Source organism: Paroedura picta, chromosome 6 (genome assembly GCF_049243985.1).
Source record: "Paroedura picta isolate Pp20150507F chromosome 6, Ppicta_v3.0, whole genome shotgun sequence".
NCBI lineage: Eukaryota > Metazoa > Chordata > Lepidosauria > Squamata > Gekkonidae > Paroedura > Paroedura picta.
This window is the reverse complement of record NC_135374.1, coordinates 24,267,031-24,843,746: the sequence shown is the minus strand read 5'-3', so window position 1 is coordinate 24,843,746 and position 576,716 is coordinate 24,267,031. Positions and strand designations below refer to the sequence as shown.

General features: G+C 43.8%; 4 protein-coding genes and 1 long non-coding RNA gene across 11 annotated transcripts; 2 read left to right on the top strand and 3 right to left on the bottom strand.

Moving 5' to 3' along the window:
• Positions 1-56,722: 56,722 nt before the first annotated feature.
• On the bottom strand, positions 56,723-69,466 carry LOC143839588 (uncharacterized). Its single transcript, XR_013231771.1, has 3 exons — positions 69,366-69,466; positions 62,722-62,951; positions 56,723-56,940 (listed from the first exon to the last, which is right to left on the bottom strand). It is a non-coding gene; the product is annotated as an uncharacterized LOC143839588 (long non-coding RNA).
• Positions 69,467-99,120: 29,654 nt separating this feature from the next.
• LOC143840563 (uncharacterized) lies at positions 99,121-113,694 on the bottom strand. The gene is made up of 2 exons (XM_077344174.1): positions 113,200-113,694; positions 99,121-99,263 (listed from the first exon to the last, which is right to left on the bottom strand). Exons 1-2 carry the CDS (start codon positions 113,692-113,694, stop codon positions 99,186-99,188), a joined length of 573 nt encoding a protein of 190 aa, XP_077200289.1. The 3' UTR covers positions 99,121-99,185.
• On the top strand, positions 113,221-157,484 carry UBL3 (ubiquitin like 3). The gene is made up of 5 exons (XM_077341805.1): positions 113,221-114,407; positions 145,450-145,558; positions 151,807-151,893; positions 154,773-154,850; positions 155,791-157,484. The coding sequence occupies exons 1-5, from the start codon at positions 114,381-114,383 to the stop codon at positions 155,841-155,843; spliced, it is 354 nt and encodes a 117-aa protein (XP_077197920.1). The 5' UTR covers positions 113,221-114,380; the 3' UTR covers positions 155,844-157,484.
• Positions 157,485-192,502: 35,018 nt separating this feature from the next.
• SLC7A1 (solute carrier family 7 member 1) lies at positions 192,503-252,959 on the top strand. Of its 4 annotated transcripts, none has more exons than XM_077341802.1 (14): positions 192,503-192,848; positions 195,466-195,620; positions 213,224-213,607; positions 220,139-220,297; positions 222,475-222,649; positions 229,316-229,437; positions 231,446-231,668; positions 233,739-233,878; positions 235,905-236,007; positions 238,012-238,223; positions 239,461-239,627; positions 241,935-242,043; positions 243,288-246,791; positions 246,903-252,959. In XM_077341802.1, the coding sequence occupies exons 3-13, from the start codon at positions 213,238-213,240 to the stop codon at positions 243,395-243,397; spliced, it is 1,890 nt and encodes a 629-aa protein (XP_077197917.1). In that variant the 5' UTR covers positions 192,503-192,848; positions 195,466-195,620; positions 213,224-213,237; the 3' UTR covers positions 243,398-246,791; positions 246,903-252,959. The 4 variants fall into 4 exon arrangements, with proteins under 4 accessions (XP_077197917.1, XP_077197916.1, XP_077197918.1 ...); XM_077341803.1 differs by lacking the exon at positions 192,503-192,848 and adding an exon at positions 193,665-193,906; XM_077341801.1 differs by lacking the exon at positions 195,466-195,620 and having other exon boundaries at positions 192,504-192,848.
• A 976-nt stretch (positions 252,960-253,935) lies between these two features.
• MTUS2 (microtubule associated scaffold protein 2) lies at positions 253,936-554,957 on the bottom strand. 4 transcript variants are annotated; one of them, XM_077341792.1, is made up of 16 exons: positions 554,821-554,957; positions 457,572-457,787; positions 454,078-456,601; positions 445,634-445,874; positions 433,580-433,786; positions 343,262-343,423; positions 331,904-332,005; positions 322,059-322,270; positions 287,236-287,302; positions 274,744-274,958; positions 272,058-272,163; positions 266,949-267,022; positions 264,537-264,635; positions 262,812-262,931; positions 261,635-261,732; positions 253,936-259,456 (listed from the first exon to the last, which is right to left on the bottom strand). In XM_077341792.1, the coding sequence occupies exons 3-16, from the start codon at positions 456,331-456,333 to the stop codon at positions 259,240-259,242; spliced, it is 4,176 nt and encodes a 1,391-aa protein (XP_077197907.1). In that variant the 5' UTR covers positions 456,334-456,601; positions 457,572-457,787; positions 554,821-554,957; the 3' UTR covers positions 253,936-259,239. The 4 variants fall into 4 exon arrangements, with proteins under 4 accessions (XP_077197907.1, XP_077197908.1, XP_077197909.1 ...); XM_077341793.1 differs by lacking the exon at positions 554,821-554,957 and adding an exon at positions 544,146-544,252; XM_077341794.1 differs by lacking the exon at positions 457,572-457,787 and having other exon boundaries at positions 554,821-554,948.
• Between the last annotated feature and the right edge of the window lie 21,759 nt (positions 554,958-576,716).

Below are 576,716 nucleotides of genomic sequence, written 5' to 3'. Positions count from 1 at the left end.
GTAAAGGTTCAGCTGTCTGCTTTCCCTGAAATAACTTGTTGCTGCCTCATGGCTCCAATGGTGTAACAAGGAAGTCTGTCCCTGATTGGCTGGGCGCCAGTTCAAAGAATTAGTTCCTGGTTGCACGATTTATTATTTTTTTAACTTCTCGCAGCAGAGATTTGCCTCATTCTGTGAGAGATTGCTGCTGTCTTGTCTCTGCTCATCTCGGCTCCCCCACCTGACTGCAGATTCAGTCCCTGCGAGGTAGGAGAGGCTGAGAGATCAAGGAGGCAATTATCTTAATTCTGGGTCCTCATCTCTGCTCATCTCACCCCCCCCTCGCATGCAGCCTTGTGCAGATGGGTTTTTGTTTCAAGTTGGGGGGGGGCACAAAGACAGGTTCAAATTGATCTGAATTCAGCAGGATCGAAAGCAGGAAAAAAAAAACCTCAGTTCAGATTCAGCCCTGATTAGACCAGCGGGTGGGGCAGTTCACAAAGTACAGTGTCCACATGTTACCACATGTGGACATTCAACAGATTTGTTTTGAGAAGGCCCTGCTGGGAGCATTATTCCCAGGCGTGAATGGGCCCAGTTTGGATTTGGACCACAGTGTTCAGAGAGAACCTTTAGCTTCTCGCCCATGCCATTTTCCCAACTTGCAACAGCTTCAGGAAGTCACTAGTCGATTGTTGGGAAAATCTACATGTATCAATGTCTATACCTATAAGCATTGACAATGAAGGAATTGGCAACTCCCCAAAGCTGTTTTAGATTGGGATCGCAGTGTGTGGAGGGAGCTATAAGCCCCCTCCCTAAGTGGTGTGGTCCTGGCCCAAACTGCCCCCATGCATGCACAAAAATTAAAGTCCCAGTATGAAATGCTGTGTGTACTTCTAATCTGAAATCCTCATGGTGGCCACATCTCCACCAGGCAGACTTAATGCGTGGACTGTTTCCCCCCCCCGATGTGCATATTATGTTTACAGCCCTGTCTCAGTCCAGTCTTACGTTAACATGAAGGCTTTTGAACCTAACACTTATGTTAATCTCCACTTAACACCTAGGAAAAATATCTTTGAGGGTGGGACAGGAAGTGAGTACTGCAGCAAAGAGAGGCATCTCTTCTGAGATGGGCCTGAGGTTTATGAGATCAATAACGTGGCAGAGTGAGTACCTGCTTCCAGTCCTTGAATCTGCCTCGTTGATAGCTGTGATGACATTATACATTTTAGTAAACAGTCAATTAAGCGAGAAAATTATACACTTCGTAATTATACTTCATGTTCCAGTAAGAAGGCATCTTTGCACACTAACAATTTACTCGTAATGGTGATAGCATACAAAGGAGGTTGGAATACGTAGTTTTGTTCTGGAGAAGAAATCGGCAGCAGAGTTCCTCCAACTGTGTCCAAATGAGCTTCCCCAGCAAAGCAAACCAATCCTGGGTTTCTAGTTCTAAACATGGGTGGGAATTGTCTCATGCTTCTGTGCCTCTTCTTCATATCTATTCCTCTCTGCACCAAACAAGCACCTCCTTTAAAATTTAATAACGTTGAAAGCCCCCTACGTAGGTATCCTTTTTCTTTTTTCCTTTTTTTTTGCTTTAGGGAGCCGTTAGACAGAATGAGCCAGCAGTTCTGTAGCATATGCAGCTGTCTGCAATGCTGGAGATTCAGTAAAGCACAGCGTAGGAAGGGTTTCGCCGCAAAGCCAAGGAACAGATCCGATGAAGGGCTCATTGCAGATATTCCCTTTTGCCGCCTCTGTTTAATTTTGCGTTTTTGGCAGCTCCACTGGAAGCTCGATATTAGCTCTCTGCCTCTATGCATTATTGGCTACCGAGGGTCTACCGTTTACGAAAGGAAGGAGCTGTGATTTATTTTAGATTAGCTTTGGAGAGGGGATGGGAAAGAGAGAGGCCAACTCTCGTGGTTATCGCTCATAAATTTATAAATAGCCCTTCCTGCTGCTACAAAGCGGCTCGGAGAAGCCAGCAAAGAATAGCTGGGTTTCCTGTATAATCCTCAGCCTGATGACAGCCGGGCAGTGAGGTTTCAGCTCCTACTGGCTCACTGCTGCATGCCTGGGCTATTGGCACCATGTTGTCAACGACATACCAACCCAGGGGGACTGTCATTAGTCACCCTGCACAGAGTTGGCAAAGAGATTTATGCACTCCTTTAGAAACTGTTCTGTCTGCACAATGGACGGAGTGACAAGCAGTTAAGGAAGCCCGAAGCCACACATGGGGCCAGTCAGGGCTGAAATAAAGTGACTGAAAGGCAGGGGAACAGCTGAATGCCTGGAAAGGCTGGGCCAGGAGCAGGATCTCTTTCAACACCCTATCATTTGGTGGGTTTCAAAGCTGTCCTGAAACGTGGGAGTTTCTCTTAGGCTTGGTTTACAACACACACACGCTGGCGAAGACCAAGAAATGGCCCCTGTGTTTTCCTAACGATCCTGTAGATATAAATGTGTACTTCTGCCTATGGGTTTTTCACAGGTCACTGAATTTCTTTAGAGATCTCTGCCTTTTAACTAGGATTGAAAATTGTGTTGCCACTGTATTCACAATATTTAAATATTTAATTCAAAAAATCCTGAACTCTACCATAAGGCTCAAGGCCCTCATAGCAGCAAAAAGTGAAAAAGATTAAAGACCAGCTTTTGAAAACAATTGTTGTTGTTGTTGTCAGCCATTCAGTAGTGTCTGACTCTTGGTGATCCCATGGCACAGCTGTCGTCACGATCCCTGAACCCAGATCCCGGATCACCTCCCTCAGCTGTGCAATGTTCTGGCCGGTGTCTACCCAGATCATGTCCAACCACTGCACCTTCTGTCGGCCTGGTTTCCTTTTTCCACTGACCATTCCTTGCATAATTGCTTTTTCCACTGAGCTGGAGAATGATATGGCCAAAGTAAGTGAGATGTAGTTTCATGATTTTGCCTACCTGTGATAGATCAGACATTATGCACTGTAGAATTTCCTTGTTTGTGACTTTTGCTGTCCATGAAACCCATGGAAGCCTTCTCCAACACCAGAGTTCAAAGAGAAAACAATCCATGTATATAAAACTGGCAATCAAAAACGACACCTAGATAAAAGCAAAATTAGATCAGATCATACTTTGCCGACATTAGATTCCAGGTTTAGATCCTTGTGTCTCTACTTAGATATCTGCAAATAGGCTGGGAAAGGCCTCTGCCTATTGAATAACGACGGACAGTAAGAATATCCTATTCATCCCCTTAAACCCCACCTTTCTCCCCAATGGGGACCCAGCGCTACCCAGGTTAGTTTCCCCTTCCTCTATTTTATCCTTACAACAGCCCTGTGAGGTATGCTAGGCTGAGGGTATGTTATTGGCCCAAGGTAACCCATCAAGATTTTGTGTGCAGAGTGGGGATTTGAACCTGGCTTTCCAAGATCCTAGGCTAACTAGAAATAGGCACAAACTGGAGAAATGCAGTTTGGTGTTTGTGGTGTGTCATGTTCGAGAACCATGAACCATCAAACATTTAGGTACCAAACAAACTGGTTCAGTTCCTCAGTTCCTGATGCAGTAGAATAGCCCTCTGGCATGCTACAATCACCAAACCTGCAGTGGATCTTCAGCCAACATTCATCTACCAGTACTTCAAGTTTGGTGGGGAGTGAATTTACAGCCTCACCCCAAGAAGATGCCCCCAGAAAAGTGCTTTCTGGGGAAATGCCAGTCGTAGGTTCAGGAGTGTATAGAATGGACCCTGTGCAAGTTAGAAACATCAAACTCGCTGGGAGTCATCCCCTGATGCTCATCTATTTGCCCTTCAAATTATGAGCAGATTAGGTTTAGGGGATCCAAGTTATGGCCCACCAAAGAAAATGGCCCTAGGAAAATGCTTTTTGGGGAAAGGTGAGGCACAGATTCAAAAGTGTATAGAATGGAATCTCTTGCAAGCTGCACATGTAAAACATACAGGGAACCTCACCCTACTACCCACTGGCCTACAATCTCTCCAAATTGGATGCAGATTACATTTCTGTGGTCCCACTTACAGACCCCTCCTCCTCGAGGGAGAAGGATTGGCCATTTACCACAGTCATCTTGCTGATGAGTCGAGTGATTACTTCTGAGGCCCTCTATGTAGCCCTCCTGGATTGCACTGTCAGCATCCCTGGGGGAATGACCTCTTTGATAGTCTTGATGTCCCACCCATGGCACCCCAAGTGCAGGGAAGTTTTCTTGGAGGGTGCTGAGAAAGCAGGCCTCAACCACTGGTGTCCGGGCAATGCTAACAACTCTGTTGCCTCTGTGTAGAGCCCCAGAATCGGATTGGGAGAAGGAGGTTCCAGGCCCCTGATGATTCCCTGCTAGGGCCAAGATCTGGAGGGATGGCAGGATAGATTTGGTGTCAAGTGCTGGGTGCCTGGGGTATGCAGGGGATGGAGAACTTCTTCCCCAATAGCAAGCAACCTTTGCACCTACTTTCACCCTCATGGCACACAGGTGTTCACAGGAAGGGTGTCCTCAGCTAAGATACCTAGTAGCTAAACCCCATGGCTTGGCATGAGCAGAGAGACAGGGCAGCTAAAAGCCTTGAGATTACCAAACACAAATCCCTACAGGGAATAGGTTCTGCAACGCGTCGAGGCTGCTGCTGCCAGTGGGAGAAGGCGGCAGCCCCCCCCCCAGGGCGGCTCGTCCCTGGGCCTTCTCCCGCCGGCAGCAGCAGCCTCACCGCGTCAGCTTCGCGGCTCCTGATTGGGCCCTGCGAGTTTTTATCCCAGACAGGGCCCGCCCTAACTCCTCCCCAACAGCCCTTACTCTTTTATTTATTCTGCTCCGCAGGAGTGGTTTAAGATGATGATGATGATGATGATGATGATGATGATTATAAGATTAGATTTATTGTCTGCCACTCCCAGCAAGCCAGCCCATGGCGGGTTACAAACAGTCCCCATACATAAAATCCCTATTTTAAAAACCCACTAAAACACATAAAAATACAGCATTGCATGGCGTTAAATAAAACCCATTCCATACTGGTACATCTGCCCAAAGGGATCATGCAACAACTGGCCACCATTAAAGCAGTTCCAAAAATGGTGGCAGATCTTCCTTAGTGGGGGCATCAATCTACCCCGTGTCCCATGTCCTGGCATCAGCCATAGACCAAGCGGAAGAGCTCCGTCTTACAGGCCCTCTGGAATGCTGAAATCTCCTGCAGATTTGTGAGTTGTGAACAAAGGCACCCAGTAGCTAACCCCCATTGCTCAGTGTGAGCAGAGAGTCCTGAGTCTAACACCCAAACCCCAACATGGGAGAGCTGTTCATAATCATCAGGAGGGTTCTTAGCTATGGCACTCAGTAGCTAAACTCCTCTGCTTGGTGTGAGAGATGGTATAGCTTTGAGCTGTGAGTCCATCTAACACCTAAACCTCAGTAGGTGAAAGGTGTAATACATGAAAGTGCTCTCCTTTTAACAAGTTTCCTGTTTCTCTGTCTAGTTGCCAACACCCAACAAAGAAGAGGGTGCTGAACTAAACTAAGGGTGTATATATAGCATTTTTATTCCCTACAGCAGAATGGGAACTCTGTTATTGGTAGCCAGCAGTTCCTATTAAGCTTTGGAGGGCCCATATTGACATTTCCAAGGCTGCAGAATTCTACCCCGTATTGTGTTGAAGAGTTGTAAACAATGAATTGAATCGAGACAGTCTGTCTGGAAATGTATCCATTCACCAAAAGCTTTAAAGTTTATAGAAAGTTCATGCTGGTTGACCTGCTACAAACTTCACTTAGTGAGCTATGAACTGCCAAAGTTCATCACAAACTTTAGTTCATGAACCTGTCCGTGCCCATCTCTAATTCTAAGCATTATACTACACTGGCTGTTAACAGCACACTGGCTCTCAATAGAGTCCAGGTTAATGGTTTGATTCAATAGAAAGCAGACTGATGTGGCCAAGACTTCTTTGGCCGGTACTTCAACCATTTTCAGCCTCTGGTTTACTGTACAAGCCTTTAATTAAATGTTGGGTTGAAATTCACAGGAAATGGATGGTGCCATTTCAATGGCTCTCTTGACCATCTGGGTTTTACTGGCAAATAATCGAGATTGTTGGCACTTGTTTGTATTTTGTAGTGAAAATATTTCCTATGCTAGATGGTTCTTTTTAAAGTTTTATTTTAAAAACACATATATTCAAGGGGAGTATATTTTACCTAAAATCAACCATTGCATTATATAGTCATCCATGAATATCTCAAGTAAATCATGTATACACAATGCAAGATTTCCTCTCTTGCATTCTCATCTGGTTTTATCCTCTTTCAGTACAACCTAAAAGGACATCAGCTTTCAATAAATCTTTCTTAGGCAGATAAATCCTTCTTGGGATGCTACGGAATCTCTGTTTAAAGCTTTCTTGTGCTCTAAAAATCATGTAAAAATGTAATCTTATAGAAAAAGTTACATTTTGCTTCTCTTTTTTTGGTTACTTGCATCCCCCTGTAAGATTACATCCAATTCAACTGATGTGAACTTTTAAAAAAGCCCATAAACCACTGGTGAAAGAGTGAGTATAACCATCTCAAATGAAGTAGTACATCTTGCAGGTCAAATGAAATGTTCTTTCTGGCAAAGAAAGATATATATATATCTCCTCCAAATGCATATTATAAACAAAAGTACTCATCATTTTACAGGACAATCAACCACTGATGCAAACCTCTTAATTTCAAATACAAATATCAGAATGTTTAAAAAGCCTGTTTACAGTTTGCTCAAGCAGATATTTATTTTATCCCCTCAGTAGGCTTTGCTAATGGAGTGGGATTTTTTTCCATGTGTGTTCTGACTCATCCTGCTTTGGAGATCTTGCACAGGCACTTTTCCTATGGCTTCAGTTGCCAGCCCTTCTATATGTTATGGGACATTCTCATTTTAAGATCCCAAGTCTTGTACTGAGAGTTCTACGAGGGTAAGGTGATAACGCTATACAAAATGCATGGTTCTTATTTCTGTGCCTTAAAACAGAGGTAGTCAACCTGTGGTCCTCCAGATGTTCATGGACTACAATTCCCATGAGCCCCTGTCAGCAAATGCTGGCAGGGGCTCATGGGAATTGTAGTCCATGAACATCTGGAGGACCACAGGTTGACTACCCCTGCCTTAAAACAAGGACCTGATTTGTTCCAAGCTGTGACATAGTGGATAAAGGCAGAAAAGAACCAGGGGTTGTGGCTCAATAGCAGAGTAACTGCTTGTCATGCAGAAGGTCCAAGTTCAATCCTCATCATCTCCAGTTAAAAAAAAATCGGTGGCATGAAAGACCTGTACCGGAGACCCTGAAGGTCTGGTAGCTGGATTAGGTTATATATTCTCAACAGACCAATGAGCTGATTCTTAGGCAACTTCATGTATTCACATGATCTGCACTGTAAAACCCTAGCAAGAGAAAGGCTTTAGGGAATGAATGAAGAAATGGCCAGTATGATGGATGCCATGTTCCAGGTGGGAACTGATTATGTCAATGATCAGTTCCCAAGGAGAAAATGGATGCTTTGGAGCAGAGGTAGTCAAACTGCGGCCGTCCAGATGTCAATGGAATACAATTCCCATGAGCCCCTGCCAGCATTCACTGGCAGGAGCTCATGGGAATTTTAGTTCATGGACATCTGGAGGGCTGCAGTTTGACTACCCCTGCTTTGCAGGGTGGATTCTATACCATTATACTCTGTGGAGGTCTCTGTCCTCCCCAGGCTCCGTCCTCAAATATCCAGGAGTTTCCCAAACTGAATCTGGCAGCCCCATTCCCCCATCCCTCACTGGTGGCTAGGGGTGGGTGGGGGGACCTGATGGCAACCCTAGGTAGACCTGGAAGGCTGCCTGACATCTCTAGTAAGAAAGCCAGATGTGAATTTCTCTACCATCTGTTCGCTTGCTCCTAAACCTTTTTATTTTGAATAAAACTATATTTCAAAACACACCACCATCTAATTATTTCAGTTAAATGTCTTTCTTATTTAATTGAAGCTACAAATTGAGACATAACAATTTTCTTCTTCCTGCAGTGGCCGTAAGCAAACGTTTATCGGTGGAGTTCAATTGCAAACATCTCTCTTATCTGATGGCATTAGAAACAAAAGCCTTGCTGGGTGCCCAGCAGCTGCAGGAATAGCTGGAGCTTTCATTAGTGCAGTATAGTGTGTGTGTGTGTGTGTGTGTGTGTGTGTGTGTGTGTGTCCATCCCGCTTTATGGCTGTAGCAATCTATAGATGGATTCTGGCAGATAGGCAGTGGATAGTTTTGGTTGCCAGAACAGCAAGCATTAAGTAACATTTATAAAGAAAATGTGAAACTGATCTTGAATCAGATTCATGACACATTTTCAAGTATTGCTCAGGCTACGATCTTAAGAATATTCAAGTGGAAGCAGGTGCTATTGAGGTTAGAAAGCATACTTGCAAGGAAGTGTCCTTAGGTTCAGTTTTCCTTGAAAGTAGCATAGTGGTGCAGACGATGTTGCCGATTCGTTTGTTTTCCAAAGGTCTCCCACCACTACTCTGGCAATGGGAGCTGGCACCGGCTTGGCTGCCCCAAGTGGTATAACCCCATACCAAGTAAAAATGGAATGTAGATTAGAAAGGACAGAGAGAGAGAGCAATAGCTGCCATGACTTTCCATCCCTGGGAACTCAGCATGGGATGATTAAGCACAGAAGAATGAAGGGATCCCGTCTCCAAAATATTCCAAGAACATGAATGGGATTAATGTAGGGTTGCCAACCTATCCCACCACCGTGTGGGTCGATGAATACGCCGTTTGGCTCTGTGACGCTGTGAAACCGAATGGGCCCATACACATGGGTCCAGCCCAGCATGGCACCTGCGTTAAGAAAGGGAATGCTGAAATATCATGCTGAAATATTAGCATTCCCTTAATGAGGAGCATTGGAGGCCCTAACGTGGGCCAGGGCTGGGATGGGGCCAGGCTGAGGGCGATATTGTGAGGTGATAGGAACCTGCGGAAAATTGTAAAACCGTTCTCATCATGAGTTCAATAAGCTGGAGTTGCTTAGGAAGGACTATATTTTATGTGTGTGGGGAATGCGTACCATCGTGCCAGCTGTGTGGGTTTGTTGCCTTGATCCAGGGTCTGTCTCAAATAGATGAACTAGGGACTTGTTAAGGATGTTGTTTATCCTGGCTATACCCCCTTAACTCAACTGCAGGACAACAATTCAGTGTTTGAAAACTACAGTTCATTAATAGCTCTTTCCACTTTCCTGTTAAATAGAATTTTAATTTTTTTTTTTTTACTGGGTCTTGACATCTCAGACTTCGCTGCACAGCTAAAATGCATTCCTTTGCAAAGGGAATTAAATGGAAGGGGAGAGGGGGCTGATCAGGACCCTCCTGAAGTTCAGAAAATCCCCTCAAATCAGTGGGTGGCAGAAAGTACCAGACCTAATCCAATGGTAAACTGAGGCAGTCAGAAAAGAGGAATGAGAAAGGAGGGGAATATTTTTCAGTTGAATGAAGAAGAGTTGGTTTTTATACCTTGCTTTTCACTGTCTAAAGGAGTCTCAAAGCAGCTTACAGTCACCTTCCCTTCCTCTCCACACACCAGACACCCTGTGAGGTAGATATGGCAGAGAGAGCTCTGACAGAACTGGTCAGTCAGAACAGCATTATCTGGAATGTAGTGAGCCCATGGTCACCGAGCTGGCTTCATGTTGAGGAGCTGGGAATAAAAACTGGATTAGAAGCTGCTGCTGTTAACCACTACACCACATTTGGTTTCATTTAACCAGTTTCCATGTCAATAAACCACTAGAAGTCAGGTTTCTAGCAACATGGCAGCTTTCTCTAGTAGCCTTCTATAAGCTACAGCTGGGTGGTTAAGCAAATTCCCTTCACAGAGTAAGGCAAGCATCTTTCACATGTTTGAGGAGCTGTGGAAACTGACCCCAACGTGGTTCCAAATGATCTCCCTGGTTCCAATCCCAAATATAGGTAAGTTTAACCTGAAGTTTTTACAACAGTTTTTTCTTCTATGCAGCAGGGACTATGCTATGCAGCTTCTGGAATTGTTTTACTTCCTATTGTTAGTAGGATGGATTCAGCCGCTTCCCTTCTCAGTGCTGCCCTGTTTTATCCAAAGACTACAGGGTATAGGAGACAAGTCCGGCTAGAGGCAAGCAACATAATTCCCCTCCCCTTCACACGTTGGGCATTTATTAATATAAGCCATTCTAAATTGCTGGGTGGTGGACAAAATCTGAAAATAAAGATGTCCTGCCAGCAGGCTTACTGAATGATTGAAATGATCCGACGCAGTATGGCATTCAGCCTGCAGACCAATTGGTTTTTAAGACCATTGAAAGGAGTACGTCATCATCACCCATGCTATGCTGTCAATCCCTAAATGCAATCAGAGAGCCAGCAATGCTTTAGTGGTTAAAGTATTGGACCAAGATCCAGGAAACCCTGGTACAGATCCCCACTCTGGTGTGGAAGCTTGCTGAGGGAACTTGGTTCAGCCACACAAACTCAGCCTAACAACCTCCTATAAACCAAAAAGAGGAGAACAGTGGAAGCAGCTCTGGATCATCATCAGAGTGAAAGATGGGATATAAATAAATAAATACATTTGGTGATTCAAGACCTGCAAAACTTTTCAGGCCAAAGTCCATAGCAGAATGAGTGTGCACACCATAGTTCTATCAACCTTCATCAAATGTATTGTTTGCCTCTAGCCACAGAAGTTTCACGTCCCAAAAACACTGAAGGTAGACTTAGTCAGAGGACTTGTAATTAGTCTGTTACTTTCAGAAGACGCAGGGACTCTGTATGTAGGAATCAGGCTTTATCAACCAGGGTTTCATGAAAACCTGGAGTTTCTTGATGGTCTCCTGAATGGGTGGGAGCTTATTAATTTTTATAGATGTTTTTAAAATTGTTAAATGTTGATCGGATGATATGGCCATATAGGGTCATGTTGACCTGCCCCAAAATGGCCAGTGATGGGTCTGGAGGGGGTGGGGAGGGGAAGGGCCCGAGGTGGGCATATTCACAGCTCATGTTTGCCAACCATACTCTGCCCAACCATATCACTTCTGGGGTTTCTTCAAGCCTGAAGAATGTTTCAGGGGTTTCTCAATGGTAAAAAAATTGAGAAAGTTTCCATAGATGCTTGAGTCTCTGTAAGGATGAAACCAGGCTGAAGCGTGGGAGATGAGGGTGTTTTTGGTTTTGTTGTTATTGAAAATGAGCTACATCCAACAGTCTGCATTCCTTCACATCTTGAGTGACATGAACACACACAACCCTGCTAATTGGCTGGCTGCTGGCAATGCTGTGGTAACAGCAGGACTGCAAGAATGATTGCAATAATGAATTCAATCACACTAGACTTTTATTTGAAAAAGAAGATGCATATGAGGCATGAGAAGTGACAGGCATTAAAGGATCCCTAAAGCTGGTGACAAATACATTCACAAGTCTTTACCAGAAATAAACTTTAAACGAACTGGGAGGTTAACCAGAATGTTCCAAGGCTAAATTATGGCAGGTCCCTGACCCTAAGCAAGCAGGCCTGGCCTCAACCTGGGCCAGGGCTTTCTCGGTCCTGGTCCCAACCTGGTGGAATGAGTTCCCGGAAGAGCTGAGGACCCTGACGGAGCTGTCTGAATTCCGCAGGGCCTGTAAAATGGAGCTCTTCCGCCAGATCTCTGGTTGAGGCCGGGGTCAGGAAGAACTGGGGCCCCTCCTCCGGACAACGTTTAACATCATGCAAATCCACCCTGCGGTGCTGGCTAAGGATGAGGAATTGGAGGGGGGGTAATTGAGGGATTATGCCACCTTCTTGCTTCTGTTTTTAAGGGGAGTGTTGATGGGTTTAATGGGGGGGGGGGTTATCTGTTTTTAATGTAACCCAGCATGAGTCTACAGAAAGTGGCAGGATAGAAATTCAAATAATAAACAAACAAACAAATTGCCTGCTGATAATTGGTGCACAATAATTCCATCTACTCCACCCATTCTGTTTTGCTTTTCAGAAAGATATTTCTTTTAAAATGTTTGCTATTCTGCATGGGTCCACAATATTTTTTTTTACAGATGTCAAACCCTTGACTTGGATTTTTAAATGCTTAATCTCATAGTGATTGGCAGATGAATTTTTACTCTTGTCCCAGGCAATGATGTGAAGGCACATTGCTGAGGCTAAGTAGGTTTGAGTCTGGTCAGTGCCTCAATAGGAGATCTCCTGGGAATCCTGTCTGTGTCACCCGCATTCCCTGATGGGGGGCAGGTTGGATATAAATGAAATAAAACCCCACAGGCATGTAAATGCACACAGGCTCAAAATGTCATGCCACTTCATTCTTTTCATCCACTTCTCCCACCTGCCAGGTATTGCTTGTGAATGTATGTTTTAGCTTTCTCAGTGCAATTAAAAACAGAGGGTGTTTCTGCACAAGGACCAATGTTGCCAATTGGTCCCACAAAGCGGAAACGCTATTTTTAAAAGTGCAATCCCGGCGTTACGCAAACCTGCTTTTTTAGTGGAATCCAGTAGCATTTCATTCGTTTCGCACAGGTTTCCGGTCTCGCAAAAATCGCTAGACAGGAAGCGATTTTTTCTGTGCTTTGTCCCGCCCCTGGCCGTCAATCAAATGAACAGCCAATGGGTGGTTGTTATCATGCTCCGGGAAAGCCCCTTTCCCTTTAAAAAAAGTAAAAAAAAAACACACACACACATTGCAACGAGTATGCGTTAATTCGTTGCAAAGGAGAGGCCCATCTAGCTGGCAGCTGGCATATGAGCTGGCAATCCATCGTTACCACGCTCCCCCAAGTGAAAAGAAAAATCCCCCCTCCCTGCACAGGCGAGATTTTCACCCGAAAATAAAGGGAACTTGCAAATGGTGCTGTGTTGGGCTTGGGGACTTAGGGGAGCTTTAAAGCACTTCTGTGGAGGGACTGCAGCTGGAGAAGCCTCGCTGGGTGAATGAAGGCTCGCCGGTTCATTGCTTTCTGCTCGCTCCGAGAAAAAAGAAATGGCGATCGCTTTGTCGGAAGTTCGGAGGAGAGAGCCAGGGGGAGGGACTTTGTTGGAACCGCAACAATGGGAATGCTAGTGTTGCAGATTGTTTGCAAGAGTGTAGCGCTTTTCAGAGGGTGAATCCACTTTCCCCGATTTCCCTTTAAGCGCTACAACGAATCGCTTTTTGCAGGACTGTTTCAGGAGTGTGGCAGATTGTGTGCGGAACTGCAAATTTACAATTTGCAAGCCTTCTGCTACATTAAACTTGTGCGGAAAGGCCCAGAGTTGCACCATTCTAAATCCACTGAAGTCCATGGAAGAAAGATATAATTCTTTTTGGGATTATATTATAAACATGCTGTTACACTTTAAAGGTTTTTTTGGTTATTGTTTTGTTTTAGTTTACAAACATTCCAGTTTGGGTCAGCCGCAAATAAATCCAATGTGAAGATAGTAGAGAATATATGAATTTATTTATTAATTTATAATCTGCCTTTCTTGTTGAGTCTCAAGGTAGATTCCTGGGTTCAATTTCTGGAAGGCAGAAATAAACCAAAACAGGGGTGTCCAAGTCAAGAAATTGGATAGCATTCCTACTTAAGACATCATGTAGTTAGCCTGACAGTTTGTGTGTCAGTGAAGCGCCATCAAATTACAGCCAATTTAGGGTGATCCCTTGAGGTTTTCAAGGCAAGAGCTGTCCAGAGGTGGTTTGCTATCATATTTTCAGCTAAGGTTGGGAGCAGAAAGCAATATGAAAGCACTAGCCCTCAGCTTCCTCCTACCCAGACAAAAGGGAGAGGGAAAGCAAATGGGGAATAGGGCTGCCAACTCCAGGTTGGGAAATTACTAGAGACTGGAGGGTGGAGTTTGGGGATGGGTAGGAGTTCAGCAGAGATGCGATGCCATAGGGTAAGGTGACCAGATTTTAACATTGGTAAAGTGGGACACCATTGACCGGGGGAGTTCTTGATTAAAAATTTAGCCTATATGGAGCAACAAAAAGTTTCATAGAATGGATAGAATGCAAAAATAGTTTTGTAATATATGTTTTTTAATTTCAATGTAAGTACAATTTGCCAGGTACCCCCAGATGTCCCTCCAAAAGTGGGACAATCTGGTCACCTTACCATAGGGTCCCCCTCCAAACCAATCATTTTCTCTAGGGGAACTGATCTCTGTAGTCTGGAGATGAGTTGCAATTCTGGGTGATCTCCAGGTCCCACCTAGGGGAGCATGAATTGTGGATGGAGAGCACCTATCTAAGATTGCACCAGTTCCACCCCATATATATACTTTAAAATGCAATGAGACTGCCTACACACAGGACTGTGGCCCTCAAGCCTATGTTCTCCAAGCCTTTTCTCACTGCAAGAAGGAGAAGGAGGAGGAGGAGAAGAAGAGTTGGTTCTTATATACCACTTTTCTCTACCAGAAGGATTCTCAAAGTGGCTTACAAATGCCTTCCCTTTTCTCTCCCTGCAACAGATACCTACCTGAGAGAGGTAGACTACAGAGATCAGTTTGCCTGGAGAAAATGGCTTCTCTAGAGGTTGGACTCTTTGGCATTATACCCCACTAAGGTCTCTCCCCTCCCCAGACTCCACCTCCAAATCTCCCAGAATTTCCCAGTCTGGAAATCCTAACTATCCACCCTGTCAAGACCCCAAGGTCTTCTTCCATATGTAAACTTAGGATCCCCCCCGCTTTACACTTCCTTATACTGAAACTCACCACTTGTTACCTACTCACCCGTTTTGGAGTGCTCCTCTGTTTTGGTTTTCACTGGTCTGAATAATGTAGTGTCATCAGAGGCAAATCTAATAATTTCCCTGCTCATCCCCAGATCTCGGTGATCTGTGAACAAGTTAAATAGCACTAGTCCCTGGGGAGCCCCACCACCCACTTCCTTCCATTGTGAGAACTACCTGTTTACTCCCAAACTGTGCTTCCTGTTGTTTGACTAATATGTAGCTGGATCCAGTATGGAAACATGGGTGGACAGGGATGGCATAAATAGGGGAAAATTCTTCTTGGTGCCCTTGCCATGCTCTGCTTTGGTGGTGTTGGAGAGTGTAGACCTTCAATTAGTCCTCAAGAAATAGTTTCTGTTTTCCCCATGGGGAAGAAGGAGGCTTACTTAAGTCTTATTCTTGGTGCTTGGCTCACTCCTACCTACCAGGGCTCAGAGGATACTGCATGATGTCAGAAGCAGGTTGGAAGTCAGAGGGTTTTAAAAGGAGAGGTCCATTCATGGCTGCTAGTCATGGTGACAAAAGGGAATCTCCATATACAGAAGCAGCAAGCCTTTGAATACAAGTGGTAGGAGGTAGCATCAGGGTAGCATCACCTTGGCCTCTACACGCTGTTTGTTTGGCTTTCTAGGACAACAGTTGGCTGCTGTGTGAAAGATTGTGGTGAAGTAGATGGACCACTGATCTGATCCCACAGGCTCTTACAGAATCATTTGCAGATTATAAAAGTCTGGAGAGCACAATCTATATCTAGATTTCTGAATATGGACAGAATAGACTGGCCTTTTATCTCTTTTGGGGAAAGTTGTGTTTATGTGCAACATAGCAAAATAGCTTGGAGTGCCATTTCAGATTTCATTAGAGGTGGGCCAAGAGATGTCACTAGAGAAGTAAACAAGACCTGACAAGGGACAATTACAATCTTTTTGACATAATGTTTGGTCAAGTTGCAGAAAAGCAGAATATTTTAAGAATGTGTTTTGTACTCAGTTTATACACATTGATGTCTTTTTTGAAGCATGCTTACTTGGTAGGTAGACTGAGTTCATTGTTTATAGCAACAGGTCGCGAAAGTAGCCTGGTTGGCATATATTCACCTGCGCCAAGCACAGCTACTAGTGCCCTACCTGTCTCCAGAACACTTGGCCATTGTGATCCATGCAACGGTCACTTCCAGGTTAGACTACTGTAACTCATTCTATGTGGGCCTGCCCTTGTCTCTGCTCCGGAAAATGCATTTGGTGCAGAATGCGGCTATGCGGGTCTTCACTAAGTCATCTTGGAGGGCCCATGTCCAGCCACTACTACTGAGACAACTACATTGGCTGCCAATTTGTTTCCAGATCAGGTTCAAGGCATTGGTTTTGACCTTTAAGGCTATACATTACTCGGGCCCTACCTCCTTGTGCTTGCCACTTTATGGCCCCCACAGGGCACTTTGCTCTTCGGGTATGAATTTGCTGTCAGTCCCGGGGTCCTGGGAGGCACGCCTGGCCTCAACTAGGGCCAGGCTTTTTCACTCCTGGCCCCTTCCTGGTGGAATGAGCTCACAGATGAGCTGTGGGCCCTGATGGAGCTCTCAAAGTTCCACAGGGCCTGCAAAATGGAGCTCTTCCACCAGGCGTTTGGTTGAGGCCCCGGGGTATATGATCAGGTCACCTCCCTCCCCTTGTGCCTGGATCTGGTATTAGACCAGGCTTGGATGAAGGACATCTAGCCCCTATCCTTTTTCCATCTGTGGTGCTACTACCCTTACTGATGCCTGGGAAGAATTAGGTGTTACTACCACCATCTTGATTGTTTGATTGTTTAATTGTTATTGTTAAATGCTAATTGAATTGTTATTTTAACTGCTGTTATAGAGAAGAAGAAGAAGAAGAAGAAGAGTTGGTTCTTATATGCCGCTTTTCCCTACCCGAAGGAGGCTCAAAGCGGCTTACAGTCGCCTTCCCATTCCTCCCCCCACAACAGACACCCTGTGGGGTGGGTGAGGCTGAGAGAGCACTGATATCACTGCCCGGTCAGAACAGTTTTATCAGTGCCGTGGCGAGCCCAAGGTCACCCAGCTGGTTGCATGTGGGGGAGCGCAGAATCGAACCTGGCATGCCAGATTACAAGTCCGCACTCCTAACCACTACACCACTACACCAAACTAGAGGTTTTGTAAGGGTCTGATTTTATGGGGATTTTATTGTATATTAGGAATGTTGAGATATTTGGACATTTTATGGGATGTTTTTATATGATGTGAACCTCCGTGAGCCAGCTTGCTGGGAGTGGCGGTATATAAATGTAATAAACAAACGAACGAACAAATAATAAACTCAGTGAGTAACTAATGAACTATTCAGATAGAAGAAGAAGAAGAGTTGGTTCTTATATGCCGCTTTTCCCTACCCGAAGGAGGCTCAAAGCTGCTTACAGTCGCCTTCCCATTCCTCTCCCCACAACAGACACCCTGTGGGGTAGGTGAGGCTGAGAGAGCCCTGATATCACTGCTCGGTCAGAACAGCTTTATCAGTGCCGTGGCGAGCCCAAGGTCACCCAGCTGGTTGCATGTGGGAGAGCGCAGAATCGAACCTGGCATGCCAGATTAGAAGTCTGCACTCCTAACCACTACACCAAACCGGCTCTCTGATACTCATCAGGAATTGTCACATACGCTGAAACTTTTCTTCCACAAAGACACTGTTCAATAGATTCTTTTCAAGGAAGTTTGATATCAAAATCTGCAACAGTAAATTTAGTATAGTGGTTAAGAGTAGTGTCCTTTAATCTGGAGAACTGAGTTTGATTCCCCCTTTCTCCTCCACATGCAACCAGCTGAGTGACTTTGGTCCAGTCACAGTTCTCTCAAAGCTCTCTCAGCCTCACCTCCCTCACAGGGTGTCTGTTGTGGGGAGAAGAAGGGTAGGCAGTTATAAGCTGCTTTGAGACTCCTTTTCTTTGAGACAGCTATTCTTCAAGAGGGTAAATTTATTTTAAATGCCCTTTGGATGTCTATATGATAGCCATCCTGCTGACTTAGGAACAAATTTTCAGGAAGTATTTGAATAGCCTGGGGAAATGAAGTGGTTGGCCAGGATCATCTAGATAAGATAATCTGATACAATTGCCTGCACTATTGCTATAGGATCATTTATGCAATTTTGCATGCTCTTGCTGCTCAGTCTTTTATTTTCCTGGCTTTCACCTGACTTACCCAGGTTCATTGGCTCCTTATGGTCTTTCACTGAACCCAGTTATCTTAGCTATCACTTCATCCCTCGTTACAGGGTGTTTGCATTTGTGGCTAGCCTGACTCTCTGCACGAGACACCAATAAAGGTTCAGCAGGAAACGATTTATGCCCCGTGCCAATTAGATGGTGCTCTTCCTGTTGGAATTAATAACCTTAGTTTTCAGATGCATACGTAATGAGAAAACAAACCACTTCACTGCTGCTCAGTTGCTACGGACAACTGTACTAAGCCGTGTGCCAAGAATTAGGGAGCAGCATCTAGCATCACTAAGGTATAAAAAAGAACCAGCTGTACTAAAGCTACACCAGGGATGCTTAAAAGACTCTTGTGATTCAAAAGCAGGCGAACAATAACATCCTGCTAGGCTGGAGAGCATGTTGAAAGAGAAGGCAGTGGAGTGTTCTTTAACTCCAAAAGACAAGGCTGGGTTTTATTGAAGCCTGTTTGGTTTAGGTTTCTTATGTCATGGCCCTCAATAATAAATCTCAGAGTCTGTGAAGGATACATGTACGTTTCCCCAGTCGAGTAAATAGTCACCTCCGAGGCTGGTTTCAGGTCAGGAAAATGGCGCAGGGGAAAAGCTGAAACCCTGCTCCCATTGACCGTTTACGCGCTGGGAACTTCACTGCCCCAGCTCCCATGCAGGAGCACAAATCGGGGGCGGATGAGACACAGGCCAAATGCTCCCCCGGGTAGGTGCAGGAAGATGTGGCCATGACTAAAGCTCCAGCTTGCAGCCCGGCATGAAACCTCCAGTGCATAAATGGTCATTGAGCTGTAGTTCTGATCTGAACCAGGGCTCTGTACAACTGGAATTATGTTGGGAATCTGGTAGAAGCTGAAGGAATGGGGATCCGACTTAGTAATCAACCTAGGGCTGCCAACTCTGGCTTGAGAAATTCCTGGAGATTTGAGGGCAGCATTTGGAGAGGAGAGAGAACTCAGCAGGGATATGATGCTATAAAGCCCACCCTTCAGGACTGCTATTTCCTCTCTGAGAACTGATCTCTTCAGTCTGGAGGTCAGATGAAATTTCTGGAAAACTCCTGATCCCACCTGGAGGTTGGCAACCCTAAATCAACCTGTAACTATGGAATGAAGCCACCATCTACAGAGACAGCAAAGCTCTGAACAAATGCCAGGAGTCAACATTAAGGGAAGACTTTAATCCCCATTGCCTCCAGGGCAATTGGAATGTATGAAAAAGTATGCTGAGCTGGCCTGATCCAGCAGGGTCTTCTTATGTTCTTATTGTGGGTGAACATAGCCCATTCTTCTTTTTGTGCCAATGGAATGCCAAAGTGTTGTAAGTATGGAGTGTGGAGGTATTTGGATTGGCCAGGTGAAGTATAACTACTAGAAGCTTGATCGTCTATCTGTTTTGGTCAGCTCTGTATCCCAGCATCAGCTCATACCTGCAGGGACTTTGGACTGGATGTACATGTCCAGGTAGTTGGGTGGAGCCAACCAGCCTCCAAGAAGCCCTCTTCCAGCCTAAGAAATCTTCCTCCAATGGAAGAGCCACTTCAATTGAATGAAGTCTCCTTTTAGGTTGTAAGAAAGTTTGATGTTTTGCTCAGAGGAGTTGTGGGATAAGGGTAGTCTCCACCAAAATATATACTCCAAATGCTCTCCCAAATCATAGAATCATAGAATCATAAAATCATAGAGTTGGAAGGGGCCATACAGGCCATCTAGTCCAACCCCCTGCTCAACGCAGGATTAGCCCTAAGCATCCTAAAGCATCCAAGAAAAGTGTGTATCCAACCTTTGCTTGAAGACTGCCAGTGAGGGGGAGCTCACCACCTCCTTAGGCAGCCTATTCCACTGCTGAACTACTCTGACTGTGAAAAACCTTTTCCTGATATCTAGCCTATATCGTTGTACTTGAAGTTTAAACCCATTACTGCGTGTCCTCTCCTCTGCAGCCAACAGAAACAGCATCCTGCCCTCCTCCAAGTGACAACCTTTCAAATACTTAAAGAGGGCTATCATGTCCCCTTTCAACCTCCTTTTCTCCAGGCTGAACATTCCCAAGTCCCTCAACCTATCTTCATAGGGCTTGGTCCCTTGGCCCCAGATCATCCTCGTCGTCAATGGAAACTTACTCCTCACAGGGAAGAGTAGTGCATAAACGATCTGGCAATCTATTAAGCCATCTGTTTTATTTATTTATTTTTGTACTTTTATACTGCACATCACTGAAGACTTAGAGCAGCTCACACAATTTAAAACACAATGCAATCATTATGTACATAAATAAATCTAAAATTCAAAATGCGTCCTTATCGATTTAAAACACAGGTTGTTTTGCCTGCTAGTTCTAAATGTTGGCTACCCAAGGAAGGAAAAAATAATTTCACAAGATCAGAGGACTTCTCCTTGACCCCCTGGGGTCAAATGTACATCAGAAGCTGTTGACTTGTTTGTTTCTTTATGCTATGGTAATTCTGCACACACCCTAAATAGAGAAATGTGCCAAGGAAAAGAAGGTGTTATACATTAATTTTGCTGGCTGGGAGGTTATGTGAGGTCAACATAATACCTTCTAAAGAGATTAATCTAAACTTTGAAATTCTAAGTTTATGAAGATGATCTCATTGGGAAGGAGCATAAACTGACTCCTCTTCCAAAACTGGTATCTGGGAAAGTGAAATGTATAATTGTCTTGTTTATCAGATACATGCATGAATCATGCAAGTAAAAACACTTTGTTTTTCATATAAATATGACAAGTTGCTTGTTTTTGGTTTATTTTTTTTAACACTTTTATGGGAGTACTGAACTTCAAAACAGAATATTAGCCTGGGTTGCATTTTTATATAGAAATTATATCTTGCAGGTGTTGTTAATGGGAGACCCAGTGTTTTGATGAAATATATCCTAAGCTAGCTAGCAAGGCCTATATTGTTTGTGATACTCCAAATCAAATGCAAACTGCCAACCATGCATTAGTGTCTGCCAGTATCTTGATAAACCACTGAATCGTAGAATCATAGAGTTGGAAGAGACCTTCAGGGTCATCTGGTCCAACCCTCTGTACAATGCAGGAACTCACAACTACCTGCTCGCGCATGGTGACCCCACTGCTGGGACTGCAAATAACAGGGCGTGTATGTTAACATTTTTGGCAAGCACCAATATGTATTTGCATTAGGCTCAGTAGTTCAAAGGTTAGGCAGATCTGATAAAATATCACATGAGCACCTCTGTATTTGGCACAATGTCAGTATCTTTCAGTATAACAATCAAAGGTTGACCCTTAAAACAACATACGCCTTTAAGGGGAAGAGAATAGGAAAAAAGATAGAAAGCACAGAAAATTAACTGCTTCATCATATCCCAAGGATGGCCAAACTGTGGCTCTCCAGAAGTCCACGGACTACAATTACCATGATCCCCTGCCAACATATCCCTCCTCCCACATAATTAAGACTGCCAGGGCTTCTGTTTCTCTACCAATTATGTGTCAGAGTTAGATTAGAATGCTATACTTTCCCCTGTCACTGAATCTTTAGGTCAGAAAATTTGATCTCCCGATTCCTGAACCCCATCCTCATCTCAATCCTCCTTAAAATGATATTTGCATGAGTGAAAAAGATAATGCCAGCAGCAGCCCTTAATTACCCTTTTGTCAAAATCAAACAGTTGGTTCTCGGCTCACCAGGGCAAAGTGTGAGAAGCCCTTCTGAGTGCTGAAATCTCTTTAATAAACAGATGGCTCAAGACTTTTTCCTTACACGGGAGGTTGCCAATGAGCTTGTTGCCATCTGGACTCTGTAACAACCCATAACCCTACTTGTGTGCACAAAATAGCTACCGACAATGCATTTGCATTCAACTCCCTGGGCGGATTATAGTTCCACAAATCTAAGAGAATCCCCTGTTGTGTCAGGGCTGACGTAAAATAGCGTTTGCTCTGCTAATTAATCCTCTCATCGTTCCTGCAGAGTGTCTCCTTGATGGCCCAAGGGGGCACTTGCAGTCTCAGATTTCCGTTGTCTTTTCTGCCAAGGATATTTCCTGGAAGACGGATGCAAAATACACAATGCTCACATGGGCACAAAATCTTTTGCTCGCTGCTATCTGGGTTTGTGTGAAACCAAGTGGTATTTAGCTTCAATCTGGGTGTTCATGGATAGAGAAGTCCCCTACTGAATATGATACCTTATATTATAAAATTATGCACAGGGTGGAGAGAATTTATGAAGAGAACTTTTTCTTCCTCTCCCAAAATACTGGAGCCCAAGGGTATCCAATGAAGCTGGTGTGTTGTAGATTCAGGATAGATAAAAGGAAATACTTCTTTACACCGAGAGTGATTAAAATGTGAAAGTTGCTGCCACAGGATCTAGTGATGGCCACAGGCATAGACATCTTTAAAAGAGGGGATCTTGAAGGGGATCTGATAACCATCTTCAAGTATTTAAAAGGGTGCCATATGGAGGATGGAGCAGAATTGTTCTCTCTTGCCCCAGGGGGGCAGACCAGAACGAATGGGATGAAATTAATTCAAAAGAAATTCCATCTAAACATCCAGAAGAAGTTCCTGACAGAGCGGTTTCTCAGTGGAACAGGCTTCCTTGGGAGGTGGTGGGTTCTCCATCTTTGGAAATTTTTAAACAGAGGCTAGATAGTTATCTGACGGAGAGGCTGATTCTGTGAAGGCAAAAGGGTGGCAGGTTAGAGTGGATGATAGGGATGTGAGTGTCCTGCATAGTGCAGGGATTGGACTAGATGACCCAGGAGGTACCTTCCCACTCTATGATTCTAGGGGTTGGACAGATTCATGGAGGATAGGGCTACTAGAAAGGTAAAGTTAAAGGTATCCCCTGTGCAAGCACTGAGTCATGTCTGACGCTTGGGGTGACGCCCTCTAGCGTTTTCATGGCAGACTCAATACGGGGTGGTTTGCCAGTGCCTTCCCCAGTCATTACCATTTACCCCCCAGCAAGCTGGGTACTCATTTTACCGACCTCGGAAGGATGGAAGGCTGAGTCAACCTTGAGCCGGCTGCTGGGATTGAACTCCCAGCTTCATGGGCAGACAGCTTCAGACTGCATTTCTGCTGCCTTACCACTCTGCACCACAAGAGGCTCATAGGGCTAACAGCCATGGTTATTAAAAGGAATCTCCCCATTCAGAGGCAGTAAACCTCTGAACCGAGTGCCAGCAGGCAACTTCAGGGGAAGGCCTTAGCTGGCCACTGTGTAAGATAGGATGTTGGATGGTCTACTGATCTGATCCAGCAGGGCTCTTCTTATGTTATTATCTTTTTAAAAAATATAGCATTATTCAAGGGTTACATCCCTTGGCCATTTGGTATTTGTCAAGGCACAAAAGAAGTCCCAGGGGTCATCTGCCCTAGATGATGTCTGAGAGATGCATTTGCTGGTTTTATAAACATGTTGCTTTCGGGATGTTTGATTAATATAGCAGGCTTTTCCTGGTCCCAGAAGCATGCTACAGAGTGCAGTAAATAAATCTCCCAAGAAGTAGAACCTTCAGGCTTATCTAGTCCAACTCACTGTGCAGAATGCAGGAAATTGACAACTAACTGCCCAGCACAGTGACTGCAATTCCATGCCCAGATGATGTCCCCCCACCCCCCCAACAAGAATCCCTTGTCAATCTGGCCTGGAAGAAATTCACTTTCTGATCCCAAAGTGACAATTGGCTTTTCCCTGGGCATGCGAGAAAGGGCCACAAGAGCCAAACACTGACACGATCCTTTCTGCCCACCATTTATTCAAGTAGATCAAGTTCACATTCATGTTTCAGTTGAAAGAAGTACTTTCCCCAAGACAAATGGGCCCCCAATGTCAAAGCAAGCTGATTTGCTCACTTCAGTGGTTGCATTCAATTATTTCACTCATGGAAAATGTTGCTGGGAGAAAAGCAGTGAATACTACTGTAAGACAAAGACAAAAATCTTTGTGGTTCATCTAGCCCAGCATAAGAGTAAGAGATTAACAGTGATTAGATGGTCATACTGGGAGTACATATAGTCACACCCCCACTCAGCCATGAATGAAGCCAGTTGCTATCACCTAACCTAACCTTCCCTGTAGGGTTGTTATGAGAGTAAGTTGGAGGAGGAAAGGACCAAGTATACTTCATTGTGTTTCTCGAAGGAAAAGTTGAATAAAAACATTTAATAATACACAAATCCATATCTACAGTCTTGAATCCTCTTGAGTAGGTTGCCAGCTAAGAGTTGTTTGGTTTCTTTTATACTGTGTGTGCTATCATGTTGAACACATAATATTTGATTATGTTAAAACCATCTAGCACACTAGAAAGGTCATCAATAGCTTTTAAGAAGAAGAGTTGGTTCTTATATGTTGCTTTTCCCTACCCGAAGGAGGCTCAAAGCGTCTTACAGTCGCCTTCCCATTCCTCTCCCCAGAACAGACACCCTGTAGGGTGGGTGAGGCTGAGAGAGTGCTGATATCACTGCTCAGTCAGAACAGTTTTATCAGTGCCGTGGCGAGCCCAAGGTCACCCAGCTGGTTGCATGTGGGGAAGTGCAGAATCGAACCTGGCATGCCAGATTAGAAGTCTGCACTCCTAACCACTACGCCAGACTGGCTCTTAAAGTAAATAATATGGCAAGGGATCCCAAGTTCAAACCCTGTCTCTGTAATTTTTCCAAATTTTACTTCATTCTCACTTTAGTCCACATGGCAGAAGTTTGGAAGGTATTTTGCATGATTTCTCTACCTCACTGCAGCTTTTCCACCCGCCAAGTTGTATTTGGTCCAGAATATCCCCTGACCTCTTGCTTTTCAGCAAGAATGAAATTAGTGCTTCAGTATTTTTTATATTATTTTGTGGAAGAGTTTTTCTTCTACTGCATTATCTGGTAGTGTTGGTTTTATTGTGTGTTTCTGAGTCTGTCGTAAAATGCTTCAAGAAGTGATAGCTGTTGCCAGGTTTCTGTATGTTAAAGAATTTCTTCTCTTCCTTACTCTGGGAGAGCTAGGGCAGAACTAGATGGGACAAAACGCTGGGCTGCCAGTGAAAATGGCTAGTTTCTCAGGCTCTTCTTTGAAACAGATGACATCATATCATGCTGGGTGTTTGGCCAACTCTGCCTCAACCGCTGCCACACAAGAGGTGTGTGTGGAGTTTAGGAAAGGCTACGGTGTACATGTTTCCATTACTGCATGGTACAGGGAAGGATGGCAGAAGCTGACACATGGTCGCCGTGTTTGGTGCCATTTTCTCTATCATCTCTAGTTTTCTAATTTTGTATTAAGAGGACTTGGGGCTTCAATAGTAGCTCTTTCATCTATGCCTACAAAGTGCAAGTCCCAGGCTCATTAGCTACAAGAGATGTTATCTGCCCTATTCTTTAAGCCAAATCTATAGATGAGGATGGAAGAGCAGGACTTTGGCAGAAAAGGAGTGACACATCCCTGCATTCCTGATACCACAGCTTAACTGTTCAGTGGCCTGCCTGGGCTTGCTGTGGTGTCTCTTTTTCTCAACCGTGCAGGCACACAAAGGGTAGGGGTGTTTCTGGGATGCTCCTCATCGTGAAAGATGAACAAGACCTATTTCTTGTCACCATAATTAAAACTAGATGGAATTTGTGATATGGTATTTCAGAAAGATCTTTGGAAAGCATAGTATCTGCCGTAGATGGTGTGTCTGAGCATCGTACAAGGAGTACTTCCCTGCATGGTTGGTTTAACGGCTTATTTATATGACAGCATGTTATAAATCAATGCTCTGTAATCATACCAAGCAATGTGAACACCACTTTTTTCATGTTTTGGGGTCTGGATCTGATAATTTCCCTTAGCCTTCATGCCCATCCAGCTTCCCTTTATCTATCTATCTATCTATCTATCTATCTATCTATCTATCTATCTATCTATCTGTCTGTCTGTCTGTCTGTCTGTCTGTCTGTCTGTCTGTCTGTCTGTCTGTCTGTCTGTCAGTCATATGGCATCTGTAGGGCAGCCAGAAGATCGGACAATTATCTGACAGCCAGGCAAGGGATGTTCAGAGGTTGTTTGCCATTTCATTATTGTCTAAACATTGCAGACAGGTAGTGTGCATGCAGTGATTGGTGGGGAAAAATACGCCGAGGCTTTCCCTGATTGTATATCAGTCTTGAACAGGAGCCTCTTGGGTGATACAGATTTGACTGTTCCAACTTGCTTGTGTGCTTGGAGGAATATGTAATGGTGCAGCTATCATTCTGCGTATTCTTTTCCAAGGAAGGCAATTTCCTACAAACTAGCTTCCAATTGGTATAAAATACAGACAGACAGCATAGTTTGCTTTCTCCTTGGCCCTGGTTGATACCTTGCCTTATAATATTCTGGATCTCATGTTTGCATCTAGTCTATCACTCTTCCTGGTCCTGCTCAAGTCCTAATTCTTCCCTATTGTCATCTCTGGACTTTTGACTATTTTCCCAATGTGTCATATCATATGGATTCCTTGGTTGCTGGCTTTGGCTCATTCTTGACTTGCTTTTAGGCTAGGATCTGTGGCTACTGACTCTTCTTGATCATCCTTCAATGTATTATATTTCCTGTCCTCGGATATAGTCCTTTATCCTAAACTTTGCCGTATGATGCAGTCTGCCCATACTGTAACAACAGAATTTCAAGCTAAATCTTGAACAAAATTTGAGTCAAATGGCACCTTTAAGACAAACAACATTTCATCCAAGATGTAGGCTTTTGTTTGAATAAAACTTTGTTGGTCTTAAAGCTACCATTGGACTCAAATTTTGTCCTACTACTTCGGACCAACATGGCTACCTAGCTGAATCGAACTAAATCTTTGTTTACCGTGTGTGGACAGGCAGTGGTAGTCCAGTCCCCAGACTTCCAACAGCAACCTCATTCCAAGGCTGTTTCTTGCCAGGCAGTTCTAAAAGATTGTTTTTATCTAGGTAAACTGCAAGCTGTATATCATCATCCTTGAATCTGAAAGGTAGGAGTGTCTTCTGAAACATGACACATATTTTTATTAGTTTGATCTGCTGGCCCGTTACAGGCTGTTAGTCATCAACTTTCCAGCCATACAAGAATTTAGATGATGGTTTTCTTTCCTGGACAAAACAAAGGATCATGGCTTATTACCATAAGCTACTTACAAACTAGGATCACATCTTTTGCATGTAAGCACCATCAAATGGAGAACCAGCTTGGTGTAGTAATTAGGAGCATGGATTTCTAAGCTGGGAAGCTGGGTTTGATTCTCTGCTCTATCTTCACATGCAGCCAGCTGGGTGACCTTGGGCTCGCCACAGTGCTGATAAAGCTGTTCTGACTGAGCATTACTATCAGGGATCTCTCAGCTTCACCTACCACACAAGGTGTCTGTTGTGGGAAGAGGAAAGGGAATGTGATTGTAAGCCATTTTGAGACCCCTTCTGGTAGAGAAAAGTGGCATATAAGAATCAACTCTTCTTCTTCAAATTGCAAGTGACTCATGATGACCCTAGCAAGGATCCTTCAAAGCAAGTGAGAAGCAGAAGAGGTTTTCCATTGCCTGTCTTTCTTGTTAGTCCCCATCCAAGTACCCAACCTGCTTAGCTTCTGAGATTGGACAGTTAGGAAATACAATGCCATCTCCTTCTCTCGATTGTATCTTAGATAGCTTTAAAAGAGGATTATATATCTATATGGAGGATAAGCCTATAAATGTTGATTAGCCACATTCAATATACCTTTCCACACTCCATTGATTGGGGTGAGGTTGTATCTGTATTCCTGCTTCTGGACTTCAAGGGTATTTGGTTGGTCTCTGGGGAAGGGAGTGCTGAACTAGTTGGGCCACTGGTCTGATCCAGCAAAGCTTTTCTCATGTTTTCTAATAATCTGAAAAAAAGAATAAATTCCAAAGATGAGCAGCTTTTACTTCTGGGTGTATAAAGTTGCATAAAACAAAGCAAGAATATCCTTTGTTATCTTTCAGAGGCAAATGTTTGTGGCATCTTAAAGACTCTTGATATAGATCTATAGAATTCCCATCTAGTTAAATTTATCTGAATAGCATGAATGGCCTAACCAGGATAGCCCAATCTTGTCAGATCTTGAATGTTAAGCTGGGTTGCCCCAGGTTAGTTTTTGGATGAGAGAGCATTAAGGAATACCAGATCTTCTACTCAGAGGAAGACAATGGCAAACCATCTCTGAATATCTCTTGCCTTGAAAACACAGGATTACTATAAGTCATTACGACTTGACAGGGGAGGAAAAGCATGCATGGGGGAGCACCAGTTTATATTGGGGGAAAGAATGTGGTGTAGGGAGGTAAGTCCCTGCCCAAGCAAATTCCACAGTCACAATCCAAATCATTTCCCTCTGACATTTTCTCCACAAATGCTGTTTAGAGACTTTCAGGAGGGAGGTGATCCAATCACAGTCTGGCTCGTCTTTAACAGATTTGTTGTGGAATTTGTTGGAAGTATGGATGTTTAGCACCCATAGTTATCACATAAACATAGTGTTGTGAAGGCTTCAAGGAATTATGTAGTCCAGCCTGCTTCCACAAAAGGTTATCTTGTTTCTCCCTAAAGAAAGCCTATAGGTGGCAGATATAACCTTTTGGAAAACCTCCAGGATATATTTGGAAGTTCACTAGTAATCACAAATAATTCCCATGACATAATTGTCAGACAACCTCACATCCAGCTCTACTCATAAATCAGACACAAGTATGCCTCCAAGCCAACCTCTTGAGTGTCTGCATGTCTAGTGGGTGATTCATGAGTAGATGTGGGCATGAATTCTTCTATGTGGGAATGATGAAGTCTCAACAACACTGGAAATGCACTGCAGCAAGTAAACCATGTCTGGCTCTAATGGAGCTTGTTAGTCTTTAATTTCCAGAGTTTGAAGGATGGCTTTCTCCAGGAGCAATGTACATACAGTGGAGGCTGTTTATTTCTGCTTGATAAACCTGTCACATTTTTATATGGCTTTGCTAGTGACTGTGTTATACACCCTCACAGGGACAAAGCATGCATATAGTTTTAGATGGATCTGCTTGAGCATGGTCATTCTGAAAGAAGAAGTCACGGGATTTTACAGATTTGATAGTAAAGTGGCTGCAAGTTGTATGGGTTTTATATACATTTAATGATTGCCCTCAATGTCTGTCTTCTGTGTGAGAGTGGTGACTTACTGGCTTTCTTGGGTGTTCCTTCTTCTTCTTTTTTATGTGTTTCAATTACTGTTTTTTATAAGATGCATTTAAAAGATTGTTTTAATGTTTTTGAATTTTCATTGCCTTGGGGACTCTAAGCTGGATGGAAAGGTGACATAAAAAGAAATTATAACAAGTATTTACAGGTTTCCTATTGCGTGTTTGCAAGCAGGAGGCGGTACACATTTTACGCCTCCGTGCGGAAATGGTCCAAGTAAAGGTCCAAGTATTGGAAATACTTGGATTAGAGTGTTGGATAGGTTTGGATCTCCACATGGGTTGTGGAAGGCTGCCTGCCACACATCCTCAGCCTTACCTACCTCACAGGATTGTTATGAGGATAAAATGGATGGGAGGTCAATGATGTTAGCTGCCTTGGGTCCCCGTTTGAAAGAAAGGTCATGTATACACAAAGATAAATAAATAATGAACATTATGGGGGAACCAACCAATGAACAAGTGATAATGATAATGATAATGCACTTTTCTCAAATCTCATTTGCTGCAGCGCTTCATCTCCTTTGGTCCTTCTTAGAGGTGGTGAGGGCCCCACTGCGGTCAGCAGAAACATTTGTGTTCATTAGTGGGCTTGTAAAGATTGTAGAGGCCTTTAGAGAGCGTGAAACATTTCAGCTCTTTTTTGGATACCCATAAATTCTAATCGTATGCTAAAATGTAATTTAAAAAGTGTGATTCTGTAGAAATTGACCCTGAACAGCTGCCCTGGAATTCTTTTTCTTAGAAACAATATTCACTGGTACCGGAAAAACAGATACTTTCTGATAGTTACTGACATTGTCCCAGAGGTGTTCACCCTCAGGAGTGGAACAGGAAAGAGGTCTGCTCTCTGAAGCACACTGCAAACTTGCCATAGGTCTGTGTTCTCTGACGAGCTGTAATCCTGCCCATTAGGACATCTTCTTGGCCCCATCATTTGACAGAAAGGCCATTCTTTTTGGTTGTTTGACAGCTCTACTGAACATGATTTTTTAATTGGCCCTTCAGAGGATATAAATGCCAGGCAAGGCATTTTCTTCTGTAGTGGAAAGAGGGGCATTCCACTCAGTTGCTCATAGAAAGGTTCAGACACCTCTTTGCCACTTCTCCTCACAGCCCTCTGTGTTGCCCTCAGGAGATTTTTTTTAATCTTCTTACAAGCACTGTGCTAACAGGATTCTGTCACTCGGTCTACGACAATAGCGGTGCACCGACAGTAGCTTTTTAGAAACTTGAAGGAAATATGGTATGCACATTCCTTTTATTCCCATACCAAGGCAATGCTTCAAACATCTTCAAAACCTGCTCAACCAAAGGCTAGAGTAGAACAGAAAAAAATAATGTATACTGGGGACAATAGTCTTTCTTATATTGTTCCAAGACTTTTTTAAAGAGTTGGGCAATCTAAATGTCCTCATTCCCCCTGCCTTTTCAGTCATGAAACTAACCAACATTACACATTTCTGTTGTCTGTATTCTTAAAAAAAAAATTTTTTTTGATACAGCTGAGTCTGTTTTATCAACTTGCACCATCCATATGACTGACATATTTATTTCTAAACTAGCTTCAAAGCCTGTTCCTAAGAACAGACCTTGAAAGGGTCCCTTCCCCTGGACCCCGGCCAGGCAGCTTAAGGTGGCTTTGGGCTGCAGCTCACAGCCAGATCAAGTGGGGCAGGCGGGGACTGGCCAGCTTATTAGGCCAAGAGGCCCTCATTAGCAGGCCCTGCACCATAACCCTCTCCCCATACCTGCTGCTGGCTCCAGGTTCTGAAGTGCATCTGAGAGCAAAGAGGCTAGAGTGTAGGGACAGAGAGCGGGAAGCTGGCTGCACACTGATTGGCTCTATACCAACTTGGACAGCTGGACACATTCCACCCCCCAGGCTGTTTCACAAATATATAGAGGAACCATGGATAAGGATAAAGAGAGCCCAGCAAAATACCATGAAGTTTCTGAACTCTTTTCACACAAGGAAACTGACCATAAAAATTCATTGGAAATGCATTGGGGAGTGGGAAGCCACAAAACACAGTGATATAAGGTTACCAACATGCAGGTGGGAGATGGAGTTCTGGAATTATATCTTATCTCCAGATTAGAGATCAGTTCACCTGGAGGAAATGATGGTTTCGGAGAGTAGACTGTATGGCATCATATCACTGCTGATCTTTCTCCCATCCCCATCTTACACTGACACTGATCCCAAATCATTAGGAATTTTCAGAGCCAGATTTGGCAACCCTGAGGTGTGATCCCAAGCATTCATTTGCAGTGGTCAAGCCAGGAGGGCAGCTCTTGCTAGGTTCCTAATACTGCAGCTCTTATGCTGGTGATGAACCCTAAGCTCAGCCCACGAACCCCACAGAGACAACTAGGAAATGGAGCTGTGTTATATATCTGCCTAGCGATGCCAACCTCCAGGTAGGACTTGGGGATCCCCCAGGATTACAGCTCATCTCCCCTGGATAAATTGGAACTTTGAGGGGTGGACTGTATGGTGGACTGTCCATGTGGACTGTCCATGTCCTCTGCATCTCCAGGAGTTTCCCAGCCTGAATCTGAAACCCCCCCTGACTGGGGGTCGGGGGGGGGGAAAACCTGTTAACCCTATCGCTACTCCCAAAATAAAATAAACAAATAATTATTGCAAAAATCTCAGCCCAAAGCAATTTGCTCTGGATCAGTCTTTGTTGTTCTCATTTTCATTTTGAAATTTTATCTGTGCTGAAATTTTACTGACTGATGTGATATATATATATATATATATATATATATATATATATATATATATATATATATATATATATATATATATATACTAGAAAGAAAGCCCATAAATCAAATGGGCGCTAGAGAAGGAAGTCTGGGTGGGAAGGCCTCGGAAGCCGAAGGCCTCCGGTGGGCGCATAGCGGGGTCTTCTGCCCCCCCCCACCGGCGATTGTATTGGGATCAGGCAGAAGGCGGAGGGCGGTGAGTGCAGGAGAGAAGGCCGGCAGGGCGTTGTGGGTCTGTGGAGGCGCAGGGCTTTGTTAGTGTGGGGAGACGCGGGTGCATGTCGGACCGTTGGCGGGGCGGCGATGGCATCTCGGGTCGCGGCATACCTATTGTACCATGGCGGCAGCCCCGACGGCAGCAGTCCCGCATCGGCTGAGGGCGGTCGCAGCTCCGGGCGGGCATGGCAGCTGGTGGCGACGGTCTTGCGGGCGGCGGGAGTGAGTGGCGTGGCCTTAGCGGTGGCAGCGGAGGCCATGGAGATGGGGGGAAGCGGCTTGGCAAGCAGGCGGAGTGGCTGTCGTCCGTGGAGGCAGCAGGGGACAGGGGCATGTGTGCTCGAGGCGATGGTTTGTCGGCGGGAAAGGGGCAGGGCAGCCGCGTCAAAGACGCGGCCGCCCTGCTCTTTTGCCGGCAGTGAACCATATGGGGACGGAGCGTGGGCAGAGAGTCTGGGGCGGGCCAAGTGGCTAATAGGGAGGCGCGCTATGCGCGCCTCCCAATTGGCCACTTGGCCCCCGAGTGGCACTCGGACAGGGCCATTCAGGAGCCGCTTCGCGGCTCCTGATTGGCCCTCTCCGAGTTTTTATCCCAGACGGGTCCCGCCCTAACTCCTCCCCACAAGCCCTTACTGTTTTATTTAGGCCGCGGCACCCTGCATCTCCAATACAGACTTTTCAGGGGTCAAAAGTAGCCCCTTCTCCTGTTATTTATGTATGTATACTCCATGCCTCCTTTAGTATTGACCCAGAGATGTGTACTTAATCATTTTCCTGCATTTTCTCCTCATAACAACCCTGTGTGGTGGGTTACACTCTGTGAGCTTCCATGGCAGAGCTGGGATTGGAACCTGTGACTTCCAGATCCTAGTCTGACAATCTAACCACTTTATCATACTGAATCCAGTCAGTGGACTGAGGAATACCCTGATATTCACTATCCTAAGGAGTCTCAAGGTGGCTTACAATCACCTTCCCTTCCTCTCCCCACAACAGACGTCCTATGAGGTAAGCGAGGCTAACTCTGAGAGAACTGCTCTGTGAGAACAGCTCTGACAGGACTGTGACTAACTCAATGTCACCCAGCTGACTGCATGTGGAGGAGCAGAGAATCAAACCGGTTCTCCAGATTAGAAGCCACTGTTCTTAATTACTATACCAGGCTGGCTCTCAGGGTCATAAAGAGTTGATACACAGTTCTACAAATTATATCCATACACTTAATATTGAACAAAAGGATTAAAATTGCCAAGTAGTTAAAACCTAAAGAAGGAACAACTGCCTTCTATCTCTTTGAAGCCATCCTCGTTTTAATGCATTTGATACAGGAAAATCTTCGTGCCTGATGGGGAGCCTGTAATGATGATTACAGGTAAATCATGCATGCCAAAGTAAGGAGCGAAAAAGCTGTTGAGGAATATAAGTATAATTATAGCACTCATGCTTTATTAACGTGAACTGGGGCTTCTTGCAGGCACGTGGTTTAAGAGGCATAGAATCTGTCCCTGTGTAAATGGAAGGCCATTTTGTGAGAAGGAGCATCGCTGACTCCTGGATTTTTCCACTTTCCCTACTGCAGGTTGACTGCCAAAGTCCTATAATAAGCACGATAAGTCATTATAATTCCCAGACATTGATGTGTGGCTGTTACCTGCAGGTAGCTTCAAGCCCAGGAACTTGTCAGACCAGTCCTAAGAGGTTTCCCAAATCGATCCTTGAGTAATAATAAGCCAGTCAACAGGAAACACAGAAGCTGATTAAAAAATTATGACTCTAGTCAAGAGGATATGAAACAAGACCTGAAATATGAAGAGTATGATCACAGGGAAGGTGAGATCCATCAAATACTTTGTGGTTGAATTGCTGTTGCATCACTGAATGTCTTCAATTATTATTCCACAGATAGTTTGAAGGCACTTAAAAAAAAACTCATACAGGAAACCTCACAGTGGGATTGTCTTTGTGTTAGTGTGGAAGCATTTCGTCCCTGCAAAAATGTCATGTGCAGATTTTGCCCAAATGCACTTAGCATTTAGGGTTGTCACCTCCAGGTAGGGCGTGGCGATCTCCTGTGATGAGAACTGAGATCCGTTCCCCTGAAGAAAAAGGCTGCTTTGGAGTATGAACTAAAAATGTACCCTACTGAGACCACTCCCTTCCCCAAACTCTGCCCTTCCCAGGCCAAATTCCCAAATCTTCAGATATCCCCCAACTCAGGGTTGGCAACTCCATCTCACTACACTTTTGGGGTTCCAATAAAACTTTCCAAAAACCACTCCAAGGCTTTTGCAGGTATGGCTTGAGACTGTCCAACACAGAACTATAATGTCATGAATTGAGGAGGGTTAATTTTTAGCATTCCTCACAATGAAATTAGCACTTCACATGGTGAGATTCAGCTGATTCCAATACATAATGTGAATTTCATTGTAAATGAGACAAAAGCTTGCAAAAATGTCCCATTCTTTATTAATTTTATTATATTTAGCACAGTTTTATCCTCCCTTATCTCCAAGGAGCTCAGGGTGTTATACTCTCCTATGCTTTATCCTGTGAGCAAGGTCAAGCTGAGAGTGTGTTACTGGCTCAAGGTCACCCAATGAGCTTCCATGTCAGGGTGGAGATCTGAACCTGGCTCTCCCACATCCTGGTCCAACATTCCAACTCCTGCTAACCCTTTGCTCTCCTTGCATCCCCATTACTGACCTTTCCATGTCCTTTGCTTCTGCCCACTTTTTTTGCCCCTCAACTGTCAAAGCTGCTATTGCCTCAGCGTGGAGAGACAGGCAGGGCTAGACCTACTTTTGTGAGCTGTTCCTGATCGACTGACTGCAGCTTGCTCTGAATGCTGGGCTGAAACACTTTGCCTCTAGAAATCTATTCTAGATATGGGTAGAGAAAAGTTGGTACCTTAGTGTGGGTATCTGTGCAAAATGTTGGGGATGCATTATGCTTAGTCCCAGAGGTTCTGAGAATATCATTTTGAAATCATTTGCAGTTGGAGGGAAATTCATTCATTCACAGAAAATGTCCAGAAGATCAAAGTCACTGTCTCTCTGGTTTGCTATTCTGAGAAGAAATAACAAGGGAGAAGCAAAATCTACTAAGTTCAGTTGGGCTTAGTCACCTGCCCTGAGCCTAGCAGGGAAGGGGAGGGGGGCTATAAGAATAAACTAATAATATTACATTATTATTATTTTCTCAGTATCCTCACACATTCCCTACATTTCCTTCCTCTCTTTGTGCTTCTTAATCTTGTGTTTTTAAAGAGTGCTCTTCAATTGTCTGGACGGGGAGCCTGGGGGTTGTCTGCTGGTCTTCTTGCCTTCTTATGATGTGATTGTTGGTGTAGATAGCTGAGGAAGCCATGAGCCCAGTTTGCTACACTCCAGAGATATACTTGTAAACATCATAGTCCACATAGGAGTAGCCCTGTTGATCTCAGTTGATGGCCTAGGTAGGTTTATAGCACTCAAAAATGTTTGTCTTGTGTTTAAGTGGGCTGCTTCATTCTACGGGCAGGAGAAGAGTTGCCAAATAATTTAGGGAAGTGATACTGACACTGAACATTCCGTTGTTTTCTCTTTTCCATTTGCCTGAGATGTTTTTTTTTAACAGACATCATTATTCATACAATGGGACTTGAAATGTGTTTATTGCCATTTCTGCTGGAAGGCACAAAAGCAGCCAGGCACATGAGGGATGTAGACTCCTAGTTTTGCCAACATTTCAAATCCTTGGAGAGTTTCAAGCAATTCTTGCCAAAACCTCAAATTTAATATATTTCATTTGTCTTTAATTTCCATAATACTCTAGAGAAAGGCTTCATCAAGCCTTTTAAGCAGTAGTCAACAAGTTGGTAAAAGCTAGTCGGGTAATCTTTGTTCCTTTGTTCCTTTGTTCCTTTGTTCCTTTGTTTGTTTGTTTGTTTGTTTGTTTGTTTGTTTGTTCGTTCGTTCGTTCCTTCCTTCCTTCCTTCCTTCCTTCCTTCCTTCCTTCCTTCCTTCCTTCCTTCCTTCCTTCCTTCCTTCCTTCCTTCCTTCTCCTGCATTTTTCTTCTGAAAGGTCCCTGTAACAGTTTCAAGGACCTCCCTCTTCTAATTCTGAGCTTGCCCCTCTTCATTGCTCTTTTAATTTATATTGTGGGTTGAGCCTTTTAATATCTCATTTCCCTGTTTCAAAAAATACAACTGAAATAGACAAAGGTGTCTTTATGACATTTCTGTATCTTGTCCCAGATGTTCTAGAACTGCATGACTGAAACATTGGTCCTGATTAGAATAAGAGAAAAGGTAGCATTCACATTTTTTCTTGTTAAGTGCTGTTGGCATCCTGGATAGTATATGCTACAGAACTATGTAAAACCTTTACTGCTAAGGTGTGCTAGCTTAGTTTACATACCCTTGCCATATAATTTCAGTCAAGCACATGAAACTGCCTTACATTGAATCGGAACAATGGCCCATCAAGGTCAGTTTTGTCTGTCTTTGCTCACAGTGTCTGATCTGAAAGAGATCTTTCATAGAATCATAGAGTTGGAAGGTACCTCCAGGGTTATCTAGTCCAACCCACTGCGGATTGCAGGAAATTCACAACTCCCTGCCCACCACAGTGACCCCGATTCCATGCCCAGATTTTCCCCTACCTAAAAAAACCCCCAGAATCCCTGGCCAGCCTGGCCTGGAGGAAATGCTCCTTCTGATCCCGAAGTGTCGATTAGCATTAACCTGGCCATACAAGAAAGGGCCACAAGAGCCAAGCACTGACACAATCCCTTCTGCCCATCCATTTACAATCTGCCTAAATTCGCAGAATCAGCATTTCTGTCAAATGGCTATACAGCTTCAGCTTAACGTCTCCTACTACCTGATTGTTTTTACTGGAGGTGCGAGGCGGCCGATTAGCTTGCGGCCGATTAGCTTGAGGCTCGGCAAGCTTCTCTTCCCTCCCCCGCCCGAAACAAGAAGCTTGCCGGGCCGCAAGCTAATCGGCCGCTTCAACGGCCGATTTGCTCGCGGCCTGGCGAGCTTCTCGCTTCGGGCGGGGGAGGGAAGAAGCCGTGGCCCGGCGCCAAGGCCTTCGCGGTCCGGCACCGGGCCGCGGACCGCAGGTTGGGGACCACTGTTCCAACCCCTCAACTAGAACTGTGTTCTGGAACATGTCCCTCCAAGACTTCTCCATGTGCGTTCCCCTGCATATCTCATTGGGTTCAATATCCAAACTACTGCAAAAATGTCTCTGCTTGGCTTTCTCACCCAGTGGTGTTCCCAGAATTCTAAACTTCAGGATTTAGGTGTAGGACAGGTAAATGTGAGTTTAATACTTTGAACTCCATAAGGATGGAATTAGACATCATGCTGTCATGGCTTGCCACTGAAAATCCCAAACCTGTTCCAAGGTCTCTCCTCTTTTCCTATTATATTTATGCAGACTTACCCACATTGCTCTCTTGCCCCCACCAGTGATATCAAACTAGAGGCGAGAAAAATATATGATGACATCATCACACAGGTAAGTTTTCTTAAATGTTATAGGGTTGGGGGAGAACACAGATGTAGCCCTGTGTCAAGCATTGCATAGTTCTGTTTTAAGGTCCCCAAAACCTGTTCCTAAACCCAGCGGCATAAGAAAACTGAGAGAAGTGTTAGGAAATGGGTATATTTTTCCTCAGGGCTGCTTGCTAATCACTTCTAACTCCTCTTGACACACTGTGTTCATTTGCTTAATTGGGGGCTGTGACTCTGTGGACCCTGGTGTGGTATGCATTACACAATGACTCACATTTGCCCGGCCTGCAATAATATAACATAATGCCCATGTGTATTTATGGCTTAACAGCATGATGTTGCCAGAAGAAGAGAGAACTTTAGATGATTTGTTCCTTATGTTCTGGAATATGGATTCATTCCCCCTCCTTCATCTGCAGAGCCATGGGTGTAATAGGAGCATTACTGTTATTCTGTTAGTTTTAACTTGGTGCTGATGAAAAGGCTGATGAGAATGTATATTTGCAAATGTCCCGCTTTAACTGGGAAGAGTTGTCCATGCAGATCTGGTTCCTGTCAGTCTTTTAATGCATGCACCGAGACAGAGATGGCTGTGCTCAAGCTGCTTTTATTGCCTCGAAATAGAGTCTGAAACACTGTCAGTCACACAGATTAGTAATTTAGAGCCTTGTCCCTTGTTATGGAAGATGGAACTAGAGTAAATGTGGCAGCAGCCCTAGGAATTATTTCCAACTCTAGCTAACTATAAACAGGAAAAAAAATTGTCAGGCCCGAGTGCCATATTTTCATCTGTGGAAAAAAACACACGTTATATACAGAACATCATTGGAACAACTTTGTAAGGCAAAAGGGGGAAAAAAGAAAGAAAAGAAAGAATTTTTGACACATTTTGAGATTAGAGGGCTTTGTGTACTTATCTGACAGTCCTGACCTGGGTGGTCCAGGCTAGCCTAGGCTGATTCTGCACTTACTTTGTTTTTTCCTGTTGTCGATCCTGTGGAATTCAGATCGATTGGAACTGGGTCTTCCTCCCCTCCCCCCAAATTGAAACAGAATGTTCTGCACTTGATTGGGGAGGCTCAACGTGGCAAGGGGAGCCAAGCGCAGCAGGAGGTTCTTTCTTTTCCTGAATGGGGTTGGGGGGGGGAGGATTGGAGAGAGCAGCCTCACAGAGGAGGAGAGGGAAATAAATCCAAGAGGCAAAACTCTGCTGAGAGAAGCGTGGGCTTCTTGAGCGCAGTCCCTTTAAAACAGGGCAAAAATAAGTCTTGGGAGGGAAGCAACTGGGAACCAGGAAGTCTTTGAACTGATGCCCTGGCTAATCAGGGAAGACAGCATTGCAGCCACGGGCAGCAAGTTAGTCCCCAAAACATCTACACTCAAACTGGGGGCTTTAAAAGCCAGGTCTTCAAATATAGTGACTTATACCTGCTCCTGGATATTGCGGGGGAAAGGTAGGGTCACTGCCGATCAATCATGCATGTCGCAGAGGGAAAATTCAAAGTGCCCAAAATCAAAATGGAAATGAATAAGTGCAGATGGGTGGGGTTTATTCGGGCTGGGAGAGAATAAAAAGCAAAGTGCAGACTCAACCCTGGTCTCATCAGATCTCTGATGAATTTGTCATCAGTGGGTTTGTCATCAGTGGTACTTGGATGGGAGACTACGAAGTAAGTCCAGAGTTGGGATGCAGAGGTAGGGAATGGAGAGCCATCTTTGCTGGTCTGTTGCCTTGAACACCATACAGCAGGGATTCCCAGCAAGGGAGAGCTCCAGAGGCCTTTCCCCTCCTGCTTCATTGGGCTTGGCCCCAAGCTAGGGAACTGGCCACCTCTGCCTGGAGGGCTCAGTGGGTAGACCATGGGTGTAAAAATCAAAGGGGCAGGAGTTGGTCATGGCATGGAATGGGGAGTCTGGGCAGTCTTCTCGGCTCCTACCCTTCTTTCCAGGCTACATGAGGCAGAGCCACCATAGTAATAGTAAAGGTGGGGGTGGAAGTGAAAGGAAGGCAAAGGGTCGTCATGTCACTTTTGGGGGCATGGCAGAGAGGCGTGGCCAGCTGACATCACATCTGCTTTGGGGGGAGGGCATAGTTCCAGTCGAAAGAGGCAGTTGTGCAACCCCACCAGAAGAAGGTATCCCTGGAACCCAGTGACAAAAACAACTGACCAACATTCCAATTTAGGGAAAGGTGTTTGAAGAGGTGGTGTCCATACAGCTTCAGGCAGTTCTTCTGGGTGGATTATCTAGACTCCTCACAATTGGAATTCAGGACTGGGTTTGGGATAGAAATGGCCACTGATCGTGGTATCTTTCTGGCATGAACCCGGCTGAGATGGAAGTGGGGATTGCCATCCTTCTGCTCTTACTTGACTGGCCAGTGGTGTACAAGGTGGCTTCTGTGAATGGAATGGTTTATAGAAATTACTTATGTTGCTCTGTAAAGCACAGCAATTCTAAACCCAAGCTGGACTTAGTAGCGTGAGGCTTCTACTCCAGAGTTACTAGCAGAAAACCAGTTAAACTCTACTGTTTGGAGGGACATGGGGGAAGGGAAGGTGAGTCTGACTGCTTCACGTCAGGCCAAAAGGGCCCTGGCTACTAGTTGTACATCTCCTATGAATTATCTCTCAATGAAAGAAGCATTTGTTCTCTTCAGCAACCACCCTTCTCAGCCTGCAGAGCTTTCCCATATGTTGGCCTGGTTCCTTGAAGTACAACCTTTGAACTGTTCTGCTTATGTGTTGTTGCTCACTATGATTTCATCACAAAGTATATAAACTTTGTTCATCCTCCAGATTCCAGGACAGGGGAACACAGGGCCTCATTCACAACCTGACTTTGCTAATAAAATCAAATTTACTAGTAAGATACGGCTGGGTTCCCTTTGCACCTCCACTCCATCAGCATCAGCCTGTTTTTTTTTAAACAATAGTTAATTATGAAACACCCTTCCCCCTGGCCTAGTGCCAAACTGTTTGAGACACAAAAAACTATAATATTTAGAGGGGAAACAAACTTACAGAGAGATCCTGTGATAAGAGTCAGGAATATTCCAGTTTGAGTTATAGAGATGACTTATATTGCTCTACGAAGTACTGTCCAGATATTATCTCCATATGTATTTGGAAGCCTAAGAACTGTGAATATTGGGAACATACACTAATATCAGGGAGCCCAGGAACTGTGTATATCAAGAACAGGTGCTAACATCAGTCCTCCCACTAGGTGCAGTTGCCATGTTGTCTGAACATGGGGTTGCCAGGTCCTTCCTGGCAAGTGACAGGGAATGGGAGGGGGCTTACCAGAAGCAGCAGGGAGGCAAATCCAATGCACAGCAACATGTCCACATCATTACCCGTGCAACCCAGATATGACACCAGCCCAGCCAGGACATCGGGGTAACGCTCTGGTATTTGGACAAAATCTCTATGGTAAATTTGGCTTCTACTATAGAATTCTACTATAGAATACTATAGAGCCTCTTGTGGCACAGAGTGGTAAGGCAGCAGACATGCAGTCTGAAAGCTCTGCCCATGAGGCTGGGAGTTCAGCTCAAGGTTGACTCAGCCTTCCATCCTTCCGAGGTCGGTAAAATGAGTACCCAGCTTGCTGGGGGGTAAACGGTAATGACTGGGGAAGGCACTGGCAAACCACCCCGTATTGAGTCTGCCATGAAAACGCTAGAGGGCGTCACCCCAAGGGTGAGACATGACTCGGTGCTTGCACAGGGGATACCTTTACCTTTATAGAATTTTTGCCCAAATAGCAGAGCATTGCCTCAGTGTCCTAGATGGCATGACATCACTTCAGGTCACATTGGCAGTGACATAGACACTACACATCAGATGGGTTAAGCTTCCTCTGCTGGCTAGCTGATTGGTGGTGGGGAGGTGGGCCTGGCAGTAGGATACACCCACCTCCACCAGACGCTCCGGCGGCCCTATGTGAACAGGGGTGATCAGCTTTGAGTACAGTTTTGATAAATATTTATACAGTTTTGGTAAATGTGTGTACAGCTGTGGTAAATGTGGTCCAGAACCCTGAAAAACCAAGGGCTTGGGTGGCATGCACTGAAGCTGAAAATATTTGTATTGCCCTTATCCTTTAGCATGGTAACTATACATATTGGGAGGATGTATACATGGTTGCTAGACTCCCAAGTATGTGTAGATATAACATGAGAAAAGGTATTTGTATTCACTATATTTGTATTCACCTGTATTTGTATTCACTATATGCACTAAGGTTGCATCCAGACATCATAGTAAGCTGTGGTTTACAAACCATGGTTGGATCAAACTCCAGTTAATTATGAAGTTTGTATGCTGATGGTCCAGCTAACCATGTTCGTTCTTTTTTGGTACCAAATTTGGATTTTAAAGTAGGGTTTGTAGCTTGAATGTGAACCACAGTTTGTATTAATTATGGGTGAAAGAGACATCTGAATTCCACAATATGGAGAGCAGTGCTATTTGTTGTGACTGTGAAGATGGCAATGTAGGCAAGATGTCTTTCCTGAATAAAAGAGAGGAGACAAGCGGTGAACAAACTGTGGTTTATGCCTATGCTACCCTTATTACTGTCAAAAGAGTTTCTTACACAAACCATTGTTTATGCTGTTGTCTGAATAGATACGGGATAAGACAGGCCCAGACTTGCCTTGCTCACTTTCCTGAAAATGTTCCTAAAGTAGGTTTATCTTTGTGTCATGGTCTGTTTATCAGGGCTGAACTAGATAATACAGCCTCCTCTGTGAAGCTCCAGGGATCCCATGCCATTTTGAAGCAGTGAGTTCCTACCAGGACCTGATTCTGGTTGGGATCAAATTGGTATAGTGGTAGGAAGTGCTCCTGCTTCCCCCTCCATCTCTGTGTGGTGTACAGGTTAAGAATGGCGGCTTCTGATTTGGGGAGCTGGGTTTGATTCCCCACTCCTTCTCCACATGCAGCCAGCTGGGTGACCTTGGGCTCGCCACAGCACTGATAAAGCTGTTTGAATGAGCAGTAATATCTGGGCCCTCACCGCCCCACTACCTCACAGGGTGTCTCTTGTGGGGAGAGGAAGGGAAGGCAATTGTAAACCGCTTTGAGACTCCTTTGAGCAGAAAAGTGGGATATAAAACACAACTCTTCTTCTTCAACTCAAACCTGGCTTGGTGCTGAATGGGGACACAGGATTCTTATCTTACCACAGATGGACAGTCTCGGAGTGGCTCACATCAATTTAAGGATTAAAAACCCTTACAATAGAAATGTCAAAGCATAAAATTTAGCAATCTAAAAACAAAATTAAGCTAAACAATTAGATGCTCTGTACAGTCCCCTCTATCACGCCTGGAGCCTAAGCTTCATTTTCATAATTTTTGTTTCCATACTAATCAGGCACCAAAACGTCATACAGTTTAGAATCCCTGTGTGGGAGGGGAAGGACAGGGGACAAGTTCTAGTTAATCTTAATGCTCCCCATTCGGATACCCTGGCCAGATGTCAGGAGGGGAGGAGGAGAAAGTGCAAAGAAGAGATGAGCCCAGCAACAGGTTTCATCCACGTGCATCGTAGACAAACCTCTGCTTGTTATGTCTCCATACCACCATTTGGATGTATTTTGATCCAGGTTTGTGGTGTTGCGGAAGGAATAAGTTGCTTCAGTTTTTCCTAACCACTCCACACCTCCGTTCCTGTGTTGTGTGCTCTTTCTTCAGCACTCTCTGTTGGAGGCTGCCGGGAATCTCATCCAAGGTCTGCCGTCTTGTCATAGCAGTTTAGCAGGTTTGTTTAGGATGGCACGGCAAGTTTCCTTTTAAAAATCAAATATAGGAATGTAATTTTTTTCCCCTGAACCAACTACCTGCTATAGATCTCTGGGTTTGTGAGATCACAAATCTGCGTTGGATATGCAGGAAAAGAATCATGTACAAACATTATTGGAAGGGATCTTTACTTCAACAGTTTTTTACAGCAAGTTACTGTGTTAATGATTGAACATAATATCCAGAGTACTGTGCCCATGACATGGGGGGACCAGGCAGTCTTGTTCCCCCTACCCCTTGCCTTTTCAAGTGCTCTCACAGCCATTGTGTGTGTGTGTGTGTGTGTGTGTGGAGTGCTGTTCAGGCTCTTGAAAAGGTGTGCAGGGGGGGTAACAATCATCTGGCTCCACTGCACCACAGGCCCAATCGGGCCTGGCATTTTGAAATGGCCAACTGCTTCTCCAAAATGGCCTCGGAACCCAAGGGTTGCCAACCTCCAGGTAGCCAGGATGGATATACATTAAAGTTCATAGCACAGATCATAATCAAGTGGTAAAAATAAAACACAGTCTGGGTAAAACAAACCAACCTGGTGCCAATCTGTTTGTCTTGTTTTTCTTTACCTGGATGAATATCCCTTACCTGGATTATTTTAGATTCAAGTGGGTAGCCCTGTTGGTCTGAAGCAGCACAACAAAACAAAATCAGAGCCCAGTGGCACCTTTAAGACCAACAAAGGTTTATTCAAGGCGTGAGCTTTCGAGTGCAAGCACTCTTCCTCAGACAATGAACTGACCATTGTGACAGTGGGAAACACTTTTGCTTATATATTCCCACTGAGTCCCATGATGGTCAGTTCTTAGTTTGAGGAAGAGTGATTGCACTCAAAAACGCACACCTTGAATAAATCTTGGTTGGTCTTAAAGGTGCCACTGCGCTCTGATTTTGTTTTGTTGTGCTGTATTATCTTGTTTTACCAGGACTAGGTTGCGTTTTTTGGTTTTTGTTTGTTTTTGACTACTTGATTATCATCTGTGATATAAACCAGTGGTCCCCAACCTTTCTGAGGCTGGGGACCGGCAGGGCATCGGGCCGCGCCCGCGGGCCACACCCGCGCATCGGGCTGCACATGCGCTATACGCGGCCCGGCCCTGATTCCCTCTCCCCGCCCTCCCGCAGTAAGAAGCTTCCCGGGCCGCAAGCTTGTGGCCTGGGAAGTTTTTTACTACTGGGGGGGGCGGGGAGAGGGAGCCGCGGCCCGGCGCCATGGCCTTGGTGGCCCGGTACCGGACCGCAGCCCGCAGGTTGGGGACCACTGATATAAACTATAATGGTGACCGGAGATCTCAGATTACAACTGATCTCATGGTGACACAGATTGTTTCCCTCCCTGAGGCACCACACTCAGAATATCACCTTGAAGCTTGCAACCCCTGCCAGGCTCATGGAAACCATAACATCTAATTTGGCCCTTAGTTAAGGTGCCCAGGCATCCCGATTCTGGTGGGGCCATCCCGATAATTAATGATTAGTCCCGGGTCCCGTGAAGTTTTCAGAAAGTCCCGCTTTTAAAAAAGAAATCCTGCTGCTGGCTCGCCAGCAGCCCAGCTTGCTCTTGGCCAGTTGCTTTGATTGTGTGGGAGCGGGTGCCCCTGGGGGTGGCGTGGGGTTGCGACAGCCTCTGAGGCCCGGCCTAGCGAGGGGGGCTGGCAGCTGCCTCTTGGTTCCTTCTCTCCCTGCCGGGTGTCGGCATGCTCTTCTTTGTGTTCTTTCCTTTCTCTGTCGTCGCTAGCCATCCGAAGGCTCTAGGATCCTCTCCCAATGCTTGCACCTCCCCCTCCTCGCACACAGTTTCTTCTCCCCCCCCCCGGAGAGGCCAAAGGTGGGTCGGGAGCCTCTGGTGGAACTGTCAGCCTGTCTCTTCTGAGCTTTCTGTGCAGAGAGACAGAGGAGATATTACCCAAATGCCTGGTGTCCCTTGCAATGGGAGCCACTTGAGGGCTGACCTGGAACAGGTTTTGTGTTCCTTACTGCAAGACTTCATAACAGAGTTTCCCGCTGGTCTTTAATAACATTAATTCTAACTGAACAAAGTTTGAGTCCAGTGGCACCATTAAGACCAACAAAGTTTTATTCGTGTGCAAGCACTTCAAGTACAGTGAAATGGTCACTGTGTTTATTAGTAGTCATAGCAAAACCAGTCAGGAAAACACCTGATCTTACAGCTGCAGATTGAGGTGAGCTGTCTATAATGTGCTATTTGAAGGTATGAGACACACCCCAACCCCTCTGGATTACTTCGATCCTAACATTTCAACTCAGCATTACATTCAGGGATTATACTAACTCCATATTTGTTAGTCCATGCCACCTCTTAATGAATAGCCTGTTAACCAAAACCTGCTGCTGCTACAAAAAAATAGCATCATTACAGAATGAACTTGCCTGCATCTCAAAAACCCTTATATAATTACAAGGGCTACCTCTGAGATTTCAAACTCACATTACAGTCAGTTGACATCATCTAGTATCCAGAGAAGGGCTAACTTTACGGCACTTTTAAAGCCCTCAGTACTAAATGAATATTTATTTCTTTGACAGAATTTTTCCACAGCGACTTTCTCCTAATTTGCCAGGTTGGGTTTCCAATTCCTACTTTGGCTGTCTTGTATTTGGCAGCCACTTTGCAAGAGGTTGTCCACCAAGTACTGATTTTCCTGCCACTACAGAATATTAAGGGAGACGTTGTGCCTTCCAAACTTCTTGCAAGGCCGTGTCCCTTTGATAGTGGAATGTGTAGAGAGAGGAAGCTACAGCATCTTCTAACATGGAGTTAAAGGACGTCACCTCATAACTGCAGCACATCAAATGGATATTAAAGGGACAGCTAGAGGGACTGGTTTAAATGCTGACAACCTTCAAATTACAGGACCTTTGCCAGAGTTGGTGACAATGAAAAGTTTTTTAAAAAATGCTACCATATACTAACAGTGCTGCCCCTTTGCAACTTCTGGCTGTGCAGGAGCTGGGTGGAGCTAAAAGGAAAAGGAAACCATAGGCTAATGAAGGCAATTATCCTGTTGGGAGGTTGCTTTAAAACAAGGTGCTCAGACCCCTTGTTTATGATTGGGAGAAAGTAGCCCGATCATCTGTCCCCTCCTTCCCAACTCATTTCCCACCTCCAGAAAACAACAAAGGGGTTGTGCTTTGCCTGCCTGATCCCAAAAAGAACGTGGAAGATTTTATTTTACCTTTGACAATGTGGGGTTGCTGTCGCACTGCAATATAGACTGCACCTTTACTTCAATAAGGACTGCACCGTTACAAAAATGGAAAAGGAGAAGGGAGGTCGGGTACGAGGGCAGGACAAAACTGCCGAGACTATCACATGTTTCCCCCTCCATACAGTCTTACCTTTGGTTGCTCACTGGTTGCTCACCGATGGGATATGAAATTTAGGTGGTAAATCTAGTTTGGGTGATTCCTGAAATTGCAAGTTAAAAACGGCCAAATTGTGACTTGGCTACTGGACAGCCTCGGGATGCAAGCGACATCATGTTGAGAGGGCTGTAAAAGCCTCCAATATTCGAAGCCTGTCCAGGAACATTTCCTCATGCAGAAATGGTCCATGAATACAGCACAATTAGGCAGCTGACCTGTGTGTCTGAATATTGTTCCTCAAGTCCCCCCTCTTGGCAGTTCTGATTGAGCTCTATCATGCTGTCTTCCCTCCTTGTGTTTCATTAGCTGCTAAGAAAACTCAGATCCTCATGCTAGCTGGCCATTCTCTATGATCTGAGCTTCCTTTTGACTATACCCACAACAGTAACTTTAGATTTCAAAAATAAAGGGTTTTTTGCTAGGATGCATTTGTCTGGATGTAACATAGAAGAAGAGGAGGAAGAGTTAGTTCTTATATGCTACTTTTCTCAAAGGGGCTTAAAATCACCTTCCCTTTCCCCTCCCCACAACAGTCACCCTGTGAGGTAGGTGAGGCTGAGAAAGCCCTGATATCACTGCTTGGTTAAAAGGTAAAGGTAAAGGTATCCCCTGTGCAAGCACCGAGTCATGTCTGACCCTTGGGGTGACGCCCTCTAGCATTTTCATGGCAGACTCAATACGGGGTGGTTTGCCACTGCCTTCCCCAGTCATGACCGTTTACCCCCCAGCAGCAAGCTGGGTACTCATTTTACCGACCTCGGAAGGATGGAAGGCTGAGTCAACCTTGAGCCGGCTGCTGGGATTGAACTCCCAACCTCATGGGCAAAGCTTTCAGGCGGCTGCCTTACCACTCTGCGCCACAAGAGGCTCTTTACTGCTTGGTTAGAACAGCTTTATCAGTGCTGTGGCAAGCCCAAGGTCACCCAACTGGCTGCATGTGGGGGAGGAGCTGGGAATCAAATCCAGCTCACCAGATTAGCAGTCAGCTCTCCTAACCACTACATCAAGCTAGTGTTCAATCTGTGATATATGCAAACCAGCAGGTGTCAAAAGAACAAAAACATATGAGCTACTGCAATAATCACTCATAAGCTAATTATGTTATGAAAATTCCCTCTGTAAAACAGTTGGATTGCAATTAAGTGCTACCGGTTTGTCAGGTGTTAGTTATCCATGGACTTCCTGTCTCACGTGATATCAGAAGCACCCTTGACATACGTGGCCTTATGATTCCACACCCTGGCGTATCAAAACATGGAAGGCAAAGAACAGCTGAGCTGACTACTAAGTCATGCAAATGTTACTCACATGTTTATCCCATCTTTCTTCTAAAGACAGCAAAACAGTCTACATGATGTGTCCTCTGATGTGACCCCCCCCCCCAAGAGATGCCAGAGACACTCGCCACACCATCTCCAACATCACCACAAGACGAGGCGGTCCCGATACATTCCCCCAGAACTGAGGCGCTCCACCAGGCAACGTACTGCACCCAAATAACTTGGGGACTTTGTAACTTGGTGTGTGCCCATCTTAGGCAGGAGGGATGTTAGGTCTGTGGGCATTTGGCCGCTGATGCAAATGAGGGCTTCTGCCAGCCAAGGAACTAACCAATCAAAGGAACCTGTTAAGGTCCAACCAACCAGATTGCTCTGCTTAGAGCCAATCATAATGCTCTGCTTAGAGCCAATTGGATTGCTCTGCTTAGGGCCAATTGGATTGCTCTGCTTAGGGCCAATCAGAGGCAGCAGCAGGCTGCCTGAAAGGTATAAAAGTGCATGAGTTTGCCTGATTTTCTCTATTCGGTATCTGGAGTTTGTTGCTGGAGTTGCTAAATAAAAAGAGTTGTTCTGAAGAATTGAAGTCTGTGTTCACTGAACCCGCAGACTTAATATCCTCCATTCCATTTTATTCTCACAACCATGTGAATGCATGGGGCTGAAAAAGAGCGGCGCAAAGATTCACGCAATCCGCACCCCCAAGCAGGGATTTGAACCTATATCTTCAAAGTCCTTGTCTAACAGTCCTCTACACTGAGCAATCCTGTGCAGATTTACTCTTGTCTAAACCCATTTAGCAGTCTGTTAGCTTGCCCAGTCTCATCAAGCAAAGTGGGAATGGCCATGGTTAGTACTTGGATAGGAGACCAACAAGGAAGATTGGGGCTGCTGTGCAGAGGGAGGCAATGGCAACCCATTGAAATGCCCAATGGAAATGGGATTGTGATTTGACAGCATGTAATCCTAATTATTGTATGTAACCCATTTAAAAGAGCCACTTGTGGCGCAGAGTGGTAAGGCAGCGACATGCTGTCCGAAAGCTCTGTCCATGAGGTTGGGAGTTCGATCCCAGCAGCCGGCTCAAGGTTGACTCAGCCTTCCATCCTTCCGAGGTCGGTAAAATGAGTACCCAGCTTGCTGGGGGGTAAACGGTAACGACTGGGGAAGGCACTGGCAAACCACCCTGTATTGAGACTGCCATGAAAACGCTAGAGGGCGTCACCCCAGGGGTCAGACATGACCCAGTGCTTGCACAGGGGATACCTTTACCTTTACCTTTAACCCATTTAAATCAACGCACTTAGGCTGGAATAAGCCTGTGCTGGGTAGATTGTTTATTTGAATGACCTAAAGAACAAAGATAACTTTTCTGATACTGAGTTTTAAGCTAATTTAATTTTCAGAGAAATGTAGACATTATGCAGACTGAAATAAAGACTTGGGTTTTGAATCTCTTTTTTTTTTTTTGAGTCACTTGCTTTTTTGTGAGTTCTTAAGGTAATCCTGTTGGCTGTTAAGATGGGTGTTACCAGGGATATATTGAAACAGATTTTCCTCGTTGCTAGTCAGATCTAAATATATAAATATCAAAAATATAAATATCAAACCCCCTCTGTGGTTCCGCCTGCTTCCCTCCATGCCCTAAAGCAGAAGCTTATTTTGTTTATGGTCAATCCAGGGCTGCTCCAGTTTTGCAATATAAAAAGCTTTGCAATACAAAAGCTTTCTGCTTATTCAGGTAAAGGTGCTATGTAGAAATCGATCTTGTTCTAAGTGTTTGATCTCAGGTTTACAAGTCACAGAATGTTTACAACGCTTGCGTCAGAAGAATACAGCACGGCTGTAAAGCTGAAGATGGGGAGATAAATCTGAAAGACTGCAGAATTCCAGGGAGGCCAGATGGTGTGAGGAAGGAGATCAGAACGTGCGATGGGATCTGAACACCAAACCTCCAAAAATTTGAATACACACATTCACAGGCCTAATATGGGATGGTCTGATTATCTCTATCCTTATTTACTAAGATCTGCCATGTTTGTCTGAAGTATCTTAAGACATCCTGCCCCTCTTCTCTATTTTGTCCTCACAACAACAGCTCTGGGACAGGCCTAAGGTCACCCAGTGAGCTTCCATGGCAGGCAGGGGATTTGAGCCAAAGTCTCCTGGCCCCAGACCCAACATTGTTACGTAGACACCAAACTGGTTCAAATCCCCTCTCTGCTTCAAGAAATGCACGCTTCTAAATTTGACCAAGGAAACTGATGTTTTGGACGGGAGGCCATGGTATTATTTCCAGCTTCAACCATAGGCTTGATAGAAATGCTCTGTTTTGCAGGCCCTGCTAAACTGTCCCAGGTTCCACATGACCCTGATCTCACCAGGTAGGGCATTTCCACCAAACTGGGGTTGGGGCTGAAAAGACTCTGGTTTGGTTGAGGCTAATATAACCTCTTTGGGGCCAGGAATCTTGAGCAAATGTTGCTTGCTAGATCTTATTCTGCTTTGGAGGACATTGTGCAGAAGGCGGTCCTGCAGAAACAAAGGTCCCAGACAGTTTAGGGCTTTGAACAGGAGAACCAGAACCAGAACACAGATCTGGAGCCTGTGCAAATGTGAGGGCAAAGATCCAATATATGCTTTCCACTGTGTCCTTGTAAGGACATGAGCAGCCACATTCTGGACCAGATGAAGCTTCTGAAGCAGCTTCTATGGCAGCCCTGCATAGAGCAAGTTGTAGTAGTCTAGTCTGGAGGTTACTGTTGTGTGGATCACAGTGGCAGGTTGGATACAGACAGGTAACATGCTAGTTGTTGCACCTGGTGAAGATTGTAAAGTGCCTGATGGGCAACATTTCTGACCTGGGCCTCCATGGACTTCAGCATCACACCTAAGCTCCATAGTAGCCCGAGTTGTTAATTGGACTCCAACAAGAGCCAGAAGTTTCAGTGGTTCACCTGGGGCAACTGACCCAGCCAAAGGACCTTCATCTTAGCTGAATTCTACTTCAGTTGACTTTGCTTGAGCCGGTCCAACATGGCTTCTGTCCATTCATTATTTTTGGTCTGCTACAATCTTTTGTTCATCCAATGATACTGGGAACAAGAAACAGCTTGAACCATTTTTACCTCCTTAGGTACTCTTACATTATTTAGGTAACAAGTTTCCCCTCTTTCCCCCCAATAGGAATCCAAAGAGGCTTACAAAATATCATTAAAATCAAAAACAGTAAATTAAGCAATATGACACCCAAAACAACAGGAACAAAGTCAAATCTTGGACAGGTTCTCAACACAATGACAAGCTCCGTCAGTGGCCAGAGGTTACAGGCTCAAAGACAAGGGTCAAGAGCCTTTGGGCTTTTGACAAAATAGAGTTACCAGGTCCTCTCTGGTCACTAGTGGGAGATACGAGTTAAAGTTGCCAGCTTAGATTGGGAGATAAATCTGGAGATTGGGAGATAAGTCTGGAGAAGACAGGGACCTCAGGTGAGTACAATACCATAGATTCCACCCTCCTAACCATCCATTTTCTCCAGGGGAACTGATTTCTGAAGTCTGGAGATGTGCTGTAATTCCGGGGGATCCCCAAGTCCCACCTGGAAGGTAGCATTCCCTTGCCAATACAGGGTTTCACCTCCGGCCACACCTACAAACAAGGAGACAAAAACACCGCTGATGTGTGCTGTGACTTGTGAGGTGTTCCCTGAAGAATTTCCCTCCCTGAGCTCTGAGCAGTCAGTCCAGAGCCTGAAAAGCCCCACCACCCCCACTAAAATCCAGTGACCATACCAAAATGTTTTAGAATGTAACCTGAATTTTAACCCTGTATTAATAATGCCCCCCATTTGTCTACATTTCATCTTATCTGACCACTTGTCTGATCATGCAGATAAATGAAATGGCAGGGTAATGTGTTTTAGCTGAAATATTACCCTGGAAAAGACATTTTCCTATTTCCAGTCCTAATGATCAGCATAGTGACATTTCTGTGCTTGTGACATTTAAAAGCAGCGACGTTTTTATCCGTGTATCTGTTGACCCTATCTTTGTAATTTTCTAGCTTTTATTGTACTTCCTTGTATGTTTTTATCTGGCAGCTCTATCAGAGCTGTTCACCTGAGGGCTCGCAGACCATGTGAAATTCAAGCTTAGCTTTCATTAGCTCTTCACGTGGATTCTGGCAATTCAGATTCAGAACATTGGTCTGCTCAGGCAGAGCTACTGCTTGCATTCTGTGAGCCAGTAGGCAGTAATAGATGGAACCTTGTGCTCAGATTCACTGGTCTGCATGGGCTCTTTGCCTTGGCTCTTCAACTGTAAATTTATTCATGGCCATTGGAGCTAGGAATAGTGGTGTCCCTCCTCTTCAACCAAGTCAAAGTAGGCAGGGGGTGTGATTGGCTGAGTGGAGTTAATTGATCAGCCTATGCAGCTAGGAAAAGAGGCTCCTGGCTTTGCCCACGTTTGCTTCCTGTCCTTGGAGCCAAGGTGGAGTTGCCCAAATAATGGTAGCCATGGGCTGCTTACTGCACCCAGTCCTTACATATGCTAATAGTTCGTGATTCAGATCAGCCAGTTATCCAGTTAAACCCAAGTTTGGTTTTTCTGTATTTCTATTTGTAGACAAGTGTTGGGGGACAAAATAGGAATAGTAATGACAAGAGTTCTCTTAATTTTTGTATTAGATTGGAAACTCTGAGGCATGGCTTTATGTGTTTTTTTTAAAAAATACTGTTACACGTTACTGCCCAGTATTTTATTTATTTTATTCACTTAACTTATAGATTGCCTTTCACACTGAGATGGATTGCAAAATAATAATAATAATAATAATAATAATAATAATAATAATAATAATAATAATAATGCATCAGGCACCAAGGAAAACCTGGAAGTGGCATCATGCCTCTCTAGGAATAATTGGAGTGATGCCAGTCTGTTCAAGGAATTGCCAAAATCTCTATGGCTTTACCGTAAAAGGAAAAAGTATGAAAGGAGATATAAACCAAGGGCCGCCAGGTCTTCTGCTTTGGCAGGGGACTTTCCACATACCCCTGTGGCTCCTTCCATTGCTGCCAATGCCACTATGTCACTTCCAGAAATGACTGTATTGTGCCAGGCGATGTGCTAATATCAGCTGAAACCTTTAACCACAGAGTTCTGGATGAATGCTAGAGTGTTGCTTCAGCATGGTGATGTCACTTCTGTGTTGCACCAAAAGTCATGTCTCTGCACCATTGGTGACATCAGGAGTTGTCAGCAGCCCAACCCCCCAAGGGAGTCTCTCACCTGTACTAAAACCGCTTTCTCCCAGCATCATGTTCCTTATCCAATTTGTAATCCCACACTCCTGTTTTAAAAAATAAACTAACTTCCAACACCACCCCCGGAATAGTATCTGACTTGTTCTGAGATTTGATTGAATACTGGGGGTGGGAGAAACTCTCCATGTATGCATAACAGGAGCCTCTGCTGGAACAGAAGGCCTGGATCCTTGCTCAAGTACTTAAATCTTTAGCCATAAATAACACCATCCCTTGGCAACTTCTCGGGTGAGTCATTTCCTCCTCCTGTTGTTCTTGTCTCTAATGAAGCCAGTTCAGTGATCTGCAATGTACTCCTATTTACTTTTCGCTCTTGACCTCTAATTTCCACTTGCTGCTGGTTGGTGATCACCGTGTGTGCCACAGGAATGGTTGGCTAATCCCAGGACCTTCCTGCCTTTTGGCGAGAACAGCACGGTCTGGTTTGTTCTCAGGAGGGCTTTCCAGGTGTTCTTCTTCAAGCCACTGCAAGCTCATTCACTAGGCATTAGAGGAAGTGATTCACCCTTGCCTTGTGTGTATGTGTGTGTGTGTTTACTGAATGGGCAGGAATGCGTACGCACCTGGGGATCCATCATGCAGTAAATATAAACATAATTGCACGCATGCAGTTTTCTAGCAGTAATATCTGTAGAGAAGAATTATTATATGTAAAGCACAATGCAGCAGTCTCTGCTGCTACGCTATTGCACAAACAGCGCATCCTAAGTGCTGATGTTGCTATGTTCAGTCTCCTCTCTTTCTGTAATGGGCAGAAAGCTGCATGACTGGCAATGCCATTTGAAGCTGAGTAACTTTGGATTGCACACTACTGCTGTGTATGTACATGGACTAGAGTTGCTCCTTCTTGCTCCCCAAGAAAAGCCTGAGGGCCGTTCCGCATTCGTCCAAAATAGCACAATGGTTACTAATTGAAATCGCTACAGTTTTGCCGTTATGCAGAACGTCGTTGACAATCTGCAACACTCCTGAAACCGATCCGCAAAAAGCGCTTCGTTGTAGCGCTTTCAGGGAAATCCCAAAAAGTGGATTCACCCTCCGGAAAGCGCTACACTCCTGCAACCAATCTGCAACACTAGCGGGAAAGTTCTGTGCATTACCATTGTTGCGGTTTCTGCAAAGTCCCTCCCCCTGGCTCTCTCCTCTGATCTTCTGGCGAAGCGATCGCCATTTTTTTTTCTCCGAGCGAGCGGAGATCAACGCACCGGCAAGCCTTAGTTTACCCAGTGAGGCTTCCCCGGCTGTAGTCCCTCTGTTTAAAGTCACCAAGCACAAGCATCACAGAGGCCCGTTTGCTGGTTTATTTTCACTTTATTTTTCACACTGTTTTCGGCCGAAAATCGCGCCCGTGAGGGGGGGGATTTTTTTTTCACTCGGGGGGAGCCTGGCAACGATGAAACGGCAGCTCAAACATCACCTGCTTGCTGGATGGGTCTTTCCATTGCAACGAATCAACGCATATTCGTTGCAACTGGTGTTTTTTTTTTTTAAACCTTCCTTAAAGGGAAAGGGGCTGTTTGGGAGCATGATAACGGCCGCCCATTGGCTGCTTGACGGCCAGGGGCGGGACACAGCTCAGCCATAGCGCTTCCTTTCTAGTGATTTTTGCCGAGACTGGAACCCTGTGGGAAACAATAGAAACGCAACTGGATTCCACCACAAAGGCAGGTATGCGTTACGCCGAATTCCACTATTTAAAATGGCGATTTTTCATTCAGCAAACAATTTGCTACATGGATCCTGGTGCGGAATGGCCCTGAGGCTTGAAAAGCTTCCTGACCAATCCTGACATGTCCAAGGGCTGTGGCTCAGGGGCAGAATATCTGCTTGGCCTACAGAAGGTCCCAAGCTCAATTCCCAGCATCTCCTGTGAAAAGGACCGCTCCACAGGTGATGTGAAAGATCTCCACCTAAGACCTTGGGATGCTGCTGTCAGTCCTGACCTTGGTCGACTGCAGGTCTGATTCGGTATAAGGCAGCTTTATGTGTTCATGTTTCTCTCCCCTGATGTTTTAAATTGGAATGCTGTTGCCTTTAATTTTAGACGGAGAGATGGTTATGGGCGGTTTGTTATCTCTCTGCCTGACAGGTATGCTGAGAGGATAAACGAGTTCAGAATTATAAAGCGCCGTGACCATTTAGAAGCGCCCTCATAAAAAAAAACTAAAGCTAATAAAGAGATAGTTCTTTCAGATTCTGGGCCCTTCTAATGTCAGCCAGCCAGCCAGTTTTAAATCAAGTTGATTGATGATATTTTTCAGCGACACAGAAATTGTGAGCAACACTTTCAAAGCAATGCAGTAGAAAATGGGAATATATATATATATATACACACACGTTTATGATTCAGCACTCACACAAATATATGTTTTATCTGACTTCTAAAAGTTCTCAGATAAAGGCTTTGCACTCTGACAGCTTGTCCACACATTTCTGTGTCTAATCTTCCACATTGTTTGAGAAAGGGGTGTAGTCTTTACCAAAGCCTCTAATCTATCCATACTTATTTAGTGCCTACAATGCAGGGCTGTTGTGAGGACAAAATGGAGCAAGGAGCCATGCCTACCACCCTGATGTGCCTCACACTGAAAAGGGGTACAATCTAATCAGAGGAATGCTGCACTGGAAAGTGCATAATTTCTTACAGGGGTACAATCTTGCCTTCAAGAGAGCCAGTTTGGTGTAGTGGTTAGGAGCCAGTTTGGTGTAGTGGTTAGGAGTGCAGACTTCTAATCTGGCATGCCAGGTTCGATTCTGCACTCCCCCACATGCAACCAGCTGGGTGACCTTGGGCTCGCCACGGCACTGATAAAACTGTTCTGACCGAGTAGTAATATCAGGGCTCTCTCAGCCTCATCCACCTCACAGGGTGTCTGTTGTGGGGAGAGGAATGGGAAGGCGACTGTAAGCCGCTTTGAGCCTCCTTCGGGTAGGGGAAAGCGGCATATAAGAACCAACTCTTCTTCTTCTTCACAAGTCACTTAATTTGCAGCACTGTACATCAACAGCTGTGTGTAATGGAACCTTGCCATGTTACTCTGCACATTAAAAAAACAAGACTAACTAATTGAAACACATATTTCACGGCTACGAAACTTCCATTTGTTTTGTCTCTACCCCTTTTCCGACACCATTTTTGTATACTGTGTTAAATTCATTAGCATGTATATTGGTGCAATGATGCAAGTTATGCACTTATGCAAATTCAGCTTTATTCCAGCGACAAATAAATACATGAGACATTAAGCCCAAGCATTCATTCTAAGGCCCGGGACAATGAAGGGCACCATGGAAGAAAATTTTGGTGACTAGTTTTTGCAGCACTTCACAACATGGTTAATTAGACCAAGGAAGCCAAATACTTTTTGACCAACTTCTTTCCAGTTCTGACCTTTGTTCCACAGCCCGTGTATGATCTGTCCGGTCATCTGGTTCCATTTTAGATTACTCTGAAAAACAAAATGAAAATAGGCATTGAGCAATCTGGCATTCTGCGCATCTTCTGTTTAAAAATTAGTCTGGTTTCTTTTTTCTTATGCTATTGCCAGTGAGAATGTTGTTTCAATTAGCCAAGATAGGAATAATGCTCTGTCTCTTTACAAATCTGGAAACTGCTGCTTTATTGGCATTGGGAGAGCCACTTTGATAAATAACTTTTTCCTCTTTTTTATTTTACCCATTTTGATGGAAAAGGAAGCTGAAGAAGCCAGTTCATAATTCTGCAGTTTATCATGCAGTGATTTTCAGAATGCATTTGCAATCTTTCTTGTCACATATTCTGTTGTGGAATTCATAAATATGGGAAAGGTGATGCACAAGAGATCAAATGGACATTTAAAAAACAAATGATAATTCCTAGATAACTTCTGGGAAATGGGGCATTTACTCTGTGTGAACAGGCTAACATTCATTTTCCAGTTCCTGAAGAAATGAGTACCTAGTTCCTGATGACGGTGAGCATCCAGACTTTTAGGAAGTCATCTCAATCCATCAAGGAAGATCCACATACTCAACTGAGGTGGAGGGTAATCCATCTATTCATGATGAATACGACAGATGTACCTGATCAGGATGTGGGTGCACAATGCAATCCTAAGGATAGCCATAGTCCTCTAAACCCAATGGATTTAGACAGATGTAATTATGTCCTGTTTAGGGGTATGCAAAAAAAAATCAACAATGGTATTTTCAGGTTTGGGTATACTGAACCCTCCAAAATAGTTCAATACTCGCAGATCCCAAATCCTGATTTTTTTAAGGGTCTGTTATATGCTGTGGGGACCATTATAATCAATGGTCCTCGCATAGGATATAATAGAGAATCAATCCAGAGGTATCTGAAGTTTCTGAAATTTGCAGCATAGTTGTTGATGCCTCTCCTCCCCCAAGTTTCAAAATGATTGAATCAGAAGATTCAATTCTATGGTCCCCCAGAGAAGGTACTCCCATTCTCTATTGCTGTCGATGAAAGGGAGGGAAAGACAATTAAAGAGAAAACAGTCCCTTTAATGTCTTCTGCAAGTGGCATGTTCACTCCACAGTCATTTCAAGGGCTTTATCAGGAAGGTGTTTAAAGAGACTTCCTATTGGTTTTCAGTAACTGCAAGCTTAGTAAAACTCAGTGAGAAAGGTGGACTATAAATAAAAAGATAGAACTAAGGGTGTGCATTTAGTATATCCAAGCTGTAAAAACAGCCAAAAAATGCCTTATCAGTATTTTCCAGATATTATTTCAGCCGGAGATAAATTGGAGTATTTATTCAGCTATCCAAAATAGCCAAGACCAAAAAATCCCCCAAATAATTGGCCTTTTTCAAGGCTGCTGGATAGCTAAAGGTAAAAGGTCTTTAGGTCACTTCTTGTGGAAATGTATTCAAAGGTGAATGCTTTATCCTCCATATAGATTGATGTGAATCTGATAAGGAAATCAAAACAAGGTGCTTTAAGTGGACATCATCATAGCCTGAAGTACAGACACTGACAACATAAAGTGAGCCATTTCCAGGAAGCATGTTGCCTGTTTTCATCCAGTAAAATCTATCAACCCACTGATGGATTATCTGAATCAACAAAATTTGCTTAAGAAGGAAGTAAAAGCCCTTTCAGCTCTTTCACTTCATAAAAAAAATCACTTTCTTCAGGTACTATTAAGCTGCATGGGCGCATATACAGTTTTCAAGATATACAATTCAGTCATCCCCAAGTCAATTTTGGCTGGCTTGCTGCAACAATTTCACATCGCTGCTCCTATAGGGTTTAACTCGACGTTACTTTTTCAACAAGACGTTATGTATTCTAATAGCTCTCATTACCCTTAGTCAGACAGCAACAGCTGGGCCTGATTCAGATTGGAACTACCGCATGGGAGGAAAGGAAGCTTTCAATCCCAAACTGTTTTCCTGACCCTACATGGCTCCAGGATTTGGTTCTTGAGGACAAAGTCAGATGTTAAATGGGGAATTTTTAATGGTTAATATATTGTATTTGTATTAAAATATTGTGAACCGCCGCGAGCCGGTTTCCGAGAGCGGCGGTCATACAAATCAAATAAATAATAATAATAATAATAATAATAATAAAGTTGTATCACTAGAGCATTGAAACAACATGGGGGTGTCAGTCTCAGGTTCACAATGGAAGTCACGTTGCAGCAATAGCACAAAGTCAATTTCCTGCCAACATCTCCCTGCTGTTCCACTGAGCAGCAATGGGAGCAATGGGGCCTGGGATAGGAGGTCTTCCACTACAACAGGAGACTTGACCAGTTCACCCCAGAGGGACATTATGTGCTGTGTTGCAGGGCTCCTCCTTTCTTGACCACTGCTGGCTTCTGTTCTTCAGCCACAGCCAGCAGCCCCTGCTGTCCCGAACTCCACGCCAAGCCACCCAACTGGATGACTCCCAGCTGGCACTCACCCAAGCTCCTCCCCTTTGTTACCATAGCAACATCGCCATTTGCCATAGCTTAGAATCACAAATTAGCTGCTGAACAAACCAGCCAGCTTCCTCCTTGCTTCTGCCAGCTCATCTCAGGGATCCAGGCACAGAACAGGGTGAAGACAGATGTTACATGCACATAGGGTGGTCATCTTCCAGGTGGAGCCTGAAGATCGCTCAAGGTTACAACTGACCTCCAGGTAGCAGAGATCTCTGGAGAAAAATGGCTGCTCTGGAGGGTGGACTCTATGGCTTTATATCTCACTGAAATCCCTACTCTCTTCAATGCTCTGCTGGAGTGAGCAACTCAGCATTCCTGGACTTGGGGGGTGGGGCTACATCATTCAGAGTGTGTATAGATATTATCTCCTTGAATGGGATGCCCCTTTGTCTTGATCTGGGAGCTGTCCTCTGAACCTCTCCTCTCTGTCTTCTCTCTTCATGTGGCCTTCCTTGAAGACATGTCCCTGCAGCTCTCTCTTAAAGAAACAATGCCCTCATACTTTCACACACATGACGCTGGACAAGCTGTCTGTTATGTTTCTGCATTCAGTAGTCGCAATCCAACATTTCTTTGGTAATTCAGCTCTTTATTAACACCAACACCAACCAAATATGGAACAATAAAACACACAAACCCAATATACACTTTAGCCTTCCCATCAAACTACCTGATTGGCTCTTAATTGAGCCTTGCGATTGGCCTGTAAATGATACATTTCAATGGCCACAACAGACAAGTAGTTGTTGATTGGTTACATTGCAATCCCTGTATTAGAATGACTGCAAGCATTGTCCAATGTCCACATACTGCATCTACTTGAATAAATGTAAGTTCACCTCTTTTGCAAAATACTTCTTGGGAGATTTATTCCTTGCATTCAGTATCACACTTCTATATGACAAGTAAACTGCTATGTTAACCAAATGTTCCAATACTCTCACTTTCCCATGATTATCTTCAAAATATCCAGGAATTCGCCAATCCCAAATTGGCAACCTTACACACACACACCATTGCATTACCTACCCCACTTCCACACCCCCAGACCTTCTGATTCAGGATGCAGCTGTGTTCATGCTAAGGTTGCCAATTCTAGGTTCATTGGGGGTGGAGCCTGGGAGAGTTGGCCTTAGGGGGGGGAGGGACTTGGGTAGGGTGTGCCATCATGCAGAACACCTTCCAAAGCAGCTATTTTGTCCAGAAGTGGAATAAATGTTTTAAATGAGTAAGTGATTGATATAGTATGGAAATCCACTGTAATTCTGGGAAATCTCCTGCCTTTACATGAAGGTTGGCAACCCTAACATATGCTCTGTCTGGTGATTGTAAGGATGAGGCTAGACAGGCCTCGAGCATAGCTAGTTTATTCTCTCAAACACAGCTAAAAACACAAAATACAAACTTCACCCACTTCAGCCACACCCCCAAAACTACCATGGCTGAAGAGGACCAAAGAAGAAAGGGAAGGAGATTGTAAGCCGCTTTGAGCCTCCTTCGGGTAGAGAAAAGCGGCATATAAGAACCAACTCTTCTTCTTCTTCAAACAACCTCAGTTGAAAGGTACAATACTCTCCTGACCTACATATGGTAACAGTGAGTTACACACTAATGTGAATTTCTTTTTTAAAGAAAAATTATATGTATTTTAAGACCATACATGTGGAAAACTAGCAGCATTGAGTTGCTAAATGCAAAAAAGGCAACTGGTCTTTTTAATATTCCTGCTCTTCTCAGTTATGCATGAAAAGTCCAGGCTGTTTAAGTAGCAGCAGCAGAAACCCATTTGGTTTAAAGCAGCTGCCAATTGAAGCCGCAATGCAACTGCTATGTAATTACAGGGGTGTCATGGACTCAGTCACCACCACATCACAGATTATGTGGCGCTGCTCTTGAGGTCATGCTTTGCTTATCAATGATCCCTTTGAGTGGCATTCGTAATGCAAGTCTTAGCCAGCACTTGTCCCCCAGGAAATTTTTCATCAACGATAACAAACTAGGGTATTTTCATTCAAGGTGCTAAACTCTCGAGCGAAACTGTCTGGCACCGGAACGGAATTCACGTGGAACACCAAACTACGGCATATAAATGAGCCTTTGACTTCTGTACTCTTCCGTCTTTGTCCTGCCCGGCAGGCTCTGGTTTCTTCTTTTGAAGTGTGCCATTACTAACTACTGGCAAACTATGGTTTGAGCTTGCCCTCTAAACCACGGCTGGGAATTATAGCAAGTCGCGGTTTACAGTTCTGGTTTGGAGGGGAAAGGCAAACCATGGTTTTCTGTTACAGTTCTGGATCAGCGTTTTATTCAGGCACTGGCAAAAGAGATCTCCAGTTTTACAGATGCCCAGACTACAGATTTCAGTCCTATGGCAAAATTGGCTGGTTTGGAAAGTAGACTCTATGACATTATATCCATCTAGGGTCCTCCTTCCTCAGAGTCCATCCCCAAATCTCCATGAATTTCCCAACCCAGAGTTGCTGACCCTAATCTTCTGCCAGTGGTTGAAGACTCCCCACAGCTGCTGACTCCCGCTCCCCCTCCTCCTCCTGGCTTGTGCTTTAATTACTGTCATTGTTGCCTTGGTAGCCCCGGCAGGAAGGCCGGCTATAAATTTGGTAAATAAACAAATACCAAGGGAGGGGGGAATGTCTGAGCCCATTACCTAAGCTGATGCAGTATAAAGAGAGATGGTAAGAGCTGCACTTTGAAATGATTAATTAAATTAGCCAACAAAAAGCCCCTTTGCTGTTGCCAGGGACCGGAACGACAGCAAACCTGTAATATATGCAGAGTGGATTTTCACCTTTGAATGTGCATCTTTAGGTAAGTTTGATGCTGTTTCTGGACACTGTTAATGCGGAATGTACACGACAATCAGTTTTGTGTTACATTTGGATGTTAGCCAAAGCCAGTTTCAGTTTCAGCTCTGCGTGTCCTCACCATGGTCCAGATCCCGAATGGACATTGCAGAAGGGATGGGGCAGCTGCTGTTCTGGGTTTCTTCTTTCTCTCTTCCTACTAGCATCATTTTCCTGCCTGCTGCAGCCACTGCTGTGAGGCAGAATGCTGCTCCAGTGGTGCATGGAAACGATAACAGTGGTTTCACAAAAAGGGTTTATTTATCGAAGTAGTTTCACCTTGGGGTTTTTTTTTTTTTTGTATTAATCACCCCACATTCTGGTGAGTTTCATGGAAGAAATATTTGGGCCAACCCTGGAGCTGTGTCAGCGCTTTCTCTGTCTCTGTCTGTCTGACATGGCTAGAAGTACAAAGAATACCTGTGAGTTACCTTGCAATAAGAAAAGGAAGCTGGTGAGTCAGTGTGTTGCAGCCAAGCAGACCCCGGAGATCACCTGGGGCTTGAAGAATGGATTTTCTGCTTCAAAACTGCAACCTCCTGTGTCTCGCTTGGAGCCGATGCACAGTCGCCGTGGGCAAAGCAGCTCTCCAGACATTGTATAAAGCACTGGGGATCCATTCGGTACAATTCTCCCAACAATAGGTCAATAGTGCCCGTCCCTGAGAACACAATAAATACAATCGAGGCAGGAAGCAGGGAAACGTTTATGAATGTAAGAACAGAGTCTTAGTTTGATCTAACAACAAGGGTCAACTTTATTTATTTTATTCAGTATTCTAATCCACCCTTCCATAACAGAAGTGGCAGTCCTATAGAAACAGGGGCCTCAGACCATTTAGGACTTTCAAAAGCCTATAATCTTGTTTTTTTCTAAGGTCTTTTGGGGCTCCAGTCTAGCCCTTCTGCTGCACTAAGTGACGCTCTAGGAATTTGCTCAATCTCTATAATAAAGACCATAGTGATTGGGAGGTTTCTTAGGGAGTTGCTTTGTGCAGTTATGTCATTTCCCCCCATTTTTCTCCACTGTTCCTTTGAGTACTGACAACTGATGGGGAGTGCTGTGGGGTGTCTGCTTATAGTGGGGAATTGGCCACTCTACTGGTCCTAGTCCAGAATCAATATACCATGTCAAAAGAACCCTGTGTGGAGGCTCTCAGAGAGCTAAGATGAATGAAAAGCAAAAGGGAAAAGGAGATTTTGTTCTGATTGTCACTGTTTCTACTGGACTGTCAGATTCAGATTCCTTTGCAATTTATTCTGAGCCTCCTAAGCTATCCTGTGTGCATTTGGTATACCTGGCCTTGGCAGTATTGCAGATCATAAAAACTAGACAAGAGATGCAAGTCTTGGCTTAGGATCTGTATTTCCATACTTGGGAGCAAGGAGAAATTTGCCTCTGATGTTTTAGAAGTGGAGAATCAAATGTAATTGTTTGCCTGTCCTTTAAAGATAGCCTTCAAAGCACAGTATACTCACATGACAGCTCATCTGCAGAATCCCAGCTGTAATAAAAGCTTTCACCCATCAAATGTATTGAAGGAAGACACAAGAGGGTAGTGCTTAGAGATATCTGACAGTATGAAGCACGGGGATGGGAATAAGATGACATTTTCGTTATGCTATTCACTACTGCACCAAGATTTCTTTTCCAGTATTCATGATTCCATATCTCAACAGTCTATATTAGAAGTTGGTCATAACGTATATCATCTTTATGTACCTACTGTTGTGTCCTCTGTCTGGAAGGCCAATTTTTTCAACAACCCAATTAAAATTGTCGTAATTGTGGTACACTGATAAAGGATCATTTTTAGACAGACTGGAGTCACTATACTGGAACTTGGGCTTCGGGAGAAGATTTGATCCCTGGAAAGAATCAGGTTCAAATTCCCAGTTACCAGGAGAAGGTCACCCAGTGATCTTGAGTCAATTGTTTTCACTCAATCTAATTGATTTCATTGAGTTGTTGTGTGGATAAAATGGGGCAATGGAAATTCATACCTTGAGTTGCCTGGAAGAAAGGCACAACAAAATTGAAACAGGTTGATCTAATCTACAGTGTGCTAGCTGGGTGAAGTCAGTGCATGGCTTTAGGTTCCGTTTTGGCTTGCAAATAGCATTGCCAAGCTACAGGCGGTGGATGGAGATCTTCCATTATTACAACTAAAGGTAACAGAGATCAGTTCAACTGGAGAAAATGGCTACTTTAGAAGGTGAACTTTATGGCCAGTGAAGTCCCTCCCCTCTCCTCCCCAAACCCTGCCCTTCTCCCTCAGGCTCTACCCCATAAATCTCCAGCTATTCCCAACTGAGTCCTGGCAATCCTACTGGTGAAGTCTAATTTCTGGTCCCATATTACTTCATGGTCACCTGGGGATAATACCACTCAGTGACACCCCAAATATTAAGGGCCATTCCACAGCAGGATCTATGTGGCAAATTGGTTGCGGGACAAAAAAACGCCATTTTAAATTGTGTAATTCGTCGTTATGCATACCTGGCTTTGTAGTGGAATCCAGTTGCGTTTCTATCGTTTCCCACAGGTTTCCGGTCTCGGCAAAAATTGCTAGCCAGGAAGCGATATTGCCGAGCTCGTCCCGCCCCTGGCCGTCAAGCAGCCGATGGGCAGCCGTTATCGTGATCCTAAAAAGCCCCTTTCCCTTTAGGGAAACACACACACGTTGCAACGAATCTGCGTTGATTCGTTCAATGGAGAGACCCATCTAGCTAGCAGGTGGTGTTTGAGCTGCCGTTTAATCATTGCCACGCTCCCCCCCGAGAGAACCCCCCCCCGCACGGGCATGATTTTCGGCCGAAAATACAGTGAAACATAAAGGGAAAATAAACCAGCAAACGGGGCTGTGTGTTGTTTCATGCTTGGTGACTTAAAACAGCTCTGCAGCCAGGGAAGCCTCGCTGGGTAAACGAAGGCTCACCGGTGCATTGATCTCCGCTCGCTCGGAGAAAAAAAAAATGGCGATTGCTTCGCCGGAAGATCAGAGGAGAGAGCTAGGGGGAGGGACTTTGCAGAAACCGCAACAATGGTAACGCACAGAACTTTCTCGCTAGTGTTGCAGATTGGTTGCAGGAGTGTAGCACTTTCTGGAGGGTGAATCCACTTTTTGGGATTTCCCTGAAAGCGCTACAATGAAGCGCTTTTGGTGGATCGGTTTCAGGAGTGTTGCAGATTGTCAACGACATTGTGCATAACAGCAAAACAGTAGCGATTTCAATTTGTAACCATTGTGCTATTTTGGACGAGTGCAGAATGGCCCTAACAGTTTCTCTCTGAAGTCATTTAAATCCTATTGATTTTATTGGCATAATGTTCAACACTTTCTTAATTATTAAAAATAATTTAAACTTGCGTTTGTTCGTTCATTCATAAATTTAAAGAAATTTTAATGTTGCCATTCCAGAGGTTGGCTTGAGGTGGCTTGCAAAGAAGAACCGTACTATAAAACCAACAATATTATCAACACTGAAAAATAAACCAGTAAAAACCAAGCTAGGACCTAAACTCAACATGAAACAACCACTGGAACAACCTAAATATACTCCACTCCCATAAAATAGTACTTAAATGAGAAGTAGATTACAAAACAACAATGTGCAAACCCTTAGAGAGCCAGTTTGGTGTAATGGTTAGGAGTGCAGACTTCTAATCTGGCATGCTGGGTTCGATTCTGTGCTCCCCCACATGCAGCCAACTGGATGACCCTGGGGTCATCACGACCGTGATAAAGCCATCCTGACCGAGCAGTAATATCAGGGCTCTCTCAGCCTCACCTCCCTCACAGGGTGTCTGTTGTGGAGAGAGGAAAGGGAAGGCGAATGTAAGCTGCTTTGAGCCTCCTTCGGGTAGAGAAAAGCGGCATATAAGAACCAACTCTGGATTATGTCCTGAAATGACTTGCAGCCCGATCCTTTGAATATTTACTCAGAAGTAAGCCCCATAGAATTTGAGATCACTGTTATGCTATAAGAAAGTATAGGATTGAACCTTTATTGCCTGATATGTACATCTCAATTCTGCAAAAGCTTTTGTTGTTGTTAGGTGCGAAGTCGTGTCTGACCCATCGCGACCCCATGGACAATGATCCTCCGGGCCTTCCTGTCCTTTACCATTCCCAGGAGTCCATTTAAGTTTGCACCTACTGTTTCAGTGACTCCATCCAGCCACCTCATTCTCTGTCGTCCCCTTATTCTTTTGCCCTCGATCGCTCCCAGCATTAGGCTCTTCTCCAGGGAGTCCTTCCTTCTCATGAGGTGGCCAAAGTATTTGAGTTTCATCTTCAGGATCTGGCCTTCTAAGGAGCAGTCAGGGCTGATCTCCTCTAGGACTGACCGGTTTGTTCGCCTTGCAGTCCAAGGGACTCGCAAGAGTCTTCTCCATCACCGGAGTTCAAAAGCCTCAATTCTTTGACGCTCGGCCTTCCTTATGTTCCAACTTTCGCAGCCATACATTGCAACTGGGAATACCACAGCCTTGACTAAACACACTTTTGTTGGCAGGGTGATGTCTCTGCTTTTTAGGATGCTGTCTAGATTTGCCATAGCTTTCCTCCCCAGGAGCAAGCGTCTTTTAATTTCTTTGCTGCAGTCCCCATCCTGCAAAAGCTTACTTGGAATTAAATTCTGCTAAATTTAATTGAGTCTAGTCTGGGGTCAGTGTACAGAAGATCACAGCTGAATGGCCTGCTTTTCTCCAGAAGACGCTCCATTGACTGCACTAGGAATTATTGCTGAGTAAACAGACATGGGCTTGGGTTCTCAAGCAAAATTCTAGGGCAGGGGTAGTCAAACTGCGACCCTCCAGATGTCCATGGACCACAATTCCCAGGAGCCCCTGCCAGCGAATGCTGGCAGGGGGCTCCTGGAAATTGTAGTCCATGGACATCTGGAGGGCCGCAGTTTGACTACCCCTGTTCTAGAGAATACTTAACGAGAAGTAATTCCAATAGGAAAAAAAACAACAGCAGCAGCAGCAGCAGATCTTCCTTGTAAACAAGTTTGGTTTACACCACAAATCATCCTTGTCAGGAAAGATGAACAGCCAGTAGCATACAATTAGCAAATCATTACTTAGGTTATCCAGCAACATAGTCATAAAAGGAAAGAAATTATAATGCTGAAATGGCTGCTGATTCCTGTTGTGCTTGGTAAGACTTGGCATAGAAGAGAATTGAGAATGAGAATTTTGTTCGCATCATGCAGGGATGGTTTATGACATTACTGAGCTAAACCAATCCAGCAGTATTAACTTCTAGATATCTGAATTTACTTTTATGGCTGATCTGATAGAAGAAAGCCTATGTTAATTTGGGGGTGTGTGAAAAAAATATGCATAAACAGATAGCACTGCATAATTAAAAACATTCCATTGTAGGAAAATAACTGAAGGCTCCCAGCTCCCAGAATTGTAATAACGTTGCAGTTAAAACCAGCAACATGAACATGAACTTCTATGGCTCCCACTTGCTTTTGTTCTTGCCAGCAGGTGGCATCAGCACAGCCTCCTCTTGTCGGGGAAAGCCTCCAGGCCTTTGGAAGCGGAGGAAAGACAGCACGCTTGCAGGGGAAAGCCTTTATCACTCTCAAGAAGGTAAATTCTGTGGCTTGGGACCTGCTCATCACATGGATTTTTGATTCTAAACTGCTTCCTTCTTAAAGTTACCTTGAATTGGAAGGTAAATGGAAAAAATATGTTATAAATTACAATCTCTCTCTTTCTCTCTCATTCTCTCTGGGTGCAGTGGTCCCCAAGCCTTTTGATCACCAGGGACTGGTCAATGCTTGACAATTTTACTGAGGCCCGGGTGGGGGCAGTCTTTTGCCGAGGGACGTCGCCACCGCCACCTGAGCCCCTGCTTCCCTAGCTTTTCCACCGATGCCCCTGACTTCCCGCCGCCCGCTGGAGCCGCTGCCAGCAGCAGCTGAGCAGTGCCACGCCAAGGGGGAGCCCCAGCCTTGGCGGCCATCGGAGAGCACCAAAGGTGAGCCGGCGGCAGAGTGGCAGGGCAGCTCCCGAGGCAGCAGTAGGGGAGGAGGATGAGGAGAAGCCACGGCCCCGTACCGACTGATCCACGGACTGGTACCAGTCCCCAGACCGGGGGTTGGGGACAGCTCATTTCCACTATAACCCAATGGCATGTACAACTCCACCAGTATATCCTCATAACAGACTTATGAAATAGGCCATATGGAGCAGATGTGACTGGCCCAAGGTCAGCTAGCATGCTTCCAGGGCAGAATGGGGATTCAAATCCAGATCCTAGGTCAGGACTCTAAGCCAAATATGAACTCTGCTGGACCTACCACATCAATGTCGACATTAATCCCCCAAAAGGGACATTACATTTTAGCTTCAAAATTAGTCCTTTCTGTTACAATTGTGTGAAAACATCATTTGATAATCATTTTTTGGGATATATTGACATTTTTCCTGTGTTAGAAGTAAAAGAAAATGAATGGCTAGCCAAGCTGATTTTAATCCTTCGTTGTCTGAATAGGATTCAGACTGCCTTTCTATAAACTTGGAGCAGTTTTTCCCCAGCCTCACAGCCATATTGCATCACAAAGGGAGACTGTGACTCAGCAACAAAACACAAGCCGTGGCTGATATATTATCAATTAGTCTCAAGACTAAAGGAGATCATGAGCATTGAAGGCGGAGTTCTAAAAGATGTGACTGAATTTGAGCAGCTGATTATAAAACAAAAAAAAGATCATATAATACAAGATATATAATATTTTACTCCAGCTACAAACAGAAGATGAACAAGTGAAAAAGTGTATGATTAAGAGGATGCAAAACAAAGAACTGATATCTATGCAAAAATCAAAACAACTACAGGGAAAAGATATAATTAGACTCTAAGAGAAAATTGGTATAAAATTCCAAAAGAAAGCAAGTAAAAACAACAAAAAAGCAGGCAATGTCAAGACATAGATGGAAACATCTTAAATATGTGGTGGACTTGTTATAAAAGAGGAAATAAATACACTGAAAGATGCAGAATATATTAAAATTTAAATTCCAAATTGGAGCCAGGGGGCTATTATGCACTTACCAATTTTCACCAAAGTCAGTTCTCTGACCCTGTTAAATCACCCCCTTTTAAAATGTTTCTCCTTATGCCTGTGTACTGATACTGCATTTCCCCCCTTTCTACTGTAGTAGACAAAAGTCAACAATTATGCATTTGTGAGAGTTATTTTCAAATGGGAGGGGAACTTCCTCTGCTGTACTGGGAGTTCATTGGTAGGTTATGGTCAGCAACAATGTCACCTGACTGACACATGCTGCTGGCAGAGCCTCCTAAGAATTGTAGTCTGTGGGCTTTCCATTCAGCCATTGGTGTAAGACAGCACAGGGGAGGAGACAAAAGACAGGGTCACATTTCTGCATGTTAAAAAAGGTCATTGGAACTGCCTTAAAGGAAAAGTCATAGCAAAGCAAGGAAATGACATGGAAAAGTTGCTATGAGGAGTGAGTAAGATGAAGAATTAAAAATACAACAGTGGGGCTTGTGTTGGGAAAACGGTTCCTCGTGCAGAAACCAGAAAAATAACATGTTTTTTGCAGAGTATTTGCAAGGTTTCTCTAGTGCATAATACACCCAGGTGTTCTGCCTAACATAGTGACAGCAAAATGGAAGCTAGATGTCTGTCCACATGGGGGAACAAACTGGCTGAATATGCAGTAATAGCAAAATTAACAGCCTATTTTAGAAACAAGTCTATTATGAAAGTTGAGGAAAGATGGAGTGTGTATTATGTGTATTATGCTAGCAGGAGGCAAAGTAAGAAATTATCATGAAGAAATGTCTGGTGATGAAAACAGAAGTAGAATTAAAATCTGTTCCAAATGTAATATCCTGAATATAAATGGGTTCTCTATGTAAAATATATAATAGTCTATTACATTGTGATTAGTATCTATTAAAGATTCTAATGAATATGTAGAAGTGGTGAAAATCATGTTATGTTGAATATGCAGTAATAATGTAACTAGTGTAGTCAAAACGGATTCGTTATGAAGTTTGAAACTTAAAACTTAAATGATGAATACAATTGCATCCCATCAGAAATATGAATTATTGTTTTTTATGGATTATGGACAACCCTTTAAATATTTTGGGGATAAAAGGGAAATGAAGGGGATGAAAGGGAAATTATTCTCTGTGCTATACATAATGTATGACAAGATTTTTGTTGTTGTTAGTTGTGAAGTCGTGTCTGACCCATCGCGACCCCATGGACAATGATCCTCGAGGCCTTCCTGTCCTCTACCATTCCCCGGAGTCCATTTAAGCTCGCACCAACTGCTTTAGTGACTCCATCCAGCCACCTCATTCTCTGTTGTCCCCTTCTTCTTTTGCCCTCAATTGCTCCCAGCATTAGGCTTTTCTCCAGGGAGTCCTTCCTTCTCATGAAGTGGCCAAAATATCTGAGTTTCATCTTCAAGATCTGGCCTTCTAAAGAGCAGTCAGGGCTGATCTCCTGTAGGACTGACCAGTTTGTTTGCCTTGCAGTCCAAGGGACTCGCAAGAGTCTTCTCCAGCACCAGAGTTCAAAAGCCTCAATTCTTTGACGCTCGGCCTTCCTTATGGTCCAACTTTCACAGCCATACATTGCAACTGGGAAGACCATAGTCTTCAACAAAGGTATGCTATATAAGCCGCCTATTCCTTTTGTTTTTCTGTATCCTCACTGTTTTTCTAAAATAAATAAAGATATATTGAACAGTGGTTTATATTCAGCTTCCGGGACAGATGCTTTCTATCACATTTGGTGCAACATGCAATCCTAAGAATGTTTTCCTGGGAGTAACCTGTACCGAATAGACCTGAGTAGATCTGCATAGGGTAGCTGTCTAAACGGACTTGTATTTTTACAAACCACCATGTACAGATCTTGTAAGCATTGGCTACTCGGATTCCAATGTTTTTTCTCAAGAAACAAAAACAATGATGTGTTAAGATTCTGACGTGAATGACCCAGGATAGCCCAATCTCCTCAGAGTTTGGAAGCTAAATAGCATTGGCCCTATTTGGAAGGGAGACCACTGAGGATTACCAGGGCTGTGGCATGGAGGCAGGCAGTGCAAACCACCTCTGAACATCTCTTGCCTTAAGGGTTTGGCTGTCACTGGATGGGACTTTCCGCCCACCGCCATATATTTGAGAGCCAGCTCAGTTTGTTTTTGAAAATCCTGTTAATGATTGACAGGGGTCTGGTAGAGAAACAGGTTTTGCTCTTCCTTTGGGAAAAAAAAAAGTATAAACATTCTTAAAAGGAATGAGAAGAGCTGCTTTGGATTGGTAGTTACAAATATTTCCTACTTGAGCCAGGGAGCCCAACCCAGTACACTAGAGAAAAGGGGAATGGGGGGAGGGGAACTCCTGTTCTTTTATTTCCAAGAGAGAAAAGTTACAGTCAACACATGTTAAGCCTATGGGTAGTGCAGGGCTGATTTTTCTCAATGCGTGCATTGAGTAATTCTCCGGTTACAGGCAACACATATGACTGAACCCCACATTTATCTAGCTAGTGATCCCTGGTTTCATTTGTAAAGTAGATGCTTGTAGGCTCTTTCTTACAAATGGATATGTTAATGTACAGGTAGGAAGTATGCCAGAGAACTGCCAACATCCAGCTGGTAGCTGGGGATCTCCTGGGGTTACAACTGACCTCCAGAGTACTGCGAACCCTACGTATGCACATTTACTGTAGCGTGAATAGGGTTCATGACTGAACTGTACTCCAAAATTAAAATGGGTTGAATCCAGCAATTTTTCTCAGACTTGCCCGGTTATTCTCCCCGCTACAGCCTCCACCCTCAGTACGGGAGGGAATTCAGTGGGGCTTAGAGTCTAACTTCCAAAGTGGCCATTTTCTCCTGGTAAACTGATCTCAGTACTCTGTCCTTTGGGCTTGGTGGGTGGTAAGTTGTGTGGGTGGTAAGTTGTGGCTAAGGGCCTCAGGCCTTTTTTAGTTCCTTCTGGTTTTGTGGCTTCACAGTTTGTTACTTGCCTGGTGGTTGTGTGTGTATGTGAGGGGGTGAGTCCAAAGGCCTCAGGATCAGGCCTTTTCTTCCGTTCCTTGGTTTGATTCTTAGGGCAGAGAAGCTCCTTTTGGTTTTGTGGCTTTGTTTTTGTGGAGTATTTTTGTTGTTTGAGCTGCGGTTCTTGACTTCGTTTCTTTGAACTTGCTTTATGACATGGCTCACATTCGTTTTCAGTTCAGTTTTTGGGTTTGTGTATGTGTGTGAGGGGGCGGGGTTTGCTTGATTTTGTTTTTCTTGAAGTCTCTCTTTCTCCTTCACTATCCTTTACTGTTTTCTGTTTCCCCTTTTTTTTGGGGGGGGGGAAAGTTGGGGAGGGGGAGGCTTTGTTGTTTGTTTCTTCTGGTTCCTCTCTTTTTATTTATTTATTTGGTCTGATGTGTTTGTGTGTTTGGAGGGGCTTTTGGTTTAGGTTCTCCTTGTTTTCTTTTCTATCTTAAGTCCTTTTCCTTACTGTTGGGCACTATTGCACTTGTTCTGCTGTCCTTGCAAACCCCCCTCCCCCAGCTTGGATTATGATTCTGTGCTGGTCAGCAGCCCTGTTGCTCTGGCATTTGCTGCAATGGCATTTGGTTTGGCTGCTGGGCACTAGTAGGTTGGCACTAGGTTCTGCTGCTGGGCAGTAGTACGTTGCACTGGTCCAGCTATCCTTGCAGAAATGACCCCCCAACCTGTTTCTATTTCAAAGATTCTAAGGTGTGCACTTAGCCCCGTTGGGTTTAGGCACTGTCACAGTGGCTTTGGTTCTGCTTCTGGCCTTGAAAAAATGCCCTCCCCAACACACACACATCACTTTGTACTGCAGAAATTCTCTGGAAGATTCTGCTGGGTTTGTATTGCCTTGCTATTTTCTCCCATTGGAAACAATGGGGAATAGGGGCACCTTTTTTGGGTGACCATAGAATTGGGACACCTAGTCCAATCTTTTTGAATCTTGGGGGTTATTTTGAGAAGAGGCTCCAGTAACTGTGCTGCATATTTGGTGCCTCTACCTCAACTCCAGACATGAATAGAGTTGCCATTGACGTTAATGGTCCCATTGGGCATAATGGATCTGAAAATATTCAGTATTACCGAATATTACCAAATCTGAGTACCATACTGGAATTAGGATTTGGAAATCTTGGTTAATACCAATATGTTCCTGGTCTAATAATCCAAATCTGAAAAAAAACACAAATTTTAAAAATCCTTGCACACCCTTAGTGGGGTCCTTGCCTTTGCTTTCCATCAGCAAAAACAGACCAAAACACCCTGGTTGGATCCAGCTGCAAAAGCACCCTGGAAGTGCATTATCCAACGAGTATGGAATGGGTCCTAGTGTATTGCAGCAGATGATTCACCTGACTTGATTTAGAAATAGTCTTCAGGAATACTTTAAAAATAGCATAAGAAAGGCCATTAAATAAATGTTGTAGAAAGTGTCATCAAATCATAGCTCACTCGTGGTAACTCTGTAGAGTTTCGAATGGTAGTCTGCCATTGCCTGCTTCTGCGTAGAAATACTGGGCTTCCTTGGTGGCCAACCTTATCTTCCAGGAGCTGATAAGATGGGGTTAGCCTATCCAAATCCTAAAATTATTTCATGCATACAAACATAATGAGTGTGAGTTTCCTGGGGCTCCCTTCCAACTCTATGATTCTATGAACAGCAAAAGAAAGCCGCTTATGACAAATGAAATGTGAACTATATCAGTCTATTTTAACCTCCACGTTTTCCAGGCACATAGGAAAAATGACAAGAAAACTACTTCTTTTTGAAAGTATATTTTATTCATACCTATATCTACCAGTATCCAACCTTTTGTGACGAAATGTGACGTGAAAACCCTTTATTGTTGTTGTTAGGTGCGAAGTTGTTTCCGACCCCTTGCGACCCCATGGAGAATGATCCTCCAGGCCTTCCTGTCCTCTACCATTCCCCGAAGTCCATTTAAGTTTGCACCGACTGCTTCAGTGACTCCATCCAGCCACCTCATTCTCTGTCGTCCCCTTCTTCTTTTGCCCTCAGTCGCTCCCAGCATTAGGCTCTTCTCCAGGGAGTCCTTCCTTCTCATGAGGTGGCCAAAGTATTTGAGTTTCATCTTCAGGATCTGGCCTTCTAAAGAGCAGTCAGGGCTCTTACAGCCATACATTGCAACTGGGACACAGCAGCCAGACAGAGGATAGAGAGGCCCCCAACAGTGGAAAGGAGTGTCACTCCAAGTGTCCTTAAACAGGAAGAAAAAAAGGGGGGGAGAGGCTACATCCCTGATCCATGGGGGGAGGCACCTTACGGGGCCCCTGGAAGCTCGGGGCCCTTGGCACATCCTAGGTGTGCTACATGGATAAACCGCCCCTGCTTGTTCCCTTTGGCATATGCAGTATGGAAAATTACTATGAAGCTTTAAAAGAAGTTTACAAAAAGATGCTCTCTTGGGGATACAAGGCTTTGCAGGTGCTCTGCCCTGTTGAATACGACGGTATCCCACCTTTCTGCTGTGAGTCCTCAGCCTGGGACACAGAAGCCTTCTTTCTCCTTCTCCTCCGTGTGGGATTAGGCTAAGAGAGGGGGGCTGGCTTGAGGTCACCAAACCAGTTTACAGCAATGCAGGAGATTTGAACCCAAGTCTCACAGATCCTAGTCTGATGCTTTAACCACTACACCGCTCTGGTGCCCAGGGCCTGGCCGACTCAGTGAAAGGAGTACACTATTGCTGAAACAGCCTGATGCTATTATAAGCAAAGTATGAGAGATTATTAAAAAAAAACATTTCTGAATCAAAATAGAACAAAGCAGCCTCTCTTTAGCCGAGTGGTCAAGGGTCAGCTAAAACAGGCGGATAATTTAAAAACTCTGGATCACCACGAGTGATACTTACACATGCAAAAAAATCCCTCACAAAGCCCCCTGAAGTGTGCTAGATAAGCAGGCCAGAGAATAAGACCAGGGAACATGGAGGACGTTGCTATATTTAATTTATTTCTGCATTTAGAGAAACACTGCCAGGCAGTGAATCAAACAATGTCTAGTGTTCATTAATCAGGACCCCTTTTGTCTATTTAAGAGGCTTACACAGAGGAGCTATATATGTGATTCCCCGAAACGCAAGCCGCATGCATTATAGCCGTGGAAAGCTTTATTTTCTCCCCAGAACAGCTGAAAAGCCCTGCAGCAGGACGTTGGCTCAGAACGCTTCTCCATTAATTCCTCGGGGGGCGGGGGGGGGGAGGGATGATGATGCCACTCACATCTTGGCTGCATTGATCAGGCATTCGGAAGAAAACTGCCTTGGAGGCTGAAGCCAGGTGTGCGGCTGGAAGTCTCCCGGCTGCTTGCCAGCGCCCGCAGAAGCAATCGCTCCTTTCAAATCTCACAGCCGCCCTAATCCTGGCTGCAGACAGGCATATTGCATAAGACGATGCTGGCGGTTAATATCCCGTCACGTAGGAGGCTAAGTAGGCAGGGGGAGGCAAGCTATGCCACTCATTCTGCCCCCCCCCTTAACATTTGGGTGCCCAGTCCTCAAAACGATGGACTTCTTTGTCATGGCTGGTTGCACGGTTGGTAGCTCGATACATACTATTTATGTATTACGCCTAAGGCTGCCGTCATATGCACACATACCAGGGAGGAAAACCCGGTTAGTCCTAATGCACAGGGTTTGGGCTTCAGCCCCATGTACTCACCCCAGGAGAAAATCTGAATGAACGTGCTGGGATTTGCTTCTGGGCAGGACTGGCCTTTTCACTGAGCGGCCCTGGGGGATTGCCTTGGGAATCAGAGGGGCACAAGCCAGTCCTCCACAGATAGCAGTGGTGTATAGGGTTGTCTGCTCTGGGTTGGGAAATATCTGGAGACATTGGGGGTGGAGGCGGGAATGGGCAGGGAGGGACCTCAGTGGAGTATAATGCCATGGAGTCCACTCTTCAAAGCAGCCACCTTCTCTAGGGGAACTGTTCTCTTTGGTCTGGAGATGTACTATAAGTCCAGGGGATCCCCACCTGAGGACGGGCATTCCTAGTGGTGGAGACCACTGCTCTCCTCTTTGGTTGGGGCAATGGGGGCAGGCTTGGCCCAGGCCCTTTTCTTCTTTCTCTTCATCCCTGGGAGCAAAGAGGATGGGCAGCTGCACCAGGTGTTGCGGCTAGGCAAGAAGGGTTGGGCTTTGGCAACTGGGGTCTGGAGCACAGGAGCTGGAGAAGGGATACCAGGCTTCTGTCACTTCCTGGTTTGGGTGTGTCATGTGTCACTGGATGTCACTTGCAGCCTGGGCCTCCATCAGAATGCTCCCGGGGATGCCTGCCTCTTCCCCCAAGATTTCCTGGTTCCTTCTCTGAGTGTGACTGACTGGGTGTCATGACAGTTTCCTTAGTGTGTGGATGGAGGAGGGGGAGGAGAGTGGGCAGTAGCTTCCCTGCAGTGTTCTTCGTTACTAGGGGGGACCTGGAGGGGTCGGCAGTTTCTCTCTGAGCCTCGGTATATGTGTGGAGTGACTGGTCACTTTGCTGAGGCATGGTAGAACAGCAACATTTTATTCATCACCTAAGCCAGGCACCAAAAATCCTTGGGCTGGTTGTGTTTTTGAGTAAAGGCACCAAGGATCAGGCTGTGAGAATTGATTTGATAAAATCTAAATAGCAAAATAACAAATGAAATCCTCTACAGAGTGTTAGACACACACCAGCCAGATAAAAATTTACATTGACATTCATCTACTTATTTTATTTTAAGCTGTGACCTAGCCAATCCCTTGGGTTTTGGAATGAGTCATACCAGTTTTAAAACATGGCACAGCAAAAACTAAAAGAGGAGGAAAATCACCCTGTTTCTGCTGCAATCCTGCTATCAAACCTGGCTACTTGCAAACAGTTGCAAATATGACTCTCTCTTCTTTGTTTCCTGCACAACCAAGAATCCTAGCACCACTATGGGGCAACTCTCTGGTTTATCAAAATATGGAAGAACATAGCAGAAGCCCAAATGTAGAGCTAGTGTACATTTCAGACCCTCCAGGTCATAAACCTGCTGTTGGTTTATTCAAAATATTTTAAGCTGTCTCTTCAGAATCCTGCTCGAGGCAGCTTAGAATTAAAAACTGTATTACCCTCCCCATGTTACCATTAAAAAAAAAACACCATTGGATATAAGCATTATAAAACTATCCGTAGAACAGAAGCTGGCTGTTTAAAAAGAGCAGGGGATAAAACCCTTAATTAAAAGCCTGGATAATAATAAAGACATGTTATAAAAGCAAGTCAAGTAGGCACCAGGTGAGGACATTCTAAGAGGGAGGGCATTCCAAAGGTAAGGTGTGACCATAGAGGGACCATAGAGGGATTTGCACTCTGCAGATACCAACTTGTTGGTCATTCCCAGCCCCTGGTGGAATGAGCTCCCGGGAGAGCTGCGGGCCCTGCAGGAGCTGTTGGCATTTTGCAGGGCCTGTAAAACGGAGCTCTTCCACAAGGCCTATGGTTGAGGTTGGTGTAGGTCAGCCCCCCCTTCAGGAAGGTATGGTACCCATTAGAACATCTTTGGTGATGATTGCTTGACATAGCTGCCTGCCGCCTGGTGGCAGGAGTACCATTATGGGGAACGATTGTTTTTACTGCCATGTTGGTTTTTGTACTGTTCTATATTGTTTTAGCCTCTTGTGGCGCAGAGTGGTAAGGCAGCCGTCTGAAAGCTTTGCCCATGAGGCTGGGAGTTCGATCCCAGCAGCCGGCTCAAGGTTGACTCAGCCTTCCATCCTTCCGAGGGGGGGGGGGTTAATGAGGTTTTATTGTTGTGGGGGTTTTATGTTGTAACCCACCACGAGCCGGTGTGCCGAGAGTGGTGGGTAAGAAATATGATAAATAATAATAGAGAATGATCTTTTTCTCACTTCACCCCCAAAAACAGTGGGACAGAGAGCAGAGCTTGGGAGGATGGGTAGTATGGGTGGAGGTGATCCTTCAGGTACTCTGGCCCCAAGCCTTAAAGGTATGAACCAGCACTTTGAAATGTTCATGTAAACACAGCACAAGAGTGATACATTTCTTGTAAGCAGCCTTCAAACTGATTCAAAGGCAGCACCGGGATATACTCAGATCATGGATCACTGTGGCCAGACTATGCTTTCTGAAGAATAGCCACAGCTGGTGAATCAACCAGAGCTGATAAAAGGTGCCACAGAAGAGACCCAAACCACTAGCAGGCCAGGATCGGGAGCACCCTCAAGGTACAAACCTGCTTCTTCAGGGCAAGTGCAACTTCCCCTCCAGGAAAGTCTGCTTCTCAGTTGATCAACAGTGTTGAGATCCAGTTTATTGGACCTCATTAATTTCTCCAGGCACCTGTTCAGGGTTTCTGTAGACCCTCATGGCTTAGTTGTTAAGGAGAAACAGACACGGGTGTCATCCGCATATTGAAGGCACCACACTATATTCCCAGATAATGTCTCCCGGAAGTTTCATGGAGATGTTAAATAACATGGGGAATAAGAGGTAACCCTGTGGGACACCGTAGCATAATGTCTCATGGCTGAACAGCAGTCCCCCAGCATCACCCTCTGGAATCAGTCAGTCAGGTAACAGCAGAACTACTAAACTCCCCTCCACTCCTTGGCCAGCCAGCCTCTCCAGAAAGATACCATGGCTGATAGGGCAACGGAGGAAAATCAACAGGGATACGCTCCTTCTGGCACTCTCTCGATGAAGGTAGTCAGTCAGGGTTGTCAAGTCCATTTCCCTCTCAAAGCTAGGCCTTGGATTCCGATTAGAACAGGTTTACTTAATTCATCTCCTGAATCTACCAGAAGCTGTGTAGTCACCACCTGTTCAAGCGTCTTGCCCAAGAGTGTTAGCCATTGAGTAGTTTAGGTCATTGGAGTCCAGGGATGCCTTCTGAGGGGTCTCACAGCCTCCTATTTAAAAGTAATTGAAAGTACACTCCCCTGCAGGTAGAGAGGGGTCCACTATCTTGGACCCAGTCAAGCAACCCAGCCGGGCATGACACTATTAGCCACAAGGGACAAGGGCGGAAGACTTGATAGGAAGCCCTCTGTTTACTTCCTCAGGCCTCAGCAACTGAAAGTCATCCATAGAGCTAAGACCACACTGCCTTCCAATAACATCCTGTGACTGAACTAGTCCAACTGTAGTGTCTAAATTGTGGCAGATGTAAACAATTTTATCTGCAAAATAAACTGCAAAAGAGCCACAACAGCATATTTTCTGGGCCAACATCCTCTAGGTCCTGAGGTAAAAGACCTTCACAACCCAGAAAAGACATCAGAAAACCCTCTGGATCCTTCAACCTCCTGGGGCAACCATTCTAATTATCTCCTTCCTGTGGAGGTTCTGAATGTTCGGGAGATTAAATCTCACCAGATAATGGTTGGGCCAGAACAAGGTAAGGATGGAAAATTTCCCATTACCAACCCATGCACTGTATCTCCCAGGCAGAATAAATCAAGGATATGACCTGCTGTATGCATAGGTTCCAGAATGTTCTGGATCTGCCCCACGGTTGTCATGGCAGCTGTAAAGTACTGAGTTGCCCCCTTTAGGGACTGAAGTCTCTAATGGCAACAAACCATGGGATCCTCAAAGCTAAATCCGACATTACTCTGTCAGCTCAGGCAGGGAGTCTGTTGGCCAGCAGGGTGGGCAGTACACCAACAAAATCCCTAGGCCCCAGAACTAGGAACATATGCTCAGAACTGGGGGCTAACAAAGCATCTGGTGAGTCTTACAGAAGCCCGATAGACAAAGGCCACCCCTCCTCCCCTCACACTAAGCCTAAGCTAATGCTTCACAAGGAAGCCAGGGAAGCAAAGAGAGCCAACTCTCTTTCTTAATTAACACAGTCCCATCTTTGGACAGTAAGTTGCTTGACATAGGGGCATAGAGAGCCATGATCACTGAAATAGCTCTCTACCATCTTCCACTGCAGAGTTATAATGGTGAATGTACTGCTTTACCTGAAGTGGGATAGGCTAGAGATGGGGTGGCTAAATTGTTGCTCTCCAGATGTCCATGGATTACAATTGCTGGCAGGGGTTCATGGTTTTCATGGACATCTGGAGAGCTGCAGTTTGGCCACCCCTGAGCTAGAGATTTACTTTTAATAAAATAAAGTCTGAGACTTTAGTCATTGTGCCACTACATTGTTAGGATGTCAGTTCACTATTGCAATGGTCAATTAAAAAAAAAAGGCTTTTGATAGCATGACTTCTGATTGGCATGGCATGGAAAAGGTTGGCCATGGCTACACCAAAAAACAGCTGTACTGCACCTATGACACTGTTAGCAAGGAATTCAGAAGCAGCCTGTCAAATAGCCATGAAAAGGTTGGCCGTCTAACAACCTACCATTGAAAAATCATTTCATCTGAGACTTGTGAACAAGATGTAAGCTTGACTAGTGGGTGTTTAGATATCCCAATGGATGGTGGTGGTGCCTTTTAGCCTGTTGTGAAAACTAACAAGTGGGTTGTGAAATGGTGCAGGGATGACAGCTGAAGCTTCCCCACATTGGATGCACCGTGTGGACTCCATATCTAGATCTTTTTCCCTCGGGTCTTTGAACACCAAAATGTCTTCCCCAGATTTTGAGGCACTGCAGTTGCAAAAGCACATTGAAAGTGTATCATCCAACGTGTGCAGAATAAGTACCACATCTACAAAAGGCAGGTGAAAGTTTATTGGAAATGTGGTGGCAATCTCCCTAATTAATCTTGGAAATGACAGAGTCAGCTGGAAGTAACCAGGCTCGACAGTTCAATGGCTAATTAATTTAATCACTCATCTCTTGTGCAGCTTTTCCTTCGACTGTCTCTTTTTCTTCTCCATTGCTGCATGGTAGTTTCACAATATGTTGGTGAAATTCCTGTTGGTGTGGAGCGAATAATACTGAACTCTGTTTATGGAAAGCATTGTCAGGCTGAGTCACCGTGTATTGCTGGTGGCAATCAGAACTCCCTTGGTGGCTCCTGACTTGAAAGAACAACAAAACATACTGTAAACTCAGAGTTAGGCTCGAGGGAGTAGCTCTGTGTGGAAGGCTGTTTGTTGTAGTTATCAACATGAAGAAAGGTGAAGGGCAGCTCCACTGATTCTGAACAAAGGATGTGCACGGACATTTTCCTGTTTGGCTTCTTCTGTTTTTGAAATTTTCATTCTGATACATTGATTTCATGATGTCACATCTTGGTGGACACCAATCAATTTGGTAGCTATTTCCATTCGTTTAATAGGAAGACACATTCTTGCTTCTAACTAGGGTTGTTAGGCCTCTCGGAGCTGCCAGTGGAAGGCTAGAATTTAACATGACATGCCTACGTGACCCGGAAGTGACGTGGGCACAGGGAAACAGTGGGGAAAGGTGATACTTCGACTTTTGGGCAAAAAACTCTATGGTAGAATGCAATTCTAAACATAGAGTTTTGCCCCCCAAACTAGAGTGTCATCCCCCAAAGTCCCCAATGTGCCTATGACACTTCCAGATCATGTGGCACATTGTGTTAATTTCTGACATTCTTTCCTTTTGAGGATTAATTGGGGGAGGAGGAGAGGAGCTGCCTGGGAACCCTACCCCAACTGGGAGGGGTGTCTGGCAACCCTACTTCTAACTCTGGCTGAGCCATGGTTCAATGGCAGAGTATCTGCTTTGTATGCACAAGTCCTAGGCATAAACACCAGCATCTCCAGTTTGGCAGTAGGCGATCTTCCTGAAACCCTGGAGAGCTGCTAGCAGTCTGAGTAAATACTGATTCTGATGGAACACAGGCCTGATTCATCATAAGGCAGCTTCATGTGTTCATGTGTAGTTCTACGACTTTTGTACTCACTCTCCTCCTAACTCTCATGGATGTCTCAGGAATGACGCTGCTCACTCAGTTCTGGAGACATGATGCATTTCTGGCTGTAACTCCTCCACCATCTAATAGGAGTTAGATTCTTAATGGTTGTAACCTTTGCCCCAGGATGTTTTTCTGCCCAAGTGCACACAGAAGGGAGAAAGTGCAGCCTTTCCCTCCACACTGCTGATTTTTGCTAGACCTCTCTCTCTCTCTCTCTCTCCCATTTGTTTGTTTGTTTGATTGATTTATATCCCGCTGCTCATGACCCAGTTGGCTCACGACAGCTCTGCTTTCTGCTTGTCCCCGAGACACCTGGGCTTTCTCAATGACATCCGTTCATGAAACCTTTTGTCAGCCACATTTGGGGAAGTAGAATAGAGATTCCATTTCTACCAAAAAATTGTCCATTTGGCTGATCCCAAAAGGATATCTTACCGATTGTCATGTTATTTGTAGTAAATGCCAATGAATATTAAGATTCTTTATTTTGCTAAAAGTGGAAAAGTTGTCCTTTTTGCCTACTCTATATACTATGAAAAAGAGCCTCTTGTGGCGCAGAGTGGTAAGGCAGCGATATGCTGTCTGAAGCTGTCTGCCCATGAGGTTGGGAGTTCAATCCCAGCAGCCGGCTCAAGGTTGACTCAGCCTTCCATCCTTCCGGGGTTGGTAAAATGAGTACCCAGTTTACTGGGGGGTAAACGGTAATGACTGGGGAAGGTACTGGCAAACCACCCCGTACTGAGTCTGCCATGAAAACGCTGGAGGGCGTCACCCCAAGGGTCAGACATGACTCGGTGCTTGCACAGGGGATACCTTTACCTTTACCTTTATATACTATGAAAGTTGGTTAATTGAGTAAGGTCTCCTCTCATCTTTTCATATTCAAGTACACTTGTTTGTACATAGACGCAAAGATTCCATACACATGAGTGCACAATGCACATACATTCTATAGCTCATGTTAACAATGGAGGAATTGAAGGAATCCCAAAGGACAGAGACATTCTTCATATATTGATCATGAGGAAAAGGTATTCTCTTGTTCCCTGATTCAAGTGAAACACCTAAGGCAAAATGATACTTCACCCAGTTTGGGAGAACCATGCTAATGCTAACTTCCTCCATATGATGGACAAAGGTTGTAGAACAAGTTTATCTAGGAAGTCTCCCTCTTGAGAGAAAGAGCTGTTTGGAAAAATTAACATTAATATACAAAAAGGACTTTCTGGGTCTATGCAGTGATTAATGTCTTCAATATAGGTACACCAAGTATACTTCCTGTATCTAGAATTTCCTACGGGGTGAATGAGTGGAGTCTGAACTGTCTTGTACACTAAGAAGAAGAAACAGTTATTTTAGTTAAGGGAATTATAGGAGAAGGTGCTGAGAGATTTGAGGTATGGAGAAGGCAGTTGGTTTCTGGCTCTTTATTGAGCTAGGGAAGAAAGATGTCCAACTTCAAGAACATCACTGGATCAAAACCAACACAACCTCCCACCCCCCATGGGAGGCTTAAATATATTCTGCCTATCTCTAAACATCATGTAGAAGACTGAGTTTAATATGAACCTTAAATATATTATCATAATAATCTTTATTATCACAGTCAAAGATCAGCTTAATATAATAAAGTAAAGTAAGCTTTATCATTCAAGACTACTGATCAGTTAAAATTGGACTAAAATATTGTCGATACGACAACGTGTAGCATCTGAAAAAATCATGTCAGGTTGGGCAAGCAATGACACAGAATCTTGCTACTTTCCTGCCTTCCCCTTCCACTAACAACTGCCTTTAGCCTACAAAAGGGATGGAGACTAGGGTTGTGCAATTCGGCCCTCCAAGTGGCCGTTCTTGCCTATAGCAGCCAGCGCTGTGCCTGGCTGCTACAGGTGGGAATGGCCGCTTCCGGGGCTGAATCGCACAACCCTAGGAGACAGACAAAAAGCCAGGCAGAATGGGGGGTGGAAATTGCCATGAGGAGAGGACTCAGAAGAGATATTTGCTTCTGCATCTTGCACCAGAGGAAAACTGAAAGGCTATAATCTAATGAGTAGACGTGTTGATCTGAAGTAGCACAATAAAATCAGAGTCCGGTAGCACCTTTAAGACCAACAAATATTTATTCAGGGCATGAGCATTTGAGTGCAAGCACTCTTCGTCAGACTAAGAACTTATTCCTACTGTTATGATGGTCAGTTCTTAAAGGTGCTACTGGACTCTGATTTTATTAGGCTATAATCTTGTATGTTTTCCTAATCTGTATCCCATTTTGTAACCAAGGGACTCAATTACAAGTCCATTTGGGGGGGGGGGCAATAGTGGTTTGGTTTCCATGAAATTGGTGACTCCGACTGAACATCGCACCCCGTGCAATAAGCTAAAGTGGCACGGCCATGACCCAGGTGTAAAGAGAATGCGGAGAAACTCTTGCTTGGCTTTTCAAGTGCGTAATTGCTAAGACTTGCCCCTATGCTCAGGGTACATTGGAGCAGATGACCTGTGATCATTAAGTGATTTAATGTAGTTGGAAGGACCTGGAAGAAGAACTAGAAAAAATGGCTCTCTGTTTCGGGCTGTTGCCGGTAGCTGTTAAAAGATCCTATTTCTGATTGGAGGAGTAGAATGATACTCATTAGGAGGTAGTAAATTTGGCCCTGGACCAGCTAAGTAAATTCTATGCCCTGTGGTAGACATGCCTATGGGGCCCATTCTGTCACATCATCTACAGGAAATTGCTCTTCTACTTTCCTACCAAGCTGCAAGAAAACAGGAAGTGCTGCACGAAAAAAGTGGACGATTCCAAAATTGTAACAAAGGAGAGGCAGAATCTATCCAGTGGCTTAATTAAGTATAAGAAGTTAAAAAGTCTCTTATGTCATTTATTTAGACTTTGACTCTTTGACTCTGGCAGAGATAAATAAATGACATAAGAGATTTTTAACTTCTTATGCAAGAAAACAGGAGGCATCCTGCTAGACTACATACTTCCACAACTGAGATGGCCCTTTGAACTCCAGAATTTCCTTCAAGGGATCATGTAGCACTTGAGACACATGTGCCATGGAAGACTACTTAAACCCTCATTCAAGGTTAGGCTTCTCCTGGTGCAACACTGAATTTTTGGTGTGCTTAAGGGTCTGTATCCAGTCTCTTTGGCTCTGATTATCTGCAGATTAGCTTAGCCTGGAAACCAGACACTGCTTAACTACCCACACAAGCTGTTGAGGAGGTAGAGGGCTTGCTTGAAGAAGGCATAAGGTGTTGCAGCAGGATACAGCATGAGAAGGCACAAAGGGCCTCCCTTTGCTCACCTGTACAGTTTATGAAAAGTTAAAATACACCCATTAGCACTCCTACTTTACACTTGCTGGTGAATTTGTGCATAATCGGTTCCCCTCTGGAATTCTTTTAGACAAAGAGAAATACGTGCTTCTTCTCGTCTTTTATAGGTGACCACGTTTTCTTCTGTTTATCTGCAAGATGTTGGAAGTCCAATAGCTTTGCTCTGCAAAGCTTTGGCCTATTTACTTGAAGATCCCAGGCATTCTTCAGGCTGCCAAGGGGAAAGCCATGAGTAAACCCCCAGAAAAGGAAATGAAATAAAGGCCAAAAAAAAATAAAAATCTTTCCTCCCCATCTTCTGCAATGTTGCTGCTGCCTGCCAGGAAGATATTTGCCTGCAGCTGCCACTCAGTAGCTAGAAAGGGTTCAGCAAAGTGCATGTGTAGCTACAGAGCATGAGGATTTCCCAGATCAGCAGTGATTGCTATTTCCATGCACAGCATTGCCCATGATGCTATCTGGCACAAACATAAGACTTCTAGTGCAATCCTAAACAGAATGATTGTATTCTGAGTCTAAAGAGGTCAATGAGCTTAGAAGAGGATTGTACTTTATGCATTGCTTGCACTCAAGGACAACTTGCTAAATTCATTTGGTTTGGTTCTACCAGTTTTTCTATTGTCACAAAGCCAAGGAGGGGGCCAGTTTGACCCCCCCAAAAGGCTGTGGTGGAGATCATGGGACCCATGTGGACAAAAAGGGCCAGAGGCACTGGGTTGGGAAATACCAGGAGATTTTTAGGGTAGATCCAGAGGATGGCGGAGTTTGAGAGGGGAGGGAATTCTGTAGGGTACAATGCCACAGAGTCCACCTTTCCAAAGTGGCCATTTCCCCCAGGTGAACTGATCTTTGTCACCTGGAGATCAGTTGTAATCCCAGGAGATCTCCAGTCACCTCCTGTGGGTTGAGGACAGAAAACAGGATCAACTATGTGGCTGTACAAAAAAGTCTTTTTTATTCAAAAGTTAGTTTGCCTTTTCATCTATGTTGAAACAAAAATGGAGTCTGCCAGAACGAGGTCATGAATCTTACTCTTGTTTTCATAGGTAAGCACTTTCATCAGTGGCTAACTCCTTAAACAATATGTAGCACTACATTCATGAAATTTCACCATTTGCAGAAAATTCTCAAAAGTATCAATTTGGCCAACAGCTCCAAAGTAATCTATCATAGGCCTATTATGCACGGAGTGGAAGGTCCGCATTCGGGGTGGAATGGCAGCGGCTAAAATCACCAGTTATGCATGCTGCAGGCGGCAACCAGGCGCAGAGTCAACGTATGCCGCCGAAAAAGCCACGTTAGCAAGATGTGGAAGAAAGTGGAGCTTCCCGGGACCAGGGCGCAGCCAGAAGCGGCTCCGGAGTAGCCGTGTGCATAATCAGATACTCTGGATTTTCCGCCGTTGCGTTTCATCCCGTGTGTAAGCGGTTTGCTTCGCTTCTTCCTCCTCCGCGTTCTCCATGCCGCCATTTCAGCATAATAGGCCATAGAGAATCCCGTGCGTGAATGTTACCATTAAACAGGATAGCCACTGATGAAAATGATTACCTATGAAAATGAGCGTTTTTGTTTCAACATAAATGAAAAGGCAAACTAACTTTTGAACAAAAAATACTTTATTGTACAGCCACAATTTGTGGACTCGACAAGTTACCTCCTGTAAGTTGGCAATCCTGGTAAGGACTGCAGGGTGGAAGAGAACTGGGCAGGATGTCTCCTCCTCTTTCTTATCCTGGAAGAAAAACTGGTGGGATCCAAGCCATTAAAAAAAACACAACATGTTTTTAATTTTTTTTTTTTAATCCAGCACTATCAGCACATCCAGAGCCTCTTGTGGCACAGAGTGGTAAGGCAGCCGTCTGAAAGCTCTGTCCATGAGGCTGGGAGTTCAATCCCAGCAGCCGGCTCAAGGTTGACTCAGCCTTCCATCCTTCCGAGGTCGGTAAAATGAGTACCCAGCTTGCTGGGGGGTAAACGGTAATGACTGGGGAAGGCACTGGCAAACCACCCCGTATTGAGTCTGCCATGAAAACGCTAGAGGGCGTCACCCCAAGGGTCAGACATGACTTGGTGCTTGCACAGGGGATACCTTTACCTTTATCAGTACATCTAAATGTTGGAAATAAAGAAGAAGAAGAAGAAGAAGAAGAAGAAGAGTTGGTTCTTATATGCCGCTTTTCCCTACCCGAAGGAGGCTCAAAGCGGCTTACAGTCACCTTCCCATTCCTCTCCCCACAACAGACACCCTGTGGGGTAGGTGAGGCTGAGAGAGCCCTGATATCACTGCCCGGTCAGAACAGTTTTATCAGTGCCGTGGTGAGCCCAAGGTCACCCAGCTGGCTGCATGTGGGGGAGTGCAGAATCGAACCTGGCATGCCAGATTAGAAGTCTGCACTCCTAACCACTACACCAAACTGGCTCTCTACACCAAACTGGCTCTCTAAGAATATGAATGTGATGTTTTAAATAAAAAATATACATTTAAGCCAGTTTGGTGTAGTGGTTAGAAGTGCAGACTTCTAATCTGGCATGCCAGGTTCGATTCTGCACTCCCCATGCAGCCAGCTGGGTGACCTTGGGCTCACCATGGCACTGATAAAACTGTTCTGACCGAGCAGTGATATCAGGGCTCTCTCAGCCTCACCTACCTCACAGGGTGTCTGTTGTGGGGAGAGGAAAGGGAAGGCGACTGTAAGCCGCTTTGAGCCTTTTTCGGGTTGAGAAAAGCGGCATATAAGAACCAACTCTTTCTTTTTTTCTTTCTAGAAACATCACACACACATACAAGTGATCATTACAGCTCTAATTTAGAGGGGACAGCTAAAATATCATAGTAGCCTTTTAAGTAAGCACAAGTGCTGTTTAATCAAGGTTACATTGACCTAAAGCCACATAAATCTGGACCCGGATAGTCTGAGTAACTGGTAGTTTTGGATAATGTGAGATTCACCGCACAGGAATAGAGTTTGTGTGTGCTAGACAAAACCCTAGGGTGAGGTTCACTGAATGATGTCACCCGTTTCCTTGGAGAGCTTTTGTATTTTCCATTTCTTTTCACCTGCTCCTTTCCTTGACCCAACAATTCGCACTTGGCTAATGAACATGACTTATTTTACACACTTCCCTTAGCTAGGTGCAATTTACAAAGCTAAGATCTATTACAGGAGCATCATTAATAATGTCTTACAGTTTTGATTTGAACAGAGAACTATCATGAATGGAATGGCAGTGTTTAATTAACACAATTGAACTGATGTTGTAATCTCAAAAAGAAGCTCTGCTGTGGACTCTAATAGCCCTATGCAGTGGTGTCACAATGGGTGCTCAAAAGGACGGATGGACATTTAGAAACACGCTTGATCATTTCCCTATTTCTGCTGTTAACCAGACACTAAGACCCCCATGTTAGCTCTGGTTCATCCAGGAACCAGAGCATGTTTTTAAATCCCCTACAGAAAAAAACAAAGTCATCCTCATGACTGTGTGGCAGCTTTGTGCCAACCAGCCAGCACGGGGGTAAGGGGCTTGGTCCAGGACCACAGAGGCCAAGTAGGGAGGCAGGGCTTCCTTGCCAGCAGAAGAGCGTGAAACGGTTCTAGCAGAGAGAAGGGTCATGATGGCAGGCACTCACACACCTGGGGGACAGGTTGGCACAGGCCAGTCATTGAGTGGAACTAGGTGGGGGCTTGGAGTTCTCTTAGAATTATACCTGGTCTCCAGAAAGAGAGATCAGTTCCTGTGGAGAAAAAGGCAGCTTTGGAGGACAGAGGTGATATACCACAGAGTCTAGGAGGTGCAGCCCCCATAGCTGCAGGAATTTTCTAAGCCATAGGTGACAACACTAGTGTGGCACTATCCTGGAAGGGAGCAAGCCAAGCAGGTGGGGCAGTTTCAGAGTCACAGGTGGCCCAGCCCAGGAATATAGCCACTAGTTCCTGAGCCCTAGAAAGTGTTGGGTGGGACTGGGCTTAGGCTTGCTGTATCTGGGCTGGGACGCTTTTGGTGATTATATGAGTGGAGCCTGGGGAGGGTGAGGTTTGGGTGGGAAGGGACCTCAGCAGGGCTCGCCAATCTGTGGCTCTCTAGCAGGGACTCATGGGAATTGCAGTCCATAGACATCTGGGGAGTCACAGTTTGGTCACCCCTGCCATAGAGTCTATCCTCCAACGCAGCCATTTTCTGCAGAGGAAATGATCTCTGTAGGTTAAAGATCAGTTGTAATTCCAGGAGAGCTCCAGGCTACACCTGGAGGTTGGCAAGAGTAGACCAGGATCACTGAACTGTGGCCTGTTGGCCTTAGGCAGCCTTGAGTTTAATATGGCTATGGGGAAGTGGACATGGCAAAGAACAGAAAAAGTAGGGGTGGGGCCTTTGAGGAAGCAGAGGGAGAAGCTACATTAGAACTAAAGGGGAGTGGAAGAGCTCAGGAGGAGGAGGACAAGGAACTTTGTCTGCAGACCTGGGAAGAAAGTAAGATTGGGAAGAAGGTTACCCCCCTTCTGAGCTATGGTGGGTGATGTTAACCATAGACCCACTGACATACCCAGACCCACTGACATACCCTGAGAGTGGAAATAAAGGAGTCTGAGGTGTATTTAAAGGTCCAGTGCCTCTTCTTGTAGGCTGCCTCCCTCCTTGGATGTTCTTCTAACACCAGAAGGTGTCACAGCTTGTCTACTTCAGTTCATTTCTATCCTTTAATAGCTATTGATGTAATTATGTGTTTTTCACCTCTGGTATTTGCAAGATACATAGCAGGAAATTGGTGCAATTCTCAGTGGCAATGCTGGAAGCTTTTCTGAATTGAGCAGAAAATATTGTGTCATCCCTAGCATGAGCAAAATGTTTCAGTACTGACCTTTTCTTGACTGCCTGTCTTTTGTAAAATCTTGTTCATCTTCCAAATAGCTAAAATTGGGGAACATAGTTCTCTCCACTCCTATTTTATCCTCACACAACAACACACACCGAGAAAGCTAGGTTTGGATGAAAGAGTCAAATGCCTATGGACTTCATGGCTTGGTTGAGATTCGAATGCAGGTCTCCCAAGTCTTAGGTCTTCATAAATTTAGTAAATATACTGAGTGTAGCATTCCAAGCATTGTATTGGTAAATGATGGGAGATTGGGGGGGGGGGTATGTGAGGATAGTGGAGTTTGGGTTACCAGTACAAGCACAGCAATTGACAGGAGACTCATTAGGAGAACCTTGACAGCAATGTAATGGTGTCATCAGTGACATTCTAACATTCAGCCAAGATTTTATGGTTATGCTACAAGTAATTTCAGTGTGATGGGATGCTGATGATCATCCCTCCCATTCCCCCCGCCCCCATTTTTCCTCCACTGCTCAGCTGAGTGTCAGTAGGAAGGGTCCACTGAGGGACCCTAGGGGGAATTTGGAAGTCTATGTAATGTCACTTCTGGGTGACTCTAGGCTGCCTTCCCCAGTCTCTCTTGTCTTTATCTAGGGCATCATTAGGTGGCGACCATAACCCCCGCCCCTTCATTCCTGAATTCCTTAGAGGTGAGAAATTATGTATAAGTTTTAATTCTGTATTGTTTTTAAATCTGTTGTGAGCTGCTGCAAGCTGGCTGGGCCAAGAGCTGCAGCATATTAATTAATGGATTGATTGATTAAATTAATAAATAATTTGAGCAGGAAGTGAGTAATTCCCTGCAATGGGCAGATAAATAGAAGGCCTAACTGGATGTCAGCATAAGACAACGTGATGGAGCTTAAATGGAAGATGTGGAAGAACCTGAACAAAAAACAGACACAGCCCAACACATTTTCAGGGTCCTTATAGCATCTTCCACCATGATAAAAGTATGGCTATTGGCAATTTTCTGCTTTTTAAGAGAACCCTCAAATCTACTACCTGAGGGATGTCAGTCACAAAAACATTGGGGGAATAAAACTGTTAACATTAGTGATTAATGTCTGATACTTTCCCAGTTGTGAAAAGAAGTATTTAAAAGAGACTTGTTGCTAGCGCCATCCATCCTCACCCAAGAATGGAGGCATCCCCACAAGTGACAAGCTGTGCTGAATTTGTTATCCTGTCCTGAGACCAGAAATTTAGATTATAAATTATATTACATACTTATTTACATCATATTATGGTCTCATTGTCCCAAATAAAATAAAAAGAGGGGACTGTAAGGAAAGTGGATATAAGAGTTGAATTAGCATACATAGTGAGATAAGAAACCAATATCCTTGTTGAGTCCTGGATATTTTCCGCCAGCCACACAATGACTTTCACCCCACTATCAACCTGACAATGAACCAATCTATGCAAAAAATACATTTTCAGAATAATACTGTAAAAATAAACAATGGATGCCTAAAGACCACCAAAAGCTTACTAACCGACAAACATACCTGCATGCCTCTAGCTACCATCCTAAACATACCAAATGATCCATTGTATACAGCCAGGCTCTACATTACATCTGCATCAGCTCCAATCCCACAAATACAGATTTAGGATGTTGTGATGCAATTTACTAATTTGGTACTAATTTACTTTCTCATATCTGTACTCTTATGATCCTTCATGCCTTTAATAAATCTTTGTTGGTCTAAAAAGGTGCCATTGGACTCAAATTTTGTTGTGCTCCTGGAGGAGGCATTTCTGATCAAGGATCGTTCACAGAGAAGAAGAAGAAGAAGAGTTGGTTCTTATATGCCACTTTTCTCTACCCGAAGGAGGCTCAAAGCGGCTTACAGTCACCTTCCCCTTCCTCTCCCCACAACAAACACCCTGTGAGGTGGGTGAGATTGAGAGAGCCCTGATATTACTGCTCAGTCAGAACAGCTTTATCAGTGCTGTGGCGAGCCCAGGGTCACCCAGCTGATTGCATGTGGGGGAGCGGGGAATCAAACCCAGCTCGCCAGATTAAAAGTCCACACTCTTAACCACTACACCAAGCTGGCATAGTAAGAGTTAAGCCCTTCCCAAGTTCATAGTAGCTCTCACAACTCAATCCCCGCCAGTTATTTTCTGAAGCAAAATTACACTTCTGGGGGATCAGAGACCTGCCATATATGGATTGGCCCTTAGCCCTTCTTGTATTCATGACTTTAAAGACCCTGAATCATTTTGGAGATGTAAGGCCTCCAGAATACACCAACCTAAAGTGAAGCTAATTGGTCAGCAAGATGAAAAATTGAAGTGTAATTGAAAAGGTAGGAGGGGGAAGAATGGTTCTTGAACTCCAGTGGCTACATTATAACCTGCAGACTTCCTATGGCTGGGTCTTTCCTTGTCACTTCTCTTTCCTATGCCCTCAAGCTAACCAATTTTTCTGTGCAATAAAATCAGAGTCCAGTAGCACCTTTAAGACCAACAAAGATTTATTCAAGGTGTGAGCTTTCGAGTGCAAGCACCCTTCGTCACCCGTCAGACGAAGGGTGCTTGCACTTGAAAGCTCACGCCTTGAATAAATCTTTGTTGGTCTTAAAGGTGCTACTGGACTCTGATTTTATTGTGCTACTTCAGACCAACACGGCTACTCATTTGAATCAATTTTTCTGTGGAAGCCCAACTGCTTGTAGCATATATTAAGATTCTGGTTCATTCAGACTGTATGTGTCAGGAGACCTATGAGATAGAAGTGGTTTTGGATCCCTTGGTAGCTTCCTCTCCAATCATGATTTCCTCATTCTTACCATTCTGGGAAGCCTATTTTAATACATCGTTAGTTTGCTTTGTTCCTGGAAAATTGTACGTTTTGCACATGCTGTGTGAAATGAGGTAGTGAAACCACACCACACAATTAATTGGAAATCAGGCCCACCTCAGGTGGTAGATTTCAAAGTTGTTTGTGGTGGAAGGGCGGCGGGGGGGGGGGTGTTCTGGCAAAGCACCAAATTGTCTTGGGTTTGTGTTAACCATCTATTCCACATAATATATTTCTCGTAAGGCCTTGGAAGAGGAGCATGTCTCATGGCTTAAGTGCCATTCTGCGCTTAACACCCACTCAGGGTGACTCTCCCACTCCTGAGTGCCTCCTCCTTCAACCCGCTTGCCTGTCTGTCCAGCAGCCAGCCAATTGCCTTCCACCCCCCACCCCTGACCACCCCCTCCTCCTTCCGCTTTCTTCTGAGGCTCGGAGGCTGCAGATCCCTGCTGCGTGAGAGCTGCCCCTGCCGATGAGTTCCCTAACAGCTGCCTGCAGCCTTTCCAAGTCCTGCGGGGAGGGTCATCCACAGAGTTCTCTCCCCCCCCCCCAATCTAGCACCCATTGTATTCCTGAATGCAACGGGCTTGGCCCCTAGTCATTATATATTTTCCATGGCCATAATCTCATTTACTTAAACATTGTGAATGCCAAGTCATGTTTGTAAACATTTCAATCCCTATGATAAAATTTGTCTCAGCCCCTGAAATTCAGTGAATAAACACATGAGACGTGAGACATCTGGGCTTCTTATTGGCTACTTTGACACTTGTTGAGCAAAGATCAGTAAAATAAGCACTGTCCAGTGGGCGCTCATCGGTCTTTCTTCTTAAACTAAGCTGAATTTTTGTCAGGCTGCTATGTAGGTCTGTTTAATACAGTGGCCATCTCCAGCTTAGGATATTTCTGATGATTTTAGGGTAGTGTATAGAGGGGGGAGGACTCCATGGGGGTATGATTCCTCAGAGCCCATCCTTCAAAGTTTTCATTTCCTCTAGGAGGAGTCTAGGGAACAGATACCTGTCATCTAGAGATCAGTTGCAATTACAGGAAAACTCCTACCTCATCTTGTGTTTTTGTAATGCTTCTCTTACAAGGAGTGATATGTGTGCCCATTTTCTAAAACAGGCTTAGGCAGAGGGCTGGAGTGGTTACCATTTGAAGGGGATAACCCTTCAAGTCCAGTAAATGAATGGATTTTGAAGGACAGCTCTTCATCATTAATAAATATTTGTTGTTTGTTAGGTGTGAAGTCGTGTCCGACCCCATCACGACCCCATGGACAATGATCCTCCAGGCCTTCCTGTCCTCTACCATTCCCCAGAGTCCATTTAAGCTCACACCGGCTGCTTCAGTGACTCCATCCAGCCACCTCATTCTCTGTCGTCCCCTGAAAACTCTATGGACAGTTAATAAATATAAATTTATTATATTTATAGGCTGCTTTTTTGATTTGAAGTGGATTAGGCAGTGTAGGTAAGATATCAATAAGTTATTCACCAAGACTAGAATTAAAGAAAATGGTATAAATATAGCTTATTAGACATGACACAGTATGCATATGGAATGCAGGAAAATGGTATTACATTGGAAGAAAACAGTGCAGGGACCACAGGGTAAGATGTGCTGGGTTACGCTCAATACAAAGTGATATACTGCCCTTCCTTTTATAAAGCACCTTCCTGAACCATTCTGTTTTAGTATAGCTTTATTACTCTACTACAAAAAAGGGGTGGTCTACAAATCAAAGAAAGAAAATAAAAGGTCCACATGAATAACTCAATTTCACATAGATTCAAATGGGTAGCTGTGTTGGTCTGAAGTAGCACAATAAAATCAGACTCCAGTAGCACCTTTAAGACCAACAAAGATTTATTTAAGGCATAAGCTTCCGAGTGCAAGTCTGAGGAAGAGTGCTTGCACTCGAAAGCTCACACCTTGAATAAATCTTTGTTGGTCTTAATGGTGCTACTGGACTCTGATTCAATTTCACATAGTTTGCAGGATGACCAAAGCACTGGGAACCTTCCTGATCTCCTCTGCAGGCCTCTGAGAGTCCTATATCTCTCTTTTGATAGGCCAAGGGATGAGGGGGAACCTGGCTATCCTAGAAACTCCCAGGGATACAACAGGAGGGAAAGGCAAAAGACCATCTCCACATGAACAGTGGTTCCAATCCACATTGAGCCCTCAGACATCTAAAAATTGAATGTTGAGAATGAAAGTCCCAGATCTCAGAGATTGAGGGATTAATCCAGGAAAAATGTACTGTGTCGATAGGCCCTTATAGTAACAGAAAGCAAGTTATAGCAGAGCAATATGATAGGTCAATATGATTTTTTTCTGATTTTATTTGGAAAATGTGGGAGCAAAATTTCAAAAGGAATAAAGGTGGAAACATCATATTATAATCTGTGGGGCAAAAGAAAGAGAACAGAAAAGACACTGGCAATTAGAAAACTAAAAACAAGATGTTTATTTTTATTTATTTCTTATATTTATATACTGCCCTCCCCTTGCAGCTTTTGGAAGTTTACAGAGAATATGAACAGGTACAATATAAATTCAATAATAGCCAAATGCTTGGCAAAAGAGGGTTTCAATTATTAACTGATAATATATTGTGGGAACTTAACAAGAAATAAAATATATGAATCTGAAGGTTTAAATAGAAATCTTATGAGGGGAAAAATATCCCGTTGACTGCAGCCTGTTTTAGCAAATTCTGCTGGAAAATGAATAGACTAAACTCAGTGAAATCTGTATTTTTAAAAGCATAAAAGTCTGTTCATATTACCCCTGAAGGTAAGAACTTAAAATGCAAGGACAGAGTGACATAAAAGTATGTGAAAAAAGAAATATGAGGGGGAATTTATGCGTATTTTAAAAATACATTAAAGAAAGCTTTCAAACTAGGTTTTTTAACAAATACTGACCATTGTTGAGTGATATTTATCCAAACCAGTCTTCACCCCCAAGGCAAACTGATCTTCAAAGAAATTTTGAAGAGTGTCCATAAAACAAGTCCAGATGGTAATATCTGCTACTAGCATCATACCAACAAAACATGAATATTATAACGATTAACTAATAAAACAAAAATATGGTAGATTACTAGTGAAAATCAATTTAAAAATATGCAGTTGGGTCCCATGCATCCTTTTCCATTCTACTGGCACTAGCATTTTCCTCTGGTGGAAGAGCTCTTATGGCAACCAAACAGCCTGTTCTTTTGGCCTTATATTCCATTGGTGGTATATACTATGGCAACATATAACTGTTATTGCAGTGGACTGATAGAATCCAGACCTTGAGAGGTTGGGCCTCACTTGGAGTATTGCGTTCAGTTTTGGGCACCCCAAGTTGAAGAGGGATGTAGACAAACGATCATGTCCAGAGCAGGGCAACAAAGATGGTGAGGGGTTTGGAGACCAAGACGTATAAAGAAAGGTTGGGGGAGCTTGGTCTGTTTAGCCTGGAAAGGAGACAACTGAGAGGGGATTTGATAACCATCTTCAAGTATTTAAAAGGGTGCCATATGGAGGATGGAGCACAATTGTTCTCTCCTGCCATGGAGGGATGGACCATAACCAATGGGATGAAATTAATTCAAAAGAAATTCTGTCTCAACATCTGGAAGAAGTTCCTGAAAGTTAGAGCGGTTTCTCAGTGGAACAGGATTCCTTGGGAGGTGGTAGGTTCGCCATCTTTGGAAATTTTTTAACAGAGACTGGATGGCCATCTGACAGAGAGGCTGATTCTGTGAAGGCTTAAGGGGGTGGCAGGTTACAGTGGATGAGCAATAAGGTTGTGAGTGTCCTGCATAGTGCAGGGGTTGGAGTAGATGACCCATGAGGTCCCTTCCAACTCTATGATTCTAGGTTCTTCCTTCCTTATTCATGTCCACTGAAGTCCATTGACTCTGCTTGAGACAGCACTAAACATCTCCTTGCTTCCTTCCTTATGTATGTCCATTTAAGTCTTAAAATTATAAGGAAGAACAGTAACAGAAGCAATTGGATTTGCAGTGTTACCCTAAGCGGAGCATATAAAGAACTAATCTGATTCATCGTGCTATCTCAAGTAGATCCCATTGACTTCCATGGACATCTATAAGGAAGCGGAGGAAGGAATGTGATTTACATTGCAGAATAGGGTCTACTGACTTCAATAGAAGTATGTTAATTCTGCAATTTCTGCAGTGTCTGTTTTGTATTTTCCACCGTCATTGACAGCGCCATTCGAAGCAGAGTTACACCCTTCTAAGCTCATTGACTTCAACAGACATGTGTAACTCTGCTTAGGAGGGCACTGTTAAAGACAGTGGGATGTGTAAAAGGAAGATGGCAAAGGAATCAATAAACAGTGCTTTGGAACACTGCATCAAGCACATTATTTTGGTTTCTTGCTTGAGGAGAACAAGGTTTTTGCAAGGGCAGAGGAAGCGGGACACTGACAATGAAGAAGAGATGACTCACAGATGAGGAACAGGAAGAATATATATTGCGTTTTTAAAATAAATAGTCAACAAGGATGAGAGAGGGCCTGGGGAAAGACATGAAGGTGAAAAAGAATTTGCAGACATGATGGAGAGGTGGCATAAATGCAAAGATGTTGTGACCAAACACAAATGAAGCACAACATTAAACTACAATCAGCGTCCCTTTCAGCTATTTCCACGTCCTGCTGAAGCAACAGAAGCAATGACCCTAATGTGAAAATAGAAGAAGAGGAAGAGTTGGTTTTTATACCCCGCTTTTCAGTGCCCAAAGGAGTTTACAATCGATTTCCCTTGCTCTCACCCTGTGAAGTAGGTCAGGCTGAAAGAGCTCTGAGGGGACTGCTCGGTCTGAGCAGCACTCTCAGGGCTGTGACAAACCCAAGGTCACCCAGCTGGCTGCACTTGGAGGAGCAGGGAATCAAACCCAGCTTCCCAGATTAGAAGCTGCTGCTCTTAACCACTCCGTGCTGGCTAACTTAAAAGAAGTTGTTGCTAATTTAAAAGAAGGAGGGGGGATTAAAGGAGAATTCCAGTAGATATTCACAAATGTTTTAAAAGATTTACCTTGAAGCTTGAATGAAATATGAACAGCAACACTTTAGTGAAATAACAATAATGTTGCTCTGTGTGTACTTCTCAAAGTTCTCACGTCATTTTTAAAAATGTATGTACTTAATTTATACCCCGCCCTACCTTTCTCCCCAGTGGAGGCCCCAGAAGGCTTCTATCCTCCCCCTCTCCTCCATTCTTTTCTCACAAAGACCCTGTGAGGTAAATGAGGTGGAGAGACAAAATGACTGGCCCAAGGTCACCAAGGAAGTTTCCATGGCAGAACTAGAAGTGAAATCTGGGTCTCCCTGATGGTGTTGATCTAACCTCTACAGTGGCTATTGGCTAATATGGCAGTTACTGCCAGAGTTCTTTATAACATTGGTCTTAAACTGATTAAAGAGTTCAACAGATGCTGCTTATAGGAGTTAAGTTTTCTTGTGTATGGACTCTTTTTGGAAAGCTCTCTTTGACTGATTCTGCACGGTGGTGGCTGCACTGGGCCACTAGCTGTTCCTTGCGGCAGGGCAGCATGTCCCACCGTTTCCCAAATGCACGCAGGGGCTGAACTCTCCTGGTGCACATGGACTATCCCTGACTTTTTTGTGAGAAAGGTCCACCGCGCCTCATGGCGGTTACAGGGGGGGTGGGGGCCATGGGGATGCCACCGCAGGATGGTGGGATAACAGCATGCCACTATCTCACCATCGTGGGGGTGTAGATGTGCCCCGTTCGGCTCCACAGCACCACAGAGCCGAACAAGGCATTTCATGCCCTGCATTCAATCCCAGCTTCTCCTGTTAAAGGGAACAGGTGGTAGGTGGTGTGAAAGATCTCCCACCCAGACTCTGGAGAGCAGCTGACAGTCAGAGTAGACAATACTTTACAGGACAATGTTCTGATCAGTTTATATACTCAAGTTGATGTATCTCTTCTGACAGGAAGCTGGAAACTCATGTTATATGGGAGAGCAGTCCTCAAAGAGATCAGCATCTAAAAGTAAAGCAAACAGAAAAGTCTAAAGGTTTAACAGTAATGTACTGTAACATAACTGCCCAAAGAATTAACAACAAGCCATTAAGTGTGTAAGTAATTAGCTCTTGAAAAAATGCCCCCAACGCAAATAAAACAAAACAAATGGGATTCTACTTACCCTCAATTTGCCTGTAATAGAATAGTTGACTGTCAAATACCTTATTAGCCTACTAACATAGACCAATGCAGGAAATACTAAGATGCTATCGGGTGCCAAAAACTTGATTGCTGGGATTTCTAAAACTGGAAAAGCAGTTTAAAAAAATAAATGGCATGCATTATGAAGCTAGCTGGAGTTCAGCTGCTTAATATGAACCGTGAGACCATTAATCTTCTTGAGAGAAGAAGGAAGTTCAAGCTAGAATGGCAAGTCTTGTTCAGATGGCCCCCTAAAACCCCAGATGAAGATGTAAACATCGGCTAATGGGTTTTTAAGAGAAAGGTAAGAGTCATTAATAACACTTGAAGACTGCCACCAATAAAATCGGAGCAGACTGAAAAAGGCCTAGAGTAGACCAATAAATTGTTGTTGCTGTTGTTATCGCCACTCATTAAGGATGATGTTGTCAAAAGGAAGGCGGGTTTACAGAAAAGAGCATAGATAATAGAGAGCTCAAAATCAAGCGCTATTATGAGGTTGTCAGAAATGCAGGGGTGGTTCTAGTTGAGTCAACAAGTCTCTCACGCTAAGACAAAATTGTAGGTGATTTATAACAGTACACTTAATGGATATTAAGCTCACAGTCCTATAGCCAGCTGGTAAACTGCTTACCATAGCAACTAGGTTTCACATTTGGAGGTACGTTGGGGGAGCAACCTACTAACACCACACAAGGGTAAACCGTTTGTTGGTGCAGTACTGCTGGCATCGAAGCCTGAAATGAGGAATGCCAGGGGAAAAACAGTGCTTTATTGGTATATTAAGTGCCCTGGGTCCACGATCTATTGGCAAAAACACCAACATCAGTATACAGTTGGCCAACACGGCTACCCACTTGAATATATTTCCCTGAGCTTTTTTGAGCTTCACAACCAGAAAGATTTTTTTTTTAAAGGAAACCTGGGGATTTGAAAGAACAAGCATATTGTGGAAATAAACGGATATAATGTTATTGCAGCAGAGTGCAATTGCAGTTACCAAATTAAAACAGAAATCCCTGAAAAGCCCTCTGGTGGTATAGAAGGGGGGAAATGCAGAGACTATGGCTGGCTGATGGAGGAAAATGCACACCATACTCCTGTGTTGATCCTCTGTTACAACTTGCCAGTGCCAAGGAGCCAAGGTTGATTCCTTGCTCCTCTACATGCAGTCACCTGGGTGACCTTGGGCCAGTCACAGTTGTGTTAGAGCTGTTCTCACACAGTAGTAATGTCAGAGCTCTCTCAGCCCAGACTGTTTCTGCACTGGAGGCTTTGCACTCGGCTGCAGGCTGGAGTTTGAGCTGGGGCAGGTTGCCCTGTTTTTTCTTGCCCCCGCAAGGGGAGCATTTGACCCAGTGTACCTCATCCATCCCAGATTTGTACTCCCACCCGAGAGGTGGGGCAGCGATGTTCCCAGTGCAGAAAAAGGCTTGTGTGTGGTGGGGAGAGGAGGGGAAGGTGATTGTAAGCTGCTTTGAGACTCCTTCTGGTAGTGAAAATTTGGGTATAAAGAACAATTCTTCTTCTAACAATTCTTCTAATTCTTCTAACCCAATACATTAATGGCAGGTTAGCAGAGAATCTTTGCGATCTGGATGCAGCTTAGGTTTTTTTTTAAAGAAAGTTTTGCATGCCCAATTTTGTCAGTTTAAGCTTGCTCAGGAACACTACAATCCCTTGGAGGGTGGGGGCGGGGGGGGGAGTATTGCATTACCTTTTGAGAAATATTTCATTTCTGTCCACAGTACATGACATTGTTGCACAGCTAGCACAGAACGGTTAGCAATACGTTGTTAAACAATGCAGCAATGCGAATACTGCAACCTGGAAAACACAGGGTTTGCATTATCATTTCTGAAAACATGTGCAGCTAATAAAAAAGAATTCAACCCAGGCCTTTAATGCAGAGAAATATTTATGGCAGTGTTTCATATTAAATGGCTTTGTGAGGGAGTACCCTCTGTGACTTTCAGATATACTACCAGTGACAAAAGAATGTAGAGATAGCCGATGTGTGTGTAGAATTAATCTTTTGCTTAATTTGGTTTCCATGCAGCTTATAATTAAACTCTAAATTGCAGAGGTGGGCTGCTGATATTAAGAGGTATTCGAAATCCTAGCCAGCTGTAATATTGCTCTTAAAAATAGGCAAGGGGATATTTCAGAGATCACCTGTGACCTTTACAGCAATCAAATTATGTCTGTCCTGAGCGACTTCAGGGAACATACAACTACAGTATATGTCAACATTGTCGGAATGAGCAACTCAGCATGCCTGGACATTGGGGGGGAGGCACTGCATAACTCTAAGTTGGGATGTATTATATTTCATTGAATACGCTGCCTCTCTGTCTTCATCTGGGAGCTGCCCCGACTTCTTTTCTTTCTATGGCAGCCTTTCTCAACTTTTTTACCATGTTTACCTGAAACATTCTCAAGACTTCAAGAAACCCCAGAAGTGGCACGATTGTGCAGAATATGGTTGGGAAACATAGCTGTGGACATGTCCACCCAGGGTCCCTCCACTCCCCACCCCCTCAAGTCCCATAATTGGCCATTGGGGGGGGGCTGGTCAACATGATCATATATGGTCATATCACTCGATAAATTATAAATATATTTAAAAAATAATTAACTTCCAGTGCACCCTTCCAGTGCTATCAAGAAACCCCAGGCTTTCACGAAACCCTGGTTGAGAAAGGCTGCTCAGAAGGAGAATTGTCCTGTAGAGCAGGGGTAGTCAACCTATGGTCCTCCAGATGTCCATGGACTACAATTCCCATGAGCCCCTGCCAGCATTTGGGAATTGTAGTCCATGGACATCTGGAGGACCACAGGTTGACAACCCCTGCTGTAGAGACAATGCCCTCATACTCCCACAAGCATGATGCCAGATCAGCTGGCCACTTGTGATATGGAAAGTACTCCATAGATAAGGGTCCTCTCTGTCCTTTCTACTGCAACTTGAATGTGAACTGAATCTACATGAAGAAGTGTAAATGCTGCTTTTGTTGCAATATACTTCTCGGGAAGTTTAGTTGCTGCACTCACTATCATGCATCTATGACTAGGCAAACACTGCTATATTAATCAGATGTTCAAATAAGGGCCAAATGAAGAAATGAAAGCTGATTGAGGAATGTTGCATCACTACTGAGGCCTTAAAGAGAAAGCAGCTAGAAAAATTAGGTAAAGGTAAAGGTAAAGGTATCCCCTGTGCAAGCACCGAGTCATGTCTGACCCTTGGGGTGACACCCTCTAGTGTTTTCTTGGCAGACTCAATACGGGGTGGTTTGCCAGTGCCTTCCCCAGTCATTACCGTTTACCCCCCAGCAAGCTGGGTACTCATTTTACCGACCTCGGAAGGATGGAAGGCTGAGTCAACCTTGAGCCGGCTGCTGGGATTGAACTCCCAGCCTCATGGGCAAAGCTGTCAGACGGCTGCCTTACCACTCTGCGCCACAAGAGGCTCTTAGAAAAATTACAACATGGTAATAAAAACTGTCATAGTAACTCGAATCCAACTTTGCATGTTATGCATTTGTATTTCATGCATTTGTATTTCATTTCATGCATTTGTATTTGCATTTGTATTTTCCCTTTCTGGATTTTTCTTCTCTTTGGGGAAAAAAAATCTAAAAGAAAGGAGAGTATTCAGTAAAATAAAAAGGGGTTATTCATCTTTGGGAAGTCTTTGTTGATTGTCCTTGGTATCTATAGTAATAATGTAAAGGAATGAAAATGGTGGTGTTCCCATATCCAAGAGAACACTAAACTATTGTCTTATTACACACAGGTCATGGTCTAATGGTTTCAAAGAGTTTTCTGAACAAGAGAAAATGGTATCTGTGTGTCACATGACCTCTTCAGTCAATTATATAGCAAAATGTATAAATGCTTTTCATCCAGTCAGGGGTACCAGAAGACTGTGAAGAACTGCGGCAGAAATAGCTCCAGTTCCAATATAACATGAGTGGTTTTATACATAGTGTCCAGCGATATTTGTATTCAAATGTGTATCAGAGACAACTGATTGATGGAAAAGAAAGCAGAGGTCCCCTTTGTGTCTGTATAAAATACTGCCAAGTCACTTCCAATCTGTGATGACCCTATGAATTAACGTTAGCAGCCATTCTCAGGACTTGCAAACTGAATACTGTCGCTTCCTTGATTGAGTATATCTGTCTCATGTTGAGTGAGTCTTCGCCTTTTCCTGCTGCCTTCCACTTTTCCTAGCATTTTTGTCTTTTCCAGTGACTCTTCTCTTCTCATTATGTGACCAACGTACAATACCCTCAGTTTGGCCATTTTAGCTTCTAGGGAGAGCTCAGGCTTGATTTGGTCTATAACTCATTTACTTTTCTTTTGGGTGATCTGCAGTATCTGTAAAACTCTCTTCCAACACTACATTTCAAAGGACTCTGCTTTCTTCCTGTGAGCTTTCTTAATTGTCCCCATTTGACCACCCCGTACCCTTGCTATGCTGGTGATCATGGGGCTTGCATGGACTAAAGCCATACTGGATACAGGCTGTAATAAGAAGGGCAATTATACAGCAAGACTCAATTAAATAGATGGTTGGATCCGAACCACCCCCCAACCTGGGCTGCCTTCGTCCGACAGCCGCCATTACTCGGCTGTCCGCCGACAAGGCAGGTAGGCAGCTGCCCAGCCTAACCTGCCATGCAGCCTTGGGGGAGAGGGTTCGAGGCGCCCAGCAGACCCTTTGCCTCCCCCCCACCTTCCTTCCCCCGTGCCCTTTATGTTTGCTGTATTTTTTATACAGCGGGCTTAATTTCTAGTAAATAAAAGAACAGTGAACAATGAAGATAAAAATAATGTTAGGAGTGTAAACTCCAGTAATTAAGCATGTTTACAAGCATTGGTTCAAAATCCAGATGTCATCCATAGGAACAAGTCCACTAGGATTCTAAGTCCAGTGTTCAAGACAAGGTTTCTGGTCAGTATGACCCACCCAAAGCAAGAAGTGTTCTTGAGGCAAAGTTCTGTCACTGTAGATGAAGGAAATTATGAAAATTCTTCCACTCTCCACCTACTTACAGTGATTTCCCAGGCCTTGATGAGATCCCAAATGGCTGGTAATGCTGTGTATTACGTCATCATACTATACTCAGTCCTTGAGGACAGGTAATTACAAAGACACCTGCAAGTCTCCAGTGTGGTCTCCTCCAAATGGAAACTTATCAAAGCAGAACTAAAGCTGTTCTGAACTTTCCCTTACAGAGGAAAACTGGACCCACAGAAAGTTCATTGAAACCTAAAGTCATGGCATCAATGGACTCTACTGTCCATTTCTGTTCTGTGTACTAGTAAAATGACTGGCAGCTTGATCCCATATAGAGCAGTTCAAAACAGAAACCCAGTAGCACAATAAAGACTGGGAGTAATTACTCTAGTCTGAGCTTTCATGAGTCAGAGCTCACCTCTTCAGATACAATGGGCAGAAAGGGAAAAAAATTACCTCATTTTTAAAGAGAAAATTACACAAGGACAGAGGGAAAGAGACAGAAGTTGAGAAAAGATAAAGCCTAGCATAATAAATCAGGAGAGGTACTCTATTTGGGCACATATAGTGTAGTCATTCTTTTAAAGTCCATGCATTTTTAGGGGATTTTTTAATGCCTGAAAATATATATTTTTAAGATGCCTAGAATAAAATTTATCTTATGGGGCCAGTTCGCTAATCTCATGTCGTTATCCCAGTAATGATGTGGCCAAGGAGAAAAGGGAGATAAGATTGAACAAGAGGAGATTAAGCAGGATGGAGGGCTATAACCAGAATGGAGGGCTATTTCTCGTTGGTCACCCACTTGATATGTTTTCAATGCAAACTAACAGCAATGCCATAATCTTTTAAACAAATGTTAAATGATAGGTGCACCGTAGAAGGTCACTGACCTGAAGAAACTGTCAGTGATTAAGATGCCTCCAGATGACTCTTCAAGAAATTGACAGCTTAATAGTTAGCACACTTCCCTACAAAATGTGATCATAATGGATACACCTACTCAACTGATTTCTGGGAATTGATATGTTTGCTTTTTGGAAGTGCTCATTTGAGAATGAGATATGGCCAAGTATTTTCTCTTTTAAAACACTGATGTTGAATTGCTTTTTTTAACATTACCATTGGCTGAGGAGTAGAGCATATTTTGAAGAGTAACTATTGACTTGCTATAGAATGCTTAAACTAATAGTAGCTTGTGGAAATATCATCTAAGATGTTTGTTCTTGCATTGCTTGACAAATGACAATATTGAAGGAAGAAGAAAAGGTGACTATGTTTTCATTTTTGTGTACTGGAGTTACCAGCTAATTCCCTCTGACTGGGTTATTGAAATGATCATCAATTAAAAATTCAAGAATGCAAGGGGATGAGTGGGTAGATTTACCATAGTTATAAGCTATGAGCTTATGGTGCAATTCTATACAGATTTATATACTTCTAAATCCACTAAAGTCAATGGATGCAGAAAGGCATAAGTTTGCTTCACTGCAGTGTCAGAACAAATAGTCCTGGTGGCTCATTTCAACAACTTTGGGAATGCCAAATAGAGCAAGATATATAAAAAATGGAGATGGATGGAAAGACTGTTGGCAGAATGAGGATAGCTCTGAAGTACACTAACTCACCAACCCTTTTGCTCTGGAGAGCCTACAACAGAACATGTAAGAAAGAATCTTACATGTCAGGGTAGAGTGAGAGTACAGGGGGAAAAAACTAGAGACTTCCTTCTAGAAATCTAGAGACTTCCTTCTAGAACACACATGATACACAACACTATATTCACAAGGAAAACTATCTCTGCAGCAAGATGACTGCAAGAGCAAGCAAAAATGATAGGAATATGGCTGGCCATCCTGGAAAATGTGTCGTTGACCCTCTAATCCAGGGGTAGTCAACCTGTGGTCCTCCAGATGACCATGGACTACAATTCCCATGAGCCCCTGCCAGTGTTTGCTGGCAGGGGCTCATGGGAATTGTAGTCCATGAACTTCGGGAGGACCACAGGTTGACTTACCCCTACACAGGATTCCCAACCAGAGGTCTGCTGGAGCTCCAAATGGGGTCCCCAGCCTTTCTTTTCCTACCTTAATGCACTTGACCACATGCTAAGGAACTAGCTGCCACTGCCCAGAGGGCTGTAGCTGTAAAAATCAGGGGAGGGGGAGTTGGTTTTGGCGCAGTGTGGGGGGATCCAGGGGATCTTAGCACCTGCCCTTCTTGCCAACTAACAGGAGATGGAACTGCCAGTAAAGGCAGAACATAGGGTGAAGGGTACAGGTGGAAATATCACTTCTGGTGGCAAGCCACTTCCAGGGGGCATGGCAGGGAGGTGTGGCCAGGTGACATCACATCTGGGGGTCCTTGAAGCCTGAAAATTTACTTCAAGGGCTCCTCCACAGTCAAAAGGTTGAAAAACACTGCTCTAATCTATAGATTATCATGACTTTAGAAGAAATCACACCCTGCTGAATTACCACTGCAAGCCCACCATTCCTAACAGCACACTGGGCATTCCACAAACCTGTCAGATCAAAGGTGCCATGTGCCACTCTCAATACCATCACATTATACTGCATTAACATATGATGGAATAAAATGTACAGCAAGTCCCACCAAGAAAGGATTTCCCCACTCTCTCTTCAAAGTATTGGGGATACTGTGAAATAGTGGCTAGAATGGGAGACAGCTGGATTCAAATGGCCACTCAGCTATGGAGCTCATTGGCTGACCTTGGTCCATCCAGTCTCTCAACCTGACAGTTCACGAATGATGTTGACGACAGAGAATGTTTGAAGAAGAATACAAAAAACCATGAATAGTAGCATCACCAGAGTTGTTTGGATTTGTTCTTAAGGTCTGTTCTGTTTTTGACAAACAAATGCCTACTGGAACATCAGTCCTTCCACCCCTTCAGGCATTCTAGCCAAAGGAGACTGCAATGTTTCCTCTCAAATGGCATTCCTGCTTCTACTACATTGACCTGTACTTCACAATGAATCACATCTGCTATGATTTAAAATCTGGCAAACATAATACATGCTTTGTATTGAAATCTCCTAGCAACACAAGGGCGTACTTTCAGGCAGTTCAAGTGGATCATTCTTGCACTTAAAAAAAAAAACGATTATTTAGAAAATATTTATTTTATTTATTGACAAAATTTGTGTGCGACTCTTCTGCCCCAATGAGGGCCGCCAATGTATCTAATGGTTAAAACAAAGCACTGTAAAAACAAATCATAAAAACAATTAAAACCCAAACCAAAGTATACATGTAACAGGCACACATAAAAACAGTGATTCAAACATAGGGAAGGACAGAAGGGTTATTGAGGGAATACTGGAGGGAGGGGGGCGGGGGAGGGCCCTTCTGGTCAGTAGGCCATTGTTTTCTACATCAGTCACATTTGATCAAGGTATGTGCATGTGCAAGAGCAAATCGGGAGTGGCTGCATCATATTAAAACTGATGCTTGTTGATAACAGGATGTGTCAAACCGAGGCCCTCCAGATGTCCATGGACTACAATTCCCATGAGCCCCTACCAGCAAATGCTGGCAGGGGCTCATGGGAATTGTAGTCCATGGACATCTGGAGGGCCGCAGTTTGACTTGACTACCCCTGTGTTACAATATTTGGTGTTATTGAAGTTTACTGGTTCATTTGACACAATGGGAAATATCCCCAGCTGGCTAAGTGATAGCAATAAAGGAAATCTTACAGTCAAAACATCTGGTGTACATGAAGACAATGCAATAACTTGAGAAAAATAACGGCTCACTAAAGACCAGGGTTTGGGGAGGAGAGGAGCCTCAGCAAGGTACAATGCCAGAGTCCATCCACAAAAGCTGCCCGTTTCTCCAGGTGCACTGATCTTCATCATCCGGAACTCAATTGTGATAGCGGAAGTTTTCCAGGTACCACCTGGAAGTTTTCAGCCATATACATTACACTGTGATTTTACTTCCTACCCCTACTGCCTCATGACTCCTTTAAGCAATGCTGCCTCCAAGCTCAGTTGCAAGTCTGCCTGTACAGGGTATGATGTAAGGTAAGTTTTACCTGATGAAACCTCTATAAAATGAAAATGGATATTCAAATGAGCCTATTAAAACTATTGCTCTGGAGTTATCTGAAGAAAATAGTGATACAGAAGGGAAATTCCTAGATGCAGAATATCCATATTGTAACCTTGACTAGTAACCTCAGTTTGAGTTGAAACAGTTTATCTGAAGTATGTTCTGTAAACATTTGTTATTTTGTTTCTAATTCTATTAAAGGTGGTGTAATAGAATAGAGCAAAAAAAACTTTCCGCTTTAAACAAATAACTTATTGAGTTGGCAAAAAAAATGGCCAATTATTGTTTTTGTATTTAAAGGCCTAGAGCTGCCAAACAATTGGCTATTACTCATCTAAAGACAAAGGAGCTTATTGCAGAACCTCTTTAGTCACTGGAGGAAAAAAAATCCAAAGCAGCTTTCTATGTACTGAGATATCAACATTTATCTTGTTTCTCATGGTGACCATTTTTAAAGATGGAAGACAAATGCTTAGATTAGAAATGTGATCTGAGCTAAAGCTCACACACACACACAAATGGTAATTTTGTCTCTTTAAGCAGGAGGCCCTTGCTACTACAGGTTAAGTAGAGCCTGGAGAGGGTGGGGTTTGAAGAGGGGAAGAAGGATGGTATAATGCCATAGGGGCCATCCTCCAAAGCAGGGGTAGTCAATCTGTGGTCCTCCAGATGTCCATGGACTACAATTCCCAAGAGCCCCTGCCAGCAAATGCTCATGGGAATTGTAGTCCATGGACATCTGGAGGACCACAGGTTGACTACCCCTGCTCCAAAGCAGTCATTTTCTTCAAGGGAGACCAATTACAATTAATCTGGAGGTTCACTGCAAGAGCAGGAAATCTCCTGGTAGCCTAATGCATGTGTGACTGTGCACATGTGCAGAATTTGACAGAATTCCACGTAAAAGACACATAGTCAGCATTTTTGCAATAGAGTAGTGCCATAGAATATTGGATCCATGATGTACAATGTATATATATGAGCTGTAATTCTGTGGTAGATTTATCTCACCTTTCTCCCCAATAAGGAGGGGGCAAATGGCTCATGTCATTCTCCTCTCCTCCATGTTATCCTCACAACAGGAGTGTAGTAGGTTAAACTAGGGTTGTCAGGCTCCAGATGGTAGCTGGAGAGCTCCTTGGATTACAGTTCATCTCCAAGCAATAGAGATCATTTCACCAGGAGAAAATGGCCACATTGGAAGGTAGACGCTATGGCATTATTGTGCATTTAAGTCCCTCCTCTCTCCAAACATTGTCCTCCTCAGGCTCCATGCCCAAAATCTTTAGGTTTTTCCCAACTCAGAATTGGCAACCGCAGTTTAAGTTGAGATTCAATGACTGGACAAGGTCACTCAGCAAGCTTCCACCACTGAACTGAGATTCCAGTTTGGGTCTCCCAGATTCTGGATCCAACCACTAAAGGTAAAGGTAAAGGTATCCCCTGTGCAAGCACCGAGTCATGTCTGACCCTTGGGGTGACGCCCTCTAGCGTTTTCATGGCAGACTCAATACGGGGTGGTTTGCCAGTGCCTTCCCCAGTCATTACCGTTTACCCCCCAGCAAGCTGGGTACTCATTTTACCGACCTCGGAAGGATGGAAGGCTGAGTCGACCTTGAGCCGGCTGCTGGGATCGAACTCCCAACCTCATGGGCAAAGCTTTCAGGCGGCTGCCTTATCACTCTGCGCCACAAGAGGCTCTTTTGGATCCAACCACTACACCTGAAGAAATGCCTTTTTGCTTGAAATGTTCCTGTTTCCTGAAAGGGAAAGGGGAAAGGGGGAAAGTCCAATTGCTCATCTTCATTTGAATACTAATTAAACTGGCTAAGAGACAATGAATGGTCAAGCACTCTCCTCTTCTTCCTAACAGGTATCAGAAATTTGGAGGTTTGAAATACCGAGTCCCCCAGGAAGTAGATTCCTATGGACCCTTGAGGAAGTGTTTCTTAGACAACTGACACTTTTATGTGGGATCATCAGAGCAGGCAGCCCTCTTAAGTAAAAGGCAGGCAGCCATTAGCCATGAGCTATACCCTAGAACAGTGGTCTCCAACCTTTTTATCATTGGGGACCGGTCCACGCTTGACAATTTTACTGAGGCCCGGGAGGGGTAGTCTTTTGCCGAGGGATGCCGCCGCCACCTGAGCTCCTGCTTTCCCGCCGGCCGCTGGGGGGTGCTGCCAGCAGCAGCTGCGCAGTGCCACGCCGAGGGGGAGCCCCATGGCGGCCGCTGGAGAGCACCAAAAGTGAGCCGGCGGCAGAGTGGCAGGGCAGCTCCTGAGGCAGCAGCTGGGGAGGAGGACGAGGAGGAGCCGCAGCCCAGTATCCATGGACTGGTAACGGTCCTCAGACCGGGGGTTGGGGACCACTGCCCTAGACAGCATCCTAAAAAGCAGAGACATCACCCTGCCAACAAAAGTGTGTCTAGTCAAGGCTACAGTCTTCCCAGTGCAATGTATGGCTGTGAAAGTCAGACCATAAGGAAGGCCGAGCATCAAAGAATTGAGGCTTTTGAACTCTGGTGCTGGAGAAGACTCTTGCGAGTCCCTTGGACTGCAAGGCAAACAAACTGGTCAGTCCTAGAGGAGATCAGCCCTGACTGCTCTTTAGAAGGCCAGATCCTGAAGATGAAACTCAAATACTATGGCTACCTCATGAGAAGGAAGGACTCACTGGAGAAGAGCGTAATGCTGGGAGCGATTGAGGGCAAAAGAAGAAGGGGACGACAGAGAATGAAGTGGTCGAATAGAGTCACTGAAGCAGTCGGTACAAGCATTAAACCAATTTATTTTGAAGCTCTTGCTCAATCTGTGTTGTGCTAGAACTATAGTAAGCATTTTTAAAATAAATATTTTGTAACTTTGGATGCTGGTAGTGGTTCTCTGTATCCCATTTCAGACATGATATAGCAAAGGGAAGCTCCAGAAAAGGGAGGGAGGCTGGAAAGTGGTTGTACCCTGCAAGAAACTGGGCCTGTTGTGACCAGGCAGGAGGCACAGAGGCAAGGGATCAGGATTGTAAAGAGAAGCTGGGAGTCCTAACCCTGGAGAGCCAGCTTGGTGTAGTGGTTAGGAGTGCAGACTTCTAATCTGGCGAGCCGGGTTGTATTTTGCACTCCCCCACATGCAGCCAGCTGGGTGACCTTGGGCTCACCATAGCACTGATAAAGCTGTTCTGACCGAGCAGAAATATCAGAGCTCTCTCAGCTTGACCTCCCTCACAGGGTGTCTGTTGTGGAGAGAGGAAAGGGAAGGTGAATGTACACCACTTTGAGACTCCTTTGGGTAGAGAAAAATGGCATATAAGATCCAATTCTTCTTCTTCTCTCAGCAGGTACTTCATTACATTGGTCAGGTCATTGCAATGGCTACCCTAGAAAGAGAAAAGTGACAAGCCACTCTAGGAGTTGGGAACCCACTGGAGTGAGCAAGAGTAGGGCTTACAGGACTGAAGCACAGCCTGTTCTGCCTCCCTGGTAATTGTGATTCACAAATAAAAACCGAGTAGCACATTATTTACATGACAAAGAACAGCAGTGGCTTTAGTCAAAAACAAGGCCTGGGGGCAGAACCAGTTTGTCCAAGGCTCTTACCTGGCCTGTGAACAACTGGTACAATAGAAGGAATAGGAGGCTACTGGGGGGTGGGGGGGGGGGGAGTGGTCACAGCCATTGCAATTGTCGCTTCAGCACTGCAGAATAACCTTTGCTTCAAGGGCCACCTCAGGGGTAAATTGGGAACTGCCTTAGTTGTATTCATGCTGGCTCAGAGTACTAAGGCAAAGTTGCATTTCTTTCCACTTGGCCTGCAACTCTAGGGTGCTGTCTCAGATGGCAACAAGGATCAGGAGCCACCCTTAGTACTGCAGACCTTATCAGTAAAAGCAAGGCATCAACAGATAAGCACCTCTAGAAGTTTAATACACCCAGTGAGTTGCTTAAATACACAAAGATAAATGATCTACTTCCATGACTCTTATTTATTCTCTCTCTCCCTATATATATATATCGTATATATATATATATATACGAGGCTCCTGTCGTTCACGCACATTGGCCCCTTCTTTCTGCACTTCTTCGGCGACAGTGATCTCGCCGTGTCTTGGACTGCAAAGGTGATGCAGTTTTATTTACAGCTGTATCTGACTTAAACGGACACATCCTGACTTTGGCAGCCACCGCTTGCATAAATGGGGTCTTGCCCAGCCATTAAAATTCCACGGTCTTTCCAACTGGAAAAAGCCCCAGGCTGCTAGCAGACGGGGCGTGAAGTTGTAAAAGAAAAGGCCTGCCCTGTGTTATGTAAGCCAGCAATTCCCTTATCTCTTTGTCCCGGACTACAATTGCCTTTCTTGCTGCAGCAGCAACAGCAGCAGGGAGTTCCCCAGCCTTAGCAACCCCGACAGAAAGCGGTGCCATAACAACCGTCGCTGCAAGCCCGAGGCCGCGTCGCCCTCCCGCGAGGCCCGCCGGCTAAGAACTACAACCCCCGTGATGCCGCGCGGCGACGCGTGGGCGGGGGCCGTTCTTGACGCGTCGTCGCGCAAAAAAAAAAAAAGAAGGGGAAAAAAAAAGGAGCGAGCTGGGGAGGAGGAGCTAAAAGGAGGAGGGGGGGGGCAGGGGTGTTGGGTCCGTCTTTCCCGTACCGTGTCCCCTTTTCTCAGCTCGGCGCGGACGCCATGTTGGTTTGAAGGGAAGATGACAAGAGGCGGCTGCAGTGGGGGCCGCGGCGGTGGCGGGCGAGGGGTCCCCGTGAGCAGCCGGCGCTGAGCACCGGGCTCTGGTCTCCCCGTTGCCTGCCGGGCTGAGCGCGACGGCGAGCGGCTGGGTCGTGTCCGTTGCGGCGCGGGGGGGCTCGGCCAACCGTCTGCCGAGGGAGCCCCTGGAAGAGGCGGGGGAGGGAGAGGCGGAGCGGCGGCGGCGGCGGCGGCGATGAGAGCCGAGAGCTGAGGCGAGGAAGCGGCGGGCGCTGCTGCTGCTGCTGCTGCTGCTGCCCCGAGAGGCGACTGCGGTTCAAGTCCCCCCTTGAGCTGCTGCTGCTGCAGTTTGAGGGGGGAGGGTGCTCCGTCTTTTGTGCCTCCCCCCTTTGCTTTCTTTCTTTCTTTCTTTCCCTCTCTCCCCCGCCCCCCCACCCCGGTCATTTTTAATTTTCCTGTCCTTTGGGGCGCTTGGGGGCTCAGTGTGGCCAAGGCTCCAGGAAGGGCCCGAAAGAGGAAGAGAAGCAGCGCCCTGCCTGCCTCCGCCGGCCTCTCCTCTCACTTTTACTTGGGGAGGATTGTGAAGGGGGGCAGGGAACAGCCCGGCAACTTCGGGTCCGGATCCGGAGGAGGAAGGAGGTCGCTTCGCTTCGTCTGCCGGAGTGCCCGTCGCACGTCCTGATGAGGTGACTCGGACGCAGGACTATCCTCTGAATCATCCCCGCCATTCATTATTGGTCTAAGCTGGAGAGGAAGAGCGGCAGAGTGGCGGTGGGGGGAAAGCCTCCACACAATTCATGTCCTTGTGTACTTCTGCCTGGTCTACCTGGCACTGCTGCTTGGTGGTGTTGCTGCTGACAGGGATCTGCTGCCATCTCTGGTCTCCCGAGTGCTTCTTTGCTGATCGAGCCATTTAACACCGGTTCCTCCTGGATTTTTCCTCCCCGGTCCAACAGTTTCCTTGCTGTGGGTCAGCTACTTTTATTGTGGAGGAGAAAAAAAAAAGGAAACTCAGAACTTAACAGACGCCAAAGATTGGCTGGCTGGAAGATCTCTTTGCTGTAAGCTCTTGGCTGACTTGTAAGAATTTCTGGTTTTCTGTTATTTGAGACCATCAGGGTAATTTCAAGATGTCCAGCAGTGTCCCATCTGATATGGTAAGTCCATAATTGGCCTTATTTTCAGGAGTACCATGAGGGACAACCGTATGAGCATGGAAGATCGGTTAAGAGAACATTATGTTGGAATTAATTTCTCCTGTCACCGTCATGTTACTGTTTAACATTATAAAATATCGGGGAAATCTATTATTTTGATTGAAATTAGTACTCTTTTTAAAATGTGTGGGTACTTATCTAAAAGTCTTACCACTTTCCTCCTTTTTCCATTCCTCCTTTTTAACTTCTTGGTTCTAATGAAAAAAAATTAATGTCATTGGACAGTTTCATCAGGCTAATCAATTTATGCAATATAAAAAGCTTTGAGCAACTGTGGTTCTTATCACTTCTTTTCAAGGGCAACCAAATTCCCTATAGTGGGCTGTTCTTAAACCAATATTGGATATCTTAGATTAGGAAAAACCAGCAGTGGTCTGTCTAGATAGGTTTTGAAATTTGAGCAAAAAAGAGTTGAAAGCTTAGTTTTAGGATACCACCTACAGGTATACTTAAGAACAAACCAGCCTGTGTCTGTCAGATCAAGAGCTTTCGTTCTGTGTATTAAAGACAAATACCTTTTGAGTTTTTCACATTCAAACATAAACTTGGTGTTAAGTTGTTACTACTGTGCCATGCCACTTAAGGATAATTGTTTATGGTTTCTGAGTACTGTTGTGCCAGTCATGCTTTGTATATGTAGCTAATTAGGCTTTTCAGGCCATAGCTCATGCTTGGCATTAAGATGTTTTTCCTTTGGCACTGCACAACAGGAAAAGTGTAATTTGTGACAAAGGCAGTAGTACAATAGCTTAAACACTGTATAAAGCTTTTTGCTTAAAGTGACTTTGACAAGAATTTTGGAAAACAATTACTTAAAATAATAGAAAACATACTCATGATTTTAAGTTCAAATTCTTTTATTTGTCATATTTTTTCACAGGAGTTGGGGCAAATTGTCAGTCCGGTTAATATTTCCACATTTTCCTTGTAACCTTACGAGATAACAAAAATCAGTTTGCTTTTTAAAGTAGCTTACCATATGAAGACTATGTGTGTGATCTAGACAAAGAGTTCTTTTACATCCCAGGGAATTTCAGTTTTAATTATTTAAAAAATGTTTAAATGGAATTTCAAAATACTTACTTTGACCAAATCCTACCCTATCACCTCTAGGAAAATCTAGATGAAGCCTAATGGGAGTTTTTTTCCGCATTGTGATGACATTTTTGGGATGGGTAGGTGAAACACATTAGGCTACCTTCATTTGTCACTTGAAAATATGTTCATCACTTCATCATATTATTGAAACGTGGGTTATCATTTTTAAAAAATTAATAGTGAGTGTTATCTCTATTTTCTCAAGGGAAACTTAACTAGCACCAGAAACAATAGATTATTAAGGCTACTTTGAGTTCTTATGAAATCTATTACTTTTGTCATTTGGAAATATCTTTGCAATGCAATAACTAAAATATCTTACAGATATTCAGACCTGTGTAAGAGTTCAGGTCCATAAAGGTAAAACAGGTCAATCCATATCCACCTCTTCTTAATAGATGATCCATAAAATGTGAGGAAAGCAAGCTACAGTCATTCAGATTATATCTCAATCATGTGCAGGAACAGGCCCAGTGTAACATGATGCCAGAGGTGTTTGTAGGACATATAGTGTTAGACACTATCCATTCATTTATTATGAAATATATTTATTATATGAAATATATTGGTGTTTGGCGACTCATACTTCATTTAAAATATAAAAACAGAATACAACTTCAGTGCGCTGTATCTTTTATTTCAACCATATTTGGTATCATCTTTCAACTTCTGTCATTTACTCACTAAATATTTCAAAACATTAGTCCTAAAGTGATTAACATAATAATCCTATGTCATTTGCATGCCAGTAATCTAAGATAACTAGAAACAAATTCCAGACATACCAAGCATGTAAAGTACTGTTGATGTGGCAATGGATGTTGCACAGGATTAGGGTCTAAGAAACCTTTGAGAATTTTATCTTTCCTAAGAACTTCAGTATAGTTTCCCCACATACAAATGGATAGATGCATATCACGTAAATGTGGGAAATGTATATCAGATGGAGAGAAACCCATTGTATTTTAGGAAAATCTGGAGGGTACTCAAAGTGTGAGCTGGAATTTCAACATTATAGGAAGCAGATTTTATGGGTTGATTGAAGTGGATCTACTCAGAATCCTTCTCTGTGGGGCTTACTCCTTGGAAAGTATTAGGATTTTCCTGCCAATTACTTTTTAATTGCAGTAACCAATATTGACATTAAAAAAACTAGACAAGTGACCTTAAACTGTTGATCAGGAGCTCATAGGCTGTATTTTCCTTGTTTGCTATATCCTTTAAATCCACATTAGTGCACATAGCCGCTTTCTTTTCTGTGATTCCAACTGCTTTATAATCCTATACAATAGTTTAGGGTTTTGTGATGTGCCACTATTACATTCTACAGCTGAACTAGCTACAGTCAGCCGCTGAGCTGGTGCTATTTCCCCAGTTACCAGTGTTGTGACCGGAAGAACAAAGAGTCCTCTGGGAACAGCCAGGTTAGCTTCTTGGGAGTGCTATTTGACATAGTAGACATCTTAAGAAACCAGGTGGCTGCTGTGGCTAGGAGTGTGTTTGCCCAGCTCTGGCTGGAGGGACAACTGTGTGTGTTCCTGGGTCAGAGAGATCTAGCCACAGTGATTCACGAATTAGTTCCATCTTGATTGGACTGTTGCAATACACTCTACTTGGGGCTACCCTTGAAGAGGGCTTGGAAGCTACTGCTAGACTGGTCAAAACTACCTATTGCAAGCATATATTACAACAATTACACTGGTTATCAGTCTGCTCCCAAACCCAATTCAATGTGTTTTTGTCCTTTTGTCTCCATGGCTTAGAACTAGATATCTGAAGGACTATCTACTCCCATATGTTCCTGCATGGGAATTAAGATCACAGGGAAATGCCTTCTTGACTTTCCCACCAATGAAAGATGCTTCTTTGGTCAGTAAATGAGAGAGGGCCTTTTCTGTGGCAGCCCAACAATTATGGAACAACCTTCCCAAGTAGAACTGGGTTTGATCCCCCACTCCTCCACATGCAGCCAGCTGGGTGACCCTGAGCTAGTCTTGGAGCTCTCAGCCCCCCTACCTCACAGAGTTATGTTGTTGGGAGAGGAAGGAAAGACAATTGTAAGCTGCTTTGAGACTATGTAGGTTAGTGAAAAGAAGGGTATAAAAACTCTTCTTCATGACAAGAAAATCCTCTTCCAGAAAAATATTGTGGATGATATATATGTGATTCTTTGATAAGGGCTAATCTCTTTCTGTCTATGGGGATTTTTCCAAGGTATTGCTTCATGAGTGCTACAGGCATGAAATTCTTTTGTTTGAAGCAACAGGATTATGAAAATGCAGACCAAAGTTGTATTTCATATATATGTGGGTTTTGGGTTAGCAGCCCTTCCCCTCCCAGTGTATTTCATAGACACCTTTTAAATTCCCAAATTCATGAATGGTGAAGAGCTTTCAATGGACTTTCATGTTAGTAATTTTTAGTTGCTGTGATAGCTGTGGAGGAATTGGAAAATGACTTTATCTAATGTTACTGTTTCTCTTCCTCAAGAGGCCTGAGTGTAACTTAAAGAGATGAAAATGTCTTTGATACGGCTTGAAAAAAAACACTGATGTCAGATTGCCAGTGGTGCCTAGTAATTTCATATCTCACAGTGTGTTATGTTGCATGACATGATACTTGTGCATGACTTTCTTGTAATTACTTCTTCCTAAATTAACTTTATACCCACTGGTGGTACATTAATTCATTAAGTAATTGGCAAAACAGCCTGTTGCAATTTACAATACAATGGGCACTAGCCTTCTCTCTCCCCCACTCCCTGAGCAGGCCTGCTGGGTGCTGGAGAGGCCGCGGGGGCCTTCTCAGTATGTGTGTACTCCCCTCTTCCCACAACTCTTGCTCTAGGCAGGCACCCTGAGGCCTGGAGAGGACATGGAGAGTCTTACTCCTAGAAAAAGAAATTTGTGAAGGCCTGCCGTAGACCATTGATTTTTATGGTGGTTGAGTCTACTTAGTGTAGTGGTTAATAATGGTGGCTTCTAACCCGGAGAACTGTGTTTAATTCCCCACTTCCACATGCAGCAAACTGGGTAACCTTGGGCCAGTCACAGTGCTTTTGACGCTCTCTCAGGGTAGAGGAAGAGTAGACTATTGTAAGCTGCGTTGAGACTTTTTTGACTTGTACAGAGTACAAAACTCCCCAGCTCATCTTCTAGTTCAAGGCTTGTTGTATGAGGTTAATTTTTTCAAGTATTCTGACAAAAACTGAAAGTGTAATGTTGCCATGGGTTTTTAACTTTAGCCAGATACTAATATTCAGGTGGATCCCATTAAGACTTAGTGTCATCACGGGAATATGTTTTAATTTGTCCTAGACATATGTATAATTATATAGTTAAATGACTGTGCAACAAAGATATTAGGATTTAGTTGGCCTGGAAGGTGCAATGACAATGCTTTTTGTTATGTTCCACCTCTAAGTCATAAGTTTTGTTATGTTCCACCTCCAAGTCATTCATTTTTCTCTAATTTGACAGTGTTGGGCTTGTTAATTTCCTGTTTTCAAGGAGCATAAGTTAAGCATCTCTGCAGATGTGTGCATGTTATTCTTTTAAAAACTCTGCATATTTAAGAAGAGTTGGTTTTTATCTGCTGCTTTTCTCTACCCAAAGGAGTCTCAAAGCGGCTTACATTCGCCTTCCCTTTCCTCTCCCCACAACAGACACCCTGTGAGGTGGGTGAGGCTGAGAGAGCCCTGATATCACTGTCTGGTCAGAACAGCTTTATCAGTGCTATGGCGAGCCCAAGGTCACCCAGCTGGTTGCATGTGGAGGAACGCAGAATCAAACCCGGCTCGCCAGATTAGAAGTCCGCTAACCACTACACCAAGCTGGTTTGATTAAGATCAAACTGTGGCCGAAATGCCTTAATCATATTTATTTGACATCAAAGAGGTTAAACAGTTGGGCCACGTAGAATTAAACTTTATGTGAGAAAAGAATGCTGAAGGCATGTAAAGATTAACAGTGACCTGGTAATCAGGTAAACTACATGACATCCCATTAATAGGATGAAAAATTATTTTAAATATAGTGCTGCATCTTCAGTATATGTTCCCTGAGGCTGAACAGTTTAAGACTTCTTGCCATATAGAATCACAATTAAAAATGATTATTTACATATCGGTTGCCACCTTCCCATTTTGTGTAGTTTGAGTGTTGTGGTGGTGTGGTCTGGCAGGGTTCCATGCCACTCAACCACTTATGAATTCTGCTTAACTCCTGATACAAATGATACTTCTGAAAGCCATCTTGCTATTCTTGACATATTTCAGTGTAAAACACCCATCTTTTGCAGAGTAATATGTTATATAGATTTAATGAGTAGTCTTGAATTTTTTAACAATGGAACTTACCTCCCCAAGAATTCTGATATGAAGAAATATTATTTCAAAAGTTAACATAATCAACTGTGAAGTTGTCGTCTACTAGGACTGGAGCTCTTCACAAGTACACTTGTGTTATGGGACTCTTCTCAAAGAACTCTGTCAGTTCTAAAGTAGAATTTTTTGGCATTTATTTATATTCATTTATACTCCTGTTTTGTCCCACCATGGGTAGCCAGAGTGGGTTGTTCTCCACTCCATTATTCTCACAAGAACCCTGTGAAGTAAGTAGCCTGAGAATGTCTGACTGGTCCGTAGTCACCATAATACGCATTTGAACCTGCATCTTCCAGATTGTGGTCTGACATTCTAAACTTCTATATAATTTAATTTCCCGAGGTTTGCAATTTTTAGTGTATTGGTTCCCTTTTAATGTGATAGGGTTTTAAATAGTATATTGTGCTGCTTTTCTTTTGCTTGTAGGCTAGAAAACAAGGTAGAAGTTGTAACTATAGCCGAAGTTAAGGCTATAGGACCTCTTCAGGCATTTTACTCCCTACTTGCCTTCCATATATATGCTCCAGTGGTTATGGCTACTATTTTTTTCTGTTTAAATAGTCTGCAAGCTCTGCTCACTTTTTTGTGACTCGTGCCATCACAGTGTTGAATATAGAGCCAGAACATCAAATTTTCAAGGACATTGAAGTGTGATTCTGCAGTCTATAGAATACTGCTTGTCATTCTTTTGGTCTCTGTTCAAGACCTTTGTCAGACTGATTTGTGCTTTCCCCCAAGACTAGCTCATCTGACTGTCCACACCATCAATATTACATTATTTTGTAGACTGATACTGCTTCATCTTTCCTGGCCTCATTCTTGCCATATTGTCTGTCTTCACTCAATTCAGAATGCCTGCTCTAATTCTGCCTCTCTTAATTGTGGTTGTCACTCCTTTCCTTAAGGCTCCATAATGGCTTTCTGTCATCATGTCATTTCCAGCTTGAGTCCCATGAACTGTGATTACAGCAGTGTTAAAAAGAGGAACTTTGTTGCTTCCTTTCCATTGGAGCTCCCTGTACATCTCTGCTCCATCCTGAAGAGCTCTGAGGAATGGGTTAGGCTCTGGTCCTAGAGGAATGGGTTAGGCTCTGGTCCCTTGTGTGTGCTCTTGCTCTGTAGAAGAATTCCCACAAACATGGATGATTTCTGCCAACTGCAGCCACTGGATCATTCTCAGAGGTCCTCCTGATTCTTGAAAGCAGTTGGGGGCAGCTCAAGGGGCTATGTGGAAAGGCAAAGGCTAGAATCTCCCTCTTATGACCTCTGCTCTATTCATGGTTCATAAGATCCAAGATTATGTTTAGAATCATCATGCAATACGGGTGCCCCTCCTCCGTTAAGTCCTGACCAAAATAGCCATTGCAGTAACAAACCTCACCATTAACAGAGAACTCAACACATCCTGACTGCCAGGTTGTAGTAGCAACCACAAGCTGTCTGCTGGCAGTTTTACAACGTTATCATGATGGATGATGATGATTTGAGAAAGCCCAACGTAGGCAGTGGAGCACTGCAAAGCTCTCAACTTTCCCTGATGGGGTTTGCCTTGAAAGTGCCAAAGGCCAGTTTGCTCAACACCAAACTGGAGAGCTTGGCCAGTCGGATGATACAAATATTTACTCAGGTGTCCTACTTCTTCTGAGCGCTTGCTCCAATAGAACTATATAGGATTGCAGCCCTGAACATATCTTACTCTCCAGCTACCTCAAGGATGACTTGTGAAAGCTCATGATGGAATAAATGTTGGCAGTCATTAAAGATGCTACTACTACCAGCCTTACAACAAATTCATTTGTGGCATCACAGCATCCCCTCTTTGTCGTTTTTTAGAATCACAGTGACAAGTGTTTCTCCTCTTTTAACTAAGTTTTAGCTGTTCCTCTAAGATCTGCTATCAGGATGCTCTGTGGCAGTAGACTAGGTAGCTGGTCTTTAAAAACAGACTTAAATCTGAGTTGCTTCTGGTTTTTGCTAAAACAATCCCCCCCCCCCCAAAAAAAAATCCAGTTGCCTGAAAACCTCAGTATGATCATACCACATTTACTCAGAACTAGGTCATAATGGGGTTTAATGGCACTCCTATAACTCTGTAGGATTGCTACTAAGATTGTAGAATGAGCTTTTGTGAGACAGTTCAGCTTATTGTCTTGTATTCAGCATGGGAAAAGGTGACTGAGGTGGGCTTTGGTGTGAGATAAAGTATTCTTTGGCAGGCATCTCTCTGAAGCTGAGGTTTTTGCAGTTTCTGGCAGCCTTCATATTTTTCGGAAAATTGGTCAGTTTCTTTATTTTTAGTTTTAATGTCAAAAGGCAAGTTTCATCGCATGCATTTGGGCAAAAGGCTATACCACTGTAGGATTAATTGGGAAGGGGTGTGGGGAGGGAAATCCAGCCAGCTGCTTTCCTCTAAATGAGAACATAACTTCTTCAGTTACTATTCTCTGCTGTGATGGATCATTTTGGATTTGGATCTTTTGGATTTTCTTTGGACAAAGTAGAGCTGACTGGAACGTCTGTTTCCTATCCCTTATATCTCAGCTAATATTTGCTCAATGCTGCTTTGCTGGGAATTATAATTTCCTTCCAGTTAGTGGGTTAGGGGGACAGAGTGTTTTGTTGTTTGGTTAAACTAGGATTGGCCAGTGGGTAATCTTGAAAATTATGGTGTTGCTGCAATAACACTGGCTCAGCATTTCCAAAAATCAACTTTTACCACCAAACATGTATAATGAACAACTTCTTAATGAGTGGTATGAATTCAAAGGGAAAGAAACCTGCAGAATTTATTAAGCTGGCACTGGCTAATGCTTCAGGTCTCGTTAGAAGCTGTAGTTCACTTACATGACAATGAAATAATTTTGTTTGTTACAAATAAGTTTGACTCCTGCATTTTTGGCCAGACTCCTTGCTCCAAGGAAAATTTTCTAACTTTTGCTTAGTTGCTCTTCTGTTCTTTTGTCCTTTAACTCCTTCTTGCCGGCTTTTTACTTGGACCCGACAGTCACTTTTTCTGAGGTAGTTGTTGGTATTTGGGCCTGTTTGTATGATATATGATATGGTCACTGGCCCTCAGTAAGTGTTAAATCATAGTTTCCCTCTTTTTCCACCTTGGTATTTGGTCACTCATGTAGTACAAAAGGCGATCACACACACACCTCAAATGAAATAGGTTTTAATTCAGTCCTCTCTATATTTAATATAGGGGGAACTTTTCAAACGATACCCAGCATTCTAAAGAAATGATGTCCATTTACATCATTCTGTCTCATACAGCATGTTACTGGTAGGTTTCTCTGGAATCATAAATGATTAATGTTTTTCAGTACAATACATATACTGTGTATATTCACATTCTAAATGAAACCTGGGACTGGTTCCATCATAACAGCAAATTATGCTTTGCACTGAGTGGGAAGCTAGAATGTCCCAGTCTGTTTACAGGTGACTTCTGTTAATACAAACTGAACGTTGGCCTGACATTTTGTGTTTGTCCACTAAACGACAACTGTGTGGTTTGACTATAACTGCAAGCAAGAGCCCCTTCAGTCTTTCTCATTGACAGACAAAGCCAAAGTTCATCTATATTGGAGATCAAGTGACAAAGAACAGACTTTCATGAAATACCTGCATTTGATCATTTACTGCATCTGTTACTAAACTAGAAGAAAACTTGCTGTGGTAGGCCCTGCTTCCCTAACTTCTATGCTAGAAAGACTGACACACCTGCATCATCATTCTTTAGCAATTATTCCTAATCATATTTTTTTTGGGGGGGATTGCTAACTACATTCACAACAAACCCAATAGCTAAGCAGAAAATGAGCTTGGCTGGTTATGTGTTAATTTGCAGGGATCTTTGATATGGTAGAAGACCGAAACAAGCAAATACCATCTAGTCTACCACCACAATTGTTCTGTCACCTTATTCTGCTGCACATATTGACCAGGAATGTGATAACTAGAACTCTCACTTCAAGCTGCCACTTGTGCAGCTTGGCTTGATCTGTGCTCAAATAGTGGCCTGGTTCATGTTACTGATTTCTGACCATTAGCTTAAAAATGACCACACTTTTAACAGGTCTTCAGCTATGTCTGTACCTCAAAGTTAAGCATAGATAACCTTTAGGACCTGGTTTGCCAGGGAGCGCATAAATCTAATATTTGTGGTAGTTTCCTCTTGTCTTCCTTTCAGATTGCTCTAGTATAATCTGTTGGCAGAGCTTAGATATGTAAAGAGGATCTGAGCACCAGCTGCTTAAAGAATAGTTTTATGGGGAAGAAAAACAACTTTATACAGAAAGAGAGGAGAGAAATACCTAACTAACTGTCCTTAACTGTTATGCATTCATTCATCTTTTCATTCTGGAGACAAGCAGGGAGGAAGTTTTCAACAGCCAATCAGGATGCTGAAGGCGATTATTTGAGAACTATCAGGAAGTTCCTATTCTGACTATGCTAAATACGCATCTCCTCTGAAGCACCTGTAGGGTATTCTTCATATGTTTTTGAATAATGTATACTAGAGATTAAGGTTGGGTACTTTGGCGGCCGTTTGTGCCCAAAGCTGCCAGCGCTGCGGTGCGGGGGGGGGTAGGTGTGTGTGCATCAACCGGCACGCCAAAGCCTGCACCTCCCCTCCCCCCCACACTGTGGCGCAGGCTGCTTTGGGCAGTCGTAACTTGTATCCCTGCCAGGACAGGTAAGTGCGCTTCCTATCCTGCCCTCCTATTCCTCAGCCACACGACCTCCATTCAATTTCAGGACGGGTAAGTGTGTTTCCTATCCTGCCCTCCTATTCCTCAGCCACATGACCTCCATTCAATTTAATGCTTTTTGTATTATTATTAAAAGAGAAGGTGGAGCACATTTTCATTTACCTGTGGCTATATTGGGTGTCTGCAGCTAGAATGGTAAGTGGAAATCGGTAAAGGAAGGCAGATAACTGGATGGGGAAAGGCAAGCTAGAATTACAACTAGGCAACAATGCTTGTTTTACTTAAAATAAATCTGATATGGCAGGACATGGCAAAACAAGATGAAAATATTCCTAGAACTGGCAAAATATAGGAATGTTTAAAAAGTATGACTTTTCTTGATTGTGTATTTAAAATATATTGCCACTCATCATATGAGGATGTTTACAGTATACAATCAAAATACAGTAAATTTTAAATTCATTTATCTATATTATTAGGAAATAATACAGTAAAATAACAGAACAGTAATAAAACTAGCCACACAACAGCCAATTTAAGATAGAGTTGGAAGGGGCCATACGGGCCATCTAGTCAAACCCCCTGCTCAACGCAGGATCAGCCCTAAGCATCCTAAAGCATCCAAGAAAAGTGTGTATCCAACCTTTGCTTGAAGACTGCCAGTGAGGGGGAGCTCACCACCTCCTTAGGCAGCCTATTCCACTGCTGAATTTTTAAATTTTTTCCTGATATCTAGCATGTATCGTTGTACTTGTAGTTTAAACCCATTACTGCGTGTCCTTTCCTCTGCAGCAAATGGGAACAGCATCCTGCCCGCCTCCAAATGACAACCTTTCAAATACTTAAAGAGGGCTATCATGTCCCCTCTCAACCTCCTTTTCTCCAGGCTGAACATTCCCAAGTCCCTCAACCTATCTTCATAGGGCTTGGTCCCTTGGCCCCAGATCATCCTTGTCGCTCTCCTCTGTACCCTTTCAATTTTATCTATGTCCTTCTTGAAGTGAGGCCTCCAGAACTGCACACAGTACTCCAGGTGTGGTCTGATCAGTGCCGTATACAATGGGACTATGACATCTTGTGATTTGGATGTGATGCCCCTGTTGATACAGCCCAAAATGGCATTCGCCTTTTTTACCGCTGCATCACACTGACTGCTCATGTTTAGTTTACAATCCACAAGTACCCCAAGGTCTCGTTCACACACAGTGTTACCTAGAAGTGTATCCCCCATCCAGTAGGCATGCTTTTCATTTTTCTCACCCAGATGCAGAACTTTACACTTATCTTTATTAAATTGCATCTTGTTCTCATGTGCCCATTTTTCCATTGTGTTCAGATCTCATTGAACTCTGTCTCTATCTTCTGGAGTATTTTCCAGTCCTCCCAATTTGGCGTCGTCTGCAAACTTGATGAGTAGTCCTTCCACCTCCTCATCTAGATCCTTAATAAATAGGTTAAAAAGTACCGGACTGAGCCCCGAGCCCTGAGTTACCCTGCTACTCACCTCCCTTCAGTCTGATGAAACACCATTGACAACAACTCTTTGAGTGCGGCTCTCTAACCAATTTCCTATCCACCTAACTATCTGAAAATCCTTCAATTTATCCATCAGAACATCATGGGGAACCATATCAAAAGTTTTACTAAAATCCAATTAAACGACATCAACCGAATTTCCACGATCCAGCAAACCTGTCACTTGGTCAAAAAAGGAAACCAGGTTGGTCTGACAGGACCTGTTGGAGACAAATCCATGCTGACTTCCTTGGATCACCAAATTGTCCTCCAGATGTTTGCAGATCGCGCCCTTTAATATCTGCTCCATTATCTTCCCCACAACAGAGGTCAGACTCACTGGTCTATAGTTTCCCGGGTCATCCTCCCTTTTTTGAAGTTCGGAATAACGTTTGGTCTCTTCCAGTCCTCTGGAACATCTCCAGTCCTTAAAGCGGTCCCAAAGATGATGGACAACTTAAAGAGGATGGACAACTTTAAAGAGGTCCCGAAGATGATGGACAAATCATCAGATACCAATCAGTGGAATAAATATCACCATTAATTGTGGCAGATGGTTAAATGATATGCATTTTTAATGCTTTTTATTAAATAAAAACATAACATAGTAGCATGTTAAGGAAGGAAGATGACCCCCACAAAAACATAGCGCAATTTCTACCATGATAAAACTGGAAAAGTAGATAATCACAGAAAAACATACTAAAATGAACTAAAGTTTTAGGCAAATAAAGCATTGCTGTCCAGAACTGTATAGGCACCTAGTGAATTTCTGTAGGAAGAATATTCCATAGTCCGGTGCCTGCACAAAGAAGGCAGTATCTTTGGTCATAGGGTCTTTAGTTGTTTCCCACCTAAATTCAGAAGATGGAGACATGCAGAACAGGGCTTGAGATATATATTTTTACTGTTAAACAGTAGACCTTTTCATTCCTTGGTCCTAAATTGTTCAGGGAATTAAATGTAGATATTGAACCTGGAAACAAATTAGCAGATAAGGTAATTCTTTGGCAATATGACCAGAATTATGATATGTGGGTCCCACCCTACACAGAAACTGCTGGTGAACATGGATGTTTAGAACCCTCACATTACATCATTTGGAGCCACATCATCGGCCTGGCTGGAACAGCGGAGTTGGGCCTTTGAACCTGTTAGGATTATATCGCCATTTTGAGATTATTGATTGGTATTTTACTGTACTGGTTTTAATGTTTTAAGAGGAGTTTAATGGGCACTTTGTATTCCGTTTTAAATCTTAAGCTGCCACGAGATGACATTGTTGAGAGTGGCGGGGTATAAATCAAAGCATGCATGCATGCATGCACGCATAAATAAATTAATTAAAATTCTGTCTTTAATTTACATCAACCAACCATCCAGATGCTGCATTTTGTACCACCTAAAGTTTCTGGAACAGCAATTTCATGTAAAGTGTTCCAGGCAAATGCCTTTTTATACTTCTTGGCAAAGATTAAATAGTAGGCTCGGTCCCCAAAACTTGCACGGCTTCAAAAGATCATTGTGTGCAAGCTATTCAGAGGTTCTCAAATTGAAACCAACCATATGTAACCTAGGTGCTAGCAACTCCAGACAGTTGTGCTTCTAGGCATTAATCCAAAATCCAAGAGTGATAATAAAACTTCACCATGGAAGTTCTGCTTTTTAAATAGTCACCACTGGCAAAAAGTGTCCTCTTCTCTGATGATAGGTCCAATGAATAGTGCTCCAATGAACAGTGCTCAAAAAAGTTGTAAAAGGAAGGGTTTATGAAAAGGCAACCTGGAAAAGGTAAGGCATGAATGTGGCCATCTCTATACTAAGTCAAAATTTAACTTTCAACTTCAATAAGTGAACAAAATAGTTTGCAGTTAATGGGATGATTTGACTGGAGTTTTGATTTTTTTGTTTACTGATCTGTCTTGGTAGGAAAGCCTGATATTGTAGCATCATGTCATATCATGACTGCTTTATCATTGTAACTGGATTTTTTGCTAACAAGAATTAATGCTTGGCCTGGGATCTCTTTCTCCAGTTGCCACAGGATGGATTAGGAACGTCTTATACTTGTCAGACTTCTTCCTTTCATGGGGGGTGGGGGGGCAGTGAACAATCAAGAGGAAGATTCAGAGGTTATTTTGTATATAAGACTTCCCCTGGCCCTCAGAGACTAAGCCTTCCATTTGCTTGGCTTGTTTCCCTGAGATTTGGGGGGGCGGGGGGACACCAGACCATAAGCCTGTTCCCAATATCTCTGGGGACATTCTTGGCAGAAAATTTAATCTGAACAGGGCCAGGGTCATATTTATCCAGCCTTTCTTTTTTCCTCCTCTTAGAATTATGAGGTAATATGAATAGCGTCAGTGTATTGCCAGTTTAAGGGGAGGTTTCTGAAGTTTTGGCAGGCTTCTTTTTTTAAAGCATAATGAATAAAAATCTCTTAGAACTCACAATTCCAGACTGTAGATGGCTCTCAAAATAAAATAAAAAAGAACAGATACTGCATTTCTTACTTGATTAGTATAAAAGTGCAATATGAGTACATTAAATAACCATAGGTTCATGAAATGCTCCGCTTCTCTAATAGCCATCATACTGTTTTACATTTTAATCTTTTTGCAAATTTGTATAGAATCTTCGTCTGTATTGTCATTTTTGCTGATTAGCCTATAATTAAGTGTGCCTAAATTAAGGCTCATTATTACAATAAGTCAACCATGTTTTTTTCACAGGGACTTCATACTGGAAACTTCACTGGCACAAAAGCTAACAGTGTAGTTTGATTGTAACCAATCAACAAGGTATCTTTTTTGCAGAAATACACTGACATTAAGGAGCCATCAGTATTTAACTGCAAGATAAGGTTGAGGCAGGATATGGGGCACAAAATATCTAGCCAGTGACTTCTCGATCATCTTGTGATACACAGTTGCACAAATAAGCTGATGAATTTTAATTGCTAGCATTGCAATCTTGACTACATCTTCTTGAAAGTAAGTCCTGATAGTGGGGGGTAGTTAATAATGAGTAAGTATGCTAAGAAACATGATCCCAGCCTCTGAAATTTGATAGATGACGGTAGTTTTTATGGCAAACTAATAAAAAGAGTATATAAATATACTACTCTATTTGAAAGGTTTCTGAAGAATGTTGTTGGTAGAACCACTTTCCTATAGACTGCTTGACTCAAAGTGAAAAATAGTATACTTCTTGGGCTCTGTACTTCCCTCATACTATATAGAAGCAATATTTCTTTTTCCATGTACAGTTTCCCCTCTGTACTTCTACGTCATAAAATAGCAAATGACTATCTGAGAGTCATGAGAACCCTGATTTCATGAAAATGATAAGGCCACATTAGGACATGGACAAACACTCCCCCCCCCCCCCATGATGTGCTTGTCTGATTTGTTTTTGTGTTCCCTTCCCTCTTCTCACTTGTGGAGCGGAGGTTGAACACTTTATTGGTTTGGGAAGTTTTTGATGTAATCTCACTTGGTTGTGATGTCAGTGAGAGCAATAAATTGGACCTTGCCCATAAACATAATTGGGATTTTAAAGTTTGTGGCCCAGAAGCATGCACCAATTTGTTGTAGTATTCTCATTTGAGTCTCTAAATCTGGAAATTTCAGTCTTCACTCCACAAGCCACAGGGAGAGTGTGTATGTTGTGTCTATAGACCTACCAAGCAGGATCATAATTATTTTAATAATAATTTTAAATTTTAATTGTTTAATTGTTAAATTGTAAGGTATGTTATTGTATTCTTATTATATCTAATGTTTCCCACTCTGAGTCAACCAGAGAAGGATGGGCTATAAAAATAAATGTATTATTTTATTTGACTGGTTCTTATGTTCCAGTTGCTGTTGACAGGGATAATTAAAGACTGAATCAGGGGAAAATGTGTTTAGAAAATACCTTGAACATAGCTTCAGTAACCTAAATGTTTTTTATTTAATGCCAGTGTTTTGTTTTCCTTGAGAGACCACTTTGGTTTTGCTGAGGAAGCAAAATAAGCTTTTCTAGGATCATGAGCTAGTAAAGATTTTCATTAGCTGTTATAAAAAATCTCAATTGCTAGTAGAGTAAAACCTTTTCCAATGTAGAAGTTGATAATTACCACTTACAGCAATTGTCAGTTATCAATACTGTGGCTGTTTCAGCCTTTTACTTTCTATGGGACCAGTCAGCAGTAAACAGTGCTGTAAAAATAATCTGATTGCGATAGAGGTTGATATTTGCTGTGTAGTCAAACATGCCCCACTCTCCATTGATTCTTTAGAATCTCACAGTTCGAAGAACAAACATGAAATTGGAATCTTGGTGTTGTCAAAGCCAGACTGGAAAAACGTCCCAAAGGAATATTTGACTGCTCATATCATGAGAGCAATATGAAAACCACAGTCTCTGAAATGACCTACTATGAAGTGTTTGTTTTATGCTGGTTGAGAAAGATTGAAATAGAGAGTTTCAGTGAGAAGCATTTATTAAGCTTTCTAGTGACGATTATGTAGAAATTAATACTTACTCTGCTTGATTCAGAAGAATAAATATGCAGGGAAGTATCTGATGCAATTTTTGTACTTTGTAACAATTTGTTTATTGAAAAAATCTACCTCAAATAATAGATATATTATAACTGGAAAATTTCTAGGCACATAGATATGTAAATGTGCTTGATGCTTGCAATCAGGAAACCATTCCAGTGGTATAGCTGTTTTAAGTCTGTTGCAACAATAAGAAACATGAGTTGTGACACCTTAAAGTAGGAATTCCCAACCAGGGGTCTGTAGGCCCTTGGGGATCTGCAGGAGCTCTGAAGTGGTGTGGTATGAGGGGGTCCGGGCTGTCTTCTCAGCTCCTGTTCTTTCAGGGCCTACATGAGATAGAGCCACCTTGGTAGTAGTAAAGGTGCGGGGAAGAGAACAAAAGGAGGGCTAAGGCTATGGGTAGTGATGTCACTTCCGGGAATGTGTCAGGGGTGTGCAGCCATCTGACATCATTTCCATGGCTCTTCTGAAAAATTATTTTAGAGTCTCCTCCACAGTCAAAAGGTTGAAAAAGGCTGCCTTAAAGACTAACAGAATTTCAGTGTAAGTTTTCATGGACCAGAGCCCACTTTTTAGATGTGAATTCTCACTGTGCATTCAGTTACTCATGCCACTTAGACTCCTTTTCTTTTTTACTGAGGAAGCAAAATTTCATATACCCTGCAGTAACCCTGTTTCTAACACTGGAAAATTTATTTTCTCCAACATTCGTTTATTTTCCTTGTTTCTTATTTCAACCAAAATGCTTTTTTGTACTGTATATATACCTCAAATCAATCCTTGGAGAAAGCTATACAGCATACCCAAGTGTTTTTTGTTTTGCAGGGGGGTGGATTGGTACACAGAAGGTAAACACAATTGCAATACTTTCAACTCAGAAATTTAATATGAATAGTTCATAGTGTCTTTTTCTTCTAAAACTTTCTGGAGAAAACTTAGAAACAGCTGTTGGAAAATTATTTCAATATTATATCCTGTTTTTCTGGTTGCCTCAGGGCAACTTCCCAGATTGCAGTTTAAAATATCACATTGTAAAATATAAAAATATATAAAACATTCAGATGACATCCCCCCAGCCTCTTTAAAAACTGGCAAATAAGATGTTCTTTATCTCCTGAAAAATTCTCAAAATGATGCTTCCCCTTACCACTTTGGAGAACTTGTTTCCAGTGGGAGCCGGAGTAGAGAAAGCATAGTTGATGTCAAGTGGAAGAACAACTGGTTGGTGGCAGCTTGGTGCATGGACATATGTGGTCCTTGAAAAAGGTGGGGCCAAGGCATGAAAGGCATCCGGTATAAAACTTGAGGGCGGTATATAAATCAAATAAATAAATAAACATTATTGTGCCAGACATTGAAATGGCAGTCTCCAGAATCATGCACTACATCTTCATAAATGCAGCCTAAAGTGGGACCACTGGCATATTCTTTTTGAAGAGTATAGAATATGTGGTGGATGACTCTGTTCCTTCCCTGCCCCCTCATACTACACAACTGTGGTATCTGCTGTCCGTGGATGTCAAGCAAGGTGGTGGGAAGTCCAGCCCAGTTTGTAGTTCTTACTGTAATGTCTCTTCCCCATATTCACAGTTGCTGTAACTTCCTTTGGTAAACAGAGAACAGAATTACCCTCTGACCTTTAAATAGAGTAATGTTTTGCTTCTGGCACATGTTATATGATGCAGCACGCACACATGCCTTTCCTAACACAATGGTCACCTGCAGTTTTAGTTGGTCATACTCTGTTGATAAATAAATAGTGAAAATGCTCTAGATAATTCTGTTTTAAGATTAAGTCTGAGTTTGTGCTGGCTTTCTCATCACTATCTGCTTCTGATAACCTTGAACTTCTCCAGGGATAGTGGATTGTCTGATCCAACTTTCATACTAGTAAGATGCAAAATTAGTTTACTAGTTGTAATGACATTCTATCCCAAGAGTATTTTAATTGCGTCTCTAAGCACTGGAAATATACAGACGTTATAGCTTTGTCCAGTGTCCTACACTAGTTCAATCTCTTGACCTGTGAATAATAGTTTGTTTAGAAATAAATTACCATATTATGTGATCCATGAATTGAGAAATGAGTAGGCGTGGTCTGGGATTTGCCTCCAGTTGCAGTGCATTTTTTTATGTCTCTTACATTGCTTAAAGCTGCTGTGGTCTGAAAGGAATTGCAGTAGATAGTCTTAATAAGTCTCTTCCTCTGCAATGTAAATAGCCCCTGAGTGATTTTACTGACGCATTTAGGGAGGAAGGTGAAGACATTTGGCTGATTCAATATATGCATCAAGAACTAATTACATTCTAAATGTTACTTCTGAGGCAGATATTAGACATATTGGTAGATTGCGATAAGGAAGAAACTGTATTGTTAATATTTTGAGTCTTCGTTGTTATCAAACTTTTTAAAATATGAAGTTAAATTTTGTGGAGGGGGTCTGTTCATATTCTGGCAGTATGTGAAATCTACAGTTTGCAGAAGATTAATGGAATCGCACTCTCTGAGACCATCTTGATCTTGGAGTAGGCTCATGTACCTGTTATTTTTTTTAAAGAACTTGTTCATGATAGCAGGAACATTTTCCTCCTTGTAATGCCTATTATCTGGAAAAGCTGTTCTAGATAGAAAGCTACTAAATATTGGACTTGTTTGGATTGTAACGTGGTACAACCAGGGAGCTGTCATCTTAACTTCAGATAGGTATACATATACTCCATCTAGGGCTGAATCGTTGGGGTCTTTGGGGAAGGCACTGGCAAACCACCCCGTATTGAGTCTGCCATGAAAACGCTGGAGGGCGTCACCCCAAGGGTCAGACATGACCCGGTGCTTGCACAAGGGATACCTTTACCTTTACCTTGATGTTAGAGTTTTACACATGTATCCTAAGTGAATGTCATGTAAATATTTTAATGCCAACTTTAAAAGCATACTTTACAATGTTTTACTTCACTACTAATAAAACCAATTTGGTGAAATGCATGAATTTATGAAGTGTGAATATGAAACTCCAGAGGCAGACCTGACATTTGCTCCCTCTGGGCTGCTGATTATCAGTTGAGATCCATCCTTTCTTTGGCCCCTGTATAAAGAATGATTGTAGTGTCTCTGTAGCATCGAGGCATTCATAATGAAAACCACAGCTCATGGGCGTATCACATGCTTCGTTTCCTGGATCTCCAAGAATACGGCTGCATGTAAAACATTCATTGTGATGTATTTGCAGTCTTGATGCAGTCATTTCAATTTTATTGTTGTCAAAGAAGATTGTGGTATTATGGGCCCTTAAACCCCTTAACCCACCTGAATTTCAAATAGGAAGAAGTATTTTAATTTAAAATGCTGAGCAATGTTCTGGGTTATCCAGAATTGAAATTGAGTCTTTCCAGAACACCTGGCACTTTCAATATACTAGTGCAAATTTAATCATGTATTCAACTGTAGTTCCTTTGCCCTCCAAGTAATTGTTATGATTATTCTTTTTGAGTCACTGATACTGCATGATGTTACTTTAATTCATCTACTGTTCAGTTGACTTGTTACAATGACATTTTGTTAACTCCTAGGCTGTTTCTGGGCACTGATTTAGCCATTATGGGTGGAGCCCATTTTGTTGAGGCCCCTTCCTCCTCTTTGCTCCCTCCCCCTCTGCCAGTTACAACATAAGTTCATAATGCAAGCATGAAGTTTAACCAGGGTTAGTTTCCTCTCCCATATACCACAGTATTCCCTGTTACTAGATACAGGTATGGACAATGAAGAAAGCTGGTAGGAAGAAAGTAGATTAATTTTAAATGTGCTGTTGGAGTTTTATGAATATCATGGAGTTTTGTGGATAAAATGGGCTGTTCAGAGGACAAGTAAGTGGACTGTAGATCAAGTCAAGCACACACTCTCCTTAGAAGTTAAAATGACTAACCTGAAACTATCATACTTTGGCCACATTATGAAAAGGCAAAACCTATTGGAAAAGGCAGTAATATGAGAAAAAGAGGAAGGCCAAACAAAAGGTGGATGGACTCAATCAAGGAAGTCAGAGCCTTCAGTTTGCAAGACCTGAGCAAGGCTGTTAATGGGAGGATATTTTGAAGGTCACTAATGTATAGGATAGCCATAAATTGGAAATAGGATTGTCAGATTCTGCCTGACTAATGGAAGGGGACCGGGTGGGGAGTTAGGAATGCCAGGTTCTGGTTGGGAAATACATAGATTTTGCTGGAGCCTGGGAATGACAAGGACCTCAGTGCCATAAATTCCATCTTCCAAGGAACCTGTTTTCTCCATGACTAATCTCTGTAGACTGGAGATGAGCTATAATTTCAGGGGATCCCCAAACTGCAACTGGAGACCAGCATCAGTTGAAAGCAACCTAATGGCAACACATACAGTGTCCTTGCCTCAAGTTGGATTTCTAAACCAGGGTTTGATTCCCAGGGTTTGAGGGAAGAGGGGGTAGCTTGCTCAACATACAAGACTTCATTTGTATATCATTAGTAAATGCAGTTACTGTTTAACTAGTGTTCTTTGTGAAGAATGGAGGATTGATGAATAAGGCACGAGTGCAAATGAGTCCAGGAGCAATCTGGATTCATGCAGATGTTGCCTTTGTGGTGTCTGGATCTAACCTTGCTCTTAGAATTGCTGGTTGCTTACATAGAGTTGAACGGTTTGTATGCAGTTCTATTTGCATGAAAACCACTTGTCATTAGTGTTGCAGACTTGCATGTTGACAAAGTGTTAAGTGGAGATTTCTTAGCTTTTTGTGGCACCACTAAGTGACAGCATCTCTTGTCACAGGTTGATGCAAATTGACCATGTTCAAATGAATAGCTGCTATAAGCCTTGGGGTGGGGGTAGGGGTCAAGACAATAGGCTCCTTGATAGCTACTTTGTTTAACAAATGCACTCTTCTTCTTTAAAAAAAAAAGCCCCAGGTCTTCTTTATATCTTTGTGCAATATTTGACAGACTCACAATTTTGGAAAGAATGGCCTCCTTTCCGCTGTGTCCCTCCATTTATAGCTGCTACTATGCATACCTCATGACTATTGTTGACTGATCTTTGTGAAGGATAGCTGTAAATTTGTATATTTCTCTGTGGTGAGAGATTTTTTTTCCATTGGAAAAAGAAGTTTATTTGCAGTTTTGTTGAATTTTGTATGTCTCAGATTTGGGTTTTCTAAGTTTTACAGTGTTCTGTTTTATGTAGACTGCTGTTGGCTGAATTGTTTGGGAGTAATATGTTATTGCAAAAGACTAAATATTTGCCAGAATATTTGCTATTGGTATTTGCAATGAGAATCTGAAGGGGAGGAAGTGTTCATATTACCAAATCTCTCCTCCCCCTCCACAAATGTTATGGAGATGCTGAAAAGTAATTTCAGGTGAAGCCGTTTATATAAAACTTTAACCAGCAGGATTTTATTTTGAAGTTTTTAAATATTTGTTTGATTCTGGAATATGCAGGGTTCTGCATATTCTACTTGTGCCAAATTTGAATGTGTACTCTTTATTAATTTCCCCCAAATAAAATTATAAAGTGAAGTACACCTATTCAGACGGCTTGCAGCCGTCTGAAAGCTTTGCCCATAAGGCTGGGAGTTCAATCCCAGCAGCCGGCTCAAGGTTGACTCAGCCTTCCATCCTCCCGAGGTCGGTAAAATGAGTACCCAGCTTGCTGGGGGGTAAACGGTCATGACTGGGGAAGGCACTGGCAAACCACCCCGTATTGAGTCTGCCATGAAAACGCTAGAGGGCGTCACCCCAAGGGTCAGACATGACTCGGTGCTTGCACAGGGGATACCTTTACCTTTACCTTTTTACACCTATTAGGATGGTGATATAACCTATTTGTGTAATTCCTTATAGCAGGATTTTTCAAAGCAGTATTCTAAGTAGGACCAATTTTACTTTCTGTGTCCTGAAGACATGATAGCTGCTCAGCCACCACAAAGTGGTCAGTGCCAATGGTGGGCGCCTCAGGTTTAGATCCCTATTTTACTGTGAAGATTTTGTTTTTCTACCCTGCTTTTCACTATCTGAAGGAGTCTCAAAGCAGCTTCCAATTGTCTTTTCCTCCTCTCACCAAAACAGATACTCTGTGAGCTAGATGTGGCTGAGAACTCTGTGAGAGAACTGTGACTAGCCCAAGGTCACCCAGCTGGCTGCATTTGGAGGAGTGAAGACTCAGACCCGTTCTCCAGATTAGATGCGGACATTCTTAACCTCTACACCATGTTAGCTCATTGGGTGATTAAATTGTAGCCCTTTTAAAGATGAAATTTTATGTTTCATTAAAATGTTACTAGTAAAATATTTAATAACTAGTGACAAAGCCCTTTTGTAAGAACAGGCTTTGAAAGGGTCACAGGGCGCCAGTGAGGCCTTTGCAGGCCTTTGGGAAACACTCCCTCTCCCCCCCACCCCCCTTAGCCGGATGGCTTCCCAGAGGCCTTGAAAGCACACCCAGGGACTGTGCGAGGCCTTTGCAGGCCTTGGGAAGCGCTCCCCCCCCCCCGGCCAGGCCTCTTACCTGGGGCCCTCCAAATGTAGTGGAGGAATCACCGACTGGCTGGCTGTAGCAGCCAGGCATGTCTGTGAGGCAGGGGGTGAAGGCTTGGTGAGGGAGAGTGGGAGCTGTAGGGGCAGGGCCAATCAGGGTGCAGCTGGCTGCACCCTGATCGGCCCTCAACAGGCCGGACAGTCCGTCCCCCAAGGCTGTTTCACAATTATTAAGAGGCACCAAATAGAAAAGATGATGATGATGATGATGATGATGATGATGGTAATAATAATAATAATAATAATAATAATAATAATAATAATAATAATAATTTGTATTTATATCCTATCCTTGCACATCTCTCAGGGCAGGTAACAATATTGATTTAAAAACATACAAGGTTAAAACTGAAAAACTTTTACAATTTCAGTTGTGCTTGTATATGGCAAAAAGAAATAACCAAGTACATCATCTTTGTACTTATAGGTTGTTGGTTCTGCTTTGTGGTGTTTTGTGCACCATTCATTGAGACCAGGTTGAAGGTAGTGCTTCATATACAACTGTACAAAAAACAGTTTCAGTATTTGTTAATGTGGAATTCTGCTCCAGGGAAATGGGCAGCATCCTTCCCCTTGATCTTCTCTGCTTCATGTGACTAAATGTTTACTAAGAGCTATATTTAACTAAAACTAAAGAGAAAACATATAGCTTCATTCATGTTTGATCAACTCAGCAGTCTTTAAACAGATGATTAAGTTGAGCATGAAAGCTATAAGAGATGTAAAATATATTTTTAATCTTAGGTATTACTTCTTGCCCCTAGTAATTTCTATTTGTTTACTTGTGTTTGAAATTTTGGCCTCTTGCCACAGTGTACTTAATGACTGTTTAAACAAATTTTTACTCCACTAAGCTGGAATATGATGTGCTTGGACTTCCTTATGTGTATGTACATTTATATTCATTAATTCTGCCTCTCTTCTCATTTACTTTCAGTCCCTAACCCATGTTGCATAGGTAGCTCCCTTGTTCAAGAAGCCACTGAGACTCTAGATCAGGCTTTCTCAACCAGGGTTTCATGAAACCCAGGGGTTTCTTGACAGCCCCAGAAGGGTTTCCCACATTTTTGGGGGGGGGGGTTATTAATCATAATATCAATCATCACAATTAAACATAGTGGCTCTTCTGTATAATTGAGAAGAGCCACTATGGGTGGAGCAGTGTCCAGGCCCTGTCCAGACACCACTTCCGCTCCACGGGCCAATCTGGGTGCATGTTGCCTCATAGCCACACACTCCTCAACAGCTGCCGAGCCCAGACTGGCCCGCTACTCCCGAGGCAACAATGGAGGCTGCAAGGCGGTGGCGCTGGAGCCTCTGAGGTGGCGGCTGAGGCTACGAGGCAGCAGCAGTGGTGAGGCAGGGCTGCCAGAGGCTGCAAGGCTGCAGCGGAGGCTGCAAGGTGGCGTGGGCTACCAGCTGGTGGCAGAGATGGTGAGGCGCTGCCGGAGCCTTTAGTGGCATGGGAGGCAGTGACGGCTGCAACACCAAGGAGTGCCAACCCTAAGGCCGCCACATGCTTGCCCCGTAGCCTTGGCTGCGGAAGGTGAGAGAGGGCCAGGGAGGCTGCTCTGCGCCTTGCCAGAGCTGCCTCTTCCCACACCTGCTGCCTCCCCCCCACACACCCACTGCCCCATTAAGTGCCCACTGCATTTAAGGCTGTAGCGGACTTTCTTGCTAGTTTTTAAATATATTTACAATTTGTTGAACATTTCGCGGGTATTATTACCGTATGTAGTCATATCAAGCCACCAACTCTTCCCAGAATGGCCAGTGATGAGCCTGGAGGGGGTGGGAAGGGAAGGGGCCCTGGATGGGCATGTATACAGCTCAGAGAATCCCTCAGAGAAACAGGGTGGAGTTGCTAATAATACACATAATTCCCAGAAATTTAAATAAGGACTGTTATACTGCCATGTATAACTTCTCTAATGGGGGGGGGGGTCCATTCTTTCCTCCAACAACAGCATCATGGGAGAAGAGAGGCAAAGCTCCTGTCTCAGCAAATCTTAAGTGGAACTCAACTTCTACATTTCTAGTTCTTTCAGTTAGTTAAAGGTAGTAAGCAGCCTTAATTTATTTCCCAGAAATAATTGTCATTTTTGCTACAGATTTAGAAAACAGATTGAGAAGCAGTTTCCAACCTATAAAAGTAATTATCAGAAAACTCTTTCCATTATTGTAAGGGTCCCCACAATAATTTTGACTGTGGCGACTTCTATAATTTTGAGACCAAGATGTGGACACTACTATGTAAGGACTGGCCTGAGGGACTGGAACCATTCAAAGCATTAGGATAGGCTTTCTCAACTAGGGTTTCATGACAGCCCTGGAAGGTTTTCCTGAATGTTTGGGAGTTAATTTTTATGTATTTTAAAAAAATCATTAAACATTTGTTGGGTGATATGACCATGTTGACCCCCCCCTCCAAATGTCCAATGATGGGCCTGGAGGGGGGCGGGAAAGATGAGGGGCTCTGGGTAGGCATGTACACAGCTATGCTTCCCAGCCATATTCTGCATGACGAAACTTGAACAATTCCACAGGGCCTGCAGAAGGGAGCTCCTCCACCAGGCATTTGGTTGAGGTCAACCTGAACCACCACTTCCCAAGGGCCCTCCTATGGCACCCACCATAATTCTGCCCAACCCACTGGGCTATCAGTATGAGTTAATGTTTTCCATATTTTTGTACTGTTCCATGTTGCTTGTTATTACCACTTCATTATTGTTAACTTAAATTATCTGTTTCTGTTTTACGTGAACCACCCTGAGCCTTTGGGGAGGGCAGTATATAAAATAAATAAATGAATGAATGACCGCACCACTTCTGGGGTTTCTAGAAGCCTGATGAAACTTTTAGGGGTTTCTCAACAGTAAAAAAGTTGAGAAAGGGTGCATTAGGAGGTAGTGTGCCAAGGTCCCTTCTCTGATATAAAAAACTATTTCAGAATGGACACGCTGCAGGTACAAGGGAGATGAGTCCTAGGTTCTTAAGAAGCACCTTGAGCTCTAATGAAACAAAGAAAGCCAGAACTTTGGGGTTTCTTTGTGGAAGAACCAATTGGACAGCATAAAAACCACTGGCTGTCCCCATGGTCCCCATGGGTATTACATTACCACAGTATGCATACTTCAAAACTATGCTACTTACTAATATTAAATTTGCAGTTCTAGTTTTACAAGCAGATGCTGCTGTTGGAAATAAGAATGACCTTCACAAATCTCTTTGCAGTATCCCAAACCAAAGAGGATATTACTATAGAAAGCGACTTACAGAACAAATCAGGCTACATGAGTTAGTGGGAGTTGAGTGTCAGAAAACCAGGGTCTTTTATGTACTTTACTTAGAGAAACTAATTTATAGTTCTAAACATATCAGTCATCTAACATATATGGAGACTGTATTGTTGATAGATTCCAGAGAAGTCTGTCAGTATAAATACATGCAACATGATGTACCTGTGTCTTATTTATGCAGCTGATCTCTTTGGAAGAGTGAGTATTATCTGGAATGTGACTGAGGTATCAGGAAGGTATGTCATGGTTATAGTATGAGGACTGTTTCCGCACAAGGAATGTGCATGAGTGGATTTGCCAGAGAGCAACCAGAGGCAAGCCCATATGGAGGGGAAAGGCATGATCCTGTCCTCACACCTGCCCTCCCCTCTCCATTTCCTGCTCCAAGTCATTTTTTTATAAATAGTGCAGTTCACATTGCAACACAACTGTAAAGCTACATTGTCAAAGGTAAAATAAAATCTTCTTGAAAGTGTCCATGGTCTTTTTGGGATCAGGCAGGCAAAACACAACCCCATTTCTGTTTTCTGGAGGTGGGGAATGAGCTGGGAAAGAGTGATCAAGAAGTTTCTCCCGATCATACACGGGTCTGAGTGCTTTGATTTTAAGCCAAACATTTACAAAACAATTTATTTTGGGGCTTCAGTTACTACGTCCAGCCTTCTCACAACTCAGATAGGCAAAACCAGTCCTGTTTGTGTTTTCTGGAGGTGGGAAATGAGCTGGGAAAGGAGGTGGGGGTGGGTAATCAAACATCCTTCTCCCGATCATACAGGGGTCTGAGCGCTTTGTTTTTAAGCCAGTCATTTATCAAAAATGGGCTCCAGTTACCATGTTCAGCATCTCAGAAATCCACCTAGACATAAATTCCCAAAGAACACAAAGTAACCAGTAATGAACAACCTGATGAGCACCTCATTAACTGTGGTTAATTTGAACAGACTCTTGAGGTTGCCCTAATGCTTTTGAGTCTCATATGCCCACTCAGGTTGCAAAATGTAAACCAGTGGAGTTCTTATTTTGGTTCCAAAATATGTCCAGAACCATGACACAACATTCTTAACATGTTTAAGTAGATGTTTTTCAATGCAGAGAAACAGCTGCTTGTCATAGAGTTAAATAATTTATTTATATCCTATTATGTTGGAGATATTTATTATATAACTAAAAATAAAATAAAGGGACTTTAAAATGAGATTTGTTCACTACCATATGTATCCATCTCAAAGTTTATTTTTTTTAATCTTTGCAGCTTGTGAGGGTTTCTAATGGCATGCTGTGCTTGTGTTGATTGCAAAAGTATTCACAACTGTATTTTATTCAACATGCTGCTGCAAATCTCAAGATGCGGGAGAATGCAAATAACAGTGCTAATGTCATCTTAACTATTGGCTCAAAATATGTAGTTTCCTCTGCATTGTAGTTAATAATATGTTTAGGTGACAAGATCTATATGTTTTTTGGGGGGAAATAACTTGTGAGATTTGCCTGGCTTTTTCCACCTGCCTGGTGGAATGAGCTCCCAGGAGAGCTGAGGACCCTGACGGAACTTTTACAGTTCTGCAGAGCCTGCAAATGGAGCTCTTCCAGCAAGTATTTCATTGAGGTAGGGTATGGAAAAACAGCCCCCTCCTCCAGCCTTATAGATCTGGCCTCAACCCAACTCCTGGTGGAAGAGCTCCGTCTTGCAGGTCCTGTGGAACTGTGGTAGCTCAGGCAAGGCCTTCAGCTCTTCTGGGAACTCATTCTACCAGGTAAGGACTAGGACCAAAAAGGCCCTGGTCCTGGTTGAAGCTAGGCATATCTCACATGTGCCAGGGATCACCAGCCTGTTAGAATCTGCGTATCAAAGAGCTCTGAAAGGGGCATAGGGAGTTAAATGGTCCCTCAGAAACGCTGGACCCAGATCGTGAATGACCTTAAAGGTCAGATTTTTATACAGATCTATAAAATCTCCATCCCCCCACACCAATGTCATATTACCAAGAAAGGCTCCCTTAATCAGTTCATTATCAGAGAAACTCAAATGTAAAACAGATCTAGTTAGGGAAAACTGTATTTAATGCTTATGTCTGTTAACTGCAATCGTATATATTTTATGTGCACATCTCCACCCATATTCATGCCCAGAAAATATGTGCATAGTGCTGGATTTGGAGAACCTTTGGGTAATGTGTGGTTACTTTATAACTTGTCTGTAGAATATCCTTCATTGCAGGATGGTAATAAGTGTCTTAACCCATCTGTGCAATAATATCAGCATAAGGTAAAGGTATCCCCTGTGCAAGCACCAAGTCATGTCTGACCCTTGGGGTGACGCCCTCTAGCGTTTTCATGGCAGACTCAATACGGGGTGGTTTGCCAGTGCCTTCCCCAGTCGTTACCGTTTACCCCCCAGCAAGCTGGGTACTCATTTTACCGACCTCGGAAGGATGGAAGGCTGAGTCAACCTTGAGCCGGCTGCTGGGATTGAACTCCCAGCCTTATGAGCAAAGCTTTCAGATGGCTGCCTTACCACTCTGCGCCACAAGAGGCTCTTAATATCAGCATATATTAAATAAATATGTCGGTTTCCAACTGTGCTGCTTTATTATGCAATATCAACACTTTTGTATTGCTCTTGAAAGATGTTTTGAGTCAGAAGTATGAGAGCAAGATGATAACTTGAGGATAATAGTGCCTACTGGTGTCCTGGCAGTTTGGGGAAAATGAGAAAGATTGCCCATCTAGTCCTCCTGCTGCTATCTGCAGCAATTGGTCAATGAGAAGAGGCTGAGTTAACAGCCAGCTCCTTCTGGCTCAGTTGGTGGTGCCCTCAAGCAGTACTAGAGGGTATGAGGAGGGTACCTTTGACTTGTCTCTCCAACAGAGGCTCTTGGAGCTGGCATAATCCTATGTGGCATCTATTGCAAGTGGTGGTTGTGCAGGACTGAGTAGGGAACTTGGACTTGGCTGGCTTCCAACATATGTTTTGTTTCATCTTCTATTGAAATGGTGTAAGTGGTAGAAAGATATGGCAGTGGGAGAGAACATTTATGCCAGAAAACATGCAGGAAGGCATAATGGTGCTTGCTGCATGTCTAATCTCCATCATATCCTGTACTATGTAAGTGCAGAAGCTCTCTTATGTGGCTGTATTTGGATGCGGTATTGTATAATGTGAAGACTGTAAAAAATAATATCTCTACAATATTTGACATCTTGGGTGAATAATAGGTTGACCTGATAGCATGGCTCTGATATGGTCATTCTGAAAAGGCTCAAACCAGCTAGATATACAGCCCTTCACCAACATGAATGGGAGGATTGGTCAGTGGAGTAGCATTTCTCCATCATTAGGTACCCGGTGCAAACACAGTCCAGCTTTGATTGTGTGTACCTTATGCTGGGTGCCAGGGACATATTAGGGAACTTGGTCGTGTGTTGTCTGTTTACGAGTAGGATCTCTGGCTGAGCAATGGATTTGGTGCTGAGAAGGAAGATTGTCCTTAGATATTTCAGCATACATGCTGAGGCAGCCTAGTTGGGTCAGGGTCAGGATTCCATGGTCATCAAGACAACCGTGGATCAGTTTCAGATTGTAATGTCCAATACATGTCCAATACATGAAAAAAGACATACTGGGTATCTTCTTTTCTGCACCAAGCACTTTGCACTTGTTGTATCAGGTGATTATATTCTGAAGGCACAGTTGAACTTGCTGACTCTTCCCTGCAAGATTTGGATGGTCTGCCCTTGGAGGTTAATGGACCTTGCTGGATTTCCAGGTGGCTCTGTGGGTTTTTGAGAGACTCCCCAGTGACTCTGTGGAGGCCCTTGTAGGAACATGGACGGGAACCATAAGCAGTTGCTCTTTAGTATTCTCTTTCACACTCTGAGGCCTTCAGCCCCTTTTTAAAATAGGGAGCTGAGCAATACGAAGCAAGCTGGAAAACAACTAGGGCAACATTAGTGGAAGACTTGGAATGAACGGACAGAGCAAAGTTCATTTGCAGGCCTATGAGGTGGCAATGATGCCAGTGCAGAAGACTACTTTCTTCTCTGCCATCATTATATCAGCAAAATCTCATCCAGCTTAACAGTTCAAAATGATTTGTGATGTGAGAATGCTAAGTCCGACCCTTCAGGCAATGACAATCTAGCCCCCAGCTATGATTTTTTTCAAGACTCTTTGCTGACAAAATCACTCTAATCTTTTTTGACTTGGAGGACAAGCTGATGGCAGATCTAGTACCTTAGGTGTCAGAAGTGCCTTTGGATAGTTTCAGATTGCTCTGCCTTATGGATGCTGACAGAGTCCTTGGAAATGTGAGGGTCACCACTTAAGAACATAAAAGAAAGCATGCTGGATCAGAGCAATGGCCCATATAATCCAATATTCAGTGTTATATAGTGGCCAAAATGCAGGTGTCATCAAGAGGACCACCAGTGGGACCAGAACTCCAGACACCCTCCCAACTGCCCCCCCCAAGCACTAAGAATACAGAGTATTGCTGCCTCAGACATAGTTCCATCTATACTTTGTGGCTAATAACCATTGATAGGCCTCTGTACAATATGTATATCCAATTCTCTCACAGGGATTCTGCTAACTCACCCATGCCACTGAATGAGATTGCCACCAACATTGTTAGCTGTTGTCTGTTGTTGAGAATTCTTTTATCTTCATGTCTTGAGAGAGTTATTTTGACTTACTTTATTTATTGTTTATACAACTACCAACCAAGACACCTATTTTTAAATGCAGTTGCCTCATTGTTCCAGTGTTGTAAAATAATGCACATTTTAGACATAATTGTCAGTATACATTTCTGCAATTTTGACACATTCCTTATCTATTTACTTTTACAGATAAATTTGCGCCTCATCTTGGTAAGTGGGAAAACAAAAGAATTTTTATTCTCACCAAATGATTCGGCAGCAGACATCGCAAAACATGTATATGATAACTGGCCAATGGGTAAGTAATATGTTTTAAAATTTATTTTAAATGTTCAGTTAGTACTTTCAAACTATCAGTGGGAGGGTAGAGAAGAGAGAGTATTTCCCAAGGCAGAAAGTTAGAAATGGTAAATATGAAGGGTAGTGTGTTGCTCTTCTGGGTGGTTTGCCTCATATTTTCTGTATTCTACCAGTTTTTCTAGTAACAAATATCATTGGCCTGCTAATGTAGGCCGAATTGGGGTTGGAGGGAAGTATGGGAAAGTTCTAGAGTAAATGTTGGAGCTTATTGTGGAAGTATGTGTTTAGTGACCAACTAATGTTTGCACAAATGAGCTGCGTGAAAAATGAATGCGAGGCAGTTCGAAGGGATAGAGGGAGTTGGAAAAACCACATAATGCTTTCTCCCTGGAAGTAGCACTGCTTTGTGACAACTGGGACTTTCCAACTCAATTTGGCTGCCAGAGAGTGGTGAAAGTGCACATATGCCTCAAAACAGAATCTGAACATAAATCTGGCATTGTTGCACAGGTTGACATCCATAGGCTGTTATACAGTTACACATGCTTTTGTCTAGTCATGGCAAAGGTTTGCTTCCCCTACTTCCTTTTGTGCAATCCCTGTGTTTTTTAAAAAGTGTCAAGTATAAGAAGACTCTTATCTCAGCAGTGGGAACTGCCTCTTCAGTGCCTGAAGGTAAACACACATGGAGCAAAGGTACAGACAGAATTCAAGCCTTTGCCTGTAATGTGTATGCCTAAATCCCTGACATCATTGGGAGATTGCACAGAGTAATGATTTCTTTTGAAAACCCTGTTGTTGCTGTTTCTACTGATGTAGCACAACCTCCAGATCTTTAAGTTAAAAGTAACATTCAAATTGAATTCTATCACCATAAGAAATAGGGTGGTTAAAACCCCTCTCTGTGCTACGTGGCAACCACTAGCCAATCACAACCCCCGCCAGGCCATAGCCGTACCCACTTTTCTGAAACTGGTGCCCTGTTGGGTAATGGTGCTTGGAAGAACCATAGGTGGCGCGTCTACAAACCACATGTGTGGCTCCCAAGCCACTGAGTATCACGGTTCTACTACAATTTGACAGTGAAACCTGGATTAATGATAATTTAACAGCTGTGCCACTTTAACCAATAACTGTAATTCAGGTCAGTAGGGAAAATTCACATTCAAGGAAGGGATGCTTTAATGAGATAGCACAACCCAAGTTACATCCTGCTCTGGTCTGCATTATAGCTCTAGATTACAGAAAATTGGAATACAAGAATGTAATCTTCTGTGTCTTGCATGGACACTTTCCCATCCCATTAGAATGCTGATTCTGCTCCTTGTACCATCTTCTGCATTTGTACGCTGTGACATGTAAAGTCCTCAGTGGCTGTAATTAAAAGGCTTGCCTTCTATGCTTTCTCTACTTACATGCATGCACATGGCTTGTAGTGCTGTTCAGAAATGGATTTCCAGCAAGCTCAAGACTGTATAAATGCTTTACAGTGTGAAATTTTGCTGGTTTTGTTCTCTATCCCCCCCTGCCCTTATTGCCATGTATGAACGTTTCAGTTTATACTTGTTCCGATGTAGTTGGAAGTCATGGTTGATTTATTTTAACAGAAGGGCGATGAGCTAATGCTTTCATACTGTACAGCATCAGAACATAGTTCACTTAGGTAGCAGGTTGTATTTCTGCAGAACTGCAATAAGCATGACCTCCTTGTAGGTCATAAGAAAAATTGCTGTTTATTGCAACATATAAATTCCCATTGACTCCCAAGCTAATATATTTCACTGAGATAGTATTTCCCTGCCATTATTTGTCCTTTCTTTGAAGAGGCATTCTGGTATATTTGTTAGTGTGTCAGCCAAGAATTTGGATTCCCCCACGTTGTCCTAAAAGCTTGCTGGGTGACCTTAAGCTAGCTAGTCTCTCAAACCTGCCTCACAGAATTGTTGTGAGGATAGAATGGAGTAGATGAGAAATGATGTAAACTGCTTTGGCTCCCCACTGGAGAGAAATATCTAAATAAAATTTCTTTCAGCACCCGATTATGATGAATCCACTCCTCAGTTCCCTTGCATGCATAATATCAGTTCAACTTAAGGGATCCGAGGCCCTTACACCTCAAGATAGCCAGATTAGCATTAGCAAAACTCATTTTGGGGGGAGGGGGGAGTCTAAGCAGAGAGCAATGATTAGGCAGGATTTTGCAGCAACACTGAGGACCAAATGAAACATTGCAATTCGGTATATGGGATGGAACCCCAAATAAATTCCTTGGCTAAACATATTAGAAATATATTTAAAAAATGATTTGTACTGAATATAGTCTAAAACTACATTAGTATATAGTCATGATGCAGAAGAATTTTTTTTTCACTGAGGGAGGATGAACCAGCTATTTTTGCTTGACTTCAGGATACTCCTTATCACAACCTTTGTTTTATATACAGTGCTTCCCCCAAATTCTGGTAACTGGGCCCAAGGCTCAAAACAGGTCCCCCCCCCTGGGAGATTGGATGCTCTCAGAACCCCCCTGTTTCTGCCTTGATTAATGTAGATGTTTGTAGTTTGGTGCCTGTCCTTGTAGCAATCAAAATAGCCTGCCTTTGAAGTTTGGTTTATTGCTGTAGCTCCTTTATTTTTAAATTTATATATCCCCCCACTCTCTAGTGGCAGTTTACAAAGACAATAAAAACACAATACCCCCCCCCCTAAAATACTACTGAACACAGTAATTAGCTGGCGATCAATAAAGATTCTAGTCTCCGCCCCCTCCTCAATTCAGCGGCTGGGTCAAAGAAGTTCTTCCAGTGGGAGCAAGGGTTCTGATCTAGCACATATCAAGGAATCCTCCAATGGTAACTCCAAGACCCTGCCCTGGCCCCAACCATACGCCTGGTGGAAGAGCTATGTCTTGCAGGCCCTGTGGAAAGCTGACAATTCTGGCATGGCCCTTAGCTCTTCTAGGAGCTCATTCCACCAGGTTGGGGCCAGGACTGAAAAGGCCGTGGCCCTGGTCGAGGCCAGGAAGATATCCCAGGGGCCCGGATTACCAGTAGATTCATACCCACAGAGCGAAGAGCCCTGCAGGGAGCATAAACAGATAAGCGGTCCTGCAGATAAGTAGGACCCAGGCTGCATATGGCCTTAAAGGTTAGAACCAATACCTTGAACTTGATCCGGAAACAGACTGATAATCTGTGCAGATGTTGCAGCACCGGCTGAATGTGGGCCCTCCAGGATGTTCTAGTAAGGACCCTTGTAGCCGCATTTTGTACCGACTGTAATTTCCGGATCAAAGCCAAGGGAGGGCCCACATAGAGCAAGTTACAGACGTCTAACCTGGAAGTGACTGTTATATGGTGTGGCTTCATTTGCAATACCACGTTCTGGTCACTATACCTCAAAAAGTACATTGCAGAGCTGGGAAAAGTATATAGGAGGGGCAACAACGAAGATGAAAGGGTTTGAGTACCTTTCCAATGAAGAGATGCCGAAGTAACTAAGGAGAGGATATGGTTTATAAAATTATGAATGGGGTAGAGAGTGTTGGCAAAGAGAACTTTTTTGCTTTCTCCCAAAATACTAGAACTCAAGGGCATCCAATGAAGCTGACAAGTACCGTAGTAGGTTAAAGTTGGACAAAAGGGAATACTACTTCATACAGAAAGTGATTAAAATGTAGAATTTTTCTGCCAGAGGATGTAGTGATGGCCACAGGAATAAACAGCTTTAAAAGGGGATTAGACTCGTGTAAAGGGGGATTAGATTCATGGAAAATGTCTACTACTAGCTAAGGTGACCGAGGGGAACCTGCACATTCAGAGGTGCTAAACCTCCAAAACTCAGAGCCAGAAGGTAATATCAGGGGAAGGCTTTGGCCTCTATGCCCTGTTTTTAGCCCTCCAGAGGAACTGTTTGGCCACCATGTAAGATAGGATGCTGGACTAGATGGACCATTAGTCTGATCCGGCAGGGCTCTTATGTTCTTATGTCCTTTGCAATGCTTAACCTGCTAAACAGCATGGATTTTTCTTCAGGTTCTTTAAAAATATGAGCAGAGCGAAGGTCCGAGTAGTCTTCCAATCAAGGCACTAAGACTTTAAATAAAAAGTGCAAGAGTTTAGTAGCATGAATTATGGTACAAAAATGGCTACTGAGTCCCTTGCTCAGTCAGGTTGCCTAGCGAATGTGTTAGTTGCAATTTAATGATGACTTTGGGGTCATCCCTGTAAGGTATGTATTCTGAAGCTCTTTTTGTAGCTATGGCTCAATTGCAGCCCTTCTCACTCATCCTGAAGATTGGGCATAACAAGCATAAAGATAAAACAAATCTGAATTATTACTGCTCTTCATCTATATAAAGGTGTAGTTTGGACCCAACCTCAGATTTTGGGATACTTTTTTTCTAAGGGAAGGGAGAGGGGGAGCAGAACCTAAGAATGTATTCAGCATTTCAAAATTTTTCTTTTAGGATTGTTAGAATTCAATAAGGATAGTCGTTTCCATATTATGTTTTTACAGTTTTTGACATATTTGTCTAGTTTTCTAAATGTTGACACTGAGTAGATTGTGAATATTGTGCATTTCTGCGTAGGTTCATTTCTGTTTTCTGATTAGACTCTTGAATATTCAAGCTGTTCATTGTTTAATAAAAACATAATGATATTAATGAGCTCAGTGCTACATTATCACATGTAATTGTGACATCAAAGAGAATTATATGGATTAAAAAATGGGTACAGGATTGCAATCCTTAGTATGCATTTGGGACTATAATGTTCCCCCTACCCCCAAAAAAGGGTATCCCACTGCTACAAAAAAATGTCACATTTTCTGCAGTATAGAATTAAGTGACCTTTTGCACGTCTATGATTCTATGTCTACTCAGAAGTCCTATTTTACTTAGTATGCCTTATTCTCAGAAATATGTTCTTGGGATTGCACCCTTTCTGTTTTAAGTCCTCCCTAACATTTTTAAAGAAGTGAAATATTGCTTACCCAGGGTACTAGAGGGTCTCTATGATCCCCAGCAAAGTGAAAAATCACATTGTATCTATGGTAATTGGTTTATGTTGATCCATCACTTAAGATAAGTATTCAGTATTGGTCTGTATTCAGTATTTGTTCTCATCTCTGAGATGTTTTGACGAAGGACTGAACCATGCAAAAGGTATTTGACCATGTTTATGGATTAAAAATTTCCCCCAAGTTGGAAAGATTGAAGTACAAACTTTTGAAATATTTTTCCTGCTTCTGTTTACCATTAACTAAGATTTTAAATTATTATATTTATTACAATGAATAGCATTAATTCTGTGACAAGTTAATTTGGCATCTAGTTAAATATGTAGTACTAATCTTTTTTAAGAGCTGGCAATCAGAGATTGCATGGGGGTGGGGGGGGCTTACTAGACCCCTGCCATAATAAGAGGTGATTCGGTTTTGTAGATTTTAGCCACTGGAATACATTGTGAGTTTCTTGACTTAAATGGAAACCAGAGATGGCACCTGTGAGTTGAATCCAAAGGAATCTTGCTGCTTCTGTTCATGCAGTGGAGGGTACTTTTCTAGAATGCCTCCAAGCCTCAGGCCTGACTTTTCCATTGGGATAGGCAGAGCAGAGGGAAAGTGATAGGACAATGGAGCCCTGTAACCGGGACTCAGTTTTCTCTTGTGAAGGCCTCATGCAGAGGTGTTAATTTTCATAATACACTATATGCTTTCTGTTAGTAGATGCAGCTAGATAAAGGTAAAGGTATCCCCTGTGCAAGAACCAAGTCATGTCTGACCCTTGGGGTGACGTCCTCCAGCGTTTTAATGGCAGACTCAATACAGGGTGGTTTGCCATTCCCTTCCCCAGTCATTACCATTTACTGGGTACTCATTTTACCGACCTTGGAAGGATGGAAGGCTGAGTCAACCTTGAGCCGGCTGCTGGGATCGAACTCCCAGCCTCATGGGCAGAGCTTCAGACAGCATTTCTGCTGCTTACCACTCTGCGCCACAAGAGGCTCCTGTTTGCAGCTAGATATCAGTTGAAATTCTTCTGTTATCCCAGCTATTCTCACCACTCTTTTATGGCTAAAAGGGCTTCTTTGCCCTCCCTATTGGACAGAAGCTTAGCCAGCATTTGTGTAATAGATGTTCTATGTATGCAGTCATTTATATTGTGTGAGCTACCATGTGGGCATAATGAGGGAAAAAATTAAGAATGTTAATACTCTTGACACTCTTCTTGTGTTTTTTCAGACTGGGAAGAAGAGCAGGTGAGCAGTCCAAATATTCTACGGCTTATTTATCAAGGACGGTTTCTTCATGGCAACGTAACATTAGGAGGTACGGAGAGCTGAGTACTGTGGGTAATCTTGGACTGGACTTTAAGATGGAATAATGCTTTCAGAAGCATTGTGTAATGTTTATGAATGCATTGGACAGCATCTAGACAGAGCATCAGTTTAATGGCTTCTTGTTGAAATTAGTGAATCTTAAAAGTGCAGTACAGTGTTTTTAATCAAATCTGTTGTAATGTGGCCCCTTGTGTATGCTTCTAACTGAGCCTTAGTCTGCAGCCGGTATTAGTAAATGAATATTAACATCCAAATTAATAGAATATTCACATGGATTGTTTTGCTGTAGGTGACACATACTTTTTCTTCAGCTATTGTAAAACAGAAAGTATACTCTTGTAAACTGAACTGCTTTCCATGATTCGAAATTAATTGCAGCAATATTTTGGATTTGGATTTTTGTATGTCACAGTTACATTAAAAACAATTTTAAAAATCTTCCTTTATTATCAATGTTCAAAATAGAGGCTACGAGGATTGCTTAACAGCAGCCAAAATCTCAGCACTGTTATTGTGGTGAGATACTGAGAATTTGAATGATGGCAAAATTTCTTGAATATACCAACAGTAAATGGCCTCCCTTCAAATACAAAAGCAGTTCAATTGTGCCCCCTTGTGGCATATCTTCCTCAGTGTGCTTTGAATATCCAAAGATATGGTGATGCTGATTTTTTGCCACTTCATGCTGGGGTTTTTTGTTTGTTTGTTTGTTTCTTTTTTAATCACTACAGTGTGCATTACATTGACATCAATTTGTTGTGTGAAATGTTAAGTTTTCTATTCATTCTTTACACATCATGCATCATTTTAGAAACCTCAATCGTTTTGCCTCCCCCCCCCAACTACTTAGGCGCAAATCCCTGAGGCTTTTTGTAGAACCATTACTCCAGTCCCACAGATCCCTTGCAGTTTTTTCTGCATCTATGACGCAGCAATCAGAACCACACATAGTATTAATACTATTAGTCTCTATAAGAGCATTATGATACTGGCTGTTTTATTTTCACTCGCTTTCCTAAAAACCCCTAGCACAGAAATTTTGTTCTCCCTGCTGCATTTTTGTTACCTATCCTCCATTACCTCTTTTTCTGGTCAGCCACTGTCAGTTCAAGCCCTGTCAATTTATATGTCAGTTGTGCATTATGTTACACTGGAACATCATTGTACATTTAACTGCATGTGCCATGTTGTTGGCTACTCACCCAGTTTGAAGACAATTTCATGAAGCTCCCAACTATCTGCATAGTTTATACAACTTTAGATGTTTTTTTCCTCATTCTCACTTCCAGGTCAAATTAAAAGCATCGGTCGTGGGTGACTTTCCTCTGTTGCCACTTATTCCCGCTCTCTGTTTGTTTATAATGTTTGCCAGCTCATTCTTATCCACATTAATATACCAAAAGAACTCAGAAGCCATTCTGATTCTTCCTCAGTATTGCATGTTCCTGTGTGCATGTAATAATTCTATCTTAAATAGTTTCCCAGGATAGATGATAAATTAGTTTGTCTAAAATATCATGGAACCATCTGATTCCTTTTTAACAATCTAACTTGTGCTTGCAGCTTTCCGGTCCTTGGGTAGGGAGCCTGATTTTAGTCAAACATTTTGTATTACCATAGGAGATTCACAATTGAGCTCCTTTATAACCCTTGGGTATGTGCCATCTGTTAGTCTTTAATGTGCCATTTAGTCCTAGAGTAAGGTGACCAGATTTTAACATTGGTAAAGCGGGACACCATTGACCGGGGGGGGGGGGGGTCTTGATTAAAAATTTGGTCTATATGGAGCAACAAAAAGTTTCATAGAACACATAGAACGCAAAAATAGTATTGTAATATATATTTTTAAATTTCAACATAAGTATAATAAGGTGCCCCCAGATGTCCCTCCAAAAGTGGGACAATCTGGTCACCTTATCTTAGAGATTCATCTTCTTACTTCTGTTTGGCTCTATTCCGCAGACATTTATAGATAGTTACAGCGTGAACAATCCCCCATGTCTTACGCAGCAAAAACAGATCAAGTTTATTCAGTCTCCCTGATCATCCTTTAGCGACTTTTTCACTCTTTTGCATCCAGCATCCCAACTACCTCTTGGGCTGGCTTCCTGATTCTGAAATATGTAAAGAAACTTATTGATTGCAAAAACAAAACAAAACAAAAAAACCAACCCTGCAATGTGGTTGTCTATCCTTGTTTGGCTTGCCTTAACCTCAACATTTGTTCTGCCAGACCCTGTGCTGCAGCTTGTTCTCCTCATCTGGACACATTTTCCAGTTCTTCTTTCCAGCTTTTTATTTCTTTAGTGGCTTCCTTGATTTTGTTTAACCATGCTGGCGTCTTGATATTTTTATGTAACGTTTCCTCACCTGTGGTATACATTCTATCCTGAGCGTCAGTTATGGATTTTATGAACTTCCAAGAATCCCGAGTACAGTTAACTCTTTACTCTCTTCCTTTTGACTGCTCCCTTCACATTTTAAATCTTCTTAAGTCAAATGTGGCCATGTTGAGTGTTTTGGGACAGCTTTCTGTTCACACAAATGCTGAATATAGTACCAGTCTGTATTGACACATTCCCCTCTGGTATCCCCATACCTATGTGAGCCTGTGGCCAGTATTATACTATTAACATATAAGGACTTGTCACTGATGAAAGAACTGAAAATGGAGATTACCTGGATTCCGTTTTGACAGAAGTCCTAAAGAATAAAGAAACAAGGAAAACCACAAAAATAGGACATTTTTCTTTATCATATTGCCAGGGGATAGGTCTGTTTCTCTCTGTTTGCTTTAATTATTAGACCGTCCTTGTTATATTCTTGTATGAAGAGGAATATTTAACCATCCTCCTCCTTTTCACACAGCATTAAAACTTCCATTTGGCAAGACAACGGTAATGCATTTGGTGGCAAGAGAGACATTGCCAGAACCAAATTCTCAAGGTAAGCTTTGGCTTTTAAAGAGATTTGTTTATATCCAACCTATCTATTTAGTGTTGCCTAAAAGAAATATAATTGTGGAATATATGCATTTAAGCAGTGCCTCAAAATAATAATGGTTGAAAACAAAACATACGTTACATCAGGCAGCTGCAGAAAAAAGTGCAAGAAAACAAAAGCTCATCCTAGTCCCAAGGAAATAGACATATATTCTCTAGAAGACAGGAAGGATCACTGTTCAGGAGGTAAAGGATTTCATAGCCACAGGGCAGCAATCAAGGAGGCTTTGTCACTCCTAACCTCCTTCCTGAATATGGCTTATGAAGCTGGAAGCTGATCTCATGCCTTGAATGGGGTTCACATTTAAAAACATCACTTTGAATGGGACCTGGAAATAAAACAGGAAGTCCTGGAGTTGACAGAATATCAATCTTGTATATTGATCATGACCAGTTCCAATTAAGACCCTAGCTATTGTGTTTCAGCCTTTCTAGGCTGTCTGACACTAAGCGCATGTCACCCAGGCCTGTTTAACTGCAATGAGGTCAACTTACTGCATTTGGTGAACCAGTGAAAGCACTCCTTGCTTCTTCTGCTATCTACTTTTGCAGCACCAGTGACTTGGACTCAAAAGGCACATAATTCACAGTCTCTGTATATTTGCTGCATTGTTAGAACAAGATAACTCCTTCAAGGTTTATAAACAGTTCTTTATTTATGAGGAGAAACCTAGCGAATAGTTTAAAAACAATAGTTTTAAAAAATCAATAGCTTAAAAAAACAAAAATAAAAAAACCTTGGTACTATAAATGCCCTCTTAACAACCCAAGTATCATGTCCATTACCCCAAATCTCTAATGTGATTCAGAAGTAATCCAAACCTTTATATCACACACTCATGTCAAGCAATAGCCTTAAACCTGTCCTCTTCATTGTCCTGCAGGTCAGAGGAATCGTGAAAAAACTGGAGAGAGCAATTGCTGTGTGATCCTGTAAAGCTCTACTGTATCTGCTACTTGTGATGTAAAATAGTTTTTGTTTTTCATGCTGCTGGACTAGAGGAGACCAACATCGCTTCAGACACCATTAGGAATCTGTGAATCCATTTGAACTGAAATATTACATGAACACTGTTGCATATGTTTCTTTTCTAGAGCAATGAACACTTGCGCCCCCTACTTTTTGGTTGTTGAGCAAACATCTTAATGCATCACTTCTCCAATGTATGCTGTCTCCAGGCAAAGGTTAACTATTCTCTTCAACAGGAATCATTTTGCTGCCATAAAAATCATCCTTAACCTAAACTTTAACCAATCAACATTTCTAGATGCAATTTGCACTAAAAAAAAGTTGACAATATATAGACCTCATCAACAAAAAGTTCTAAGTATTTCAAGAAGATAGAAATGATTCAGCACTGGTAAACACTATTGGCAGTCTTTTAAAATATATTATTCAGTAATGGCCAATTAAAGGAGGAAAGAAATAACTACTTAAATTTTACCTTAAGTCAACCTTAGTGGCCAAACTGGCACAAAATACTAACTAAAATTAAGTCTGACTTTAGACATATATTTTCACTGCAACAAACTATGTGCCTGTAATTTTTAAGCACTCTATAGAGGGCTGTTCAAACTGAATTTTTTTTTCATTAACATGCACTCTTCTCTCGTACATTAGTTGAGTGCTTGTTCAGACAGCACAAATAAGTGCAGAGAGTGCATTTCCTAGCCTTAATATGGGAGGGGTAATTTCCTGTAGTTCATAGGCTTTTATTAATGTGCATAAATATTAGAAGACCTCATTTACTAATCAATTTTATGTCTTTGAATATCAACAATTGATGTTTTTCAGTCATTCTTTCTCATCAGTACCTTAGTGTCCAGTGTCATGCTTACTCATTAGTGACTTCAAAGGAATAACTAAAAGGAAAAAAAAAGGACAAAAAAAATCCTCTGCCATATGATGAAATTTTGTTTATGTAATCTGCATTTGGTATTAGTGCTTGCAATTGTACTGGAAATCAGAAGCTGGTTTTTAAAAGCATATGTAGTTAGTTACAAAGGATGCCATTCTTTTACTTCATACAAATAATTTAAAAATTGATATGCTAAAACAATTTTTTGCACAGCACTAAAGCATGAGTTAGTTTCATCTAAACCTGTAAAAAAATTATAAAAGATTTTATATTTTTCCACTGGGAAGAAATTCTTCCTAGTTGAAATTACAAATATGTAGAATATATTTAATAAAGATCTTATAAAACATAACTATAGAACTGAAATATAGATTGGCGTGTAGAGTAATACATTAATAATCCATATAAATAGCTCTAGGCTTAAAAAAAATTGCAGGTTGACATTGTGTTCTGTACTTGAGTCCATGGCCCTTACAAATGTTCTGTGTTTTCTGAATGATCAACTTCATTTAAACTTAATGGGTTATTTTATTCTATGTTATTGCTTTGACAAAATGCTTTATATGCAGTAGGCCTACAAAGATATTGTTCATAATGATCAAAATTAAATTTGTATAGAGCAGAGTTTTAAAACAAATTGTAAATAGCACTAAACATTTTCTTTCTGCAACCTGTACTGATAGATTCTTCTGTAAACTAAATAAAAGAAGAATATTGTAGTGCACTTTGTTGTGATTTGAGGGCTGTGACCTGGCCCATTTTCTACCTTCAATTTATTTTTAAGGTAAAGGTAAAGGTATCCCCTGTGCAAGCACTGGGTTATGTCTGACCCGTGGGGTGACACCCTCTAGTGTTTTCATGCCAGACTCAATACGGGGTGGTTTGCCAGTGCCTTCCCCAGTCATTACCGTTTACCCCCCAGCAAGCTGGGTACTCATTTTACCGACCTCGGAAGGATGGAAGGCTGGGTCAACCTTGAGCCGGCTGCTGGGATTGAACTCCCAACCTCATGGGCAGACAGCTTCAGACAGCATGTCGCTGCCTTACCACTCTGCGCCACAAGAGGCTCAATTTATTTTTAGTTGTCTTCAAAAAGAACTGGATCTATTTAACACTAGAGGAGAATATTGTTTAGAGTTAGGGCCTGGATGAGCAACTGAAGGCCTATGGCAGCCATGTACGTTTCTTATTGGCAATTCAGCAGTGTGAATTCTTTGGGACTCTAAAAGAAATTTCTAGAGGGCCCTCTCCGTGTATCTCAGGAATTATTTCCTAAAAACAAATTAACATAATTTCCCCACATCCTAGGGAGATACAGTTTAGAGTTTAAAAGAGAATTTCGCCTGTTTATAGAAAATTAGTAGTCTTGACTATGTGAGAAATATTCTGAATGAGACCTACAGAGGAGATTATTGGAACAAATTTAGAGTTCGGTGGCGACACTAAGACCAACAATTTTTTATTCAAGGTATACACTTTCGTGCGCACACACACACTTCCCCAGATACAACATCAGTTATTGTTTGCTTGCCCAACCTGTCTGAGGATTTAAGACTGGATTAATGATTGTGTTAATTACAAAAGTCATGCACACCCTTAGCTCCTGTTGCCCCTTCCCCCAGTCAGTTCCTTTCATCCCCAAAACCTATTTCCAACAAAAAGAGCTGGTGAACATTCTAGAAGACATCTCTTTTTAATCTATCTTCCAGATAAAGGAATTCCAGGACTCCTCAAAGAATGCTTCCTATGAGCCCTGACTTGGAATGGTGGCAAGAGTATTCCTGATTGGAATTAAATTTTGGAATAGAGCACAGGACTGAATACAGATAATCTGGGCTAGAAGTTTAGTGCTTTGTGGGTCTACTGCCTTCAGTTAAGCCTAGAAAGCAATCAGTAATGGCACAATGATTTGAATAGTTATCCCACTGGAACTCTACTTGTGATGTTATCTGAGCATAGTTTAATTGTTCCACTGCTAAATTTAGTACACACCAAAAGTCAGACTTTAGTAGCCCATATCATTCAGATTTGCTTGGCGCTATTTAAGTTTTGTTAGGAACAATGCCAGATTGCTCTTTTATAGCTATTTCTAGGAATCTGATGACAATGCATACTTCTGAAGTCTTTTTGCAGCTTTGATCACAGTCAGGGTGTGTCTGTACTTGTTCTCAGTCACACAAAATGCATCCGAAAACTGTAGGAGAATCTGATGTTATCTGTCATACTTCTTATTCAAGCAGTCAACAAAAAGCAGAGAAACCTTGAACCAAAGGGGAGAGAATATGCCTCCTCCCCCATATCTAATTGTGTATTTTCAATGAAATCTATAGTGGCTAGTGTAAAAATTGTGTAAACAATCAGGGGATCCTCCATGACGACCAGCCATGCAGCTGAAGGCATTTCCCTAAAAACTATATGAATTCATTCTCAGTTACAGAAAGGCTCAGTCACAAAGCAAACAGTTGACAACCCAGTACTATATATAGGCATAGAAGCAGATTCAGCCTCTGCACAACTGCTTGTGCCTGTTTCTAGCTTCTGGCAACAGTCTTAAAGCAGAACTTCCCCTCGGCCACAGTTGCATAATTCCAGAGAAGTAGGGTTTAGCTGGGGGTCCCCATCACAGTGCCCGTGGGCACCTGTTGATACCTTCTCAGGTATCCACCAAGTGTTTTTGGAAAGTGTGTGGGCCAAGTGAGCCTTTTGTACTACAAGAAATTAGGTTGGCTGTGCAGATTTTTAAAAAAATATTGCTTTGACAGCAGCTACCGGCATAGCACAAGAATCTGCACTATGTTACTGAAGTTAAGTTGTGACAATCATTTCCTGTCTGGCTTTACCCCCTGTGGCAGCTATTTTGTGGTTGTGCCTGCCCTGCCTTATCAAAATTCCAAATGTGCCTGCAGGGTTAAAAGGTAGAGTACTTCTGGGCCATGACGAAGCTTCCTCAGCTCCAAGCTTACATCTGTCTCTGTATACCACCTAGTAGCATCTTGACTCAGTATGGATTCAGCATAATGGCAGCCCTGTAGTCTCAATTTTTATGAGGCAAGAGGGCCTGTTCCACCCATGCAGGCTTTAGATCTTAACCGAGCACATGTCAGTAATCTCAGGCACCAACCCCAGTCGTCTGAAAAGCATGATACCCTACTAGTTGCCATGATTGCTGGAAACAGAAATCCCCTGAATGTCTGGCCTGTCCTCCATCTCAGTAGTGTGATAGGCATCCCTTTCTAATGGGCCATAGCTCCTTTCATTGCTGTCTGCTGTCCCATTTGGGATGTGATGAGCACATGAGCTAGCTTCAGCTGCACAATCACAGCTGTTTCTCCAAGATGGTGGGTATGCAAGGGAAGCTCATATCCCAAACAACTTTCTTCAGATGTAAGAGCTGTGTTGACATGTAATATATGCTGGGAGGGGAGGAGACTCAAAGTGCTGATAGCTTGTGTCCAAAACCTTTAGTCTAATACTGTGTTCCCAGACAAACTGGAACCAAGGGGAGGAATATTCACTCATTCCCTTTCCAAGATGGACCATCAGCAACTCCTCTTGGATAGGGTGAAGTGCAAATGAGGGGCAACTGTGTCTCCATTTGTAGTACTTGGCTGACTGGGGGCAGATAAGATTCAGGCAAAGCAGAGGGGAAGCCAACATAAAGCAATAAAAGACAAGCATGAATATTGTGCTTGCTTATTTTTCTGAAGCAGCGGTATTGCTAATGCTATCCAGTACCATTAGCTGACTGAATGAAGGAGGTTGAATCAATCAAGCGCTTCATACAAATAATTTCTGCAACAAAGTTTGTCCGGGATTGCCAAGACAGCTCCATTTGGTCAGAACACAGAAGTTAAGCAGGGACAGCCCTGGCCTGTCTTTTTTTTTTTTTTTTTTTTGGGGGGGGGGGGAGACCAAAACGCAGTACTGGTATTACCACACAGAGGTAGGCAATGTCAAGTAACTTGTGAATGTCTCTTCTCTTAAACTCCGTTGGGTCATCATAAATTGGCTGCAACTTGGTGGCAAAGAAGTTACTTTTTAAGAAAAATAATCATTTTATAGCTTTTCAAAAATAGTACCAACCTGGGTGGCTAGGCTAGGCCAGTCTCACCAGATCTTAGAAGCTAAGCTGCATTAGCACTTGGACGGAAGGCCAAGGAAGTCCAGGATTGCTATGCAGAGATGGGTAAAGGCCAAAATTATCTCTGTTTGTCTCTTGCCTTGAAAACCATAAGCAGTTGCAATAAGTTGCCTAAGGAGGTGGTGAGCTCCCCCTCACTGGCAGTCTTCAAGCAAAAGTTGGATACACACTTTTCTTGGATGCTTTAGGATGCTTAGGGCTGATCCTGCGTTGAGCAGGGGGTTGGACTAGATGGCCTGTATGGCCCCTTCCAACTCTATGATTCTATGATTCTAAGTCAGCTGGGATCTGATGGCGTGTTCTACCACCAGATTTTTGTACACCAATGTTTAAATGACCAGTGAATATCTATATGGTGTATTGACTCAAGCTATGGATCAGGAGGTCCTTGGTTTAAATTCTGAACTCATGAAGCTGTGTTATACTGTGCATCTCGAAACTTCATTTGCCACCATCTCTGCAACATTATGGATAGTAATACTGACTTGCCTTTCAGAGATGTAACCTTTACAGGGCAAGTAATGGGAAATGCTTTGGAAAACTCAAATATGGTTATGCTTTCCTTACCTGGACAACTAGGTTATCTTCCAGACATGACATCAAGAATATTTATGTTTTTATAGAACATTGTAAAATACCTTACGTTCAGGGTCATCGGCCTTTTGGGTAAATATGGTAGTGAAAGTGTCAAGACGGTATAACGGATCTGTGCTGAACCTGCAAACCCCTCTTTTTGTATTATGATATGTTTTAAAATTAGATCACTGTGAAATCTGGTTATGCCTCCCATTGGAAGCTTGCTATTTTTACAACTCTAGTATCAATGTTGAGTGTAATCAGGTTCTGCAATTCTTGCCTTAGTAGAGAATCATTCTGTTGTGTCAACTAGAAAAAGGTGGTGAAGGGACCATCCAGCACAAAACACAACATATGTATCATGAGAGCAAATCCTGTTGTATTATCCTCAGAACACCCTGAACTTTCAAAGTATTTTGAAAGAGAGATTAAAACTCTGGAACCTGAAGGTCTTTGCAGTCTTCTCTTGTTTGAACCTGGTGTTCAAAATACAAATCCATTTTGAATCTTGAGGTTCAAAATGCAAATCCAGCTCAAGGATGAGCCCGAATCAGTGTGACTTGCTTCTTTACTGACTAAAGTAAGTGAAATTCCATTTTGTCAAGCCAGTTTTCTTATAGAGGAACATTTCTGTTGCGTAGGAAATGGAATACCTGCAGTGCTGACCTAGCCATCACAAAAAACTTCTCTTCTTTACTGCAAGGATTGACCCTTATCATGGGACCTACTTGAAGCCAGGCCTTGAAGACATGCTGCAGAATGCTGCTGGCTACCTGGGATTGAAAGGCTTGATTCTATCCATCCTACTTGGGGGCACCTGAGCATCCCAGGCCCAGTTTGAGGTGCTGATTTACCGCAGTTTACCACAGTCTAGGTTTAACATATGTTCTGTGAAGAATGTGAAGGTATCCAAATAGGGATCTTATAAAGGTAAAGGTAAAGGTATCCCCTGTGCAAGCACCGAGTCATGTCTGACCCTTGGGGTGACGCCCTCTAGCGTTTTCATGGCAGACTCAATACAGGGTGGTTTGCCAGTGCCTTCCCCAGTCATTACCGTTTACCCCCCAGCAAGCTGGGTACTCATTTTACCGACCTCGGAAGGATGGAAGGCTGAGTCAACTTTGAGCCGGCTGCTGGGATTGAACTCCACACCTCATGGGCAAAGCTTTCAGATGGCTGCCTTACCACTCTGCGCCACAAGAGACTCTTATAGGGTATAGGGATCTTATACTATTGACCATTTCCTGTCAAGAGATCCCCTTCTTGGAATTTCTATTCAGCCATGCATTTCAAAATGGCAGCCAGGCACCGCTTCATCTTTATGGATCCAACTCCAGTGAATAGCCCTTATGTTTTGCTTCTATTCTACATGAAAGATGTGTGATCCAAAGATCTCTGACCTTAAGTGCAAAGGGAGATAACTTGTCATCAGAATAGATGAAGCAGCTGGGAAAGTAGCATGGTGTATAGGGCTGCCAACAATTTGGAAGGGGGAACCCCACCCTTTTAACAGAGGCTTCAAGGACTGGGGGCATATCTCTATGTCACCAAAAAAGAGGTTACCCCATCCTCTTAAGGGTGCCTAAATCCCACCTCCTGTGCCATGGCCATATGGGAGGAAATTACTCGAAATCATCTGACCCCCCAAGAGTTCTCTAGAGTGGCATGTTACCCGTCTGTGAACTTATTCCATTGACTCTGGAAAGGATTTTGAGTTTGTGGGATGTATAGGAGGAAAATTATTGGGCAGCCCCCCTCCCAAGAAACCCAAAAAGATGGCATGTGTTTCCTCTATGAACTTGTTTCAATATTCTGGGCCAATAGGAAAGGGTTTTGAGTTTGTGTAATGCATGGGTGGAAAGTTGAGGGCCAGTAATGCAGCCCCACTCCTGAAAAACCAAAAAGGAATGCTTGTGTATACGAGATAATTTAGTTGTATGCAGCTGACTCTAGTACACCTTCCCTGTGGAAGTGTTTTCCTGGCCTCTTCCATTAGTCCAATGCTGCAAGTCTCACAGGAGGGGAGCAAGAAGATGCAAAGTTCATGAACTCATGTGCTTGCTACAGTTGAAGGTAAATGCAGAGAGCATGCAGGAGTGTGGGGAGAGGCATGATATGCAGCCTGCCTGGCTTGCATGTGGAGGAGAGCATCATTTTTAACTGCTCACAATCTGCTAGTCTGTCTCTGTGACTAGCATGATACAGAGATGGGAGCTACCTGCCATCCTAAGACACCACACCCTAGAAAGGGAAGCTAATAGCACTTGGTGGTATGTGTGTGTGTTTACATTAACAACAGGGAGGTAATTACTCACATGGTACACTACTGTTATCTCTTGCGTAATTTTTTTTTGCCATGGGTAACGAACAGCAAATATGATGTTTAATTGTCTGTATGTTGCCTAAAGCATTTCCTTTCTTTCATCTTACAAACGGAAGCTTTGGAACTCCCACACCTCAGCCACAAAACATTTCCTCCCATACCAGTAATGAAATGGAAACATGGATGTATGGGTGAAAAGGGGATCCAGGATCTTCTAACTCTGTCCTTGTTCTAGCACCTTGGATGCAGCCCCTGTGCTGACCCACAAAGCTGCTTGCAGTGCTGAGAGGTAGCAAATGCATTGGGAAGAGTATTTTCTCCAACCTAAGCAATAAGCTTCTTGATTCCTGTAATGGCCAAACATCCCCGGTGCCGCTTGTTTAAGAATAGCAGCCTGTAACTATGTGCAAAGAAACATGCATGCAGAAGAACCATCTGATCATATTAAAACCAAGTCCTTCGTTTGCTTCCCTTTTGTTCAGTTGCAGTTGCTAGGTAATTTCTGGCATGCCAGTTATGATCTTTGAAGCTCTGTGAGAATTATCTACTGACGCACAGCCCGAAATTGAACTAATCAACATTTCAGCCAAACTACCCCCCATTCAGAAATACCGGGAAAGTTCCTGATGGTCAACAGTCATTGCTAATGTGAAGGAGCCACTGGAAACTTTCCAATATGCTGCATATTCTGACACCTTGTTTGATTTCTGTTTCCGGGGCAGATGCTCCTGAGCAACCCACAAGCAGAGCATGAAGGCTGCCTCCAACCAGTGCGCCCAGGACTCAGTGGCATAATGTCTCTAAACCTGGAAATCCTGTTTAGCTATGATAGCTAATAGATGTGGAGTTCACCAATTATGTGAACCAGTTTGGTGTGGTGGTTAGGAGTGTGGACTTCTAATCTGGCGAGCTAGGTTTGATTCTGCACTCCCCCACATAAAGCCAGTTGGGTGACCTTGGGCTCGCCAGGACACTGATAAAGTTGTTCTGACCAAGCTATGATATCAGGGCTCTCTCAGCCTCACCCACCTCACAGGGTGTCTGTTGTGGGGAGAGGAAAGGGAGGGTGACTGTAAGCCGCTTTGAGACTCCTTCAGGGAGAGAAAAGCAGCATATAAGAACCAAGTCTTCTGCTTCTTCTTCTATGTTCTTTTATTGAACCACTTGAACTCAACATTGAACTATGTGAATGTTAAGGTAAAAAGAAAAGGAAAAGCAGACAGTGCAGTCGGGAGATGGATTTTTTGAGAGAAATATCTACGGCTGCCAACTTTGGGTTGGTAAATATCTGGGAATTTGGGGATGGAGCCAGGAGAGGGCAGGATTGGGGGATGGGAGAAACCTCAGTTGAGTATAATGCCATAGAATCCACCCACCGAAGCAGACCTGTCCTCTGTAGTTTGGAGATCAGTCGTAATTCTGGGAAGGCTCTAGACCAGGATTAGTCAACCTGTGGTCCTCCAGATGTCCATGGACTACAATTCCCATGAGCCCCTGCCAGCGTTTGCTGGCAGGGGCTCATGGGAATTGTAGTCCATGGACATCTGGAGGACCACAGGTTGACTACCCCTGCTCTAGAACACCCTGCCTAGCAAATCAGATTGGGGGTGAAGTTCTTAATGTAAGAATAGGTTTCCTGTTGTTGGATGATTTCTCTGTAAAAAGAAGGATGTTCAGGACTGTGCCTTAAGTAACACTATACTAACAAACAGACTCAGATGACTGTTTATTTGCCATCATATTTTCTTGTAGCCAGTTTGGTGTAGTGGTTAGGAGTGTGGACTTCTAATCTGGCAAGCCAGGTTCAATTCTGCTCTCCCTGACATGCAGCCAGCTGGGTGACCTTGGGCTCGCCACGGCACTGATAAAGCTGTTCTGACCGAGGCAGTAGTATCAGGGCTCCCTCAGCCTCACCCACCTCACAGGGTGTCTGTTGTGGGGAGAGGAAAGAGAAGGCGAATATAAGCCGCTTTGAGCCTCCTTCGGGTAGAGAAAAGCGGCATATAAGAATCGACTCTTCTTCTTCTAGAAATAGTTGAAACTGTCTAACCCCATATGTATTCCACTGCAAAGTTATTCAGTACGCTGCCTGAAATAGCATTCGCAGCCAGGCTGGTCCTTCCTTACATCACCGCAGGTTAGCAACAGCGATGGCTTTCCAGCATTCTTCATTGTTAGGTCCTCTTTTTGAAAAAAAAAAATCCATTTTTCTTTTTCTGGTATGAGCTGTTATGGGGGAAAGCCTGCTTTATCAGATGCTGGTTGGTATCGACACACGTTTTTACAGCCCTTGAATGAAACCAGTGGTGCATTTCTCCCCCTGATTTTTGTAATTTTTTAAAAGATGATTTCCCACCTACATGTCATGCCTATAAATTGCTCTGCTTGTTAGAGGATTGTTTTTTGCTTAACTGAGCCAGGTGCTCTGAGCAGCCCCCCAGGAGAGCTGCAGGAAAAGGACAGCGGCTGTCAAGGGGAACCGGAGGAGGAAATGGCACGGTGGGTTTGAAACTCACTGACTTGACATTCAAATGATGCCTAACAACCCCCCAGAACAGACAGTCACTGCGTAGAAAGGCAGAGCCCACCCATCTTACAGCTGACACCTCCTCCCTATTAAACAACACAGATCCTGTCGACTAGCACAGTGGCATGTGTGGTGACTCCTGAGAGACTGACAATTAAAATCGATCAAACTGGTTGGACGTGAAGAACGGTTGTGGAAAGTTCTAGAATCTGAGGGAACGGACTCTTCCTTCATGGGTCCCCCCTCCCTCCAGTTGTAATGCAAATACGAAATGTTCTCATGTCTGGTGTTCTAGTCTTTCTCTCACACAAACTCTCTCAGGCACGTACACACAAACACACACACACACACACGCTTTGTCACATTTTAAAAATTCCACTTAAATGATCCTCATTAACCTTCAATTCAGCAGCCGCTCCTTTGTTTTTAACCAGTCAGAGTCCTCAAACACAGTGAGGACTCAACAGGAAAATAATAAAGGGGAAAATAAAAAAGGCAAGCTTTCCCCTGAGCCCTTGCAAGGGCAGGTGGAAGAGCCCTCTGAGCATACCTCCAGGAGAAGCTATCAATCCCGGCCAATCATGAGAGAGGTTTCCACACCTGCTGGGGCCTGCTGCTGCTTTCCCATGGCAGGAGGTGGAAGCTGGAAGCCAGAAATGTCTCTGCTGCTGACTGGAAAGCAATTGCAGGGGTGGCTTAGCACAGCCAAGAAACCCTGACACTGTTCTGCCCCCACAGGCAGATGGCGGCCCTGTGACGCAGACAGGGACCATGTGGGATTCAACACAGGATCCATGCCACAGAGATGGGGGCTCAACCGGGATGTGTGCAAGGATCTGACGAAGGCCAATGCTCTATGGACGCAGCTTTCAGACAGGGCAGAAAAAGGCCTTTTTAACACCTCCACCATCTTTAATTCAAATGCAATGCCTAGAATCAGCACCTTGTTTAGAATAGCTGTCTACTACTTTCGCCCCCCGCCCTGTGCCCATCACCAGCAGTTGCTTAGGCCAACTAGCATCAAGAGAGTTGAGTATCTACTGTGCAAATGCACTCGTGTTTTTATTTATAAGTCATGCTACTGGACTGGTGCGAGGAATTCCTGGGGGCTCAGGGTTAGAGCCTGAGGAGGGTGGTTTTGAGGGAGGGGAAGGACCTCAGTGGGGTATAATGCCATACAGTCTACCTTCCAAAGCAGTTGTTTTCTTCAGAGGAACGGATATCTGGAGACTTAGAGATTAGGCTGATACTGTGAAGGCTCAAGGGGGTGGCAGGTTACAGTAGATGAGCAATAGGGGTGTGAATGTCCTGCATAGAGCCAGTTTGGTGTAGTGGTTAGGAGTGCGGACTTCTAATTTGGCATGCTGGGTTCGATTCTGTACTCCCCCACATGCAACCAGCTGGGTGACTTTGGGATCACCACGGCACTGATAAAGCAATTCTGACTGAGCAGTGATATCAGGGCTCTCTCAGCCTCACCCACCTCACAGGGTGTCTGTTGTGGGGAGAGGAAAGGGGAGGCGACTGTAAGCCCCTTTGAGACTCCTTCGGGTAGAGAAAAGTGGCGTATAAGAACCAACTCTTCTTCTTCTTCTTCTTCTTCTTTTTCTTCTTCTTCATCATAGTGTAGGGGATTGGACTAGATGACCCATGAGGTCCCTTCCAACTCTATGATTCTATGATTCTAGTGGCAATGCCAGGAGCTCTGCATACCCCACCAGGAGGTTGGCAACCTTATAACAGGTCATATCCTTGATTTGGTCTTCTCTACTGATGCTGCAGCAATGCATTCATGTTAAAACTCTGTGGTTTTACCAGAGAGTTTTTGTAAATGCTAGAACCTCCACTAGAAGTGACATCAGTGCCCCAGCATGCCACTGACATGCTCTCTATGCTCCCTCTTCCAGAGATGTCAGGGAGTCTACTATAGTGGCAACTGGTTGGACACTGTGTGAAGAAGGATAATTTGTGAAGCACTGGCCCAATCCACCAAGACTTTTATGAGCCAGTTTGGTGTAGTGTTTAGGAGTGCGGACTTCTAATCTGGCATGCCAGGTTCAATTCTGCGCTCCCCCACATGCAGCCAGCTGGGTGACCTTGGGCTCGTCATGGCGCTGATAAAACTGTTCTGACCGAGCAGTGAAATCAGGGCTCTCTCAGCCTCACCCACCCCACAGGGTGTCTGTTGTGGGGAGAGGAATGGGAAGGCGACTGTATATAAGAACCATATAAGCATATAAGAACCAACTGAAAAGCAGCATATAAGAACCAACTCTTCTTCTTCTTCTATGTTCCCATGTTCTTACACAGGAACTGAGAGAATGATATCCGGCTACTGGAAAAGAAGCAGAGGTTGAGAGATTATCTCCAGCCTTTCTCTGAACTTCAGAAAAGATGTTGTGCCACATGGGAAGAGACTACATGTTTCTGATCCTGTCTCAACCAGCTGATATGGCCCTCAATAACAATATATTGTCATTGTACTTGGTGATGTTTTTTAAAAATAGTATTGAGATTCCTTTCTTTCTGCCTTCGTTTCTGATCTTTGCCATGGTTTAAGCAGAAGTGTTCTCCTTCCTCCTCACTGTGGTTTCCCACATTCCCGTTCTTGGTCCACCAATCAGACGGAGGGGGCATTATTGTTTTGTACACTATAAATTGACATTCTGTTCCGGCCTATGTCAACGTACTTTCACTCCATTTATGAATCAGGACATCCCTGTGTATGAATCTCCACGTGAAGGGCTTCACACATTTTCTTTGTTGCTTTATAAGGCAGAATGTGTCAAAGGTCCTCCAGCTCACCAGAAGATTCTCCAGATGGGATAGACTCCTACTTAGTGTCTGTAAGAAATCTAGAAATAATTATGATGCTGGTGGTTTGGAAGCCTACAGCAGTGAGGTGGGAGTTACAACTGCGGAAGAACCGGGTGACATTTTGGAACATTGCATAAATAACACTTTTTTGAACACAATGTTTAAAAACTGGACCCAAATAATAAAAATGTGTTTTCCCATTCCAAGGATTCTAGCTTTCTCTTACCTCAGCCAGCTGGTATGACCTTCAACGGCAATATATATTGTCATTGTACTTAGTAGTGATTTTTTATAGTATGGAGACTGCTCACTTTCTGTCGTCAGTACGTGATTTGTAATGTCAACATATATTAATACATTACCAAAACTATATTCAAACATGGAACTTTATGCTCCTCAGCTCAGTAAAAAAACAGGCTGTTAAAATAATTGAATAGTAGCATAAAATCACCTGATGGGTGTGGGGGTAGGGGAGTCAGTATTGTTGAAGCATGGGAGATAATATGGGCTGTCTTCTAGTTTTATCCCCCATGATTCACAGACTGACTCAGTGAAGAACACTGCCAAGTTACATAACTGATATATTTTGGAAAATGCAGTGTTCTTGAAGGATCGCAATGAATAAAGCACATATTGAGGGACTATTATTATACCACTGATTCTCATCAGAAACGGCACATTCTGGAACAAAAGAAGTACTGGGAGGGCTGTAAGAGAAAGTGGAGTCAGGTGGGATTCACACGAGTCCCACCAGCTAGCAGTTGGAGACTCTAAAAATGATACTGGATTATCGCATGATGAAAATCAGAGCTACCGTTTGTCAATGCTCCCCTTTTATAGACTTAACTGATATGGCCATGCTAATAATCCATACTTTGGTAACCTTGTGGTTGGACCACCATAGCATGCTCTGTTGTGGGCTTCCCTGGAAGACAACCCAGAAGTGACAGGTGGTCCAAAAGATGGTAACTCAACTATTATCAGGAGCTAAGCATCTTGCCTATTATAAAACACAGCTTGGCCTGTTTAGCCTGGAGAGGAGAGGACTGAGAGGGGATCTGATAACCATCTTCAAGTATTTAAAAGGCAGCCATATAGAGGATGGGGCAGAGTTGTTCTCTCTTGCCCCGGAGGGATGGACCAGAAGCAATGGGATGAAATTAATTCAAAATAAATTCTGGAAGACGTTCCTGACATTTAGAGTGGTTTCTCAGTGGAACAGGCTTCCTCAGGAGGTGGTGGAAATTTTGGAAATTTTTAAACAGAGGCTGGATAGCCATCTGATGGAGAGGCTGATTCTGTGAAGGTTCAAGGGAGTGGCAGATTACAGTGCATGAGCGAGAGGGTTGTGAGTGTCCTGCATTGTGTGGGGGGATGGACTGGATGGCCCAGGAGGTCCCTTCCAACTCTGTTATTCTATGATTCCAAAACAACAGCTATGTTGCCTGCCAGTTTGTTTCCAGACTCAGTTCAAGGGCTTGCGTAAGCCCTTTAAAGCCCCTCATGCAAGAATCTGCATATTCTGAGTGCCTCTTCCCATATTTCCCTACATACCACTTATGCTCCTTTATGTTCCCCCCTTAAGACTGCCCACTTAGCTTCTTTCCAGAGCCCAGTCCTTCCCCTTTTTTATTTTCCCACTTTGTGGACCAGGTTCCCTGAGGAGGGTGCTGTGCACACAAGTTTTTAGAAGTTGCTGTAACACTGTTTGGATGCATAATGGGGTTTGAGCTGTAGGTATTATCTCAGGAGGGATTAACGGTGTTGTATTTATTATGTATGGCTTAATTGAAAGCCTCCATGAACCATAAGAAAAAGGCAGACTAGGAATATTTTATTTTTATTTTTAATAATTAATAAATAAAATGTGGCAAAAGTCCTTGCCACCGTTCTCTAGTAGACAACTACTGTATGTTTAGAGACAAGAATCTAGACTTCAAAATCCAGAAAGGTTTATATGGACCTCCATGGTATTTGACACAGACTGCAGAAGAAGGACATGTGTGCATATATGTGTGTGAGGTGGGGGTGGGGTAGAGAGAGGCCACTTCACCCTTTCTCCTCTGGTTGTTTTCAGCTAGGAGTTTGTTTTTTTCAGCTAGAAAGTTTGCTGCTGGCTGACAGTGATCTCAGCTCTCTCCTGTTGCGGGTGGAAAAAGCATTTTATGTAGCAAATCTTTCCCTGTTGCTGACATCATACTGCAGCACTTCCATTGTACCCTTATCAGACAGCAGGCCTGAATTAGTGGTGGGATGCCATGAACTGCATGCCTGGAGGGCAACAAAGTAAGATGTGAAGTATCAGTTTTGTGCCATCCTGTGAGGTATGCCTGGTGTGAATATCTTCAGCTCTTGACAATATGCAAATTCCCAGTCAAGACTTACGACTAACAGTATTATATGTAGCAACAACGGGAGATTTCTGATGTTCCTTCTTTAGCACCATTCTTGGATGTGGCCATTTGCTCTTCAGGTAGAGCTGCTAGGTGCCCCCGACCACCAGCAGGGCTTGGGGGGTAGGGTGGCCAGATCTAGATTGGGAACCTCCTGGAGATGTGGGGGATGGCTCTTGGGGAGCACAGGGACCTCTATGGGCTATAATGCCACACAGTCCACCATCCAGAACATCCAGGAGAATTGATCTCTGTAGTATAATTTGTTTGTGTGTGTGTCTCCAGGCCAATCACATATTTTCAACCCAACCTACTTCAAAACCAGTTCTCCAGATTAGAGGCTGCTACAGGGGTGGCCAAACTGTGGCTCTCCAGATGCCCATGGACTACAATTCCCATAATGCGCTCATGGGAGCATGTGCTGGCAGGGGCTCATGGGAATTGTAGTCCATGGACATCTGGAGAACCACAGTTTGGCTGCCCCTGCTACCATGTTGGCAGGAGAATCAGTTCCAATTCCGTTTCTAACCTATTACTTTGTGATATATAAGCTGCTAATTCTCACTTCCAGCTGCTCATCTTTGAAACAATCACATGAGAATATGATGAAAAAGTAGGAGAAAAATTGAGACTTTGCATATCAAAACACTGCCTGCATAAGAATACAGTCTGCTGGAGTTAACAGAGACTAGACTATGTCATTGGGAAATGGTTGCATTCTATTCCTTCTCCTGCTGTCTTGATTCCCCCCACTCTCATATCCCGTCTTGATTTTTAAAATCTTGACATGGTTCCAGCACTTGAATGGCCAACAAGGACAGTCAAAGCATTTTTGAGAGTGATTTCAATTGGTTTAGAAGGACTTGGTGCGGGCGAGAATTGCTCTGTGAAGTTCCTCCTCAAGGCGACTGTTCCTTTCTATTTTCCTTCTTCATGTCTCCTTCCAGGGTAACTATTTCCTGTTGCCTTGTGGCTGACCATGGCATTCCGCAATCAACTGCTCATTAACCATTGCAGTTTGGGTTGCAAGAGGGCGTGAAGAACTGCTTTTAGTTCTGAGCTCAAACCATTGTTGATTTTTTTAAAAAAATTATCACCATCATAATGCTGGGCTTTTAAGGGGTTTATAAATGTTTAACTCTTTTTAGGGGTATGGGCTGTTTTAATTTTTCTTGTGTTTTAAATGTGTAAACGGCCTCAAGCAGCTTTTCAGGAGAAGAGGCATAGACAATTTCTAAACAAGTAAATAAACTGAAAAGCTCCAATAGCGAAAAGAAATAACACAAATATTGGGCAAAGGTTTTGGCGGCAAAGGGAGAACATGCTTTACATTGCCATCCTAAGGAGTAATACACCTATCTAAGTGGTCAATAGCTAATTGTTTTCAAATGTCTCCAGACTCCTGTGTTCTGTAACTGTAACCCCACCCCACCCCACCCCCCAAAAAAAGAAGAAAAGAATTGATGATGGTGTGATTCTGAATGCAGTGGTTGTGGGAGAACTAAAAGTAATAAATTAGGTTGTGGAACAAAAGAACAAAAGGAAAAGTACAAAGAGAAAGTGAAACTATTCTGAAAGGACTTACTTCTGAATAAATATATTTTACTATGCAGATCTTTATGGGGAATATGGAGCCAGCTTGGCATAGTGGTTAAGAGTGGCAACCTCTAATCTGGAGCACTGGGTTTCATTCCCTGCTCCTCCACTTGCAGCCAATTGGGTGACCTTGGGCCAGTCACAGTTCTCTCAGAGCTCTCTCAGCCTCACTTACTTCACACAGTGTGTCTGTTGTGCGAAGAGGAGGGGAAGACGATTATAAGCCGCATTGAGACTCTTTCGGGTAGCGAAAAGCAGAGTACAATAAACCACCTCTTCTCATTATCACAAAAAGTGCTAGTTTATATTGCACTTATTTTATTATTCAACTTATAGACCGCCACTCTCGGCCCAGCCATCTTGTGGAGGTTTACAAAATGTAAAATATAACCCCCACCCCCTTTACAGCATGATCAATAAGAACATACAAGAACCAACTCTTCTTCTTCTTCTTCTAACTCCCTTGCAGACCCACAACTCTGATGCTCACAGTTGTTCTCTACTGGATGATCCTAGGCGATGTTAGCCTGGGGTGGGGGGCAGATTATAAAGGGCAAAGAGGGACCCACAGATCTAGTAACTCTGGTCTTTGTCCTGGCCTCAACCTGGCAGAAGAGCTCTATCCTGCAGGCCCAGTGGAACGCAAAGAGCTCCATCAGGGTCCTCAGCTCTTCTGGGAGCTCATTCCACCAGGTTGGGGCCAGGGCCAAAAAGGTCAAGGCCAGGCAAACCTCCTGGGGAACCCGGTCAACCAGCAAATTTATACCCCTGTGGGGGGCACAAGGAGATAAGCGGTCCCTCGGATAGGCAGAGGTGCAGAAAGAGAATAACTAACCATGAGCAGTGCAAAAAGTCTCTTCCTGTAGAAACTGCTGGAATCATTATAAAACCCTCCCTCTCTTTCTACCTCCATCTCTGATTAAATGGATATGCTGAAGCTCTAGCATTTGGATAGCTAAAGATGTAAACAGTAAAATATATAAGCCCACCCCAATCTACTTTCACTGTCAGCAAATAAATCGAAATTATTTGTATCAGCATAGAATTGTAGAGGGAAGAGAACAATTAAGGAAGGAGAACACAAAGGACAAAAGCACAGTATGTACAAGGGATGCAAGGGTATGAATAATAACCAGTATTGTATTTATTAACCTAGGAGAGGAAGGATTCCAGATCCAGCCTAATTGTTCTTTGTCTCTTTGCGGTGCATGGTATTTATTATTGCCTTCCACCAAGCTGTTTCTGTTAGCTGTGGGATCCATTCTCTTGTACAAGGTGCTTGATCTGATTTCCACAGGCTCCTAATTGCCTACCAGCTGAGCCAAGATACTGGAATGTTTCTGTTGGAAATGTCGGCTTTATGTAGAATTTATTGTTTTGCTGTGGTTTCCAGTTACTGCAGGATCTCTAGCTGCTTTGGGCATGAAAGAGAGGTCTGATAATGGAACAGTTCTTCAGTGCATGTACTGCTTGCTCCCCAGGAGCAAACTTGTGACTGTCATTGTATGTATCTGTGGCAAGGAGGCATAACCAGTCCTTGATCATTGGCACATGTACCTGTCCAACACGTGTGGCTGAAAACACATTGTCTGCATGACAATTTTAGGAGGGGAGATAAAGTGACTACACCCATTTAAAATATCTTGTGCAAGACAACACCGAGTATTTAGGATATGTCTCTGGGCCAATTTAGATAGTTTGAAATTCAATAGAAACAAAGGATGTACGGATTTTAAATTCAGAAGTTAGTGTCTGTTTCCTCTCCTTCATGGCATCTTAGTTCCTCTGCTACTAGGCTGAGACTGCAATCCTAAAAACACTTTTCTGGTGGTGAGCCCCACTGAACTTCCCTCTGAATACACGTGCATTGTTCCCCTGCAGACAGCCCCTTAAGGGAACACTTGGGATCAATTACCTGGTGAAACTTTGACAGTGAACTCCTGTGGTTATTCTTATAAGAAGAAGAAGAGTTGGTTCTTATATGCCGCTTTTCTCCACCTGAAGGAGTCTCAAAGCGGCTTACATTCACCTTCCCTTTCCTCTCCCCACAACAGACACCCTGTGAAGTAGGTGAGGCTTAGAGAGCCCTGATATTACTGCTCGGTCAGAACAGCTTTATCAGTGCGGTGGAGAGCCCAAGGTCACCTAGCCAGCTGCATGTGGAGGAGGAGTCCACACTCCTAAACACTACACCAACCTGGCTTTCCACTGGGTTCAATGGGCGTAGACCAGAGTAGTTCTGTGTAGGATTACATTATGAGTCAGCCAACCTCAGGGCCCAAACCAGACTCCAAGTTTAACCTTCAGAGTCAAGTAATTTGTCTAGCTGTGAGAGACTTTGCCAGCCTAAATTGCCCCATCCTTTCCCTCACACTGTTGCTAACAAACTTGCACTCCTGCCTTGAATTACGCAACCTGCTTCTGCACTCTCTGGATGCTGATTATGAAACCTCCTGCTTGTGCGGATTTGGGGGCACAATCTTAGATTGCCTTGGACTGCACCGTTTGCTTCTGGCTCCATTGCTGGCACCCTGAGCCTGTTTATTACTTATGGATACCTCACTTTTCTCCCTGATAAGGTCAGGACCAAAAGTGGCCTACAATATAATAAAAAGAAAGAAAAAGATCTTTCTGCTTCTTCCCCAAAATCTTGAAGTCTGATCACTTGGAAGCTGACCTTATCTAACCTACCTACAGGAAGTGGCTTTATGCCAGTGTTCTAGAGCTAGGGCATCTGCTACCCTGTACATGAAATAAGGTATTTACAATTTGTGATAGGTGTGTCCATTCCTGATTAGAGATGGGCATGAACCAGCTCATGAACTAAAGTTCATCATGAGTTTTGGGTGGTTTATGGTTTGCAAACTATGTTTGTGAGCTGAAGTGCCATCACAAACTTTCAACAAACAAATGTTGATGCAGTTTCTGCTGGTTCATGTAAAGCAGAAAGCATTTAAACTCCTTTTTGCTCCCTGCTGCTCAGCTGTTTGCCATTGCTTTCTGCTTCCCATTGCTCAGCTGTCTAGTTTAAACGGATTGGAGCCATTTAAACCCCTGCTTTCTGCTCCCCATGAAAGGTAGAAAATTGCAGACAGAAGGTTCTGTCTGCGAACTGGCATATTGGTTCATGATTTGGTTTGTGGTTTAGCCATGAATCAAACTGCATAAATGTGGTTTGTTATCATCTCTGTTTCTGATGGCTAACCTACTGTACCACTGGAGCATCTAATACTGCTAGATCATCACATTTTACTGCTGATGTCACTGATGAAGTAAACTACTTCAAAGAACAGTAGTTTATTACATCAGTAACTTCACAGGGGACCAGACCAAGACAAATCCTGGGAGATGAAGTAAACTGCAATTCTGCATAGAACAATGCTGTTCAGGATTTTCTCCTGATCATCATACATCTGCACTGACGATTTACTACTTGTTTACCATTGCACTGAGAAGTGCTGCAGATTTGAACCATTGTCTCCTCTAAGATGGAATTCATTGTAAAAATTTGAAGGGATGACTCATTCCTTGCATTCCTATTTTCTGTATTAACTTGTCTGGAATATTTACCACCCTGGAATGTGTGGACTAGTTTGCAGCGTATGAACTCTACAGTCTTCTAATTTTTTAATGATGCTGATTTACAGTTGTCAGCTTCCAGGTAAGGCCTGAAGATCTGCTATGTCAACTAATCCACAGAGATCAGCCCACCTAGAGGAAATGGCTGCTTTGGAGGGTGGAGTCTTTGTCCACCCTCCCCAGGCTCCACCCCCAAATCTCCAGGAATTTACCAACCCAGAGTTGCAACCCCATGCTGGTTGAGAGTACCACCAAATTGTTAAAGATATCTGGGACAATTAATCTACTCATTACCTGTCAGTGAGAAGTATCCACAAGGGACAGAGGAAGGGAGGCAATGAATTAACAAGTCTCAAGTGACGACAACAGACATATAATTGAGTTCTCAGTGACATTTGTTCATATTATCTGGAGAAAAATTTCCCTACTTTCCTTCATGGTTCCCCCCGCCATCATTCATACATGGATCCTACAGACAACTGGTAAAGAAATAGTGGGTAAATAGTGTCTGTATAATGAGCAAGCTGCTAGTTCACAAGTCTTTCTCTCCGATGCGGTTGCCAGCTTCATATTGGGAAATTCCAGGAGATCTGAGAGTGGAGCTTGGGGAGGGCAGGCCTTAGGAAGGGGAGGGGCTTCCAATTTTAATAACATAGAGTTCTAGAACTGATCTCTGTCACCTGGAGTTCAGTTGTAAACCAATGCTGGCAACCCTATTCATTCTGGGAGTCTCAGGCTAAAACTGTAGTTTGATTCTGAACAAGGACTTAATCTGTGAGATGATACTATGAATGACTCATCTGCATACAAACGTCTGAGCCCCTCCACCCCTTACACACATAAAGTACTTGCTGGCTGGGGCGGTTCAACCAGCTCTTCCACCTGGGCTGCACCAGCAAATTGCTTCTGGGCCACCTCCACTTCTGCCAGTCTACAGGTCCCTTTCTGGGTCCCCCACCCCAGCCCATCCACCCATCTCTGCTGGGCTCTGCTTCACAAAGTACAGAGCACAGGAGGAGGTGGGAAGACTCCCTCCCCCCCCCCACTTGTTGCTAAGAAGTGGCAGAGAAGGAGGGAGGCTAGGGTGACGAAGCAGGAGATTTCACCCAGTTCTTCTCATCTGAATGCAGTGTTTACTCTGTGAATCCACAGAAAAACATTGAAGGAAACTTTTTCTGTGCAGAGTACATGCACAGCAATTGGATTAAGCCATGCCACCTGGAGTACTGTACAAACGAAGAGTAAGCTACGAATGCAGAAAGAGCCCTCATTTGCACAAGAGTGTCAGTGTAGTGTACTGGACAGAGCATTTAGTGATGGAGCATTTATTCTAGGAGATGGGGTCTGAATCACCACTCTGTCAAGGAACCTCACTGGGTGACCTTGGGCTACTCAGTTACTTTCAGCATAACTCATCTCACAAAGGTAGTTGTTGTGAGGAATGGGAAGAGAAAGGAATGGCTGTAAACCAATTTGGGTCCTCACTGGGGAGAGAAGAGGTATAATTCAGTAAAAAAGAATTGCTTCTCCATTTTTCTCCTTTTAAAGTACTCAGAGCATGGAACCACCTAATTGCCCCTTCCCTTCTGCAGTTTTCAGTTTTCAGCTTCCAAAACCCCTTGTATCCCATTGGACAAATATTTTCTACGCAAGCTGCATGCTCATGGTTGTCATAGGGTAGGGTCAGGGTCACTACTGACGCATGGAAAAGGAAAACACATCAAATGCTGCGTTAGAACCTGGCATTGCGTACCACAGATAAAGAGACTCTATAGGAGGAACAAATGATTGCAGAAATAAAGAGATCTCCTCATTAAATTTAATGCAGGGCAGTTATAGAGAATTGTAAAAGCCTCAGAAGAGGCCTGACCACCTATTAGCTCAACCGAAAAGTAGAGGATCCCTAATGGTCTTTGCTGGAAGACCTCCAGTGAGGGAGAGCCTCCCCTCAGGCCAGGGCTTCCAAAGCTGAGTTGTGACTTTAGTACTGTGATCATAAGACTCCTGAGCCAGGCGCTGGGCCCATGTGCAGGCAGCAAGCAGAAAAGGAGATGAGAGAATGTCAGAATGCTGCTGGATCAGACCATCTAGTCCAGCAACCTGCTTCACACAGTGGAAAATAATTATCCCAGAGGGTCAACAAACAAGGCGTTCATCCACCCTTGCAGGAACCTTTCAGCCGTAGAATAACCCACTTTTAAGGGCATCCAGGCTCATGGCTATTCCCTACATCCACTGGGTGGAGGCTGGAACTCCTTCTCCCTTTCTCAGTGCTCATTCAAAGGGTCTTGGCTTGTTTCTGGCCACCAGTAGTTTGTGAGGCAGTGGGCCCAGGTGAAGGGTGTCCGTTCCTGGACCCTCACCACGTGCGGAACAGTCTACGATGGTGCCACTCCAAACTAAAACATCCACAAGTGGACCATAGATTGTCCTGATTGGTTAGGAGACCCTTTCCAGGCAGGAAGTTGAACTGCTCTTTGGAAAGGAAGGAAAATGAAAGCACAGCGGAAGTGAAAAGAACATCTGTAGAGATTCAACAACCAGGCCCTCCTCTTCTTCCTCAGCATTATGATGTTTGTTCAACAGGGGCAGGAACCACCACCAATAGCTCTTCAGGGCAGCTGACAAGGCCCTGGGCATCTAGCAGGCTCCACTGCTGCCGGTTGACTGCCCGGGCACCTGCTTAGCTACCCATGTTCCCTCTAATCCAGGGGTAGTCAACCTGTGGTCCTCCAGATGTTCATGCACTACAATCCCCATGAGCCCCTGCCAGCAAATGCTGGCAGGGGCTCATGGGAATTGTAGTCCATGAACATCTGGAGGACCACAGGTTGACTACTCTGCTTGCTACCTGTCAGTACACCTTTCTAATTAGGTCCTCTGGCACCTGTGATCCTGGATGCATACAGAAGGAGAAGAGCTGGGGGAGGGGGCGTTTACCCCGCTTTTCACTACCCAAAGGAGTTCCAGCATGGCTTATAAACACCCTTCCTTTCCTCTGCCCGCAACAGACATCCTGTGAGGTAGGTGGGGCTCAGGGAGCTCTAAGAGAACTGCTGTGTGAGAACAGCTCTAAGAGAACCGTGACTAGCCCAAGATCACCCAGCTGGCTGCCTGCGGAGGCATCGGAAACTGAACCCAGTTCTGCAAATTAGAGTCTAGCACTCTTAACCATTACACCACGCTGACACTGCTTGCTGCTGGGGAAGGTTGTTCACGTGATATGTCAGGGGGGCTGCTTTTTGCAGTCACAGCAGCAGAGCAGCACTCTTTATTGCACCTGCTCCACAGGGGAAAGGGACCGTGAGCAGTTGTGAGCGTGCACAGTGGGAGGGTGCTCACAGTGAGTTAGCAGAGGAAGGATGCATAGGCAGGTGTGGGGCACGCAGGTGGCAAGAGTGCTGTGAATTGGTGACTGTGGGGGACAGAGGAGGGAAGGGGGGCCCAAAGTGCGCAAGGCCCCCCAGTCCTGGGACAGGCCCTGATCAAGAGAATAATCTGTTGCCCTCTGGCAGCTCCTCGGGTATCTGTCTACCTCCATCTCCCCACTCAGTCTTCTCCGGAAATAATAACAGGAGGAGGTATTGACATAACAACTATAGCCGCCAGCCGAGGCTTACAGTGGTCTCATAATGAAACACATGGTCACATAAGCATGTTGCACAGATTTCGTGCTCCCTGAGAAAAGAAACAAGATTAGAGTATGAAATCCACAGCTGACAGCTCTGCATCTCTTACCTTATTTTAATGCTTCACTTCTAAAAGGTAATGACTATAACGTAGGGCTGATTCTATTTTTGTGAAGTTTTTCTTCTTTTGATGTGGCAGTGTAGGTGTGTTCCCCCCCTCCCAATCCTTCCTGCATATAAATTTGCTGCATACCTGAAAAATTTCCACTAGTCCCTGAGAAACAACAGAAAAGGATATATTTTTCAGTTCCTCGAGTTTTGCTCTACTACTTCAGACCACATGGCTACCCTCTGATTGTCCACATTAACAACTGGAGTGGAGGGAGACAGACTTCATTGGTCTTCGTAACATATAACCTCTGTAACTATATAACCAAGCATCAAAGAATTGAAGCTTTTGAACTCTGGTGCTGGAGAAGACTCTTGTGAGTCCCTTGGACTGCAAGGCGAACAAACCGGTCAGTCCTAGAAGAGATCAGCCCTGACTGCTCTTTAGAAGGCCAGATCCTGAAGAGGAAGAAAGCATTGCCAGCAATTGCTTCAGCTGGCTTTGTAATCAAGGCTGGGTCTGTGAGGACCTCCAGATCCTACATCTAAATGATTGACACCAGCCAAACTCTGTCAAGTCAACCCCATGCAGACAATCTTTCCCAACCAATTTCACTTCTGTCTTTTCTGGGTTCTGGGTTCCATTTCTGCTTGTTCACCATCCCTCATTCAGAAAACTGGATCAAATCTGAGGCAGCTTCCATCATTAATGGAAGGCTGAGTATCCCCGGTATATTGATGACACCCAGCCCTGAAGCAGCAGATGATCTCATACACTGGTTTAACACCAATGTTAAAGAGCCATGATGAGCAACCGAATTTCAGAGGTCCTCCTCAGCCTTCCCCCCCCCCCAAGCCTTCTGTCACCTTTAGCATTCTGCCAAGAGTGGTGAGTGTAACCATAAGATGGCCGCTGTGGAAGGCAAAGCCAGCCACAAAAATGTCTGAGAGTGAGGTTATGCATAATTCTAATAGTAACTCTTTGACAGTTCAGGCAGAAGGTCCATTTAACAGGATGCTTTTAAAAAATGAACACACTGTTTTAAAAATATTTTCTTGCATACACACAGCTTGCTTTCAGTCACACAGAGAAATATCTTGTGTTTGGTGGCAGCTGCTGGCGAAGCAAGATTAAAAAAAAAGAAATCTGTACAGCCTATCAGATCTCCAGTGGACAATTAGATGAGCTACCAGGAAGAAGTCACAGCCTCTTCCTAAAAGCACTCAGTGGGGTGCCAGGAAAGGTGTCCGCAGGTACAATGTGACGGACCTATGCTGTATTTCAAGGCTCACAATGTGACAAAGCTTCTCCAGTTGTACGTATGTGCTCTGCTAAAGACCAAAGCAAAAATGGTCAATTTCTCCATTGCAAGATACGCCAATATTTCTTGACGGTCTACAAAATCAAACATAGCCGATAGACTCAAAAGCATTTCCAAAGAAGCAGCTGTAATCAGATAAATTGTCCAGGTGCACCTGAAGATTCTCTGTTTTGCACTTGCTCAAGCACGGAATGTCTGAGCAAGGCTAAAAGATCTTCTTTTGCCAAAGATAGTTGTTTATCTTACAACACCTTCCTTCAGAAGCTCCAGGACATTTCCTTCAACAAGAAAATAGATATAAAGTATTAATTCTGCAAAACGGCACTGTTAATCTGAAAACAACATCAACCCTAACTTGATAACATGTTTCCATACTCATTAGTTTCCGGCCTTTTTGAGCCTCTGGGGGTCACCTGGAATGGATCTCACAAGGGGAATTATGGGGAATTTGAATATATAGCTAGAGGCTGGGTAATTGCAAGATCTTTCTACCAGTGCTTATGAGAGGTCCTTTTCCCAGGGATAAATCCTTTTAAATAACAATGACAAAATAACTTGCACTCAAGGATATATTTTGGGGGAAAGATTGGGGTACGTTCAAAACTCACACCCAAGCAAAAACATACATGTTGCTAAGAAATGAAAGGAGGAATATGGGGGCGTTTGAGGTATACATATTTACCTGGCTAGAAGAGGAGGGGAAGGAGACCGGCAGCATGACAGTGGAGGGTGGCATCTGAAGCCAGTAGGGAGCCCAGGTGGACTGATTGCTGAGCACACAAATATGGCAAAAAGTTGGCTTTCTATGGATAAAATGTAACCTCCAGCCATTTGCTATTGCTTGAAGCCTCAAACAATAAACTGATAAGCTGCTTCCTGAGAACTGGACTTTCCCCAAGAGGAGACAATATCTGTTAACTATTGACAAATAGTTCTGAAATGGAGTGGTAAAATATGTGCATATGCTAATAGGCCCCGGGTATTTTGGAAAAAGGGGTGAAAAATTATTAGCAGGAAGTGTATGTCCAGCAAGGGATAATTTAAACCAGGGGTAGTCAAACTGCGGCCCTCCAGATGTCCATGGACTACAATTCCCAGGAGCCCTTGCCAGCATATGGAGCCCTTGCCAGCATCTGGAGGGCCGCAGTTTGACTACCCCTGATTTAAACAATACACTGGGAAAGAGGAGTGAGACAGAATAAAATTAACACTATAGTGACAGCTATCACTAAAGTAATGTCATTTTAATCTACACAGCCAATCAGAAGCCATTCTGGGCAAACGTCCCATCTGGTCCCACCCACTTCTGAGAAACACTTTGGAGGTCCTGTAATCTGTTGGCTGAACCCATGGGACCCTTGCCTTAGGCAGAAATAGACAATCCCCAACGAAAAGCTGTGTTGATATTTGGTGCATGGAAGCACAATTTCCCTCCCAAAGCAGACCCAAATGTCTCCTAAAATGCTATTAAGGTGGAGGGACGAACGACCCTCCCCCACTTAGAGAAGAGGCATGAGGCAAGGGTTGAAGATCTGCAACAGGATGGTGAGATTGCTCCCTCTCATGCACACGTGGACTTTTTTTGACAGAACGCAACAACATACATAGAACAAATATCTCTTTAATAGAGAGAAATTAAAAAAAAAACAAAAAACCCCAAGGCCACCGGCAGATGGCAGATGGGGGAAGAACTACTTAATTAATAATAATCTCATAGGGGCCTAATGACATCAGACTGTTCTTTTTGTTACTCTGAGCTATTTTCATTAAGGTTTATAGATTAAGGAAATGTTGCTTTTACTGTGCGGGGTATTCAAAACAAATTAAAGTTTTAAATGAGTACAAAGGAGACCTATCATGCTGCCACCCTGGTCTTGCCTAGAGCACTTAAAAAACAGATTAACCTTTCCATTGACATCGGTATATAAATACAGCAAGTACGGAGGCGAAAAGGCAGAAAGTGCATTGACAGTGCTGGAAACAGAAGCAAAATGGGCAGGCTACATACCCTCTTGTGCATGAAGACGCAGTGAACCTTAACAGTTCCACAGGGCCTGCAAAAGGGAGCTCCTCCGCCAGGCATTTGGTTGAGGTTGACCCAGGCCACCACTTCCAATTGGCCTCCAAGCCCACCTCCTCCTCCTACGACTGCTACGAATCTGCCTAACCCACTGAGGCAGAGTTGAGCTGAGGCTCTTTTATACTTCCACCATCATTCTCTAATATTATTGTCGTTAACATGTTAAGGTTATTGTTGTTATAATGTTATTGCTGTTATCACATGTTGTTACCATATGTTATCTGTATCTTTCTCCTGTTTCCTGTAAACCACCCTGAGCCTTCAGGGAGGGTGGTATATAAGAATGAATGAATGAATGAATGAATGAATGAATGAATGAATGAATGAATGAATGAATGAATGAATGATTGAATGACGGGTGGTCCTGATGGGCCTCTGTGCAGTGAGTGGCCCTTCGTTCTCGTGCACAGTGTCTCACGGCACAGCAAAGAAAAGCCGTAAGTACTAATATGCAGAAGTAATTTCCTTCGTTCTTGCAAACCTGAATGACAAGTGGCTGTACTTTCCATCGTACAAAACATAACAATAATAAAAAGAAATGAGATAAGCTAGACAGGATGTAACATGGAACTGCTGATGTGGCCTGAGGAGGAATACAGTGTAATCCTTGCGGAGTCAGACAAGGACTGTCGAAAGCGGAGTTCAATCACCATTCAGCTGAAAAGGCTGAGCTCAACGTACCTCATAGACCACTGCAATTATAGCGAAGAAGAAAGAAGAGCCCTGAATTTCACCTTAGCCCGTGACAGAAGTAAAATCACTGGAACGTTGATCAGGGGAACTGAAGAAAATGGACTTAAAGGATGTAATTCTGTTAAGGATCGCTTTGCTGGTCAGTTTGATTAATGGATTAATAGTACAGAATCTGCTTTGCGCATGCAGCGTCCCAGGTTCAATCCCTGGCAGGCAATAGGTGATGTAGAAACCTCTGCCTGAGACCCTGGAGAGTTGCTGTCAGCCTGTGCAGGTGATGCTGTACTTGATGGACTAACCCTCTGACTTAATATAAGGCAATGATGTATTTTCATGCCTGGCTGAAAGTAAAGCAGATGGTGTTCAGTGCAGTTCCCTCTTACTCGGGGGACTAGAGTCACTTCTATGCCCAGGGTTTTGAAGAAGCAAAATGTAAACAGTATATTTTTTAGCATTTTCCCAGAATCATGTGTATATACTAAGGATCTACTTCATTCATCAGACGGCGGGTTTTAGTCCATGCCCTGATAAGCATCTTCACTAGCCATTAGGCACCCAATATAATACCAGTGCAATCCTGAGAAGAATACAGCAAGATCCCAAGTAGACTTGTTTAGGATTGCATTGTAACACAATTCTCTCTCTGGAACTAGGCTGTGAACCAGTATGATGCGGTAGTTAGCCTGTCAAATTAGGAGTCGGAAGACATGGATTTATTTATTAACTAAAATATTTATATCCTCTTTTTTCAGTGCTTGACAATAATTGTACTATTTTAGCTGCCATTCATGGAGGATCATTGTCCATGGGTCGGACACGACTTCGCACATAACAACAACAAAAGCTGCCATTCGGCCATGAAACTTGCTGAGTGATGCTTGGCCATTCATTCTCTCTCAGTCCAGCTCCCTACACAGGGCTGTTATAAGGGTGGAAAGAGGAGGGGAGACCAATGTACACCACACCCTGAATTCCATCAAGCAAGGGTGAGAAAGATATGCTAGATAAAGAGTAGTTGGGAAACACTACAGAAAAAAGCACACTATTCTCGCTTTTGAGGCAGATGAAGACGAAAGATAAATAGTTGGGGCTTGTTCGGTGTAACGCTGAAATAGTAAGCATGGTGTAAAACCTTAGCCTGCATTACAACTAGAAGCCGAGTTCTCTAAGTGTGGCAAAAGACCACCTTGGTTCCTTTTGACTTTTCATCATTTAGGGTTGACTTGACAGCTCTGTCTAGGGAGAAGGATGTTACTAAGTCTATTTATTTAGGTTATTTATCACAAAGTGGCTTTGTTTAATACATGCCTGATATTTGCTGTGAGGGAATTTACTCCTCTGTGTAAAAAAGTATGAGAATGAAACATAGGAGCAAGGCACGCAGCCTTTGATCTAAATACCACTAAACACTCATTATTGTGGAGTAAGGATTGCCTAATAAAAGAAGCCTTGCTGCTTAATTAAACAATCTGCCATTGAATCAATTTCTGCTGAAACTTGCTCTTGATTGAACCACGGCAGTTTTTATTTGACTGAGCAATGCCTTGGGATAAATAACTGAGAGCCAGCTTGGTGTAGCGGTTAGGAGTGTGGACTTCTAATCTGGTGAGCCGGTGATTCCCTGCTCCTCCACATGCAGCCAGCTGGGTGAACTTGGGCTCCCCACAGCACTGATAAAGCTGTTCTGACCGAGCAGTCATATCAGGACTCTCTCAGCCTCACCCACCTCACAGAGTGTCTGTTGTGGGGAGAGGAAAGGGAAGGCAACTGTAAGCCGCTTTGAGATTCCTTCGGGTAGAGGGAATTCCATTCGGCATATAAGAACCAACTCCTTCTTCTTCAACTGTGGACTACTGTCTCAAGCCATCTACAATCAATATGACGTAGCCTTTCTTTCTTTGGAAGTCTACTGATGGTACTATCTACTGACGGTATGAAAAAACATCACATGTAGATATTAGCAACCCAAGCAAAAACTTCCACGTAAGCTGTTTTCAAATCAGGCCATGAGAAGCACAAGAACTGTGTAAACATATACAAGCCACCCTTTTTGTATAAAATTCTTTTAAGAAATAGACTATGAGGAACATATATTCAAAGTCATGGAAGTCCTCTTTCACAAGATATTAATTGTCCTGCATGGTGTTTTATGAATACTCAGGCTCTTTCTCCTTTGCTACCCTTTGAAATATTTCTTGGCCAGGCTCAGGCTGGTTTTAAGTCTCATGAAAGTGGACGTGGTCCTGTTGGGTGTGAATGCCAGAGGGGGTCGGGTTCCCATCCCAGTCCAGCCAGGTTGGCTGTGAATACAGCCCAGTGGCAACCATGTTTCCTCATTGGGCTGCATAGTGGATGTGGGGTGTGGCTTACCCAGGGAGCCTCCCATTTGTGTTTTCCTGCCTTGTGGTGCAGCTTTGTGGTAGGTCTTCCCCTGGGAGTTTGCAGTAGTTTATCCAGCCTTGAGCAGAGCCTGCAGTGCTACCTGGGAGCCTCCAGTGCTCAAGGTAAATCAAGAGATAGGGCTTCTACCCCTCTTCTTTATAAATAACCACAAGAAGTACATGGCCCATTAACAGTTCTTCTAGCAGGATAGCCTTTTAGTGCCGAGTTCCAGGAATGGGGGCTCCTAACATTTTGGAACCACACTGTTGGGTATTGTTAGGCCAACAGAAATAACAAGGACAACAGTTAGTCACACTGATCCCTGCTGTTGTGATTTTGAGATTAAATTGTGGAAGTGTGCTCCAGGAGGGGCTGCCCTTGAAGATGAATTGGAAACCACGGTTGGTTTGGTATATGTCAGCAGGTTTATTGATGAGGGTCAGTTGAAGAAGTCCCGTGACAATCACTGGGTCAACTGTACAGAATAATTTGTATCTGGGTTTAATTAAAAGCACACTTTTTAATCGTGTAGAGCTTTTTATGGACTGGGACTGATTTTCTTGAGGTGGGTTCTGTAGGGTTCTGTAGTGGTCTCACTGGGGCACAGGTTTCTCTAAGAGTGAATACGGCTTCAGCCCGGGAAAGAATGTTTTCTGTGTCAGCTCTGTCTTTTTGGAAAAGGGGCTGAGGACTGTGCTTTTCCTTCTGCAGTTTAGGCAGAAGAGTAGCACATGGCTTTTCAGAAGAGCATTTGGCTAAACACTGGCTTTATATGGGTTCATCTGGTATAAAGGGGCGCTTTAATTATTGGAAACTGGAAATGACTTTGAGGTTTTATGAAAACACACACACACACACACACACACATATATGTCTATACCACTTTTCATAAAACCTCAAAGTCATTTATATATATATATATATATATATATATATATATATATATATATATATATATATATATATATATATATATATATATATATATATATATATATATATAATAAACAAATCCATGTCAGAAGCTAGCTCTTTGCACTCGTTAGTGTTTCTACTTTGGGGTTTACCCTGCCCTGTTTGCTAGTGGTGTTGATGTTGCATTGTCTGGATAGAGCCTGTTTATGCTTCATGTGTGGTTCTTGTACTAGCACCCTACTGGCCCTTGTGCAGAGAACAAACAGTACGACTGCTCTGTTGTACAGATAACTGGATTTCCTGCCATGATTCCCATTTGTCATCACATGATGCACATTTCTGGTGGAAACAACAGATTCAACACACAGCTCTCCAGAAGAACGCACCTGTGTAGAGGTATTGGGGCATTTTTGAAATGGCTTAACAATCATTCCTTCTGCCCACAGGGCTTCAGAAGTTTTAGTTCTTTGTAAAAGTATTTCAAAGCCTTGTCCTAAGCAAAGTTAAACCATTCTAAGTCCACCGAAATCCAATGGCAGAAGAACTATGGTTGCAGTTCTCAACCTTCCTAATGCCGTGACCCTTTAATACAGTTCCTCATGTTGTGGTGACCCCCAACCACAAAATTATGCACACGTTCTTTCACAGAAATTAAACCAAAACTGACCAATGCATGGAGATCCATTGTTCATGATTGTATATAAATTGGGTTTTTTTCTGGGGTTCCCAGTTCAGTTCTGCCTCTTGTCCCGCCATTCCGATCTCACTCTTTTCCTCTGCTCCAGACAGATGAACGCTCTGTCTCAATCTACCCCAGCCAAGCTGCTCGCTCTGCCGTGACTCCTGTGAAAGGGTCATTTGACCCCCAAAGAGCCTTTCGACCTCCACGTTGAGAACCACTGGCTTAGGGACTATATCACAAGGATTTCAACTATTTTCAGCACCTCATTAACCTACAGTGAGGTGGGTGGGTTGGTTGCCACCGATTGTTGGTAGTTTATTCTAATTGCTGGTTTTAAGGGAAAATACGGGTTTTAGGGATTGTATTGTTTTATCTTGTAACCCGCCACAAACTGGCTTTACCGAGAGTGGCGGGTAATAAATGTAATAATAATAATAATAATAATAATAATAATAATAATAATAATAATACAATTCTGATAGTTCTATAGGGAAAACTACTATAGTACATATAAATTGTATGTTTTAAAACCTTAGTAGCAGTGATAGTACCCATGAGCTGGTTTAAAGTTGACAGCAACCTTATTAAAATGCAATGCCCCCTTCCAAAACAGCACATTTAATTTTCTTTTTCTTAAATCATCCAAAATACATTTAACATATTGTGCCCCTGAGCACAAACATCTTGTCCCTCTTTCCTCCCCTTCAAGAGGTTTTGGTGTCACTTATATAGCACTCTAGAGCTATGGAAGAATGGTAAGCTAACCATTAGGTAAAGCATGGAAGTGCTTGGGTGTTTTGCTTTTTGGCTTCTTCAGTGTTAGACTGACAAGGTCTGAACATGCCTTTACAATGATCAGGCTCAGACCTGGCAAACTTCACAAAGAAATGTGTTCTCAAGCTAACAACTCTTGGACTGAGAAATCAGTTCTCCCTAGGAACTGCAAAGGTTTAATTGTGGCTTACAGAGCCCAGATAGCAATGTGAGGTGATGCATTGGGTGATGATTCAGGCCAGATTGCTCAGTATGAACACGTTTTGACATTTTTCACAAGTGATGTTAAGAGCATGATTTTAATTTGTGCCTGCCAGGCAATGCAAGAGCCCCAACTGAACAGCACACATATGCCACTTAAGACTGGCTTTCTTTTACTTTTTAACTTGCATTAGAACATTCAGAAGTGGCGATTAAGGCTAGACTCTTGTGCACACCTACTGGGGAATAAGGTCATTGAACTCAAAGGGACTTACTTCTGAGTAAAAATCAATTGGATCCAGCTGCACAACAATGCACTCAATAGGAAGGAAGGGTGGGACTTGCTTTGAAGCATATCTGTTTAGGACTGGGCTCTAAAACCCATTCTTAGAGTCACTTGTGAAGATTAGTTTCATTTTAAGAATCTATTAAACCCCCCTTCTTCCTTGGGTTATCTGTTAAATGTTAAGAACCTACGTACAATTTCCCTTTGAGTCTCGCTCCAGCAGGTGGTTTAATCTTAAGGCAATACAGAATGGTAAAATCCAGCCAACAACAACAACTACAAACATTTACCCTTGAAGGCCAAAGTTATTTTAAACAGTACAGCTTGCAGTAACATAGTGGGAAAAAAACCAATGACAATTTTCATGCTTTAAAGACTAGCAGATTTACTGTGCCATATCCTTTTGTGGGACGTAAGTCAGATGCATGAGGTTGTTGTTCTAAATTGGCAGCTAGGGGGAAATATCTAAAAATAGAAAGCTCAAAGGCTCTAAAACACATTATATCCTATGACATTTCTATGCAAAATCCAAATGTAGGATAAATGCAATAATTCAGAGTCACTGTAATAGGCATAAGCACAGTTTTCTTAGCCTTGCCAAGCTAATTCCACATCTGTGTTGGAAGACAACTTTTACATTATCTTTTGGTTTCTATCAGTTGTACAACACTGGAAAAGACCTGATACGCCGTGGGTTGTATTGTATTCAAACCCAGGAGAAAATTAAGGGATGCACAAGGCCACACAGGTAGCATGTCATTTCCCCTTATGCCCCCTCCCCACTGTTTCTTCTTTCCTTGCCCTGGCAGTCCACATGGCTTCTCTCTTTTTTACTCTTTCCAAACAAGCATATGATACTGACCCCCCTCCTGTTCATTCAGTTTTCCCTGTTCCTCTGATTTCACCTTTTTCTGTAGCCCTGGGACTTTCTTCAGGCTTGTAGAGGAATACCCCAACCCTCTATCCCTAGCTCTATGTTGCAGCTCTGTCAACCATACCATCTAAGCTGCTGTTCAAATATATATTGAATTCATTTGTATCGTACCCTTCTCCCCAGTGGGGACTCAAAGCAGTTTATATTGCTCTCCGCTCATTCTCTGTACTCACAACCCTGTAAGGCAGTGGTGGGCAACTGTGGCCCTCCAGATGTCCATGGACTTCCCATGAGCCCCTGCCAACATTTGCTGTCAGGAGCTCATGGGAATTGTAGTCCATGGACATCTGGAGGGCCACAGTTCGCCCAACCCTGCTGTAAGGTATGGGAGGAGGGTTGCCTAGGGAGGGGTCTACTCATCATGTAGAACAGTAGTCCCCAACCCCCGGTCCAGGGACCGGGATTGGACCGTGAATCAGTCGGTACCGGGCCGCGGCTCCTTCTTGTCCTCCTCCCCGGCTGCTGTCTCAGGGGCTGCCCTGCCACTGGCTCACATTTGGTGCTCTCCAGCGGCTGCCATGGCTGGGGCTCCCCCTCGGCGTGGCACTGCACAGTTGCAGCTGGCAGCACCCCCCAGCAGGCGGTGGGAAGTCAGGGGCGTCGGTGGGAAAGCACAAGGAGCAGGGACTCAGTCAGCGGCAACGTCCCTCGGCAAGATACTACCCCCCCCCCCGGGCCTCAGTAAAATTGTCAAGTGTTGACCGGTCCCCGGTGATAAAAAGGTTGGGGACCACTGATGTAGAATGTCCTAGGTTCAATCCCCGGCATCTTCAGATGGAAGGACTGGGTAGGTGATGTGAAAGGCCTAAGATGTTACAGTTCCCATCAGCATGAATAGACAGTGCTGAATTTGATGGACTAAGGGTGTGATTCAGGACAAAGGAACGTTGTGGTTTTTGTGTGTGTGTGCGCACGCGTGTACATGTGTTAGGCTGAGACAATGACTGGCCCAAGCTTTTACATCGCATCATGTAAGACGTAGATCACATCTTAGATGACAACTGTCGATGTTTTGAGCCTGGGGAAAATAGAAATTATCATCTTTCAACAAGTGCAAGATTAAAATAGCATTTGTTCGATAAAACCAATTCTTCCGCATTGCAACCATTAAAAAGACATCGTTCTATAGATACTTTAAGGATGCGTTCATTGATCCTCCCAGTTCCTTGAAAGACATTTTAAAAAATAATCCGGGCACTGCTCCAGCCGGAATTACTTTAAAACCCCATTAAACAGAGTTGTGAAGGTAAGTACACGCCGATTTTATTTTATTAAGCTCACTATTTGCAACTTGAGAGCTTTCAAAAGTTTGCCTAGTTTGGGGGTCATTGTTCTCTCTCTGGAACGCTTTATACAATTTGAAAACTATTCGTACGAGTGGGGTAGGCACGACTGTCCCGAAAGGCGTAACAGAAACTAAAAATAAAAATTAGAGGGTCGAACGGAGTTAAAAAAAAAAAAATCAAGATAAAACACCCGAAAGGTAACTCGCGCGTCAGCGAAGGTGACCCGTTTCGCAAGCAACAAAGTCACGCCCGCCCTGATGCCCCGGTGGGACCTTTTTCTCTTCCTCGGCCGGCCCAAGAGAGGAGCCGGGGAAGCAGCCTCGGCGGCCACGCGCTGAATCCCCGGGCGGCGCCTTCCTCGCCCCACGACGGCGCGCTCAGACACGCCTCCGGCCGCCCCGCAGCTGGCCCTCGACCCGCCGGGCCCCCGCCTGCCCCCCCTTCTGCCGGCGGCAGGGACGCCGGGCTCTTCGCATGCTGCTGGGTGGAGGCGGAGGAGGCGGAGGAGGAGGCGGGCCGGCCCCGCCCCGCCCGCCGCGCTCTGGCCTCCGCCCTCCTCGCCCGGGGTTTCCCCCCACCCTTCATTCACGAACGAGAGGCGGAGCCAGGCTACTCCAAGAGCCCCGGGGAGCGGTTGTAAGACGCGGGCGCCGGCGAGGGAGGCACTCCCGCCACTTCCAGCAGCAGCAGCAGCAACTGCAGCCGCGACTCCCGGGCTTCCTTCTCCTCTGCCGCCGCCACCTCAGCAGCAGCCGCCGGCGACTCCGCTGGCCCCCGCGCCGCCCAAATCTCTTTCCTCCCTGCCGGCTGCGGCCATCAGTTCAGCGGGCACCGCCAAGGTGAGCGAGCGAGCGGGCGGGTGGCTGTGTGGACGGACGCGCCCCCGCGGGCACGGCTCGCCTCCTCTGCCCTCTCCTTCTCCTGCCAGCCGCGAGAAAGTTGGCGGGGAATCGCCTTGCAGGCATGGCCCGAGCGGGAGAGCCTGATGCCTTCCACGGCGGCCCGACCTCCCTCCCCCTCCCGCCGGCCCGCTGGCCCTCGGAGCCGTGTGCCTGGGTCCGGCTTGGCCCGGCTGCCCCGCGTGAAGAACGGCGCCGGTCGACATGTGCTCCGCCGCTCAGCCACATGCCAGGCGCTTGGGAGTCCATCTTGCTCAGCGTGGTGCATGATGCAATATTTATAGTCGTGCGCGGGAGAGGAGGAAGAGGGGGAAACGCGCGCCCTGCCGCGGTGGGTTGAAGCGGCCGCCCCGCCGGCGGGCTTGGGGGTCGCGGCTCCGCTGCTCCCTCACCTTCCCCCCCGCTTCCCCCTTCCCCCGTGCAGGGCTCCGGCGCCGATCTCACTCCGCCTGGCCTTCCACGGTGCTGGGCTGAGCTCCCCCGGGCAGGGCAGATGGTGCTTTGTACGCCGTGAGTCATCCCGCGCGCCCTTCGCCTCCGGCCGCCCCTCGCTCCCCGCGCCCTTTCCGCCTCTGGCCCCGGGCGGGCTGGCTGGCGCGGCCTGATGCAATGACCGGAGGGGTTGAATGAGCCCAGCTATTTATGGGCAGGCAACACACGCGGCGCTGCCCTCGCTCGCCTTCCGCCAGGCCGAAGAGGCGAGGCGGGGGGAGAGGAGGGGTCTCTCTCCGGCACGAGAGGGGGGACGGATGGGCGGGCGGCGGCCGCTGAGGCGCACGTGCTGAAGTTTCTCTTTTGAAGCGTCGCCTTTTTTGAGATCCCTCGCGCTTGGGAGCCGACACGCGTTTGGCCCTCTTCTGAATCTGTGCAAGAAACGGGAGCCAGAATTCAGAATGGGCATCCCAAGCTTGCTTCCGGTTGGAGTACGAGACGCCTGTAGTAATAGCGACCTGATTGTGTTTGCCGGCCCATTGTTCCAGTAGCGGCGGCGGCAGCAGGTAAACTAGTTTTGTTGACTTTTGGCACCTGCTGCCTACCAGCGTCATGGAAATACGGTTACGGCTTTTTTTGCTTATATATTTGAATGGGAAACTATTCCGATTTGGATTGACGAGTCACCTTGGGGATGATGTTCTGTAGGAGATTTAGTAAGATTTGTTTATTTTTCGGTCACTAGTGATCTTCGTCAGTTGCCATAATGCAAAAATGCATTGCAGCTGATCATTGTTGGGAAGCATAAGTAAATGTTATTTGTTGGTCTATAGCAAATTCCTACAAAACCTTCAGCAAGGGGGCATGATTGGTCTTACTGAGCCCACCTAGTAATGTCCTTGTCTCTTTCCTTAATCCTGAATTTAAGGGGAGAAAAAGTCAGGCAGTAAAGCCATGTGATGAATATGTGAATGAAGGGGACCAAGAGGGTATTATTCCTGTTCATTACTTGTGGGTGGAACAGAAACGAGAACAACTTTGTTTATATTTTGTCGGCTGGACACTTCCATGGGCCTGATTTACATGACATTCTGTCAATCGCAAGAAAAAATGAATCCCCTCGGCATTGCACCATTATTTAAAGGTAGACTATAAATAATGTCAAGAAAGGTGATAACGTCCACAATTGCCAGTATCCATTTCTTTTATTTGGCTTTATAGCCCCCCCCCCCCCCCGTTTTCACTGAGAGTCAAAAGTGGCTTACACTGTGTAAATCCATGCAGTCAACAGAATGAGACATCTGTCATGTAATCGGACTACAGAAATGAAATGAAGCAAAAAAATATTAGACACAATGTGTTAGGAAGAAGATAATGCATACAGCAAACAGGGAATGTCTGCTAAATATTGTGGGAGTCCACCGTTTCAGTCTTCCAGAAAAGTCCCTTACTGAACTGTTCTGTTGTAACATAGCCCTATACATTCATAGCCCTATACATTCATTCTTCCCCAGCAAGAATTCTGTTTAAAGACAGAAGCAGGAGCCTTTCTGACCACCTCAGACAGGCCTTTCCACAAGATGGTGACCATATCAGAAGGGACTTTTATAGGGTGGTGCGCCCTTGTTTTTGCCAGTAGACTGCTCTCTTCCCTATCTATCTGTGCATTTACTCACACAATGCAAGGAAATGACTGAACTTCCAGGTGGTCTGTTCATATGATATTGGTAGGGGTCTTCTGAAGCACCTGCCAAGGAGAAGGAAGACAAAACAAAAAAAAGAATGTAGGATGGCCAATTCATATGTTTGCAATGACTCACATTTCTTTTTTCCGCCTAGGAGAGCAAGCCCAAATAGCCACTTTATCCAGTCAATCCCAAGCAAGTGTTTTTTTAGGATTGTGCTGTACCTCTCCCAACATTGCTGCTCAAGTCACCTGTGTGAAATTATCCAGGACTCAGTGGATTGTGACTGTACACTTTTCAGCCTTTCTTGCTGACTTTTCTGCCTTTCTACATCTTATTTGCTATTCTAGCTGTATCAGCAGAGCCTTGCAGAGCTTATTCTTTGCTGTGATATCCTATTTGGTCTCTGTTTTATTTCCTTCTTATATGTTTGTTTACAGTTTTCCTTCTGCAGTAGTATTTCATCAGATGGCAGTTGTTCTGGACCAGTAACCTCCTTGGAAATTATGCCAAGTGGCAGACAAAGCATTGAAGAAGATAGGTTATTTGCAGCAATCTCGTGTCCTCCATTTTATCCTCACAACAACTTGGTGAGGTAGGTTAATCTGATAGGCTCAAGGTCACCCTGCGAGCTTCCGTGGCAGAGAAGGGATTTGAACCCAGGTCTTCCAGTTCCTAGTCTGATATTAAGCTCTCTACTTCACTGGCCTTCTCATTGCTATTTGTTGTGATGACAGTATGTTTGAAGAGTATATTTGTTTGTTGCTGTACTTTACCTCTGTTGCTGTGTGTTAGTTCATTCATATAGAGCAGTACATAGTGGTTAATTGTGCTGATATCTATAATTTAACTGCCTTGTGAATGGCTTTAGTGCTGGCGTATTGTATGCCAAAAAACTTCATTTGGAGTGACTTAATCAAGTTCAAGATGATGGCTGCTATATGTAAACCAGCCTTAAGTATTTGAATGTTACTCAGAGAGTGATGGAGACATAATACATAGCCCTTCCCACTTGCCCCCTGCCAGGCATATTTGAAACCTATAAATATTCCTGAAAGTCATGTGCTGTTTTATTTACTCCAATTTTCATTGAAAGCAGAAAGAAACTGAATCAAGTGTAGCTATTCCGTATTTCCAGATTCTGTAAAAGAGGATGTAAGCAAACTTCATGTCTCCCAAAATTTGATCAAAGCACACTCTTTGCATAAGTCATAACATATATCCTTTGTAATTTCAAAGAAATAGGTATAACTTCTCGGAAAGGTTTGGGTTTTTGGATACCAGGGTGATAATGTGCAGCAGTTTATACATAGGGGTCCAGTCTGGACGTTGTCTAAATATGGTTTGTCTCTGGAAACCTGACTGGAGGGTTATGTTTCCCTATTCCTCTAGTGCGTGCCAATTACCTTCTCCCGTTTCCTACTTTTTGGTAGTCATTGTTTGAAATGAGAGCTGAATCAGGCGCCCTCTGATTACCGCTAACGTCTGTTTGCCCTGAAGCCACATTGCGATCTGCAGCAAACTTGAGTTAGCCATAAGCATGGTTTTCACAGTTTGGGTGCCATGACAAACTGCGGTCACTGGAAACCAAAGTGGGAGGGGAGAAGCTGTTGGAGCCCTAAGGGAATATTCCTGACATCTGAAGTAGGTCACTGTGCTTTCTTGGATCAAAGTATGTTGGAGTTGTAGCTAATCCTATTTAGCTAAGCAGCTGAAAGGTATGACTCAGTCAGAGACCGGTTCTTAACATCAACATAATTGTATTATTGCCCAACCTGTTCCTAGTGTTCATGCATTCAGTGTTTAGAATTATGCTATGCATTGTGCTAGTAGTTGCCAGGTTGTGTATCTTGAAAGAAATCTATTTGATTCGATTGGGCTGCATAAGGCAAGCGTGTTTGTATTTGCAGTGTGCTTTCCACACTGACAAAAACTACTTATTTTCTGTATGTTGTTGGGTTTGATTATGTGACTGCACATCACATTAAATGCATATGTATCATTTGTGTGGCCTAATGGGTTGAGTGTCATGCTGTTGGAGAGATCACTCTGTTGAGCTTATTGAGTGACCTTGGGTCAGTCTTGTTCAGTTGTTACGACTTTGGCAATCCAGTCATGAGTAAAAGGTATTTCACATTTTCCAGCTTCAGTATGTAAGATTGGAAGCCAGATGGTTTGAGGGTTTGCATGTGTCAGAGCTGGAAAATGGAAGTGTTGCCCTGTTCATACAAAATGGCAACCATGTGTGTCGGGAGGATCATGGATAGTGCTCTCTTCCTTGGACATAGGGTTGTGTATGTGTTAAGTACCATCAAGTCACTTTCAACTTATGATGACCCAATGAATTAATGTCTTCCAAAACATCCTTGCTCAGGTTTGGCAAACTGAAGTCTGTCCATGTCATGCTGGGTTTTCTTCTTTCTTGCTGCCTTCCACTTTTCCTAGCGTTATTGTATTGACTTCTTGTGATGTGACCAAAGCACAGTAGCCTCAGTTTGGTCATTTTCGCTTCTAGGAAGATTTCGAGCTTGTGATGTAGAACAGGGATAAAGGTAAAGGTATCCCTTGTGCAAGCACCGAGTCATATCTGACCCTTGGGGTGATGCCCTCTAGCATTTTCTTGGCAGACTCAATACAGGGTGGTTTGCCAGTGCCTTCCCCAGTCATTACCGTTTTACCCCCCAGCAAGCTGGGTACTCATTTTACCAACTTCGGAAGGATGGAAGGCTGAGTCAACCTTGAGCCGGCTGCTGGAATCGAACTCCCAGCCTCATAGCCAGAGCTTCAGACAGCATATCAGCTGCCTTACCACCCTGCTCCACAAGAGGCTGTAGAACACAGATGTGTAGGGAGGGAAACTTTACTGCACACCGGGCAATTAATACAGAGAAAGAACTAGCCACAGCCCTCCGTAATCATGACTGCTACTTCTCTAGCTGATGCAATCAACGAAATCATGTTCTATGTTTATTTATTACATTTGTATCCCATCCTTCCCCCAAGGAACACATGGTTACTTCCCTGCCCTTTTTAACCCTCACAACACCCCTCCATTTGAGAGGGAAGCCCTGTCATTATAATTTTTTGCATCCTATCCTTGTTCTGAAAGAGGTACATTCCAGTGTTTTGCGTGTGTACAAACAGACTCCCTTTGTAATGTATAATGTGGTTACTTTAGTTTGTGTGCTACTTTTAAAAAAGCTTTTCACCTTGAATTTAGCATTGCTCATACCTGCGTGCTTTGTGTGTCTATACTAGGTGCAGATTTCAATGCCTATGCAAAATGGTAGATAGCTTTAAGTGAAGCCCCTGGGAGGGACTAAAAGAAAGTGTTTAACTGGACTATTTATTTATTTTCATTTATACCATGCTTTTCTCCCGCATGAGGAACCAAAGCGGCTTACCTTGTTGGTTTACTTATTTTTGAGATTCTAACCCACCCCTTTCCAAAATTGGTCCCCTCACCTCTGTTGTCTCCTCACAACCACACTGGGAGATAGACTGAGTGTGCAACTGGATTGGGATCACCCAGCAAGCTTCTATGGAAGAGTGGAGATTCTAACCTTGTGTATGTAATATAGTAACCGCTACACCACACTGGCTTTTTCTCTTAGTTAGGTAAGACTTGAGCAGTGGTCCCATAATAAAAATCCATTCCCTTAATTATAGCAGATTGAAAAGGGTTGAGTATGTATAAGGCTCGAAATACATTGGAACACAACAATTTCTTTTAAGAAGTATGTTGGAGTCTTCCCCCTTAGTTTGTTTATTTACACCATGTATAGCCCTCTTGTGGCGCCTCTTGTGGCGCAGAGTGGTAAGGCAGCCGCCTGAAAGCTTTGCTCATGAGGTTGGGAGTTCGATCCCAGCAGCCGGCTCAAGGTTGACTCAGCCTTCCATCCTTCCGAGGTCGGTAAAATGAGCACCCAGCTTGCTGCTGGGGGGTAAACGGTCATGACTGGGGAAGGCACTGGCAAACCACCCCGTATTGAGTCTGCCATGAAAACGCTAGAGGGCGTCACCCCAAGGGTCAGACATGACTCGGTGCTTGCACAGGGGATACCTTTACCTTTACCTTTATAGCCCTCACAAAGGCTACCAAGGTAGCTAGCAATTTAAAACATCAATGATAACATCACCTAGTTGGGTATTGCCAGATATTAGCAGTGGTTTCTGTATATTGCACAGCTTCCATTTGCCAGTGGATATGTCTGCTATTTGATATATTATGTTGTGGATACAGTTTGTGTCCCCCTGATACAGTTTGTGTATCAGGGGTTCCCATAGAGTAGGGATAGTCAAACTGCTACCCTTCACATGTCCATGGATTACAGTTTGCTGGCAGTGGCTCATGGGAATTGTAGTCCATGGACATCTGGAGGGCCACAGTTTGACTACCCCTGCCATAGAGTGTCCATGGGTGTCCTAGCACCTGACAAATGTTTTTAGGAGGTGGTTGAGCAGGGTGGTTCTTCTGCCCAGCTGGACCTCTGATTGGAGACCTGATAGGCAGGGTTTTAAAATGTAGCTTTGGCAGCTATCACCACAGCAAAAGGATCTTCACTGCATAACGGGAGGGATATGCCACAAAATATCTTTCAACAAATATTTAAAATGTGAACAGCAAGAAGAAGTGTTTATATATTTGGGGTTGGTATATACTTGTTGCTTGAAATAAGCTACACATTTATTGGCATCTTTTGAACTATCTGACTGAATCCTTCATTTTCCAGAAAAGTCTGTGTAGCACAGAGTTTCAGGCAATAATAAGTAAAAATGCAACCCCCCCCGCCTCAGAATATTATCTGACTCAATCATATGTGTTTCCTCTCAGTGTCTGTGTTTTTAATGTTAGAGATTTTAATCTGTTTCAACTGAAACACAAAGTTTCTGGGGCTCATAAAATCTAGTTCTGGTGAATCTCATGATTTTTATCTCTAGGAATAAATTTTTGGCATACTCTGTTATGATTAACATGATAATCATGAGAAATGTGCTAAGTACTTACCCAAAATGCATATTTTCACTTCACTGGTTTCTGTGTAGTGGGACCTGATTCTTATTTTCTGCAGTGTTACACTGCAACATTTCATTGGGTTAATTCTAATGAAATACTTGAGTAGCCAGTCCTGGCAGGTTCTTCACTAGGTTAATTCCTGTGAAATAATTGTTCCATTTAGCCAGTTTATTTCATGCTGATGATAGTGGGGGGGAAGGAAGTTACAGGGTTGTGGTAATCTGATGTAATTATTAGGAGAAGGAATACATTGTTTAAAAAATAGAGAGAGATTGCCCAATACTAAAAGTTCAGGTAAGGAGTTTTTGGCTCAGCATGCATCTTTATATGCATAGATATCAGTTCTCTATTTTAAAGTGCACAGTGTAGACATTAGCATGTTGAACTAGGATCTGGAAAACCTGGCTTAGAATCCCTGTTCTCCTATAAAGCCCACGGGATGACCTTAGACCAGCCATCTCACCAACCTCGCAGAAGTTTTGTGAAAACAAAACTGAAGACAAGTGAATGAAGTGTGTTGTACTGAGCTGTTCATATCCCTATTCATGAGATGTGAGTACTTAGAACCCATGAGATTTGAGAGGGGAAGAAGATAGAAATTCTCTTGAGAAGATCACAGGATCTAGGATGATTGCTGAATCGCCATGGGTTTGCAACTCTTATTTTTGCAAGGTGCCCTTACTCCACATTGCTGTTAAACACTATGACAGTGGAGTAGAAGGGAGGGCTGACATTTGTTTGCCTGGTCAGTCAGTCGGGGTACCACCACCGTATGAACTTGGGGAAGGGATGGAGCACATGAACCTGAATATGGTGGAGGAGCATGTGGGCATGAAGATACTCCCAAAGTTTTAGTTAACCTCGTTCACATAGGGTTGCCAGGTCTGGGTTGGGAATTAACTGGAGATTTTTGGGGTTGAGCTTGGGGAGGGGAGTAATGTCACTAGGATAAAATACCATACAGTTCACCCTTCAAATACAGCCATTTTCTCCAGAGGAACTGATCTCTATTGATCAATTGTAATAATGGAAGATCTCAAGGTCCTATCTGGAGAATGGCAAATTAAGGTTTACGGTAATCACAAAACAATACAGAACAGTTGCCATCAATGTTCACTGTGTTCTTTGTAGGAAGAAATTTGTAAATGTGCACAGAGGACTTGACTATAAACATGGTTTCCTCTGTGCAGCAGGCTGGGTAGCAACCGATTCATTGAATGACATGTTTTCAGAGCAAACACAAAACAAACTACCTTACAAGAGAAAGGTTGACTGTGTTGAGAAGTAGTAGGCATAATAGCTGTGCCTATGACCTGTCAATATATATCTTTGCAGGGACATGTCAATATATATCTTTGCAGGGACAGAATGACTGTGCTTTTTAGATCCAAAAGCAGTCTGGTAGGACTGAACGAGGAATAACAGAACATGTGAGCAGTGTTTTCCGTGTTGTGTGGCTTAAATTGGAAGATGCATCGAACTGAAACATGACTAATGACTAAACATCAGATGACAGATAAAATGTAACTTGAGTTCTGGTATCGAGGCGTAGTATTGATCCTGGCATCAATTATATTTTGTGTGTGTGTGTGTTTGGAAATTACATCTTCTAAAGATCTGCTGCTTAATAACATTTTGCCCCATGATGAATTAGTAACAAGAGTTGGAGAAAAACAACCAATCTTTTAAATATTTACAAATGTTGGCGCTTCTTAAAGAAACAGAAAAGGAGAGGGCAATTTTATATGATTTGATTACATATGAGAATGTGTTGGATGATAAAAAGCATCGTTTCAGTAGTATAGAATATCCTACAATGTAGAAGGTGTGGCAGTGGAGGGGAGAAGCCTCATGCATGAAAGGGGAGATAAACTATCAGATACTACAAGAGTTATGCCCCTTTTTATTCAAGAAGAGGTTGCTGTTTTTACTCAGTCATTGCATTAGAGGAAGTTCCTTGAAAATAGCCACACACATATGATGTTTAGTATCTGTGCTGAAGCTGTCACTGAAGCAGTCGGTGCAAACTTAAATGGACTTCGAGGAATGGTAGAGGACAGGAAGGCCTGGAGGATCATTGTCCATGGGGTCACAATGGGTCGGACACGACTTCGCACCTAACAACAACAACATCTGTGCTACAGGAAGTAGAATATGTTGGCATTGATTCCACAGGCAAATTTCTTCCATAAGTGGTAATATGGTATAGGTCTGTCTCCTTTGGGCATCTGTTCAGCTACATGAGTCAAGAAATATTGAATATTCAGTTATGCTTCAATCCTTGTTGTCTTATTTTTATTAAGGGCATGGCTCCAGAAGTTTGCAGGATTTTGTTATATTTTATTGGGTAGTGAGACTGGCAAAAATAAAGCATTGTGGGTGTAAAGAAGTAAGAATGGTTTGAGAAAATGAATTATTTGTTGCAAGGTTGATGGTTTTAAGCATTAATAGGAAATAAACAATTGGTTGAAGCCAGGTTTCCATTATTATGGAATATGGTTCTAGTGCTCATATGAATGTACACTGCTTATTTATGCCTTCCACATGACCTGTCTAGGATCTCAGGTAGCAAACTTCTACATCAAATACTACTTGATCCTTTTATGTGAAGATGTCAGAGATCAAAGATGGGATTTTCTGCAGGTAGAATAGATTCTGTGTCACTAAGATGCAGTTCCTCCTAAAAGGAGCTGTGCTGGTACATATTGAACTTTAAATTAATTGTCTTACATATCACTAGAATTAGGCATAAGGAATGTTGGTTCAATTGTACTATTTAAAATATTTTTTTTCATGTTCCTTATGGTACATATTTAATCTGTAGTAAAATATATTGAAAATACTTTTATCTTGTGGATTCATAGCTTCTAAATTTGACCCTTTTATTCGAACCTCTTAATAACCTTTTGACACTTTTTAATGTTCCCCCAGTAACTTCGAGTTCTCTTTTGTCTGCTGTTTTTAATAAAATGGAGTCTGCCAACAGGAGTGCATCTCTTATGCATCTCTGCGCATGTGCAGCATACTTTATGCATTCCTACAAATAATCAGTGGTTATGATGGATGGACACACTACCTCTACGTTTACTATTTGAGATCTTTTAACATCTTGAAGAAAATAAAATTTGTACAACATCTCTCTTTCAACTCTCCCCTCCCTGCATTCGTGCCAAGGTATTCTCCTTCCAAATCATTCTCTCATTGGCTCTCCAAGGTAAATCTGAAACTGGGAGTTCTGCGTAACTTGAGTTACTGATCCGTTGATTGGTATGTATGAGGGTACCAGCAGCAGAATGAAAGGCATGTGATTTGTTCCACGTTTCCCCCCTAGAAACACTTTAATTCTGTTTTGGAATTTCCTTTAAATATCCATAGTTATAGGGGCTTTACACAAGGTATAAAGCTATTTGTGTCAGGATCTGTCTCCAGCCACCTATTACACTGGATGACAGTCTGCAGAAGAAAGAAAGCACTCATTAGATCTTTAAGCTTATTAAGAGAGGTCCCCCCCCCTTGGTTTCATAGCCATTTTCTAGTATAAAGTCTGTAAAGCTGTAAGCTAGATCTTGTTAAATCATATTAAGCCACAATGCAGAAATAGATGCTCATCTGTTTACTTGGCATCCTCAGTGCTTGTACAGTTGGGGAAAACACAAAGCACAAGTGCCCCTTCTTGAGGGTTTGTACCAGCCGTTGGTTCTGCTGAGTGACTTCCCTGATTTCTGTCTTTATGTCTGTGCCAGACTGTGTGTGCATGTAAATGAGAGCAAGTGTCCAGTTAGAGCAAGGAAAGCAGAGGAAGAAAATATTATGGAGCAAACTCCAGCACTTTGATGCATGCTGTGTTGAGCCAGGAAGGATGTGGATGATCAGAGACTGTGCCTGATGCTTTCTAGTTGTCGAAAGACGCTTCATAAATCCCCCCCTCCCATGCCTGGTATAGGCAGAATAAAGTGGATTTAGTATTTGTTAACTTGGTAGGTCACGAGTTTTGCATACTTGGCATACGTGCACCATTGAGAACATTACTATTTGAAGCAGCACTCAACAATGTGAATTTGATATAGTTCCCAAACAGTGTTGGCACCGTACAAATACTTTTTTTATTCCTGGCTAGCCACAGATCATGGATGCTTCGCAGGCTAGGTGAATATGTGAGGCTGGATTATGTTGCTCGTGTCTAGTAAATTTTCACTGTAGTGCAGCATATATGAATAGAGTTTGGCTAAGAAATGGACCAAAAGATTGAAGTAGAAAATATGAAAGCATCCCTATGTATGTTTTGCCCTGTAAAGCAGTGGTCCGCAACCTTTTTAAGGCTGCGGACTGGTGGTGGTGGGAAGGCGATCCGGCACCCGCGCATGCGTGTTTGCACCATGCGCGGCTGCAAATGCGCATGTGCGGCACTTCTCTGCATGCACGAAACTGCCACACGTGCGCGTTTGTGGCTGCGCATGGCGCAAGCACGCATGCGCGGTGCTCCCACGCATGTGCACATGCACTGGCGCCCGCTCTTCCCTCTCCTCCCACAAAAAGAAGCTTGCCGGGCCACAAGCTAATTGACTGCTTTGGCGGCCGCTTTGCTTGTGGCCTGGGAAGTTTCTGACTGCAGGGGGGGGGGGGTGGAGAGAGGGAGCCGCGGCCCGGTGGTTGGGGACCACTGCTGTAAGGGAATAAATGCCTTCTTTTTGGGTTTTGGTAGGTATGTTTGTATGATTAGTGTAATTACACCATTTAACTAAAGAGAAAGTTGAAAACTATTGAAATGCTCTTTTTGCCATGTAACCTTTTCTTCGAAGATTATTAGCCTGACTAAATTCGGCCAAGAAAAAGTCCATTCCCTCCTTTTAACTGTAACATGCTTCTTCTCTTTGTAATCTTATTGTCCAGCAAAGCTCTGCCAATTGCGTCAGCTTGTAAGAGATACTTGTGGAACTGGAATTATTGGTTTCCATGGGGATTTTACTACATGACCTGTTATTTCATCCTGCCTGTACTTTCTTAAAATTCTAACTTGGGCCTAGCTCTACTGAAGTGGTAAACTGGACTGTGCCACTTTATACAGAAGGTATGAATTGTGTGCTTGAAGTTGCCTCTGTTTAAAAATAGTTTTCTCATGTTGGGTAAGGATTCTAGCCTGATCTTATTCCTGGCGTTTTTGTGTGTGCAGGACTATTCACTCATTTTCTTTTTTGGGGGGGGACAGGGGAGGATTTGACACCATCGACTACCACAATGAAACCTGGGACTCAGCTGCTTCACCTCTTTGCATAGTACATGTCGATTTGTAGAGCTTCCCATATATTTAGTAACTAGTAATAAAGCCCACTGTATGACGAATACGGCGAGCGCTTACAACTTACAGTTTGGCGTGTCCCCCGGTGGCGGCTCTCTGGGGCGGCGGCCTGACGCTGTGAGAGGCAGGCTGCCAGGGGCTCCCATGCTGCGCGCGGCTCGCAGTTGCTGGGGCTGGGAATCAGAGGGACCAATTGGCAGGCGCTTTGCGCCTTCCGATTGGTCCCTCCGATTGTCTGTCCAGAGGAAGGGTCCAATCCGGACCCTTCCTCATCACAGACACATCCCGCACCAGAACCCCTTAGCGTTTTATTTAGTCCGCGGTGCTGTGGGCGGTGTTTAGATGGCCTTTAACCAATAAGGTTGAATTGTGAACCTTGAATAAAGCAGATCATTCTCCCCTCTCTCCCCCCGTTTTACAAAACTTATTTACAACACTGGCTCTTGCCTAGGAGAAAGGCTTCTTTCTTGCTTCCTCCTCAGTATATGTCTTGAAATTTGGGTTGCCATCCTCCAGATGGCACCTGGAGATCTCCTATTACAGTTGGATCTCCAGAGAGGTCAGCATCAGTTCTCTTGGGAAAATGGCCGCTTTGGAGGTGGACTGTATAGCAGTGGTAGTCAACCTGTGGTCCTCCAGATGTCCACGGACTACAATTCCCATGAGTCCCTGCCAGCATTTGCTGGCAGGGGCTCATGGGAATTGTAGTCCATGGACATCTGGAGGACCACAGGTTGACTACCACTGCTGTATAGCATAATACCCTTCCGGTGTCCCTCCTCTTCCCATACCTCACTCTTCCCCAGGCTGTACTCCTGCATTTATCACCTTCCCAACATCTTATCTGTATTGTAAATTCCATAGGGCAGGCAACACGGCTATGTTTTGTGTTTGACAAACTGCTGTGTAATTTAACAGTGTTGTACTAATGCTATTCTTGGTAACTTGCATCTAAGAAGTGTGAAAGGAGAATATGCAAACCGGTAGAGTTTGGGAGATGTGTTTTGAAGTTCCTTATTCACATCAATACAGTCAACTATAGGAGAGCCTTGTTGCTAGAATTTCTGAATGTTCTTTTTTTGAGTCAAAGTGCCTTTGACTCCTACTGAGCCTTTGAATCAGCCGCCTCCCAGGTTGGGTCTCTTTTTAAATGGCAATCCAAAGGGAAAATGAAAGTACCTTCTTTGCTTTATAGACAACAGTCTTATTCAGCTGCATGATTTGGGCTAATTTAGCCAAGCATAGCCTGGTCTTTATTCTGGATGTGGCAGGGGCCCTGTTGAATGTACGGTTTGTTATAATGGTGTATTTTAAAGATCTCGGTCCATAAAAGGATATCATTGGAGTTACAGTCACTTTTAGCCATGGCTTCTTGCTTAGGTTTCCCATCTTAATGTTGTTCCTTCTAGCATTTCTGTAGGTTATAAAATGAGCAACCTCAAATCATATACTTAAATGCTCTAATTTGAAGTAGTCACTCACTGTATGTTGAAATTCATGCCAACTGCAGAATTAACTGGGTGAAGGAGATAGTCTGATGAGTGTGTCACACAGCAATTCTGCATTGCTTTTCTTTTTTCCACACTATAGATTTACATCTTGAATGGGCATTTGAATGGACATTTTAAAGGAGTCGTCTAAAATTAGAGGCCTAGGATTAGTTGTCTATTTGAACTGAATGACGTATGAGGGGTTGTTGCTCTGGAACATAAAGAATGGTTCAGAGGTTTATTTCATTTATACCACATCCTTCCACTTGATGAGATATAAACCAATGGCATGGGATGATTTATGGAAGATTTCAGATTTTTGTTTGGTTTTGTTACTACCATCCTCCTTGTGACTGTCCCCTGATACCCAGTGGGAAGGGAAGGAGCTCTGCTCAGCAAACCACTCACAATTTGCAATTTTTAAACTATTGCATGTAGAGACTGATTCTCTGCATTGAGAACCATTTTATTTGATACAGAATTTTAATTTTATGTCATTGTTTCATGACGGTAGAAAAAACTTTACACTTACTGGCTGTGGGCAGTTTTTGCCAGATAAACCATGCTTTCCTTCCTGCTGTTTCAATATGTTCCTTGTCCTTCAGAAGGTGACCGAGGAAGTGGTTTAGGGCTGTAATGGGGGGAGGCAGTTTCAGGTCATGGGCCTGAGATATTTTTGTTAGTATCCAAGCAATATGATGCCTCTGATACCTTTCCTGCTGCCCACCAGGAAGAAGGCGGGTTTTAGAAGGCGGGTGGGGCCAGATAGGCCTTTTCCCAGCAGGGTTACTGATTAACTGTGTGGTTTGGGTTTTTTTAAGTTGATTTGGCAGTAGCTGCCATCACAGGATCTTCACTGTGGCCCATTATGCACGGCCGCCGAAACGGCGATTTCGGGTCACATGGAAAACGCGGAGGGGGAAGACGCGACGCATACCGGTTATGTACGGGGCGGGGCGCGACGGCGGCAAAACCCAGAGTAACCGATTATGTACGCGGCGATCCGGCCGCCGCTTCTGGTTGCGCCCCGGTCACCCGGAAGCTGCGCTTTCTTCTGCGTTTCACTGACGCGACTTTTTCGGCGGCATGCACCGAAGCTGCGGCCGGTTGCAGCTGGCTCCGTGCGTTATCAGTGATTTTAGTCGCCGCCATTCCACCCCAAATGTGCGCTAAAACCCCCGTGCATAATGGGTCTGAGTGGCTAAGCTGTGTACATGCAACCCTCCTAAAAATAGACATTAAAAGTTATATTCTTTTTAAAAAGGTCCCTTTAAATAAAGGTTCTCCCTGCAATGATGATGTCGTAAAGGTAAAGGCATCCCCTATGCAAGCACTGAGTCACGTCTGACCCTTGGGGTGACACCTTCTAGTGTTTTCTTGGCAGACTCAATACAGGGTGGTTTGCCATTCCCTTCCCCAGTCATTACTGTTTACCCCCCAGCAAGCTGGGTACTCATTTTACCGACCTTGGAAGGATGGAAGGCTGAGTCAACCTTGAGCCAGCTGCTGGGATCAAACTCCCAGCCTCATGGTCAGAGCTTCAGACTGCATGTCTGCTGTCTTACCACTCTGCGCCACAAGAGGCTCTTTGAAGATGTCATACATAACATAACATATTCCCTGATATTTTGTGGTTGCCTTCCGCCTCTTGGGTCAGCCACTGTGCACTAGTGCCCAACACCCTGTGTTAGAATTTCAAAGGTCCCCACAGGGGCAAAATGGTTGGGGACTCCTGACCTATAATGTTCTTTGAAATGAGGCTGCTCAGGCACAGGATATTTATTTTATATGTTTATCAATGGTTATGGATGTAGCTGTTCATTTGTGGCGATTGTGGTCCTTTGTAAAACTACAGTGGTGAGTGTGAAAGTACAATACATTTTTACGAGTATTACCTTTGATTACACAATCATTGGAGGGCTTCTTCTCTCCCTCCGCCATTTAATGGAAAGATAGCTAGTTGTTCAGCAGGTATAGAAGGGCCATTAGTTTTTCAGTGGCAGGTACGTTGCCAGAGTACTTAAAATGAGCTGCATTTTAAGGAACCCAACAGCCATTCTGAAACCTGAAAGAAAGCTAGCAAAGTTTATTAAAGACTAGAGAGTAGGTGCATGAGTGGGTGATGTTGTCATGGAAATGCTTTTTAGCTACAAAATGTTGACTCCTGATCGTCTTGCTTGCTGATATACTGCAAGGAGGTACCTTTAATAACACACACACACACACACACACACACACACACACACGTACGTCTGCCAGCACAGCAGGAAAAGGGCTTTCTGTTCCAAGTGCTGATGCAATGTGGACAGTTTGTTACAAGCCCTGCAAAGGTAGGAGGCATGTGAACAGAAGAGTTGGAAATTGTCGGCTGAATAAGAGAAGATGAACAAAAATCGTGCTAGGCCTGATTGGAGTGAAGCAGAACCATAATACCTGGAGAGGCTAGGAATGAAATAGTGGAACTTATTTTCCATTTTCTATATTGTGCAAATGTTTTAGGAAACCGGTAGGAAATGTTGAAATATAGAGCTGTTTGGTTTATAGAGGGGGGATGGCATGAATATGCATTTAAGCAAGCAAAGTGCACAGGTCTTTATGTTTTTGAGTTGCTTTTCAAGCCGCTATTTGGAATGCCCCGAAGCAGCATATAGGAGTTAAGCTATAAGTGAAAACAGCCATTTTAAGGACAGAAAATGGAATTCAAAGAGGAATGCCACTTATGTCCGCTGACACAAAATTAAAAGCAAAAGTCAGCTATGGCCAGTCACAGTTTTAATGAATGTCTGAAGCGGCCAATATGATCTATACAGGGAAGAGACCTTGTTACGTAATTCCAAGGGGAAGATGTCACTATTCCAAAAGCTCTAATTTGCTCTGGCAGGTTTAAGCACTTTAAACAGTGGGCCAGTTGCAAGGTAGATGAGCAGAATTTCATCTATGGTTTTATGTGAATTTTCCATCTTCTGTGCTCTCTCTCCATTCCTTGTCTCTCTCCTTTATCCTATTCTTTATCCAGGAGACTGAAAGTTCTTTTGGGGGGGGGGGCAGAAAGAAAGGGGGGGTTCCATAAACTTTTTTTTTTGCAGAGGCCTTTTCAGTTTTTCAGCAAAACCCTGGAAATTCTGGGACATACTGGAGGGAAAAACTCCTGAGAAATATTTTGTCCTTTGGCATGAACAAAGTACTTTTTAAGGTTTTACCCAAAATGTGCTGTTTAAAGAATTTTATGTAAGATAGTCTACATAATTCCTGCGATTCTGTAAATATATACATGAATCTCCATACAGTATATTTCCAAGGATGCATTCTTATTTTTCTTACATTTCAGATGGAAAAAGCTAAGCTACTTCCTCCATGGTATAGCTGTGCAGTATTTTGCAGCTTTCTCTCTAGTATTGGGTGTCTTTGCTAGTTTGCTTGTAGAAAACTAAAGCTTATTTATACTAGTCAGATAATACTGTGTCATATGGTAAGTTATAAATGATGCATTTTATGTTGCTCACACAGTTAAATATATTCTGGATTGATGATCTGAAAGAAAACACTGCATATATTTCAAACATTCCCCAAATGTCCATTTTTTTCTGGGGGAGAAACAAGAAAAAAAATCAACTTTGTTTCTATAGCTTCAAAATTTCTGGAAATTTTATATCTTTATCGATGTCAAGGGCATTTTTCCTAGAAACACAACAGTGAAATGGGATATCTAAAGGCACTGTTGTTTCTGCAAGTGTCAGGTTTTAAACTGATCCCTCCAGCTGTGCCTTTAATTTCAATCTGGTCTGCAGCAGTTACCCACCCTAATAACACTATTTTGGGAGGCCAGAATAGATACAAGCCCTACAATTGCTATAGAGCAGGGGTAGTCAACCCGTGGTCCTCCAGTTGTCCATGGACTACAATTCCCATGAGCCCCTGCCAGCTAACACTGGCAGGGGCTCATGGGAATTGTAGTCCACGAACATCTGGAGGACCACAGGTTGACTACCCCTGCTATAGAGTATCAGTCAGCCATTTCTTACTGCTACTATGTTCTCTTATTGAGATTACAACATGCTGTGTTGGAGAAAGGGGGTGTGCAACTGGTGGCTTGTGACTCAGTCTGGTCCGTGGGGCTTCCCAGGTGACCCTCTGCAAAGCCTCCAATCCCAGGGACCCAGTGCCTGTGTGTTGAAGACAGGCAAGACTCCTTACAATAAATCTGTGCTGTAGGTGTGGCTGACAAATGAATTGCCAAAGCCAACGTGCTGATCTTCACATTGTGTTCATTGGGATCTGGATTTAATAAGATAAAACTGATTGTATTCTTTTCTACATTGAAGTAATTGAATTTTAATCTTGTAGAACTTGGTGTTTTTAATTTAGACCGGCATAACATAAGGTCTGTAGGCTGATGGTGGCCCCATGTGGTTATTTGTAGGCTCCTGGGAAATTGCAAATACTTGTTGCTTTTCAAAGATTTTATGGAAGGTTAATGAGTTAAGGTTTGTTTTTCAGAAACCATGCTGGTTCTTCAGATTGTTCTTCTGTATGCTTCATGGTAATCATTAAAAATGTTTTGTGTCAGTTTGCATGGGCAGATTGAGAGCAATCTTGGTCTAGTGGTTAAGATTGGTGGCTTCTAATCTGGTGAGCCAGGTTTGATTCCCTGCTCTTGCACATGCAGCCAGCTGCGTGACCTTGGGCTCATCACAGCCCTGATAGACCTGGTAGGTGTGCTTCACCTACCTTGCAGTGTGTCTGTTGTGGGGAGAGGACATTGAAGGCGATTGTAAACCTCCTTTAGACTTCAGATAGAGAAAAACAAGAGCCTCTTGTGGCGCAGGGTGGTAAGGCAGCCGACATGCGGTCTGAAAGCTCTGCCCATGAGGCTGGGATTTCGATCCCAGCAGCCGGCTCAAGGTTGACTCAGCCTTCCATCCTTCCGAGGTCGGTAAAATGAGTACCCAGATTGCTGGGGGGTAAATGGTAATGACTGGGGAAGGCACTGGCAAACCACCCAATGGTCAGACATGACCCGGTGGTTGCACAGGGGATAGCTTTACCTTTAGAGAAAAACAGCATATAAAAACCAATTCTTCTGCTTCTTCAGTTTCACCTAATAATAATAGAGAGGTGGTTTGTCCTTGTCTCCCTTGGTGGTCTCCATCCACCTGCTGGCAACACCTACCTTCCAAACTCTGATGAGCTCAGGCTAATCTGAGCTACCCATCGCCACCTACTGCCTCCTTTTAATTGAGAACTTACAGCAGGGGTAGTCAAACTGCGGCCCTCCAGATGTCCATGGACTACAATTCCCAGGAGCCCCCTGCCAGCATTCGCTGGCAGGGGGCTCCTGGGAATTGTAGTCCATGGACATCTGGAGGGCCACAGTTTGACTACCCCTGACTTACAGGAAAGTTAGTGCCATCTTTTTTCACATCCTTGGCTGAAGATTCTACATCAAACAAAAGGTTTTATCTCTGAAGGTCCCATTTACTTCTCATTTAGTGTTGCTGGAAGCTGAAAGGTGGGGTTTTGTGCTCATGGTCACACATGTCAAAAGCATCTTGTTTTGAGAAATTTGGCAATTGAAAGGGAATGCCCTAATTTGGTAAGAAACTTGGGATGCTTGTCTGTGTATGTATGAAATTTTACAGAAGCCTTTAAGGACTAATTAATGACATGTTGTTCCTCCCCGCCAGTAAATGTATAAATGGCAGGGGCTCCGTAGTCATCTTGAGGCTAATGTTTTGCATCGAACAAAGTGGATTCTGACTAGAAGAAGAAGAGTTGGTTTTTATACCCCGCTTTTCACTATCAGTCTCAAAAATGGCTTCCAATTCCTTTTCCTTCCTCTCCCCACAACAGACACCCTGTGAGGTAGGTGGGACTAAGGGAGCTCTGACAGGACTGCTCGGTGAGAACAAGACTAGCAGGGCTCTGTGACGAGCCCAAGGTCACCTAGCTGGCTGCCTGTGGAGGAGCAGGGAATCAAACCAGCTCCCCCAGATTAGAAGCTGCTGCCTGCCGCTCTTAACAGCTGCACCAAGCTAACCATTAATGTGTTAGTCTTTCAGTTACTGCAAGATTTCCTTTTGGTTGCATCTGTCCAACATGAATATGCCTTGGATTCCATTAACTTTTGAATGCGCTAAGTAGTCTCTGCTGTGAAGTGGAGATATTTATAGTTTTTGTAGTAAATGTTTAATAACTTTTCGGAACTGCCCAATCTAATGGTAACATATCTATTTGTGATGTCACTAATTTGTTTTATGCAACAGTGTTTTTTTTGGGGGGGGGATGGAAAACTTTCTGCAAAAATTTTTTTTCTGCATAAAGGTATAATAAACGTGGAGGAATTTGCTAATAGTAGTTCAAACTGCAATTGATTCACTTCTGCATTTCCTTTCTAGGTCCCTATAAGGACATGGGTTGCAAAGGTCTCATTGGCGTCGGACAGCAGTTGTTCCGTCGGAAGGTCGTGGACTGCACGAGAGAAGACAGCCGTCTGTCGCGATGCCTCAACACGTTTGACCTGGTCGCCCTTGGTGTGGGCAGCACGCTTGGGGCAGGAGTTTATGTGCTCGCCGGGGCAGTGGCCCGAGAAAATGCAGGACCTGCCATTGTGATCTCATTCCTGATTGCTGCTCTGGCTTCTGTGCTGGCTGGACTTTGCTATGGTGAATTTGGCGCGCGAGTCCCAAAGACTGGATCGGCTTATCTGTACAGCTACGTCACTGTGGGCGAGTTGTGGGCATTCATCACCGGATGGAATCTCATTCTTTCCTATGTCATTGGTGGGTATTGGAGGTCACCACTCCACTTAATCCAGACAGGGCACCTGCATTTGTAGGACGCTTGTATAATACTCTGTTCTTAATAGTAGCTTCCTTTTTTTTTGAGAGAGAGAGAAAGCCCATTGTAAAAGTTATGTTGACATAGGAAACAGAATATATTTGGATAAGGAGGGGCTATTGAGCATGGATAGACCGATAATGCTAGCTTTGTTCTAGATCAAGCTGTTACTAAAAAGAAGAGACTGCATTCCTGTGTAAAACTGAACATGTGGAATGTTGATAGTTTAAATATGCAAAGTAACGCAGCACTGGGATGCTTAAATAATAAAGTTGTTTTATTTAGAAAAACAACTTAGTATAGAAAGAGAGAGAGAGTCTCTTTCTATAGACTAGAGGGAGATTATTTGCAAAACATCAGGAAGTTCTTAATTCCATGTAATTACCCCCATGACATTCTATTAAACCGCCCAGAGCCGTATGGAAGGCAGTATAAAAATCTAAATGAATAAGCTATGCTAAATGTACAGCCGTACTAGTGCCCCTCTATATACTTCTGAATCATGCACACTATAGATCTTGCATGTTCCAGCACGTAGACCAGGGATTTCCAAATGGGTCTGTGGCCATTCTCCTACCTTAACAAAACGGGCCATTTCCATTGCTCAACACCCCCCCCCCCCAATGAGTGAGTTTTCTTGCGTTTTCTGCATCTGGGAGGGGGCAGAGCCGCCTGCACACCTACTCCTACCTTAAACCACCACCTGTCTCTTCCCCCCAGTCCTCCTCAAGCCTGCCTGTTAACGCAGGTGGTTATGGCACTTCTGGTGATATAGCACTTCCTTAGGGTGTGGCAGGGAAGTGTGGTCAGCTGACATCACTTCCTGGGCTCCTTGAAGCCTGAAAAGTTATTTCAGGGACTCCGCCATGGTCACAAGGTGGAGAAAGGCTGATATGGACCCATGGAATCCGTAGAATTAATGGTACCAGACTATGCTAGATGGTGGTCTGAATCTCTCACTCTCATGCTTGTGGAGAAAAATCTTTAGAGAAGTAAAGGTGGCTGCCCCAGGCTTTTTATTGGATCCTAAGGATCTGTTCCTCTAATGGTGGCATTTTTCTGTGACACAAGGAGCCTTACTGTGATTCAAGACTCTCCTACTTCTTGCACTGGAGCATGGTGCAGCCTTTAAGGGAAATAGCACCACATAATTACTTTGAATGTGTAGTTTGAGTCTAATGTGGCTTGGTTGATTTTATTTGACCAAATAATTGCACAGCTCATGTAATTTACTGAATTCTGTTGAATGTCAGAAATGGGCTTTTCCTTGCAGTAAATTAGTGTCCCTATGGGGGACTGGGCTTTTCCTTGCAGTAAATTAGTGTCCCTATGGGGGACTGTGTTTAAATTTGGATCATATTGAAATAGATTTTTGTTTTGTTCCCTACATAGCAAGCCTAATTTAGCACGTTGAGCTTAATATTGCATCACCTGCAGTTAACAGCATTAGGGAATTCTGTATCATTATAGCAACTGTGTCTAAAGTGTGCTTGAAGCAGGGTCCCTCCCCCCCCCCTGCAGTGACTGGAACGCAGCTAAACAATGTCCAACTTTGTCTGTGTTGGTATCCAAACTACGTTCAGTGCAGACTTGCAGTGGGCAGTTTTTATTGTGCAAGCATTTGGAGCATGTGAAAAAAAGGAAAAGGGCATTGCAAGGCGGGGGTCAGGGAGGAAGAGAGAAATAAAGTTAATTGTTGTTAGTTTATTTTTGTAATACTTGGTAAAGCACAACATGGGTATATTTAAGGAGGGAATTTGTTCACGAAAAGAAGTGTTGCTGTTGGCAGGGTGTGGAGGGATGTATGTGAAACATCAAAAGCTCACTATTTATTTACATCCCCTTGGTGTTCATACACATCGTTTTAGGAATTTCCTTGCTTTGTAGGCTTTTATACATGTTACAAAATGCAGCTCTTGCTGATCACTGGACTCCCTACAAGCAGTGAAATCCCCCCCCGGTCAGTTTCTCATAGGATGGGGCCAGTTAGAAGCTGAATTTGGAATGCTCAAAGATAGTTTACCTGTGCTGAGGTATGCATGAAGATAATTCAGAAAGTGATTTAGGAAACTGAGCTATAGATTAAACAACTTTGCCCATTGTATTCTGATGTATTTACGTATTCTGGGTTATAGAAGAAGCTGGTGGCTTGGTTGCTGCAGTTACATGACCCAAAATTCTCATTTCAAAACTTAGGGCAACAACTTCTGTGTCCCCCTTTTCTTGTGAGGCCAACTGGGCCAATGAGAAAAGGCTTGTATGGCGAAGCCAGTTCACTGTTTTTGCTGCAGTTCTGTGAATTCATAGGAATGACTGCCGGGCATGTGGTTGAACCATCTCTTGAAGTCAGAAAACCGAAAAGCACCCAGGATGAGGTAGAGCAAATCAAAGATGCAAAAAAGTGGGCCTGCTTTTCTGGCTCATCTTCTTTCCAGTGCTAAACAGCTGTTTCCTGGAATCCTGAGCTTGTTTTACTAGCAGGAAACAAATGCAAAACTATCCCCTTACTGTAGTACTACTAAGAATTGAGTGATCCAGCCACCAGAAGATTTTTCACTAGCCTAGAGAAAGCTAGGGGTGGCTCCTCCAATCAGCGTCCAGTAGCTGTTTCCTACCCAGCGGTCACGTGACCACAGAGGTGCCAGCCCCTAATCCCCTCAGATTTCTCCTTGCCCACCAAAATGAGCAAAAAAGAAGTAACTTGGTTTGTGTATTATATCCCACTAGCTACTGCCAAAGAACTTGGGTCTCACCATAATAGAAACCAAACGTCCCCTTTTCCCAAGGAGAACATTTATGTTTACAGGCATTTAAAGATATTTAAATCAAAGTAGTGACACCCAGTCTCTCAGAGGTATGTGTTCTGGAGGTCTTTAATCCATCACCCCTCCTTCCCACATGCAGACTCCTTCCCTCCCGACTTCCCCCTCCCTTCTCTCTCCTTCCTTCTTCCTTCCACAACCTACTTCCATGTCCCTTCCCCCCAGATGCACGCACGCACACACACGCGCACACACACACACACACACACACAAACATGCACACAGAGTCCTCTCCCCTCCCTCCTTACCTCTTAAGAGGTCTCTGGCCTGGAGGGCCTGCACTGGTGTGGTGGCCTGTGCCCTGGCCACCAGGAACTGTGTAGCCTTCACCTAGCCCACAGAGGCCTCCAGTTCGGTGTCTTGACCTTCGCCAGCTGTGCGACCTATGCCCCAACCCCCAAAGGCCTCTGGGCACTGTGTAGGCCTCTGTGAGCCATGTGGCCTTTGCCCCAGCCCCCAGAGGCCTCCCTACCACCCAGACTTCCTGCTCCCTCCCCCCACTCAGACTCCCAACTCCCCCCTCCACTCTCCTCACCTTCACAGCAGCGCTGGCCTGCCCGGCCTCCATGCCACCTTTCTATGTGTCCAGGCATAAGGTGGCACTGGCCTGGCTGGCTGGCACACTGCCCCACAACTGCCCAGGCTTCCTTGGGCAGTTCAACAGTGGCCCAGCCTCCTCCTGCAATGGCCCACACTGCCCCGGCCTCTTCTGGCGCACTCCCTGTTGTGGGGCTGCAGACGTCCCATTCATACCCATTTCCGTCCCAAGGGCCGTGCCAGAAGATGTGTTCCACATCAAATATTGCAGAAGCACAATGGGATAGTCTGTGGCAGAAATGGTCTGCGGGAATTGGGAATTAAGAGAAACACCAAATGGCCAAGTTTATTAATAGCATGCCAGAATGTTACTATGGGTAATTCATGGGTCTACAGGAGAAGACACATCAGAATGCAAGGTGGACATGGGGAAAGCAAATTCTTAGAACACTTTGCATTTTTCCTAGAGTGCTTCTGCGTTCCACTGGTATGTACGTAACCACTGGTAGAACCACTGATCTAGATATTTGAACAAGAAAGGAAATGTTATTGATTAAAAGATAAGGTCTCAAAGAATAAGGCAATGGGTAGGAAAATTGAACCACAGTATGATAAAAGCTACAATTGTATGCATAGAATTGTGTGGATGTTAGTGGCAAGCTAGATGTACACACAAACTATTTACTCAAATGGAAGTCTAGTTCTTTTCCACCCGTCAAAAGAGGGAGATGTCTTACATTTGCTTGCCATTTTTACAAGCTGTGTATAACTTTTGTAGGGGTGGTTATTTACATTCAGGATCATTTTCTCAAGCAAATAAAGTAATTATTAAATAGATAATACTAAATATCATCTGATGATAAGTGGGCAGTGATTCCTTCAATGAGAGAGGTTTAGCTAAGGAGAAGAATTTTGCTTTTTCAAAAGGGATTACAGGGAATTAGCTTTTTGGGCCGTGGTCAGAAAACTGCCAGAAGTTCTAAGCTAATATAAGAGCCAAATTTAGGATCAGCTAGTGATTAGGTTGTCATCAAGCGTGTATTCTCTGCTAGAGTGCACTTAATATGTCAATAGTAGATACAAAGGATTCTACAGTTGAAGTTCTTGGTGAGATCAAAAAGTCTAGTTGATAGGGTTTAACACTTCAAAGGGCTATTAAACCAAGTGCAGGGCAAATGATTGGCAAGTCTGGTTCATTTATGTTGGATGAACACATCAAAAAGACAAGGACAGGCAAGGGTGATTGGTCATAACTTCCTTGGATGATGGGTTTTTACACAACAGAGAAGTCTGTTACCCTGCTATTATGGTGACCAGGGAGTTGGATTTATAGATGGCAGAGTAACCAACCTATTTTAGTGGGTTTAGATCAGAGTAATCATGGATATGATTAGATGATTCATTATTCAACAAAAGGCTTCTTTGTCCTAAGTGGCTGCCCTCATATCTTTCTGGGGGTATGAGGGCAACAAGAATATGGGGTATGAGGGCAACTATTTCTGCTGTGTCCCATGTTGCTTCTATTTTCACCTTTGTGGTCTGGGACCCCAAAATGCTAACTTCTCAATCTGTTGCTGAAATTCCAGTTATTAATATTTTTGAGATGTCAAGGAAATAGGGGTGACAAGTGTTCACACTTTCATGTGAAGGCTGTGGGGTATTGTTATAAAGTGCTCAAACTCATTAACATAGTGGGAGGTTTTCTTCTGGCCCGCTTGAAGTGCTGGGCTGTGAGAGCCAGTTTGGTGTAGTGGTTAGGAGTGTGGACTTCTAATCTGGCGAGTCAGGTTTGATTCCCTGTTCCCCCACATGCAGCCAGCTGGGTGGCCTTGGGCTCGCCACAGCACTGATAAAGCTGTTCTGACTGAGCAGTAATATCAGGGCTCTCTCAGCCTCACCTCCCTCACAGGGTGTCTGTTGTGGGGAGAGGAAAGGGAATGCAAATGTAAGCCGCTTTGAGTCTCCTTCGGGTAGAGAAAAGTGGCATATAAGAACCAACTATTCTTCTTCTTTGATGATCTCAGCTGGCTTAGATTGGATTAATTCTGCATATGAGGGCAGTGTGCACGAGTAGGAAGAAAATGCAGCTGCTTACTTCAGTCCTGTGTTGTGAATTTGGTGTATTGATGGAGGATATTTATTTAAAAATGGGAGTCAGGGAGTAGTGTTAAATTTTGATTCTGATTCTAGATGGATGATTGAAGGGGTGGTAGGATAAAAATGCAATCTATATCATTTCTTCTAGAAGAGTCTATAATAGGATATATTTTATTTGTATTCTGCTCTTCCAAATGCCCAGGGTGGGTAACAGCATTAAAGCATGTACAAAGATTAAAAATTTAAAACATTTCCAGCTTTTTGTAACTCATATCCTCGACTAAAGTCCTGAATGGGGGAGGTTTGGCAGGAGCTGATTTTCCACATCCACAGAGGAATGGGAAGGCGACTGTAAGCCGCTTTGAGCCTCCTTCGGGTAGGGAAAAGCAGCATATAAGAACCAACTCTTCTTCTTTCTCCCCATTCTCCTAGTGGGCCCAACCTTCCATGGTGGATGTTATTTTTGGCCTCAACCGTAAGTCCAGTGGAATAATTCCATTTGAAGACCCCAAGGAACTTACTTAGTTCCTGCAGGGCCATGATCTTTTGGTCCTGACTTTGGCCAACTCTAACTTTGCCTCTGTTGGCCTCGGGACCCTAAGCAGATGTTGTTCTAAGGATCTCAGAGCTCCTGGGGCATTAAAGGGGGAAAGTCTAATGGAAACTGTTGCCATGCCTGATAATTACAAAATACATTTGGCTAACAGGTTCTCAATTTGCATGCTTCCATTGGCACTAGTCAGGGTACTTTGGGACAACTTCCCCAAAGTGTGTGTGTGTATAATTCGGCTTGGACTTGGAAGCACAAAAAGCCACACCTATTTTTTTTTAAACAAAGCTACACAAATAAGGTGTGTATGTGTAGGACAGAGTAGGAGGGATTGGCAGCAATCCTCGTATTGATGGCCATTCACCCCAGTCGGCCATTTGGATGTACAATCATGCGTTGGGGGCATCCAGATTCGGTTCACCCAAAGATTGTCCTCACCTCGGTCGTTTTCTGTTGTTTTCTGACAGGTACATCAAGTGTGGCGAGAGCATGGAGTGCTACATTTGATGAACTTATAGGCAAACATCTCGAGACCTTCTTTCATAAGCACATGTCCATGAATGCTCCTGGAGTGCTGGCAAAATATCCGGACATCTTTTCTGTTTTCATTATCTTAATCTTAACAGGTAAGAAAGGGAAGACCTAATTTTTGAAGTTGCTCTGGGTAATAATTCTTTGTTCTCCTGGAATCCTCTTTGCTTTTGCGGGAAAAGGGAACACCCTCATTTATTTTAGCTTTGTTTTTAAAGCTTTGCTTGCTGTTGGTGTCAGGTTGGCCTGTTGGACAACTGCAGAGTTAGGGCTGCTGTGGCAACCTCCTGTTTATAATAGGTTTGGTAAGAATTGTGTCCTAGGTGCTGAAGGGAAAATGAGGAAGGATCTGCAGTAGTGGAGTATGGCCCCCAACCTTTTTATCACCGGGGACCACTCAACGCTTGACAATTTTATTGAGGCCCGCTGGGGGGGGGGTAGTTTACTCCTCTGCTCTCAACCACTGCCCTAACGCTCTCTGACTCTGGTCGCTATGGTAATGTTTAAACATCCCTTCAGCTGTCTGCAATCAAGTGAGCACTCCTAAGCACTGGGACTCCGGGGGGGGGGGGGGAGCAGGGAAGCCAAGGTGGCGCTTCTGCTCAGGCAGCTGGGGTAGCTGGGGCGGGGGAGGGAGGCACAGCTGTTGGCATGCCAGTGAGCGCAGGCGCGGAGCTCTGAGCCTGCACATGTGCGCCTGCCCGGGGCGGGGAGGAGGCATCCTTTGCGGCCCACCTCCAATTAGTCGACGGACCACATGTGGTCCGCGGTCCACAGGTTGGGGATCGCTAGCGTATACCATCCATGGAATGTGCAGTTGTTAGGGAGCTGGAATCTGAAAAGCCATGGACATTGCAAAAGAACTTGGGTTTGTAACGCTCACCTTCATAAGCTGCCAGTTCATATAATGGCCCAGCCAGGAGGTTGTGGGGAAAGAAGAAGACTGAATTGCAATGGCCCTGTTGGATGACGGTTTATTTTAGAAGAGTCAAAACATTAAAATATTTATGTACGAGTGCAGAATTCTCAAACAAAACAAAAAATCCCTCCAGTCCCTTAGCTGCATGTAATTTATGCTGGAACGAAAGCCAGCAGTGTGTTTACTTGAAACCAAATGCCATTTTTATAAAAATGCAAGATCTCTGCAGACTCTCCCAGTCAGTGTTTTTTGGCATTTGTTGAACTGGTCTTGTGAATGGTCTGCAGATTAGTCAGAATTGCAGCTCTGCCATATACAATCTATTTTTCTGCAGGTTTTCCAAGGTATACAGACCATAGAGGTGTGATCTTTAGGTGTGGACTTGGGGGCTGTTTTTCCCCACCCTGAATAGGCAGTTCCTCATTCTACATCAGTAATCACTTCTGCAAATGCCCATATTTTAGGTCTGCCAAGCTCATCAGTAGGGAGCTGAAATGGCTGAGAATGCCTACTGCACAAATGAATTGTTGCCTGAATACTTTATCATTGCAACCCATAGCAAGTCTGAGACATCTGAAACGTATAAACATATGAAACAGCCTTATACTGAGTCAGACTACTGGCGTTAGAATCATAAAATCATAGAGTTGGAAGGGACCTCCAGGGTCATCTAGTCCAACCCCCTGCACAATGTATTGTCTCCTCTGAGCGGCATCAACTTTCCAGGATTTCAGGGGAAGTTTTTCATGTCAGCCTACTGGAGATGTGAGGGATTGAACCTGAGACCCTCTGCATGCTGAGCAGATGCTCTTCCACTAAGCCAGGCTTTCTCGATAGTCTTGGAAGGGTTTTCCAGAGGTGGGAGTTAATTATTAATATTTTAAAAATGTGTTAAAACATTTATTGGCAGATATGACCATATATGGTCATGTTGACCTGCCCCGCCTTCCAAGGTGGCCAATGATGGACCTGTAGGGGGGTGGGAAGGGGAGGGGCCCTGGGCAAGCATGTACACAGCTATGCTTCCTATCCATATTCTGTATGATCGTGCCATATTCTGTATGATCGTTTCTCGAAGCCTGAAGCCTGTTTCAGGGGTATCTCAATGGTAAAAAGTTGAGAAAAGTTGCACTAAGCTATGATTGAACTATTACTATGACTAAGCTATTACTTAACTGGGCGTGTTGGTAACTTGATTTGGTAGCCAAATTAAACAAACCAAAAAAAAGATTAGCAGCACAGTGAGTTGAACAGATGAAGGAGTCAATGCGCCCCTTTTGCAGAAATAAAATATGTTGTATTTCATTTGTTGATGGAGCACAAAATGTGTAATTATCCATTCAATTTTTCTAGGACTTCTAACTTTCGGAGTGAAGGAATCCGCAATGGTTAACAAAGTGTTCACTTGCATCAACGTTCTAGTCTTGGGCTTCGTGATGGTGTCGGGGTTTGTTAAGGGATCTATAAAAAACTGGCAACTCCCAGGTGACACTGTGAATAACGCAACAAACACCTCAGAGGCCTACAAGTATGTGCCAGCTTTTATTTTCCCCCTTTTATATGTTGTGGGTTTGTTTGTGTGTTGATGCCTGCTTATGTAAGTTTCATCTCAGGAATTCTTTCTATCTTGGCACCACTTGGTAAAATGAGACTAGAGGTGTAGTTCATGAGGCGCCCCTCGCAGTGTGAGCACCTGGCCCCCTGCTGTGCGTGTGCAGAGGCCTGATTTAGGTACCGACAGGTCTGCATAGGAGGGGAAGTCGATGCCCCAGTTGTTATGACAAGGCCATCTTTGAAACCTCCACTCCACTGGCAAGTGGGAAACTATACACACAACACACACTATGCCTCCATTTTTGATAGTAATCTTTGTAGAAACCAATACAACATAATATTGATAAAGGTTGTTGTGTTGTTATGTGCGAAGTCGTGTCCGACCCATCGCGACCCCATGGACAATGATCCTCCAGGTCTTCCTGTCCTCTACCATTCCCCGAAGTCCATTTAAGTTTGCACCTACTGCTTCAATGACTCCATCCAGCCACCTCATTCTCTGTCGTCCCCTTCTTCTTTTGCCCTCGATCGCTCCCAGCATTAGGCTCTTCTCCAGGGAGTCCTTCCTTCTCATGAGGTGGCCAAAGTATTTGAGTTTCATCTTCAGGATCTGGCCTTCTAAAGAGCAGTCAGGGTTGATCTCCTCTAGGACTGACCGGTTTGTTCGCCTTGCAGTCCAAGGGACTCGCAAGAGTCTTCTCCAGCACCAGAGTTCAAAAGCCTCAATTCTTTGACGCTCGGCCTTCCTTATGGTCCAACTTTCGCAGCCATACATTGCAACTGGGAAGACCATAGCCTTGACTAAACGCACTTTTGTTGGCAGGGTGATGTCTCTGCTTTTTAGGATGCTGCCTAGATTTGCCATAGCTTTCCTCCCCAGGAGCAAGCGTCTTTTAATTTCTTTGCTGCAGTCCCCATCTGCAGTGATCTTGGAGCCCAGGAAAATAAAATCTGTCACTACCTCCATTTCTTCCCCATCTATTTGCCAGGAATTGAGAGGGCCGGATGCCATGATCTTTGTTTTCTTGATGTTGAGTTTTAAGCCAACTTTTGCACTCTCCTCTTTCACCCGCATCAACAGGCTCTTTAGTTCCTCTTCACTTTCTGCCATTAGAGTGGTATCATCTGCATATCTGAGGTTGTTGATATTTCTCCCTGCAATCTTGATCCCAATTTGTGACTCCTCTAATCCCGCATTTCTCATGATGTGCTCTGCATACAAGTTAAATAGGCAAGGTGACAGTATACAGCCTTGCCGAACTCCTTTCTCAATTTTGAACCAGTCAGTGATTCCATGTTCAGTTCTCACTGTTGCTTCTTGACCTGCATATACATTTCTCAAGAGACAAATAAGATGCTCTGGTATTCCCATCTCTTTAAGAACTTGCCACAATTTGTTGTGCTCCACACAATCAAAAGCTTTAGCATAGTCAATGAAGCAGAAGTAGACATTCTTCTGGTACTCCCTAGCTTTCTCCATGATCCAGCGTATGTTGGCAATTTGATCTCTAGTTCCTCTGCCTCTTCGAAATCCTGCCTGTACTTCTGGAAGTTCTCGGTCCACATATTGCTGGAGCCTAGCTTGTAGGATTTTGAGCATAACTTTGCTAGCATGAGAAATTAGTGCAATGGTGCGGTAGTTTGAACATTCTTTGGCATTGCCCTTCTTTGGGATTGGAATGTAAACTGACCTTTTCCAATCCTGTGGCCATTGTTGAGTATTCCAAATTTGCTGGCATATTGAGTGTAGCACTTTTACTGCATCGTCCTTTAAGATTTTGAATAGTTCAACTGGAATGCTGTCACCACCAGTAGCTTTATTGTTGCTCAGACTTCCTAAGGCCCATTTGACTTCACATTCCAGGATGTCTGGCTCCAGGTCAGTAACTACCCCACTGTGGTCTTCAGGGATGTTAAGCTCGCTCTTGTATAGTTGTTCTGTATAATTTTGCCACCTTTGTTTAATCTCTTCTGCTTCTGTGAGGTCCCTACCATTTTGGTCCCTTATCATACCCAACTTTGCATGAAACGTTCTCTTCATATCTCCAATTTTCTTGAAAAGATCTCTGGTCCTCCCCATTCTATTGTTTTCTTCTATTTGTTTGCACTGTTCATTTAAGAAGGCATTCTTATCTCTTCTAGCTTTTCTCTGGAATTCTGCATTCAATTGGGTGTATCTTTCTCTTTCTCCCTTGCCTTTCACTTCCCTTCTCTCCTTAGCTATTTGTAAAGTTTCCTCAGACAGCCATTTTGATTTCTTGCATTTCTTTTTCTTTGGGATGGTTTTAGTTGCTACCTCTTGTACAATGTTGCGAACCTCCGTCCATAGTTCTTCAGGCACTCTGTCTATCAGATCTAATTCCTTAAATCTATTTGTCACCTCTACTGTGTATTCGTCGGGGATATGATTTAGTTCATACCTGAGTGGCCTAGTGCTTTTCCCTACTTTCTTCAATTTAAGCCTAAATTTTGCAACAAGAAGCTCATGATCTGAACCACAATCAGCTCCTGGTCTTGTTTTTATTGACTGTATAGAACTTTTCCATCTTTGGCTGCAGAGCACATAGTCAATCTGATTTCTGTGTTGACCGTCTGGTGATGTCCATGTGTAGAGTCGTCTCTTGGGTTGTTGGAAAAGAGTGTTTGCTATGACCATTGTATTCTCTTGACAAAATTCTACCAGCCTGTGCCCTGCTTCATTTTGTACTCCAAGGCCAAACTTGCCTGTTATCCCGGTTATCTTTTGACTTCCTACTTTAGCATTCCAATCCCCCATGATGATAAGCACATCATTTTTTGGCGTTGCTTCTAGAAGGTGTTGTAGGGCTTCATAGAACTGATCAACTTCATCCTCTTCAGCAGCAGTGGTTGGGGCATAGACCTGGATCACTGTGATGTTGAATGGTTTGCCTTGGATTCGAACTGAGATCATTCTGTCATTTTGGGGATTGTATCCCAAGACTGCTTTTCCTACTCTCTTATTGATTATGAAGGCTACTCCATTTCTTCTGCGAGATTCTTGTCCACAGTAGTATACCTGATGGTCATCTGAATTAAATTCACCCATTCCTGTCCATTTTAGTTCACTGATTCCTAAAATGTCGATGTTCAGTCTTGTCATTTCTTGCTTGACCACGTCCAGCTTGCCTTGATTCATGGATCTGACGTTCCAGGTTCCTATGGAATAAAAATCTTTACAGCATCGGACTGTCTTTTCGCCACCAGTTACTTCCACAGCTGAGCGTCCTTTCGGCTTTGGCCCAGTCGCTTCATTCATTCTGGCGCTACTCGTACTAGCCGTCTGCTCATCCCCAGTAGCATATTGGACACCTTCCGACCTGAGGGGCTCATCTTCCGGCGTCATATCGTTATGCCTATTGGAACTGTCCATAGAGTTTTCATGGCAAAGATACTGGAGTGGTTTGCCATTTCCTTCTCCAGTGGATCACCTTTTGTCAGAGCTCTCAGCTATGACCTGTCCGTCTTGGGTGACCCTGCACGGTATAGCTCATAGCTTCACTGAACTACGCAAGCCCCCTTGCCACAACAAGGCAGCGATCCTTGAAGGGGGTTGATAAAGGTAGAACATATGTATATTGTCAGCAGGCTGGGAATCGGCTGGGCCAATGGTCTGTCCGGAGGAAGGGGCCAATCAGGCCCCTTCCACATCACAGCCCTCCCCCCAAGGGCTTAACGAATTATTTAGTCCGCGGCGCCGCGGGCGTGTTAAGGATATATATATCAATATATATCAATAGATCAATATATTATTAGATCAATATATATATATATATATATATAATTTTATTATTTTTATATACAAAAGGTTTGCATGAAGATATATCTTCCTTTGTTTAACATTACAGTATCACTGATGAAGTAGTACGACACAAGACTGTACCTAGAAACTCGTTTGTCTATCCATTTTAATTCTAGCTGGAGCTCAGCTGTATGCTGCTAAAGAGACTGTGTGCTTTGCCCATGAGTGTGGCCCACAACCTATAGGCATCCTTCAGAGCCTGTTACGTCATATACAGTTAAAATCAAATAAGACATGGTGGCTCAGATTCTATACCTTTGCTTGTTTCCAGGTGCTGCTGAGGCAGGCCTCAGCTACAGAGCTCAATTGGATTGCGCTGGGCAATTCCCCTTAGGCAACACCACTTACACAATTCCAGTGTGCTGCTTTTAGTTGTTGCTTTATTTGGAATGAGCTCAGAGTTCCTCAGAATGAGAGGAATCAAGTTTAGCTGCTGAGAAATGGTCTTTGCAGTACTCGGAGAGAAGCCTTCCTAGAGGAGAGGTACAGGATCCCAGCCGTTGAATCTAAGTTGCCGGAGGGGATATTTACTCTGGATTTTATGCACAGCCTGGAGGTTCCATGAACAGCAGACAGATGACAACATAATATGAGATCAGACTTTGTCAGAACTGGCTAGCACCATTTCCTGCTTGCATTGAGGAAGGCTTTATACCAACAGGGTGGAAAAATCTTCAAGATTTTGTTGCTAAATGTGCCCCGCATTTCCCGTCACAGAAAGAATCCTCTTACCTCCTCCTAAACCACACTCTGAGCGGGATTTTCACAGTCCTGCTAGGTAATACAGAGGGCCCTTTGTCTCTGTCCTGGCTCAGGCCACTGGCTACTGCATTACTTTTCCAAGGGCTCGATTTCTCTGGAATTTGACTGCCAAGAGCTGGCCCTTGAGCTCAGAGGGGTGGATGCACCTCCTCCCTTTGTTGGTCTCTCCTTTTCTTGACCCACTAACCCTTCTTATCCAGGTTTAACCAGAAAGGTTTCACTTGCTTTTAGTGAATAGCGGTGGTAGCAGCTAAGAGATGCCTTGCAAGTTCATTCTGGGGTGTACAGTAGGCTCCCTCCAAGTTCATTTATTGGAAGAGCACAGCCCAACCCTGAATAAAGGGCTTCCTGGATTGGATGCTGGATTTGTGCCTCTCGGTTGCTGTTGAGGCCATTTAACATGTCTATGATGCTTGAAGGAAACTGCTTTTTGAACAAAACAAGCAGACAAAAAAAAAGGCCGGAATGTAAAGCTTTTTCAAAGGAGTGCGCAGATAATGTTCCAGTGCATGTGTCTACTGAGTGATGGAGTATTCCCAAGTGCATATTGTTCAAATGGAACAAGCTGGGGGTTGGTTTATATCTAAGCACATGGAAGCTACCTGCAATTCCTCGCTGTGAAGCTTATTTTGGGGGACATGGGGGCAGTTAGTGTAATTTTTGGGTGCAATACTGCAGCAGCATCAGTTGTAGTTGGGACATTAGACTAGGACTTGGGATACGTATTTTTATATTCCTGCTTGGAGGGTAACTGCATTCACTGCATCTCTCTCCCAGTTAGGGTGACAGACAGGGTGACACCTCTAGGAGCACTAGCTTGGTGAAGTGGTTAAGAGCAATGGCCTCTAATCTGGAGAACCAGGTTTGATTCCCCATCCTCCACATGCAGCCAGCTGGGTGACCTTGGGCTAGCCACAATTTCTCTCAAAGCTCTCTCAACCTCACCTACCTCACATGGGGGAAGAAGGGAAGGCGATTGTATGCCGTTGGATAGTTAAAAACAGGGTATGAAACAGCTTCTCTTTTCCAGGTTGCTGTGATGATAAAAGGAAAGCGAGTGGAACTCTTACTGAGTTACCCCAAGAAGAGTTATGCCTGTTTAAGCCTTTTGACTTCAGAGGTCTTGGCTTAGCCGGTTGTAACTCTGTTTAGGATTGCATTGTTCATTTGGGCTGAACTGCTGGAGGGGCAAGCAGCTGTCAGAAGCTTTCTTTATGGTTTACAAAGTTATGCAAGATTTAATAACGAAAGATCAAAAGGGCTTTAAAGCCCCCTTTTGAATGTCCAGTCCGTTCCTGAATAAATCTGACAGTTTTGGAGATACTTTGACAAAAATTCAAGCATGGTAAGCCCTGTTTGATCTGTGCCTACTCAAAAATAATTCCCACAGATCCAATGGGATTTCCTATGCATTGAGAGTATTAAAAGCCTTAATTTGATGGGCTTTGGCAATGTTTTCAAATCAGCATCCCCCTTTGTGTAGCCCCATGCCTCTGAGCAGATCTGAACCACAAACTTTAAAACTATTTTATGTCTCCACACCTGAGGAGACTGTGGGAACTTGGTTATTTAAAAGGTATAGACCCACATTTTCCCCCCAGCTACCTGGGACCTAGTTAGATCAATAAATCACTACCAGGTAACTTTACAGCTGTAATTTGGACTGGAGACTATGGATCTCTAACAGGGTATAATAACAGAGCAGTGGGGTAGCCTTTTGATTCTTTTTGCAGCAAAGCCAAAAACAAATCTTGTGGCTCAGGTAAAGGAGTTTTCGGCAAAACATTTATGTGCTTTGCCAAGCTTCAGTTCCCAGGATTTGTTGAAGGAAGTTTGTTGTGCTTTAACAGTAGAAGACTGTATCCTTAATGCTAGACTGTCTCGTATACTAGAGGGAAAGTGAAAAAATCACAACATCATAAGGAAAAGGGCAGCTTGAGAAAGAGCACAGAGTAGGTCTTTCCTCTGTGAAATGTACATCTTCTTTCAGGGATATCCTTTGAATCTGTGATGTCTTGCTAACGGAATCCCCTCCGGTCTCTTCTTTGGTGTTTTCAGCATCACCAAGGAAATCCCACACGGTGCGGGTGGATTCATGCCGTATGGTTTCTCCGGAGTACTGTCGGGGGCAGCTACCTGCTTTTATGCATTTGTAGGATTTGACTGCATTGCCACCACAGGTAAGGCCACAGTGTTCACAGTTCATCGACCCCCTGTCTATGTGTGGGTTTATTCAGACGTTGCTGTTCACGATAGCATAAAACCATGAGAATGGAGAATGGGAAGTAAAATAGAATTCTAAGCCCGTTAGCCTTGTGGAAGGGGATGCTTGTAAATAGCCAGTAGTGCTGCAGGCGAATATCATAGTAGAATCATAGAGTTGGTAGGGACCTCATGGGTCATCTAGTCCAACCCCCCGCACTATCACTCATCCACTGTAAACTGCCACCCCCTTGAGCCTTCATAGAATCAGCCTATCTGTCAGATGGCTATCTAGCCTTTGTTTAAAAATTTCCAAAGATGGAGAACCCACCACCTCCTGAGGAAGCCTGCTCCACTGAGAAACCGCTCTAACTGTCAGGAACTTCTTCCGGGTGTTTAGATGGAATTTATTTTGAATTAATTTCATCCCATTGGTTCTGGTCTGTCCATCTAGGGCAAGAGAGAACAATTCTGCTCCATCCTCCATATGGCACCCTTTTAAAAACTTGAAGATGGTTATCAGATCCCCTCTCAGTCGTCTCCTCTCTAGGCTAAACAGACTAAGCTCCCCCAACCTTTCCTCATACGTCTTGGTCTCCAAGTAGTCGTAGCCAGAATTGTTGACTGGAAATAATAACTAAGCAGAATCACATAATAAACATTGGTTACTGGTGATAACTTGTTTAAATGCTTCCGCTTTGCTGGATAGAGGAATCTCTGCTAAATAAAGGCTGTTTGTTGTAATTTGACCTATTAGTGACAGGCTGGGTGGAACTCTTTCCCTGTCACCAGCTGAAAGAACGTACCACTGAAGGTGCCTGATACTTAACCAGTCCATAGCTCTAGCATAGGCTGTTGTGTGGATGGTGCCCCCCCCTTCCGATCAAGCTGCTTGCCTTGTCATGAACCCTGTGAAAAGGTCGTTTGACCCCCAGGTTGAGAACCACTGCTCTAGATGTTCTAGTTCAGAGGTAGTCAACCTGTGGTCCGCCAGATGTCCATGGACTACAATTCCCATGAGCCCCTGCCAGCATTCACTGGCAGGAGCTCATGGGAATTGTAGTCCATGAACATCTGGAGGACCACAGGTTGACTACCCTTGTTCTAGTTGATTAAACATATTAGGAAATCAAAGCTTGAAAACGAATTGTTGTCTATTCTGACATAAAGGCTTCCAAGTCCATCTGCAGGGCATTTCCTTTGAAACACTTTGCTTTAATGGCTGTAGTCTCTGTACAGAATTATGAGGGTTACAGTTTCCAGCTTTTTAACATAACTTCTAGCTGTTGTCATTAATATACTCTAAAGGGAAGAAATGCGAATTACTTAGAAATGGAGACAAGTTGAAGAGAGTCAAATTCCAGTATGCCAAATCATGTAACTTGTTTGAACGCTGGTTTGCTTGAATCAAGCTGTTTCACATTTAGAGTAACGATCTGGAATTTCATAGTTATTAACAACGTAAGTTTGTGCCATTGGCTATGGCAATTACCTATACATTATTAATTCTTCGTGTGGAAAGTAATCATGTTTATGTGGCTTTTCTTGAAGAGCATGTCATCCCTCCACTGTGTCGTTGATGCTAAAGAATCTTAATTTTGTTTAGCAGGAATGCGTACACCATCCCATGTGGAGCTCATCCCATTTCCAAGGTTAATGTTGCAAAAATAACAATTTTGCTTTCCGTTCCAAATCTTAATAGAGTCACAAAAAAGAGTGAAGGGATGAGAAAAATCTTGCATAAATGCAAACGGATTCAGTGAAATACTAAAAACTTGAAAGAGGGAATTTACCTTTTGGCCAATTCAAAGCGCTTTGTCAATCAGCTTCAACACAATGGCAAACTTTGATGTTATGGGGCAAGTCGGATTAAGCTTTTCCCCCTGGCATCACTGGCTGGTATATTGCTACTTTCCCTGCCAAGCAGAGAACTGACTTAAACTTCTTTTGCAATAACCATTTCTGTGTTGATGGATTTTTTTGCAGGAGAGGAAGTCAAAAACCCCCAGAAAGCAATTCCAATTGGAATTGTGGCCTCGCTTCTGATTTGCTTTGTTGCGTACTTCGGCGTGTCAGCTGCTCTCACCCTCATGATGCCTTACTACCTGCTAGATACAAACAGCCCTTTGCCTAATGCATTTAAGTATGTGAAATGGGAAGGTGCAAACTATGCAGTGGCTGTTGGCTCACTCTGCGCTCTTTCTACCAGGTGAGTGCTGGTTCTTCCTTGGACTTCAGCAACAAAGGTGTTAACAATCCTGCACTAAACCAGAAGGCCAAGGGTGCTCTGTGAATTATGCTTCATGACTTCTGTGCCTTAAGCAGGTTTTCTGACTTGGATTCCACCTAATATTTCCCGAAATGAAGAATTTTTGTTTGTAGAAATGGAATTTCCCTGCCTCTTCTCTGCCTGTAGCCCAAATGAAGACGAGGAAGAGTTGGTTCTTATATGCCATTTTTCTCTACCTGAAGGAGTCTCAAAGTGGCTTACAATTGCCTTCCCTTTCCTCCCCTTCCCACAACAAGACACCCTGTGAGGAAGGTGGGGCTGAGAGAGCCCTGATTTTACTGCTTATCAGAACAGCTTTATCAGTGCTGTGGTGAGCCCAAGGTCACCTGGCTGGCTGCATGTGGGGGAACGGGGAATCAAACCTGGCTCCCCCCAGATTAGAAGTCCACACTCCTAACCACTACACCCAGCTGGCTCTTGGTGTCCTGCTCTTCAGAATGCTGCTGCCTGTCAAGCAGGTTGGGAGGTGGGATGAAGAATCCCCCCTTCTTCTTCAAACATCCGCTGGCTTTTTAAAGATGATGAACAACCCATTGGATTTAAGCTGTTGGTAGGGGGAGCTTCAGAAACAAGTGGGCAGGAAAGGATACCATGTTGTCCATCTCCTACCACCCAAGATCTTTGTTTTTGATCCCAACTAAATTGCATTACACTGTTAAAGGGTCTTCTCCCCCTCAGTTTAAAAAATGGTTTGAAAGATATTGGCAAAGATAACTTCCTTAACAATTGTCTCAGTTACAAAAAATGCACCCTCGGCAACAACTCAAAATAAGTTTATGGGGAGTTGGAATGATAGGTAGGAACCATTGACACAGTGCTGCCTATTACTCACCCTTAAGAGACCATTTAAACTGCTGCCCTGTGCAGATGGCTCAAAAAGGTATAATTCTACTTAAGTAGGCTGTGTAGGGCAGGGGTAGTCAACCTGTGGTCCTCCAGATGTCCATGGACTACAATTCCCATAAGCTCCTGCCAGCAAATGCTGCCAGGGGCTCATGAGAATTGTAGTCCATGGATCATCTGGAGGACGACAGGTTGACTACCGCTGCTGTAGGATATTGGATGTAGCTGCCTAAAGATACGTCTCAGGCCTTTCAAAACATGCCGTTGGCCAAAGTGATAACTCAGTGAGGAAAGGACATAGTAAATGGCATGAAAAGCACACTCCTTTCCAGCATCTTCAGGTGCAGGATTTTTAGGAGCCAGAATCACTTTCTGCTCAGAAAGGTCATGTCCAAAACTATCCCCAGAATTACAATACGCATGTATTCTTGGTTAATTTGTAGCATTATGGCTCAGCTTGATCTTAATGTGATGTCTGGTGCTGTCTTGCTTTTTATTTTATAATTTCTGGACATTTAAACATCCGCTACCTAGAGTTCAATTTCAGGTAGAAAAACAGGAGCTTAAAATGTTGATGTAAGTTTCTTAATGCTGCATTGGGAAATAACTGGAGATTTCGGGAGTGGAGCCTGAGGAGAGGATGTGATTTGGGGAGGGACTCTAGTGGAGTATACAGAAGACTTCTTTTCTAGGTGAACTGATCACCTGGAAAACAGTTATAATCCCAGGAGATCTCCATGCACCGCTTGAGGGTTGGCATCCCTCATTAGAATGTTGCAAAACTGGCTTGAGAATTAGTTTGAAATGAATTGCTTGTGCTTTAGCACTGTTTTGGATTGGTCTGTAAGACTCTTGAGTGCAGGCCATTTGAATGCTGGGAATTCCAGTTTTTAGTGAGAGAGAGAGGAAAGGAATGTTTTCTAAATCTCACTTCTAGAAGATACCAAAAGCTTCCATTCTTACCTTTCTCTTCCTCACCCTGGCTTTAGATTTCCATAAAGCAAATTATTTTCATTCTGCAAAGAATGTACGTTCCTCCAGGCAGAGATGAAGATCATTTTCCTGGAATGTTTCTATGCTGCATTTGCCGACGATGGGTATGTGAGAAATGTATTAACAATAGCTTCTGTCTTTGTCTCTTGCCAGCCTGCTTGGGTCCATGTTTCCAATGCCTCGAGTGATTTACGCCATGGCAGAAGACGGGCTCCTGTTCAGGTGTTTGGCTCGTGTCAGTGAAAGGACGAAAACGCCAATGATTGCTACGATAATATCAGGAGCCGTGGCAGGTGAGACCAGATCCACACTTCAGGCAACACAAATTAATATTCGACTTCTGTTTTAACCGCAGCCAGCTCACAGTAAGCCATTTCTGCCATATGATTTCAGCCGCCCAACTGATCAAGTTCAGATAGAACTTTTTGATGACCATTGTTTTTCGTGCATGTGTAGAATAAGAGAAGCCACTGTAAGAGCTTTCAAGTTCTGTAGAACCTTTCACCAGGTTGGTTGCTAAAAAAAATAAAAAGAGAGAAAACAGTTATGTAACACTCTGTATTTCTGCAGTTAAATTCTAGCATGCAAGGGAAGGTACATGGACTGGTCTTGTGACCCTTGCCTGTATGAATCAGGGCTTAGAATGATTGTTGCCAAAGGGACCCAGCAACATTCTTTGCATAACAAGGGCTTTAGAAAGGAATAATTCAGACACCCCAGAGGCATTTGTGCTGCTTTTTACCATTGTGTGTAACTGCCCATTATTTTCTAATTAGTCAAAACACAGTCTGCTCCAGGTATTGTCTTGGGTGCTGGTTCAGGTGGTCTGTATGATTTTTCTAACACTTTTGGATGATTACCTGAACTGAACCTGTTAAGAACTTAGAATTTAAGAGGTCTTTGAACATAATGTCAGAAGCATATTATGGAATGGCTTTGTGTCTTGTAGAATGTAGCAACATAGAAACTCTGCAACTATTTTTAAGCAGCTTTTGTGATTGTTAAAGAACACATGTATAGTGTCTGCCAAGGTGCAGAAACCAGATTGTGCTAGGGAGATAAGTCTTCCTAGCAGCCACATTAAATGTATATGTTCTGCAGCATTTTGCTTTTCTCCTGGCTTTTCACTGCCCGTTGTTTCCTTCTCTTGTCACACAAATGACCACCGAGTCCATTCATCTTCACTACCTCAGTTTTCTCCAGAAATTTCACTTCTTCAGGCAAGAAAAGTACCAAAAAGTGTTGCATGTAGGATTACTTGCACTTTCTAGACCACGAGGTTCTTCTTCATGTAGTTCCTTTGTTCAATTTTTAAAAGGTCATCAATAGAAGAAGAATTGGTTCTTATATGCTGCGTTTCTTTACCAGAAGGAGCCTCAAAGTGGCTTACAATCTCCCTCCCTTCCCTCTTCCCCCAACAGACACCCTGTGAGGTGGGTGAGGCTGAGAGAGCCCTGATATCATAGCTTGGTCAGAACAGCTTTATCAGTGCTGTGGCGAGCCCAAGGTCACCCAGCTGGCTGCATGTGGGGGAGTGCAGAATCGAACCCGGCTCACCAGATTAGAAGTCTGTACTCCTAACCACTGCACCAAGCTGGCTCTGTAATAGTGGATATTACTGCAGGAAAACCCCAGAAGAGAAACTCTGGCCAGTTTCTCCTGTGTGTACATGTTCTCCTCTCCCTCCCACCATTTACTCATGTTCTTTGAGGTTGATCTGAAGGGAGGTGTCCATAAGGATTGAGTTGCCACAGTTATGCTAATTTGTATATGAGATTATGATAATAACATAATAATAATATTTTTATAGCCCACCCTTTCCAGTTGGCTCAGGGTGGGTAACCACAGGCACATACAAGCAGTAAAGTTACATTAATAACAGTTGATAGCAATCGAGATTCCAATTTGAATTATTAATTAAATTATATTAAATCGATTAATTTATTAGACCACCTCCTTTAGGGTAAACTTCATTCCTGTTGGATGGTTAGTTTGAAGATGGTGCATTGTTGGTTTTTTGGGGGGAGGGAGGTTGAAAGGGGGGGCAGTGTTGTCTTGGGGTTAATTTCCTGGCCTCAACCATTGGCCTGGTAGAACAGCCCTGTCTTGCAGGCCTTCCAGAACTCCTGAAGGTCCTGTTGAAGGTCCTGATCTCATCAGGGAGAGCGTTCCGCCAGGTTGGGGCCAGGACGGAAAAAGCCCTGGCGCTGGTTGAAGCCAGTCTTATTTCTTTTGGGTTGGGGCTCCTGAGCAAGTGTTGGTCGCTGGAAATGAAAATACCCTATTTATTTATTGTTTTCTTTCTGCCTCTCCCTCCAGCTGTTATGGCCTTCCTTTTTGACCTGAAGGACCTTGTAGATCTCATGTCCATTGGGACACTCCTGGCTTACTCCTTGGTGGCTGCCTGCGTGTTGGTACTAAGGTATGGAGCAACCTCTGTGCCTAGCAGCACAGAGAAAAGACTTTGAATATATCAAAGGGGTGCCAGAATAATAAGTATGCAAAAGGCAGGGCAACCAAAGATTTTTATGGAACTAAAAGTCATCTTAGGGCTTCTGAGAGGGGCTTTAAAGAAAGGGAAGTGATAGATGTGAGCAGTTGCTGGCAAACCAGGTGTGAACCAATGCACCTGTGTGTGTGTGTTGATGTCTTAATGAACCAAAACAATTGCTCAGAGTGCTCCTGGGTATATTTATTCTTAGTAATGTCCTCAGTGTTTGGGCTCAAATATTTTACGGATTATGAACCAACATGTCAATTACCAGTAGTGTAAAGCTGAATAGTTTCAGGAATAGGATTGAGCTGTCTGATACTGGCTCTTTGCTCATCTCTTGATTTTGGCTTAGTTTGATTCTCCATAGAAGGTTGTCAGTCTGGAGTTGTAGCCTCTTTTACAGTGAATGCAAAGAATGGCCTATGCTAGTCCGATCTCGGAAGCTAAGCAGGGTCAGCCCTGGTTAGTATTTGGGTGGGAGACCACCACGGAAGTTGAGGGTCGTGACACAGAGGCAGGGAGTCTTTGAAAATCCTAAATTGGCTGTGATTTGATGGCGGCTTCCCCCACGAAAGGGTGGGCCTGTTCTGTGCTGCAAAAGAGGTACTGAAGAATTCATTTTAAATTCATTGCTTTGAGCTCAGAAGGAGCTGTACACAACCACTAAAGGCAGATCAAGACCTTTGTGAACTCTTATCCTGAGAATGCACCTGTTTCAGGTGCCTCACGGCCTGGATGTCAGAGGTCCCTTCTGCTTTTATGCTCACTCTGTTTTGGGTGCAGAAAGCTTGCAGCTTGCTTGCACCTAGGTTCCTGTGCCATTTGTTGGATAACTCCTTCGGCGTAATAGCTGCCTGGACAAACTCCTTTATCTTTATTTGCCTTGGCAAGCTGCTTTGCATAACATCTGCTTGTGACAACTCTTAATCACAAGGCCATGTAGCCTCTTCCCCCAAGCCTCCTCCCCTTTAAGGGTCTCGTGGGTGAATTTGAAAAGTTAGTGTGATTACAGATTTGACACTATATGGAACAGGCCCTTGCATTGTGCATAGGGACTAAAATGGGACTGGAAAATGGACCATATCAGGTGTAGAGAACTCACTTTTAGAACCAAGATTAAGGCCTTCTTGAATCTTTGAGGTTTATCTTAATAAGGATGGTCTGAGATTCCCGGTTTCACCTATTGGTTTTGTGCTTCTGTCCCTTGGATATCCTCAGAATGTCTTTGTAACCACCTAGTATCTATATAGAAAGGATATAAATATTGTAAATAAATATGAGAGTAAAGAGAAGAGCAGGTTTAATATATCTAACGAGGGGGCAGGAAAGTGAAATGGTGTTGATAGAGTAAAGGTGAACAAAGGTTATCCTAACATGAGCTTCCATGACTCAAACCTCACTTTGTTAGATGCGTGTGATAAAGAAAACCTTCTCATGGAGATCTTTCTTAGTACTTGATTGTAGAACATGGATTAGTTTAGAGTTGTGGGTGGTAGCTGAAAGCATGCCATTATGTCTTGCTGCTTGGTTTTCATATAAGATTATCCTTATGTACCTGCTGCACAGATTCACCGTGATATCTAATAACTGCAGCTCTGAGCATTGCTGTGGATAACCCAAAATATTTAATTTCCGGTGTGTAGCCGTACTGGTCAGAAGCAGAGGAACAAAAAGCTCCGGCAGCACCTCCAAGACCAACTGTTTTTTTCAAGGTATATACTTTCGTGTGCATTGACAAAAGTGCGCATGCGCACGAAAGCTTATACCTTGAATAAAACTTCGTTGGTCTTAAAGGTGTAGCTGGACTCAAACTTTCTTTAGGAACTCATCCATGATATGATAACCAGATAGAGGAAAACAGAAGCAAAAACTAGGCCATCTTCCTTGTTGTTACAGGTGATGCGGTGTCTGACTTGGTTTTCTTCCTCTTAGGTACCAACCTGAGCAGCCCAACTTGGCATACCAGATGGCCAGCACCACGGATGAGGCAGACAACAACGAGTCTGTGAGCACCAGTGAATCTCAGACAGGGTTTCTACCCGAGGAAGAAGAGAAGTGCTCCCTAAAAGCTGTCCTCTTCCCTCAAAACTCTGATCCGTCCAAACTCTCTGGGTTTATAGTAAATGTCTCCTCCTGTATCATAGGTAAGAGAGGGGTTGTGCCTATTGATTCAGGGCTGATGGAGGCAGTGGGGCTGTGACAGTGTTGTGTCAATAAGGGGGTTTGATGTGCTTTGACCCCAGCCCAGTGGGGAAAGGTAGATGGATTAAGTGGAACTGATAGACATTGGTCTAGGAAGATCGATATTGTCCACTCTGATGAGCAGCAGTGTGCCAGGGTCCCAAGCAGAGCCCTTTTGCATCATCTGCCACCTGATCCTTTGAACTGGAAATGCTACCTGGGACCTTTTGCATGCAAGACAGACACACGACCTTTTCGGTCCAAGAGCCTTTTTGGTCCTGGCCCTCACCTGGTGGAATGAGCTCCTGGAAGAAATGAACTGTGAAAGTTCCGACAGGGCCTGCAAGAAGGAGCTCTTCCACCAGGTCTTTAGGTGAGGCCAGGGTTTAAGATCAACTGGGCTTCTCCGTGGGATCCGGTCCCCATATTAACATCTGGGCACCCGGGGGGAGGAAGAGAGCTTCCACCATTCTTGTTGTCTGTTTGGGGTTATTAAGGGGTTTTTATGGTTTTATTGTAAGCCGCTGTGAGTTCTTGAGAGGTGGCGGGGTCAAAATCTAATAATAAACAAATGGCCACTGAGACGTAGCCTCACCTGCTGTTATCTTGGGGCCAGTTAGTAATGGTTGGTGTACCGCCAGCGCAGTTTCCAAGTGAGGACCAGGTAATAATGGAAGAAACACAGAGAGAGAACTGGATGATAGTTATAGTGTTTTGAGGTTCTCCCCCCCCAATCTAAGTGCTTCCTGTACCCAGTATATATATCCATTTGTGATAAGGTTCTGCAGCTGCCGTTATAAAGTCTGTCATAATTCTTAGTTCAATATCTTGATGGATATTTGTAACATCTGCCTTAAAATAGCTTCTCTGCAGCTGGACCTTGTTCTAGCATGGAGATCAAACAATGCTCATGATTAAAATATAAATGCTTGCTTGCTGCACATTTGCCTCTTTTATGCAAGCTGGTGAAGGCACCAGGATACTAAGAATCCTAACAAAGAAGGGCCAGCAATTGATGAGTTTTCTTCTGTTAACTGTCAAGAAAGCATCTGTTTGCCTTAAGCAGTGCTGTGATGGAGCATAGGAAGCTGTGGAATGCTTCAGCCTGCACCTGTGTGGGCAGCTGCTCCTGGTGGTTTCAGGATTTCCCCTCCCTTCCACTGTTTTAGAATAACAAGCGTTTGTGTATCTTGTTCTCAGGTTTCCTTATCATCACCTTCTGCAGCTTGACTGTCCTTGGCAAAGAGGCCCTGATGAAGGGGACCACGTGGACCATCAGCCTGCTTGTTATAGATTTCGTCCTTTGCTTGGTTGTCACTGTGGTTATTTGGAGGCAACCTGAGAGCAAAACCAAGCTGTCTTTCAAGGTAAGCAGCCTGCAAGAAGTGAGAGGTGGAAAGCAACCCCAGGGTCCCTTGGCTTCTCACATTCAGGGAGAGATTAATGTGAGGCTGCTTTTGCTAGACACAGAGCAAACTTTCCCACGCAGATTGGCTTGAACGCACCTCAGATTTGGCCTTAAACACTTCTGGTGCTCCTTTTCCTGTATGCCTGTCTTAGTAGAGATCAGGCTGAGAGCAGGCTGAATGCCTTCCTTTTCACTGAACGGCAAAAAATCCATACCACATATGAGGGGGCTTTAATTTAGTAGTTAAAAGTTCTTTGCATTAAAATAAAGCAAGCCCTGAGCCAGAAACAGCAATTTATTGGGTTGAATCCAGGTGAAATTGGCAATTTCCACTGATTTCTCTCTTTCCTGCTGCAGACTTCCCTTTGTTTCATTCCGTGGTGTTTCATGCCCCCTCTTTTTGGAGATCAGTGGGCTACGGTGGGAGAGAACAGTTCCATTTTGCCATTAGGGAACATGGGATGAGAGAGAAGTTCCCATGCAGCTTCCTGGAAGCTAGCTGGGTATCCTGAGGTTTTCCTTCAGGATCGTGAGTGAAGGGAGAGTGAAACTCAACATGACTTTCAGGTCTGCAATTCTGGGCTGTTTGCTGTGCTAATGATGATCAGGGAAAGAACTGATGTAGCCCAGGTTCTGTATTCTCACTTGGACCGTGTCCCTTTAAAAGGGGCTTGTGGTGGTCATCAGTGTGGCAGACCAGGGGTCAGAACTCAGGGTAGGAAGCTAACCAAAGAATCCTCATCTTTGCTAGCTTGACATGTTTAGAAGCCTCCAAGAGAAGATTTTGACTAGGGATGTACACACACACAAAATCATACTGCTTTGGATTTTGCCAAATCAGAACAGCACAAATACCCCTTCACATTTTTGGGTTTGGCCAAATCCACAGAGTTTTGGTGATTTTTTGTGTATATGTTTTCCTCTCTTTCCCAGGCAGTAGGGAGTGTCTCTGCTGCCTGAGAAGGCAGTGTCTACCAAACTGCTGATAATTATAGGTGGGCCACTCTCTTTAAAGCTGGGGAGGGATTTAAAGGGAGTGGGTAGGGCGCCTATCATTATCAGCTGTTCGGTTCTCTACTCTCACTTTAAAAGCTTGCCCCACCTTTGCAGGCTGTTTTGCTTGCAAAACTGGGATGAGCATTTAAAGGGAGCAGCTGGAATGCCAAACAGCTGATAATGACAGGTGTCTGCTTGCTCCCTCTAAATCCTTTTCCAGGGGAGCAAGCGGGTCCTGTTATTATCAGCTGTTTGGCACGCTCTTCTCCCCCCCCCCCCCACCTTCTCAGGCACATTAAGGCATGGGTAGTCAACCTGTGGTCCTCCAGATGTTCATGGATTACAATTCCCATGAGTTTGCTGGCGGGCTCATGGGAATTGTAGTCCATGGACATCTGGAGAACCACAGGTTGACTACCCCTGCACTAAGGAATAGGAGTTTTGACTCATCCCTAATTTGGACCTCAAAACAGGAATGCTGCTTAAAAAAAGCAGCAGGCTTTTAGTTGATTTAAGTCTCACTTGGATCCTTTCGTATTTCTGCTTCTTAATTAGTTTGTTTATTTGTGATCTTTGTGGAATGTTTAGATAAATCATTGATAAAATTAATGAGCTGACATGCTGAATTTGCTGTATGTCTTAACGAGGAAACTGATGACCAAATATAGCCACAGTAAGACAGATGTTTCCTATTGATTTGACAGGATCACATCCCAGGGGAAATTCTTGACCTGGGTGGCTTTTCACTTCCTGAGAGTGGTTTCCATGTTGAGTTTGAAACTGCAGTTAGATAGAGGTAAACATGTAATTTCCTCAGTTCCCTTCCATTGAAGTAGAAGAAGAGTTGGTTCTTATATGCCGCTTTTCTCTACCCGAAGGAGGCTCAAAGCGGCTTACAGTCGCCTTCCCATTCCTCTCCCCACAACAGACACCCTGTGGGGTGGGTGAGGCTGAGAGAGCCCTGATATCACTGCTCGGTCAGAACAGTTTTATCAGTGCCGTGGGGAGCCCAAGGTCACCCAGCTGGCTGCATGTGGAGGAGTGCAAAATCGAACCCGGCATGCCAGATTAGAAGTCCGCACTTCTAACCACTCCACCAAACTGGCTTGATCAGGTGATGTGAGAAATTTACTTTAATAGCAGGTGATCTGCAATCAAGCTATCCCTTGATTTGTTTGTGTGACCTTATGAGCAGATGGCTGTGTGAACTGCTCCATACCTCCCTCTAGACGTGACCTAGAAGTACAGCTGAGTTTGTTTTGTGTTCCAGGTCCCCTTTCTGCCGGTCCTTCCAATCCTGAGCATCTTTGTGAATATTTATCTCATGATGCAGCTGGACATTGGCACTTGGATACGGTTTGCTATCTGGATGTCATTAGGTGAGTTCAATAGTGGGTGTTCGATTGTCTCTTCTAAATATGAGCAGGGCACCCACAGGGACTTGGGGGGAGGGCTTCCCATTTCTCCTTCCCCGCTATTTCCTCTTTCTCTACCTTTTTTCCCTCTAAGCTGGGTCTCCTCTAATGCCTCAGCCCATGCTGTAAATTAGTTTGCACAGTCATGTGAGGAAAGAACCCATGGTCAGTTTTAAGTAGGCATAGTGCATAGTTTCAGAACAACGTTCTATATGACCAGGGTCAGAGCTCCTCTTATTTATTGTGCCCTGAAATATGACAGGGATACATCACCGCATAATAACTTCTCCAAATGAACCATTCAAATAAGATTGCCGCTTATTTCCTGAATCTTGTAAGTAGGTCAAAAGCTTACGAATTTTACAGCCTGGCATTGTGGTTGGGAGCGCCAACTTCTCATCTGGTGAGCTGGGTTTGATTCCCCATTCCTCCACATGAAGCCAGCTGGGTGACCTTGGTCCCATCACAGCCCTGATAAAGCTGTTCTGACTGAGCAGTAATATCCCTCAGCCTTACCCCCACCCCACAGGGTGTCTGTTGTGGGGAGAGGAAAGGGAAGGCTATTGTAAGCCGCTTTGAGAAAAGCAGCATATGAGAACCAGCTCTTCTTCTTCCTCTTCTTCAGTAATGTTCTTTTACACTTCGGCCTCAAGCTTTCACAAGTTAAAATCTAGGTTAAGATTTGCGGCAAGACATTTCCATAAGTAAAGGAAGGATATGTTGGTTATACTGGCAGTGAGAATGAACCAACTGCTTTAATTATTAGGTCAATGGTACTGACTTGGCAACCTGAGATATGGCTCTCCACAAGCTACCATCAACTAAATGAGCCACTTGTATGCTTTGTGCATCACCTTACCAAACAAATACATACAGTGATATAAGATAATGAAATATGTAACTGCAAAGTCTTTAATTGCCATTGTACTGCCCTCCAGCAGGGGATGTTTCAAAGTGGGACCCACTTGCCATCCACAAACCCCACCAGCCACCCACAAACCCCACCAGCCATTGGCCTTGCCCCTTTTCCTAAAACATTTGGTGGGTGCCACATGGAGGTAAAGGTGCCCAGAAGAGCCACAGGTAGCTCCTGAGCCACTGAAGAAGCATCGCTGTTTTAGTTGTAGAGTATTCTTGAGGTAATAGGTACAGCCTGCATGCTGTCAGAGGCATCCCGGCCCCCTCTAATGCTCTGTTCTTTCCCTCAGGTTTTGTTATTTATTTTGGCTATGGCGTGTGGCACAGCGTGGAGGCCTCGTACTCCGCACCGACGGATGCAGAAAGAAGTACAGACAACAACACGGACACATGCAAATGATGTTACATGAAAACAGACACTGAGCATTATCGATGGCAGGCAGGGGATACCTTTCTCTCTCGGACCCTGAAGTATTCTATTCTGTGGAACATCAGGGGGGCCTCCGTGTCCCACCAATGCCTCCTGCAGCTAGTTTTTACCTTGGTGATGCAGCTATAAGGGATCACAAGGAAAAATCCAAACTTCTGGCATCCTCCCAAGCAGCACTGTGGCCCAGCGTTGGCAGCTTTCCTTCGTCCCTTCTTTTGCTCTCCCCTGTCCTCTTTCGGTTTTAGCTCTATGGCAAGACGACTTCTCCTCTGTGTGCCAGTTCGCTTCCAACGCTGCTGTGAGACCAAGCCTTCGAATTAACACTTCAGGGTACTGTATTTGGATTTAAATGGAGCAGACTCTGCACAATCTGCAAAGATGCACAAGTTGGACCACCACAAGCGAAGGGGGCCATGACAAAGACATAAATACTAACCTCCTGCCTGGTATGAAAGTACGCCTAGGTTTGATCTGGTTGAGACAAACCCTGGGTGGTGTTATTTAATCCCTGTACTTGACTTTTTTGTGTGTGCAGGTAGTCATTCCTGTGCTTTGGAATCCAGTGTGGCATCCATCTTAGGGGTAGTTGCTTGCAGGCCGAATTCTTGTCCTTGTGATCCAAGCAGTTGCCCGGCGAACAGCAGAGCCAGCTGCTGGTGAGAAAAGCTTCTAGCTTATGATATAATGCTGTGTAGAATATGTGGTTCCTTGTTCATCTCCTCCCTGTCAATTGCTTGATTCTGCAAAATTCAGGCGTATCTTTGTATGACAGCCATGGGGTGGGGTAAAACACTGGCCTGTAGTAAATGCTTCCCAGTTCTTGTGTCACTGCCCCATAGCCCTGTGAATTAGGCCACCCACGCTGAGAAAAAAAGACTCCTCAGTCACCCCGTGAGTTCATAGTTGAGCTAGGATTTGAACCTGGTTTCTGCCACGTGCCGTTCCCAAGACGGTCAAATGGAGTCATCTATTTGCATAATTAATTTAAATTTTTTGGGAGGGGTTGTGCTGAACATGGCCTTTTCTGGCAGGAAATAGATGCCAGCCTCCCATCAAGAAAATTTAAGACACGCGCATGGTTATGTAAGCAGAAATATTGTGCCTACTGACCCCCCCGCCCTGAAATTGTGGGGCAGACATTAACAGCAAAGAGAGGACAGCTAGACAGCTGGCCAGCTGCTGTTCTGTTCAGATTGTCAGTGAAATGGTATTCTCTTTTAGTAAAGTTCTTTTGTCAGGGTAGCTTGAGAGTCCATCTCAGTTGTGCAGGATTTTGTGCCCTTTGCAAACTCATTCTACTGGATCATACATGTACTTGAATAGGTGTCCTCAGAGGCAGCAGAAACCATCTGTTAGCCTTGGGGAGAGGACGGGAGAAGGGGATCGTAGAACTTTGGTAAATGTATCTATGCACAGCCAGAGGGTTGCCTCTTTGTAAAAATGTGGATTTCCAAAGGAAAAGAAATTCAAATGCGTAAATCTCTTCATCTAGATGGTGTCTGTATATGGGTGTTCTCTTGTCTTGTTTCCTTAGAGACCCTGAGATTTATTTTTTTGTTTTGTATTTATGTTTAGCTGCTTTATATATTATAGGAGGCATATTGTTTGGAAAATAGCAGCACTTAGAAAAAAGGGAAATCTAGTTTTGGAGAAAGGGGTTTATTTCTTCCTGTGTTTGAAGAAGTTCAGAGGAAACTTTTCCTTGTGGCATCCAAAGTCTCTCGATTGTTCTTTCATTAGGCACTTTAAAGGCTAAATTAACAGACCTTTCTCTTCCTGGCAGCAATTTTGCTATAGCTTGTAAATCAGGGCAGTATGAGAATGGTCTATTAAGCACAGAGAAGAACTGAATGATCAGGAAAGCAAAGTTTGAACCATACTTGGCTGTTCAGTAGGGGAACATGGGGGACAAATAAAGGTCCATAGGTAGGCCAAGTGTGAATAAGGGCTGGGTTGTGGCTTGAAGCACTTTGGATTTTATTTATAGATAAAAAATGGATTCTTCCCTACGTTGCCTTATGGAACATTTTTATACTGCACTCCATTTCAGAGCTTTCATCTAGTCAGATCAGGGTGAATACATCTGTTTCACAGAGTGAGCCAGACAACATGTGATGTAGATCAGGGATAGTCAACCTGTGGTCCTCCAGATGTTCATGGACTACAATTCCCATGAGCCCCTGCCAGCGTTTGCTAGCAGGGGCTCATGGCAGGGGCTCATGGGAATTGTAGTCAATGAACATCTGGAGGACCACAGGTTGACTACCCCTGATGTAGATGATCCAATAACAGGTCCCCAGAAGTGCAGCTTAACCTCAAAACCTAAATTGTTAGGGCACCAGTGCAGATTAAGTTTTCAAAATGGGGCAAACTATTTGAACACCTGCCAGCTTGGTGTAGTGGTAAAGAGTGGCAGCCTTTAATCTGGAGAGCCAAGTTTGACTTCCCTTTCCTCCACATGCAGCCACCTGAGTGATCTTGGGCTAGTCACAGTTCTGTTAGAGCTGTTCTGACCAAGCTGTAATATCAGGGCTCTCTCAGCCTCACCCTCCCTCACAGGGTGTCTGTTATGGGAAGAGGAAAGGAAGGTGATTGTAAGCCACTCGGAGACTCCTTTGGGTAGGGGGAAAATGGGGTATAAAAACCAGCTCTTCTTCACCCTTTTCAGTTTCCCCAATCAAAACTGCCCCTCTTCCTTCCAGGCTGAAATGGGCGGGAGGGACAAATACCAGTATTGAGTCTACAATTCCCTCCCCCCCACTATGTCTAAAAGCAGCCCTGGATGGGGGCAGTTTGGATTGGGGAAGCACCACAGTCCTAGCACCACAATTCTGACCAGTATCTTCTACACAATTCTGACCAGTATCTTCTACTCTAGCCTCTGCCCATTGCTGCTGTTTGAGGCTGAATTATGCCCCAGGAGGATCCACTTGTGGGTCCCCAGTATCACATTGAGGCTACAAATTGAGATGACGTCAGTGCCCAAACTGTCCCAGGCAATTGGGCCGTCCTTGCTCTGAGCATTGTTTTCATGCCTAACAAAATTCCCATTCACTAACCACTTCTGCGCAGAATTTGGAAGAATTTCACATCCCCCATAGAATCAGACCTGGTTATGCCCTCCAGTTGGAGCTCCTGTCTTAGTTTGGAAAGCTGGGCCTTCAAAGCCAGTAGCAATTTCCCTCTTGCTGAGTCATGCACTTTCAGGGCACTTTGCAACTGAACTTTACTTTGTGAAAAGGCAAAATCTGCTTGCAAATAAAGTCCATTGACAGTCGATGGAAAGTGCATTATTTGGTGTGTGTTTGAAGGTTCTAGTTACCGCCTGTCAAGGCCTACAGGTTCAGCTTATGTTGTAAAGCAGGTGGTAGTCAAACTGCGGCCCTCCAGATGTCCATGGACTACAATTCCCAGGAGCCCCCTGCCAGCGAATGCTCCTGGGAATTGTAGTCCATGGACATCTGGAGGGCCGCAGTTTGACTACCCCTGTTGTAAAGCATCTTCTAAGGATGAAATTGGCATCACATTAATGGAAAAAAACCCAAACCAAACAACTCCATTTGTTATAGGTGTGAAGGGTAGTAACAAAAGTTTAAATGAGGATTAACCACTGTACCACCTTGGTGTTGTGGTTTAGAGCAGTGGCAAGCCAGGTTTGATTCCCCACTCCTCCCCCACATGCAGCCAGCTGGGTGATTTTGGGCTTGCCACAGCACTGATAAAGCTGCTCTGGCCGAGCAGTCCCATCAGTCCCTCTTCCTTACAGGTTGTCTGTTGTGAGGAGAGGAAGGGAAGGTGATTGTAAGCCTCTTTGAGACTCCTGGCAGAGAAAAGTGGCATACAAAACCAAAGTCTTCTTCTAACAATGTCATTCATTCAGTACCTTTCCCAAGGTGTTACATGTAGTTGCCAAACGTAACCTTTCTTTACCTGTAGAACTGGACCTTTCCCTGTTTGGTCTGAAATGAGTCTGAGAGGATAGGTGAAGGGGAAAGTTCTTGCAACTCCTCCATTCTTGCGAATTTTTAGAAGTTAATTTTTCATGACGTAGGGTCCTTGTTACTGTGCTGATATTGCTAGAATAATGTGACACATTAGAACTGCTTATATATTTATTTTTCCAACTGGGTGCGGGGGGGAATAGAATGGATATACAAATGAATAGAGAATGGTGTAAATAGGCACATTTATATTCACTGAGAGCTTGGGCTTTCTGTTGAAAAGTTAGATGCACACGTTCCTTTATGGGAACAAATTCACATTTAGGTGAAGCAGGGCTCTCAGAAGGCCTTTCCACAGCAGAAACTGTATCGATGACCAAACCAAGTTTTCTAGGATTGTGGCATTTTCAACTTTGTTTTGAATTTGCTTCTGTCTCAGGACAGGGCTAGGGCTTGCGAGGAAACCATGCTAAAGTCAGGCCCACCTGCACTGCACCAACACAGAGTCCGTCATATCTACAGGTGGCCCTCAGAACAAAGTTCACACCTTCTGGGAATGGCCACCAGGAAGGACAACTTCACCCAGTCCTGTTAATGGGCCTTCTCACGTGCCCACAGGTAGCTGCTGCATCTCTGCAGGGATTGCAACGCCTGTGTGCTGTGGTTATGTGGACTATTGTGTATGGCAATCCCTTGTGTTGGTGGAATACCGGGAGTAGGGTACAGACTGCATCCCTTGGTCTTCAGGGAAGTCCTGAACCACTGTGCAGTCTACCCTGTGATGGATTTACTTCTTTTTACTGCTGAAGCCTGAACATAAGAACATTCAAAGCTTGTGTGTTTTTGGCACGAAACTGACTGATGCTGCTGTAAGTTTGCTATTCTTTATTACAATGTGTGTGTTTTTGTAAATATCCTGATAACTATTATTATCTATTATTATTATTATCATCATGTTTTTAATAAGAATATGTTTTTTTGTATAGCTGCTGGGGCATTTTACTGTATACAAAGCCAAATTCTAAGGCAGGGGTAGTCAAACTGCAGCCCTCCAGATGTCCATGGACTACAATTCCCATGAGCCCCTGCCAGCATTCGCTGGCAGGGGCTCATGGGAATTGTAGTCCATGGACATCTAGAGGGCCGCAGTTTGACTCCCCCTGTTCTAAGGTATTGCCTTTCCTGTGACACTTCCCCCTTTCCCCCGGCACAAGAGGGTTCTTTAAAATAGGCTGCTGAAATCTGTAGAAGCCAAAATCCTCTTCAGGAACCATCTCCTTTTTGCTCCTCCCCTCCCCTGCTTGAGAAAACAGTATGAAAGTTGTGTATTTTGTGTGTCTGCATTCATGCAGACCACAATTGAATCAGGACTATATTCATAACATGCAGTTGGATTCCAGGCATGCTTACTTGGGAGTAATCCAGTGGATCTCATTGCTGCTTGCTTATTCCCAAGTGAATCTGCATTGGGCTTGAAGCGCTAGGTTGCCCTGACCCCACAGGAGTTCAGTTGTAGGCGAAATGATTAGTTGAAGAGTCCTGTTGGCTTTTGCATTGGGAGTCCCTGCTCAGAGATAGACCTTTTGTGTGGTGATTTCTCATAGTGGGCAGATTTCCTCGAAAAGCCGGCTTGTGTTGAATGGGCCCACATGATGAGCAGGGACAAGGAGCAATAAAGATTACGTGAAAAGTGTGCAGGGCCAGCCCACCCTGTGTCTGTCGTACGTAAACCTGACAGCTGGACAGAATTCTTAGCTTTGTGGGCAGGAAATAAGTAGGTAGGTAAGATTTTTTCCCCCCATTTTCCATTTGTGGCGGCTTTGTGCTGTCTGTTCTTGGAGACGAATGCTTCTTTGGACAATTGATTGTACAGCCTCTGTTCTGAATGAGTTCTGCATACGCTGAAATGAGTCTGCATTATGCAGGATCAGCGCTTGGTGAATTGGGCCCAGCTTCTGTACTGGGGTATGGAGCTAGTCATCATCAGAGGCAATAATTGCATGATAGTGGTTGAAGCTTACAGATATTAAAATGTCCAAAAATTCCATAAACATAGAGGGGGGTGGGGGAAGTCTTAGCAATGAGTGCCAACATGCCCTTGAATCCAGAGATGGTTGTGTGCAACAGTGTGTTTTATGCTGCAAGTAACGCATGTGGTGATAACCTCGGGATGCATTGAAGTCCGCTTGCAGCCTTAGCTGCCCGGAAGCAGAGATGGAAGAACATCATCCAGTTAGCTTTGTCGGGGATCACAGCAGCTCTCTTGCATGCAGACATACACCCAACTAGGATCCAACCCAAAAGATCTGGACTTCAAAGTTTCCTTGTTGTTACCAAATGCTATTCCACCTCTTATATCAAAAGCTTTATTTTTCTCCATGTAAAGGTGGATAACCTTTCAGAACCATTGGTTCACTGCAAGTAAGCTTACAGAGAAAGTTCATTTCAACTTCACATCCACTTTCTTTTAGCCAAATGGGTATTTACTGCTAAGGGCTAGAGGAGGCAAAAGAAAAGAAAAAGCATCTGCATTAAAGGACTTGTGTTTGCTGCTTTGCCCCAGGGCCGTTGTTGTGGCCGATATGGGCTTGGAAGCCAAAGCTTACAAGAGGGTGCTTTAAAATGTGCAATAGGTTTTTTTTTTTGGGGGGGGGGAGGGGAAAGTTTTATAATTGACTCTTCAAGGAGCAGAAAAGAGAATCCAGAAACAACTTAAAGCCATTGCATTGATTCGTGCTAATTTTATTAAGGAGTAGATTCCGTTTTGTCTTTGCTGTAGCTCATGGGATGTGTTACTGTTCTGGGCCCTCAAGTAGAGCGGATGTATCATGCAAGCTTCTCTTTAAACGTGTGTGACAATGTGATTGCGTTCAACTTGGGCTATCACACTCTGCATTTGTGCCTACCATCATGATGAGAGGAACTGTATTTTTCCTTCTCCCTTTCCTTCTCCTTGACAATTGTCTCATCAGTGCTACCACCAATCTTATTACAAGGCTGTGGGCACCCAGCCCTGGCTGATGCGACCACTAAGCACTGCTACCATGTGCAAGTACTGGGTTCCTCATGCAGAGAAGCTTCTTCGATACTTGTCTCGACAGGAGCATTTGCGTGTTTTACAGCACACAACTCCCAAACCATTAACTGTTGATCGTGTTTGCTCAGTTCCCCATACAACTTTATGATTTTACTCTATAGACTTGACAGGGTAGTTGAAGAAAATATTTCCTGTTATGGCTGAATCAAGAATTCCTGAATTAGTGCTATGGGCCTTACCTAAGACTCCAAAGGCCAGTTGTCAGGGTGTTTATCATTTGTTGTCAACAGTGGGAGGATGGGATTCATAGATCTATGGGCTTGGCTGCTGTAGACCAAAATGTGAATGCTGGAATGTGTTCCCAAGGGAATCTGATCTATTGTTGTTTATTTCTCACGGTAATTAAAGCAATGAACTAGCAGGATTTTGCAGTGCATTACTAAGCAGATTTTTAAGTTCATTGGTGTCTATAGACTTGGAAAGGATCTAGCTCTGCCTAGGATTGCACCGTTAGTTGCCCAACCAGCAGATGATCCATCAGTTACATATGTTTTCCCACTGCCGAATACTCAGTATTGGTGCCTTTTGAGATGTCAGTGGATATGTGAGAACTTAGAACATAATTTACATGGTTCCTTACTGTTACATGGAAACCCCACTGCTAATGTTATCCCCCTCCATTCCTTATAGCTCTTAACTCGAAAGACGTCAGCTGAAATTGACTCCTAGCTGATTGATCAGTTTGGGTGGAGGCAGGCTGTGGCTAACCACCTCTGGAATAGGGTTGGGTGTTTTGGCGGCCGAAGCACCCAACCGTTGGACGTCTGTTGCCTTGAAAACACTACAGAGTCTCGCTGTAAGTCAGCTGTGACTTGATGGCCCATTCCACCACCAGTTAGAATGAAACTGTGTGGGCGAGCATCAGACAAGAATGGCTTTTCCTTTTATTAGGCGCTTAATGTCTGTGAACCATTTATGTTCAGTTGGACAAACCAGGAATAGTTGAGGTCTGAAATCTGGCAGCCAAATCTTCCTTGTTGGCATTTTACATACCTACAGTTCTTGGTACAACACTAGATTGCATCGGTGTGGCAGCCACTGTTAGCCCCTTGTATTTATTTGGGAATACATCAGGTCTGATGATTGTGCCTCATCTGGTATAGGCACATAGCCTTGTCTTCCCACAAACGGGAAAAAGAAATCTACAGCCTATTCCACTTGTAGAAGGGGCTGAACGCCTTCTTCTGTAACATCTCCTGCACACAGTGACACACACGATCCTGTGCAACAGTCTCCTCCCTCTCCCGTGTTATACCTTGGGGAGCTATTCTTCAAATGAAGGAGGTGCTTGGTTCATTGCCTGAAATCCCGGAACGGGTTGGCCACGACCTTGCAGAAACGCAAGTGTGGATACAATAAGTCTGTTTTAGTGCAGGAGTGCAAGAGGCTACTGCTGTCTTTTCCTGGTGTTTCTGCTTGTGCAAAGATCTCTAGCCCAAGCAGAAATGTTGTGCCAGATCTAACCCATCGTATTGGCAGCTTAACGTAAGCATCTTAAAAGAGTTTGCAGGCAGGGGGTTGTCAGATGCCACACATGTACACCAAGTTATAGGCACTTTTGTATGCTCATTTGTGGAATGTTGTCCTTGGGTCCCAAAGTAATAGGAGTGTTAACTTCTTACAAAAATCCCAGCATGCCTTTTCTCAGGTTTCTGGCTCTTGGTATGAGTCCCGAGAAGCATGTCTATGCCAAGACGGCTAAACAAACTCCGAGACAGCAGAGGATCTTCTAACCTAAATAACATACAACAAGCAAGCATGCCTGGTTTCCAGATGTGGGGAGTGCTGTAATACAGGGGTAGTCAACCTGTGGTCCTCCAGATGTTCATGGACTGCAATTCCCATGAGCCCCTGCCAGCGTTTGCTGGCAGGGGCTCATGGGAATTGTAGTCCATGGACATCTGGAGGACCACAGGTTGACTACCCCTGCTGTATTACATGTGTACCTGTGGGTGCAAGATGAACTGTGGGTATTTACAGTGTGCCTTTCAATGTCCATCTGGTCTCAGGAGCACAAAAAGTGGATGGTGGTGCCATTTTGTTTTGTACACTAGGAGTTCATTGGGCTATGTGGGTTTCCTTCAGGAACACATCACTTATGAAACAAGAAGCCATGACAGAATCTGTGCATATTTTTATTGAGTAAAATGTATATAATTTTTTGTTGGCTGTTCTATTTTTCTAATGATTTCCTTAAGAGTTTTCTTACCGTTGTGATAGAATTATTCAGCTCCCAGTGATGACTTGGCAAATCCTGTTGCTATTTAGTTTCTCTCCCATTTCAGTGGAGGATTGTTTTGTTAGGTTTTTGACCCCTTTCCCTATATTTGATATATCTTGTTTTTGAATGTTAAAACTTATACCTGGAAGCCAGTGATGCTGTAAATATGTCGCCCTCTCAGTGTGGTTTTTGACTTTGGAAATAAAACTTATTAATATGTGATACATCTGTAAAAATGCCTCCATGGGATCTAAATAAATTATGTCAGTTTCAGTCTGGGGTGTGTCTATTTATTTATTAACTCCCCCCCCCCCATTTCCCGCCACTTCTGAGACCGGCTTATGGTGGGTTACAGATGTCCAATAAAAAACCCAATAAAACAGACAACAAAATCACAATAAAAACAGAACGAAATGGCAGTAATACTTCCAAACTCCCCATCCCTACCTCTGGAAGGATGGGAAAAGGGGTCAAGATGACACAGACTACCTGTTGCTTCTTGTTTCCTACTGTCCAACAAGGAGAAATCCTACTAGAGGCTGTGGGGAAAGAGTTCGACATGCGCCCACCTTTTAAAGGGTTCATCCATATTTATGGTCATTTCTAGGGTCTTCCTGACATAGTGGGGAATAGGTCTTGATGTGTGCTACATCTAAAAGGAAGGTTTCATCATGTGAATAGGAAAAAGTAAAAATTTATTCCATGCAATAAAATGTCAAAACTGGGTATTGGGGAGAACTTGCTGGTTGGAACTAGAAAAAAGGTTTCAAACAGCTTGTGGTCCTTTTGAGTCATGCTTACAAATTAGCTTTTACTGATGAGGGACAAGGGATTACAAAGAAAGGCGAACTGGTAGAATGGTTGCAGAGGTATTCTTAAAATGCAAGTAAGCTGTATTATTTTTAGTATGGAAAACATACACATCGGGCCAGGAAGAGCTATTACTTGTGCAAAAAATTTTTTAATGGGAATTGAGGAGACAAAGGTAGGTGCAATTCTGCAATCCAACTGAGAAGCCCAATTAGATGCAATTGTGCCACGAGGAGTAGCTTGTTGGTACGATTGCAGTCTATTCCATGTGTACACTGAACCACTGGGACTGTTACCTTCAATGGTAGAGAGATGCCAGCCAAAATTTGTGACGTTTAAGTGAGCATGTTCAAGGTGGCCCTTCACTTTCATTACTGATCCGCTTAATTAATATCCTGCCCAAATCCGAACATATGAAGAAACACAAACACCACAAAACTAATGTTGGAACAAGTATTTATTAGAATGAATATCTTACACACGCCTGTACACTGTAAAGGAATTATTACAAACTTTTCCCCTTTAATTCAAAGCCACCTAAGAAGTCAGACCACAAACTCCTACTTGCATGGGGGAGGGGGGAACCAAACCAAAAATCGTTACATAAGCATCCATGTGTCCATGGGACACAAATGCAATCAGTGCAGAGACGTTAAAATACCTGATTTGAGTTCTTCATTGTTAGGCCAAAAGTAAGCTTTCCTATTCAGTTCCTGCTGATTCATTGATGAGAAATGTGGTTGGTGCAACAATCTCTTAGAATAGCACGGAGTACCTAGCAGAAGGGAATGCGATTCTCTTGCTGGGCTTACCCTTGCCTTGTCTTTTCATAAGAGCTTTTGTAGGGCCTTTGAGTTTCCTAAGGCAGCAGCAGAGCCCTACTCATGGGTTTCCCGGGAAGACACTCGCTGGATGAGAGGAATTTGAGAACTGGGGAGGCCAACACCTTGGGCATGGCCTTTGATGCAGTGCACAGGGGAAGCACCATCTCCAAATGACTTCTGCCATGATCCTCTCCTGGTGTGTGCCCTCCCGCAGCCTACTCCCCAAAAGCAAGATGCAGGGCTTAGGGTGAGACATGGACGCATGGGGAGACAGGTGAGTGCGACATGGACCTGCCTGCATTTACACCTAACTATCCCTTGCTTGTGTCTCTTCAAGGATTTCCCTAGATTGGAAACTCTTGGATAGAGAGTGAAACGGTGCATTTTTTTATTTGGAGCACCACACTTTCCCAGAGAGTTCCGAGGCTGCTTGGAAGCATCTGTCTTCTGCCTGACGCTCTTGGAATGCCAAGCAGTATGGGGTAGCAAATGCAAAGTGCTTGCTTATCGTAATGGAGGGCAGCTTTGAATAGGCCCCAAAAGGCCCTATCTGCGATAGGAATCCTTGCTTCCCTACCCTGCTATGGCTGAGATGCATGTGCTCTGCATGCAACTGGAACCTCACGCTGTTCGCTGTGGGTAAGATGTGGCAGTTCCTCCTATTCACAGCAGAGTGGAGGTGCCAGAAGAGGAAGTGGAAATTGCTTTGGCATCTTCTTGTAACATGAACCACTTCCAGATGCTGTCTGTTGCATGCGCTTATGCAGCGATGGAAAAAAGCAAAAGGGTGGCCTAAAAGAAAGCTGTATATATGTTGTTCTGTGGAGCGGTGCCCTGTAATGGACTTACATGGGCACTGGTTCAGAATCTTGTTACAAACCTCGCCTTGCAAATGCAAAGTTACTGCTGCTCATGGGAGTGTAGCAGTGGTTCCTTGAGCCCTCCTCGAAGAGGTTTCTTTATATCCTGCTTTTCACTGCCCAAAGCAGTTTCAAAGTGGTTTATAATCTCCTTCCCTTTCTTCTCCCCACAACAGACACCCTGTGAGGGAGGTGGGGCTGAGAGAGCCCTGATACTACTGCTCTGTCAGAGCAGTACTATCAGGGCTGTGACTAGATCAAGGTCGCCCAGCTGGCTGCATGTGGGGGAGCGGGGAATCAAGCCCGGCTTGACAGGTTAGAAGCTGCCACTCTTAGTCACTAACACCCTTTCTGCTTCTGAGCAGAGGCGGCATAACAGCAGATCTCACATGACTGGTAACATGTTTATAATAGGAATTCTGCCCGACACATGAAGGAATATCTTTGTTTTTAAAACCATTATTAAACCAAAGTGCTCCTGTCCGTTACATCAGTGATCCACAAGAAGTCTTTGAGCACTCCATACATACTTCAGCCTGTTTTTCCTATTGTTTGAATGACTACATTATATAGCATCCTTCTGAAGGAGGTTTTCAACAGGGAAGCACTAAAGTTCATCTGCTTGATTTCCTTATTGCAATCCAACAAAAAGTTGAAGGGGAAGAGGCCTAGGAGTGGGGGCATCTGGCTGATTATAAGCACATGTCAAGAGTTGCTTGGTCAACACAAAAGAGAGCTTTAGTAAGCAAGAAATAAAAGGGTACACATTTGGACTTGACCCTCTCACCCTGCCTCACTTTCCACCTTCTTGCTTTTGCAGTTCTTGGTTCGCTGTGCCCTTGCATTGTGTTTCGTGTCTATAGCAGAGTTGGTCAGATCAGCTGGAAGCCAGAGTGCAACTTGAAGTGCACCCTATGCACCCCCTCAACTTGACCAGCTGATCACCACAGCAGAAACCAATCTTAAAAGCCAAAGAGGGTTTGCTTTGGGGCTACCCTTGGGGCATGCCAATCTACTTGCACTGTTCTTTGCCAAGCAGAGTCATGCTCAGCGTTAAAGTTGTGAGTTATGCACAGGCTCCTGCAACCGCAATTTCCGTCATTCATGACCTGCAGTTTCAGAGTGGCCAGCTTCCACAGAACTCTGTTCCAAACAATAAAATGGCACAGGAAAGTGGCCCAATGTCCCCAAAGTGAAAACAGAGAAGATGTAACTTTGCCAAGCGATTGATTGCTTCTCATCTCTATTATTTATATTGCAAAGTTTAGAAATGAAACAAACCCAGGCCAGGCTGCAAAATTGCTGAAAAAGGCCAAGAACATTGACATAACATGACTTTTCCCTCTGGTGTTGGACCTTGAGACGTAGGACTTGGTTGCTTTACATTTTCAAGCCAGCTGAAAGATCATATGTGATCTGGAACAGTCTTAGGAAGCTAGAAGTCCACTTCCTACTCAGGAAGCAGTGTTGTATGAACAGTAGTACATCAGTGGAGAGGGGCATCGTTATGTCTGACCCTAGCAGAAAAGGACTGAGAGCTGCTAGAGAGTTGGTGGGCCACTCCCTGCCACCAGAAGCTGGCGTTCCATCTCTGGAAGCACTTGCTGCATATGGAGGCGGAGAAGTGAACGGAGCAGGAAAGAAACATAAATGGGGGCCATGATGGGCAACAGAACTTGCCTGGGAGTGCGGTCTGGGTACATTGCTTATAATGTAAACAAAACAAATGTAGCAACAGCTTGGTAAGGTCTCTCCTGTGAATGGACAGTGCAGGAGGCGAATGAAACAACGAAAGAGGTCCCATGGACCATCAGTGCCTTTTGTACAAAACGTGCAGTATGCAGAGGTGGCTAAAACGGGCCCTGGAGGCAATCGACACAACTACCCTACTTTTTGCTTGTACTTGCTCAATAGGCAAAAATCTAGTGCTGTCGCTTGTATTAGCTGTCGACATGGCACAAGCTAATCTAAAAAAGAAAAACTGTTGTGCTCGGTATCCGTTTCATGCAAGGCAGCTACAAAAATAAACCTCTCTAAAAAAAGAAAACCGAACCTTATTTTTTACATCATGGAACTGGGCCATGGCTCTATGGCAACGGAAGGATGCTGATCACCCCTTGAACTGCAGTGTGGCCATTGGGGCCGGCGTCACGCACAGTCTCCGAGAAGGAAACACCAAGCAGGCGTGCTCAGCTGGGCCGCAGAGGCGGAGTTTCCGCCAGTGTCAGTCGAAGCCGCTCCTCTCAGCGTGCGTTTTTGGCACTTCGAACTGGATTCCAAAAGTAGGCGTGTAAGCCTGTGTGCTATGCGAAACGTTGAGTCCTGGCGATCCAGCTGCGACTCAAAACATCACATAGATAGCTATAAAAACATTTTTTTGTTGTTGTCGTTTTGGCTCAGAGGATTCATGCTCTACTAGCACCCAACACTATGTTCAACTCATTCACGGTCTAAGTCTAACAAATCCGACATAAATGCTGGCACCCGCCTTCTATCACATCAAGGACAATGAGGGGTATTTCTTAGCTGGGGTCTCATCGTCCAGCTCCTATTTAAGAACCTTCTCGAGGTCTAATGCTAAATCAATCACTATGCTACTCTCTGGGGAGCCATTGTTCCAGCAGCCTGAAAGTTCTATGTGGTGTCGGGTTGCTGTGTCATCTTTTCACTAGATAGAAGTGCAGCGGCAGCTGTGAAACTGCCTTTTGCTTTCCAAGAAGAGACTGAATGTATAAAAGAGTGATCCCCCCCCCCCAAAAAAAGTATGGTGAAGGCGTTAAAGCCCCAGGATCCTTTACAAGGTGAATGATGCAGTCCAGCAGACCACATGGGTGTCACATTCCTCCCACCCCCCCAAGCAACGCTACAAGGGATTGGCCTCATTGGTGGCCCTAACAGTATCGCTTCCCCAGGTGAGCACCTGGGTGACTGGGATAATTAGGCGGATACTACAGGTAAGGATGAGCCACTCAATGAAAGAATCATGCTTTGATCCATGGGAGGAGAGCAAACGGAGCTGTAGGACACCCAGCATTTCCATATGGAAGTGAACTGAGCATGCTTACAAAACCAAGCTCTTTCGGCTTATGTGCCGTGGTCACAGGAGAAAGGAAAAGTTTCAGTGCGTGGGGTGATTTTATATATTTTTACAATGATTTTGTACATCTATTGCCTTGTTCTCTCCTTAGAAAGTTTAAAAACAGCCACCATTAGGCTAGTAAGTGTAGTCGTTTTGAGAAATGAAACACAGGTCTGGGTAAAAACCTCAAGACTGCTCAACTCTTCTGTACCTACAACCGTTCTAATCCAAACCTGGGGGATGAGTAACCATGGCAATGCTTAGAAAAGTGGTGGTTTCTGAAGGCAAGAGCGATTTCGGGGTTTCAACGTCGCTGGTGTTTTGCTTTAGAAAAAGTACCACTTGGTGGCCATTTTGAAGGTGCTTCTACTTCTGGGTAACTCTTCTAATTTGGATAGAAATATTCCTGGGAAGCTTTGACCAAAAATGCATTTTCATTTCATTTCGGTATAAGTCTTAGGCACGAGTTAGAAAAATTGCTGATGGTCATGAAAATAGATCAGCGCTTTTGTAGAATCCATTCATATATAAAAAAATGCAATTCAGAACAGTCTCAACGGCACGTCCAGAAGTGTGTATGAGTGCGTCCCGTGTGTTTCAAGTTCCACGCATGGAGGCAAGTACCATCCTGGGTACACACGCAAACACAGCTGTTCAAAACTTGCGCTTGCAATTGACCTGAAATATGGCAGCAAAAAGTTCATTCGGTCTGAGTGATAAGTAGTAAGGGACCTTTTCCTTGCATTTGACTCTAACCCTGCAGGGACACCCATACATCAGCCTCCCCCAGATATGCTTCCGGTGCCAGAACCACAAGAGTCCACTGCCTAGAACTATACAGCTGACGGCTAGAGAGCATGCTGGCACAACAGACCCCAGAGATCTACTTAGAACTACAATGACTACATCCTTGGATGAGAACATTCAGTAGACCGGGATATTGTCAGGGACAAGTCGTCTTGAAGAGCTGCATAAGCCTGTCATCTCAGCACTGTGCTGACTTTTGCAGGGGTGGGCGGTCCAGACGAAGAGCGATAAATCCGGGTGGGGGATGTAGGAGACAGTTTCACGGGGCTCTGGGGTTCTGTCGTCTGCAGCTTCCACATCAGCTCTTCGTTTGTTCTGCTGAGCCTCTTTTTTTCCTCTGTTTCTTTTTCGACGTATTCTTGGAGATTGGCATTTTCTTCGGATAACTGTCTGCAAAAGGGAAACAAGGCAGTGTCAATTCTAAGCCCTTCTTGAGTCTCCGTTCCAAGGACCATCTTTCTGACAGCCCAGCCATGTCCTCCCTTGGTCTCACCGCACAAGAAACATTTCCGTTCTGCCATGCATTTGGGATTTAGTCAGATGTGTATCTTTTACCCTTTCTGGATTCTCTGTTGGCTAGCCTGATCTCTGAAAGGAAGCAGGGTTGGTCCTGCTTAGCAGTTTGATTGGACACCACCACTAAAGTCCAGAGTCACTATATGGAGGCAGGCACTGGCAAGCCACTTCTGTTCATTTCTCACTTGGACAACCCTGTGGTGCCCCATAAACCAGCTGCGACTTGACAGCACTTTCTACCACCTCTGCCGTAGATTTTATGTATTATGTTTTAAAGAAGAAGACCTGGTTTCTTGTGCCCCGCTTTTTACTACCTAAAGGAGTCTCAAGGCGGCTTACAATCACCTTCCCTTCCACTTCCTGCAAAAGACACCCTGTGAGGTAGGTGAGGCTAAGAGCTCAGAGAACTGTGACTGGCCCAAGGTCACCCAGCTGCCTGTGACTGGCCCAAGTTCACCCAGTTCTCCAGATTGGAGAGCGCTGCTCTTAACCGTGACACCAAGCTGGCTCACAAGAAATATACATTTATTGACATATATTTATTCCATGATAATTGTCCCAGGTAACGTTAGTCTGTACCCCGCTTTTTACTACCCAAAGGAGTCTCAAAGCATCTTGCAACTGTCTCCCCCTCCTCTTGTGGTGAGGGTAAAATGGAGGAGAAGTGGAGGATGTAAGCTGCTTTTGATCCCCCATGGGAAGAAAGGTGGGGTATGACTGCCACGGAATAAGGACATTTCTCCCTCCCACCTCAAACACAACATTTTTTCAAGGGATCCCCTGTGTGCATTCAGCTGCCTGTGGTTGACTAATCATGTGTAGAGAAGGCCGTGGATGCCTGCATGACCCAACAGAAGCTTTAACATGTTAGGCCTGAAAGGCCAAGACCATTCTTCCCACGAGAAGGAGATCTATGAGCTCAAACTCAGTTTTATCCTACAGAAGGGCCATGTCGGATGATGCCCCGTGTTTTCGGAAGGTGGACAAAGAACCCCTGCTCTGCGGAGACAACAATCAATCAAACTGCACCATGGCCACACAGCCTGGAAAACCACAACCACCAATAATCAGTTTGCTGGAAGATGAGAACTGGGGCTGAATAATTCCAAGACGAATTCCCACGGGAGCTGTGTCATTGCTGGCCCACACGGCTATAATGCTACCACCTTCTCAAAGAAAATTTGCTGAGGCAAACAGAAACAATAAAGTCGTCTTCCAATTGTTACTTTGCTATGCTCCGGCATACGGAGTCAGGATGTTGGGTCTTGTCGTGTCATCTGATGCTGATGCCAGCAGACAAAATGCTCATATTACAGTGGCAATAGCTGTTAGGCAAGGAAAAGAACAAGACAGAGAGAACTGCCCAGATATTGGAGAGAAGCCAGCGTTTGAGTCAAGGAAGAGAAGGGGAAAATGATGGTGCAACGGGGGGAGGGGGAGCCAAGCTCAGCAAATAGCAGGAGGTCTTTAAAAATAAACAGAGTTGCCAGCTCTGTTTGGGGAAAGTCCTGGAGACTTGGGGGCCAAAGTCTAGGGAAGGCAGGGTTTGGGGACAGGAAGGACTTCAGCAGGGTATAATGCCATCATGTCCACTTTCTCAGCATGTTCAGATCAGCTCTTTTCTTCTGGGGTGTTTGCTACTCCTCTCAGTTTGGTGGCAATTTGCAAAAAGGAGCTGGACAGATACTTATCATGGATGCTTTAGGCTGATCCTGAATTGAGCAGGGCCCCTTCCTATTCTATGATTCTATGATAAATACAGGCAAACAATGGCCACCTCATGAATTTATAGCAGATTTCAAAGTTCAGAGTATAGTCTCTCAGCTGCTCCACCATCAAGCTCACCAGGTGAGTTAGAGCCACTGTCCCTATGCCTCACCTACCCCACAGCACTGCTGAGAGGAACAGATGAGAAGAGGGCTTACCCTGGACTCCTTGGAGGAAGGACTCAGCGTCCATTACATCCCTACAATTCCATGCAAAAGGAGCTGAATTATAAGTAGCCTTCTAGATTTACACCGTTAAAGCTCAGGAGAAAAGACTCAAACAGACCTTGTCACCACAGAGTTCTGATCGATCCTAACACTCAGATCCTCGTTCTGCTGTTGAAGCACCTGGATTTTCTCTTCCAGTATTAAGTTTTTTTCAGCCTGCAGGAAGAAAAGTCTGGTTACCCCTAGGTCGAGTCTGCACGGGTCCCAGTTCGAATGAATCCCTCCCGTCTACACTGAATTCAATTTCCATTTTTATTTTGGGCACTTTAAATTTTCCCTCTGCATGATTGATCCACAGATTCGGTGCCATCACAACCTATGGCACCATTAAAGTAAATGGGAAGTTTCCCCTTTCTTTCTGTTCTGTGGTCTGACGGGTGGAGGTTTGAGGTAGAAGCACCAAACATGCAGCATAGCTGCAGGAGCCTCTCCTGAAAAGCACCCACAGGCTTCAAAATGATTGGATCAGGGGAGCCAACTCTACAGGTACCCAAAGAGGGTGCCCCCATCCAACATCCATTGTTTCTAGTGGAGAGAGAACAAGATTCTCTGTTCTCATATCACCATTGGGAATAATGGCGTTTGTAAGGAAGCACCCTCTTTGGGTGCCTTTTTGAAACTTGAGGGTACTTTTGAGGAGGGGCTCCTGCAGCTATGCTATAAATGTGGGGCTTCTGTCTCAAGCCCCCTCCTGCAGACCACAGAATAGATAGAAAAGGAAAATGTTGGTCTCTTTAAACCGCCTGATCTCTGTGTGGCTGAATTACTTCCAAATCATCGCTCAGTGATTTGGCCAAGGCTGATTCAGGCAGTTTAACTTAAGGGGAAGTGAGATTCAGACCTGATTTGTCCAAAAGGTGTCCGAATCAACATTGATTTAAGTACATTTTGGACTCCATGAAACGAATCACACATGGAATAGAAGAATTGGGTTTTATACCTTGCTTTTCACTGCCCCAAGGAGTCTCAAGGCCTTCCCTTCCTCTCCCCACAACAGACACCCTGTGAAGTAGATGGGCTGAGTGACCTCTGACAGGACTGGTCTATGAGAGCAGCACTATTAGGACTGTGACTAGCCCAAGGTCACTCAGCTGGCTGCATGCGGTGGGGGTATCAAACCCAGATCACCAGATTAGAAGCTGCCACTCTAAACCGTCACATCCCGCTGGCTATTCACCACTTTCTTACCTATCTTTCCTATTTTTTCTAAACAAGCAAAACCTCTGAGAACTCACCAGCTTTTCTAGCTCCATGATTCTCTTTTCCTGTTGATGGATGAGCTGATTCTTCATCTCGAGAACCTGTCTGAGGCTGTTCATGTCTTCCTCTAAGTGCTGATATGGCGCAAGGGCAACCTGAGGGTGAAAAACAGCCATGAGACAAAGGACAAAGGCTAGTCCATGAGGGCTCTTTCTGCTGGTGAAGAGGAGGGGCCTATTGTTTGGGGCTTCAAGCAAACAGGACATGGCTAGAGGCTACATTTTAGATATTAACCCCCCCCCCAGCTTTCAGCCCTAGTTTTGTGTTCAGTAACTAGCCCAGCTGAACTGCTTACTAGCTTCAGATGCCTCTCCCCCCCCCCCCCCCCCGCTCTCATGCCTCCGATCTCCCTCCAACCCTCAACTTTTCTGGACCGGTAAAGGTACTCTGAACTCCTTCATCTTCCTCCCTTGCATTACTTAGGAACTTGTAATGTTTTGCTTGTGCCTGTGTTTTAAAAGCACCCCAATATTTCCCCCAAATAAATCTCCTCGAGTGTAAATTAAAGTGTCACCTTTGTTTAAAAAGATTTCTCCCTGGGAAAAGGACCCTGTAAGCACTGTTAAAAAGATCCTGCAGTTACCCAGCCTCTTGTTAAAATATTCGAATTCCCCATCATTCCCCTTGAGGGAGCCATTTTGTGTAACAAGAGGAGGGGCCCTGATCTGGGTAGCCCCAGCCTAGTCTGGCCAATGGCAAACCACCTCTCAACGTCCCCTGCCTTGAAAGCCCTACAGCCAGCTGTGGCAAAAATAAAGACATAAATAGAGGAAAGGGGTATTAAAAAAATTATCCACCCTGGGCGCTAGATAGGCTAGGCACCCTATTGCTGCTGAACACCATCTTGCCCAGGTGTCCTTGCCCTGGCCTCTCAAGGCTCGTTCTGCCCAATGATGCTTCTGCAGAAGGGAAGGTGGAGCTGGACAAAGCGAGGAGGTGGAATCAGCAACCCTAGTTCGGTCATCTACACTCCCCCTGGAATCCAGCCCATTTGTTTACACAACAGACAATTGTTCTGGAGTTAAATATTTGTGACTATCTGCATTTGACAGGATCGGCAAGCGCAAGATTGGGGCGACATGGTTCTGCACGAAATAGTTCTGAATCGGTTTCAAACGGAGTCCAAGTAGCTGAATGGAACCATTTTTTTTTTAAATGGCTGCTTGAACTGGAGAGTTAGGAGATACTGAACCTGAACTGGAAGTGAACCCAAGTTTTTAATAGTTGGACTCTTGGATAACAATGATACCACATGTGAGAAAATTACGGCAAAGGAACGAAAGTTAAACATTAAATGGACAACAATGGGAAGGGTAACCTGTGAGTGAGTCTCATTTCAAGCACTATGTGAACCAGTATTTCCCTCTGGCTACAGCTGAAGCTTTACCCGGTTTATTCTGGGTCATGCAGGTGATTATAATGGTGCTACTTCAAATCATGGAGGTTACTTACATTCATTATTACTATGAAGTGACAGACAACCCTCCCCCCCTTGTGTTTTAAGAAATTATTTCCATGACATGACAAGGGAGTGTCTCAAATATCTTCAGTTGGATATTTTAATGTGGTATTTTAAATTATGTGTCCAATATTTACTTTTTCATAAAGTGCTGAATGTTCTTTCTCTAATATATTTCAATTACATTTATATAATTTCGTCTATGTAGACTTCCTCGAATAACTGAATCTGAATGAATTACCTCTAGTTGTTCTTCAGTGTTTTCCTTGAGTGCCTCTTCAAACCGTTTTGCCTTGTCCTTTAGAGTCTGGCTCTGAAAGGTTAGGGTATCTACCTGGTCCTGTAATCACAAAGCAGGCCTGAGATCTACTCATGTAAGGCAAGGTGAATAACTTTAGGCAACATTAGAGAGAGAGGGGGGGGAGAGAGAGGGAGAGCCTTCAAAGGTAAATGAATCAGTCATGGCTTGTCCATTGCAAGAAGGAGTCTGATATCCTTGTTTTTATATGCTCCCTCCCACTGACCTCTTGCATATCTCAGATACTGAACATTTCCTGGTTCCCATTACAGGTCATCAGAGCTTTCACACCTGCTGAATAATGCTTCAAATCCACTTTTGATTCACTTTGCAACTTGATTTTAGTGTGCAAAACAGCAAAATCCATGTGCAAACCAACACTAAAGCGCAATGAAAGTGGATTGAAAGTGTATTCTTCAGTGTGTGGGAAGCACAATCCCGGCTTGTAGATAATAAAACAGCCCTCACACAGGTTGGTTTTAAATCCTTCGATATCACAGCAAACTGTAGCTTCACAGGAACCCAGAAATATCTGAGTCATGCATGATCCCGAGAATATTGTTGTAACTAAAAGCCCAGATTTGTCCCGAGTGCAGCTGGAGAAAGTCATTTTAAACCTTGTTGAATCAACAGAGCCCCGTCTTCATTCCTTTATTTAATTTCTATCCAGCTCTTCTTCCACAGAGCTCAAGGCTGTGACGGCATCCAGGCCAAACCAAGCACACACTTGCTTGTCTTCACCAAGCTTGCTCTGCCATGGACCTTCAAGCAAAGTGATGAGGGCCCATGAGGTCAGAGAGCCATTTTTGTTCTGTTTAAGAGTGTGCCAGTGAGTATGGCAGGGGCATGATTTTTCATGGTGCATGCATGTATTTGTTCTAAACTTTTATTGACTCCAACAGTTTTTCAAGTTTCTGAAGCAGCTTAAACGCCTATAAAATTGGCTCGCCCAAGGAAAAGGTAGCAGAAAAGGCAATGATGCTTCTATCATGATACTTAAAACCTTTTGAGAAAAACAAGTGATGGTTCATCTGCTGCCAGCAATTTCAACAGTGTTCACAGGCAACTAATTTTGAATTTCTGGGCTCCACAGGAGACGGTATAGCAGGCTGCCATTTACATGGGACGGCTACTCTGGCTTCTCTCTCTCTCTCTCTTTCTTTCTTTGTTTATCTACTGGGGAATTTATATTCTGGGAGATAATGGTTGAGACCACAGGGCATTTCCGCACATTAGTAAAAATAGCTCTACACCATCTGAATGGCGTAGCGCTAAATATTATTGGGCTTCCCAGCCACTCCTCACCTTTTTGCTGTCTCGCCTTTGTCTGCTGCCCTTCCATGCGTCCCACCCTCCACAATTGCTGCTGGAAATGGTGGAAGAGAGCAATGCACCTTATACATGTTGCACTTCCGCCTGTCAATCAATTCCGGCAACCAACCCCCTTCCTTCCTTGACTAAAATGGGAATTTTGGCTTTCCCACCTTTTCTGGGGCCTGGGTTGGTGGTGGTGTTGAGGCACAGCCTCCTCCATGACTTCCCTCCAAATTTCAGAATTATTAGTCCAAGGGATCCACATCTAGGGGTTCCCAAAGAGGGTGCCCCCACCCCTCCATTATATCCTATGGGATGGGCTCTCCATGGGATATAATGGAAGGATGGGGGCACCCTCTTCAGGAGTACCTAGAAGTGGACCCCTTGGCCCAATCATTTTGAAATCTGGAGGGGATTCAGGGAAGAGCCTCCTGGAGCTACCCTGAATGTTTGGAGACTGTAACTTAACCCTCCCCCAGGCCCCAGGAAAGGTAGAAAAGCTGAAATTCCCATTATAGCCAGTGGCCACATTGACTTTAATGGGTGCCGAAGCCAAAAAGGCCAGATCGGGCCCTTAGTGCCCAATAAACCTACTTATTTAAAAGCTGCTGAAGACAGGCCTATGGAAGCACATAATGAGCTGGAGCCCAGTGTTACTTTCAAGGTGAACACGTTTTTATTCCAACACCAGCCCCCTTCTTCCGCTGCGGCTGGTGGACCCTTGCTAGGTGGTCATTTAAGGCAGAGCAGAACAGAAGCAAACAAGCCGCTCGGCGGGCGAGTGAGCGAGTGACATGTGTGACACATAGTGCCAGCCAGCCAGCCAGCCAGCCAGCCAGCCAGCCAGCCAGCCAGCCAGCCAGCCAGCAGGCATGCAGGAAACCCAGGTGAAGGTTGCTCCTCTTGGAAGTCGCAGGCAGGAGCCAAACTGCACTTTTGCTCTTGAACTGGCTGGAAGGATTCCGTTTCTCCTGAGGAACTTTTCAGTGATCAGCTCCTTGTGACAAATGATGAGGTTTTATAAGGAATGGAAGTCCTAACCTGGAGGGACAGGCGTAGCTTCTCAAAATTTTCTTCTAGTTCTCTCTTTTCCGTTTCATGGGATGATTTCAGTTCTGGGGGGAGGGAGAGGGGAAAATGCACAAAATGCTGCTTTGAGTAATGTTTTGAAACTGGGCACCTGATGTACGCATCACCCACAACCCCCAGGGTTCATCCCCTCACAACACAGTTCAATATTTTGCTCACACATGCCAGGAATCTAATAATATCTCAGCCAGCATGCCACTCCAATGTGCTTGGCTTCGCTAAGAAACAGGTGGCAGCATAGTGGAGGAGAGTCAGGTGGGAGCACAAACCCACCTGTGGGTCCCCCTAGCCCTTTCTAGCCTTGCTGCAAGCCTCTAGCCCCTGTGCCTCCTGGCCCATGCCACATATCTAGCTATGATGCCCTATACCTGCTTAACCGTCTAGTATCCACAAAGGCTTAGCAATCCCTTCTATCCCAACATAGTTGACTTCGACAACACTAGAAGCATTTCACTCTATAATTTCATCTGGATGAAGCCATGCATCCTCACAGTGCAAAGCAGGGTACGATGAAAAAGAATGTCTTTGCTTTTAGCCTCCCAGAAATGGAGTGAGTAAAAGAACAAGCCAGTTTCACAAGTCTTCCTCAGCTCGTCCATCAGTCACATGTGACCACACAACTTTAAATGAACGCACAGTCTCCTAGACAAGAAAAAAGGGAGCGGAGGAAGAGCCCCACTGCATGCCATGGGGCTGAATGCCTTGGCCATACGAGATGAGCTGGAGCATGAAGGGATGCGTTCTGTGGCCGCAGCGGCAGCAGACAGGTGGCCAAGCGGCCTCAACCAGGGGGCCCTCCAAAGCCCTGCCTTAAAGACTCTGCTGTGGACGAGAGGCTCTGGAGAGGGGAGGGGAGTGAGGCAGCTGTTCAACCTGCCCCTCCCTCTGTCGAAGTCCCAAATTCAGCAGCAGGCTTGAACCACAAGGGGAACAGCGATGCTCCCCAGCAACACAAGCCACCCTCCAGCGCTGCCACTCTCCAAGGATGCCAGCTCCTCTTTCATCGCCTTTGGCAGACCTTTTATGTCCTGCCAGCCCCATGGCATTATCCAGCCACCCAGAGCATTACTCCATTATCCAGCCACCCAGAGCATTACATCCAAGCGCACAGGAGCATCTCCAGCGCCTGCCTCTGCCATGGGCAAACCCAGCATGCTTTTTGGAGTGTCTGTTCCTGACCTTGACCGTTGCCTTCCCCCCACCCACGCCCCACTTCCACCCAGACGGCAGCATACGGCAGCACTCGCAGGCAGGGAGCCCAGGGAATGTGTGTGCGCCTCGGCTTCACCTCTTATTTAATCCTCTCTCTGCTGCCGAGGGAGGGAGGCGAGCGAGGAGCTGCGCACATTTGGGTCAGTGGGTTAGCAGGCTCCAGCTAATCCGACTTGGAGGGCCTCCCCTGCACCCAGCCTTCAGCCTTTTGCAAGCACTGTGCCCCTAACGCAGGGGTCGTCAACCTGTGGTCCTCCAGATGTTAGAATCATAGAATCATAGAATCATAGAGTTGGAAGGGGCCATACAGGCCATCTAGTCCAACCCCCTGCTCAATGCAGGATTAGCCCAAAGCATCCTAAAGCATCCAAGAAAAGTGTGTATCCAGCCTTTGCTTGAAGACTTCCAGTGAGGGGGAGCTCATGTTCATGGACTACAATTCCCAGGAGCCCCTGCCAGCAAACACTGGCAGGGGCTCATGGGAATTGTAGTCCATGGCCATCTGGAGGACCACAGGTTGACGACCCCTGCCCTAATGTAAGCATCGAGCTTTTCTCTCTCACCCGGGCTGCTGTGCACAGTGTGCCTGGCCCGGCTAGTCACTCCGTTCACACGCTGGCATGTGGACACGGTTGGTGAGCTGGCCGGCAGCTTTCCACAAGTGCCGGAAAGTGGGATGCCACTCTGCGTGGGGAGGTGGGGCCAAAGAGATTCTGCCACTCATGACCAGCCAGCCATCTTTCCAGCAGCCCAGGTGGCACAGGAAGGGGCCCAACATGCTCTGGCCAGAAGAGGAGGAGGAGGAGGAGGAGGCAGCAGTGGTGGGCACAGCATCCTGGTTTTGTGCCTCAGCCAAGGACAGCAGGCAGGCCACAAGGGGGCTGATTGTGCAGAGCTTGGGACTAAACCAGCCCTCCTCATCCCTTGTGGTTGCCAACTCTGGGGCAGACGATCACTGGAGATCTGGGGGATGTCTCGGGGAGGGTCCCCATTTGGGGAAGGGAGCATACCCAGCAGGGAGTATAGTACCCTAATATAAGCCCTTCTGGTTCACATTCAGACTGGTTCCCCCCAGTTGCTTGTGGGCTGGATAAGAGCCCAAACAGGCTGGTTCTGGCCCTTGGGCCGTACGTTGGACATGTCTGCTGTACAGGAATGCTAAATATTTTAAGCAATCGCTTGCATGTGATCTGAACCAAGAACCCACATGCTAAAGTTCTCCTTTGTATCCTTGAGTTTTAGCATAGCAGACAGTCATCCAGCCATTAATGGCCAAAGGCCAGACTAACATTCTGCAGATTAGGCACAAAGTCCTAAATAGCTCAATGTTTTTTGTGTCTATTAAGGTTACATATGAGCTTAAGGATTTAAATCCTCAGATAAATAGGACAAACTTTTCTTTCTCATAAACAGACAGGGGGAAACAAAACGATTGACTATTTTGAATTTGCTTTATGAGAAATATCAAATAATATTCCCTTCCTGCCACCCAAACAACCACAAAATGAATATTCGATTACTTGGGCAGAAGCGGCCAAGTCAGCAAGAAATAAAATCATGGGGGAGGTCACTGGTCTTCCATGGTTTTTATCAGAGGCATGAAGTTTCACCTGACCCTGAAGTGATTGGTGGTCTAATAACCTGCAAAGTTATTAACCAGAATGATGTTAAAATTTAATGGCTCAACTAACAGCCGCAAACGATAGCTCTGTAAATAGACTGGCTGAACAACCATTGCAATACCATGTCAAGCCACAAGAGGGAGATCTAGACCTGCTTAGAATATTGGCAGTGCCCTATCATAAACAGAATTACTTACTTCTAAATGTACTTAAGATTCCATAGTCAAACTGTAGCCCTCCAGATGTCCATGGACTACAATTCCCATGACCCCTGCCAGCAAATGTTGGCAGGGGGCTCATGGGAATTGTAGTCCATGGACATCTGGAGGGCCACAGTTTGACTACCCCTGCTCTAGTCAAAGCTCATGGTCTGTAAACAGAGCCGGATTTTCATCCCCTAAGTATTCACATGTATGGAAGTGATGCAGACTGGGGGTGCCACTGGTGGGACCCCCTTTTGGAAAGGAGTGGCAGGTAGGAAGAACGGAGGGCAGAGTTCGACTGCGTGTCGAGCGGATAATTCTGCACATCATTTGTTACCTTTAACATAAACTCCGTCTAATGACGGCTTCATCACCAGGGATCTCAACAGACGTTTAATCAATAGCAATTGATTTTCTCATGCCCATAAGGGAAGCCGAGATGCCTGTTTCTATGGAATGTGAGGGCGACTTCAAATGTGATTTCCTACCTGGAGAATAAAAATTACATTTGCACAACCTTTTCTGCATTACTGCACCTTCTGCTACAGCTGGGGCTACCAGCTCTGGGTTGGGGAAAAGCTGGAGACTTTGGGGCTGGAGTTGGGGGGGGGGACACCTCAGCAGAAAATGATGCCACTGAGACCATCTACGAAAGCAGCCATTTCCTCCCGGGGAACTGATCTGGTTCATCTGGAGATCCACTGAAACTGCAGGAGATATCTAAGGGCTACTTGGAGGGTGTCAGCCCTACATACAGCCTAATCCTCCCCTGTTTGTTTCCCAGGGATCTTTTGTCAGCCCTGCCCTCCCTCTTTATTCAGACAGTCATTCTCCAGCGGAGAAGTTCCCTATTGCCTATGGAGAGTCAGGTTGCAATGGACCACGAAGGCGCCACAGGACCTTTGATGGCTCAAGCTGCTTGCTGTGGGTGGTGCCACCACTCAGAGGGCATGCACACACTTCGCAGAAAGTCTCCAGTTTAACCAGAGAAACTGGAGCATGTCTAGAGGAGGGCAACAAAGATGGCGAAGGGTTTGGGGACCAAGTCGTATGGGGGAAGGTGGAGGGAGCTTGGTCTGTTTAGCCTGGAAAGGAGACGACTGAGAGGGGAATCTGATGACCATCTTCAAATATACGCATAGGGCTGTCCTATGGAAGATGGACCAGAGTTGTTTTCTCTTGCCTCAGAGGGTCGGACCAGAACCAATGGGATTAAGTTAATTCAAAAGAATCTTCAACTAAACATCCGGAAGAAGTTCCCGACAGAGTCAGTTAGACTGGAACAAGCTTCCTTGGGAGCTGGTGGGTTCTCCTTCTTTGGAAGTTTTAAAGCAGAGGCTGGATAGTCATCTGACAGAAATGCTGGTTTTATGAATTTAGGCAGATTGTGAGTGGATGGGCAGGAAGGGATGTGCCAGTGGTTGCCTCTTGTGGTTCCTTCCTTGCCTACCCAGGAAATTGCTGCTGTGGGCTGGATTCTGGAGCTTTTTGGTGGAGGGATCACTTGGATATGAAATTGGGGTCACTGTGGGTGGGCAGGTAGTTGTGAGTTCCTGCATTATGCAGGGGGTTGGAATAGATGACCATGGAGGTCCCTTCCAATGCTATGATTCTACGACCCCTGCTGCCTCTCTTGACAAGGACCTCAGGCAACATGACTGATAAAAGACCTGCCAAAAACCTGGGAGAGCCACCATTCGTCAGGGCAGCTGAGCCAGACAGACCCGTGATCGGAAGCAATGCAAACCTGTTCCACGTTGGTCACATGCCTAGCCTCTCACCAATGGTGGTCATGGAAAGCGCATTCAAGTCACAACAGACTCAGGGTGGCCCCATAGAGCTTTCAAGGCCAGAGGCCCTCAGAGGAGATTGCCACTGCTGGCTCCTCATCATGACCCTGGAATTCCTCGGAAGTCAGCCCTGCTTAGCTTCTGAGCTCTGACGAGATCACTGCTTCTGTTTCCATGATGCCACTTATCTCCCAAGCCAGGACAACGCAGGCTTTGAGAGGCGGCAGAATTTACCTTGAACACGGCTCTCGTACTCATCCTGAAGGCCCGCAACAGCAACCATGTGGTGGTTCTCCATCTCTAACACGGCAGCTTCTTGAGTGGCTGTGATGTCTTCCACCTGTTCAAACAACAAAGCCGGAGCTGTTATGGGAGATAAAAGGCTGTGCCCAGTTCACAGAGCTCTCCTTGCCACGAGAAGACCTATAACCCTCCCTGTCTTGGCCTCTTCAGTCCACTTCTGAAGCGGGTGGGTCTAGGTTGGCCAGACACTCCCTTCTACCCTCCTTCTTAATATCAGTACAAGAAAGACATCTGGAGAATCCTTTTGTTTGCATGACTTAAATCACTTGGGAAAGCCAGCTCAAGATCAGGGGCTTTCCGATTTATTTGTTGACTTTCTTTATCGCTCACATTCTCACAGAGACTCAGTGCAGGTTACAGAATGTGAGTCGGAGCCATCAGACCTTGTGAGATAATGAGCCGCGCCATGGGTCTAGGATTACAGAGCTGGGAAACAACACAAACAACAGATTTTCTAAGGCAAACTATACTATAAACAAAGAACGGGGAATTACAATGCTGTGAAAACAAAATGATACCTCGAATACAAGCCCTCAAATCTATGCCATTATAAAGGGGAGGGGGCTTCTTTGGTGCCATTTTCCTAGGTCCCCATGTGAGCTTGGTCTGCCTCTCGTACTTGGAGAAGTTAGCTCTGGTTTTTTTTTTTTTTGTGTGTGTGTGTAGGTCAAGTGCCAACACACAGCCACTGAGCTGATTGGGACTGGACAAGTGGCGAGATGGCCCAGGGTACAGCAAACAGTCCCATCATTTGCCTTCCTTCTGCCTCCAGAGAGGAGCCAGGAACGTGAGTGAACCAAAAGTCACCTGTTACCTTGAAAGCCTATGGGAGATGCTAGCTGCCTAGACCAGCATGTCCAAGTAGGTGACTGTATAAAACCAAGAGCCCTGCAAAGGCTCAGACCGGAGTCTAATGGGCCATTGCCAGAACTCTTTAAGAAACCAGGAGTGACCTGGGAAATTATGCAGGTTCAGACAGGATGCAGACTAATCATTTGCCTGCTGAAGTGAGCACGTGTGGGCACTGTTTCAACAATGGTTGATCTGAGATCTTAATTGTAACAATAGGATACGAATTGTGGATTGGATGCCATGACTTCCTCCTCATGAAGGAATCCCCCCCGTTTAAAGAAGACTTAATGGAAGGGAGCCGTTAGATCTAATCTGGCAGGAAAAAAACATAAGAAAATCATTGGGCACAACCCTGTATTGATTTTTAATTTTCAAAATATATTTTAAAATATTTTATCTGTACTATAAAATATTGGTATCCCGCAGGTGGCAGGTGTTTACAAGAGCTTCCTCTCAAAAGAGGAGATTTTCATGAAGCCTGAGGGCCAATCTTGGCAATATGTTTTGCCACCCCCCCCCCCCCGACAAATAATGCTCCTGGAACATTTTGGGTCCTCCCCCCCCTGCACAAAGGCCCAAATCCAGATTGGGCCCAGCACATTTGAGAACTTCCTTCCCAGTGGTTGCCATCTGACTGTGAGAAGATCAGAATTGGGCCCAAGGGAATCCAGCACCTGACTCATGACAAAATATACAATGGATAAGTAACCAGGCCCAAACCTGAACTCAGAGACCAAGCTGGGAACAGGAAGTCTTTCACAGTGGCCATTTGGAATATTTCAGCTTCTCCTTGAACAGGTATCTTCCTCTGAAGTAAGTCTTGTGGCCATGTTTAGATTTAATCTTAGCAATGCAGTAATCAATCAGGGAGCTAATTTGAGGGTGGGCAAAGAATCACAGCTGGGCCTTCTGGCTGAGTCACATATTGGCTTTCATGCTTTCAGCTTAGTTGTTTAATTAAAAATTCTCTGCCCTGTCAAATTTAAGTTGTCGTCAACATAATAGGAGCAAAATATGATAAAAATTATTTTCAGATGAGATGAAGCAGATTCGTGGTGGAGTCACCATATGACTTCTCCATTGCTGATTCCATACTAGAAATTAGCAGTGTCAAGGGGCTTTTGCTGTGCCGTGTCCCTTTCTCTCCTCTTCAACCCAGGACAGGACCTCATTGCATTGTATGTTGTTGCTTTGCCCTTGCTGGGTGTCGTTAGTCATCAGCAGTGATAGCAGGGAAACCTCCTACATGGTTAATTAGCTAATTGACTAAGGCATTCACGCCCCACCTTTCCCTGTGACTCAAGGTCGCTCACAATAATAGTTAAAAACATTGAGCTAAAACCAAAAATGAAATAGCAAACCCCTTGAAACATGCCTGCAGTTCAAATTCTACCCCCCCTCAAAGTTCTGCCAAACAAGCAGGGCTTGCAGTGCCCCTGAAGATCTCCAAGTAGGGGGGTCCCTTCACCTCTTCTGGGAGACCAATACAGAGACCAAGAGTCATGATGGAAAAGGCCTGGGGTCTGGGCCATGCCAGATGGGCCACTTGGTCCTTCAAATGCATAGCCCCAAGGTCATGAAGGTCACAATCAGCACCTTGAATTGAAGACAGAAGCAGACAGACAGCTAAAGTAGCTGCTTCAAAATAGGCCGCATCTGTTCCTAGCAGCTAGCCCTGGGCAATAGTCAAGCTGCCTCATTCTGGACCCGTTGGGAGTATCTAGCATCCCGAGGAGTACCGAACATTGACTGACCCTCGACTGACCTGCTCTTGGTGTTGAGTCTTGAGCCTGACAATCTGTATCCGGTGTTCCTCTTGCAGACGCTCTATTTCGGCGCTGTACTGTAGCTGCAGCCGCTCTTCCAGTACTTGGAGCTCTTCACGCTGCTGCCAGCCGAGTTTCTTTAGCTCACCCTCAAACCTCCTTTCCAGGTCCTCCTTCTCTTTTTGTAATTTCTCGTATTTCGCTGCACTGAGGGCTGTGGAGAGAAGAACCACCGCATTCAGGCTTCAAGAAGACCAGGCCTGAACCTTTCAAGTTCACCATTCGAGCTATAACAAGAGTAGGCCTGAACCTTTTCAGATCCACCAAGTAGAATATGGCTCATCAGCTGCGTATGGTGGCCTGCTAGGATCTCACTACTTCTCTTCGATTTATAGCCTGCCTGACAAGGTGAACACAGAGGTGTTTTTAAAGTACTGAGCCAGTTGCAACACATGGCTGGTAGATCTGCATTTGGGTTAGTGGGTCAAAACATAGTCAGGCCTGAACTGGAGGAAATGATTCCATATGCCGTCACGGAACAGCTGTTCTCAAATATTCCAAAGGCAGCAGGGATTCAATGATGCCCCTTGGCTAGTGGGCTGGCTTTAGGAAGGAATCTGAGATGTCCTTTGCTAGTCCTCCTCTAATGCCAGGTTGGAGCCCCACGTTGGAGTATGCAATGTCTGGTGTACAAAGTTAAGAGGAAGAAGAAGACCCTGAAGGGTGCAGCAAGAAGACGGTTAGATAAGTCAGAGAGTTTAGGACCTTTCTATCTTTTAAGTGCGCCTTTTGTCTGACTCTAGACCAGGGGTAGTCAAACTGCGGCCCTCCAGATGTCTGTGGACTACAATTCCCAGGAGCCCCTGCCAGCATTTGCTGGCGGGGGCTTCTGGGAATTGTAGTCCATGGACATCTGGAGGGTCGCAGTTTGACTACCCCTGCTCTAGACTGATACTCTAAGGGTAATTTCCTATTTCTTCACGGAAGCTTCTCTCTCACTCTCTCCTTGAGCTATAGCATGTAGGCAGCACCTATCTCTCCTCTGCTCTGTCAGAAATGTCCTTCCATAAATAAACTTTTTCCTCCTTTAACCTAAAGATAGCGTGTGCATATCAATGACTTACTCGCTCTGCTAACACCCGAATCCCAAGACCGTCACACACAGTTGCAAGGCTGTGTGAGAAGAGGAAGAGATGGCTGCTGCTAACTTGGAAGGCTCAGGCACTGACTATTTTGTGCTGGAAAAGTCTCTGTGTGTGTCTCTCTCTCAGCTTAGGCATTTGGAGGCAAATAACCAAAGCAAAAAATGACAAAGAATCATGAACTGAAAAGCATTAGAAGCAAGAACACTGGCATGTATCCAACCATGTATTTCTGGAGACTTCAGAAGAGGCAATTTCCTCCCAAATTGGCTTTCCTACTGCAGACTCTCCATTTTGTCTCTGAGGATGCCCCTGGGGGACCACTGACTTAAAAAAAATCTGGAGGGGGAGGGAGGAGTGCCCATGGTTCCTCTAGGATTGACAGCTATCTAGAGATTGAATTATCCATTAATCAGTCTGCCAGGAATATCACCAGCCCCGTTGGAAGTTTTTTTCTGCTCAGGTACCTGTTGAATACCCCAGTCTGATAGATCAGGGTAACATCTTTTGATTCCATACCATGTTCTATTAGATTGCATCCCTGAGCCAAGAAAAATCACGAATGTTCTGCGTTAACCCTGTCAAGAATCATGGCAAGACTGTGCCTTAAGCCAGGGGTAGTCAAACTGCGGCCCTCCAGCATTCACTGGCAGGGGGCTCCTGGGAATTGTAGTCCATGGACATCTGGAGGGCTGCAGTTTGACTACCCCTGCCTTAAGCACCCACAACTCCATTCCTGATCTAATTCTGGTGCCATCCATTAACCAACTATTTTTAAGATTATAAATGGGTGGCAACCTTTTACTTTCTATGACTGACCATGTTGACTTCTGCTAGGATGGGCTGATTTAGAAATGGGACAAAATCAGGAGGTCCACTGTTTTTGCAGACTCGGTTGTCCCAAACCCAGAACCGGCAGGTATCAGATACTATTTCCACTGGTGTATAGGGGATGAAGCTGGTAAAAGCCCAGTGGAAATTAGATCTTCCTACTGAGAAAAAAAACCCTGACCCCTCAGGCTGAGAATGATTAGAGCCAACAGGAAATTTAAAGTTAGGGAAAATATGGCTGAGAGGAAACACATGCCTTGCAGTTGTATTAGGAATGTTCCCTCATGACCCTGTATAGGAAGGTGAAGGGAAAGCAATATCTGACATATCAGATAGTGGACAGAGTCCTTCACTGAACCACTATGAGAACTAGAGTGGAGAATTACCATAGACCCAGGGACAGAGGAAGGACAAATCTGACACTGAATGAAATGAAAATTCAGCATCCCAAGTAGGGATGTCACAGTGTGGAATAGGATACAGACGGACACCTATCTCTCTTTGAGTGTTCCTGAGAGGCTGGAAAATCCCACAGTTGTCCCAAGGCTCCACTTGGCCATGCCACTCCTTGGAGGGAAGTAGCTAAAACCAATTTGGGGGTAGCCATATAAACCATCAAAAAGTATCATCCACTGGAGCAATCTGCACATCTAGCACTCTACAATTCTGTTTACATTTAGAAGCTTAGCTTAGGTATTGTGTCTCTCACTTCTCAAGCAGCTGTCAGCAACACCAAAGTTGCCCACCCCATAGCTTGAAACAGTCCATGCGGACAACTGAGAAAGCTATTTGAAGGATTGGACAGAACAACCAAGGGATTATATGGGAGACAGTATCTTTCAGATCACCTAGTGAAAAAATAGTGGAGGCTTCCCCTACTCCTTTGCATTTCCCCCTAACAATCCCGTGAATGTTTCAGAAGCCAGTGTATTGATTCCTGGGGGACAGCAGATACATATCTGACAGCTGATGACTCACCAAACTCCATACTAACTAAACTTCCATGCTTCTTTTGGTGGTTAGCATCAATCCACAGGCTCAGGTTAGATCTGACAACAGCTGCCTCTTTTTCTGTGCCCATCCTGTCCCCCTTTAAAATGACAGTGACACCACTTTTTTCCTGCCATTGCTTTTTATTTCTAAAAGGCTACCAAGCACATTTCGAAAACACGCTCAGATGGCCCTGAGGGAATGTGAGCATCAGTCCCCTGCCTCTCTGTGGGAGCAGCATGGGCCATGCAATGAACACGATCATGTTCTCAGAAGGAGGAGTTACATCCAAGGGGAGTTTCTTTGGGGAGGACAGTTTCTACAATCATGATGCCCTGAGAGCCCTGGAACCTGCCACAGGATAAGACATCATCAAATAAACCACTGCACTTTTCAGGAAGCAAAACTTCCAGGATATACAGGAACCCTTCAAATTCACCAGTTTTACAAAAAAAGATCTTAACACATGAAGACTGCGAAAATCACAGCAGAGTGGGGAAGGGGGAGGTGTTGGCATCGATCTTTAACAACAGATTCAGATACCCGGGAAGGTCATCTTTGAGCAAGTTGCACGAATAAATAATGCAATAAAACATTCCATCACCATCCAAATGATGCAAAAAATGTTTGGGCCCGAGAAGTACAAACGCTAACTGTTAGAGCTTCCCCTTTTTGAAAATTTCACAATCCTCAACGGTTCTGTGCTTTGATGCTGGGAAGGGAAGATAACCTTGCAAAACCATAGATCAGGGGTAGTCAAACTGCGGCCCTCCAGATGTCCATGGACTACAATTCCCAGGAGCCCCTGCCAGCAAATGCTGGCAGGGGCTCCTGGGAATTGTAGTCCATGGACATCTGGAGGGCCGCAGTTTGACTACCCCTGCCATAGATCCACTGCAAATCATGACTCTTCAAGGAGAACACAATGTGTTCCTGTTGGTTCCCCCCCCCCCTCAATTCCCTTTTCTTTGTGGGTTTTGATACAGAGCACACGTGTCCATCTGACATTCCATGTTGGCGTCCATTCTGCTATGAAACTGCTGGGATAAAATCAAAATGGGCTCATTTGCAGACCTGGGGATTCATTATAAATTAAAACCACTCAAGCTTTAAATTGATACCACAATGAAACCTGCCTTTTATCAGTCTCTTTAATGAGACTGGCGCAGGATGCAATAATGTGGAACGAAAGTACCAAAGCCCATGAAGCACAGTCGCTCCAATGTGGCACTGCGGTCAGAATGCAGTTTTCTAAATCTGTGCAATGACACATACACATAAACAGTGAATGTACAAATTAAGTGCGATTTGGATCTCAGTTTCTTGTAATAGTCATTTCGGTGCCCAACCATTAATTGATGGGCAACCGCTGAACTGATTGATGGATTCTGGCTAGCAAGCAAACTTCTGGACTACAAACAATCACTCAACAGAGTACAGGGCAGAGTCTGCACATATAGGATAATGCATTTCAAGGTGCTTTGGCAGCTGGATTTTCCTATGCGGAACAGGAAAATCTACTTCTAAAGTGCATTGAAAGTGCATTATGTATTGTGTGCAGACTCTACCCAGGACTGACGACTGAGAGGGGATCTGATAATCATCTTCAAGTATTTAAAAGGGTGCCATATGGAGGATGGAGCAGAGTTGTTCTCTCTTGCCTCAGAGGGACAGACCAGAATGAATGGGATGAAATTAATTCAAAAGAAATTCCGTCTAAACATCTGGAAGAAGTTCCTGACAGAGCAGTTTCTCAGTGGAACAGGCTTCCTTGGGAGGTGGTGGGTTCTCCATCTTTGGAAATTTTTAAACAGAGGCTAGATAGCCATCTGACATAGTGGCTGATTCTGTGAAAGCTTAAGGGGATGGCAGGTTACAATGGATGAGCGATAGGGATGTGAGTGTCCTGCATAGTGCAGGGGGTTGGACTAGATGACCCAGGAGATCCCTTCCAACTCTATTATTCTATGATTGTAGGAGAATTGTACAAAAAAAAAAAAGATTTTCGCACAATGCTTTCCATGCTGGCAGGTGCAGAACCTACATAGATTCCTTCTGATGAGCAGGCAACTTTCTACTATGGAAGCTACTGGTGTCTTACCTAATTCTAGAAGACCTGGTTATAGTGATTCAAGCAATAGCCACTTCCAGGCTGGATTACTGTAACTTATTCTATGCAGGGCTGCCCCTGGCCCTGCTCCAGAAATTACAACTGGTACAGAATGCAGCTGCCAGGTCCTTACGAGGTCGAAGACCCCCATGGAAGGCTCATATTTGATCTGCCCTCCAACAGCTGCACTGGTTGCCAGTGGAGTTTTGGATCAGGTTTAAGGGACTGGTTTTGACATTTAAGGCTCTTTTGTATCTGAGGGGCTTCCTCTCCTAATATGTCCTCCGGAGAACATCACGCTCAGCAAATACCAACTTGATGGTGGTCCCTGATCCCTAAGGTGTCTGCCTGACCTCAACCACAGCCTTGGCCTTTGGGCTTTGGTCTGGTGGAATGAGCTGCCAGCTGAAATACAGACTCTGATGGAACTGTCAGGGCATGTAAAATACTGCTCTTCCACCAGGCCTATGGTTGGGGCCACGGTGGCCTAAATACTAAGTAGGCCTCCCCATTCTCATCTCCTTGTTCCCCTACTTTTTATGGAGGCATACATTGGTGGGCAGGAGTGGTGCTGCTGGTGGGATCTGTATTGGATTGTATTATGCTTTTAATGTTGGCACTGGATTTTTTTAATATTATGATGTTTTATTGCTTATTATCTAAACCAGGGGTAGTCAATCTGTGGTCCTCCAGATGTTCATGGACTACAATTCCATGGCAGGGGCTCATGGGAATTGTAGTCCATGGACATCTGTAGAGTCACAGTTTGTCCACCCTGCCCTATACCTGCCACCTTCCCCCTCCAGTTCTATATAATGAAAAAGCACGCCAACCACCAGTATAGCAGTAAACCTTTTACATTCTAGCTACCCGCTACCTGCAAAGGCCAGCTGGTTCCAACGCAACGCCACTCAAGAGCTTAATGAAGCTATGAAAATTAAAATCTCAGGTTCTACCTTGGAGAAGAAGCAGCAGCCCAGGCCTCCTGAAGTGCATATAAACATTTCAACAGCGAGAGGAAACTCCACCTGTGACTCACACAGCACTCAGGGTACAAAAACACAATCAACATCCTATCAACATGGTGGGCCGAGATTTTCCTTTTATTCCCATCGGATGTCTCACTTCTGGCTTACAGGCCAAGGGTGACTTTAATATGAAACAACATTTCCTGGACTGACAGGCTCCCCCAGGCACTTTCCATCACTATGTTCTCCTACCATTTCCCTCTTTGCGTGACCTGTATATGGAGGCCACTCAGAATGTTTTTCTGCTTAAAACAAGGAGAAAAAGAGAAATGTCACCAGTGGAACGCTGCTTCTGTCCCTCTCGGATTGTATTGGTGCAAAGATCAAGCACTGCTGACCTGGGCACTACTCTGTTTGAGGCCTCCATCCTCCAGAGGTGCTTCAGACTGGATGGTGACACCAGACCCTGGGTTGAAGGGAAGCTTTAGGTTTAACTCTCTCTTTTGTGTGCCTTTCTTTTTTCTTTTTCTTTTTGCAGTCTCGTGTGTTTGCAATGGAATAATGTTGCTGAATATTGAGATATCAAAGTGAAATTGGGTACGAGTGTTCAGTATTATACAATCATGAAACCCTGATTGAGTAACCCTGCTGTATAGACACTCCTGTTCTGTCCAGCCAGGCAGCTTTTAGCTAGAGTGCTGGGAAACAGGAACTATTTTCCCCTGTCGCTTTAAGAGATAGGATACTGGGAATTGTAGTAAGCTAGCTCTTTCCTGTGTTTCCCCAAAAGTGATTTGGAGATAAGCCCAAATTCCTGGCTAACACCCAAGGCGAAAAACACCCCTTCCCTTTTCTTTCTAAACTCCTTTGTTAGTCTTCAGCCATCCACAGCAGATGGACACCTCAATCTTTTTCACCAATCCAAACTTGCAAAAATCCACTTTCCTTTAGAACAGTGGTCCCCAACCTGCGGTCTGCTGCCCGGTGCTGGGCTGCGAAGGCCAGGGCGCTGGGCCGCGGTTCCCTCTCCCCGCCCCCCCGCTGTAAAAAACTTCCCAGGCTGCAAGCTTGCGGCCCGGGAAGCTTCTTACTGCGGGAGGGGGGGAGAGGGAATCAGGGCCGCGCCGTGCATCACGCATGTGTGGCCCGCGTACATGCGGCACTTTCGGGCATGTGCGCATGTGCGAAAGTGCCGCACATGCGCGATTTCAGCCATGCAGCGCGCATGTGTGCATGAGCGGCCCAGCCATGCACGCACACTGCGTGGGCGTGGCCATCGCCCTGCCGGTCCCCAGCCGAAAAAAGGTTGGGGACCAATGCTTTAGAAGACCTCAACCAACAAGTGAGTCTGCTGGTATGAGATGCCTAATAAATGTGATCTAAATATGAGTTTGGCTTGCATTAAACACTCTCTGCTGGCAGCTTTCCAGCCACTTGAGCTGTGGGACAGAATAACTCCAGTTTTTTAAGATCAGTTACTAAAGCATGGTTCAGGTCACTGTTACAGGCATGCCCACACTGGCATTCACCAAAAGAATCTTTTTGATGCCCCTCTCCATGTATTTTGGAATGCCCTTCTTTGGGACACTCATGTACCATCTGCTTTGCTTTTGTTCATAAACAGTGAAAGATTTTCCCTCTCCAACAGGCTATGTTTATTGTGTTCTTAATTGCTCGTTAACCAGTTTTGATTCTTTAACAGAAACGTGAGAAAAAATGTTGCAGCGAAATAAATAAGCATGTTCTGTACTGAGCCCCAGATCAATGCTTATTTCTCTCCCCCTCCAATTACAAAGAGGATTTGCAAGGATGTAAAGCACACAATACTCTATCTCCTCTTTGAGAAATGCAAGCACAACTCACCACACCACAAAAGAAGAACTTGAGAGGTGATGCAAAGCAGGTTGTGTGGCTCCCTGACCTGGGCCGAATCTGCACAGACCTTTTAATCCAATCCCAGGTCGATTCAATCCCTGGCGTCTACACTGAATGCCATTTCAAATTTGTTTTTGGGAGATTTAAATTTTTCATCTGCAACAAGCATGATTGATCTGCAGTGACCCTACCTTTCCCTCACAATATCCTGGAGTGGGTATAACCCTCGATATTTGAAAAATCGGCATGAGTAAGCGTGTAGCTGTCTGCTTCCCCCCAAATAACTTGCTGCCAATTCTCCAGTGCTGTAGAAAATCCTTGATTGGCCAAGGCGTCAGTTCCTGGTTCCCACGTTGAAAGGCTTCCCTTAAAGGGGAAGCCCTAACTTCTCCCAGCAGAAGCTCCAGAAGCCCTAACTTCTCTCAGCAGAGATTTCCCTCTTGGATTTATTCCCTCTCCTCTGCTGTCTCCAATCCCCTCTACCCCTTCAAGAAAAGAAAGAAACTCCTGCTGCGCTTGGCTCCCCCCTTTCTGAACTTCCCTATTCATGTGCAGAACACTTTTCTGTTTCAATGAGGGGGGGGGGGATAGAGAAACACCCCAGTTCAAATCTATCTGAATTCAGTAGGAATTCCACAATGGACTAAACAAAGTAAGTGCAGAATCAGCCCTGGTGTTAAGGACCAGACAGGCTTGCTATATATATATGCAAATCTAGTTGCTCATCAAGTCCTTAGGCCAAAGAACAACAGACCTACCTGATCATGCTGGACCTTAAAGCAGCATCTGAGTCAACTGAATATCAGCTGTTGCTTCAGTGGGTGAGAGTGGGATTGTCATGCATACACATACCCCATTAATTAGACGGGAATCTCATGGCAGCACCCATCTTGCATACAGGCATACGGCTTCCATTCTTTTCATTGGGACTTGTGCACGAGACATTCCCAGTGGGTTGGCCCCTTCTATGAATAATCCATAAGGCTGCAACACAGACTGGGTAAGCCCCACTGGGGGGAGGATTTTCTTTACTTTAATTGACACTTACGGCAATAATGATCTGCTGTCTATGGGAAGATTAACTCATATAATTGAAGAGGCAGAAATAAAGCAGGCACAAATGTACCAGAAGTGCCTGCACAATTCGACAATCGGATTAGTCTGACAATCCACAGTGGCACCACTAGAAGGAATTTCAAAAAAAGGAAAAGGCAGAGGAAGCTCTGAGACAGCAGGCTCTGCCTCACAAGCACATAGTTATGGAAATATTGCAACCTCCCCCCCCAAAAAAAACCCACATTGTAAGGAATACCTAGAGAATCTTGTGGCATATAATTGTACGGCAGCAGACATGCAGTCTGAAAGCTCTGCCCATGAGGCTGGGAGTTCAATCCCAGCAGCTGGCTCATGGTTGACTCAGCCTTCCATCCTTCCCAGGTCGGTAGAAGAAGAAGAAGAAGAGTTGGTTCTTATATGCCGCTTCTCCCTACCCGAAGGAGGCTCAAAGCAGCTTACAGTCGCCTTCCCATTCCTCTCCCCACAACAGACACCCTGTGGGGTAGGTGAGGCTGAGAGAGCCCTGATATCACTGCTTGGTCAGAACAGTTTTATCAGTGCCGTGGCGAGCCCAAGGTCACCCAGCTGGTTGCATGTGGGGGAGTGCAGAATCGAACCTGGCATGCCAGATTAGAATTCCGCACTCCTAACCACTACACCAAACTGGCTCTCAAACTGGTAAAATGAGTACCCAACTTGCTGGGGGGTAAACAGTAATGACTGGGGAAGGCACTGGCAAACCCACCCCGTATTGAGTCTGGCATGAAAATGCTGGAGGGTGTCACCCCAAGGGTCAGACATGACTCCGTGCTTGCACAGGGGATACCTTTACCTTTACCTTAAGGAATACCTAATATCCCCCTCCATGGTCAGTAAGGGTTCATAAGTAGAAACTCCTTTCTTACAAAACAGAAGGAGTAACACCTGTGGGCTTCTAGCCATGTCTTATCTGTGTGCTAGGTCAGCTCTATCCTGAAGAGAAGGGAGGAACTGGTCTCAGGTGGGCGATTTTCATATTAGCAGAAATCTTGAATGCTAATTAAAGGGACATCCTGATTGGGCGTAGCTGTGGGGTGATGGGGGGCCCTGTGGCTTTGGGAAGTCCTAATGCAATGGGTCCCGTGACTACTTTATCATTTGTATCTTGGCCTATCAGGATGCCGGAAGGATGAATGTGTGGAGATGGTAATTAAGGCACAGTATTTTGGCCACGTCTCAGGATTACCCTTGCCAGGCTAAAGAGAAAAGCTTTAAAGTATTAGTCTTTAGAACTTTGTTATTTGCACACCTGTATCCTCATTGAATTTTGATGTTTTTAGTTAGTTTCAATAAATAATAAATGTCACTTGTAATTTTGTACTGTGCTGGGTGTGTTGTACAACCGCTCGTTACCCAGGAGACAGGCCTCAGAGAGGTGTGTCTGTATAAATTTTCGCAGTTCTCACGCCTGGGGTTCTGGATTGAGAGATCTCCCTGTGGGACTGTACTTACATCCTTTGTTTGCTCATCCAACAGCTGCCACTTCAGTTGTGGTCAGGTCCCATTACCATCAATGATACTCTTGGGGGGGGGGGCAAATAGACCTGGCCATTTGGAGAGGCAGTTGCTGCATCTGAAAATCCAATTGCATACTTTACACTGTTGTGTGCAGCGGCATCCAAATCGACTGTTCCAGGCCGATGCAGCCAGCGCTGCACCATGGGGGGGGGGGAGGGGAGGCGCGGGCACCGGGGTGTAACTCACGGCACACATGCAGGGGCAGAGTTCCTGCTTTACAGGCATAAAAGGCATACTTTAGAACAAAAAGAAAACTCCCTGGACCAGCATTTGAACCTGGAGCTCTGTGGCTCATTCCATTTCTACTCATTCCTTCATTAAAAATATTTATTGGCAGTCTCACCATTAAAAAAGTCCCAAGGCAGTGCATCCCTTTAAAAGCTAGCTATCCAAAGCTAACATGTAAAATGATATAAGCAATGATAAAAACATATTTGAGTGGTGAGCTGGATTTGATTCTGCACTCCCCCACATGCAGCCAGCTGGATGACTTTGGGCTCGCCACAGCACTGATAAAGCTGTTCTGACCGGGCAGTGATATCTGGGCTCTCTCAGCCTCACCCACCTCACAGGGTGTCGGTTGTGGGGAGACGAAAGGGAAGGTGAATGTATGCCGCTTTGTGACTCCTTCGGTAGAGAAAAGCAGCATATAAGAACCAACTCTTCTTCTTCAGTAATATCAGGGCTCTCTCAGCCTCACCTACCTCACAGGGTGTCTGTTGTGGGGAGAGGAAAGGGAAGGCAATTGTAAGCCACTTTTGAGACTCCTTCGGGTAGAGAAAAGCATCAATTCTTCTCCTTCTTCTTCTAAATGGGCCAGCTTTTAAAGCTTTATTAATTTTAATGATCTTCAATGATATAAATTTTCGGAACATAAACAGCAAGACAAATAATTTAAAATTTATTCAATTAGTTAATTTGCTTCATTATATCCTACCATTCTCCAAGCAGATTTTTAAAAGCAGCATTAAAACAAGAAAAAACAACCTGGAGAACACAAAGGGTATAAGATTATAAAGAACACGTCCATTGCCCAATAGCCTGGGCAAATAAAAATAAAACTGTTTGCACTTGGCATCTACACTGGGACTGAAGAGTGTACACTGATGGAAAAGAATACTGATACTGTGATCTATTACATGTGTCCATCACTTGGGACTTTCAGATGCTTCACATACAATTCAGTCATGCTCAAGATTCATGTGTGTAAAGCAACAAAGGGCCTAACTCCTGTCTCTGCTAATTACTCTGCATTCTCTCAGCCACTTTCTCTTTTTTTCTTTTTGCAGGTCTCCAGAGCTGTCTTCCCACAAAAGCCTTTACAAACATATTGGCCCCTTGACCTGTCTGTTCTTCTCACCCAACCACTTCCTTCCGTCCCTCCTATCTGTGCCCTTCTCTGCAGCATACTCTCCTCTGGTCACCCTTATCTAAAAACCTCCTTTGTAGCCTGATTTTGAAGAGGGATTTAAGATTCGTAGAGCCTAAGGGTCAATTTATACCACCATACACTGAAAGGAGGAATTAGATGGAAGAACAGGTAGCTTGACTGAAAACAAATTAGAATTTCCCATGGAGTCACGTCTGCAAATAATCACATATGTGAATATCATGTCTGATCAATCTTATGGCCTGAGTTCCATAGTCAGCCTTTGTGACAGGTACAGATGCTATCTGCAAGGAGACAATATAGATTTACCTGTTACCATCTGTGAATAGTAAAGATAATGCATAATTACCTCTAGTCTGTCTGGTCGTCAACCTGTCTAATAACAACAAAGAGGCAAAATTATCGTTCCCGGTGAGGCCATAAAAATCTGTCATGGTGCTTAAGATGATGCCTTGTTAGATTTATGCAGATTGTATCTCACCACAGTAGAAGAAATAACCTTTTCAAGAAAGATCTGCAAGTGGGAAAGGACATTTAAAAAACCCCACTTCTTATTTAGGACCCCCACTTACCAACTTCATCTTTGATATTTGCAAGTTCAGCCGAGAGCTCCTTTTCTTTCACTAGGGCATTTTCACTCTGTTAAGACAAAGAACACATGCAGTGGCTTGGTTTATCCCAGCTAAGAACTTGCACGCGCTTATTTGCTAAACCTGATTAGGTAAATTCTTTAGTTCTATTTCCTTTTTGGTCACTAACACACAGTTGTAATTTAATGTTAAATATGATACCCACCAGGTTACTGGTTGGAAAAGGCTGCATTCTTCATAAGTATAGCAAATGATATAGTCTGGAATTCAGAGAATTTGGGGGAAAGGAATGATCATTATATGGTAAGGACCTTGTATGCCACACCAGAGAAAGGGAGGGATGGAAATGTAGGGAGGGATGGAGAAAGGGAGGGATGGAGAGCCAGTTTGGTGTAGTGGTTAGGAGTGCGGACTTCTAATCTGGCATGCCTGGTTCGATTCTGCGCTCCCCCACATGCAACCAGCTGGGTGACCTTGGGCTCGCCACGGCGCTGATAAAACTGTTCTGACCGGGCAGTGATATCAGGGCTCTCTCAGCCTCACCCACCCCACAGGGTGTCTGTTGAGGGGAGAGGAAAGGGAAGGTGACTGTAAGCCTCTTTGAGCCTCCTTCGGGCAGGGAAAAGCGGCATATAAGAACCAACTCTTCTTCTTCTTCTTCTTCTAATGAAAACTTAAGTACACCCACCATATGAGAAGTAAATGAAATGCCCAGCAACTGTTCACACACTCCACACTTTAGCATGGAGAAATTCCCATCTTGCCATGTCCTACCTCTGAAGATGCCAGCCATAGTTGATGGCAAAACGTCAGGGACTAAAACTACAAGACCACAGTCACGTATCTTGGAAAACCCACAGCCACCACCTATTAGGGCTGTGTATGGCGGGGTCTGAATTGGCCGTTCCACGCCGACTTGGCCGCCGTCGCACACAACCCTACCTCCGATATTCTTTCTATTTATTTGATGATTCTCTTGAGTGCTAAATATTTTATTGCACCCTACCATGTGTAGGTGCTTAAGAATAATGAATATGACAGTAGTCCCAATAAAATAGACACAAATAATATATTATAAATATTATTACATTGACATGATATGGTGTAATGGTTAGTGTGTCTGACTAAAAGAAGGGAGACTTGTGTACAAATCCTTGTTTAATATTGAGCCAACTTGGACCAGTAATGACCTCTCAAGTGAACCTATACATCACAGGCTAAGTGGGAAGGGGAAGAAATGGAAGAAAACCGTGCACGTATGCCACATGTAAATGTACTCTTATAATTTGACTGTAAGTATGAACTGATTACTTCCATTCCATGACATGGTATCTGAGGAAATGTGCATGCACACGAAAGCCCAGACCTTGAATAAAACTTTGTTGGTCTTAAAGGTGCCCCTGGACTCTGACTTTGTTCTGCTGCTTCAGGCCAACACAGCTACCCACTTGGATCTCTCCTCTGAGGAAAATTCAGACACAAATGTCATAACTGGTGATATATAGATTATGGCTGCAGTCTAGGATGGTCAACCCCCAAGTGGAGTCTGGAGATCTCCCAGAATAACAACTAATCGCAGGGGTAGTCAAACTGCGGCCCTCCAGATGTCCATGGACTACAATTCCCAGAAGCCCCTGCCAGCGAAAGCTGGCAGGGTCTTCTGGGAATTGTAGTCCATGGACATCTGGAGGGCCGCAGTTTGACTGCCCCAGTATAGAGATCAATATCTCTGGAGAAAATGGCTGCTTTGGAGTCTGGACTCTATGGTGTTACGCCCTGTTGAGGTCCCTCCCCTCCCTGCTGAAGTCCCCCTCCAGGATGTACTCTAAAATTTCCAGGAATTTCTCAACCTTGCAGTTTGCAACTTTCCTGCAATCTCAAGAACATTTACTAAGAAGTAAATCCTATTGGCCTCAAAAATATTTAATGCTTAGAACTGCCTGTGTTTAGGACTGCATGTTATGTTTCCCACAGCTGTTTTGAAGTGCTGCTACCAATGTCGAAAAGCTCCATTGTGAAAACTTGATGTCCTGGGATAACTCTGCATATCACTATGGAATACTTCAGACAGCCAACCTGCTAATATTATTCCGGGGCCTAGAAACTGGAGGGTGCCACAAATGAAATGGATGAAGAATTCTATGTAAATGTGAAGTAGGGAGAATGAATAAAGCGATCCACTCCATTCTCACCTTGAAGTCATTTACAGAGAAACAACAGATTTAAAAATGTCACCGTTTAATATTTTGTATGTTGATAACAACAATCTGTAATGATTTTTTTTAACTGATTGAAAAACATTCTCCTCAGCCTCTCTTCCATCCACCCAAGGGCTCCTGATATTTAGAAGACTATCTGAAAGAGGGAATCAAGATTCTTGTAAGCATTAGTATGCATAATATCAACATGGGAACTTCAATCCCCCGGATTTATGGTGCCATTTTATTAGTCCCTATGAGGTAAAATAATGAGAGCGTTTCTTGCCATCTTTCACAGCAGAGAACTTCAAATGATTGGACAACATAAAACATATTTATCCTGAGACATCCTTGTTAGAACATGAAGATTTTTATTGAGAGGTATTTCACAAGAGATGTATGAATCATCAGAAGACGATGAAGGAAAGCCCACCTGAGAGTGATTTAATATAATAGATGCCAGAAGCAACAGCAAGAAAGATCACAATGCTGCTTCCTTATTGCACTACTATTCTTCCTCTTGCAAAGAATAAGACAAAGAAACATTTCACGCTAGGAAGGGTCACACTGATTAGAAAAATGAAATCAGGAAGCTATCAATATATCTCCTGGACAGGAAAGCAACCATGTCTTTTCAAGAATGAAAACGACAAAAGCTCAAAGTGAGGTTTAGAGGAACCTTTGGAAAATGAAGTGTCATGTCCCAACCATGACAGGAATTCCACATTCATTTGTTCAATCATGGAATGAAGCTGGATATGTAACACATTGCGATGCTGCCTGGGAGAGAACCCTGGCTGGGGACTGCATCCTGCATCTATTAGCTAGAAGAGTAGTCGTAAAACGTCTACCTCAATTTCAATGAGATGGACTGAATGGCAAAGATCTTAAGAGGAAAATAACGAAACAAAGCAAAGAAGCACAGGCCATCAGAGAGATTTATCAGTTTGGAAGTGGAAAATGACATCAAGTCACAGCCAATTTATAGAGATTTCAAGGCTAGAAATAAACAGATGTGGTTTGCCATGGCCTGCCCCTGTATATGGCCCCTCTCCCAGACTTCCTTGGTGGTCTTCCATCCAAGAACTAACCTGATCTGAGGAGATGAAGCTAGCCCAGGCTATCCAGGTCAAGGCATTTATCAGTTTACCACACAAAAATGGCATTTAGGCCATTAATAAATACCTAGTCTATAAAACTAAATTTAAATTGCCATGTTCTCCTTTTGGGAGCCTGTTTACCACTCGCAAACAATACGTGTGGCTGGTTTAAACATAGATACTGTATTCCACGCTACAAAGGGTTATAAGAGCAACTTCACTTAGATACCCTCTCTGAACACACACAATATATTTCTGAGCTTATGCATGCATAGAACAGATCTTTTAGTGTATCTGTGCAGCCATAATTTGCATACCCTCGGGAAAATGTTTTTCGCACTGCACATGGCCTTCCATTAATGCATTAATAATGGTGAATACCATGCCTTAACACAGCCTTTCTCAACGTTTTTACCATTGGGAAAATCCTGAAACATTTTTCAGGCTTCGAGAAACCTGAGAAGTGGCACAATAAGTCGGGAAGCATAGCTGTGGACACGCCCACCCAGGGCCCTTCCCACCCCTCCAGGCCCATCATTGGCCATGGGTGGGCAGGTTGACATGACCTTATATGGTCATATCACCCAACAAATGTTTAACAAATTTTAAAAAATGAAAAATTAATTAACTCTCATCTATTCAGGAAATCCTTCCAGGGCTGTCAAGAAACTCCAAGGTTTCATGAAACTTTGGCTGAGAAAGCCTGCTTTAAGAAGTTCATTCTATCCTTATAAATGTGATGCAATGGATAGATCTGAGAAAGCTCCGAGGAAAAGTTGTTTGTCAATGAAGTCCCTTAGGTAGCATGAGGCTTGCATGCCTCATGCAGGCTTCAGATCTCAGAAGTTAAGCAGGGTCAGCCCTGGTCCGTATTAAGATAGGAGACCACCACAGAAATTCAGGGTTGCTATGCAGAGGAAGGCAATGATAATGATAAACCACATCTCTTGCCTTGAAAACCCCACGGGGGTCCCTATACGTTGGTTGTGACTTGACAAAACGAAAGAACAAAAGAAAGAACGAAAGAACGAAAGAAAGAAAGAGCAAGCCTAGGCTTTGTGGGTCAGTGGCCTTGCTCGCAGAAGATTCAGGCCCCAGCATCCCCTGTTAAAAAGGCCAGGTGATATGAAAGACCTCTGCTTGACAACCTGGATAATTGCTGCCAGGCAGAGGAGAAAACATTGAGATAGACAGACTCTGTTTCTGACTCAGAATAAGGAAGCTGTGTGTGTTCATCTATATGTACCAAGAAATAAGTCCAGTAAAAAAAAATCAGGGCTTACTTCCAAGAATAGTGTTTGAGCCATAAAAAATGAATACAATCCTCTGTCAACCTTTAAATATCTGTTCATTTTTCTATTTGTACAGTTTGCTAGTTTAATCGCTGCATTTCTATTCACACATATCTTTATTCTTTTCCTTAACGTAGCATTAAACTGCTATAGTTAGACATTATCAAGACAAGGAGAGGAAAAATATTTAATTAAAACATGCAAACTGATGGCAGAATTAAGTACAAAATGTGGAAATTGGTTCTCTCACATCCTCCTTAAACTGGTAGCACCCATTTTGGATGGACCAAAATTCACAAAGATGTACCTGTCTACACAAAGTGATAAATAATAAGAACATCCACTCAGTACATCTTAGCAGAAATAGGCCAGGTTATCTCAGTTCAGCTTTGCAGATCACATGATCCAATGCTTATTTATCTGAAACTGCTGATATCCAGTGATATTATGCTGTCAGCAACACTGCTTGACAGAGTCAAAGAACAATGGCTTGAGTCATATTCTTATAGGTCAGTGTGTGCCATAAAGTCTGGTTTCTAAATCCCTGTGGCTGTGAATTAAAACACTTTCTAATTTTAAGATGATGATCCCCACAAACACACACTTTTTACTTTCCTTGAATCTTGGGTTAAAACCTTGAGTACCGTATATACTCGCATATGAGCCAACCTGCATATAAGCCAAGGGACCTAATTTTACCATAAAATCTGGGCAAACTTATTGACGAGCATATAAGCTGAGGGTGGGAAAAGCTCCATCATCACAGGATCTCCCATCCAGCATTGCCATTCCTTTTGCCGTTGAAAGCAAAAGGCAAAAAAGTTCAGAGTCCCTCAATCAAACCGTTGATGTCCTACAAGGTGCCTGAGCAAGCTCAGCTTGCAGTTCACATTTGCAAAAGGCAATATGATTGGCTGGATGGAGCAGGCTTTTATTTCAATTACTGTATATATCAGCGTATAAGCCGAGGAGGGCTTTTTCAGTGTGAAAAAGGTGCTGAGAAACTAGGCTTATACACGAGTATATAGGGTACATAATCCAAGCACAATACAGAAATTATAAACAGGCCTTTATTTAGGGTTCAATATTTACTTTATACACCTCATTCATGACCACAACTCCTAAAATCCCTACAACGGGAAGTGCTATGGAAATGTGGATTGTTATTCTATTTATTTATTTATTTATTTATTTATTTATTTATTTATTTATTTATTTGACTTATAGCCCACCGCTCCCACAAGGCTCGTGACAGGTTACAATGATAAAACCCCCATAAAAACCTCCTAATACAATAAAATCTCCTAAAAAGTCCAACCCAACCTAACCCAACCAATCCAAACCAAGTGGCGGCGGCATAATACCACAAAGCTCATAACCCAAGGGAAGGAGTAAAGAATCACCGCGAGCATAACCCGGGGGGGGGGGGGTCCGATCTACTATGAAGGCACCGGCCTCAACCATAAGCCTGGTAGAAGAGCTCCATTTTGCAGGCCCCGAGGAAAGCTGATAAATCCCGCAGGGCCCGCAGCTCTTCCGGGAGCTCATTCCACCAGGTGGGGGCCAGGGCCAAAAAGACCCTGGCCCTGGTCGAAGCCAGACACGCCTCCCGGGGGCCAGGAACAATTAACAAATTTGCACCCTCAGAGCGCAAGGCTCTGTGGGGTGCATAGGGCGCGAGACAGTCCCTCAAATATGTGGGTCCCAGACAGCAGAGGGCGTTAAAGGTTAAAATCAAAACCTTGAATCTAATTCGGCCAGCAATCGGAAACTAATGCAACTGCCTCAGCACAGGTTGGATATGGGTCCTCCAAGACCCATATTCTCATTAGTATTGAGATGTATTAGTTCACCCTCATGGGATAGCAGTAGGTAGGGCTGCCAGGCATGGTCTGACAACTAATGGGAGACTGGGGGAGGGCGGGATGTGGGGGGCTGCTGGTGGTGATGGCGTGATATCTCTTCTGGGAAAACATGGAAGTGGCTTCACACTTCAGGGATTTCTCTGAAAGAGATGTCATACCAAGTGGTGTCATTTCTCTCTAGGTCTCATTGGAAGCCATAATTTCACCTTAGAGCTTCTGGTGATTCACCAAGAAGTGTGACATCACCCTAGTTTTTTCCTGAAGTAATCCTACACTGTCAGCACAATGGCCGACTATATGTTTCCCCCTTCCAAGTGCCAGTGGCAAATGGGAGTTGGAGCATGGAATCTTCCAGCCTCACAGGGAGACTGAAAACCCGGGCAGTAGGCTTGTATGTGAGCTTGTGTCTAGGGTTGCCAACTCTGAACTGGGAAATTCCTGGAGGAGCACTGTGGGGCTGCTTTTTTCTCTGTGCTCTTCTTAACATCCACATCTGCCCAAACTCTTTTATGTTCATAACTACTCAAGATGTAATAGGCCTCTTCTCCACTGCCTCTAGTCATGTTGTAATGTGGAGACACACAAATGAATTCTCAAAACTGCTTCACCATCTGATTACTGAGTTTATTTCTTCCAACAAAGCAATGGTTGCCCATAGTTAACATTTGAAATATCCTTCACTGAAATATTTATGCCATGGATGTTTTGTTTTCCAATAATATATATGGCTTTTTGACAGAGCTGCTGATTAATAGGATCAGATGTCTGACCTTGGTCTCTTTCTTTGAAATACTGGATAGGTATGGTGTCAGCTAATCTTCTTATCAACCTCAGGATCCCTTGGGGGGGAAAGCAGATTTGCAAATTCCTGACAAGTTCCATTACCTTGCAACCACGGATTGCCAGTGACTATGAAGCCAGGTAAACGTTACACTAATAAGAAATGAAACAGCCCTCCGTCGGTAGCCTGTTGACAAATTTCTGCCTCATTAAACATAACTGGGAATTTGAATTTAAGTCAACTGACACTGAAAATGTATTTCCTCTAATCTAGAATGGATGCAAATTGGGCTCATGTTGAGGCTGTTAAACAAACAAACAAAAGATAGCTTCACCCCACACTGTCCTGGCCACCAGTTTCAGGCCTCATCTTAAGCCTTGGGGCTCTTGGTGTCCTGCCCGCAAAATTGAGGCAGCTGCTGACTAGTGAAGGGATTTTCTCAGTAGGGGCACCTTGCCTGTGGCTTACCACCATGTACTAAAGTTGGCTTTCTCAGCCAGAGTTTTGGGAAACCGTGGGGTGTCTTGACAGCCCTGGAAGGGTTTCCTGAATGGGTGGGAGTTAATTCTTTTTTAAAATATAGTTTTAAAAACTGTTAAACATTTATTGGGTGATATGACCATATATGGTCATGTTGACCTTCCCTGCCCTTCCAAAATGGCCAATGATGGCGCTGGAGAGGGTGGGAAAGGGAGGGGTGCGTGTACACCCATGCTTCACAACCAAATTCTGCACCATCGCACCACTTCTGGGGGTTCTTGAAATCTAAATAATGTTTCAGGGGGCTCTCAACAGTAAAAAAGTTGAGAAAGGCTTCACTCAAGTTTGCCTCCAGTACTGATTTTTAAGCACCAGGCCAAAACATGCCTGCTCATTCAGTCTTTTCTCACTGGCAGTCTTCAAGCAGTGGCTGGACAGACACTCACCATGGATGCTTTAGGCTGAGCCTGCACTGAGCAGGGGGTTGGACTAGATGGCCTGCATGGCCCCTTCCAACTCTATGAGTTCCATCTCCATTCCCATTCCTCTCCCTGTTTGTTTTTATGTCTGCTTTTATGCTTCTCTGATACTACTTGTAATGTTTTTAAAATACTAATGATGAGTTTTACTACAGATGCTTTAGCTTACTGATTTTTCTCCTTGTTACATTTCTGATTTAAAATGTATTATTTGTTCTATTATTTTATGCTGTTAGCTACTTCAAGAAGAATCTGGAGAGGTGCAGGATACAATTATTTTTAAATGAATAAATGTTGTTGTGAGTGTCCACAACTCCAAAAATCACATGACTGTGGTCAAATGCCCCAGGCCACTTAAGAATTCTTTCTAACTCTTTAAGTTTTAGTGCTGGCCAGCAGGTATCCAGCAATTTCTGCTCAATCTGTACAATAATTAGCCTAATCAAAATCAATAAGCATGGACACAGAAAAGCAGAAGGCAGAAAGGCATGTGCAAAAAAAAAAGAATTGTACCTTTCAGATTCAGTAGAAAACAATTTGGCCAAATCCAAAACATGCGAGTACCCCTTCACCTTTTTGAACTTGGCCAGATGAGTTTGGCCAAATATGAAAAGCTTCAGGGCTTCATCTGATTGGCCAGCATACCAATCAGCTGTTGATGACAGGTGCCTTACCCATTCTAGTTAAGTGCCTGCCCAATCAGGAAGGCATTTAAATAGGGTGAGGGGGCACCTGTTGTCATCAGCCAATGGGCGTGCTGGTAACTCCTGTGGCCAACAAGTCCATTAGCTGTTTATTACTGGTGCCCTGCCCACTCTAGTTAAATGCCTGCCCAGTTGGCAACAGCTGATTAGTGCATACTCCCCCTCTTCCCATTCTCAGGCACTGCCTAAAAAAGCATGCATGGGGGAGAGGAATGCATTAGGATGGCCAAAACCATGGCCAAATTATGGCTGAATCAGACAATCTGAATTCAAGGAATGGGTGGTTTGGCTTGGATGAATCAACATTGATTTGGGTACTTTTTGGCTTATCCGAGCCGAACCACCCATGCTGTAGTTATTGTAGCAGCCTGAATAGCCCAGAACACCCTGAGCTTGTCAGAACATGGAAGCTGAAGAGGGCTGGCCATGGTGGACCACCAAGGATCTCCAGGGTCACTAGAAAGAGGAGGGCAATGGCAAACAACCTCTTCTCATCTCCTTCCTTGAAAATCCCTTAATCAGTCACCGTAAGTCTGTTATGATTTAAAGGCACTTGATTATTATTATAGTTGCTCCAGATTAATTGTATGTGTTGTACCCAATTGGTCAGCATATGAGTACACATGAAACTGCCTTATAGTGGTCTGTCTACTTGTTATATATTTTGATCTCCAGGGTCTCTGGAAGGTGTTGTCCACCTCACCTGCTTCCTTATCCTTTAGATCGGGGTAGTCAAACTGCGGCCCTCCAGATGTCCATGGACTACAATTCCCATGAGCCCCTACCGGCAAACGCTGGCAGGGGCTCATGGGAATTGTAGTCCATGGACATCTGGAGGGCCGCAGTTTGACTATCCCTGGTCCAGCGATTGAACCTTGGAACTTCTGCATGTATTAAAAGGCAGGCCCTCCTGCATTAGTTTAGTACCGTGGGGGGAAAACCCTGTTATTTCCTGTAGGACTTAGAGTTACAGTATTGTATGAGTGGTCCATTATAGTAATGGAAAACTTGCTGTGAGATAAGAAGGGAGAAATTTATGAATCTGCCCAAAGGCAGTGCTGCCTAATGCTAAAATACAGCACAGCCATGGTCAATGGTAACAGTGATGTACTTAAATGGCTTTTTAAAAGAGCGAGAACGTATATACGAGAGAGATTCATTCCTGGCTACCAGCCATAAACATTAAATGGACTCTTTAACTGCAGAGGCAGCATTTTGATTGACAGCTGCCAGGGACAAACAGCTTGTTTTCTTTGCCTACGATCTGCCCGCAGCATCTGCTCGGCCACTATTCAGAAAAGAACACTGGAAGTTGTTTGCTGGGTCAGGCCAATTCCACATCGGAAACATGGCTGACCTTCTTTGGGATCTTGCTAAAGGTGAGTTCAGACCCCCCCCCCCCAAAAAGGAAAAGTATGCAGTAACTCCCTAAATGTCTCTCAACGGTGTCATAATTGCAGGAAGACTCAGTGGCCTTCATTCAGGCCTCTGGTCACTTGAACTCACCCAGAATTATTTTAAAGGATAACGTATATGGAATAGGCCTATTTTTTTCCAGTGCTGAATTCTCCGTGTTCATTATTATTATAAATCCCACCAGCACTTTACAGTGCTAGCTGGGGTTATTGGTCATCTTAATTCCATACGTAGAAGCACAGAGCTGAAAGGTACTCCCAAGGGCAATCTTGCAAGAAATTCACAGCTACCCGACTCACTCTTGCAGTGACCCCTGATCTGTGCCCAGAGGAAGCTGGAAAACCTCCAGGATCCCTGGGCCAATGTAGCCTGGATAAAAATTCTTTCCTGATCCCGAAGTGGTTCCCTATGGTGCTTACTAGGCATACTGCAGAAGATGAGGTTGGACTCCCAGGGAATCCAAAGCTGAACCAAGGCCTCCTTGGAGTCCATGTAACATTCTGTGTTTCAGATTCAGTATCACTTTCAGCCCCTCTTCCCTGGAAAATATCAAATCAGTCTGGGCTGTGGAAAGGGTGCTTAGTCATTGCTGCTCTGTATTACCAAATGCCTCCAGGGCAAGGGTTTAGCATACCAGTGGAAGGCATAAACCTTCTTAATTTCCTTTCTTCTATAAATATTTCATTTGGTTCCTCTAGAAGGCAATAGCCAACTTTTATTGCAGCCGAGATTCCAAATGATCTGCCACCTGCCTTTCTCATAAAATATCTTAACCCCCCCCCCCCAACAACACTGCTTCAGTAGAGAGCGAGCACCCTTCGTCCCCTCTTGGTTCTCTTTCAATTAAAGTTTCAAAGCACCAGGATTCTCCTGAGAGGCGGCAGTTTGATGGGTTCTATTTTAATCCATACATTTTCCTTAACTTGGATAGCAAAACACCTCAAGCTATAGCTGGTCCTGTTATTAGATAAACAATTCAGTAGATTATCATGATTGTTCAAGCCCCTTAAAAAATCCACTGCATGCTTCTGCCAAGGCATTTTCTAATAAAGCAAATGGAAATCTGGGGCACATTTTTTCTGCTTGGTCCCATGGAAGGGCTCAAAATTCTCTAAGATCTGGAGGGAAAGAAGTACAAAGTAGCAGTGCAATCCTAAACAGAGTTACACCTTTCTAAGCCCAGTGGCTTTGTAAGGATGCAACTATTTTGAGGTTTGCACTGTGGGCATTATAAATAATATCTAATCCTCCTTCCATATGTGACCTGTATCGTTCTTGTTTCATGCAAACTGCCCTGAGCCTTCAGGGAGGGCAGTATATAAACACAACAATAAAATAAATAAATAAATAATCCAGCTACCTGTAGCTACTGTTAGAATCTCTGCACTGATATTTAGGACACATTTAAATCCAGCATGTATAGATCCAACCCCCTGGCTCAGACAAAGCATGTAGCTCCATAGCCTTTGTGAAAACTGGAATTATATAGTAAGCAGAAAAGGATAACAAAAAGACAAAAAATGGGGGGGGGGGACACAATTAGTGAAGGCAGATTTTTCTCTGGCCAGCATAAGAAGCGAAGTTTAGACTTGCATGCAAGAATCACCTTAAAGTATTACACCCTTAAATCTGTATTCCACAGGTTATACATTAAAAGAATACAAAAAGAAAACCAGATCTAGTCTCTTTCCAACATGATGCTACTGCTTTCCCCAAAACATAACTGACTACATTTTGGACTGCAGGGTGAAATGATGTAAGGTACTGCAGTGTTAGGGGAATCTTGATGCTTTTCATTTGGTACCGGCAAATGAAAAGTCAGCATACCGTAAGGAAGATGAACATCACACACACATATACACATACAGAGAGAAATGCACTCTGCAATGCCCCCCCTCCCAGCCAAATGCCACTTGCAATGCAATATTACCTACATCAAGGGGTCAGAGATAACTGGCTAACTGCCAGTTCTTGGAATTGAAAAGAGAAAAACAAAAAATAAGGAGACAAAGTACCGTCTTGTCCAGGCAGTAATAAAGCTTGCAGCAGCCGTGGCCCATCCTGGTAGGCTTGCTGAAAAAACAACCAGCTTCATTCAGAATGCCCAAGTGTTTAATTCCTAAACAGCAAGAAGGCACTCTCACCGCCCCCCCCCCACCCCTTAAAGGAAGAGGTGAGCTGCTGAAAACTGCCACAACTTGTGGTCTGTAAGGGTTCCCCCTCCAACTACCTGGCTTCCTTCCCCCCTCCTCTTATTAACTTCAGGAATGCAGGAAGAGAAAGAGGAGGTGGAGCAAGCAGAGAATAGCACATCGAAATCCTGCCAGAGAAAAGGGAGAGAGGGAGGGACATTTTGCCACCGGACGCCTCCTCCTCCTCCTCTGAGCCAGGCAGATCGATAGAGAGAAGCCAGGGGAATATTCGATCGGTTTTGCAGCTCTCTGAGGGTGGCTGGAGAATGCTCCTCCCTGTACAAAACCGGCAAGGCTCTGCTCTGCCCATCTCAGCTCTCTCCCGCATCCTCCTCCAAGTCACTGTAGTCATTGCCTGTCCTAGTGGCAGAATGTGGCAGGCAATGAGACGGGATGGATGCAGCACGAAACCAGGATATAAAGCTCAGTAGCAGAGAGACATCATAGAATCATAGAATTGGAAGGGACCTCCGTGGTCATCTAGTCCAATTTTCCTGCAGAATGCAGGAAATTCCCAACTACCTGCCCACCCATAGTGACCCCAATTCCATGCCCAGATGTTGCCCCCCAAAGCCAGAATCCCTTGCCAGTTTGGGCTGACCCACAGTAGGCTAACCTGGCCAGGCAAGCCCAATCCCATCAGATCTTGGAAGCTAAGCAGGGTTGGTTCTAGCTAGCCAACCTCCAAGGAATACCAGGACTGTGATGCAGGGCAGGCTATGGCAAACCCTCTGAAGATCTCTTGTCTGGCTGCCATACAATTGTAGGATCTCCTGCCTATGTTTCACACAGGCCATATGATAGATAAATAAATTGCAGTAGAATATATATGCCAGGGATAGAAGATGTCACTGCTCAGTGGGAGCAGAGATGCTCTGCATTCAGAAGAGCCCAGATTTCATTTCTCAGCATCACTATCAGGTTGCTGGGCTGGGAAAGTCCGGAGACCTTCAATCAGAGGAGGCAGCAGAATTGAGCTAGAGCAACCAACTGTATGACTCAGTAGAGGAAATTAGTTTGCAAATTTGCTGGCTTGATGCCACAGACTGAACTCAGGCTTCAATGAAGCTGCACACTGTTGCGGTGAGGAAAAAACACCAAACCAATGTTCTCTCCAGAGCCCACAGAAAGGACAAGAAGGGCCACAGCTCTGATATATGAACTTGGGTATGTGTGGGCATGCCACGGAAATCTGTGGAGTCTCAAGGTGACATGAGGGAGAGGCAGACCCCAGGTTAGCAGCTGGGACTGGTATGTGAGAGAAAGAAAAGATCAAAAATTGTTCTTATGGATACAGTGAAAAGGAGTCAGAGGGGTTTGGAGACGAAGTCGTATGAGGAAAGGTTGGCTTGGTCTGTTTAGCCTGGAGAGAAGATGACTAAAAGGTGAGATGATGACCATCTTCAAATACTTGAAGGGCTGTCATAGAGAAGATGGAGAAGAGTTGTTTTCTGTTGCCCCAGAGAGTCGGACCAGAACCAATGGTTGCAATAATTTTTGGCCCACATCTGGAAGAAGTTCCTGACAAAGTGGTTCCTCAGTGGAAGAGGCTTCCTCGGGAGGTGGTGATTTTTCCTTCTTTGGAACTTTTTAAACAGAGGCTAGATAGTCATCTGCCAGGAATGCTGATTTTATGAACATAGGCAGATTGTGAGTGTATGGGCAGGAAGGGATGTGTCAGTGTTTGTCTCTTGAGGCCCTTCCTTGTATACCCAGGGAATTGCTGATCACCAATGTGGGATTGTAGGTGAATTTCCTCCAGACCAGGCTGCATTATGGAGATTTTGGGTGTGTGTGTGTGTGGGGAATCACTTGAGCATGAAATTGGGGTAGGTAGTTGTGAATTCCTGCATTGTGCAGGGAGTTGGACTAGATGACCCTGGAGATCCCTTCCAACATTTTGATTCTATAATTCTATGAAAAGGAATTAGTGTATCCCATCAATCACTTGGCTGCTAGGACATCCCAGGCCCTTTTAATATATGGTCATCAGCCCTGGGAGCCTGAATAGCTCTGAGTAGTCCAATCTCATCAAAGCTTGGAAGCTAAGAAGGGCCTGCTCTAGTTAGTATTTGGAAGGGAGACCGCCAAGTAAGTCCACGGTGGCTATGCAGAGTCATACAGTGGCAAGCTATCTTGACTTATCCCTTGCCTTGAAAACGACGTGGTCCTGGGGCCACTATGAGCCACAAGCATTTTCAGCCTTTCCCGGATCCATGATTATGTGACCTGATATATGTTTAACAAATAAAAAAAAATTAGCTCCCCACCCATTTGGAAAACCCTTCCAGGGCCATCAAGAAACCCCGGGGTTTCACATAACCCTGGTCGAGAAAGCCTGACCTACATACTAGCAGCAGGGCCAGGAGCAGCCAGAAACAAGAGCTCCCAACCTGGCCAGTGTGGCTCCTGAGTTTTGTGACTCACTGGCCACAGTGCTCAATGCTTCAAAGGATGCCGTGCCTGCCCAGTTCCATCAGCACCAGAAGGGGAAAGGGCTGGCAACAGGTCTTGTGGGAACTGAGCAAGCTTTCTAGTACAAGGTTTGCCTTTTTATGGAAGGCTCCCTCCCTAGCTGACAGGAAGGGCTGCAGCAGGAGGCCTCTCACTTTCTCCCACAAAAGGAAACACTCTCTGCCACTTGAGAGTTTCAGCTAATTAGGAATTTTAAAAAGAAACAATTAACGGTCAGCATGCTTTGATTTTATGCTTATGTTAAAGAATGAGTCCGTGACACTTATGACCAAGCTGTGGAACCCAGTAGCGTTACAGCAGTCCTAAAGCTGAGATTTTAAGAGGCTGGCTTTAAGGCAACACTGCAATGAAAATGATCAGCACTGCAATTGAACTGCCTAATTTCCCCACAAAATCCTTTGTAATTTTTATACGCATGCTCATTTCCCCTCCCACTTCTCTTTAACATAACTTCATTAATATATTTTAATTTAAAATATTAAAAAAAAACTGTTTATCAGTATAAAAGTTAATTGCAAATGTCTTGTTGTAACCCACCCTGAGCCAACCGGAAAAGGTGGGCTATAAAAATAAAGTTGCTATTATGATTATCTCTTATCAGTCATTAGATGGCAAGATTTGATTTGGCTTGTTGTGCAAACTCTTAAGTTGTTTATCAACTAATTTATTCTATTTAGCTGTAATTTCTTTTCTCTCTCTCTCTCTCTCTCTCTTTTGCAACTGATTCATTGCATTCCCATAAAGATACTTCTTGCCATAGTGTTCTCCATTACTATGTGTGTATAAAAGCTGGGCAATAAAGAAAGCTGACAGCAAGGAATTGTTGACCCCTTTGACCAGGAGAGCTTTCTGGTTACTTTGGGTTCCAGAAATGTGTGTTGTTAATCACACATAGATACAGATTGCTTGAACACAGAATTATATGCACAGTGGGAGGACTTGCCTGCCATAAACATTCCCAGTTGGCCGCCTCACATGCACATGGGACAGTGTGGGAAGTGCTTCTCTGTGATACAGTTCCACTGGTCTGTAAATTGTACGTGAATTTTGCTTCTTTCCCATATGGTTCACATCTTGGTGTGGGAAGAACACGTGTCTTTGCCTCCTCCCACATCACCTGGAGGTTCCCACATCAACACAGCAGTACAGGAAAGACATCCCTCACAAAGCTAAAGTAACTTCCAATGCAGCCCCTGTATTTCTGCAGGGAAAACCAAGCAAACACCAAACAAGCTTGAGTCTATGATCTATGAATGCAACAGTGTCCTTCCCCTTTCTACTGGAAACCCCCAAGCCCCCCCTTGGCCAAGCTGACCCCAAGTGCTGGAGGAAGCACTGGGGATGGAATGAGGTTCTGCTTATGGACTACTGTGGACAGAGGAAATGCTTCCCCTACCCTTGTACAAGCTCTTGCTCCATTTGTTCAGGAGCTTGTGCAAGACTGAGAGCTGTAATATCAACTGAGTCTTTCTTGCAGCTCCCCATGCTACTCCCAAAGATCTCTTGATTCTCAAGAGTTGTGTTTCTATAAGGCAGGGGTAGTCAACCTGTGGTCCTCCAGCAAACGCTGGCAGGGGCTCATGGGAATTATAGTCCATGGACATCTGGAGGACCACAGGTTGACTATCCCTGCTATAAGGAGTGGGGAATTTCAGGGATTTCAGTAAGAAGGAGAAGGAAGCAAAGACCTCTTCTTTGAATGTTGCTCTACTCATAGAATCCGAACCTGACACCCAGTATGAGCCAAAATGTACCAGCGCACAAAGGTTAATCACTGCATTTGCTTTATGTTTCTGGGAATGGGTGACACCAGCTTCTACTGTAATGCTCTGAAGGTATCAGGAATTTAATACATGGTTTCTATTCTATGACTTTTCTCCACTTTTACCTCCACACCTGACTATATTAAAACAAATCTGGTTAAAAGATAATTCTGATTATATAAGCAAGTTAATTCACCATTACAAGAAGCTAAAGGTCATAGCAGATGATACTAAAATGGCCATTTCCTAAGCTTCACAATATGGTTTCAGATTCTAATTTAGAAGAAGAAAAGATTTATGATAACAGCTAAGGCCATGCTGAAACAAATAACACAGCAATGGATTATTAAAACAATATGATTCAGTTTGACCATTTGGATTTCAGGAAATGGAAAACCAGTGAGTGACCAGAGACTTAACAAAAGCACCCTCACATTCTCAGGGTTGTTCTCCTGATATTTTGGATATTATCTCCAGCGTATGCAAGATGATATCATCAAGCTGAAGGGAGTGGGTAGACCAGTTTTTGGTTTAGTTTTAAAGCATGAATTTCAGGAATTTAGAGAGGGGCAGGCCAAGAGTAGGGTGTGGTTGCATGTAGCTGGAAGTTAGCTAAAACTGGAGCACACACCATTGCAACAATGGATTTCTATGTAACTGATGGAAGATGAGCAGTTTTCAGGCATCTGCGTGCTTCCAGTAAACTCTGCCTCTGTATTTGAAAATGAAACATAATTATAATTAAAACACCTGTAGTTTTTCACCTGAAAGCAAGGGAAGCCTTCAGTGCTGCCCCATTCTTTTGGGAAGTGAATAGTACATAACAGTAATTTTTGTGTGACATTTCAGCTGTGATCTTATGCACAGTTACTTGAGAGTAAGCCTCATTGAATTCCATGGGCCTTACTTGCAAATAAGTATAGAGGATATCTGTTGTTGTCAGGAGGACAGTTTTGCCAGCCAGTTCCCTTTGATTAATTGTACTTTCATATGAGAAGAAAGGGCTTGTAATTGGATTTTTTTTTTCGTATTCTTTTTATTACAATATAATCAATTCCATTTTTATGTCACTGGCCTGTCAGTAAGTGGAATAAAAGAGCATTACAGACCACTGTGTTGTTGTTAGTTTGTTTTTCTGCACTTTGCATAGGAGAAACAGGATTTCTCAGACAAGGTCTTCAAGCTTCTTGGTCATACCATGCATGGCATGCTACATACTGTAATGAACTGACGCTAGCACACACAGCCGCTCTGAACTCTTTCCTTGCCCTCGTCCATTACTCAAGTCCCCCAGGGAAGTTCTGACATGCCATTCCACCGACGTGCACAACGTAGATGTCATTTTGTTGAAATTAACAGTCTAAAGAAATGGCATCTTTCTCGCGCCGCAAATGTGAAATTTCTAGTACCCAGTAAAAGTAATTTCTAAAGGTCAATGATAATATTGCTGGGTGAGTTATAAACATCTTAAGCCCTTCAGCAACCATATCCGCGTTGATGCCTCTAAGCGAAAGAGACGCCCTGGAGATCTCACTAATCGAATGGGATTAGGACTGAACCCACAGAGAGCTACAGACACTTTTCACAAGTGATGATCGGAACAACTTCTAGCTTCTGATGTAACCTTTAAAAATTGTGGCTATTGCTTACATGGCATGCAGTACAAGGAACGGCCCTTTTCAATCCCAGGGACCATCTGTACACCGCCCGTGGCGCCGCGGGCGCCACGGACTAAATAAAACAGTAAGGGGTTCTGGGGCGGGATGTGTCCGGGATGAGGAAGGGTCCGGATTGGACCCTTCCTCATGACAGACAACCGGAGGGACCAAACAGCAGGCGCGAAGCGCCTGCCGATTGGTCCCTCCGATTCCCAGCCCCAGCAACTGCGAGCCGCGCTCAGCGTGGCTCGCAGTTGCTCCCGGCCTGACGTGGTGAGAGGCGCGAAGCGTCTCTCACCGCGTCAGGCCGGCCCCAAGGAAGCCCCCGCCGCAAACACAACACAAGACTCCAGCCGCCGAGAAGCTGCAGAAAAAAAAAAAACACCCCCGGAGGAGCCTTTCGCCGCTAGCGCGACGAGAGGCAGCAGAAAAAAAAACCCCTGTAGGAGCTCCAAGCCGCCGCGCCGACGAGAGGCAGCAGAAAAAAAAACCCCTGTAGGAGCTCCAAGCCGCCGCGCCGACGAGAGGCAGCAGAAAAAAAAAACACACCCCCGGAGGAGCCTTTCGCCGCTAGCGCGACGAGAGGCAGCAGAAAAAAAAACCCCTGTAGGAGCTCCAAGCCGCCGCGCCGACGAGAGCTAGCAGAAAAAAAAAACCCTGCAGGAGCCTTTCACAGCTCCAAGCAGCAGAAAAAAAACCCCGGAAGGAGCCTTTCACAGCTCCAAGCAGCAGAAAAAAAAACCCTGTAGGAGCCTTTCGCAGATCCAAGCAGCAGAAAACAAAACCCTGAAGGAGCCTTTCCCAGCTCCAAGCAGCAGGAAAAAAAACCCCTGTAGGAGCTCCAAGCCGGCACGCCCACGAGAGCTAGCAGAAAAAAAAAACCCTGCAGGAGCCTTTCACAGATCCAAGCAGCAGAACAAAAAACCCTGTAGGAGCCTTTCGCAGATCCAAGCAGCAGAAAACAAAACCCTGAAGGAGCCTTTCCCAGCTCCAAGCAGCAGCTCCCTGTAGGAGCTCCAAGCCGGCACGCCCACGAGAGCTAGCAGAAAAAAAAAACCCTGCAGGAGCCTTTCACAGATCCAAGCAGCAGAAAAAAAAAACCCTGTAGGAGCCTTTCGCAGATCCAAGCAGCAGAAAACAAAACCCTGAAGGAGCCTTTCCCAGCTCCAAGCAGCAGGAAAAAAACCCCTGTAGGAGCTCCAAGCCGGCACGCCCACGAGAGCTAGCAGAAAAAAAAAACCCTGCAGGAGCCTTTCACAGATCCAAGCAGCAGAAAAAAAACCCCGGAAGGAGCCTTTCGCAGATCCAAGCAGCAGAAAACAAAACCCTGTAGGAGCCTTTCCCAGCTCCAAGCAGCAGGAAACAAAAAAACCCTGTCGGAGCCTTTCACAGCCCCACGCAGCAGAAAAAAAAACACCTCCTGGTGTCCCCTGGGTCCTAGCGCCCATTGCATTCCTGGTTGCAATGGGCTTTCTTGCTAGTTTCTAATAAAGCGGCTGCATCGGTAACGTTTAAGATGGACATAGTGACATGGTTCAGATGTCAACATAAAACATGATTTCAATGTCATGCTTTAACCAAACTATGGTTTGCTTCTACATCTGAACCATCCAGCCACGTTGTTTAGAGTTACAATTTAATCATCAAAACACAGATTGAGTTTTTACCTTGTCCTTGGGGAAGGCACTCCAGCTAGAAAGAGCAAAAAAAATGAAACCACAGTGGCAGCTTTCACTGGGTCTTGCTCCCATTTCAGTTTGTCTGCCATTCCTATTTCCACTTTAAAGTTAATGATAATGACCATCTGGACATCTGGTCAGTGGTCACAGAGAGTGGTTAAAATCTGGAATTCAGTGCCAGAGGATGTAGTGATGGCCACAGGAATAAACAGCTTTAAAATGGGATTAGATTCATGGAGGAGATGTCTATTAATAGCTACTAGCCATGGTGACTCAGGGGAACCTCCACATTCAGAGGCACTAAGACGTTGAATCTCTGAGCCACGAGGAAACATCGGGGGAAAGTCTCAGCCTCTATGGCCTGTTGTTGGCCCTCTAGGAGAACTGGTGGGCCACTGTGTGAGACAGGACGCTGGCCTAGGTGGACCACTGGTCTGATCCAGCAGGGCTCTTCTTAGGTTCTTATGTCCACTGCAGAATGCATAATTAATCTATTTTGTTAAAAAAAGGCACTTACAAAGAACATATGAAGCTGTCATACATTGGGTCAAACTACTGATCTACCAAGTTCGGTGCTGCTTACTCTAAAAAAAATGGATCTCCAGGACAGAGAACAGTCTTTACCAATACTGATTACAGTACCTGAAATGCTTCGACTGGAGATACTGAGATTGAACTGGGGCATTTGGCAAGCATGGCCTCTTCCCCAGTATTCTTATTTTATGTGATGACATGGGAAGACACTGGTTACATGCAAGGGTAAGGGGCAAGGCTGACACTTTGGAGTAACAGCCTTGGATTGTGGTGGGAGGTAGGAGAGGAACACAAGCTCAAATATGGACAAGCCATAATTTGCTGTTGCATCTGAACCATGATTCACAATCACATGCTTATCTTTGACAAGTATTGCATTTGCATAGCGTGACTTCCAAGTCACACGTGAAGTTTTCCCTTCATGCAAAGTGCATGCATTTATTTTGCTAGGTGAACAATAATTACTTAATTAAATACCAGAATGGAAACTCGGTCTTCCCTTTGAACAAACATTCTGCAAATGACCCACTGGTGATTTTCGCATGCTGCCATATAGATATAAGGCCCCAACTAACCGGAACTGTGGGCCACCAACTCCATCTTTATGGCTTTTTAAAATAAAGTTAATTTTGCACAATGACTTGAAATCTGGCTCTTAGCAATTAAAACTGAAGCTGCATCACATGGCCAAGACTAATGAGGCCATTGGCAACCAAGACGGGAACCTAGCTGCAGAATTATACTAATACGCTGAGGAGAAACTACATCTAGAAAACTTTATCTTCCATGACTCTGGAAAAGCACCATTCAGTCGTCCAGATGACAAAAATGTCTCGCCTACTGTAAAAGGCATTTGTAAAAACACCATTCGGAAAGTGTCACCTAGTCATATATTGCACTTGACCCCAATTTTCTTTCCAATAACAGTGGTATCGTCTGTGACACCATCTGGAGGAAGGCGAAACATATTAAATTATAAACTTGGCTACATTTCATGCAGGATGATCATACGCACTATGGTTCACTGGGAAAAAACACACATGGCAGAAGCTTCCACAAATCCTTGTAGAATGAGTTCCTGGCCATTAATTAATCCTCACCCTTTGAAAATACTGTAACCTAATAATGATATGTCACTAAGAATGGAACAAAAGAGAAAGGAGAAGCAGAAAAGATCAGGAAAATGAATGGCAGTACCTATTGAGCCTCTTCTCTGCAACAATTCTCTTGCTTCGGTTAGCAGACAGAAAGCTGAATTTGGGCTAAAGATAGCAACTCAGAATCCTAATATGCAGTAACGCTAACTACCAGTTCCACTGGAACAAGCCAGAAAGGAGGAGAAAGGGCACCAGTTCAAGAAGTAACGGAGGGAAACCCTAAAGAAGCATAGAGATAATCAATTCTATGTACTATTTTTTAAAGTGATATTGGGTTAGAATAAAATATCACAGAAGGGAATCTTGCTCCCCCTCTTTTCTACTAGTCTCTGTGAGACACCCAGAAACAACATTGGGCAGAATGTAGGGAAATCTCATCAAATTTCAAAAGATAAGCTGGGCTGTTCTGGTTAGGACTTGGATGGGAGACCACCATGGAAGTCTAGGGTTGATCGGCAATGACAAACCACCTCTGAATGCTTCCTGCCCTAAACCATATGGAGTCGCCATACATTACAGCTCATCCCCAGACTACAGAAATCAATTCCCCTGGAGAAAATGGATGCTTTGGAAGGTGGATTCTGTCGTCGTGTACCCACTGAAATCCCTGTCTTTCCCAGGCTCTGTCCCAACTCTCCAAAAGTTTCCCAAACTGGATCTGGCAGCTCTATCCCCGATCCCCTGCCCATGGTCAGAGAGATCTGGCAACCCTAGGTAAATCAATGGACTGGCGACCCTAGAACTCCATCAATAGATAACAATTGTGTATGGACTTATTTTTAGATATTTGGAAACAGTTTACAGAAACGTATATGTAGATCTACCACCGCAGTTGTTATATTTTTGTCCCTATGTATTACCCCTTCCCAACTTTTACACTTTATTTAGCTTCCCCCTCCTTTTTTCTTTTTTTTTTTTGGGGGGGAGAGAATTTTTTTAAGTTTCATTTGATAGAGGAGAAAGGAGGCTGGAGAAGTGAAAACTCAGCACAAGAAGTTATACCAATCACCCCCCCGCCCCCCGTTTAAAGCCAGTTTGTCACACATCTGAATGTAGTCCATGGATTCAACCGAACCAAGGCCCATACTGCACATTTTGGATGACTCACTTTCAATATGTTTTTGCAGCTCAATTTTCCTGTGCAAAACAGGAAAATCTGCTTCTAAAGTGCACTGAAAGTGCATTATCCAGCATGTCCAGAATATGCACAATACTTCTTGTGCTTCTGAATTCCATAAGTGATTTTTACAAAACAGTACTGACTTTTTGTTAGTCCTGAACCTATGGCCAACCAGTTTCATTCAGGATCTGGCAGTATGGAGAAGACCTTTCTGCTCTCCACCGAACACATGTGTTAATGGGAAAAGATATTTGTAAGAATTTGTAACAATACCTAAAGTTTATTTCCCCAGTCCCTAGGTAGAGTCAGGAACGGGGAGGGGGGACTTTAGAGAGGTATGCTTTGTGTGACAACTTTGGGGAAAATCCTTTTTTGCTTTGCCTGCACACTTGTACACTTGTACGCCTATTTGTTGCTCCAGGCAGTTCACTTTAAAAAAATCCCATCCTTGGGAGAACGGAGAGGGAGGTGGGTGTGAGGGCAGAACATTGGAGGCGGAGGTATCACTTCTTAGCTTCCATTTCAATCCCAGATTCAATCCCTAGGATCTCTAGTTGAAAGGATCAGTTTGTAGGTGATATGAAAGACCTCTTCCTGTGACCTTGGGGAGCTGCTGCCCAACTCAGTAGACAGTGGACCAAAGGTCTTATTCAGTATAAGGCAGTTTCACAAGTCTATGTGATATGCCTTTCCCCTTAGATCTCTGCAATGGGCATACAGACTTATTTTAAAAGTCAAGATTTCAGAGTATGTGGTACCCCTAACCACGTATCAACAAAATGTTATTCAACTGCAAATTTAAAAACAAAAAAGGTCCCCCTATTAAATCTGCGCATTCAGTATGGCACAGACCAACAGCTTTACTGGAACCAGAAATACTGAGCAACAGCCTCAACTGGGGGAACTTATTTCATGACTCCCACCAAGATGCACAATTGGTCCTTAACGGAGGCCTGTGACTAGTCCTTAAGTCCGTTCACTGATTGGCTGAAGACTGAGAGCTGCTGAATCCTTAACAAGGGCTTTGGATCTCAGTCTCTGCTTCCAAGCTCCCAGTCTCCAAATGTCCACAAACCCAACACACATGCCCCAATTGTAGGGAGGAGGATAGGAGAGACACAGGGACACTGGCAGGGAAAATGGCTGATGTGTGGATGGAAAAATCCAAATCCCACCCACATGGCAGCTATCCAGGATTTGCTGCGATCTTTCCCCTAACTTTGCAGAAAGCAATTTTGGGACTGGCCAGAGAAAAGCTGGAGAAATGCACAAACACAATATAATGCTGTGGGGAAGTAGGAAAAAGTCGTGCTTCTCAAGAGCATTGAACCCAGGGCAGATAATCTTTGTGGAAATGGCCTAGGTCTCAAGCAGAGAGTTTACCCATTTCTGCTGCCAGGTACTGGACCTGGGCTATTCTGGATGCAAAGCATGTGTTCTGCCATGCCCCCTCCTGCTCAAAAACCACTCCCTCTACACTGCTCCATCAGCAGGCAATCTATTTGCAGGCTAAACACATCAGACTAACTGCTTCGTCATGCTTAACAGGACCAGATCTATAACACCCGGCTATAATCAAATTGCTAAGTAGGAAGCCTCCTATTCCCATCTCCCCATAATTAAATTAAACATGCTAATGTTATTTCAGTGGAATAAACTGCAATGGGAAATAGGACGGTTAAGTAATGACATTTCAAATAATTCCAAATTGGCCTTATCAGCAACAAAAGAAACGTAATCAAAGCAACTGTGTGCATACAGCCTACTGTTTTCTGCAGACTGTGCCTCTTAGTTGAAGATCGGCCAGGAATTCCCTGTACTTTGGGAGTCCCAAGGTGGTTTTTCTTGTTGTTGTTGCTGTTGCTTGTCTTAATTTATTGGAGTGCAAGTCAATGGTATGAGCCAATTATGAGAGAAGGAGCAGCCCAATTTTTCACTGGGGAAATGCCCCCTAGTGTCATTATAGCCATTTTTTAAGCAACTGCGGAAATTTCTCCTGAGTCAGTAAGAATCTTTACATTATTAACTCTGTTGGGCTTTGGTTCAAGAGGCAATCAATTGGGGGGGGGATGAACACCATCCATCCTTTCTTGTATGAGTAGAGTTGAACGTGAGCAAATAGGCCTATCATTTCATAGCATCAAAGAGCCGGAAGGGGCCATACAGGGCATCCCTTCCAACCCCCTGCTCAGTGCAGGATCAGCCTAGAGCATCCAGATAAGTATCTGTCCAGCTGCTGCTTAAAGACCACCAGTGAGGGGGAGCTCCCCACCTCCTTTGGCAGCCTATTCCATTTAGGGTGTTTCTGTTATTCATAACAACCTCAAAGCTTTTTAAACATCCATGTGATTTGACAATGGGAGTTGAAATCATTTCAAATTGGGTCAGACCAGTATGATTGCTGGCTTGGAAGCAGAAAGGTGTTTATTATGACCACTTGAGAACAATTAAGACTCTGCTGCCATCTGTATTGTAACAAGGTTTCCTCCCCTGTGAATGGCATCATTAGATTTTCATTCTTCATCCTGCATCTATAGCAACCTTTCTCAACTTTTTTATTGTTGAAACATTCCTAAGGGTTCGAGAAGCCCCAGAAGTGGCACAATTGTGCAGAATATGGTTGAGAAGCAAAGCTGTGGACACGGCCAACTGGGGCCCCTCCCCTCCCCACTCCAAACTGAGAGCCAGTTTGGTGTAGTGGTTAGGAGTGTGGACTTTGGGAAACCATTTCAGGACTGTCAAGAAACCCCAGGATTTCACGAAGCCCTAGTTGAGAAAGCCTGATCTATAGACAGATGATAACTAACATGATTTCAACATACCCTCACCTTCATTTTAATAATTTTGCTTTACATGCACAGAGAACCTTTTTTAAAAAAAGAATGCAGAAGCTAACAAAACAGGTAAAGCCACCCCTGCAATCTGAAGTGGCACCATCCAGGAATTGCTTCACCACATGCTGGTTCCGTACCTATTGAATCATAGAACCATAGAGTTGCAAGGGGCCATACAGGCCATCTAGTCCAACCCCCTGCTCAATGCAGGATCAGCCCTAAGCATCCAAGAAAAGTGTGTATCTAACTTATGCATCACTTCAGACTGTGGGCTAATAGTTGCCAAGAGGCTTTGCCATGTGATGCCCTGAGAATGCAGCTTTCCCAAAGGCTGCTATTTATGAGTCACAATGGGAATTCAAGAGGACAATAGCAGGAAAATGAGAGCCAATTAATCAAGACTGAATGCTTAGCTGATTTGGGTTACAGTCCTGAAGGGAGAGATGGAGAACATCTTGTTATTTATGGGTTTAGAAAAAAAGAATCTAGGAAACCCGCACATATGTTTTGCTAATTATTTACCATGGAAGAACTATCTTTCATGCTATTATTATTTATAAGGTAGAGAAAGAAAAAATGCTTAGTACCAAGGAAGGGCAGATGAGATGATTATGGGACCAATCCTTAACAGGCCAACCCGGAAGTATGACCCATGTCACTCAAGGGGGCTCCCTGAGGGGAATATGGTCCTTGGGATTGCAACCTTGGTACGATGAGCATCAAACATACATTTCATACTCTTCAGTGGCCAATTTGCAACATATCTAATGGCTAAATAGCAGAGCCTAATCCTCTGCCATGAGCCTGGGGAAGAGTCAATATATTAATTGCTCCGTGAGAACCACGTTTGTGTGTGTGTCCCTCTCGTCTGCCTAATGGGACAGGCAAGCAGTTTCCAAGGCTGGCAGGCAGAAAAAGGTTTCAGTGTAATCAGTGCTAATTAAAGGCCAATTAAAGGCCAATTCCTCAGCCTGGAATTCACCACCAGGTGTTCAGAAGTGGCGGAAAGAGAAGCTGCAACATAGGACGAATGTGACTTTGGCCGAACTGCCTTGTTTTCATCTCTGACCTGTTTTTTGGGTCAGCACTTGCAGAAGATTTCAGCCTCTGACTGTTCCTGAGCCCTGGAGTTCACCAAGCCCGGCTCTATGATTTCTGTGTTTCCTTGAACACAAGCCACGTCATGTCACTAGTTTAATGCCAGCTGCACCAGAAGCAACAACTATTTGTGGGGAGGGAGGCCTCTGGTGCACAGGCCAAAGCTGTGATTGCCAGCTTTTGTAAACAAAAGGCAGGGTCGTGGCTCAGTGATAGAACATCTGCTCAGCACGTGGGAGGTCACTGGTTCAATCTCCGACATCTCCAAAAGATCAGGAAGTCGGTGATGTGAACAATCTCTACCTGAGACCACAGAGAGTCACTGCAGTTATTTTACTGCAGGAATTCTCTTGCTTTAAAAAAGGCCTGATTCTGCTCAGGACCATGGCATGGGGTGAGGGGGAGGGAGGGGCTTCTGTCTCCCATTGCCCCATTTTTACAAACTGGGTTGTCCCTAGGATGCCATATCATTTAGTTGTGCTCTCAGAATAAGGCCATCTCACGTGTCCGTTTGTCATCTACTTCCTGATCATTAGTGGATGCTTGTAAGTCCAGCTGAGTTAAGCAGTTCCCCAACCCGTCACATGAATAAAATTGGGTCCTCATAATGCTGTGCTTTTCATTTCTTAATTGAAAGATGTCTGGTGCTTTAATTGATTATTTCTATTTATTTATTTTGGGGAAGGCACTGGCAAACCACCCCGTATTGAGTCTGCCATGAAAACGCTGGAGGGCATCACCCCAAGGGTCAGACATAACTTGGTGCTTGCACAGGGGATACCTTTACCTTTACCTATTTATTTATTTAATTGCATTTACAGACTGCCCCTATTGAGCCTGTCAGGGAGGTTTACAGAATCAATATAAATCCAATTAAAACCAACTATTCATTGTTAGTAATACACTAAACTAGTGGATCTCAACCTTCCTAATGATGCCATCTTTTAATACAGTTCCTCATGTTATGGTGACCCCCGGGCTGGATTTACACAAAAAGAGGCCCTAGGCTGTTCCACTTATGTGGCCCTTTCACCTCCCATTTTTAAGTTTGTAAATTACATGAGAGATAATAAAATACATCATTACTGTGATATATATCAATATGTTAAATGAAACATGCTGTGATTGGTACTAACCTTTATAAAAATGTGGAATATAGGCCCCTCTTGATCTTGAGGCCCTAGGCTGAAGCCTAGTTAGCCTATAGGAAAATCCGGCTCTTGCACAAAATTGTGCAAGTGTTCTTTCACAGAAATTAAACTGAAACTGACCAATGGCGTGAAGATCCATTGTTCATGACTGTATATATATATTATTTTTTTTTGGGGGGGGGTTCTCAGTTTAGCTGTGCCTCTTGTCCCACCATGCCAATCTTGCTGTTTTCTGCTGCTCCAGACAGACGAACAAATGCTTTATCTCAATCCACCCCACAAGGCTGTTGTGTGGATGGCACCCCCCCCCCCGGCCAAGCTGCTTGCCCTGCCACGACCGCTGTGGATGGGTCATCCGACCCCCAAAGGGGTCCCGACCCCCAGGTTGAGAACCACTGCACTAAACCATATGCCTGATCTCAATGGCTGGTTGGTGGACAGTCCAGTCGGTGGACAAAGGCTTGAGTGTTTAGTTTTCCTTCTCGCTTAAAGGAAAGTGAGAGAGAGCAGAGAGCAGAGAGTCGGCAGGGTAGGCCTGTCAATGTTCAGTTTACAAGGCTGTCTGATCTGGCCTCAGCCATAAGCCTGCTGGATGAGCTTCATCTTACAGTCCCCAAGGAACTGTACCAGTTCTGTTAGGGCCCTGATATCTTCTGGAAACTCATTCCACAGGCAGGGGCCAAGGCGGAGGCCTGTCGGACTTCTTTCGGGCCAGGGACTACCAGTCAGTTCACCTGCACAGAGTGAAGTGCTCTCCAGGGGACATATTCAGACAGGGTGTGCCTAAGATTTGCCAGGCCCAGACGGTGTATGGCCAGACTGCAGATATTTCCACTCATTTTCATCATCTGCCTAAATGTATGCCAACTGGAGCAGAGGGTGGCCTTATCTGCACCTGTGCCTGAAGAATAAGGAAGCAGTGATAAATAGGAGCCTGAAGTAACAGAGGCATCTCTTTCTCAATGAATAAGGCCTGGACTAGAGGACACTTTGAAATTGTGTCCACCACTGGAACTTGCAGCTGCATGTTTTCCACGGGGACTGAAGCCCAACATGCCCCTGGGGCCTGATTAGGATAAAAAATGTGGCAATAGAGAACCCTCTCCCTATGGGATAGTTTTCCAAGCCAAAGAGGGTGGTATTTGCAGTACTGGGGGGCAGGGGGCGGGGATGTATGTACATGGAATACTAATGGGGCGGATAAAATCCCTGATTCGAATCAGGCCCTTGTGGGGCGTTGTGACTGAGTTCCAATGGAAAACATACAGGCTGTAAGTCCTTGTGGCAACATACACGTAATGTAGGGACATGTGCATAACCTCTTCTTTTTTGGGGGGAGGGGATAGACCACTCTAGCTTGTCTGTTAATAGAAGACAACTTCTAGATGCAGTTGGCTCCCTTTGCATTGAAAACCTGACTGAAATATGAGATTTTTTTGCATTCTCATTGTACTCACTGGTAAATTCCTGTATCTTTGTAGGGTTTTTCCTGTTATGCATGTATTTTGCTCCCTCTAGTGTTTAATTCAATACCACACAAATTTATTTCCAGCATATCTCCCTGCAGATTTAAACTGCAGGTTTTTATGCTGGACATAAATCGGAGTGACATCTAAACAGCCACTAGAGGGAGCAAAATACATGCATAACAGGAAGAACCCTACAAAGATACAGGAATTTACCAGGAAGAAACGGGAACTTATCAGCAAGTAAAATGAGAATGCAGGAAAGTCATATATTATGACTTTATGTATCAATTTGGATTCCAAAGCAGAAAATAGCAACACTAAATCAGGAGTATCCTTAATGTTATGGGGGACATCAAAAATCTAGTGAAAGCCAATCTTTGTATGAAAATGATTACCATTTCAGATGATTCTCACAAATGTCCACAAACAGCTAAATGCAAAATTAACAGTGATGCGATACCATTCATTAGGGTCAACCAAACAAACATTAAAAAGATGTGCAGGTTTTCAAGTTCTTCCTGAGTACTCAGGAACTTTTTTCAAGTTTTGGCAGAACTTTAGCTTGCACTTTTTTGCTTGGTTTTAACAATAAAGCATTACACACACCCCATTTTTATTTTGGACCAATGAAGCTATCAGCAACCTCTGTAAATAAGTGCTTTCCCCTTGTAAGTTTTATTATAGCATATGTACAGGCTCAGAGCCAGTTTGGTGTAGTGGTTAGGAGCGCAGACTTCTAATCTAGTGAGCCGTGTTTGATTCCTCGCTCCTCCACATGCAGCCAGCTGGGTGACCTTGGGCTCCCCATGGCACCGATAAAACTGTGCTGACTGAGCAGTGATATCAGGGCTCTCTCAGCCGCACCTCCCACACAGGGTGTCTCTTTCGGGGAGAGGAAAGGTAGGCGAATGTAAGCCACTTTGAGACTCCTTTGGGTAGAGAAAAGTAGCATATAAGAACCAACTCTTCTTCTTCAAAGTCCCAGAGGTCTGAGGAAACAACACCTCAAATAAATACTGTCAGATACAAATAAGTAGCTAACAAAAGCAGCTGCTAAGTAGTTGTGAGTTCCTGTATTGTGCAGGGGATTAGACTAGATGACACTGGAGGTCTCTTCCATGATTCCATGGATGCTTGGGCAGCTACAAAAATAAGGAAGAACTGGACCAATCCTACATATTAACTGGTGATTTATATTGGATCCTTATAGTATTTTATATACCTTTGTCCTATTCATGTCAGTTTTATCTATTTTATAACTGACTGACTTAATCTGTACTTTTACATATGTTTATATATTTTTAATTGGCTGGTCTCTGACCGTAAATGAAGCTAAGTGATCCCCTTTTGTTTAGTCATACAACAGTGACTGCAAGTTAAGGAACAATCTCAGAATAAAGTGAAGCCCGGAATTATATTGGACTTGAATGTGGTTTGATCAGAGATGGCAGTGAAATCCTGCATGGTGTAAAAGCATTCAGTATATTAAAAATGCAATAATATAAAAAATTAAACTAAAACTCCAGTGGATCTCTTACTTTTAATTCTGATATGAAATACAGCCTTGTGAACCTTAAAGGCTTCATTTCTTTTTCATTACAACAGATTGACGAGGAACTTCTACGGTGTCTGCTTAAAACTGAAGCAGGAACAAGTGTTCTTTGATTATGTCGGATGTTACCTTCCCCAGTAGATGTCACTGTTGCTACTTCTAACACAGAGACTGCAGCAGTCAGTTTCAATTTGTTGCTTGAAATTGGGACACTGGAATTTCATAATTGGTTATCAGACTAATCTATCTCCCCCTGGTTGGCAGCAAAGGATATTACACATCAGGCAACTTGTGAATACATGAAAATGGATGCTTGTTAGCCTCTGCAGACATTCACACTGTCACAAGTGGGCTTCCCATTTGGCAATTTCAGCACCGAGGACAGCACACAAGCAGTATCTGACAAGCTTCCTATTCCGGGCCAGCTACAAGTCGATAACTAACCAACTAAGCTGCTTGGAAAGGAACTCCATCAACTAATCAAGGTTAGAGTTTGACCCTTCCTTAATGAGTATACTTAATAATAACTTTTGTTGTCGTTGTTAGGTGAGAAGTCGTGTCCGACCCATCACGACCCCATGGACAATGATCCTCCAGGCCTCCCTGTCCTCTACCATTCCCCAGAGTCCATTTAGGTTTGCACCTACTGCTTCAGTGACTCCATCCAGCCACCTCATTCTCTGTTGTCCCCTTCTTCTTTTGCCCTTGATTGCTCCCAACATTAGGCTCTTCTCCAGGGAGTCCTTCCTTCTCATGAGGTGGCCAAAGTATTTGAGTTTCATCTTCAGGATCTGGCCTTCTAAAGAGCAGTCAGGGCTGATCTCCTCTGTCAACTCCCCGGAGCATCTAGCCACTGTGATCCATGAAATGGTCACTTCCAGACTAGACTTCTGTAACTTGCTCTATACAGGCCTTCCCCTGTCCTTGACCTGGAAACTACAGTTGGTACAATAAGCGGCTGCTAAGGTCCACATGAGATCATCTTGGAGGGCCCATATTCAGCCTGTGCTGAGGAAGCTGCATTGGTTGCCAATTCTGTACCGGATCAGGTTTAAGGTTTTGGTACTTATCTTCTAGGCCATCCGTGGCTTGGGCCCTGCATACCTGAGGGACTGCTTGTCTCCTTATGCCCATCTCAGGACATTGAATCTGCTGGTGGTTCCTGGCCCCCGGGAAGCACACCTGGCCCCAACCCAGTAGAATGAGTTCCTGGAAGAGCTGAGGGCCCTGAAAGATCTTTCACAGTTCCACAGGCATTCAAGATGGCGCTTTTCTGCCAGGTATTTGGTTGAGACTGGGCTAGGGAAGATCTGGATCCCTCCTCTAGAGGCCCTGGATACCCATCTGTCTAGGCAGGTGGCCTCTCTCAAGGCCGGTGGGCAGTGGGTACTGGGTCTGAATTGGTGGGCTGGGAGGGAATGGATGGAATTATGTTGCTGACAGTGTACATTGTTTTATTCTGTTTTATGGGTTTTATTATAAACCGTCTCAAGCCAGCATGTCCAGGAGTGGTGGTTAATAAATCTAAACAACAACAACAACAACAGTTTGTAAGTGACAGAAACACAGTTTTCATTTCCATTCTCTTTGAGATAAAAGTAAAGCTCCCTCTTGCATCATTTATTTGGCCAGCTGGAAATCCGAAAACATAAGGAGAAGAGCTGTTTTTTTTTAATACCCCTATTTTCACTGCCTGAAGGAATCCCAAAGTGGCTTACAAACATCTACTTACAGCACAATCCTTTTGTGGAATTGCTACAATCTAAACACATTTTGTTTCAATTGGGTTAGATTGAAGGAGTTTTGCCCAGGATTACAGTGTTAGTGTTTGAACCCCATTTCGTTTTGCAGCCATTTACAATGTTCCCCCCTCCCTAAAATATTCAGAATATTGTCTATACAGGATTATCATGGCTATAGGTCATATCTCCTTTGTGCAATGGTATTTTTATGGAGCATTTATTTACAAAACTGAACGGCCTCTCTTCTAAGACATGAATGTAGGAAGCCGACTTGTAGGAGTACAATCAATAATCAAGAAATTTCATACCAAGCTAGTGATCACAGTGCAATGATTGGTGCAAAACTGAAATATTATTCACATAAATTCATATGAAGATGATCTATTAAATGGGAAAACTGCCTAACTTCTTCTGTTGGAAATGCCACGGTCAATTAGATCATTTGCTGACTACTTGTGCCCCTCCCACTGCATTTGCCTCAGACAATGAGATGCTGAGAGACGATTAATTTGGGAGGGAAAGTGCTGTCAAGCCACAATTGACTTATGGCAACACGGTAGGGTTTTCAAGGCAAGTGATTAGACAGAGGTAGCTTCCATTGCTTTCCCCTGCAAAGTCTTGCTTGGTGGTCTCCCATCCAAGCACCAGCCTTGCTTAGCTTTCAAGATCTGATCAGATCAGCCTAAACTATACCCATCCCTTGTCAAGATCACTCATCACTGATGTCTTCACAGATCATATTTTGTATATTGCGTAGCTCAAAGAGCAAAGGTGATATGATTCTCCTTCTGATTAGTTGATATACAAATGCATCTCCCTGGTGCACACTGGATATGTATAGTGCTGACACTGCACCCTGCTCCCACACTGAATCTGCTGGCATTAGAAGGGTGGTGAAGATGCTGGGCTGACTGATGTTGCTCCTGTTTAAGAGCCCTTCGCTCTGCGGGTATGAATTTACTGGCTGTCCCAGGCTCCTGGTATGTTTGCCTGGCCTCGACCTGGGCCAGGGCCTTTTCAGTCCTGGCACCAACCTAGTAGAATGAGCTCCTGGAAGAGCCGGGGGCCCTGCTGGAGTTGCCAGCTTTCTGCAGAGCCTGCAAGACAGAGCTCGTCCGCCAGGCATATGGTTGAGGCCAGGGTGGAGTCATAGAATCACAGAATCATAGAGTTGGAAGGGGCCATACAGGCCATCTAGTCCAACCCCCTGCTCAACGCAGGATTAGCCCTAAGCATCCTAAAGCATCCAAGAAAAGTGTGTATCCAACCTTTGCTTGAAGACTGCCAGTGAGGGGGAGCTCACCACCTCCTTAGGCAGCCTATTCCACTGCTCACCTGGTATACCAACTAAGGATCCACCCCAAGGTCTATTAGATCTGCTCCCACTCTCAGCGGAAGAGAACTTGGCCATGGGGCTGTACGAGGTGGGATAGATTGGATTAAGAGAATGTGACCACTGCTGCTTTTTTTGTTGTTAAACTTGGGAAGATTTTATTGGGGTTTTATTGTATTTTAATGCTTTATGATGTAAACCACCACGAGACCATTCTGGGAGTAAAGGTAAAGGTGTCCCCTGTGCAAGCACCGAGTCATGTCTGACCCTTGGGGTGATGCCCTCTAGCGTTTTCATGGCAGACTCAATACGGGGTGGTTTGCCAGTGCCTTCCCCAGTCATTACCATTTACGCCCCCCCCCCCAGCAAGCTGGGTACTCATTTTACCGACCTCGGAAGGATGGAAGGCTGAGTCAACCTTGAGCCGGCTGCTGGGATCGAACTCCCAGCCTCATGGGCAGAGCTTTCAGACTGCGTGTCTGCTGCCTTACCACTCTGCGCCACAAGAGGCTCATTCTGGGAGTAGCAGTCTATAAATGGAAAAATAAATACATGGAAAAAAATTGACCTTGATGCTTTGCTTCCTGTGAAAACACAGCCCAAGTTTCACATCTACCCCCATGTGCTCCTTGTCTCCCCATTCCATGCAATACCCAGTAACCTTACACTGGGCAATGAAGAGAAACACTGTTGTTGTGCTTTAAGTTACAGAAGAGAGCAAATGAAGTCCTACCTTCCTGAAGAAATGCTGTGTAGTGATAACAAAGACATCAAAGCCACAGCCAGTTCTTCGGAGCTCCTCCTGGATGCGGCTGAGCCGCCTGGCCTGTTCATCACACTTCTCCTTCATCTGCTGAATGAACTGCCGTTCAGCTTCTCGGTTCTGCAGGTCAGGCTTTGTAGAAAATCCATTCCGCGTAACAGATGACCTTTGTTTAGGGTGTCCTGCAAGAAACAATAAAGAATACCCATGGCTGTAATCAGTCACTTTGAATGTACCGACACAGCTTTTTCCTTGCTCTGTTGCAGGGGAGAAAGGGAGTTTGTGAATTTGCTTGTGGAAGGACTCAGACCAGCACAACAAAACTTTTATTCTCAGGGGAAAGGGAGTCTGCAAGGCACAGCAATATGTATACGATTATGAATCCTTCCGTGCAGATTGGATGTCGTTTTGAGGTTCTCAGACTACTCTTGAAGACATCTGAGTTATTGTAAATCAGTAATGCTAAGAAAAGAAGAAGGCGGCAGGAAAAGAAGAAGACCCAACATGAAGTGGATGGACTCAGCAGAGGACGGCTCTGCCCTCCGCTCACAAGATCTGAGCAAGGACAGTTTTCAGGTTGTTAGTTCATAGGGTTACCATAAGGCTTAAGTGCCTTAATGGCACTCTAAGACACACACACACACACACACACACACACACACACACAGAGACAGAGAGACAGAGACAGAGACAGAGAGAGACAGAGACAGAGACAGAGACAGAGACAGAGAGAGAGAGAGAGAGAGAGAGAGAGCATGCACTCCAGGAAGCTGACAAATTTATTGAAGTTCTGTGAAACACTAGACCCATCTTGTTCATGGAAGGATTAAGACAGAACTTCAGGTACTGACAGTTTAACCCCAGTTCTTAAGTCGATTATAGGACTTAAGAACTGGGGTTAAACTGTCAGTACCTGAGGTTTTGTCTTAATCCTTCCATTAACAAGATGGGTCTAGTGTTTCACAGAACAAATGGAACATCCTTTCCCTTAAGACTGAGGAAAAATTGTTCACATTTCCTCAGCGGGACACTGTGGATGGTCATCATGAAGAAGGAATGAGCAGAAGCCAATAAGGTCTGAGAAGGATGCCACCTCAAGAACAAGGAAATCCCAGTTTCAACACAGCAGCTGTACTTATGTGGTCCTGAAAAAATGCTGTACAATGGATGGGAAAATTGCGGTTCCATTCCTGTCCTCTCCTGTTCCCCCTGTGCCTAACGTTCCCAAACCTGTGGGTAGAACCCCTTTGACCTAAAGAAACACTGGATACATCTGAGGATGTGAAGAACAAAAAGGATCCAGGTTTAGTAAGGAATCTCCAGATCCAGGAATCTCATAATGTGCTTTTTTCCTACGTTATTATCCTGGAGCGGAACTCCATACCTCTCCACATCCATATTTTAAACCCACCATCCCACAGACAGACTTAACCATCTCCTCAATCCCTTCAGTAACGAATGACAACTAAGTCATCCCTTAAGAATATCTCCCTGCTGAACATGAAAGAAGTCACTGTGAAAATGTAACGCCTAAGTTTTACAGTGACACACTTCTTTTTTTGAAAAAAGGAAGCACTTATTACTCAAGTGGTGGTGGCAGCCCTCCTGATGCCGTCCCCAGGAGAGCTGCAAAGAGAGACAGCTGCAGGGACGGCAGCCCTGAGCAAGAGAAATAATAACCACTAGGCAAGCAGATGTGCCTTCACCACTGATTTGCCTATGTGGCAATGCGATCAGATGCACTTTTTTGCTGCTTTCAGTAAAGGGACTGTCTGCGCCTGAAACAAAGAGCTATTGCTCTTCTCTGGGAATAACACCGAAGCTTTCACACCCATCCATCTTTCCCATTGCAGACCATACAAAATTGATGTTGAGAGGCAGTGCTTCCTATGGGTGATTTGCTTGAGCTTGGCAGGTAAGAAATGGGCTGCACGTTCACATGTCTTTCCCCTATTAGAATGCTTGCTGTATCAGACGGCATTTCCTCCATACTGCATGGGGACCCCCAATGAGAGCCTCTGAGCCAACCCATGGTCACCTGGATCTGGCTTTTCAGCAGGCTCAGGGGATTGCTCCAATAAGCATAAAATCCTGGCTCAGCTTTCCTTTTTTCATAGATTTTCCAGGAGACAGTTGCAGTCTGGGGGCAGACCTGGTTATAGGCACCAGCATCAAAACATTATCATTTACTGAGTGCGGTTGTGCAAAAATGGATTATGTAAAATATTATGGATGCTTAATTGTCATGGCGACAAGCCCTAGACATCTGGTCAAGACATTTTATTGAAGGTGGCAGAGAATATAACGGCCTCCCCCTTCTGCTACTGAACATGAGGAATGCTCCCCTGCAAAGTTGTCCTGTGCAAAGCAACCTGGATGCTTCACATGAACAGAGTCCTGTATTGACCTTTAAGGCCTCACATAGCTGCAGGACCACCTACCCTCCTATGTTCCCTGCAGGGCTCTTCATTCTGTTGGTAGAAACTTGTTGGTGATCACTGGCCCACAAGAGATACATCTGGCCTCAACTTGGGTCAGGGCCTTTTTGGTCCCGGCCCCCTACTTGGTGGAATGAGCTCCCGGGAGAGCCGAAGGCCCAATCGGAGCTTTCCCAGTTCTGCAGGGCCTGTAAGATGGAGCTCTTCCACCAGGTTCTTGGGCAAAGCAAGGGCAATTAGATCTAGACCCCTACTGAATCGACTAGGACAGTGGTAGTCAACCTGTGGCCCTCCAGATGTTCATGGACTATAATTCCCATGAGCCCCTGCCAGAATTTGCTGGCAGGGGCTCATGGGAATTGTAGTCCATGAACATCTGGAGGATCACAGGTTGACTACCCCTGGACTAGGATATCTGCTACTCCCTGATTAACATGTGTTTGCCATCTATCCCCTTAGGCAGGATTTTTTGGGGGGATATAGAGGGGTATAGAGGGAGGGAGGTTGTTTTAGCCATCAGGGAGGGATAACTCATTTTATTGGGGTTTTATTGTGGAGTTTTTGATATGTAACCTGCCATGAGCCAGCTTGTCTGGGAGTGGTAGACTATAAATCAAATCAAATGAAATAAATAAATAATTCTACAGCTCCTATTCATTATGGTGGGGTATTGTGCAGAGGAATTGTCAAGTAGATTGTGCCCCCTGGGTCACGATGGAGCATCTCCCAATCAGACACTTTTTATCACAGCAAAATCAGAATCAGAGGCAGTCAGCTCTCTGCTGCACATGGGGGTTTGGATTCAGGGCTGGTTCTTTCCTTTTGCTTTTGGACTTCAGCATGTAAAAGAATAAAGCCAGAATCCATGGTACCAATAGAGGGGAGGGAATCAGAATTGGCAATCAGAAGACACAGGTGACAGAGTAACATCTTTGAGAAATTGGATCAAAAATTACCGCAATGGAAACTACACAAGCAGTGACATTTACCCAGAAAGGGGGTAGGGTGGGGGGATGTAGCCCAGCCTGAAAGCATTAAGTAACCCTTCAGCATAGTCAATGGATGCTTCAAATGAATGAGTTTGTGCTTCACACAACTGTCAAGAAGAAGAAATAGAATTTTATCACAAAGCTTCAAATCTCAAGGAATTCGGTGACCTCATTTCTAGCAATACAGCAAGATAAAAAAAAACACTTGCATTCCTGTCTCTCTCCCTTAAAGACAGCCTGCTAATACATCCAAATCACACTACGGAGCCCGAGAGGTCAAAAGCACAACAATTGTGAAACAGGACAGGCTGGCTTTCATTCTGAGGTCAGTCTCTTTGCTTTGATGCGTTTTTTTTTCCTGCCTGATTTGTGATGCACACAGATGTTTTACATAGCTGACCTCAGTGTTCAAACAGATCTCATGAGTCCCATTGATTTGTAACAGGCACCACTTGTGATAGACTCATTTAGAAAGCAATGGGTGAGAAAAGGGTTTGAGGATTTAAAATTCTGCCCTGTGACATTTTTAAAAACCAATGCTTTATGCCTGACTATGGCGGTGAAGTTGTGGATTCCACAGGAGACCTTCAGATAGATAATCTTCCAACTTTATAAAAGAATCACACTCTTTACTCAAGGGCAATTAATCTTTACTCTTCTGCCCAGTAATTGCAATGTTTAAAAGTCCTCTATCTCAGAGTCAGGCTTAGAAATTGCTAGGACTATGGACATTCACAGCATGCATTTGGGCCAGCGCATGCATACAGAAGCTTTTGAACTGGGTGGAAAAGTACAGTGAAGAAAAGTTTTTGAGAGATCGCCATAAGCTGTTAGGAGAGGTGTCACTGAAATTCTTCCTAAAATGAAATCCCTCGGGTTTTTCATTTCATGGGCATTCACAAGACTTGTTAAGGGTGGGGAATTTCCTCAACAGGAGTTTTGCATGGATGTATTGCATTTTTATGCTGCTGCTCATACAGTCCCCCAGTAATTCTTGCAGCTAGGAAGGGAGGTGGACCCAAACTTCTGGCCTAAATTTAATATTCTAGCTATGCCATCAGGCTGGCACTTTCTTAGCCCACAGTGGAAATTTAAAGCAAAGTTCAGAATTTTCTCCTCAAATGGAGCAAGGGAGGAACTTGAGCTGGAGGAGTGGTGGTGAGGAACCCAAAATATTCTTGGTGTCTTGGCTTTTATATGTTATCCTCTGCTTTCAAACTGTACATATTGCATGAGATGGGGAGTCTGGGAAATTTTATATGATTTCTCCATTGGACTTCTGGCAGTGACTGAATTCCAAATAACAACAAAAACATCTGTATCTGCTTGCCCTGTGCCCTAAAACAGGGGTAGTCAACCTGTGGTCCTCCAGATGTCCATGAACTACAATTCCCACGAGCCCCTGCCAGCAATTGCTGGCAGGGGCTCATGGGAATTGTAGTTCATGAACATCTGGAGGACCACAGGTTCAATACCCCTGCCCTAAAACTCTATGGTTGCTACAGTTTGAGGGCTAGCACAGCTGGGTGTCGTCTAAGGCTTGGTAGAGGGCCCACCACCCATTACAGATACTGGGCCCATCTGCTCCCACAAGGAGGCTCTTCTATTTTCGGTTTGGAGACACAATGGAGGGTTCAGACCAGCAACTTATTCTGCTTCCCTTTAACCTACTGGCGCTTACTCTAGTGAGGTACATGGGGGTGGCGCATGAAGTGGAAGAGACTGAAACATTTATGATACATTCAGTGTGGGGAGAGGGACACCCCACCAACACTTGCTGAGAACACCCAGATCCTACATGCCACAGCACAAAGAAAGCAGCTGGTGCCAAAGTTTAGTGCCAGAGGACTGAATACCCTCTTAGAACCAATATTTCGGCCATCATCCCTAGGACAGGGCAGTCGTGCTATGCAAAAGGAAGACAGGGGGGCAGAGAAGGAAACAATGTGGTTGGTGGCCTTCTATGAAGGAACTAGGCTACTGGAGAATCCCTGAAGACCTGATTTTTGAGCACTTGTACATTCAGGAAGCTCTAGTGGGAGGCTAATGTGTTGGGTTGCCAAACTCTAGGTGGGTCCTGGAGGTCTCCCACTATTACAAATGATCTCTAGGCAATAGATATCAGTCCCCTGGGGGAAATGGCTGCTTCGGAGGATGGATTTTATGGCAGTGTACTCTACTGAAGTCCCTCCCCAAACTCCACCTCCAAATCTCCAGGTATTTCTCTACCCACAGCTGGCAACCCCACAAGGGTTGGTTGTCATAGCACAGCAACTGGGCAGGGCTCTTCAGTCGCTAAAATAGCACCCCCCTTCCCTGAAGCATCCTAAAGGCATCCTTAGCAGCCTCGTCTTCTCTTTGATTAAAGCTAAAAGAACCTACTGAAGAACTAGACCTTCTTTCGAAAGAAACATGCTATGTTTCCCAAATGCACGAACCATTTACTCTTGGAGAATCCAACGGGCATTAAAACTGCACAATAGCAAGGTCAGTGGGACTGCTTTGGAGCAACTTCTTTGAAAACTCCGTAGCTAAACTGATTGGGATTTAATTAAGCAACATTCCCTGAAATTTCGTCCCGCTTTCACCAATTCCCAACAGCCTTCCCCGTATTTGAAGTGTGTCTCTAAGTTGTCCTTCTGAAAGCTCTGAAACGTCCTTGTAATTTGAACTGTGATTTTGTTGGTCCTTAGGGAGAAACTTGAAACTCTCTATTCATCTGGGTCTAAGAGAACAACTCAGTAAGTATGCAAATTTGATTTGCATTCTTCAGCTTTCACACATTATGGGTAATGTACTAATGATGCTGAGATAGATTCTGAATTCCTATTGCCCTGTTCCTCAAAGAAATTGGAGTTTTGGCTCTCCAAGATCAGTGCTGGATGAGATCTATTATAACTACGTTTTATTGTCTTTACTGTACTTATTTCACTGCAGTGCTCTGTTTCTGTTTATACTGCATTTTTGGAAATTGCATTGGGTCCCCTTTAGGGTAAGATAAATAAATAAATGGGGTGGATCCTATGTCTTTTCCCAGAAAGGTGGATTTTATGACACTCTTCCATTGCCCTTCAAAAGAAAAAAAAGTTCCTCCAATGAAGACTTTTTTAAAATATGGAAAAGTCGTTATTTGTCAATATCAGCCTTTCTTTCTTACACCAAGAGCCAGCTTGGTGTAGTGGGTAGGAGTGCAGACTTCTAATCTGGCGAGCCGGGTTTGATTCCACGCTCCCCCACATGCAGCCAGTTGGGTGACCTTGGGCTGTTCTGACCGAGCAGTAATAACAGGGCTCTCAGGGCTCTCTCAGCCCCACCCACCTCACAGGGTGTTTGTTGTTGGAAAAGGAAAGGGAAGGTGACTGTAAGCCACTTTGAGCCTCCTTCGGGTAGAGAAAAGCGGCATATAAGAACCAACTCTGCTTCTTCTTCTTAAAAGGTAACAGGGCGTCATTGGACCAAATTTAGTGGGAAGGAACCATACATAACTTTTAAGAAATAAATAAGGTGCAACCTAGGGCATTTCAGAGGAACATAATATGGCACATGAATAGATATAGGCATGACTCCTTTAAAAGCATTTCATATCCAACCAAAATCTCTAACAATTTCTGTTTGGTTGATTAATGTGGTTTAAGCAACGTGAGATGGATTGACTCAAAAAAGTGTTCAGTTCACAAGACCAAAGCAAGGCTATTCATAATAGGATATTTTGGAGGTCATTAATTCATAAGTAGGAAACAGCTTGATGGCTCTTAACACACACAATGTCATGAGAAACAGGATCAGCTCCTAAGCACTGGACGAATGTAATGGCTCCGGGTAATGGCACCGGTGTGTGTCTATTCTTGGTGCTTCAATTTGCCAGTGGCCCCATGGAGCAATATAACAGGGCATAAACCCAGCGGTCAGGGGTTGTGTATCCTGTAGATAGACGGTCAGCACCTAATAAAAAGGGTAGCAGCTACTTTATCCTGATGTCCTCTGGTGCTTTCAGCACTTCTAGCCGACATCGCTTCTGGTATCAGAGCTGATTGTGAAGGAAAAGATTGAAGGCAACAGAACACAGCATGATATGCAGGAACAGATGCTGCTGCCTTATATCAACCCAAACTGTTGGTCTGCTGAGGTCAGTGCTGTCTGCTCAGACTGGCAGGAGCTCTCCAGAGTTCATTCACATCATTTAGCACTGGATACTTTTAGCTGGAAATGATGGGGATCAAACTGGGACCTTTTGCATGCTAAGGAGATGGCCTGTGGCCATCACTACATCCTCTGGCACTGATTCCCGCATTTTAATCACTCATTGGGTAAAGAAGTATTCCCTTCCTTCTGCCTATAAGCCAAGGGGATTAAACATGTCTACAGCATTAAATATTAATAGTGTCCCCAGGAGTATGTCATGTTAATTCCTCTGTGCAATTGTCACAATCCACAAGAGCAACTACAGTTGTCACCAGATTAAAGAAATCTTTAACTGTGTGCTGTATCAATTGTAATGAATGAATCATCCGAGACTGTAGACAATGGCACATAGACAAAATGGACCTGCAGAAAACTGTATACTGTTTTTAGGTTATGTATATGTGATCTACCTGGTATTCTCTTACAGCCAAAATTTATCTGTGCTTAGAAACTGAAATTTTTTTAGAAAGTTAAAAACAGCAATTTGGATCAAGGTTTCTATGAGGGTGAAGAGAACAGGTAACTTGTCCAGAGCACGGAGCAAGTAGCGTTGTCAAGGGGTTAAAATGTGCAAGAGAGAAATATCACAAGAGACAGGTTATCCCCCACCCAGTCTTCTGGTTCCAACCCAAAGAATTCTTTCCCAAACTGTCTGTCTCCATGTCTGTTTGCAGGGATTTAAAAATAACCACAGGATCTCCTTATCTTAGATAATATCTAGCTTAGCTTTTTGAAGAGACATTTCCTTCCCTGTGTTAAGGAAGGGAACTGGGGCATTGCCTGTTTGACACTGGCGAATGCAGCCTCTTGTTGATTTTAGTTGTTATACTACATATCATGTGAGTTGAGCAAAAATCAGTTTCCTGACTCATTTGAGGGCACATTTTTCACAGATCAAAATGATTTCAATCAATTAGCCTGATGAATCAAGAAGCTATACAGTTGTGGGAGCAATTTACATGTGAGCCGCAGCATACACATCTGTCGGTCTGCCCCTGCTCAGTCCAGCAGCTCATAACATCCTGTAAAAGGGCTTTTTAAAGAGGGAGGTATTTTTTTTTAATTCAGTTGAGTGGAAGTCTTGCAGTCTTCAAGTAAAGGTTGGATACACACTTTTCTTGGATGCTTTAGGATGCTTTGGATGCTTTGGGCTGATCCTGTGTTGAGCAGGGGGTTGGACTAGATGACCTGTATGGCCCCTTCCAACTCTATGGTTCTATGAAGTCTTTGGAAATGGAACTGGAGGAAAAAAGGCAGAGTTCTGGCCTGCCTCTAAATACTGAGAGAAGCTCTAGTTTCTTCCTTTGAAATTATCTATAGAAAACAGCTACTACTACAGGAAATTTAAAGCAGTCGTCATAAAATGAGGGGATGTTACCATTGTTAGTGGTGACAGTTCCATATTTATATTGTTTTTCTTAAAAAGTGGATTAGAGGAATCTGTGTTTTTAAAATAGCCTGCCTTATTTTAAGCAATTAATGAGAATAGCTTTTTATTTCAGAGGAGCCGTGATTTCATCCCATTCAAAGAGATAACCTAATGGGATTCACTTTGTCTGCTGCTATAATGAAGTCTGCCTGCTGAGTACGCTGCCACTTTGAGGTTCATTATTTATCGCTTATAGATTCCTCTGTGCGTTTATGTACAATAAATAAATAACTGCCTTCTCCTGCCTGCTGACTCTTCCTCCCCCCTCTCCAAATCTGTCTGGGAAGACCTATCAACTGCAATGTGTACAACTCCATGTGCCACACCAACTTTGAGTAAACTCAAAGCAAATGGGCAGCCATTTTGTATTCTTTAATTGAACGGAGAGGTGGAATGAGGAAGTACATGGATAGGGAACCACCAAGGAAGAATGAAGTTGCTATGTCAAAGAGGTCGGTGGCAGAATACCTCTGCATCTTTTGCCGGGAATGCCCGTGGGAGGGTGGGTGGGGATTATGAATTGGCTATGTCTCTTTGGCACATTCATCTCCTACAGTCTAGCCGTTAGAGTTAAATTAGCCTAGCTAGCTATTTCTTAATCAGTGAGTGTTCACTTTCGTCAAGAAGTGGTCCACTGAACTAATGCCGTGTAATGAGGCTAGAACACAATCCTTTTAACGGTATGGTTCCAGGGTTTTATGTGCATTAAAAAATCTGCAGAACTGACAAGATCAAAACAACTGACCTTAAAACAAATGCATTCAATTGCAGAAATACCTGGTGAGTGGAGTTTGGTAGCGGATCCCACCAGCCTCTTTGGAGATGAAATGGCGGGTCTGCTGGTTTCTTGCTCTTTCTGTACTTCCTTCTTTGAGCCTGCTAAAAAATGTGAAAAGACAGAGGGTATACAGTTTGCAATATTTTGATGAAAATGGACAATTGCAAATCCTCACTTCAGTCACATTTGTTAATATGCCATCCTGATGTAAATGAATAGGACTGCTGGCCACAAAAATCAAATGATATTCGAGTACCAACCTGAGCCCGCTGGGGAATGGTGTGGTAAACATCTAAAACCAAAAAAATTAAGTAACATCATAAAAAAAATACAACCCTGCTAAGTGTAATGATATCTGGTCACGATGAGAACAATTCAGAGTAGATAGAATCATAGAGTTGGAAAGGACCTCCTGGGTCATCTAGTCCAACCCCCTGCACTATGCAGGACACTCACATCCCTATAGTTCATCCACTGTAACCTGCCACCCCCTTGATCTGCTTAGAATTCTACTTGTGCCTATTCCTGGGCCTAATCCCAGTAAAATGTTTCTAGGATTATACTCCAAATATCATCCTAAATAAAAATAAGTTATTGATTTATTGGATTTGTTACCCGCCATTCCCAGATAAGCTCGCTCGTGGCAAGTTACAGAATAAAACCCCACAATAAAACCCCAACTTAAAACAATTAATTTACAGTCATAAAAACGAACCCCAGGCAGCAAAGAAAATACCACCCCCACCCCTGTTCAACAGACCTCAGCCATCCAGCATTATGGGGTCTTGATGTAAATGGGGTGGCCAACGTTCCAGCCATTTTGAGCATATATGTGGATAACGCTAGAGACTTTGGCCAAGTGGCCAAGGACATGTGCATGCAAAAGGCTGATATTTAGCTGATATCTTCCATGGAAGAATCTTGGATCATAGGTATTGGGAACAAGTTTTTTTCAGTTAGAGTGGAGAATGAGCTGCTAGATCACTGCTTTTCAACCTTTCCAGACTCTGGACCCATCTTTAAACTATCAGATGGCAGTGGGTACCAGGATGTTTAGCTGCAATTCCAGGACATCCGAGTCACATGACAGGAAAAGAAGAGCCAATTGTTGGACATGCCAGTCCTAACAAGGAATAGACTTTGCAGACAAATCCCAACCTGCCAAGCTTATCAACAACAATTCATTGGACTGACTTGATTTGGGTAGAATAGGCCCTCAGAAACATTGCTTTAAGTTAACGAATGAAATGTTTGAGCTAAACACCAAAGGAAAAAAGTTTAACCTCCCACAGGCAAAGACATGTGCAGTTTTTCATGTTCCTCCCGCCACTCCGATCATCTTGACTAGCTGTGCCCTTCAAAAGTAACAAACAGGTCCTATACGTTCTATCTGAGCCCAACTGAGAAAAGCTAGAAGCAACACTCTTTCTCCCTAGAGAACTACTTTTCATCCATAATCTAAAAGACCTAGAAAGGATGCAAATAAATAAGCAGATGATGACACTGAAAACTTTGTGTTTATTAGCCTGGAGATGTTTCTTTGTTGCTGTTTTCTACTGTTACTCGCCCCCTTTTTTTTTGGTAAGTAATTATTCCGTCCTTTCCCCCCACCATACACTATTATAAACATTTTAAAATGTGGACTGGAATCAACAGCCCAAGTCTTTCTCCAGTAGAGGAAGCCTTTCTACAAAAAAAAACAACTTCCAGAGGGTACTTGTGCCACTCTGCAGTAGAAGGGCTTGATCCAAGTTCTGTAGCACCTTGGAGACCAGCAATATTGGGGTGGGGTGTACAGGCTATTGACCGTTTATGCACTGGAGGTTTCATGCTGGGCTGCAGGCTGGAGTTTGGGTCGTGGCAGGTTGCCCCACCTCTTCCTGCACCCACACAGGGAAGCATTTGGCCTGGTGCACCTCATCTGCCCCCAGTTTGTACTCCTGCATAAGAGCTGGGGCAGTGAAGTTCTCAGTGCATAAATGGTCATTGAGAGTCAAAACTCCCTTTGTATCTGACAAATGGAGCTCTGACTCCTGAGCCTTATACATAAAAAGTCTTGTTGGTCTCTAAGATTTTCATCTAGGTCTTCCAAAAGAACAAGACACTTTCTGTAGAAGGATCCCATATATTTGAAAGTGGTAGACAGATGTTCCTTACAACAGGGGTAGTCAACCTGTGGTCCTCCAGATGTCCATGGACTACAATTCCCATGAGCCCCTTGCCAGCATTTGCTGGCAGGGGGCTCATGGGAATTGTAGTCCATGGACATCTGGAGGACCACAGGTTGACTACCCCTGCCTTACAAGACATCCAGCAGATTTAATAAAGTCATTAAAACGTCAATGGCTGCAATATAAAAGGCAGTTAACATTTCGTCTTTAGCGATACTCCCTACTGAACCCCAAAACCATCTAGATAAAACAACTTATGAATTAGCACAGCATGGGGAGGGAGGAGTGCAGGTGTGTGATGTACCCATTCTATAATTAATATAAATTCTCGTCATTATCCTTGATTTCCTTAAAATCTAGGAACTAAACATTATTTTGTCATGAAAAAACAAGACTCTATGGATCAGAAGAAGCAGCCAGGAACAGAGTCTTTCCTGAGTTCCCCAGCTGGCCCCTTTAACAAAGTATCAGACGCTTGTGTACAAGCTTTTGATCCAGTCATAGAATTTGTACTGTACACACAACAACAAGAGGGAGTCAGTGGATTTCATCCACTTGCCCTTTCTGGTTGGCGTCCCTTAGACATTTTTCTTCAAGGTCTCCCAGACATTTGAACCAGATTGCATTTCTCTGGCCCTCGACCGTTTCAAATTTTTTGTCAGACAATAATTTTTTTCTGCAACAGCAGAAGGGTCTAGGGCCAGAGGAATCTGCAGCCGAGGACCATGGCCACAATGCAAGCAGAATCCCGCTAAAGGACTCAAGCCTAGGGGAAGTTTAGAGCTGAACCACAATTTTGCAACCTTTTAAAATTGGATGATTTTGCAAATTTTGCAATTTAGATTTCAAAATTTGCAAAAAAAAAAGAGAGAGAGAAAATCATCAATCTCTTTAAAAGAAAGGGAATTGAAATTTGACGGCAAAATTAAAATTTGACTTCTTTGTTTAGGGTAAATGAAAGAAATTAATTTAAGACTGAAAGTCACCTACAAAACAGTCACATCCTGAGCGCTATTCTTAGACCACATGCTGATCACATGCTGTCAAATGTTGATTGGTGCATTTGCCAAAAACTGACAGCTACTGCATGCCAGCTGTCAGTCACTTCCCAATGTTGTCTGCTCCATGTCAGATCCTGTACCCGAGCTGGTGAAATATCATCAAGTATTACATGCTATTTCAAAATTTTTGGGTGTTTAATACAGAACCTGTTAGGTACTGTTTGGAGGTAGTAGTGGAGTCAAAGTCCATGATCACCTGCTTCAGAATATATATTTACCTTGTTTGTAGTACTCAGATGTACAATGAGTCAAGCATTTAATTTAGAACAACCTTTGTCCTTTGGAAAAAACAAACCCGGTTGTATAAATAAAACATTTCTCATTGTGCTTCCTGAAATAGCTCTCTGAGTACAATTGATTTCATTTGAATAAAACAACCAGTTTAAACTCATTCACTTTCTCTCTCCCCCCCCCCCTCCAAGTTTCTGTTTAATCTTTGACACACTGGCAAGTATGCAAAATTGAGAAACTTCCCAATATGCATAACAGTATGGTGTAATACAGTGAAATCTAATTAAATTTACTCATTTCACAGAGTGGAATAAAAGCAATCAGCTCATGTCATCAAAACAATTTGCATGACAATTATTTCCTAATGCAGTTGTCCCATGCTAGGAGCTTATCTTTTTTCTTTCTTTCTTGACAGCCTGTATCTTTGTAGTGCAGCAAAATGACAAGAGACCCATTGCATTAATTAAAGGTGATCTGTACCCTGGCATCCAATTTAGATGACAACCAGATTTTATAAAATAGCAGGTTTGTCGCATCTCTTACCTTTATGTTTAGTCTAAAATACAGATGTATGGGCAACAAAGAATCTTATTCAGGAATTTCTAACACATGAAAGTTTTGTACAGTTAGGATGCTCGAAGCTGTTTCTTTACAAATGAATTCCTTGACTTCATTATGTTATAATGATGATATCCACCTACATTTCATATGACACTGAATATTCTACTTGAAGTCATAGTGCAGGTAAGACTGGTATATTAAAGACATACATTATTGGGAAAATGGATTAAATTAGAGATAACTTTTTTTAAAAGCAAGAAGTACTTAAAAAGCAATAAGTTCCATTTCTGTGTTCAGGCCAAACACAGATGTTTCCGCTGTTTCAGGACAGAATTCTGAACTGATTCTATACTTGCAGGTGAAGTGAGCCATGAATCCTTAAAAACAATTTTCAATAAAACTCATAAAATGGTAAAATAACTGTGAAGAAATTTTCTCTGAAGAGATCTGAGCTGAGCAATTTAACAGGCTTTCCCCCCTCTTCTCTGGGCAAAGATGGTGGTAGTGATTCCCTGTACCACATAGACCTCCACTGGCTTGGGCATGCTATTGTAAAAGATGAGCCCCAGGAAGGTGGGGTGGTGGTGGTCGTTTGGCAAGCAGCTAGTCCTACATGGGAGCCCCTAGCAGTAAATTGTCCCTGTGGTGGTCAGGTGCTAGACCAGGGGTAGTCAAACTGCAGCCCTCCAGATGTCCATGGACTACAATTCCCAGGAGCCCCCTGCCAGCGTTCGCTGGGAATTGTAGTCCATGGACATCTAGAGGGCCGCAGTTTGACTACCCCTGTGCTAGACAGTGGGAGACACAGAAAAGATAATCCCGATCCTTTCAGTGGGCAATTCCATGGTGGTGGCAGTGGTTACATCAGAGAGACAAGCCTATCCAGGAGGAGTAGGTAGGATGGAATAGGGCCTGGAGGCTGAAGCAGGCCCTTTATACCACAAAAATCCATGCTGGGTGAAAGGACAAGCCAGTCTCTAAACCTAAGCTATCGGACAGTGCTGTTGGAGAAAATGGAGGAATAGAGAATGTTGATCATTGCCCTGAGACTCTTCAAGGAAGATATTAAAAAGTACCCAATATATAAAATAGTTGCCATGGCAGCTATGAAGCCCTGCACATTTCCTGAGAAGTTGCATTGGTGTGAATGTTGAATTGTCCCCAAACAACTCTAGGTGCAAGACAAATGAAGCCCTGAATCAGTCCATTGATCCACCCAGGCCATTACTGTCTGCTCAGGTTGACAGTGTATCTTCCAGGGTCTCAAGACAAGGTCTTTCACATCGCCTATTACCTGACTGGAAATGCCAGGTATTGAATCTGGGACCTTCTGTAGGCAAAGCAGATGCTTTACCAGTGGGCTATGGGCCTTCACTTTGGAGAGGTGGTCTGTTAAGTGCTAATGGTCTGCTTCAGGCCTGAGGATAATTTTATAGAGAAAAGAAGCATTTAAAAACCAACTCTTCTCCTTCTACAGCATTTTTGAAGGCTCATTGTTGAGGCCACATCAAGCTTAGCCAAGTAGAAGACCCACATTTGAAGAAGAAAAGTTGGTTCTTATATGCCGCTTTTCTCTACCCGAAGGAGTCTCAAAGTGGCTCCCAATCACCTTCCCTTACCTCTCCCCACAACAGACACCTTGTGAGGGAGGTGAGGCTGAGAGAGTCCTGGTATTACTGAAGGAGAAGAAGAGTTGGCCCTTATATGCCCCTTTTCTCTACCAGAGGACTCTCAAAGCGGATTCCAATGACCTTCCCTTTCCTCTACCCACAACAGACACCCTGTGAGGGAGGGGAGGCTGAGAGTGCACTGATATTACTGCTCGGTCAAAACAGCTTTATCAGTGCTGTGGTGAGCCCAAGGTCACCCCGCTAGTTGCATGTGGAGGAGGAGCGGGGAATCAAACCCGGCTCACTAGATTAGAAGCCCACACTCCTAACCGCGATACCAAGCTGGCTCTCTTTTCCGGCTCTCTTTTCTGGCACCCAGCACAAGCGACCTAAATCAGTACCAGCAATAATCTGCACAGGAAATCTGCAAAAGGAGGAGGACTTCAAAAAAATCACCATCATTCCATCTCCTCCAGTTTGGGGTTGATGAAAGAGTGTAAAACTCAGCTAGGGTAACCTGTGACAGATTTGCACCGTCTGCCTTATCAAACAAAGGCATCTGTTACACATATCAAGTCAGCCAGTCCCAAGTGGGATCATTTCTTGTTTATTAATGACAGAGCACATTAAATGTAACCTTCCTCTTCTGAGATTTATCGTGGTGAACTTGGTTGACTGAGCTCAGTATTTTTCTCCTACCATGGCAACTTCTGAGGAGCTGGGCTGGGAGAAAATGTTAAAACCAGTCAACCAAACCCACCACGGCAAAGTGGGGCTAATGCAGAGTTTAGCTTCTCTGGCTGCTCCAAATATATTTAAATATGCCCCCCCTCCCACCCCACAAGGATAAATATATTTAGATCACATCTTTCCAGCAACTGGCTTGAGGTGGCTTACAATCAGCCTGGGTAAAAGTTAGGCACTAAATGAGTAATAGGGGAGGACATTCTAAAAATGAGGTGCCATCACTGAAAAAAAAGCCCTGTCTCTGATCACCCCCCCACCTTACCTGTGAAGTGGGGCCACACAGAACAGAGCTTCAAAGGAGGATCTTAGCTGACAGGTTGGACAATACAGGTGGAGACAGTCCAGATACCCTGGCCCAAGCCATTTAGGGATTTAAGGGTAAGGACAAGCACACAGAAACAGATAGACAGCCAATGCCCATCTTTCAGCTCAGGGGTGATATGATCCCTGTAGCCAGCCTTATGACCATAACCTATGGCTGGCAATTGCTGTAATAAAAATTGATTTATTGATGACAATAACCTGATTGCTGCAGTGTGGACCAAATAATGTTTCTGAAGGCTTTTCAAAGGCAGACTCATGTCGAGCACATTGCAAGAACCTAAAGTGCATGCGATCAGAGCATGGGTCACTGTAGCCAAATCCCAGGAAAGGAGGAATAACTCCCTCACACGCTAATGTTGTCACACCTCCCTGTGCCTCTTGTGCAAATGAAAAATGCATTTGCCTATAAAAATTGAGATGCTTTCTGCTATATGGTGAAGGTTGGTGGTGGGGGTGGGGCTACTGACAGACGTGCATTTTTCAGTGAGACACAATGGAAATTAAAACCAAGGATCCAAGCTTGTATAATAATGCTAATAAAGATGAAGAATTAAAAAAACCCTCAAAAATCTCAAATGAACCGAATAAATGTCTGCATCTCCTGATTAGACCCCCAACTGTGATGCTGTGATGGATCCTGGTTGTTATATTTTTGCTCTTTCTATTTTGCTATATTCCAGGCTGTTAACGTCCTGGTGCTCTACTAGTATCTGCTATATTTTCAAAGTCAGCTTCTTGTTATTTCTTTTATGTTAGTTCATTTTATTGTTTGTGTTTAATTAGGATGCAAACTGCTCAGTAAAAGTTAATTGGAAACAGATGGATATAAATAAAAATTTAAATACATAAGCAAATAAAAAACCCGAATCTATTCTTGTAGGGCTAGACGAACCACAAAAGATGTACTGAGACACTATGCCAGGTCAGTTTTTTTTAACTTTTGAAGGGGATTCTGAAGTAGTACCTTTGTAAATGTAATTCTGTATTCCTGTAATTGCATACAAAGCCTATGGCTGAAGAGCAAAGCAGACACTTTGAACGCAAAATGTCTTAAATTCAATCTCCACTTAAGATTTTTTTTTTGTTTAAGTTGCTGGGAAAAGGCTTTTCTTTGCCTGACACTCTAGAGCAGCCTTTCTCAACTTTTTTGCCGTTGAGAAAGCCCTGAAACATTCTTCCGGCTTCGGGAAACAACAGAAGTGGCGCAATCATACAGAATATGGATGGGAAGCATAGCTGTCTACATGCCAACCTGGGGCCCCTCCCCTTCCTTCCCCCCCTCCAGGCCCATCAATGGCCATTTGGGGAGGGGGGAAGGGTCAACATGATCATATATGGTCATATCACCTGATGTAAGTTATAATGTTCTGTGTAAACCGCCCAGAGCTGCAAAGAAATGGGCGGTATAGAAATCTAAATGAATGAATGAATGAATGAATGAATGAATGAATGAATGAATGTTTAACAACATTTTAAAATATATTAAAAATGAATTAACTCCCAACCATTCAGGAAACCCTTCCAGGGCCATCAAGAGACCCCAAGGTTTCCCAAAATCCTGGTTGAGAAAGCCTGACCTAGAGAGTGGCTGCCAGTCAGAGTAGATGGTATAAATGGGCTACGAGGCTCAACTCCTTCCTTCTAGCATCAATCAGCCTCTTTTTGTGATGCAATCTGATTTCCTGTCTTAAGAACTCTGGAAACACTTTGTAGCATCTAATGCCAACAGAAAGACGTGGCCAACTGGTGCACTTAACACTTGTTCCCAAAGTCAGTATTTGTCATTCTTGTCCCAATGGCACAAAATTGGGAGGGTGAAGGGGAACAGACAAAACTGGAAGGGTGAAGGGGAACAGCTTATTCCTTGATGGATGCTTGGAATAATTTTTAAGCTGAGATATTGCTTCACTATTCCCCCCTCTCTTCCTCGTTATTGCTTTCTGAAGTCAATTGATGAGGGAGATCTGCCCCAAGCTAAATGCCAAGCAGCACTATCCATTATTCTAACACATAACATGCTCTCTCCATCAAAATGCATTCCATTTCTCTCCCCCCCCCCCCCCGCAACAACCTTTCTTTGCTGTTGTTCCAGATTTTGCTTTTTAACCTGCGCTTATGTAACCATCGAAATTAACATGACATGAAAATAAACAGATATAATTACTGTATTCAACATTAGCTGTCTATGACCGGAAAGGGAATTTAAATGTCAGGACCATCTATCTGTGCTTTATCACGTTAATTGATTTGAACAACTGACCAGAAGAAGTGAGAAATAGTCTGGAGACCAGAAGAAGTGAGAAACAGGCTGGAGAAGAAAACAAAACAAAACAAAACAGAAAGCACACCACCCTGCCCTTGAAAAGGAGCATCTAGTGATATGCTCAGTTTGTACATGGCTATTTAATAAGCTCTGTGGATGGTAAAGCAAGCTGGTAGCCCACCACAGTATCCTCTGTACATGGTATGTGTATTTTGTCTTCTTCACCAATGAATTATTTAGCATTGTGACTATCCATAAAACTGTACTCATAAACATCTTTTCATGAGCAAGTTATAGATGCAGCATCTGGTATAACCGTGCGCCTATAAAAATGGTAACCATGCTCACTGCATGGGGCCGCTTTTTGTTTGATACATCTTTTTTATTTGTGAAAATAAATGAGAAAAATCAGAGAGTGTTGCAGCACTGAAATTTCTTTTTTTGTGTGTGTGTTTGTGGCCTGGTTGGTGTCTCCATATTTGTCAGTTTCATGCTGGGCATGTTTTTGATACAGGCAGAGATTCTGCATTTACTCCCTGGGATTCATATTAGCAGAATGTTAGTGGTCCTCCCTTCTTCATCAGTGTACAAACTCCACAATGGCTTATTTCCACCTCCCCCCCCCCCATCTTGTCAATGTCTGGTTGCTTGTTTTAGAAAAGGAATGAGTCTAACAATACTACTCTTTTTCACTAAACTTGGATCGCTTGGGGGGAAAGTTAGTGTCAGCGAAAGTTTTAAATATTGCGTGTCTGAGAGTGATGTTTAAAGTTTTAAAAGATGTGTGCCTTCAGGAGAAGACAGCATGCTCAGCTGGAGAGTGTCTCAATCTTCTATCAGGTAGGCTTGGAAGTTTGCAGCTCTTCTCCAGCTACTGAAGCAGAGGGAACAAGCGAGAGTCAGGGAGCCAGTGCAGAAGCCAGGTTGATCTGATCTGGGCAGGATGATCCCCTCCTCCTACCCTGCAGCCAGTTCTGCATGAAGTCCCAGAGAGAGTGCTCTCTTCCCTGCTGGCTGCTTGGGGTGCCTGGTGTGTCCAAAAACTATTCACTGGTGTTGCCGAGCCTCCACAAAGTCTGGTGTCCAGCTGTGAACCTTGGAAAGGGGCCAGGGGATTGGCTAAGAGCTATTACTGCCACTACTGAGCATGTCTTCTGTGCTGCTGGCTTCAGCTCCCTTGCACTGCTGCTGCTGCAAGCCAGCAGCCCAGTATGTGTTGTGTTGGTGGTGCCCCCCCCCCCCAAAGCTTGCATCCATCTGACCAGGTTCACATGCTGGGAGGGGGGCACTACCAGTGGAACACATGCCAAGCAGCAGTGCCGGGCAACCGAAGCCAGTGGCGCAGGTAGCGGTGGCGACGGCTCTCATGCAACATCCATGTCCCTTTCCCAGCTCACGGCAAGATACTGCATTTTGGGGAGTCTCAGCAATCCCAGGATTTAGTCCAGGCACATGCATTGCCTTGAACTTCACTATCAGTTGCAGTTCAACAATCTCTCTAATTTCCATTTGAAATTGCTTAAAAAGATACTTTATGTCAATGCAGTTTGTGTATGGTAATTCAATTTTGACCCCTGAAGAAGTCCCTCAGGGTTGAAGTACATTGGGTTCTTTGGTTATTATACATGTATAAACATTATTGTGATTCTTTGAAACTGGATGTGCACCTTCATCTTGTTGCTGCATCCTACGGTTTGAGTTTTAATGCTGTTTGTGTGCTGTTTTTAAGCATATAATATGTGCACTGTGATACAATTGTATTTTTATTATATTTTTTTATTGTTCAACCTTTGAGTTTCTGGCTTGATTTTCAGGTTGTTTTCTTTCCCTTGTGTTTTTCTGATTTGTTTGTTTTCTTTGCATGGGGATGAGAGGAGGGTGTTGAAGATAGAAAGAAGATCTCTGGGTTGCACAGGAGTGGGCAAGTCGCCAATTACATAAAAATAGACATATCAGCTGTAATTCAGCGAAATCAAGACCTTCAGGACACCTTTTGCATTCAGATGATGTTCTAAATTCCAATGACAAACACATTTACAAGCAAGGAGTAGGCTTGGCCAGTGACTATCTCAAAACCTATCCCAGGGTTTCAACATTAAATAGAATCAGAATGCTAACATAGTATAAGCAAGCAATCTGAAGCGTTACAGTGGAGCATGAATGCCTATGTGCAGGGGAGGGGCTGTGGCTCAGTGATAGACCATCCACTTGGCATGCAGCAGGTCCCAGTTCAATCCCAGGCATTTCCAAGTAGGACCTGGAGGTGACGTAAAAGACTCGTGTCTGAGACCCTGGAGAACTTCTGCCAGTCTGAGGAGACACCACTGACCTTGATGAACAGCTTCATGCACGCTCTATGAACTCTGAGATGCATGCCTGGAAAACTCACCAGCAGGTGCTGAGGTTGTCTTTGGAGCTGGAAGTAAACTCCTGCGGGCAGCTGGTGTGCTGCTTGATGCCTGAAGCGAGCTCCTACCCGCTCCCTTGGGTGCTTCTTTAGAAGATTCAGCTGCCTTTGGAACGGTTGGCTCCTCGTTTTCAAAGGTTGAACCTGCAGGAGACCAAACCACACTAATTAGAGCTTCATAAAAAATAGATGCGAACTGCTAACTCTTCCCTGGCAATTACAATACTGGCAAAAAGGTTTCCTTCACCTGAACACTTAGTGCAATCCTAAAAAGAACTACCCTCTTCTAAGTCCATGGAAACCCATGAGCATAGAAGAGTGTAACTCTGAGACCTCCACAGATGGATGCTATGATCAACTAATTCTAAAAACATATTACTAAGCCTGCCTACTTAATTCTAAAGACTTCTTGCTAAGCCTATCTTAGGAAATACATTTTCTTTGTTAAAATACATACTTTTCATGATATATTTTAAGAGCTGCAGAGGCAAATGGAACAGGTTTCTTCCATCTCCCCATTAGTTTTGAAGGATTTCCTGCCACAGTATTTGGCTCTGACCACTCATTTCATCTCAATTTTATTAAAGAAACAAGAGTTTAGCAGGGAGGTTTTATAGGAAGAGGTAGAAAAGAGAATGATTAGAGTGAATGGAACATCGACTGGAGCTTGGAATATGATTTTATTATAGGGTTATGAGCTGCCATTTTCTCAAGTCCACTTTAAAGAAAGGGATAGAAAATCAGGTGAATTTCTCTAATGGCATTACAGATCCTATCCACAGAAATAATCTTTGACAAGATCATAGAATCATAGAATCATAGAGTTGGAAGGGGCCATACAGGCCATCTAGTCCAACCCCCTGTTCTACGCAGGATCATCCCTAAGCATCCTAAAGCATCCAAGAAAAGTGTGTATCCAACCTTTGCTTGAAGACTGCCAGTGAGGGGGAGCTCACCACCTCCTTAGGCAGCCTCTTCCACTGCTGAACTAGATGAACTAGGAAAAGTGGCAACTCTAGACAGCTAATTCAAGGAAAAATACAACCAATGTTTTGGTCATTTAAAGGTCACTACTGGGCAGAAACAAACTCCAGGTTCATCCCTACAGCATTTCATCCATAGGTAAAGTATCAAAGTATCAACTCTTCCACTCTCCCATGAAGCTTACAGTAAAAAGTTACACACAACCAGATAGGTGAATAGGAGTAGGGGCTTGTTCATGCTTAGGGAGGTGGGATGAACAATTACACTTCATCCACTATGAATGGGCCACTTCAGTTGAGGCAAATTAATTGGGGCTTAGAGATGGATTTTTGCTTAGCTGAGAACTGGAGCTTATAAAATATATGGAGTCTGGCTTTCGACTGGTTTCTGAAGAGCTGTGGGCATGCTAGGAAACATACTCAGTTCTTTGTGTGTGATTTTGGATCTCAGTCCTGCAAAACAGGGGGCAGTCTGAATACTTTAAAAAAATGATTGAAGTATCTGCTTCAACTGGGACATCCATTTTGACCTCATTCTCATATTTGATGGGAAAATGTCAAGATATATATGTTGTCTCCAACCTTTGCATCTTCTCTTTGCTTTCAGCATCCCCCAACCTGGAAAATAATCCCTGCAACGCTTCTAACATATACATAGAAATCAGTCCTTTTAAAACCTGTTCTTTTTTTAAAAAAAAAAAAGCCTGATGCTGGAGTGCCTTCATACCCCATAAACGGGATGTCTCAAAGGACCGAGAGACTGCAGTGTGTTTGGGACAGCATATTTGCAGTGGAATTTAGAGACACAGGCAATGCTATGCACAGAATCTGACAGGAAGAGTATTAGGCTTATTTGCATCACACTAAGAAGAAAGGAATAAAGTACTATTTAGGCGCCTCCTGTGGGGAAAAGATAACATTATTAAAGTAAGGAAGATGGAAGCTCTCCCTTCTTTTAAAGAGGTGGGCATCTGATGCATAAGGAATGGATGCATAAGTAAGGGCTGGGGAGGTGGAAGAAATCTGTTCCATTTGGTTCAGCAGCTCTTAAATTCTATCACGAAAAGTACCCATTTCCACAAAGAAAAGCAAACTGTATTTCCTATGAAAAGGAAAATGCACAGGTCCCATGAAAGGAAGCCTGCTTGCGTACATAATTGAAGGCAAGGCATCAAAAAGGCTACACAGATTTTTTGCAAACATATTTGACCTTTACTTAAAATAATAAGCAGCGTTAAAATTTCAAGCAAAGACAACTTGCTCTATTACAGGGGTAGTCAAACTGCGCCCCTCCAGATGTCCATGGACTACAATTCCCATGAGCCCCTGCCAGCGAATGCTGGCAGGGGCTCATGGGAATTGTAGTCCATGGACATCTGGAGGGCTGCAGTTTGACTACCCCTGCTCTATCAGAAGGTAAAAAGGAACATTACAGGCATACGTGGCCCTGCAAATAGGAACAGAAATATCCCTAAACCCTCCCCCCCACACAAAAAAAAAACAAAGTCAGAAAAAAATATACTGAAAGGTAAACAAAGATGTTTTGCTGCAGAATGATAAGAATTTATCACCAATTTAACAAACAGGACACCTGTTTTTTGCAGATGACACCTAGTTTAAACTGACCACAAGCAAAGTGTGCATTTTACAGGATCCATTGAAATTCTGGCCTTCAGTGTACTGCTTGTAATTAGCTAATCCCAGAGATCTGCATGTTTCTTCACCCAGCGAAATCTTCTGTAATAGTTGTGAAGAACACATGATGGTTTTAAGTAAATACGCCAAATGGAAATAGCAATTAACCTTTGAGGTTTCACATTATCTCATGACAGAATTCTGTCTCAGGCTTCCACAGAACAACACAAACACCTCTGCCACACACTGCAGCACACAGGATGTTAACTCCTCTCTTGCTGGATGAGCCAGATCAGAAAAGAGTTTCATATCATTCCCCGGTTTGGTTTGTAACAGATACGTACTGCAATTGTGCAGGCCACTTCTGCTGATACGGCAACATACATTGCAGAATTTGGCCTCATTAAAAAAAAAAAAACCCTTAATCTTAATTCTATTTCTTATGCATGAAATTGTGATTACTAAACTCATTGGGCTCACCAGCCTGCAGATCTCCCTGCCACCCCACATTCCCTTTCCCCCCTCTCTCTGGACAATTTAGTTTAAAATTCAAATTTGAGAAGAAGTTGTGCTCAAGAGGGACTTTTTATTATTGCTGTTTGTAAAGTAGAACATGTCAAACGCCTTGGAAAAAAAAATGACTGTGCTTATCTTTTATTCTCTTATGTGAAATTTATTATATGGAGAACATTTCAATTTACAGATCTGGCTGACTTCCAGCATAGCAGCCATTCTTCTGTTTGAAGTATGAGGTGTCAGGGGAAGTTACATAATCTCTTCTAAGAAGGCACTTGCATTACCAAAAGGGATGGGGAATTCTTTTCAAGTTATTTAGTATGAAATGCAGCTTGGAATAAATATCTGTTACCCTTTGAAATGCAGCAAATGTATTTAGTAATTAAGGAAGTCTTGTAAGATGAAAGGAAGCCTACCTGGCATCCAACCTGAGTTAGGTAGTGACCAATCAGGTAGTGAACAAAAGGCATTATATGCAAACTATTTTCGTTGTCAATACATGAATTTCAGATTTGTATAGAGACATACTACAATACAAAGAGAACAGATGCCACCAATAAAGAGAAAGCTGTAATGTGACTAAGAACATAAGGGACGAGCATTCTGTTTCATGCAGTGGTGAATCAGTTGCCCCAGAGGGCCAACAAACAGGACATAAGAGGCCAAGGCTTTCTCCTGATGCTGCTTTTAGAAGTTCACTGCCTTTCAATGTGGATGATCCCTCTGGCCCTTAGTTCTAACATCCAGTGATTGACCCAACCTCCATGAATCAGTCCAATGCTCTTTTAAAGCCATCTGTGCTCCTAGCCTCACTGCATCCTCTGGTACCCATTCTGCTCTATTTCTGCTCAGAGATTATGGGTTGGATCCTATGATGTGTGAGAATGCAGATCTTTCCTAGCTTTGCTCTCTCCCAAGTACCCTGACAGTTACACCCTTCTAATCCTGTTGGCTTCAGTGGGTTGAGAAGTGTATAATTCTGCTTAGGATGGCTCTGCAAAAGTAACATGTGGCCCTTGATATGAATGTCAAACTCCACTAGGAAAATCAACTCGAGGGTCTCTAGCACGAAGCCCAAGGCCGCCTCTGCCAGTTCAGGCCGGACACCCACTGGAGAACTGGGCAGTTTGTAAATCAGTAGTGTGGTCAATCTAATTCTGGGTCCAAATACAAACAATGCTGGCAATTGTTAGCATTGCAAATCTGTGAGAAGTGAAAGACTCATGGAGAAGGATAGCCACAAGCACGCACAGCCTGGCCTCTGTTTCCGGGTCAATGAAAGACAACATAAGCAGGTAGGGCTAACTGAGATATATACACCCCATCGTTTTCTTCTTGCCGGATCTCAGCCACAAAAGTCAGATCAATCTTAGCCCCACACAACAACCCGGTCAAGTCCAGTAAAGCAAAGATGAAGCAAAGAAAGGGGTGGGGTATCTCTTAGGTTGGGATGGTTAGGTCAACAGTAAGGAATGAGTGTATTGCTGACATGGGTTTTGGTTAGGAACTTTTCCCTGGACGTTTTCCTGTTTGAATTTCTTAGGCATGGATGGATAAATATTCCCTTAATTTGTGGGCATGAAAATGCAATTTGAATAAATTAAATAGGGTTGACAGGAACAAAAAAAGGTGAAAAAAGAGAAACAAATCTCCCCAAACCAGATTCAAATAGGTAGCTATGTTGGTCTAAAGTAGCACAATAAAATCAGAGTCCAGTAGCATCTTTAAGACCAACAACGATTTATTCAAGGCGTGAGCTTTTGAGTGCAAGCACTCTTCATCAGATGATGAACTGACCATCATAACAGTAGGAATATATAACCAAACCAGATCGTCTTCATATATCCCTCGATAGGACTTCACAAGACTGATCCAGTTTTTTGCTGAGGGACACACATCCTGAATCAATATTGAATGGAAAGTATGTCATATTATTCTATTATTTTTTTTCCTGTGGAAAGGTTTTAATTAACAGATGCCTCCAGCACTAGACCAAAAATGCATTTCTGGCAGGGCAGCTTGCATGAGATTCTTGTGGAAACCTTTCTGAAGGAAAGACAAGTCTCCCCAAAGTCATGCTGCATCATCCCTCCAGACAATACAGATTATTTGAAGAAATATTACAAGCACCACCTATTAAAATGCAAAAGAGGCTCACACATATGACCAGCACAATTCTCTCCAAAGTTCAATAGCCAAGCACACCTGCTCAGCCTTTCCCCAGAAGCAATCCTCCTTTGTGAGCATCACCCAATTATGGGCTGAGCATCTGGGCTGGTGAAGGGAAGTGTGCACAGTGATTGGAAAGAAGAATTGGTTTTGGAGCCACTAGGCAGATAGAGGAGCAGAAAAGTACAGCTATCTTAAACCTGGCAGAACTAGGTTTCTATCTACTTGTTTCCTCATTAGTGAAATTCCTTTCCCTTCTTTTGACAATATTTTCACATGGCAAGAAAACTTTCCTACCATTTCCAAACTCTGTTGCAAAGTAAAACAAAGAGTTGAGCATATGAAATTCTACATATGATATCTAGTAAAACAGAAAGGGAGATATCACTTTGGTTTCCATTTAACTTTAAGTTGAGAAATTGGGGATCAGCAGGGAGTCGATTGCCTATTGATCTCCAATATGGACAAAGAAGAGTTAGAACTCTTCTGTTAGCCCAATCAGGATGTGTTCTGGAAGCCTCAGCATGAAACTTCTTTCTCTCATGACAAATGCCTCTTCCTCGGAACAGCTAGATTTGAGTTTACAATCTCTTTCCCTTACACTCCCCATAACAGGCACCTTGTGAGGTAAGTGGGGCTAAGAAAGTTCTGAGAGGCTGTGACTGGCCCAAGGTCACCCAGTCTATGGTGATGAAAAGTGTCATCAAGATGCAGGTGACGTGTGGCAACTCCATAGAATTTTCAAGGCAAGAGTCATTGTCTGCCTTTGCATAGCAACTCTAGACTTTCTAGGTAATCTCCCATCCAAGTACAAATCAGGGCTAAGCCTGCTTAGCTTGTCACATTGGGCTAGCCTGGGCCACCCAATCTATAGGTAATAATCAATGCTATTAGTACTCAGCCCTTTAGCATATCATCATACCGCCATCAAGAAGTTTTGCTGAGTGACTGCTGAAATTCCTTATGAAATTGTAGGTATAGCGGAGGAGAAGGAACAGCAGAGAGTCTTTAAAAGTACAGTAAAAATGGGATTAGCTATGACTTATATATCTTTTCACTGTAATATAGATTCAGAACTGGGACCTGTGGTAGTGGGACATACAGGAAGAGTGATGGCTTTATTCTGTAGACAGCCATGATCAGTGACGGATGTTTCTGAGGCAGAGTTCACACTGTATGATTATTGCAAACAGATATAAATTTGCAAGCAAACACCTGCGCGATATCCGGGAGATGTGAGGAGCATACAAATGAGGGCTTGTAGACACTTACAAAAGAATTTAGTATCTATGAGACTTATTTTGTCAAGTTCATTCATTCCACTGTATGAGGGCCATGGTAATTATGTGCAAAGCAGGAGGTAAGCCAAATAAATGAAATAATTGGTAGAGGAGAGTAAGAAAATGGTTTGGAAGGTGGTGAATGAATTCCTTGCCTACATCTTCATTGGGTTAGATATTGGGCATTTATTAATGCCAGACCCACTGTTTTGGGGAAGAGAGTCTATGCTATCCTAAACAGAGTTATACCCTATTGACGTCAACATATTAGAAGGATGCTTAGAGTGGCACTGTTTAACGTTGGCTAAACTAGAGCTAGTATGAGCTAATGTGGAAATTAAATGGCAGTCTGCATGGCACATACCCAAGGGTTCTTAAGTCAAATTTGAAACTGGGGATCTCCTAACAAAAATATGCAAGTTCTCACTAAGAGTAACTAAAATGTCTATTTTGGTCTTATACCATGGTCTTTTCACGTCCTGGCTCCCTCCTACTTTCAACCAGAGAGGCAGCCTCTCTGTACTGCCACCACTGTCGGCAGGTGGCTAGAAGAGAAGCTTTACTCAAGCCACAGTTTGTGACTTTAGATCGCAACCAATGGATGTACAAATTGTGATTTGTTGTGCTGTGAATCACAGTTTGGAGAAACAGATAGCAACAACTTATTCTCCATCTCCCATAACACACAATGAAGTTGAGGGGCAACAGATGCAGGACAGACAGACAAAAGGAAATACTTGTTTATGAGAATATTAAACTGAGGGATTCACTGCCAGGCATGTAGCAATGGCCACAAGCATAGATGGCTTTAACACAGGACTAGGAAGATTTATGGAGGATAGGTATATCAATGGCGACTAGTCATAGTAACTAAAGAAAATCTCAACATTTAATTCTAGGAGACAGTATTAGGGAATGGCCTTGGCCTCTCTGCCTTGTTTGCCCCATAGGGCAACTAGATAGCCACTGTGAGAAAAAGGAAAGTGGTACTATATGAAACACTGGTCCAATCTAGCAGAATTCTTCTTGTGTTCTCATGGCTAACAAACCTTTAATAATCCCTAGTATAAAACCTTTGTTTGATGCTATCTGCATTCAAATATTGCAAGTTTTTAAAAATAAAAAGTGTGGTTTTATAAACCACAGTTGATGATTTCATCATTTGAATATAGGCCTAGAATTCACAGACAACACGGACATCCCACCCCCAATGAATATTAACAACTTTAGTTTTAAAACCCTGTGATATCACAATGGATATGATATCCATGAAACTTTTAATAAATGTTAGCTCTGCAGCTCTTGGATCTGTAAATGAAAATCACAGCATGGCCGTATTAGCTAAACGATGACTCTGCATTCCAGATCTCCAGATAATCTCTCCCAATGGCTTCATACAGATGTTAAATAATTAATAATGCTGAGCCCATAGAACCCACTAGTGTAGACCTTGTGATCGTCTGATCAGCACAAAGTTTAAATGCTCCTTAACTAATAAAGGGGGAGGAAAGTATCTGCAGGAGAACACAATGGTGGAAGAGAACAAGCACCTACTGCTGTCATTTCACTGCCACCCCAGGGCTCTTCCAGAGTTCTTTGACATATTGGGTTAGATTCATCTCCAGCCTTCTACCACTTCCACTGTCGCGCACCTTCTTGTTTCTTCACCAATCACAACTCATTTGAATTCCTGTGAGAAGCCTGAGTCTGAAGCCACAATATTTCCCCAGCAGTATTCCCTCTAAGCTGTGTGCATGAGTGTTGGCTCATTAACACAGGAGGCCCCGCTCAGCAGCAATCTGGAGCTATGCAAGGTCTTGCACTGCCCATCTTGGAGGGCCCACATCCAGCCAGTCCTGAGGTAGCTGCATTAGCTACAGGTTTTGTTCCAGGTCAAGTTCAAGATTTGGTGTTGACCTTTAAGGCCTAATACAATCTGGCCCCTACATAAATAAGGGACCACTTACCTTCCTATGCCCCCTGCAGGGCTCTTCACTCTGAAGGTACTAACAGACTGGGGTCCTTATGCCTGTCCTTGATGTGGTAAAATGAGCCCCCGGACAAGCTGAGGGCCTTGCTGGAGTTATTACAGGTGTTTGGTTGGGGCTAAGGCTTAGGAAGATCACTGGGTCTCCCTCTCTCCCTTTTTTGAGACGATTACCATCATAGTCATCTTTCCTACTTGCAACACAGAGTCTAGCATCTACCAAGAAATATGTGTCTTGTCAGCTTGCTGCTGTCTTTGTTAAATGTTATGGTTATAGTATTGTGAGGTTTTTTATTGGGGTTATTACTGTTTTAGATTACTGTACTTTTATCTTGATTGTAAGCTGCCATGAGTCGGCCTGGTGGAGAGAGGTGACAAATAAATCTCATGATAAATATAATAAATTGCCCATTTCAGGACTAGAGCATTTCTGCTCAGGATGTTAACTGTTCTGCTCAGTAGGCTTGACAACCTCTCTGTCCATGTCAACCTGCCAACCAGACACTATACCTTGCCCACTGCCATCCCTAGATGTGCCCATGTTCTTCTGAGAAAAAAACACAGAGGCAAAATAAGTACAGAGTCTTTCTCTCTGTCAGGGTCTCCCCATCTTCACACATCAACAGGCCTGAAAAAGTTTGAAAATAAAATGGCCAATTCTCTGTATAGATGCATCTTTTGGGATACAATGTGCAGTTCTGATCACTATATCTCAAACAGGACATTCCAGAGCTGGAAAAGGTGCAGAAGAGGCCAATCAACATGATTCAGGGGTTAAAGTATCTTCCCTGTGAGGAAAGGCTGAAGAGTCTGGAACATTGCAATTTAGAAAAGAGGCAAACGAGGGAGGACATGATAGAAGTTTATAAAATTATGCATGGGGTAGAGAGACTTTTTGTCCCTCTCCTAAAAGACCAGAACTTGAGGGTATCCAATGAAGTAGATTCAGGGCAGAGTACAGGGGGGGGGGGGAAACTTTAAACAGGGAATGAATAAAATGTGGACTTTGCTGTCACAGGATATAGTGATGGCCACAGGCATTGAAAGCTTTAAAAGGGCATTAGCCGGCATTGTGGAGGATAGGTATCAGTGGCTACAAGACATGGCGACTAAAGGGATCTCCACATTTAGAGGCAGCAAGCGTCTGACTACCAGTAGTAGGAGGCACAATCAGGGGAAGGCCACAGCCTTTGTGCCCTGTTGCTGGATCTCCAGAGGAACTGTTGGGCCTTTTTGTGAGACAGGATGCGGGACTAGATGGACCAATGGTCTGATGCACCAGGGCTCTTCTTACAGTAGATGAGCGATTGGGATGTGAGTGTCCTGCACAGTGCATGGAGTTGGACTAGATGACCCATGAGGTCCCTTCCAACTCTAATGATTCTATGATTCTATGTTCTTTTGTTGCTGGTCAGAGCTTACTGTGACTCATGTAGGCTCTAAGATGATTTGGGACAGGAGAAATATAATTGTAGCCCTTCCATCTTAATTGCCTCTTTATGAAAAAAATGGAGACCCCATCCGTGACACTTCAGCTGCAGCATCAATTGACTCAGAACACTGCAGAAAGAAAACATACAGAGTACAGCATTGTTAAGAGAAAGTCTCTCAATTCTCTTTACCCAGCTTCTCTGTGATATCTAACAAGAAAGGAGTGATGTGACAGACTTGCTCTCTGAAACATCCATCTTACAGGTGGCAGCTTACAACGATATAGGCTAGATATCAGGAAAAAGTTTTTCTCAGTCAGAGTCGTTCAGCAGTGGAATAGGCTGCCTAAGGAGGTGGTGAGCTCCCCCTCACTGGAAGTCTTCAAGCAAAGGTTGGATACACACTTTTCTTGGATGCTTTAGGATGCTTAGGGCTAATCCTGCGTTGAGCAGGGGGTTGGACTAGATGGCCTGTATGGCCCCTTCCAACTCTATGATTCTATGATTCTATGATTCTATGATTCTATGATTCCTGAACACCCTTTTAACCAGGGGTATTTGCACCCTGCCAAAGTTCATGGATAAGGATTGTACATATTGAAATGACACATCCAACCCTAAGGTAAAGGTAAAGGTATCCCCTGTGCAAGCACCGAGTCATGTCTGACCCTTGGGGTGACGCCCTCTAGCGTTTTCATGGTAGACTCAATACGGGGTGGTTTGCCAGTGCCTTCCCCAGTCATTACCGTTTACCCCCCAGCAAGCTGGGTACTCATTTTACCGACCTCGGAAGGATGGAAGGCTGAGTCAACCTTGAGCCGGCTGCTGGGATTGAACTCCCAACCTCATGGGCAGACAGCTTCAGACAGCATATCGCTGCCTTACCACTCTGCACCACATCCAACCCTAAATGAGAGCAATTTTTAAAAACATAATCCAGGAAAGCCATTTTCAGTTTACTATGCAAGCGTGAGCATAGCATAAAGGAATACAGAAACAGTCTTGGCTGCCATTTTCCCTATTCCTGGGCAGGACCCAAATTCTTGACTAGACTGATTCTCGAACATCAGCAGCCATCTGTTAATGTGGCAGAGAGCCTCTTCCCGAGGTGCCGTTCCACTTTGATAGGACGCTTGTACCGATGAAAAGTTTAGAAGCCACATTGATGCTTAAGGAGCTTCTCCTGCTGGCAACGAATAGACAATTACCTTTGCATAATGCATGGCATTGTGTCTCAAACAAATGTCCTTTCCCGCTAAAGAATGCTGTTTTCTTAACAGGGCATAGACTGCTCTGATTTATGGGCAGTTGACTCTCAGCACTTCCGTTCCTTCCAGGACAAACTGGCAGAATACTTTCACTTAGCGTGGTGATTAGAGCAGGGATTCTCAACCAGGGCTTTCTGGAGCCCCTGGGCTCTTTGAGAGCTCCCAGGGGCTCCCAAACCTTCCCCCCCCCCATATGCTGCCTTAATGGACTTGGCCACAAGCTGTTCCTAGCATTGCTGTGAAAGCAGGGAACCAACCACTTCCATTGACCTGGGGGGTGGCGTTCTTGCATGCTTGCTGAGAAAGGGGGCAGATTCTGGATGCCTACTCCTGCCTCAAACCACCTCCTTTTTCTCTTCCCCCCACAGTTCTCCTCGAGTGTGACAGGGAAGCGTGGCCAGCTGACATCACTTCCAGCCCATTTCTGGGGATCCTCAAAGGCTGAAAAATATTTCAAGGGCTCTTCCACAGTCAAAAGCTTGAAAAAGTCTGGATTAGAGTGTCATATCAGGATTTGGGAGAACCAGGTTCAAGTCTCCCTTCTTCCATGGAAGCCAAGTCTCATCCTAACCTACCTCACAGGGTTGTCATGAGGATAAACTGGAGGAGAGGAGAATCATATGAGAGGAAGTAAATAAACAAACTCAATGTCATTCTAATTACTCCCTGGTCTACACAACTGAAGAAAAAGTTCTGTGCAGGACCAATGTGGACTGATTGACTGCTTTGGAAACAGACGGCAAATCACCTTTTCCCTGGAATGTTAAAGGTATTGTAATTAAACAGAGAGGGGAGGAGTCTAATGTGGACATGGAGATTCTGGAGCCTGGCTCAGATGCCCTATTCCTGTTTCATAGAAACATCTAATTTGTATCTTGGCTCCTAATCTGCTCAATCAGTCAGACTCATCTCTGTCCACTTAACTTCCTTGTGCCACCTGTAGCCTGTTATTGCTCAACGGAAGGATTCTTTTGAAAGACTGCAAAGTTCACTGCTTGTTATCTAGCCAGAAATGGTGGGGGAGGAAAAAGAAAAACAGAGCAACTGGAATTTCTATGGCACGAGCTGATCAGAATGACAGCTGGTGAGTTGGCTATCAGGAATGCTTCAGCTGAATGAAAGCCAGGCTGGAATGCTTTAGCTGCTTGGTCAGGCTGATTTTACATTTCTTTGGGGCTAATGCAGCAAGCGAACATCTAGATCAGGGGTAGTCAAACTGCGGCCCTCCAGATGTCCATGGACTACAATTCCCAGGAGCCCCTGCCAGCAAATGCTCCTGGGAATTGTAGTCCATGGACATCTGGAGGGCCGCAGTTTGACTACCCCTGATCTAGACCATTGAGACTGGGAAGGGCCGAGGGGAGAAAACCCTCCCAGATAATATGGCTATCTCAAATCTGACTGCACCATTTCAGGTTATTACAACACATTTCGACTGTGTTGGATCATAGCCTGTGGGTTCTGCAACAGTGTTAGGCAATATACAATCCGACCATTAGAAATTAATACATTCAACTGTATCCGTTAAACATGGAAGGCACTTCTGTGGGCTGGGATTCTAAGAGGACTTTTATTTAATTATTTTTGCATTTATTAGTTTAAAAGCCATTCAGCTTCTCGAGCACTAATTTAGCTTCTTAATCTCTTGCCTTCGGAAAACAAGGTATTAACATTATGAAGAGGCATCTATAATTACATGGCTCCTTACCTGAGCTATTTTTCTTAATTAGGACATTGGCTGATAAATGCATTTGCCCATTTTCTGCTTGCAACAATCACAGTATGCTATTAGGTAGAAATATCCTATTAATTTCAACTCCGTATGAATTGGAGTAGTTAAGACCTTGAGAAAACTATTGGCTGTCTCACTCTTAAGACTTTATGGAGATTATCAATGAAAATATATTAACATATTCAGTGCGTAGGTTTGCTCAGGCAAAAAAGTTTCTGATTTTGTGTAATCTCACCCTTGCCTTTCATAATAATACATGGAAATGTAGGTGCAATTAAGGGTGGTAGAATAGATTGCTTTAATAAAGCACCCAGAATGGTTAGATGAGTACAGTTTGTGCTATTTTTAATCTGTAAAAGGCTCTTTCCTTTTCATATCAGAAATGAGTTTAATCAGGAATCTAGAAAGGCTCAAACAGAATTCTGCCTTACATGAAATGGCAGTGTTACCCCAGTGGTATCTAGATACCGTTCTGGTTGGATCCTATACAAGAATAAACAAGAACGAAGAACCTTTTATTTCATGTATTCTGTATAATTTTAATAAATTATATTCTGGAGGCAGAGAACAGGCAGGGATGCCAGTCTCCAGGTGGGACCTGGGGATTTCCTGGAATTATAGCTTATTATAGCAACAGAGATCAGTTCCCCAGAGAAATTGGCTGCTTTGGAGAGTGGACACTGCATTATTCTCCCTCCCCACCCCAAATCCCACCTGCTCTCGGCTCTACCCTCAAAGTTTCCAGGTATTTCCCAACCCAGAGCTGGCAACCATAAACAGAACAGATTTGGAAGTTCTGCAGTGCTATCTTAACAACTATTTCTTGGCCCTGCCAGATAACATGACATCATGGTTAGCTCATATTATGCCAATTCTGCAGCATTTGCACTGGCTAACAATACCTCTCCTGATCCAATTTAAACTGTTGATGCTAACCTTTAAAAACCTAAGCAGTCTGGGACCCTCAGACCTATGGGTCTGCCTCTCCCATTACGACTCCCCACACTCCCATCAGTCATCGTTTAGGGGCCTGTTGCAGGTGCCTGGTCCAAGGATGGCTTGGTTAGCTGTCACCAGGGGAAGGGCCTGGTGGGGCTCATGTGGGGCTCATGTGGAATGCCCTTTCAGAGAGGAGACGACTGAGAGGGGATCTGATAGCCATCTTCAAGTATTTAAAAGGGTGCCATATGGAGAATGGAGCAGAATTGTTCTCTCTTGCCTCAGAGGGACAGACCAGAATGAATGGGATGAAATTTATTCAAAAGAAATTCCATCTAAACATCCGGAAGAAGTTCCTGACAGTTCGAGTGGTTTCTCAGTGGAACAGGCTTCCTCGGGAGGTGGTGGGTTCTCCATCTTTGGAAATTTTTAAACAGAGGCTGGATAGCCATCTGACGGAGAGGCTGATTCTGTGAAGGCAAAGGGGTGGCAGGTTACAGTGGATGAGCGATAGAGATGTGTGTCCTGCATAGTGCAGGGGGTTGGACTAGATGACCCATGAGGTCCCTTCCAACTCTATTATTCTATGATTCTATGAGATGACACCTGTGCCCTACCAAGCTTGTTGAGTTTCCACCGGACATGCAAAGCTGACTTGTCTAGATTGGCCTTTGGAGAGTAAATAACCACAGATTTGGCCTGTTTTAATAGTCGGTATGGTATTTTAAAAAGTTAATGTTTTAATATTTTAATTTTAATATTTGTCATTTGTTTTTATATTGTTCTTGCTGCATTGGGTTTAATGCTGTCGCCACAAAACCTTTTGGGTGAGTGGCGATGGAAAAGCATAATTATTACTAACTAACTAACTAATCTCTGAGTAGGTCTATTGAGGATTACTAACCTGATCTTTTACGTGGATGAACATGAGCAGGCAGTGTGATGCAGCGGTAAAAAAGGCAAATGCCATTTGGGGCTGTATCAACAGGGGCATCACATCAAAATCACAAGATGTCATAGTCCCATTGTATACGGCACTGGTCAGACCACACTTGGAGCGCTGTGTGCAGTTCTGGAGGCCTCACTTCAAGAAGGACGTAGATAAAATTGAAAGGGTACAGAGGAGAGCGACGAAGATGATCTGGGGCCAAGGGAACAACCTATGAAGATAGGTTGAGGGACTTGGGAATGTTCAGCCTGGAGAAAAGGAGGTTGAGAGGGGACATGATAGCCCTCTTTAAGTATTTGAAAGGTTGTCACTTGGAGGAGGGCAGGATGCTGTTTCCGTTGGCTGCAGAGGAGAGGACACGCAGTAATGGGTATAAACTACAAGTACAACAATATAGGCTAGATATCAGGAAAAAGGTTTTCACAGTCAGAGTAGTTCAGCAGTGGAATAGGCTGCCTAAGGAGGTGGTGAGCTCCCCCTCACTGGCAGTCTTCAAGCAAAGGTTGGATACACACTTTTCTTGGATGCTTTAGGATGGTTAGGGCTGATCCTGCGTTGAGCAGGGGGTTGGACTGGATGGCCTGTATGGCCCCTTCCAACTCTATGATTCTATGAAACTGGTCATTATTTGGATGAGAGACTAGAGATTATCCCATGTAAGCTATTCTGAGTTGTTCATGGAATGGATAAAACATACAAAGTAAAATAAACCAAGACCTTGTGTAATGTCAAAGTCACAATGCCCTACCAGGATCAAATCTCCACTCTCGGAGTTAAGCACACTCAGTCTACACGTAGGCATGGCCAAACTGTGCCTCTCCAGATGTCTATGGACTACAATTCCCATGAGCCCCTTCCAGCATCTGGAGAGCCACAGTTTGGCCACCCCTGGCTTACAGTGATAAGGTATGGAGTGTGGAGCCTGCTCTCCTTCGAAGAAAGGTGGGAGGGAGAATGTGAAAGACTGACAAGAGAACAAACACTATATAGAAGAAGAAGAGCTGGGGTTTTTGCATCCACCTTTTCACCACCCAGAGGAGTCTCAAAGCAGCTTACAATTGCCTACCCTTCCTCTCCCCATAACAGGAACCTCACAAGGTAGGTAGGCTGAGAGAGTTCTGAGAAAAGCTGTGACTGGCCCAAGGTCACCCTGCATGTAGAAGAGAAGGGAATCAAACCTGGCTCTCCAGATTACAATCTGCCGCTCTTAATCACCACACCAGGCCTGTAATTCATTGGCATCATACCCTTACTCCAAGGACACAAGGGAGAGCCTCATTTTATCCTCACAAGCCCTCAAGGAAGGGGCTGAAATACAACTGGAGGGCCACTGTCCACACTGCAATTCTGAATCATTATTCATTGCGCTACTGATCTTTAGGTCACTGGAATCTGCTGGGAAGTCAGCATTGCTTGTATCTGCTTTCAGGCTTTCCTTGCATCTCCAGCCCTGGGAAAATGAATCTTTCTTGCTGAACAAAGTGTTGTGAAGTCTCATTTCAATGATCTGACAGCCATGACTTAAATTGCTAGGATAAAAATAAGAAAAAAAATCTGGTTTACATGGGAAGATTTGTGTACAATGCCAGAGTTAAAACAGAAGTACCTACCAGCTACGCCGTTGTTGCTTTAGGTATTGCAAAGCATTACAGTGGTAATTAATTAATGGAACCCACCTTTCCCTTTAACAACTTTTTCTTTTTTTTTTGGAAAGTGTTTGTGGCAACAACTGCTGTCTGCCTGGAGGGGAGAAGATGAGAAGAAATGCTAGGTGATGAGTAATTCATGAATTTAGGTCAGAAAGGAATAAATTGTTTTGTAAAATATTTATCAAATGCCCCCAGATAACTATTTGCCACTTGAAAAAAAAAAGACATGCCTTTAAAATTATATTTTGAAACTGCTGGCATTGTGTAGAACAGGGGTAGTCAACCTGTGGTCCTCCAGACATCTGGAGGACCACAGGTTGACTACCCCTGGTGTAGAGGGACTGCCAAAACCTGAACCTGAGAGTCTCATGGAAGTCCTCCAAGGCATTTGTTTAATCCGACGCTTGTATTGGACAGTGGGGACTGGGCCCCCCTTGGAGGTTGACCTGGCTCCTCCAGTTCTTCACTTGTCTGCCCTCTCTGTTGAGTAAGTGGACAGTGATGGGGATGAAGGGAATTAGCAGAGACCAGCTTGCTCACCCACGATCCCAGAGGGGGAATGCTGAAAAGCAAACACTGGCAGCTTCACCGCCTCTCCCTCCTCACTGCCATTGGCTCATCCCTTCACCCGTTCTCGCATCTCAATCCAGCACATCTTCATGGCACCACCAAGGAGTCCACCTCGAGTCCTGTTTTGGCCCAAAGAGAAATGGAACGGCCAAAAGGCCCAAACAGTCTTTCCTCTCAAGCCCTTTTCTCGCTGCCAACAGCAATTTTTCTACCATTCATCTGCAGTCATGGTTAGCAACTGCGACGGCTGCCAACCTCCAGGTAGGGCCCAGCATTACAGTTCATCTCCAGATGACAGAGATCAGTTTCCCCGCAGAAGACAGCCACTTGGAAGGCTGGGCTCTTTGACATTATACCCCACCAAAGTTCCTCTCCTCCCCAAACTCTGCCCTCCTCATAGTCCACTTTCAAAATCTCCAGGCACTTCCCAGCCCAGAATGGACAACTCTGTCGACTGAGTATGCTGGAGACTTCAATCACTATCTAGTAGCACATTGTATTGGGGCTGGCAGCACTTAAGTTACCAGGGCCGAGCTACGTATTCCATTAGGCTTCGGCCTCCCTTTGCTTATGGTGTTAACTCCAGTAGACTCCACACATTTCTGCCATGTCCCCAGGCTCTGCCATGCTGCTCATGAAGCAGGCTGTTGTATATAACAAGGCTAGTCAACCTGTGGTCCTTCAGATGTTCATGGACTACAATTCCCATGAGCCCCTGCCAGCGTTTGCTGGCAGGAGCTCATGGGAATTGTAGTCCATGAACATCTGAAGGACCACAGGTTGACTACCCCTGGTCTACAAGAACCCATTGGAAGACAGTCCCTAATGTGCTGCAGCAATTAGGCAGATATTGTATTATAATACTTAAAGGCTGCCAGCCAAGCACTTTGCATTTTCAGCAAATCTTTTTGGATCCCAGGGAATGCAGAAATAGCAAGATAAAGATTTGGCTGTAACAGCAGCTTTTGGTACATCTGGAAAAGTTTCCAATTTTAACAAAAAGCAATTGAGGCTTCATCGGGCACGTTTCAGAGTAGTCTAATCCTTATGGACTGTGTCCCGTGAAGCCTCAACCAACCCAACGCATGTTGTATTTACTTTTCCAGCTGTTCCTTTGAATAGTGCTTTAGCAAGGAAGCATTTTGGCCTACAATGAACGTTTCTTGCAATTAAAATAAACAGAACGTCAGGTGTCGTATTCACACTGTCATGGTTACTCGGATTTCCCTAAATTCTGATTTTATGGCCTCCTCTCCTGCCCTAAATGGGCACTGATTCAGTCATGTTGACTAGAAACAAATAGGCAATCTAGAGTGTAATGGGGGGGGGAGCTCTGATGGAGCACCTCGCCCTAAAAGACCAGCACTCAGAGGGTGATCAGACTACCATTGGGATTTGTCAGTCCAAGTGCCTTATTCTGTTGTTTTACCTGGAAACAAAACCCACATTTGGAGACTGTTCCAGCCCCAAACCCACATTTTTGTTTGGGTGAATTTCCTTCTGGGCCCTCTCCTTTTATAGAGTTTTGGGAGTGGCCATGGCTCATTGGTGGCCATGGCTCATTGGTTTGCATGCAACTGTAGTCCTCTCCAGCTAAAGGAGGGAGGGAGGGGGAAGGAACCAATAGCAGGTGATGTAAATTACCTGCCCCTAAGATCTTGAAGACTCTGCCACTCAGAATAGACAGTCCTGACTTTGGTTGACTGGTAGTCTGACTCATGATAAGGCAGCTTCATGTGGACATGTGTTTACATACCTAGTTTGGTAGCGGCTTCCTTTGTGTCCAAATCACCCCCACGTGCACTATTTGCCCTTGCAAATACTTGTATCTACAATGATGCCCAATACCCTAATGGCAATTGATATGTTCTCCCCCACTTTCTTCTTTCTTTGATTAATTCCCTGCCTGGTTACCTGGATCTTCTCCACTAGATCTCAGGATCAGTAGCTCTGTCTGTTTCTCTCTTGTGCACATGTGACTGCCTGCCAACCCCTCACCCACCTTTCATATGACTGGGGTAACTATCTGTAAATATATATATTTACTTCACATGCTGGCTACTCTACAATGAATCAGTGTATAGAATCATTAATGTTTACACATATCATGGGTTATTGATCCATATTCCCTAAGGGACTGCTTAACAAGCATGTTCAATCTGAGTTTAATCTACTCAAGTCTGATAAAAATACATTTAAATCCATTATTTTAAATGTACTAAAATGCATTTTTTTAAATGTATAGAATACTGCATGCCTGCCAGGGTAACTGATATTGCTAACCACCAGATCAGATCAATTAATTATTCAGTCTCCTCTCTTGCCACTAGAGGTCAGGCATTATCCTGGCAACCTTGTTACATCATCTCCAAACAGATCAAACCAAATTCTAAGGGGGGAAAGACCTCAAGGTCCAAATCTAACCAAATGACCTGGGAGTGCAACACAAATCCATAGTTGTGTTTCAGTATAATACAATCTACTAGGATCTGAAAGTTACCAACATGTTTAAAGCATGATGAGAAGAGACTGTAATCTATAAATATCAGCAGGAACTATGATGAGGAATGCTATTTTTTGATTCAGTCAATGCCAGAGCTGCCTTTTCATATGTCAGTAGGGGGTGGTTGGGGGAACATTCCAATATGAATGGGGAAAGGAGGAAAGAGAATAACCACAAAAAAATTAAAAAATAGTCTTCGATATATTCAAGTAGAAACCCCTAAATCAAGTCTCCTGCCAGGTTACAACTTACGGTTTATAGCAAAAATTGACTGATGGGTTCAATGGTAAAAGTTGGAGTGCATATTTATCAGGTTTTTTTCTTCTTCATACTTCCCATAAATCACATAAGCACTCCTGTAGAATAAGTCACATGTCTGTAGCACAGAATTCCAAGCCAATTCATGAAATTTGATAAGGAGTTTTTTTTATGGGAGGGGGTGGGTGGGGGATTACAATATATTAAATACCTTTTGTAACAGTTTCCATTGGGGGTAAGAAGGTAAAGGGATGAAAGGTCATGGTAAAGGAAAGCAGTTAAGAATGGCAAAATGTACATGTTTGCCTCATGGTCACATAATTTTTTTAAAAGATAAATTACCTCTGAGCTATGAGCTGATAAAGCACTTAAGTAGGCAGGCTGTTTCAAGCATAAGAACAGATGAACCAAAACCAACGGATCTACTTCTTCCCTTAGTGCTGAGAGGGATTATAGATCAGAGTACCTGCATTTAAACTGCAAGAATATAAGGTCTGCCATATGGGACCAGATCAATGGGGCTTCAAAGCATCAGACGTGACTCTACTAACAAGCAGTCCTTGATGGTTCAGAAAATGGACAGAAATCTCTAATGAGGATGGCTATTTGTGCAACAACATGACACAGAGACAGCTATTTTGAAAGAAAAATTTTGAGACTGGTGGCATATAGATAGTTATTTGTTCTGTATCCTGGATTTCTGCAGGCACAAGGAGGCAGGAGAATATCTCCCTCTTGCAATACCCTCTGCCCTCAGCCATTGAAATGCTACTCTAGGGGAACAAGGGACACCCAGAAATAGGTTAAAGGGGAATTAGAGATCTCCCATGGAAAGGGGGAGAGCCTCTTGTGGCGCAGAGTGGTAAGGCAGCTGTCTGACAGCTTTGCCCATAAGGCTGGGAGTTCAATCCCAGCAGCCGGCTCAAGGTTGACTCAGCCTTCCATCCTTCCGAGGTCGGTAAAATGAGTACCCAGCTTGCTGGGGGGTAAACGGTAATGACTGGGGAAGGCACTGGCAAACCACCCCGTATTGAGTCTGCCATGAAAACGCTAGAGGGCGTCACCCCAAGGGTCAGACATGACTCAGTGCTTGCACAGGGGATACCTTTACCTTTACCTTTATGGAAAGGGGGAATAGGAAAAAAAAATTCTCCACCTTGTGCTCGCAGAAATCCAGGCAAAATCCAAGCCATTGTATTCTCCCCATTTTAACATACCTGGGAGAAATGCTACCCTGCCACTCTGCATTACCAAATGCAATTTCCATGGCTGAAATCCGTCTTGCAGAGCAAGGGAGACCTTACCCTATAATCTTAGATATTTCATGTTCTCATTCTTTTAAACCTTATGGAGCTTTCTGGCCAAATTATTAATGTATGGTTTGGATTCAACAGAGCTATTTTTGAAACTGGAAACCGCCCTCATCTCCGATGTACACCACAAAGGTCAAATCATTAAAATCAATGAATGCCAATGCAACAGAAGAATGCGAAGAATGATTGCGTGGCTTGATTGAGATCATAAGTGGCAGGTACATGTTTGTTGATCAACAGCGCAAAAATGTAATAAAAAAGAATTGGAAAGGAGGTCAGTAGATGTTTATAATGGTTGTCAGGAGCTCCACATATCAAAAAATGCTACTATAGAGTTGCCAGTGATATATGAAAGGCAGCCTGGGAGCTCAGAAAGATATGGAAATGGAAAACAAAGCAGAGTTGAAGGCATCATGGCAAAGCCAGAGGGGGAAAGGCCAGATCTGGACCAGCCAATTTGGGAATAAGAATCAGAGGGAATTTCATTCAGATTAGTTAACCTTCAGAGGTTAATGAGCAGGACATGGTTGGATTGGATTTAGATAATTAAAATTCCTAACTTCCATCTCTAATAACTATGACGTACTTGAGAAAGCCCTTGAGGGCTTTAAGTGGGTTCAGCTCTTTTGTGGATCAAATCATATAAGGCACTCTTTACAGTACATACAGAGAAAATGCTAATTTTCTTTGCCCATACAACATATTTCAGAACCCATTTACTCCTTGAACAAGTGCCTAAATTAAAATGTAAATATTTCTTTATGGATTGGAGGAATCAATGTCCTCAGGATGTTCACCTTGATTCTCTCCCAAGACTGAGCCTCAGATAACCAAGTGAAAAATCTACCTGAGACCTTGACTCAGTTAACCTTGTTTCCCACAAACCCTACCCCAAGCATCAACATTTTCAGGATCATGCCAGGTTAAGGACTGGGATAATATCAACTAATTCTTTTGACTTGTGTTTGCAATTGCATTATCTTGCCTCACCAGGGCCAAAGGCTGGATCTGGAAGTTCCTTAAGGGAGAATTGTCCATCTGGGGAGTGAGAAGCAACAATGCTTCAAGTGCAATAAATACCATGCAGGATGAAGCCATTAAAGCTTCTAGCTCAACTAGTTAATACACTGGAGAGCCATGGTTAGGATATCCAACTTTAAAAAATTTAATCAGCAACCTCATTTGCTGAGAATAGTTCAGGAAGAAGTACTGAGGGAAGGGTGATGGACTCTTTCTTCCCATGCTATTTCCATAATATAAATCCCAAACCAGTCAAATACAAAACTTAATAATTTAAACTACAAAATGCACTGAGCATTGAAAAGCGCACATAAAATAAACATCAGAAATAACCCAAGTCCCAAGCCTATGTGAATGTAGATCTTTGAATGGCACTAAACAGAAGGGAGAAAATTCCTCAGTGCTATTTAACCAGGGCAGAGTTGCACTGGGGAACAGACAGTCGATGCCATGGCGTGATGTCACATAATCATACAGCCAATCAGCTTTGATTATGGGATGATGTCATGAAGCCACCTCAGAGTGAGAGGCAGTATTTCCTGCTCTCACTCTGTATGACTGAACACTTTTGCTAGCAACACTCCGAAAAATGATGGACAGGGCTAGGCTTTTTTGGAGGAGGGGAGAGCATCCTCTTTATATTATATTTCTCTACTAAATCTTTAATGGCCTCTGCCATTAAAAAGGAAACGGAATTTTATACGCAACAAGAAAGGTAAAAATCAGAGAAGTTAAATGTGGTCTGAATGACTCGAAAATCAGCATTAGCATATACCTTCCTGCTTTTCTCTGAAGAACTGTTTGAGGAAGGTGGTGTGCACGCTTTGCCTGATTTCTCCCCCATTCAGTGGACGTTGCCAACCAAATCAGAAGCAGCAGAAATAAATGCAAAGGTTATTTAAGACCAAGGGCTCCTTCCACTCTTCTTGCAATCAGAGATGCATTGTTCTGAACTTACATCAAGGGCGCTTGTAGCAACAGGGAGTTTGGCAAAAGCATATCCTGGGAAACACTGTCATTTACATTGAACCCTTGTTCAAAGCATTTGGCAAACAGGCCATGAAAAATTATGTCCAGCCCTGTGATTCAGCCAGAAAAAGATGTCTGAAATAAAAAGAGCTGGTTCTTATATGCTGCTTTTCTCTACCAGGAGTCTCAAAGTGGCTTACATTTGCCTTCCCTTTCCTCTTCCTACAACAGACACCCTGTGAGGGAGGTGAGGCTGAGAGAGCCCTGATATTACTGCTCGGTCAGAATGGCTTAATCACGGTCGTGATGAGCCCAGGGTCACCCAGCTGCCTGCATGTGGAGAAGTAGCAGGGAATCAAACCCGGTTCACCAGATTAGAAGTCTGTGCTCCTAAACAAGAACTGGTGTTGCAAGGTAGGGAGGCTCTCTACAACAGCTGTCCCCGAACCCCAGGTCCGGAGACCGGTACCGGTCTGTGGATCAGTCGGTACTGGGCCGTGGCTCCTCCTCGTCCTCCTCCCCGGCTGCTGCCTCGGGGGCTGCCCTGCCACTCTGCTGCCAACTCATCTTTGGTGCTCTCCAGCAGCCGCCATGGCTGGGGCTCCCCCTCGGCATGGCACTGTGCAGTTGCTGCTGGCAGCGCCCCCCAGTGGGCGGCAGGAAGTCAGGGGCGCCAATGGGAAAGCAAGTGGAGCAGGGGCTCAGGTGGTGGTGGAGTCCCTTGGCAAAAGACTACCCCCCCCAGGCTTCAGTAAAATTGTCAAGCATTGAATGGTCCCCAGTGATAAAAAGGTTGGGGATTGCTGCTCTACAGTATGATATCTGCAGCACTGTTCTTTTCTCAGCTCCTCTGTGCAATGAAATTGTCATCATCATTAGACAGGCATCAGCGGTTACAGGGCAGAACGACACATTTCAGACTGATGCTCAGTTTAACCCTGTCTTGGTACTAATAATGCAGATAGATATGGCTTGAGGACAAAAACCATTCATTTCCATCCAGATGAGATTGGTATTTGGACAGAAATAACCATAGAAGCTGGGCCCCTCATGTGCCTTAGATGTGAGGGCTGCAGGATCTGTACAGAACAGACTGATCTCCGAATGTGCATAAATATGTTAGAGGTATTCATTGTCAGCTCATTTTGTCCTTTTAAGATCTTTTATAAATTTTATGGCTGTTACTACATGTTTTATTCTATTCATTATGGTTTCAATGGGAAACTTTCTGGGCCTAACCTGTAGGGTGGAATTCTCAAGGACTTTATCTCTCAGGCAAGGGATGCTCCCTGCCAACCTACCACAGTTTAAGCAGGTGGGAGAAAAACAGGCACAAGGAAGCAATTGGTAGCACCCCTAAGGCAGACAGCACGGCAGACTGGGCATAGGGAGATAATCAGCACCTCAAGGGCAATAGCAAAACACTTGTCTTTGAGCAAGTGACCGTCCTGGGCTCGAATATGGATGTGCTGTTCTTACCGACATGGAATCCCAAAAGCCCACCAAGGCCAATAAGAGAAGGATGTTTGGAATACATGCTATGGACAGAAACCTAATGCAGCTGGTGTTGGTGGCAAGGTCAGCACACACCATTTGTGAGACAACGTGCCTGTCACTTCCATGACCCACTGGCGGTTCTTCCTCTTCCACTTTTGTTGTACTTAATCCTCATTAAGGAGGCAACAAAACAGAATGGGGGGGGGACCCTCAAACGTTCCCTATTATTTTTGCGGGTGATTAATTTTTAATGTTTGGATTTAGTATAATAATTAGTCAGCTGACAACTCTGAGATGAATGCAAAATTCAATTCTCCAATCAGCTGTCAAGACAAAAACTTACCTTGTTTGAACTCCCTTGATGACATATGAGGTAAGCTCTTGACTGGGTTGCCTTGAGGTTTCCTGACAAATCTCCTCTCAAGAATAGCACCAGGCTATGCACTCTGCATTCAGGCAGAAGCCACCGGCTGGCATTCTGCTACTGCTTTTGCCCAGTCCGAGATCGTCTCATTTATCAGAGAGGAAGTTCCCCTCTATTCAGAAGAGGCAATAATCCTTACGGGACTTGGTCGTTCTTCAAATAATTAAACTGACTGACTTGTGCATGTCACAGAATAGCTTGCAGTTCATCTCCTCTTGGCATTATTTAAATTGCCAGCACTGGATGAATTGCATTGCTTATTTTTTGTGCCTCTGCAGTTAGCAAACCCCTATTTGAGAGGAGATTGCCAAAGTCACAAAGAAACAAAAAAAATACCTTTCAACTTAAAAAAAAATTCAGTCCACCCCCCCCCCCATTTTACTATGTGCCTTTAAATAATTGGAGGCCATAGAAGAAACAGGTGGTTGAGTGGCATGAGAGTCTAATTATGAAATAATTCTCTCTGAACAGTCAGCTTCCTACTTGTGACATAGGGATGATTATGCGGGACTTATAACAACATTATTAAAACACAGAGTGTATATTCAGATCAGGTTTTGATTCTTTCCTATCTGAATCCGTGTCGCTGGGATGGATTCCGGCCTGCTGCACCGTGTTTGTTATCTCCATGCAAAGCTTCAGACTTTATTCAGGAATGAAGGTATTTAGCGTCTTAGCTACAAAGGTGAGGGGAAATGTGTGCGTAAGGGGGGGGGGACCATACTTTTCAAAATAATAAAAATAAGGATACTTCTTAAACTTCCCTATAATAGAGCTGCCAATCAACCCCCCCAAATCCAACCTGGCTAGGAAGAGGACGTTTATTTTTTAGCTTCAGGGTTAGTTGCCAGAAAACTAAATACCAGGGTCAGTGTTTAAAATCTGATTACTTTAGGCAAATTGGAATAGGTCCCATCTCTGGACCCATCTGCCCAGTCAAATGCCAAAAACTCTGGGCTCCTGAACAACATCTACCAAAAAACCTCTGGCTCCACTCCTGGATCTAGGAAAGCTGCTTAGTTCTGCCCCTGCCTCCAACCACAGGCCAGGCTCCACCCACTAAGCCCTCAACTCTCAGTTTATTTATTTGTTTGTTTTTGAGCTTGTATTTTGCCCTCTCTCAACAGACTCAAGGCAGATCATGGCACAGAAATAAAATTTTTAAAAAATAGAGAAATGAAGGTCTAATTAATGCAAAGTTTAAGACATCATAAGATTAAGATTAAAATACTGGTATTGCCCACAGAAGTGTGTCTATCGTACGGGGAGAGAAAAAAGGGGAGGTCATAAAAGCTTGGTGGAAGCAGAGAGGGCAACAGGTTCATATGTCAGGCCTCAACCACAGGCCTGGAGGAATAACTCTGTCTTGCAAACCCTGCAGAACCGTCGGAGGTCCCACAGGGCTCTGATCTCACTAGGGAGAGTGGATCACCCAGCAGGGCCAGTTTAATTTCCTTGGGATTCTGAGCAGATTCTGGTCACTAGACCTTGACGCCCTTTAGGCCAAATGTAACCCCCCCTTGGAAAAGACATGCTACTGTGTTGTTACCATCATCGATGTGGCCAGTGTTGTATTCCCTTGCTGCCCCGGTTAGTAGCGCTTTTGTTATAGGGAGGGTTCATATCTTATTTGTGCCGCCATGTTGTTGCTGTATTTCTTTTGGCAATTTTTGGGTTTTACTGGGGATTTTATTGGGGTTTTATTGTACTGGATTGCTGTGTAAGCCACCACAAGCTGGCTTGCCAGGAATGGCAGGTAGCAAATTAAATTGATGGATGGATGGATGGATGGATGGATGCAGATGTAGAAAGATTTAGCAAACCAATCCAGTTCTAGAATCCCACTGCTCCCTTGTAAAAAGGTAAAGGTATCCCCTGTGCAAGCACCGAGTCATGTCTGACCCTTGGGGTGACGCCCTCTAGCGTTTTCATGGCAGACTCAATACGGGGTGGTTTGCCAGTGCCTTCCCCAGTCATTACCGTTTACCCCCCAGCAAGCTGGGTACTCATTTTACCGACCTCGGAAGGATGGAAGGCTGAGTCAACCTTGAGCCGGCTGCTGGGATTGAACTCCCAGCCTTATGGGCAAAGCTTTCAGACGGCTGCCTTACCACTCTGCGCCACAAGAGGCTCCCTTGTAAAACACTGCTAATATAGTAGGCTCTGAAGAGTTAGAAACTGAGTTCCCAGGTCCTAATGTTTCTTAAAGATATTTCTAACTTTTGCTGATATTCAGATTGGATTTCCAGTTTGTTAAAAGTTAAGCTGACATTAAATCATTAAGCTGTCTTTTCTTTATGCTTCTTGGTAATCATTCTCTCCCCCCCCCCCATTGCCCTTGATTTTTATTATCCTTGCTCACTTATAACTCTCTTTACACCCCTCCATTTCTGCATCATTTTTCTGTTTGGCATATCTTCCAAGTGATGCTCGCTTCTCCACTGACGGCATGGCCCATCAAAGCCTGTCATTTTCCATATCAGCAAATATCCTTCTTCCTCTTTGCTGTGTCGGTATGCCACATGCATGCGTTTTTATGCTGCTCGATGAAACAAGAAGCTTGTGGTACAGAACTGTGTGCTTTGGGGCAATATAACAAATCTATGAAACTACTTAACCCTAAACTACCTTCAACTATTGATCCACCAACCTTAGCACAGCCTAATCCACCTGGCAGACACTGAAACATTTGTTCTTCCCCAGACCTGCTAAATACTACAAAAAGAGAAAGCAGGCTTCAGACATCTCTAAAACAGGGAACAGAATATTGCCACCTTAATTTCACAGTCATCCTTCTGACTTTCTTTCCTCTCCTCATTTCTTATTGCCAAACCCTCTTTCCTCATGCAGTGGGATCGGCTTTGCATTTTTCAGAGAGAGAGACAGAGACAGAGAGAGAGCAGCTGAAGGGCATCGTCTTTTCTAGGTTTTGCAAGTAAGTAATTACCTGCAATCTCCAGAAAAATTCCTTTTGCAGCTGGGTCCTTTACAGTTTCCAGGCCAGCACCTGCAGCAGAGCTACAAGTGCCATTCCAAGGGAAACAGCAGCTGAACCCATGAAGCCATTTCTTAAGAATAAAAGCTGCCTGTCATTGTTGGCCTGTAGACAGAAACAAACGTCCCTTTGACCAGCTAAGGTTGAGTATTAAGGAGGTGGGAGGGGGCTAGGAAGAAAAGGAGCCATTCTGAGAGCCAAGGATCCCCTAAGCGGGCAGATTGGGTTGGCAGCTCTGGGTTGAGAAATAGCTGGAGATTTGGGGATGGGGGGGGGGTGGGCAGGGTTTGGGGAGGGGGAGGGATCTCAGGAGGATAATATATTGTAGATACAGGAGGCCCAGAGGGATTCCAGAAGCATATTGGTTTGCTAAATCTTCCCCCAGTCATCTGCATTTCTTACAGCAGCGGTCCGCAAGCTTCCGCTTGCTGCGGACCGCTGCGGCGTAGTGGGTGGAGAGGGCGGCCCGGGGGCCCGCGCACGTGCGGCAGCCCCAGCGCAAACGTTTTACAGGGTTCAAACAATGAGCATTGGAGATTTGGGGCCAGATCTTTTGCCTCCAAAGGAGCAATTTTCTCTAGGGAAAGTGATCCTGGTTGTCTGAAGATAAATAGCAAGAGTGTTTCCAGGTGCCACCTGGAGTTTGGTAACCCTAGCAGCAGAAGAGGGCAAATTGGCTATTTGACTTCTGTTTGTGAAAGCCAAGAGCAATAAATATTAACCTTTATGCATAGCTTATTTTCCTTTTATCTCAAGCCATTTTAATATCCCTAACTATCCATTATAGTCGGTTTACTTAAAAAAAAACATTTATCCATGCAGGAACAGGTTTAAGCCTTTCAGGTAAGGCTACAGCCAAGGAAAGATGAAACAGTTCCTTTGATCTCAACTACTTTTGTGTCTGAGGACTCATTAGCAAGACCTCTTTAATCTTTGATTGCTCCACTTTCCCCCCCAGTTCAGAGGAAACAGTCCCGCACAAGCTTGGAAACTGATAAACCCATCTGTAAATAACACAGCAACATGCAAAAATCTAGAGCGCTCAGATCAAGCATGTTTTAAAATCGTGAATGCTACTACGACAGAGAAACAACCAGGACAAATTGTCTCTTGTAGTAAGACGACAACCGGTGATTTGCTCAAAGGAGGGAGCGTGGAAGAAGAAAGCAGAGCGAATCTGCAGCTTTGTTGTTATTTGCTTTTAAAAAGAGGTGTTTTGATATGAAACAGAAACATCAGAAGACCGGAGGGAAGACTGCTTTATTTGTGAGCCACCTTGAGCAGGTATTCTGGACAGGCAGCAGACTCAGGATCCTTCTTAAGACTAGGCCAGGCTTTCTCAACCAATGTTTCCTGAAACCCTGGGGTTTCGTGATAGCCCTGGAAGGGCATCCAGAATGGGTGGGAGTTAATTAATTTGTATATATATTTTAAAAATTGTTAAACATTTATTGAGAGATATGGCCATATATGATCATGTTGACCCCTCCCCCAACAGCCAAAGATGGACCCGGAGGGGGTGGGAAAGGGAGGGGCCTGGGTGGGCGTGTCCACCTTATTTCCCAACCTTATTCCGCACAATCGCACCACTTCTGGGTTGTCTCAAAGCCTGAAGAATTTTCCAGGGTTTTCTCAATGGTTAAAAAGTTGAAAAAGGCGGGTCGAGGCAATGGGGCTTACTCTAGGAAAAGTGCACATAAGAACTGCACTGCAAGTTGGGTTGCCTATTCTGGAGACTTTGAGGGTGGAGGATCTGGGACATAGTATAATGTTATGGAGTCCACCCTCCAAATCAGCCACTGTCTCCAGGGGCAGTGCTCTCTTTCACCTTGAGATGAGCTGTGAAACCGGGGGATCTGCAGGCCCCATCTGTAAGTCAACAGTCCTGTGCGTATTTACTTAGGGTTCAGTTTTTGTATGCAACTTAGAGAACATTTATGCATACAATGATGTCCATTTGAATGTTTACTATACATGTGTGTATAAGGCCTAACTTCTTAATGCAAAAATTCTATTGAAAAAGCCATGCGTTTTACAAGGAAAAGTTCAATATGAGAAAACAAAGGCGGGATGCCACCAATGAAAATGCTCTAGGCTTCAGTGAGCAGGGTTACCAGGAGCAGTGCTTGAGTGATGGATCTTCACTAGTGAGCTGGACTATATGGGAGGAAGTGTCCTTCAGACTTTTTCTGCACTGCTCTGTGCTGAGCTGCAGGCTGGTCTTTGAGCCAGGATAGGTTGCCCTGCCTCTTCCTGCTCCCACACAGGGGAGCATTTTGTCGAGTGCACCTCGTTCACCCTTCATTTGTGCTTCTGCATGGGAGCCAGGGCAGCAAAGTTCCCAGTATGGAAACGGTCTCAGACACACAGGTCTCAAGCCGTTTAGGGTACTTTGAACTGTATGCAATAACAGAAGAAGAAGAAGAGTTGATTCCTATATGCCACTTTTCTTTACCCAAAGGAGTCTCAAAGAGGCTTACAGTCACCTTCCCTTTCCTCTCCCCACCACAGACACCCTGTGAGGTGGGTGAGGCTGAGAGAGCCCCGATATCACTGCTCGATCAGAACAGCTTTATCAGTGCCGTGGCGAGCCCAAGGTCACCCAGCTGGCTGCATGTTGGGGAGTGCAGAACCAAACCCAGCTTGCAAGATTACAAATCTGCCCTCCTAACCACTACACCAAGCTGGCTCTCACACCAAACTGGCTCAGAGAAGCAGATCTTTTAGCATAAAGGTGATATGGCCACTGTCAGCAAACTGACTGCTGCATTTTGGATTTCTGACAGTCTTCAAAGGCAGCCCTACACAAAGTACACCGAAGTAGTCTAACCAGGATGTGATCCAAGCATGCATCATTGTGCTCTGATGGATCAGTATGCCCTGCTCACCTAAGTTTGCAAAAGCGGCTGCAAACTGTAACTTGTTTGTTACTTACTGCCAAGGCATGATCTGACTGGGCAACACATGTAGGTACTGTTTGGCTTGCCATTTGCCCGCCCATGACTGGTAGACATGTACCCACATAGCACCAACTCCTGCCTTTGAGAAACTGAGGAGCATTATTTCATATTGGCCAGGAACAGGCATCTGTAGTGATGCTGTATGGTCTTTACCATAGAGATATGGGGAAATTCCTCAAGCACCATTAGGAAGTGAGGTCACATCCTCCCTGAGCTGCATTTTCCCCAGGCACCATCCTCCAATATCTCCCAGCATTTGCCAAGGCAGTGCTGGCAGTCCTAGCTACTGCACAGGTACAAAGTTGCTCAGCATGAGGTTCAAGAGGAATTCTCACAGAAGCCCTTGAGGCGATCCTAACAGGAGGTTGTCATGCAAAGAAAACTAGCTGCCTAGCAATGGGTTTTATTTCGAAATTACCAGCATTTCTAGCCCAAACAGCACAGAGGAGAATTTCAGTTTGGATTTAACTGTTCAGAATGCAACAAAATATGGCGATTTTCTCTGTTACACAGAAGAGCTGCTGTTGTAGTCTTCTGTTTTCTTTTTGTCATGGTAGGTGTTTCGTTTGGTCTACTCTAGCGCAAATGGGGCAGAGACCCCAGCCATAAATGAAAACAGGAAACCAACAATTCTTTTGCTCCCAGCGAAACAGGCAGACCAATATAAAAAGCAAAGCAGAAAATATGTACCAATAAATTACCAGCTATATGTCTGGAGCACTGTCACTGTATTAAAATGACCTGATTTTAATTGCATTGGAGAACGGGCAAGGAGCCCTACATCAAATGTAACCCGACAACACACAAAAGAGGGAAATGCACACAGAGAAATCATCATAGAGGATACAATTTGTGACACATTTTTCTGGTTCGGATAATTACACTGTATACACCTATAAACAATTTACAGAAAATTCATCATTTAGCACTGATGTTCCCCCAAATCCTCTGCCTCGGCTTTTACTTTGCGGTTCACTACATCTACATCCTCATTACAGTAAGGAAAAAGGTAGGCCTACCAGCAATTTGCAAAAGGAAAATAACATTGGATATTATTCAATATTGCAGCGTTCTCATGCTAACAATCATCTTAGCTGTTATATTAAGCACGTTTGACGAGAAGACAAAATTTAAAACACACCATGCAGGGAAAACCCTGCTTAATCATTGCTTATTCTTGCTGAGAATTTATAATGTATCTTATGGCAGTAAAATGCTATGCCTCCAATTTCACAGGTGACATCTGGTAGTGTACCCCCCTCCCCCCATTCAGGCTATATTTTTCAAATACCATCCCTTATTTCATCATTTATCAAGGCTCATGTTAACTGCATTTTAGCAATCTATCTTAAGTTGCTTTACCCAACTTAATCACATGCCCATCTTGCATTTCAAAAGTAAAGTTGTTACAGACAGGATGTGGGAAATGTGTCTAACAGTCCACCTGCTTCTAGATGTCTCTGCCCAAACAGTAAGGTCCTTCACAGGGGGGGGCACTCCCCCCCTCAGAAGTGAGGTGGGTGGTTACAGACAGCAACAGTACAGCAAATTTATTATTTATTTATTATTGAATTTTTATACCATCACTCCCAGGCCAGTCGGCTCAACTACAACACAATACAAACAGTAAAAGAAATGCGTACATGTGCATACTCCTTTGTGTGCAACTGATGCAGTATGTCCTACTTTTAATAGACTAGATAATGACTCTTGTGCATGACAAAGTTATTAAATATTTGCAGCGCTACTTGTTTCCCTAACACAATTCACTTTTCAATTAAACCGGGTTTTTTCCCCATACCAAGTCAAAGGTAACAACGAAAATCTTCTCAGGAGATATCCCTTTTCTGGTACTGGTTTACGGTTTTGAGAGTGCCACAAATATTTCAGTCAAAATATATGAAAATTTTATTTTAATAGCCGGTTGGCATCCTGAAGAGTAGGAGGAAACAATCCAAAGTGACATCCACCTTGTTCCTGAACTTATTTCACCTGCCGTCTCTTTTCCATATAACACACAAAACCCCCACAGAGTTCAAGATAAAACAGCATGTGAATAGGATAAGGCTATTTATTCTCAGGATTAAACTGACAGGTCCATAAGAGTAGGTTTAAAAACAAGAGAAACCTTTAAAGTTAGGCAAGAACTAAAGAGACACACGACTGAACAATCATTTCATTTGGGAATCTGTCATCTACTCTTTGTAATCTCAGCAAAGTCTTCCGCAATCCCCTTGCCACGTAAAGCAGCACCGTTTTCAAACAAAACAATGCTTTTTTACACCTCAAAAAGCAGTGTTGCCATGGTATTGTTAAAAAATCCAACTTCAAAAACTTTCTAACCAGACCATACATTGACATTCACACCATTTTACATACCTGTCAAACATTTTAACTACAATATTCTTTCAGAAGCTCCCTAACAAAAGGCTGAACGCAGACAGACTTGTCTATATATGTCTTGTAACATAGCATTTTAAACAATAGATTATGATGAGTGTCAGAGTGTACCAAGGTCCTTGATCCCAGGGCCTCAGCCCCCAGAGTAAGCTGAGTATCATGGACCAGAATACAAATTCCTCCTCCTCAGAGGAAGGAATGGGGCACCTAATAACTACCACATAATAAGGCAGCTAAAACACTTGTTCTCAAGAGTCTGGTTTTTTTTTTTAGGGGGAATCCACTTTTGTGGATTTTTCAGTCAAAATATATGAAAATTTTATTTTAATAGCCACTTTTGTGGATTCCCCGAAAAGCGCTACAACGAAGCGATTGTTGCGGGAGTGTTGCAGGAATGTTGCAGATTGTGTACAACGTTGTGCGTAATGTTAAAAAAATAGTGTTATACAATGGTAAGACTTCAGCAACATTAACACTGTGCGGAATGGCCCTTGGTTTTTATACCCTGCTTTTCACTACCCGAAGGAGTCTCAAAGAGGCCTACAATCACCTTCATTTCCTCTCCCTACAACAGTCCCCTCTCCAGGACAGCCATTTTTCCCTTGGGAGCTGATCTCTATAGTCTGCAGATGATCTCCGATTCTTGGAGATTTCCAGGCCATACCTGGAAGTTGGTGACCCCTGAGGTGGGGCCTCAAGACTTCGGGGGTGGGCAGGAGTTTTTGCCATGTAGCCAGCTCTTTGGAAGGCCACAGTGTAGGTGTGCATCCTAGCACCCGTTTTTCCCCCTGGGTGCAATGGGTTTTGCCTCTAGTTAATGAATAATTTTAAAAGAACCAGACCTGGTACCAAGCTCTGCAGTACCCCACTGCTTACTACCTTCCACTGTGAAAACTGTCCATCCTGTCAGCAGAGAAGCCTCTAGTGAAGAGCAATGCATCTTACCCCAACACAGTCAGTGAGCAGACTGGAAGGAGTCAAAGTATAGTTTTCATGTTATTTTAAGTGAAACTATGTACATAGCAACTGAACATGGTGGTTGGATACAGGAATTCAAGTATTTTGGATCTTTCCCACATTCTCCTCCTAAGAAAGCTTGTCCTGAGTTTGGAGGATTGTGGAAAGTAAATCTGTTTACTGAGTTACCCTTGAGAAATCCTTCTCATGCTTTAAACAGTAGCATTAAAAAAATCATGGCTATAGAAAACAGAAGAGCAGCAATTTTGCATGCTCTATTCCTTGCTGTAAAATGTTGAATGTTGAATTATGAATTTGAAAATATTTTACAGTACAGAATTTTACAGTAAACTGCACGGAGCTTTTAATCCAACCCCAGATCGATTCAGTCCCTGCCCTCTACACAGAATGCAATTTCTGTTTGGATTTTGGGCGATTTAAATTTTCCTTCTGCAGCAAGAAGGATTGATCCGGAGTGACCCTACCTTTATTGTGGGATATCCCAGACTGCTGCTAATCCTGAATATATTCAGAAAATCGCATTGTTTTGAATCTGGGCTCTCCTCCGTGGTAGAGGACCCGTGATTGGCTACAGGTGGTCATGTGACAAGCCTGCCTCAAAGGAGAAGCCCCTAATTTCTCTCAACTTCTATCTCAACTTCTTTTTTGTGCCTTCTTCGTCCCCCCCCCTTCAAGAAAAGAAAGGATTTTTTTCCTCCCTCCTCTGACTTCTTGGATCCTCTCCCCCCCCTTCAAGAAAACAAAGAAAGAGTCTCCATTTGCCTCCCCCCCCCTCTTCTGAGCCTCCCTGACCACGTGCAGAAGACTTTCCTGTTTCAATGGGGAGGGGGGGGGAAGAGGAAGACCCAAGTTCAAAATGATCTGAATTCAACAGGATTGACAATGGAATAAAAAAAGTAAGTGCAGACTCTGCCCAGGTTTCAAGTCTTGATACTGCCAATAAATTGAATGGCATGGTTTTGTGGGTGCATAAATGTAGAAGAAGAAAAGTTGGTTCTTATATGCCGCTTCTCTCTACCCAAAGGAATCTCAACGCGGCTTACATTCACCTTTTCATCTCCCCACAACAGACACCCTATGAGGTATATGAGGCTGAGAGAGCCCTGATATAATTGAAGAAGAAGAAGAGTTGTTTTTTATATGCCGCTTTTCTCTACCCAAAGGAGTCTCAAAGTGGCTTACATTCACCTTCCCTTTCCTCTCCCTACAACAGGCACCCTGTGAGGTAGGTGAGGCTGAGAGAGCCCTGATATAATTGAAGAAGAAGAAGAGTTCGTTTTTATATGCCGCTTTTCTCTACCCGAAGGAGTCTCAAAGCAATCCCCTTCCCTTTCCTCTCCCTACAACAGGCACCCTGTGAGGTAGATGAGGCTGAGAGAGCCCTGATATCACTGCTCAGTCCAAACAGCTTTATCAGTGCTGTGGTGAGCCCAAGGTCACCCAGTTGGTTGCATGTGGGTGAATGCAGAATCAAACCTGGCTCGCCAGATTAGAAGTCCGCAGCTCTAACCGCTATATCAAGCTGGCTCTCATGTAGACCCTAAATGTAGACTGTGGGATGGATCATGTGACTGCCTTCCACTAAGCTGGCTCCCATACTCTGTTCTACTAAATCTTCCATCAAAGTCTTTATTGATGGAAATCTTTCCTGTGAAGGCAAATTTGGTGTGAGGGAGTCCTAGGATCTAACCCAGTTTGTTTTGATAAGACAAATTTCATTGCTTATGAGTTTACTTCTTGTGGAGCTGGAGTGCTGGAAAGCTGGTGTCATATTGTAGCTTCAAGTCAATTTTGAACCTGGATTATTATTATTATTAATTAGATTTATTTCCCGCCACTCCCTGTAGGATCATGGCGGGTCACAATAGTCCTATCCCCATTAAAATACCCATTAAAAGACTTTAAAAACAATCCCAACATGGCGGAAGCTCTCATTCCCACCCCTGCTATCAGAGCAGCAGGTCCGGGGGGGGGGGGGATGCTGGCACTCATTCACTGACCCCGGCCTCAACCAAAAACCTGGCGTAAGAGCTCCGTCTTGCAGGCCCTGCGGAAAGCTGGTAAATCCCACAGGGCCCGCAGCTCACCCGGGAGCTCATTCCACCAGGTAGGGGCCAGGACCGAAAAGGCCCTGGCCCTGGTCGAGGCCAGGTGCACTTCTCTAGAGCCAGGAACGATCAGGAGATTCTCCTCCGCAGAGCATAGAGCCCTGCGGGGGATGTTCCTGGTTCACATCTCAGTCCCGTAACTAGTTCTCCAGAGGCAGCTTTCACATTACAAGGAGTCAGACTGAATTTCTTTGCACAACTCAAATCTCTCTTCAATCAGGGTTCCTTGAAAAGAGTGTGTCTATGATATGTAACATTTTATTTTATTTTTAATAATTTTCTTTTGTATTAAGATAAAGATGAGTTGACAAAGAATGCAGAAAGAATGAATTAACTTCTATACTCTGGTTTCTCTTCAGATTGCATAAATCTTTCGCCTTTTATGATATGTAACATTTTAGATTACATGGTCAGTTGAAATAATTTAGATTACAGAAGGGGGATTTGGGGTCAATTCCCCCTCTTCACTTTAGCCCCCATGCCTTGTTGAACTTCATCCAAAGTTTCCCCTGACTCCCATTGCCACCATCTTTTCAGAGGTCACACAGGTGTGGTAGAGGAAAGAAGCATTGGGAAATGTCTGCTTCCAGAGTGCCTTTTCATTTCACAGAATCCAGCTCTCTCTGTTTGAAGTGATCCTAGGTAGCCTAAGGCTAGCTGGTGTTCCCTCAACTTCGACCACCCTTCTTCAATAAGAAGATGATAATTCTGACCTACTTTACATGGTTATTAAAAGGCTTACTTGGGAGAGAAAGTATTCAGCGTATTTAGATCCAAAGGTGCCCTCAAGCAGAAGGTGCTTCCATGTGTTTGAGGCTGGATGTGCAGCACCCATGGATTTCCCACTGCAACTGCAACCTTTCTCTTCCCGTGCTGTCCCCCACGCTGGCCCCAAAGGTTTCCTTGACCCTCAATAGAGGCTTTCACAGGGGGCTTTGCAAGAAAGAGGGGGAAAACAACAGATCTGTGCCATGAGTGCAGCTGGGCCCCTGGTTCTTTGGATGTAGCCCTGCATAAGCTGTAAGTGTTGTTCAACTATTAGGGAGTCATAAGAAAATAATAAGCAGAAGTTCATTGAGTCCTAAATCTGTGACAATTACTGTCATTCAGCACTTGCTGAGGATATATTTCAGTCGAAGCACAGACATTCTCTTGCATTCTCTTTCTAGGTCCTTGCTGGTTAATCCAGAGAAAATATGCTAAAACCTTTCAAGATGTTATTTCAGTGCCTCAAGTCAATGAGCTGTGGCACAATTCACTTGAGGGTTTTATGGTGCTAAATTCCTTCTGCTATAATTTCAAAAGTGAAATGGTTCAGGTTTCCCAGCCAGTGCCTTGATGTAATCCTTAAATTATCCTATTGCTTTATAATAATTTCAGATAGATAATGGGCTGCACTGTGGTAGTTGCCCGGGACAGGCATCTAGGGAACTCCTCTGGGTGCTTATTTATTCCAAAAAGTAACCTTTCGTTCTCACAGAGGGGGAAAAAAACAGGAAATGCATCTCACAACGATTCTTAGTAGCCTATATGACTCCTTGCCTCTCCCATGACTACTCATTCTTGCCTTCTTAACTTTCATACTTTCTGCCTGCTCTGATCATTTGCAGATATCTGCTTTTGTGCATATTGTCTTGTCTTATGCAAGAAAGAATGGAGTAAATACAAATCTAGACAAAGTCCTGAAGGAGAAATGAGTGATAAAGAAATTAGCAACAATGTTAACTGTGTTTTCTAAAAAAAATGAACCAAATTTAAAACTTTAAAATTAAATGCTTTGCCCTCCCCCCCTACTGCTAAAAGAAAGTAACGTATTTTTCCAGAAATTGTAATTCCCTTTCTCAATGATTCCAACTAAGTACAGCCTAACTGCATGACCTGAGTTCGATGCGAACTCTTAAATGAGCAGTGAAAATACATGATGATGAAAAAAGAGGTTTTGGAATCAGTGCCAACGTAAATGAATATATGTATATGTATATGCATAAAAGTTGCGCAAATGATTATCCTTTTGTATATGCTTTGATGAGAATAAAAACTTCTGTTTTTATCAGTTAGAGCCATTTTACATGCAATCTGTTGTACACGATAAGGGTGCTGGTGTAACCGTTTCACTGCATGAGATTTTAATACCTGTAGTTAAGTATCTACAGATCTTCTTCTTCCTGAGAGAATGCCTTGTTTGGGCAGGGAATGCATCCATCTGGGTTTAGGATTGTGTATCCTTTATATATTGGGTTTCTGCTTGTATGGCAAGACTGCTTCCCTCTACCCTTAACCTTGAAAACCATATTGGGTGAACGGATCTTCTAATTATTGTTATTTTAAAAAATTCTTAAGGAGCAGCCATTGGGCTCCCAGGTTCTGATCAGGGCTACGGCAAAGAGAAATACCCCTTTCCGGACAGGCAGTTTTCAAATGCCCTCCTCAGAGCTGCTATTTGTCTCACCGAAAGGAGCATGCAAGCAATATTCATGGAATCTGTATGGAGCAAACAGCAGTTCTCAAAGGATAGCTGAGGCAAAGAGATTGTCCCTCAGGCTTTGGCTAGCTAGGTTTGTGGTGAGTTGCATGTTTCAGGCTTTCAGAATTCCAGGCACTTTGTGTCACTACTTAGGCAGTTCTACATCAGTCACAAAACCCTCAACCCAATGGTACACAAAGTAAACTTTGTATGCAGTGGAGCCCTGTTCAACTAGACCACCGTTAATACTGGAACAAATTATGGTAACTGATTAATATTATTTGGAAAACAATTTTGTAACCAAGCAGCTGTGATTTAAACCTGTGGCCTAAGGTGCAACTCGGCAAGTTCACATCATAGTTGGCTATAAAAGTACCAGGGCTTAGTGGCAGAGCATCTGCTTGGCAAGCAAAAGGGACCCGGTTCAATCCCTGGCATCTCCAGTTAAAAGAATGAGTGTTATGAATGGTCTCTGCCTGAGATTCTGGAGATTGACTACCAGTCAGAAGAGACAGTACTGATCTTGATGAACCAGTAAGTTTCATTTGAAAATTCCGCAGATGGATAATACAGTAGTAAATATTCTTGCTAGGATCAATGAGGCCTGTTTCAAAGAAATCAATTTTTAGGCCTGCTGTCCCAGCTAAATATCACATGATGATAATCCAGCTAATTCAAAAAAGGAGATATATATTGGTATTCAGATTTGCAAATATATGTAAAAGTAAACCATTCTTTAAATATGAGTGGTGATAGATTTCTGTTCTTAGATTTTAATAAATTACGAGCTATGATCTTGGTTCAAATTCAGTAAATAAGTGTGCACCTCAAATCCCAATATATAAATTATTATACATCATAATTGGACACCAAGGTGGGCTATTGCAAATACAACTCAGATAATATGCACAAAGTGTTTTGAGAATTCTAAATTCTCAGTAATAGTGTAGAGAATTTGGTGTAGAGGCTTGAACGTTGACCATGAAGACTCAGGTTCAAATCCCTGTTTAGTTAGTAGACCGATCATGTGACTTTGGGCCAATCACTAATATCTCAGGTTTGGTTTGAGGATAAAATCATGGTGAACCTTGGGTAAAAACGGGTCCCACATGCATCCTGTCCCACATGCATCCTGTGAGCCCATATCCTAAGTTGCTAGATGCTAATGACAAGCTTACCTCTGTACAAATAGGATTTTGCCATTACCACAAGATTTTGAATTAGACACATGTCTGTTTACTTATCTGGGCCTAGTCTCCATCCTTGTTCTTTAACAGACTGCTCTTCACAATTAGGAATTACAGGCTTTTTATCTGTAATTAATCAGCAACGTAGGGAAGCCTTCAGAGTCTCACATGTTAGTGTTACTCGGATCCTTTGTTTCCACCCAGTCTTTTAGTTCAAAGTTGGCCAAGTTGGGTTTTCTTCCTTCCACCCCAGCTTTTTCAGTCATCTCTCTGCTTTTGTGGAATGGTGTGTTAGAGAGGGTTAGAAGGCACCAGCTTTTCCCACTTTTAAAAAAGCCAACAAAGCGCCTTTCCCATCTCCAAAGGTCCTTCTGCTGAATTGGCAAGGCTGAATATTGCATTTTGTGGCAGAGTCAGTACATTGTTCTTTGGGCTGGGTCATTAATTAATAGAATTGTTGCTGTTGGCTGCTTTGTTGTATGTCCCTCTGGGAGTTTTAATATTGTATTATCTTAATATTTAATGTTTGCAGCCCCTAAGCTGGTTCTAAAAGCCATCCTGGGCCCCTTCTAGAGAGAAAAAAAGTTAGAAATGAATGAATGAATAAATAAAACTTTGTAAGCAAGCCTGTGCTAGATCTGGGAGCAGATACATATAAATTATAAATTTCCGGGGGGGGGGGAGTCTGCCCACCCAGACTCCCCACCGGAACCATTTGCCAGATGTTTGGAAGCCATAGCTGGGTAGTTTGATCAGAGTCATCTGAAACTCAACCAAGATGGAGGTCCAATGGCTTGGGAAGAAGTAAGGGGGCTGGCCAAGAAGCGTGTTTACCAATAACAACAGGAATTTGGGGGTGATTCTTGACTCTTCCCTTTCTATGGAGGCCCAGATCATGAATGTAGCTTGCCAGGCTTTTTACTAACTATGCCAGGCAAGGCTACTAGTGTCCTACCTGTCCCCAGAATACCTGTCCATGCTAATCCATGCGACGGTCACCTCCAGAATTGACTTCGGTAACTTGCTCTATGCTGGCCTGCTCTTATCCACGACCCGGAAATTGCAGCTGGTACAAATGCAGCTGCTAGAGTCCTCACAGGAACATCTTGTAGGGCTCATATCCAGCTGGTGCTGAGGCAGCTGCACTGGTGCCAGTTGCAGCCTGGATTAAGGTTTTGGTTTTGACCTTTAAGTCCTTATGCAGTCTGGGACCCACATATCTGATGGACCACCTGCTGCCTTATGCCCTCCTCAGAGTGTTACACTCTGCGGGTTCCAATTTACTGATCATTCCCAGCTCCTGGGACGTTCACCTGGCCTTGACCAGGGCCGGAGCCTTTTCTGTCCTGGCCCTGACCTGGTGGAATGTGCTCCCGGAAGACCCGAGGGACCTGCAAGAACATTCTGCGTTACCCAGGGCCTGTAAGATGGAGCTCTTCCCCCAGGTCTTTAGCTGAGGCCAGGGCACGGGAAATCGGATGGGCCCCTCTGGAGTTTAAGCCATCTGCAGTGGTGTTGGCACCCATAAGTTGTCCCCTGAGGCACAGGGAAGGGAACTGTTGGTTCAAGAGGGAGGGGAGTAGTTCTGCCACCAGCATATTGTTTTAATAGGGGATTAAGTATTTGTGCATTTTTGTGAGGGATTATTTTTTATGTAAGAGCCTCTTGTGGCGCAGAGTGGTAAGGCAGCCGTCTGAAAGCTTTGCCCATGAGGCTGGGAGTTCAATCCCAGCAGCCGGTTCAAGGTTGACTCAGCCTTCCATCCTTTCGAGGTCGGTAAAATGAGTACCCAGCTTGCTGGGGGGTCAATGGTAATGACTGGGAAAGGCACTGGCAAACCACCCCGTATTGAGTCTGCCATGAAAACGCTGGAGGGCGTCACCCCAAGGGTCAGACATGACTCGGTGCTTGCACAGGGGATACCTTTACCTTTACCTTTATTTTTTATGTAACCCACCACAAGACGGCTTGACCAATAGTGGAGGAAAATAAATCCTATTGTTGTTGTTATAGCTGGTTCTTATATGCCACTTTTCTCTACCCGAAGGAGTCTCAAAGCGGCTTCCATTCACCTTCCCTTTCCTCTCCCCACAACAGACACCCTGTGAGGTGGGTGAGGCTGAGAGAGCCCGGATATTCCTGCTCGGTCAGAACAGCTTTATCAGTGCCGTGGCGAGCCCAAGGTCACCCAGATGGTTGCATGTGGAGGAGTGCAGAATCAAACCCAGCTCGTCAGATTAGAAGTCCACACTCCTAACCACTACACCAAGCTGGTGTAATAATAGCAGATCACTATACAGATCACTATACATAAATCCATTATGCTTACAGAAGTATCCCAATCCTTAATTTCATCTACAAGTCCTCGTTTTCTAATTCTTGTTCATATGCAGTATAAAAATCACATGATCTGCTGCTGCAATAGTATTCTACTGCTACGGAGAGGCAGACTAACGCGGCTACCCATCTTGATTACCTGCTATTGTTTTGTATTGCTGAACTGGAATGCACTGCCATGATTGATCCAGATAGCTTACTCTGCATTCAGTGCATTGCAATTCTCTTGTATTATTGAGTAAAGTCTGCTGGAATCTATTTCCAGGGGGTGTTTGGTTTCTGAAATGGTGAAAGGGAAATGAGAAGGCCACAGCTTTCTAATCAGGTAACTGGATTCTTGTCAAGACGTCTGACAAAGAGCAGACATCGAACAATCTCCCAAACCGCCGTATATGGGCAGCAATCTATTTTGGTCCTAATTGTGATAGAACTGATTTCATAAGCTGGAAGGGCTCGTCACAACAAACCATTTATTAGTGCCCAGACAACTGAATTGTGGCTGAGGTGGTAGGTTTTACAACTGCAGCTATGCCCGTTAAATCCATGTGCAATTTCTGTCACTAAGATTAGTGTCCCGGATTGCTTTTCTGACCTCGTCACCTTTCTCTTGGAATCCCTACAATTGGTTCTCCTTTTCTGTCACCCTCAGATGCAACACTGCTGACCTTTGCTTTAATGCATCTCCTCCTTTAGCTACTATCAGATCATGCCATCAGTAGCCACATTAACTGCTTCTACCTTTAAGCATTTACTGGACATTAGTCTCCCTCTTGGTGGCTTTATTTATTGCACCGGCTTATGCTTGGAACAAAACCCTATAGAAAAAGGGTATTAGAAAACAAAACCGCATGCGCCCAATCTCTATGCATTGCCAGCTTGTCTCAGATCTTATTGCTTTCCTTATCCAAGTGTTCAAAGAGCAGGATTTTTTTAAGAAGTTCTTTTTGCTAAAATGAATTTATTCTTCTTTTGCCTTTGGTGGCACCCATTCAGATATGTGTGTGTTTTAAATCTCCAAGAGCCCTGAGATATGTAACACATGCACAACTTCTTCATTCTTACAGTTACTTTGGACCAGCAAGCCCTCTGTCCACCCCTGGAGGCAATAATGGGAAGGATTTAGTTGTTTTTTGCCGCTGTATATCTTGGATTCTGTGTATGGATTGCTGTGCATTTTATGATATAGTTCTTGGACTGTTTTTAGGGGTAATTTTATTGGGGATTTTATGCACATTTTGTAACCATCGCGAGCCTTTTCGAGAGCAGTGGGCTAGAAATTTAATTAATAATAATCTTGTTCCTCTCCTTTAAACAGGGTTTCCAACTCTGGGTTGGGAAATTCCTAGAAATTTGGGGGTGGAACCGAAGGACAGTAGGGTTTTGGGAGAGGGAAGGACCTCAGGGGGTATAATTCCATATAGTCCACCCTCCAAAGCAGCCATTCTCTACAGGAAAACTGTTTTCTGCAGTCTGGAGATAAGCCATAATTCCAGGTGATCCCCTGGTCTCACTGGAGGTTGGCAACCCTTCCCTTAAGTACCTGAAGAAGCCTAGTGCTAGCCAGAGGAGGGAGCTGACTCAGCCTGTGGCTTGTTTCCTTTGACCTGATCTAAATGACATTAACCAATATACTGAACTACATTAACAGGAACAAAGGCATCTTTTTCACTGGGGCATAGCTGCCTAGCCCCTTGGGGGCCTGACCATCAGGCTGTAGGTAAGGGAGGCATCAGAAACATTGCTGGACTGCCCACCTCTTACCATTGTCCCTTGCTATCCTAAAGACATCTACAAGGGAGAGTAGTGCCACCATCATCTTGCCTTTCCCCTTCTTATTGTATGTGTTGTATTTTTTTATTATTATGTTTTGGATTTTGTTGTATTGTGATTTATCTTATGTTGTTATCGTACCCTGCCTTGGATTCCACTTTGGCATGAGAGAAAGGTAGGTAATTACTATTTAAACTAAATGTATCATATATGAATTGGTATGAGTGAGAAATAATGTGTTATTTTTATTCCCCAGCTATTCACACATACTTCCTCTAGAAATAGGAAACATATGGATTACAGGCATCAGCTTGGTGCACTGATTAGATATATTTACCCAGTCATTTATCCCAAGAAGTAGTAAAGATGACTGCATTTGCAACTAATTAAATACTAATGATTAAACATTGTGCATGGGTTCTGACTACGAGTATCTTGCAAAAGAGGTGGCTGATGAAGCAAGCAGTAAGCGAAAAGAAAATGTCAAATATATTAAAACTAAAGAAACAATTATTTCACTTAATGGAGCCTTGTTCAAATGACATATAAAATCCCAGGCTGATTATTTTAAAGAAAAATAGAAGTATGATGGAATTTTATGACACAAATAAAACCCTAATCAGGATTAGTGAAAACCACTTAAAGAGGAAAGATTAAGGGAATTTAATGCCTTCACGTCTCCAGGAAAGAAGACATGAGGATAATATAGGAATCCTATAATGTGATTTCATAAAGGGGAGGGAGATATATTTTAAATCTTTTTCAAGTATTATCTTCCCCAAACAATCTATTATAGAAAGGGACTGTTAGGGACTGGAAGTGCCATTATCTGGCAAAGGAGCTGATGGCAAATAACTTATTCTTGACTTCTTATCAAGGAAGAATGTAAAATGGTTCAGTCTTGCCTGTAGGTGAAGAGATACCTGCCAGTTCAGATGGTTATGAAAGGAAACTAGACAAGTTTTCAGACAGGATGGGTCTAGCAATCATTCCTAGCTGTGGTCGTGGAGCATCCATTTTCAGAAGTAGTTCTCTGAACATCAGTTTCTGGGCTGCTTTAGCAGGTATTCACATCTTTGTTGGCTTCCCTGTGGTATCTAGTTGGCCATTGTGGGAAAGAGTGGTAGAGCAGGTGAACTTCATTTTGGTAACCCTTTGAACATGTCTAGAGAGAGTATGGTATGGTAATTAGATAGTTGAATTAGGAACTGGGATTCCGTTCTGCTGTGGAAGCTTGCTGGGTGACTTTGGGCAAGTTACTCTCTCTTGTACCTCACAGAGTTTTTGTTATTGTGACGATAAAACTGAAGTGGGGAAAGCAATATTGCAAGCCACTTTGGATCCCCATGGGAGAGAAAAATGGAATATAAATATATAAATGAATACTATTCATCTATATTCATGTATTTAGAGGTTTTTCAACCAAATTGCCTTAATCAGCTTCCATAGACTGCAGAGGTTTCCAACAGGTAGCATGTGAGTGGCAGGTAGAGATTTCTTATTTCATAGAGAGAGAGAGAGAGCTCGATCTCTTGTGTGGCCCTGTAAACACTAACTGGAATGGCTCAGGGATGAAGAACCCTTGCTTGTACAGAGGAAGAGTTCTGTTCAGGACAGCAGGCTAGCAGTGGGAATGAGGAAATTCTGTACATCAAAATGGAAACAGGGAATAGCATTTTAGTGTCAGGGCTGGATGACATGCCTGTCAAACTCAAACAGCATGTATCTGTAGAGGCACTTCCCTCATAGTCCCTCACCCTTTGTGGTGTGGTAGTTAAGAATAGCAAACTTTAATCTGGAAAAACGGGTTTGATTCCCCATTCCTCCACATGAAGCCTACTGGGGGACCTTGGCTAATCAGAGTTCTCTCCGAACTCTCTTCCCTACCTTGCAACGTGCCTATAGTGGAAAGGCGAAGGGAATTTGATTGTAAGCTACTTTCAGGCTCCTTACGATAGAGATATAAAAACCTTATTCATTACTGCTTTAAGGAAACAGAAATTTAAGACAGCATGGGGAAAAAGAAACTGAAAGCAGGGTGCAGCAGAAGACAAGTGGTGCCACCAGAAAAACAACAAGCTGTGATCTAGCTGTTTCAGGTACCAGAAAAAGAAATTGCATACAGATTAATTACCTATCTGAGGGTAACAAAGAAGACATGTTCAGCTCATATTTTGATTAGTTAATTTCCTAATGCATGCTTTAATCCTTAATGCTTGCTATGATTTCGCCACTGTCGAAAAACGAAGCAGCACAGAGCAAAACTAAATAATTTATACCCCTTGAATATTGGAGTAGGAAGTTATTCCTTAAGGGCCTGCATTTCATGACTTCTTTTTCATGCCTGAATTGCCACCTGCTCAGAAACTAAGAGGCCTCCTTCAAGCACGCAATCATTTAACTTGGAGGGGGGAAGGTTATCCAATTCAAAGCAGTGTATAGGCTAACTGTGTTAGTACACATCCTCCCCCGTTCTCTCACATAACATAAAGCCAGGTTAGGCAGTGGGCAGAACCAAGTGATAACAATTTTCCTTGACTGTACAACTTCAATTTGTGGCTGGGCAGTAACGAGTCTCCATGAGGTTGCTAACAATATTCAATTAAAAATATAATCACAGAAAAGTTCAACAGAATAAACTTATAAGATCTGTAAAAATGCCCTAAGAATCATCCAGAGAATGCCATCTGCTGCCTACTAAAACTTGCAGTGATCAGAACACTCCCAAAGGCCTAACACCAAAACATCTAAAGACTGAATATTTCCCTCTGAAAAATCCATACATCTCAAAAATTAGAATACGTAGGCTGAAATTCTTCTTTCTAACTTGCTATTGTATTCATTCAAATGCAAGGCTGGTTTTCTTCTATCCCCAAAAGGGGCAGGGCAACTTACATTCACATAGAAGTTACATTTATGTCCACTAATAATGTTACACCATCTTTAGAGGTTATCTTACATTCAGATACATATTCCTTCCAAAGCAGACAAAGTAGATTTGTAGCTGTAAAAGTTGCTCCCTGACATGAGATGGGCCAGTATAAGTCTTATGTTAGCTTTAGTGTCATTTGGTAGAAATAAGATTAAAAGAGAGATAATTACTTGATTCTGCTGATTTGAAAAAGTGGTCTATGAATCTATACCAAGTACTTGGCTGGATCCAACCACTCATCCGTGTATGCAAGGCACTTTCTGGTCAAAGGCTGTTTGTACACCTCATACTAGAGTATTAGAGAGAAAAATGGAAATGAACCCAGAAAAACCATTCTGCTTGTCAAGGAGCTTGCACACCTTCTTGGCCAAGGAGAAACATGAAAACTCATAGACAGCTTGCTTATCATAGGCCTGTATGAGTTTGCCCAGAAATTCCTGCACAAGCAGAACAGAATTAAGCTACTAGGATTCTTTGGAGTACAAAGTCATCCAGCTGGCTGCCTGTGGATTAGAAGCCACTGCTCTTAACCACATCTCAGAATTCATTTTAGAAATCCTCCTAATTAAAGCAGAATTAAGAAGAGTAGAAGAGTTGGTTCTTATATGCCACTTTTCTCTATCCAAAGGAGGCTCAAAGCGGCTTACAGTCTCCCCACAACAGACACCCTTTGTGAGAGGAGAGGATGAGAGAGCCCTGATATCACTGCTCGGTCAGAACAATTTTATCAGTGCTGTGGCGAGCCCAAGGTCACCCGGCTGGCTGCATGTGGGGGAGTGCAGAACTGAACCCAGCATGCCAGATTAGAAGTCCGCACTCCTAACCACTAAACAAGAAGTCATGGAATTCAGCAGAGTGAAATCCTGAAACAAAGAAGCAGAATGTGAACAATCTGCTCATCCTTAGCAATGCCTCTTTTTTTTGCGCCTAACAGATATTATCAGTTTGGATGTACTAAAAAGATACATCCTTTATTTAGATGATTTCTAACACACTTGTCAACAGATCATGCTCTCAAAGCAAGGTAGAAACATAGCAGACACTAAAATAAGTCATAAAAGGAAAAAGTTGAAAACAATACCAAATTACAAATAGATCTGTAGTGCAAACTCGGATCTGCTCGTAATAGCTTTACAGTGCAGACCTATGAAGAGGTACTGTGAGCCCATTTATTTCATCTGATTTTGGCTGGAGTAATTTTGCATAGAATCTTGCATAGAGTAATTTTACACTGTTAAGCACTAAATCCTGACACAAACTGGTGAGTTTTTAAAGGCTTTCTTAAAACCATGAGTGTTCTGGACCCCACAAACTGCACACAGAACGTGGTTCCATAATCTTAAGGGAGCCACTGCAGAGAATGACCATTCAATCATGTTGTGGACTGGAATGACCAAATCACTTGATTCTGCTGTAAGTGAGCCAGAAGGAACATAAAGACAGGACTTTCCAGATATCCTGGGCCAAAACTCTAAAACAGTGGTCCCCAACCCCCTGTCCAGAGACCGGGACCGGTCCGTAGATCAGTCGGTAAAGGGCCGCAGCTCCTCCTTGTCCTCCTCCCCGGCTGCTGCTCTGCCACTCTGCCGCCAGCTCACCATTGGTGCTGTCGAGCAGCTGCCATGGCTGGGGCTCCCCCCTTGGCATGGCATTGCGCAGCTGCTGCTGGCAGCACCCCCCAGTGGGCGGCAGGAAGTCAGGGATGCCGGCGGAAAAGTAAGTGGAGCAGGGGCTCAGGCGGCAGCGACATTCCTCAGCAAAATACTACCCCGCCCCCAGGCCTCAGTAAAATTGTCAAGCCTTGATAAAAAGCTTGGAGAGCACTGCTCTAAAAGGTTTCAACACAATGAATTTTTGCTTGGACACATACAGGCAACCAGTGGAGTCAATACAAGATTGGTGTTATGTGCTCCTTGGGGCTTATAGCACAGGTCAGTTTCAGCCAGCAAACAGACTATGAGGAAACCCCACACAGAATGCATTAGGACAGCCTGAAGGGAGGATTATTAGGGCATGCTTCAGAATGAATGGATCTTTCTGTTCCAGCACATGGCACAGTAGGGAAATCAGTGGGATGTCAGAACATGCCTGGTCATTGCCTGAATCAGGTCATCATGAAGCCCTGGGCCCTAGAATATGATCTCTTCGAAGGGGCTCAGATAAAACTAATTATTTCTTTAAATTTATAAACTGCCGTCTCCACTGGAGCAGGCTCAGGGTGGTGAACAATATATAACCAACAATATAGTAAAATCAGTTTAAATAATTCTAAAATAATTCTTGAAATTATGCCCATGGGTGTGAATCCAGAACCCAGAATATGAGTGTAATACAGAAGGGAGGCCAACTAGATGTTGATATTTTGATTTTTTTTTTAACTGGCCTCAACTGTAGGCCTGGTGGGAGAGCTATTTTGCAGGCCCTCTGAAACTCAATAAGTTCTGACAGGACCCTGATGTCTTTTGGGAGCTTGTTCTACCAGACAGTCAAGGCCAGCCAAATTACCTTGGTCCAGGGACCATTAGCCTGTTTGTATTGGTTGAGTGCAGGGCACTCTGGGGGACATTCAGAGAGGCAATCCTGTAGGTACACAGGGCCCAAGCCACATATTCACCCCAAATTTGCACTCCAGCTTGCTCTTGATGACACAGTCAAGAATCTGTCAGGATATGAACACGTCCTGCAACGTTTCTGTGGTTTTAAAATATATATTATATACATAAAATTGTGACCATACACCCAGACAAAATTCTGAAGGTTCCGAAGACTCCTATTGGTATAATATCCCCCACTCAGGGCCAATTGCTGCTCTTGCTCAGGATGCCACACACACACACACACTTTCTCTTCAGGCCTGCTGTGAAGGTAGCCTCTAATATAAGGTGCCCATACATCCCGATTATAGCAGGACAATCCGGATTTTAGATGATTTGTTCCGTGTCCTGTGATATGTACAAAAAGTCCCGCCATAATTGCACGTGCCAGAAGAGCGGCGGACGAGAAGGTGGAATAGGCGGGGTGGGGCAAGGCAAGGTATCCCTGTGGCTGTCCTTTAAAGTTTTTAAAATTTAAAAAGAGGCCACCACAGATTGGCATCCGTGCAGGGAAAGCGGCTGAGCTGGAGGAGAAGGACAGGCACAGGGACAGCTATCCCTGCCTGCCCGTTCCACCCGTTCTGCCCGCACCAGTCTCTTTTTAAAGGTTAAGGTTTTTAAACTTTAAAAAGAGGCCGCCACAGACTGGCGTGGGAGGCTCAAATGTTTCTTTTGCACAACAGCCCTGTCCACCCTCCAAAACAGCTGTTTTTGCTTGAAGAGCTGATCTTTATAGTCTGGAGTTGAGGTGCAATGCCAGGAGATCTCCAGGCCCCATCTGGAGGTTGGCAACCCCTGGATTGGAAATATTCCTTGAGGTTTGAAAGTGGGGCCTCAAAAGGGTACAATGCCTCCACAGCCACCCCACCAGCCACATAATGCCCCTGGCCTATTTCAGGTCAAGAAAGCATTGCAAGGAGGAGGTTTACAAAACACTGTATGAATTCTTGAGAATATACCAATGTGCTGGTGTATGGTACTTGCAAGTTCTCTAAAATATCTGCACAAATTTATGACTCGGACAGATCTGTTTTTCAAGCATGAAAATTAGTGAAGCCTAATCCACCTCCTCTGCTTGGCTTGTGTGTTTTTCTGTCCCTGTATGCCATCTTTAAAAAAAACAACATTGCAAACAACATTCTGCCTCAGCCCAAAAATTATAACAGGACCAGTGTTGGGAATTGTACTAAACAATGCATTTCCCCCTCAGAACCTCAGTTAATTGTGTGTAGAGTGTTTTAATAATAAGTGCAGCAGAGTAAACACTTTACTACCTTCTGTTTAACAAAAATAGCTTCCAACAGGGTAATCTTTCACTCTTACCTTCTGGCCTGTCATTGTGTGTTGGCAGAATTGCTGGTGACATTCAACCGATGAATCATATCATGAGGCACCAGCTGAGAGATTATTTCTGGAAAGATGATTAGGAATGAAGCAGCTGAATAGTTTATCTGAACCTACCAATATGGACATTAGTGATGGGATTTATTATTTATGGCTAAAATAAATTGTTTTGCTTTCTTAATTTTATTATTAAATCACACTTACAATGATGATGAGTTTTGGTGAGACGTTTTTGATTTTGTAGGGGTTTTTTTATTTAGTTGAGCAAGTGATATTTAAAATAGCAAGCGTATCTATATAACGGGTCATCAAATTCAATGCCTTTTGAAACGTTAAAATAAAGGTGAAATGAAATAAAATATACATTTATAACATGCAAGAGGTCTGTTTAAATTTCTGAACGTTACACTTTGGCGATTACCATACGGTAGTTTTCCACATTGTAATTTTGAATCAAAACCCTAAATTGACAGCATGAAGTTGTTTGAAGTCATTTCCTCCCCCATTGTGATTCCATTAACAACGCCGTTCTAGGGTTTAAGTCTATTTAGGATTACACTATAAATATGATTTAACACTTCATCCCTTATCTCCCCAACGGTCACAGTGTCTAAAGCTGCATTTCTGTAGACATTTACAATGTGCCCCTAAACTGGTATACCCAGAATGCTACTCAGGCTTACTTCCAAGAAAGTGCTCTTTGGATTGCGCTGTTAGTTTGGATGACGTCTGAGTGACCATGCAAAGATTTGTGACATGCGTTGACAATTCTATGTCATTCCATTTATCTCCCCATGATCCCTTTGCCTCTTGCTTCTGCTTCAGACATCTTCCCCAATGTCGCCATTTGTACTGAAAGCACCTCTCTTCTTTGTTCCCTGGAATCTGAACCATTTGCAGTGATGCACAGGGTTTCTAGTTCCTCAAGAATTGGAGCCTGTAGAGGGCAGGGACTGGGGAGAGGTGGAGAGGAGGAGTTGTACGGTATAATGCTATACAGTCCACCCAGGAGAAAATGGCAGCTCTGGAGGGTGAACTGTATGCTGAACTCCCTCCCGGGTTCCACCTTCAAATCTCAAGGAGTTCCCAAACATGGAACTGGCAATCCTACCTTAACCATGAATTCATGAGAAAGTAGATAGTCATAGCTCAATTTCCAGGGTTCATCTCATGAGATTTTATGGACAACTGTCAAGCACTAAATACTAGTAGTTTCTTTTGAGCTTGCTCACAACTGCCATGGTGAAAGTGAAATAAAATCTTCTTTAAAGTGTCCACAGTCTTTTTGGGAACAGGCAGGCAAAACACAACTCCTTCCTCTCTTGATTAAACCAAGAGGTTTGGGGGACTGTTTCTTCTGGCTATCCTGAACATAGAAGAAATTTGTATATAAAATGTTTATATGATGATGTCCAGGTACCACTTCAGTTCCTTCACACCAGCCCTCCATGCTGAAACCTACATACCAGCAAAATTTTTGTTAAGTATCATATTTAATTCCCATTTTCCAAATGGTGTTGGTTTGGATCCAAATCTCCAGTTCTGAATTTTGATTCCAAAGAGAATATCTCTATCTCTTGCCCCTGACTCCAGACTGTGGGGATGATAATGAATGTATGAAACAAATTAATCTGGACATAATGCTCATGCCAGGGGAGGAATGTGTTTCTCTCTTCTTTGTAGCAAAAAGGTGAAGAAGATAATGACTGCCAGGGATTATAAGATAATGAATAAAAAGCCTTTGCAAAACGATAGACCAATGGGGTTAAGACGAGCTGTGGAATTGTGCAGCATCTTTTCTCAAATATTTCTATTGGCTTATGCAGAGTTCCTTGGAGCTTTATGAATTGTGTGGCTCTAGTTTTGTTTTGAGCCTAAACTTGGAGCAAAAAAAAATGGATTTAATGTTTTTGAAAGCATGTTGAAAGTTTGTTCCAAGCTGTTTTCTAAGAAAAAATGACAGACCTCCATTACTCACAGTTATATAACATCCAGTTATTATCAGCTATGTAAATTTGTATTCTGAGCCAGTTTATTTGATTGATTGATTGATTGATTGATTGATTGATCTGTGTCTGTGTTACAGTGCAACCGCAAACCTATATTGTCAAAAGTGAAATAAAATCTTCTTTAAAGTGTCCACAGTCTTTTTGGGATCAGGCAGGCAAAACACAACCCCTTTGATGTTTTCTGGAGGTGGGGAATGAGCTGGGAAAGATGGGAGGACAGGTGATCTGGCAGCCTTCTCCTGATCATACAGGGGTCTTGAGCACCTTGTTTTAAAGCCAATCATTTACACAAAATGTCTTTTTGGGCTCCAGGGACCATGTTCAGCATCTCAAGAAATCCACCCAGACAGAAATAAAGTGCAAAAGAACACAAATCCCAAAAAGAAAGGGGAATGCTTTCTCCATAGCAACACAGCAGTGTTAATTCCTATTAAAAATGCATCTGTGTTGTGGCATTACCAGATAGCAACGTGGAAGTGCCTTTTAAAAAAATAATTAATTTGGGGGCTGGTTAGGGGAGAAAGTTTCAGTACACGAGAGATCTGCTGTACTATGATTTGTGGTTTGCTGTGATTGACAAGCCAAGGCGCAGAGGGAGAAGTTCGGCTTGTTTTCCTTGCAGCCTTGTCAGGAGGCAAAAAGCCGTGATGGGGCAGAGGGAAATCTCAGAAGGGGTCTCCCTGTGAGGAGGGCTGCAAATGCGAGATTTACCATCCCACATTTACAAGCAGGAAGCCACTCGCGTTTGAACCTTCCATGCAGAAATGGTTTCATTTTTCAGTATTTTTGATGCATTCCCAAGTGGTCTGTCATCAAAAGAGACCTCCATTACTCAAACTGAATATAACAAGAAAAGCAGGCCAAGTGACTTGTGTCTATTATTTATTCATATTTCATTAATACAACTTCACAAAATACATCCCCCCCCTACATATGTCTTCAGAAAGACTGGAGGGATTTTACTAACTGGAGAATGGAAATTGATGTGCTAGAAACTTCAAAATTAGAAGCTCTTCTGGAAGAAAACTAGGCCAGTTTAGCATACAAGCTGAAAGGAGTGTTTAATAAATTAACTGCTAACAACATTCTTGGCATAGGGGGGCTGGGTCCAGTGATCCATCAGCAGAAAGACCTGATGGATGTGGATACTTTCCACATTCTCCTCCCCTGATCCTAAGTAATTTTATTCACAGGATTATGGAACCTGCATGCAGGTCAGGAGACTGCTGTAGGGAGGTATAAGGGGGTGAAATCACTCTTTCATCCCCTACTATCAGTGGAGCAACTTCGATGGAAGAGGAAGGAAACAGCAATTTTGTCTCTTCCATTTTGCTCACTAAGGCCTAGAGACCTGTGTAACCAATGTGTGTAGTCCAGTTTCAGTTTCCCCTTCTTTGTTGTCAGGAAATTAGTTTCTTGATAATTTCCAGAGGTAAAAAGTATATGTTAGAAGCCAACATTCAAACATCCACTCTGAAAAGCTCTCATGTTATGTGAGATAAATCATGCATGACTATCATTAAATGATTTCCAGAATGCATGGAAGCATCTGAAATCAGTGAAGCACATCTAAAAATGCAAAGGAATATGCTGATTTAAGAAAAAAAAACAGAAAAGGAAATGAAGATTGATCTTCACCTTTCATTCAACACCAAGATAAAGCCATATAAATTTGGAGTTTAGAGACAACTGGAACAACATCAATCCTACCACTCAAAATCCAACGAAAAGGGAAGAATTCAGGACAGCAAGAATAGAAACATACCAAAAGATACAAAATATGAACAAGGAAAAAAACCTGAAAAATTCAGAGGAATAAATTTTAGCCAGAGAGATGTAACAGTTCACTGGATTAACCATCTGTTTCCAAGCAAAGCCATTTTGGTGCCCAAACCAGGCCTGAATCCCAACTGAAATTGTTCAGTGGCAGATACATCATCTAGTTAAAAATGAAGGTGCTCTGCTACCACCAAGGAAGACTGAACAGAACCAAACCTTCTTTAGCCAGAGAAGGTTTCTTCAGTATAAATTTTGTCACAGCCTCCATTAATGTTTGCAGAAACCGACTTTACATCACTGATGAACTGATAATTTTGACTTATTCTGTCAAGTTTTTATCAGGAATTGGTGGCCTTCATAACTCCAGGACCTTGTCAGCATCAGCCAGGGTTATCTATCTGAAACAAAACAAACAGCAACTAAAAACTCAAATAATTGTCTCTACTCCTACTGCTTGGAAAATATAAATGTTGAGTTACAAAATGGCTGCCCTAACTATATGTTCCAGGCTCCTCCTATAAAGGGCATAGAGACAGGATTACGAGCAGGAACTACTTGACTGGTGGTATCAACTGGACAACCAGAAGCTGTGGTGAAAGAGCAACTGTAGAAAACACTGTTTTTTTTCTCTTGGCTCCCTTCAATATGATACAAGATCACCTTCTCCCTACCAATTGGCTCTTCCGAGATGGAGCTTGAATTAGCAGGTGCAGCATGACAGTCAAAGAGAAAGCAGCCCATCGTTGCAGTTGTGCTGAGAAGTGTTCAAACAATACATCATGCTGCTTTTTGTGCTCCATGGGATGATTGATGTGCTTTCTATCCTCTGACAGAAACAGTGCACAACACTCCGCATTGTAAATCCTTCTCTGAAAAGGGAGGCAGTGCATTACCTAAGCCATGACAGACTCCACCGTCAGCCTTTTATCTGTCCTATTTACATAATCAGGATTTCAAAGGCATTGCTAAAACAAAAGTGAATCCAATACATCTTGCAATATCCTTGTAAAGGCAGTGATTGTGATCTTAAGGCAGAGATTTCAGGATAAACAACAGTCATGAAAGGTACAGCTGCCTACTCCACAGGATCCCTCAGTCATTTGGGCCCCAAATGTTCCATCTGGTTTCCAAAATTGTTGTAAAAGAGACACATGATAGTATTAGAATGATGATTACTCCATAGGTTTTTCTTTGGATGCTGCCTGAGAGACAGACTAGATGATATTGCATCCTTGAGAAGGTGACCATTTCAGCTCTTGGTGGCGGGGGCAGTATTCAAAGGGAAGGAAATTCAGGAAGGACATTTGGTGAGATTAAATTTTAAAAAATGACTGAACCCAGTTTGTTTTATCATTATGTAATGTACCAAAATTGGATGGAATTGTGATCTGTGACTTTATATTGAAAACCACCCTGAGCCGCAAATGAGGGCAGCATAGAAATATAATAAATTTTTTAAAAATTTGGGGGATGGTATTTTGACATTAAAACATCCCCAACATATAGTCACTCTGTGTGTTTCCTTTGCAGCTAATATTAAGGGAAATGTGACCTACCAAGAGGATGGTTTTCTTTCTCTGTTTATCAATCCATACTCCCCTTTACATTTTATCCTGCAAAACTATGAAACACAGTTAATAGCAACTGGCACCCCTCTAAATCATTTCTGCCTCATTGATATTTATAGATTTCCAATGCCAGTAGACAGGCATTATGTTCCCTCCCCTCCCCAGGTTTTTTATTTAGTCAGGCCAAACATATTTAGTTCTTTTCATCTTTCAGCATACTGCAGGTTAATCCTTCCAGCTCCTTAATTAGTTGTGAAGCTCTCCTCTGAATTCTTTCCAATTTGGTGGCATTTTGCTAGTAATGAGGAGCTCAAGGAGAGGAATAAAGAGAGGCACACCTATTATATGGGCTTCGGTTAGTCAGTTAGAAAGCAGATGCAAGGTGACAAGTCCTTAGGTGGGATATCAGCAGCCTCAAGATACACAGTGAAAGAGAAGGGTTGCCAAAGCTATCCACTGCTGTATTCATGAGTTAAAAGGCATGCCATAATGGAGTATACCCAGGATTGTGGCTAGCACCCAAAAAAGGACAATGCTCAAGGTTAAGGTCTATCTTCAGTTGGCTATAAATCATTGCTATTCAGCTGCATTTCTGAACAATAAGTTTGCTTTTGATGGAGTCAAAAAGCTCCTCTTTGTTGGCAGCCATACAATTAATTTTTTTTTATTGTGGAAGCTTACCTTTATTTCTATTTTCCTTTCTTTTTCAGAGCTCCACAGATCAATAGAACTTGAGCAATGACTTGAAAGTTTATCGGGACAATGAGCTATTTATCATTGAACATAGTTTTGCAAAAATATCCATGCAGCTGTGGGAAATGGTCATGAAATGTTTCAATATATTAATCTGTTTATTACCCTGGGGTACATGCAACTCAGAGCAATGCTTTCATGACAGCCCAAATAGTAAAGATATGCTCTGCAAACCTCAAGTAACTCAACACTAGCTATGGCTGGTGGGTCAAGTTCAAACTGGCAGTCTGGTGAGTGGTAACCCTTTTCATCTGCTGCATTAGGGATTGAAGGGCAAAACTCTCTCCTTGAAGAAATCAAAGCAATCCAGGGAATCAGAACAAGAATGGGAAGTTCTGGCCCCGTCATCCACTGTTCACAACAAAAGCAAGGGCTGTCAATGAAACTTTATGTGGTTCTGCTCAATCAATAACTGTAACTTAATGTTGACATTTACTCCTTAACAGAACAATAAACCCTTTGGCTTGAACATACAGACCTCTTTCCCTCACTACAAGAGAAACAATTAAATCTTACAGGTGGGCTGCTATGGTTTCCCCTAAGGGAAGAGTCTTCTACTGATAGGAAGACCCTTCCTCTGATGAGGAAAGACTCTTCACTTTGTGGAAGGGACTCATTGGCTCTAGGCTCAACCCAGAGCCTACTTAAGTCAGGGTAAGATCTTACTGAACTGAATAGAGACAGGTAGCAACTTCAGTTTTCAAATCCACTGATTCTTATTATGTTCTGGTCAATAGTGTATGTAATATTCCCTTAATGGTCTTGACCACCCATGTTTCGGTTATATCTATTATGCTTTAAAGACAGAATTATTGCAGTGCAGTCCAATTAGAGATGTAAATTTTTTAGAATCATAGAGTTGGAAGGGACCTCCAGGGTCATTTTTGGATATTTTGAAGTGATAGAAGAAAAACATCCCCCCCCCCCCCGATGCTCAAAACAGACATTGGGGAAGAAGAAAAAAATCAACTGCCTTTCTTTCTTTCTTTCTTTCTTTCTTTCTTTCTTTCTTTCTTTCTTTCTTTCTTTCTTTCTTTCTTTCTTTCTTTCTTTCTTATAAAAAATTATCGGAAACCAACTGAACAGTAAATAAACCAAATTTTCTCTCTAATGTTTTTATTTGGAAAAGTAGTCTAAAAGATTTTTAGATAACCAATGTAATCAACTATAATAAAGGAAGATAATGAAGGAAGTTCAATAAATAACTTGATTAAATAAACTTACATGTGGGCCCTGAAGAACAGATGAGCAAACTTCACAAGGAAGAGGGAACAGAAATAGCAGAACTGAAAAAAATGGGTTATGAAGGCATGTAATTTACTTGGATTTGCATAAAGCTATTGAGGAGGTCACACACAAGGGAGTATTAATGAAAACAAGTAATGTTACACAGAAATGGAGAAGCCTCTTGCGGATTAGCAAAATGAGAAGAGAAACACCAGAGGGGATTAAATGACCTTTTGCTATGATGAAAAGAAGTGACTATGTGGGTGCTGGCCAATGAATTCAGCAAAAATCTCAAGTATAACATTGGAACAAATGGGCTCAGATATGCTGATGACACAAAAATAATTTAGGTCAGAAAGCTACAGAGAACTGAGGAATTCCAGAAGGATCTAATCAGACAGGGTAGATGTGAAATAAGATGGCAGAGATACATTTTAATGAAGGTGAGGGACAAGGCAATTGCTTACGTGGAGAAATAATTTGGGTTTCAACTGTTCAAAGAGACTGATTACCTAGAATATCTCAACAGAAGAGCTCCAAATGGTTTCTCCTCCACCAAATTTAGAAAAAGAGGGTTTGTTTGAAAACGCTACAATTGACCATTTATATTAAACAGGCAATCTGGATTTTATTTTTATTTATTTATTAGATTTTTATACCACCCTTCCATATGGCTCAGGGCGGGGTTTTGTTTTCTTTTGCACATAAAGGTATGGGATGGAGAAACTGGGCAAATAACTTTTTCTCCCTTTGCCAGTATAACAGAGTTTAGGGGCTGTCTAGGAAAATGGATAGGGATTAGATTAGGGAAAGGCAGAAGGGAGGTAGTTATTCACATAACACATAATTCACTTGCCAGAGACAAGTTAAAAGATGGTCAGACAAGTGCAGGGAAGTTAGATCTCTCAAGAGCCACAAAGACCAAATGGAACCCCTGTGTCCATGGTCAGCTCCACGTTCTAGTTGCTGGTGAGGAACTACAGGGGGAAAGCTCTCAGTTTTGATTCAGTAGGTTTCTTATGTTCTTACAAATCAGACTAGAAGTCAATCTAGTTCAGTGGTGTCTCCTTCAACTGACAGCACTTCTTTCATCTGACTTTGCCTCTTGCTTGCTTCCAGCTCTTTGACTTGGTCAAGATCTTCTCAAGTCATTCTAGTACGTGGCCTCTGGACCCTGATCCAGTAGTTCTGCTTACAGCTTTCTGAGCCCATTCCCTTAAGAGAGGTGAAAAGTGTTGTCAAGTCACAGCTGACTTACAGCAAACCCCACAGTGCTGTCGATGCAAGAGACACAGAGATGGTTTGCCATTGCCTGGAATTCCTTAGTGGTCTGGTCTCCCAGCCAAGTACTAATCAGGGCTGACCTTGCTTAGCTCCTGAGAACTAATGAGATTGGACTAGGCTGGGCCATCCAGGTCAAGGCCTCTCTTCAATACATCACATATTTCTTATTAATTTAAATAAGCCTTTCCTTCTGCCCTTTCCTTTAGCAAACACAGGATACCAACTAGCTACACTGGCATTGTTGCAGTATCAGTAGTGCTCTGGCATTGGGTGATTTGGTACCGAGCAGCCTGTCAGCTAATTTTCTCCTCTTGCAATACAATCCTAAACAGATTTCTACCCTTCCAAGCCCACCGAAGTCAAGAAGGGTGTAACTCTGCCTCGGATCACGCTGTTGGAAGTCTAAATAATTTGAATAACTACTGTTTTAACTCTATAACAATTCTGAATGCACGAGTCTTCATCAGTTTTGTTGGTTCTTCATTATACAACTGTCAGCCAAGGTAATACTTAACATCTCTTTACCATATTTTAAAGGTCTCTGGAAGATAAGGAAGGCTTCGTATGCGGAAATAAAATTCTATTTTGTTGGCATAATTGCCAGCAGAATTTTAAACAGAACAGATTAGAAGCAAAGATTAAAGCTTCCCCAAACATCCACTTCATTATGAATATATACACACCACTTACATTTCTTCCGCTGGCTTTTCCCCCTTGCTTTCTGCAGAAGCATTTTCAAACATTAATGAAAATAAAGGCGCAACATACCGCAGAGTGCATATTAGAATCCCAAGTATCTCATGCATAAAAATCCTGTCTAAAGCCGTCGTCGCTGTCAATATTTTACTCTCTTATTCCTAGCAAAGAAATATCATGCTGCTACATGGCAACTGATTACACTTTATAAGCATTTTCTTCCTAGTTAAACACATAGCTGGGAAGCAATCTTCCTAGCAACCTGTATGAAAACATTGCGTAAGAGGGCAAGAAGCAGTCTTGATTACCGGCCAAGAAGATGCCGAGGAATCATTGCTTAGGCAGGAAACAGAATGAGGAAGACTAGTCAACAGGTTTCTCTCTTGAAAGGGATACATTAATTTTGTCAGAATCAAAGAATCCAGGAAAAGGACATTTGAGTTAGACTTGAATTTGTAGGGCTGCCAACTCCAGGTTGGAAAAGAGATGTTGTGGGTGGAGCCTGAAGAAATCTGGGATTGGGGAGGGGAGGGACTTCAGTGGGGTTTAATGCCACGGAGGCTTCCTTCCAAAGAGGCAATTTTCTTCAGGTGAACTCATCTCTGTCAGCTGTGATCTCACAAGGTCTGCAGCTACCACCAGGAAGCTGGTAACCCAACAGATTTAAGATTAAATTACGTTTTCTTTTCCTGAGATGAAGCAAAAGGATACTCATTTTAAAGCAAAAACTGCACTTTGGTGGGGAGAGATATATACTTGGCTTCACCCCCCACTTTCCTGTTCCTCACTACTGTGAACATTTTTGCTAATCCTGACTCCCATGTCAGAAGTGAACATGGCTAGAAGGAAAATGCTTGGAAAGAAGCATAGCATGTAAAGCAGTACTTAGTTTGGTGAGAGCCAGTTTGGTGTAGTGGTTAGGAGTGCGGACTTCTAATCTGGCATGCCAGGTTCGATTCTGCGCTCCTCCACATGCAACCGGCTGGGTGACCTTGGGCTCGCCACGGCACTGATAAAACTGTTCTGACCGAGCAGTGATATCAGGGCTCTCTCAGCCTCACCCACCCCACAGGGTGTCTGTTGTGGGGAGAGGAATGGGAAGGCGACTGTAAGCCGCTTTGAGCCTCCTTCAGGTAGGGAAAAGCGGCATATAAGAACCAACTCTTCTTCTTCTTCTTCTAGTTCTCCTTACCTGCACAGTCTGCTTCTGATAATATAAGGTGACCAGATTGTCCCACTTTTGGAGGGACATCTGGGGGTAACTGGCAAATTGTACTTATGTTGAAATTTTTTTTTAAATTACAATACTATTTTTGCATTCTGTGCATTCTATGAAACTTTTTGTTGCTCCATATAGACCAAAATTTTAATTAGGAATTAGGTCAATGGTGCCCCGCTTTACCAATGTTACAATCTGGTCACTTTATAGTAATATATATCTGCCCTTCACTTTAGATACAGACAGATGAACACGTTTACATCATGTCTTGTTTAGCTTGCATGCACATGCGCTGGGATTGCCTGTGATGGCTACCCCAAAAGCATTCTTTCCTTTTCAGATTGCAAATTGAAAACCTCACATTACTTACTCTTGTGTACACATACAAAGGGCAGAGGCTGCCCTATGTCCCAGAGGGCCAGCATGAGCTATTTCTGGGCCTTCCATGGCCCCCTCTCAAGAAGGCATGCAGAGGATGTGCCAAGAGGTGGCTTGTTCCCCCAAATGAAAAAAGGCAAGGAGGCCAGAACAACTTACTGGCAGCAGGGCATGCTCTGAGGCCAGTTCATCTTCCACCAATCAAACTTTTGAAACTGGCAGGAAGTTGGAGTTGGAGAGCTGAACGCTGTTAGCCTTTTCTGGCTGAGAGCTCCCTCTTTTTTGGGGCTAAACTATCCTGGCTGAGGACTATGACTTACTCATGAGTAAAAATTCTAAGGGCAGAGGCCATGACATACTTGTGAGTAAACATTCCCAGAGTAGAGTCTTTTCCGGGCTGATTTCATGCAATTTGACTTGATTGGCCTTCATTGGTTTACTCACTCATGAGTAAACATTCCCAGGGCAGAGGCATTTCCTCGGTTCCCTGGATCCCACATGGCTGGCAGGGGGCTTTTTTGGGCCTTCTGCAGCACCCCATCTCCAGAAGACTCGCAGAAGCTACCCTAGCTCCCCCCCCCCCTCAAGTCCTTTGAGTTGAAAGGGGCCAGGAGGCCAGGGCAACTTACTGACTGCAGGGCATGCTCTGTGGCTGGCTCCTTTTCTACCCAGTAAACTTTGAAACCGGCAGAAAGTTGGAGGTGGAGAGCTGACTCCTTATTAAGCCCTTCCTGGCTGAGGGCTGCCTCCTAATTGGGTCTAAACTACCTGGGCAGGCCGTTCCTGGATGAAGGCCAATCAGGTAGTGGCTGACTTGTAAGTTTTGGTTTTATAAGGTTTACTGATGCATCATGGAAATCTAACATTTCCTGCTTTGCTCATATTGCTGCAAATGACTGTAAAAGGTGCTCTGATCTTCCAATCCATAACTTATTAAAAGAGTAATCCTAGGCAGGCTCACGTAGAATTAAGTCATATTTTATTCAGTTTTGCTGACTGTTGGCTGCATTCCTTAAAATACTTTCCTAGAAATAAACCCCACTGAACAAAACAGGATTTATTTCTTAGAATTCTCCCATAGTTTTCCGGTTTTGTTACAAGAAGATTCATTCTGGGAGGATTAAAAACAGAAAACAGAATGTGTTCATATCAAAGGTAAGGACAGACAGGGCGAGCCCTTTAAAAGTAGCTTTTCCTAACTGCCGTTTCTCCTGGTGTGGAAGATACAAATGATACAATAACAAGATTCTAACTGGGTCAATAAAATGGGGTCATTCTTCACTAGTAAGCCTGGCAAAATAAATTGTGAAGAGATTACTGTTACTTTGAGATGGGATTTAATTTCATTTGCGATTATGATCGTAAGTCAAGTGTATTGTATTTAGGTTTTCCCCTTGTTGTTTTTTTTTAAAGACTTATGACTTGACAAAGCATTTCCTAGAACTGCAATCATGCTTCACTACTATGATACTTTAATAATATCCTTGCAGCCTCTGGAATGAAATGTCTCCATGGTCCCTTAAACATGGCCAAGTGATGGTGTCCTAAGGCTGACTGTGGTAGTTATTGCTGTTGGTATATCAACAGTAATAACTACTCTTTGGCAAGAAGAATTAATAACATTGCTAGCACATTGTCAGTGTGGTTAATTGCAATTGGTCCACAAAAGTTACTAGACTATGAGAAATCTCTATAAACTTCCCTTGAATGAACACATCTACACAGATCTATTTTAGTCCTTCTGGCGTGCCAAAAGGCGTGCCAAAAGAAAACTTGCCAGTGTGGAATTAGAGTACTGCCTTCTTCCACATGAAATGTACCACTCTCTGGAGTGGGGTGTTTGTTTGTAAACAACTGCCTTGTTTGGACTAGGACAATTCTAGAGGAAGAGGGAGATTATCCATTTCTCCAAGCCATTTTTTTGCCTAGGGTAGATCTACAGAGCAGCCATTTGCCCATTGGTACCATACAGTGTCAATATATTTGTCCATTTTTGGACAATAGCATCTTTGTAGGAAAGGATTTGAAAAACAATACAGGGTTCTGATAATGGGTTCTAGGGTCAATTTGGTCAAATGTTGGGTTTTCCAGGTCTGAAGCTCCCAGAATTGTTTTTCAGGTAAATACAAAAACATCATCTCCTTAGCTTAGGGTTACCTCCCCACCCAAAAAACCTGTTTTGTTTTTCTAATCCTTTCCTGCAAAGATGGGGAGGCAGAAGGAAACATATTTTTGAACTATGATCATCCCAAAGGTAATGGATGCATGTGAGAGACCAGCAAGAGATTCCTTGGCATGCTTCTTCCAGGGATGGGGCATATGCACAGATATGTCTTTCCCTGCTCTGTTCACTCATGGGAAAATACTGATCTGCAGAGCAGAAAACCTCACTTCCAAACTTTACATCAGGGTACAGAGGAGCAGAGAGATCTTGAAGAATAGTCGGTTCCTATATGCCTCTTTTCTCTACCTGAAGGAGTCTCAAAGCGGTGTACAGTCACCTTCCCTTTCCTCTCCCCACAACAGACACCCTGTGAGGTGGGTGAGGTTGAGAGAGCCCTGATATTCGTGCTCGGTCAGAACAGTTTTATCAGTGCTGTGGCAAGCCCAAGGCCACCCAGCTGGCTACATCAAACTTGGCTCGCCAGATTAGAAGTCCACACTCCTAACCACTACACCAAGCTGGCTATGTGTCAAGGGCCATTCACCAAAAGTAGGAGAGAAGGAATGCTTCCATGGGAGGTATTGTTCACAAGTTGTCATGGTAGGTAGCTGCAAGTCAGTGAGATTGCAGATGGCATGAAAGTGAGCAGCTAGCTTGCTCTTGCTGCATTGATGCATGATGGGGAAACTACGAATTTTAGCTGAGTTCAAGAAAGGGTCCAAATCACTACTTACAACTGCAGTAGAAACTCTTTTCTTTATTGATGGACCATGATCGATGAAAGCATCTATTCCTAAGAAAGTTCAAGGTGCTGACACGTCTATACTGCTCATCTCTGGAGTATATAGCAAGATTTACATCCCAAGACAGCAGTAACATACGAGTCCGTGCATGTCTCTCAACACTGCACTAACTCTATGCCAATAGGAAAGCAATCTATACTTCCTTCTTAACATCCTACATAAAAGTATGTGAAGAAGAAAGTAAAGATTTCTTTTCTCCCAAGAGACCCCAAGGGATGCCAAGGAGAAGGCCCATATTAGAGCAAACGTGGTCCATATTGGGGTAGATAGTCCTACTTCTTCCAGTTGACTATCAGAGAAAATGGCAGGAGAAGTGCAGCATCTTCTTGCTTAACTGATTGCAGAGACAGCAATGCAGAAATTGGCTTTAAATCAGCCTTCATTTAAAGTGTATTCAGAACAACATGGGAGAAAAGAATCAGTTCAAGTGTTCAAATGGGAACAAGTGATTTTATGAATAACTCTTTGAAGCTTCGATTCCTGCCTGCCCAGAGGCAGACCTATTTTTATCAGGGAAATATCAGCGAGAGGAATACATGTTCATAAATCCCACCACTTGCATCAGACACCCTAAAGAAACTGACCTGTTAAACAACCCCCAAGGGATACATACAGACCTCCGTTACTCCCAAAACATTTGGAATAAATGTTCTTGCTCACAGCAAATCGTTTCTCCAGTGCAACTTTGAAAGAACAAAAGGATCAGGAACAGCTTAGCCGAAAGGAAGCACACAGACCTATTTCTGAGCCATTTTAAAGTTCTCCCAATCATTTGAATACTAATTAAAACTTTTAAACTCAAAGTGAAACATACATGTTTGGTTCTCATGGCCAAACCTGCCTGTAGATCTCTGTAAATGACCCAACTAGGGACAGATAAATCTAATATTCTCTCTACTGCACTCTAATTAAGGAAATGTATTTTTTGTGGATTGTACAGGTCATGCTGTGAAGCTTCTCCTTTAACCTTCTTTCTTCTGAATATTTTCAGTTGCATGTTTTATAGAACCAAAGGGTCTGGCCTTTCTTGAAAATCTGAGCATAATCTGACAAGCAGACTACATGCCATGTTAACAAGGTTACTACAGCTAATTACGACCATTGAACTAATGTTCAGTAAGAACATATGGATCAATCCAGCTATGTAATACATATTCCAAAGCCTACTAGCACCAGCTAACAAAAAGTCTGGGAGGCTAAATGTCAAGCCCTGTCAAATATGCTCTAGATAGATGCTTGCCTATTGAGGGAAAGAAAGGGAAACACACACACACAGGAGATGCATTGTGAGAAAATGGCAAATCCATCTGTCAAAAAAAAACACCAGATGGAAGGAAATTAGAAGTACAGGCTTAAGAGTTTCAAGGCCCTCTTTTCTTCCCTATTATATACATCAGTGGTCTCCAACCTTTTTATCACTGGGGACCGGTCAACGCTTGACAATTTTACTGAGGACCGGGGTGTGGTAGTCTTTTGCTGAGGGGCGTCACTTCCGCCTGATCCCCTGCTCTGCTTGCTTTCCCATCGGCGCCCCTGACTTCCCGCCACCCACTGGGGGGTGCTGCCAGCAGCAGCTGCACATTGCCACACCGAGGGGGAGCCCCAGCCATGGAGGCTGCCAGAAAGCACCAAAGGTGAGCCAGCGGCAGAGTGGCAGGGCAGCCCCTGAGGCAGCAGCCGGGAAGGAGGATGAGGAGGAGCCACGGTCTGGTACCGACTGATCCATGGACCGGTACCAGTCCCTAGACCGGGGGTTGGGGACAGCTGATATACATGACTCCTGGTGACAGATGTCTGCACAGGGACTCTGACTGGTAGACGCACCAAGGGACTGAGTTGTGACATGATATTATCCTAACTCCACTGAAGAATGGCAAGCAACATGTGGGAAGGCCTCAGTGGAAGAGCCTCTGCTTTGCATGCAGAAGATCTAGAGTTCAATCCTCATCATCTCCAGTTTAAAAAGACCTGGCAGTAGGTGATTTGACCTGGATACCTCAGGCTAGCCTATTCTTGTAAGATCTTGGAAACTATTCAAGGTCAACCCTGATTGGTTCTTTTATGAGAGACCATCTAGGAAGTCCATGGTCATGATGCAGAGACAGGGAAAGACCAACCATATCCAAAGCCCCACAAGGTCACCATAAGTTAGTTGCGACTTGATGGCACTTTCCGCCACCATCAGTAGGTGATGTGGAAAGACTTTTCTGTCAGGCTCTAGAGAGCCCCTGCCACTAGTGGTAGTGCTGTTCTTGATGGACAAATGGTCTGATACAGTGTAAGGCACACTTGCGTGCTACTCTTCCATGGGGTTAGGGTTATCTTTGTGAATAACTGTCCTTACTGGAAGTAAAATGGAGAAAGTGAGAACCATGCATGCCACCCTGAACTTCTCAGAAGGTAAGGGGGATAAAAACAATAATAAATTACTGGAGACTCAGTGTCCTACTATTGTTATCTAGTTAGATTCAAACAATGATGACAGGAGCTAACTGTCTTGGGATCTCTACAGTGCAATGTATTTTCACACCTACATGATTTAATATTGATGTAGAAGCTTTTGTGGCGCAGAGTGGTAAGGAGCAGACATGCTGTCTGAAGCTCTGCCCATGAGGTTGGGAGTTCAATCCCAGCAGCCGGCTCAAGGTTGACCTGATCCTTCTGAAGTCAGTAAAATGAGTACCCAGCTTGCTGGGAGGTAAACGGTAATGACTGGGGAAGGCACTGGCAAACCACCCTGTATTGAGTCTGCCATTAGAGGGCGTCACCCCAAGGGTCAGACATGACTCGGTGCTTGCACAGGGGATACCTTTACCTTTACCTGCAGCCTCTACCAGAAAGGTGTCATCAGACAGTAGAGTCATGTTCTCAAGTAGAATTAACAATTCCTTTGTTAACTATGTCCAAAGTATTTTTCTCATTTTGTATCTCAGTGTCATTTCCTATGACTATAACATCTGAGTGAGATTGATCATTAGAAATACAGTGACAGTTTCCCAACACTTAGATTCAAGTCCAGTAGAACCTTAGAGACTGTGAAGAAATGCATTTTTTCTTTGGTTGAAATGAACAAAACATTCAATTTGTGTTTTAAAAAGTCTTTGTGTGTGTCTAGAAAGAAAGTCAATTCAATTGTTTTCCAGGCTCACCTCAACTACCACTTAAGAAATCCTAATAGGTCTCAACTTCCACTTAAGAAATGCTACTAGAGACAATATGAGGGTCCAGTCCCCCTCTTCTCTAAGCAGGGAACAGAGATTTGGAGGTGTTAAATACTAGAGAGACTTCAGGAAGAATCTCCAGAAAGAATCTTTGGGAAAAACTTCTCTTATCCAGCTTGACCTGGACAGTGGGTAGGGAAAAGAGAGGCATAAAACTCAGGGACAGAATGAGGATGTTTTCTTTGGTGCTGAGTCCATCAGAGTATACAGAACTCTTAACTGAGGTCTGGAAGAGGCAGCTATCAACCATGTGCTGGCCAGAAGAGCTGGAGGAGGCCGCAATGTAATGTGTACTTTGTGCAGAGAGAGGGACAGAGGAACTGCATTTTACTTTTGAATCCCTTGCTCAATCTGGTGCTGTGTTAAAAGAATGCTTGTGAACACTTTCTCTTTAATAAATACTTTATATCTTTGGATAATGGCAGAGGCAAATGGCTGTTTTCCAGGGGTGTATGAGGCAGTAAATGGTTCCTGTGGTGACCAGGTGCTGGGTGGCAGGAGTCGCAGAGGCAAGGCCTCAGAAGGAAAGTTCGAGTCCTAAACCTTCCAACAGGAAATTCCTTACAAAGCTCTGGTGGTGGCACTGATTAATCGAGAGAGAAATATAAGCCTCTCCAGGTGCTGGGAAAACATGAGAGGACCGGGTGGAACAGGACCTGAAGGCCAGAGCAGGCCTGTTCCACCACAGAGACCAACAAGATTTCCAGGAGACAAGCTTTCAAAAGTCACAGCTCCCTTTGTCAGACTGATGAGTGAAGTTTTGACTCTTGAAAGCTTATACTCTGAAAATTTATCTTTATTTAATTAATTTATTTATACATGTTTGCTTTTCTTGTCCACCACTCCTGGGCCCTGCCAACTTGTGGTGGTTTACAGTAAAATCATAAAACCCCACATAAAATACGATACAAATTTTGTTGGTCTCTAAAGTACCACTGGACTCAAACCTAACAGTTCTACTACAGCCCAACATGGCTGCCTCTGAAACAAAGTTTCCAGCACTCCAATCCTTTGCAAAGTTATCTCATATTAAATCCATAGAAATCAATGATTTTAGAATGAATAAACTCTGCATAGGATTGCACTGCAATAACATGCATGGGGGTGGATCCAGCCATGCTGCTCAGCAAAGTCTGAAGCATTTAGTGGGAGAGTGACTTAAATTGGGGGCAGACTTCAAACCTTCCTAAGCAGAGTAGATGGATCCATTCCACTGAGAGTAGGGTTGAGACTTTTGCTTCCTTGCCTCATGCTACTTTCTGGAACATATGAGAACTACACAAAGATTACATATGGCTGGTTTTCTATGCTAGTCCTAACCTTGCCCGCAGCATCATGGGCGCCACGAATTAAATAAAGCCGTAAGGGCTTAGGGGGAGGAGTTAGGGCGGGCTCTGTCCGGGATGAGGAAGGGTGCCGATAGGCCCCTTCCTTGGGAGAAACCATCGGCGGGGCTTCGCGCCTGCCGATTGGCCTCTCCGATTCCCACGTGGCTCGCAGTTGCTCCCTTGCCTAGCGTCCGCTGTATTGTGATTACAGCAGGCTTGATTACTAGTAATAAATATGTGCAAGGATCTCAATGCCTATGCATCAGACCTCAATGCTACTATATTCAGCAATGAAATATTTGGGGAAGCACTTGAAATATACAATAGTAAGCAGACGAACTGTTACTGTAATGTTTTGTTTGAGGGTTTCCAGACCTGAATAGTTACTTTTAAAAAAATCCCTTATGCAATATTTCTGGTTGCCAAGCAACAAGACTCTCCTACCAACTGTCGCAAACCCATTGTTAATTTTTATTTCCCCCCAAAGTGGGTAGTCGGTTCACATTCTTTTTTTAAGTGCACTTTAATGCTGTCACAAGAAGCCAGTTAACAACCAGAAATGTATTTCTGTCTATAATGAATGAGACAAATGTGCTATCTCAGCCCAGATTATGATGTGTAGCCCTGTTCACCTGACATATTCGGTATGAATAAGCGTGTGTGGTTATTTATGACTTTCATGGGACAGCTGCATGGTGCAGGGGTCCCCAAACTTTTTAGGGCTATGGGCACCTTTCAATTTCTGAACATTAATTTTTTTTAAATCCACACAACTGATCAGATATCCAATGACCAATCAGAAGCCTTGCTGTGCATAGCTCCCGCCCCACACACTTTTTAAGGCACTTGAAGGGCATCAGAAAAGGTGTTGGTGGGCACCACAGCGCCCATGGGCAACATGTTGGGGGCCCCTAGCATAGTACCTACATGCTTACAACTGTATGCGTACTGGGTTCTCTTTGCACGGGAGTACTGGAAAATGTAAGACTGTGCAGAGACAAAGCCCATCACATGTGATTCTCCAAGCAAACATCTCAACTGGACATGTATAGGTTGGGGACTAAGATCTGAAGCAAGGTTGTCCCCCTGGTAGGGTAGGTTTCTTGGATAATACTTGTGTTTCTCTGACAAGGCAAAATGCTACAACAATGTTCACTGTTACTTTTACATTTTTCTGCTTCATAATTAATGGTATCTACTGTAGGGAAGATAAAGTCTCTCATTAGAAGTTTCTGGAAGATTCATAATAGAGCGCCAACATCTGGCAGGCTCTCAAACAATGATCAGTGGATGTTTGTTACAGTCAAGGAAATACGGGGCAGATGAACCAGGATCCTAGCAAAAGAACTCTTCAACCAACAGATGTTTACCTATTCAGGAGAGTGCAGTGGCTTTTGAACATGACTACAGAACTCTTTCCACATCAACTGAAGATGCCCTAAAGCAGGGGTAGTCAACCTGTGGTCCTCCAGATGTCCATGGACTACAATTCCCATGAGCCCCTGCCAGCATTTGCAAATGCTAGCAGGGGCTCATGGGAATTGTAGTCCATGGACATCTGGAGGACCACAGGTTGACTACCCCTGCCCTAAAGATCTCAAATGGAATTACTACATGGTATGTAAATCTCATCAAGTTTGCAGATGACACCAAATTGGGAGGACTGGCAAATACTCCGGAAGATAGAGACAGAGTTCAACGAGATCTGAACACAATGGAAAAATGGGCAAATGAGAACAAGATGCAATTTAATAAAGATAAGTGTAAAGTTCTGCATCTGGGTCAGAAAAATGAAAAGCATGCCTACTGGATGGGGGATACACTTCTAGGTAGCACTGTGTGTGAACGAGACCTTGGGGTACTTGTGGATTGTAAACTAAACATGAGCAGGCAGTGTGATGCAGCGGTAAAAAAGGCAAATGCCATTTTGGGCTGTATCAACAGAGGCATCACATCAAAATCACAAGATGTCATAGTCCCATTGTATACGGCACTGGTCAGACCACACCTGGAGTACTGTGTGCAGTTCTGGAGGCCTCACTTCAAGAAGGACGTAGATAAAATTGAAAGGGTACAGAGGAGAGCGACGAAGATGATCTGGGGCCAAGGGACCAAGCCCTATGAAGATAGGTTGAGGGACTTGGGAATGTTCAGCCTGGAGAAAAGGAGGTTGAGAGGGGACATGATAGCCCTCTTTAAGTATTTGAAGGTTGTCACTTGGAGGAGGGCAGGATGCTGTTTCTGCTGGCTGCAGAGGAGAGGACACGCAGTAATGGGTTTAAACTTCAAGTACAACGATATAGGCTAGATATCACGAAAAAGTTTTTCACAGTCAGAGTAGTTCAGCAGTGGAATAGGCTGCCTAAGGAGGTGGTGAGCTCCCCCTCATTGGAAGTCTTCAAGCAAAGGTTGGATACACACTTTTCTTGGATGCTTTAGGATGCTTAGGGCTAATCCTGCGTTGAGCAGGGGGTTGGACTAGATGGCCTGTATGGCCCCTTCCAGCTCTATGATTCTATGATTCTATGATTCTATGTAAAGTTCTGGGATGTTTTTATTTATTTCATTTTATTTATTTTACCATTTATACCCTGCCTCTCCCAACGTGCTGGCTTGCTGTGTTTAAGGCTGCACATTCCTTATTCCTCAGTTAGAGGCATACTCACTACTGCTCTATGAGAACAGCAACAGTCCCTAAAACCTTTGCAATGCAGTCCTGAAGCTATTCATGGATAGGGGAAAATCAGTAATTGTGAGTAAACTGTTCTTCATTCCTCCTTTAAAATCCCCCTGGAAGCTCTCCAAGGAAATTTCCCCCCACTTATTTTCCCTTTGAGGCTTTGTTTAACTGATACGAAGAAGAAGAAGAAGAAGAAGAAGAAGAAGAAGAAGAAGAGTTGGTTCTTATATGCCACTTTTCCCTACCCGAAGGAGGCTCAAAGCGGCTTACAGTCGCCTTCCCATTCCTCTCCCCACAACAGACACCCTGTGAGGTGGGTGAGGCTGAGAGAGCGCTGATATCACTGCTCGGTCAGAACAGTTTTATCAGTGCCGTGGCGAGCCCAAGGTCACCCAGCTGGCTGCATGTGGGGGAGTGCAGAATTGAACCTGGCATGCCAGATTAGAAGTCCGCACTCCTAACCACTACACCATAGTGAGTTTGCAAAAAACTGTGCTTTGTATATGGAAGGCCCCAGATTCAGTCCCTAAACTCTATAGGACCTCATGTAGCAAGCGTTGAGAAGGACTGACCCGAGACCCTAAAGAACCACTGGTGACTACCAAAGAGAATACTAAATCCTGAGATTGTAACTTCCAAATCTAGAAGAAGAAGAAGAGTTGGTTTTCAAAGGAGTCTCAAAGCAGCTTACAATCGCCTTCCCTTTCCTCTCCCCACATCAGACACTCTGTGAGGGAAGTGAGGCTGAGAGAGCCCTGGTATTACTGCTCGGTCAGAACAGCTTTATCAGCACCGCAGCGAGCCCAAAGCCACCCAACTGGCTGCATGTGGGGGAGCGTGGAATCAAACCCGGCTTGCCAGATTAGAAGTCCGCACTCCTAACCACTACACCAAGCTGGCTCTCTATATAGACAAGATCTGGTTCATCCTGCAAGATCACTCCCAATATATTTTCTTTATCAATAATAGTCATGTCTCATGTTGTGTTTCTGCATCTTAGAAATGTTCCTCCAAGATGTCTGACGTTTTGACAATTTACACAAATCAGTGTTGGACTATGCAACATCTGCAGTGTGCATGAATGAACAGACTACGAAGAATGACCTGCAGGGGGCACTGGAGGAGATATGTAGCTAGCATATATAGATTAGGATTTTCCTGATGTTTTTTCAAATAATCTCTTCTGTGTGCTGATTGGCTCAGCTGGAGACTTCCTGCTCCTTTCAGCATACTCCAGAACGGACAGACAGAATGAATGCAAAACAAAAGTTAGTCAGACTATTAGGAATCTGTCTCCTCACTCCTACCCACAGTCTGTTTCTCTTCGTAATAAAACTATTTTATTCATTAAGCATCCTGGTGCTAACCCCCCCCCCCCCCCATTTGCAGATTTAAACTCTACCAGCATAAACAGATTAATTATTCTTCTTGAAAACCTAATGTGGGCTGGAACACACACATTCTTTCTTGAATTAGTTCTCTGATAAAATATTTCCACTGGCAAGAAATATTCTACTTCTACCCTAAAGTGCACACACAACTGAATAAAAAACAACTGAGGTGCAAAATGCAATTGAGCCCCTTTGAAATCAACAACAGGCTTAGCAGTTCCCTGCAAGCAGAGTGGACTCGACTCCTTTAAAATGATTTGTATTAATGCAGTGTGCGAAAATGAAAACATATTAACTGTCAATTTGCAAACACCATGTGCGCACGATGACCAAGAAGCTTGTAAACCTTTTCATTAATCTCACTAGAAATTGCAAACACACTTAAAATTAAACACACATATATTAACAAAACAATCATCCTGACCCAGAGCAAATAATGCTGAAGGAATGGCTGCCACCGTATTATTCACTTGGTGTTTTGTCATTCAGAGTAAATTTGCTCAAATGCATTTTCTAATCATAGATTTTGAAAATTACTTCTATGACATTTTTGAAGTGAAGTTAATGCCACATTTATTTATTTAAAATATTTTTGTCCCACCATCTCCTTAGACTAAAGAGAGCCAGTTTGCTGTAGTGGTTAGGAGTGCGGACTTCTAATCTGGCATGCCGGGTTTCATTTCCAGCTCCCCCACATGCAGCCAGCTGCGTGACCTTGGGCTCCCAACGGCACTGATAAAGCTGTTCTGACCAAGCAGAGATATCAGGGCTCTCTCTGCCTCACCCACTTCACAGGGTGTCTGTTGTGGAGAGAGGGAAGAGCAGGGGATTGTAAGCCGCTTTGAAACTCCTTTGGGTAGAAAAAAGCGGCATATAAGAACCAACTCCTCCTCCTCCTCCTCCTCTTCTTCTTCTAAAGGCAGCTAGCAAAGCAAACAATCAGCAAATCTAGGAGTGCCAGCCTCCAGGTGGCACCACTTATTACACTTGCTCTCCAGATGATCAAGATCCATTCCCCTGGAGAAAATGGCTGCTTTGGAAGGTGGGCTCTGCATTGTGATTGGTCGCTTGCTGTGATTGACAAGCCAAGGAGTGGAGGAAGAAATTTGTTTTTCTTTCCCTTGTAGCCTTGTCAGGAGGCAAAATGCCGCAATGGGGCGGGGAGAAAGGGCAGGAGGGTTCTCCCTGTGAGAAGGGCTGAAAATGCAAGATTTATTATTCCACATTTGCAATCAGGAAGTCTGTTGCATTTTACCCCTCTTTGCAGAAATGGTCTACGTTTGCCAACTTCAGGTTGGGAAATTCCTGAACATTTGGGAGTAGAGAGTCTGGGATGAGCTGAGTTCAAGGAAGGGAGGGAGCTCAGCAGAGAGGGGATACCTGTATTTGGGAGAGCAATTGTAATTCTGGGAGATCTCCAGGCTCCACCTGGAGGGTGGCAACCCTAATCATAGCCCTTGGTTAGCAGGAGGAGTTGCCTTAATCAAACCTAAAGGTTGCTTCCCAGTGCCTAATGAGGTGTATGGGTTTTTGCATACCCAGTGTCCTCATTGTTTCAAATGACAACAACATATTTCCAACAGCACATAAAGGAACTGAAAATTATTTTGAAACTATTTACCATCTTTGGTCTCCAGTTCACCCAGAAATCAGCCCCTTTCTTCTTTTGTTCTTCAGAGGCTTCACTTTCCACTTCACATGAGGAGGATCAATAGGTTAATATAGGTATGTGCACATGTCCTACTTTTTTACACTGTAAACTAAAGTTTGGCAATTACTATGTCATGGAAGAGCAGTCTGAATAGAATCCTGTCATCATTAATGGAATGTAGCATGTTTGTCTGTGAGGAAGGACAATTTAGAATAACTCCAAAACAGCGACAGTATCACTCCAATCAATTTTCCCTCACCTAAAGTATGACAATATGCAAGTCTGTTTTGTGTTTCGGCTTGCAAGAGAAAAGAACTGACAAAAGAACAGGTCTGAAAACTGTTGCCTACCTTTGGGACACTTTAAATTCCTAAGATACTTGGTCTTTATACATAATGCACTCAGTCAGCACTGAAACTGTCAAGAGTAAGAATGGTTTACCCCGTGGCGCTTCAAGCACCTAAAATAACTTCCTGACTCAGTCAAAGCACAGTTGTATTTTCCATATGGGAAAGCCTCTTTAATCAGCGCACAAATACCCGTGCCCAGTTTCATGCTGATACTGGGCTAGTATTGTTGACACAATTCATCACTTCAAATAAAGATAAGCCATTTCTATAAAAAAAAATACTTGCTGTAAAAGGGCAACCCAAAAAAATAAGAATCTTGTTACTTTCTAAAGAGTAAAGGAAGAAAAATAATTCCATTTGCTGAAGAAAGAAGGTTTTGTCCATGCTGTATATGCACTTTGCTTTAGCAAGACGTAGGGAGCAACTTAATGCTTGTGGTGTTTGCTATTACTCCGTCACTGGACGGCACAGCCCATAAACTAATGTCGGGCTGGTCTCTTGACATTAAGAAAGAGATTTTCAAATGTGAAACAAACTACTCAGAGAGTTCATCCTTATTCAACAGAACAGAAGATTTGGCTATGTCTTTGTATCTTTCTGTTCTTTTGAAAATCCAACACAGATATGAAATAAATAATATGCTTTCATGGTCTCCAAGCTGCTTCAATTTAGTGCTCTTGTTCAAATGCACCAACAGATTGTTTTATGTATATGTGTCAAAATGCCATGAGTGAATGAGAAAAACATGCATAGCCAACTACTCGGTATGAGGTTTCTGCCAAATTCCCCAATAACCTTACTTTTGGTTCTGGAATCAATCATAGGCATACTCCAGGTCTTTGACAGAACTGCCAGACCAGTTCAAGTTTCCATTTTTAAAACTCATGGCCAGCCCCCATCTCAGCTCCATTGCCTGTTCCCAGGCCTCCAAGTGCTCCCTCCACCTAATGGCTACCTTGCTTTTTGTCATCAAAGGAAGCACAAAAGGAACCCAAGCCCACAGCTAGAAACAGTGAAAGAATAAAACAGCTAGGAATTCATGAGCTCACAATCTCCTCATTCCCCCATGCCTTGGCATTGCACCCCCAACTTGGCCAGGGCACAGCAGATTGTTGCACACACACCCTTGCAAGCTGACTGACCCCATGGCACAGGTAGAGCAGCCTGTGACACTAGGGAGCCTATGACTGGCTACAGCTCTCCGACAAATGAATATGAAACATGGTCTTGCTAATTTGGAATCTATGAAGCAATGTGATAAAGCTCTAGGAGTCACTGGAAACTCTTATGATTCTACCACAGAGTTCCTAGAGATGCCTAGAGCTGCTCTTTTCTGGGCTGTATCTTTAAGTGATGCATTGATGTTGGTGATATCACAAAACTCATAGCCTATGTTCCCATCCCCACCCATCCCTACTCCCAAGCTACACAGGGAACATGTCTTTAAAAATGAGGCAGAGCCAAATTTGCCTCAGAACTACTGTGTGGGAGGAGGAGGCGCTCCTGAAAGTGAAATACCCCCCTCCCCAGCTGTCAAAATGGTACTGGGGGCAGGAATGCCTCCTCCCCATGCCACATTTCCAGTCCAAATCTGGCTCTCACTCATTTTTAAACAGACAGATAAACATTTGGGTCTGGGTTTCCTGTATGTGAATTTTTTAAAAAGTCCAGTTTGGCCATAAGTCCATTGAGGTTGATGGCTTTAAAAGGGTAGAATCATAGCATCATAGAATAATAGAGTTGGAAGGTACCACATGAGTCATCTAGTCCAACCCCCTGCACTATGCAGGACACTCACATCCCAATCGTTCATCTACTGTAACCTGCCACCCCTTTGCCTTCACATCTAGCCTCTGTTTAAAAATTTCCAAAGATGGAGAACCCACCACCTCCTGAGGAAGCCTGTTCCACTGAGAAACCGCTCGAACTCTCAGAAACTTCTTCTGGATGTTTAGATGGAATTTCTTTTGAATTAATTTCATCCCATTCGTTCTGGTCTGTCCCTCTGGGGCAAGAGAGAACAATTCTGCTCCATCCTCCATATGGCAACCTTTTAAATACTTTTATATAACTGCTTAGATTGTATTGTAAGTAGCATAATCAAATTCAGCCTTGATAGATCAATACCACAGTGGAAGGTATGGTGAAATTCCTGTGACTTTATGTACAAGAGCTCTGTATATGTGTGAGAATCAGATCAAGTCTCTGGAACTCATGGGGGAGCAGGTCTCAGTTGCCTCCTCAAACTATTTGCTATAAAGGGAGAAAACATACAGCGACTACATGAGTTTAAAGACAAGGTAACAGCTTCAGTAAATACCAAATAACAGAAATGCAAAAATCTTCCCTGTCTTAAAACTTAGTACGCTTGAGAGCTGACAGTGCTTTGTGCAAATCCAAACTTGTATTTAGTCACTGGGGGATTTATTTATACAGGACTGGGATCTTGCATCCTTGTGACTGCTCCCCCTTGTTTGGTTCCAACTGCAACTTGTGAAAAAGCCTGCCTAGTCACATGTGCAGAGTCACACTGTGCAAATTAAAAATCTCCGAGATGGTTCACACCATGCCGCCCAGGTTAATTCCCTCCTTCTTGCATCTAAAGAAAATGGGGTCATGTTTTGGATGGTGATCTGCAAACAAGCCCAGCTGATGCAGAATTTCCCTCCTAATGATACTGACACTGCAGGAATGCCTTACAAAGAACTACACGGAAGGCAGGTTCGCATTTCCCCCTCCCATCTTCGTATCCAAGGGAGCCAAGTAAATGGTTGTTAGCCATAGAAGGCTGAAATGTCGCAAGTATCTCGGATGTCAGTTCCCAACATTTCCTGATGACTTGTCACCCAGGAAGAAAATTATATACAATGCTTCTCCCCGTTGTATTCAGTGTTGTGCTTGTCAGCAGGCCCAGTTATATATTTTCCTACCCCATTAGGCAAGACCTCAATCGGTTTGAGATTAAGACTGAAATTAATAGTCAAAGCCAAAAATCAAAAGCTGGCAAGTCTGGTGTTTGTTGTCGTGCTAAAACCTACTGGATGTTTACAGTTACTGTAAACAGTTACACAGCTAGGGATGAGCCTCTAGAGCAGGGGTGGCTCTCCAGATGTCCACGGACTGCAATTACCATGAGCCCCCTGGCAGGGGCTCATGGTAATTGTAGTCCATGGACATCTGGAGAGCCACCCCTGCTGTAGAGACTGTCAGCCAGCAAAAATAAGAAGCAATTGTTTAAGTGGCCATCTCTCCATTTTTTTTTCCACCCACGTCTAAGTGACTGGCGGCGGTAATTTGTCGCCATTTTAGTGCCAGTCATTTCAAGACCACCTGGAGAGCTTATCTTGCTCATATATGCAAAATTGTCACAAGAGCAATTTTCAGCACAGCCCATCGTTTGGAAAAGATCTTATTCATGTTCCACTAGGTTTAAAAAAAAAAAAAAAAGAAATACAAAGTCATAACAAGATAAAAGATTGGCCTTGCTTTACAGTTTGCTTTGCTTTTTCTTTCAAGCGGATGCTAATTTATCCCTCCGTCCCTCGTCCCATCAGCCTTTTTCAGCACTCAAAATGGCACAGTGTGAACATTATTCAAAACTTGATTTCATTACGGTCACCTCCTGTGCTTTATCCTGTCAGAATAGAAAATGGAACTAATCAGTTTTGCATAGTGTGAGGCATGGTGACTTGTGACTGGAAGATAACATTGGCATACAAACAGCACGTACATGTTATTGCGGCTATTACTGGGTAGCACAAATGTTCCCCAGTCTCCATGCATGGCAAAACAGAATGTCTTGGTCCAACAAATAACGGCAGCCACTGAGAACATGAGGACGGCCTTGCAACATCCTCCCAAGATTCTTGCTTCTATGTCTAGTTGCCCCAAGGTACCTATAAGTACACCAGGGTGGTAATAACTTCCCTCTAGTGGTCCCCCTAGTGTCAGAGGTATTCAGAGGTATACCATCTCTGTAGACGGAAGCCATTTATAAGTTGCCTTCTTGAGACACAGACTGGCTACAGAGGGAACCCACATATCAGGAACTAGGAGGTGACCCTCATGAGAGAAGCCCGGAGGAACACGTAGAAGCAACAGGGTGCTCCAGCAGCTCTGAGCTGGTGAGGGCTACCAACCATGGATACTGCCAAGCTGCCAGTCCTTAACAGCAGTTAAAAGTAGGTGAGGCAGCAGGTCAGCTATGCCAGGGTGTTTTTAAAAGCAAGGCTTAGAAGCAGTAAGGATGGCAGCTGAAGTACCGAGGAAGCCTTCAGAGCCAGGAGGCAGGAAGAGTACCGTCAACTACTTCTTTCTGCTGTATGCCTGAAGAACTGAATAAACAACTGGTTGAACAGACTGTTGAGTCCTGCATGTACTTGGGGGAATGAGACCAATGGATTCTAGATCTAGCTGCAGGCTACAGTACTGCAAGTCACCCAGGGGATCCCCAGTCCTATTCCTCTTCTTCAGCTTGGTGTAGCGGTTAGGAACATGGACTTCTAAACTAGTGAGTTTGGTTTGATTACCTGCTCCTCCACATGCAGCCAGCTGGGTGACTTTGGGCTCGCCACGGCACTGATAAAGTTGTTCTGACCGAGCAGTAATATCAGGGCTCTCTCAACCTCACCTCAACCAAAGCAGCCTCTATCTTGTTGATTCACTGCCAGGCAGAACTTCTATACCTCTGCTAATAAAGCAGACTGCCAAAAAGAATGTTGAAAAATACAACAAGGCCAGCTGGGGAGAGAAGGATGGCATGTACACCTCAGGCTGCAAGGATGGGGTGAGTCTGAGAAGGAGAAGTGCGTACATACATTTTAGTTGAAACTGTACTTCAGCTAATAAAGGAAACCTTCCCATCTAGAAAGCTCAAGTGTGCTGAAAACAGGATATCAAATAGGCAATTTAAAAAAAAAATCACTTTCTGAGCTTTATTAATTGCACAATTAGGTGTACTTAATCCCCTGCAATTTTACCTACCTTTTATATTGAAAATGCTTCACATTTTTCCCAATTATAAAAATCATGCTTGCATAAAAAAGCAATATTATTAACAGTTTGTTTCCTTCTACCACAATGCATTTAAACATTTACTTCAGGCTAAAAATCCACAGGGCTATGTAATTGGATGTGCAGGGATGGCTGGATGTAATTCAACATTTGTGTGTGTGGAAGGGACAGAATTAGCTTCAGGATTTTATAAATGGATTGACTATTCTCCCTACAACTAAGATTGTGTTTTGTGGGTGAAAGCCCACAGATTAAAGAGGGTTTCATTGGTACAAGTGAATTTAGGATGAAAACAGGACACTGTTTCCCCAAATGGGGATAGGACACAGTATTATATCTATTACATTTGTAGTTTTTAAAATTATTTAAAAGCTCTTATCCCTCCTTTGTTTCATAAAGCAAGCCCCAACAGGGCTTCTTATACAAGTGACTTGAACCAGAGATAAGAATATAACAAAACAGCACTAAAAATTGCACATGACATGGTTCAAATAGGACAGGCCACAGACTCCCCCCCCCTCCCAGTACAAAAGTTCTTTTAGTGCCTCAAAGACAGAGGGTTGGAGGGGGTGAGAAGCCAGTTTCTCTCCACCTTGGCAGGAAACCAGGGTTGCAAATATAAGGTTGACAACCAGCAGGCTACTGACCTGTTGGGGAGAAAGATCACTGGTGATGCAATGACATCACTTCCCTGTTTACGCATCATGTCACCACCAGCCAGTCCCCCTTCTGGCCCTGGTCCACTTTAGGGCCTCCGATGCCCTGCAACAAGGGAATACTGACTTTTTTGGCTTCCCTTTCCTGTTGTGGGCACCATCAGTGCCCAATGCCAGGCCAGGCCCATGCATACAGACTCCTCCCCTATCTATGGCATCCCGATAGGGATGAAAAATTCCTCAGTCATACCCATGGCACTTTATGGCGAGACAGGGCTGAATGGGGAATTTCTTTTCTTTACAGGAAGGCGGGAATGTGTTGGCATATAATCCCACCTTTGTGCACAGAATCCCCCTGCTCCCCCACTGCACGGTGGAACCTTTCACCCCAGCTCCGTCCATGGTGATGCAATAATCCAGGGCAGACAGGGATCTCTGCAGTGAAAGGTCCCCCATGGGGACACAGGAAGCAGCGAAGCATGCTGCTCCTCTGAAAGAAACAGGAGGTGGCCCAATGCAGCCACCACTGTGCATAATCAGTCCCTGTGTCATTTTAACAGGAAGTGGCTTAAGGAAACTCAGTGACTTTTCTTAGTGAATTGGATACCAATTCAACACTGTAACCCAGAGATTCCCAAACAGGGGTCAGTTTGTGGGAGCTCCGGAGGGAGTTCATGGCCTTTCCCTTCCTGCCTTAATGAATTCAGCTGCAAGCTTGGGAATCGACCACTTCCACTGCTCCCCCATGAATAAGTGATCTCATGGTTTCTGTGCCTGGGAGGGGGTGGAGGCCGCACACCTACTCCCATCTTAAACTGCCTCCTGTCTCTCTCCTTCCTCAGTCCTCCTCTAGCCTGCCTGTTAAAGTGGAGGGGATGTCACGCCTGGTGATATCACTTCCGGGGCATGGCAGGGAGGTGTGGCCAGCTGACATCACTTCTGGGGCTCCTCAAAGCCTGAAAAATTATTTCAAGGGCTCCTTCATGGTTAAAAGGTTGAAAAACGCTGCTCTAACCATTGCACCCAACTCAGGGTGTACAAAGACTTGATAGTGGTTTCAGTCTACAGGAGCATGTTAAGATGGATCTGGCCACTATTGTCCCTTCCCCTACTCACTCATATTTACTACTCCCATCTGAAAAGGCTGTTAAATACTTCACTGTATTATTCCTGAACCTACTGCCACTAAGCTTACTAAGGTGAATCTCAGTTCTACAATTCTAAAAAATGGATAGAATGTTCATCTCTGTTCATTTAGACATTTTTAACACCATATTTAAACATTGCCCATGGAGATCTTTTCCCAAGCTAAAAATACCAAATGCTTTTTTTTGCCACCGTTGCGTCCCGTCCTGTGCATAAGCGGTTTGCTTTGCTTTTCCCCCTCCGCGTTTTCCATGTGACCCAAAATCGCCGTTTCGGCGGCCGTGAATAATCGGCCAAAGTGAGCCACCCACTTGATACTTTTGGCTACTCTTTTATTTTTTAAAAATGGGTTACTCTTGCAGTAAGTATGGCTCTTTGATGGGGAATCCCTTATTGCTCCAGGATGTGTTATAAATCTTCTGCTGTGGATATACGCAGACAGGCATTTTCATTCGCAGATGACAAATTGCCCTTAAGTTAGTATAGACGCTCTCCACATGATAAGGAAGGCTGCACCTCGCCTTATGCAAGATAAGTGCATAGATGGATTTTCCATAAAATGAGATTCTTAATCTACAGAAGTCGTAAGAGGTATGGTTGGACAGGGGAAGGGAATTTGGTGGAGAAGGAGAAATGGAGCAAGGGGACAGCATTTTGTTCCTTGTTTGTCTTCTTATCTGTAGGACCTCCTCTTTTCAAACAAAAGGACTGTGTGCACTTAATCCTGGATGCTGGATTGAGCCCGGGAATTAGGAGGCTGAACATGGAGCAAGTACAAGTGCACTGTGCAAAAGCCTGCTACTTTGTGGCCCTTGTGTGTTCATCTGCCAAAGCTAAAGTGAATGATTTGATTTATTACGCACATAGTCAACAACAGATTGATAAATAGAATAAAATCTGTATCCAGAAAGAGATAAGGAGTACACGCTCCTACCATTTTCAGTTTTCTTATATACCTGATTAGTGTGGGTTATTTTATTACATTTTGCAGGCCTTGAACTGAGGAATGAGAAATTAAAAATAAAACAGTAATGGATATTAACTGTTTTGGATGTCCTGCTAACACATATAGTATTGATGGCTCATTGTTTTTCCTATAAAACATTAACAGCAGCAGGCAACATGAGTGACATCATCTTCTTTGTTATTCAAAACCAACAAATATACAGTTCACATCCTTATTTTCAATAATATTATGTTATTTTGTCACTATGTCACTCATTTTTCAAAAAAAAAAAGTCTATCAACCTTCCAGGTGGAAATGTGTTTTCAAAAAATTGTGACAGTTTACTTTCAATTCATCTAATGTACCATACATATATTCTCAGTTATTATGTTGGTCTAATATATAAATACAAAAGATACACACTGATTAGAACTCCAAATGCACAAAGACATCAAAGCTGAATGCTTCACAGCTTTTCCAGAAAAGTATTTTTGATGTGTTAAAATTGTTTTTCTCAATTCTTTGATATACTGGTGTTCAGAAAATCAGTTTAGTGGTGAGGTGAAGTAACAGCTCAACCCCTGGGGACACAAGAGCTGCTGGCTTCTATTTCTGGCCCGGCCATAAATTTGGCTTGGGAGAAGTAAAGCTCTTGCATGTAGTAGAATCATGAGGAGAACAATTCCATCATATGAATACTTGGCAAATCCTGAATTGTGTGTAGTGATGTAAGAATAAATGTTCACCAGCTTATGACAATTAAGTTGATAGGAATCTGTGACTTGAGGAGGTACTGGCTGGACCTGATAACAACTTCCATTCTTACCCAGGCTGGCCTATACCCTTCTGGCACATTAGGTGGCTACTTTACTGCTCCCCACCACCACCCTGAAGTAGGGTCAGGTGCTGCCTCCCACTCCCTCACAGTCTCCATGGCAACAAGCTGCTTTCTGCCCAGCTGTGAGGCAAGATGGAGAGGCAACATGGTGGTGCAGCCGCACTCACCCTCTTGCCCCTCACACCCTGGAGGGAGCAGCCACTTGCCTCACACCATTGTTCATCTGGCAACAAGGCAGTGAGGTGAGCTGAGATGGAGAGGTAGCGAGCCAAGGTAGAGTCAAGGCAAGGTAGAAATCTGCTGCCCACCCACCTTGTCCTCTAATGAAATAGCAAGATAAGGGGGAGAGGGCCAGGCCTACTCCACCCTCTAACACAGGGAGGGAGAGCATAAAAAAATGGGCTCATATAATCATAGAGTTGGAAGGGACCTCTAGGGTCATCTAGGCCAGGGGTAGTCAACCTGTGGTCCTCCAGATGTCCATGGCAGGGGCTCATGGGAATTGTAGTCCATGGACATCTTATCTTATTTATATTGACTACCCCTGATCTAGGGCAACCCCCTGCAGAATGCAGGAAATTCACAACTACCTGTCCACCCACAGTGACCCCCAATTCCATGCCAAGATTATGCCCTCCCCCCAACTCCCAGAATCCCTGGCCAGCCTGGCCTGGAGGGAAGTGGTGATCAGCATTTCTCTGGGTATGCAAAAAAGCCGCAAGAGCCAAGCATGGACACAATCACTTCTGCCCAGCCATTTGCAATCTGCCTAAATTCACAGAATCAGCATTACTGTATAGTGGCTTTCTAGTCTCTGCTTAAAAACTTCCAAGGAAGGCGAAGCCACCACCTCCCAAAGAAGCCTGCTTCACTGAGGAACCGCTCTGTCAGGAACTTCTTCAGGATGTTCAGCTGAAATTTATATTTATATTTAATTATTTCATTAATGTCAACTCATTGGTTCTGGTCTAACCCTCTGGAGCAACAGAAAACAACTCTGCTCCATGTTTTATAAAACAGCCCTTCAAGTACTTGAAGATGGCTATCATATCATCTCTTGTTGTCTTCTCCCCAGGCTAAACCGACCAAGCTTTCCTCATATGTCTTGGTCTCCAAATCCCTCACCATTTTCATTACCCTCCTCTGGACATACTGCAGTTTGTCTACATCCTGTAGACCAACATCCTTTCTGGGCTCCCCCGCCCCCCCCCCCCCAAAAAAAAACCCCACTGGTACCAGAAGGGAGGATTGCCTCCCAGGCTGCCTCTTACAATGGGAGACGTGGATGCTGTGCGTGGGAGGGAAGGATGAGGGGAGTGCTGGTTGCTGCCCATCCACCTCTGGTGCCCTTGGCGACTGCCTAAGGCTGTGTGGCAGATGGTCCAGTTCTGTCCACAATATTTTCAGATGTGGCTTCAAAGAACTGACTGGAGAACCAGAGATTTTCTTAGGATTGAAAGAAATTCTCTTAGCACTCTTTCTATACCCAGGTGTATAAGTATATTTAAGTGTCTAGGGATCATTAGTGTCAGAAATGTATGAGCTGAATAAGAACAATATATATATATTTTAAGACAGAGGTTTTAAACTGCTTACAATAAACACTTTTCTTATATAAATAACTTACTTAAATTGTCCTTTATCTCTTTCAAGCACTCTACCATGTTCACAATAATGGGACTGGATCCTACATAACGTTTTTGTTGTTGTTAAGAGTGATTCAATCCTCCAATAAAAGAACATTCTGCTGGTTTAATAGGTTCTTAGACAGGCACAACGCTCCATGCTTCAGAAGAAACGAGCATCGTTATCTGAAAAGCTCTAGAATGTACTGTCCATTAATTTCATTTGGTACATGGAAGTTTATGTGGGTGGAGAAAACAGTCTCCCTATCCATTTTCTCCATGTGCTTGGTAAGTTTATTATGCTTCCTCCACTACCATCACTGTCTTCTGTCTAAACCTCAGAAGCTAAGCAGAATTGGCCTTGGGATACGAGACTACCAAGGAATTCCAAGTTTGTTATGGAGAGGGAGACCATGACAAAATATCCGTTAGTCTCTTGCCTTGAAAATCCTACAGAGTCTCCATACATTGGCTGCAGCTTGATGGCATTTACTTACACAAACACACACACATGGATTTTGGTGAGAGTATGTCCCAATATTTGGACCCACAGTGATCCTCTGGAGCAACTACTGCTTTTCAGTTGCCTAGATCAGTGGTCCACAACCTTTCTAAGGCTGCGGACTGGTGGTGGGGGGCGATCCGGTGGCCGCACATGCAAACGCGCATGCGCGGCAATTTCGCGCATGCACGGCAGGTCCGCGTATGCGCGTTTGCACCACGCACAGCCACAAACACGCATGCGTGGACCTGCTGCGCATGCGCGTGCGCATTTGTGCCAGCAGCCCTGCTTCCCTCTCCCCCCCCTGCAAAAAGAAGCTTGCCGGGCCGCAAGCTAATCGGCCTGGGAAGTTTCTCACTGGGGGGGGGGCGGGGAGAGGGAGCCGCGGCCCGGTGCCGGTCCTACTTCCCTCTCTCCCCCCCCTCCCACAAAAAGAAGCTTGCTGGGCCGCAAGCTAATCAGCCGCTTTGGTGACCAATTTGCTTGCGGCCTGGGAAGTTTCTCACTGCGGGGGGGGGGGGCAGGAAGAGGGAGCCACGGCCCGGTTGAGGACCACTGGCCTAGATGAACGGATTCTCCATTCAAATGAATTATCCATCTGATGTATTGAGCACCTTAGCTCAGGATTTTTTTTAGCATTTGCATCTCCTTTGAACAGTTTTATTGTGTTGTAGATGCATAGGATTATTATGCCTTGCCTGTATGTGAAATTGTCACATGTACAGAGCTCTGTGCAAACCATACACACTCACACTGAATTTTGGAAGATGTTTCAGACTGTGTGATCTCATTTTGGTGCACGGGAATAAATTATTTGCACTCTCTGTCAAAGTTCAACAAACAGGTGATCCTGACACTAACTGCAGGTGTCTTGAGGGCTTCAGTATCCAAACAAATTGATAAAAGCGGTTTTCTAATTCAGAATGTGGTGCAAAATATTAATAAATGTCATACATACGAATGTTTTGGCAGTTTGGTGAAAATGGTTTCTTGCAAGCAGGTGATCATTGGTATCCCAATGGAACTAGTATTTTCTCTACAAAGAGAATTTCTTATTCTGGTAAAAAGAATAGTTTGGCAAGGGAACAAACTTCTGGTAGAGCACAAATTATTTTTTAAAAGCACACTAGGCATCTGTAGATGATCTGTAGATCTGTAGATACTTCAACAACTGGCTCCCAATTGAATTCCGGATAAGGCTTAAGGTTTTGGTTCTTACCTTCAAGGCCATGCGTGGTCTGGGCCCAGTGTACCTAAGAGACTGTCTCTCTGCCTGTACCGCCAAAAGAGCATTATGCTCTGCCACCGCCAACTGGCTAGTGATCCCTAGCTCCAAAGAAGCACGTCAGTCCTCAAGGAGGGCCAGAGCTTTTTCGGTCCTAGCCCCCACCTGGTGGAACGAGCTCCCTAAAGAGATCGGGGCCCTGTCCAAACTTCCAAAATTCCACAGGGCCTGCAAAAGGGAGCTCCTCCATCAGGTGTTTTCCTGAGACCAACAACAGGTCCCCCCTCAAACAACCTCTCTATGGCCTGAACCAGTCTGTCCTCTCTAAGGGCCTTAGCTAAGTTCCGTTCCTGTTATATTGTTTAAGATCACTGAAATTGTGTTATTTATTGTTGTTGTTGTATTTGTTTATGTTATATATTAATTCCTTTCGTGCATCCCTCCATGTTGTATGTAAACCACCCTGAGCCATATGGAAGGGCAGTATAGAAATCAAATCAAATCAAATAATAAACAAACAAACAAACAAATAAATAAACCAGCATTCACGAGAACACTGGGAAGTCCGTGATAGATCTATTACGTTTTTGACTTAAAATGGAATGTATTGAAGACAAGCAAAGAAGCTCAATAAAAACTCTAGAAACACCCCATCCCCATAACAATTAAGTTACAGTATAATCACAAACTCATACTTCTACTAAATGCAGCAGCTTTTAAAATACAAATATGCGTCAACGCATAGTTTACCACCACAGTATCATCACAACATTTCCGCAGAAAATGAATTACACAGAGAATGCACACAAAGTTATTATCCACTCTAAGCCTGAATAACCTGCCTTCTGCACTTTATTTGATTTCCATTTTGATTTTGGGTGCTTTAAATTTTCCCTCTGCAGCATCCATATTTGAGTCCGTGGTGACACTACCATTTGTCCACCATATCCAGGAGTGGATATAACTCGATACATCTGAGAAAAGCACTCTGAAAGGCCCAGTATTGCAAGTGTAGATGTCGGTGTTTTGCCAGATTAACTTCCTTCCCCTTCTCCACACCTCCAACTCTCTAGCTGATTGGTCAGTGTGTCAATCCAAGGACGGCAGGGAAACTGGGATTCTCAGTTGCCATTCCTTTGCAAGTTTAATTTTTGCCCCCATTTTGGGATTGTTTTTAGTGACGTGTTCCAAAAGGCCACCCCTCTATGAGCAGAGATTTGCCCTTTGGAGTCACCCCACCCTGCCCATTCTCTCCTGATGTTGATGCTCCATACATACCCCTAGCATAGGCGGAAGACAAAGAAAAATAAACAAGCAGCCTTGTGCTCCATTTGTCCCTTCCCCAGGAAATAAAGCACTCTCTAGCCTTATGCTCCTCCAATGCCTTCTGCCCCCCCCCCATCAAAGGAAAGGAGGCAGGAGACCGGCAAATGGGACAAAATACAGTGCAGAAGGAATGGACTTAGTGGGAGTTGTTTTGGTTTGGGAAAAAGGAAGGCTACAGATCTGTTGGAAGATCTAGCTTCAGATTGATCAGAATTCAACAGGATCAAGAACAGGGGTGGGGGGGATGTGAGTGCAGATTCACCCCAAGATGGAGTGGACACAGCAGTCCAGTCCAGTTCAACTCACTGACTGCACGTGAATATAGTATCTCTCTATACATAGCATTATTGCACCCAAATGCTATCATATAGCCCTAAAGACATTCACTTACATTTTATTTCAGTATAAATGCTAAACTCAGAATTCACATCCTTTGATTTAATTACCAAGGCTTTATTTTGGCCTATTTTTGTTTTATTTATTATCATTCATTTAAAATTAACACAAACACTAAAAGATTTAGGAGGACTCTCTTGCTTCCAAAAGCCTGTGGCATTTTACACAAGCTGGCATCTTCCATTTGAGCCACTTAAGGAGTGATAACAGTTGCTTTGAAATCGACACAGCTCAGGCAAAAGCTGTTCTTCAAAGAGGAACTGGCATCAAAAATCCCCCAATCCCTGTCTGGGCTTTGTGCATGTGGCACAGATAGGTTTCACAACTAGCACAGTCAGGGTTGTGGGGCTATTTTGTACTTAATACAATTAAAATTAGCTACAGAAAAATAGGATTTGATATGACATTTCAGCCAAGGGTTCTTCACTACAGCTGAAAAGGAGACCATGGGGAAAGAGATAACAACAATCCTGATCCTATTTTAAATCCCCTGCATGATTTGATTAACTTCTTGAACTGAGCTCTTTGCTACACTGCAGAGATGTACTGAACATGAGCAAATGAGAAAGAAAAGAGCACTTATTTCCACATCCCTCCCAAAGTACCTACAGTTTACGTCTGCTGAGCACTGACGCAAGACATGTGCTTGTACTTATTTACTTACCTCAGCTTGTAAAATGGATAATTCATCAAAGAGGTTTAAAAAACAACCACCAACAAGCTGGAATGCAGAACTGGGTGCAATGCATTTTTGATACAACCTGGAGAGTAATACCCTGTCTGTACAATTTGTCACCTGTAATTAGTCATCTATCATTTTATAAAATTCAAAAAATAGACAATGAGGGTTCTATTTCCACCGAAACATGGGATGAAATGAACACTAAAACCACTTTTCCCCTTCCCTCTTCTCTCTGCAATGAACCTGATTCATATCTTGAACAGAAACCATCTCATCAGACTTACGGTTGGCTGTCCTGCTTTGGTCACTTTGGACGCTGTCATTGGATTGGTTGCTTGAGATTGAGGAGACGCTTGAGCTCCTGACGAAACCAAAGGCTGCTAGTTTGGCCGCTGGCAACCGGGAATAACCAGGCGGGCGAAGTCCAGATGGACATGGTTTGGGGAGATTTGACTTTATGGTGTTTGGAGTTGGGCCTTTCTTAAGATCAGCTGGAGGGAGGAAAGAACAGTTATATGAATTGAAAGCATACCATAGAAGGACAACAGAAAACTAATAAAACAGCAAAGGAAATACAAGAAGCATTGTGTTTGCTGAAATAAAAAGTCATAAGAAATATTTTATTATTTTGTGTCCTTGTCAGAGAGCCAGCAGTTCAGAAGAAGAGCATCAGTTTGGAATGCATAAGATCCCATATTCAGTCCTCAGCATCTCCAATTAAAATGATCAGGTTTTCAGTGAGATGAAAGACTGAGATCCTGGAAAGCTGCTGGCAAATGGACAAAACTGACGTTGATAGCTCAGTGGTCTGAGTCAAGTCAGCTTCTTATGTTCATCTAAAGTGCATCATTATCTTCTCCCACGCCAACCCAATTTTAGAAATCCAGTGGTTTAAAATCAACATGAAACACATCTGTGGTCTGTAACTATGAAACTGGGTCACAGGACTCCCCCTTCTTGCTATTCTTTCACTTAGAGACTCATATATAGAATGGAGGAGTCTGTCTCCTCCATCGTGATGACTTTCCTCCTTCTCCAGTCCGCAATCCTTTCAAGAAACAGAACTAATCTTCTTTGGTTGCTTGCCCCCTTCCTAAGTATCACAAGGAACACTGCACATGTTCACTGAGGCCTCTTTGCCTCTCCTAGGACATCCAGGACCAATTATGCACACTTGGATAATGCACTTTCCATGCACTTTAGAAGTGGATTATCTTTACTCATACAGGAAAATCCAGATGCAAAAGGACACTAAGAGGCTTCATGCCGGGCTGCAGGCTGGAGTTTGAGTCATGGCAGGTTGCCATTGCAGTGGGGCATCCTCTGAGTATGCATGGGGGAGGAGCTCCCCCAGCGCACACCAGCTTCTCTAGCGCAATGGCCCCACGTATGCAACGCGGGGCTGGAAACGCCAGGAGTGCTCTGAATGGCAGCAGCAGCAGTGGGGGGGGATTGGGGGCATGGGGCCACCACTGCACAATGGTGGGGGCAGCATGCTGCTCTCCCACCATGGTGGTGGTAGGTGGTCAGCTCCGCAAAGCCGTGGAGCTGGCAGGGGCGAGAGGGATGCTATGCACAGGGCTAGGCTGACCTAGTGCTTGCCTGCACCCACAGAGATCCCAGGCCCGCAGAAGAATTTGCGTTTCCTTAAGAATCAGCATTTCATTAATGCAGGACTTCCAAGAGCTTGGGTCAAGCCAGGCCTTGGACGGCAGGGACGTTGTGCATAATCGGGGATTTTCCCTGAAGCCCTGTCACCGCCATCACGGGCATTCCAGCCCGTGCATAATTGATCTTAGAGAATCTGTCTTTAATTTTAGCATTTTATATTACGAACTAATACAAATATACCAACGCTGACCAACATATTCTATCCATACAGTTGATCAATTTGAGAGCGCTATGAAGCCCTGAAGTAAGGAAGTTTACAAAGCAAACGTATTCCTCTATTGTATCAAAACCCTGAGTCAATAAAGAACACTCAGATGTATAGATCAAGATAATCTTCTAGCAATATCTTGCGGTCTCAACTGGTCGAGTTTACAATTTTGTATTCACATGTATCTACTAACACTATACAAATGATTTGTACCCATAGTGACAATTCCCACAGAATTTTGCTGTCCATTTTAAAGGGGGTTTATTGAGGTTTTTATTGGACGTTTTGTAACCCACCATGAGCTGGTCTTGGGAGTCTTGGGAGTGGCAGGAAATAAATTGAATAATAATAACAACAATAACAACAACAACATCTCCTGGGACTTGGTCAGAAGGAAGGAAGGAAGGAAGGAAGGAAGGAAGGAAGGAAGGAAGGAAGGAAGGAAGGAAGGAAGGAAGGAAGGAAGGAAGGAAGGAAGGAAGGGAGTTTCTGCTTGTGGAGAGATTGTTTCATAAACAATAGTGTCTTTACCACCTACACTGCCTTCTGAATTAATTTAGTAAAGGGAAGCAGTAGTTGAGAAACTTTGCTAATTTTGCATATCTGTTAAATTGATTGTATTTCAGAATTCTGCACACTGTAAGCCCCTTTGAGTCTGTATTGTATAGAGAAAAGTGGGCTAAAAGTGTATTAAATAAAAATGCAAAGTGTGCGAACATTACAGCCCTATTAACAGCCCTTTTTGTACCCCATAACATAAAACTCAGTGGCTTTGTTGTAGGTTTAGCAGAGTTTAATGAAATGCCTACCTAGTACTGCAACTTCTAGAAATCATCAATAACCATTGGGGTGGTTTTGGGGGGGTTTGTTTTTTGTTTTTTTACTAAACTGCCATTTGTTGTTTCACCATTGAAAATAAATCAACACTGTGTTCTAAAGTTATGGCACATGATAAAAATATGTTTTTTGTTTAGTTTAGTGATATTTGACAAAGTCACTTTAATCTCGAACATTAATTTTAGCCAATTGGCTGACATAGTGGGGAAAAATTTGTCAAAACTTTATTCCACTTGCCTGAAGCCAGTTACAAAATTAAACATTGCTGTCTCTAAAAGAATCAATCTCCTTGACACTTTAGCTATCCCTTGTTGGAGAACATGAAAGTGATTACAAGAAGAGATTGGTTGGAGCAGTATAGTTGTAACTCTGGAACAGTAACAAAACCTGCCTAGATGCTTAGGGGTATGCATTCATCATAGCTCAGAAAAGATGTCACTGTGTAGGCACATGAGTAAGGACCAAACTAGACATGGCAAAGATAGGTCTTCACATTTAAACATGACAGATTTACACACTGCAGACTATATTGGATGGATCTGGGTGGTTCCTACCCTGGGTATTATGTAACATTCAGATATGACTCCAGCCTCATCAAAGGGCCAAATAACACCCCTCCAGGACTGTTTTAGGTCATACATGGAAATAATGCATAGGGACTATTTCAGGGAGGCTCCTATGTAATAGGAGGAGGAAATAAATACACACATATATGAGATATATGCATGCATCTCAATATCAGAAATAGAGAACTAATTTCTAGCTTACCTGTGTCTAATATTGTCTCCATTAATTTATGATTATAAAAGCAAGAAGTGCCCCCGTTGGGGATCCACTCGTAATCACACTTGCAGCAGCCTCCCATGATACCTCTTTAAATGATGGCCAGTAATAAAGATGTGATTGCCCATTCCCCCTGCGTACCACTCCATTCTCCAAATTCAGTCACCCAGTGAATGCTGCAGCAGCTTGAAACTAATAAACTTTTAATGTCTAGCTCTGGTGCTTCTGCAAGTGCAGAAAAGAGATGTTGTTTTGCATACAGCTGCTTTGGGGCGAATACTGTTAGTTTTGCTCAACAGCCGCTATCTTCCATGCTGTGTCACGCTGCAGAGCAAAAGTCTGCATGAAGCAAAGATAAAATCTTCATTACAGCATATTGGGTCTTCCCCTGATATTGCAGTGTGGCATCTAACACTTGCTTTAGTAGCACATTTAATGAGACAATACATGTGCCGCAGGCCTTGAGGTTAAGGGGGAAAAGTAAATATTGGTCTTGGTGGCACATCTCGGGCAGAGTCTCGGGCCCTGCTAACTAGGTAGCAGTTGTAGGAAGATGAAGGGCAGCTGGCAGCAGGGAGGGGCACAAATCAGTTCATGAACCAAAATTGGGCATGAATTTGGCCCAATTCAGAACTCCTGATTCAATGTTTGGAGGAGGCATCATCCCTGAACATTTACCAGACTTTTGTCTGGTTCGGCTGATTGGACCATTTAAATCTAACAGCTGAGCAATGCAGGACTGCCAGTCACCTGTCACGTTTAAATGACTGGCAGCCATTTCACTGGTCAGTTTCACTTCCCCTTGCTTCAAAGTGGGGAGAAGAAAAATGGACTGTTGAAATGGCAGCCAGCCATTTCAGCCTGTTGATGGGTGCACCTGCCCAATAGTGAGTTTAAATGGCTGCAATCCATTTCATTGTCAGTTTAACTTCCACCTACTTCTACTTCTGAAGGTGAGACAAAGCATTCACAATACTGTTATTAACATTATGAAGCTCTCCACAGGTTCATAGGGGTTTGCTGGGGAGACCTTTAAAGCCTCCTCAGGATCAGTTGTTTAGTAGGGTCTTTAAAAGTCTCTCCAGCAGAACCTGGCCTGATTCTGTGGAAATCCATCTCTCCTCAGCACCAACTGTCTGTTGGGCTCCAAGCCGGTGATTCTGGTATATCAGAATCAATTTGGTACAAATAAAAATCATATGGAATTTTTGGAGCGTACACATCACAACCACTGCCCAGGTATCTAGCCATCCTTGAGTATACCAGGTACTGTTGTAGAAAACAGTGTCCCCTGCCATTCCAGAGTGAATCTGGATGTTAGACAACTTGAGTGGTTGCTGCCAAATGGTGACCCCATTATATTCTGATAGGATGGCCAACTAACGCTGGAGGACCTCCTTCATGCACTTGGTCAGTCATATGTGGTGGTGCCATGCAGAAGAACCTACCATGGCCCTCACCAGGCATACACAGAAGACCTTCCCTGGTATAAATACCTGGCCAGAGAAGTTAAGATGCCCCACCTCTGATTACAGCTCCCTCTAAGTAAATGTAGTGTGTGCATGGGCCAGAAGCTTGTTTCCCAGCAGGTGGGATGCCCCTTCAACATAATTTAATTGTATACCCAGATAAATTAACTGCATTGAGGAACCCTCAGTTTTGTTTTCAGCCAGCAGGACTCCTTGTTCTCCAACCAATTCCATAGCCAGTACCTGGGATGCTACCAAGTGGCCAAGCACTCAGTACAGCCTGCCAGCTTAATTAATAAAAAATCATCTAAATAATAAATGATGTGTGGAGTATTTTCCCTGGCTTTTGCTGACTATTCAAAAAATGTATTAAATACCTCAAAGGCTGCATATGTTACTGCACAACCCATAGGCATGGCCATGTCTACATACTATAGCCCCTGGAACTTAAACCACCAAAAGCAGAAATCCTTGGGGTGTACTGGGAGAAGGGGCCATGATCTGGCCCACAATGCACTCCTTCAGGTTTTAGGAATCTACAACATTGGCCAAGGCTGATTTTTTTGGTGTCTATCACCACTTGCTTGCTGGAGAAAGGGATAGGGGACCTGAATCTCTAAGATAAGCAGCATCAGGCCTCTGAGGATAAGTGTCAAGGAGGGAGAGAAGGGCCCACAGGTCCTAAGAACCTGGGACTACAAAATACCTTTCTGCCAACTTGGTCCTCATAGGCAACATGATTCCTGGGCTAGATAATATCTAGGGCTCATTATTCTGTGTATCATTTATGTAGAAATTTCCAAAGACACTCTTCAAGGCTGCTCACAAAGTAAAATATGATAAAAACACACAACATTATAAAACTATTAACAGTTAAGAAGGTATCAATATTTGAAATGTAGCATAAAACACTGAGCAGCTTAACACAATTCTTGGACTAGAAGATTATAGAAATGATGTTAAAGATGAAGCCTTTAAATCAAAGCCTAGCTGAAAAAGAGTGTCTTGGCCAGATGTCTGAAAGAGAATAAGGTAGATACCAGGCAAAGGGGGAAGGCCAGTCCACAGGGGTTGTGCTACAGCTAAAATAGAATATACGTCTTCACCTGCCAACAGTGCCCTAGTGATCTTTACAGTCAGTATCTCTCTATACACAATTGAACATACACAAATATGACATTATAAAGGTCAACTACCAGACATGGGGAGAAATGTTATATGCTCTCAGAACATTCTGTTTGAAATTAGAACTACCACTGCTAAAGTTGTTCCTAAAGTGGCTGAATTCTGACTGCAAGCCCTTTAACTGCCTTTGGAGTTCATTCATACTGCTGTCATGGCTTGCAAAAGGCATTAGAATTTTAAGAAGAATGGGGAAGACCTCTTTTGGCAGTAGTATGTGTGAAAAGGAGCTTGGGGACTTAGTAGACCAAACACTGAACATGACTCAGCAGTGTGGCAAAAAAGGCTAATGGGATTTTAGGTTGTATCAAAAGATGTATAGTGTCCAGATTGCATGAGGTGATGGTACCCACTTTACTCTGCTCTGGTCAGACCTCACTTAGAGTACTGTTGGGCACCACAATTGAAGAAAGATGTAGACAAACTGGAGCAAATGCAGAAGAGGGCAACCAAAATGGTGGGGGGTTTGGAGACCTAGACATATAAGGAAAGATTGAAGGAGCTTGGTCTGTTTAGCCTGGAGAGAACACGATTAAGAGGTGATACGATAGCCATCTTCAAGTACTTGAAGGGATATCACATAAAGGATGGAACAGTTATTTTCTGTTGCCCTAGAGGGTCAGATCAGAATAAGTGGGATGAAAGTAATTCAAAAGAATTTTTGACTAAACATCCAGAAGACGTTCCTGGCTGTTGGAGTAGTTCCTCAGTGGAACAGGCTTCCTTGGAAGGTTGTAGGCTCTCCTTCTTTGGAAGTGTTTAAGCAGAGGCTAGATAGCCATATGACAGAAATACTAATTCTGTGAACTTTGGCAGATGGTAAATGGGTGCACAGAAGGGATTATGTAGGCGCTTGGCTGTTGTGGCATTGTGCAGAAATTCAGACTCGATGACCCTGGAGGTACCTTCCAATGCTATGATTCTATGATTCTTAAGGAACCACATTCTCTTTAAAGTTTAAATACTTTCCCCCTCCATTGGAAACAATCAAGAATGTGGGCACCTTCTTTGGGGGCCAATAGAATTGGACCTCCTCATCCAATCTTTTTCAGGCATGGGATTTTTTTGGGAGAGGCACCAGTAGCTATGCTGCAAATAAGGTGCCATTGCCTCAACCCCCCTCTCCTGAACCTCAGATACCTCCAGATTGATTCTCTATTGCAACCTATAGAGACTGTTGACTATAATGATCTCCATCTCCATAAGCTATAATGGAGCTGGAAACATTTGGCATTTCAACAGCATAGCACAGCAGTGGCTTCCCAAAACTCTTTCTTTTAGGTGAAGTTGCCACAGACTGAAGCTGTGGTTGTCTACTAGCAAATTCTTTTGTGTGTACCATGGAACAATGGTCTGTCTCCAGTTAAAGCAATTCCTAGCCCTTTTCATGCATTCTGACAGGGGGAAATGAATAACATTGGGGAGAATGGGATGGCTGAGGAAATCTCTGCCTTGACCTACTTGTGTTCATTTGAATATGTTTGTACCTGGTGTAGGGTTCTCTCCATGCTACTAGGAACCTGATTTCAGGATTCCCTACTGCTTAGAAATGCATACTCTTATTCACATGTAAGCTCAATAAGTACATTCTGATGAAAACACATGTTGGGAGTGGGGCTTGCCATTGTGGTCTCATTCCCCTCCCCCTTCCCCATGTGCTTTCATTCTTACAAATTAGAATATGTGAAAAGGACTGCTGTGTACCAGCTGACTGTATCATCAGCCATTTTCAGATTCTCTTTCCTGATTCTCTCCCCCCATCCTTTCCCTGGCAAAATGCCTTCCCTTGTTAGTTTGAAGAGGATAATGACTGAGAAAGCTACTAGTTAATGCTTGAGTTTCATCATCTCTCATGTTTGTGGGACAGCTATCTAAGCCTTTTCTCAATTCCATTGCTCTAATACTACATAAAACCATTAAGGCGGATGAAAGTAAATAGAATGTCAAATTAAAGAAAATATTTTGGCGGATATACAAAGCGCCACATTTCTGAGGCATAATGGATGATTTTTTAGATGTATCACACATAGAAACAAATCATGACTGCTCTGGAGAGATTTGTATCACTTAGTATTGGGTTTCGAGTCCCCCGCCCAAATAGAATGGTAATTTCAAAATCAGTCCTCTAGGAATATGAGCACATACATGAGAAAATAATCAACAAAATGCCATTCATTAAACTGACATAACCATTTGCACATTGATACAGGACAAAGCAAATTTTGAATTAATATAAATGTACTACATTGAAAATCTGTTCCCTACACAGGAGAAACAGCTTATTTTGCCACAACAATGAGATTCAATCTCACCAAGAATTAAATGTTATTTGAAGCACTACTCTTGCGACAGTTCAAGTCACAATCAATATGGTTAAATTTAGAATGTTCAGAGCTGAATGCATTCTAAGGTTCCTTTAAAAATCTCCAACACTTCACCCATCCATGTTAATGGAGAGAACCAAAAGAGAAAGTTAGAAATGTAATTATCTTTAATGTGGTCCACGAACTGAAAGCATCCTCTTTCCTTCTCAGTGGATGTATGTTAACTTCCATCTTTGAATTCCTGCCAAAAGGCTTCATAAATGGGACAAAGACAGCACTGGACCTTTGCAGAACCCTGCAGGGAAGCCCACTGAATAACATATTATGCCTGCTATTTAGACGTGACCAAAAATGGAACCTTGATAGCAATTTCTTCCCCTTCTCACTTGCAACATCTAGGAGCTTTAGATGCATGATACAGAAGCATCATACAGTCAGATTTCCCACCTCTTTGCCATGGCAGTGGTTCGTTTGGACATAAAAAAAGAGAGAAAACTCAAAATGGGGGCACCAGTGCTGCTATGAATATGCACAAACATCAGTTACTGCCCTGCAGGATATTTCTGCAAAAGAGATATGCAGTCTCCTTGAGAAACTTCCCTTGTCTTATCCACATGCCAAGCATGAACCTCCAATGTCATCTCCAGATTAGCCTTTCCATCCCAACCTCAATAACAACTGAAGTCCTAGATCAACTATTTTTATTTGGGTGTAGTACGTATTCCTCAAGGGATGAGCATGAACCAGTTCATGAGTGAAAATTCAGCATGAACTTGGACGGCTTCAGAGCCCCTGAAACGATATTTGGGGAAGGCACCATCCCTGAACGATTACCAGACTTCTGTCTGATTTGATTCAATTGTTCTGATCATTTAAGCCTAACAACTGACAGCCATTTAAACCTAACAGCCAGGCAGGTCCACCCATCAGCTGTCAGGTTTAAATGACTGCAAGACATTAAACCAGTCCATTTCATTCCCCCTAAGTGGGGGAATGTGGCACAGATGGCTGATGGGTACTGCAAGGCATTTCACTGCTTGTTTTTGCTCACTTGGAAGTGAAGGAAAGTAAAACTGTTGAAATGGCTGTTAGCTTTTTAAAACAAAAAGCTAGGTGAGTCTACCCATTAGCGGTTAGGTTTAGCTGGGAGTCATAAAGCTGATTGATTTTGCAAAATGGAGCAGTGAAATGGCTGCCATCCATTTAAACCTAACCCATGGGTGGGTCAATGACTGGCAGCCATTAAGCTCATCTACGTAACTCTCCCCCATTTCAAAATGGAGGAAGTGAAACAAGCGGGTTAAATGGCTCACAGCCATTTCACCCTTCCTAAGCAATCCCCCACCCCCACTTTATCCTGGCCACAGAGGATCCAAACAAGCTGGTTCAGTTCTGGGCATTTCTGGCTCAGTTTGGTCTAGGGTTCAGTTCAGGAGCCACCCCAAGGTGAACCAGAATGTTTAGGTTCCTGGCCATTCCTAGTTCCTTCATCAGATCCAGCCTCTCAACAGGATATCTGCTCATCAAAAGGCCCGGAAATGTATTGTAATTATTTTGTGCATGCATGGTCACATAATACTTTGCTATTTCCTCTGTATCCACCTGCCCAAAGAACCACATAATTTAGCTTGTCTGAAGAAAACTAATTGTTATACCCAAAAGGGGGAAATCAACTTACACAACAGTTTGTCTCATGCACACCCCAGAGCTTTTTTTGCTGCTTTTGTGTTGTATTTCCAAAAGGTGTGCCCCTCCCCAGCAAAGAAAGCCTTCACTATGTACAGGTCATCCCTAGTCTTCTTGGGTTTTTTGCAAAGTAATGCACTGAGTCCTTACTCAGTGCATAAGAAGTGGTCAAGCCTTGGAGAAGGAGATGGGAAAATGTTGCCAGCAAATGAATGCCACCAGTAGTCAGGCACAACAGCTGCACATACAATCTATCTTAACTGCTTTCAAAAGAGACATCCCATGTTGTCTAAGCATGCATCTGCCAACTAGCTTTCATAAGCCAGGGTGGGCAAGGGCCTAACTTCCAATTTCTTGCTTCATTCTTCCCAGGAATAAAAAAAAATCTGACAATGTTTGAGACTATTCACTGGGAACAGAAAAAAATGATATAATACAATATGATTCAAAAAATATTCCCTTCATATACAGGAGTAACAGATCAAAGGAAGAAATGCACGACTCTAAAAAGAAACAGAAAAGACTTAGAAGTGTAATGCAAATTGTTCTGTAAGAAATAGTTTCACATCCATGATCGCAAGGAAAAATAGAAGTGAGATAGCAAAAAAAAAACTGAAATAATATGTCTTTTACAAGAGTACTAGAAACACTGAAAGCATTAGCGATCTCTCCAGGAAAAGTGTAATTTAAAGTCTATGGAAGTCAGAGCTCCCAAAGCTGCCAAGATTAACCAACAGAAACAAATAATAGAAAGCTAACACATTTCTGTATGAAATAAAGATTTTTTTACTTCCTTTTCCCAACTGCCCCTTACGGGATATTTCAGCTGATTTCTCCTATTTTGTATGGCAAAATATGCTAGAGGGGCTCTATTTGACCCCCATTATCAGCTCTCCAATGGGCATAGGGAGTAACTAAGGGAAGGGAAAGGCAGTTGTGAGGGACAGTAAATGGTTAATTTTTTAACTCTGAGAACCTTGAGTGACTGGAGATTCAAACAGAATCCTATAGTTAAGAGTATCAGGAATGGAAGTTATGAAATTAGTGTTAACTGGGAAGTGGAAAGGAGCAAGAGGATTAAAGGGGATCCCCATTCAAGGCTGAGGGAAATGGATCTGAGTAAAAGGGGGTGATCCCAACCCAATCTGTGGGGAATAGCTACCTGAGAAGGAAGTAGTTAAGAGATACTGTGTGAATGTTCCTGCTTTCATCAACTCTCTGCTCAATGTTTATAAACCTTTCTTTACAACTAAACAGCTATATGTTTGTGACAAACTACTTTTTGCTTATATTCACACAGAGTTACCTCATTCCTGTTGCCTCTTTACCTCCTAAGTCCTAAACCTGATACCTGCCTATGTCCTCTCATAAGGTTAATAAAATCATTTATTAATTTGAATTACCATTGACTTCTCATGGGCCATTACTGACCAAAGACAAAAGAAGGATTATAGAAGAGTTGGTTTTTATAAAATGTTTTTCACTACCCGAAGAAGTCTCAGTAGTGTACAATCGCCTTGTCTTTCTCTCCCCCAACAGACACTCTGTGAGGTAGGTGGGGCTGAGACAGCTTTGACACAACTGCTCTGTGAAAACAGCTCTAACAGGACTGTGATTAGCCCAAAATCACCCAGTTAGCTGTGTGTGGAGGAGTGGAGAATGAAGCCCAGCTCTCCAGATTAGATGCTGCTGCTCTTAACCACTACACCAAGCTAAATTCGTTCCTTAGATCCCTAGACTGGGTCAGCACAGATCTGTATAGATTTAAATAACTGGGTGGGACAGACCAAAATCAAAGAAGAAAGAAAAGGATTGTCCAGTCAAGAAGAGAAAGGGATCTTGGGGGAACTGACATAGCAGTAAAAATAGTTTTCATAGCCTCACTCAATTCATGGAAGCATTAGATGCAATCCATTCTACTTAATAATTTTATAATTACTTTCCATACAGCATATTATACTGTACATACTAGAGGACGTTCCTGTTGTTACCAAGGGAGTGGAATTCTAAGTAAGAGTATTTTCAGATGGAGGGAGCAGGGCTGAGTCATTGGCAACTAATGGGAAGATCTTAATAACAATGACACATATTGAACCAGAAAAATGTTCCAAAATGCAAATATCATTCAAATAAATTAAAATAACATATTCTTAAAAGTAAGACAATGACATTGATTACCTGCAGCATCAGGATGGAAAAGCGTGGGAGAACTTGTTATTGGACCTTGTTGATGGATGCAGCTCGCTGAAGACCTTTGACTGGCAATCAAAATCCTACTTTTGGCTGATGGTAGCCTGGAAACTGCTCCCAGACCCAACTGGGGCTTAAGTATCATGGCCGGGCGATAAAAGCTTGGAGGTACTTCATAATGGGCATATGGTGGAGGGCAAAAGTCTTCTTTCACAGGCCTTTCCCCAACCTACATGATGAGAATGCAAGGCATGTTAATTGCAAAGAGATAATTCTGAAATCGAAAATATATAGGTCACACCACTGTTTATAAGAACAGAGGGAATGTTTCCCAAACTGATTGCTTGTCTGGGTTTTGTGTAAAGCAGAAAAATGGGAAGATCATCATAAAAACAGGGGGTTCAGGATTCAATGCAATCCTAAGCAGGCCCAATCATATTCTTTCTTAAGTCTACTTAGTGGGGCTTACTCCCAGGAAACATTGCACAGTGATCCTGCTTTCATGCCAGCACTCCTCATTTTAATTTTTTTAAACTTCATTTATAAGCTGCCTTTGTCTTCCCGCTCCTGAACAGTATCCAAAGTGGCTTACATCTAGGGATGCCAACCTCCAGGTGGGACCTGAGGATCCCCCAGAATTAGTGCTGCTCTTCAGACTAGTTTTGTGTTGGTAGGATACCCGGAAAGGAAACTGAACCCGTCAAATTAATTAACTATTTTTAATTGCAGAATAAACAAAGGAAGCCTGTTCTAGTATGCATGTCGCTCAATGTTTTTAGAAGACAAATAAGAAAACATTTACTGTAAAGCATCTGGATAATACTATTTGATACTGAGACTGATTAATGAGTAATAAATGAACAGTGATATACAATAATTTATAAACACATTTCTCAATGTAGAAAAAATGAATTAAGCTTTCTGGATATGTGTAATCCTGAATAAATTTGCAGTTGTCTGAATGATTAATGAATGCCCTCCTCCACCGTCCCATTCCACCAAGCAACAGAAAAGCAAGATCTACACAATAAAGTACTAACCATGCAAAATGTTTAGTCTCAGATTTATATAAAGTAAAATAATGCAGTTGAAGGTGAATTTCCACCCCAGCTGCACTTTTTTTTTTTTTTGGCAGAATGCATAGAGAAGCAGTTCTTTAAAAAACTTATATAAATCCCAGAAAATTATTTCTTTTGCCCTCGGTATTCTTCACTCCTACTCAAAATATCTTGGGGGAAAAAAATCTCATATGTTCCCTTTCAATCCCCCCCCCCCGATTTAGGGGTACATGTTAATAGAATCATAGTGTTGGAAGGGGTCCTACAGGCTATCTAGTCTGACCCACTGCTCAACTCAGGATCATTCTGTTAAGTGCTCCAGATACAACTCTCTCTGATAACACAATGATCACCGATGATAACTAGAGGTGTGCAATTCAATTTGGATAAGTTGAAAGTATCCAAATCAACACTGATTCAGGCATAAATCAACCAAGCTCAGTCTGAATCGCCATTCCCCAATAATTTAAAAAGTCCGAATCAACCTTGTTCGAATCGCTGAATTGCGATTTGGCATAATTTGTTGATTCAGACAAGTGGACATTTAAACTTTAAAAGGAAAGAGAAGGGGGAGAAGTCCCCCTTTTTGTCTTTTCTGGGCTCGGAGAAAGGGTAAGGGTTTGAGGAAGGGGCACCAAACTTACAGCATGGTTGCATGAGCCTCTTCTCAAAAAAACCCCTACGTTGCAAAAAGATTGGATCAGAAGGTCCAATTCTAGGAGCACCAAAAGAGAATGCCCCATCCAACCTCCATTGTTTCCAATGATGAGAAATTACAAACAGACCATCATATAAAGTAATGGGGGATGGGTGGGGTCAACTTCTTTGGGCGTTTCTAGAATTGGACCCCTTGCAACTTGGGGGTTCTTTTGGGGAGAGGCTCCTGGAGTCATGCTGCAGGTTTGGTGCCTCTACCTCACTCCCCTCCCCGAGGCAAAAGGGAAAAATTCCTATAGACCTCAATGGCACCATTGGTTTCAATGGTGCTGAATCATTCTAGATTCAGTCAAATTATTTCAGCCAAATCAGAATAAACTGTGGGTGACTTGGATGAATGAGATTTGGTATGAATCACTTTGAACCAAATCTGAAGCGGGCCAAATTTTTTTCCCTTGCACATCCCTACTTATAAACTCAGTATGTTCTTGGGGTACAGAATTACCTCAGATGCAGGTAATATTAAAAATCATGACCAGATGTTTTCCAGATCATGTGAAACCGTGTTCTCAGGCTCAGGGAGAATGGGTATTGTGAAACACCATATCTTCAACTACCACAAACAGGTGATTTGGGGGGACCTTTTTCTACCCTAAGATACAACGGAATTTTATTTCAAAAATAAATATGCCACAGTACAAAAACTGTGAAGATCTTTTTATGAACATGTTCTTAGGGCTATCCTAAACACATGACTCAGAGGAAATCCCAACCGATTTCAGCCATTCTTATATTCAAGTACTATGGACCTTCCATCCACAGTTAAAAGTATTTCAGTGTTGTACTTGGTTTCAGTGAAACAGAGTATTTAATTCTATTCCACTAAAGTCAATGAAATGTAAAATTGTGTAGCTTTGTCTGGATCATACCCAGAGTTGTTCTGAATGTGCTGTTAGCAATGGCATTGAATTTATATAATCAAACTATACCTGTCATAATAATACCCTTTGGACTTGTTTCCTGTGAAGTTGAGGGCAATCTCCTGAGTCACCCGTGCCTAGGAGCATGTGGAGTCTTCCCTGGCTGATGAGGCTGGACCCTTCCAATAATCTCTTTTTGCCGGTGTTGAAGGGAGATGTGCAGATTGCTGCCATAGCTCAGGTCATTAGTTTGAAACTCACTGCCACTTCAAATCCTACTTCTTCTACTGAAATCAGTCATCATGATTCAGCTGTATATATGAACATGCTAGGATGTAAGTCTTGGCAGGGAGTCTTGCATGATGCAGATGCTGTCCCTTTCTCTTCAGTATCGAGGAAAGCAAGCATAGCAGCAAAACCTTATCAATTAAAAAGATCCAACAGCACTGCAAGATGGAGTCATGTGCAGCTTTGAGCCATGCCACAGCTATTTATTTATTATAGCATGACTCTACAATGTCCCAGGGACCTCTGAGAGACCCAGCCAAGAAAGTCCTGTCAATGCAGATGGGCCTTACAGAAATATTAATGAGTCATTGCCTCTGACCTGAATGGTCCAGGATAGCACCATCTCATAAGAACTTGGAAGCTAAGTAGGGTTGGCTCTGATTAGTGTTCAGTTGGGACTGTCAAGGAAGTCCAGGATAATATACAGAGGCAGGAAGTGGAAAACCATCTCTGAATGTCTCTTGCCTTGAAAACCTTATGGGGTTCCATGGATCAGCTGTGACTTGACAGTAGTTTCCATCATTATCAAGGAGTAATCAGTTGTGCTTCACTCTCTTCTCCAGGAGAAAGAAGAAGGTATTGCATTGATACGGTCCCCAACACTGCATTGGCAAATGATGGGAAAATTGAGGGTGGAGGCTGGAGAGGATATGATGTCACTTCCAGGTGATGCTCTAATTTGTCACCTCTTGTATCTATGGACTTTACCATACAAACGAGAGGAAATTCCTAGAGCATTACCATGTGGAAGTCATCCCCCCGCCCATTCACGAATTCCTCAGTAGTTGAACATTGGGGCTAGGGTCAGGTAACTCCCCACCCTGAGTGGGTAAATGGGTGGCCTAAAGCATATTTGGGCATGCATGTGAATACGCACACATGTTCATGAGGGAAAATTATGTAAAGTTATTTTTCTCAGTCCTCCCAAGCCTGAAGCCACCTCTGGCCAGCCTCCAACATCTGACCAGTGGTGGCTACTAGAACTGCCTGACTCTCCAGAACAACACTAAAATCTAGAGCAAAGGAAACTGTCTCAAAGAGTTCTACATCCTTTTGTTTCAACAAACTAATACTTTATCTGTTGCCAGGATGCTGCCATGAAAAAGGAGAATGGGCCTGAATCTACACACGTCTCCACCTTGGCAATTCAGCTCTGACTTTCATATGCTTCCCACCAAATATTCAGCAAGTGATATTATGTGTTGTAATGTAAGCAACTACCGCACAATATGAGGAATTGCATACGAGATACCTTGAGAAGTTGTGCGGAAATATGGGACAGAAATTAAATAAATGTAAAAAGACAAAAATCTGTGCCCCTGGGTTCAAAAAAGTGTCATAGCTTTCAGTTTACAATATTTAAAGTGGGTGCTGAATTCCTACTTAAGCTATACAAGTTCATCAAGCCATTACCTCACTAATCACTTTTGAGATTTTCATCGTGATGTTAACAGAAGCAGCTGTGAAGCCAGAGATAAATTTATTTTAAAAATTAATCAAAACACTCGCCAGGAGCTGAAATGCATGACAACCTAGAACGGTTAATTAACTTGGCTGTTAAAATGACAACACAGTGATGTGCTCAGTGTCTTTCCAAGAATATATATACATTCTGAAAGCAGGTACAACCCTTCAGATCTTCACAGCTAAATCCAAGCCTGGTTTTATCCTCTCACAAATGAAAATTATTTGCTGCTCATAGATGGGGTCCGGTGACGGCCTTCTGCTAAGTCTTCCTTCAAGAGCAAAACACTTGCTAGAGGATGACTTTTGCTGCAGTAAAAAATGTGACAAGTGTTCTGGCCCTGCTTAAGCTTGGAGCCAGACATTTTTTGTTTGGGGATGGGGCAAACAAATTTCACAGATTGGATACTGAAAGAATGGAGAATCTGTGGAAATTACCCCCCCCCCAATCCCCCAATTCTTATGGAAACAGAGATATCTTTCTTTTAATGCTGTGGTCCCCGCCTTTTTAAAAGCTTCTTTAGTATTCTGCTTTTTAACCTACTGCTCCAATGCAGAGTTGCCAAAAGATCAGGAACAACAGAGTCCTGTCTTCTCTTTGCCTTTAGCAGCAGCTTTAGCTGAAGAAACCAGCAGGTGATGCTTCAGGTGGCTTGGGAAGAAGCTTAGAGCTGTATTGCCAATAAATGCCTAAACATCTAGTTGCTGTTACACATTAACAGGATAAAGATCTCTGTATGTATCCCTAAGAAACCCCCTAAGGAGGAAATGCAACCCCAGCATGAATGCACATGAAGCTGCACAGTGGTATACCTAGTGTATTTGACACCCAGAATAGATAATTTTGTAACAGTCAATCTCATTGGGGCTGTAATCTGAAGACGGTTTCCTGGGAGTAAGCCCCATTGAATAAAATGGGCCTTCATTCCAAGTAGACCTCCAGCTATGCACATTTAGCAATGCTAGCTCTATTTACCTGCATTGTAGCACAGCTACTCAGGATTGTATCTTTATTGTCTCATTAGAATAAAAGGACAACTCTTGCTTGCCTCGTGCAGTAATGGCTGCACAAGGCAAGCAAGCATTTCCAGTTGGGAGAGCTTGGTGTGTGACAGGAAGAACACAGGGCACACTGGTCTTGAAATGCAAAAATGCCATGAACAGCATATGCAAGCGACCAGTCATCTGCTCACACAAATGCCTTGACTCAGCTGTGTTTTGTTTGTGTTCCTCTGCAGCCAGCCTGCCAGCCAGCCAGCCAGCCAGCACCTGTCGATGGCTGCTACCTTCACTGGCATGAATCCCAGCTCTTCTAGTCGTTTGCACCTGGGGCAGAGGTGACCTCTTTCAAGACTGTTTGGTGGGCCAGGTCATGTTTGGGGTGGGGCATTGCCCTTTTTAGCCCCTCCCCTGTGGCTACAGGCCTGCCCCTGCCCCTGCTTCTGCCCAATCTTGAAGTCATCTGTATGTTGCAAATGCTTTATCTGGGTCTGACATCTGTAGTTTATCCTTGTTTCATGCTCAAATGTCCAAACATAAATTTTAGCATTTTTAAAAGTTAATTATATCTAAATGAAGTAAGCAACCATTTGGGGAGGGGTATTTCTTTTTATGCATAATCTGAAAGGTCAGTTGCTTTTTGTTATATTACCAGACTATCAATGAACGCAAGCATGAATGAAGGAAGTTATCTCATTTTGGAAGTTGTTTCTGTTTGTTTTTAAATTCACAGCTGCTAGGTTCATTCTATAAATTGTTTCCAAAAATTATTCCCAACTAAAATATATTTCTGCAATTAAAATATGTTGCTCAGAATTCTTCATATATATTCTGAATAATCCTGCTGTTGGATATGAATGTGGCAAAAGAAAATTCTTTTTAAAACCAGAAATAGATTCTGCAAATGCATTTTTCATCAGCTTAGTTTATCTATCTACGCAAGTCTGCAAGCTTGCTTACCCTTTTATCTTTTGTAGGTAGCATAGCAAAGAAGCTCATAAGTAATAGAAAATGATTTTGCTAACTTGAAGGATGAATCTTATCTCACTTTTTTGTCTTAAAAGGAATAAATGTTGTTTAGCAGAAAAGTAATTTTTTAAATCAAACATTTAACATTCTGTCTGGGAAATAATATTTTAAAAGTGTATTGGAGAAATGATCCCTTTCTTCTCTTATTGCTTTTCCACATGTGCAGCACTAGGATCAGCCAGCATTGCCATTTTTGTCTCTTTTTTATTTCATATGTTGTTATTGAATTTGGCTGTTCTTGGTTCATCGCAGCTTAGAGAAACTGTCAGATTCAATAGACATTTAGCTTGTTGTGGCAACTAGGTTGTTCTTGGATCAAAGTAGAAACGTGTGCCTTGCCTTCCATGGATACAATAATAATGCCAGTATGCACCCTGATGTTTGTTGTTGTTTTAATGGGAGGAGGTTGGCAATATGGAAATTAGTGCCTCTTGGCCCAAGTTTAATCATATTTTCAATGCACAATTTGGTTGCATTCTAAGACAGCCGGGTTCAGTTCTGTGGAAACTCTGAAGGGCCCCTCTAAATTTCATTGCAAGATGAGTTGTCATCTTCCAGGAAGAGACTAGAGATCTCTTCCAATTACAACTGATAGCCAGAATAAAGAAGGTTGTTCTTCTGGAGAAAAGCATTATATTGTAGTGAGGTCCATCTCCTGATCAAATCTACCCTTCCCAGGCTTTGCCCCTAAATTTCCATGAAGTTCCCAACCACTGTGGGATGGCAGGTGAATTTCCTCAAGGTCAGGCTGGATTCTGGAGATTTTTGGTGGTGGGGGGGATGTCTTGGGCATGAAATTGGGGGTCACTGTGGGTGGGCAGATAATTGTGAGTCCCTGCATTGTGCAGGGGGTTGGACTAGATGGCCTTGGAGATCCTTTCCAACTCTTTGAATCTATAACCTGGACCTGGAAAGCATAATTACGACAAAGACCAGCCCTGAAAAACACTAGGTGAGAAGTATGATAGCTGAAAGCCATGTAGTAATTAGTCATCAAGAAGCTTCTCCAAGGATGAAGGTCAGGGAGACCAGGCAATGGCAGGAGAAAATGGATTGTGCATCAGCATTACACTGGCACACATTATATCAGCAGGCTATAATATCATAGAGCCCACTCTCATGAGCAGCCGTTTTCTCCAGGGAAGCTGATCTCTGTCATCGGGAGATCAATTGCAATAGTGAAAGATCTCCAGGCCCCTGAAGCCAACAATGCTTTTGGTAATGGGGATCCCCTAGGAATAGGGTGAAGAGCCTCCTGTGGCGCAGAATAGTAAAGCAGCTGACATGCAGTCTGAAGCTCTGCCCATGAGACTGGGAGTTCGATCCCAGCAGCCGGCTCAAGGTTGACTCAGCCTTCCATCTTTCCGTGGTTGGTAAAATGAGTACCCAACTTGCTGGGGGGGGGGGTAAAACGGTAATGACTGGGGAAGGGAATGGCAAATTACCCTGTATTGAGTCTGCCATGAAAATGCTAGAGGGCGTCACCCCAAGGGTCAGACATGACCTGGTGCTTGCACAGGGGATACCTTTACCTTTAGGAATAGGGTGAACCAGCCAGGAAAGATTCCCTGGAGAAGGAGCTGATGGGGTATTTGTGACTGCAGGATCCATTCAGTCCTCCAACACAGCTAGTCCTGATGTTGAGAGGGTCCCTCTTCGGCAGCCACGGTAAAATGGGTTACATTCATTAACACCCCCCAAAAAGAATTATTGGTTGTGATATTCTAAAATCAAGGAGATGAAGATGATGGGCTATGTGTTCTCCACCTACCCACCCACCCCCATTTTTAAAGGAAAGGCAGAATTTGATAGGAGAAATCAAATTCAAGTAAGTGGGCTATATTAGAACCATTTTGTTCTCTGTATCCCATGCTATCGCAACACTGCATTATTAAGCACACACATTCAATTACCCAAATATCTTATCATCCCCCCCCCCTCCCCACACTCGTGTACTTTATTTTCTGCTGGAAAAACCAGTGGATGAATGCAAAGATCATGCATGGCTGAGCCTTACCTCTTGCAGAAACTTTTCACCCATTTGACTGAAATGATGGCCTGAGGATTTAATGCCAGACACCACAAGTCCAGAACTGTAAATCCGAGGTTTCTGCAGGTCAGGCTTAAACTTGTCATAGAGCATGTTAGCTGGCTTAACCTCTCCATCATCCGAGGGATTCGGTTCTTTTGTGACTGGCACACCACAGCCTGGGGTCCCGTAGGGCAATCCAGGTGCAGCGAAGGAATGATCCAGCCGGCTGATAGCTTGGGGGTTTCTTCTGATGTAAGTGATGATTTTAGGCCTCACGTGTTTGGGCTTAGGGAGGTCTGGTTTTGTCTCCACATTTTCTTCCAGCTTTTCAATACCGTTTGTTTCCCCATCGCTATTAGATGGATGGGAGTCCTTGGAATGGACAAGAATCGGCTTGGGGATGCCGCTATTGCAGGCAGTCTTATTAGGCACTTTTGGGGATAAGCTTAACAACTGGGTGCCCTCAAAGGGAGGTAGGGCTGTGGTGGGTGAAAGCTTGTCGACATGAAGCGCATAAAGATTTTTCAAATTGCCGTTGGAGAGCGTGGGGTAATTAGCATTCACAATTGCTACAGGGCGCAAGGGAGTTGGGGCACACACAAAGGTATTTGTCCTTGCTGATGCTTTGCAGGTCTCCAGGGGATCGTTTGAAACATATGTCTTAGAAATAAGCGTCTTCTTGCCCTGATCTGAATAGCCTGCTGTTTCTAGATCATGGTCCTGGATGCTGGAATGTTCATCTAACATACTTTCCTTTTCGAGTACTTCTGGTCGTTCCAGGAGATCAGAGGCAGGCCTAGCAAAGCGTTCACTGTTCTCTTTTATTAGCATCGGCTTACTCTCATTATTATTCAACTGTTTGCCGTCAGGCGGATTAGTGCTATGTACAAAAGACATATGCCCACCAACTGCCTGAAAACAACTCAAATCAGCGTCAAGCGTGTTTTCATTCCTTGTTGGTGTCGGCTTGCTACTGGGTTTGTCATCCCCAGTAAGGCAGAATGCAGCTTTTGCCTCCTTTCCAGCTGTGCATTTCTCCCGAACTTGATTCACTGCCTCGCTCTCCCTATGGCTGCTTTCTCTTCCTAAACCAGAATAGTTATTACCGCTTAATAATCTGTCACTCGTGGTGGAGTCAACCACCTCATTCGGGTGTGGATCATCACCTTGCGAGTGAAGGGATTTCACTCTGTGTACTTCAGACCCACTATCCTTTTTATTCTGCACCGCAACGTTATTTTCTTCCCTTTGACATCTTAGAAACTCAGCCATTATGACCCTGTCCATTTTTTGCTGACAAAGACTCTTAGGCTGTGAAGTCAGAGGGCTCTTCAGCTCCCATTTCCCTCTCTTATCCCCCTCGTGATCTAATTGTGCTTCTGATCTGCTCCAAATATCCTTGGACATAACAGTTAAATGTTGATCTACATGAGAAGGATGCAATGTGCTTTGTTTGTTGACATTTGGTGCACAGTCCGCGCTCACTTGAGTTGCAGAGACATTTACCGTCTTTGTTTCTGAGGTAGATTTAGAATAACGCACGCTATTTCCATCAGAGGCCATACCTAAAAAATGATCCACTGATGTTTTCTGTGATGTTTCAGTATCTCCAGTCAAGTGATGTGAAGTGTCGATGGAGTCCAGAGACGCAGAAAGCAAACGCTTACCTGATACGCGGCCAACAAATTCTCTTCCAAAAGCTTCTGTTTTAGCCATAAGTTTCCTTGACCTCCCCAAGGAAAGACGTTTTATCCCTTCGGGCTCAATCCTTCTGGGCATTCTGTCCTTTGAAACATGTTGAATGAGATCAGCATCGCTTTTTGAAAGAACCACCGAAAAGGTATCATTTGTGTTAATCCTCAGATTGGATAAACTATGTCCCCGACTAATAGGGATAATCTTTGATGTGTCCTTCGCCCCATTGGCTCTATAATCTTTATTTAGTTCCCTGTGGGTGGCAGTGGGCAGCCTCCCTTCTGACAGACCCGTAGTATCCTGAAGTCTGTTCTGCTCTGTATCAAGTTGTGTGTTGTTTTCTGGTTCGCCAATGTTCAAGCATTGAGTTCCTCCAGCCAAATCACTGGTCCCCACTTTCCGTCCAGAGATTTTAACCTCTGGAGTGATTTGATTGGCATTTGTGTCTCCTACAGTCACTGTGTTTTCATTGTTATTTTTCATCTCATTTCTGTTGTCCTGTATTAGATTGTAGCATGTCTTGTTTGGAACCAATGGTGTACTCATTTTCAAATTTCAGATGACAGCAGTTGTGGAATGGCAAAACTGTCTCCAATTACATTAGCCCCCTAAACATACTTCTCTGAACAGTTCAAGTTACCCACTGATCAGCAGAAAATTCCTTGGCAAACTACTTGTTTCTCCGGTAAGTCACATCCTTCTGCCAGTTCTGTCCCCACTACGATACCTTGTTGATTCAGGATATCCAAACAACATTTACAAATATGAAACATGTCCATTAGAGTCCTTCTCCGTGCAAGACATCCCATTGTACCTAAAAGAAAAGAAACATGATGTTATGCCATTTCTGTATGGAGAATTATGTTGCTAGCACAAAGCTTTATTTTTTCTGTGGGCAGGGAGCTCTTGTGAATCTATCCAGAGGAATGGATTCCAGTTATGTAGTACACACAATGTAGTATACACAAAAGGGAAATGTGGTACACACAAAAGGATGAGCTTGAAAGTTCCTGTCCAACTTTGTTTTTTTCTCTAAGATGCCAATGGACTCAAACTTTGTACAATTTTATACAGTTACACATTGTTGTGTGCCTCATTTATTTTCAGGGGTGGCTAATTTAGAAAAAATAGCTCCTTCCTCCTAATCTACTCTCTCTTTATCTACTCCTAATCTTGGCAATTCCTATTTTCCCTGAAGGTTACTAACATTGGGGTTAGTAAGAAGAAGAGCCCTGCTGGACCAGACACTGGTCCATTCAGCCCAGCTTCATGTCTCAAACAGTGGTCAACTAGTTCCTCTGGAGGTCTAACAATAGGACACAGGGTCCAAGGTCTTCCTCTAGTGTTTCTCCTGGTGCTGGTATTCAGAGCTTACTGCCTCTGAACATGGAGGTTCCCTTCAGTCTTCACAACTAGTTCTCCAAGAATTACAATTGATCTCCAGATTGTAGAGATCAATTCCCTGAAGGAAATGGTCACTTTTCCTATGACAACACATTCCCCTTCCTCAACAAACTCTGCCCTCCCCAAGCAGCATTCTCAAATGTCCAAGAATTGTCCACACTGGAATCAGCAAACCCTACCTACTTTTCAACTTCTAGCCATTGTGGTTTTCAACTATATTTGCAACTACTACCCATTTTTCTTCTCTAAATAGTGCTGAAGGCATCATGTCCCAGCCAGTTTTCTACCCATACAATTATTGTTGGAATGCAAGGTTAAGTATGCTTATGTGCAAATAACTCCACTGAGAACAGTGGGCCTTGGCTCCTTATCATACTTACATGCAAATGCATGGGAGACATTCCCCCATGTTACAATCCATTTGTCTGGATTATGTGGTATATTGTAGCCATGTGGTTTGGTACCATCATGTGGACCTTTGCTATTATCACTGTCTTCTACTTTGCCATTTCTGGTGCCTTTGCCTTCTTGATCCTGCTAGCTTCAGAGTTCTCTGCACTGGGTCCCCAGTAGAAAAAAGCTGTGTTGTGTCCCCACTAGAGAAAAAGATGGGATATAAACAAAGTAAATAAATACATTAAATAAACACTGAAACCTTCCTGAATAATTCCTCCTTCTACAATTCCTCCTTGTTGTTTTGGTGCTGTTGTTAGGTACAAAGTCGTGTCCGACCCATCGCGACCCCATGGACAATGATCCTCCAGGCCTCCTTCTTATAGGATCTAAATAAAATGAGAACCTTCCTAACAACTTTATAGAATCACAGAGTTGGAAGGTATCTCCAGGGTCATCTAGTCCAATCCCCTGCACAATGCAGGAACACACAAACACCTGCCCACCTACAGGACCCCAATTTCATGCCCAAGTGACCCCTACACCAAAAATTTCCAGAATCCACCTGGCCTGGAGGAAACTCACCTACCATCCCACAGTGACAATTATGAATTCCCTGGGTACACAAGGAAGGGCTACAAGAGACAGACACTGGCACATCCCTTCCTGCCCACCCACTCACAATCTGTCTAAGTTCAGAAAATCAGCATTTCTTATAAAATCAGCATTTCAGGGAGGCTAGTCTATAGAATAGGCATATCTAGGGGTCATCAGCCACCAATCAGGGCTTGGCAGTCTCTTGGAATTGCTACTGATCTCCAGAGTACAGAGATTAAGAAAATGGCTGCTTTGGAGGGTGAACTCCAAGGCATTGTACCCGCCTGAGATCCAGTCTCTCCCCATATTCACTCTTATCAAACTTCACCTCCAAATCACCAGGAATTTTCTAGGGTAAATCTGCACTGGGCTTCTTATCCCCGATGACTGCAAATTAAAGAAAGTCATCTACACATTATTCAATTTCCATTTTGATATTTAGTATTTTAAATTTTCCCTCTGCAATGTCTATGATTGATCCGCGGTGACACTACCTTTCTCCTGTGATATCCAGGAGTGGATGTATTAAGTGTAGATCTCTGCATTTTGCTGGATTAACTTCCTGTCCTGTACCTTCAATGCTGACATAGCAAAGCAGTCTGATGCTGATTGGTCAGGGCATCAGTTCAAAAACTGCCTGGTTAACAGTCGCCATTCCCTTGCAAGACTTATTTTTGCCCACATTTTGGGATCTGTTTTAAAGTGACTACGCTCCAAAAGCCCACATGAGCAGAGATTTGCCTCTTGGATTTATTTTCTCCTCCTCGTTCTCTGTGAGGCTACTGCCTCCTCTCCCTCCCTCCCTCCCTCCCCCACCCCACTCCTGCAGGAAATATGAACAAACAGCCTCTTGCTCTGACTGTAGACTTGAGAGTTAAAAGGCAGGAAATAAAGCACTCTCCAGCCTTGTGCTCCTTTAATACTGGCTGGAGCTTCACCCAACCCCCCCCCCCCCAATTAAGCAGGAAGGAGACCAACAACTGGGACAATGCAAATGCAGAAGGGCAATATGTTTAAAATTGGGGGAAAGGAAGCCTGCAGCTATGGGTTCAAATTGACCAGAATTCAGCAAGATTTACAGTGGGGAAAAATGTGAAAGCAGTTTCTACCCTAACCAGTAATATTTCCAGTGGAAAGGAAATCAGGTAGCCAGGCAAAAGTGACAGCAAACACCAGAGGAAACAAAATAAAAATTGATGGAGGAAATTGTGCCCTACTCAGGCTAACTATTTTGTTTCATTAACTGAAATGACTTTCCTCATTGGAAGATTCTGAGGTGCCAACATCAATTCAAACATTAAAGATTAGTTCAAAAGTTTAAAGGAGAGAATTAGATGATAAGGTCAGGTTATTTGACTCGAATCAAAACAATGATGAATACCAATTATGGTTTCATTTTCCCTGTTTCAGATAGTATTTCAGCAGTTACATCTCCATGCAAAATATCTTTAAAATGAAAATGGATCTCTGATCAGATCCAGGGAGATCTACAATAGCTACATTTGAAGAATCACCTTCCCTTTCCTCTCCCTACAACAGGCACCCTGTGAGGTGGGTGAGGCTGAGAGAGCCCTGATATCACCACTCAGTCAGAACAGTTTTATCAGTGCCGTGTTGAGCCCAAGGTCCCCCAGCTGGCTGCACGTGGGGGAGCGGGGAATCAAACAGCTCACCAGATTAGGAGCCGGCACTTCTAACTGCTACACCAAGCTGCGTCTCTTCACAAAACAACTTACTTTGCTTCACAAAATAACTTATCAATTATTTTCAGTACATCCTCCCACCTGATATTTATAAATTTGTAAAAGGAGAATGCCGGAATGTTCAAGGCCTGGCTTCTTGCCTTCTGAGGCTGTGCCTTCTACTATCAGGAATAAGACCATACCATGCATTTCTGGGAGAATCTGCCCCACCCCTTAGTAATCAAGGAATCCACTGCAAAATGTGATTAATTTGCACTCAGACTTCATAACCTAAACATGAATTTATGCCACAGGTAATGTTTTTGAAAACAGTGAGTTTTCAATGCCCATGAGCTGCCTTGAACACAGAATAGATGATGTAAATATTTTAAAGCAAAATAAATAATGGTGCATTGCTATAGCAGAATGAAATTTGTAGTCAGGATGTTAGCAGTGCTGATGGGCATTTTATGTGCTCTTGAATTCTTGTAAAAAATCTATCTAGGGTTTTAATTGCTTCCTCTGTAGTATATACATATCTAATCATGTCTGAGCTTTCATCTCCCACCCCCAGCCCCAACCTTGTTATCTTACTTTGCAATGTTTTATTCCCAACACAAATCAAGGAAAAGTCTTTTATCTTACCCTTGGGGAAAGTATCAAGCACTACCTTTGGGGAAACATGTCTCTCCTGCTTGCATCCTATTTGTTAACTGGAATCTGCCATTTAGCTTTAAGTCTGAATCTTGGGGAAGGGATAAAATAGGTATTTTCATAGGAAGTTGGGTAGTTCTCATCATAGAGGTAACCTGACTGGTAAGCTTTGCTTGGCCAGAAAGTGAATAAATACATTTAATATGCACATACTGTGAAATAGCATGAAATGGGTTTTGTAACGTATCTGCTGAAGACAAAAATCCAGCATTTGATTAATTAAATGATCCTAAAGTAGATTTAAATTTCAAACCATCCCTTCAGAGAGAAAGAGGGGGAAAATAAAGCCCTGAAGACTTAACAACTTTAGGCTGCTATGTTCTTTTAAAAAATATTTTAAAAAACATACACATTGATGGTTTAATCTGTTTGGTATAATGGTTAAGAATGGTGCCCTCTAATCTGGTTCCTCACTCTTCTACATGCAGCCAGCTGGATGACCTTGGACTAGTCACAGTTCTCTTAGAACTGTTCTCATAGAGCAGTTTTGTCAGAGCTCTCTCAGCCCCACCTATCTGACAGGATGTCTGTTCTGGTGAGAGGAAGAGAAGGCGACTGTAATTTGCTTTGAGACTCCTTTGGATAGTGAAAAGGGGGGGGGTATAAATAACTTCTTCCTCATCTTCTAGAAATATGAGAGCAGTATTTTATTGCTTCATGTATTTGAAAATTAAAGCTACCTTAGTCAGAACGTTAGAAATTTTTCCCAGAGCTTTCAATGGCACTGCTATCACAGATGGAGGTCCCACTATCTAGGAAACTTGAGCAAGAAATTATGGGGATTGGACCTGGAACTATGTGGTCAGTGAGCTATGCCCTCTCTGATGCCCACAGATATCTAACCTTGCTGTATCTGTAGGCATCCAAACATATGTGACTTAGACGGCAGGGTCTGATGATGTCACATCGATTGTTAATACTTTTAGCACCAGCCAGAATAAGAGGTTGGACACTACCAGTTTTTCTGGAAGTTAATAAAAGAGGAGGAGCTAATGCTATGTTGGGACCAGGATGTACAAAAGTTCCAATGAAGAAGAGGAAACAGTTAAGACCAAACAGAAAAGCAATGAGGATCCAACCGAAGTACCTGTGCAATTGTATAGTTGCAATCAAATGTCTTTGAAAAGCCAGTCCCACTGGTGAATCTTCTAATGGCACTTGAGATTTGGCCACTGTGACCTTTTCCACACCGGGAATTTGCCCTGCCTCACTGCTCATCCGGTGGCAGGGCAAATTCCTGATTCCAGATGATGTTGTCGCTGGGCCAGGGTTGACTTAGGCCTGGCCCAACTCAGGTGCACATTTGTCCCATGTTCCGTTTTTTGCCCCAGGCGCCATCGGGGCCTATATCTGGCCTGGACCATGGGAGAGGGAAGAGTCAGGCCATCCTGGCCCAGCTCCTCGCCTCCTGTCACCATGACGACAGCATCTCAGAAGGGACAAAAAACAAAATCCCCCGGGAAGCTGGCTGTACTGCAAAGTGCAGTGGAGACACCAGGGGCATTAAAACATTTTTTTTAATGTTGTAATGCAATATCCCATTTTTAAAGATAAAAAAAGATCACCCTGCAGCATGGTGAAATTTCATCGACCCAGCTGCCTCATCCAGAGGCACAAATATGGGGTGGATTGGGTGCCACAGGGAAAATGATCCCTCATCTGGACCCAGGAAGAGTCAGGCAATCTGGTCCAGCCCAAACACCCAGTGGCAGGCTGGTGTGGTGCAGCCAGTGCGGGATGGGTCTCTGTGACACAAAGTGGATGTGCCCCAGGCCTGATCTAACATGGCTTCTCTTACGTTCTTATAGATTATTGCCATGTAAAATTTTTCAGAAAATAACATACAATATTAACTACTATAGAAGAGAGTTGAGTTATTAGCACCCAATTATTGCCTCTCATCTTCCATTTACCTCTGCAATAGTTATCACAAGTGCGGCTGCTAAAATAAAAGAGGCAGCCCACCATTGCTATGGTGGGGAGACACCAGGGCAGGAAGAAGAATGCATTTCCCATGCTGTGTGTCCAGCAGGAGCAAGATGATGCATTACCTGGGCAAGGTTCACGACTGAGGTGGGGTATGTCCATCGGGCTGGCTTTTAAAAGGCAGCTGGGCCAGATGGGCTCCCTCTTGCTCATCCATGCCACCAGGACAGTTTCCTACTCTCCCTCCTATAGTTACATCATTGTCTGTTTATTGACATTGTACGTTGCTTGTTTTTCCTTCTTCACAACTTGAGGTTTGTGGGGTAGGCAGATCCAGGGGGCGGAGCTTACGCTTGCATGCCATGCTCTGCCAGGTTTGGATACTTCCTTAAGAGCCTGGCACATTCATAGCAGCGCCCTGACTGGGGACGGCTGTAGTGCATGGTGGGTTGTTTGTGGAATCTCCATTAGAGCCTGACACCTGTGGGGATTCTTCTGTGAATCACCTCCCAAGGTTCCAGCAGGCCCAAGAGGTAGGGGGAGCTTGACCTGGGTGTTGCTCAGTCCCCACGTTCAGGCCTGCCAGTGGGTTGATCCCCGGCATTTCCTGCAGTCGGCTGGCCACGGGATGGGGAAGCATGTTTTGGATCTGCCCAACATGTGCCTCCGCTCATATGTGTAACAACAAAAGCTGTGGTCTTTTAATACCAAAAGAATGAAAGTCATGTGTCTGTGTCTTCTGTATGCCTGGTAATGTCTCTCCCCCCCCCTCCCGCTCAGCAAGTAAACATGCATGCGTAGGTGCAGGCTTGTACATGCATGTGTATGTGTCTACATAGGTGTGCCATTGAGTCACAGCCAAGTCATGATGATCCCATGAACTTCCACCTCATGAGGTCTTCATGGCAAGAGATGCCCAGAGCTGGTTTGCTGTTGCCTCCTTCTGCCTAGCAAACCAGGCCTTCATTGGTGGTCTCCCATCCAAGTTGTAACCAAGACCAATCCTGCTCAGTTTTCAGTCTTTAGGGCTGCCTTAAGCATGCATACGTGTCTTTTAAAAAGCTATCAAATATATGAGCATACTGAGGGCCCTTGATTTCAACTGGCTGCCTTGAAACCCCAACAGTGAGGTAGAAACTTGGCAGCTCTAGGACCATACTCACTTTAATACTTGACATCATCAAATTCTCCACTTTATACTGACATTGATAGCAACAGTCACAATACTGAGTCATGGGATAAAGAGATTATTTATATTGGAGAGTCAGAAACATGCCATGGAGGTGATAATATGGTGACTACAACATACTGTCTCCTTATTGAAATTAATGGCATTTTTGAGAGCCTGCTTATGTTGAATGGCTGGTGTATTGTGGCTATGCAAAATGTAGTTGGACCATTTTTACTCACACCTCTCCCAACAGCTCAAAGCTGCTCACAGCATATTTAAGACTAAGAAGCAAGCACTGAACCATCTACAGTCAACTCAAACAAAAAGAATTGAAACATTTCAAATGGCAACTGAATCAAGTGAAAGTTAATTTGCAACGTAATTCCTTTTCTAGATCCATTTTTTAAATTAACAATACATTCTGGGTACATTACTACTTTATGCACCAACAGAATACTTAATAATTAATCATTTTTACTCAGCTAACTGTGTTAAATGGAGAACAAAACAATTATATCTTTTTGCAAGTACAGCAATCTGTGGAGATATTTTTGTACATCCCCCACTGGTTTCTCATATTTGGAATATTTCTAGAAGAAGAGTTGGTTCTACCAGAAGAAGTCTGAAAGTGGCTTATAATCGCCTTCCCTTTCCTCTCCCCACAACAGACACCCTGTGGGGTAGGTGAGGCTGAGAGAGCCCTGATATTACTGCTTGGTTAGAACAGTTTTATCAGTTCTGTGGCAAGCCCAAGGTCACCCAACTAGTTGCATGTGGAGGAGAGGTGAGGATTGAAACCCAGATTAGAAGTCCACACTCCTAACCACTATGCCAAGCTCCCATCTAAGATTGGAGGGAGAGACACTCAATCCAGATTTCCAGAATGCTGTGATCTTTCTATTACAAGAGTTTTTCTAGGTATAAATCATATGAAGAAAATATGCTTTTTAGAAAGCACATACATGAATTATATAATACACTTGCACTGCATCCAGGAAAAAAATATGTGATAACATCAGGGCTCTAAAGGTACATTTCAGAGAACCAAATTCAGTACTACATTCTTATCTTGCTTATCCATTTCTTTTCTTGCTGCCTTTATTATTTCCTTATACTGCATAGATAAGGCATCCTGATCAAAACAGAGTGTTGCATTGTTCTTCTTAGTGAACTTATTTTGCTAGGGGCCTTAAGCCTTTACTTCCGTACAAATCTATCCTATCCCACCCTGTGCAAATCCGTTATCAAATGTTCTAGATCTGGGGCTTCATATTCTCACCTATTCCACCAGTGCAACCTCTCAGTGCTCATGGCCCACTGGATTCCAGTACGAGGCTACTCTTTTGGATCTTTCTTCTGGATTTTGGGTCTGCCAACATTTTACCTTCTAATTTAGATCCCTTACCACACGTATAGCTTTGTTTGCCTCCCAATAGCAGCACATAAGCCTGCTACCCAGACCTATGGAATTCTTTCCCTCAGAAGACTTTCCCCCTTGATCTCGCTTTCAGTGGATGACATTAAAAGAGCCTTGAGTAGTTTCTACAGGGTATTGGGAGGCAGAGCCTGGGAAAGCTAGAAAAGATCCTTATGTGTAAAGATATTTTGCTGGTGACAAAGATCCAGTTAATTCATACTACAGTATTCTCCATTACTATGTATCAGTATGAAAGTTGGATTGTGAAGAAAGCAGTCAGGAAGAAAACAGATTCATTTGAAATGTGTTTATGTTTTACGGATATCATGGATCACCCAAAAAGACAAATAAGTGGGATCCAGATGAACTCAAGTCTGAACTCTCCCTAGAAGCTAAAATGAACAAACTGAAGCTATTGTACTTTGGTCACATTACGAGAAGACAGAAGTCACTGGAAAAGACAATAATGCTAGGAAAAGAAGAACGTGGCAGAGACAAGGGAAGACCCAACATAAGATGGATTAAGAAAGGAAGCCCTGACTTTCAAAAGAGCTGGTTTTGTACCCCAATTTTTATTACCTGAAGGAGTCTCAAAGTGGCTTACAATCACTTACCCTTCCTCTCCCTGTGAGGTAGGTTAGAATGAGAGAGCTCTGAGAGAAGTGTGACCGGACCAACATCATCCAGCCGGCTGCATGTGAAGGAGTGGGGAATCTAACCCAGTTCTACAGATTAGAGGCTACTGCTCTTAACCACTATACCAAGCCAGTATGCAAGAACCAAGGAAAGCTATTAACAATAGGATGTTTTATAGGTCATTAATTCACAAGGTCGTCAGAAGTGACCTGATGGAACTTAAACACATGCACGCACACATCAATCCTAAATCCTGCATGCTGGTGGCACCAACATGCTGCCTCCCCCCTTCCAAGGGTATCCAAAGCACCTTATAACATTCCTCCTCCCTCTATTTTCTCCTCACAAAAGTCCTATGAGTTAGGTCAGGCTAAGAGAGAGTGTCCTGGCAAATAGATGGGGAAGAAATGGAGATAGTGACAGATTTTATTTTCCTGGGCTCCAAGATCATTGCAGATGGGGACTGCAGCAAAGAAATTAAAAGACGCTTGCTCTTGGGGAGGAAAGCTATGGCAAATCTAGACAGCATCCTAAAAAGCAGAGACATCACCCTGCCAACAAAAGTGCATTTAGTCAAGGCTATGGTATTCCCAGTTGCAATGTTTGGCTGCGAAAGTTGGACCATAAGGAAGGCCGAGCGTCAAAGAATTGAGGCTTTTGAACTCTGGTGCTGGAGAAGACTCTTGCGAGTCCCTTGGACTGCAAGGCGAACAAACCGGTCAGTCCTAGAGGAGATCAGCCCTGACTGCTCCTTAGAAGGCCAAATCCTGAAGATGAAACTCAAATACTTTGGCCACCTCATGAGAAGGAAGGACTCCCTGGAGAAGAGCCTAATGCTGGGAGCGATCGAGGGCAAAAGAAGAAGGGGACAACAGAGAATGAAGTGGCTGGATGGAGTCACTGAAGCAGTCGGTGCAAACTTAAATAGACTCCGGGGAATGGTAGAGGACAGGAAGGCCTGGAGGATCATTGTCCATGGGGTCACGATGGGTCGGACACGACTTCACACCTAACAACAACAACAACAACAAAAAGAGAGAGTGACTGGCCCAATGTTACCCAGTGAGTATCCATGGCAGAGTGAGTATTTGAACCTAAGTCTCCCATGCGATAGTCCAACACTCTAACCATGCTGACTTTGCTCTCTCAGCAGAGTGAAAAAGGCCCAACTCTAAGGAGCTAAGAGCATTGCATCTCTACTGGAGTCAACAGCAGCACCAGTGACACCCAACTAATCATGGAGCCAATGACACCACCATTTCACATGTATATGAAAGCAGGGCTGCTTTCTTCTAGGCATGCCGATGCTAGCATATCTTCTTGCCATCGCAACAAAAAACACAACCAAGGAAGTTATGTAGGTAACATAACCCTTTCCACTGTAGGGAGGACCATTATGAGACCAGTTGGAACATAATAAAAGTCCTGCTGGTTTGAACCAGTGGCTCATCTCATCTGGCAGCCTGTCTCTCACCATTGTGGCCAACCAGCAACGGGACATAGAGGCCAAGGCCTTCCCCTGATGTTGCCTCCCAGCACTGGGATACAGAGGTTGGCTATGAACATAGAGGTACCATTTCTTCACCATGGCTAGTAGCCATTGATAGACTTATCATCCATAAATCTAGAAGCCCTGAATATCTTATTCCTGGAGGCTTTGAAGCATTCAAATTCAGAGGTCAAATAAAATCAACTAGGAACTATAGTGGTTAGTGGAAGTAATTAAGTGGGAAAAACAATCGGTCAATAATTTGGAGAAAGTTTGCCCGTTATGGTCTAATCATGCCTTAATTCATGTCTTAATTAATATACGTTAATATGTTAATTTCTGCATTGAACTTTTGATGTTATGTCAATCTATAATGTCAAGAAGTACCTCTCATATGATTGACGTTTCAGTAAACAGTGTGTTTTGGAATGATATGTGACAAGCACACTTAGTCCATAGCTGTAATGCTTAGACTAGAGTAGAAGAAAGAACATACAAGAAGTGAAGTAGTAAACAAGTTCTAGATCTGAGAATTTAGACTGCTAAAAAACTGACCCATCAGAAGATACCGCCTTACAAGGTATAGCCCAAAATGTATAAAAACCCTATGAATTTTAGTAACTCCAGAGAAGACTGGAGCTAGAGTGAAGCTGTATCAAATTCTACTTCATTTTAGTGGTCAATAGGTCAAGTTTGTTTATTATTACTCGTAGATAGATGCATTGCAGTGCAATCCTACATGGAATAATGCCCTTCTAAGGCTATTGATTTAAAGGGATATAACATTGCTTAGGACTGCATTATTACATTGGTTTGTAGGTTTGGTGTAGTGGTTTGGAGTGCGGACTTCTAATCTGGCATGCTGGGTTTGATTTTACGCTCCCCCACATGCAGCCAGCTGGGTGACCTTGGGCTCCCCACAGCACTGATAAAGCTGTTATGTGCCACCAAATCAAGCAGAATAGAGCATTGCTGTCTTGATACCACCTTGTGACCATAAACTGCATTTCACTAATTCCATTGCTGTGACGGAAAGATATTATCTCAGATTTGGGCCCTATTACAGAATAACAGAAAACAATCCTCGGAGTAGTTGCTTTGGAAAAGGATGGAGTATTTCATCAGATGACAGCCCCCCACACTGACTGCTCTATTAATTTGCATTTTGTCTACTTTGTTGGGGGTTGGAACTACCATATACTATTGAATTCAATTTGAAGAAAAGTATTTCCCCCCCCCCCCTCAGGCAGTAACTTCTTACATGAAGATCATGCTGCTAGTTCTAAGACAGGGGTAGTCAAACTGCGGCCCTCCAGATGTCCATGGACTACAATTCCCATGAATCTGGAGGGCTGCAGTTTGACTACCCCTGTCCTAAGAGGGAAAGCTGGCTGATTAGCAGTCCTTTTCGTACTCCTTTCTGATTCATAAATGCCTGCCAGGAAGACCATTACCCAATCACTGACAAGCCTTGTCAGCATAGTGGAGAAAGCAAGTTAAATTATTACACCATTCATCTTTAATGTCTGCATAGATCATGCGTGTTACCTAAAAATTTTTTTCAGCAAAGCAGAGTTTGGTACTTCTAGGGAATCCCTGGTGCCAAGTGCTGTTAGGTGGAGGATGCATTGCTCTCCAGGCACTGGGATATGTGGTGCAAATGCTTATCTCCACATGAGAACAAAGGCTTTGTTCCCAGAATCATTCAGAGTTTGTTGGGCCCACAGGTTGGTCTGGTGGTCCAGCAGTGTGAGGCAGAGGTGAAATCAATTCATGAAGTGAAAGAAGTGAAGCAAGGCCCTGCAAATTGTAAAACACTGTTTTGGGTAGATTTGACAGAGGCCAATTTCGCATGGCAGCTGCTGCTTTCCCACAGGGGACACATTTTAGCGGGATGCCTGGTGTCCTGCTGAATTGTGCCCCCTTGGGACACAAAGCAGTAGTGGATTAGTTCCGTTACGGGCCCCCCCATGGGGGGGGGATATTTTGCAGGAAGGTGGAATTGCATGGAATGCAATCCTACCCTGCAAAATAAAAATATATGCCCTGGTCCGCCCTGAAGTATGGCAAAGAGCCGCGAAGATGACCGGGACATTTTTTGCCCCCTCTGGGCCACCATAGGACATGGAAGAGCTAGGCCTGGAAGGCCTGACTCTTCCCTGTCCACACAGGCCTGCCGTGGGATGGGCTCTGTTGGCCACCACAGTGGGCTAAGGTAACTTGGAAACAGTCGTGTTCCCTTAGCCCAGGGCTTCTGGAGCCTGATTTGCACCAGGCCTGGGAGGGTGGTAGCCAGGCAGCAACATCATATGGAAACAGGGATTTGCCCTGCTTTCATATGACTCCCCTCCTGGCCTTTTCCACCCGTGCAGAATCAGCCACAGTAACTAAGACTCTGAGCTTTGAAGTCTCCAGGTTCTGATCTCACCACTGCCCCAAAGACATCAAGTCACTCTGGGCAAACCACTCTGCTGTACATTTCTGTGCTCCATCTATAGTGTAGAAACAATGCTGGCCTCTCTTACAGAGCTATAAAGAAACAGTTTGGTTAGAGTGCTGAACTAAGATCTGGGAAACTCAGGTTCAAATCCACATTAACCATGCAGCTGCAATTTTGCGCTAGGTTAAGCTTCTGAGATTTCTTGAAGAATAAACTTGCAGTAGTTTAACCTCATTGTGGGCATAGATTAAGGTGACCAGATTGTCCCACTTTTGGAGGGACATCTGGGGGTACCTGGCAAATTGTACTTATGTTGAAATTTATATATATATATATATATTACAATACTATTTTTGCGTTCTATGAAACTTTTTGTTGCGCCATATAGTTAAGCAGTGGTCTGGTCAACTGATTAACATAGAGACCAAATTTTTAATCAAGAACCCCCCCCCCCCCGGTCAATGGTGTCCCACTTTACCAATGTTAAAATCTGGCCACCTTAGCATAGATCAGTGTGGCCAGAGCACATAGATTGAAGAGGTCATACAGCTCCTGAATTAGAAATTGACATTCCTAGTAACAAAGACAAGTTCTACCACAAAGACAAGTCCAATAATATCCATAGGTTCTTAACTAAATTCTCTGAACTCAAAAGGTAGCTCATCCACCATCAGTAGAGCAATCCTTATAATAGAATCTACCTTTCTAATCAACATTACCAAGACCCAACATTTAGCCAAGACCCAAGACAGAAACAACTTATGGATGGATAGATGGTGCAAGAGAGGGGGGGTGAGAGAGAGAGAGAGAGAGAGAGATCTGTGTTCCATCTAAATATTGATAAAACCTAACTCTAATTTGTATATCAGATTGCTGGGATAGATAATAGCTGAACTGGAGCAAAGACACTGTGCATTTCCATTAAATATGTTCTCATTAATTTCAATTTTACATATTTTCCATCATAAGGCTTTCATTAAACTGGTCTCTGGAGGTAAGGATTAACTACTGCCTTTCAAGTGACAGATCCAAGACCATGTGCCACACAGATCTTGCAACATCAATTGTATAAATTAATTTTGGTACATGCCGATTTATCATAAAACATTTCTATACCTTTTAACACATATCATTTATTTTCTTTTTTAATCTCATAAAAATTCATAGGCTGCCTTTCCACTGAAGAACAATGGGGAGAGTTGCTCAAAAAAGAATCACATTCCCAATAAACTAAAAAATGCTGAACCAGAATGAATCATGTGCCCAATGTGAACATTTTTAAAATGTCATAACCTTTAAATGAGGCCCAATCACAAGAAGGGAATTGGTGCCCTTTATCAGGGTCTGAAGATGCTGGCAGGGGCTGGAATTCCATTGCCATGAGAGGATGTAGTTATATCAGCACCTATGATGGCAGATATGAGATAGGATCATGTCTGTCCACATAAAACGGAATGGAACCCATTTTACAAGTTTTGTAGGACCATTTCTGCACTGAAGACTCACCCAGCGATGCTTCCTGTTTTCAAAATTCAGCATCACACCATGGAATCTTTCAGATGTCTGCATTGGGAGCCTTTGTTCCCCTTTGCCATCTGTTTGCCCACAATTTGAACCCCCATATTTGCCTCCACACTGAAGCTAAGGGACAGGAAGTTCTAACTTTCCATCAGCCTTTTCCTCCCTGTCAATCTTTGTCATATGATAAAAACAACCAAGAATCTGCTGGTGCCATTTTGCTGTCTCTGAATGCCCCCCCCCCCATGTCTGACATTTTGTTGCTTTTTTGCTTGGAAACCCAACCCCAATTGTGGTTATATAATTTCATAATAAGAAACTTGTCCTGCCCCCCACCACTGCAACACGCCTGGTTTATTCAAACCTTCATTTCAGATGCCCGTTAAGAGCCCTCCATTTCTTGAAGGCAGACAACCTATGTCTAATGCAAAAGCCAAACAAGGCTAGAGAGTCTAGGGAGGGTGTGGGGCTTTCACTGGGGGGGGGTCAGGGAAAGAGATAAGAAGCAGAGGCAGGCAGTGCAGGCTCTGGGGCAAGATCACTGGTGCCTCAGTGACCTGAGCCTTCAGGGAAACCAGCCGGAGTAGCGATTCAAACTCCGGTCGGGGCTGGTGGCTGCCATGCTGGGAAGGAGAGTGCCACACTGCACTCCATGCCGGCTCTCCATCCAGTGGCTGTGCAGTGCACCACACTTCCCTTGCTCTAGCAGCCAGATGACTCATTCCCCCAGCGAGGTGCCAAATAAATGGCAATGAGCAAACAAGCGGGCAAGCAAGCAAGCAGGATTGTCACTTCCACCTCTGCCCCTTTGCCAGCTCCAATGCACATTCAGAAGATAAAGATATAGACTGGCCAAGCACTCTAGGAATGGCACAGAAAATACAGTTTTACAGACAGCAGCTGTATGAGACTTCTCCAGCATTTCTCCATGGACCAGGAGGTTCAGGTCTCAATGGATGAGCCACTGAAGTTCCTGCAGGTTGTTCAGTGCTGCAGCTGCGCCAACCAATTCTTTCAGCACAGAAACAGCTCCGAAGAACTTAGCTCTAGTTACAGCAAGACACCTACTGAGGGTTGCATCAAGCACATCCTGTGATCTAGAAACGTCATCCACAGATGGCAATGTCCTGGCAAGTAGCCAAGACCTGGCATCGTAGCCTTACGAGGCAGTACAATTAATGGCTTTTCTAATAGCGCAATGCTTTACAGACACACTGAGCAACAGAGAACTCGTCAATGGTATTAATCTAGGAAATAATTAGCCTCTACAAAGTCCTTCCATGCCTTTTTACCAGATGGCCAAGGGGAAAAGTCAGCTAAATCTGTGCTTGTTCAACACAAAGAGAAAGTCCAAAATAGTTGTGATATGCACCACAACTCTGCAAGACAGAGAGATGTGTGGCTGTCAGGTAAGAAAATCCCTTCCCGTGCATTTAAAAAAATAATGGGCTGGATCCAGACTACGTCTTCCACTCACGGAAGGCACCTTTGTTGAGTGTAACCGATGGTTTCTCCCTCTCCCTCTCCCTCTCACTGAAGCCTGCTGATCCCAAAATGCTGCTTCTGGGGGACGTAGGACCCTCATGAACCATATGAGATGGAAATCAGGAGGTCAGCAGCAAGAAGTCATAATCTGTGGAAATTAACCCCCTTCTTCTGTTAGCAGAAAACGTAGCCTGGATCCAACCCTATATTTTAAATTCCTATTGTGCTTCTTTTGCATCCAACCAAGAGTTCTTTACCATTTCAGGGATCACAGTCCATTTGATCTCTGTCGATCATTTGTGCTGAAACGTCCCTCTGCTCCAGAGCTGCTTCAGAAACAAGTAGCATTTCAAGGCGGGAAGGTGACATTCTGGAATCTGAAATGGCTGTGGTCTTTTGCTACTGTCCCAGGCATTCTAGCTTGGGAAAAGTGAAGACATTTGAACGTTTCTAACAGACCCTTCTATGTGTACTTACTCAGAAGGCGATACACTGTGCACAACTAGGCAAGGCACAGAGATAAACATGGCTTTTAAGAGGAAGGCCAGAAATTGTTGTATGACACTCATTTTTCACTGCCCTCTGCAATGACCTTCTACCCTTTCCTTACCCACTGCATGTAAGGCTAACAAAGCAAAACATCCCTCAGTAGCCGAGCATCTGGCATTTGTCACGGCCCAACATGCTGTAAAAGTCATACTGGGAATTCTGAAATGTTAGCACAGGGATGTGGTGACTCCACCAGGGAGTCCATTTCTGTCAGCGGAGGATGAACAGAATAGTAAACAGCAGCTCTTGGAAGCTCAAGCTGTGATACACTTTCGGCTCTAACCGCACTCATCTCGCAAACACTAGGCCAGACCTATAATTTGGCAGGCAGGTTTCAGCAAGATGGACATTATTTCTGAATTAACAGTGCTCAGTACTTTTCTTTGCAGTCATTTTAGCATCATTACAGGAGGAAAAGGCTGTGATCCTAATAAAATACGCCACAGGGAATCAGATATGGCAAAGCTAGAACAGAATAACAAAATGCAATCTCTACAGATAACTCCCCCTCAAAACCATGATTGGGTTTTATAATCTTAATAAAATCATGTTTCCTTTTAAGAACATGATTGCCCAACACTCCGATATGGTACAGACGAGATGCTGTATTGATGAAGACAGATCATGTTCATTTTGGGATTATCCTCATCAGATTAGATGAGGGAGAAATTCACGGACAGCTGTAAATGTGCAGAAATGGTGGTGAACCAATCTGTCTGCATTTGTGGACCTGCCACTCATCACACCTAACTGGAAAAACAAAACGCTACTCACCACATTTCATTACCACGCTCAGCTAGTTTTCCGGGTGTGCTATTAAACTGATCTGTTACATTTCTGCATTCAGAAGGATCCTGTTCCAAGTATGTTAGGGCTGCAGGCCAGGCTCTCTACGATTGCAGTGGTGCCTCTTCTTCCAGCAAAGAGCTCACCAATCCTCATTATGTCTACTCAAATAGAGAGGTTTCTGGAAAAGTTTTCATGCTGGTCGTTTCTCTCCCAGAGTACGAGAGACAGACCATCTCACAGCCATTAGTTAGAAAACAAAAGCCCTGAAGAGTGTTGTATTTTTTCTCCCTAAAAATTACACCAGATGATGCATTGATCTTTAACAAATTCCAACTAGCTATTGTCACATTGAGGTCCAGCCAAGAACATTATGGGCTTATCCTCTCTGTGCCCCTCTTCCCAACAATGGGAAAGACAGCTGAGCTTTCTTCCACTTTCAAGTGCAGAATCGAAAACTCATTGCTAACTTCCTCCTGCATCTTTCAGCAGGCAACTTGCAGGCTTTAAATCAGAAATTCAAAAGGTTCTTGAAGACTCTCAAGGTTTCAAAATCTTCTTTGGGACTCCCATTTTATGTTGCTCCTATTGTCATGAGCCAAGGCTACTCCCTCAGGGGAGACAAGAAAACTTAGACATACTTCATAAAAAAGAGTTCAGAGTTTATTGTATTCAAGAGGGTACATCTGGAAACATCATGACAGAAAATCTATTGCTAAGAATGACTGGCCTGTTCAGCCCTAGGATACATATAGACAACTCCCTGCCCTTATCAATGCTTCAGTTTCCCACCATTTGCTATTTTCACAACAGAAGTGCTTTTATCTTCAAAGAGCAGTCAGAACAAAGCAAAAAATACACTTTTATACCTAGTGCCCAAAAGGCAGCCAGAACTAGAAGAGAAGAAGAGTTGGTTCTTATATGCCACTTTTCTCTACCCGAAGGAGTCTCAAAGCAGCTTACATTCACCTTCCCATTCCTCTCCCCACAACAGACACCCTGTGAGGTGGGTGAGGCTGAGAGAGCCCTGATACTACTGTTCAGTCAGAACAGCTTTATCAGTGTTGTGGAGAGCCCAAGGTCACCCAGCTGGCTGCATGTGGAGGTGGAGAGGGAAGTCAAACCTGGCTTGCTGGATTAGAAGTCAGTGTTCCTAACCACAACACCAAGCTGGCTCTATATATTCACTAACATGACAGGCCTCCCACCACTCTAAGCAATCACCTAGGTATACTTAATGGACAACCGAGGCCTGACTCATCTGAACTCTTGGGTACACTCTTTAACATCTATATACATCTTCTTGTTTAGTTGGTCTGGAGTTATGGGCTCGGATATCATCAATATGCAGATGACACCCAGCTCTATCTCTTGATGGATGGATGGCTGGATATCCCATCTGAAACATTTGCCAGTTGTTTGGAAGCAGTTGCTGGATGGATCAGGAAGAGCCGCCTGAAACTCAACCCCTCCAAAACTGAAGTCCTGTGGATGGGTTAGAATCATAGAATCATAGAGTTGGAAGGGGCCATACATACAGGCCATCTAGTCCAACCCCCTGCTCAACGCAGGATCAGCCCAAAGCATCCTAAAGCATCCAAGAAAAGTGTGTATCCAACCTTTGCTTGAAGACTGCCAGTGAGAGGGAGCTCACCACCTCCTTAGGCAGCCTATTCCACTGCTGAACTACTCTGACTGTGAAAAAAAATTTCCTGATAAAGGAAGAGGAGAGCAGGATCAGGAAGTGTGCCTCTCCTGCCTGGATGGGGTGCAACTGATATCTGCGCCCCTAGTCAGGAACTTGGAGGTGATCCTGGATGCCTCAGTATCTATGGAGGCCCAGGTCACATTGGTAGCCCGAACGACATTTTTCCATCTGCGCCAGGCATGGCTACTAGTACCCTACCTGTCCTCAGAACACCTGGTCACTGTGATTCATGCAACGGTCACTTCCAGGCTAGACTTCTGCAACTTGCTTTATGCAGACCTTCCCTTGTTCCTGATCTGAAAAATGCAACTAGTACAAAATGCAACTGCATGGGTCCTTACTATATAGCTGATATGCCCTGATCTGGATGGGCCAGGTTTGCCGTCATACCTCAGACACTAAGGAAGGTTGGCCCAAGTTAGTGCTTGGATTGAAGACCACCAAGTGCAGGGTCCTGATACAGAGATGATCTCCGTTCATCTCTTGCCTTGAAAACTCTATGGGGGTCACCATAGTCATAGTGACTTGTTGGCACTTTTTGGCACCCACGAAGTTGGTATGTTGCTAAAGTTGAATCCTGTCAAGATGCTGCTCATGGCTGGCTCACTGCCCCCAAGTGACCAAAACAGGCTTTCACAGCATCAAAATCAGACGATTTTGTACCTCCAGTGCTCAGTTTGCTCCCAGCTGACAGCAGTGTGGAAGAAAGTACGAGGTACGGCTAACGCCCACCACTGCCTCTATGACCCAGACTACAACCATCAAAACAGGACATTTTTGAATTGCAAATGTTGCATCTTTTGTTATGAGCTACCCAGAGTTTGTTGGAAGAAGGAATGTTGTAAATAAAATAAGAGAGTAGGGTTATCAATAGGGTAATACCTAGAGATTTTGGGGAAGGATGCGATGGGGGAAGAGACCTAAGCAGAGTATAATGCCACAGAATCCACTTCCAAAGCAGCCATTTTCTCCAGGAGAACCAATTTTGGTTATCTGAAGATTATAATAGCAGGGAATCTTTAGGCCCCACCTAGAGGTTGGCAAGCTTAGCAATCTGTATTTTTGTTTAAATTGATGGCCTTTGTGACAAATGGGAAGGACTCTGTTTTGAGGAAAAGCAAATTCACTTTGATTGCATGAGCAAAACGCCTAGCAAAGAGAAGGAAAGCGCAGGTATCTCAAAGCTGCCACTGCACTCTAATCAAAATTCAGTTTGAGACAAATGTGGGTAGTTCTGCTCAAGTGAATCATCCTTAAGAATCTTACGAGATCCTAAACAAATTTCATATGCTACCAAATTAATGTCTAAGTATGGGCTGAGTTTGGAGGAAAAAAGAGTGAAATTCTTCCATGTAACCCACAACATGAACTTTATGAGACGGGGTCACCCCCTTCCCCTGGTTTTCTGGACTGAGTGCTAGACCAGGTCTGGAGCTATTGGACAACCTCCCCCTGGGTTTACAACTTATCCATTAGTGATGCCCTGGTGAATTGATGTCAGGGCATTGAACCGGTGTGGGGGGGGGGGAGGAGAATTGGTTGTTACTGTAATCTTGAAATGTTTGGAATTTTTGTAATTATGGTATTGTTTGGATTTTATAGTATGTTTTCTGTTTTTAGGATTATTAATGTTTTATGCTTTTACGGGTTGTAAACCGCCACAAGCCAGCTATGTTGGGAGTGGCGGTATATAAATATGATTTGGTAAATATAAACAAACAAACAAACAAATTGTATTTATCATGGCCCAACAGACTGTTTTGTAGTGCGGCGGAGAGATAAATGTGAGAACCATAAAGGTTAGGGATAAAACTGAATATAGAAAAAGAGAAACAATTTATTATCAGAGCTCAAAATTTTAAAAAGCTATAAAAGAATATCTTGTCTATTGGGCACACCTAAAGCATCTCATTAATGCCAACACACTGAGACCTAATGGGTTGCAGTCATACTGCTCTTCCTCAGAGGGCACAGAATCATAGAGTTGGAAGGGACCTCATGGGTCATCAAGTCCAACCCCCTGCACTATGCAGGACACTCACATCCCAATCGCTCATCCACTGTAACTTGCCACCCCCTTGAGCCTTCACAGAGCCTCTCCATCAGATGGCTATCCAGCCTCTGCGTAAAAGTTTCCACAGATGGAGAACCCACTACCTCCCGAGGAAGCCTGCTCCACTGAGAAACCATTCTAACTGTCAGGAACTTCTTCCTGATGTTTATACGGAATTTCTTTTGAATTAATTTCATCCCATTGGTTCTGGTCTGTCCCTCTGGGCCAAGAGAGAACAACTCTGCTCCATCCTCTATATGGCACCCTTTTAAATACTTGAAGAAGGTTAGCAGACCCCCTCTCAGTCGTCTCCTCTCCAGGCTAAACAGACCAAGCTCCCCCAACCTTTCTTCATATCTCTTGGTCTCCAAACCCAACAAACCGATACACACAGCTGTACCTTTTTTTTTTTTCAGTTTTCAACAGGGGGGTAAATACTTCTTTAATCTGTTATAGCTGGTTTTGGCCCTGCAATATATTTGTATTGGTTGTTATTTCTCTCCTGGGTACTGGAAAATCCCACTGTGTGTTTCTCTGCAAAAAGGTCCAAAGTGAGAGTTAAATGTAGCCTGAGTTCCGAGCACAGTGAAGCAATCACTTGAGGCCATCAATAAACTTGGAGTGCCTTACATCTTGCTATGCCAACTTGGTTATACAAGCCAAAAGCAAAGTAAATCATGTAATCTGTGGGCAATCCAGCAGAAGGCTTGTGAAACCCATGGCTTTTTCAGACCTATTGACTCCTCTGTATGTTAATCAATCAAATGGATCACTTTTTAAAGGTCCTTCACTTTACCAGAATTGTGCCCTTTGCAAATGTATGCAAATATTTTTAATTTGCACAAAGTAGTCTCCTTGTAAATTTCAAATGTCTGTGGCTTAGAATTTAATTCCTCCTCAAGTCTGCTGCAGAACACATACCTTTAATATTTTGCACTATAGCATTATGCACACACCCTGTGTATTCTAAAAGGCAAAAATATCTGTTTGTATCAAAATAACTTGCGTCGTAGCATAAGATAAAGAGAAACACATAATGCATATAATGCAAAACCTTTCTTTCCTCTGTTATTATGATTTCCTGCCTTACAATTTCTGGTACTCCCTACAGTAATAATTGTTCTTACAATTGACAAAGCCTGGGGAGTGTATTGATGGTATGAAAACTACTTCTTAAAGCATTTAATCAGTCCAGTGAAGCAGGACCAACACGTCGGTGTCATTTGCCAGTTCTGCTGTGAAGACTCTGTGCACCAGAAATAGGCACTGAGAGCAAGAAGCAATTGTCTGTGTTGACCTGTAAGGATGAGCTGCAATTACTGGAGACTGTAACATTGATTGCTCTGTTGCTAGATTCAAGTCCAAACAAAGAGTCCAAACAAAGACAGATGAATAGCCTGGAGAATCATTCGTCTGCCATCCTAGGGAGATGCTGGGTTTTACTCTGCAAATTCCAAAGTCTAGTCTTAGTGCTGTATCAGCTGCCACAGTTGGCGATCTTCAAATCTACATTGCCTCGAGAGGCTATGTTTGCACGTCTGCAAATTTCTCACCTGAAGCCCAGTTTTAGTAGCTGAACACACTTACTGAATCAGACTATTGGTCCACCAAGGTCAATATTGTCTGCTAGACTGACAGTAGCTCTCCAGAGCGTCCGATCGAGATCTTTCACATCACCTAGTACCTGGTTGATTTTAACTAGAGATTAACTAGATTTAACTAGACTAGGGCTGAACTTGGGATCTTCTACATACCGAGTTGATACTGTAGCACTAAGCCACAGGCCCTCCCCAAACAGTGATGTGCAAGAACATTCCATATGCTTCACTCATGCATGCCACCTGTAGAAATCCTTCCATCGATGGTAATATTCAGTGGGATCCAAGCCAAGGACTTGATCTTCATTTAAGATGGCAGAGGAAATCCTAGCCGAGACCCTAGGAAACTGTGGCCGAAGGCAGGACAAGATTAGAAAAGCAGCCAGGTCTAGTTTCTTACTAGTCAATAGAAACTGTGGTGGCTTTATTTACTCAGTTCTCATTATAATGCTTTAAACAACACAAATCTTGGGGAATTATTGTCATCTAAACCCAGAATGACAGCTTGGAAAATAAGTTTGCATTTCTTTCAGTTTCAATAGATGAAAACAATGAACATTTTATTTCTTTGAGTCACAATGGCTTTTAGAAAGGATTTTTCTGAACACAGTAACAAAGGAATTAATGCAGGCACCATCTGCAGAAAAATGAACTACAGAATCTAGTTATAATGGGCTCAACTACTTTGCATGCATTCACTTTTACCTACGTATCTTTTGAAGAAATGGGTTTTCAAACAGATTATCTCTATAAGTAGGATTGTCAACAGGCCTGGAGAAAAAAAATCTGTTTAATAAAAGTTTAATGACTGGAAAGGGGCAGCTGATGCTTTTCATGGTATGCAGGTAAATCACCTGGTAAACGGAACAAGGTTTGAGCCTAGTGGCACCCTTAAGACCAACATGATGAAATGGTTAAGAGTGGCAGCTTCTAATCTGGTGAGCTGGGTTTGATTCCCTGCTTCAGCACATGCAGCCAGCTGGATGACCTTGGGCTCATCACAATCCTGATAGTGCAGTTCTGAACCTCTGACTGAGCAGTCCTGTCAGAGCTCTCTCAGCCTCACCTTCCTCACAGGGTGTCTGGCTGTGCACTGTTAAATCAAATGGTGGTTTTCCTGTATTTTATTTAGGCAGTATAAGAGACAATTAGGGAGAACTGTATTAGCACCCTTTCAAAACTTACAGTTTTGATAATGCAGTTGATTCCCTACAGCATCTGAGACTTTGAGAGGTTATAAAGACTCACCAGGGAAATATTAAACTTGATTAGAAACCATTGGGTCTGATTGGAATCCTAGTTACATCTGTGAATATCAAGAGTCATTGAAGCCAGTAGCTCCAGCTTTATACCTGAATAACTGAGTTATTGCTCATCTTCAAGGAATTTTTAAAAACATTTCTCCTGAATAATTTATCTCGGTTTATTTACCGTCATTATCATGCATGGGTCAAAAAACAACAACGCATGTTTAATTTGCTTTATGATAGATGTCACCCTATTGCAAATTAGCTCGGATGTACATAATGTGTCATTCAGTACATTCTCCTGAAAAGTCTCAGTGTGCTCAAGAGACTTACTTACAGGAAATGTGTATTAGATTGCAGCTCTCTTACAATATTAGGGTAATACGTATATTCAGGCTTTTAAGGTAAGAGATGTTCAGCCAATCTGCCCTGATGTAGCAACATTAGACTTCCTGGGTTGTTTCCCACCCATGCACTGACCAGGGCAAACCCTGCTTGGCAGCCAAGATACGATGAGATCAGGCTAGCCTGGGCCGTCCAGGTCAGGATTTCAAATGCTAGTTGACTTGAAATAGCTTGCTTATTAATGATGAATACTGTCATTGTCTGGACAGAAAAAATAATGTGCTTAACAAACAACATACAAAAGTCTTCAGTGTTCATGTCCGAGACTTCTTTCTATGTTATGATGCTGAATTAATTGGTTGGTAGTGGTTTAACTTTCTAGAGCATGATTTATCATGCTATTGCTTTGAAAGCACCACCACCCACTGGAGCCAGTAGTTGCCTTTTGACCCTGTGAAATGTCACCTAAGACGGTCTCTACAACTTAACCTGGGTTTCATGCTTTGCACACACAAAGCAGGTAATTCATGATGCCTTCTCCACCCTTCAAATGTACCTTATATTTTGGGGAGGGGGGATAGGCTGGTGAGCTAAGGTAATGTTGTTCAGTGCGTTTTGAAATTATATTGAAAAACAGAGGGGGGGGGGAATCAGAGTTTATTCTAGTTGCAAGTTACATATTCAGTAAGGCACTCCTGACAGATTCTGGATCGTCTGAGTGGCTATGCAGTGACCTCTTGTTGCAGCACAGATGCTCCCTTCAGGAAATATTGACCATCCAAAATAAACATGACAGCGAGTTCTTCTTTCTTGGCTTGCTTCCATTCCTCCTCTCTGCTTCGTTCCATCAGTGCTAATAACGCACCTGCCAATCCACCTCCTCATTTACTCTACTGGCATTTCACTTTTTTCTCCCCATCGCATCCAAAATATACCTCCTTTATAACAACAGGCAGGCGTTTGCAGAATTGCTTCCAGACCAGCATTACAGCTCCCAATATCTCATCCCTGCATATCAAAGCCAGCACCAAACAAATAAACCAACAACCAAACAAATAAAATTTCCCAAGGGAGGGAGTTCCAAAGGTTTAAGACTCCAACTTTCTTCAGTTGCCACCTATCAGGCCTCAGATGGCAGGGCACCTGAAACAGGGCATATGAAGGTGAGTGGACAGGTATGCTTAAAAATCAATGCCAGCCACTTGAACTGGATTTGAAAACAATACTGGAGCCAGTATAGATTGGAAGAAGATTGGAGTGATATGAGCCCTTTGTCTAGGTTTCCAGCTCTGGGTTGGAAAATACCTGGAAACATGAGAAATAGAACCTGGTAAGGGCAGGTTTGGGGAGGGGAGGGACCTCAGCAGGGTATAATGCCATGGAGTCCACCCTCCAAGGCAGCCATTTTCTCTGGGGGGGTTGATCTTGATCACCTTAGATCAATTGTAGTAGCGGAAGACTTCCAGGAGCCACCAGGCTGCTGACAACCTCACCTAAGACACCCTCCAGTCACCATTCTGGTCACAGCATTGTATGCCAATAGTAGCTTCCTGACAGTCCTCAAAGGCAGCTCCATGCCCAGTGCATTGCTGTAATCCCGTCTAGATGTGACTAGGGCACACCATTCTGGACCTACCCTGTTCATAACCATTTTGTAAGGGAGCACACTATTCTTTTTCAAAATCCTAAAGTGCCTGCAACCTCAACCAAATTATGGACCTCTAGTCTAACATGACAAAAAACAGAACCTAAAGTTAGAGCTGTAAAGGTAAGAGTGACGATGGGTGGGAGTAGCTTAGCCCAATCAATGTTTCCCAGGGTAATAATAAATGTTTCTCTTCATCAAAAACTGTCGCAAAATTAGGACCTTTCGTATATTCAATGGCATAACTGGAAACATTTGTCAAGTTTCCGTACTTGGCCCAGGAGTGGCACAGTGCCAGGCCGATAGTTCCAGGGCAGGAGGACATGCAGAGTTGTAACAAAGCCAAGGTTCAGAGCCAAAACAGTCACTCACACAAACAGCCAAATCAGACAAGGGCAGAAGAGCCTCTGTAATCCAGGTCACTAGCCCAAGGTCAGTAGATCACACAGAATCTGAACAAGGCAAGACAGCAGGGTCAGGAAGTGCAGGCTCAGGAATAAGCAATGTTGCCAGCACAGAGAGCTTGTGCCTCCACCCCAGTTCTAAGTTTGATGCTCAGCTAAAGATGAACAGCTGCTGAATTAGTCAAGGCTCTCCAAGCACTCACAAAGCCCAGTCCTGCATGGAGCTGCTAATCTAGCTGAGTAGTGTCTTTCCAGTACAATGGAGCAGGGGTAGTCAACCTGTGGTCCTCCAGATGTCCATGGACTACAATTCCCATGAGCCCCTGCCAGCAAATGCTGGCAGGGGCTCATGGGAATTGTAGTCCATGGACATCTGGAGGACCACAGGTTGACTACCCCTGCAATGGAGTGTTGCTTGCCACACCATAGTTCGCTCTCAGGAAACGAGGGTGGAGATTCAGCTGGTGCTTCTGTCTCCAGCCGGGTGTCCAGAGACTGAGTGCTTGTACTTGGTTCAGGTTCTGAGCTGGGCTCCCTGGCCAGTTCTGAGTCTGCTGGTGGTGCCTGTGGCTCTGCCGCTGATCCTGGCTGAACTCTCCACACTGCTTCTTCCTCAGAATCTGATGAGCTTGCAACTGCTGGGCACCCGACAACATGACACCACCCCCCCAAACCGGCTGTTCCTCGAATCCCCCAGTCTATCAGGAGTCCCTGAATCCTGCTCTGCCACCCCATTCACGCCTCCACTCTGACATATTTATATTCTATGCATGCACATGGCAATTTGTTAGAATTCTCAATATGTCTCCTGCTTTCTCAGAAATCACTGTTCAAAGCAATGAACATAATGTAAAAGAATTATGTATGAATATGTATAAGAACGACGTAAAGGAAGTCACACTAGGACCCTGTCATTACATGAGCGGAGTTAAAATACTACAACAGGGATGCAGAGAAGTCTGTAATCTGTAGCATTAATATTTGCGTCCACATGACCATGTTTTTCTTCTCGTTTTTCCCTTTTTCATTGAATGAACTTTGTGTGACACAATATCAGAAATCCTAATACTGGGAATGGGATACGACAGAAATACCAACTTGTCATGCGCTCTGGGATTTCAGAATTTATAACCATTACTCATTACTCAGTTCATATATTTCACAACAGCTAATTAAATGGCCCCATTTCAGAGAGGTACACTGACTCACTTAAGCTGGTAATTTTAGCTGCAAGCAAACAATAGAGATCTGTGCCATCCTTTGGTCAGGCTTGAATAAAGAATAGACGATTTTTATACCCTGCTTTTCTCAACCTTAAGGCATCTCAAAGCAGCTTACAATCACCTTCCCATCCCTTCCATAGTCACCATGTGAGGTAGATGGGGCTGAGAGAGTTTTGAAGGAACTGTAACTGCCCCAAGGTCACTCAGCAGCCTTCATGTGGAGGAACAGAGAAGCAAATACAGTTCTCCAGATTATAGTCCACTGACCTTAACCACTACAAAATGAAGCTGCATGGCTGGCAAATGTGTAAAAAGGGGAATTGCTATTTGGATTTTAGCTGGGAATGTTCTAACAATTATTGTAAGTTGCCTTGAACCAATAGGAAAGGTGGAGTATAAAGGTTTAAACTTGGAGGAAGATCTTGGCATGTACTATTGGGAGGGAGCATTGCTAGACAGCAGCTCCATGATGCACACAATCAAACAGAGCAAGAGTAGAGTTAAAACATAGCTGGCGTGTAGACAGTTAAATATAAATTCAGTTTCCATAGCCTTTATATTTCATCATTAACAGAATTTGATACAAAATGGCAGTTCTCTCCCCCCTGCACGATTTCCCTCCAGAAAAATATCCCCAGCAATTTATATTGATGGATTTTTAAAATAAACATTTATCTGCTGAATACCAAAGATACAGGATGGCAGGCCCATCAGGAGATAAACACTTAAGGCAACAGAGTCTGGCTATACTAATCATGCCTCTTTCTATATCTTAACACAAGCCTGCGGTGCCATGGGCGCCACAGACTAAATAAAACAGTAAGCCCATGGAAGGCGGGATGTGTCCGGGATGAGGAAGGGTGCCGATTGGCCCCTTCCTCCGGACAGACTATCGGAGGGACCAATCGGCAGGCACAAAGCCGATTCCCCGCTGGAGCAACTGCGAGCCGTGCGCAGTGCGGCTCGCAGTTGCTCCTTGGCAGGCGGCCTGACGCCGCAGGAGGTGCGAAGGGAGTCTCCCGATCCGCACCCCCCCACACGAGTTCGACCGTCTGCGCCAAGACGCCGCCATACTCTGCCTCAGTCGGGAGGTGGCAGGTCACCGCCTTCCCGGCCGCCCACAATACTGCTGTGGCGGAGGCCGCGGCGCTGGCGCTCCCAGCAGCCGCAACCGGCAGCAGGATGCCTCGCGGCGCGGCTGCACACGCTGCAGCGGCCCGTGGAGCCACCTCGACCCGCCAGACCCACCAGACAACTCCCTCGCCGCCTCACAGGTAAGCCCTGCTAGCGCCTGCTGTATTTGGGCTGCAGCGGGCTTATTTGCTAGTCCTAATTATACTTCAGAACCCTTAAATATGAACTTTTGAAGCCTACACAAACATTTAGTAGGAGCAATGGTTTATTGACTTTCCCCATCATCCTTCCTGCCTGGTGCTTGTCAGGTCATCAAGCCACTCCCACCTCTTTGTCTAAAGGTATCCCCTGTGCAAGCACCGAGTCATATCTGACCCTTGGGGTGATGCCCTCTAGTGTTTTCTTGGCAGACTCAATACGGGGTGGTTTGCCAGTGCCTTCCCCAGTCATTACCGTTTACCCCCCAGGAAGCTGGGTACTCATTTTACCGACCTCGGAAGGATGGAAGGCTGAGTCAACCTTGAGCCGGCTGCTGGGATCGAACTCCCAACCTCATGGGCAGACAGCTTCAGAAAGCATGTCGGTTGCCTTACCACCTTGTGCCACAAAAGGCTCTTGTCCTCCCACCTCTTTGTCTACCTCTGGTAAAATGATCAGGTCATTGCCCTCTGGTGGTGAGTCAACCAACCCCAGGATTTGTTTTGTGCTATGAATGGTGTAGTGGTTAGGAGTGTGGACTTCTAATCTGGTGAGCGGAGTTTGATTCCCTGCTCCTCCTCCACATGCATTCAGCTGGGTGTCCTTGGGCTCGCTATGCTGCTGATAAAGCTGTTCTGACCGAGCAGTACTATCAGAGCTCTCTCAGCCTCACCTATTTCACAGGGTGTCTGTGGTGGGGTGAGGAAAGGGAAAGCGAATGTAAGCCACTTTGAGACTTCTTCGGGTAGAGAAAAGCAGCATATAAGAACCAACTCTTCTAAATATGGCACCCTCAAGTAGTAAGATCATGATTACAGTTCTGCTGCATCAATGCTGCCTTTTAACTCAACCCCCAGAATAAGACTGTCCCAGCTGCAGCCTCAAGCCCACTAATATAAGAATGAGTGCCATTAACTTCAATATGATTCATGCGGAAGAAAACATTTGCTTAGAACCCAAGCTCTAAGTGTTCACACCTGTCAAATTTGAGGTTTCAGGCTGCAAATTCAGCAAAGGACAAAGACTGGTGGTACATGAATAGGCACCTTACATTCCATTAGCATCTAATATGCAACTACTGACAAGAAACAATTAGCAATAGGGTCTACTGTCTCCATGTGAAAACGTCAAATTCTCCTTTGCGCCCACTATTCTATTCATCTTATCTCTACCAGAGGGGAAATCACAAGCAAAACAATAAATGCAGCACACCAACTTCCGTAGGCATAGAAAATGTGAGTCTGCTTAGTTATAAATCAAACATACCCCCTAAAGTACCTATTGATGCTATAATGCTAAGATGCTGAGGAAAGAATAATATACAGCAACATCTTGACAAACACTACTGACAGCAAGTGGGCAAAGAAAAACACAGGTGCACTGTTTTATTGGAAGGAGGGAGATTTTCTGTGCTTCTCCCTCCTAGTGAGACTCATCTTTATCAGGTTTTGGACTAGCCAAGAGATGTGCTAGGATTTAGATTGGGGAGATGGTGCAACCACAAAAAGAAGCAAAGCCATAATATTCCCCTTCCCTGGACAGGAGGAAGTTTCACAGCCTGAACAAATTATCTTTATGACTAATCTGCAGAATGTGACACAGAAACCTTATTTAAAGTGCAGTGTATGCACTTTGCTCTGCTTGGATTTTGCACTCTTTAATTATAACTCCTGCTATCAGAGCCTTCTTTCCTACATTGTGTTTTGCCTTGGGTGAAATGGCCTGCTCCTTAGTGCAAGCCTTATTTAAGTCAAGGGCTTTTCATCTATTTCAAGATTTATTGTTGCTGAGTAATCATACTCTCCAGTGGAATACATTCTCAGATTAAGATGGCAGGCCAGACCTACAGCTGGTACAAAATAGTTAGTGCTATGCATAAGCATTTTATTAAGATTTGATTTGTTTTATTCTCAGTAAGAATGAAATAGCAGGGAGATCATATCCCTCACCTAAGGGATTTTATAGGCAAATACAGGCATCAGCTGGGATTTGGTTGCAGATCTCTTGTGGAGGAAATTTTGCTGTGCACCCAGGGAATCAGGGACCCACTCCCAGAAGATTTGCCAGAAACTGGGTTATTCTGATCTTCAGTCTGGAATTTCTGCTGCCTCCCAGACTTGCTGAGATGCAGCAAATTTAGCAAGGATGTTCAGAAGCCCAGGTGATTTTCCTTCTCTTCCCCACCCCTACCCCAAGATGTGGGCTTGGGCTGTAAAGGAGAGAAACCAACTCCTTATTCTTCCCCCTTTTGCAATGCCAAAATCAAAGGTTAAAAATTAGGGATTTTCCCATTGCTTGGGAAGAAGAGAAATTAGCTTCTTTGAAGCTCAAAAGCATTGCTTCTGCCCTGTTTGGAGGGAAGAGAAAGAGCTTGTTTTTCTTCACTCCCCTCTATGCTGGACAAGGACAGAAGCAATGCTTTAGACTGAGCTTCAAAGGGGAAGGAAGAAATATCTTGTTTCTCTTCCTTTCCCTCTAAACATCTAAGCATTGCAAAAGAAAGAGGAAGGAGAGATCGTTTTTCCTCTCCCCTTCGCAGTTTCACAGTTAGTGGTATCAAGGGCAGTCAACAGAATTCTGATTCTCTACCAGGTCAGCTAAGAATTAACCCACATGTGTTCCCAGACATGAACCAATATGTAAGTTATTAAAAGAGTATGTCTATATTTATAATATGTAGTTAGTATAAAGCATCGAAACAGAATTCATCTTTTGTTTACAAAAATTATGACTCTCAATCCACCTGCACATCATCTAGGGATGGGCAATTTGGCTGAGCTAAACCACAAAATACTTGAATCAATGCGATTCAAGTACTTTGGGGGCTTATCCAAGCCAGATCACACATCCCCATCAGTTTAAATAATCAAAAACAGCTAAACCCAAATTGATTCAGGCGTGATTCAGCTGATTCAAGATTTTGATGATTGAGAAAGCCTGAGGTGCAGCTGTTTGGTGTGCTCTTTAAATGCCTTCCCCCAGACCCTTCCCAGGCTGTGCAGAGACAGCTCTTCTAAGTCTGAGAAGGGTCAGGGAAAAGAGCCCACCAAGCAGCTGACCCTGAGTTTCAGCTGTTTGGTGGATTCTTGAAATGCCTCCCCCACAGCCCCCTCTGAAGCTGCAGAGAGCCTGTGCTCCACAGCTTTAGAGACATCTGCAGGGCAGAATTTAAAAGGAAGTTAAAGGGACTACTGGAATGGCTTGGAGCCATTCTAGTCTTACAGCTGGGAGGTGCTGGCTGTGGGTTGTGTGGGGGAGGCAGTTTGAACTGTCCTTCCCATAACACAAGCTGATCCAGGGAGAGAAGCATCTCCCTAGAAGAGCTGGCTGTTGGGTGGCTTGAACCCCCCCACCTCTAGCCCAAGAAACAGTTGACCCCTATGAAAGACTTCTCTCAATGTGATCATCTGTTTGGTGGCCTCTCAGGCATTTAAATGGACATCTGGGTCCCTTTAATTGCTTGGGAGCTGAATTGATACAGCTGTAAAAAGGTAAAGGTAAAGGTATCCCCTGTGCAAGCACGGGGTCATGTCTGACGCCCTCTAGTGTTTTCATGGCAGACTCAATACGGGGTGGTTTGCCAGTGCCTTCCCCAGTCATTACTGTACTCGAACCCAAATCTGGGGTTCAGGTGATTGGGTGTACCTGAATCATTTCCTACCAAATCTAAAATGTACCAAATTTTTTTTGGTGCTTATCCCTAGTAGTAATAACTTTGAAGAAACTACTCTAAAGAAACTCAACACTGAAGCTATTAAATGCAGTTATTTTCCTATCCAGCACAGAGACAAATTAATGAGAAGTGTTTATGATGTGTTTCCATATTTATTTCTTTACAAGGTTACTTATTCTGATGTGCCAAGTATGACTAGTGCATTGTCATGAGTCAATGAACAATATCAGCTTTTGCCCTAAACAAAAGGCTTCTTTTTCATTAAATGGTCTTCCTCTCTTTATCAAAGTTTGGCAGGCTGCCCTAATAGTACTGCTTTTGCAATGTCTACAAAATATTGACTTTTTCCCTCCCCCAGAACATGTGCTTTGTAAAAAAAAAAAAAAAAAAAAAAAAAAGACCCCCCCCCCCGAAAAAAAACACCAGTCATCAGCGAAGTGGAATTCAACCGTAGTTTCTCAGCCTGCTCATTTTCAAATTCAGACTAGACCTTTATTTACCCTATGAGCTCATGATACTCTTGGAGAAAGGTCTGCTTTGGGTAATGATAGAAAGCAAATGAGACTGTTTTATGTGTGGCACTATGAGTGATAGGTAACTCAATTATCTGAAGTCCAACCTGTGGTCCTCCAGATGTCCATGGACTACAATTCCCATGATCCCCTGGCTGCATTTGCTGGCATGGGCTCATGGGAATTGTAGTCCATGGACTTCTGGAGGACCACAGGTTGACTACCCCTGCTCTAGACATTGTAAAATTGATCCTATATCTAGACTAGATCCAGACCAGATTAAAACTTGACGCTCTGCTGTCTTGTGAAGATATTGCCACTGAGTAGGACAGTCTTTTCCACAGTAATCCACAAAATATCTCTTGCTTCCCTGACTTCCTGCGATTTACCAAAGTCTGGAGTATCCTTACAGCCCCTTCATAGGAAATATAATGTCCATCATTCCCAGTAGTCACAGAGGTCACAGATTCAAAGATATCCATATTCTAACAAGGCAACAAAGCCCTCTCCAGCGCCATCCTCCTCCTTGCTCTAGTATGCTCCTCGTTGAGGAGGACATCGACCCCGCTGTGGATTCCTGCCGGTTTCTGTCAGTGCTTCAATAGGTTTATGCCTCATACTGCAGAATCCAATATGAATTCTGAATGCCTTCATAGCAGTAGTCTAAATGATTTTACAAGGGAAATCTAATAACTTTAAAGAGGGAAACTCATGCATCTAAAACACATTTTTCTTCACACTGGGAAATATATTAATTTAAACCCATAATCACACAAAATCTCTGGCGTTAAAGGGATTAAACCCAAACAAATGGATAACCTGAAAAGCAATTGAGGGCTCAAATACAGGCTGAGATAACACACAATCTATAATATCTGTGACTGAGCCCACATGATGATGGAGAAATAACAGTTCTCAACAGAAATATGGCTCATAGGATTAAGCATCACTTCCCCAGTGGTGGTTGTAATAGACTATATCTCCACTCCAGGATGTAGTTCAAGCCACAAAGCTGTCATTCCGGTGGTTAATATGGAAAATTCTCATCTGCCTCCTAAAGCTAATCCATGCCAATCTCATTTAACAACCAGAAGAATCATTATTAAGTTGTCAGTACTTCAATTTCTCTAAATTGTTTTGATTGATTTTGTTAAGAACAGTTTTCTAAATATGAAAAGGTATTAATATTAGCCCAAACTGACCAGCTCACTGTTTAGAAGAAGAAGAGATGGTCCTTATATGCCACTTTTCCCTACCTGAAGGAGGCTCAAAGCGGCTTACAGTCGCCTTCCCATTCCTCTCCCCACAACAGACACCCTGTGGGGTGGGTGAGGCTGAGAGAGCCCTGACATTCCTGCTCGGTCAAAACAGTTTTATCAGTGCCGTGGTGAGCCCAAGGTCACCCAGCTGGTTGCATGTGGGGGAGCGCAGAATCGAACCTGGCATGCCAGATTAGAAGTCGGCACTCCTAACCACTACACCAAACTGTCTCTTTAGAAAATGAATACCAAGAGCTTTGGATATGTTTTTATTTTAGTACTAATGGAAGGCCCTCATCCTTAATTTTGGATAAAATGTTTTTAAAAGGTGGAATACATTTTCATCAGTGACATTTTCTGTTATTCTGTAATGTAATACAGGCCTACATAATTTATTCTGGCTTTCCAGGTGACTGACGATCCTCCAATTTTAGTAGTCTCAAGTAGAGTTGTGCACACACACAAATTATTTTTTATTCATTTTTAGTTTTCTTGTTTTTTTAATATTTGTATTGTGTTTTATATAGTTTTGATTATTACATATTCAGTCCTATATTCATTTCTATACATTGCAATAGCAAAGACACACTAGAGTGAAATTCTCAGACATTTTAGATCTGAAAAACAGGGTGGTATAGTAAAGCTTAATCCCTCACCCACCTGTATGGGAAAATAATGCGAAAGATATTGTTACAAGGAGTTAGTGATGGGCTTTTGTCCTTTCTCACATCACATAGATCTGTTCCCTCTATTTTGTATGGGTCTAGAAATAGGTCTTGCGTTTAGTATATCATTAAGACAGGCCCTTAGAGAGCAATTCTATTCAGGACTATTCAGTGGGACTTAGTCTCAGGAAAGTGTTCCTAGAATCACATTGTTTGCTACCAGGCTTTAAGAACTCTCAACTCCTGTGCAACTCCAGTGCTGTCCTCGGTCCTGAAGTTTCTGCTTCTTTGCTGGCTCTTGATTGCCTGCTATTCTTAGCTACCTCCACTGCAACAGGAGAACTTCACACTACTAGCCAGACTAAATAGAACAGAAACAGCCTTAAACTGTGAGCTCCTGAAACAGGAATCTGCACTGTTTGAACTGTGCAGTTCTGCTGTGACCATTCCTCATTCTAAGCCCCCAAATAGCTCAGATCAAACTAGATAAGTGGCTATTGTCATTCAGGCAACCTGTTTATCCAGGGTCTCCTGTTTCTGATTCATTTACTCATTTAAATCTTGGATTTTTATCACTTGTTGGAGAATTTGAAAGAATTCAGAATTAGTTCTCCAGAGTTAGTATATGGTCATAGTTAAGGGTTAGTTCAGAGTCCCTAGTAATACCAGACCCAAGCATTTCAAAGCACCACCTGTATTAAATTGCTCTCTGGATCTTTGTAGCACATTGCTTTTCATTTGGTGGGTTTCATTCCCAGTGGTGACTAATGAAAATGTTTTTCTATTGTTTGTGAAGCACTAGAGGATCATTTGGGATGAAAAGTGCTATATTTAGGGAGGAAGTTATTTCTTTTTTCACCTCACCTTGATCAACAAATCATTGGGATAATAAACATCTAAAATGAAAGAGCTGCCTTATATCACTGAGTCTGACCTATGAAATATCTTTTTATGTAGTGATATAACAAGGAACATGGTTTAAGAGATTATATAGCTACCAGCCATAGTTCTGTCTCTATTAATCCTGATAAATTACCCTTGCTATAAACGTAAAATAAAAGTGAATCAAGACTATAGGCTCCATTCTTACATCTGGCAAGGAATATCAAGTTTTCAATTTTTTTTATCCAGTCAACTGGTATCCCATTTGTCTTATCTTATGCAGCAGAAGGCTATACAAATCCCTTTATCAGAGAAAAAGTTAACACAGCACTCATTTGGCTTTCCTGTCCTCTTTAATCTGCAATAGATCCCTCACAAATCCTATAAACCTTTAAATGTGTCCAATAATTTTCTTTTTCTTGTGCTCTGAGCAAAAGAATCCCACACAGAGACAAGCCAAAACCATATTTCTTTGCATTTGCAACCCTTATTCTCTCTCTCTCTCTCCCAACCAGACTGAGCAAAGCTGTTCTGAAATAATTAGGCTATAGGACATTACTGCCACTTTCATGGAGACTTTAAACAGAATCTCTGAACAACCAGTTTTTAAATACAATGGAGATATTCAGACACAGGATAACCACACACCCAAAGCCAGGCCAAAGTCTGTTGATTTGACTGAAATAATAATAGATGTAATCACTATTTAAAGGTTTCAGAGCAAGTCCATTGCTCATGAGTAGCCCCAAATCTATTCCAATTTCCTTTCCAGGTTTTATGAGTTGCCAATCTGCTTCATTCAGCATTAAGTTCCTTTAGAAACATAACTCAAGCAGAAAGCCAATCTCAACAGAGAGAGAGAGAGACAGAGAGAGACAGAGAGAGACACAGAGAGAGAGAGAGAGAGCAAGCTCTTGCTCCTAAACACAAACATGTGCAGTGTAACCAAAGTAGATCTCAAAGGACGGATGCAAAGCACAAATATAAAGAAAAAAACTAAAGAACGTTTTTTTTACTGCTTTGGTAACGTGTGGGGGACTAGTAAACTTCTAGGTTCGAAAGTATTATAATGAGAATACTGGAAGATCCTCCAGGGTCCCTACAGAAGTGCCTCCTTATACATAATTCAATTAAAACAATGTTGGCAGTCATTTTTAACAGCAACTACTTAGCTTTTAATCTCAGACACGATCAGGAGGCAGACGGACTCTGATCCAACCACAAAAAAACTTCTAATTCCTGGAGTGCCAATGGTGGGTAAAACTCTAACCCACAGCATACTCTCATTACCAGACTGGCCAGACTGACACCTTCACACATAAGAAAGAAGCTGCCATTGTTACTTTAGAGAAGGTTGTTTTGGATCTCAGGGTATATTTTAAACCTTGTATGCAATGCATCATAAGAAGATGAGAACATCATAAGAGGATGAGAACATCATTCTAACAGGACAACTACAAAGCACAACATATTCATCTTGTCTTAACTGCCAGGCAATTTGTGTGCAAGTGAAGCCAAGGTTCTTGGTGCCAACATTCCCCAAGTCTGTGCTCCACAGCAGCCCAAGTGTATGCAAAACCAGATGAATCACACAGAGACACCTGCCTTTTCTGGCAGAAATTTGGCTCTCAGCTTCCTTCCTTGGCTTGTTTCTGACATGCAAAAGAGACTTGTCAGATACATATATTAATCTTCCCTGCTCAGGAAAGTTAATTACAATAAGTACATGAGCTCTAGAAGAAGTAAAAACCCATAGAGAAATGTGCACGTATTTGATCACATGTTGTCATTGTTTGCAACCAGGTCTGTCTGTAAACAATTTCAGGGGAACAAGCATTTGATGTGTTGTTGTTGTTATGTGTGAAGTCGTGTCCGACCCATTGCGACCCCATGGACAATGATCCTCCAGGCCTTCCTGTCCTTTTTTGATATGTAGACTCCTTAAAAAGCAAGCATGAATGTTTCAAATAAGGCAACCTGTGCCTTATAAAAATATGCAAAGGGAAAATATGTAAGTTCAGAATTCAGGTATGCATAGGTCCAGTACATGATTGAATCTTGAAGAATTCCAATGACAATATTGTGTCCCATCATCTTCCCTCCCTCAAGTTCTTCAAGAATTCAGGGCATTAGTAAAGTTATCTTGGAAGGCTGGCAGATTCCCAGCGACATCTGACTTTACTGATAAGAGAATATCTGGGAATGTTTGGCCTATAAAACACAGAAAACTAACTAACAAGAGATTTATGACAGTGATAAAATGGATTGTGTCTAATTCAAGTATTTCTTTCAAGAAAACTTCAACTTAAAATGCAGCAGAAATATTTGAAGCAGATAAAATAATCTGCATTCTTACATATTTTTATCTTCTTTGTGGATTATTTTCTCTGTGGATTAGTTGTTCTTCTCGTTCTTCTTTTGTCTGGGGAGGGGTTGTTATTGGAAGCTATCAGAGCTCCAGCTCCAGTGTGATGCAGCAAGAAAAGAGCAGCTTCACATATTCAAAAACATATGGCTAATATTATCTACCAGAGTACTATCTCTGATTATTTCCAGCATATGAAAATAACAAGAAGATTTGAGACTAGATATTTTTCTTCTTCAGATGACAGGAACCATGGAGGAATTAGCATATTGGAAAATAAAAATACAGAGGTGGGCAAGCCTCATCCCTTTCAGTTTTTTATTTTTTTGGCCTTCTTTTATCCTTACTGTTTTCTTATGTTTTTTCTTTGTTTTAAAATACAATTTTCAATAATATTTAATATACAATCATCTTTTTCTGTTTTAGTTTATTATTTTTCTGCCCTCCCGTCCCATCCCCTTTTAGAAATTTATTTTATTATTTTATCCTCCTCTTTGTTAAACCAAAATTTTAATAGTAGACATCAAATGTTTTATTAATTTAGTGGCAAGAAAGTCCATTGCAACCAGGAATGCAATGGGCGCTAGGACCCAGAGGACACCGGGAGGTGTAAAGTCTCTCTCTCTCTGTTGTGTCTCTCTGTGTGCCTTGCAGCAGGAGGCACAGCAGGTAATTAGAGCTTGTTCTTAGGAGGGAAGCAGGGCTGGTCAGTAGCTTGGGGCAGCTCTCTCTGTGTCTCTCTCTGCCTCCCTCACAGCAGGAGCAATAGGAGGGTATGAGGGCTTGTGTTTGGTCTGGCAGGGTTCTGTGTGTCTCTCTCTCTGTCTCTGGCATGTCTGAGGAGCGTGGCTAGCATCCAGGGAGGGAGGGCAGGAGCTGTAAGGGCAGAGCCACTGCTGGCTGCACCCTGATTGGCCGTATTCCAACTCAGCCGGATATGTTCCACCCCCCCCCCCCAGGCTGTTTCAAAAATATATAGAGGAACCATGGATGAGGATATTTATTGACCACTATTCCCAGGCCACCCCCCCCCCCACAATAAAACATTGGTAAAATAATAACATTCCCAGGTGACATAACATATCTGATTCCTTCCCTCCCAGTCCAATACCTCATGCCCACTGCCAGTGTACCTTGGTTGATACCTGCTGGTGATATGTGATTTTTAGGGGTTGTATTGTTTTTATTGTTTTGTTGTGAACTGCTGCAAGTTTCTTTGAGGGCGACAGTATACAAATCAATCAATCAATAAAAATAAATATCATTATGGTTATAAAAATGATGATTAGGAAATAAGCCCTCAAAAGAAATTAGAACTGAAGGAATCAGCACTCAGTGGCTGCTACATTATCAATCAGTTTCAAGACTAAAGAAGATGAAAGGTGGAGCTCGGAGATGACTGACTTTTGCCTGTTTAATTGTGTGGAGGCATCAACAGCAGACCCTCTCTGTCTTGTTTCTCACTCTGACTTAATGTTGTTATCAACCTTGTATGCACTGGACGGCAAATGCAGGATAATTGTCTAAATCCTGGAAATGCAAGATTAAATTCAAACCTTAGATTTACTCTGATTTTCAAAGCAAAATAAATAAATGTATTAGCTTCTGCATTCTCTCTCTCTCTCTCTCTCTCTCTCTCTCTCTCTCTCTCTCATACATGCACACACAGGGAGAGAGACTCACAATTATATTTACTTACCAACTTCTTGTGTTTGAAATATATGAAAACGATCACAAGCAACGATCTGGGTTGAACTAGGATTGCCATTTGTACATCAGCTTCAAAACAAGTTTTAAAGTGCAGTTGTAGAGCTATTCTTCATTTGGATTTGTCACAACATTCTATCAATAACAACAACTAGTAGAACTAGTAGAACACTGAGTTACTAGGCAAGGAATGTCATTTCCTAGAGAGTTAATTCAATAATTAAGTGGCAATAGAAACCCCAGAGGCCACAACAACCAAACTATAAGTCTCCAGACATCCTATGGAAAGTTTGGTTAGTGCCCTAGGCACGATGTACTGCAAAGGCATGTGGGGTGCTTCCCCCACCCCGAAACAACATAACAATCTATGTGGGTCCTGAGAATACTCCTACTCTTTGAAAGGCATGCATTATTTACAATCCACTAAATATAAGGCTTTTAATGAATACATTAGCTATGCTTGTGTCTTCAGAATTCATTAGCAACAGAAGTTACTTGCAGATGTTCTGCCTTACATACAACACCGTCTGCGTACTCCCAGTTTGCTGCATTTCTTTGATTCTAAAGGCGTAGTGCTTTAAGACATTGACTCTGCATCCAATTCCCTTTCGACAGAAAAGGGTGACCCAGTTAGCTAAATGATGAAAGCTTCCGGGGGAGAAAAAAAGTTACCTCTCAAGTTAGACTTGAAGTCTTACGAACTTTTAAGTGTTGAGAGTTCAGTTCTAGAAAGGAAGAGAAAAACCTTATAAAGAGTAAAACTGCCAGTAGTTAAGATCTTCAGCTAGGCCCACTTTGGAGGACTCCTCAAGTGGTGGCACCTGAAGTTTGAAATATATCCCCTGGCAGCATACTTCAAGTGCCAGGTAACAACCTTGTTGATTTCTTAGGCTATATAAGAGTGTGCTTAAAAAAAAACAAAGAAACTTGCAGTTTCTGCAAAACTCCGTTCTCCGTCGTTCTTTTATTCTAGCTTTAATTACTTTTTGATGTAACTGTGTAATATTTCTGCCCTGCCTTGTTATTGTTATTTAGAATACCTGACTGCATTTACTCCTGTTGCATCTAATATCCATTAACTCTTTTTGGTCACTTTTTCAATTGTAATGTCTTTTAATGTGAAAGTCTGGCATTTAACAGAGAGGCAGGATATAAATATTTCAAATAAATAAATTAAAGTTACTGGCTCTTCTAGGGAATAAAGATATTGATTTGGCAGAGATTGGGGCATGTTAATTTGCTGGAGTGAGTATCCGTGGGATTTATTGGCAAGAAATATGCGTTAAAGGAGGTTTAGGCCATGAGTGACAGATGGAACGTATGGTGGCAAAGAGAATCTTGCTGAGTTGGAATGACACAACTCTGTTTTCACAAAGCAATTGTAATGCACAAACTAGGCCTAAGGAGATGTCATTTATAGCAGATTGGAGCTAATGGTCATTCTTCACCAAAATAAGGCATTTGTACAAGCAGAAGACAGGGAGTGATTTTTTTCCAATTTCACTCTGCTATTTTTCCTTAAATGCCATGAAGTGCTGCTGTTGGGGGGATCATCATTAGCAGAATGGGACACAACCAGTGAGTGTACTAACCAGATCTTTGAAACCGAAAAAGTGTTGCACTAACTGAGCATCAGAATTTAAAAAGATAACTTTATTTCCTGGACCGCTGGGTGCTGTTTTCAGAAAAGATGCTCCTGGTCTGCCTGAGCAATAACAATTGAATTGCCTTTGGGTGTTTTTGCTCTTCTGCTGCTGCAATCCAAGGAGGGAATTCACCCCACACAGAGGCATAGTATTATTGCAGAGATAAAGTTCTTTCTAAATTGGGGCACGGTGGATATCCCAAACATAGCAAGCTGCTCTTACTGCTATGCAAACAAAGTCTCAACAAGCTGCTGCTGAACTGATAATGTTGCTATGGAAACAACCCTAATTACTACGGAATGAGTAATAAAATCCTCAGCAGAAGGATCTTCACAAGACATCTTCACTTTTTAAAGTTTTGAAGTTTCTCTCCACCCACTCTTAAGTAGGGATGTGAGGGCTCCCAGCATCCTGCCCCATTGCCCACTGGCTTCCCCCAGGCACCTGGAGTAAACATTGGGAAAAGGGGGGTTACTTGACACCCCCCTCCCCAAGTGCAGGTGGGGTCCTGTGATGCCAGGCCTTGCCCTTCAGCTGCTGATCAGCTGATTGCCTGGGATACTTATTTGGAAAAAGAGTGCTGCAAGATCTGCAATGTTCATGACTGACTGAGCAGAATATAAAGAGTGTCCTGCAGTGGGCATTGGAGGAGATGTATATTTGGCATAGTCAGAATAGGAACTTCCTGATGATTTCCAAATTATCTGCTCTGTTGTTCTGATTGGCTCAATAGGAGACTTCCTGCTCTATGGAAGACACTTCCTTCCTCCTTGGCTCCAGAACAGCAGTTGGACAGAAGGATGAATGACTACAGACAACAGTTAACTAGACAGTTAGGTCTCAGCCTCTCTCTCTCTCTCTCTCTCTCTCTCTCTCTCTCTCTTTCTCTCCTTTCTACACAAAGTTGTTTCTCTTCTGAATAAAAATATTTTATTTTTAAGCATCCTGGTGCTTTTCCCCTTTGCATATTCAAGCTGCAAACAAAGAGAAAGGGCCAGGCCTCATTGCTAGCATCACACACAGGAACTGACATCATCACAACAGCAATGTCCAGATGATGCTCTAGTATTTCAGCTAAAACTCTATGGTAGAAGCCAGTTTCACCATAGAAATTCTGCCCGAATACCAGAGCATCGCCTGGAGCTTGTTGTGTGATGATGTCATGTCCTTTGTGATGCTAGGAATAAGACTTGGGCCTTCCTCACTCTTCAGGTAAGTCCCCCTACCCCCACTGGTTGTCAGGAGAACTAGGCTAAACTATGAAAAAGGCATACAGGCTGCTTTCATACCAGTGCATTTACAATAAAAGAAAAACATAAATGACATGGTAGAGACACTAGCATTTTGCACACAAAAAAACGCCTCTGGTTTTAGCTTTATGATATATGACTTTGGTTTGAGCCAGCTTGGTGTACCGGTTAAGAGTGCGGACTTATAATCTGGCGAGCTGGGTTTGAATCTGCACTCCCCCACATGCAACCAGCTGGATGACCTTGGGCTCGCCACAGTACTGATAAAGCTGTTCTGACCAAGCATTAATTATTAGGGCTCTCTCAGCCTCACCCACCTCACTAGTTGTCTGTTGTGGGGAGAGGAAGGGAAGGCGATTGTAAGTCGCTTTGAGACTCCTTTGGGTAGGGAAAAGTGGCATATAAGAACCAACTCTTTCTTATTCTTCAGTAATATCAGGGCTCTCTCAGCCTCACCTACCTCACAGGGTGTCTGTTGTGGAGAGAAGAAAGGGAAGGTGACTGTAAGCTGCTTTGAGACTCCTTCGGGTAGAGAAAAGCGGCATATAAGATCCAACTCTTCTTCTTCTTCTTCTTAAACATGATTTTTGATCTCCGGTTGGCCTTAAACCAAGCTAACATTCTTTAGACAATTTTTCAATATTGAAATAGGACATTCAGAATAAAGAGCTTTGAGGAGACGTTTATAGGTTAAGGTTGAAAACCAGTCCACAAATGACTGAGGCAAATAGTTCCCTAGAGTTTAAACAGTGTGATTTTAGACTTGTAGTCTAACCTGTAACACAGGAGCTCTGTTCACAGTTTACACTGAACACCTATACATCCTGCATGTACATGCATACATCTGTTTGTAAGAAAGGGCCCACATGTATTCATTTTGCAAATGAAGCTGGGGATCAATACCTGGGTAAATGGGAGTTTCCAATCACATGTTCATCCATCCATGTATTGAATGTAACAAGAGACTTATTCAATGGACATATAAAGAAAAATCAAACATACCCTGTACATGGTGTACATGCATTCACTGTAACTTCCAGGGCTAGAAAGTACACACTTTTCTTGGATGCTTTAGGATGCTTTGGGCTGATCCTGTGTTGAGCAGGGGCTTGGACTAGATGGCCTGTGTGGCCCCTTCCAACTCTATGATTCTACAACATAAAAACTACTTGGACCATAGGACAGTTGTTTTTTCTACCAACTACTTAACTAATACAATATCTGCTCCTCTATGATACATACATTGAAATGCACAGATCAGGCTTAGCAGCAAGATATTAGAAAAGGACATTCAGAGTGTAAAAGTACATTGTGGGTTTATTCAGGTAACAACAGCTCCCCCACCAGCTATGAAACTGACAGGCTGTGAACGTATATGTATGCACTCACGCACTGGAGCAAAACGAATGGCTTAAGCAAAATTAACAACTTCCAATTCTCCATGGAAAACACAGGCATAACCTCCAGCCAGTCTCTCTCTCTTTCCTGTTATTTATCTGCCAAAGGCAGTACACTAAGCTGAATACGTAGCACAGGAGACAATTAGATTCCAAATGATTGATGTGAAAACCTTTGAATTTTACCACAGCCTATACTTTTCAATTGTGCCGGATTTGAGAGCCAAGCAGACCGTTCTTCTGCTGTGACGAGATGTTTTGCCTCTGAGGCTTCATGCTAGAATATCGCAAGATGAATTTGTTCTGCTCTTGATACAGAAATTATTTCATTAATTTCTGGCTGCTTAGCTCAGATCGCAGCACTCCTCACAACTTGTCCACAAAAAGATCTCACCCATTAACAAACACGGGGACAATTAAGTGATACCCAATATTCATTATCTGTACCGCAATGATTAAGGCCAGGTGTTCAGCCCTGAGGGATGGAAAGCATCCAAGAAAATGTAGGCACAGGAAAATTGCCTGCTGGCCCCTTCAACAACACACCCCAAAGTAAGGATGTACAACATATCCAGACACCTGAAAAGAGGCTCGGGCAAAGTACTGGCTCTTGGGCATCACCAGTTTTCAGGGATCTAGATGATGCGAGGGTCCCATTTTGTGATTTTGCTTACCAAAGATGTATCAGACTTTATGTGCTGTAGTATTTCCTTGTTTGTGACTTTTGCTGTCCATGGAATCTGCCGAAACCTCCTCCAACACTAGAGTTCAAATTAATTGATTCTTCTCTTGTCATAGCCTTGCCAAATTCTCTGCTTTGAGCAGAGTGTAGGAGAAGGAAGGAAGGAAGGAGCTGCACCGAAGGTCCTTCCTCTCTTCCATTAGCTGTTCCCTTGTCATATTTTTGTCCATTTTAACCCTATGTGAAAACAACCCATAGATGTTTGACATGCTTATGCATAGTACTTCCAGATTTAAGAGAGAGGTTTTCATCCACTGAAGATTTCTGTGGATGGAAGAGATTTTCATCAGTGAGGTTGGATTTCTATGCGTGCCCTTCTTGCTGCAGCCCCAAATGTGTGTGCTAAGTGCCATTAAATAGCTTCCAATTTATGGCAATTAATGACCACCAAAGTGTCCTATCATTAACAGCTTTGTTTTGGTCTTGCAAGCTGATAGCCATGGCTTCTGTCACTGAGTCAATTCATCTCATATTAGGTCTTCAATACTTTCATGAAATGTTGCTTCTGGGGAGAAAGGAGAAACCAGGAAGGGTATAGGGAGCTTGTAGGTCTGCAGTGGGTTGGAAATGAGCAACAATCACCCCCTTTTCCATATATGGAAATTCAAGCTAGATACTGGCCAACATTTAAACAAAAGAAATCATGTTAGCATAGTTTCTATTTTTTAAAGGATGTTCAGGGCTGCATTTCTTTGAAATGCCATCAGTAGCAGATCCACCTCCCATACATTCAGTAAAAAGAAGCAGCTGTTCAGTCAGCAATTCCAGGAAATACTAATTCTGTTTGAAAGCCCATTTTGATGCTCAAATGCTCTCATAATCCAAATGTCATATTTTTAAAGGCATACAAGAAAAATTAGAATGGCACAGTGGCTATTAGCATGCTATCAGCCTTAAGAATTTTCTCTATTCATAACTCACTGGTTGATAAGATGTATTTTTAAAGGGGAAATTGTTCCCTCTCTGATAAAAGATGCATGCACTTCTAAAAAAGTTTCAGGCACATGACATATTCATGCTTAGGCCAGAAATGCGCCCCAGCAATCAAGTAGAGGCAAAGATGCAAGTTATGCATGATCAGTCACTTGTAGTCTTCCAATCATCAGAAAGGCTGGCACCCCGAAAGGGAAACACGGCAGCAAAACCAATCTAATAGCAAGGATGAACAATCAACAAGTATACATGCCATAAGATCTATTTAGAGCAGGAACAAGGTAATTGCAAAGCTGGGAGCTGGCACGTGTCACTTGAGAGGACACAATTTAAGGCACAAAGCCAATGTGACTCTTTGAGGATGGGTGCAAATCTCAAGGTTAGCATCAACATACTCCCCCTGGTTTTTGCCTTTGTGTGTATGTGCCCATATAATCTGTTTAGCAAACTCTCCAATTCTTTTAGGCTCAACATAGGCAATGACAAAATAATATGTGTGAATGTCTATGCTGGCAAATCACAACTGTATAATGGTGAAATCAGCACGAGGTTTTTGAGTGAGAAGCAGAGGTGCCTTCTTCTGCAGAGTCTTCCTTGGTGGTACCCCATCGAATTACCAGCTTAGCTTCTGAGATCTGATGAGATCAAACCATCCAATACCATTCCCACCACAAAATTGAACAAATATATCAATTAGGGCTCTAAATATTACTCACTGTCTACATTCAGCTGTCCTGCATATGTATAGCCCCTTCATTCTCACCATAAGGGGCTTCTCTTGCTAGGTCTGTAATTGGACATGAAGCTCTTTTTCTGGGGATGTTTAGAAGCAAAGGAAGAAAGAGAAAGAGGAAAGCAGGAAAAGAAAATATCATTTATTTCAAACTCCCCCCCCCCCTTTCTTTTTCAAGGTCATGTTAAAGCACATTCTGATTTTGGATTTTGGAAAACGGTTCAGCAGACCTATTTGTTTTATTTCACGGGCCTGTCAACAACAGAAGTGTTCTTTTGCTCATGAATATTGATAGGTGATTTTGTTCTTTTGTAAAGCAACTTCCCTTAGGAGAGAAAGAGTCCAAACTGAAACATATTTTGAACAATGAATACCTGAATTCCCCTTTGCCAGTCTCTCCCACCCACCCCATATGCTGGTTGCAGCTGTTTTGATCCTTTTCTTGCTTTCATAAGTTGGCAAAAAGCAGAAGCATACCACAGGGTACATGACAGAACTGCAACAGCTCCAGCCATTAGTCTGCTGAACTTCTGTATTCCTGCATCTGGTGGAACCATCTAAATTTAGAGCATAACCCACTAGCTGGATCAAAGCGCAAATGCTTTGCAACAGTGTTGCTAGCTACACCACAATTTAATTCTAGAATCATAGAATCACAGAGTTTGAAGAGATCTCCGGGGTCATCTAGTCCAACCCCCTGCACTGCAGGACACTCACAACCCTATCGCTCATCCACAGTAACCTGCCACCCCATTGAACCTTCATAGAATCAGCCTCTCTGTCAGATGGCTATACAGCCTCTGTTTAAAAACGTCCAAAGATGGAGAACCCACCACCTCCCGAGGAAGCCTGTCCCACTGAGGATCCGCTCTGTCAGGAATTTCTTCTGGATGTTTAGACGGAATTTCTTTTGCATTCAGAAAACTTCTATCCATTTTTTTTAATTTTCTCTTTTTCCCCCCTCTTAGCTGGAACTAAACTGTTTAAAGACACCTTTTACCTTTGCTGTTTTCTGTTGTGATGACAGATGGCTAAGACTTTTTAATGTAATTTTAATTATATTCTTCAAGCACCAAACATCAATATGCTGGCTATAAATTTACAAATACTGGGCTAGATCCAGCCTAAAAGGTTAGTTACTTCTGATTCCCCTTCCCTGCTGCAGACTCCGGCCTTCTCCCACTTTGAGACATTTCTTAGAATCCCCATCCTCACAGGAGCTGCATTCCATGGAGTACAGGGGAAAGAGGCAGCAGGAAAATGCTATTCTGTCATTAGACAATTTAGTCTGGGTCCAGCCCATTGCTTTGTTTGTATATGTTGCAGATTGATTTCCTCCCCAGTGATACTTCAGTCCAGAACCAGGCGCTGGTTGTTCTATTTTATTTTAATGGCTTAGTTTATTTAAACATTTATATCCAGCAGTCATAATTAATAGTTCCCAGGTTGGCTTACAGATCTCCACAAATGCAATAATAGTTCCTATAAAACCAATAAAACCTTACAACAAATTCTAAAACAGTAACAATTAGTAATACCATTTTAAGCATGAAGTTGGGTTACAGTGAATGAGTCTTCCTTATGGGTGTGTACTAAAGGGATGTGGTTGGGGGGGAATTAGATCCTCAGTCTGAAGAGTGGTAATATTTTTTCAGCGGGCACTTTCACTAGGGAATACTGATCTGATAGATTCAGGTGGGTAGCCGTGTTGGTCTAAAGTAGCAGAACAAAATTTAGAGTCCAATGGCACCTTTAAGACAAAGTTTTGTTCAAGGTGTGAGCTTTCATGGACTTGTCTGATGTTGTGTGCCTATACACAAAAGTTCACACCTTGAGCAAAACTTTGTCTTGAAGGTGCCATTGGATTCCAACTTTGTTCTTGTCATCTGATAGTTCTGTTGAAGCAAACATTAGAACTTGACATTGTTACAAGGGGTCAGGGATGACTCATAAGTGACAGAGTTGGGCTAGCTGAAGTTCCCATAAGCTTTGTGTACCCTGAACTTGCCTATAGTTGTATAGAAGAGTTTAAGAGACTTCATCATCCCATGTGCACTCAGGGGCAGGGGGAAATGTACAGGAGGAAATTATAGTGGTTTGGGAGCCAGAAGGTGATCAGCCACAGACTGAAGTTATGAGTAAGAAAATACAGTTAACAGACTTCTTTACTTGATGTATGCCATGAGAAGAGGGTGGGGGGAGACAGCATGTTGTAGCCCGATCTTGTCAGATCTTGGAAGCTAAGTAGGGTCAGTACTTGGAAGGGAAGATAGCAGAGGAAGGCAATGGCAAACCACCTCTGCTTCTCACTTACCTTGAAAACCCCCTTGTAGGGGTCCCCATTAGTTGGTTGCAACATGAGGATACTTTACATGCATCATGGAAAGGCCTTAAGCGGGTAGGATCAGGTTTCTACACCTGATGCATACCAGAGATAAGTCCTTTCAGAAACCTAGGCATTGCAGAAACAAAAGAGATGAGAGAATCTATTTGCTTTATTTGCTATCTTGTTCTGTATAAATGAGTGGAATGGTGGACAGGCAGAGAGCTTATAGGTTGGCTTCAACATGTCACTCCTCTCACATTCAGACTGTTTCAGAACGGTGACCATGTTGGTCTGGAGATGAAGAACAAGATTCGATTCCAGTAACACCTTAGAGCAGGTGTAGTCAACCTGTGGTCCTCCAGATGTTCATGGACTACAATTCCCATGAGCCCCTGCCAGCAAACGCTGGTAAGGGCTCATGGGAACTGTAGTCCATGGACATCTGGAGGACAACAGGTTGACTACCCCTGCCTTAGAGATCAACAAGGTTTTGGGGGGTGAAAGGTTTTCAAGACTTAAAGTCCTCTTTCAGATAACAAGTGGAATGGAGAACCCCAAGCTTTGACTTTCAAACACTCAAACCCTGTAAATTTTGTTGGTGATCCTGAACTCAATATATTCATGCTCATCTTTTGACTGTAATTTTTACATGTTGATTATGGAAAGGTACAACAACCTAAAATGAAATCCTGAGCAGAGGAAAAAACAAAGTACACTCAATGTAAATCATCAAATGGTAAACCCAAATAGGACTTGCGTGTCCATCGTGTATTTTTCTCATTATGTATTTAAATCGTCAACAAAATGATGTCTGGATAACTGTTGCTTTCCAGTACCTTTCATCAGTGGTAAAGACACCGAAGGAAACAAGTCCCTTAATACTGTGCTTCAGAAAGTCATCTATTAGTTCAGTTCAACCTTCCTAATGCTGTGACCCTTTAATAGGTCCTCATGTTGTGGTGACCCCCAACCATAAAATTGTGCAAGTGTCATTTCACGGAAATTAAACCAAAATTGACCAATGGCGTGAAGATCTATTGTTCATTGGAGGAGGGCAGGATGCTGTTCCCATTGGCTGCAGAGGAAAGGACACACAGTAATGGGTTTAAACTACAAGTACAACGATCTAGGCTAGATATCAGGAAAAAAATGTTCACAGTCAGAGTAGTTCAGCAGTGGAATAGGCTGCCTAAGGAGGTGGTGAACTCCCCCTCAGTGGCAGTCTTCAAGCAAAGGTTGGATACACACTTTTCTTGGATGCTTTAGGATGGTTAGGGCTGATCCTGCTTTGAGCATGGGGTTGGACTAGATGTATGTATGACCCCTTCCAACTCTATGATTCTAGGATTCTAGGATTCATTATTGTATATAAAATGTTTTCCCCCTGGGGTTTCTCAGGGCCATTTCGCACGGCTTCAAAGTAGCAGAATGGTTGCTATTTGGAAACGCTACTAATTTGCCATAACCCACGACGTCGTAGACAATCTGCAACAATCCTGAAACCAATCAGCAAAAAGCGCTTCGTTGTGGCGCTTTCAGGGGAATCCAGAAAAGTGGATTCACCCTCCGGATAGCGATACACTCCTGCAACCAATCTGCAACAGTAGCGCTAAAGACCTGTGCGTTACCATTGTTGCTGGTTCTTCAAAGTCCCTCCCCCTGGCTCTCTCCTCCAAACTTCCGGCGAAGCGATCGCCATTTTTTTTTCTCCGAGCGAGCGGGGATAAACGCACCGGCGAGCCTCTTTCTGTTTAGAGGCTTCCCTGGCTTCAGTCCTTCACCTTTAGTCACTAAGCACAAACCACTGAAAAGCCCGTTTGCTGAAATAAAGTCCCTTTATTTTTTACAAATAAATTCAGCCGAAAATCGTGCCCGTGAGAGGGGGGGGGGATTTTTTTTTTATCACTCGAGGCAGCGTGCAAACGATCATACAATCAAACGACAGCTCACATTAGGCAGCTGGATGGGTCTCTCCGTAGCAACGAATCTACCTAGATTCGTTGCTATGGGTCGTTTTTTTTTTTAAAAAAACCTTTCTTAAAGGGAAAGGGGCTGTTTGGGAGCATGCTAACGGCTGCCCATTGGCTGCTTGACGGCCAGGGGCGGGACGAGCTTGGCAATAGCGCTTCCTTTCTAGCGATTTCTGCCGAGACCGGAAGCCTGTGGGAAACGCTAAAAAACGCAACTGATTCCACTACAAAGGCAGGTATGCATAACGACGAATTCCACTATTTTAAATGGCGATTTTTCATTCCGCAAACAATTTGCAACAAAGATCCCTGTGCGAAAAGGCCCTCAGTTCTGCCTCTTGTCCCAATATCACTCTTTTCTGCTTTATCTCGATCTACCCTGCAAGGCTGTTATGTGGATGAAATGGAAGAGGAGCAATGTTGGCCCACTTTGGGACTCCCTTGGAGAGAAAGGCGGGGTGTTGTTGTTTTTGTTGTTGTTGAGTGCGAAGTCATGTCCGACCCATTGCGACCCCATGGACAATGATCCTCCAGGCCTTCCTGTCCTCTACCATTCCCCGGAGTCCATTGGAGTCCATTTAAGTTCGCAAAAAGGCGGGGTACGAACCAAATAACGAAAACCAATGATTTGGAAGAACAAAAATTGAGTCCAGTGGCACCTTTAAGACCAACAAAGATTTATTCAAGGCATGAGCTTTCATGTGCAGGCACCCTCCCTCAGACAAAATTGATTTGGGGACACCAGTAAAGGGATGTGGGATGAAAAGGGTGCAGGAGAAGCCAAGAAAACCCATCATTTGGGGGAGGTAACACAGGAGGGCCTGAGAGCAGAGGTTTTCAGCATGTCTGGCCTGGGCCAGGGTGTGTGTCCAGCAGGGGCAACAGTGGTGGTGCCCCCCAAGGCTAAGCTGCTTGCCCTGCCGCAACCCCTGTGAAAGGGTTGTTCGGCCCCCCAAGGCATCCCGATCCCCAGGTTGAGAACCACTGTATTAGTTAATCCACAATGATAGTAGTGCCTACGTCTTCAGAAACACCTTTTTACATCCCATTCTCAGGAAGACCTGCTTTCAAAATGGCTTCAGCCATTCTGAAAGCAGGTCCCCCTGAGAACAGATTCATTCATGTAAAATATGTTTTGGGGGATGTAGCTACAACAGAAGTTGGATGGCGGTATCATAAAAGCACTTGAAAAAGTTGGGTGATACAGATACAGAAAACACATGTGAATGCTGTTAAATGCCGAAGGTTAACTATCATATAAGTTTCTGGGATATAGCTATTCTTGTTTCCAATAGGAATTCATTACGCTTGTCTTTTGAACATGTCAAAAACCTCACAGCTTGTGAAAGCTGTTCAAAAAAACTAGGGCTTCTTCCTTAGGCTGTGAGCAGCAAGAGAAAAGTTAGGGCAAAGGAGTAATTACCTTCATGCACTTAAGAACAGAACTGAGGATGGGCAGTGGCTTTAGGCCAAGAAGTGAACATTCTCTTTGTGCAGCTAATTGGTGAAGGGAAATATCAATGCAATATGGGATTAATGGTTAATCATCTTAAAAAAAAAATAAAAAATCTTGTTAAGATGTTCATTTATTCTCTTTTTCATGAAAGAGGGCCTGATTACCTATCTGTGGTGTCAGGACAAGTGTTAATAGAGGAAGTAACAATGTTACAGTCGAAAAAACTTTTAACAGGGGATGCAACACTAAACTGGGATAGAAATCTAAGGCACTCCATTGTATAAGCCAAGTCTGATTCTTGGTGAATTAAATTAATGGTATATTCCCATGAATAGGTGGGGCATAAGTTCCAGTAAATTCAATGGGACATCTTTCCAAGTAATCAGGATGAGTAGATAAACAACTCCCCTCCCCATCACTCAACACAGTGGTCCCCAACCTTTTTATCACTGGGGACTTGTCAATGCTTGACAATTTTACTGAGGCCGGGCGGGGTAGTCTTTAGCCGAGGGATGTCGCTGCCACCTGAGCCCCTGCTCCACTTGCTTTCCCACCGCTGCCCCTGACTTCCTGCTGCCCGCTGGGGGGTGCTGCCAGCAGCAGCTGTGCAGTGCCATGCCAAGAGGGAGCCCCAGCCATGGCAGCCGCTGGAGGCCACCAAAGGTGAGCCAGTGGCAGAGTGGCAGGGCAGCCCCCGAGGCAGCACCTGGAGAGGAAGACGAGGAGGAGCCATGGCCCAGTACCGACTGATGTACGGACCATGACCACTGACTTAACACACACACACAAAGAAGGGTGTGATGGTTCTCTTTAGATCACATTCTTGGAAGTCTTCACTCTCAAAAACCTTCCAGCATTGACAGAGCTTCACAGGCAGTCCACATCTGCTCTCACGTCTAAGCTTTCTTATTATTGTGCGGTAGAATAACCTAAATAACAAACAAATAAGGTAAAGCGGTGGGTGACGCATAAACATACTATTAAACCTTCTTCTGCCAAATCTCCTTTCTTCATCTTTCATTCTTAAAGTGATTCTTAAAGTGAAGGAATGTAAAGCTATTTTCTTTTCTCCCATTACCATGACTGAAGCTATCACAACAAATATCAATTCTCTACTGAAGCACAAAGTTATCCATTACAGAATCCCATTCTCTGAAATGCCACTTCACTCCAAAGAACCCAGTTAATCTCTGTTTCATTGATGTACTTTTCCATCCCTGATAATCCTGGTTTTGTGTATCTGCTTGGAAGTTAAACCTCGATATTAAACCCAGAGCGTTCAGAAGAGACATACACAGTCAAAGCACCTTGGAAACTGAAACTGTAACTCCACATACACCAGCTGTTTCTGTACTTCAAAATGTATATTAGGTACATTTAAATTAATTAATGTACCAGTTAAATAAACTGTGTTCACCCACATTTTATAATATGAGTAAAATTATTATTATTATTACTATTATTTGGATTTTTTACCCGCCACTCTTGGCAAAGCCCTTCTCAGTGCCTTTTTTAGAGTTCTTATCTCCTGCCCTGCCCTGTCCTGGTATGTCAACAGAATCAGAGTCCAGAAGCGCCTTTAAGACCAACACAGATTTATTCAGTGTGTGAGCTTTCAAGTGCAAGCATTCTTCATCAGACTAAGAACTCCTTACATGACCATGGGAATATATAGCAAAAAAATTGTCCTGGTATGTGTAATTGTCATTTTGTACGAAACAGGCAACTTTTCAGCCCAGTACATGTTGCCCAAGACCCAGATTTGCTGGAACACCTTTGCAGGCCCCAAAGCTGCAAACATGCATGTTTGTCCTTTTAACACAAAATGGCAGTTGTCCGTACCAAGAGGATCTTGAGTAGCATTCTCTCCCAATGTGTGAGGCGGAAACACTAGAAACATAACATCTGAGAAAGCGTTACAAAATATTCCTCTGTCCCAGCTCAACAAGCATAGATTTTAGAATGATAAAATTATATGAAACGTCTGCTGTGCTCTGTTTTTGTTTACTGCAGGCTTGGTGGTTATCTTAGCCTGACATGCCTAGATGCTCTTTTATTGAGATATGATTGAAGGACTCAAAAAAGTAAGAAAGAAGATTAGTTTTGTTTTCACCCTGGCTTAGCATGAAGAAGGAGAAGGAGAAGGAGAAGGAGTTGGTTCTTATATGCTGCTTTTCTATACTCGAAGGTGGCTCAAAGCAGCTTATGGTCTCCTTCCCTTTCTTCTCCCCACAACAGCCACCCTGTGAGGTGGGTGAGGCTGAGAGAGCCCTGATATCACTGCTTGGTCAGAACAGTTCTTATCAGTGCCAAGGCGAGCCCAAGGTCACCTAGCTGGCTGCATGTGGAGGAGTGCAGAATCGAACCCGGCATGCCAGATTAGAAGTTGATGGCTCTTGTTGATGTCACTGGGTTAGTTGTAATTATCTGAAGTGTAGGGAGTATCCCCACACACACCTCAACATCTCTTAGTCACACTCCATGAGGAAGTAACTGTATAGCTTGATAGTATTCCATATCATCAACCTATTAAACCAATCAATATACTTTCAAATATCCCCCCCTTTAAAAAGTGTCAGAATGATAGGATCTGAATCGACACATGAAGTTATTATCAAATAGCAAAAATCCTAGAATTATAAATATTGCAAATAAATGCCCTGAATATCTTCCACAATGATATGCTCTTCAAAGGAAATTGTGTTCCAGGTCTATGATCGAAGCCTAAAACACCACTAGAATGAGTTGACCCCCATTATACCCCAATCTGGGGCTATTAAGACTCCTGTGCCCCCATACTCCATCCTTGCCATTGTAACTGTTTTAGATGTTTTAGAGTTCTAAGTATTTATTATATTCTGTATTTATTTATTATTTATGCTGTATGTTTCATCACAATGTACCTTGCCCTGAGTCCAAAGAGAAAGGGCAGGAAAAAAATACAATAATAAATAAGAAAAACAATAAATAGCAGGGGAGCCTATATAATTAGCATTGCCATTTTTTTCCCTCCTGAACTGTAACTTCACAGCTTATTAGTTGATCTTCCTCACATCAGGATACTAATAAAGGTCCAGGAACAAGGTCAGGAAAACAGATGGCCCCTCTGTCCATGAGATCTGGCTTGCCAAGACCTTTCCTCTGGCAGACATATCTCCATTCCTCCACCAAGCCCGAGAGGGGAAAGAGGCAAAGGCTCTAAGGAAAGATCATCTTGCAGGCAGCGTGAATCCTGCAGTTTGGGCACTGTCTTCTTTTGGAACGGAAGATCAACAAATGATCAACAAAAAGACTTTTGGAACCATAGACCATAAACCCTAGCTTTGTATTTAAAATTTGTAAATAAACTTGTGTTTCCAGGGAGACTATACCACCACCTACCATTCTAACAATATTCCAGCTAAAGTACAAAGAGGCTTGGTTTTTCTTGGTTTTTAATTACACTTTATGTAAGTTTGTATCATATCATATCTTGTGCTCCGATATAAATGAAGGTACGAATAATTGCCTTAAATACACCACTAGAAAAATCTGTTGCAATCATTTTTATGTCCTTTTGCACAGTGCCATAAAGTGCCATAACTGCCCAAAGCAACCTCGTGGGCTTTGTGTTGCCTACAACATGTAGGAGCCCTCCTTGTTATCTCCATGAAGAAAATGCCATATTATTTTGCAGTCACATGGGCCAGCACTTATGGATTTTAACAGTGTTTTCTGCAAATCAGATAAGTGAAAAAGAAGGCAGTATAATGTAAGTCCTGGTACTACAGCCTCACAGGCCTCATTTGTTTAATAAGCAAAATGTAAATTTCCTGCCGAAGTGTCTGGAACAGGGGTAGTCAAAGTGCGGCCCTCTAGATGTCCATGGACTACAATTCCCAGAAGCCCCTGCCAGCATTCGCTGGCAGGGGTTTCTGGGAATTGTAGTCCATGGACATCTGGAGGGCTGCAGTTTGTCTACCCCTGGCTGGAAAGCCAGAAGCCAGCATCCCACCCACCAACTTAGGGAGGCACAGAGTGGCCTCAATCATAAAAAAATTAAACATTGCTTCCATTTCACTAGGTAACAGTCTCTGCTCTGAGCTCCGCAATTAGGAGATCCAAACAAGCAAATGTCGGAGACAATGAAAACAAGCTATTTATGCTTTGCGATCGCTTGCTGAAGCTGGAGTTTACACTGGTGGCAAATCAAATGTTTTGTTCCATGATCTGCTTGCACAGGGAGCACATTAGTTCATTTGGCAATGCGCTCTCAGGAGACTAGCAATTACAAAGATCTTCTGCAGCTGAACTTTTCAGGCCGTCACTCTGGGGCATCCCCTTTTCCCGCACAACATCACTATGGGGAAAACCTGATGTCTCTTCTCCGCATTGCCAGTTTTCCTACTGTGATTTTTTCCACCGGATTTGGTGTGTGTGTGCGCTGAAGTATAATTATGATGATAGGATAGAAAAATATATATGAATGAACCAATCCTTCATAAAAGCCTGCAGCTGCAAATAATTTTTTTGCATGGTGGCTATTTAAAAAAAAACTTGTTCAGTCTTCATTCTGGAGCACACAGTAAAAGGCTTGATGCTCTGTTAATTTGCACAGCCAAGTATAAATTAGTTTTCAGATGTGCTTCCCCTGGAATCATAATGCAATCCTCTACAGCTCCGGGAGAGTTTTAAATGGTATATCAGGTTTCTGTCTCGCTAGTCGATCTTAGTACTTCCCGAGGAATGTGCAGCCTTAAATCTATCTGGATTTTCTACAGTAGCGTCAAGCTCAGCATCATGTTAACTAGCATTAGATACCCCTCTCCCAAATTAGACAGATCAGCATGCCTGTTCAGGCCTGCTGAAGTCTATTTCTCCTCCACAAGAAAAAGAGTATGTCATGAATCAACTCATGGTAGCCCCTTCCATGGTACTTCCAAGGCATGTGACAAAAAAGGTGGCTTGCCATTGCTTTCCTCCATATAGTAACACCAGTGTTGGTGTAGTGTTTAAGAATGGTAGCTTCTAATCTGGAGAACTGGGCTCGATCTCCCATTTCTCTTCTATATTCAGCCAACTGGGTGACCTTGGGCTGGTTCTCTCAGAGCTCTCTCAGCCTCACTTATCTCACAGGCTGTTCTGGGGAGAGCAAGGGGGTAGCAAAAAGTGGGGTACCAAAAAAAAAGCAATTCTTATTTTCTGGATATCTCCCATAGAATAACAGAATTGGAAGGGATCTCATGGGTCATCTAGTCCAACCCCCTGCACTATGCAGGACACTCACAACCCTATCGCTCATCCACTGTAACCTGCCACCCCTTTGAGCCTTCACAGAATCAGAATCCCATCCAAGTACTGACTGTGGCCAAAGCTGCTTAGCTCCCAACCCCAGACAAACTTGGGCCAAACTGGCCTAAGAAGGTAAATTACTCATGGAAGCAAAAGTTCTTAGAAAGTAATAAACATTAAATGTAGAAGTACACACACTCATTTTTCTAAAGCATAATCTTTACTAGAGACTGACTACATTGGGAAGCTGATCCTATTCAACATGAACCAGGAATTGGGATGGTCCAAAATGTTTACTGGGTTTCCCCAACAGCTTGCATTTCCTTGCACTTCTTCTCGCTCTCTGCCTTTTCCTAAAATCACTAGGATCATAGAAATAGACGTGACTGCCATCCAAACTTATCTCCTTGCCAGATTGCCTTCATGTTCTTTAACACAGGTGTCCTGTGGCCAGGGCCAGCATCACATACCCTGAGGCAGGACAGCTGCCAGGGTCTAGTGATGGCCCAGGGCCTGCTCTGGCCTTTTAGGATTGTTTGCCTAGTGTGCAGTACCCAAATGACTGGAAAACCTTGTATGATTTTATTCAACTGCAGATGACACAAAATGACACAGGGGGGTTGGTCCCGAAGAGCCTGTGTGTAGAACAAAGGATTGCATGAGACTTTATAATATTCCATTGAAGGCAGGGAAAGATGATGCTTTTCAGGTCAAAACAATAACCTGGGGTCTCTACCCCCCTTGCACATCCCACAGGACCACCCATTGCCATTATGCTGAGTCACTGGGAAAAGGTTACAAAACTTCTCTTGTTAATATAAACAATTGCATCCTGTCTTGAGAATATAACATATCAGCCTTGGTAACATTTCAAAATACAGTCAAGAACAAGTTTCTGGGCCTTCTGTTACGAAACAGTCTGGTACACCAAGCTTCTCTTTACAGAACAATAATTAAGGAAATATTATTTCACCCCCTACTCCATCACTAGAAGAGCCTCTTGTGGCGCAGAGTGGTAAGGCAGCCGTCTGAAAGCTTTGCCCATGAGGCTGGGAGTTCGATCCCAGCAGCCGGCTCAAGGTTGACTCAGCCTTCCATCCTTCCGAGGTTGGTAAAATGAGTGTCCAGTTTGCTGGGGGGTAAACGGTCATGACTGGGGAAGGGAATGGCAAACCACCCCGTATTGAGTCTGCCATGAAAACGCTAGAGGGCGTCACCCCAAGGGTCAGACATGACTCGGTGCTTGCACAGGGGATACCTTTACCTTTACCTTTTTACTCCATCACTAGGGCTCCAGGCAGGCCCCACATCTGCTGCCCCCCTCCTATACACCTCTCCCGCCACTTGGCTGCATGCCCCTCCCTTTCTGATGGCTCAAAGTGTTCCGCCACCGATGCTCACAGCTGCCTAGAGTCACTGGGGAAAGGCATGTGAAGCCCAGAGGCAATGTTGCTGAAGGCCATAATAGCAGCACTCACAGCTACATGCACCTGCCACCAGGGAAATGGTGCACAGGTGGTACAGGCAAGTGAGCATGGGTTTACAAGTGGGAGAAGGTGGGGGCACACAGGTGCAGGTGGAAAGATATGAGAGGCTGATAGCGGGCAGACAGGGGACTCTGGGCATTGTCAGCTCAGGCTCCCACAAAAGCTGGAATGGGCCCTTTTTGTGGACCTGTACAAAACCCTCTTATGCTGCAGCACACGACCTGGTCATGGCTTGGAAGGTAAGTTTCCTTTACTTCTGTATTGCATCTTGTGACTGCTTCTGTGCCTGTAGAGTTAGCAAATTCAACTTTCTTGATCACCAGCAATGAGAGTATATAAAACAATGGACTTAAGTTGGAGCCATTGTCATCACCAGATATCATGGTGGACCAGTAATTGTGAGGAAATATGCATTCTGCGTGGGCAGCCAATTCAATGTATATGAATAGTCTGCTGGATGTTTGGTTCCCATGAATACTAAAGTAGCTGACAAATATAAAAAGGGATATAGATGTATATAGATATTGAAAGAGGCGTCCATATGTACATATGAAGCAGCCTTATACTGAATCAGACCTTTGATCCATCAATGTCCATCCTGTCTACTCAGACCAGTAGGTCTCCAGGATCTCAGGTGCTCCCAGTATCATATACTGATCAACAAGATTAATCCTGAAATGAACCCTGTGATGTCTGCTGTCTTCACTCTGACTCACCATGATTAATGAGGCATTTTTAAAGTAATGGGGTCAGCATATACAAGTGTGGGGGAGGAATCAGAGCAAAGGAAAGGATTCTATGTTCAAATATGTCCTACAGCTATGAAGAAACCCCCTTTTTTTCTGGGGACACACCAAATTGTGACAACCTGACAGAAATGATGTATGGCCCTTTTAAATGGGCAGACCAGCTTGTAGTGGGTAGGACTAAATCAGGGGTAGTCAAACTGCGGCCCTCCAGATGTCCAAGGACTACAATTCCCATGAGCCCCTGCCAGCATTTGCTGGCAGGAGCTCATGGGAATTGTAGTCCATGGACATCTGGAGGGCCGCAGTTTGCTTGCCCCTGACTAAGATGGTCAGGAGTGGAATGTTCATCAGTTGTAATGTTTTAGCTATCTACTTTTTGTAGGTTGATTTTGAAGCATCACTATTGGCCCAAAGCATTTGAGATAAGGCAGTACCGATTTTAAAATAAATGTAATCTGAGCAGCTCTGAAAAAACAAATGTGTTAGAAATCACAGTTTGGAATAAAGAGCTGCTCGAGTCTCTTTTATGCTTGCCACCTTTTCTTTTTTTTGTTCTCCCCCTGGGAAAGCATTTTCCACAATGCAAGTATAATATTACACCTACGCTCCACCTAAGCTGTCCTCTGCATGGCAGAACATAACGTACTGCTGTATAGGTACAGAAAAGCCCTGTTTACACTCTGTTCCTTCAACATAAACACATCCATTGAAAAGATACTCTGTTTGCCTCACCAAGGCTCACAGGAGGCCTTCTGGCTCAGTACCATCTGCACATTTAATTAACCTACTCTTCAGCAGCACAGGTCATTAACTGCAGCCACAGCTAGCACCATCTCCTGGCAACCCCCTTTGCAGCACACTCCCCACTTGGATCAAAGAGTTCTCATTCATTTTCCTTATTTGCCAGCTTCTGTGACTCTTACCGTACACACTGTAACCCAAGCGTTTAAGAAAATTTAGCTTAATACGTTCTGCAGATAAGCACATTTACAAGTTCCTATAGCTGTCCACAGTTATGTCCACCAAGAGCCAGCTAGATGTAGTGGTTAGAAGCGCCAACTTCTAATCTGGTGAGCTGGGTTCGATTCTGTGCTCTCCCATATGCAGCCAGCTGGGTGACCTTGGGCTCACCACAGCACTGATAAAGCTGCTCTGACCAAGCAGTAATATTAGGGCTCCCTCAGCCTCACTTCCCTCACAGGGTGTCTGTTGTGTGGAGAGGAAAGGGAAGGTGACTGTAAGCCACTTTGAGACTCCTTCAGGACACCAAAGAGCCAATGATATTGTATATGTAGCCAATTAGTTGTGGAAGATTTACCGCATTATATTCTTGAATGTTCTTCATTCAACTAGGACTAAGTTTATAGATGGGGCTATCTGTGACTTAAAACTTGTCTCTGCTTCAGATAAGTTGAAATTTTTGCTGTCAGATACTGACTCTACCACCTCTTACAGCATGTCTGTTTATTATGGCAGTGAAAAAATATAAGGGCCAGTATTATTTTGTCTAATGTGGCTATTTAAGGTGGTTTTAGCCATTTAAAATGTTTGGTAAAAGATCTTAATTCAGATATAGTATTTTAGGATGGTGATCGCAAGAAGATGATATGCCAAAGCTGGATCGAAGAGCTGGGAGAACTGACCAAAATGGCAAAGCTTCCCAATCTAGTTAATGGTAGACCAGCAGAAGAATCTGAAAAACATTGGGGGTACTTCTCACAATATCTGGCTAGCTAGATATATATTAATAAGTATTAATAAGTAGGGTATACTGACTTGTCATGGAATTATAATCTTCTGTTCTTTTTTCTTTCTGTCATTTCCTTTCTTGAACTTAATAAAGGCTGGAGCTATCCAGCATTGGAAAAAAAACAGATACAGTATTTTACTTAGGTCTCGTGCACATTGTACATCTCTCTTTTTTGGTGCGTTAAATTTTTATTGAAATGTATTTTATTCTGGTGCATTTTGGATTTGCACAGACCTGTGGTCATGCGCAATAAAGTTTACATACATATAGAGGCACAGTTCCCAGGTCAAGAGATCTGCTGCACATATCTGCTGCAAGTTTCAAGCATCCTTACAGACAGTTTCATTCTGCTCCCTTCCTGGATGCTATCCATAGATGCCTGGTGCTGAATTGCTAGACTGTAACATGGACACATAGACTCATATAGCTGGATGGGCTCTGTCCCACTCTCTGACTGTTTCTCCCCTTCCAAATAGATTAATTAATAATGACAATGCCTGTGAAGTGCACTGAATAGCAAATGCATTAGGTAGACGCCAAGCCTAACTATTAACACCCCCACGGCGCAGCACTGGCTGCGCGGGGAGCAAACGGCCATTTCAGCGGCCAAATCACACACCCCTAATAAGGATTGATTCAAATGAGTAGCCATGTTGGTCTGAAATAGCACAATAAAATGAGAGTCCCATAGCACCTTTAAGACCAACAAAGATTTATTCAAGGCATGAGCTTTTGAGTGCAAGCTACTGGACTCTGATTTTATTATCCCTATGAACTCTTCTTCCTCTGTCTTTTGTTGCCATGTTCAAAACAGGACAGACAGGGAAGACTCTGCAATCAGCTCGCAGTAATCAAGAATTATTTCCATGATTAAGCTGGAGTGGTCCCCAAATTAATGTATCACATTCAAGAATATATTAAATCCCAAGTTTTCAAACAATTTCCAAAATGCATGGTGCTCTACAGAGCAGGGTATTTTTATACGTTGTTCTCATATCCCAAAATTCAATAAAGCAGTCTGCTCTCCTTTGATAAATTTAGCTTCTTGGCATATGTAGAGTGTGACTTATAAGCTCTGGTATATGTTTCTGCAGGACCAGGTCTCTTGGTATTTGTCTGTTTTGTTAACACAGGACCAGATTCCACTGCTGGCTCTAACGAGAATCCCTGCCTGCAAAGCTATTATAAGATTAGTTAGCTATTGCTTATATTGGCTGCTGCTAGAAACAATGACCTAAACAAGACTGAAATAATGTAAAAGAGGTCACACTATATGTTTACGCAGGGCCAGATACAATGGCAGGCCCCAGACGGTCATATCATAGGGAATACCATGGCATAGCTCACAGCATGGTATAAATGCTCACTTTAGACACAAGGCTAATAAAGCCTGCATCATTTTAAGGTAAAAGGTAAAGGTATCCCTTGTGCAAGCACCGAGTCATATCTGACCCTTGGGGTGATGCCCTCTAGCATTTTCATGGCAGACTCAATACGGGGTGGTTTGCCAGTGCCTTCCCCAGTCGTTACCGTTTACCCCCCCCCCCAGCAAGCTGGGTACTCATTTTACTGACCTTGGAAGGGTGGAAGGCTGAGTCAACCTTGAGCCGGCTGCTGGGATTGAACTCTTAGCCTCATGGGCAGAGCTTTCAGACTGCATGTCTGCTGCCTTACCATTCTGCGCCACAAGAGGCTCATTACATGATTTTAGTCATATGGAAATAGAAGAGCTCAGAAATATTACTTCGAACAAGGAGTTGCAGCCATTATTTTAGGGGCGAGTTTTCTTGTTTGCTCCAAGATACATTTCTTAACAAGAACAGTCACCTTCAGAGGGACAAATTCTGTCCAGTGCCCTGACAGGCACTTTTATTAATTATTTTAGCTGCTAACGTAGGAAAAACAACAGCAATGGCAGCTGATCAACAGGAGTTGTCGGCGGGGGGGGGGGGGGTAGAGCTGAGCACCAATTTTGGAATAAGAGTGAAGGTGCTATTCTGTGCATCAAAGGAATATCCATTTCCAGCTCATCAGTCACAGGGGAATGTTCTCTCTGTTGCATTATCTTCCCTCCCCCCTTATCTCTAAGTGATGAAAGATGATATCCCTGTGATTGGTTGCACTGACAACCAGACCTGAGGACTGGCATCTTTTATTTTTTGCACAGTTTCTAATTTTTGTAATACTAATCTTACTGCATTTTGTTGAATGTCTCATGCTCTTTGATGATATCATTTTACATAGTGTAATCAGCCTCAAGTCTCAGCAAGAAAGGCAGCTTATTAATAAATAGATACAGAAGTTTAGCAATGTCATTTTAGGCTCCACTGATGTTCTTATGACCTGGCATTGTTTTGAATGGTTCATTTGTAGTTGCAAACTGACAACAGCAGGTCGCTGGAATGGCAGCAAATACATTTTCTAAACGAATAAGCCTTTTGCTGAATTGTATATTAGTATAGATTTGAATTATATTCCATTTTGTAACCCAATCTGGCAGAATAGTAAAGCATTCATTAACACTTTCCTCTCTGCATATTTTAGAGGAATCCTAGCAGCAGAATTATGGGAAACTATTTTGTAATTGCTTTTAGATATCCATCTATGCCTTTGAAAAATACCAGGAAATATAAAGTTTCCCAACACTGGTACATTTATTTGAATTTATAAGTATTGTTTCATACAATATTTAAATTCCTTTCCAATAGTGCAATATTATTGATTTTGGCCTCTATTTGTGAATTCTGTATGTTTGAGATGAAGCCCAAACTCACAGAAGAGTCTTCCTTCTTCATTAAGTGAGGGCTGGACAAAGCAAGGCAAAAATGGAGTCTGAAAACAATAGCACACCTTCAGCTCAGGTGTCACACAGCAAGGACACACACACACACAGCTTAAGGTCCTGGGAATGTCTAGTGTTATGTTTTATTTCGTCCCTGGAACATCAAATACTCTGCCATATATATTATTATTATAAATAATTTTGGAATAGCCTTTCAGTGGTAATCCAGTTGTAAAAGAAGCTCACGAACAATTGTCCATAAGAGGGTTCACAGAACTATAGGATTGTTGTTAGGGTATGAGCCAAGATAACCCACTCTGAAAACACAGAAGAATAGGACAGGGGAATTAAGTTCAATGAGTCCAAATTCTGGATCTATCCTAAAAGTATTCTGGATCTATCCTTTTGACATTCAGGTTCATGAAAACTGGCCCATCAACTCCTACCCTCAGTTTCTGCCATAATTTGACATCCATGCTGGCCCACTGTCTCTTCATCCTTGTCTTCTGCTACAGGAATGGTGAATAATATTTCTTAGCTGTGAGTCTCTGCTGAGATGATAAAGAAGGAGCTGGTTTTTTATATCCTACTTTTCACTACCATAAGGAGTCTCAAAGTGGCTTACAAATACCTTTCCCTTCCTCTCCCCATAACAGATAACCTGTGAGGTAGGATGAGGGCTGAGAGAGTTCAGATAGAACTAATCTGTGAGAACAGTTCTAAGAGAACTGTGGGCAATTCCGCACTGATTCTTTGTAGCAGGAGTGTGGCAAATTGAAATTGCTACTAATTTGCAGTTATGCACAACGTCGTTGACAATCTGCCACACTCCTGAAACCGATCCGCAAAAAGCGCTTTGTTGTAGCGCTTTCAGGGAAATCCCCAAAAGTTGATTCACCCTCCGGAAAGCGCTACACTCTTGCAACCAATCTGCAACACTAGCGAGAAAGTTCTGTGCATTACTATTGTTGTGGTTTCTGCAAAGTCCCTCCCCCTAGCTCTCTCCTCTGATCTTCAGGCTAAGTGATCGCCATTTTTTTTCTCGGATCGAGCGGAGATCAACGCACCGGCGAGCCTTCATTTACTCAGTGAGGCTTCCCCAGCTGCAGTCCCTCCCCAGAGCTGTATTAAGTCACCAAGCACCAAGCACCACACAACCCCGTTTGCTGGTTTATTTTCCCTTTATTTTCGGCCAAAAACCGCGCCCGTGCGGGGGGGGGGTATTTTTTTTCACTCGGGGGCAGTGTGGCAACGATGAAATGGCAGCTCAAACACCACCTGCTAGCTAGATGGGCCTCTCCGTTGCAACGAATCAACGCAGATTTGTTGCAACATGTTTTGTTTTGTTTTAAACCTGCCTGAAAGGGAAAGGGGCTTTTCGGGAGTATGATAATGGCCACCCATTGGCTGCTCATTTGATTGACGGCCAGGGGCAGGACAAAGCTCGGCAATATCGCTTCCTGGCTAGCGATTTTTGCCAAGACCGGAAACCTGTGGGAAACGATAGAAACGCAACTGGATTCCACTACAAAGGCAGGTATGCATAACGACGAATTCCACTATTTAAAATGGCATTTTTTCGTTCCGCAACCAATTTGCAACATAGATCCTGGTGCGGAAAGGCCCTGTGACTAGCCCAAGGTCACCTAGCTGGCTGCATGTGGAGAAGTAGGGAATGAAATCCAGTTCTCCAGATTAGAGTCCACCTCTTTTAATGACTAGACCACCCTGGTTGAAGATGCAGAGTGGATTCTTACGTCCCACTTTTCTCTGCTTTTTCTCTCAAAAAGGCTTATGATCACCTTCCTTTCTTCTGAACACAATAGTCAACTTGGGAGGTAAGTGGGGCTGAGATAGTTCAGAGAGAATCATGACTAATCCAAGGTTACCCAGCATGCTTCATGTGGAGGACTGGGGAACCAAACCCATTTCTCCAGATTAGAGGCTGCCATTACACCATGCTGGCTCTGTCTTGTCCTTTTTCACAAAGAAAGCTGTCTTTTTATGCACCCCTTTAACAAAGTTGGGCTATCCATATGGATCCAGGACTGCACCACTCAACATCTTGTATTTGGATGTATGTCTTTGGCTTGTATGAGCCTCTTGTGGCGCAGAGTGGTAAGGCAGCCGTCTGAAAACTTTGCCCATGAAGCTGGGGGTTCAATCCCAGCAGCCGGCTCAAGGTTGACTCAGCCTTCCATCCTTCCGAGGTCGGTAAAATGAGTACCCAGCTTGCTGGGGGGTAAACGGTAATGACTGGGGAAGGCACTGGCAAACCATCCCGTATTGAGTCTGCCATGAAAACGCTAGAGGGCGTCACCCCAAGGGTCAGACATGACTCGGTGCTTGCACAGGGGATACCTTTACCTTTACCTTTGGCTTGTATTCATATACCATGAATGTCCCAAATTTGTGATGGCATGAACCTTGTTAAGGGCTGGACTTTCTCCTTACTCCAACAAACTGATGTTTGCTTCTTTCCGAGCAGCTGGAAATCTTCACTAACCAAAGTTTGAGGCCCTCGTCCAATGGAAAAGCCACCTAAGCTGAAGAAGGCCTATGATAGAAAGACACCCATTCAATTAAAAATATATCGGAACATTCCAAGTTGGACAAATCCATACGCTGTGCTCCAGACTCCAAGTTGTATGTTGTCACAGTCTACACATCTGTATTTTGTCCTTGGAATGGGGACTATAGTGCCATAACTGTCTCAAAGCCCTCTAGTTGCTGAACTCTCTTTAGGACATTCCCTGGTTGATTTGAAGATATGTTTGATTCCTTTTCCAGTGCTGATAAAATGTAAGCCTACAGAGAAATATCCAGCATTCATTTCAGGGCCTTCTCAAGGACAACACTGAGTCAGCACATCTGGGAAGAAGGTGAAATCTCTAACTGTAAAAATTATAAACAATCTCCAAGAACTGAGCCGGCAAGAACACAGCAGAAATGTAGCAAGCCCGTTTTAACCAAGGCCACAAAGAAAGATGTCAGAAGGAAACAGCTGGGATCACCATCAGACACAACAGGAGCAATATGTTTCCAACCATCTGCACATGAACAAACATACAGAGAATGCCAGAAATGAAACTGAACATGCTTTTATCGCATGGCAGGGATTGTCAGGCATCAAAGTTCAGAGCTCTGCAAAATAAACTCTAAACTTTTAATTACAGCATGGGTGGAAATAGCATGGATTCTCTTTCTAGGAGGAAACATTTCCACCCAACAGCCACATTCTGTCTTCTGCGGAAGAGCAACAAGAATGCCAGCTCACTGACCATGAGCTTGTTGCCAACGTCTGAAGTGTAGATACTTGTATAGCAGTAGCCACTGGTCTTGTTTGACACCTTCATACATGATTTACCTTGGAAAATGAGAGCTACAAAGACATGCTGATAAAGTGGGAAAGAAAGCCCTGTTATCTCTCATGGGTTTGTAAGAGTCTGAGCTAGGATGCAAATGTATGAAGTGTACAAGGCGTCACTGAGTAGATAATAGAAATATTTATTAAAAGTGCAGGATAGATAAGCCTGTGAGATTTTAAAGGTCTGTATTTTTTCCCATTCCTTAAACTACTGACAGTATCCCTGGAGACCTACCTAGCCCTTACAGCTCTTCCCTTTAACCCACTATTGGACCTAGGGTTGCCAACCCCCCAGATGATGGCTGGAGATCTCCCAGGATTACAAGTGATCTCCAGACATCAGGGATCAGTTCACCTGGAGAAAATGGCCACTTTAGAAGGTGGGCTCTAAGGCATTAAAGTCCTTCCTCTCCCCAAACCCTGCCACTCACAGGTTCCACCCCCCAAATCTCCAGGTATGTCCCCACCTGGAGCTAGCACCCCTAATTGGACCTGATGGTATCATCAGTCTCATAAGTCTAGCTCTGGGCCACTACCATGCACGTGAACCATTATACAATACCCCAATAAAAACCCCAACAGTTGTATGGAAGCAATCTGAAGGCACCTTTTAGTTTTGAACAGAAGTAACAGGAAGTAATATTCAAGATGTTAAAGAGATCAACCACTCTCAGGATGAAAGACTGCGGGTGGTTCTAAACTTGAGTCTGTGTGCCCGTGGGACTGAGAGAGTCATGCCTTGCATTACTGCTAAGTCCTGTCCAAAAGAAGAAACTGCAAGAAAATGAAGCAAATCGGGGTGCCATCCAAACCCCAGGTAGGTTACAGAAGGTCATACGATAAGTATGGTTTGTTTATTTGGAAAATATGGATGCCACCCTCTCCAAGAGACTTGCTTCAAGCACCTGACAACTAAAATGATAAAACCATTAACACACAGTCATTAAAAACAAAACAAAGTCGTCAAAACATTGAAACAAGCCAGGACATAGAAACAGCAGAAAACAAACCTCCAGCAGCCTCTAATGATACTGATAAAACAGTCCTTAGGGAAGAAGCAGAGCATGAAATGCTGAAGAGGTATAATGATTTCCTCATTATGAATTTCCAACTCTATCCTCTTGGCATGAGCAATGGAAGTTGAAATCATGTTATTTATTTGCTGAAATTCATGCACTGCCTTTCCAGAGTAAGTCCCACTGGCGATGCAGAGGACAAGGCCTGCAATCCCAAACATGCGCACCAGAGAATAAATCCTACTATGTCACTAGAACAGGGGTAGTCAAACTATGGCCCTCCAGATGTCCATGGACTACAATTCCCATGAGCCCCTGCCAGCATTCACAGGGCCGCAGTTTGACTACCCCTGCACTAGAACTTCAGCCCACTGAGCAAGCCTTTACTGGTTTTACTTATATCCTCCCTGTCTTGCTGAGACTCAAGAGGAATTATAGCACATAAAACAATATACGACAATGACCATGTAACAATGCAGACACCATTTTGTTCAGTGTGAACAACAAAAGTCTAAGGCAAGAATTGAACTCTTTATTAGGCTTTGTCAGGCTGGAAGTTCAGTATCAGCCAGACAAACCAACCCAGAATGGGAGGAGGGAGTAGATGTGAGGGCATAATAGAAATGCTCAACATGTGCCGATTTATAGGCTTTTTGAAATCAGTAGGTGGAGCAGCCTTAAGCTGATCAGACAATGTTGGGTGCAAAGCAAATGTCACAATCCACCAGGAGCTAACAGGATAGGAAAACAACCAATTACTGTCTTTGGGAATAAAAATTCCAGTTGTTAATCTAATCCTCTCCCCAGTACTAATCACGGCACAAAAATCCCTTGCTAAGGCAGAGGTCCAGGGTAAGAATCCAAAACCACTCCAACTCCATAGAGGATGCAGTTCACCAAAAGCTACCCTAGTGCTAAGAAGGATGAATGCAGCTGCAAACTGTCCTTGGGAAAGGATCAACAGGAGAAGAGGCCTGTCTGGGTTAGAAGGAGGCTTTTTAAAGATATCGGTGCTGCATTTTCAGCTTTTCCTGCTGGTTTCGCTCCAAGATTTAAGCTGGAGGAATGCTGAAATTATCCATGCTGCATCCACAGAAGTGCTCTGAAAGTGTTCCTGAATCCTGAAATGTGGTTTTCTTCACTCCACAAAACTGCTTGAAGCTCAGTTCTCAGCAAATTAAAGACTTGCTCTGACATCTAAGGGATTTTTTTTGCAGGCAAGGTTAGGCTGTCCCATCCTACAGTGAAGCCCCCGATGGAAGGCGGTATATAAATAAATAAATAAATAAATAAATAAATAAATAAATAAATAAAAATGAATGATGCTTAATTCATACATTGCAGTAAACTTTGCTTTGATGCATTTGAAGCTGAGAACTGTTTTCCCTTTGGGGGCACCTTCTAGACAGGGCTGGTTTATCGAATGTAGCACATGTATCATGTACTTCAGGCCCCACGCTTCCAGGGGCCCCACACAGTACCTCACGCAGATCAGGAGCCTCTCTCCTCCCCACTTTCCCCTCTTTAAGGACACTCAGAGTGACACCTGTTTCCACTGCGGGGGCCCCTTCCACCATCAGTCTGGCTGCTCCTGCTGCAACTGTTAGAGCCCCGCAAATCCATAAAACACGCCTGCTTCTAGATGTCAACAATCTGGAGTTTGCGTGTGACTGGGGAAAGGGTGGAGTCTGCTTTTGAGGTCTTGACTGCAAAGCAATGAGGGTATCATCAATAAGAATAAACAGGATGGGAATTAATCCTCGTGTGCCTCAACACATGTGCACAACATAATGCAGAAGTTTCTGTGAATGTGTACACGTACACAGTTTATGTGAATGTATAAACCTCTTGTACACATCTCTCTGTCTATATGAGGTGTCAAGAAGACTCTGGTGGCTTCAGAGCAGAGGTTTTAGAATTTGTGTCCCCTGCCAGAAGTAGAAAAACCTCTATGAACAGCATCCTATCTAATGCTTGAGCACCACAAACTTAAAGGGGGAGCTGGAAAAGGGACCACGGTTGGACCAGCAGGCTGTAGGATGGGGAACTGCACATGTCCAGATCTCTGGAGCATGGTGGATTACCGAGGCCTATGTGCTGCTGGATCAGGCCTCTTTAAGACACTGCCCTTGGTTAGCAGATGATGAAATGTACACATGGAAGCCAGATGTAAGGCCATATGACCCACTGTCCATCCTACCTGAAGCTGGATCAAGTGTATACGTTAAGGTACAAACAGAGCCATCTTAGAAAGTGTAAATTCATGTCAGAACTGGAAAACCACAGAAGAAGCTGATCAGGCTGGTAAGATAATTGGCAATGAGAACAGGAGGGCAATTTTGACCATTGCCTGCTTGTAGACAGCACCAAGTTCTCAATGAAGGATAACAAACGGTTACAGCTTGGGGCAAATGCATTGTCCTAAGCGACCTGCACTTTTTCAGCTGTCATGCACCACTTTGCTCATGATACGACATTTTACCTGACAATGAGCTAAGCACAAGGATAGAGCAGGAGCCTGAGAGAGGCATGGGCACAGAGTGGGTGGCATATATGCTTAACAAATGGTGTTTTCCACAGTGGGCGGTCAATAATGGGTTTGCAGACTAGTGTGGGCAGGCACTAGTTTTAGATTGGAGGAGTTGGTGACCATGGACAGCAGAGATCCAAAAGCATCAAAAATCTTTCAGATTTCTGTGGATTCTTCTCTAACCCTATCTTTTCAACATGGCGCCCTGGTTAAGCTCCAGAGTGACAAAACGATTCACGAAACAGAACAGGTCCACAAAACGAAATGGACTATTGTACTGTTACTTTTTGTAAAATAACTACTATCTAAAACCATTCAAAGTCTCCAAAGCACAGGGGAATTTTCCCCTGAGGATAAAATAGCAGTTTCTCCTTGTTTTATTAGTAATTTTGCACAGTACTGGAAAATCAAGATATAAATCAACCTGCCATTATTTTGGAACACACATATTTTCTGAAGCAAGCCTGGCATATATATTGTTCAGTATCTCAAATGGAGATTTGTTTCACTTTTTCTTTATTTTGTCATTGCCCCAAATTCCTGATCAAGGTCATATACCCTCTAATATATTAATATTATTGCTGGTATTGTTATTTATACTTGTACTTGGCTTTTCAGTCAAGATGAGATCCCAAAACATGAGTTGTTTTTTTTTAGGAACATAATGATGATGACTGGAATGACAGCTATGCTCTGTTTTACTTAAATAGTTGGCTACAGACAACAGGGAGCCTCTTGTGGCGCAGAGTGGTAAGGCAGCAGCCATGCAGTCTGAAAGCTCTGCCCATGAGGCTAGGAGTTCAATCCCAGCAGTCGGCTCAAGGTTGACTCAGCCATCCATCCTTCTGAGGTCAGTAAAATGAGTACCCAGCTTGCTTGCTGGGGGGGTAAATGGTAATGACTGGGGAAGGCACTGGCAAACCACCCCGAATTGAGTCTGCCATGAAAACGCTAGAGGGCGTCACCCCAAGGGTCAGACATGACTTGGTGCTTGCACAGGGGATACCTTACAGACAACAGGATGGTCATCAGCTTTGAGTTGGGAAATACCTGGCGATTTGGGGTTTGAAACCTGAGGAGATGGGTTTGGGGAGGAGAGGGATTTCAACAGGGCTCAATGTCACAGACTCCTCCTTCTGAAGAAGCCATTTTCTACAAATGAACTGATCTCTATTGCCAGAAGATCAGTTGTAATCTCAAGAGATCTCCAGCTCCCTGTTTTAGTATAGAAGTAGTTGTTTTAAATTGTCAGTGGCCTAGGTTTATATACTGGTCTGAGTTTTTAATGCTTTTATAAAATTAGTATCTTTTGATGTTTTGCTTTTATTATTTTTATATTTGTAAGCCACAAGCAGGTTCCTGGAGAGGCAGCATATACATTTCCAGACTAAATAAATTTTTTAAAATTAACACTGGGATTATAACTTCAGCCAAAACAACGGATGAGGCCTCTTCTCCAAGTCTGGCTTTGCTCTCTGTCTTGTGAGCTTCCCATGACTTCCTGAAAGTGTTTATAATTGCAGCCCATCAACTTTCTCCCAGTGAGCTCAATGAAGCCACTGGCAACCAAGCAGGCCCTCACCCACATAGTGGAGGACACAAGAAAAGGGGGGCTTAAAAAGGGAGGGATTGCTTCTAGAGCAAAACTTGGAGACCAGGATTGTTTCTTCTGGCCTGGGACAAAAGACTGGGCCGGCTGAAAGGAAAGATCAAGCAAGGGTTTGTGAGGCATACCAAAGCTCTGCAACTGTATATTTCTCCAAGCCCGTGCATGATACAAGCCCTCCCCCTCTTCCCCCACACTTCCTGTCATAACAGTGGGCATTTTGCTAGTCTATAATAATGTTGAGTGGCACCTGATTGCCAACTGCACTCTCTCAAAGGTACAAATTGCATAGCAATTGCCTAGTTACATTTCAGTCTTGTTACGTTCCTTTCCGTTCATAATTTTAATATCAAAAAGCATGCAAAACATGCATTTCCATATAGCCTTGCCATAGCTTCCCTGCATACATTCCTTATTTCAGATGTGCCCTTTCATTTAATTCCCATTCAGATTTTCAATTAGAGTTCCTGTGAGTCAAACCCAGAATGACTCATTTGGCACAATCATGTTGCATTCTCCTGAACAGAGGCACAGATTCCCCAGGAATTACCAGTTTAGAGAGACTAACAGTCGTCTATTAGCCATCTTTGTGCCATGGGGAGAATGTGAGTCAAAGCACTAAGTGTGTGTCCCACTGGAGGGTCAAGAGGTGCTCCTTTGTATTTACTCATGCTGAAGTCTGCCTAACGATCAAAGCCCCCTCTCCGGAAGCATAAAAGGCATGATCGATAGGCTTGTCTCTCATGTCTCAGAACAGGCCAGCTCCACGGTGACTCCGGTTGCAAGTTCTCCAATGATTGGAAACAGTGAGGATCACAGTCAGTGTGCTTGAGACTTCCTTAGAATAATTTACCAAAATGGCAAGGACCTTAGATGCAAAAGGGCTCAAAATTCTGCATTCCAAATTGAATTAACCTATTGCCTCCTCCTTCTTGGCAAGGAGGGCACAGTGCATATTCCACACAACAATTGGGAAACATTAAATCCTGCCTGTCTGTTTCTTTGCAAAAGAATGAGGCTTGCAAACCTTATTTGAGATTTGTATCAGTGACTGTATCAAATAACTAACCCCATATTTTTCAGTAAATACGTAGCTTGGCTCTCTCTCCAAGGCACATTTATTTAGCAAAGCCTTTACAGACCCACCATCTTTGCTTATGTGACATGTGCTCCCTTGCCATGTGAGCCTCCGCATAGCACATTCCCATTAACCACTGCCAGTTCTTAATCCCCCCTTGTTACATTAGCTGTAAATCTTCTGGGCATGGACTATGACTGTTGGAGACATAAATAAATTAAATCTATGCTCATACCCTGGTTTCCCTTTTCTGGAAGTAGTTCCCTTCACCATCAAAAAGTGAGTGGGGAAAAGAGGGTGCCAGCTTTTCTTTCTATGGCTAACAACAATGGGAAGAATAAGGGGATGATAAAGGTAAGGTTAAGGTATCCCCTGTGCAAGCACTGAGTCATGTCTGACCCTTGGGGTGACGCCCTCTAGCGTTTTCTTGGCAGACTCAGTACAGGATGGTTTGCCAATGCCTTCCCCAGTCATTACCGTTTACCCCCCAGGAAGCTGGGTAATCATTTTACCGACCTCGGACGGATGGAAGGCTGAGTCAACCTTGAGCCGGCTGCTGGGACCAAACTCCCAGCCTCATGGTCAGAGCTTCAGACAGCATGTCGGCTGCCTTACCACCCTGCAAAATCATGCTGAGGTTTGCAAGTTTTTCTGTATAGCATGGCCCCGATCCAAAACAGCTGTTTCCCTTTTAAAAACACTGGGAAGATTCAATCACAGAGCTACTAATTTCAGGTATTTTTGAGTTTAAATTCCCTACTAGTTGAAAAAATAGCATCGGGCATGAAGAGCTTAAACTGATTCCAGCCAAGCACACTCAGTATGCGGCTGCCTATTCCTGGTCATATTCTTGCAGGGCTCACCTTCTAAAGAAGAAGCCACTCACCTAATTAGGGTCGCCAGACTCCAGCTGGTGTCTAGAGTTCTCAGAGAATTACAGCTCCAGACTCTAGAGCAGGGATAGTCAAACTGCAGCCCTCCAGATGTCCATGGATCACAATTCCTATGAGCCCCTGCAGCGTCCATGGACATCTGGAAGGCCGCAGTTTGACTACCCCTGCTCTAGAGCTCAGTCCCCCTTGATGAAATGGCAACATTGGAGGGGTGGAATCTATGGAACTATAACCCACTGAGGTCCTTTCACTTCCCAAACACTACTCTCCCTAGGCACACACACACCCCCAAATCTCCATGAATATGCCAAGACAGAGTTGGCAACCCTCTAGCTTCCCATTTCCCAATGGACTATTTGATTTTTGTGTCTTGGGAGAGCTCATTTGCTTGAGACAGCCTTGGGAATTTTCTCTCAGCCAGTCCCTCAGAATCAACAAGAACATAAATATCTGCTTGGAGGCCAGAAATGGGCCACAAATCTCTGTTGTCAGGTCCCACCTGAAGCAACTTCTACACCAACACATGCCTATATGATGCTACCAAAGAACACAGCTGACATTTGTCAACAAGACAACAAACAAGTTATGCCGCTTAAGTACCTGTCTATTTCACTCTCCCTTACGGACTCCAGAAAACATGTTTTGCCCTTGGTCTAGGTCAAAGTTTGCTGGGTCTGTATTAAAAGAGCTTCACACGAAGTGCTATCTCTTTATATGACAAGCAAATTTATTAAAAACCTACATCACGGAGTTCATACAAGATATGTAGCATAAAGAATGAAAAATTTTTAGAAAATAAAAAAACGTACCAGATTGTATCAGAGACAGCTTGTGCAGACAAAGTATAAATAATAACCTGCTGATTGTCCTACATAATGTGCATCTCTCTCTGCATATATAAAGCTGTTTTAATGTTTTTGATTGGGGTCCTAAGTTGGGTGGAAAAGCAGCATTAACATGTTTTAATTGAATAAAAACAAATTACATTTGTAGTATAGGAAGCACTGCTGTACAATTCTCTCCCACAATTTTGAAGATGCAATTAGAAGTCATGGGCTGTGTGAGAAAAGCTCATGCTCATGACTTAGCTTCTCATGTTCTGTCCTAGTCTGCAACAGGATCTAGGCTTACATGGAGTGGAGCCAAAGCTTCTCCCAGGAACCCATTTTACAAAGGTATTTATTGACATACTTGATTTGTAGTCTTTTAGAAATTAAAAACAATGAGATAAAAGCTAACTAGAAAAATTTCCACTGATTGTTTAGATTTATAAAGGTTATTCTTAATTACATATCCTCCTGAATGGTTCTGTTTTAGATATTCTACAGAATGATCATAATGTGGGAGATTTCATGGCCTCAGGTAGGCTGTTATTGAACTGGTCCCTTTGAACAGTTTCTTGTTCAATTCAAACAATGGTTCAGGATAAAGCCTAGAAAATATGCAAGTTTCTTTATTTGAAAATGTAAATCAAGCTACTTGTAGCTTCAAATACCCAGGTAAGGCAGATAGGAGGTAACCCAGGTAATGGTCATACCTGGCAGTTTCCAAGGCCATATGAATTTAGGAGGGTAAATTCCATCTCATTGTTGCCAAGCTCATGGATGAGAAAAGGTATTTATTTAATTGGACCTTATGCATTTGGTCTAATTGGCAAACACATTTGATTGGCTGAATCACCTATTTAGTAACATACTTGATAGGTCAAGATACATCATTACATCATTTGCTATACATTTGATTGGTTAACCAGAGTCAGGTCAATGTGGGCTGTTGAGTATAAATGAAAGATCTTTCTTTTTAGTTGTATATTGTGTCTTGATTACATCTTAATTCTGGGCGGGTCATACTGACTGGAAACCTTGTCTTGGACATTGGACTCCTTTTGGACTCAGTCTTAAGGTAATATCCGGATCTTGAACCAATGCTTGTAATTATGCTTAGCTTAGACCTATAGCCTTTTTATTTTTATCTTGACTGTTTTCTGTTCTTTCATTGACATTTCCTGCACTATTTAATAATAAAGCACTTTGTGCAAAGGTTATCTGTCTAGCTGCCTTACCTTCCTTGTGCAACCAAATGCCATTGACATGTCAAGCTGCCTCTTCCTAACACTACTGTGCTTCAAGCTAAGTGGGGGCAGTGGTCTTTGAGTCACTGTTCAGAACCTTTTCTATCAGTTCTTCCATCGACTTTAATTTTAAGCATGGAGGCCTTTCCTTGCCTTCATTGCCTTAGTTGACCAGTTAGGACAATGCGGATGGCCTTGACAAATGCTGCAATTGAATGTTGTCAATTTGAATAGACAACTATGAAGGTATAGACCAGGTTTTCTCAACCAGAGTTCATGAAACCCTGGGGTTTCTGACAGCCCTGGAAGGGTTTCCAAAATGGTTGAGAATTAATTTTGTATCTATTTTTGAATTTGATTAAATATTGATCAGGTGATATGGCCATATAGGATCATGTTGACCTCCCCTCCTCCCTCCCAAAATGGCCAATGAGGGCCCTGGAGGGGGTGGGAAGGGGATGTGCCCTGGGTGGGCATGTACATATCTATGCTTCCCAACCATATTCTGTATGATTGGGTGACTTCTGGGGTTTCTCGAAGCCTGAAGAATGTTTCAGGGGTTTCTCAAAGGTTAAAAAGTTGAGAAAGGCTGGCATAGACACAAGAAACAAGGGGTCTTTTTTAAACCAATGGGAAATAATAATAACATAGAGTTATGAAAACAGAACAATGACGTGAAACAACCTAATTAAAATAGTTCCTTATACATTAATAACAACATCAAAAGAAATTAAACTAACTCCCATGCACACATGTACTATACAGTGCCTCTTCTTTTCTATCAATGGTTGCTCCTTTAAATTATAATCCGTGAGAGACATATTATCTCATTTCTGTCCAAGTCATGGTTTGGAGCAAATATAAACTTACTTAATGAATATTAGTTATCTATGAATAGGCAAAATGGGAGGGTAGAGAGTTGTTCACATTCACAAGAGGGATGGTGATATACAAGAAATGATCATTGTCAACTAATCACTTGGTGTTCATGGAGACTGTGAAAATATAGTTGAACCTGCTTGAACTTGCAGATGGTGCGTTTCTTGCTAAAAAAAATGGCAGCGTGGAGCAGCCCATTGTTTTCATTCCCTGCTTATGACCTCACAGAGCTGATGGAACGAGATGTTCTCACACTGAATAGTCTCTGTGTTGTAGACATAGCATAAGTGGACTCTGGGTCTGCAAATGTTATGACTCACTGAAATAATGCATAGCAGATAATGATAATAGTATCTATACATCACACAGCCACAAAACTGAAAAAAACTCCCAAATCAGCACTGCCAGACAATATACTGATTTAAGAGAGTCTTGCTTCTCAGGAACATTCCTTACAGCTTAGGAGAAAATCACAATGGGATACCACTGCATGTGGGTCCCATCCTTTTATATAGTTAAATTCAGGTTAACTTTGAAGATTATAGGTGAACAAGAGCACAATACACACATTAGTTTCACAGGGCTCAGCCAGCCTATCAGCTCTTAAGAAATTTTCAAAATATTATTCAATACTTTTGGGCAAGAGAAAGAAAATCCTGTTAAGAGGAAAGCATTTATGATAACAGAACTGGCAGAAGATTAACTTCCCAATATTAACATCATTAAATGAGTTAATTATCAGTATACATATTATCATTTAATTTTTTGTGTGGTCCCTTCTTATAAGTGGAATGGCCCAGAAATAAATGCTTCTTTAAACAAAGAGACTTTCAGGATCCAAAGCATCACATTCATAGTTGATTTTAAAACCCCCAAAAAGGTATAGATCTACAATGGAAGCAAAATCATGTTGCTGATAACTGAAGGAATCATAAATCACAGCACCTTCCAAAATAATTACCTTGAATAGAGTAACATAGGGCTGGATCAAAGTAATCTACTCATGGAATGCATCTTTTCTGCCCTGCTGGTGCAAATACAATTTAGGTCCAATTCATAGTCTCTCAGGACACTAGAGAAAGCAGCAGGTGGGCAGAAGCCCCCTCAGGACATGGCTGTGGCTCAGTCACAAAGCATTTGCTTGGCATGCAGAAGGTCCCAGGTTTACAAAATTATGCATGGGAAAGAGAAAGTAGAGAAAGAAATACTTTTTTCGCTTTCTCACAGTATTCACAGGCCCAGTTTGGTGTAGTGGTTAGGAGTGCGGATTTCTAATCTTCAGAGTTCAGAGAATTAAAAAGGTTCGATTCTGCACTCACCCACATGCAACCAGCTGGGTGACCTTGGGCTCGCCACGGCACTGATAAAACTGTTCTGACCGAGCAGTAATACAAGGGCTTCCTCAGCCTCACCCACCCCACAGGGTGTCTGTTGTGGGTTTTGGACACTGTGTGACACACAGGACTGGCCTGATCCAACATGGCTTCTCTTATGTTCTTAGCAAAGATTTGCTTTTCTTAATATATATTTCATTCAACAAAGCAAATGAGAGAAATATCGGAGCAGGGCTTTGTTCTTGTTTTTAAAAAACTGAAATACAAATCATGCCGACAACTTGAACGTACTTGCCAACAAATGCATCCTGACATCTTATATTCCTTCTTTCTACCATGAAATTGACTTATCCATGATTAACTGTCAAAAATAGAGTCAAAATGCTTTCATGCATAATGTATAATCCCAACCAAGGTCAAGTGTTGCTTTCTAATCCAGGAAACAAATATAAATTGTTTTGGTAAGTAATTTCACATCACTTCATCTTGGCAGCAAATGGGGCCCCGTAACTTCTCTGCAATATTGGCCCTGTTGCAGGTAAGGATGCTTGAATACCCACCCATCAGATCATGTTCTGTTTACTGACTACATGCAAAGAATCAGTTTTCAATGGTTGGTTCAAGTGTTCATGAACCCATTTGTGGCTGTTCAACAGGCTGCTTCACTAATGGTACAGTACAGCACAATTAGCTTTTCTTGTTGCTACTAGAAAGAGTTCAGAGAATTAAAAAAAAATAGATTATTGCACTGCTGTGATCTAGTGTTTTTTCCATCTTATAATTAACATGTGGGGTCCCACAGGGAGCTATTCTCTCCCCAGCGTTATTCAACAACTACATGTGTCCCTTTGCCCAGTTGGTCTGGAGTTTTGGGCTTGGTTATCACCAGTACGCTGATGACACTCAGCTATTTCTGTTGATGGATGGCCATCTGCCAACACCCCTGGATTCATTAGCCAGATGTTTGAGTCCATGTGGTTGGTTCCAGCAGTGTCGGCTGAGGTTGAGTCCAGCTAAGATGAAGACCCTTTGGCTAGGACAGCAGGCTGGGGGTAAGGTTGTGCAACTCCCAACTCTTGAGGGAGTCCACCTGACAACATCAGCCTTGGCCAGAAGACTGGGCATGATCCTATCTATGGAGACCCAGGTCACGAATATTGTTCGCTTGCCATTTTATCACCTTAGCCAGGCATGACAACTTGTACCTTATCCTTCTGTTCAACCAGACCGATGACTGAGGCTAGGAAATAAGATCAAATAAAGGCAGCCCTCCCTATTAGAAATTTCATCCACCCAAAAGAAAACATTCAGCATGGTTTACACCCTCAGGACACACATTTAATTGAGAGTGGCTTTTAAAGATTAAGAAAACTAGTTTATTAAATGTATTATGATTATTGTTAAAGTCTGTCATCTCCCCCCATAGCCATCTTGGAACAGACAAACAAACAAATTTGTTCCAGATCCTTTCCATTTCTTGAAGCTTTCTTCCTCAACTGTGTTTTTGTTGGGCTTATCTTTAATGTCGGAAACCTGAACCAAAAACCCCTTTTGCTACAGGGCACTTTAGTTAAGTGCCCTGTAGCAAAAGGGGTTTTTGTCGTGTTTTCCTTAGTACGGATAGCTCACAAGTAAGCAGCCACATAGTAGGATAGCCCCTCTCCAAGTGGTAGCTAGAGATCCACAGGAATGACAACTGGTCTCCAGGTTCTAGACATTCTCCTGGAGCAAATGGCTGCTTTGGAAGACAGCCTCTAGGTCAGTGGTTCTCAACCTTCCTAATGCCGCGACCCTTTAATACAGTTCCTCATATTGTGGTGATCCCCAACCATAAAATTGTGCAAGTGTTTTTTTTTTCACAGAAATGAAACTAACACTGACCAATGGTATGAATATTCATTGTACATAAATGTTTTTCTAGGGTTTCTCAGTTCAGTTCTGCCTCTTGTCCCACCATGCCAATCTTGCTCTTTTCTAGACAGATGAATGCTCTATCTCGATCTACCCCACAAGGCTGTTGTGTGGATGGTGCCCCCCACATCAACCAAGCTGCTTGCCCTGCCACGGCCCCAGTAAAAGGGTGGTTTGACCCCCAGGTTGAGAACCACTGCTCTAGGGCATTATACTCCACAAAGCTCCTTTGCTTCCCCCAAACCCATACTCCTGAGGCGCCACCCATAAACTCCCCAGGAGTTTCCCAACCCAGAGCTGGCAAAGCTGCCATAGACTTTTGCAGAACATCTACACCAGAGGTCTACACAGAACTACACAGAGGCCTTGGCTGCCGAGCTCTACACAGGAGATGCAAGCTGTCACAAACATCACTACTTTCCAGTGGGAAACAAAGCGGTGTGATGTATACGGACAAGCATCATGAGATCGATTAAGCTCAAAGAGTGACCAGGCCAAGATCACCTAGCAGGCATCCAGGATCTAATTCCCCAGATCTTAGTCTGATGCTCTAAGCATTTCATTCTCAAACTATAGGAAAAGCAGTCCTTGACAGCACCAACTACCTGAGTCACATGAGCAGGAAAGTGGATCCTGAAAACATGCAAACACTTTCCTGTTCCTCCATCAGCCTTGTGTTGGTTGAACAGCCCCCTCCTGGCTCACAGTGGAAAGATGGCTGCATCCCCACATTCTAGCCTCCCAGTCTAATCGGAGGGGGAAGCAAGCTCAAGAACAACACTCCTTTGTCCTAGTGAAAATTCCCTTTGACGAGTGGGGCATGTGCGTGTTTTGCCTCTGATTCCTCTGCTAACATCCACGTTAGACTAAGACAACTTCTCCATGGAGTTTCAGCAGCCACTGAAACCACATACTGCAAACAACAGTGCATGAGACTGTCCACAGTCAAAGATCGCGTCTCCCAACCATCCTACATCCGTGTTAGTAAAAGCCACACAGATTGTGCTCTGCAGACTCTGCAGGTTTCCGAATAGCTGGCAGTGGCAACCTCAGGATTTAATTCCAGGGAAAGTTATTGAGCTATCTATAAAAAGGCTGACATTTCCAGCACAGGCTGAATGAGCAACTGTGGTTTTGGAGGGGGGGGAAAGGGCAAGCAAGACCTATTTTTAAGAAGCTAACAACATTAGCCACACTTTAAAACCACGAGCCAGGCCTTCCTATCTCGTTTGGGTATTTTATGCATGATTTTCATCATGATTCATTTGCAAGACGTAACGTGAGCCTCGTATGCATGTCGATTGTGTTTCCATTGCAATCCAGCAATAATTAACGGGATTGTCTCTTACGGTGTTATCATGTGGCTCTTCATAGTATCTCTCCTCAGCTACAACTGCAGAAAACAGCCATTAATCTCCGAGTCACTTTGACCAGCTAATTACACAAAGAGATGAAACTAAGTACTAAACCCCTGGCCCAAATCTTTGTGAGCCTAGACTCCAGCAACCTAGGGCATAAACACGACGCTGGTATTTTCCAGTCGCATTTCTTCGTTGAAGATGTGGCAAGCCAGCACAAATTCTGTGTCGTAGCACTTGCCTCTTGCTGCACCACAGCAAAGGCCTGCATGGGAATGACATTCATGGTACAGAAAGACAGCTTGGTTATAAATCTGGGAGCACAGCAAGTCTTTTGTGCAAAAGAATATTGACTTAAAGCGAGGAGAACCTACATAATTCTCCATAGCCTGTTAAAGCAACAGGACACTAATGTTTGTCCAACATATTCTCTATTGGGAGATCTACCTTGAAACCTCAAAGAGGTAGAAAAGGTAACTTATTAATGGAGAAGCTGGTTGTTCTATCTTTTCAACAAGCAATTGTACTTGGTACAGAAATATACCACACATACAAGCCCCATACGCATGATCCCTCCTTGTATTCAGTCAAATAGAGAGTGGGTATGAATTAACTAACCTTGCTTCTGTACTGTCATCAGTAGCATGGTGCCTACCATCTACAGAGGAAGTGGACACACATATGCTCTCTTCCTTTTACTTTTTACAGTCACAGGGAGGAAAAACTGAAAGAGGGGGCTGGGGAACCAGCCAGCATGGACCTGGGAAACCTTGAGGCCAAGGGAAGCCAGTAGGCAAAGAAAAGCCAGTAGGCACAGTCAGAGTAGTTCAGCAATGGAATAGGCTGCCTAAGGAGGTGGTGAGCTCCCCCTCACTGGAAGTCTTCAAGCAAAGGTTGGAGACACACTTTTCTTGGATGCTTTAGGATGCTTAGGGCTAATCCTGGGTTGAGCAGGGGGTTGGACTAGATGGCCTGTATGGCCCCTTCCAACTCTATGATTCTGTGATTCTATGAAAAGGAAGATCAGGTTAGGATAAAGTATACAGGAATAAGAGGAGGATGAGACTAGAGGAGAACTTTGAATAGCTGAAGATGAGAGAATCATAGAGGTGGAAGGGGCCATACAGGCCATCTAGTCCAACTTCTTCCGCCACACCAGTCCTAATCTAGGGCTGCCAGACTTCCAGGTGGGGTTTGGAGATCTCCTGAAATAACAACTAATCTCAGACCTCTGGGGAAAATAGCTGCTTTGGAGGGTGAATATTGCATTAAACCCTGCTGAGGTCTGTCCCCAAATCCTGCCCTCCCTGGGCTCCACTTCTAAAGCTCTGGGAATTTCTGAAGCTGGAGTTTGCAATTCTAACTACTACACCACACTGTCCTCACCACAGCCAGGAGCAAAGCTGAAATAACCGACAGCATCATCTAGCAACTGGTCACTCAAGGAACTACAGTCTGGGCCAGCCTAGCAGAGAAATGTGAGTGGGGGAGCCATGAACAGCAGTGGGGCTACATGAGCATAACCCTCTCTCCTGGCTCTTTGCCACATACAAAATTGCACTCTGTGTGCTGATCAGACCGTAGGGAAGGACGCTGGGCCTGTGGGTTCTTGATCCAGCAGTGAACAAAGAGTTCCAGTCAAGGAGCCTTTAAACAAAGCAAACCTTTATTGAATACATCTATGCGTCCTAAACTAATATCATTCACACTTTTAACTCACACAAGGCTGTCCAAACCTGTTAGCTGCATGCAAAGACTACCTGAGCTGGAGAGCTCCATTGGTGACTGGAAGTCGAACTCTGCCCAGTCTGCCCCTCTCCTTTGAAGGACTGATGATGTCACAGTGTCTCCAACTCTACTCTTCCCTTGCCTCTTTTGCCCTTGCCCTTGATTCTCCAAACTCTGGGTCAACCCAGTTCTTCCATGGTTCTTTGCGGCCCCTTTGCCAGGCCCATCAGCTCCCTTATTTCAGGTTGCTTCCCTGCTTCCCCTTATCTTGCAACACCAGTTGGGGAAGGGAGAAGGAAGAGGCTGGCAGTACAGAGATGTTCAGGCACACACTGGCCGCAGGATGGCACAGGGCACCCTGATTCTGGGCCTTGGGGAGCCCTCAACCTAGATGTTACTTCTGTCGTACTTCTGTATTTCCCATATGCCCTTGCAAGTGCTCTTTTTTCCAAGCATCTTGATGTAGATTTTTTATTACTGGTTATCTAACATAATAATTTGTCTCCTGTAAAGTATATATTAATTTATTTCCTGTCTGGTCATAGCTCTGGTTTCATTGGTTTTTCTGCCTGTTTCTCTGTTCTTCCTCTGCGGACTGGAATTTTTTTACACTGCTTACCAATGAGATTATTTTGCCAGTCTTTCAGTTTTCTAAATTTTATTATTGTGTAAGTCAATTTAAGACTGCAAATTCTGCAAGGTTGCTGGTTTGATTCAGTTTCATTTCTTCCTTATCTGGAAGAAATGCTTAAGCTTGGATGTTCAAACCATTTTCAGCTTCCTTGCACTTATTATATACATTTTTCAGTGCTATCTGTCTGTAAGTTGAATAGGAATGGGATAAAATGGTATATTTTTAATGCCATTGTGGCGTAGTTGAGTGCTAAACTAGGGCATGGCAGAGCCAGGTTCAAATCCTTACCCCACCATCACAGTTTGTTGGGTAGCCTTGGGCCAGTCACATAATCTCAACCTAATCTACCTCACAGGACTGCTGTGAGTATGAAATGAAGGAGTGAAGACCAATATATCCAGCTTTGGCCACCTGCTGGGAAGAAAGGCGGAATATAAATGAAGTAAATGTTTAAAAACATGCAAAAGGGTGAATGCCATGCAGTAACACACAGGGGAACATCATGCAGCATTTATGAGCCCTGAGTATTAGTAGCACCATACAAGTTTACCTCTTATTTTTTAAAGGCTGCACATGGCTGAACCAATGCAGTCTGCGCTTTTGTTCTTTAATTTGCAGCTGGTTGTCACATTTTGTCCGATTGTCTCATTTCGATTATGATTACATAGAGAAAAATCCCACTTTGCCCCATTCCACCAGACCTCACCTAACAGAGTCCTCCTGCAGAGATCTTCTGCTGAGTCTGCATATGAAGTTCTCCCTACAAACCCCCTCCCTGATTCAGCTTGCCTCGTGTGGCTGGATTATCTCCCACTGTTCCTGGCTGCTAAAACATCCCCTTGGAGGAGGAGGTAGGGTGTCAGAGAAAACTGCTTTGATTCATTTTAGACTAAGCATTTGACCTGGGGGGCTTGCCTAAAATTCTAAAAGGCATAATATTATTGTGTAATAGGTGCAGACAATCAAATGTGTTTGCTGCAATGCTAATGGGGAAGGTGGGGTATGTGGGGGGGGGGTTAATGCTGAGCTCTCAAAAGTTGCCACTCCCAGACTTGTCAAGAATCTAGAATTACAACCAAGCAAACAGAAAGGCAAACTTTAAACCTGCTCTAATTTATATGGAAAATGACCCAGCTTTGGGCCAGCCCCACAGCTTGAGAGATTCATAGAGAAAAGCTCAAAAGCACCTTTGCCCTCCCCAAGGCTTCGCACTGAGAATCCATCTCAGAGATGCTTAAGAAGAAAGACCCTCCGGCTCTTGTTTCTTCCACCTCATGTTCCCCTTCCTGGCTTCAAAGGAAACTCCTTCCACAAGGACTGTAGCTTTGCCGCCCCGCAATTAGTAATCTGTGCGCTTCTGCTGCTCCAATTTGATATGCTGCCGTTTTGATCAACGCAAGATCTAAGATCCAGCTTTGCAACATTTCCCCTGTTAATTTTTTCTCTCTGTTACAATACAGAAATTACAACTCAGTGCTGCCAACTTGTCAATCTTCCGGGTGTACGTGCGGGCAAAGATGACATATGCCAGCGGAATCTCTGCAATTTAAAACGCTCCAAATGAAATGTGAAAATCAAGTCGGCTTCAGAATGAGCGGTTCTGAAGTTCACACACCATCTTAGAAGTAACAGCCTAACCTGGGAGCTGTTCCCTGGACATAGGCAGGATTCCAGGACTGGAGATGCAAAGAGCCCCACGAACAGGAAACCAGAGACCCACCCTATAGGAGAGGTTTGAATCATACAAAAGGAAATCAGTGAGGAAGTTTCAATTGGTTTCTATCTATTTTGGATCAGACTCCAGAGAGACTACTGTTAATCAGTAAGACTAATCTGAGGACACCTGAAGAGTTTGTTTCAGCGTGTTTTCCTTTGACTCATTTGAGTCTGAATTAAATAGTGCAGAAATCAGAGAAACACTTGTATCTGTATCAGATACAAACAAGGAGACCTCTGGTGCCTTTTTTGGGGTTAGTAATACTATAATATTTTTACCCAGATGTACTACACAAAACTAGTAGGAATCCCAGTTTCAACAACCAGTTTTGGTGGATTACACATACAGAGTAACCATGATCTTTTGAAAAAGAATTAAGAATCTATATTTCATTTAAAAATTACCTGTTTGGACTCTGGGCTCTGTAACTTTGAAAAAACTTGTTATCTATGTATGAGATATTCCAAATTCTGATTAGCCCACTGTTAATATCCAACATCCTCAGTTATTTCAGAGCCTGGCTATGAATATTTTGACAACAGATAGTGAAAAAGATCAGTTTTCTTGAGCAAGTTCTATGATCAATATTTACAAGGAATCTGAACATATCAATAAAATGGTAAGAAGGTGCTGGGAGGAGTTGGGACTCATCACCTACCAATCAGGTAGGCTGTCCCAGCTTTCCCATCCCTGATAGGTCATACTATGCTGCCCTAGCTGGCCACACCCAGTGGCAGCTGTACAGGAAGGTACTTTGGCTGCAGAGCCTAGCCAGAGTCCACACCAAAGCAAAGTCAAAGTCCAATCCAAGTTGTTAGGAATCAAAGCAAGCAGAGTTAAGGGCAAGGCAAAGAGTAGTCGAAGGAAAGCCAAGGTCAGAGTCCAGATAAACATATATTCACAAAGCCAGTCCAATTACCAGATGTGCACTCAAAAGCCATTTGCCAGAAGTCAGGGAAGCTGATGGGAGTCAGAAGTTCGCAGACCAAGGAATCCAAGCCAGAAAGGAGGGTTTCTGCATAGATTGCATCCACAACGAAGAGCTGCTGCTGTCTCACCTAAAAGCAGTCCAGCTAATTGGCTGCACCTGGCAATGACTCACTCATCCTCCCCAGGAGCTATCCCAGCTGGGGCACATCTACTTTGACAGCATGCCTGCAGTCGCTTGCTCCTTCAGCGTTCAGCAAACATCACCCTCCTGCTTTGTCTGTGTCATTCAGGTGAGCTGCCATGGCTGGAATGCATCTGCACAAAAGATGCCTCTTGTGAAGAGCCTGGCTGACTTGTGCTGCTTTCCCCTGCTGCACATTCAGAGGCCCCTCTCTCTTCTGCCAGAGCTGGCTCAGCTGCAGGCCCTGGTTGCTGTGGCAACTTCTGGGAGATGGGAGGTGCATGACACATACAGCCAATAAGGAGGGATGTCCCGCCCCTGGCTGTATCCCCCTCCAACTTCTTCCATATGGGAGAATTGCCAGCCCGATGAGTGGGAGGGCAGAGGGCCTGGGACTGCAGGTCCATGGTGGGGGGAGCACCTGCCACCACTCACCCCTTCATTGTGGCCACACAGCAGCACTGCCAGGGGACAGGGCAAACCAGTCCCTGCCAGTGCTCCCAGCACCCCAAGCAGCTCCAGCAGTGGCCTTGCAAGGCCTTGGCAGGGCAGTCTGGGGTGGTTGGGGGAGGAGCAGAGACCCACCAGTGCTTCCACCCCATCCCAGGCAGTTCTGCTTAGGCCTGCAGAGGCCTTGGTGGGCCTTTTCAGGGCAGTGTGGGGAGGAATGGAGTCCCCACCAGCATTTCACACCACTGTCCCAAAAAGGACCACCAAGGCTTCTCCAGGCCTTGGCTGGCCTGCCCAGGGGAAGGGGGGGGCTAGTGCCCATTGTATTTCTAGCTTTTTTGCTAAACCAGTAATTAATAGCCTAAGAATGTCTCACAAGCCCTAACAGATATTAATCAATGGACAGCACCACCACATATGAATATAAGTTCCTTTCCCACTTGCAACCTTTCTAATTGTAGCCAAAAAGTTCTCAGAATGTTAACTCCATGGAGTATGCCAAGATAAAGATACTGGGCTGTTCATATTATTCATATTGTATGAAAATCATTATGAAAACTAAGTTTTATGCATTTTCTACGTTTTATGTTAACCGCCCTGAGCCTCGGGGGAGGGCGGTATATAAATATGAATGAATGAATGAATGAATGAATGAATGAATGAATGAATGAATGAATGAATGAATGAATGAATGAATGAATGAATGAATCTTTGGTCAAGTGGAAAAGCTAGATTTTTCCTGTCTGCTTGCACTGTGGAAGCCATTGTTGTCCCTTTATCTTTTCCATGTGCACAAGCTGAAATGGAAGACACTACTTCAAATTAAATGAAATCATGTGAACCATATGCTGCATATTCCATTGCTCCATATGCACATTGTTATTTGTTTTAAAAATATGACAAAGTGTGTGTGTTGCTGCAGCTGTTGCCCTGCTGCTCATGCAAGCGGAACTGCACTAAGGACATTTTCCTTTTCACTCAGGTATCACTGGATCCAACCCATTATTTTGCAATAGGTTTCTTTAATAAGTTAACTCCAAAAAGCACAAGAAGTTGTAATTAACCTGCACTCAGTCACAAACACAGGTCACTGCCATGTTCACATGCTTCCCACATGCCTCCTGTTCTTACACAGAGCTTGATTTAAAAACATACAAGTTTGACCAAATTTCAATTAACCATGGCATCTTGATACAGGTACCTCAGCAAATGGAAATTCTAATATTTCCTTGGCAGCAACTCGCACCAAAGTTAGGGTTCTTTATTTGAAATATATTAAATAAGGGGGGGCCTAGTCTTTGAATTATTAATTTTTAGAAAGATTTTTAAATATATACATAAATAGAAAGCGGGGGAGTGAGAGGAGATGGGCAGAAAAGGTTGCCAAGCACCTTGAGGCATGAACTGATGAGGGAAGTTCACCTGTGCTAGCTGCTTATTGGCTGTACAGCCAAAGGGGGGGGGCTTAGAGAGGGGGCTCCCTTGCTTCTGGACAGAACTCAACTGAACCCTAGCTGTTGTCCAGTGGGTTGGGGACATTGGTGGGAATCAGCACCTCTCTGAACAATTTTGGGCAGAAAATAAATAAGTGTCCATGGGGAAATGTTTCTCTAAATTTTAAGAACCTAAAAAGAGCCCTGCTGGATCAGACCAGTGGTCCATGTAATCCAGCCTTCTGTCTCACACAGTAGCCAACCAGTTCCTCTGAAGGGCTAACAGCAGGTCACAAAGGCCTTCCCCTAATGTTGCCGCCTCTAAATGTGGATGTCCCCCTCAATCACCATGGCTGGTAGCCAATGATAGACTTGTTCCCCATGAATCTATCTAATCTCCTTTTAAAGGGGGGGGGGCTATTCTCATGGCCTCTTGAGCCTCTTGTGGCACAGAGTGGTAAGGCAGCAGACATGCAGTCTGAAAGCTCTGCCAATGAGGCTGGGAGTTCAATCCCAGCAGCCGGCTCAAGGTTGACTCAGCCTTCCATCCTTCCAAGTTGGGTAAAATGAGTACCCAGCTTGCTGGGGAGTAAACGGTAATGACTGGGGAAGGCACTAGCAAACCACCCTGTATTGAGTCTGCCATGAAAACGCTGGAGGCCGTCACCCCAAAGGTCAAACATGACCCAGTGCTTGCACAGGAGATACATTTACCTTTACCTTTATCCTCATGGCCATTGCTATACCCTCTGGTAGCGAATTCCTCATTTTAATCATTCTCTGCCTAAAGTATTTTCTTGTGTCCAACCTGATTTTACTGCCCATGATGATGATTAGAGCTAGAAAAATTTCTTCAGTTACCAAAGCAAAAAAGATCCCAGCCTCACCACAAATGAGGACTCTAAATTTCAGTTAAATTGCAGGTTGCTGGTCGGGAGTGGTTAAAACACCCCTAATTTGCCTGTGATACCTGTATTTGGATGTCACAGTGTATTAGAGCTAGCTGAAACTGGGGAGTTTGTAAAGGGCAGAGTGGGGAAGAGAGAAATCCCACCTTCGCTATCACCATGGCCCTGATTTAGATATCCTGCCCTACCACAGTGATTGGCCAAACCGCCCTCCCATAGCATTAAACACGAGCCCCAACATCACAGGCAAATTAGGACCCAGCATGACTTTCACACAAGGGTTTTTCTCTGGATTGAAGCTGGGAAGGTTTTTATTCATTTCTGATTTTTGAAGCATTTTCTGTGTTTTCTTCACACTTGGCTGTAATCTTGCCCAAGACTGGTCTGGTACATTTTTCTTTAAAAAAAACCCCAAAAGGCAGGAATTCAGAGGACTTAGTAGATAGGTTATTATGAAGCTGCAGAATATGTCAACTGCCACTCTTAACCCATCCAGTGGAACAGCAGGGGGGAATGGTGGCTGCAGATGAAAAAACACAAAGATATGGGAGACACTGCTGTGTGGGTGATTCAGCCTCTGCATTCACAGAGAATCGTCCGCAATTGGAAGCTGCTTAGGCAATTAGGTTTCCTATTAAATGTCCAGTTACAGCCTTAAGCACCTGTCAATTCTCTAGGATCCTGAACTGGGATGGAAAGGCAGCATTTATTTATTGTTTATTTCATATTTAAAATATGTCAAATAAATAAAATTGTGTCATTTATGAATACATCGGCTTGCAAGAGAGCATTGCTCTCCTCATTACCTCTGGCAGCAAAAAACCACCCGTGCCCCAACCCCTTTAAAAGGAACGGCTGAGCAGGATGCTGCCAGCACCAACAAACGGGATGGAGTGCTGAGCTTGGACAGCGAGAATGGTCAGGTTTTAATCTGTGGCCTCAACAGGCCTCAGAAAGGCAGCAGCAGCCTAAACAAGGCTACACAGTTACTCTGAGAGGGCAATGAGGCAAGAATGTATTTGCAAGCTGCATTTGGGTGACAGCAGAAAAAAAAACAGTCTAAACAAACCGCACTTTGGCTGCCAGCTGGTGAAGGCCAGTGTGAGGTGAAGCACCCTAATTTCTCTCAAGGGTTCCTGTGACTATTAGAAGGTCTAATCTGCTCACAGGTGTTCTTGATTTGAGCCTTCCTGCAACTACCATCCTAATCTTCAAGGCAGAGGCAGGGATGTAGTAATTGTCCAATCATGAGAAACTGCATTCAGTTGTGGATGGGAAGAAGAAACTAGGGGCAGGTGCCAATATCTTCAAAAGATCCGGATTGGCTCAGAGAGACCACCTGATGCCACTGGGTGCCAGTTTGGTGTAGTGGTTAGGAGTGCGGACTTCTAATCTGATTCTGCACTCCCCCACATGCAGCCAGCTGGGTGACCTTGGGCTCGCCACGGCACTGATAAAACTGTTTTGACCGAGCAGTGATATCAGGGCTCTCTCTGCCTCACCCACCTCACAGGGGAGAGGAAAGGGAAGGCAACTGTAAACCACTCTGAGCCTACTTCGGATAGAGAAAAGTGGCATATAAGAACCAACTCTTCTTCTTCTGGGTGGAAAGCTCTAATAAGGGCATAGGCCAGAGAGAGACATGCTAATGCCATGCAAGTATGCTTTGGTATGTTATGATTCATCATGATGGCCTGGTAGGTATAAAATACTTTTATGCTGTGGCTTGGATTTTATGCTGCAAGAAGATCTGCCACCAATACTAATGCATTAGAAAAATTAGCTGCTTTGTTTTCTTGTTGCTAAGCTATAAAGATTTTACTGCACAGTGAATTCTTTTAATGGTTTAATAAGCCTTTCTACATCTTTACAAGGTCTAGTTTTCTTTTGTGTACCCAGCCTTGGGGACTCACAGGTCTGGGAAGTTGTTCAGGAGTTCCACAAAGGTGTCCAGGAGGATCTCTGAAAGCCAGTTTGCACAGTCTGGACTCCACCTGGGTGGCTTACATCTGTGGCACCTGTCTCTGCTCAAAGCATGGTTTGCATCCAGTGGTTTTTCTTCTCAGCCATTCCAGGCTAATACTTTTTTGAAGGGTCATGAAAGGGGGGGCACCATCTGCAGGATAAGCAAAAGGCCGATATCCCGGAGCACTGGAGAACAGACTCCAAGCATTGGACCATGCATCATGCACCAGCCATAAGCTGTCGTTTATACAGCTGCAGCACTTCAAAGTTTGCATGCTGTGAGCCACAACTGACTGATGTGATTCAGCAAGGTGCAAGGGAGTAGGGTGATTTACAAACAAATGGAGGCAGGGAGCCAGGGTGACAAGAAACAATGGCAAGAAGCAGTATCTATCAAAGACCAAACTATATTGAAAAGCAACTCTTACAATAAACTTCAGTCACATGAGAAGACAAGGATCTGTGAGAAAGACAATGCTAGTAGAGTTTAAAATCAGCAGAAAAAGAAGATCCAACAGTAGAAGGACAGGCTCAAATAAGGAAGCCAGGGCCCTCAGTTTGCAAGACCAGAGCAAGGCTGTTAAGGAGAGAATGGTTTGGAGCAGGGGTAGTCAACCTGTGGTCCTCCAGATGTCCATGGACCAATTCCCATGAGCCCCTGCCAGCAAATGCTCATGGGAATTGTAGTCCATGGATATCTGGAGGACCACAGGTTGACTACCCCTGGTTTGGAGGACATTAATTCATAGGGTCGCCTTAAACCAGAAGTGACGACAGCACTTAACCCACACATAATAAATGTCATTTAATATATAAAGAAGCTTTCTCTACCCCGTGTCCACCTGAATATCCTATCAGGCTCCAGAGTCTCCAATAACAGGCCGACACCAGACAGATACAGGACAGTCAACCTGTGGTCCTCCAGATGTTCATGGACTACAATTCCCATGAGCCCCTGCCAGCCCCGTATCTTCTCTGTCTGTTTACATCAAGACTCTGCTTGTACTCCCAGGCCTGAATTCCACTTCAGGATTCCTTGACTGAGACCTCTAGCCCTGCATCCTCTCCTCTGGGTCAGGTCTCAAGGGCACCTGGCCTCCAGAGAACAACCTGTTGCTCTCCTGGTCCGGAGCCCTGTTTCCTTGACACACACACACCAGTAGACTTTTTCAGCTATCTGCTGACTTTTGCAACAAACTCCCCTCCCCCTTCCATTTGCCTTCCTATTTCCATACCCACTCCTGGCTCTCTTGGCCTACATCTGAGCAGGCTTTTCCTGCCCAGAAGATCTCGACTCCTAACGCAGCTTTTACTCCTGAAGTGGCCACTCCTGGCAATTTTTCTTCCACCTTCTCTTGAGGTGGCTTCGGCATGCAGTTCTGCCTTTCCCTCCTCCTCCTCCTCTCAGCCAATGCATAGCCTCTCTTGGGGCTGCTCCCTCATTTCCCCAGGGACCTACTAGGATGCAAGAATCAAAGAACCAAAATGGTTTAGTGAATGTACAGTCAAATGTTGAGTATTTTACATAGAAGAATTAGAAATATTATGATGAAGAAGAAGAGTTGGTTCTTATATGCTGCTTTTCTTTACCCGAAGGAGTCTCAAAGCGGCTTACAGTCGCCTTCCCTTTCCTCTCTCCACAACAGACACCCTGTGAGGGAGGTGAGGCTGAAAGAGCCCTGATATTACTACTTGGTCAGAAGAGCTTTATCAGTGCTGTGACGAGCCCAAGGTCACCCAGCTGGCTGCATATGGTGGAGGAGTGAGGAATCAAACCCGGCTCACCAAATTAGACTCCTAACCACAACACCAAGCATATTCTTATGAAAATGCATGTAGTTATTTATTTATTACATTTTTATACTACCCTCCATATGGCTCAGGGCAGTGTATTAGGTTAAAAACACTCAAAGGCCTCAATATTAGCCTCATGTGTAAAACCAATACAACAACAAACAAACCAGGATCCAAAAGCCTAAACCAGACATGATCCAGTGCAACCAACTTCTTCAATGGTCAGGCACAGAACTGCAGACATAAATTGTAGGCTCCTTGCATATAATACATTCCAGCCAATGATGGGGAAGGACACTATGGAAATTGTGGGGCTAAGAAAGTAATGTACAGTCCTCTTTCGCACTGTAGACCCTGGTGGAATGCAATAGTGGTAAGGTAGTGAGATTAGAGAGCCAGCTTGGTGCAATGGTTAGGAGTCCAGACTTCTAATCTGGTAAATTGGATTTGATTTCCCCGCTCCCCCACATGCAGCTAGCTGGGCTTGTCATAGTTGGGCTCGCCACGGCACTGATAAAGCTATTCTGACTGAGCAGTGATATCAGGGCTCTCTCAGCCTCACCCACCTCACAGGTGTCTGTTGTGGGGAGAGGAAAGGGAAGGCCACAGTAATCAATTTTAAACTCCTTTGGGTAGAGAAAAGTGGCATATAAGAACCAACTCTTCTTCTTCTTGTGTCCAGATCCCAAATAACCAAGAGTAGTGAGGTGCCAATCACACGTATTGTTTGCAGAAAAGTGCAGTGACCTCCTGGAGCCCGCTGTTCCTCTTTATTGCATTTGCATCCCAGGCTTCCACCAACAAGGCCAAGCAAGTGGAAGTTTCCCACTTTAAATTCACAACAACCCTGTGCAGGCTAGGCTGAGAGGTCAACACACAGATCCAGCAAATGGGAGTTAAGCCTGCAAGCAGCCTTCTGCATGTATTGCCAGTGCAGATTTGGAGAGACATCCCCATCTACATGTGATGCTCATCTATGTCTGGATTAATCTTTCCAATTAAATGGGAGATTTTATGTGTCACTAGTTGCTCACAAATTGGGATGTGTTTCTAAGAGTGAGCTTTCTAGCTAAGCTGTAAAGTAAACTCTGGTTTCTTGGCCCAAAGGCATTATTCTTTCTTCTCTCTTTCCAAAATATACATTCATTAACCATGAGAAAGTTCTACTGCTACACTGTAGGGATTTGCCTAGAAAGTTTTTTTTTTAATGGAAGGGATATAAATGATGGAAATAAGTACTTTTATTATTGGTTGTCTTTAAAAAATTGATCCATCATTGGGGCTTTGATCAACAACATCATCACTGTTTAAACACAAACATCCTTTAAGTGTGACTTTTGAACATAAAGAGGAAAACAATGGAAGGACGGTGCCATTTCAGAAGGAATCACAACCCATTCCCCATGTAAACATCACATGTGCTTTCTGGCTGTACAAAGTCCATATATAATTAGGAACACTCCATACAAATATCATAAAGGTCACTGGAAGTTTCTCTGTATGGAGACAATGATAATTTCTAAAATCTCAAGGGCTGTTTTCATACATGCATGTTCATTCTTTGATGAGCACAGTATTCATTACTGACTTGCAAAGCTGGACGTGTCGCCAGATAGAAGGCCGTGGATGCAACTTTCATTCCAGACTAAACACAACGTTACTCAATGGAGTGCATTCACACATTCGGTTATCAGTGTAGACATGTGAAGCATATTCATGTATGAATGGGCCTCTAGATCAGGGGTGGCCAAACTGTGGCTCTCCAGATGTCCACAGACTACAATTCTCATGAGCCTGATCTAAATGTTAGGTAAAGGTAAAGGTACCCCCTGTGCAAGCACCGGGTCATGTCTGACCCTTGGGGTGACGCCCTCTAGCATTTTCATGGCAGACTCAATACGGGGTGTTTTGCCAGTGCCTTCCCCAGTCATTACCGTTTACCCCCCAGCAAGCTGGGTACTCATTTTACCCACCTCGGAAGGATGGAAGGCTGAGTCAACCTTGAGCCGGCTGCTGGGATTGAACTCCCAGCCTCATGGGCAGAACTTTCAGACTGCATGTCTGCTGCCTTACCACTCTGCGCCACAAGAGGCTCTGATTTAAATGTTACCCATCCAGATTTCAATAGGTTTCTACCCAGGTGGCCAGGGAAGTTTATGCCCCTGAATGCAATGTTAGAAAAGAAAACCAACCTGGATTATAATTGTTTTTTATGGGGACCCTATTTAGTGTTTCTGCTCTAAGCCAAGTGTGGAACTAGAGGCAGGTACTGCTTCAGCCCTCAGCATCACTCAGATTCATTACTCCTCATCTGTAAAATCTGAGCCTCCGGGGAGGGCGGCATATAAATATAATAAATAAACAAAATGAGAACCATAAACCTGAGTGCATTACTTTCGGGATTAGATTAACAACATGGCACTGTTATAGCTGGCTGGAGAACCTAATTCAAATTCCACCTTCTTGCGTGCCTTCCAGGATTCCGCACACATTAAGAGTTTTTCTGCATGGAACACAAAACTATGCAAGAGCGGTACACACCAAGGACTCAAATGCACTTTATTTTGTCATGAGTAGATGGCAGTGGGTAACTGGTATATTTAGCTGGCATATTCAATCTGGATGCCAGAACAGGGAACATAGTTGCAGGGCCCCTGCATTTTATTCCCCCTACTTAAAATAACACAACTTAGTTTTTTGGCAAGGTACACAGCACTCCATACTTATTTCAGTGATCATTATAACAACCCTGTAAGGTAGGCCAGGACATATGACTATTCCCATATTGCAAGTGGGGAGCCATAGCTAAGAGACAGGCTGACTATTTATGTCAGGGACACAATATTTGAATGGAATGCAGTCTTCCTAGTTCAGATGCTAAGTCTGTCATCCTACAGACACTTTTCTAGGAGTCTGCTGAAGAGCAGGGGGCTCACTTCTGAGTGGACCTGCTTAGGCTTCCCTAACCCACTGCCCTCAGCACAGCACAACCAGTGTCTGGTTGAAAGCACGCTTTGGATAGGCATTCACAATCCCAGACTATCAATACAAACACCACTATAATCCATTGTTTCAACTCACAGGCTGGGCTAAACACTTCAAACTAGTTTGTGAGTGATGGAGACCATACTACCGAGATCTACGAGTCAAGTTTAGCATCTTCGCCAGGTGATGCATGCAAGGGACCAGCCAGGGCACAGCTTATTCCCACCTCCTCCTAGCCGAGGCAGCCTATTGTGTCCCAGACAGGTCCCAGCCTCAGAAAGAAACTAAGCAGTGGCCCTGAGAGGGATCCGGCACGGGAAGAAGACCAGCCCCCCCCCCCCCCCGCCCGGCTGTTATTGACAGGGATGTAACAACGCGGGGGGAGGGGGGGTGGCAGAAAAGTGGCTCTGGGCTCGGGGACAATGACTGTTGCCCCGCCCGAGAAGCGGTCGACGACAGCCTGGCGTCCGAACAAGCGATCCCCTCTTTCCGACCCGGTCGAAAGAGAGGGGAGAGGAAGGGGTGGGCGACTCCCGGCAAGAAGCCATCTGCCCGCAGAAGCCGGCGCTGGTGCGCGGCTTGTTGTGTCTGGCGGGCTAATTCGGCGCCTCTGCCCCAGTCCCGCCGCTCCCCGAGCCCTCAAGGCGCCGCCTCGTGTCCGGAGCAGGTGACTGGCGGCGGGGAAAGCGCAGCCCGCGGGCTTAAAAACTTGCGCAGCAGCAAATAGGGGAAGAGGCAAGCGGGCAGCCCGGCGCCTCCGAGGGGCTCGGCTGCTCCTTCGCAAAGTGGCCAAGGGAGTGGCCCGCTCCTGCCCCCGCAGCCCGCCGCCGCCGCGGAGCATCCCGTGGGCGTCGAGGGTGCCGCAGCAAGGCTCCCCCGCCGCTTGGTACCCAGGTGCGCTGCGCCGCCCGTGCGGGAGGGAAAGGGGATGGAGACGCAGGTCCTTACCTGGCGCAGCGACGCAGGTGCCTCCTCGCCGACCCGCGCAGGACAAAGGAGGCCGCCCCCTTCTCCGAGCCGCGGCCGCTCGGCAGCTTTCCGGCGCCCGGACTGAGGACGGGGAGCCGCGCGCGAAGGGGTGGGCAGGTGGGTGGATGGAGCGAGCGAGCGAGCGAGCTATATACGCCGAGCGGGGAGCGGCCACCCAGCGGCGCCCGCTGCCTCCTCGCAGCTTTCCCACCGTGGCGGCCAAAGCGCGAGGCGCGGCGCCCTCTGCCGACCCAAAGACAGACTTGCCGCCGCCGTCCCTCCAACTCGGAGGCGGATTCGGTTATGGAGCGGGAGGAGCCGGGCTTGGCCGCCTTGGCGCGCGCCAAGGCTCGGGCTGCAGGCCGGCGAGCCGCTGAGCTCGGAGGCGGTCTCCTCGGTGGGGAGAGAATGGCTGCCGGGTGCGACCCCAGGAGACGGACAGATGGGATTCAAAAGATGGTTCCAGGGAGGCTGTCTGCTAGCCGGGGATTGTTGCCATAGTAGCCAAGCCTGCGTTGGAGTTTCCCAGAGGAGGACATGAACAAGGGAAGAGGGACTGCCTGGAAAATTTGACACCCGGCGCTGTAGCCTTGAACCACTGGCTTGGCATTTTGTCCTCCTAGAGTCGGTGGAAATGAATGTGCTGCCCATGTACTGCAGCTTCCAGTTCCCTGGTGGGAAAAGACAAGCTGCATAAATGCTGGTAATAAGGTTGCCAGCTGACCTGAACCTTTAGACTTTTCATGGCATTGTGGTAAATAATATCCTATTAAAGGGACATGACACATTTCCTCCAGGCAGTTGGCAACCCTCATTAAAGCCAATGTCTGGTAGTGTTTAGAGTGTCTGAGAAGATCCAGAAAAGCTGAGGTTAAAACTACATTCTGCATTAAAGTTTTCTGAGTGAACTTGGGCAATTCTGTCAACTTAATCTGAGGGTTGTTATGAATATAAAGTAAAGGGGGAAGAATTCTTCCTGTCCTGAGATCTTTGGAGAAACAGCAGGGTTTAAAAAAATAATTTTAAAAGTTCTTTATTAACAATAACAAAAATTCTGGGAAGCGGTTCTAGGCAGGTTTACTCAGAAGTCCATTTTATTCAATGAGACTTCCTGCCAGGAAAATGTTTTTTTTTTTTTTTAAGATTAGCCTTAGAACATGTTTTAAACCGAGTCTGGCCCAACCGCTTTTCAGGGGGCCTGGATAAAATGGGCATGAATAAAAATGCTCTCTCTTTAAGAGAGGCTTGGTAGGCTGTTATTTACCCCCATGCCATAAAAAAGCTTCAGAGTTCTGTTTCCACATATTTAGCCTCTATAGAAGGGACAGGACATATTTTTTCTCCAGGTTTGTTGGCAACTCTCTTTAACAGGCTAAAATGTTGATAGAACCCAGGCAGAACAGATAACTTCTCTCTATTCTCCAGAAGCTGAGAAGCGTTAAGGTTAAATGGATCTCCTGTGGAAGGACATTCCATAATTAATGGGGTAACAACTGAAAATGGTTCTTTTGCCCTTCCTGAATGCCAGTTTTGCATCTCTGAATGACAGTGCTCTGAATCACATCTCAACTTGAACCTCTTAAGATACTGGAGAGAAAGTGCCTTCCCTGATGCCAAGACAAATCCTTCCAGAGTTTTTAAAGGACAACAGCTATGATGCAGGAGGGAAGCCCAGAACAATCTCTATTTACCACCACCACCCCTTTTCCCAGTGATAACAAATGTGGTGGGTTAATTTATATCAGCAAAACCGCACTTGGGAAGGCTTAAATCTGCTCTCCCTTGTCCCACAAACTCTGTCTGAATCAGCATACTATATGGCTGCTGCTGTCCTTTATTGTGCTGTTTATGATCCTACCAATATCACATCTGGTGTTGGTTATAACATTCTATGGACTCATATCACTTTGGGAGTTTTAAGGTCAAAATTACCATCTTAAGCGGAGTTCTGAAACATGGGGGACAAGTCTAAACTGGCCTACTCCAAACTAAGCTCTATATTCAGTGGGGCTTATTTCCAGGAAGAGTTCTTGGAATCATAGAGTTGGAACTCCAGAGTCATCTAGTCCAACCCCCTGCAGAATGCGGGAACTCACAACTGCCTGCCCACCCACTAAGTTCATAAAATCAGTGTTTCTTTCAGATGACTATCCAGCCTCTGCTTTAAAACTTCCAAAGAAGGAGAACTCGCCACCTCCCGAGGAAGCCTGTTCCACTGAGGAACTGCTCTGTTAGGAACTTCTTCCAGATGTTAAGCTGAAAATTCTTTTGAATTAATTTAAACCCACTGGTTCTGGTCCGACCCACTGGGGCAACAGAAAACAACTCTGCTCCCTCCTATGTGACAGCCCTTCAAGTATTTGAAGATGGTTATCATATCACCTCTTAGTTGTTGAATATGTTAGGTGTCATATGGTCTCATTAATTTTTGTAGTCAGTGGCATTTTAAAATAATGGCATTAAAATTGCTGAATATAATCCATTAATTGTTGCCCAGATAATTTCCACATTCATATATTCCATAGAAAGGTTATATTTTATTGAGCTTTTTGGCATCACATGCTGCTAGATATTATCCACCAGATCCATAACTTCTCTTCCTGAAACCACTCAGGTCATGAAGGTAGCTAAGCTGGCTTTTTCCCACTTATGCGAAGTGAGGGACTTTGGAAGTCCCATATTCAGCCAGTGCTTTGGCAGCTGCATTGTTTGCCAGTTGTGTTCCAGATCAAGTTTAAAGTTTTGGTTTTGACCTTTTAAGGGGCCATCTGTCTCCTTATGCCCCCAGCAGAGCATTATGATCTGCAAATCAGAACAGGTTGGTGGCTCCTGACCCACAAGAGAGATGCCTGGCCTCGACTAGGGCCAGGTCTTTTCGTTCCTGGCCCCGACCTGATAGAATGAGCTCCTGAAAGATCTTGGCGCCCTGTCAGAGCTCTTGCAGTTTTGCAGGGCCTGTAACATAGAGCTCGTTCATCAGGCATTTGGTTGAGGCCAGGGGGTAGAACAACGGGTCCCTCCTCTGAATGCCCCACCCTGAGACCTGAGCTGGCATGTGTAATCCACTGCTTTACAGGAGGTGGGCAAGGGGGAGATGGATGGTTTGTTTTCTTGTGTTTTAATGTTCCTTGTTTGATGTGAACCATCTCAAGCTGGCTGGCTGGGAGTAGCAGTCTATAGGAGTCTTCGCCTACTTCCCAGACTTCCTTGTCAACTCCCCCCCCCCCCCCCCCAGTTCTCCTGACTGACTGCTCTCAGTCAGGGCTGAATTCCAAAACTGTCAGTACTTGACTCTTCTCAACTAGGGCTGAAATCAGACTGAATTATCCTTAGCATCCAGTGCAGAAGTCTTTCTCTGCTCAGTGGATGCTAACCAATCAGATTTCTTGGAACAGCCTGTTACTGGGGGCTCTCTGGCTCTGTGAAGAATTAACTTTTCACAGTCCTTTATCTGTTTACACAGTACTCCAGAGTTTTCTTTTTTTTAAGTGCAGTCCCTCAGGGGAGAAGCATTTTTCTGCAGGCTAGTGGGTGACCCTACTCACTAATTAATTGTGTTTGTGTTTGGCTTAATTTGTGAATTGTGGTGGCGGTGGTGGTGGAATAACATTGTGGGGATTGTATTCCATTGTACATGGCTTTGAATGTTCTTAGTTAAGAAGTATAAACATTTAGTAAATGGTTAAAAATAAACAGACTCACCAGAAGCTGAGAAAGTAAAAGCTGTTTTAAAACTACATCATTTATGGCCCACCTTTCTCCTTGTACACTATTTTCTTCACTTTATCCCTTTAGCAACAATGTTGATAAGTTAGACTGAGCATGTGCAGCTTATTCAGCTTCCATGGCAGAATATGGACTTGAAACTGGGTCTCCCAACTGTGCCAACAAGTCTCCCATTAACAGTGTGTTCATAGGATATCTACACAGATAGACAACTAACAAGTCCATCTGATTTTGATGGGATTTCATGCTGACAATGAGAACCTCTGGACTGGAACATTTCATGAGGGGGAAATTTGCTGCCGGAGGTTGTTAGAGGCGCACAGTTTTCAGTTTCTCAATAGGGGCAGTGCTAAGTCTAGGGAAGTGATGGGGTCATGTTTTGCAGACAAAGGTATTCCTCAGCAGCCTGGTCCACATGACCATTTAGGGGCTGAAAGGCCAGTTCAGGAGAGGGTCATGGCTCCATGGTATAGCATTTGCTTGCCGAAGATCCCAGGTTCAGCAAAAAGCATTGTATAATGAGCAGTGTAGAAGACCTTGACCTGAGACCTTGGAAAGATTCTGCCAATCAGAAGCGACCATGCTGACCTTGAAAGGCCCATGGGCCAACTATAAGGCAGTTTCGTGTGTGTGTGTTCAAGGTCAACATCAATGCTTTGAACTAGGTCCACAAACACAGCAGCAGCCAATGCAACTGGAGGGAAATTGAGACTTAATCTCCCTTCTGAATCTTGAGATTTAAGCAGGCATTATCCACACACGTTCACACACCTCTCTAGCTATAACTGGGTAGCCAATTTCTGATATATTTCTTTAAAGCTGAGATTCTAAAGCACTTGTGTCTGTTCTAGGGTTCATAGCAGGAGAACAGCCGTGATTACCAAGAGGTTTTCAATAGCTTGAGGGAAGCAGTTTCCAAAATCCTACCTTTCTTTGACTTCTGGTGCATTCAAAAATTCTTGACAATCCAATTTCAGGGCATTGGAGACCCTGGCTTTGTGACTGCTGCCCACAGCAATGATTTCTTGGGCCCATTGATGCCTTGAGTTTGGGAGCAGCAGTTTCACTTTTGCTGAAATCCTGACGTTTGCAGGGTGAGCTTTGTGCAGGGGGGAAAAGCATTGTCTCAGGACCTTCCTCGCCTCCCTATATTCAGCCCTGGCAGAGCTGCCCCCCCCCCCAGCTGGGGGTATTGCCTTGGCAACAAAAGCAATGGTTTCCGCCATCCTGCGTGCAAGTCATTAATCTTTTGCCGGTGGCAGGAGCACCACTCACCCCTAAAAGCGTTGCTGAATCTTTAATGATGAAGCGTTCCAGGGAAAGCAAACCCTTCGCACAGCTTCATCTTGCAAAGGATCCTCATCCGATTCAAAGGACAGCCGAAATACCACCAAGTCACCCGAACCCAGCATCTTTTGGAAAGCAGCCCAGTCCTTTGACTCCAGCCCTTTCTGTCAACCCAGCTCTTTACCGGCTGGTTATCAGCGGCAACATTCATGCTTCTGATCATCTCATGTTCGCTTTTCACTCCAGAGAGCAATTAGCACTCTCATCACACCTAATCAAACACTATGTAAATGCAGAAAAGGCAGGTTTTGTTCCTCAGTTTTCCTTCTGCAACAAACCCAAAAATAAGTGCCTAGGAAAAGACAGAGGCTGCTTCCTCGAGGTCAAAAAATGCCTTGTGGAAAATGCAAAGGTTGTGTGTCTCTGTGTTGGGGGGATAACACCTTAATGGGGCCGAAGGCAAGCAGAAAAGATGATAAATGACAGCGGATTATGTTTATTCTCTTGCTTCTCCTCTGCCCTCCCCCTCCCCCCCCCAACCTTGCAACACAGTAAAGAAAACCTACAGGGAAGTAGAGGCCTGACAGAAATCTCCAGAGCCAATATCATTCATTTGTTTGTTTGCTTGTTCATTCATTCTATTTCTTAGCTGCCACTCCCGGACCTGCCAGCTTGCAGCAGCTTGCAACAGTAATTTAAACAAGAAATAAAAACCAACCCCCAACCCTGGCCCACCAGTCCTCACCACTCCAACCCCATCGTTGCACCTCCCGGCTGGCATCTCCGGGGTGTTGTTCCAGTCAGACACTCAGAGGAGGATGGGCAAGATCTTCCAAACCGCCCAGCCTCAACCAAATGCCTGGCAGAAGAGCTCCATGTTGCAGCCGTGAAGAACTTTGACAGCTCTGTCAGGGCCCTCAGCTCTCTTGGGCACTCATTGCACCAGGCAGGGGCCAGGGTCAAAAAGACCCTGGCCCTGGTTGAGGCCCGGTGAACATTCCGCGGGTTCTTTGGAGGCACGTTACTTGAACCACATTTTCAAATCTGATTCCAAAGCATACTGTGCCCCCGAATAACCCTAAGTGAAGATGGGGATGTTTCAGATCACATGAGTAAAGTCATTTGAGAATGGAACGGGTTCGTTTTTCTAAGAATTGTGGAGCCAGTGCAGTGTAGGGATCTGAGTAAAAATGTCAATTCAAATGCTTGAATATAGGCTTGTCTTCAGCCTCACAACAGCTGCATTAGAAATAAGAACTTCAGAGAAGAGCCCTGCTGGATGAGACTAGTGATCTATCTAACCTACCATACAGTTTCATGCAGTGCCCAACTCAGTTGCCTTGCAGCAGCCCTTCTCAATTTCTTTTACCATTGAGAAACTGCTCAAGCAGACTTCGGGCTTTGAGAAATCCCAGAAATGATGATATCACGCAGAAGCATAACTGTGGACACGCCCCGGAGTTTCTTCACAGCCCTGGAAAGGTTTCCCAAATGGGTGGGAGTTAATTTTTTAAAATATATTTCTTAAATGTGTTAAACATTTTAATCAGGTGAAATGACCTTTTATGGTCATGTCGACCCACCCCTCCCAAAGTGGCCAATGATGGGCCTGGAGAAGCTGGGAAGGGGAGGGGCCCCAGGTAGGCGTGTCCACAGTTATGCTTCCCAATCATACTCTGCATGATTGTGGCACTTCTGGAGTTTCTCGAAGCCTGAAGAAGTTTTCAGGGGTTTCCCAATGGTAAAAAAAGTTGAGAAAGGCTGCCATATATGGTCATCTCACCCAATGAATGTTTAACACATTTTTAATATATATAATTAACTCCCACTCATTGAAGAAACCCTTCCAGGGCCTTCAAGAAATCCCAGGGTTTCACGAAACCCTGGTTGAGAAAGCCTGCTGTAGTGTTTTCAAGGCAAGGAATGATCAGAAGCGGTTCACCATTACCTGCCTCGGCATAGCAACCCTGGACTTCCTTAGTGGTCTGGTCTCCCATCCAAATACTAAGCAAGACTGACCTTGCTTAACTTGTGAGATCCTTTGTGAACAGGCTAGCCTGAGCCATGCAGGTTAGGGCACTTTTTATCATACAGGTTCATTTTTCTTTTTCTCCTATTTTATCTCTGTCTTTCCACTCCCTCCTCTTCCCCCTGTCTCCTGCTGGGGCCTTAATCTGGGAAATTGCTCATCAGTACCCAGTTCTGGTATCTTTTTCTGACCAGGGCATCTTATGAAGAACTGATAAAGGTGCCCCAGAATACCTGCAGACTCTATTTCCTTTTACGACCTAACTACAGAGAATCATTACCTATCCAGCACTGGGGAAACAGCTTCAAGAATAGATGGTGTTGTTTCAAGAGGGATATATATGGCACTGTCTTTTCTTCTGGGTGTTAAGCGGTGCTTTCCTTGTAAAGGAATCCTAAGCAGCAACACAAAATGAAATATACCTTGGCCTCTGGTGTTATCTCACGGTGTGTGGAGAGCCAGCAATGGAAGCCGAGCTCTCTAGAGAAAGCCAATGTCTCTGCCGAGTCTGTTTCAAGCAGCTATGGAAGAATCACCTGGGCCCTTTCTTCTGCATACAATAATTGGCTGGCATAATGAGGCAGAATAGAGCCAGAATCCATTTGCAAATGCATGTGAGGCCAGGATCTTCTGGGAGTCACTAGCCCGGAAAGCACGAGTCTATTCATCAGGCAGATTGCGGTGGGAGTGGAGCTGCAAGAAACCTCTCATATGCTTATGGGATTGTCACGATAAACACATTAAATAACATGACTTTATTAAGCAAAACTGCCTGTCAGGCCAGCTTGTTTGCAAGCAGGTTCTCTCAGCTGTGAGAATGATGGCTGTTCTATAGGTTTTTTTTTAACATGCATTTTCTGAAGTTTGGAGTGGTTATTCCTTTAAAAAAAAATCTCCCCCCTTAATCTTGAAGTATCTTTGATCGCTGCAGCTGCATTCATGAGTCTGCCTGATAATCCATGCGTTTTTCTAAACCATGTCTGGATCCTGACAGCTAACAAGGCTGTTTGGAGCAAGGGTGTCTGCACGAGCATGGCTGAAAATGCTCCTTCTAGTGGGAGTGGGGGATTCTGACCTTCCTAAAGTGCTGCCGCCACGGCTTGAGCACTTTATGCACAAGTGGCAGCTCACTCACTGGATTGCCATTTGGTTATACTTGCTAATTTTGCATGAGCCTAAATAGAACTATTCATGTGAATAATTAAATAATTACTACCCAGCACGGATGGGGGTGGGGGGGGGGAGGGGATGCAGCAGCAGCAAGCCCTGCAATCAACCAAGGTAGAATACTAATACTCTTTCTCCTCCTGCCAGAATGAGTGTCCTGGATACTGTTCTGGGTGGCTGTAAGGGACGTGAAGTTGCTGGTTTTAATCTTTCCGTCCTGATTCTCGATGATCATTGAACTGGCGGATACAGGCTGGCCTTGCAAATGGAAACTTAATGGCCCAGTCATAAAATAGGCTCGGCCAGCGAACAAATGCTTACTTGCAGGGAGTATACTGCTTGCGACATCAGTACAGTCTCATAATAAGTATCACATGGCAGAGATGCTCTAGAAACGTCACGCCAAAGGTGTACCCGGCAGATAAGCCCATTCTTTGGGCTGCTGCTATTAGAGGGTAGACAACCATAACCTTCCCTGAACAAAAAGTTTAAAATCAACACAGTTTTATTCAAACTACCAGCTTCAAAGCCCGTTACTAAGAATGGGCCTTGAAAGGGTCCCCTCCCCTGGCATCTGGCCAGGCAGCTTAAGGTGGCTTTGGGCTGCAGCTCGCAGCCAGATCAAGTGGGGCGGGCAGGGGCTGGGCATCTTGTTAGCAGGACTGGGACAGAGATCCTTAGCAGGCAGTCAGCAGGCTGGCATGCCCTTGTCAGCAGGCCCAGCCTAGCAGGGCAAGAGGCCCTCGTTAGCAAGCCCTCCACCATGACCCTTTGCCCAGGGCCCTCTCCCCTTACCTGCTGCTGGCTCCAGGCACTGAGGCATGTCTGACAGCAAAGAGGCTAGAGTGCAGAGACAGAGGGAGAGAGCTGCAGGGGCAGGGCCAATCAGGGCAAAGCTGGCTGCAGCCTGATTGGTCCTATTCCAACTTGGACAGCCGGACACATCCCACCCCCTAGGCTCTTTCACAAATATATAGAGGAACAACAATGGATAAGGATAAGCTTTTGTGTGCATGCCCATTTCTTCACTCATGATAATCTGGAAAGCAGGTTTTTCTACTCCTGTGGCCTGGTGGTGGTAGTGGGAAGTCCCATCAAGTTGTAGCCAACTTATGGTGACCCTATAAGGTTTTCAAGAGAAGAGACAAACCTTATCTGCCTCTGCATCGTGATCTCGAACTTCCTTGATGGTCTTCCATCCAAATACTAACCAGGACTGACACCGTTTACCCTAAGCTAACCAGGCCAGGGCTTTCTAAGGCCTATTTCTTCCAAACAGCAGGTCAGGTGTTTACTTTAGTCCTGGACTTTACCAAAATGCATTGAAGGTGCAGACAAGATGGAATGCTCCTAAGTGAATAAACACATCCATCCACAGAAAATAGTGTGTTGGGGAAAGCTAGTTCAAACCATTTTCCTTGACATCAAGTTTTCTACGGATTTTATTTTATTACTTATTTGTATAAAGGAGTGTTTAGTGTACTGAGCCTCTACTTGTGCTGAAGCAGTTAGCCAAATTACTTTTGGCTTTAGGAAGGGCATCAAGTCATAATTGTCTTCTGGCAACCTCACATAAGAGTTTCACAGAGGTAATTTGCCATTGCCTGCCTCTGCATAGCAATCCTGAATACAATCCTTAGTAGTCTCCCATAAGGGTTGCCAGCCCTCACCCCAGTGGAGGTAGGGGTCCCCTACCACCAGACCCCACCACACTGCCACCAATCAGCTAGCTGGCAGGGGGACTTACCAGGAAAGAGAGGAAGGCCCAAGTTACATTGCCTTTGATACGGCAATGTCACTTCCAGCATGCATGACGATGTTTTTTTCCCAAATACCAGAGCATTGCCTGGACATTGCCAATATGGTAACATTGGAAGTATCCAGGCAATGCTCTGGTATTTGGGCAAAAAAGTCTATAATGGAATCCATTTTTATCACAGAGGTTAAATACCAGATAACATCCTGAAAACTCAGCAAATTTCAAGGATCCCCTTCCAAACCTCTGAAAGCAAATCCAAATATGTTCTTTGATGAGCAAAATATAAATGCTTATAGAGTTTGCTGTATTTTATATGTTAACATCACAAGCTTCAAATGCAATTGGTGCAACATTAAAAGAAGAAAGAAGTCTGATGTTTGCATTTTTGGCAGAGTTTGAACAAGGAAAAACAAACAGCAGAGGGCTGTGAAGGTTGTTATTTTTACCATCCTTGCTCCTGTCTTTTTAAGGGACAGTTGACAACTGAGTAGAAATATTCCCTGCTTTGTTTCTGTAGTTCAAGTTGTAGCTAAGGGCAGAAGAACAGGCCAATCTCGGGGTGGGGGGTGAGAGGACAACTGGCAACTCTAGCTCAAAACAATGAATCCCATAAAACATTGTTTTGTACCAAACACTCTTTTACCATTTGTTTGTCAACACTGTGTGTAAACAACTTTAAGGCCTATCCCAAAAAGAAAATTGTCAGATGTTCAAACAACACACTTTCCCTGACATTCCTACAGAAGAAATGACAGAAGGGTTGGGAGGAGGTGGGGCTAGCAGCAGGATGCTTTTTTGGGGTGTCTTTTTTCAACCCAGCCAGGTTGCCAGCTCTATGTTCAAGACTAATTTTCCATTTCTGTCACCAGCTGTTTTGTCTGCATTTGATAAGGCTGCCATCGTCACCTTGGCTAGCTGCCACTCATAATCCCTTCCCTTGGATCCCTACTGACAGTTGGCTGGCATACAGCAGTCATCTTCTGCCAAGGTTAATTAGGACAACATTAAGTCATCTTTCCATGCTGCCGGGGAACCAGGTGATGCAAGTAAGGTTGACCTAAGGAGAAGAAATGGATCGGAATGTCCAGAGTATCTTCTAATATTACGTCTCTTTTGGCCATAGACGGCAGAGGAATTGGGCCTTCCACGCCCAGTACAAAGGAATGGTTATAACAACAGAGAATCTTGTGGTGTAAGCAATACATAAATAAGCCTTTATTTTTATAAACCACCCTTCCTAAAAGCTCGGGGCAGGTAACAACAAAGATTCAACAATTGATAAAAATATAAAATCATATATAAATATCATGAAAACATTCTATTTCCATAGCACCCAACTAATTTGGGTTGGATTTTTAGAGGGCAGCAGTGAGGCCAGCAAATCTTGAAGGCCCATCGGAGCCCTGACTGTAGGCCTAGTGGTACATCTCTGTTTTGCCCTGTGGAACTGGTTCCACCTGGTTATGGTGAAACTGCAGGCCCTGATCCCCCTTGGCAGAGTGATCTACCAGGCTGGGGCCAAGGCCAGTTTCACTTCCTTTGGGCCAGGGTTTGGTCAGATGGTCTTAATGACCTTTGGGGGGCATAGTGGAAAAGGCGGTCCCATAGATACTCTGATCCAAGACAGTTTAGGGCTTTGAAGGTTAGTACCAAAACCTTGAACTTGATCCAGTCTCCAATCTGGAGCCAACGTAACTGGGAGAGCACCAGTGCCATGTGCACCCTCCACTGGGTCCCCATAAGGACCCACGCTGTTGCATTCTGAACCAGAACCGGAGCAGTCTCAAGGGATGTCCCATGTAGAGTGATTTACAGAAGTCTAATTTAGAGGTAACCATTGCATGGATCACCCTGGCTAGGTCAGATGCAGAGAGGGGGGGGGGGTGCAAGCTGTCATGCCTGGTACAGATGGAAAATGCTAGACAAGCGACGTTCATGATTTGGACCTCCTTTGAAAGGGCGGCATCTAGAATCATGCCCAGACTCCTGACTAAAAACAGTGGCATTCTTTAATTTATATATTATACCTAACGTTTCTACCAAGTGGGGACCCAAAGTAGCACATGCAATCATTTTTCCTTCCTACAGTTTATCCCCACAACAGCTCTCCTGTGATTTTTTTATCCCCACAATAACTATCTTGAGCCCCTGAGGAAGGGCAGTATAATTTCTATCATCCACAGTTTCTAACATCTGTCCATGACAGAGGGGGGATTTGAACCTAGACCTCCCAGATCCTAATCTGATGAGGCACCACACAAGACGGGTCCAACACGTTATTACAGAAATGTTTTTAAAGTGATCTTGTGATAGAATGCAAGTGAAAATGTTTCCCTCAAATTGATCATCCGCGTTATTTTTGCCCACATCCTAGATTCTGATCAGGTCTTATGTATGCATTTCTTAAGTCCAGCCACTTCCGAGAAGACTCTCTTAGGCCCTAAACAGGAACTTTCTGAGCAAATCTGACATCAGAATTAAGCCAGGGGTACAAAACGGCTGACATGGCCTCTTGCTTAACAGGAATATTCATAGGGTGCTCCAGCAGTGCTCTTCTAAGCATCTGAGGACTTGAGCTCTGATTTGCAAAATTTGCTAGTCTTGAAGTTGCCACTGGATTTATGCAGAATGGCTCCGCTGTAAGCCCAGTGATTGCAGTGGGCTTAAAGTGGGGTGACTCTGCCTAGGATTGCACTGCAAACACTCAGGGCCCTTGGCATGTATAACTCCAGTCGCCTTGGTGTGTTTACTGTCTTTTTATGCTCTGTTTTTCAGCCAAATGTAGCTTCTGAAGTTGCTTTACAGCAATTAAAAACCAATGCAAGTACCAAGTAAAATAAAATTGCAGAGCGGTTGTGGAGGGGGCTCTCAGGCATACTTCTTCTTCTCCCTCTGGCCTCACTGGCAGTGCAGGGAAGCTGAGCAGAATAAGCTGCCAACTGAAGCTGCATCCAAGCCCCTTGAAGGTATGCCTGTCTGCTGCCTTTTCCCTTTCTTGCCTTAGGGAATGGATAAAACTTCACGTAAGGGTACGTTTCCCCACTGGGGCAAATTATAGTTTCTCAGGGCCAGGAAAACAGCACAAGGAGTAAAGCCTGTAGTCTGCTCCCTTCAAGCAACAGGGTGCTGATTTAAATTTGGCCTCTGCACGGCTGGGAGATGAATTTTCAGCTTGGGAACTTGCAAGAGATGTCTGTTTGGAAGTCCTGTTTGGAAGTCCAGGGAAGATGAAAGGATAAAGTAATATTTAGTAACACTAACCTGGATAGCCCAATCATGTCAGGTCTTGGAAGCTAAGCAGTGCTGGGAGAGGCAGTCCCAAAAGTAGAAAGGTCCCAAGCCATTGAGAGCTTTCAAGGCAAGTACAAAGACTTTGAATTGGCACTGGAAACTAACTGGGAGCCAGGGCAGCTGCTGTAGGATAGATGTTATATGTGCTGACCAGGACACTCCAATCAGTAATCTGGCTGCTGCATTCTGGAGCACTTGTAGTTTACAAACTGCCTTCAAAGGTAGCCCTGCAGAGAGCACATTACAGTAGTCCAGTCTCAAGGTGACTATTGAGTGAATTACCATGGCAAGGTTCTCTCGAGACTGATAGGGAGCCGGTAGGTGAGCTCAGCATAGATGGTAAAATGTAGTCTTTGTCACTGAGTACATATTTGCCCACAGTGAGCAAGGAATTGAGCCGTACTCCCAAAGTCCTGACCAAGTTACCTGTAGATCATCAAGGATGTGATCCTGGCTTCCCCAGCCATATAATTTCTCTCTTAGATGGATTTAGCTTTAATCACCTCTCACCTAGCCATTCTACCACTGCTTTCAGGCAAGAGGCCAAGACCAGAATCCCAGCCACTGGTCACTCCTTAAATAAAAGGTAGAGCCAGATATCACCTGCATATTGATGGCACCCCATTCCAGAACTTCTGACAATCTCCACCAGAGGGCACATATAGATGTTAAATAACATTGGGGAGAGTATCAAGCCCTGTGGAATGCCACACATTAGGGCCCGTGGTGACCACCTCTCTCAATTTGTGATGGCCCTCCAGAACTAACCCCGGAGAAATTAGGAAAACCAGCTTAAGGCTTTACCTCTCACACCTAGGGAAGCTAAGTGGTTGACCAGGACCAAATCGTCAACTGTGTCAAAGGCAGCAGACATATCCAACAGGATCAACAGCACCATGCTGCCTGCATCAAGGTGTAACCAGAGATCGACAGAGTGGTTTCAGTTATGAACTCCGGCTGGAAGCCAGATTGGAAGGGATCTAGGCCTAGGACCCACTGATTTGTCTTTTTGGCAGTCTGTAGTATTTATAAAGCTCTTCTCCAACACTATAATGAATCTGTTTTCTTCCTGTCCACTTTCTTTACCCGCCAGCTTTCACACCCTTACCTAATAATGGGGAATATTGTGGCATGAATTAACTTGATCTTGATTGCCAGAACGAGGGGGATAACAATGCCTGTCATTCTCACTGGGCTAATGTGGATTTTTCACTCTGGATGTCTCTGTACACAATTAAGAGACAAAATGAACTGGAAGTGAGCTTCCATTCTTCCTTTTTTTCCCCAAGCCTGATTCTATCTGTGAGCAGCCCTATGATCGGTCTAGGTAAAGCGTCGCATCCCAGGTGATGGATCCTGAGTGCCCTTGACAGGCAGCAGACTCTCAAACGGTTCTCTTATTATTGTATTACTACCACCGGGGGGGCGGGGAAAGCAGGCAGCCTTTGGATTTCGTCAAGCACTGCCCTGTATCAGGCTCCCTCTCGACGCAAGACGGGAGGTTTCAGATCTGCTGGAAGCAAGAGCCACACCAGACATCCTCTGGAGGGTTGAAGAAACCTCCAAGCAATAAATAATAAAAGGCAATGTTCTGCACCAGGTTGTGTTAGCCAGGAAGGCACGCCACAATTAGTGGCACCTGCTCCAGGCCTGGGAAGTGATTGCTGGTAATAACTCAGCCCTGGAGGCTTTGCTGCACAGATGTAATGATACATGATTGTCCCACTCCAGCTAATTAGTCACATTCAGGCAAGGAGCTATTCTATCCTGAATATTAATTTTTGGTAGGAGAGTGTAATAACGAGACATCACTTAGAAGTGAGCTTCCCTAATGAAAGGGTAAATATGTTCCCTTTATGTCTCTCCCCCCCCCTTTTTTTTTTGTCCATCAAGTCACAGCCGTCTTGTGGTGACTCCAGAGGGCTTTAAGGCAAGAGATGTCCAGAGGCAGGTTGCCTCCCTTGAAATGACCACCATGGAATTCCTGGGTGGTCTGTCTCCCATCCAAATATTAACCAGGGCTGAGCCTGTTTGGTTTCTGAGTTCGAACAAGGTTAGGCTTGCTTGGGCTATCCAGGTCAAGGCTTGCCTCCCTTTGGTGAAGGACAATTAACACCACCATACAGTGTGTTTGCTTCTGTGATTGATCACTAAGGCGTTTTAAGGGGGTGAATCTGCAGTTATTTGGGTTTCCAGCTCCTCCGTGACTGAAGAGGCTGGTCCTCAGCTCAACGTTCTACACAAAAATACGGCATGGATCAACACAATTTTTTTTTTCATTCACTGAACAGAAATGGCCTGCCTCTCCTGCCCCACTGATCCATGGAATGGTGGTTGTGAGGGAAAGGGAATCCCAAGGAGCAATGCCTACAGGGGCTGAAGCAGGAAGGAGGAATCACTGAAAATTGCCCCTCCTCTTCCTTTTGTAGAAAATTCATATTGGATCTAACCGTAGATGTTCTATAGCTCGACACCCATAAACAATAAAGTATAGCTGTTTGTCCATATATTGCCAGATGTTGTGATATAGGAAGAATTTACTGAATTTTCCTTTGTGGAAAAGACAAGGCAGAAAGAGAGGGCTGTTTTGCAATATCCCAGGGTGTGCGGAATTAACCCTCAGTTATCTCCACCAGGTTGGGGGGGAGGGTTGCATGGCTGAATTCCCCCACATGGAAAGAAATCACGGCATAGAGCAGATGGGCTAGTCCAGGGGTAGTCAACCTGTGGTCCTCCAGATGTTCATGGACTACAATTCCCATGAGCCCCTGCCAGCGAATTGTAGTCCATGAACATCTGGAGGACCACAGGTTGACTACCCCTGTCAGGCATCCAGGTATGTGCATGGTGATTTATTTTAAACAGAGGGGTATTTAACCACCTGCAGTGCTCCCTGGAAGCTACCACAGTGGTCTCCTGATTCTGAAGGTTAGCTCTGAATGAATCCTATTCCAGCCTAACTGAGCTCTTGTCAGGTTGCTTTCAACCAGATCACACCGTTCTGCATTGCGGGATCTGTTGCTTCCAACAAGAATCTCTATCAGTCAGATGTGGAGGTGGGGGAATAGCTTTTTAAGAATCCTGAATATTAGCCATTGTGTAAATTCAAATTCATCAACTATTCACTATGGAGTTGAAATTTTATCAGCTTGTCTCATGAGAGTGTGCATGCTTTTTTTTTTAAAGGATTTCCTAATAATGTACACTGTTTACTGCTGTGAAGGGTATATTTCAAATCTGGATGAAAAGACCAACTCATAAAGAAAAGAAAAATGCCTCCTATTCCACAATGCGGTGTTTATTGCCAAGACGAAAAATAGGTCACTGACATACTTAAAAAGAGAGTGAAGTTGCACTGACATTGAGTTTTCAAAAGATGGCGCTTTACAGCAAGGAACAATAACCGAACCATATGAGACCAGAGGCACCAGGAGCAGACCCCAGGTATTCTGAGTTAGATAATTCTGTAGATTTTCAATTTACTTGTGAGAATCATCCTGATTGGGCTGGATTGTCTAAAGATTTTCTGAGGCCTTATTTTACTCGGCAAGCATTTGAAACGATAAGTCTAATAAGAGCACAATTATCACACATTCAACACATATCACACATAAGTGCACAATTATCACACATTCAACACAGGTTGAAAGCAGCTTCAAGGATCGGTGGTTTCGCAGGGCACCTTTCTGCCATTGGCTTGGCATTTTTTACAGAAACAGACTTTGCTTTTTTGGTGAGGAATTCAGGGAGAGGCTTCCAGACGACTAGCTCCATGGAGGGATGACTCATAAACTCTATTATTTTCTTGGTCAGGCCTCCAGTGTAATCTCTCTTCAGCCCGAACATTCACATCAACAAAGATATTGTTGTGATTTAAAATAAAAAGGACATGCATGCATCCCTCCATTGTTTGTCCTTAACCTTGGTAGGCTTGCTATATTCCTTCTCTCTTTCTTGTGCTTTAGGGAAGGGGCGGTCTTTTCTTCAGAGAAACTGATAGTAGTATAAGGCCTGGAAGGTCAGAAGTATATTTTGACAGGCAGTCAGAAAACCCATGATCCTTGCTCTTGGAGAGCTCGTTCCAAAGATTTGTAGAAAAAGGCCAAGACTGACCTGCCATTGTTCTCTTCACCCTAAAAGAAGGAAAACAAAATGGCGCACGGGATAATAACTGGTACATGGGTTCATACAGGGACAGGTGTTTTAAAAGACGTTTCTGTACCTCTCAAGGTCACCTCTGGCTTCTATCAAAAAGATGTTTTTATTGCTGGCCTTCCTCAGAATTACAATGAAGGGAGAGAGGTAACAGGGACAAGTCAACATGACTGTGTCATCTTCTTACCTAGCTCCCCAGCAGCAGCAGCAGCTTACAGGCAGGCATGACAAGGGAATCATGCAATGGCATTAGACCCATGTGGAAACCCTAAACATCCTCCTCCATGCTTCCCCCCCCACACACACACACACAGCTGGGCTGCAGTGAAGATTGGTGTCACTAGCCAGCAGGCAGGTTGCCCAATGCTGGATCTGAGCTCAGTGCTGCTCCTGTGATACGACTCAACTAAAAACTGTGGCCCATTTTCTTCCAGCAAGGTGTTTTGTGGTCTGTCCTCACCTCACCTCACCCTCCCTCCCTCCTTGGCCCCTGGGGCCAAAGGTGTGTTTGCTTCTCTGACAGGCACATCAGCAGTCTGGTAGTACATCCTCTCTCCTTATAAAATACCTTGTAGGCAGGAGAGGGGAGGGAGAAAAAGGAAGGATGAGTATATGGTGAAATCTGCAGTATTTGCCTCCTTTCCATGCAATGGGCAGCCTTGCCCTACAACCCCCCAATGCAGTCTATGCCACTGAGACTGGCTGGCCACCTGCATTCCTGGCCATTTTAACTCTGTTCTGTATCAAACTTTGTCCTACAAGAGCACAGCGACACCCTTCCAGGTCCAGTTGCCATTACTGCAGTGGCAATCAGGTTTGTTTCCTGGGAAACGGCTGTGATCTCTTGCGGACCAAAACCTGCAAAGGCTTAGAGCAGGGGTAGTCAAACTGCGGCCCTCCAGATGTCCATGGACTACAATTCCCAGGAGCCCCCTGCCAGCATTCGCTGGCAGGGGGCTCCTGGGAATTGTAGTCCATGGACATCTGGAGGGCCGCAGTTTGACTACCCCTGGCTTAGAGCCTCAAGAAGCTGATTCTATCAGGTACCAAGTCAGGATGGCCTTCTACGATGTAGCCAGGACTGCTTTTTGTTTTGTAATTGGTTTCCCCCCCCCCTTTTTTTTTGGAATAATAAACATTGTCTTGGCCGGGCCAAAGCATCCTGTGCCTGTACATGCAAGGATACGTGCTGTCCACCACTGTGACTGCTGCTGCTGTAGGTGCAGGCGGACAGAGGAGTCAAGCCCCTACCTCATATAAGAGGGACGTCAGAGAGGAACCCAGCAGTGTTCTGCTGCCCTTAGACAGGAGGAAGGACATCCTATAGTCTCTTTCCTCCAGCACAGCATGCACGTAACATGCACCACGGCAGGCAGTCCTTCTCAGCCGGTACATACCAAACCGTGTATAGGCACATACTTTGTCCACCCAATTCTAAAGTCTGCAATCGATGCAAAGCAGAGATAAGCCATTCCTTTGTATGGGAGGGGAGGAAAATATAAGGATTTGGGTTTACAGAATAGCTTGGGAAGGGAAAAGGCATAGGAGTCACGAATCTCATTTTGTCCCAACATTTGTTTGTTAAGCAGCATTTCAGAGACTAACTTGGGAGCCTTTTCAGAATTGAATGTCTGGGTGTTGCAGGGTTGACTGCCAACAAAAACAACGTGTCCCACTGACTCAAAGAAAGAGCATCATCAAAGGAAGTCGAGGCACGAGGGATTTAATCATGACTGCCACTGGAAATTCGCTTGGAAATTCAGAGGAAAATTAGAAAGACCTCCCGAAAGACCAGCCATGCTGTCAAAGTTCGGGTTCTAGTACTGCAACAGATGGCAGAGGAAATGTGATGATAGAAAGCGGCTGAATCCTTTCTACACCCCACAGTCCTGGTCAGATGAAAGCCCTAAATATAAGGAGCACAAGAACCTTGTTCCTACATTACAGCGAACACACATGCATCCTGCACATAATTCTTCCAGGTAATTCTGAGACGGTTAGGAGTGACATCTGCACCCTCCTTCCTCCCACTTCAATGCAAATTGTGGGGTACTGAGAATAGTGATGTTTTTTTCTGCCATGCCTTCTTCTTCATTTTGATTTGATTATTGATTGTAATTTTTATCGGGGTGTTATGGGGTTTTATTCTATTGTTGTTGTTGTTGTTGTTGTTGTTGTTGTTGTTGTTGTTGTTGTTGTTGTTGTTATTATTATTATTATTATTATTAAATTTGTTTCCTACCACTCCCTACGTAGGCTCGTGGCGGGTAACAGCAGTCTTAAAATCCCCCATTAAAAGACTTTAAAAATTCCCAACATGGCGGAGAAATACCACTCTCCCCCTACCCAACCAAGGCAATGGAGAATGGAGAGTGGTGATGTTCACTTTGAACCCCAGGGGGGGCAGTGCTCTACCTCGCAGATCCCAGCCTCAACCATTGACATGGCGGAAGAGCTCCGTTTTACAGGCCCTTCTAATCTATGTAACCTGCCACAAGCCATCAGGTTTTGGCAGGTAACAAACACAAACACAAACACAAACACAAACACAAACACAAACACAAACACAAACACAAACACAAACACAAACACAAACACAAACACAAACACAAACACAAACACAAACACAAACACAAACATGTATGTACATACATCTGTAAGAAAGCTGGTAAAAAAGCTTGTTCACTTCAAATGAAACCAGGGACCAGGGACCTGGTTAAGTGTGGGGTTTAAATCACATGTTCAGCAGTGCATTTGTTGAACGTTGCAGGAGAATTACTCAATGCACACACTGAGTTTATACTGTACAGTGTCTGTACAGGCATCCACTGGGCTTACAGAAGGGGGAGAGCAAGAACACGGAGGAGGCCCCAGCCTCAAAGGAAGTCAGCTGCTCAGAGGAAGGGTGGGAAAAATAAGTTGGGTTATGGCGGTGGTTAAATTTAACCCAATCAGGAAGAAAATAAGGCTTGCAGCAGTCGGTAAGAGAAAAAAGAAAAAGGCAAAAGGGAAAGCAGTTTATGTGACCTTTTGAAAAGCCTTTTTCAGGGGGTCATAACAGAAATTACTCTGACTCCCATCTTGGACAAATGGTAGGAGCCAGAAAGTTTCTGCTTAAGATCCTCTGATGAAGCTTATTGTGAAACTCTTTGGGACACATAAGGTCAAATAAGGGCTGTTCAATGGTTCAATGGTAAAGTGCTGCTTTTGCATGCAGAAGATGCCAGGTTCTAACCCTGCTGTCTCTGATCAAGGGTCTTGGGAGCTGGGAAAGAACTTGAAGAGGTGCCACTCCTCAGTACAGACAACTGAGCGGTAGGTGTTTTGATTTGCTGCAAAGTTTTGATATATTAGGAAGGGGCTGAGGCTGAGCAGCAGACAACAAAGGGGCCAAGCGGAATCACTAGTTAATGGTCACGCCAGTATGACCCTGCTGGCCCTGAGACCCTGGAGAGCAGATGCCAATTTGAATGGCCAGTAGAGCTTGATGTGTTTCATCACCAAACCATCGCCTGGATAGCAGTAGCAAAAAATGGAGGGGTGGGGGGAGATCTGGCCATTTGCCATCAACAATTCCTCTTTATGACCATACTGGGAACTTCACTGCCCCAGCTTCCATGCAGGAACACAAATTGGGGGCGGATGAGGTGCACCAGGCCAAGTGCTTCCCCATGTGAGTACAGGAAGAGGTGGGCCAACCTGCCACGACTTAAAACTCCAGCCTGCAACCTGGCATGAAACCTCCAGTGCATAAACGGTCTCTGTGGAGCAAAACAATCCTGGCCAATCCAGTGTGAACGGGCTGCATCCATGTGTTGCAACAGAACATCATGTGCCAGCAGTTCCATAGGTGATGCCGTTGGCCAAAAAGATGCCATTCTGTGAGAACGGTTGTGCAGGATATGAAAACAAGAAAAAGTATGTTTCTGGCAATGCTGGAATATTGAGGACAGATTGTTCTGACAGAATAAACTCAGGATAGGGTGAAGTAATCATAGCAGCACGATTGGTCATGATTTGGGGGTATGCTCTTCTGTGCAGGTCCAATTGTCTATTAAAATCTCTGTTCTTTAAAGCAGGAGATAATTGAGGGGGGAGGCGAGTGATGAATGCCTATGGATAATTATAAATGGAGTACGAAGTATATTTTGGCTTCGGCTTCAGATCTGCTATACATCATGTTAAAAACTCCAACACACCGAGCAAATGTTTGTTCTCCATTCCATTCGATGAAGTGGGGCATAATCAGAGGTTTTTAAGCAATTCTGTTAATTGTTCTTCATGTACCTGCATAATTCCCCTGCTAAAATAAGGCATGGAGAGAGCCACATAACAGATGTTGGGTGGATGGTCCAGGGGACCTAGAAAAAAATAGATCAACCATTCTCATTGCAAACACATTAATTGGGTGAGCCTAAGCATACCTGTTCCCTTAACTATTTGCCATCCATTTTGAAACTG

Coding starts and splice junctions, on each gene's coding strand:
- LOC143840563 (XM_077344174.1), bottom strand. CDS start 113,694: ATGACCGGGGTGGGGGGGCGGGGGAGAGAGGGAAAGAAAGAAAGAAAG. Junction 99,264..113,199: donor AGCTGAGAAAAGGGGACACG/GTACGGGAAAGA, acceptor CTTTACTTTTAG/ATGCTGATCTCTTTGAGGAC.
- UBL3 (XM_077341805.1), top strand. CDS start 114,381: ATGTCCAGCAGTGTCCCATCTGATATG. Junction 114,408..145,449: donor GCAGTGTCCCATCTGATATG/GTAAGTCCATAA, acceptor TTACTTTTACAG/ATAAATTTGCGCCTCATCTT. Junction 154,851..155,790: donor GCCAGAACCAAATTCTCAAG/GTAAGCTTTGGC, acceptor ATTGTCCTGCAG/GTCAGAGGAATCGTGAAAAA.
- SLC7A1 (XM_077341802.1), top strand. CDS start 213,238: ATGGGTTGCAAAGGTCTCATTGGCGTCGGACAGCAGTTGTTCCGTCGG. Junction 220,298..222,474: donor CATTATCTTAATCTTAACAG/GTAAGAAAGGGA, acceptor CAATTTTTCTAG/GACTTCTAACTTTCGGAGTG. Junction 236,008..238,011: donor GCCTGCGTGTTGGTACTAAG/GTATGGAGCAAC, acceptor TCTTCCTCTTAG/GTACCAACCTGAGCAGCCCA.
- MTUS2 (XM_077341792.1), bottom strand. CDS start 456,333: ATGAGTACACCATTGGTTCCAAACAAGACATGCTACAATCTAATACAG. Junction 287,303..322,058: donor CACAGCATTTCTTCAGGAAG/GTAGGACTTCAT, acceptor TTGTCTTAACAG/AGTGAAAATGCCCTAGTGAA. Junction 272,164..274,743: donor AGACTCAACACCAAGAGCAG/GTCAGTCGAGGG, acceptor TTGTTTGAACAG/GTGGAAGACATCACAGCCAC.